Here is a 576,716-nt window from a genome sequence, read left to right as displayed (position 1 = left end):
TTGTCCCCCTGAAAGGGCAGAGAAGTAATTAGTATGTAAATAGAGGACCTCAGCAGTAATTTGAAGGAAAACGAAGAAGCTGCCTCCACAGAGATGAACTCAGCAGATACAAAAAGAAACTAAAAAGTTCTGAATTATACCAGGATCCAGAAAGCTGGGAAAGTCATGTCCCTTCAATGAACGTCAAAGGCCCAAGTATTACACAGGCAACAACTCACCACCTGGACCTTCTTTTCACAATAATAGCATTGTGGATGCCTTATACTAATTCATCTTTACATTAAATATCAGTTACCAAAAACACTCTAGGATTTACAGCTTCCCTCTTTTCTGTAGCAGACAAGTAACTGCCAGGAGTTGCTTCAGGAGCCCAGCACATAGAGCAGAATCACCTCAGCCTGAAAATCTGCCCAGATTATTCAATCTCCCATCATCCTTGGGTGAAGCCTCCATCATATTTAAGTACAAGAAAGGTAGATGAATGAGAAAAACTGGAACTCAAGCTGAGGAAGCTGGAAGGGGCTTTCAATGGTGTTGTAATATCTGCTTCAAATGGTGGCACCGATTACCCAAAATCATCTCAGACTCTAGTGAAAGGTCCAAGTCATTGCCTCAACTCACAGGCACAATCTGAAATACATACTAATGAAAATGCAGCTCAAAGGCTAATCCCCAACTGTTTCGGTGTAGGCCAAGAAACGTATACATTACATACGTTATTACAGAACAGGTGAATCAGGTTCAAAGTATATTTGATTTTTGTAAAATAGCAGTAAATCACTTATTTAGAAGCTTTCTCTATTCCTGATAGCACAAATCACTAAAGGAAAATGAAAAGTGAACCACCAAGCTGTTAGTCTCTGTTGGATGACAGATATTCAGTCATGATATGCTGCTTGACTCTGAAAAAGAAATGGGGCTCTTGACAGCACTCAAAGACAATGGTCAAAAATTAAGCAGCTGTTGTACGTTATATATATTACCACTTTCTTGTTTTCATTTCACAAATTATTTTATCTCCAAGTACTTTTTAAAACTTTTTTTTTTGCAAAAAAGAGTACTGTTTTCAGCTGCCCTCTCTACACTCTTTTACTCTGAGGTCTTGGTATCTTTTCATCATAGCACTAGTCAACAACCAATTCTGTGAAGTCCTTTATCAGTTCTCCTACACTGTAACTGCATTTCTCTTCCATGAAGAGGTGTACAAAAAGCTTTTGTTGTCTCTTCTCCTTTATATCGTATCCTACTTATTGAGTGCTGAGTGTTTCATAGAGCACCTGGAAGATTTTCAGTGCTATGAAAACAAATGTCTCTTTGTAAAAATCTGACTCTCAAAATAAAAGCAACAGAAAGTGTTCAGTATTTTGAAATTAGTCAACTACTCAATAACATAAGAATTCCAACATTATAAAATGACATTTGAGATGGAGAAGCATTTTTTTTATACACACTGCCCCAAACACAAGAAAGATGCTTGCACAGACTCTGGAACTTTAAAAGGCCCACAAGGGACAAGGAATGTCTATGTTTGATTCTCAGAGAGGAGAAATAAGATGTAGCAGCCTGCTGGCCACAAAGCTGTGAACAGACCATGAAAAACCATGACAAGACTCAAATCCCCAAGTGTAGGGTATCAACCTGCTCCTAAGCAGCTTAAACCCTCTGCTTTAGTGGATGTCTTTGAGTGATTTGTCTTTCTTGAAGCTCGGACCCTCTGACATCTATTACATCAATAAACTGCAGGGAGACTTAAATGCAAAGAAATAGTAGAGGAAAACAAGTGATGACAGCAGCAGCTCTGTAATACCTAAAAGCAGCAGAAGCTGCCTTAGGAGAGTGACAGATCTGATGGGAGATGTTTAATCTTTCCAAGTCTCTCTTCCCTGACGTAACAGACCATCCCAGACCCTTCTGTTCCTCCCGATCTCAAGTTTTTTACTGTACAGGAAAAACTAGGAATTTACTAAAATTGCAAGACAATAATGCATTGTCAAAAAGTTCCATGACCACTTTATCAACTTGAAATTTGTAGTCAAATAGTTTGGAAACTTTGAAGTCAAATAGTTTCTAACTTCTAAGAAACTTTCTTCCCCCACATGCTTTGAGTCAGCTCCTGGGCCGGAAATGAGCTACAAACCAGGTAAATTTCAAAAGAGACTTTTTTCCCCTCAGAAATACAGTTTTGAAACGGTGAAGAATCAATCAGGTCTTGCAATATGCTCTCATTTGTTATCTTCTTTCAAACTGTGCCTTTTCTTTAGGGAATATTTTAATTTAAAAGTTTAACAAGTTACTTACACTTCACGGAGTGCTTTATTTACAAAATATAGGAATACTTAGAAAATGAAAAGTGCATTTTCAGAATGAATTGCTTCAGAGTAACTCTTCTGAAATTCAGTTCTGTGGATAAAAGAATAATACAATATAACAAATTAATAATAATAATAGTAATAATAATAGAAAGCATAAAAGTAAATAATAAATTACTTCTGGAGTAAGTTTTGGAATTTCTTTTCCACTCTATCATTGAGACCAGTTTTTTTCAACACAGCAAAAAAAAAAAACCAACAAGTTCATCTCACTCCAGCCTTCCAAAATGTCCAAAATGAATCTGATTCAAAACAATCACTCAACCAATTCACAACAAAATTAAGACTCCCAAAGAGACCAGATGTGAAAACTTGAATTCTCCCTATTGTATGATTTTCTCGGAGCAAAGTCACAAGAAGCAGTGGAGCCAAGTGAACTGGCTGCTGCTGCCAAAGAGGAGTTTGTTCCTGCTCACGCCTCCCTCCCTGCCTCCCTCCCTCCCTCTTCCCACTCCACCCTTGACTCCAGAAGCCAGGCATGAGTCTCTCTGCCTACTCAGCTTCTGCCCAAAAATTTCAGCTCACTAACAGTGCAAGAATACCCCCAATTTTATTCACAGGCCACAGAAAAGCCCAGTTAGCAAAAAATCCTACATGTGACTGTGGGGTGAGGAGCTGTGGGGGAAAAAGAGCTTCTTGCTGCAGGAGGGACATGCTGTTAAACCGGCCCAAAGAATATCCATGAAGATTCGCTTTCATTCAGAAATTAAGAAAATCCAGCTAAATATGCTTTTTTTTTTTGTTCTGTCACTTTATAGTGGTCACCACAACCTAAGCACCATACTAACTGAAAGTTTTTTCAATAAAATGCAAAGTCTTTCAAATGAAATCCTGACTCTTCTACTTCAACAAAAACATTGTAGATTTATCAGGACAAAAATAATAGTAAAAAATACCCTTAAAAATGTGCTTAGAATACCTGTGTTTATGGTATCAGATGACTGTGGAATAATGCAGACTTTAAATATCAACTGCTGTGACTTAATTAATATATTATTGTAATTTAAAATTATAAAACCAGAAAGTAAATATGTATTTTAAGAACATATATTTTAATAAATAGATAAAAATTGAAACATATGAAAGTAATTAAATCTCATCTAAAACATTTTTACTTACCTTGTGTATTTTAAGGCCTGCTGTCTAATACCAATGCTCCATTAAAAACTGAGTTGTTAAGTTCTGAGAATAAACTATCATGAAGAACTGAAAATAATGACTCAATTAAAAATTTTCAAAATTTCTATTAGAATTTAAAAAAAAAAAATCTATTTCTATGAATATGAAATCAACTAAAACTAAGAAGTTCTTATACTCCCAAAAGCTAAACACTGTAAGACACTAGTTTTTACTGTTAGGAGCCCTCATGTCAGCTTGAGTGCTTTATGGACAGCAAAACTTATAGATACAAAGATGTTATGAGATCACCCAAGAACTCCATGAAGGTTCATCCTGCTGTCCGTCCCTCCTCAGCACTGGGACACTCTGACAGGGACTGGCAGTGACTGACCAAAGCTGAAACTCCTGCTTACTTGAACACCTAAGGAGAGGAGCTATGTCCTCACTAGATGCTTCAGCGTGCCTACAAATTTAAGAGATGCAGTACTTACTTTGTGGACGTTTTATTCTATAATTATACTGAGAAATAAAGAAAAAACTCAATGGAAAGTCTGCATTAGAAACACATATAGATATTTTAACATTACATATTTGACCTACACTTATGTGTGTTCTAATGTTTATATTGAACAAAATAAAGGAATTCATGTTAAAAGCTGATATACCAAAATAACTTCTCCAGGCTTTGACTCCTTTGCATATTTTCAACAGCACATTAAAAATCTACTTATATGTGTAATGTGCATTCTTGCAATATTTGGATAACCCCTACCCCACTAAAATAAAATATTTTTCCTTTTGTTTTAAGAAGAATGCACTGTAAAGCAGGAGTTTTAACCCAAAATCAGAACCCAGATCAAAAGCAACTGCATAGGTTACAGGGAACCTATGAGATTTGAAGGTGGAGAGAACAAAGAGATTAATCCACCGTCTGAATATCAAATTTTAACTTGAATCGATGTCATGGTATAACTTTGAAATAATCATCAGTTTTTCAGCAGAAGAAAAACTCAAGGTAAACCACCATCGGTGAGATCTTTGGCAGGCAAAGACCTCAGTTTGCTAAACCTTCTGTAAGTGCTGGTCACATCCAGGGAGGCATCATGAGAACTTCACTGACAGAAAAGGAGATTAAAGAAACCACGAAAACAACCATAGCAGTGAGGTCCCTGCACTGTGGTGCGGTGAAGCATCCCATAAACATCCCCTCCAGACGTCTGCTGCTTAAAAGCCTACAAGAAATGAATTTTCACATCATCATTAGGTGCCTGTCAGAATGCTTTTCATCTTAATATTCAACAAAAATCTTTTTTCTTGTGAATAAAGCTAATCCCACCCTTCCCGAAGGAAGTATCAAGAATAACTGATAAACATTTTTTGTTGTAGCAATATTTTAGGTATGTGAAGGGCGAGTCCCTCCCTCAGACTTCTTTTATTGTAGACCAGGAATACCCAGTTTGTTTATGTACTTTCTTATATGCAATGTTACCTCGTTTCCATCTGCCCACTTATTTTTTAAAATATGTTGCCCCTGGCAACTTGATCACTGACACTTGATAGAACAATTTCTTTCACATCTTAATAAAAGAATTCTGGTTAATCCTTAAGTGACTTTTACTTTTGCAATAGTATCAAACTGCTCATCTTTGTGGAACCAGATGCTTTTTGTTTTTCACTGAACCATACAAGATGGGGAGAATGACTTGCTTTCATGCACTTCCTGTTCCCTGGAGTTCAGTATTTCACATTTATTCCTTCTGAATTTCAGTTTGCTTTTTTTTTGAATCACCTGTGCAATCTCTCAGATTATTCTGATTTCTGAGCACACTTACCAGTTTGTGAACATTGCCTGTCCACGCTGCATCACCTACAGACCTCAAACTTTGTATTCCATCAAATACAGTTATGGACATTCTAAACCAGGAACATGATGTAACCTCAGAAACAGCAGTAGAAAAAGTTGTTTTAGATTCTCCCCCTCCCTCCCCTACCTTCCAATTTTCTATTGGCAGTGTCTTCACCATATTTTCTCAGCATGTATTTAATAGTTAACTGAAGTCATACAGCAAAACCTCTGATGGCAGAATTCCTGTGCTACAGCTCTGCCTCAGTCCTGTGCCTGTATCACTGAACAATACATTTTCCCTCAGCCTAAGAGTGTAAATCCACATCTCTGAAAGTAGAAACTACACCAGTCTAAATTATCCATGACCTCATTTTTAAAACACAAATGCATCTGCCTTCAATCTCCCAAACAATGCCAGCTTTCATTGCTTATTAGTCCAGGTCTCCCACAGACACCCCTGGCACTGTTACATCACTGCTTAGCTAAGGGAAAAACACCTCAAAAAACTTCCATTGAGCTATTACTCGCTGTCTAACAAGGAATGCTGAGCTGAGCTGCACACATAGTTAGTACCAAAACATGCTCAGTACCTCATTCAGCCCGTGCTTAGGTGTTCCTCTTGCACCTTTAGCTCACCTAAGCTCCAAGAGCTCACAGTTATTGTTAAAAGGAAACCCAGGTGGGCTTCCCCTGACACAGCAAAGCAGCAGATCAGGAGAGGCTGCAGGGTTGCCCAGGGCCATTGTGTCTCAATCCAGCCCAAACATGTTCCAAGTGCAACAATTAGCACAACTATCCATGCAGTATTAAAAGGATATGGTGTTTGAAAAACAAAATAGGTATATGCATATTTACAAAATATCTAAGCCTATTATCTTTCTAGTCTACAGATAACTTTTTATTCCAAGAACTACAGGATTCACCAGCAGGTACAGAATATAAAATGTATTTATTAACTTTCATGAAACAGAACACAGCTTAAAAAAAGTCTTCTTGGGTCCCTCTTAAACTTTCTCTCTTTGCTCTAAGGAGAATCAGTCTCTCATAAAAATTTGTGAAAATTGATTAAAAAAAATATTTAACCCAAATACAACCATCTCAATAGAATGCTATGTGAACTCTGGGCAACAGAAGCTAACCAGTACACGGAAAAAAAATACTGCCTCTACACACATATAAAGAAAATAGATAAAAAGTGACAGAGATTATTTATCTCTATTATTAAAACTTTTTAAAAATAAAGTTTTTAAATAAAACACTTTCTAGGTGTAAATAGTACACTGCATAAAACACAGCTAAAGAAATTTAAATGTATCCATCATTTCAAGTCCCAGACCTAGTTTAATCTACTGATATATTTCTCCTGAGGATTCATGAGCTGATCTTGCTTTTGAACAAATCAACCCTCAAGAGGAAGAAATAAATACGTATATTTCAATATTTTAATTTTTAAACTTTTCAGATTTTTTTGTATTTTAGCAAACATCTTTCAAAAGCATATTCCAATGGAAGCTTGAAGAAAAAGTTCTGTCTCTGTCAAAATAATTCGCAAACTTTATTGGATTTTTAAAAGCCTGATTACAGGACAAAACATGCATTATGCGTTTCGCTAAAATTCCAAAAAACAATTGCAGTTTTCATCATTTCAAAGGCTCATGTCCATAATAAATACCACCAGCTTAAAAGCAGTCTGGAATTTTTCCAAGAGTTTTAGTATCTGAAAAATGCAAATGTTCTACATACTGTTCTTTTTGAAGTCTGACATTACGTTGCGATGGTTAAAGCAAGAAACAGGTCAGCTGAAGACCAAAGAAAATCCCTGTCTTCTGAGGAGATCTACACTTAGTTATACAATACTGCTCTGGAAACAGTCTATCACCAAAGGCCTGGCAATTGGCTTCTGCTTAAAACATACTCTGCCTCTAACATTCTTCAAAGGATTAAACCATAATTGATTCTGGCAATACACATGGTAAGCATGATGTGCAGGGGGTTGCCAGTGGACATGGGACCCTTACATAAAGGGCTGTTTTCTTTGTTTGAAATGGAAAAAAGGAGTGGGAGGTATGAAGAACAGTGAAATACAAAATGAGTCAGAATCATAAACCATATCTTTTGAATCAGATTTCAACAACCACATATGCAAAAAGAAGGCTTCAAAGGTGGCAGAGCTTCTGAATTGCTAAGGAAATTCACGTTTTCTTAGTTGCATAAAAAAAGATAGAAGCTATAGTTCTGTACATCCTTCTAAGCACTCCAAGAATATTGCAAGTTGAACTCCAGAGAAGTCACTGCTATCAGTCTGAAAGTGATGGGGAACGGATTGATCGTGCACTGGCTGGACTGTTAGAGAAAACAAAGGGATCCTTTTCCTTTTCTTTAGTATCATGTTTATGTTTATGCTTATGCTTATGCTTGTGTTTCTTCTTCTTTTTCTTGTGCTCATGGTGGTGATGGTGATGGTGATCGCTGTGTTTTGAGGAGTTTGATTCTTTACTAAACACAGAGAGTGGAGCTGCTGAGACAGGGTGCATGTTTATCTCTCCCGAAGATTGTTCCTTACCTGAAAGAATGGATACAGTGGGATTAGCAAATGTTTGACTTGCATTGTTTCCAAACATAAGGAATTCTGAAATATTAGCTAAAACCCTACATTATCTCAAGGCATCAATTTAAACATAAAAACATGGAATCTGTTATGATGTTTGTACCATTTAGCTTCAGAGAAGGCTCTGAACATGCCATTAAAGTTCTCACACTACTGACAATTTTTAGAGATGGTCCTTCCTTCCTCAACAGCATGAAAGCATCCCAGATAATTAGGAACTGTAAAGAGCCCTAAGAAACTTAAGTCATACTAGCTTCATGAAATTAAGTTTTGAATAGGAAGGCCACTGTACCCCGAATAATGCAAATATAACTGCTTGTGAAAATTCTGATATAAAGTGCAAGACTGGCATAATAAAGTGCATTTTTGGGATGTGAAGTCTTTTTAGTCAGAAGGTAAAGTTCCCCGCAAGAACATACAAACATTTTGACAGTGAAAAATTAAACTGATTTTTCTAAAAATTGCCTCTTGCAATCAATTTAGCTTATTTGAAAGATTATACAAGGTTTTTTTTCCTCAAACAAAACCAAATCCCAGTAAAGAGATTTATACCATCTTTATCAGTATATATTTCACAAGTACACTAGAACTAGTTATATATTGAGCAAGCCTGATATCTGAACCGGAGGAAAAAAATATGATCCATGACATCTCAATTCAGGAATGACTTTCACATTCTATCTCTGGCTTATTTAATATTTCATTATTTCAGACAGACTGTCATAATAGCTTCAATAGTAGAGATTAAAGGGCACTTTTCTAAGGATACCTTTGTTAAAGAGTGGGAGCACTTGGAAGGTAGGAACACTCAGATTCCTTTAGGCAGAAATTGAATCAAATCATTCACATAGCAAGAATGCTTTAACAACTAGATAAATGTAGAAAAGCAGCAGCAGATTTTTGAAGGCAACTCATCCTCTAAGTATTACTTAAAATGGATTTCATTGCTACTTTAAATATGAGGGATTCCCCCCCCCCCGTTTTTGGTGAAAATATCCCAAATAATAACAAGAAATGATGTTATTTGATGTTACTATGATGTTACTATTATCTTTTTCTGTATATTTGAAAACACATTTGTTTTCTAGTACACCTTTTGTTTGGCTGGTTGGTTGTGTAACTCTAGAGGCAAGAAATTTGTCTATAGAAATGATTCCTGGCAGTCTGAAGAGACAGCTCCCTGCAATACGACAAGCAAGAAGCAAGTATTGAGAACAATTTCCAGGCAATATTTCCAGCCTTACCTGAAAGACTGAGGACTGATTCAACCATGCATTTATATAGGAAAATTTCTAGATGGTACAGCTGTTCTGGGTTTTATTTGTTTGTTTAGAAGTATGTCAGGAAAAAACAAAATCTACATCTATATGAAGTGTTTAGAAGTCAGAATAGAAACACAGAACATTTTTATAGTGAGGATAATCAATAACTTACTATGGGACACGGTGGAATTTCTACTGCTTGGAGTCTTAAGCAGAAAATGATGTCTTTCTAGAAATATGTTTGGTGTTAACCACAAGACAGGAATATGGTGCAATATAAAACTCTGTTGAGGTTATGAAGGAGGCTAGTCTGGAGTACAATAGCTTCCTATAAACTTGAAATCTCTAATATGAAAGTATTTTAAAAAGTTTTTATTTTTATTTAAACACAATGAAACAGCAGTAAGCTTATGTTATCAATGCAAAACCTTACATGTTAGAACTCACAACTTTACTTTTTCATGTATCTTATGGCAGTTAAAGGAGATACACACCAATTCCAACTTCCATTTGCTGACTTCAATGCATACCTTACATTGTTTTCTGGAGCCATTCTCAACAATGAAGACAGTGTGCCAGTATACTGCATTTGATGCAAAAAGGGGACTGCTTTACTATGTAACTATTTCCAATTATATTTTTAAAAGAATTCCTCCTGTATCTAAACCTATCCCCATAACCTGAGCTCCTTCCTCTAAAGCATTCCGTGTTTAGATGACTTTATTTAGCAGCTGCAAGGATATAAAAGCAGCCATGACACAGATGACACGATGGTGAAAAAATGAGTATATTGCCCAGGCCATTAGGAAAGGAAAGGCTGGAGGCTGTACCTCAGAAAACTAAAGCACGCAGTGTTTGACACTGTTAAAACAGGCTGCAGTGGTTACAGGTGAACTGTGGTAGTGACACAAACAGAGCTCCTAGAAACACAGAAATAAAGGTCTTGGCAAAAAGCCTGAAGACCACTGGTTGGTACAAAAGATTACCTAAAGTACAGAAGACATTCTCATGTGTTCTCAAGCTACAGGCACATGATACACTAAAATACACATGGTACACTCAAGTCAACTTCAAATAGAAGAAAAAACCCACACAACATGACACAAACTCTTAAAACTTCTCAGCTCCATTACTTCCAAATGTGTGGAGTTATTTCTACATGGAAACTAAACTTGTAAGTCTAGACACTACATTTGTAACAACCTCAAACCAAAGCCAGGGCTCTGAACTTAAAAAAAAAATTAACCAGACCTGGTATAAAAACACTGGTTAATGTCTGCAGGGATGATGTAGCAGTAGTGTCAAGTGAAGATGGAGAATAGAACCAAACAGACTCTCCTGACTCTTACATGACCTGCCACTTGTGCTAATTTACTGCATTTTACTGAACTACCAGCTCTGCTAAGGCAACAGTCTGTATTATCACCTCATTACTTACTTCAGGTGTGTTATTAAAAAAATCTGTTTGTTAAAGCAGTTAAGCACCACTGACTGGAGTTAAGACAGGGAGGAAATACAACAGTAGTTTAAGCCAACAGACCGAAGGGGTGGTGGTGACCCCCTAGAGAGGCAGGAAAATCTTCAGGAAAGGGAGAAATGGGATCCAACTGCAACTCAAGGGCTACTGACACTTAAGGAGACCGTCAACACTGGTAATATGGAAAAGACATCAGTAAGAAATGAAACACTGTCATTAAAAGAATCTGCTTCTACTGAACCAGCAACAGGAGTACATACACAATTTCTTCACAGAGGTCAATAGTGACTCTAATCTCTTGGGTTTTTAAATTCAAACTAACAGCTATCCAGAAAATTTCCTCCTACTGTTAAAGAGTGCTTTTAAATCAAGAACCAAATATACTGATTCTGGATGATGGCTCCAAAAAACTGATCACAAACTACTGAAACTCAGTTGTGTGCCAAAAAGGACAGACCTATAAAAGCTCTATCAAAAATGTTACATATCTCCATGCATAAAAATTCAGTGTTAAACCTACAGGACCTTTTTTCCCCTTTCTTTTTAATTAGTATCTACTTAAAGCCTATGCCAGGAACAGGGCAAATGTAATTAAGGAAAGCAAGGCTAAATAGAAATTGCTTCACAGGGCAGTATAATCATCCTTTTATCAACGGGGGTAGCAGGACTGATGGAAAGAGGCACAGAGCACTCCCTCTTCCTGCAGGGAACCCACTTCTTCCTGGAACAGAGAGCAGGACTGAAACCCGGGTTTCACAAAACACAGAAACACACAATAAGTGAAGGGTGAGCCCAGGAGCTGCTCCTGAAGTGGTCAGTAACATTCCATGGAAGAAAATGCGCATACCTGTGTCTATCCACATGGATCTCCTCCTGCTTAGGATGTGGAGATTCCAATGTAATTGTTAGCTTTGTGGTGTTCCAGATCGCTGGGTAGGTGTTTAAAATTAGACAGGATTATGATCCCATGGGAGAAAGATCAGAATATTTGGGTACCACGTGCCCCAGGGACAAATACAAATGCTGTAGATGTTGTGAGAGAGAATAAAATACTAAAACATAGATTTTGTAACTTAGTTTTAAAATTAAAAGGATTTGAATCCTGGTAAGTGTTAAAGTAACATTTTCTGTCATAATACAAATTTCTGTCAGATAATTCTAACACCCTGCTCACTTAAGCTTTAATACTCATTGGTGCATGAACACTGAACTATATTGTTGGGTAAAGTGTTTCAGCTATTTTTCTCTTATTTTGTTTTTGAACTTTTACAGTTTGAAAACCTGTAACTTGAGACTTTAATACGCCAACAGGCTTTCATGAGACCTTTCATATGGTCCCTCCTATGTTTCTGATTTTGTGTGAAGAGTGGGATGCCACAAATTTACAGCCCTCTGTTTCTTTGCATGGCAAATGAATGTAAAACATCTGGCTGGTACAGGGTTTTTACAAATTGACACTTGTTTGAAATGACCCCATTTGCACCCTAATTTACTGAAACAAAGAGAGAGAGGACAAGTTCACAAATCATAGCAAAGGCTGAAGCCCATGGGTCCTAAGGACAGGCCGGTGCTGCAGCACCCTGGGAAGAGGGGGACATCGATACAAGCACACAAGCACTTCGTGTTGTCTCTTCCAGAACCCAAAGAAAGCTTACCAAAGAGAAAGGTAGTGCACTCTCTTTGCCTAGCAGCCGAACTGCATCTCTGGCTAGCATTTTCTCTAAAGAGAAAACATGCAAAAAATGGAAAATACCATAAAAACAGTTTCAAAATTATCCTGTTTTTCCTTATTTCTTCTTTTCTTTTATGTGCTACTCTGGAAATGTCCAAGACACACTATTTTTTAATTTAATGCTGTGTTTATGCATCTGCTGAACCACCAACAAAGTATACAGAAAAGGTTACCAGGCATAAATGATTTCAAGTTTCCAGAATGCAGTGTCCTGTAATTAGTCTAAAGAACCAGAATTTTGAAATTATACATCTCTGAAAAAGGTTATCAATTTTCTCTCTAGGAGAGTACTCTTTTAAGGTCCATGGGACAAAAATTAAAGTTTGAGGGTGAAAAGCAAAGGTCTAGCGAAAAAAAATAAAACCAAAGGTTTTCTGAAGATATGCTAAGCAGATCAGTTAATTTGGCACCAACATAAACATTTTAACTAGTTCCAATTTGCAGATTGATCTGACTTCAATTTTTTAGTGGGATTTAAAACCAGACAGACAATTTCTTATACCTATACCAAAGATAAAACTAAAGAATTGTATAGACAAGCTGGTGTTTTAACTGGTAAAAAATTTGATTTCCTCATCTGACTTTCATTTAACTGTATTGCCTTATGCTAAAAAAAAAAATAACTGTGGTGTTATTTTTACTACATTTATTTTAGTACTCTAGAACATTCTACTGAAATCCCTGTTTTTGAAAGAAAGAACATCTCAATCAGGAAGCCAATTCAGAATACTTTGTGCCTCTATTAGTTTCAGGTAGTTCACTTGAAAACTTGCTAGCCTTATTCATCCTCTAGTTGTTTTCTCAGAGACAGTCACAGCTACAGTATTATGGTTTTTTTATTAAATCATAGAGTTGACACACTGCAGCCATTCAGTGATGCAATTCTCGTTTCTGTTGTCACTATCTACAGGGCTTGTGTTTCTCTTTAAGCTATTTTCTTAACTTTAGAGTAAAGCACTAGGAAACACCATTCCTTGTGAAGTGTACTATTAACCACATACTATTTCAGTGAGGCAAATTTATCTACAAACTTCAAAGCCTATGAGCTACCACTTTGGAAACAGTTATATCTTGAGTAATAAAGTGTAACAGATACTGTACCAATATTGTATGTTATTAAAAGACATTCTAACAGAACAGTTGTAACAACTTTTACCTCCTTAGACAGTAAAGCAAAAAACCCATCATTGTCAGTGGTGTCCTCAAATCCAAGAAGTGTGCATTTATATATTTGTCTGCGTGCTGATGTTTCCATAGCACTTTCTGACAGAGAGCCACTAATGGCTGGACTTTGAAGTACTGGTGCACTTACAGCTAACTTGGCTAACTGCAGAGGACTGGGCTTCTCACACAGTTTGGACTGAATTCCTATTTACTCTTGCATCCAAACTCCAGGTGCAGTGATTTGTACCACAGGCTTGGATCTGCTGCTGTAAATGTTCTGTTTAAATATAATAACTACAGTAGTTGACCTCTACACTTTACTGGAGCATATGCAGTATGTCCAGTTTCAAACTGTTTCAGAAAAAAGTCAATCCAGATAAACCATAATTTCCTGAATGTGCAGCAATTGTGATAAACAAGACCACAATCCAATCAATATTATGACTGTAGTTTAGACCTCCAAAGTTTCATGTACATCTACACAGTAAACAGAGCAACCACAAAGTCAGCACGGGCAATTTCCAATTTGACTATCCTGGAAAACTGCAAAAGGATTAACAGAATGGCCAAAGAATCTGTCTGATCTGAGTCTGAATGCTCAGGATGTCCTCAAAGCCCACTGCCTCTGAATGTCATCAAAAAACAAACTGCCAGTGCACAAAGAGAACATCACTGTATTTTATTTTTCGTTCCTTTTCAGCAATAAAGAGACAATTGGATATTGCTTTTTATCAATTTTCAAACCGTCAAAACTAGTTGGAAAACGTTCAATTAAGTGTTTATCAGTGATGAGCCATAATGACACATAACTTCACTGGCAGATCATGCAGCCTACAGCCAGGCATTTATTTTGGAAGTAAAAAAGACCAGGCCAGTCAATAACCACTCACAGATCCAGCAGAACCTTTTAAATGTTACTTCTGATGTACTGTACTTTCAGATGAGTGAAATATTAAAGAAGTGTATCTTTATCTGATTTCACTAAAGTCAACAAAGCAAGACAAGTCACTTTACAGCCTGAGAGATCAAATCTGTTGCTTACACAAAATCTCATCCTGAAGGTCTTTTATCTTAAGATTTAAGTGAAGGGAGTGTTCCTAATATTCTTGATGATTAATAGCAAATAAAATCTGTTCTCACATTAGAAATGTAACCTTGCACAGCCTTGGAGGTTCAAAGGAGGCTACCAAGTTTCTAGCCCTAAGGGCAGATGAGTAATCATCACAAAAACATTCTCTAGAGAGTTCACAACTGATGTTTTGTTTGTGTTAATAATTTCTTGATATAAATATTAGATTCCGTTACAACTGCCAGAGTCCACAGTTCCACTATCATAGTACAGATGCTTTAGTAGAATTTAAACCATTTATTTTCTATATAAACTAGGACAGGTGCTGTAATTTTAACACTGAAGCCTGTAATCCAGCAAGAGTGGTATTAGAAAACTGTTCTTATTGTCTGAGCCTTAACCTTTCACATTCATGGGCAGAACCATACAAAAACATTCCCCCCCTCCCATCTTTTTAAAGGAAAATAATATTTTCCTGGTGTTAGGGGGGTTACATCAACTTGACCAAATCCAAATCACCGTTTGGGGTGGTCTGGGAAATGGAAAAAAACCAAAAAAACAACCCAACAATCCAGCAAAAAACCACAGATATGACAGGACCCAACGTGAACTTCCTCCTGGCAGCTGCTTTTCACATGCTGTGTTTGGCTGATGACCTAACACTTCATGTGACATGTGGGGACATAGCCCACAGCTGCAGGAGGAAAACTGTGAGTGGACTAAGAGCACTTAGTGGTTACTCCTTCCAAGTAGGAGTCAGAACTGAAGACAGAGACCATTTCAGAACCTGCTGTCAATCTATTTCACAATAATCATTCCCTGAAATGCACCCATCCTCCATCACTGTTGTAAAACCTCACAGACCCTGTGATTCCTTTGTAAAACAGAACACTCCTATGTGTGGACAACTTTATTTATATAAGCTTTTGTTTTTCCCCATCTGTTTCTTCTCAGCAGTGCACCATTCCCTAAAGATTCAGCTATCTTTATTTACTCAGTCTGTAATTCCTACATCTCTGCTTCTAAGAAAAATGCCATGAATAAAAAGCAGGTGAAATTTCAGAAGCAAAAAAAATATGTGAAATGAAACTGTTTTTAACCACACAAACAAAAAAAAAGAGAATAAAATAATCTGAAGTGTTTCAAAATACTGCTTGTCAAAGGCTTACTATTTAAAATAAATTCTGCTGTAAAACCTGGCATTTGTCTCATTTATTACCTAGGAAAGAAAATGTATTACAGTGTGCTGAATGTCTAAACAACAGAGGTGAGAAGGTCATTCAGGACACAAGTGAGACTTGAAGTAGCCTGTGTCTGCTTTGGGTCTATAAAAGCACCATCAGCCAAGTGGCCACTTCTCCACTCTTGGTCAGACTATACCCTTTCTGACCTCCAGCACAAACTTAATCTGCAACAGTTCTGGAGCACAGAGCTGGCACACAGAGGGTCCCCTAAGCCCTATTTGTGACATATTTGGCAGAGTTTTGCTTATGACTTTATATTCCATAGAGTGTGTAAATCTAGTGAAAAAATTGTTGCAAAATATCATGCAAGAGTTATAAATACTAATCCTCAGCAGATCAACTTTGCACTTGCATGCCCTGGATGTGTCATTCTTTGCCGTAACAGAAAATGTGATGGTTGACCATGACATTAAGAAAAAAACTCAAAGCACGTCTGAGAAGTTTAAACTAAAGCTTTGCAGATATAGGCTGCTGAGTTCATGAGGGTAACATATATGCAGCCTGCTCCTTTACCCGGCTGAAGCAAGTAAAAAAGCTGTGGGTTTTGCTACTCTAGATAGCTAACAGCAAAGGTGTCTTGGTGGAGTTGGTTGTAGGCACATGTGATTAACTGAAGGCCATCTGGAATCCAGAAACTAGACCTCCCTGTGTTTTAATGTCCCCATATGAACTTAATTTCTTAGCTGAGACGTGACAGCAGTTACCTTTCATTAAAAACTAAAATCAAAGAAAGGAACTATAAACTCCCTTAGTGGATAGGGCATCTGCCAAGGAAGGAAAAACCTTATGTTACTCCTCGTAATGGAGTATGAGCCTCCAGCTTCTGCACCACTGGCACCAAGGCACCAGCATCAGCAGGATTCTCAGGGCAGCAGCATCCTGCAGCCCTTCTCTTAAATGGGGCCACTAAACTGCCTGGCCACAGAGAAGGCAGATAAGGTCACCTGTCAGCATAGCTCAGGACCTAGGGCAACTCAAGATGGAAGCAACATTCCAGATTCTGCTACTACAGTTGATTTCTGTTTTACACTAGGAAGTCACTGGATAAAAAAAGAAAAACAAAAGGGTAATAGCTCTAAATTCTACAGCCAAAAGCTTCACTTTTACACAACACAGTACTGCAACCTTAAAATCTTGTTCTGAATCTGTATGGAAGATCCCTCAAAATGGTTGGTACACAGGCACATGACCTCAGCTTAGCTCCACTGGCACGTTCTGAAACTGAACTTTAAAAATGTTGCTAAAACATTTTGAGAAAATGAGACTTAACTGCTGAATTTCTTTGCTAGTGACAGAAGCAAAGAAAGTGGAAGTTCAACAATGAAGTTCAACCTCTTTTAAGATTTCTAAGAAACACTATGCCTTGAGAATAATTTTGTCAAGGATTGTATAAAAAAGATACTAAGAGAAGTAGTAAAAGGAAGTGCTTGAAATGAAACAATTTTGCTCACAGATGCAATCTTTTCAACTTTGGAAAGACCTTTTAAATAGCTTTGAGGCTTGTATGTTTTTAAACTGTTAATGTTAAGTTATAAATCAGTAATATTTGAGGGTTTTTCTACCTGAGGAGTCTTGCTATTTTTTTTAGTTTCCAAAATTATTAATTTTTAAATGACACCTATGGCAAAACAAGTTTTACCTAATTGCTTCTGGGACTCTACTTAAACTTTGTGCTCTTTTATTCATTCCTTAGCTTTTCACTTTCATAAGCATGATTTATACTTGTCTTACTTAGATAAGTGTGAAAATACATGCATACACTTATCTATACATCTACTGAAACCCAAAGAAATGTTCTTATGCACTTTTTACACAGTTCTTGGAATTCCAGTAACATTTAATACTTACCAACACTGTCTGTATGGAAATAAGCAGTAGCAAAAAACACCTCACAACTGAAGTAGTTAAAAAAAAATACAACCACCTTGCCTGTAATATTCATACCTGGTGTGGATGGTCTCTCCAGCATATTCAAATGATGGTAAATGAAGGCTTGGCTGTCATGAACTGTGTCCATGTCAATTTCCTCTTCCTCTTGAGAGTTTGAGAACTAAGATATCAGGAAAAAAAATAAGCAGATGCTAATAATTCATAAAACATTACTAAACAGAATTTAAAATATTTTTGAGGTAAACTGGGGGTGAGAGGGAAAGGAAGTGATATCTACCACTGTAAAGGAATAAAAGCTCAATAAAATTAAGAAGGGTCAGTGTCTTTCCTTCCTTCTAATTTACTGTGAAGCTGTGCGAACAAGAGCATTATCTGTCAACTTTAGTTCTTGTCAGCCAATAAAGAATCTGATAGGAAATGATTTTGCCAAAGTAAGCATAACAACTGCTGTACATATATACACAGCATGCCTTTTGTTTGAACACAGCTTCAAGGGAAGCCAGCAGACGCCACTGGTGTTATTCTGAACACCCTACACATTGTGCAAATTGAATTTCCATTTCTTACTCTGATTTTGAGTTTGACTTTACTGTCTTCATTCTTCTCTAGTATTTGCCCTGGCTCCAATGGAGACCCGAGTGGCATATCAGCCTTCCTCTTCACCCCCTGCTGATGACCAGAAATGCTGGATGCTGTTTCCTTAATAAGATGATCATCCTCCTGAAGCAGCATTAAAAGACCAAAATTAGAAGATAGCAAGATCCATGTTTCAGAGAAAGCGACCTGATACCTGAAAAATCTTCTGAGTAAAGTGGGTGATTTGAACAAAGTTTTCTCTGTAGTTCTGGCAAGAAGTATTTTCTAAAACCCTGTATGGATTCGTGCCAACCACTCCTACAAACATAGTTTCTCTTTATTTCTATCCCTGCTCCCTCTGCATATCTAGCATTGGCATCTTTTCTGTTGCTTCTCACAATCATGGTACTGTTGGTGTGCAACAACATTTGCTGCCTCTGAATAGCCTGTCTATAAATCTGTGCCTTGCAGACTCTCCTCAGGCCAAATCTCAGTTGGAAAACTGTGATAGCCTCTGATCTACACATGGGATTTGGCTAAATCTTCTTTTAGTTTTTTTTCTTAAAACTGAAGTTTACTTTACTTAGTTAAAATCACAGTGAGTAGTTATAATTTCTTTTTCTTTATTTTACAACAGTATTTACTAAAAAGAATAAAACTGCTTTGTAAATTACTGCTTAGACTGTATAAAGAACAAGATCAAAGAAATAGAAAAATAGAAGAGTCTCCTAAGTTACACATACAGTAATGAAAACAGGTGTTCAAAAAGTCCAACAGACAAAATTTAGAAGGGAAAATAAAGCATCCACAGAAGCAAACATAATTAAAAGCTCACTAAAAACTATAAAAAGCATATGTACCATAGACTCTCAAGGGCAGATACTGCTCCCCTGAACTGCTCTTCTTCTGTCCTACAAAGGGCACTCTAGCCCCACAAACTCTTGCCCTGAACAATTCAAGTTCCATTTTATGAAGTGGGCAACTTTTACCATCCTCAGCAACTTCAGCACTGATTTTAACACGTCTATGCTCTCAGTGTACGTCTACTTTAAAGAATCTAGTTAATTTGATAAATTCTAACACCTTTTCATTCTTTTTTCCCCTCAAATATGCATTTCCCTTTTATCATCCCTACTGTTTTGTCCAAGGCACTGCTGTTGTGAAATACTTCTGGATTAACTGTCTGATGTAAGAGGAAGTCTTTCCTTTAGGCTACCAGAAAATCAGTTCCCTAAATTTTGGGGGAGTTACACTGAAAACTGTAACCTTAAGGGGTAGGAGAATGAAGGTGAGGAATAGGAGAAGATCCAAGGGATGGAGTACAAACTGAGGTCTATACCAGTGATGTATTTCCACACCAGTGCAAGCCAGTACACTGCTAAATGCAGCAGCCTCATCCACAACAATTCTGTCCTGGGGTGCCACAAGTGTTTTTACATCTACATGATGAACTGGCACAGGAAGCTGAAATACCTGTTCATAAAAAGGTAATGTTCAACAGACCCTCCCTGATCCAGCTCACTATTATAGCAACAACTACTGTGCAAGTACAAGGGAGAAGAAAGTTTAGGAAGAGTTAAGAGGAAATCTTTTGATAATCTGGCTGCAAAAAAAGTTTGGGTGTTCACTGAACTGCAGCCTGCCAACAAAATCTGCCAACAAAATGCCTCCTGCTATTTAATTCTAATGATTAGGTGCAGCAAATTAGGACTTACTACATGCTCTGTAAATATGCAGGACTCTAACAATATCTGATTCTACCAGCATTTTCTCCCCCTGCTGGAAAGGGCCTGCAGGGTGTACTGTTAATTAGTACTCTCAACATACTTTTCTGTAAAAACTATTTAGACAATAACTATGGGACTGATAAAGTAACAGTAAACCATCCCATTCAAAAGGTTGGAAAGAGTGCCAAACATGCTAATCACATGCTGGTTTTGAAACTGTTAAGAAAAATCACTTATTATTTCCATGTCTGTTGATCTGTTTTCCCCATTGTAATTAAATTTGTCCAACAAAAATACTTAGTCTTGCAGCAGTGGTGGTTATTCTTGAGGAAATTATGACCTTAATAGATTATAAAAAATTATTTTCTAACTACGCAATAGAATATGTGTTAGAAGCCTCCAAATCCAGAAAGATACCAAACTGAATGTATGCCATTCTTCAAAAATTGTTACAAATCCTTCAGAGCACAGTACTAAAATGTCAGATTCAAATGTTCAGATGTGCTACAATTTCAACCTTCTCATCACTTAAAGTTGTTTAAAGTGAAGTGTATCTATGTATTTTGAGATGCAATAGATTTACTGATAAAAGGTTTTGCTTGGGAAAATTGGATAACTTGCCTATAAGAAACAGTCTCCTGAAAAAAAGCTTTCATCACAGCATCAAACATTTCTGTGAATCACTTCATATTTCATAAGCAATATATAAAGTTTCATAGAGAACAGAAATGATGAGACTAGGGGAAAAAAAACCAAAACAAAAACAAGTAAAAGGCTTGCATATGTGATGCAAAACAGTTAAAAAATGTCCAAAAAGTCATGGTAAACGCCAGCTTTTCAAGTGGACAGAATGAAGAGCAAGGCGGTAAGAAGGTAGCTTAGGTAAAGCATGAGAGGCTTGAACACAATACAAAATTAAATCAGCAACCCATGCAAGAACTTGGAGCCAGCTGAATAGGATGGATGTAGATGGTTTGTGCTTACGGTGTTCTGAAATCCTACTGACTGTCCATGATTGTTACTACTGTTCACAGGTTCCTGATTATTTGCAACTGATTCAGGGATAATCGTTGGATTGAGTACAGCCTTCTTTTCTTTCAGGTTAAGAACAAGTCCAAGCTCTGGTAATGGTAAACAGGAAGGTCTGCTGAGGCCAAAGAGTGTGAAATAGAGGTCCACAGCACCACATCGTAATCTCCAGTCATGTGAAGTTCCTAAAATACAAAAGAGGTTGTTAATAGAGAGATAAAATCTCCCCCTCTCCCACATATATAACAGCTTAAGTAATCTAGGCCCACCAGAGTATGACATTTTCTGTGCTTAAGATACACTTCATTATTCCTCCCTCTTATTAGCTCTTACTCACTTGCTTTCTTTTTAAACTTTTTTTCTTTTTAAACCTTCCTGTTTAAAAGGAAGGTTTTAAGTTTCCTGGATTGTAAGTTAGACATGTTTAGAAGAATAAGACTGGAAAAGTAAGTGCGATAATAACATAATGAAAAATAAAAAAAAATAACCACACCCACATGCCTTTGTTTTTCAAGTCGCACTCTTAAGTTTTTCTACTGAACAAGTAAATAAAAGACTTTGTTACCAAACTGGCTTCCTGTATAAATGGATTTGGTTGCATTTGCCTATGTATTCCACAAAATATAGTAAGAGCTTTAAGCACAACTAAGATCCTTACTCTCTGGAAAATGCACAGATAGAGAAATGCACGAGCATGCTTTTTAACATCATTACTACGTCATGCCCTTCACCGCATACTCAATAATTTAATTTGTATTCATACTCAAAATATGTATTCTTCCTGCACAAAGCAATGCTTTCTTTTTTTATTATTTTTCACTGCAAACTGTGTACTGCTTTAATATCTTCATACACAAATGGTCTAAGCACGTTTGGCACCAATCACAACAGAAAGACATTTAACATCTGGTGCAATGCTGCAAATACAGCAATTGTGGTGTTAACTCAGCCCAGCTCTTGACTGATGGCAAGTTTATTGAACATATTGTTCCCCAGCAGAAATTGAACTGTATCTGGTAAACAAGACACAGATGTGCCAACTGCCATGTTAATGTGGCTGTGCAAGAGTTAGCACAAAATAAAATTACAAGATCTATCCCTGTAAATAGTAGTTTTATGGGGCCAAAATAGTGTTTGGAGTAAGCTTAACTTACCCTTACCAGTTACAAATTACCAGTTACATTTACCCAGTAACAAATGAAAGCAATACAAATATTAATCTGTACATTTCTAACATTAAAATATTTGCCAGAGAATGACACATTCAAAAATATTAATTTTAGAAATATTATGTTATCCATTTAATTCAGATTAACACAGGAAAAAAAAATATATATATATCAATCAGAGTCTGTTCTCCATTACATGCGCTTATGTTAAAAGAGAGCAACTCATAACTCTAAAATCCCAGAAAACTGGAATCCTAGAACCTTTAAACCTGGCTACTAGCTTGTCACACATCAACAATATTTTTCAAGGTGCCCTGGAATGCTACACTTATCCCTTACAGAAAATTAATAGAAACATTAAATCATCTTGAGGCATAGAAATTTAGGTGCTTAAAGCCCCATGAAATTTAGTAAGAATGTATACCCTACTTGTTAATTGCCAAAAGAGGTAATGCTTGTAACACTGCACACACTCTTCTCTCATGAAAAAGCAAAAACAAATTCTCTGATGGGAACATCAAAATTGTTTATTTTCTGTGTCTGACACTTGGCAAATCCTATGATACTGAACTACTAGTAGTCTCCCCACTTCAACCCCTGGAGTGTAGCTGTAAACTTTTAAACACTGAATATAATGACACACAAAGAACAGAAAGCCTGCAATGACCTAAAAAAGCTATATAAATGTTTATATGTAATCTGTGTAGTAATGTGCCAGATGTTCAAGGGCACTTTGTCAGGCCTGGATAAAACTGCTTCAGTAATGAAAAACAGGTCAATGGTAAAGATGCAAGCCCTTCTCTCACTAGGCTCTTTCCTAATCTCACAAGGCAAATTGAGTTTTAGGTCTATAATGCACTTCTAAAAATCTTATTTAAATTATCTACACCAATGCTGTCCTCTCATGTTCTCTGAGAGTTTAGAAAAAGAGGACAAAAAAAGACCACCTAATGTAAAGCAAACTAAGCGTAACACAGACACCATTATTTGAGAAAAAACTTGCTTTGAACAATTTTGAACATTTAAAGTAGGATTCTGTGCAGAAGGCATCAAAGCACACTACATCAGCTGACAAAAGAATGAAAAATAAGGATAGGTAGCCCATGTCATTAAGTGTGTTCTGGAAGTAAACAGATGATATTCAGCTTCTGAGACTGGATTTTCAATTTCTAACTACTGAAACTAAGTGAGCTCTTGGTATATTCTGAAACAAGTTTTGTTTCAAAAAACTTCAGAATAAAACCCTAATACAACAAAACAACAAACAACAAAAAAAAACCTAACCTGAATTCATCAGTTTCCAAAGCTGATCTACCAAAGCTTCATTGCATAAAGGGGACTCCATATTCTTGGTGAAAGGTGGATTCTTAGTCAGCATATCCAAAATCTTATGCCTGAAAGAAACAGAAAAAAAAATCTTTATTAAATCCAAAAGAAAAGCCCTAAGGTCTGTTCAGTCTGCAATATTCTTAGAAACTTATTAAACTTACAGGATTACTTCCAAATTTTTAACCAATATTTTATGCCTTTAGTTCTTCCTTGGGTCCACAATATGCATACACAGATTCACCATCAACAATATAATTTAGAAATAAAAAGTAAGGTGCAAAACAGTAGGATGTTTGTAGACTTAACTGTTAACAGTTGTAGGCTACATTATACTTTTCTGTTTAGTAATGACGTTTTTTGCACACTGACTTGGAAGTTTACCAAGAAGAAGCAACACTGGCAAATAAACTAAACTCCTTACATACTGATACCAGGAGTTTTTAAATAACTGTAAATGTTTATGACTGATACAAAATGGCAGGCCCAGAAACTGTGACTTGCACGTTTTCCTGGAAACAAACACTGCCACCTCTCAAGTTACATTGGTTTCTGAAGATCCTGCACCTATCCTGCTGCCTACAGTATTTACAACTGAACTGAAAGTAGATACAATTTTATTTCTTCAAACTTGGCCTTGAAAACACTGAATGAATCCTTTGTTTCATTACTTATTATTTTAACAATTTTTCTCTGTATACCTAGCTTTCACCTTGCTGTCTTACACATTTGGAACAAGAAGACTCTTGCAGATACTTTTTTTTTTTTTGCATTTTCTTTTAAAAGAGGCTAACATATTGCACTCAATTCAAATTTTAAACTCTTCTTAAAAAGAATACAAATAAAATTATATCTCCTTCTTTAACTGAAGCTAAACCTGTATTTATTTCCATTAACAAGAATGACAGAAATGAAACAGAACAACCTTGCAGCTATGATACTTGTAAGAAATCACCTATCTAGAGTAAAAGTAGTGTTATTTAACTTTGAAACTCAGTATTTTAATGGTGGTCACAAGAAGAAAATGTTGAGAAAAAACAACTATTATGAACTTCAGTGTTAATATGTTTGTAATGAACATGCTAAAATACCCAACCACTCATGTGAAAACGAAGTTGAAACAAGCAATAGTAGAAATTTCACCATATTTTCACATGATCCTTTCACCCCATCTACAGTCTGACAATTGCTTTCCACTCCTTGGCATCCAAATATTGTGTGCACCATGTCTCAGCCTCTGTCTTTTCTAAATATCACAAAGTCTTTTTTGCCATATGCAAAATCATATTTATACACTTTATTTATGATCAGCAAATAATCTCTAACTTCAGACTTCTGCCACAAGGCAGAACACAAAATACAAAAATAACACAATGCAGAATAAGAACAGAATATACTAATTTTTGAAATGTGAACTGTTGAAACATCTAAACATGTTTCAATTAATGTAAAATAACAAGAAGGAAAAACAGTTTTGTGAAGAAGCAGTTAAGGATCTGATCATTCTAGTAATTCCAGGTGAAGAATTTACTTAGTAGTATCAGCAATAGTTATAAAGCTGTCTCTTTATTAACTCACCTTATGTAGGGTACAGGATCAGTCTGAACCATAGTGAGTAGCCACTGTAACTCTTCATAGCTCCTATCAACTGTGAAGCAAAATAAAACAAAATGTCTATTAATATATATAAACTGGAAAAATTTTGATGAAGACAATCTTGAGTACCTGAATTAGCACATGAAGAACATGAATCATTGCAACTTAAGAGGAATTCCACTAATTATGGAGCAAATTCAAAGTAAAAAATGTCTTACTTTACATGCAAATAGAAACATTTACAGAACCCTTGCATGCCTCCATTGTTTAATAACAACCAATTTGACTACTGCAGGAGCACGGACTGGGAAAATCAGCGTAAAGGCTCATCTTGATATTGTGTGCTTCCTAAAATGAACACCTTCAAATATCCTTTCAAGACTCAGAAGCATAACACCTTCTGTAGAGAATATATAATTCTCATACACAGGAATCTGTGAAAGGTATCTTTACATAGGACAGAAAGAGAACTATTACAGGGCTTATATAAAACAGCAATCATGCTTCCTTCATTACCCTTCATTGAAACCTATCAGCACATGCTTCCAGAAAATTGCTGTTTGACACTTTTATGTGATCTCTTTGTCAGGTGCACAACTGTAAGATTTTTACAGCAGTATTCTCATTTCTTCAAAACAATGAAGAGAGTATATTAAACATGACTCGATAGACAGGTCCAAAACCATTTCTATTGCTTTTCATCTTGTGGTCCTACCAATGTATTTCTTTTTTCCCCTAGCCAATTGTATTTTTAGTTCTAAATACCTCAGTTCAACTTTTCTTCCTTATTTTGGTTTGTTTTCAGTCAACAATTTTAAAATGTAACTTCTTTAGTCCAACCAATTCTAATATCTATTACTTTCTTGTTATTTCACTAGAGTACATTGATTTTAACAGAAGAGGCTTTTATTTATAATATAAGAACTAGCACTTCATTCTATTACAAGTTTTAAAAATGCTTTGGACAATTAGAATGTGAGACCCCTTTCTGGGCTAGGAGCAGGCAACTACATTAAAATATTGCTTAGATGATGGTTAGAGAGTCTTTTGCAGGCCACTTGCAAGTCAGCCCTGCTCTTCCTACAATCCAGCCAAAACAAAACAGGTTACACTGGGGAGGCTCCAGTATGCCCTGTTTAGAGGCAGAATGTATTAGCTCACACAGTGCTAATTCAGAGCAAGGCTGCACAGTTCTGGATGATGCCAGAGCAAATTTGTATTCATACAAATCAGAACTACAATCTCAGATTTGCCTTAAAAACTACAAACCTTTGGAAAACTATGCAGAGAACATACTTTTAAGGGATTAGTGACTTTCTGTGCTCAGCTCAATGCACAGCTGCTCTTCCTAGCTTGGGACAGAAGGCAGCTAGAACACTGCAAACAAAGGTTGTTTTGCATGTAACAAAAATAATATTTTATTACCACACAGCAAGGAATTGCAACACTGCAAACATGAAGTCACAATCATTAGCAAATTGTAATTATTTTGACTAACAAAAGGGATTTTAAAATGCTTTTTAATTAGAAAATGAAAAGTTTGGGAGATTAATCCTTTAGGCGGATGGTACTGGATAACAAAACCAGGTAACAACATACTTTTGTAATTAAAAAAATTTTTTGTGTTTTAAATTTAGTTCTGCTAGAAATGAAGTAAGTCTTCCCTGGTATTCATTTGCCTTATAATGTAAACTAAGCCTTCTAGGCTTCCAAAGCTTGGCTACTAATGCATTTAATTTGCTCTACACATTTATATAGGAACAATGTAACAATTTGGACAGCAATGACAAATTAAGCCTGACCTCAGGCAGAAAAAATCTTATTAGCCAGAAGAACCATATACCAGGTCTGGTTTGGAGACCTCACAAAATTATCTGCTCAAACCTTCCATGGGAAAGGGAGCCTAGATGAGATTATCCAGCACACTCTGTCCAACTGCATCTTGAAAACCTCCAACAATGGGGACTCCACCACATCCCTGGAGATGCTGTGCCACTGATTGACTGTTCCCACTAAAAAAATTTTCTTCTTGTATCAGGATGAAACTTCTCTTGGTGCAACCTGTTCTTGTTAATCCTTTTCCTTTCAATGAGGAGAGAGACACTCCATCCACTTTGCAGCTGCTCTCTACGTACTGAAGTATTGTGATGAAGTTCCCCTAAGTCTTCTCTTCCCCAGGGAGAAAAGACCTAACTCCGTCACTCCTCTCTCACAGAGCAGGTTCTGCACCCTTCTGATAATCTTCATGGCCCCTCTCTGGATCCTCTGTAGTCTGCCCACAACTTTTTTGAACTGTGAGGGCTGCAACTATACACACTGCTTGAAGTGCAGACTAAGAACAAAGTAGAGTGGAATGACCACATCTTGGTCTCTGTCAGTATAGCCCCTGCAGATGCAGCCCAGGATCTGATCTGCTGCAGCCACACCCTGCTAACTTGTGGTCAGCTTATAATCCACCAAGACCCCCAGGTCCCTTTCAGTGATGCTGCTCCCCAAGCACAGATCCTGGGCTGTTCCGGGCTCTTTGGTTATGTTGTCCCAGGTGCAAGACCTTGCACTTGTTAAACTTCATCCAGTTCTTGCTCTCCCAGCCTGCCCAGGTCAGTGAGATGTCCCCTTTCTGAAAATGTCCACCTCGCCACCAGCTTTCCCATCAATAAGCCTGGTGAGGCTGCTTTCAGTGCCGTTCTCCACATAATTTCTGAAGATGTTCCCTGGGGGACCCACTTGTGACAGACTGCCAGCCTGAGTAAAAACTGATCACCACCCTCTGAGTGTGGCCCATGACCTGAATTCTTACCCACTGCACTGACCACCCATCCTGTCTGTAGCTCGCCAGTTTGTCTAGGAGAACACTGTGAGAAAAGCAACATGTGTAGATTTTCATGCTTCTGGTAAATATAAACAAAAGTGATTGCTTTGTGAAACAAAAATCTCCTTGTGATTTTTTTTCAAATTACAAGCGTGTTGTCTCAGTTCTCAATTGCAGCAGAGCATCTTTGACACTGAACTTTAACATTCATCAAACTTGATAATGGTTATTTATGTAGAATAGTTTGTTGTTACCACTTCTAAGTATGCAACTGCCTTGTTCTATACAAGTAACTATTAATAGTCATATAGCTCTCACAAGTTAACTTTGAAAAGTTAATAAACTCTGTTCACTTCAAGCCACTTTACATAAACTCTCCAAGCCCCTATATGCTGCCTCAAGCATTTTAAAAAGTTACCAATTCTCAAAAAAACCCCTTGCTATTAATGGCAAAGAAAACAACTTATCAGTTCCATGGAGAAATTATTTCTTTTCAAGTAACTCAAAAAAACATAGTGTAATTCCTATCCTGAAAGTTCCACCCAGAAAACACAGACTTTCCTTTTTATGGAAATTACAAAATCTGTCAGCTTCCTTTACAAGAACTGTTAAAAGCCAGCTTTGGCACAAGCAACAGGCACTGGATAGGGGCTGGTTTGCATCCAGTGTGAACTGGAAACCAAGTAACCAGGAACAATGAGAATCAGATCTCTTGGCAACAGATGGCCAATCATTTCTCCTTCCAAAGCCAGGTTTAGGGCTCTGCAAGACAAGCACTACTAACTTCTCTATAGGTAGAGGAAGAACTCAGCACACTGAGTTTCTGGATCATCCCTCCACCAAAAACCCACCAGTCTTATAGCAGGAGCAGAGGCTCCAGTGTTCAGTGCTGAAGCTTGTATTTGAGAAATGGCTCATGACCAGCTAGATAGTAGGCTGTGTGGTGAATTGTAGTGACTTTATAGAAGATATTTGCATCTGCTACCTCTGCAGCAGAGAAAATGCAGTTGGTAAGGGGCAAGGCAGATAGGTACAGCAGTATTCTAGTCTGTCATTATCAGATCTCACAGTGAGCTCAGTCAAAAACCCTGTTCAGCTCCACCACTGATTTCAAGTAATCTATTACTTTTCACCATTCAAGTTTGAGCTTCCTGTAGGTTTCAAGCAACTTACCCTATTATCTTGCTTACACAGCACCCCGTTTGATCAGCTGTTTTAAAGGTGGACTTCATTACTTTGTAGTGCAAACACTTCCTTATTTGAGCCAGTTATTAACTATAAATACCATCCATAAAAGGTCAAGAATTTCACGAGAAAACATTATTTCTATCAGTTTGTCTTTCCACAGGGCGGGATGAATTAGTGAGGAGACTGTTCTAAAGGGAAAGAGCTGATGAGTAGGCTTTCTATTCTCCAGCAAATATTTCCAGTAACATTCTATGAAGGGTGGAAAAGAGAGAGGTATGCATAGCACTAGCACAGTTCTGAATTCTAGGTGTGTATAACTCACAGGATCAACAAGTGGTCTGTGCCCAGTGGATTAAGGATACACAGTATCTGGTGGATTACAGGAGGCAGCCTGGAGGCTGCTGGGTGCACAGCCTCCCTCAGAGTTATCAGCCGCTTGGAATGACAGCCTAGTTTCAGTCTGTGACTGGATGCCTGAGTTTCACTGAATGCATTCACTCAAAGATTCCAACAGCCTTAAAATCTCCCACTGCTTATCTAGTTTAGGAAGTCTCTGGAGAGAATAACAGGAATAATGTCAAAGTAATACAGGCCTTAAAAAAAAGGAAAAAACAATTATTCATGTATCAAGCAAAGGAAACTCTCCTTTACCCTGAAAACAAAACAAACCCATGAAATCTGAGACAGAATAATCAGAAATCCAGATCCACCTGTCTGCTACAGAGTAAGAACTGAAGGATTGGCCACTTTGAAAGGTATAAACCTCCAAACACAAAAGTATTACAAATCTGCTGAACAAAGAAAGACTAACCAAAATAAATGAAGAGGATAAAATAATACTAAATTAACTTTATGTAATGCAAATCTCTGAAGCTGTAATTTCTAACTGGCATTAGAAATCTGTCAGGATTGAGTATCAACTACAGAGCATTTAAGTAACTGTCCAGGGTTTGTTTTTTTTTTTCTCATGGACCAGCAATAGTCAACTAGGATAAAGGCAATATTAGAAGAACGTGAACATCTCACAGATATAAGCTATGTATAAGGAATGGCAAAACAGTATCAGCCAAAATAGCTCCACAATAATCTAAGTTTACAAAATTCATAACCACAAGATGCATGCAAAAAGCACAACTAAGGTATGAGGAAGAAGGTAAAGCAAAATCAATTACTTTGACTAGTAATTATAGCTGAAATCAACTAAATCAAAGTCACTGAAGTGTTAAAGACAAATCACCAAATCCCCTTACAGCCACTCATTATTTCAAAACATTGGTATCTGATTCAATCCACAAAGCATTGAGAAACAATGGTCAGCACATCTTCAAAACACTTGTACTGGTTGGCACAAAACAATAATAGAAATCTCAGTTTCTTAGTAATACACCTGTCACCATACAAGCTCTCCTGGTGGACACTATTTTAACCTAATATTAATGAGGTAAGCATTACATTTGTATGACAATTGCTACAAAATGTCAAAATACTTGGGAAAAAAGTACCTTTTGTATAATCAACAACAGCCTCCAGTGCTGCTATTCGGACATCGACGAAGTGCCCGTACTCTGCATATGACTTGAAGAGAGCAGGATCACTTGGGACATGACCATTCTTCTGAAGCACTCTAATAGCTTTTAAACAGCTAGAAATGGTAGAAGACGAAAATTTACATGAACTTTATGGAATTCAAATTACTTTCTTCCAAATCAAGTACTACAAATTTTCTGAATTGTTATCCACATTAACATGATTAACATGTTACAATTACTTTCACAGTATTAACATACAGCTCTTATTATCTCTGAATTAGGCAGAAACACAAAATTTTCCACCCTGTCAAACCCACTGCTTGGTTTCAGTAGAGCCATGAAAACTTAGAGAAAACACAGGTCAGATGATGTTGCACGCCCTACAGTTATTGTTACAAGGCAAAACTTTGACAAACGCTCTTCTTAAAGAGGCATGGGATCATCAAGTTATGACTGTTACTGACAAAAATTAATGCTGAGAAGTAAAGCAATCAAGATAAACTTCCATTATCAGCTTTTGAAACTTGAAAGCAATTTGACATTTAAGATTAAGACATACAAGCTAAAATCTCAAAAGATAACTTCAGAAAGGTACATAAACCCCAAGGAAAGTAGTGTCATTGAACCATACCTGACTGTGATAGTATGTCTGTAACTGGGAAGAAGCTTCTCCATATTCAGAAAACGGGTAATTTCCTCAAGAATGAGTCGTACATCAGGATTTAGGTTATCCAAGGTTCGAACCTCATTGTTCACACTGACTGCAGGAGTCACAGAGTTGGCTAGGGCATCAATCAGCTCAGCACGATAGTAGTTGTCTGAAAACTAGATAAAACCAGTATTTAACACAAGAAAATATAACAAGATATATCCTTTCAAAGCTAAGAAATGCTTAAGCCCCGTTACAGAACAGATCATAAAACCAAGTCCATGGGAGAAACTGCATGAGAAAGGGAAACAGGAAAAAAATTGTTCTGAAAATCATACCATTAATCCAGCCAGCTACTTCATGAGCTTCTGACGCAAACTACTAAGCTCACTGCTGCTGAGTGAAGAAAATCTTAATTCTTCAGCCACCCCTAACACCTGGGCTCATAGTTTCATCCCTTCCATTATGCTGTCTTTGGCATTTGTTGGTTGTGTTAGTAAGCAGCACAACATATAAAAATAAAATTTACAAAAAGCAGAAAGAAGTACTGGATTTGAGTATTAGTTATTTTAACCTAAACAAACCAAACATTTGTCAAATCCAGCAGATGTCAAACACATGTAGAAGAGACACATGGAAAGGTGAGACTGAATCACTTCCTCAGTGGTAAGATGTCAGCACGTCACCCCTTCTGTGACTACTCATGCTCGCATTTATGCGTCCAACTCTATACCTCTCCCCATCCATCATCCTTATTCCAGTAACAACCAGCACGACTTGTTGCAGTATGTGTTCTACATACACAAGAAAAAATGAAGTTTAAGAGACATCAGACTGCTTCCACTTCACCCTGGATACCTAATTGGAAAGATGATGCCAAGCTTCTAGCTATAGAGATGTTATTCTGTATCATCTCAGGATCTTAAAAGTCATTTAATCATCTTTCAGAAATGGTCTGTGTGGGAAGGAACTCAGGGTGACAACATTTCCAACTCAAATGGTTCAGTTTAGCGATGGAATAATATAAACCTGTGATTCATCTGTTATTTAACCACATGAAGACAATCCAGTTCTGTGAGCTAGAACTGATACTCAGAACACAGAATTCCAGAGTCCTGTATAATGTTCAGAAAAAGTTTATTTCCTTTCCTTGCTCTTTTTTTGCTTTTTCAAATACTTCTCTCAAGGTGAAATAAACATCAAAAAACCAGTGCTTAACTTCTCATGCTACATTTTCTCCAAATACTTGCACGTTTCCAGTGAAAAAGAGTAAAGCAAGGAAAATATGTGTGCAAATGAAGACAAGCAGGTGCTTAGTAACAACAAGCACACAGAGCTTTGAAACATCCAAGAAGTGCCGTCATACAAATGTCACCCACAGAGCACTCTCTAACATTTACTGCATCAGCTTTTCATCAGCTCTGAGCTAGGGATTTGCAGTAGTGGCATCGAACATCATGCAGTGTACTAACTAAAACTTTTTTCATGAAAAAAAAATCAGAGATTAAAATAAACACAGTCTTTACCTTATTCTTCCTGTTATCGTTGTACTTGATCAAATCCAAAATAAACATTAAAACCTCCTTAGGACAAAGGTTGTGAACATCTCTCAGAAGGGCCATGGCAACAGGCATAGTCTGTGTAATAAAATTAATTAATATCACTCTTTATATTAATGAAATAATAGTTACACCCTGAAAAAAGGACATCCTGAAAATCAGCAATTAACAAATTTACAATAGCAGGTGTCTGAAAAGCTGTATTTACATACTTTTTGAAAGTCAGACCATGTACAATATAATTTTCAGATCAAATAAACTATGCAGTTATTGCTCAGTAACTAGTCACAGTATAGACATTTCAAACAAAAAAGTATATCCAAAAACGGACTCCCAAGTCAAGACACTATTAAAAAGGTATCAAATGAAGAACCATGAGACACAGAAAATGATGACGGAATTTATTTTGAGACAGACACTGAATTTGAGTGTTTTCCTGTGAACACATTGTCTAAGCTTCCACTTTCACTGAGACATACAGACCCACCAGGGACAGCGAAGCCTGAAGAATTATTAGCCAGACAGCTGTTCCTCTAGGTATTTTAGAATGAGCTAAATAGATCACTAGGCTCCACCCAACATAGATTTAAGAATCTTACTCTAGATCTAAAAACTTGGCACACAGGATTAAAAAGGGAGAAAAATGTAAGATTTAAAGGTAAAGAATGAACAATGACAAAAAAAGGAGAAAAATACAAAAAGAAGGTCCAAGAATGACATGAAGGATGAAACAGTTTTGGACAGAGTAAAATAAACCAAAATTTGAGTCTTCTATTAAATCAGTAATATGAAATCTATGAAATAAGAACTCAGTCACCCTGTCAAGTGAATCCTGAGAGAAGAATATGGTAATTAATTTTGCTATCCAATGAACAACCAAAAACTACAGGTAACAGCAAAAAAAGTGCTAACATCAAAATAAACAGTGGCAATATGTGATGTTGACAATAGAAAGAAGAGGGCAAGAAGAATTATGCAATGTCTTGAACTAAAAAGCCCACCAATTTAAGAGTTATAAGATTTTACTTGCAGTATGGTGTAACTGCTATTAAAGAATAAAGGCAGTTGCTGAATTCACCTAAAAGATAGAGTTAATATCTTACTTACAGTCCTACTTAAGAATGAGCTCACAAATACTTGCAAGTAATTATATAATAATATATAATTCCCCATTCTCCTGAAGAAACTGCTAATTTAACTTTAGCTACTAAGAAAAAATAGCTAAGAATTTGGTGATTTTTTAATAAGATGGAACAAACTGAAGCCATATGAGAAAGAATTAGTTACTTTGTTTTTTCCTAAAGAGTAAATCAGGTTTGTGCTATCCACATTCCAGTAATTGTCAATTGTAGGAACATTTTTGTATTTTTGACAATTCCTTTAAAACATTCATTGAGAAAAATAAATTTTACCTTTTGAAGAAAGTAACTCTGAAAGTTCATGAAGTTGTTGGTCTTCACAATGTTTGGACAAGTCTTACAGCAAAACATCCGGGTAAAGAGTGACTTCATGGCTGGTGGTCCTGTCCACGTACTTACCATGGAATTTGCAATCTGAATAAGTAGGGGGGAAGGGAAATCGTATTAACATGACCACTGCAAGTTTAATTTGGCTGTAGAAAAATACACATTTCCCATAATCAAACAGGATAATTGCCAAGGACATTCTCTCCTTTAAATAGATACTTACTTTCATGAGTGTATTATCTTATATTAGCTAAGTTTTCACTGTCATTCCCAATATATCTTCTCTACATTAAAGGTAAGTTTTATGGAAACAGTTCCATTTGGAAGACATCTGCAACTAACTATCCTTCCATGATAAACTTCTGTTCTTCATTATTTTCTCTTTTATATATTTTAGATGAAAATTCTGTGCTTACTAAGCCAAGTTCTCTGACTCTACGGAAGCCAGCGATGGAAGGGGATTTTGCAATACCAACTTCCCAAATTTACCCTGCCAGTAACCTCAGCCTAGACTTTAAAACAGGCCTCAGCCACCCTAAGAATAAAAGACCACCCCTAAAGTTAAGGACAAGGCAGCTCCCTCTAACTTTGTCATTTACTAAAAGACTGTGCATTGAGAACAATTTATTGCTACAGTCTGCTTTGCTGTAAGACAGTTAAGGTTCCACAAAGACAAAACTGCTTTTTGTGCCTTCCCAGCACCCTGGGATTCACACATTTGCTGTATGGAGCACTGAAAGCCTGCAGACATGAACACCTGTGCCTGCTGATGGTTAATCTGCCTGATGTACGTGTGCACACAAACAAATGGGACCAATGCACCCTACAATGTAGCAAGAATTCCCACTGTTACAGACCCACCACAAACTAAGGAAAAATCTCTTCTTACAAAGAAAAACCTGAATTTGATGATTTCCTTCTAGATTATGTAACTTGTTTCAAAGGCTATTACATATGCAGTAAGTGAAGGAAAACAAGAAGCTATCTGAACATGCACAGCAACCCACTTCACTGCTTTTGCGGAAAGGTGGTGCTTTATTACTAAAACCCATTTTTCCACTAAGCCAGGCTTCAAAGGAAAGTCAGAGAGGGAAAATACTGCAATCAATCTTCCCCTTACAATAACTGAAGTGTTTGAACTAAAGATGCAGGTACAACTTTTTCTGAGAGCTACAATAACTCTTCCTGCAGAGGACAATTAATCCCAAAGACTGCTTAGAAACCATGATAAAGAACTTAAAAGTACAAATATGAAATTCATGTAGCAGTGTCCAGTAAAGCTCAATCTCTAAAATATCAAAGTGTACTATGTTTACATGATATTCACTACTGCATTAATATCAGGATGTACATTTTTAAATATTAATTTCTTACTGTAAGCCTTTAATTTCACAAAACCTGTAGATGAACAACTATTTTCAATTAAAATCAATAGCAGTTAAACCATCATCTTTTCAGAATATTTTTGGTCTTACCATGTGTTGTGACTCATTTGAATTTCTCTTTATTGACAGAATCTGATTTTTCTACTTATTCTACTGAGACATTACACATTCTGAACTGTAACTGCACATTCCCCATACAGTAGCACTAATGACCTGTCTTGCATTATTTCTACCTAAAAAAGGAGGAGACACACTCCATTTCTGAATCATTGAATTCAGTACAGCATAAAAACGTAGATTAAGGTGTAACTCTCATGCACATCTATGAAACTCCTCAACATTCGAGAGGGAGAAGTTTGTGATGGTAGTGATCCTATTGCAGAGTTTATAACACATCACCTACACTGCAATGGGTCTGAACAGGGAAATCAGCCTGTGTACCCTGAGGAATTAAGATTGTGACATTATTTTCTCCTTTCTCTGTATCTGTTATTTGTTCTGAAGGACTCAGCACAGTGTGTGTGCACATATGTTCACACATATCTCTTAATTTACTGATGAAGATTTAATTATGTCACCTGGATAATTCACTGCTGAGAGACTGAAGTCCTGTTTAACAATGAAGTATACCAAGAAAGTGTAGCAAACTCAGTTTGATAATTGCATTGTCACATATAATTTCTCTGAATCAACATGAGTACACTGAGAATATGTGACAACAGTAACTACAACCCAGCTAGAAACTGTAAGTCAAAAAGAGAACCCACCTCCAGAATAACCACAAGGGACTTGGCTTTTTTCAGTAAAGAATAAAAATCCTGAATATTTACAACCTGAGAGAATTAAACTCAATGACAATAGGAAGTTATTCTTATTAATATCTACAACTTTGTTCTGCCATGCTCCTTCAACTTGATTTAATGTCACAGCCATACTTTTTGCTTGCCTTATCTTCTTTTCTGCAATTCAACCACCTTATCCATAGACCCAAGATTTTCCATACAATTAAAACTGAACAAAACCAGCAATGATTATCTGCAGCCAAATTGCCTAAAAAGTTCAAATAGAGATAGAAAAAACTATAGCATTTAAATGTTGCAACAACTGCTCTTTTAGTATTTACCTGTGGAATATATACTATTGGATATTAAAAGGGAATCTGTTATGAAAAGCACGTATTTTAAGTCAGATACCAGCAGCACCAATACCAGAACATACACTGACAGTTTCATATTAGTGTTTCATAATATTAAAATAGTTTCCCAAAAACACTTGGACTTTTATTTTCAAAATGTGGCTGAAGGCTTTATTTCTGTACAGGAACTAAATTATTCCCAACAGGTACACAGCAGAAAGCAAGCTATATGTCAGTAATCTGAACTCTACTAATTGTCAGTCACTATGTCTTCTTGTCCATAAAAGTCACCAATAGGCCATTTCAGAAATTCTTCTTCTGTGTTTCCACTCAGTTGCTGTAAAATTAGGGGTTTACTAATTTGCATTGTTAATGCTAATTTCATGTCTAAGAAAAAAAAAACCCCTCCCTTTTCAAGGCAATTATTTGGCTTTTTAGTATCTAATTGTACCCCAACTTGATGTTTATTTTGTGACCCTATTCAATATAGAGCAGCAATCTGAAATCCAATCAGAAAAAGATGAATTTCAGCACTTCAGAGTTTTCAACAGACTGGTCAAGGAACCTCCCAGTAAAATAATAAAAAAAATATACTCTGGTTCTGAAAAAAAAATTTAAACAAAAGTCTTTTATTTCTGCCACTTAATGAAATCTGGAAAAATCCCTTGTGGTTTTCATGTCTGACATCTCAATTTTGACAATTATGAAAGCTTTCTGCAGTCTCCATTTACAGACTAAAATAAAACTTTCCTTTCAAATCACTCATGTTAAAAAAACTTGGCAAACACATTTAAGAAGCTAAATATCAAGCCAGTTTAGGAACTGTGATGAGTTTTGACCCATTTTCAGCCATTTAGAAAGTCTAGTGGATTTCCTCCCTTTCTCCCATCCACACAACCTCACCTTTGCAAGGCAGAAGCAGGCCAGCATTCTCACCCGGTAGAAACATTGTTCCTGTTCCAGGATGTCAGTCAGTGCAAGCCGGGATGCTGGAGTAGGGAACTTTTCCAATGCCAGAATGGCTTCTTCTTGTGCCACCACATCTCTCTCATAGCGCAGCTGATACTGCCACATGAAATCCGACTGTTCAAACTCCACCTTCCTCAGTACCGACATATCGGGATCTATTCTTATCCAGAGCAAGGGGGAATCAGCACTAAGACAGACATCAAAAACATCAAGAGCTTACAAAATTTCAAGACTACAGAAATTCTAAAGATCTTCTAACTTGACAATTATTACCTTGTTACGAGGTATTTCAAAAGTATTTAAATTCAAAGAACCGTAACAAAGTACAGGTTAGAGAGAACTTTTGAAAGTCTCCTGCTCCAATCTCCTGCTTCTAGGATAGAAATTCTATAGCCTCCCAGGGCAATCTGTCCAAACCTCTAATATATCAAAGTGAATATAGGATTTTAGTATTTTTCACCTATAGATCTTTGTTAATGGTAAACTACTGTATGATCTCAGTCTATTTAATTCTGTGCTCAGATACTACAGTTTTCCTAACTGATAAGCACTTTATCACCTTCTAAACACTACAAGGTTAAAACTACAAAGAAAAAAATAATCCAAGAAAGAAAATCTGGTGGTAAATACACTTTTTTTAAATCAATAGATGTGAAACTCCTTTACAACCACTCACATGCTATGATGTTGAAAGCTGACAAAGGTAACCATGAAAATTATGATAAAATCAGGATTAATGTTATCCTACAGATAAAATGACTCTGTTTTATTCCAGTTGTATTCCATTCCATAAAACAAACATTTTATACTTTAGTATTCACACAGCACCGTGACTGCAGAAGTAATTTATGGGAGCAACAAGCATGAATTATGCAATACATTCTCTTACTCATTTTTCCACATAAAAATCACAAAACCAGAACAGCAACATGGCATTAGGAGAAAGTTTGGATGATGAAAAGAGTAGCATAATAAATACGATGGATATTTCTGTATATGTTTGTAGAAAATCTAGAACTACCATCAAGTTAGTAGCTAGAGAAGAAACAACAGTGAAAGAGTATATACACAAGATTTAGAAAACACAATGCGTATTATCATACGCATTATCATCACATCACATACTTGAAGCAGAGGAGTCCAAACTGGACAACAGAATGACCACAGATCAGGTTATCAGATAAAGTGCAAATGTCTTGCATAAAATCCCATCCCACTTCAAAGGTCATTCTAAGATCAATGAAGTCTCAGCTCAGAGTACCACAGCAGGGACCTGAGCATAACTGATCAAAAATACTCACAAATATTTAGGATAATTATCCTTCAATACAATTAAATGATTCATATGTCAGCTGTCATATGGAAATGACAGCGATGACTTGCTCAATGTAAATATGGCTTACAAAATTTTTTCTCATCACGTATTAGATGAGATTAAATTTATGAGAATCTGCAACACTTTTAAGGTGACAAGCAATCTACCCTTCTTCAAAGAGACACCACTGGCTTTCAAGAGCAGATTTTTTACTTCCCTCAGCCAGAAAACATGGTGCTAACACCTCCATTGTTTCTGAGGGCATGACTGGCACCAAGTCAAGGAGGGTATGGCAGGTATTCAGCAACATTTTGCTTCCACAGAGCTTAACAGTTCCAACTAATATTAAAGTCAGTGTGGATTTCAGTGTGAAGCACTTCATCATTATTTTTTAGAGGAATTCTTTTGTAACTACAGATTTCAGGAACTTTTCTGTACTAGTGGCAGTTAAATGGTCTTCATCAAGATCCAACAAAAATTGCTCTCGCTTTGTTTCAAACAAATTCTTGTTTACATTTTAGGTATAAAGTCAGCTGAAAGGTAGCACTGGAAATGTGTTGGAGTCAAGTAACTCATTGTCACCATACCATGCCCAAGATTTTTTATAAAATCTCATTGTATTGGTTAACCAATACTTTTTATACTTCATCACATTTACACTTGGAACACATACATACAATGTAGCATTTCCCGAGCTACAGCAGAGAAGTCTCAGTAAAGACAAAGAAATGTGGGATAGTCTTGAAAGTTGTCAGTCGTATGATAAAGTATAACTTTATTATCCGATCTTTCAAAATAGCATGCTTTTAACAAGGAGAAGATGGCTCAGACTCACACTGAGAAACTCCAACAAGCCAACTTACTCCATAGCAGAAAGGTCCATGTCCACCTCTTCTCCATTCATCAGTGGAATCTTTTTCTTCTTATTTCTATTAAAAAGGAGTAAAAAAAAAAAAAATTACTTAATAGACTGGCAAATATATGTTTATAAATGAAGCTTAAGACTGCAAAAGTACTCTTTGTATTTCACCACACAAAAACATAATGCTCTCTCCAGCAAAAAATATTCACAAATTTGAGCTATGCATCCATTTCGACAATTTTTACTCCCACCATTTTTACAACTACACATAAACATAGAAGTCTGAGAAACAGAATTCAAAGTAATTATTAAAATGCATTAGATGATGGAGAGATTCTACGTGGGAAATATGTCACTTTTCTAGTTCCTTAGGTTGACCTAACAGTCCCAGCACTCTCTTCACTTGAGGCACTCCTCTGGCCTACATTTGTCTTCCCTCTAATTTGTGATTCCTATTCAAAGGCATCTTGAATAATTTGATTAATTAGAGTCTTCATTCAACTCATTCTACATAAATTAGGTCTTCATAAAACTTTTACAAAATGAGGTATACTTAGGAACTATGTAAGGTTTCTTGCTGTCCTTTAACAGTAAGAAATTCTCCACTTACTTCACAAGGTAAATCTTATTTAGTAAGATTAAGAAGATGCATATATTTATCAGCAAATGCTCTGTATGTTTTCATAAATCCATAATAAAAAATACCTGCAGTTAGTATTTTAGCTCTTACCTTCTGCTTTTAGAGTGGCAAGGTATATCATGTTTAAGACTGTTTTCTTCAATCTGCAACGTATGGTTGAATGAGCCATCAAGTTCTTGCACTGTCACTTTAAGAGGACCCTTCAAGTTCACAATATTTTGTTATTAACATTAAACTTATGCTTATTAATGTATACATCATACTTAAACATGTAGGTAAAATATGGAAAATGGGCCTTACCACATATTTCTGAGTCCCAGGAGATGTGTAATCTTGTTTTATTTCCAATTCCAATACATTGCGTTTTCTATTAAATGCAAAGCTACCGTAAAATTTCACCACTCCACTCTGATCTCTAATAAGCAGTATAGGAATTCTACTGCACAATGCAATAGTTACAAAAAGCCATAATTTTCAATTCCTAACACTTGCTTTGTATTTCTTTATTCCTAGAATTTCCCATTCCAAGAAAATCTGGAAATGAAATCACTCATGTTCATTCACGAAATTCTGGGGTTTTACGTTCTTTAAATTTTTTTTTTCTTTAAATAGTTCTTTAATGTCCAATCATGTCTCTTATGGAGAAAAACTGAAAAGCAATGAAAACTACCTAGTACGAAGACATTCTTTATGAAAAACTATTCTGGACTCCACCACATCCAATGTCCTTGGCATGCTCTCAGAAAAAGTAATTGTGTAAGACTTCAGTAATTTCAATATGGTTTTACTGTATTTATGTATTTTAGTTAAATAAAACTAAGGAGAAAATGAAGACATTTAGTTTCTGTTTTCTACCCACACTACATTTAACTCCATTATTTTATTGCCGTTTTTCAAACTGGGTCATGTGAGCATTCACAGGTGTGTGCGTATATGAGTTCATATATACATGAGAGTAAACAATATGAATGATAAAAAGTAACAATCTCATTCTAAATTTTTGCCCAGGCAAAATGGATTTCTTCAAGAACACTTTTCCTGCGAATAATTTCCTCATTCATTTCTGTATTTCAGATATTACTACACTTTACTTATAGTAAACAAAACCACCAAACTGAAGCATTTTGTCTAATGCACACTCCCACAAATCTCTGACAATATGAGACAAAAGCAAGGGAGAAAATTCCATTTTTTCATGTCCCAGCATTTAAGGGAGGAGCTTCCATATTCAAAGACACTTCTTATCATATAGGGGTTATTAACCTTCCTCCCAAAATTTAGCATTTGGCTAATACCTCAGACTGGGTCTGTTCATGGAGGCTGCCTTCATTAAGCTCTGAGACTTTGTCATCAGGTACAGTTTAAGACATTTTTCGTGGTTTCTTGACCACAAGGTTTACACTCAGCATCAACACAGCCCTCGCTAATGGCATATGACAGCACTAGTTACAGCACTAAGATCTCTTCCCAAAAAACATAAAGACCTGCTGTGTTCTTACAAGGCGGAAAATCCATTGTCACAGGAATAGCAGTGTTTAAAGGATGGTAGGAGGTTGCAACCATAGGATTAAATACAAGTTACAGTTAACAGGATCAACCTTGGGGCCTAAGTATGGAGGACGTGAAAGAATCTGCAAATGTGTGAGGTACAATTCCTTCTTCCTTGCGGAACAGATAGTTAAGATTCACCCACCTCAGATAGCAATGCTGACATTTAGGTGGCGCTGCAGCGTGAATACAAAACTCCTATTTTTCTTAAGTGCTTGGCACAGCAAAGTATGAAAATTAGAATAATGTGTATTCACACTTTATGAACACTTCTGATGCAAGTAAAATACTAACCTCTCAAACTATTCTATAAATACTAATTATACAGTGCTTTTTAGTTAAGATACTGAGATGCATGAACATTGTTAAGTCAGCTCAAAATATCTACTTTTGTTCTCTGTTACAACAGTAAGGTATGTTTTTGCTGCAGTCATGTACCAATTCTGGAGTCACATTAAATAAAACTAACAATTAGACCTGTTAAATGGAGTCACTTCAAATTTCCCCTTCTATCTATTCAAAATAAGAAACCCTGTTTCTTGACTATTATCACTTAAATTTGAAGAATCAACACACAGAAGTTTATTTTTTCTGGAACTGTGCTATTAACACAAGTTACGAAGCTATTAAAGTATATTGTAAACTAATAGTCTGTGCTTTAGGTTACTTATTTCATGGTGATTTACTGGAAATCACATATTAAAATGCACCAGACTATAGCATTTTCCATGTCCGACTTCAGCATATTTCTATGGGCAGTGTCCTCTGGAATCCTTTTAGTATAATTTGGCCCTAAATTCCAGCAAAGTTCCTGTGCTTCTTTCAAAGGAAAATTTAAAATAACGAAATCCCTCCTAGTAAAGAACATGCAAAAAAGCCAGCATAATTCAAAGGACTATGAAAAGATTATGAACTTGAGGCTCACATATATATCTAATTCACAGAATAATGTACTTAACTGATTTATGGAAAGATATTTCATACCCTTCTTCACATTCTTTTGACAGTGCCAATTAAAAAACCAAATTCATTCTCTGTATTAACAATCCAGACCAAGAATAAAAAGGATACACCCACTGCTTTATTAAAGGTTGGATGTCTTTGCCTGAGACATTTGAGATAGATTTCAAAAACCCAGATGTGGAAACCAACATCTGACTCCACATATGTGACTGGAACTTCTGAGATGAAGCGGTACTGGCCAGACTCAGCAACTTGTTGAAAACCTAAAATGATAAAAAGTTATTACTTTCCCTAAATACTTATATGTAAAATAAGCTTTTCTGTTTAGTTTCAGTTGAATGGCAACAAAAGGCTGATAAAGTCACTTTGTTATAACTAGTTTAAAAAAAGGTTTTCAAAATAAAGACATTACGGGAAATTATTTGCTTGACCATGTCAGAAATTTTCAATTTCCAAATGTATCTTCCTCCAAGTTACACATACATATACACATACAAAATTCATTTAAAGATCATCAACTTTCAAAAACTATCTACACTAAAGAAAATCCCTGACTAGATCACCTTTTTCAGAAATTAAACATTCATCAGATTCTCTGCAGTATTTTCAATCTGACTACTATCTATAATAGCTTCAGCACAATAACATACATGTTTTCCTTAAAAATAACCCCTAACCAAGGAAAAAAACCCCAACCCCCCAAAAACCTGAAACTGATATAAAAATATCACTCATTTTTTAACTGTTTATTTGTAGCACCCTATTCTTTCTAAGGTATGTCACAACAGATAATTAGTAAAAAGGAGAAATTAAAGTTCTGCAGAAATTGAGTATTTCAGAATATTTACAATCTTCTATTCAAATGCTTCTTCTAACATAAACATCTAAGTTTCATCTAGCACTAAAAACCTTATATAATGAGAGAGCTGAATCCTCATTATTGTCATTATTTATAATTTCATTAGATTAGCTCACAGCAATACCAATCAGGGACAGTAAAACAGGCTTTCAGTGTTAACAGTAAATCAAAATTACCCAAACCAATGAAACACTTTAAGAGTAAAGAGAATATGCAGCATACAAAAAGCATTTTAAGAGTAACAGGTAACCTAATCCTAACCCAGATATCCAAATGTTTGTTCAGTCCTGCTAAAACTGAAACTGCAAATGGAATCCTATGATAACCAGTTCTGTTCTCCTCCGAACTCTAATTAATTAACAGAAAGGCAATTGAAGACTAAGAGTTTTTTATATTCCCCATAATCATCTAAATACCTACCTGTAACATGAACTCCATGCTAATTCTGTTTTCAATCAGTCTCATAACAAGATGTGCTTTACACTGGAACATAGTGTAATATTCCCAGGAGAGTGTATGAGGGTGTTTGATAGAAAAATGTAAATGTGAAGCAGGGCTGAAAAAAAAAATCGAAAGAACATCTATTTTACATTTGACTGAATGAAACCCCAGCAACCAATCTTAGAACTGTACCAAAAATTACTTAGGATTTCTGGTACTGCTGTAGTTACAAATTATGGCACACTGAAATGACCACTCACTCGTCCAGAGGTGACAAGGGTGTATGCACCTGGCATCCAGCAAGGGCTGTAGAGAGATTAATGGCGCATGACAGCTGCTGTGTAGTGCTGTAGAGACGGTGGAAGCACCAGCAAACTGAGCAAGGAACCTGTGACTGAGTCTGGAAATTACTCATGAATCAGCAATCTTCCTTTTCCACTTCCATTTAAAAGTGACTGCATAGAATATTTTGTATTTAAATAAATAATTGTTGCAATTCCAGAAAAGTAGGAGTTTTTACAATTCACATAACACTTTCATGTGATGGGCCTAAGGAATTCCTTTCCTTTTATTTTAGTTAGCAACTTTATCTTTCAATATATTGGCAAACTTGGTGTCTTCTAAATCAGCTAACATGTCAAAGAAGACTAGGCAGGTAATATTTAATCCTTGAGAAAAATAAGACTTTTTCGCCTCCTTTTAAGGAGACTCTTATTTGACAAGTAGAAATTATTAACAGTCTGATTTAATTTTATTGATGACCCAAGTCTGTGGCAACTGTACATTGCTTTGCTATGTTTTTTCTTTTAGTATTTTTCACAGGACATTTGAGCTCTCCATGAATGAGTAACAAGCATCTGAAGAAACCAGGTTTGCGGAGGTTTGCTAGCAAGTGTTCCAGCAATACAGCACCAGCACTTAGCTCCTTATCTGCAGCCCTTAATATTTCAGATGGCAAGAGCCAAGGTAGCTGCAATATCTTAATAACTTTTCCATCCTTCTACTTACTGGGAGAATCCCTTGACTTTGCTCATGAGTATCTGCTTAAACATCTTAAGAAGATACAAAAAGAGAAGTATTTCTAAATTTAAGCAAGTATTACCCTTCTAAGATACAGTAATTCTGAAGTATGTAGGTTAACTCCTTGTTTGTAGTTGATAAGCAGTTGCTGAAGTTCCCCTTATCACAATTCTCCTGTTATTCTGAATACTTTTTTATTCTGAGGTAGGGAAGGATTAGCAACCATGAAAGAACTGAAATTCAAGGAGGAAACTGAGGTTGTGGCTCAGACATTATATAATAATTTGGTCGCAGAATAAAAACTATTTATCCAGCTTCAAATTATACAGTTGATTGACTTTCATAAAATTCTTTTTTTGCAAATTACAACCAAGCCAGGACCCACGATCCCAAGATCCCTTTTTTAAATTTACTAAGTGGTGATTGATTTTGGTACTGGTTACATTATTTAACTGCAAAACAAACTGAGACGAGTTTGCATTTGACAGTCACATTTTGTAGTTCGTTCAATATTAATATATTTCTTCAGATTTTATTTTTCTTCAGTCATTGTAGTTCCACAGTTTTTATTGAATTGGCACCAAAATAGTGTTAAAATCACCAATATGGACCCAGAGCATTAGTTGAAATAAAGTGAACCAGCTTTTCCACAGAATTTTATAATGCTTATGCTCTTGAACACAGTCCAGCCATTCAGTGTAAACCCAGTTAGTAAGCTTCTTCCATACAAAATATATCTATGTGAATTTCTAGAAGTTTTTAATTTTTACAGTAGGGTGGTACCAGCACAATCAAAGGCTAAGGAGAACCACAGTCTGAGAGAGGAGGACACAAAATGAAAAGGTTATACATAAAGCTTTGTTCTGAAGTTTTCATCCATACAGCAATTAATCTGCAGTTTTCTTTCCTTCATTTTCCCAGGCTCTGGGATTTTGTCTTTTAGAATAAGCAATCTGAAGTGTAGTGTTTGTGCTACACCAGACATAAACAGGAAGAATCTGAGATCTTTGTTTTGCACACAAATTAATTCATGTGTCTGAAGGAAGTTGCCTTTTGGTTTTCTTTTTCCCCTTGATGATTTATTATGACATTTTATTTCTAATTTAGCTGAAAAATGAGATTATTACTTAGCACAAATTTTCTTTGTGTAATTATTAATTGGAACCGCTGTGCTGCAAATACATTTGGCAGGAAACTGTATTATAACAAGCAGAACAAAGAAATGAAATGCATAGGCTGTACTGGAGGAAAATGTTCTAGGCCCCATTATGAAAATACTTTCCTTAAATACAAATTATCTCCTAAAGTCAGGAACATATCCATAGTTCACATACAAGGAAACTCTGCAATCCACAAAGAACAGCAAGTTGTAATTAATATTTAAGTGATCCTGCAGTTATTACTAACAAGCTGTAATACAATGAAGTAGTAAAATAACACTAGAAACAGTTTCCAACAATATATCACAGCAAGGAAACACACCTTTAACAGCAACAGGGCAAGCTTTTGTCACTTGTGTCCAATTCTAGAATAAATATGGTGAAACTACCAAAATCAACAGTTAAGAGATTTCGATTTTAGTGAATTTCTTTCTTTTAAAAAATTGCCCCTGAACTCTAGTTTCATCAGACCTTATTACTGTGAATTTAGTGATTTTCATAATTCATTCAGTTCTAAATCCAGAGTTTTAACTTTAAATGAACAAAATCTGGATTTGCACACAATCAAATGCAAAAGAACCACTGTTATAGGCAATTTTGGTTTTATTTTCATAATACAGGGGCTTGTGCTGCAGTAAAGAACAGAAGTTGACATAGTAGTCTACCTGCACAGGCTCAACCTTGCAACTGTATATGTTGCTTGTGTGTTTCCAAAAAGCAACTCCTTATGAGGCTGTGTTATAAGGAGATCAATTTATGCAAGGAAAGAAAAACCCAGCAAAAGCTTGTCACTGAAACCCTTATCAACTTAATGATCTGACATGTAGCAATTTTTTTTTCCTCCAGTGTTAGTACTACTCAGTGAGTAGTACTGGAGTATTACAAGAGAGGGAAGGGGAATCATTCTAAGCTGACAAACTGAAGCTGCAATTATACGGAAAATAAAAACCTAGCCAGTTCACACTGGTAACTAATAGTACTTCACAGATAACTGATCTAATACTTTTCAACCCCCAATATACTAAGAAATCTCAGTCTAAGACTACAAGGTGATATCTGAGAGCAGAAAGAAAAAGGAGCAAAGAAAGAGAAAGCTGGTGATAACATAAAAAAACCTTGAAAAAAAAAACCCCTCTGAAAATTACACTCCAGAAATAACTCACGTCAAAATTCTAGCTCCATGTTCTCTCTTATCCTCTTACTAAAAAGCAGTTTCGTAACAGCATTAAAAACATTCATTATACTTCATTTCCTTTGAGATTCAAATTCAAAGAAAAATAAAACAACAGGTATTACAATATACTCAACATGTACTTTATGAGACTGGCAATACATGCCTGGGGCAGCTTGAGATCTTCAGCCTTTGGCCTTGTGCTACACAACACACCCAAGGCATATATTAATGGCCCCATAAAAACATACCCTGCAATGCCTTGCAGCTTAAATAAACATACTTGTCTTTCTCTTTTCCTCCTCCGAATATTGGATGCAGTAAAACTCCTCCAGTCTTCAGTTCATATGCCACGATTTGATCTAACTCCTAAGAACAACATATATAAGTTAGCATAATTTTGAAGAGCACAGAAATTATTTAAAGAAGACAGGAAAGGTTTTAATATTGTTCAAGTCCTACCTCCTAATAAGCTTGTTTACAAAGGGAGAAATATTTTATAATCAGGGATGTTCCTCAAGTGAGAAACAATAATGAAACAGCAGAAATTTGCAGTTTATACTTGTTCAGGGGCTGAATAGGGGGCTAATCCCCAACACTTCTGAACTACATTATAACCAGAGTATTATTACTCAATAAGTAAGTTGTCTTTGACCAAAAGAAATAAATGTGATCAGCATTTCATGCAATGGAAAACAACTACAGACACACATACGCAAATAAATACAATGTATTAAATACAGAACCAACCAACAAACCAACCAACCAAATAAATAAATATTTATGTCTGCCCCAAGCTCCGCACTGAGTCTGAACTTGTGGGATGCCATGCCCAGGTTAAGAAGCACACTTTAAGGCAGGGTGTTTGTAAGGGCTCACTGTTACCCAAAAGTCAACATGAATCAAATTGTGTCAGCTTAAGCACAGGAAATGGAAACTGATACCTGTCTGTTACCTAGTGTTAAAGATTTCCCAAATGTTTATATATACTGAGATTTATTGATACATATCAACTTACACACTTTCATATAATGGTAATACATTAGAAAAAGGGCAGAACTGGAGGCTGTAATAGTAGCGCCTCTCAGTTCTACGTGGACACCTTCAGTTTAGTGTGGACAGATGGGGAACAACATGACCAACTTCTGCTGCAGACAGCAGTGAACTCTTAGAGCAGACCTCCATCCAGTTCTGCTGCTCTCTGCAGCACCCACACCATTAGCACAGACAACACAAGACTGGTGAACTGAATGAGCATTAGGCAGAGAAGGACATGGCATTGGGTCCCCACGTGAGTAAGGGATGTAAACTGAGCAAGTGGGGTTAGGATTTACTTTTAGGAACAGGGAGAGTAAGAGAATGTGATGAGAGAAAGAAGATACGTATCTTTTTGTGAATAAATGCTACTTGCAAAGAATGAGGAGTCATGGCTGCTATCACTAGAAAGTACCTGTCTCAAAGATCACATTTGGAAACGTAAGCTATAGACAGAAATTTATTTTCCAATAAAAGAAACCCCTTCAAACAGGGATTTCTTAACAGTTTCATTATTTCATTTAGTACTCCAATGATACTGAAAGATACCTGAACCACCACTAATCCAAGCTAATACTGGAGCCTTTCTGAGCTATATGAATAGCCATCACAGCATAATAAATTCACAAAATACAAATCCTTATGAATCCTATATTCTATTGTAAGTATCCAAAAGTAATATATTTTTTTACTCTTTTTTTGGTTCAGGAGTCCAAACAAAAAGAGGAAAACCAATTGCATGGAGAGACAACAACAATATGGCAGTCACAAGAATTTATTTTGGTTTGTATGTTCGGTGTTCTTCCTTGCAGCAAGAGGTAAAAATATTTCAGCTCTGAGGCTTGTCACTACCAAAAAGGTCTGTAGATTGCAAGGCAAAGCTATCAATATATTCTGGATTTATACTTCTTTGATGCAAAATGTCTGAAAAATATAGAAAATGCTATGATGTTACCTGTTTAATCCAGTGACGATACTCATTAACACCAAAGGTTTTTTTCATCCAAAGGCCATAAATGTAACCAGAGATTCCCTTTAGCACCCATTCATCTGACCTATTATACGAAAGAAACATGAATTATATCACTTCAGAGGATGTTTTGTAAGGGATGGTATTTCTGACCAGCTCAAAAATAGCCACAAATTTCAAGAGGTTGTATAACTTCTCTGAGTCAACAGAAGTCTGATGAGCTGTGAACCAATTTATGAAACTTGGCACCTGGATAGGACCAATGAAACTGAAAAGTCAGTGAAAACTGAACTTTTACCACAGAAATCCAGATTAAAATATAAAACCAAACTATTTTAACTGAAACAATAACAATAAACTGGTGGAAACAGATACTAAAGTTAAAGCAACTACTAATCTATATGAACCTGATTTCTTGATAAACAACTCAGTGAAGTGCAGAAGATTTGGACAGCAAGCAGACAAAATACCTATCTCACAATTTGGTGGACACCCATTTAAACATATCTTCTGTAAGTTATGTTCAAAGAGAGAAAAAACTGACAAAAACTACAACATGACCATGAACTAGAACCTTAAACAGAAAAATTACATTGTACACAGGGTATGATGAAGTAAATAGAACAAGAATATATGAAAATGGAGTCATTATGAAGGATGCAAAAGCTTGCCTTCATCACAGAAGTAGGCTAGAAATTAGTAAGAGAGCCAGAGAAATTACAACAGTACAAACATCAATTTAAGAACATGTTGATTTCCCTTATTTTTAAGACAAGGATGCTCTGCAACATAGACTTTTCCCATTAAAAAAAAAAGTAATGGGTTACTTGTCCCCAGGAAATAAGTGTATGCAAAAGGATTTAAAATAAATACTGATCAGAACTGCAAGAGCCATTTGGGGAGGTTTTCTGAGACATAAGTTATAACCACCTTAGCAGGAATTTTCCTATTTGACATTAATTTCTGCATTATCCTCCCTGAACAACTTCTTAATTTATTAGTTCTGTGCTCTACAAGTACTTTGCATGCAGTCTATACTTCATCATCCAAAATATCTAACAGAAATTGACTGATAATGCAAAAGAGTTGTCTTTCTAAAATTTTCAGATGCCAAAGCACACTACAACATTCAGGAAGATATATTCAATCTATACAATCTTTGGAACTTTTATCTCTCACATCCTCCCTTCAAAACAACAAAAAATACTAATGGATCTCATTTATTGAGCTGGGCTTATTATTCTTACTTTTTTCCCATTTTTTGCTTTCTTCTACAATTACTGTTTTATTTATTTTTCCGATAAAATGCAATTTGCAAATTAAAATCTGAGCTTCCTAGATCCTCCCCATTTTCTGGAGAACACTATGGTAAATTACTTACCAGGACATTCTGGATATGAAACATCCAAAGAATTGCTGGGCCAGGGCCTGTGCCAAGCATCTCCTCGTCAGTGGAGTTTCATCTATAATCATTGCGCTGTGCAAGAGATTTGTGCTGGACCCCACAAAAAGAAAATAACACAACATGAGCACTGGCTCCAAAGAAACACAAGAGACCTTGTCTTAAAAACCAAAACAAGTAAAATAATTTCTTTACTGTTTTTCCAGTGATTTAGTAACATCCTTTTTAATTTTTAATAATCTTAATGCAGGCAGATCTCCTGCTATTATCATCTATACACAACTTTCTGTATAGAGCTTAAGTAGTTCAACTGGTCACACTCTCTTGGATTCCTACCCCAGCTGGAGAAAAATATAACACAATCAAACTTCTGCACTTAATTTGAGATTAAATACTTCATGCATGGCATTTCTAATTCAGAAGGAAAATCACTGATAGGGTTCTTTTAAAATAAATCCAACATCTTTATAACAGATGAAAATGGAAATGGTATTAAAAGTCTGTTATGTCAATAAAACCAAGCCCTTTCAAACTAGAAAGCCCAAAACTCAGGCTACAAAAATAGTTTCACACATTTCTCAACAGTCTTGGATCTAGAGCTTCTAGGCCTGTGGATTTAGGTGTAATTTTCTCAAACACTAACCTGAAAATACTCATGGATGCATAAGCAGCTACCTCAACATAAGCTTCATCTATAAAAACAGTCTTGAAACAGGAGTAAGGATAGCGGCAGGTAAGAATCTCCTCATAGAATTCAAACACCTCGTGAAGGTATGACGTGGTGTGTTTGAGCAACGGGAGAAGCTGTGGTAAGCAAAAATGAGTCACCTACAAGCAAAGGAAAATATGTTACAAGACCTACGAATATATTTAAATACATAAATATTAAGTGTATTACATATCAGGGAAGAAACCAAATTTCAACTAAATTCACTCCATAAATTCAGAAATAAATAGCATTACTGCTTACTTAAAGGTTTTTTTTTGGAGATAAATTTAAATACAGGCATTACTAGACAAGCTTTATCATATGACTGTACTGATGAAGGTTGATCTTGACATACCCATTCTTAGACTAATTTATACTGACTGCAACACAAAAAATTCTTTAGAAAAAAAAGGAGGCTTCTATGATGAAGATTATTACCTCATGCATGTAAGGATCAACAAGGATTTCAAAAGGTCCAATGGCCAATGAGATGTTAGAAGCTGCGGTTGGTATAGTAAGCATGTAATGAAAAGTCTTCTTTCTCATGTCATGCGTGTACACAGTTTCCACCAAATCTCCATTTGAAACAGCCACCATTGCAGCATCTACAGTATACTCAAGTTTCCAGGTACACAACTCAGAATATGAATCCACACAAGGAAACCAAAATCTAGGAAAGTTACGATTGGGGGGAGAATGGTTAACAATTATACTTAACAATTCTACTTTTTCACAGGTGATTTTTCTTTCAAGTTCCAAACTATATCCCTAAATACTTTAAGAATATATGAATGTTGACATACTGACTCCTACAATACATTAACTTTATAAAGCTTTACAAGGTATTTTTGTCTTTACCTCCAGCTGAGCTAGAAAGACTAGACATTCTAATTACTAGTCATTAGATGCTACTTCACATTGGTAAGCTCCTTTCAAGCACAAATTAAGTTTTAGAATTTTTTAAACTTAAAAAAATTCGAATAAATGATTTGTATTTCCTATACTTTGAGAATAAATAGTAAATACAAATTTAACAGTCAAAGACAGTTTTCTCACCTTGTAGAATTTTGATAACCGCATGAAAAGACATGAGCCCCTCTTTCTGCCATGTTGCCATCCATGTTGGGTACCACAAAATGGAGGCCTCCTTTTGGCTGGTCCAGAGAAAAGTTTATATGCACCTTCAGGACTTTTAACTCTGCAGCACAAAGACCGAAACTGGACTAAGTAGATACAATTTACAGGAAAGTTATTTCAGAATAGTAACTCAGTTTTGGACTCTAGGTCCTTGAAGATTATGTGATAACTACATTCTCACTGAATTCCCAGTCCACTTACAAGTACAGCTCAAGGCTTACAAAACTGAGACCTCCCTAAGCACAACTTACAGGAGATTAATTTATAAGAATCTTTATTAATTAATAAAAACTGTAATTGGAGTCACATTTCATCTTCCAATTCCCCAACCGTCAAGCATATTTATGCAGACTGTACCCTAACCATGATCTCCTTGGCATCTTGGTGAAAAAAATTTTCTCTAAAAAACTCTATGAAGAAGGCACATTCTTAAAAGACATATTATTGTCATTTGCAGTTGCTTAAAATCTCTCATTATAGTTAATGCTTTTCCTGTAACTTAAATGTCTTCGCTTTGGTTTAGTTCCACAGAAATCTCACCTCTGAACAGACTGGCAAGAAAAGAAATTCAAGCTTATGCTGAAATTTATCCCACAAGTATCACCATATTTTGGCACTCAAACTTTGAGAAGTGAAATGATACGTTTGAATATTTTCCCTTCTAGGTTTGCCTTACACAGAAATTAAAATAAATAGAAGTGTCTTTCCAGTTAAGGTGCATCTGACAATACTGCATGAATCAGCCTCATGATACAGTTGTTATTCTCTCAGAGGTCTCATAAATCCATGGGAAAAAAATTATAAAGCCATGTATGAAATAATACAAGGAACTAGTAAGATCCCAGTAAAATAATCAACACTGGAGAGTAACTTATTAAAACAGTTACTTATTCCAGGATCTAGTATGCTGGTTTATAAAGGAGTCTACTTTCACTACCAAATCAATTTTAAAATGACCATTCTTCAAAGTGAAATTGCATAAAATTAGTAGAACTTTGTAAAAATATGTATATAATTATATTCTTGTAAATTATTTTCTTTGTTCGATCATATATACTGTAAGCAGCTTCAAAATTACAATTTAGCCCCCAGCACACTCCATTATTCCCATTTCCTCAAGTATTCTCCTGGGGTCATGACCAGCGAAGAGGATGTTTGTATATAGTGCAAAGGCACATTGCAACATTTCTCCATATTACTGAGAAGTGAAAGCATTTTTCAGAGTTCAAGTGGAGAGGAAAAAGGAAAGAGTAATCACAAATTCATAAAGTAATGTAACACTACTTCTATTTCTTCAAAGCTACTATCTTCCTAAGCAAACTTGTAGCTAACAACTCTGACATCTTAAATTAATTTTTCAGTATGGTCTCTTTACCATCAACATGTTTCCACAGCTCTGAGGGAACCTTAATGCAGAGTTCTCCATTCCCAGCATCTGGGTCCACAGCACTGACAGCAGCAGCATAGGCATTGGAGAAATAGTTGAGATTCCTCCTGTCAGAAATACCCAGTTAATTCTTAAAGTACAGCTTGTACTGAAGCACAAAAAACAACTTTGGAAGTTAAGACAATTTCTATGCTGAATTTCAAGGTGCATGGACAATCAAGTGTTTTGTTTTCAAAGGAGTGGAAGAGAAAAGGAGTAAAGATTAGATTTCAACAACCAGAACTTGAAATATGGCACTTGCAGAAGTGATCTGTGATCAAAAAGACTTAAGCAGTAGTAACTCTCAATAAATTGAGAAATGCTCAGTGTTCTTTTCTTGCCAATAAGAGTAATACCCACATTTATTGGAAGAGAAATTAAACATCCTGGTTTTTATTTTGAATGAAGTTTGTATTCTAAAGCTCTGTCTTGAGATCTGCTTCCTCATATATTGCAGTTTCCTCATGTATTTGCTCTCATCTTGCTTTTCTAAACATAAGATTTTAGCTTGGCAATGGTATTTTCCCCTTTAGCTTGAAGGATAGGAATGGGGTTTTTTTTAATGCACTTGTAAAAACACATGAAATATTGTATGTTAAGAGTTTTGGTTTTAATACACAAACACAGAAGTATGTGCTATAATTTTTATTTTCCAGTTATATTTGAAACATTCTTCTTTTTTAAAGTGTACAGTAATTTATTTAAGATGCAAACACAGTTTTTTGTAATCAGGTTCAAGCAACTATGTATCAGCTGCTTCATTAACTGCTCACTTCACTACAAAGTCATATCATTACTTCAGTTATGACTTAGATTAATTGTTTTCTACTGAAATGACGAGGAACAAGCATATGTCTTCTGTTAAAGTACTTATGAGCAGGATGTTACCTTATTAATGTGATTATATTTAGCTACTGGAGTATGACCAGTCAAGTTCAAAAATAACCCTGATTTTATAGCTTTATGCGACAGCTTTTACACTTTTTCAAAACTGATTTCTAAACTGTTTAAAACATGGGAACAAAATCTTCCTTAATTCTAATTCTCCAGTACACGCAGTTTTTCAAAAGCTTGCACAACTCTGTACCTGAAGAGAAAGTGTTTTACTAACTTATCACTTTTTCCACAGAATTTAGGTACTGCTGATGAATCCAAGCACTGTGGAAACAGGACTCAATCAAGCAGTCACAGAATCACAGGGCCACAGAATACTCTGGGTTGGAAGGGACCTTCCAAGGCTATATAGTCCAACTCTCCTGGGGGAGGACAGAGACATCTTGCACTAGATAAGGCGGCTCAGAGTCCTGTCCAACCAGCCATTCAGTGTTTCCAGGGATGAGATATCTACCACCTCCCTGGGAAGTCAGTTCCAGAGTTTCACTGCCCTCACAGTAAAGTTCTTCCTTTCATCTAGTCTATAACAACTTTTCTTCCTACTGAGCTGATGCCTTGAAAGGCTGACCTAGAACAGAGAGTAGACAGAGTTAAAGAATAAAGTTGGTACTTATTAAAAGGCCTTAAAGGATACACCTTGGGCAGTACAAGAGCCTGGCCAGGGCTACACCCAAGATGGACCCAAAATGGTCACAAAATGGACGACCAGCCATGAGGTTTCACACTTTTTTAAGTTTTGGTCCATTTGCATATTGGGGTTTAATTGTCCAATTATAGCTTCAGGTTATAAAGTTCCATCCTCCTGGTTGCTCTCCTCAGTTCTCCGTTGTTTATACTTTTTGGGCCTGAAGCTTGTAACGGTTGTCCTTGGTCTCAAGCTGGAAAAGGATTGTTTTGTCCATCTACCCTGAGAAGAGAACTTACTGACACTTAATATGAAGCTCAGAGCTACACACCTAGGCAACACAGAATCTGAAAAATAAGAAAGCTAAAACTGAAGGCATCAGTCTGTCCCATCTTTCTTATAAGGCCCTCTCTAAGTATTGAAAGGTTGAAAGATCTTTCTAGATATCCGAGAGCCGTATCTTCTCCAGGCTGAATAGCCTCAACTCTGTCAGCCTTTCCCCACAGACAGGTGCTCCATCCCTCTGACCATCCTGGTGGCATCCTCTGGATCTGCTCCAACAGTATGATCTTCTGTGCTGAGGATCTCAGAGCTGGACACATGTGGGGTCTCACAAGGGCGGAGTGGAGGGGCAGAGTCCCCTCCCTCCCTTGCCCTGCTGCCCATACTGCTGGTGATGCAGTCCAGGACACCACTGGCTTTTTGGGGTGCAAAGGCACATTGCCAGCTCATGCTGAGCCTCTCATCCATCAGCACCTGAAGTCTTTCTCCACAGGGCTGCCTGCAATCCCTTCATTCCCCAGCCTGAACTGATACTGGGGGTTGTCCTGACCCAGGTGCAGGATTACTTGCATCACGATGGAGTAAATTAACTTTTGGCTGGGGACTCCACCTTCCATGGAATCTGAAGTCCACACAAGGCAGACATGATCTCATTTCAGGATTTTGCTCTCATCTAACCATTCTCTATTCACCATCCACAGAGAAAACAACCCGAATTACAGTACCTTACTTGGAAGAACGAAGTGTAATTAACCACACCACCAGCACCATTCTGTAAGTCCAGATATGTCAAATACCATGCTTAATATTCTGAGTCCTCCACATACAAAAAACTTCACTAAAACACTGAAATATATTGAGAACATATTTTCATGTAGTTCTTCATCTTTGGCAATAATAGTGCACAAATTCCCTGGCACCACTACCAGGATTGAGAATGTCAGGAGCAGTAAATTTGTCTACTTTGCTTGGAAGTTTCTGAAAATCAGACACGAATAGTAAATGGCACCATTTCAGTACAGAAATACACAAATCTCAAGTGTTAATGTATTTCTCTTTTCCTTTGTCACAGTTAACTGTACCTAAAGATAGGATATAATGCCAAGAAGTTTTAAAAAGAAGAGGTTGAGTTTGTACCCTGGAATACAGTACAATTTAAGGTATGGCTCCAGAACAATTCCAACCCAATTAAACTCCAGCTGATGTGCTGTCTCCTAGTCTCACTCACTAAGGATATTACCATTCATCTGATCCTGTAGGGATGCAGCTGAAAGTGGCAAATGGGAAAATAAGTCCTTTTTCTCTAATCAGGCAGCTTTTAGTTCGTTTACTTCCTTGATCTGTCATACTGAGGGGTCAAAGAACCTCCCTAAGCAAAGTTGCTTTAAGCTGTCCTTCAAACGGCACCCTAGAAAGGCAAGCAAACACCACTGTAAAAACTCTATATAGAAAGAGAATGCATGACTAAGAGCTAGTAGTAATCAAAAAAGCTAGCAACAGAAAACCACAGCAACATTCTGTTAGACTGAATGTTAGACTGAAAGTCTAAAGTGTTTAATTTTACTCCAAACTGTTTTTGAAAATTGACTATTATTGATAGGTATCCTTTTCCTACACATCAGTGAGAATTTGTTCTGACTTTGAGGATTGTGATGAGCTTGTGGCTACACTTAAAAAGTCACTGGGTTCACAGACAGGAAAAGGTTATGATTTTACAGCAAAGAAGGTAGACTCCAGAGCTTAACATTTTATGGAAAGCAAGTCTATTCTTTTATTTCTATTTTTGTGAAGTGTTCCAGTTCAAACGGGTGATTCATTGTAAAAGGAATCTACTAAAGGGATAGTACCACAGATTAATCTTTTCATAGGTTGAACCATTCTCAATAAACTGAATATGGCCATTTTAAGAAAAACAGAGCACATGCCAAAAGTTACAGCCCAAGGAACAATGATAAATTTTCCTAATGCTAAGTGTAGATTGACAATGAAAAACAAATATGTATTCATGGTATTTTTCCAAGCAGAGATACATTTTGCTATCAGAATTCACCTCAAACACTGTTAATTACAGCCCAAGTGCATGCAGCTTGAGTGACTGTAAAGAAGCAATCCTGCAGAGACTTATTTTGTAAAATTACTAATTGATTTCAAACTTTCCATAGCATTTCTCATTAGTAGCTGCACCAATGCTACAAATGTATGTGCCAAACATATAGTCTATAAACCACTTGTTTTCCACTTAATATCAACCTGGCACAGTAAGTTCTTTGCTCTACCTGTAATTCATTACTCTTCATTACCTGTAATTCATTTACTATTTTATTTTGCTTCCCATATAGAATAAACGCTTCATATTGGAGTACACACGATAAACCATCTAAAATATGTAATCCATGCACACATAGGTGATTTATTAGTAGGGCAATGATTTGAATCTTTGTCATGCTGAAAGACCTAATTTTCATTCCTGGTCAAGTTTAAGGGCTTTGTCATCTCTTTTCAAAAGTATTCTGCACCTTTGTGTCATGGTCTAGGTACTCTCCCACTTAAGTGTTTCCACTGAAACTACTTCAAACCATGTGCCACGTGATCTCTCCACCCTGCCCCTGTGGTGGACTGCAGAGGAGAACTGAAGCCACAAAAGGTAAAGATTATGGATTGAGATAAAAACAATTTACCAGAGACAGCAATGAAATAAGAGCGAACAGTAACAGCAACAATACCAATGACAACGTGTATGAGAAAAGAGGTGAATGGTGAATACATTGGTGAATACATTACCGAGGGTATTGCTCACCCTCGGTAAACTCCTGAAAATACCTGACCCCCCTGCCATGCTATGGGATCTGGAAGTGAGCCTTTCTGCCATCCCTGGAAAATGAGGTGAGGTGGTATAGAATGATCTCCAGGTCTTAGCCTTCCCTGCTCCTGACTACTGCAAAAATGAACCCTCTCCTGGCCAGGACATTTTGTCTATTTCTGACTAAGTCTATCATGAATTTTCAACTAGATAAGCATCTCATCAGTGCAAACAAAGGCTATTCATTGAAGCACTGCAACCACAGAATCACTAGGTTGGAAGAGAACTTCAAGATCATAGAGTCCAACCCATGTCCTAACACCTCAACTAAACCACAGCACCAAGTGCAATATATGCTCAGTCCACCACAAATTTTTCTATTTTGTAAAGTCTAAAAGCTTAATCACTGACTTCTCAGAATATTGCAAGACAGACACTGCCCTGAAGGCTACCACATTGCTCTCTCCCACAGCTTACTGCTGCTTGTAAGTAAAGCAACAGTGAAGTCAGAGGATATCAAAACATCTTCATATTTTTAATGCTTAAATACTTCAGGCTTCAAGCTAAAAAAAAAAGACAAATGAACAGGCACTGCACAGGCAAGCATTATGTGCACATTAGCTAGCTACACAAAAACATAACTGCCTCTACACAGATATAATAAAACACAGCAGCTTCTCAGCCAGGCATCCTAGTTATGGCACAAATGTGAAGCACCTAAGCAGGCACAGAAGGATCATCACAAACATCACTTATCAAAGACTACAGCACTGCACCCAAACTACAATCTTTTGCTGCACCTATTTAACAGTCTAAAATCTCAACGATAAGATTAAGAAAAAAAAAATCTCCTTTGCCAGTTTTAAATAAATAAGACTGAGATACAAGCAGCTGTCTCAGTACTCAGAATACGCACTGGGATTTCTACACAGAATGTAGAAGCACAGCCCAGAAAATGCAAACTCATTTCTCTTGTACTGACAGAATTGAAAAAGCAACAATTTACAAGAAAAAGAAGATGAGAAGGATAGAAAGCTGTAACACTCAATAACAGCAGCCCCAAAACATGACCCAAATGGACATTCTCCAACACTATATGCAGTCTCCACAAGATTTGAAACTCTTCTCAAAAGCACAAGCAAAATGGGATTCTCTGCCATCTTGCGTACACAGAGTAAAGCACAGTAATGCAATGTGAATTATTTCATACCTTACAGCACTGTTCAGGTGTTTGCTCAGTTAGGAAGGAAGAGACTGCATTATCTAAGTTCATCTATCGATTCTGACACGAAAAAGCCATGCTGTACTGAAGCCTCCAGAGGAAATTATAAGACAGGAGTCCAACTTTAGTTCTAGATAAACATTTAAACACTCTTTCACTTGTTACCTGAAGTTATGGTTTGGGACTAATGGATAAATTTGCAATGGAATCAAAGCTAAAAATATATTTAATGTACTAATTAATGACTTCTAACCCTTCCTACAAATTTCACGAAATTTTAATTACCTTTTTTTAGTGAGGGTTTTTCTCATATTCAGGGGAACTGAAAATACATGACTAAAAAAATTGTTTCACCTTCTGCAACATTAAAAATGTGAAATAACAGAGACCACGTGTCAATGCTTTTTTCCTGAAAGATGCTAAAACCCAACAGTACTATTTGAACTGAAAACAAGTTGAATACTGCAATTCAGAACACAAAGAGGTGATCTCACAGATCTCACCAAGAAGTAGCAAAGAACATCATAGTGAAACAGACAGAATTGAGTCATCCATAAAGCTGAAATTTCTCAACTTTCTTTTAAGCGTTTTCTTGCATGCCGAAATTTGCACAACATAACAGTGAACCATTTCTCTTAACCTCCTACCAGCAAACATAACCTTTCAAGTCAGAGATGTTGTAGCAAGTTTTCTAATCTTTTTGCTAACTAAGGGAGTAAGAAGTCTTCAGATTATTTTAACTTTGATAAAAATACTAAATACTAAATACTTATGCCCTAGATAAGGTATTTGGAAAAAAATTCTTCACAGAGAAGACTGTAAAGGTTGGAACAGACTGCCCAGGGAAGTGGTGGAGTCACCATTCCTGAAAGTGTTCAAAAAACACGTGGACATGGCACCTAAAGATTTGATTTAATGGTCATGATGGTGCTGGGTTCACAGTTGGACTTAGGACAATCATATGGGTCTTTTCCAATTTCAACGTTTCTATGATTTTATGTGTCCTTTTAGAAAACATCTAAGAAACTAAAAGCATTATTAAAACAGAAGGAAATGTTTGTATATACAACCTTGCAACTTGAATTTATACTTGTTACACACCACAGGGAGAAGTAAAGACTGAAAACAAAACACCTTAAAAAAAACAGATTGCCAGGAACCATCTTAATTTGCCATTTACCAGTTCAACAGACTACTAAAAGAAAACTGTGCAAAAGGTAACGATCCCTGTAAGATCAGAAATAAACCATCATGTCTAATCTGTGTCCCATTCAAAATAATTGCTGCAGCTAGCTCAGCTGCAGGGGTACAAAGGACATCATCACTGACCCTGCCAAAACGAATGAGAACTTGGAAGAGATGACCACTTTATTAGATATAAAGACTACTACAAACCACTGTTTCTAGAAGCAGTTCTTTGTAAAGGAGGGCAGTGAAAACACACTGATGATTTTTTTGAGGTAGTAATTCTAGAGTTTTCAGATTTCTAGTGATTCTGCTTGCAATCCTGCTTAAAGAGCAGAGATATTGTATTTAACTACCAATTGCAACCAGGTATTTCAATGAAAAAAAATCTAACTTCATCTAATATTTTGTGACTCATGTTGCCTTTAACTTCTGAGATACAGAAAGGCATACTAGTTTTTTGTTATGGATATTTGGTGACCTCTGTCTTTCATAACTATGAATAACATAGGAGTTATGAAATACAGAGATTTTCTACTAAGCTTGAATAGTTTGAACAAAAAAACCCTCACCTTCACCCCAAAATGACAGAATTCTCTCTCCCAATCCCTTTTTTTAACAAAATGGAGTGCTCACTCTGATCATTTTAAATGCTGCTCCTTTCCCACATCTTCCAGGAGTTATGCAGGATTCCAGTAATTACAGAATCACAGAACGGCTGAGACAGTAAACACTGTCTCTTGATGTTAAGAGGGAACCCCTTATGTCTCAGTTTGTGCCCACCGTGTCTGCTGTCAGTGGATGTAAGTTAAAATACATGAAATTCCAACAGAACACAAGAAAATGTTTCTTACTGTGAGGGGCATCAACACTGAAGAAGGCTGCCTGGAGAGACTGCAGAGGTTCCATCCCCAAAGATACTCAAATCCCAAATGGAGACAGCCCTGTGCAACCTGCTCCACCTGACCCCATGTGAGCAGGGGAATTGGACTAGATTATTTCAGTCAGTCTTTCGCAGCATAAAGGACTCTGTGATTTTTTATCAGCTGCTGTTAAACAACACTTTCACTAGAAGTTTTTAAACAATTCAGCAAATTGTAAATTCAACCAAGCCAGCCAAAAGAAGGTGTGAGAATAGGAACATTTCAGCAAATCAAAAGAGAATATCTAGGGAAAACATTTGCCCATTATCCTTGTACCAAAAATGAAATGGCTACAAGATTTTTTGCTGAAGCTCCTTCCCATATCAGTTCCCTAGAACACGCAGGATGCCACATTGTTTTAAATATACTCTTCAATATGAGATGGTGAAGAAATTTAAACTTTTCCTTTCAAATTCTGAAGTGAGTTCAGGTTCTAGGACTTATACTGTTATCTACAACAATAAATAATGACAGTTTCATTCCCTAGGAAAGGCCAAAAGCTTTAACTCTTCATAACAATCTAGAATCCCTGCAATAAGGATTCTGAATTTTTGACATAATGAACAGTAGCATCAAAACCAACAACACTGAGTCACAAAGCAAACAGAACTACAGAACTAATATACTCAAGTGGTTCAGTATCAAGACTGAAAGAAAATTTCATAACTCTGATAATAAATTTGGTGCCCTATATAAATGAACACTGTACTTGCAAACAGAATTATTGAAGCTCTTGCATAACTGATGAATAAAGGAATACACAGTGTCTGTCTTGAGCACACAGATCAAATCCAAGGCCTTTTTCCCCCATCAAGTACTTAATAGAAAATTTTTGATACTTTCACAAAACAACACAAACATATATTAGCACAAAAAATTCTAAAGACTAGTGTAAGAGTGAAAATTATTGCCAAATTACTTCCCCAAAATTAAGACCATACCAAAAGTTACCATTAGGAAATTACCAGGTAAAACTTGGCAGTGAAATAGAATACATTATACTTAAGAGCAACAGAAAAGACCACATCTGCAGCCTCAAACACACCACTTACTGCTTTGACTCATGGTGACAGACCTCCAGTGTTGGATCATTATAGATGAAAGCAGCTTCTAAATCATTGACTCTCACTCTGTAAATCCGGCACTGCTTACTGTTCAGCTTTATTCTGTTCAGGTTTGCAACTGTGGGAAATATTGTCAGTTCCACATAACCCTAGGGAAACACAGATCAAAACCTTTTGTAAAATCTTTATCAATTCAAAAACTAGAGAGATAGAAAAAATTATTACTAATAAAATTTTTAAAAATCACTGATACAAAGATGATATGATTTTCATATTTAAAAAGGAAAATTATTTGCCCTTTAGATTTTCTACATTGTCTTTCATGTCATTTAGCAGGTGAATTTTTGCAGCTGTAAATGAAACAAAACAAAACATGACTGACAATCATGCCTGTTTTACTGGAAAAAAACCTGCCCTATTGCCTAGGTTTCAAGTTATTAGCATCACTATGTTGTATGTTTTGGTGTCTGAACTTGAGACAAGGAGTCTTAAAACCCAAGCAGAATCCTTTTAAGCACATATGTAAACAAAGACCCTTGGAGACTTTAGGCCAGAAATGATGAAAGTCTCTTCAAAGCCCAAGTGAACTCACACACAAGGTAGAAAACTCTGTAAGCCTATCCCTAACATCAGCTAACACTGTGTGAGTATGAATCCTGAACTGCAAATTGCTCTGTAATATTTACAATGCATCAGCCTTCATTTAGAAATCTTTTTCTGAAAGTGCTCACAATAAGAAGGTATTTAATACATCTCAAGCAACGACAGACTTATGAGAAACATCAGATTAGAAAGTATAACATATGAAGTAGCTGAACAGCATAATTAGGTTGTGAGTACAGTTTTTTTCCTCTAAAAGCATGAAGAAAACCCAGACACTTAGTTTCTACTTCAGACTTTATTAAGAAATACTTACTACAACAGACTTTCTCTGAAAATTTATGTTGTTGATACAAACTACCTGATGAGTTGTGCTGAAAGAAAAAAAAAAAAAAAAAAAGTAAGGTTTTGCACAAATGCCAGCATTTAAAATAATACTTTAACCCAGTTTAACAGAAACCCACATAGGATATGTGCATATATAAATAAATACTGCAAATAGAATATACTTCTATGAAAATCATTAGTGATTGTCTCAATCTTTTATGCTGTCTAAACCAAATAATGAATAGAAGTTACCCACAATGTCAGGAAAGTCTCCCAAAAAATCAAACATAGTTTCATACCAGTATGAACATTACAGGTAATACAAGAAGATAACTCTTGAAGATGATTTTTGAACAACGCTTATCTGTATTTAAAAGTAAAGAATTACAAATGGCAGTGTCAAGGTCTAACACTGTAGTGATGAGCTGTATCAGTAGCAGCATGAGCCATAACACTTGCAGTCAGAGACCAGGGGAAAGTTTACCTGGAGAGCTGACACTCGTATGTAATTTATATGAGCAAGTATATACAGTATGTGCTCTTAAAATTACCATGCCATAAGAATTTATAACTTAAAATAATGCTAATACATTAATCAAGATAGGTATTTTTTGCTAGTTAAATGCTTAAATTTTGAGTGACATATTAGAACTCCTGGTAAATAAAACACTGATTTAAAAGGTAGGAGATAAAATAATTTCAACTTTTTTAAAACCCTGTAAGTTTTTTCTGTGTATTTTGCTGTAGGTGTTATCTTCACAGAAGTGCATTTCATGACTCAAGATAAAACCTTGACATAATTCAACTTCTATGGCACATCACACTCTATCTGCACATATCCTGTGCATTAAGAAGTGACATAGCTCCACATGACAAAGTTTGATTAAAATTATCAAAAAATTGCATCTAAAAATGGATTCAGATGTTACTTACAGTAAGAGTATATGAGAAGACTCATTCTACTCAGAAATACATTTGTGTAACAGATTTATAAAGAAATCAAGGAGGCATAACAAGAAATCTATTAAAATGGACTGCAATCCACTACCAACTGCTTTGTAGCTTGGTTGCAACCCAAATAGTGAATGTGTAAAAATGACAATTTGCTTAACAAAGCAGCTTGCTGCAAAGGCAAGCAATTTTTTATACATAAAAAAGCCCTCAAGTCCAAAGGGCTTTTTGACACAGTACACATGGAACATCATTGTATGGTCTTTAGCAATGACGCTGTGTGAAGAACTGTCCAAGGTTTGAAGAGCGTAATATAAATACCTTCGTGAGACTGAATGGTTGACAGACTCGCTGCCCATGAATAAGTCCATTTACACATTAAAACATACATCCGCAACACACATTTTCTGAATGCAAGCTACACCACAAGGAACAGCTCCAACCTTCTTAAGTAAATCACTATTAATCAGCCTGTGGCCTGATTCAGTGTGCAGTGGTCTTAAGTACAGCAATTAAAAAAATAAAATGGATACTTATAATTTATAGGGTCTTGGGCTTTCAAATCCTTTGTCTCCTTTCTTCCTATTCATCCTGAACCGCAGCACTAAACACACACTGCTGACCGTCAGACTGGCATCAACATCATCCCCACTCAACGGGTCCTTCGATTTTTCCCCGTGTCACGTCGTATTTGATCACTCATCTCCTCAGCGGATGTGTGACCCCCAGCAGCCAGGAATCTTCAGCTCGAGTGAGCATGGTTACAGCACCACCACCACCAAGCAGTGTTTACATATAACCTTCTGTAGGTGCACACGCAGCCCCCTCTGTCCGCTGGGGTTACGGAACCAGTCCAGAGGTGCTTCCTCTACGCGGGACCTACGGAAAGCAACCGGCTCGGCGGGCGGCGGCGGCGGGACCGACGGAATCAGGAGGGCCGCGGCCAGAACGGGCAGGCACCGGGGCCCGTGCTCCTGGGAGCGCCGGCTGGGGCAGCGCCGTCCGCCGAGAGCCGGGAAAGGTGCGGAGGGTCGAGCGGGCCGGGCAGTGGCCGGGCCCGGCGCAGGGTCGGCCCCGCGGGTCTCCCTCAGCAGCGCGCCCGCCGCGGCCCTTCCGCAGCCGCCGCCATCTTGCCGGTCACCTCCGACCCCGCGGTGAAAGGTCACGGCCCGGCGAACTGAGCTCTAGCGGGAAAGGCTTTTGGAGTTTTGCTTTTTACAGAAGGAAGGCTCAGCGGCGGCAGCGGGAGGAAAGAAGAAGAAAAAAAAAAAAAAAAAAAAAAAAAAAAAGAAGAAGAAGAAGAAAATAAGCCACCCGAAAAACCCTATAACGGAGAAAGGGGCCGCGCCGTGTCCCCGTGCGCAGGCGCCGCGGCTCGCGCAGGCGCGGGCCTGGGAAAGGCGGGAAGGGGCGGCGGGAGCAGCGCGCGCCCGGGCACGGAGCGACCTCCGCCGGCCCCTCCGCGGGTGTCGCCACGAGAGAAGGTTCCTTCATAACCAAGATTGTTTTAACTGACTTCAGATTCATCTGTTTTAGGTTAAAATAAATGCTTGCATCGAATAAACTGTTGGGACTGTAAAAGCGTCATTTCATTTTGAATGTCTAACAAAACCAATCAGGAGCACTGAACACATGGAATGATACAAAAAAAAATTAAACTCCTCACAGATGTAATAAAACTCTATTCATGAAATACTTAATTTCTTATTTGTTTTACAAAGAAACCTCTATGTAAATACAAACTTGGACCACAAATACAAAAGTATCAATTGTGTTGTGTTTTTCAACTAAGGAACCTGTGATGCAATGGAAGGAATTTCCAAGGCTTTTCCGTTCATATTACCATTGATCTCTGGAAGTGAACCTTCTGGTGCTATTGGAACCAGACAGCCAACAAGGCAGTTCTTCCCAGAGAAGAGCCATTCTAGGTCTCCACATAGCTGGTCAAACACCACACCCCTGCACCAGCAGTGTGGAGCACAGGGCACTGACCTTGCAGTACTGGGCACCATAAACAGAGCTCAGGAAGTGGCTTTTATTTTCAGCTTTTTGTCTGTACCAAATTCCAAATACACACACTGTGCATCTTAAAGAGTTATATTTGATTTAGGAGAGGTTTCTCTCCTCTGCCCACTTACTCTACAGCTGGAATGCTGGCAGTTCCAAGCAAGGTATTTCATACCTCACATCTGAGTCTGATAAAAAAAATGCTTTTTGTATCAAATAACCTACAACTGTTAAGTTTAAAATATAAATCTGCAAACTATCTAAAATTAAACTCTGGTTTACTGACATGCACACAATCCTTTTTAATGATTACAAAATTACCATCTCAGGCACACCATTTCATGGCAGTACTGGAAAAACATCCTGTTTCATTGCTCTACACAGAACAATATTTTACTGTAAGGTTTCAAGGCAGAATTTCTATGTGCAGTTATTTGCCATAACAAAGTTCAAAAAGATAATTCTACTACAAAGTTTTGTAGGTTCTTTTTAAAAAAGCACAAGCAGTCTTCTGTAAAGCATTAGTTTTACTTCAGCTACATTTTAATGACCGTTTATAGGAAATTTGTAACACAATATCCAACTACTTTCTCTTATATTCACACTTCACTACAATTAGGTTTTTTTATAATATATATAAGGCCATTCTGCCAAGTATTAAAGTGTCAGGTGCTTGTACGGATGGTGTTCATAGACATGACCTTAAAAAGAACCACTTTTCAAAATTAGGACTGGTGTAGCCTCAATGGAGAATGATTTGTTCATGAGCCTGATGAGCTCTGTGCTATTGAAAATGTGAACGCTGCAATGAAACTTTTATCTTTAAGAATGGCTACTAATGGGCAGAAGAATAAAATTTCCATTTTGCTATTCAAATAAATTCAATTGATTGAATTATTATCAAGGGGGTTTTATATTTTCATTTCAGACTTACAGATAAACAGATTAAGTGTATTCAAAAAGCAGCTCTAGCTTAACTAGACACAAAGGAAAAAGAAGCTGGGCAAAGGAAGGTTTGCAAAGGAAGGTGAGCTGAATATCATTCCTTAGAGGCCACAAGTGCCCTCACACTCTCAGCTGAGCAGAAAACACAACTTGTTCAAGCAGCCTAGCTGCTTAAACTCAAGTACACTGAATAATGATGGTTGGCAACTCCTTTCCCCAGAAGGCAGCAGCAAGTAACATTCACTGTTACTACATTCAGTATCCTCAGTTCTTCAAACAATACTTGTTATGAGATGGGTCTTCGAGAATTATAAACTTTAACACCATTCAGCGTTGAGGAGCGAGCATATTTTGTCAGAAGAGCACCAACAGTCTGCTTCTCTGCACACAAGTCTCTAAAGAGGAAATAAAACACACAACACTGGCATTAAGAGATATTCTCACACAAAATAAATCTCTAAAATATTTGTAACTACAACAATAAACTGGATTAGGATATTAGGAAAAAACCCCAAACTATTCTAACAATTACATAATGCTTTAAATTACCTAAAGTTTAGAACTTACCTTGACATTTAAGCACAAGGCAACACTACATTACTTACTTCAGAAAAAAGAATTTCAGGTTTTAGGCAGAGTGTTTATTACTACTGCTCTCTATTAGAGTCTTCAACCTAGCAAAACAGTTACATTACAGTAAATTTAGAGCCACTCATAAAGGGTTGATGCAGTTACTTCTGGGTTAGTATCAGTATCTGCTCACATATATCACAGTTGGACATTCCAGATAGCGCAGTAGCGTAAGTCTTAACCACCAAAGGAACAGAGGATGCAGTACAGGAAGCACTACTGCTCTATAGTTCTAATGTTGTAAATATAGAGACTCATTGTAAATGTCAGGAAGCTCAGCCTTTGAATTTTGTCTGCCTTAATCAAATGAGAGTTATCACCCATTTAAACTCAGTAGGATCAGCTTTTTACACACAATTAAATCCAAAAAAGCGAGTTACAGATCCCAGAGATGGGTATTATACTCATATAGAATCCATATTAATTCAAAATGCAAAGTATAGTAGTATCACTGAGGCAGTGATAGCTCATCAGAAGCCAGCTGTGCAAAAAGGGAAGCATATAATACTAATAATATTTTAATAAAAAGAAATACATCCTTACTGTATATAAGGGGTAATATCCACTTCTGTCCATTTTTGCCGTATGCCAAATAAGCTGTTGAATCTTTCCTGATTGTCTTCAGGTAAGTCTTCTACTTTTAGCAGAAAGATGGTCTCTGGTCTTGAACTTTTATCCACAAGAGCCAAGCCCTGTAGATCAGCATCAGAAAGGAAATGTTAAGTACTGACAAAGAAATTAAACTTCCTTTTTTCTGACAATGCACCATAGAAGTTGCTCTTTGCAGATCAAAAGCCTTCTAGAACTGCACTACTAGAGGCAAAGTGAAGAAGTATCATAAAGGCACTGTTTTACAGGCAGTATTTATAATTTCCTTTATGAAAAGAAGGGAGAATCCATTGGGTTCCAGTATCTCTCTGCCTGCTTTGAACAAAAGGATTCCCAGAAGTGTTTGCTTCTCTACTGGCTGTCACTACAATCTGTTCAACAACAGCTTCAGCTTCTGTTCTAGTCACATTTACAAGTTGTAACAGTACAGCTGCAACCTTTCTTCAAACAGTGAAACGTGCCTGACTTACAGAAACCTGAATTATCAGGATTCCAGACTACTGGTGCTCATGGAGAACGTCATAAAGCATACTTGAACTAAAAAACTGACAGAAACAACACAATACCCAATAATGGATAAAATCTATATATTACACAAGTCAGTTACAGCCTAGTCACAAAACAATCCATTCTTCTTCAATGTGTTTACCTGAAGCTGATCAAGCCTTGTTGTCATCCCCTCAGGGACACTCTGTTGCCAGACTTCTTCAAACTCTGATAGATTGAATTTAACTGCATTTTGCAAAAGCATTTGTGCTATAGCTCTGCATATTTTATCTTCATGCATTTCAAAGAAAACCTCCCCTGTTGAGAAGCAAAAACTAGGTTATCTTGGGTTCTTGCCTTTTGATAAAAGAACAGACTTGTATTTCCATTCCGTTCTACAGTCTTCTATACACCAAGCATCCTCTTTTTTCTTTTCCTTGGGAAATAATTTGACTCAGTATTGATTTGGATAAATTATGGTATCTTCTCATTCTCAAGAACAAATTACACAGAATGCAGCCGCACTGTCCCAACTACAGTATTAATTTGAATCAATAAATGTTTGCCCTCCATGTTTTCCCCTTTCACAGTGCATCATTTCTCCTACAGCTCTCATTCCTATTTCTGAATGCCATGTATTAAAGCATTTGCTTAAACAATTAACAAAACTTTCACTTCTTTAATCACCCTTATGAGATTATGAAGTGACGAGACTTCATTTTTCTCTCACACTGACTTGGCTAAAATTTTCTGAACCAAATCAGGTATAAACACTTCCTTCAATTGTTTCAGCCACCTGTCAGACTTGTTCCTTGTGCAAACTGCCTAAATATATTAAGAGTCTGTTGTCACTCCAATTACTTTCCTACGTCCTTTAAGGTTGAAAGCAACTCCTACTTCAGCCAAAGGTGAGATGAAAGCCACTGTGGGGAAGACTTCAGTCTGAGATTAGGGCAGTGCAGTATTTTATCTGTGTGTGAGATGGACAATGGAAATCCAATCAATACAACCAGCAGATCTTGTGGTGCTGTTCAAGAGATCAAAGGCAGATACCTACTTCAGGCAAGCTGAATTCATGCCATTTACTATTGATAATAGCACAATTAATTGCTTAAATATCTGAGATCTTCTAGGATTTCTAAAGGGAGATGTCATCTAAATTTTACTAGTAATCTCTCTTTAGTCATGAAATTATGGATTGTAGACACCTAATAAATAATTTCCAGTACCTCTGTTCACAATTGTATTGAACAATTTAATAGCCTTTTTTTCCTATGAAACTTCCTTTAACAATTGTACTGATTTTTAGCCCCTTTTGCTCCCTCCTTATACTGGCACTGTAGCATACTCGTTTGTTTGGGCCATTCTTCTCAAAACCTACATTTCCTCATTAATAACTATTTTTTTTATGCAAAGTCAAACCATGTAAGCTTTCCCAAACTTACCATCATCAACATATTTCCTGCCATAGCTTAAAAGAATGTGTTCTATCATCTCCCTGGGAAAAAAAATCAGAAATCAAGTTCTAATATTGTTTACTAGGACACTACTGAAACAGTTATCAAAAAGATTAAGAAAAAGAAAAAAAAAAATTTGAAGAAAATGGATGATGAGACACATTTTTGTGGGTGAAATGAAGAAACTGGTAAAAAAAAACAGAAGTAAAAGAGAGAACAAAAGGGGACCAATAACAGATGTAAGCTGATTTAACCTGTCAACTCCAAAGGTCTCTTCCGCTTTCTAGTTGTAATTAGCAAAGACTAAAATGCACAAGGAAAATAAGGAATAGAGGCTCTTGCAAGATCACTTCTTTCCCAATGAGAAAGAATTGTATCAGAAACAGTGTGTGGCCAGCAGGACCAGGACAGTGACTGTTTCCCTGTACTCAGCACTGGTGAGGGGCCACACCTCGAGTGCTGTGTCCAGTTCTGGGCCCCTCACTACAAGAGGCACATTGAGGGGCTGGAAGAACACTTCTTTGTGTGTCTAAAGAAGGGCAACAGAGCTGGTCTGGAGCACAAGTCAGATGAGGAGCAGCTGAGGGAGCTGGGGCTGTTTAACCTGGAGAAAAGGAGGCTCAGGGGAGAGCTTATCACTCTACAACTCCCTGAAAGGAGGCTGTAGCCTGGTGGGGGTTGTGACTCTTCTCCCAGGCAACAAGTGACAGGATCAGAGGAAATGGCCACGGATTAAGATCAGAGATAAGAAAGATTTCTTCATGGAAAGCACTGTCAAGCACTGGAACATGCTGCCCAGGGAAGTGCTGGAAAAACCATCCCTGGAGGTATTTAAAAACCAGGTAGATGTGGCACTGAGGGACATGGTTCAGTACTGGAGTTGGCAGTGGTGGATTAATGGTTGGACTCAATGATCTTAATGTTTCTTACCAGTCGGAATTGAACCTATGATGCAAGTCAGAAATTTGGCAATTAATTATCACTTACTGAATAACAGGCACTTTTTTGAAGCTCTGTCATAAAATTATAGCCTAATTGCAGGTATCTTTTTATGCCAAAAGCCAATTTAATGGAAAATGCTACATACTGTAAACTTTAGACTTTTTTAGAATGGGAATTTTGAATTACACCAGAAAACATACCCCCCCCCCCCACCCGGTAGTATGCAACAGGTAAACCAAACATTTTTGGCTAGCTATAGCTTCAGAACAGTTATTTCAGGATGCTCAGCAATTTACAACTTAAGCACATGCTACTTCCATAATTTATAACACAGCACTAATGTTTCTACCATGAATCAATGGAAGTACTACCAATAAACACTAAAATCAGTTTGCTAAGTTATCTGTCTAAAAATTCCCTTGAGTATTTTTAGAAACAAAGAAAATGTATCATTTACACCAGGATAACTAGAATCTACATTTGCAAGACTATAATTCTAATAGACAGCAAGTGCTGTAATTACTACTAGTTAATAATGAATTAAGTAGGCAATTTTAAGTACTAAAATATAATTGTTTACCTGGGTTCTAGAGATCCAAGTTCTTCAAGGCAGACACCTAGAGGAACCTTACTCAAAGGCCAGGACTCTGAGTCTATTAGCTGAGTCACATGATTCAAGAGTTTCATCTCATAGTCAAAGTCTAGAATTCTCCAATATCCTGCCAAACAGAGCACCACAAAACACTGTTAGAAGGAAAACAGTAACACCTAACTTCTATTGCCATTAAGATACATTACTAGAGTCTGAACATTCAGGTCACACGTTTACAACATGCAGCAGCTTTGTGCCTTTTTCAGGATTAAAAACTGAGAAAAGGAACTAAATAATAAGAGCAAATGTAAAGAATGAAACTTAATAATCTCAATTGTTTGTAATTCTTTAGTAATTCTTTAATCACCACAGATACAAAGACACTACAAATATCACTCCAAGATGAATCAGATGGAAAAACTAATACTTTGTTCAGGAACAGAACTGCATGAACAGAACTGGCTGCATTGGCTCTACAAAGCAACAGCTCAGGTCCAGAGAAGTTCACAGAAAATCAGACAACTCTAGGACTGCCATCACTTTGTGTCCCAGGGATAGTTTGGGCATGGCCACATAAAGGATGAGTAGGACCTGTCCAAAGTTGAGGCACTTACTCAAGCCTTTTCTCACACTGAGATATACCCAGTCCAGGAGGACAAAGGACTCTGAAAAGGATAGGGTTACCTCAGAATCAACTATTTTTGCCTCTAGAACTAGAGAAAGCAATATCCACTCATTCATGAAGAGGGTGACCAGCTAAAAAATATTCATGTGGTCAGTGGGATACTCTGATGCCAGTGTTTGTAGCAGTAAAGAAGGAGTTACCCAGGAAAGAGAGAGAATGGCAGTGCCTGCTCAGCTTTATCCTCCTGATCAGATTCATAGCAGCAAAGGACATGGATCTATGGAAACAGGTCTTAGAACTTTGAAGTAACTTGCACCTTGAAAGTCAAGGATATGGAATGGGCTTTAGAAAAAGGAGACATATATTTTGGGGAAAATAGCAGGGTTATTTCCTCATAGGTAATAATATTCTTTAGATACGAATACCTTCAATTTTGCAAGCATCTATAACCTGCAACTGGTGGAGTATTTCTTCTTCACTTGCTTGAATCAGATTTAACAAATCTTCCGTTGTATACTGCAATAAGGGAAAAAAGAAGGAAATAAAAGAGGTTATTCTTACTCCTCCTTTGCTTCAGCGACCATACTAAATATAAGCTATAATGAAGGAAAGACTTAATAGGTGGTTTTTTTCCCCCAGACTCTGAATTTTCTAAGGTTTGCCACACTCTCTGAAACTTTTCCTGTAACTTAAAACATTTTCTCAAAGGATTATTCAATATAAAAGGCAGTCTAACTACAGGAAGGTCTTTGTACCAGGCATAAGTAATATACCTGTATTCCCAGAATGTCAAACTAGCACAAACAGACCTTGTAAGTGAAGTATCCCAGCAAGAATGAAAAGTTAATGTGTTCTGGCTTTCCTAAAATCACATGTTTCAATCTGTGAGATTCAAAGAAAAGGCAAAGCAAAAATCACTTATCCCTTTGGACAGAAGTTGGAACCTGCACTTAGTACCTCCCCTAAGGGAAAGCCTCCTCCACCAGGACTGCAACAGTTACATGTTGTGTTTTGGTGTCTGCTCATCAGTTGGCACACACAGAGCACAGACCCAGCCAAAACACAAACACCTCCCTGCAGAAGTTAGTGGTGAGATGGGATACTGTGGTGAAGACGTGGGTGGAACAGAAGTTATCATGAGGAGTGAAGTAAATGGAAGAAATACCAGACTTCAATGCACAGGAAATAGGACATCAATTCCTTTATTCACATTAGAGCCTTTTTTAATCAACTCTAATATTAAAGTTCTGTTGATTATAGCTTAAGAATATTTCCTATCAGAAAGAAAAACACTGGACTAAGTTTGGATTGAGATCTATCAGACTAGAGGAACATAAATGGAACATACCAACACTAAGATTGGAACATCCACATGTTAAAAACCATTTAATAAATACAGAAAAGCCTCCACTTCCTGCTATGCTATTCCTATGTTGAAGTATTATCAGGCCAAGCTCCCATCAATATGTCAATGAGGGATGACCCTATTATAAGGTACTTTAGAAAAACACTGCTAGCAATTGGGAGCAAAAATATCCCCAGATCAGTACGTGTCTTTGAAGTTTAACCCTGCCATTCAGATGCCTGGCACAGAAGTCCTTGGTACATGTTTCTGCTTTGAGGCCAGCCCAGCAATCCCAACAGCTTTTTTGAATACATCACTGCTCTCAGCTCTGATGCTTTAATCAACTGCATTGCCCTTGCAAACATAAAATGGAATGGGCTGACTTGCACCATGTCCACACCAGCAACTACCAGATAACGTATTTAATATGTTTCTTATCCTTATCAGGTGACTATGATCATCAGAGCATGCCATGTCATTTCACTGTAAAATTCAGTACTAGCCTATATATTTATAAGCTTTTCTCTAGTTTGCTAAATCACAACACCATGCAACAGGTTCTCTGCAGTGCCATAGATGTTTATACCTCTTTTGCTGGAGTACTCTGTGTATGATACAGTCTTGAAAATCATGAGAAGCTTACAGTAAACAACTAAAACAAAGTAACTTGTTTTCAAACAGATTAAAGGTGGCCTATTAATTCCCAGCACATGATAAATGTTAAGTGTAAGCGAACAAAACAACAGAAATCATTACTACACATACATTCTTTGGGATTTCAGTGAGAATTAGTCTCATAGAAAAGAGCTTTCCCCTGGAGAGCTTTCAGATTCATTTAAGAGTTCCACCAAAGGCAAGGTTAAGACTTTTCTACATTTATCAGATATATCTAGTTGTTATCCAGTAAGCTACTAGAGGTAATACATTCTACTGCAAAAATAAATGGTCATCAATCCTCAAAGCAGGCATTAACGTTTGATAGACACTGACATCTTTCTAATATTACTCAATATTATGAATAAGTATTATTTCATATTACTTTTTCATGTTGCTAGCTTTTGACAATGTTTATAATTTTCAAACATTTAAACCCCTTAACTTTTGCCATCCCTTATTTTGCTGTATGTCCTTCTATGCCTAGAACAGCATAGGTAGGCAATTCTGGGGGCAAGATTCTGTAACTAATCAGAAACCAGCCTGTTAATCATCCAAGAAGAGAGAGGCATCATGTCTCTCCAGAGAAAAGCAACATCTGTGTTTGCACATCCAAGCATATGCAGATGGTTTGTTGGTGTCAGCTTCAATCAAGCCTCAGCATAAAATACTTGTGAGCAACTACTTTTTGGATTTAAAGTCAAAAGGAAAACCAACCAAACTAACAAAACCCCAGAATTTTTATCAGCCTTTTATCTAAGATCATATGCTGCACAGTCCAGGTCTCTCCATTACTCTTTAGGTCCCAAATTTAATTTCCTGGAAACCTGGCAAGACAGCAAGACAAGATTTTATTTGTGTTTTCCCTTCTTTTAGTGTGCATTATTCCATGCCTTATATAATCCCTGTTACTCTCTTCAACTCCCTTCTTCTCTTTGTCATCACAAAATATTGATAGGCAAGCAGCTTGCACACGGGTGTGCTCTGACCTCATATATGACAGACCCAAAGAAGAAGGAAAGGCTGCATTATACCTTTGTAGTCATGTAACTCTCAAGGAATTTAGAAAAGATTCTGAAGGTTGTCCTCCAAGAAACTTCCCATAGGAAAAGGGAAATGCCCAGTCTCCTTCGATGTCCTTCATTTTCCTCTTTTAACTAATAAAAAGGTTGCTTATTTGTACTCGCTGAAAGTACTAACAACAACCAACTTGTTTAGAATAGAAGGGGTAATTTATTAATAAAAAATATTAATGCAAAGAAGCACTGTGAATCATGTAAAGGAAAGGGGTTTTTCTACTTAAGGATGTATCTTCACTTTAATTTGCTCATTACCAATTACAAGAAAGCAATTTACACAGCTGATTTACCTTTGAAAATGTTGAAGTCTGATCTTTCTGACTATCAGGCCCTTCATATGGATCTTCCATTAAAAGCTTCCTCAGTTTCTTCAGTTTTGGTCGACATCTCCTTAATTCCCAATAGTTCTTGGAGAAACCCGCAATCTACAAGAGAAAACAGTGACTCTTTAAGCATTTTAACACAGCACCTGGATTCAAAGCTGCTTACCAAAAATTATCAGCAAGCAGTGTTAATCTAGTAACTGAAAACAAGAAACTATTAATAGGGTAATTACCTTAAAGACAAAACAATCACTGCAATGTTTTGAATAAAAAAAATTTACTACAGACATTGAAGAATAGAAATCCACCGTTGATTGATAAAAAATATGTTCATAGTGCATAAGACAAAGATAACAACTCAACTCTGCATGCAAATGACATGAAATCACCATGGGATGTATTTCTACACAATTCCCCTCAAAACTGCTTTTTGTGTCAACAGTAAATTATATTACTGCCATAAAAGCCCTCCTGTATTAACCCATGTCTATCTTCCCCAGTTCTTCCCATGCTTGTGATCTACTTCATGCTCTTTTTACACCTTAATGAATCATCATACCCCTAAGCTCAAGCAAAGCAGACATTAACAAGGACAGAGAGCTACACCTGCACACAACTGACAAGACATCTCTGTTCCTTGCCCTGAGTCAACACACAAATGAAGAGTGCGCACCAGGAAGCTCGGCTGTTCTTGATTCAATGACGACGACTTACCAAAGCTTTACTTTCAGAGTAATCTTGAGGTGTTCCACAGGGTACAGCTTTGACTTCCTGCACAATTCTTTGAAGAGGACACACTATAGGAAGCCCTTCAGCATCATTTCTGCTATTTACCAAACTGACAGAAATGGGAAACAGAATCACAGAGGCCGAACAGGCTCCAGCTTAGTGACTCCTGACCCAATCACTAGTCCCATGTTAAAACAGCTTCCACTAAAAAGCCTCTAGACGGTACTTTAGAACACCTTAAGTGCTTTATTGGAGTACTTGGGGTATTTTAGAAGTCCTCCATTTAAAAAAAAAACCGAAAAAAACCAAAAAAACAACTAAAACTTTAAAATACTATTCCTTTTAAATCAACTATAAGCAAAAACACCTATATATAGAAGAAATTGTATACAAATTCTAATACACAGAAATCTCTCAATTTTAATCTATTACATAACTGGCTTGGCAAAAAAATCAGCTAAACACCAATTTCCTGATAAATTTCCAAGCTTCATGTCAATTAGCATTTACTTAAGTGCTAGGTTTTTTTCCTGCCAGGTTGTTTTCTGATCAATTTGGTAATGAGAAGATACTCTGCATACAAAAATAAATAATTCTAATTAATATTCCAAAGCTTCTAACCTGAGCTGAGCTGTGTGGGGTGAATAAAATGTCAAATGCTTTGGCTGCGAGTATCAGCCATGCAAGTGATAAAAAGATCAGCACCAAGACTGCAAGTGAAGGGCAGTGAAGCCCCAAAGTACTGAGTTCACTTAGTAGCTTTTGCTATGTTTCACAATTTGCATGTAAATGAACCATCTAACACATTTGAAAGCCTTTTGAGGGCTCTTAGAAATAAAACTTTTAAAATAGTTCCTAAGCAAATCACATTTTTATGATATGTAATTCACAGGAATAGTGAAATTATTAAATGTAGCAAAAAAAAGTATGCAGAAGAATATTACTTTCTCATTATGCTACTTCAGCTTGAATTAACTTTTTAGATTAGTTCATTAGACCTCATGAAGAACTGATGTGGAAGTAGGATTATACCTCAATGACGCCATTATGTCCATTACAGCAAATAATTAACTAACAGTATTTGCCTAGCTATTTTTAATAGAATTTAATTAACTATGTTTCAAAAGGGCAGAGAACAAGGAATTCCTAAACTGAGAACTCTAAAATCATTCCCTTTGACAAATGTTTTGATATGCTAATTGAAAGAGCCACCTTTGAACACATTTCTATATTTAAAAAATTGTATTCAGACATGGTAAAATCTCCCTTTTGGGGAAAGCACTCCTAAAATCAACCTGTAAATAGCATACCTAGTTGCTAACACCGAGAAATTATGTTTTCTTTGCAAGCTTTTAATACCTACCACAAGTAATTACTATGCACTGAAAACAAACCACAGTTTTAACTTCTCAGAAACGATAATAATCATACATTATGGAGAAAGTTCAGCTGCCTCAAGAAGGGCCCTTAAGCCATATTGGACATCCTAGGGCATAGTATGGCCCTGTGTAAAAAGCACATTTATAAAGACATCCTCCTGGAACTGGTCAATACACAAAAAAGCTACAGGAGGCTCGTCCTTTCTCCAGTGGCAGCCTGCAATAGTGGCTAAGCAATACCACAGGGCATCTAAAAGGGCATTAGAAGCCTGTGTTTAGCCAACTGAATCCCAGCTGGGTTTCACATATGCATCTTGGACAAAATACAACAAATTACAGACAATAAGAAAGCAGAGAATTAAAGCAAACAAACAAAAACCCTGAAAGACACACCTGTGAATGAATAATATTACAAGATGCCGGATCTGCATTCAGCTCCTCTGGAGTTTTGCAGCCAGGAACAAACAGCAGCATATTTGAAGTATCTGCTATTTTCATGTCATAAGTTTTATCTTTGCTGCACAACACTGCGTGTTCATCCTTTTCACCACGGATTATTAGGCTGGGAAAAAAAAAAGGCACAGAAATAATGAGGTACTTTTACCTGCTTCAGAATGAACAGTTATTAAACTTGTCTGACATTTTCTCACATGTATACATTTGTAAAGAAATTACAAACTGCAGGTCTGTTTGGTTGCAGCAGCCACAGTTCACCAAAATATAAAGATGTAAATGACAATTAATCTAATTGACTATGTTTTTCCCTCTCATTTTAGTGCGGGAAAACTCAAAAGACAAGCATTCAAATTTTTATGCAGAACACACCTAGTCATACACCAATTCACTCAACCCCCCTAAAACATTGATTAAGTGATGCTTAATGAGTGAACTAGTTCACTAATCTTAGAAATTAGATTACAGCTAGAGTTGTTCTTTAACGAGGACTAAAGCTGGCCCACTGCGAAACAAAAAAGCAAACAGAAATTGTGTCTATTGTGCAGAGCTCTTCAGATAATTAATACCTATTTTCTTGCAAGTAATTCCAAGCAGGAAAGAAAATCATCTTCTAAAACAATTCTGGACAAAGAGACAATGTAAACCACCCTCTTCAATTCACATACTTGATTAAGTACAGATTCTGCATGAGGACGAGATAATACCAAAGCAGGACCACGACAGGGGAACATTCAGTTCCTCCCAGGCTACATACACTAACCCAAGTGCTCAAATTCTTTTTAATTAAACTGCTTCTCTTGTTTCCCAAAGCCTGCATGCATGAACAAAGCTCAGCTGTGCCCCAAGGGATCAACACGATTCAGGCATCTAACAGATAATACTTTATCAGTATTCCTAAACAGGAATGGGCTTACTAACATACATCTCAGAGAACTACCTTATTTAGAGGGACTTCTCAGTCCGTATCGATTTAAAGATTTCCCTTATGTCGCTGGCATTGTAGAAAAGGAAGAAAATTAAAACATTATCAAAACCTGATCTAGAACCTGCTCTTGGTCCAGAGTTTGGTGTCACATAACCATCCTACCCTACGCCCACGCTAATACTGCACATCCTTCCCTGCCAATTTGTCTATCTCGTAGGCACCCTGCCATCCATCAGACCTCAAGAGTTCTAACAAGAAAATATCAAAGTCAGCAGGATTCTTTTAGAGACACAATCTCTTTTCTAAATCTATGTTTCTGATCATAGAATCATAGAATATGCCGAGTTGGATGGGACGCACAAGGATCTTTGAGTCCAGCTCCTGGCCCGGCACAGGACTGCCCGAAGAAACACACCATGTGCCCGAGAGCTTCTTGAACCATGGCAGGCTTGCTGCTGTGACTACTTTTTGGGGAGCCTATTCCAGCATTTCCTGAGTTTTGTTTAGAAGCCTCCAAAGCAGGAAGTTTTCCATTTTAAAAACACACAAAAAAACCCCAAACGCTTCTTGTAAGTGTAAATAGCTTTTAGTTTCCAGTGTAACTGAGACAGGTTTAAGGGATTTAAGGGGCAGCTCTGTAAACCGCACCAGAGGAACACAAGCGCGGACAAAGCCGCGGTTCCGGGACATCCCCGCGCCCGCCGTACCTGCGCCCCGCCTCCAGCTCGGCACAGAGCCCCGGCTCCAGCTGCAGCAGGCAGCACTCGCCGCCGCCGGCCTGCGGGCTGAAGCTGAGGCACTGCACGGCCGGCAGCAGCTCCGCCGGGTTCAGCTTGGCCGTCTGCAGCGTGGCGTCCACCTCGGCGCGGCTCCGCACGGCGGCCCCAGCGCGCTCCGAGCTCCCCGCCACAGCCGCCATTCCCCGCCCCGGCGGGGCCCGGCCAACGGGGAGGCGGGCGGCGGCGGCGCGCGCAGCATGGGTTGGTTCCGCGGCTGACGGACGGACCGACGGCGGGGCGGGCGGGAACGGCTCGGGGTTGTCCCGAGGGGAATCCCTTCCCTCTGCTCCTCCGCCGCGTCTAACCTGGGACAAACATCCCGGTTTCTGTGGGGCTGCACAGGAGCCGGGCTGGGGTGCAGTAAAATCTCTCGTTATGCCAGAAATGCGATAAAAATATACAAAATGTGCAAAACTAAATAAAATGACAAAACATTGCAAAAACAGGCCCAATATGGAAGTCACTGCCCAGCTCTGAGGCAACATAAAATCATAGACGTGTTCAGGATGGAAAAGGCTTCCAAGATCTAGTCCAACCCTTTATCCAGCACTGGCAAATCCAGCACTAAACCATGGCCCTAAGTGCCACACCAACTTGTCTTTTAAACACCTCCAGGGATGGTGATTCTACCACTTCCCGGGGCAGTACGTTCCAGTGCCTGACCACTTTTTCTGTGAAGATATTGTTCCCATTATCCAATCTAAACCTCTGCTGGTGCAACCTGAGCCCACTTCCTGTCATCCTGTTACTTCCTAGCTGGGAAAATTCCTGCCGGGCTACAGCCTCCTTTCAGAGTGGTGGTGAGCAATAAGGTCTCCCCTGAACCTCCTTTTTTTCAGGCTAAATACCCCCAGCTCCTTCAGCTGCTCCTCACCTGAGCTGTGCTCCAGACCCTTTCCCAGCTCTGCTGCCCTTCTCTGGACGTGCTCCAGCCCCTCATTGTCTTTCTTGCAGTGAGAGGCCCAGAACTGCACACAGCACTCAAGGTATGGCCTCACCAGTGCTTAGTATAGGGGGACAATCCCTGCCCTGGTCCTGCTGGCCACACTATTGCTGATCCAGGCCAGGATGCCATTGGCCTTCTTGGCCACCTGGGCACACCGTGGTTCATGTTCAGTCACTGTTGACCAGCACCCCTTTTCCACCTGACAGCTTTCCAGCCATGCTACCCCAAGCCTGAAACATTGCTGTGGCACTCTCAAAGTTTTTCCTTGACACCAGAGCATGACAGCAAGTGTGGAGAGAGGAAGACTGAGTGTCCAGGCCACCACAATGGGGCCTGACAGTGGGTGGGAAAGCACTGCTGAGGTAGCTGCCACCCACTGGTGTCACTCACCCCAGGTCCTTCTGTCCTTCTGGGGACAATCTGACAGAGGGCAGCTATCTGCAGGTTCTCATCCACACATGACCCCTTAGGAAAGGGCTTGCACAGCCTCCACGCGGAGGTTCATCTCCCCATGACTCAGGGCTCAGCTCAGGTTCATGCTATGGCCTGATGGGGCTACATCTGCCAGAGGAAGATGTGAGAAGTGCTTGAGCTAAAACCATGACACAAATGAGTGGAAACCACAGGCATGCGCGATTATTGCAATGGAAATAGTCTGCAGCTCAGAGATTCAAGGGGAAGTCCATTGACGTCCTTAAACCATAAGAAGAAAACAGAGGTGGAGGCTAAGAACATAGCAGCTAAGCAACAGCAGGAGTCAGACTTCTGCAAGGAGCAGCACAGAATGCCTCTTCCCTGCCTTGTCCAGGACAACTGGCTCCTCAGACACTCACTGATTTTTGCTGCAGAGCATAGCTGCCTGCTGCGTGCATCAGCTAACAAATAGTTACTCCGTGCTCCTAAGTTACGTCTATGCAGTTGCAGAGTACCTTTGTGCTTGGTAAAAGTCTGTACCAAATGACCCAGATGAGGAGGTCATAATTGTTGTAAATAAAGGGCCAGGAGACCTTCTGCTCCCCCTTTTTTATGCCTTTATTAGAGGAGGGCCCAGAGGTGGGGGCTCGGGGTGCGCGCCACCGCCGCTGCTCCCAATGGTCGATGCCCAGTAGGAGGATCACGCAGGCCTGTCATCACCTGTCATCACCAGCAGGGCTGGAGCCTCTATCCTTGCAGGGATCACCCAGAGACCTGATGTTGGCTCAGTAGTCTAGGGGGTTCCTCTCGCTCGAGTGTTGTTCAAGTTATGGTGACCCACTCTTTAAGATGAATCTGACTCCTGGGGTCTTGGTTGTTCTCATAGTGTGGGGGTCTTTTATTCTTCTTGGCGTGGCTTGTTGTTTAAGGGTCGTTTTTCCTGGGCCATAGTATGATTTTTAATATGCAAATTTGCGCAAGGCCTCATGGGAGTCCAGAAGTTGGTTCTAGGGAGCAGCGGCTGGATTACCCGATGAGTTAGAAGGGGGCAAAGGGGTACAGAAGACTAAAGGTAGGAGAATAAGCATATAAAAAAGGTGAGAACTCTTTAACAATGAACTTCTGGGGAAGAGGGTAAGTACATCAACTAGGACTTGAACCAAGGGGTTTTAAGTGGGGTAGGAACAAGAATGGGCAAGTATATAAACCAAGGGGTTTGAACTGGGGTAGGAACATTAATTTTATTCATAACAATAATCCCTTTTATGTGGGAACCACAGAAGCAGGAGCTGGTGGTATGGAGCTGGCGTGGTTCAGTCCCAGCCTGGCAGAGACCAACTGTTGTTGTATGTGACTGAGTCAGGTGTCTTCTGCCTTCAGAAGGTGGTGCCTGACTGGTGCCAGTGAAGCAACTGGCCTTGGAAAAAACTTTGGCTGAAGTTATTGGGCAGTTGCCTCTGTCACAACACATGTGCAGTGGCTTGTTCAAAGACTCAGACATCTATCATGTTTTTATGTTTTATTTCATTTATTGGAAGGTGGAAATACTGTCATTGTGCACACAGGAAACCAGAGACACTCCAACTCTGGCCAGTTTCTACTAATGTGTAGGTGCAAACTGATACGTGTCTAGCCTTATTTGAGACATACATTTTGCTTTAACATAAATCTCTTCATGCACACCTCTCAGGTAAGCCAGAAAATCACTTTTTACCACGTAAATGCTAAAACAGTTACTAACTGAATAGCAGCTTATTTGTGCTGGCTTTAATTTATACCTTAATTTGTGCAATTTTCCAATGACCTTGCACACCTGCTTCTTCTTCTTTCTATTTTTTATTCTGTGAAATTAAAAAAAACAAAACATCTGGTATAGCCAAGAAACTGAATCCAAGGCACGGGTTTCATGGAGTTTGTATCTTAAGACATCTGCTGTGTAACAGAAACTCAATAGGAATTAAATCACTGGATATTATCCAGGAGTTAGCATTGATCTGTGGTCAGGAACATTTGTAGTAGTTATTAACTTTTCTAATCAGTTTTCTTTATCTTGGTAGTTCTAGTTGAAGATGCTTTTTATATATATATTTTATATATATATATATATATATATATATATATATAATATATATATTTCAGAACTGAAATGTATATGTTTGTGCTGCCCACCATCTTTCTCTGCCTGTCCCTCATTTACCCCTCTGGAAGCTGCTGTTCAAGGTCAAGCAAATTTGGCAGGTAAATTTCCCAGAATTTTGGTAGAAATCAGTGTCTGCATGATATATTGAATCCCCTACTTGGGGGAATGCTGCTCTGATCCATTCTAAGAGGCAGAAGCCAACTGGCCTATCACCAAACACATGGACATAAATCTATAGAGATGTCTCATTTCTCAGGAAACAACTGGTGTTATGCATCTGTTTTCACTGAGATTGCTTTAGAGCAGTGACCTGACAAAAACAACTTTGTCTAGGAACTCATGAAGTTGGTTTCTTGAAACATGGATTAATCATTTAATGAATTTGAATTGCAGAGAAAATGAGATGATGAACTATCAATGTTGCTGTCAATTTATAGGGAAACACATGCTATGGCAAGAGAGCTTGGTAGGATCCTGAAATTATTTTATATTGATGCTGTGGGGTTATTTATTTGCTTTGGAGTTGCTATAGCATAAATGAGTTCTGTTTTCAGTTTGAGCTGGTCTGGTGGGCTGAAACTGTCAAGAGTTCAGGAGCACATAACATCATGGTACAAGCAGGGGTGAAACTCACCTGTAGGAGAATGGAAGCAAGAGTTGATCAGCCATCCTGATTTAACTAATCACCAACAGCTATCAGTCCACCCAGGTGCCCATTGGAGGCTTTAAGTGGCTGCTGTGAGTGTGCAGCTGTGTGTGTGAGGTATAAGGTCAGCATAAGGGGAGAAGTAGACTGAACTGCTAAATAGCCTCTGCATCCTTAACTGGGCTGGGGACAAGGCAGGAATGAGGTCAAGCCTCAAGCAAGATAAGCTTTGTCATAGTTTTTCAACCGGCAAATGTTAATTTGGAAATTAGTATTAATGGAATGTGGTTGATGATCTTGAGTGAAATTAGCAAACAAAAAAAGGATTGTTGAAGATTATTATAGTCTTGCCTTTGAAGTCCTTGGCCCTGTATAATCTTTCCCAGGACTCAAACATCAGGGATGTGAGCCGTTAAATAAATGAAGGGTATCTGTGACAAATCAAATAAAAGAAATAACTCCAAAGCTCCACAACTGAAGCAAAGAATGATGAAGCAGGAGACAACAGTGCACATTACCACTGTCAGGCTCTAGTCATTAGGTAGTGTATTCGGTGGATGACTTCCCACATGTGATAGCAATTCAAGTGCTTGGGAGCTCTCCAGTAAAATGTAGTGAGAAAATAGGGCTACATTAAATGGCGTGTTCAAATGACAAAGATGTACACACTAGAAATTTACAGATGTCCTTTAAAGTACAATAGAGGTAGCTGAGAAAATACTAATAATAAAAAAGGAAAGATAAAGCCAGCACTGGAAAAACTGGCACAGTGCCAATGTTGAATATAGCAACACATTATCAGCTCAGTGATAATTACACAATTCACAGTTACAGTTATTGGAAATTATTCCACAAGAGAGGCTCCTTTTGATTAAAGCCTCGTAAACCCTAGTTCAAGGATTTCTTTTTTCAGCTGGAATGCCATCTGCAATATTTAAAATTAGCATGTGTGTTACATTTTCACTCATTAAATGACAGTTTCTCATTGTCTAGAAATACCTGCTATAGGATGTGCTCATTGTGTTTCAGTACAGAAGGTGACCACCAAAGCTTTAGGCGTGACTAGGGTAAGAGCTCTGAATGCTGTTTCAGCACATCGCAGACGCCCGTGAGACACTGGGAGAATGACTGTCCACAACAAATGTGTTATATTTCCTTCATAGGAAAACAAGAAAAAGAACAAAACCAGAAAATATCATTATGCCATTGTATATATAAATCCATGGTTCTCATCTATCCTGAATAATGATTGTCTAGTCTGTCTTAAATATAAGAACTGGGGATTACTGATGAAAAGAACAGAAAGTAATGGATGACAGGAGGGAATAAATTTCTATGCAACACATTGAGAAACTTGGGAGGTGTGAAAGTCAAAATGACTGTGATCCACAAAAGAGTTAAACAAGTTCATAAAGATGTTCTTGTCTCTGTTAATCACAATATTCAGGTTTTAGTCATAACTCAGGATCCTAAATAAATTCAGACCCCCCTAAATCACCAGAGCACACACTCTTCTGCTCTTAGAGTTGGTTTTTGAGACATACTTTAATTTTTTAAACTTTTTTTTTTGTAGTGAAACATAAAATAGCAAAACAGTGGCTTGTGTATTCTATGTTGCAGACCTTGTTTCATTTGTATTACTGTACCCCACTAAAACCATCATGCCTGATGATGTCAGCCAGAAAAGCACCACAAAGCAGGAGCTAATGAGTCCAAGACTCTTAACAGGGAAAATTTCAGCCAATTAGTAGAATAATCAGATAGCTCATTGCTACCTCAGACAAGGCCATCTTGTCAGTCTTAACAGGCCACCAGGGAGATGCAAACCACATATATTCAAATTAGGAGAAAATAAACAGCTGTAACCAACCCTAAATATTTGTGTAAACCATACAATAGCTTGGAGTATCTCGGTGACATAAAATTGGTTCTGGCCTGGAAATACTGGAGAAGAAACACTCAACCACAAAGCTGGAAAGCACACACCAAACAGTCGGAGCTCAAACACAATCAAGACAATTCGGAAATGACTTCGAGAATTTCACCGCACACCGCTGTGATAAGCAAGAACCCAGATGCCCAATGCTCATCAGACAACTAACTAGAGGCCTGTTTTGTTGCTATGTTACTTCTTTGCAGGGCCTGCATGTGTAATTGCAAACAAAGGCAGAGATCAGTCATGCAACACTGATTTCAGAATAAGGTGGGGTAAACCTGAGCACGCTGGTATCCAGCCTACGTTCAGAGCTTCTCGCAGTCTCAGCCAGTCAGCCAGGACATTCATTGCTGCACAGCATGTTCTCACAGTGTAAACACTGGTGCAATGGGTGTGGGAAGGTACTGTGATGTTTGTTCACATTAGCATGAAAGAGTAAGCTTTTTTTTCAAGAATATAATAATTATAGGGACCCTTTAAAAATTAGAATATATGTCAGGTGGCCATGTTAGTTCATGCATGAGTACATCATTAAAATCTTTTGCTCCCTGTACATCATTTTCTGGGTAGATCTCCAGAGTGCTCCTACCACAGCAAAGCCTGTAATTCAGACCCAGATGATTTTGCTAGTTGGGAAAATTAACAGCAATACTGTTATTGCTACTGTTTACTTCAGGCCCTAAAATTTAATCACATAAAAACCTGCTGCTAGAGATATTTAAAATGGTGTTATCATTAATATCTAGGAGTTCTATTAGATAAATGCAAATAAATGTAGGTTTTTAAGTACTGTGCAGAGAATTTTGTGGCTAATTTCAAGGCTCAGTCTGCAGATCTTATTAATACTGACAACCTAAATATCAGTATGTGTCATCTGGCAAGTTATCCCATCATCTCACTTCTTGACTAGATGCTATCTACATAGTAGTAACCTCAGAGAGTGAGTTTAGTTTATTATTAATTTTTAAGGCATTGCTGGGGATATATACTACAAATATATCCCAGCAAACTATGTACTTACACTTTCTGTATGAATCTGAAATAAATAAATAGATTAATCAAATTAATGTGAAAACCATGGCCATTTTATGCAAAATGTTTTTAAAAACCCACACAGGAAAATGCATCAAGTATTCTATTTGTAAAGAGAATACAATGGAGGAATTGAATGGCACAGGAAAATGACAGTGAAAAATGGCAGGATGAAAGCTTAAATGACAAGAAGCCAATATAAGAAAAGCTCAACAAAGGGAGCAGAAGCCTTACGTGGGAAAGAATAAAATGCAATGCAAATGAACACATCATAAAAATTCTGTCCAACATACCTAATGCTGGAATGAGCTGCAAAACAAATACCTGATTCTGTTACATTCTAGGTGTTTCTCACATTTCTGCTTGTAGGGCCTTCTAGTTTCACTCTCAGGCGTGATGAATAATGCAATCTTGGGCTGTAACCGTCCAAGAATTACTGGATTTTTTCATTCTTAACTTACTTTCCAATCCTGAAATGTTAGATGAGTAGGCTATACCCTTCCCATCCTGCTCCCCAATATACCTTTAGCCCCAAACCATCAACCTGACGTGAAAATGGAAAAACTCTACTGACATCTCTGCAGAAAACATTTTGTTCTGAAGATTTCCATTACCCCCCTCATCAGGTACTAGGGCCTATGCCTAAAGCATCCCATGTCTATTATATTTTTGATATTTTTCTGTGAAGAGGCTAACCTTTCTCCTGCTGCTGAATTCAGGAGTTTGTCATGACGACAAACATTTTTCCATTGTAATCACTGTGTAAATGAGCAGCTCAATTTTTTCTTACAACTCTGTGAGTAATGAATAGTACTGAGTATATCAAAATGTCAATGTCTTGAGATGTTGAACAATTTGACATAATGTGGTAGGCTATAACCAGGATAAAACAAATAATTTTCCATTCACTGGATGTTTTGGCCTTGCAGATCCCCAATCACTGTTGACTCAGAAAAGTTCACTGCCTGCACACTTAGGAGAGATTCTTGTCCTTTCACCTTCTCCTGTCTAAGTATTGGAGACTGAGTTATCAGTATTGACACAGATCTTACCTAACAGAATTGCCTCTCCCTGGGAAATTGCTCAGTAAGTGGATGATGAGGCTGCTCTCATCATGAATTGCTTCAAGAGAGATCCTGTGTGAGGCACGAGGCAAAATACTGCACTTTAGGCCCATCTTCGGAGAGCTAAGTGAGTTTTCCTCCAAAATTTAATGATTTGAGTGAGAGAAACATCAAAGGCAATTAAAAACCTTTGAAGGCTTTAATTAAAAATTCTATGCAGGTTCCATTCCTGGGGGAGCGCACACTGGGGTCTGCCAAATTGTGTTAGAGAAAAAACACAGGTTTTGCTGATCCTACGCTGGGAATGTTCAATAGGTGGATCATCTGAGATGATCTTCTGAGATGCTTCTGGGTGAGTTTTCTATATTGATATCTTTAAGAGTGGCAATTTGGAGGGGTCCTCTCCAGAGAGAGAAGTCAGTGCAGATAGGGAGGGAAGGTCTTGTCTCTCTGACAGTTGCTGTGAAGCCAATGTAATACAGGGAGAAAACTCTGAGAGACTTCACAAGGAAAATTTACTCCTTCCATCTCCTCCCTCACCATGGCTTTATAGCTGCTGTTCTAGCTTTTTTGCCTCTGTTTTCTCCAGCTCAAGTCTTACTTATGTTCTTAATGGGGTGCTTTTCTCACCAAATCCAAGGTGGAAGTGTACCTTGGTGAAATTTTCTTCTTGAACTCAACAACTACACACTGATTTTTACATTTTTTTTTCTGCTGAGCTGTTGAGAGCAGAACAGTTCCACTGCAGTTCAGCCCTTGGCAATATTGTTTACAGGTTATCTATTTCAGGAAACCTGAATTTTGTCTTATGAGAGAACCTTGATATGTTTCTGTTTCATCCCAGTTCTTTCTTTGGTACCTCCTTCCAACAGTGTTTTGGCATCCAGTTACCCTGATGCAGAGCTGCAGAAGAGCTTTCTCCATAAAGAATTCTGGTTCTCAATAGCACTGAAGATACCTTCTCTTTAGTTGAATAGAGTTTAGTTCAACCTAATCATTTCGCTATATCTCAGCACAATGTAGATTCTGATTTATTTTAGAATCATGTTCTACTGAGTTAATCTCATTGCTTCAGCACTCTAGGACATCCAGAAATACTTTGAGAACCCAGGGGATCCCAGACAAATGCTTGCAAAGTGCCTTCCTGAAAGAGACTATTGAATTATCCAGTGTTTTACTGACTTTTTCATTTTTACTAGATTGGGCAGTTATTTTTTGGTGTTCAGTGGGGAGAGAAGTTAATGATGGAGTCAAATATGTTTGTGTTTTTAATTGTGTGCAAATATTGTATTGTGTAAAGATTATTCCTTTATAAAATTAGCTTAATTTAACAGGCTTTCTTTCGTGGAGCATCGATTCACTACCATTTTCTAACTGGCATTTTCATACTTAAATTCTTGAAAGGGCCACAGGGTGGCAGAGTGATTAAACCCTGGCCACGGTTCTTTATGCGGACATGGACACGAGTCAGGCGAGCCAGCGTAGCTGCTGGGTGATTATCCCGGTGGAGCTGAGCGATGCCAGGGCTTTGTAGCGCTGCCGATATCCCGCAGCACCGGTGGCACATCGTCAATGTGCTGTGCTGCTGCCTGTGCCCCCAGCGAGGTCTGTGAGCCAGAGGAGCGGCTTCGCTGGCGAGTGTTCCTCAGGCACGGGATGTCTCTGTGTACCCCACAGCCTTACCTAATGAATTATAGGGTGGGATGTGGTGAAGGACAGAGACACTGCTGAAGCCTCATCAGCTTGTGAGGAGGCCTGTGATTCTGTGCCTCATAGACACAGCTGTTTGGACTGTCAAACTGCTGGCCTCTGTTCCTGCCACCAGAACCGCACGTCCCCGAAGATGTACACACTGCACGCTTGCACCCACCACCTACCCCAAGCCCTGACTGTGACCCTCGCCCTAGGAAACAAAGAGCCAGGTGCCCTAAGGCGGAGTGTGCTCCATCGTGGGCCGTGTGGAAAGAGTCAACAGAAACTTGCGCTGAGAAGCAGAAATCGATAGCAAAGGATACTAAGGTGTCTTAGACTGAATCTCTAAGGTGTTGTCTCCCAGAGAACAAGAAAACCAACCCGTGCCTGAGTGTTCAGGGCTGGTCACAACTCACTGTCAAACCGCCAGTTCCAGCCACAGTGCTTTAAGCAATCATTTTGAATCTTGCAACCAGACATCAGAGTGCATTAACACAGATGTGGCTGGGGGATGGCTTAAGAAGCTGGCTTTTACCACGGAGCCAGAAGGTGTTGTCTTCACACTTGAGAAGTGGTTTAGAAAGCAGTTCCTTTTCAGCTCTTAGTCACGTTTCCCAGCTGACTCAGACCTCCCAGTCCACACATTAGGCTGGATACTACACAAGTCTAGGACCATGACCTGGACTAAACATATGATTTAGACAAAACTCTTAGTTGCACAAATTCATTATTGCCTTTGGGTAAAATTCAGAATAAAATAAAGATTAAATAAACAAACAAACAGAATACTGGAAATACATATGAACATCTTCAAAGATAAGCCTGAGGTTTCTGACAGGTTTACAGGTGCTCTTTGACTTGTAAATATTTTTGTGATGCTCAAAATTTGAAATCATTGGAAAATGAATGAATATATGAAATAAGAGGAATTAGAAAATATTCCAGGTATAATAAAGTAGGGGACAACATGCATTGGGTAGTGCAAAATGCTGGTTTAACAGAGCATACTGTCAAACTGGAATTATTTGTGTTACTGGTCTGATGTGTATTTCTGTTCTTTTATCTTATTGAAGCTGCTTGTTTCTATAAAATATTTACCTGCTCACAAGAGCAAGCACTAAAGCAGGTACTTATCTCTTGGTCATGCCTTTGCTGTCAGTCTGCACAGAAATCTCGCTACCTCTATCTGGCCTAGTGAGTGTTTGAATACGTAATACAAAATGGAAAAGCTGTGTAGGGACAGGCTTAGAAAACCCCTTTCGGACTGTCTCTGCATATCTCAGGATCAAAATGCCTTTTGCTCTGCACTTCAGCTCACTATTATAACAACTACCAGGTCAGTAACACATGAAATATAAGAATATAAAGAGATATGATTATCACTCTAGTGCTGAAAAGTTGGACAGACTGTGAAAAATTCCTTCTGTTATCTCACCATGGAGGCTTTTGCAGGAACTTGGATGCAATAATAGAAAAAGAGAAGTTTAAACCACATCCTTGGATTTTTTTGTTTGTTGGTTTGGTTTTTGTTTGTTTGTTTTTAAACTTACTAACTTTTCCTGTGGTTTATCACAAGACTAAAATTAGCTTGGCCAGATGCATTCTTTGAATCACACAAGCACTGATTCTTATGACCAGTTCCTAGCAGACAACTTAAATGGTTCAAACTTAGGGCAGCAATGAATGTAATCTGTGCACTTCCATGTATGGGAAACACTATTGTAAATAGCCTGAAAAGAGGAGGGGAGATTGGACAATACCTGGTAGTTCCTATGGTGCCCCTTCCCAGGCCTCTAGTGCTAAGGAAGTCAACCAGTTGAAACACAAAGACAAGGGAGCTCTCTTTGCAAATAAGCATGGGAATATAGGAAAAAACCTTCACACTAATTTTCCATGAGTGTTGCAAGAGCTACTTAGATAAAAGGTCAACTTAAAAGCTAAACCCCATTTTTTACTTGTCTTTCTCAGCAAAGAGAGTGTAAGTATTTTTAAATTTGACGTTTACATAATGCTGTCTCTTATACAAAAGATGTTAGGGGAAAAAAATCCCACAACCATCCAACAGCTTACCTGGTAATGCTTTTTGTCCCTGAAGTGCTTCACCATCTTTTGCATCCATGTCATTTTCCTGTTTAAAAAGCTCTAGTCATCCCAGCAAGGGAAAGCCAAACAACTTTATATGGAACTCAAGGACAACACTATAGGAGAAATAAGAAGTATAGACGTGAATACTTGTGATTCTTTCATAAGGATGTCTTGTATTAAAATAAGCTTGCAGAAAATTGACTAGTGAGACTAAAGAGTTAATTTATCAAATATCAGAATAATTTATCAAGTCAAAATGTAGGCCACAGATACAATCATCTTCAAAGCAGTGAAAGCAATATTCATATTTCATTATGTAAACATCTAGTGTTTACATAATGAAAATTACTTGGGCATTTACTGAATGAGATAAGAAAGTTTATACAACTTACTAACATGTTTTCTAAACCCAGTACTCTAATACAATGTGCCTGTTCATGCATGAGGTTCCACAGAGCGTTGTGACCTTGGTGGTTCAAGTGTACAGCCTTATACTTCACTGCATGCCAGAGCTGCTCATGTCATCAGAAGTAACTGGAAGACACTTGAGCTACCCCTCCCACCTGTGATACCAACCCTCCAGCAGACCTATAAAGCTTTTGTTACTGTCTTGATGTTGTGGAGGATGAGTTTTGAAGTGTCCCAGGGTTTCAGCTCAAAGATCTGTAATCCTTTTGGCTGAGGAATGCTTTATTGGTGGCTAACTACCTCCATCTCACTTACCTTCAGCCATGCTAAAGTAAAACTCAGGTATTCATATCTAAAATAGGCAACAATGTCTAAAGTTGATCCTATATCTGAAAAAAGAAATCAATCAACTTACCAGAGGTTGTCTCAGAGGGATGCCTCTCTCTCTTGTTGTCAGGATTTCAGACTCTGCACACACTGTCCCACCTGTTAGGTTTAGTCTTCATGACCTCTCCCTTGGGAGGAAGGGTCAACACAGCCTAATTTTTTCTTAGACCTTATGTTCTATAGCAGTCCGTTGATTAAAAACAAGTTGCAAACATCCCATCAGGTTATTTTGTGTAGCTTTTTACTGGCTCTTGGCTGCAATGTGACCCTTCAAGGTTATGTCATTACCCTTTTTTGTTTGATGGCAGGCTTGGAGTGACTGATAGCCAATTCCCTCCTCTCAGGATAACTGTAACTGTAAGAAATTTCAGTGTGAACATGTGGAACAAATTACAAATGGGATATCAGTGTGCAAAGGCCAACACAAAATTCTGTAATCATTAAATAATCCAGTACAGGAATTTGTGCTGGCCTGCATTTTGCAAGTTGCAAGATTGTGCAGGGAAAGATATGGATTTCAGGCTGCAATTCCACAAGCACCCCGTCACAATACCTTGTCATTGCATAAAGACAGCTTCTTCTCCCTCTTCCTCCTCTTTTGTTCCTGTTTCAAGCTGCCAAGGCCCACTCTACCTTGGTGTCAGCTCTGGCACTCATTACACCCTGCAACCATCTGCACAGCTCTGCTCACTGGCTCAGAAGAAAATTCTCCACTTTCTGTTACTCTTCTACCTGTTTAGTGAATTGAATTGCAACAACAGCGGTCCTAAAAGTGGAAAAACTACCATAAGACACGTTGCAGATTGTGCTGCCAGAGCCTGGAAGAACAGTGTATCTCCTTTTAGCAGCAGTGAATGGATGAAATCAGGCAAACCCAGGTGACAGAGCCAAGGATTTACCCAGAAATGGTCTGCAATATTCATTCTCTTGAAGTTGTCATTCCTTCAGTCATGTGATAAAGTGCCTGATAAAAATTGCTGTGTACATTCTTTGTCTTAAAGATAAGGTCAGATGAGATGGTTGTTTCAATTCCCTTTTTGTTTCCAGCTCTGTGAATCTGTACTTTGTATGTTTGCAGTATGAGTGGAATTAGAGGCTGTTTGCAAGTATTCAGATTAAATGTGTGTCTTCCCAATTTACAGAAAGTAAGCTCAACCTGTAGTGCTTACAGTGCTAAGGTATCCCTTGTCTCTGACCAAAATGAAACAAAGGCAGATTGTGTTTTTCTCCCTTTGCCATTCATGGATCTCTAGTGCTCTTTGAGACTCACAAAGGTGCTCATTAAAAGGACCCTACTGGATTGAACCAAAGGTCCATCTAGTCCTGTGTTCATCTCAGTGTCTATAAACAGATGCGTAGTGAGCAGCAGGGAAAGCACATGTGAAATGTCACACAAGTGCTTGCCTTGTGAGACCATTATTTTTAGAACAGAGAATTTCCTGAGCTGGACGTGGCTGCTGTCTGCTTAGTAGCCCTATGTAGATTTCTTTTCCAAGTATTTTTCTGCTTAGTTCCAAGTTCGTTCTTTTACATCCAGACCCACCTTTGGTAATAAATGCCACAAATCTACTATGGGCAATGCAAACAACACCTTCTTCCCATTGTCTGCACTCTCATTACTACTAGCTTCACTTGATTCCTTCTTAATTTTTCTTGTGCTTCTATCATTTTCGGTCTGAATTGATGACAGTATTGCAAGTACTTTAGCAGACACAATTTCCATGTACACAGAGTATGTGCAGACAGATATAAAGGTAGGCAATCAAGGTATTGCATGTATTTGCAAATGAAAACCGTGGTTGGACCACTGCAGAAGATGCCTCCTTCTGGACTTTTTAAAAGAAAAGGACGATTTCTTTTTCCCCATCAAAAATGTTGACAAACAGTGTGACCTTGCAATTTATTTCCCGTTGCCAAGACAAAATGTTTCCCTGCCCTCAAGAATTCTGCATCCTCTGTCGCCTGGAGACAAAAGAGTTGACGTGAGCAGGGGACCAGGGTTTGAAAATAACCCCTGGGTGGCAGATAAGCGGCAGTGTGGACAGCAGGAGGGCAGTAACAGTTTTTGAGGGTGAATCCCGAGATCACCAGTTCCCTTTCTTCCTGCCCCCCCTGCATCTCCACTGATCCTGCCAAGGCGCAGCCCGCACTACCTGAGCGGGCAGCAGTCACATCTCCGCCCGCGCAGTCGAATCGGCTTCTTCTGAGCTTACTGCTCCTCCGAGCAGCCCCGCGTTGAAGGGAGGACGCGGGACTTTGCACCCGCGGGAAGGAGCCACGGGCGGGGAGCGCTGCGCTCCTCCTTGTGCGGCCGCTTTCTGCCTCCCGGGCCGGGGCTGGCAAGGAGGGCAGCGGCAGCAGCCGCTTGGCTCGCAGCTCCCGGCGGGGAGCCTGCCCCTTCCCGCGGGGGCAGCGCCGACCCTGCCGTGTGACAGCCGGGGGGGGCCGCTGCTGCCTCGGCGAGCCCGGCTGCGGCGCGGCGGCTGCAGCCATGTGTTTCTCCGCCTGCCAGTGACACAATAACACGGGAAGCGGCGGGAGGGATCCGAGCCTGCCGAGGAGAAAAGTGACCTGAGGCGCTCAGGTGAGCCGGAGCGGCTGGAGGTGGCTGTCGCTGCCCGCCAACCCCGCGAAGAGCTCCGGGGCCGGGCGGGAGGCGCCCCGGAGCTGCCGGCGGGGGCAGCGCGGCCGGGGGGCGGCGAGTCCCGGGTCCCCCCTCACCCGGCGGTGCTGTGCCCGCAGGCCGGCGGCGATGGAGGAGGGCATGAGCAGCATGCAGCAGAAAGCGGCGGAGCTGGAGCACATGGCCGAGGTCCTGCTCACCGGCGAGCAGCTCCGGTAAGCGGTGTCTTCCTCCCGCTTTGCCGGCGACGCGTACCCGGGGTCAACAGCAACCCCGCTGACGACGGCAGGGGGAGGTTTGGGAGGCGGAGGGCGAGGGTCTGTCCCCGCGGGCTTTCTTTGCACCGGAGCACCTGCCCTGCTTCCATCGCGGCTCCGGCCCCGCTTTCAGCAGCGACGAGAACGAGGGGCCGCGGCCGGCGCTGCGAGCACGGGGAGGTAAAGCACCGCACGGGGGTCTTCTGCCGCGGGCACCTCTGCTCTCCTGCGCGGAACGGGAGACGGCTGGGGAGAGGCTGCTGCGTCACTAAAGGCATCAAACGCTGCAGGAGAGTGGCGCCTTTAAAGATTAAAAACCCCAAAGAAACCATAAGAGATAAAGTGTCTCAGCACCCCATGGAGAGCCAAGGCGAACGGAGGGCAGCGCTCCCGCACAGCCCGGCCGGCGCTGGCAGCGGGTCCGGGCGCTGACCCTGCAGAGCTGCGCCTCGCTCCAAGGGATTGTTTTTATTTTGCATCAGCTGGTCCCAGCAGATGGAAGGGGATCCCTACTGTCAGTGCCAGCAGCAATTAACAGTGCTGTGTGACTGGAGTTGTGAGCAGCACAGGAGCCTTGAACAAAAACGCCTGACTCAGTTAATTTTTAATTTCCGTAATGTATGCTGGCTATGTGTGCCTGCTGTACCTATGCAGTACAGAGGAGAAACAGTAATTTTAATAATTTCGGTTTGGTGATGGACCATCTTGTGATTCAGGAAAAAAAATCCCATTATAATGTGTTATATTAGTAACTAAAAGGGGATGACAAAAATATTTTCCCAGTAGTTTTTCTTGAATCTTTAAAAACTTTTTTCTCAAATGCCAGGCAAACACTGAAAAGCGATAGAAATGTTTCCTGCTTTGGCAGATGCCATCACTGCTGCTAGTACAGACACTGTTACTGTTTGCATCCACGAAGTAAGGAGAAGTGCCACTTTGTGATGCATACCAGTGACACTCCTGTTTGGCAAGTAAATGTTATTTTGGTAATCTGGCTCCAGTACAGGCCAGAATCTTGAGAATCTTGAATCTTCTGCTTCAAAGTAGCCTGAAGTGACAGTTAGGGTCATAGAGTGCACTGGCATTGGTCCTGTGTGGTGGATTTAGTGCAGAGTTGAGCATCCAAGTGTCAGATAAGAATCCTGCTGTTCCTAATGTATGTTACTAGAAGTTGAAGAGTTCAGGGTAATACAAAATTTCTGTAAGGATCACATTAATCTTTCCGTGTACCTCATAGTTAAATGTAAAAGCAAAAGCTTTGCAATCTTTCTGTAAGGAGAAACTGAGGAAATGTTATCAAATCAGGCTCCTAGAATCACCTTATCTGTGCTGCTATCAAGAATTTCATTTGTAATTTTATTTATGAAGGTGTTGAAACGCAGTGGCCTTTTTGGGCAAGGTGATCTGCAGGTACACTGTAATTATTTCCCATCCTGTGAAGTTACCTATGGACATTCCTTCATGAATCTATAAGAAGTGGCTTAGATCTGCTTGGACTGGGAGTTCATGAACAAGTCAATGTGCATAATGTCTGGCTGCTGCTGAAAAGGGAGATCCACTCTTCTTCTGGCCCTTTTCCTACTTACCCAGCAGTGTAGTCCCACCTCCTCTTTGTGCCTGCTCAGGGAATTTCTTGGACTTCTTGAAAGCAGATCCAATGTGGTGATTTGGTGGGTAGGTTAATTTTCTGATCTGCAGACCTCCAGAAGCCGCAGAAGATAGGTGTTTGGAATGTGGAACCAGGAGGAAGAAGTGGATGTGGTGGAGGAGACACAAAATTTCCGCTTGGATAGCAGTGAGCTGTTGGGTCAGCTGGAACTGTATTGTGAAACTGCGCCTAAAATTGTCTACTTGCCCCCAGTTTTTTCTTAACTTCATTCTGTTTCTTTGTTGGGATACTCTCTGCAAAGGATTTGTATTCTTTGGTTTTCCAGGCAGTAAAAACCACAAATAAGTGATAAAAGACTGGCTGGCAGACAAGTTTTAGCCAACCCTGCATTTAAAGTTTCCCTTTTCCTGTCCAAGATAAGTGTATAATTGTTAATGCAAAATGAAAATGTGGAGTGTTTTCAGGATCAAAGACAATTTTTATCAGCAGCCTTTGGGGCAGGCAAACAGATGATAGAAAACCAGCACACACATGCACTCAAGGCAACATACTGTACTCTATTCTTAGTGATACTTATGACTGCAAGATTCCCCAGTGGGGTTGATGCAGCCAGACAGGTGATTATGTGTGTATTTGGGTGAAAGTGCATGCAAGATGAGCACATAACTTAGGAATAAAAGTGTAAAATGAAACTGTGAGCATGGTGTTACTTACACAAACCCAACCAAATGGAGGTATTTAAAGCACTCTTGTACTAGACCAAACAGCATGTGTGTCTAAACTCAAATATTTATCGGACCTGCTTGATTTAAATTCCTTGCAAAGTTCCTAGTGCCTGTCTTGCTCTGGCCTTGTGCATTGCCTCATAGCTCTCATTCCCATGGGCTGTTGCATATCTGTCCTTCCCTGCTAGGGATCTGATGCAGTGAGGGTTAAAGTTGTCGGAGCAGCACCTTGGCAAGCCTGGCTTTGCACACTGGCAGTGCCTGTGGTGGTAATGGAAGCCCTGTGCTCTCTTCCACTCCCTAGACAAGTGCACAGTGGCTGGGGGAGGGAAAGGAGTAGGATGAAGAGTTTTTTCCTTCTCCTTGTTCCTGTGTCTTGGTTGCTTGTGATAAGTGTTTTGCCTTTGCAAGGTCAGGAGCCTCTGCCTTGATGTGTGTAATGTAGCTGGTACCCAGGAACTTGGCTGCTGGCACAGGCTGTGATGTAAATCCTGGCCCATGGGTGGGGTGATTTATGGAAAAAGAAACAAGATCTTGAGCTATATGTTAGGTAACATGGTAAATTTCTACATCCAGTAGTGTCCTTTGCTTCCATACCCAGTAGCTGTCTGAGCAAATGCCTCTTACTTTTGGTTAATAGAAACATGTTTTTTAAAGTGAGGACATAGAAGTTTGGCTCTTGGCAAGCCTTTAAATTATTAAGCTGACAGCTGTGAAGGAAAGATGAAGATTTCAGCACTGTGACACGCCAGAACAGACCCTTTGGCAGCTTTTGTTGCCATGCAGATTAGCAAGAGCAAGGCGAAAGCTGGGATGGGCACGATCCGTCTGTAAGCTTTGGCACTGATAGTCCTGCAAGGACAAACTCTGGAGGCTCCAGCTGTCTGACAGCTCCAGCCACCCAAAATCTCAGCTCTTCCCTTTGTTCTGCTGCAGAGACCCTATAGCTGTTCAGTGGTGAGCTTTCTCTTCTGAGGAGGTTGCGACAGCGCTGCCCTTGAAATGTTTGAGAGGCTCACGGGGCCTTCAGATTCCTCAGGACTGGAAGAGCCCTTTGAGGCCTCTACCCTGCTACATCCCTGCCTGCAAATCTGTGCCTGGTACAGCCCTGGGGAAGTGAATGTCCCTGAGTTTCCTTGCTGGAAGTGCCTGAAGGAAGGTGTCACATTGATAGTCATGGTTGGAAGCTTAATAACAGCTCTATTGAAGTTGTTAAGAATTTTTTCAGAAGCAGAGCAATTCCAAGCTCATTTCCCTCACGGTTGAAGGCAACAGGTTGTGCCCATTTCAGCACTGTTTGGCAGAAGGATTAAAGTATTATGTCTGGGTTTGAGCACTGATTTGGATAGAGCTGATCTTGCCCTCTGGCAACCAAAAGAAATTTCAATGGGCATGTTTTGATGTAGATGCTTGTTGCCTATCTCACACGGTAGGGATGTCTGAACTCTCTTCATCTGCTCATTGTTTCTTGATGCCAGGTTGTCACCAAAATCTTGTATATCTCCCAAGGGTCCCTCATTTCTTGCAGAAAATGTGCCTAGCAATTCAGGAATCCACAGGCTTCAGTTGACCAAGCAGCAATATTTAAACACCTATTGCTGTTGTATGTGGTGTGCTGTTCTCTGTAGTAGGTGTAACCTGAATGACATTTAATGTCTCTGCAGACTTTTGGATCCCTCTTTATCACCAGCTTTCACAAGATGCTACATATTTTCACTGTTCACACTTATGTTAAATAGTTGGGTAAATAAATACGAGACTTCTCTAAACGAGGCAGTGATTTTGATAGAATAATTTTTATAATCAGCATTGTGTTTCTTTCTGCTTAGAGAAATATGAAGCATGCTTCTTAGATATTTTTCTTTCTTTTGAAAGAGACAAAAGATTCAACAGAATTCAAAAGACTTCCCTTTTTGTTGGAGTTGTTGGATGAGTTTTGTTTTAAAGAGTTAAAGGTTTTACATGGTAAACAGCTACACAATTTGAAGCTGTAAGACAAAATCAGTTTCACTTGTCTTCCAGAGTTCAGGAACTGTTCCAAACTTCAGGAACCTTATCACTTTCAGAAGCCATATTAGAGTGCATAACTTTCAGTCATTAACTTGTGAAGGACGGCAGCACCTATAGGTCCATAACTTTTTTCTTATTCTAAGCAATAAACAGTCAACATTTTTCATAGTGGTAAGATTGAAAAGTTCATTAGCACTCGAAGATGCAGAAAGCCCATGGCACATAACAGTGACAGTTTCTAGCGCAGTGATATCAAAAGACTCTTAGTGTTAATATATTGCTATGATACATGTAGGATTATATAAACTGTATAGTCACAGTATTTAGTAAATGCTATCACTGAGTTTGAAAGTGTGTTAAGACTCTGGTGTAAGCTTAGACTTTAAAAGGATTTGAGATATATAATTGTCTAGAGGTCACTTATTCTCAAGTCACATCCCTAGATATTAAACAAACATCTATGCCATTTGAAGAATTGACAGAATTTCTTAAAATGAGATTTTGTAATCTGTCTAAGACAATCCAATTTTGTACTTCCTCCTCAGGGAATGATTGTTTTTCTACCCCCTGCACATTTTTCTTGCAACTTCCTTTGTTCTTCACTAGTGGTTGCATTTCCCAAGAGCTACTGACTGGGTTCAAATCTAATCCTTAAAAAAATAGTTTTCAGTTGTCTCACTTGAGAAGACCCTTGTCTGTTCACTTCTTCAAGGTGGAAAGAACACGGGGATTATATCATCAGATATCTGTGGAACAGACTTCTCCAGAGCTCTCTGTACAGATAATTTCACTTCCATCAATTTGCTTTTCAAAATCAAGCAAACGAAAAATTTTCAGTTTTCTCTGTGAGGTTTCACCAGAGTGATACACTGAAAGAAAAGATGTCAAATAGAGGTTGGTAAAGCTGCATAATGAAGTGTTCTGAGATCAGGTTTCTTGTTACTCTACCCTATCACAACAATTTCAATTGCATATTTTTATTACTATAAAATATTTAAATTTTTAAAAAGTTTCTCAAATTTATATGTTCAGTTTTCAAGAGTTTTTGATTCTTGATGCACCCTTTCATGTGTTTCAATCTTCCCTATTGGTACTAATTCTAATGAAAAGCCCCATCTGTATACATATGTGCGTGTGTATATATACATATATACATATACGTATACGTATACATATACATATACATATATACATATATGTATACATATACATATACATATACATATACATATACATATACATATACATATACATATACATATATGTGTGTGTGTGTGTGTGTATATATATATATATAAAATGAGATTCCTGGGCCAGGAATTTAAATTTCTCATGTCCCTCATTAAAACTTTGGCTATTCAACATTTCTAGGAATGAAGATCTAAGGCTTTGTTTCCTTAGTTCTTTCCTTTTAGCTATGCCTTTTAATAATTCAGTTGTTAGCCTCAGCAGCTTTCCTCAAGTGCAGCTCAGGGATAAGTAGTTAACAACGCATGTGCAAATAGTGATTGTTCTTTCACTGTGTACATAAGAAGGCAAATGTTGTATGAGTGGTTTGTGCTGTATATTTTATGTATTCCATTCCAGATGGAGTCAGTCATTAACTTTTGTCTCAGGTTAGCAGAGATTGGCAGGCGAGTTGATGTGTATAGCATGTGCAAGAATATTTTTTATTTATTTTATATTAGAGGAGCTGCCTATCAAAAAGTGAAAGAAACTTGTTTCAGTGTTGATGGTCATGCAGGCAAGGCAGAATGAATGTGCCAAAATCAATCTAGGCTTGCATTTATTACATGGTCCCTGCTCCTGTGGGAGGAGCGGCCATAGGCTGGCACCATGACAGAGAAGTCCTCCTATCACTTGTCATTACAATTTACTATTTGTGTAGCAGGAGTGCCTAGGAATTTGAGCTGTTTATCAGGTCCCAACAGGGGTAGCTGCTGTATGCTCTGAAGAAAAATAAAGCCCATGCAACAGAAATCTTGGCTGTGGTTGGTAGCAGTATCTTGCAGCAATACTGGGTTCTGAATGGTGAGGGATGGTCTGTGTGAAGCCACAAAGGTCGGATTCTGTCAGGACTGGGATTTCTGGTTTGGGAGGTCAGACCCCGAGTCCAAGAGTGGCATCCTCAAAGCACAGAGAGAAATAACTCCCAAGTGTGAAGATGCAGAGAGGATACTGTGTACTGAAATGGGTAGGGAGCTCTGGGTACCCCCTTCAGGAAGGGATCTGCTCTTTTTGCCCCCCAGAGTCACACACATCAGTAAGGACCAGACTGGAGCCAGGAGGGAGATTAGCCAGCTTTTACTATTGGATAGATGGAAAAGGACGGGGGAGAAATCGGTGTGTCTTATTTTAATTGAGGTATCTGTAGACTCCAGTACTTTTTGAAGTGTAAAACTCACAGAAGTTCAGTGCTTTCTGTGATGTAGGACTTACGAAAGTGAAGGATATTGTCACAGCAGCAAATGCCAGCCTCTCTGCAGTCCAGCAAAGTTCCTGACATAAACATATTTGCCCCCATCATTAAGTGCCCAGGTGCTGAGTGCCAGCTTGGTGATAGCTCTGGACTTGGTGTCTGCTCTCAGAAACAGACATTGCCTTCTGAGGCTCAGGGCCCTTCTAACTCTCTTGCTACTTATTCTGCTTTTTATTTTCATAACCCTGGTATTGTTATTCTGTTAATTCTCTTGCTTCTACCGTCCTGGCAGAGCAAGCTTATGTAATTCCCTTTGCTAACTCAAAGATACTTTTTTTCCTGTGTTCAAGGCAGTCATCTCCTCAGAATAAATTTAAGTGGGAAGAGGTTAAACTGATAAAGAACTGACAAAGGGGGTCAAAGGCTGGGGAAGAAGCAAGAGCTAATCAGGTTTGGTTCATATATCTGGTTTTTGAAGAACTGTGTTGAGGCTCTAAAGGTTAATAGAGACAAAGTGTAAAGCTTGAAGTCTCAGCAGAACCACTGGCATTTGCCGAGGGAAGAGTGCATTTCATGTGTTAATCATGGTTTACTGGTTTTGTTGTTAAGCAAGATCAGGACATGTAAACCACGTATTTTAAACAATTTTAATATATAAACCACTGGAATTAAATAGTTGTTCTTGCCTTTCGGTTCCCTCCTCTGTCTTTCTCCTCATGTGGACTGCTTAAGCATATCTGGACCATCACCATATGGTGACCTGCACTGTGGAAGTGATCAGCAGAGCTTTTGGAAGGCTGGTATTTCAGTTGGGTCAGTTTTACAAACCAATTTACCACATGACCACAAAAAAGCTTTCTCTGTAGAGGTACAGGGGGAGAAATGGGTGCTGGCTTCCCCCGTGTCACTGAAATACGTACGGTTTGAGGCTGTGGTTTACTGATAGAGCGGATCTAAGTGCAGGCTGCCACTGCCCCGCTCTTATCTCTTCCCTTGCACTTCGCACTGGTGTTTGTCTGGGATCAGAAGTTCAGGGAACTGAAGCAGCTGAAGCCAAATAAGAAAAATTTAACTTTCCAAACAGGTTCAGCATGAAGTCAGACCAGTGCCAACACTGGGGTGAAGGAGACAGCGGAAACATGGTCAAGTACAGGGAGAGGGAATGGTGACAGCAGCCACTGCTGGGTTTGCTTGACAACCCCCTCAGGGCTTAATTTACTGGATTCCCATTAAAAAAATTCAGACTCCAGTAGAAGACAACATAAAAATAGTGTTGAGTTTAAAATGTCCAATGCACATGCCGTTACTGGACAGGAACAGAGACTGCCTGTTTGACAGTGTTTTTTTTCTTTCCAGTCTTTTACCTTTACTTCTTTCCTCTTGTCACAGTATTGTGCATGAATGGATGCTTAAATACTGACATTTGATGTGTTTTGAAATTTGTACTGTGCAATTTGCATGACCAGCTTATCACCAGTGTGACAGCACTACTTCAGAAGGCAACCCTGACCTTAATTATCAGCCTTTTACAGTTTTTATAGTTTGTGTCTTAGCAGTGCCACAATCTAGTAAATGCATTCAGATCTTGAAGATGCAGTTGTGAATAAGTAAAAAATGTTTCTGATTGCACTTGCTAATTCAGAGCAAATATAGAAGTGTGTTTTTACATCACAAGGCTGTAATTCTCCATTGCCTTGCAATTGTGTGGTTGGGTACGTGGGCTACCACAGCCGTGTCACAGGGATTTGCAGGCAGATGAGCGTTTTCTGGTTTCTGTGAGGAACCAGGGGTAGGTCATGCTGTGGATTTTGTGGGACTGTTGGTCTCATGTGTCTGGCTACAGCTGCAGAAAGGAGCAGCCCAACTCCCTTGAACTGGGGCTTCTGCTGCATGGCTGGTGCACTGCATTGGTGCATGTCTGAGCCCATGGTGAACAGTCTGGGGAGCTCAGCCAGGGTATTATTGTGTCAAATGCACCGATGACAGTGTAGGGGGTAAAATCGGCTGGCCTGAGGTCAGGGGATGGAGACTCCACTGTGAGATTGGCTTCTCTGGGAATCAGTTCTTGAAGTTACGCGTGCAGCTCTGCCAGTCCAGAAGTCCCTTCCCACCCTGGTTCTTGTCCTGCTTGACCCTTGTTTACATGTCAGGGTTTTGGTAGAGATCTTCGCAATGGTAGATGAGATTTGGTTGACTCCATCCAAAAGGGGCTGTGGCTGTTTGGGTGAGGGTGCCTCCTCTATTAAGGCAGCAAGCAATAGAGATGCTAACTTGAAGTTAAAAAATCAAATGACAAACTGTTACTAAATGGCTGATCAGAGCAAAAGCCAATGCACCTAAGAGATGGTGATAGCAAAGGTGGGAGTTTGAAAGTCAAGTAGGGTAATACTGTGTTTAGTGTGACAGGAGAGGAGAAGGCAGTGGAAGGAATCCGGGAGATGGACACTGTTATTCCTCTTAAGAGCTGTGGCAACTATACTTCCAAGCTGTAATGCTAGATGAGATTCAAACAAGATCATATTTGTTGAGGACAGTGCAAAGAAAACTTGAGGTGGAAAATAATAGGGAAGGAGAGCTTGAAACAGAACTTAAACTTTCTGTGAGACTGGTATAGCTGTCCTGAAAGGGGCATTGCACGAGGAGTCTGCAGAGACCAAAGTTCTTTTACTGATGCAGCACTATCATATTTATCCTGTATGAATCTTATATGCTGTACCTGGTTTGGGAAGATTCTCCTACCCCCAGTAACACAGTGGCCATCCAACACAGTAGCCTTGGACTTTTGTGTTACAGAGTTTTGTGTGTGTTTGCTTCCTTGCTTCTCAGACTAAGTAATGTTGGGTGTTTTTCTGTGGTGGTACAGAAGTTAGTGTTCAGCTGAACCACTGTACAACCCACTGGCTCTGTGTGCACCTCTCACCTGCATATTGGGCCAAATGGGTTTATTGGCAGTTGAAAGGAAGTGCTTGTATGTCATGTCTGTTGCTCTTCGTGTTATGACCTGTGCCTTCAAGGCATTGTGGCTGCAGTCCCTTTGTGTTTTTACAAGCCAGTCTTGGCCCTGATTTAAGAGCCAAAGCGAATGCAAGACATAATTACAATATGGTTAATAGAAACAAGGATTTTTAATTTAATTCTAATGAGTATTGCAAAATATTCACAGAAAGATGAATTTTTGAGGGCTTATCTGAGGAATCAGTCCAGCATTTACGCTCATTCTCTTTGGAAGGAGAATCTGACAACACACAGCCAACACATCACTCAAAGTTAGGATTGCAAATAATGGAAATGACTTCTGAAAAGATATTAGCTAGGCATTATTTATAGCACTGATTGTCAGCAGTGGAGCAATTTCCTTTCATTTTTTTCTGAAAAGATCATTGTCTTGATAATCATACATCCTTTTCTGCAGCAGCATATAATTGTATAGCTTAGAAATTAGGGTGATATAATAGAAAGCTGTTAATTGTTTCCTGATGCTCAGGATGTAATTAACTTACACTTTCCTCTAGTTGAAATTAATTTATTTTTACCAAGATGTAGAAAAAGTAACTCTCAGCTTAAACTGCTATTTTGCAGGTTGTTCAGTGCAGACAGAGGGAGATTGTCACGGAAAGAAACTCAAAGTAGCGTTATCATGTATAAATCCCAAAAGAGATTGTACAAATACCCTTTTGAGAGTGTCTAGAAGCTTAAAGACTTGTCTTGGACAATTATTACCAAAAGTCATAGCATGTTGGACAAACTCAGACCTTTCAAGTCTTCTGGGAAATGGTAGAAATAGGTGAGATAAAATGAGGTTAATAAGTAGATCTCTGCGATGACAAAAATGGGTCCATAATAGAGCCATTGGTGTCATGTTACTACATATGTAATTAGAAAGGGATGAAAACAGGTTTTTAAAAACACACTGAACATAAGAAGTAAAGCAAGGTTTATTAGAAGCTTTATTTTATTTTAATAAGCTTTATTTATTTATCTTTAATTTATGCAAAATTATGCAACTCTAAAATAGACTGGAAAAAGTTGTCTTCTTACAAGACTCAAGCCCCAAGGAAAGCTGGCTTTCAGGTTGGGGTTGGCTTGGGGCATGTGATACGCAAGGAGGTGCTGAGGGCTGGTTCTGCTCAGTCTAGAGAAGAAAAGGCTTGGGGAGTTCTTCCGGTTGCAACTACTGAGACGATGGAGAGAATTTTCCAAGGTGCACAGGGATAGTACAAGAGGCAGTAGTCAAAATTTGCAAGGGACTTTCTGATCAGATATTTAGAAAGAATTATCCTCTCTGAGGGTAAGTAAAAAATTGGAACAGGAGTCCAGAGAAGCTCTGAAATATTAAAATCTTGCCTGGACATGACCCTGAGCAACTTGTAGTAACTGGTTATACTTTCAGTAAAGGTTGGGCCAGATGACCTCCAGAGATTCCTTCCAATTGAATATTTTATGAAGGCATAGTGTGTTGTCTTTTTTAAGCTGTGATGGCTGATATTATCAGCTTTTTGTTATTGGCTGGTAACCAAAGATGATTATCTGCTCAGTGACACTGGTTGGGAGGGCTTCTAAGAATGCCTCCAAACCTACATCAGCGCAAAATCAGCTGGGTTAGTTTGTACCACTGTTCTCAATTTGTCCAGCTTTTCAAACAAATTTAAGGATGAGAAATGTATCCATTTCCACTTAAATCCCAAGAAGTTTTGAAATCTCTCTGTTTCAGCTGAGATTTTTAGGAAGATGTGAAGGTGACAGCCTGACTCCCTTGACCTCAGTGTCTTAAGTTAGGCTAGGATTTTACCTCAGATCACATGAGATTCATCAAATGCCGAGATCACAACTCTTCCCACCACCAAAATTTCTTTCCAAGATGTTTGTGATCTGTAGATTTATGTCCCAAGAACTTGGGATACAGAAACCAAAACCAAAGTGCACATATTTGGGACATGCTGGTTTATAGCAATCTTTGAAGACTGAGAATAGGGAAAAGATTGGAAAAGACAGCGTAGAGAGTCATATGTGCTGTAAGGCCAGTAGGTCACGGTGCCAGAAATGCTGCTGGGTGTGCCGTGTTGGCGTTACAGGAGGAACAGTAATCTCAGGGCCAGCCACCTGCTCTTCTTTCTCGCTGCCTGCGTGACACTCTCAGATCTCCTCACACTGTACACAAAGGAGGGACCAGTTTGGGAGTTCACTGTGTGCACAGTCTGTGCACAGGTTCCTGTGCCTAGTCCTGCAGCTCCAACTTTGCTTGCGGAAAGAGGATTTTCATTCACATATTGAGGGAGGAAGATATTTGAACTATTAAAATTTTCTTTTCTTGGAGGGGCACATCTCATCCTGAAGTCTGTCCTGCAATCAAAGACATGATTATTTCAAGCATGTGCCCAACCAGTATCCCACCTATTTAAAAATAATATTTCTTTCAACACACACAAAACAATGGGATATTTGTTTTCTCTATATGCCATTGTGCTTTATCACAATGTTGCAAGGCCTAGATCCTTTAAAAGTATTTCTTCGTGGGGGAAAATCTAATCTCTTTAGTTTTCTATAAAGTGATGCTTTTTTCAAGTGCTGTGCTTTGGGTCTGCTGTATTGAATCAAACACAAGTGGTTTAAAGATAATTGTTTGCATTCACTTTCTTGTGCTACAGAGGGGCTAGAGCTGCTCCAAACGAATGTATTAATCACTTCAGATTACTTTCCTTGGTTGAATCTGTAAATCAACACCAGCTGAAACAGTGTTTCCTACACAATTTCACATGAAATATGTTTGTACCCTGTGTTGCTTGCTTTTCTGATGAATATGGAACATTTGAATTTAGATGGGGCCAGTAACATCAGTACTCTTGGGGAAGATATTATAGGGCCAATGGAGGATGAAAGAAAGGATTGCATAAACTGCTCAGGAGAAGCACAATAAAATTGGAAAGAGGAATTTATTTTAACATATAGTGGCTATGGAAAAGTTCCAGTGCAGTGGAAATTGTGACATTTTGCATGCAGGCTGAAAATATTTGTGTGAAATATCAGTATTCTCTCTCAGAAAATGAAAAACCTGTAGAAAAAGGCATTGACCACTTGATCAATGGTTTCATGTCTTCAGTTGCCACAAACTTTTTGCAAATTCAGCAGTTCATACATGCACAACCTACTTACATGTGGACTGAAATGTAAATCTTTATCTACAATCTGGATGAGGGGATCAGGGACACCCTCAGCAGCTTTGCAGATGATACCAAGTTGTGTGGGAGTGTTGATCTGCTGGAGGGCAGGAGGGCCTTACAGAGGTAATTGGACAGGCTGGATCAGTGGGCTGAGGCCAATTTTATGAGATACAGCAAGGCCAAGTGTCAGGTCTTGCATTCTGTTCACAGCCCCATACAGTGCTCCAGTTGGAGTGGCTGGAAAGGTGCCTGTTGGAAAAGGACCTGGGAGTGCTGGTCAGCACATGAGCCAAGGTTAAGCTGATGCTGTTTCTTGGTGAATAAGGGTCAGGGTGCATGGCTTGAGTTACTGAAGCAGTAAGAAGTCACATTTTGAATTTATTGTCAGAGCACATAAATACCTGTTCACTGAGCTTTCTGCATGTGTGGAGAGAGAATATTGCTTACAAGGAGAAATGGCAAACACATGGCCCAGCAATGGGAGCAAGCTGTTCAGTAGAGCAGCAGAACTTCTCTGGACTCCTTAGGGATTTATTTATTACTTTAAAGGAAAACTTCCATTTAATCTTAAGAGGAGAGGAAGAATGCTTCTGTAATATTAATCTTTTCAAAGCTTATGTACTTGTGAGCTTTTGACAAGGTCTAATCAAACAAGACAAGATCCTTGATGGTGTCCTGACAGAAGGAGCTATTCCGAGTGCTTGTGCCACAGCTGTGTATCTGTTCATATCATAATATATGAGACGTAGAAAAATGCTGAGCTAATCAAACAGAACCATCCTCAGGCTAGATTTTTGTAAAAGGAAAATATTTTAAATAGATTCGAGATTTAACTACGATTTTTAATAATAGATTTTCCCTAATGATGAAGTTTTTCATTAGCCTGCCAGAATTTAGGCAGTGAGCAACTTCATCCCATTAAATAATCCCCTGAAATTCACATACCATAATTCTTGTTGTTACGTGTTTGCATGACCTAGATAAAGAGATTTAAAGCAGATAAGATGTTTTTTTGCCATTAAAACATTTGTGTCAGACAGCAGTCCTTTCTGTGTTTAAAAAATAAATGCAGTAGTGTTATGTTGCAAAATTGTTGAGTAAAATCATTGTTACTATTGGCATGCATTCATTTGGAACTCAGTGTAGTCTAGGGCAGTCAGTAGATTTCCGAGACATTTTTCATTTTTTCATCTGCACATGGTGGTTTATTTTTTCTTTTTCTTTTGGCAGTGAAGCCTTATTGAATGTTACAAGATTTTCTGTAAGAAGGAAATGTATAAATGAGCAGAATGTTAATTAGTATTACGCTGCTTTGTTGCCTCCAGCTGACTGGAAAGGTCATACTGGCTTATATTTTACTCTCAAAGACAAGAAAACTTAAGGGAACTTTAAAAGGCTGTACCACCATTTGATTTAGACTTCTAACCTATTTTGATTTGTTCACTTTAATAATTACATACTCTATATTATTTCAATAAATAAAATAAGGTTATGTGCCACTGTATAAAATTAGACAAGTTCCAGGCTAAGAAGAACAAGCTGACTGTGACTGTATAGACAGGTTCTTTGCAGTAACTTCGCAAGATCTCAGGTTAGAAGCTGAAGGTTCCTGCAAATCTGGTGATCTGGATCTCAAGAGGAAGAGTCAATGTTGCGCATGGAGGCAGGAAAGCCAGCTGAGTTCAGATGTGTAGAGACTTCAGCCAAGGGTGAAATGCAGAGCTGGGCTGTGGAGCTGGCAGAAGGATCCTCAGCCACTGCAGTTCCTCCTGGCTTCTACACTTTGATTTAGCAAGGAAGCAGAGCAGACCCTTGGTCTCCATGCATGCTGCTACTCAGCTGATCGGGTTTCCTCACAGCACATCCCCAGCTCTGTCTTGACACAGTTGTATGCCTCAAAGGTGTTATGGTTTCCTTCAGGTGCTGGAGGAAAACATGCCTCCAGTTTGGTGTTGACTGGCTAGTTAAACCCCCATCCTTCCAGTCAGCCAGGTAAGGACTACTGGATGCTTGTACTGTTGAAATGAAAACCAGGAAACATCCTGTGGCAAAAACAAAGGGGGTATGTTCACAAAATGGGGACATCTCTCGTACTTACAGCTCCTGAGCTTTCCAGACACACAAAGAATATCTGTATATCTGTATATGCACTTGTAATAAAAGCTTTGATATAAACAGCAAGTGTCTTAATATAGGCAGCATTTGAACTTTTCTTTATTGCTGCTGACATGAACCAGGTTTTTTAAAAGGCTGTGTCCTGTTACAGTGCATTCAAAGGCCAGCCTCTAATATTCTTCCACCTTACAGTATTCCCAACGTTGTTTGGAGATAGCAGTGTAAATCATGTAATTATAAACGACAAGACTGGAAGGTCATCTGAAGAATATTACAATACATAATGCTTTGATATATTTATTATTATTCTTGCCTTAAGTAAGAATTAGAAGTCTTTTCTCCAAAACTCTCTAATATGTTCAGATCCCTCAGCGTTACTTAAATAGCTTTTCTTGCTCTCTGCTTTCAACTCACCTGAAAGATTATAGACAGCAGTTCTGCTCCTCTCACATTTTGTCTAGGTAAGGGCAGACTCCCAATCCAGTATATTTTTCTCTCTTCTCATGAGACTGGCTCATCATTTCTCATTTCAAAATTTGAACTACATCATTGCATCTCTTTGAGCTGATCATTCTTGAATGGGATGTCATGAACAAAGCACAGTATTTAGATGATGTTCTGTAGTATCAAATACAATGACATAAACAACTGGATTTCCAATCATTTCTGGAGACATCTCTTTTAGTACAATGTGAGGTTGCCCTTGGTTTTTGCATGGTCTCAGCCTGTACTCAGTGAAAGTTTCACTTATGCATATTCAACTATTTCTTACTCTGTTGCTTTTAGCCTCTGTGTTCACAGTTTTCAGCTGAGCATTTTGTTGTTAGTGCACAGACTTACATTTTATAGTCTTACCTGTTCCTCCATGTCTATTTATGAACTGTGAAGGTCATCCTCTAACAATTTAATTGCCTCTAGGCAATTCAGTCAAATGGATCATTACTTTCAGTGTTTAAAAATCTGCATCAGTTTTCCAGCTTTGTTTTACAGTTTAGTTGTCTCAGTCACTGAATTTCAATAGACTTCTGGAAGACAGTGGAAAGAACTCCTTTGAATCATGTCTTTGGTCAGTGTAGCATCCTGCATATTGTGGTGTTGCCAGCTGGAGGAGGTAAAAAAACATGTATCAGTGTCAAAACATGGCAGTTTCTGGGGTTTTTTTTCAATGTAAAGAAATTCAATACAAACGTCTTTTCTAGTGAGTACTTCTGCACTTACTGCTATCACAGCTTCCTTCAAAATAAAAATAAATCCTAGAAATGCAGCTATACTAAACATGAAAGAAAGGAAGTTATCAATTTAGATTGTGAACAGATTAAAAAATTGATGGTTTTAATACAACATATTGTATATTGAGATAATATTGCATCTCTATTCATTTTAAGATGGACCTACGTATTTGTTGGAAGTGAATAAAAATTTTTGAGTCATAGTACCAGTACAAAATCAAGTTTGTTACCAACTGTACATAACACTAAGCATTTTATTACTCATTATCTTACCTGTCAGGTACTGGGTATTTATGCTTACTGACAGTCATGATTCAGCACAGTATTTGGATAAGAGTTTTGTGTAGAGATGGAAAAAAAATTGCTAAAAGTAATTGAGATATTACTGCATTATGATGCTTTATTAATGATTAAGGCAGATTTTTTTATTCTTGTACTCACCAGGGTTGCCAAGGACCACTGAAAGATGTCCAGACAGTTGGTGCTCCTCTGAGAAGTGCAGAATATCAGGGAGAAAATCTCCTGTAGCTCTGTGGTTCTCAGGCTTAGAGCAGCCATTCCTGGAAGGACTTTGAGCTCAGAGTTAGCCATACAATGTCCCAGCAAAACTATTTGTCACTTATTGACAGGGTGGGAGAAATACCAAACTGCGCTCAAGATTAGGCACTTGACTGATTTCAGTTCTCCCATGGATTTCTTGGGTTATCTCCAGCACATAACAACCCCTTTTACTGTTTGCACTCCAGGCTAGTTCAGCACTGTGCTGCGTTCTGGGTGCTCTACAGATTTGCTCTTCCCCAGTTGTACTGAGAGATGGGTGGTGAAAAGACTTTGTTTCTCAGGTGGTCTGAAACTTGCTGCACACAGTGCAAGTGCGTACCAAGGTTAAAGTCAGCTTTTCCCTCTGGGTAAAGAAGGTGCCAGCCTTTCTGCATAAGGGACCTCAGCCTGTAACGTTTTTGGTTCCCCTACCCCCATGGCTTGCCAGGTGCATCCAGGAGAGGAGTTCTCACACAGCAGGACTTTCTGGTACCCACAGCTGTTTGTGTCCTTGGTGCAGCCCCTCTTCTTGACTCCAGTGATGCAGGCCGGTAGTTGAGCATCCTATTCCTCAGCTGCTGGCCTGTCTCTCCAGGTTCGTGAATGGCAGTGCTAGCAGGAATATCTGTAGCAGTGGGATTTGGGCTCTGTGACCTGTATTTGCCCTATTTAGCCCATTTAGCATTTCAAAGGAACATTCTCTCCTTCCAGCCATGTTACTGAGAAAACAGGCCTGCATTCCCTGACACAAATTTCATTGATTTTCACTGGCCTCCCTTGAGACCTCACTGCCTCTTCATGAGTTTACTATCCATAAAATAATTCCTTTATTGAGAGGTCATTTTGCATAAGTCTGCAAGAGCTGGTGAGTTTATTACCTTGTTAATCCAGTCATAGGATGTCTGTAATAACAGTTCTGCTACGGTTTCTGGTCTGTACTTTGAAATTTTGGTGGTCTTCAGTTTAGATTTGGGAAAATATCTTTGCAAAAATTAATCCTCAAAGTGGACATTGATTTAATAAACCTAAGAATATCTATGTAATGGAGACAAAGAAAATTAATGTAGATAAGAAAACCTAGTTGATGGATATTAGCAAAGATGGCTTATTTTTGAGTGAAAAGTGCATCAGTTCTTTTGGGGATCCCCACAGTAGTATCCCACAGACTTCGACCTGCATGCACATTTGTTCTGTGGTGTGTCCCAGCTCATCCATATCTGAGTGAGAAGCACAATTATGTCTGACTTCCATTTAGAGAGGGAGGGCTGTGATTTGCTGAGCTCTGAGAGTTTCAGCCCGGAAAGTGAGCAGCCTGACTGAGACAGGCAGACTTCTGCTTTCCTTATATGACTAGGGGCAGGTGAAATAAAAACTTGACTGTATCCTGTGTTTTCCTCTTTATAAAACCCAGTTTTATGCTTTCCAGCAAGACAGAATCTCTCAAGGTTCAAGCGCACAGGAAGTTAGATATATTATTCATGTCTGAGCACATTTTACTTTAAAGTGAAATGCAAGTGAAATGGCTTGGCAGGCAGGGAGATTAGTCACTTCACAGCTTCTGTAGGTTTAACAAGGGGTCTCTAGTTTTATGGCAGATCAATACAAACACACAGATTTAATTTCCTCTGCAGTCTGGAGTACTCTGGAGGCTGTGGCTCTGAATTTCTGGCCTAAATTTGTGGGCTGAAAGAGAGTCTCTGAGAGACATCATGTTGATTTCAACCCAGACCCTGTGCAATGCCTGTGTCTGTTCCCCAGAGTTTGCTTTGATCCCTGACAGTGTTAGTAAGATGTTATGAGTATTGAGGATGTCCTTGTGCAGCTTTGGTTGCAGGCTTAGTGGCCTTAGTACTTTTCTGAATGTATTAAAAAAGACTTCATAAAAGATGCAGCCGCAATATTTTATTTAAAGCCACAGGGACACTGGTGAACTGTCATTTCTTTGGAAGATTTAGGATTTCCTCTGCAGCGCACCAAGAGATGGTTCATTTGAGATCTATCTGACTCTGTTCTGCAATCTCCTCACTTCGACTGCATACATGGCTGTGGGCAAAAAAGGTGAGATTGTCACAGTGATGGGAACTGCTATCAGGATCTACTTTGAAGACACCCTTTCTAAATGTATTTACTCTGCCACAGCTACCAAAACAGAAATATCTTTATCCTACTTCCAGTATGACCCCATGTTTTAAAGGGTAATGTAGCTCCTGTGAATATCAAGTAACAGAACTGAGTGATTGCGGAGCTGAAGCATAACTAGAAAGAGGAACAGGCAGCAGTGAAACGCTGACACTTCAGCTGAGACTTGGCAAGCCCAGCTGGAAATGCCTGACCCAGCAACACACACTGCATTCACAGAGTACCTTCACGATCGCCTCTGTGTACAAAGTTCATATCCTCACTGACCTATTTTAATTTTTTGCTGACAGTGCATAGACAAAAGTTTAGTATAAAGGACATTTTAAGTAGTCTTTTCCTGGGTGTGTATATATACACAAATGCCACCTTATGCTCATGTATTTTGTAATGAATCAGGTGTGTAACTGATTTGTAAGTTTTAAATTTCAATGGGACTTCTAAGTCACTGAGACGCTTTGGAAAATGTGATCTTTTAGTAAGATGCCCATCTACCACCCTGTAGACAGTTCATATGATTATGTTAGAAACACCAAACTTTGTGACCTCTGGGAGGATTCAAAACTGTTGTATTTCAAACAGAAAGGGGCAATTCTACCTGCCAGTGGAGCACCTAGCATGTCCCTTGAGAAGAGGTGTGAAAAACCTGTGCTCTTTGGCCAACATGAATTGTCCATTATCCTGGGCAAGATGCTTCTTTTGTCCATATATGTTTCTCACAAAGGACATAATGATTAGTTTTCCTTAGGACTAAGTAAATCATTCTCTTACAGAAGTTCTGTATATATAGGAAACTTGTGAAAGAATTTTAAGATGGCAGAAACCACTTTGCCTCTCTGCATATAGTTGCTAATTTTCAAGGGATCTAATACAGTTTTGTTCAGTTTACCCAGATTTGATAGAATTGTAGTTCAGTGAATGCTGCTGGCAGTGCTCAGTCTGAGATAGTGACTGCAACCAAGGGTGTATGCAAGGTGTAACACAGCAGTAAGCCATGAGCATGCCAGAACTCCTCAGCAGCAGTTGAGCATGCTGAGGCAGGACATGCATTGTGCCATGACTAATTACATCATCAGTGTGTATTGTTCAATAATTAGCAAATTCTGATAGGGATTTCTGTATTAAATGATCTCTTCATTGGTGCTTTGTTCTTCTATTAAAAAATAAATTGTTTTATCCAAAGCCTTGTGGACAGCAAGTTGAGGGAATTGATTCTGCCCCTCTGATTCACTCTGGTGGGACCCCACCTGCAATGCTGTGTCCAGCTGTGGGGTCCTCAGCACAGGAAAAACATGGACCTGTTGGAGTAGGTCCAGAGAAGAACCCTGAAGATGATTGGACAGATAGAGCACCCCTTGTGAAAACAGAAACACAGACTGAGAGTGTTTGGGCTATGCAGCCTGGGGAAGAGACCTTATTGTGGCCTTTCAATACTTAAAGGGGGCTTAGAAGAATGATGGGGACCAACATTTTAGTAGAGCCTGTTGCAATAAGACAGGAGTAATGGTTTGAATTAAAAGAGGTAAATTCAGACTAGATATAAGGAAGAAATTTTTGCTATGAGGGTGATAAAATACTGGAACAGGTTGCCCAGAGAGGTCGCAGATGCCCTGTCCCTGGAAACATTCAAGGTCAGCATGGAGGGGCTCTGAACAACTTGATGTAATGGAGGATGTCCCTGCTTATGTTGGACTAGATGACCTTCAAAGGTTCTTTCCAGCCAAAACTGTTTGTGTGTCTATGATTCTATGATTCCATAATATCTGCATTTCATGTGTGTGTGTGATTGTTTCAGGAAGGCTAAGAGAGGTGAAAGAGTGGAGCATATTATGAAAATCTTTATACTGTGTCCATTTAGAGGGTCAGCAACCAACATGTTCCTTGCACATTTTTTGAGCCTTGCTAGGATAAACATAGGGACTATACAGGATGTAGGAACTGGCAGGTTAATTATTCAGAAGATTACCAGGAAGAACAGGAGGTTTTTAATTTTTTTTCATTCATAGAACTCAAGATTGGATAATGCTTTGTAAGACCTATGTTAGCCAAGCACAAACTACTAGACTTAATAGAGGGAAGTAGCTGGATGAGGTATTTGGACTGTGGTTCAGTGAATGATATCCTTGCTGTGTTTATCCAGCATGTTGGCCTTTTCTGGGGTTGGAAAAGAAAGCTAATTGTGCAGGTCTCGTAAATCATTACCTACTGGTTCAGAAAAGAGGCAAGGAGCTTCAGAATGCACAATGTCCCTGGTGGAAATAAAAATGCCCATGTTGGTGAAAACCAAAATGCAAGTTTCATGTAGTTGCAAGAGCAATTTCATCCCAAGTTAGTGCCTGATTCTTCATTTCCAGGCAAAAAATTAGATTTTTCCATGATCATGAAAGTGCCTAATGGAATCTCAGCAAATAACATTGTTCCAGAAAGCTCTGAACACATTAACTGCAAAGCAGGAGCAGTGTCTTCCAAGTTATCTTGTTCCATGCTATGTAGGAGGAAGGCACTTCTGTTTGGAGCAAGACTCCCTACGTAGTGACAATTAGGAGCAACTCCTGTTTAGACAAACCCCCAAGAAAATTATTCCAGCATGCATGCTTGCAAATCCAGCCTTTTTGTTGTTGTTGTTGTAAGCATGGGTAAGGGCAATGGATATAAATTTGTAAATATTAAAGACTTACATATGCCTGTTAACCTTCACAGGCAATTGCTCAAATGCTCTGGATCTCACTTTTTCCTCAGGTAGGGCAGACTGTGGCCTCACATGCAAAATCTGGCAGATAATCTTGAATAATATATGGAATTATATATGGGTGAGGTAGTGGTACACACAAAATTGTTTTCTGGTGTTAAGGTATTAAGTTGCAGAAAGTGGGTCAATATTTCAAAGGCTTGTTGAATCAAGGTGTCCGTCTATCACCCCTTGATGTTTGCCTCTCTTCTCTGCCTTCTCCTCTCAAACTGGTCAAGGTTTGTCAGTCAGCTAATTTTCCTGAGCAGCTCTTGAAAAAAACTTCTTCTAGTGGGAAGAATGTGTTTGATATCAAATTAGGTCTTTTCCAGTCATCATGCAGACTAGCTGACCTAAAGTGATTAACATTACTTAAAGGGAAAACATCAAAGACTTTGGGTGAGAAGCCTGCTTCTCAATGCCAAGGGATAAAGAATTCGCCACTTCATTTGAGCATTGGTTCCAGTGTATAATTGTATTCACTGGTACATTTTATTCCTTTTTATTCCATTTGATTTGGCTTCTGATAAATACTTCTGAGCACAGATGCATTTTTTGAATTCTTGCCTGAACTTTTGATTGTCACACCGCAATATATACTCAATAACTTTACCTGAGGCTTCTATATTTTTAGTTTACACTAGATACAGTGTTAATTTATTGAGCTACTTCTCCTCCATGGAGTTTGATTTTTAGAAGATTTGTGGAGGTGAGGGAGCCTTGACAAAGAGAAAATCTGAATTCCCTCTGTATTTGTTATTCCAAATAAATAAGCCTGGACATAATTCAGTACAGATATAATTGGTATAAACTGCAGAAGAAATTTCCACATTCATGTGGGAATTAAAATTTGTTAAGGGTTATGTGGTCATGTTTTCTTTGACTTAATGATTTTTGTATCCTCTTAGCAAATTTGGATCCACTTTAGCAAGTGAGTGGAAATAATTCAGATCATGAAATATCTATGAATTTTATAAATATAGACAAATATACAGAGAGATCTTTTCTCTGATTGACGAAAAAGATTGTAGTGGGAACCTGTATCTTTTGACATGACAGAGGAATTGAAATATTGTTAAGCCCACCAACTGCAGGAAATCCTGCAGTTGGAATTTAAGACATAAATGCTCACTTCTGGTGCTCTTGACTACGGACTTTTTTGTGAAATGTCAGACCAGTGCTAGTATACTCCTATGCAACATGTGGACAAAGAATTTTGTAGGAGGAGTTTACCCTCTTGTATCAGATGAACTCTATCCATTTAGACTTATACTGCTGACTGAAAGCTGGATTGAGCTGTCCACATTTGTATTATACACTTTTTCTAGTTTTGTTCTTGCAGGTTATTGGGTGACCTAAGACCAGATAAACATTAACAGAACCTTGAATGTATTTTAATTGTAAAGTTCCATCAAACATACAGATAATTGCATCATCTATAATTAAAACTGTGGATGCTTTTCTTTCTAAGCATAGTGACAGCTGTTAGAGCACATCTGGAAAATATACTTTAAACAAAAGTATTTTAGCTCAGAGAATTTCACAATCTGTGGGATATTTACCAGCATTTCTTTCCAGAATACTAATCTGATTTACCAGTATTTTTTATATAAAAGTCTTGCTTTTTTTTTATTTTGATGATGTTTGCAGATCTTGTTTAGAATTCCCATTGCAGACTGGCAGTTCCAGTGTATTTCAAGGCTAAATGCTGCAGAGCAAAGCATTGCTTTGCTACTATTTTTAGGGAGAAGCCTACATAAATCTTGTCTGATGCCCTAATAATATTACCTTTATTGATTTCAGCCAAATATTTTCTCCTTTCATGATTTTGAAGAGAAATTACTGTTTCATACTGGAATTTCATTGAGAAGAAAATTTCTCATGCTCCTGCTCTGTGCTTCTTGAGGCCTATGTTAACACCCTTCTATGCTATTACCCTTGTATCACCTACAATTACTATAGCATTACTCAGGACTATTTGTGATCAGTGAGAGTGTTTACAAGGTAGTACCCTGGCCACTTGGAAATGAACAGCAATGTTTCTGTTTGTGATAGGAGCCCAAGCACTGTCATTGCTGTGCTTTCCTCGGAACTGTGGTATAGACATTAGAAAACCAGATTTTCTGATATGATTCATTAAAATGGAACAAGAAAGCATCGAAACTTCAAACAACTTTAAAACCCCCTATCTGCTAATGTATTGCTAATATTGCTTATTTTGTTCTTTGGAAAAAATGACTAAATATAAAGATGCAGAACCTCAGAACCTCAAGGTATTACTCTAATCAGGATCTTGTATTCTGACCCAAGCATCTCAACCAACTTGCTTTCAGGATGATGAAGGAGATTTTGCAAACAGAGAGCATTTGCCAACAGATGCCTAAGTGAGAAATCAGTTTCCTTTACTTGGAGTAGGAGGCAACTTTTTAATGATAGATTACATTGTGTTGGAGCAGCTTCACACCTGAATTTTAAATCATAAATGCTATCCTTGTTGTGCAGTTGGAGGCAAAATGCAGTTACCCAACCAAGGGAGAAGCTACAGCTGCAAAAACTAATGAGATTTTTTAAAAAAAAAAATCTACAGCAGTGATACTATAAAATAGTATGGAACATATTAGTGGTAATGTGGGAAAATTAATTCCAAATTATTGACACTTTAATTGACCTGTGGGAAGTATTTTAATGGACTTAATATGCTGTGCTGTTCTTTAAAAAAAGTTTAAAAAACTTTTCCACTGAGGAGAAAACAAGTTTTTCCAATTATGGGGTTTAAAGTTGTAACAAATGGTTGCTGTGAGTTCCCTGGTTGTGAGATGCCAGCACTGGATGTGTGAGTTTTCTGCCCGACACCTGCAAGGCCCATCCTGTGAGCAGGGCGTGGGTGCCACTGCTCCACTCTCATCCCAGTCTTGCTGTTGCAGAGGCTGTTTGCAAATGATATTTACAAGGTGATTTGGCCCCCAGGCTCCGACTGCATGAAGAAAAGGTCATTAAGGATCGGCGACACCACCTCAAAACATACCCGAACTGCTTCGTTGCCAAAGAGCTGATTGACTGGCTGATCGACCACAAAGAGGCCTCCGACAGGGAGACAGCCATTAAACTGGTGCAGAAATTACTGGATCACAGCATTATTCACCATGGTAAGTGCAGTATCACCTGCTAAAACATTCTAAGCTAAATTTATTGGCTGCTATGCGACAAAGAGAAATCCCACTCCTGCTCTTCAGCCAAGTAGAGGACAGGTAGGATCCTTTCCCTGCCACAAATGGAGCATCTCTCTTCAACTGTGTTGCTATGCAAGGTCACGTGTGTGCTGAAGGAGATGAGAGCCTGAAGTGGTGTGAAGTGATAGTCCCCATGGCAGGGGGGGGACCTTACTGGAGACTGTGATGCTGCTTCCCTGTCTCCAGAGCAGCCCCAGCTGGATCGTGTCCCCCCTCTCCCTGCTGCCGTCATTTCCCTGCTCCTAAGAGCACAGTTCTCCAGCTGAAAAACACATCTGAAAAATCAGCCAGCAAAAAAATAAAAAAAAAATCCAAAAAAAATATCATTTTTCTCACGTGGATTAGTTCCCTGGCTGTGGCCCTCACAGCAGCTGCACAAACATTAGTGCTGGTACAGCTGCAAGAAAGTTAGTGGTCTGGCTGTGCCCTGATTAATTTTCTCCTAAACTTGTTGTGTATTTGAGATCTGTTTCTTTCAGCTTCTTGAATAACAATTCATGCTGATGAATTCATGCTTCCAATTCACTGGTAGCATTTAGTTGCCTTTTGGGGCATAAAGAGGCTGGGAAGCACATGAGCAAAGAAGATCCAAGACCTCAGTTTCAAGCCTATAGTATTACCCATTTCAAAACAGCAAATGTGCCATTTGTTTATTTTTTAAGAGAGAACTGAGTGACTATGACAGATGAATGTTGACTTTATGCAGAGGTCGTTGTATGTGTAGCTATGCCGCTGCTGTCTGCAGTACATTAACAACACCTTAATTAAAGTCAGAAATGCATATATTGAATGAGTGCCACTTCTACAGCTTCTGCTTGGCTATTAAATGAAAATTCTGGGTTGTTATGGAAACTGGGACTTACAGTAGATAGTTAAAGAATAAAGTAATTATAGGGTATTCAAATCTGTCTACTTAATCCTCTATTGAGAAAATGTCAGTGAAGAGTTGCGTGGATGCCTGAGTGACTTCATTTAATTGAGCAATAGATGTTTTATTGCTGAATGCTTGTTGAAAGCTCTAACAACCTTCAAGCATTTTCTACCCTAGCATCCAATTGCAACCTGTAGAAGAAATTTTATATATATGTGTGTATATATTAGAAATAGAACAGGTGTTTCTTGAAAATACTCATGTATTGCACTCTAATAAAATACTTTGTGAAGTGAGCTTGGGCAGGTAAATTCAGGAAGGTTCTATCAGGTTCTGTTGGATGCTTAGAACATTCTTTCAAGTCCCATGTCATGTGAAAGGGACACCAGTTCATGCTTCTGAGGTGCAGAAGGTCCCCCATGTATGTGGGTTGCCAGCTATGTTAGGAGCACCTTGCTTGGGATAACTTTCCCATCAGTTTATGCCCTTGATGGGACTCTGTTCTGCATTTACAAGAGGAAATGATCAGTTGCTGTTTTACAAACCTAATTTGACATTTCTCAGTGTGCTCATGTTGTACCTACCATTTACTAGCTGGCATGGCAGAGCAATTGAGATGTTTTAAGAAGGCAGAAAGCTTTGGTTTTAACTGTTCTTTAGGTAGTCTCAGGTTTCCTACAGCACTGCTAACTGATACGAATAACTTTAAGAAGTTTGGCAAACCTTAAATTATTGGGCATTCTGCTCTGGTGGGCTTTTAAACAAACAAGCCAACAGACTGTTTTCATCAAAAGATTTTCTGGGTATGTAGTGGATGAGTGCATTTTTGCTCTTTATCTTTGCAGTAATACTCACAAAACTGATGGAAACTTCTCCCTCTCGCCAGGAAATTTGGTTTCCTCTCTGAAAGTTTTCTCCAGCCTTTCATTAGAATGGAGTAAAGTTGTGTACTGGGAAATACAAGGGGTTAGACTCTGTTCTGTGCTTGCTTTGAAGCTCAGCAGTGGTACCTGCTAAATGGTCCTCAGTTTCTTAACATGTATGTGAAGGGGGTTTTTTTTGTTTGTTTGTTTTGTTTGTTTGTATAATTATTTTGTGTTTCAGTCTGTGATGAGCATAAAGAATTCAAGGATGTCAAACTGTTCTACCGCTTCAGAAAAGATGACGGCACGTTTCCACTGGACAATGAGGTGAAGGTGTTCATGAGAGGACAAAGACTGTATGAGAAGTATGTTGCATTCAGTATTCATAATATGTTGATAGTAGTGCCAGGTGAGGCAAATGGTACTTCTTCATCTATTTTTGAATCATCAGAGGCTTTCAGTTCATGCAGGAATGGGTCTGGGCAATTCCATTACTTCAGCTGGGAGTCCTTCTCTCTACTGTTTTTGTTTTGCTTTTCTACCATAATCACTTGAGGCATTTTGTTGAAAACGTGATGCCCCAGATTGTAAATACATCCTATATGAGAATTCAATGTGAATTGAAGCCCTTGCAATCTATTCTGTAAAAATAATTACAGAACTATTTGCCAAAATTATTCAAATAAATACATAATTATTTGATATGTAAAAGTATAATTATGATTCCTAAAACATTAGTACATCAAAATGCATTCAAGAAGCACCTCCATGTCTGTGGGGACTCCATAGCTACAGCTTCAAGGGGAGGTACAGTTTTAAATCATAGGCAAGAAGAATCTTCAGTGTTCCAGTCTGCAAAGTTTCAACATCAGAAAAGTTATGTTAAAAGCAATTTCAAAAAAAACACCAATCCAACCGAGAGCATCTAATTATGACTTTAAACAGATTATTATGCTGAAATACCAAATATCCCACTGGCTTACTTCCATCAAGGAACTAGCTAGGTATCTTAACCATACTTCCTAATATAAAATTAAAGACATTTTTATTCAGGATGTAGAGGTTTTGACATGGTACTTTCAAGGCGAGAGAAGAAAATGCATGTTGCCATATGCTACAAACTAATGCAAAAGTTGTGATGTGTTATTTACCAAAAAGCTTGAAGTATTGCTCTAGACCGAATTCCACCCACTCTCCTGCTTGTTTCGAGCACAGGAGTGCAGCAGCCAGGAGAGATGCTGTGTTATCTCAATGAAGGAAATTTTTTTCCTTTTGAGAAGAAAGCACTCAGGAAACTCCCAAGTTTAAAAGCTGATAATAAATATTATTTTCAAGGTTAGCCAGCTCTGAAGATCAGTTTGGTGAAAGAGAAGTGAACCCAAAAAATAAACTAATACTTATAAATTCCGCTCCTTTTGTTAGACCCATCATATAAAACTCCTCAAGACACAGTGACAGTGATTATTTAAAGTGATAATATAATAAATTGTACAAGACATAAGAAAATGAATCACTGAAGAAAATCCTCCATTCTGTACACTGGGACAGTTGAAATTAATTAGCCACCTTCAAACTCTTCTGTGTCTTACTAAGCACAGCATTTGCTCTTTAGATTCAGTAAACATGCGGTGTCTACAAGCCTGACCCATACTCTGAAAAACAGATTAGAGCGTCTACAGTGCTTTTTAAAGTCTATATTTCTATTTCAATATCCAAAAGAAGAATAATTTTTTCTTGGCAAGGCTGATATCAGTCTTTGCATGAAAGGAGCAATAGCAGAAACAACTCTGTTCTACCAGTGTCTGCTTCCATCACCATTTCTCTAAATGGAGAACTGTCCTCAAACCAATATCTGTGATCCAGTTTGTCTAACACTGTATTAGCAGGAAATGTTCATAACTCAAGAGAGTGTTCCCATCTTGGCAAAGGAGTTACTGCCAAAAGCAGCACCTGTATCTAAATACAGCTGCATCTTTGTGAGGTGCTTGCTCCTAGGCAACGTATCGGAAGGGTTCAGAAACTTTTAAAGCCAGCCCTGAGTGCTAAATATAGTATAAATTAAAAATACCTGTCATTTCAAAACCAGGATATGACAGTCAAAGCTAGTCAAAATTCTCCATGGATCATGGGAAGTGTTTTATATTCATGGGAGATAAGAAGGCATGCGTGGGCTTCACTTTGTTTATTTTAGCAAAAACCCTGTGCAGAGATTTCAGATTTTAGTTAGTTCCCTTGTATGCACCTTTATTAGTAACACCTGCGCAATTTCATTGGATACACTTTAAACTCAAAATTGAATGCAGAAAGTCAGGAAGAGTTCTGCAATGAAATGTGTGATTGTGTAAAGTATCTGTTGTATCAGTTTGCTGATAATCCTAAGAAAGAAAATATTAATTTAGCACTATTAAAATAATTACTAAATGGCAGCAACCAGAGAAAAGTATTCGTGCACAAACATGAAATAATTTACCAGCATATTCAACTTGTTTATCAAAATGCCTATGGGCTTGATTGCAAGAGAAATGCAGCTATGCTAAAAGAAATCTATCCAAATCCAACACATTTTGAAAATCTGTGTCTAATTGTATAGAGTTTGCTGATCTTCACTAGGCTTTGCTAATTTAAGATAGACATTATAATTATTTGCTGCTGTTTCCTGCTCTGTGTATTAGGGCTGGAGTACCACTAGGTTCAGAAGCCAACGTAGTTTGTGCTTGCCAAAATTGCACATTCCCCAACACCAGTCCATGCAGGTTTTGTACCGTCAGTGGCTAAAATGGACAAAACGCTTCAGGAGGATCAGCAGGTTGTTGCATGGGAACAGGCATGGATGTCTTAGGCAGGTTCCTTACATTCAGACAGGTTTTGGATAAATGCCTTGTTCTCTGCCCTGGGACATTAGGACTGTCCTTCTGCTGAGGAGCTCCGTTTCCCGTCTCTCTTCGGCATGACCACAAAGCTCCTCGTAACCTGAACTCTCCTTTCTTGTACATTACCCCCTTCACCCACTGTGGGCAGCCTTGGTGGCCATACCTGTGGGATTAGAAGATTTTAAATCAGTCTCTGATTGTATTTGCCCTTCATTTGCACTGAAAATCATGAATCAGTTCAGATTCCCTGCACATCACTGCAAACTTTGGTAATCCTTTCTGTGAACATGGTTTGAGGTTCAGGTTTATAACTTGAGATGAAAACTACTGGATTTCCTACAGTCTTGTCTGAAAATGTTGAATAGTTATATTGTTGAATAGTTTATTAGATCTAAGGTTGGTATCAGCTTTCAAGCTCTACAGGACTGAGCAGATAGATTAAACGTGATAAACATCAAACAAAACTCACCCTGCAAATCTTATATAAATCCAGCACAGACCTTTCATAGCTTTAAAAAAAAATCAAGTTGTGCAGACATCCTATTTTTATGAAGTTTGCAATTCTCGGTAGGGTTTGGTCAGGCACACAAAATTGTTGTTTCTGGTGCAGTCATGTATAGGAGCTGTAAGTCATTTCATGATGCTGACATCAACTGAGATTTTTAAACCAGATTTCACACTGAAAGAAATGCAGATTTATGGTTTTAATTTCAGGAAATCTTTCAGATAGTCTTGAGACTGCATTCTTGGAATCACTTTCAGTTTAACTCATCAGTGGTTGAGTTGCTTTTAACCCCTGGTGCAGTTATTTTGATGAAAACAAGGTTAAAGATTTCTTTTGAAAAGGAATTTGAATTTCAGTGTTTGGCTAAATACATTCCTTTAATGTAGTACAGCACCAGTTTTAGCAAATAATACGTTTCGACATTACTAGCCTCATGTTTTTTTGGAACAAGGAGAAAATGGAAGAGTAAGAGGAAGTTTCCAGTTCTGCCTAATGAAAGGCCATGTTTTCGATTGATGTAAATTGGTACAGTTTTGTTGACAGCCATGGAGTTACAGTGATTTACTTCAGTGAGTGATATAAGTCCATGGATTGCTGTTTCTAGGCTACTTAAACTGGCAATTTGTCATGTCTGTTTGTTCACAAGTCCGAATCCTTTGCAGTGCTATTCTGGGTCTATGCAGAAGGTTGTGAAATGTCAAACTGAGTGTTTTTCCACTTGATATTTTTCCAAATTTCTTCTGTGTCTCTGTAAAAATCTAACCATTAGCACTGCCTTTTCAAGGACCTTTCTATCTGCGATTTCAATGAGGCGGTCAACTAATTATAGACTCATCAAAGAACAATTAACGTAATCCTAAGGCTTTTTTATTTGGTGCCTGCAGAGCCTGGGTAACCAGTTCTGGGTAACCATGCAGCAGATGGTATGCAAAGACACCAGCTTTGGGTTTGCCTTTTTTTCTGGGGGAGGAAAAGCCTGGTGAACACAACACATTTGACAATAGTCCCTTGGAGCATAGTAGGTCTGTATTAGATGTGGTGAGTGTGGAACAAAATGCTGCGGGACAAGATGCTTGTAAAATAAAATATTAAAAAGGAGTCAAGTCTGCAAGAGTTCTGGAGTCAATATGTTGTCTTCAGCTAATTTTGACTTTCTCAGTTCTTACTCAGCTAAGAGGTGCTGGCAATGACACACCATCTAAATGAGCAGTTCACTGCTACCACTGACACACAGCTGTGGATGAGCAGCCTTTGCCTGGTTTGTTGATCTGCTACCTGGTGGTCAGGTTCAGCCCTCAGTGCTCAGTAAAGTCAAGGGAAGAGTCTCAGGTGAAATAACAGAGGTTAGACCCTGTCAAACCTCTTCACTGTAATTTCAAATGAAACTTCTCTCTTTTCCTGTGGCACAGATTTTTATGATGCTTCCCAAAGGAGTTGAAGTTATATTCCGTAATCTCTGGACATGCTGTCAGTTTAAGAAGCAGATGGCTCCTGTATGGATTTACTTGAATTTCAATTCCTTTTTCAGAAGGGCAAAGATTAAGCACTTCCAGAATATGCCCGTTGTAGTTCAGATGTGCCCTTATTTCAGAATAGTTGGTGAAGGGAGGGAACCTCTTAGTCTTGCATGGAAATTTAACCTTTCCATTCTTGAACTGTTACTCTGAAAGCCTTACCACTAGTCCTATATTAGCCTATAATAAATAATATATTTTTGAAAAACATAAGGTTAATAAAGATGCTATGGTGCTCAGTCTCGCCCCCCAAAAGTGGAATTCTGTATTACAAAGAAATTGTTCTCCTTTCTTCCTTAAAACTGCCTTCTCTTTCAGACTTTCAAACTGGCTTTTGCATTAACAAAATATTGAGGCTTTTTTTTTTAAGACTGTAATTTGCATAGTTATCTTGAATAGAGAAGAATTTTATTAGTATCCTTCAGCTACTCACATGCCAGTTGCTAGGAGATTTAGGGATGTCACATGATGTTCCTCTGACTGGTGTTACACAGAGCCAGCTGAGGCACAGAGAACTGTGAGCCTCAGATGTTAAAATGTGTTCAGCTTCATGTGCAACTCGCTGACTGCAGCTGCATCACCAAATGTTGGATGCACAATATTTATCTGCCCCCAAACCACAGAACTACCTTTTTTCCTCCTCTTGAATTTTTCTGCAGCTGTTTTAGAGCTTATGGAGAGAATTTTTGAAGTCATCTAAATGACTTCGGGACATAGTCCTGCTAACTGTAAATACTAATTAGGAAGCTTTGAACACATTAGTCACATTCTGGTGCTTTTAGGCTATTTTTTTTTAAAAGCTGATTATACAGTAACTTTTAGAGAATATTAAACACTAAATAGGGGAAATGCAAAACCTAAAAATCTAATTTTCTTTTAGGGGAAAAAAGAGGAAAGCATTAACTTCACACAGGGATATAAAGCCTAAATTTCTTGACTAAGCAGTTTTAATTCACTTCGTAAGTAGATTGATAGCTTGAGGAAAGATTTACTAAGTCAGTGAAAGCTTCATATAGATTTGCTTGATATAAATGAGATTTGCCAGAATAGATCCGGAACTGTTTTTCTGAAAAACCGTTTTTCCTACCAATTTTCCCCCCACCACACCAGGCTGATGAGTTCTGAAAATACCCTTCTGCAAGCCAGGGAAGAGGAAGGAGTCAAGTACGAGCGGACCTTTGTAGCCTCGGAGTTCATTGACTGGCTGATCCAGGAGGGAGAGGCGGCAACACGGAGCGAAGCGGAGCAGCTCGGCCGCAGGCTTTTGGAGCACGGGATTATACAGCACGGTGAGAAATCTGCTGCCAAGCACTGAAGGCTCCACTTACTGTAGCACTTTCTTGAACACAGATCACGTGGAGGGGCCCTTGTCTTCCTGATCACAGTACATTTAGGTTCTAAATTATTTCAGATGGGAGTTTAAGTAACTTTATTTGGTAGAAGGGTGTTTTTTTCAAGAGCACATTGTATTTTCAGCAGCAAGCTGGAAATGCTTTCTCAAATGCAGAATATGGCTGGAATTTGAAACTATATAGTAACAACTTAAGGATGTGGATTAAAATCAGTCCTCCTACACTTGTAGTAATTAACTTGTAGAACTTGCTATCTCCATTGTTTGTAATTGAGGTAAATAGATTTATAAGGATCAAATAGGGATTAGAGCCATAAATAAGCTAAATTATGTATGCAGGACAAATATTTCAGGTCTGTGTATCTCCCTACTTGAAAGCAGAAGAGAGTCTGATGCCAGAAAAGCAGCTTTCCCTCTTGGGCATGTAGTGAGTCGTTCTAATGTGTTTGGGCAAGAAAGAGGATGTCACTTTTGGTTGAAGTGTTATTATATTTGTCCTGGTACTAGAAGTTCTTTGAGGCAGGAATCAAATATTTCTTCATGGTCCAGTATAATGTGTCCAGCAGATACACCTTCACCAAGAAGCTCCTTCTGTTAAGGGTGGAGGAGGCAGAGTTTTCTCTCTCTGCTGCCCTGAGGGTGAAGAATTTAACACCCCTGGCACAAAAACACATTTTACGTGTTGTCATTATCTGTTCTCACATTGCCCTTCTGTGACCAGGCATTTCCTACGACCTAAGTGGCAGTGCCTCTGGGAGCAATGGAGGGGTGCCAGGAGATGACAACAGAATGACAGAAGTTGTTACCTACATAGTGCACAGTGGGAAAATAATTAGATCCTGGTGGTCACCGTGTTGTTGCATCAAGCCTAATTCTGACAGAACAAACTGATGATATGAGCAGGCTGTTAGTACACAAGGTGCTAGATTGACTAGGTAGCTTGTTACTTCACGAGAAAACCTAGTTTTAATGAATAGAGAAAAATGGGCATGTAAGTGACCTGCATTGTTCTGTCATGGCTCTAATCACGTTCACGTTAACTTGCAATTACTAGGAGCTACTTCTGAATGTTTACCGTGATGAGCTTTCAGTTCTATAATTACTCCTGTGCTTCCTATGATTTATGGGGTGCCAGCTGCTCAGAGCTTGATAGACAGGAAAGGTATGCCTCTCCTCTTTACAGCAGCAATGATTTCATTCCTATTTTTACCTGAACTTTTTCTGTGTATTATGTATGTGGTAAACTTCCCTTGCTGTCCTGGGGTCCCAAATCAGAACATTCACAGGGAAAAAAAAAAAAAAAAAAAGAAGAAGTGAATTGTATGCTGATACAGATGTTTTTGCAGAGAAATTAAAGTCAGGACTTAACATTTGGTGCAAAGCTGGGTTTTCTTAGCTGCTGAAATCTTTGCAGAGCTAAGAAAGTCAGGATGTGGCTTTTCTTGCAGATCAACCATTGTTTCATTAACTAAGGCAAATGCTCAGCAGGGCACGTTTGCAGGGAAGTAATTTTGCCCCTGTCATGACAGGTTTCAGGTTTCCTGAGTGACACTGGCCCTGCTCCTCTGTGGATAGCCCTGGCCATTCTGCAGGTTTATCCCTAGCCATTTGTTTTCTTGTAGTCAAGAGCATGTATAAAGCTCCCTCTTAGAAGGAGATTTGAAATTCATGAAGTAAAGACAGGGTTCTGGAAATTAGTTGATTGCTGAGGAAGTGGTCTTCTCACTTGTCCACAACCAGGTTATTGCTGCAAGGTACTGTCATCTTACTCACCCATCTTACTCACATAATTGAGTGGGGATTTCACAAGGACTTGATGGGGATGCTGGAAGTAAAGTAAAACTGAATGGTGTCCTTGAGATTTATCTTTTATGAGTGAACATGCTTTGTGCACACTTTCTCGTTTGTGAAAGGAGATTTCATTCATTCCACTGCAACAATTTGTCTAGATAGTGTTAGGAATATTGATGAAAGTTCTGGCAGAATTAACACAGAGCTGGTTTGAGGATCATCTTAGCAACTCGATGTGATCTGCGCACACTGAAGGTTCTTGTAATGCTGGCTTCCTCTAAGGAGAGAGCTCAAAATGAGAACTTCCAGTACAGAACAGCAGGAGAGATATTCTCTCCCCAACACCCTCCCACCCATCTTACAGAGTTCTAGATCCAATTAAAAAACAAAAGAAAGCTATTTTTCTCTGTCTTAGTACCATAAATTCATTTCACCGTACTGTGCTTCCTTTGTTTTGTCTCTCATCAGCAGTACCAAAATGTTACTTGACACTAATTGGCATCCTTGTTGGCAGAACCAGCAGAAAGACTCTTGACTGAACAGGAGTGGAGAATAAAACATTTCCTCTCCTAAAGGCAATCTTTTTCTAGCAGTTTTTTTTGATATCCACAATATGGAATAAAATAAAACCTGCTGTATTATTCTTATGAAGTATTTATTACCCCACCTAATGCGATGGAAAGTAATAGAAATAGTTGCATCAAGTTGCCAATTTCAGTAGTAATTTTCCAGCCGCAACTGAATTACACAATGTCTTTTTACTAATACTGACGTTCATTTCAATTAGTCAGAGAAGCTCTATTCTGCAGCTGAGGCGCTGTATTCAAAATGACTTCCTGACACATTTTTCTTCACCTTAATTGGTCAGATACAGACCAGGTTTCACACAGGAAACAAACACTGATGCTAATTTTAAAAAGGAAAACAGTGGTTTAAGAGGAATTGTATGAATGCTGCAAAAGCATCAAATTCTCAGTTTTAAAATAATCTCCCTGATCTCTTTGGACATATGAAACTATATAAATTTCCCCTGCCATGCAAGAAAACGATGAAATATACTTAAGTGCTGAATTGCTTCCTGCCAAAATCTCACTGACCCACACAGATCACTGAGATCAGCTCCACTGGTTAGAGCGTGGTGCTAATAATGCAAAGTTGTGGGTTTCATCCCCATATGGGCCATTCACTGAAGAGTTGGACTCAATGATTCTTGTGGGTCCCTTCCAACTCAGAATATTCTGTGATTCTGTGAAATCATAATTCACAAACCACCATTTTCACAAATAGGACCCAGATTTCCTTTCCTGTGTATTGGTACCCCCATGTAATATGGAATAAAGATCCCATAAGTAGCAGGGAATTCTGCATTGTGCATTTCTTGAAGGCTGGTGTCGGGATTGTAGTTGCTGGTAGTTACTCGGCATTTGTGAACACTGATGGCCTTCATCCAGAATATAGGAATAAAGGTTGTGGGAAGAATTACAGGCTTGGTGATGCATATACAATAAAGGCAGGGACAAAAAGTGCACAGAACACATTTCTCAGCTGTAGAAAAGCCCATATCTAGTATGGTGAAGTATGTAGAGCTTAGTAATATTAATAGGTAAAACTTTCCTCCAAGAGACTGGATCTTTTGTAGTTCTTCTTCATAAGGGCATGGTGGGACAGATTAGCTACTGTGGTCAAAATTCACATGTAGCAGGAGAAGAGGTTCTCTGCCAGCTGCCCGCTCCCAGGTAGGTCAGACCAAAGCAAGGATGGTCTGGGGGCAGGCAGAGGAGAGTGTGAGCATCACGCATAGTCACAGCTCTTTCTCAGTCTGGAAAGCAGAGATACTGAGATGTCCAAGGTCAAAAGAGGGTATTCACAGAGCTCTTTATGGAGTCATTTTTGGCTCATACTTGCTTATAGCCCTTGCTGAAAAACAGCCTGCACCTGCAGCCACAACAGCAGAGCGCTGCTGACATGACAGGCAGTCTTCCTGTCCTCCTCCAAAGACTCATTGGGTATGAAAGCTTGAGGGATGGAGAAACATCTGCCTGCCTTGCAGATATTTTTAAAGTCTGGAATCTCCAGTGATAAATAGTTTAAATTTAAAATCTGGTTCATTCTGTTAAGAGAAACTAGTGCTGTCTACACCTACACTTGCAGTATGAATATTTGTGTTCCTTCCATGGCAGCAACCAAACCATAGCTCATTTATGAATACTTTTCAATATATTGTGAAATGTAAACACACAGGGCTTGCCTTGTACCACAGATGGTACCGTGTGTGCTGCCAGTTGAGTCTGTGAGAAATGGGGGTCTGAGTAGCAGAACTCATCTTCTCATGCCAGATCACACCCTGTCTCTTTTGTTGTTGTGTTTTCCCAAGCTGCTGCTGACCTTCAAGTCCATGTGCTTGGTGTAATTTCTTCCCTGAAGTGCCTCCAACACCTTCCCTGGGCAGTAATCACAGCATGGTTCCGCATGAAGCATTTTGCACGACTGTCCACTCTATTCCAGGGAGTTGGGATGCAGATTCCTAGACTCAGACCAGCAGCAGAGTAGGTGTGGTGAGGCTTTGCTTTCCTGAATGATCGAGTGGTGTAAGAGTCTCTTTTAGAGATGACAGCCTAGCAGCTGTCTTCTTTGGAGCACATGGTCTACCTAGACTTCAGTAAAGCCTTTGACACTGTTTCCCATGGCATTCTGCAGAAACTGTATTGCCATGGTGTGGATATGTGCACTCTTCACAGGGCAAAAAATTGGCTGGATGGCCAGGCCTGGTGTATTCCCCAGGGCTCAGTATTGGAGCCAGGACTCATTAGTGGGACCAGTCCTCTTAATTATATTTATTAAGGAGATCTTTACTAAGGGATCAAGGGCAGAAAGGTGACTTCGTGGATGACACCAAGTTGGTTGGGAGTATTCTTCTGGAAGGTAGGACGGCTATACAGAGGGATCTGGACAGTCTGGATGGGCCAGGGCCATGGTGTGAGGTTCAACAAGGTCAAGTGCCGAGTCCTGCACTCAGGTCACAACAACCCCATGCAAGGAACCCCATCCAGTGCTCCAGGCTTGGAGATGAGTGGCTGGAGAGGTGCCCTTGGAAAAGGACCTGGGGGTGCTGGTTGACAGTAGCTGTGAACAGGAGCCAGTTTGTGCCCATATGGCCAAGAAGGCCAATGGCATCTTTTCGTGGATCAGGAATAGTGTGGCCAGCAGGACCAGGGCAGTGTTTGTCCCCCTGTACTCAGCACTGGTGAGGCCAGACCTCGATTGCTGTGTCCAGTTCTGGGCGTCTCAGTACAGCAAAGACATTAAAGGGCTGGAGCACATCCAGAGAAGGGCAACAGAGCTGGTGAAGGGTCTGGAGCACAAGTCTGATGAGGAGCAGCTGAAGGAGCTGGGACCGTTTAGCCTGGAGAAAAGGAGGCTCAGGGGAGACCTTATCCCTCTCTACACCTCCCTGAAAGGAGGCTGTAGCCAGGTGGGGGTCAGTCTCTTCTGCCAGGTAACAAGTGAAAGGGCAAGAGGAAAAGCCCTCAGGTTGCACCAGGGCAAGTTTAGGCTGGGTATTAGGAAAAATTTCTTTACTGAAAGGGTTGTCTAGAATTGGAACAGGCTGCCCAGGGAAGTGGTGGAGTCACTATCCCTAGAAAAATTAAAAGATGTGTAGATGTGACACTTGGTTAGTGGTGAACTTGGCAGTGTGAGGTTAATGGTTGAACTTCATGATCTTAGTGGTCCTTTCCAATTTAAATGATTATATGATTTTGTCAGTGCTAGGATTTTTTGATGGTAATAAATATGTGGTAAGATGTCTTAGACATGATATCAGTATCTTTGGCCTCTACTCTCCTTTAAAATACCTTTCAACTTTAAGTATTGAGATAATTGCACTTGATCAGACCTGGTGTGTTCAAGGCAGACACATGTTCTGCTGGCTTAGCACAGAAGCAGGTGCTTATCTCTTTTCAAGAGTTAATCTTTTATCTGCAAACTCCACTGTGCAAATTACATTCTGAGATGAAAACAAACACTTTGTAGTGACTTAGTGAGAACAGCAGATGTTGACACGTGCTATGTCCCTGTCTCTGCAGGAAAGTCTTTATATCTATGTTTAATTTTCCCTATTCTTTGCAAGGACTCTGTACCTTTATGCAGCAGAATTTACTTTGTGAAGATGATCAGCGCATTTAGTTTTAAGCATCAAGACACATGATGCAATTGAAAGTTTGTTATAATTGTGGAAGTGGATTAAATACCTAAGAAAGTATTGTGTCTCTTGCTTTTGTTGAAAAACTTTCCTTCTCTTCTAAAATTGCTGTGAGTAATCAAGTATGTGCTGCTATATTTACCTTAAATGTCCAGCTGCTTATGATTAGCTGATTATGATTCACTTACAAAGTGAAAACTTGCCATGTATGTGAAATGTACTCTTCCTTAACACAAAATTTCTCTTTGGAACTCCTTTCTTGGCAATATCAACTGCAGATAGCAGTTTACAAGTATTGTTGAAGCATACCATAAATCCTTGACTTAATTGATCATAGGTTTTCTTCTCCAAAATCAACACATAAATTTTTTCTGGTTGAAAACTAGAAAACAATTTTTCTAGTTGATCTAAAACCTGAATCACATCAGCCCTTGGATATATCCAAGCTTTCATTATGGTAAAAATATAAAACATCACATTTTTACAGATGATGCCTTGTTTTACCTCAGTAAAACACAAACCTTCAGTTAGTCTATGATGTCCTGCACACAGCTTTGTTTTTGTTAGAAGTCCTGTTGCCCCTGTGCTGATGCCAGACAGAAGCACTCAGTTGTTTGTGTGGCAGCTCTTCCCTGGCACTTCCCATGCATAGGGACAGCAACCTCACCCACAGTAATTCAGCTGCTTATGCTAAATCTGGAGACCACTTTGCATGTTTTTCATGATTTTGCCCTTGTAAAAAGTCAAAGAATAAGAACTTTGCATGTAATTGTATAAACCCGCAGCTCTTCAGTCTGTCAGCTTCTCATTGTGCTTTTCTTGCAGTTGTCTTTATCTACAGCAGAAATGGATTTGGTTTTTGAAAGAGCCACATGCACTATGCTTTATGTAAATAACAGATGAAAAATTATATTCATATTAACTACTGGATTTTATTTTTCTGACAGAGAATGGGTTTCAATTTTTAACAGCTGCAACAAAAAAAAAAGATACCCAGATGGGCCTTTTCATCTTCTGCTTCCCTTGCCACAGACTGTACTTTCCATACTTTATTTGGAAGCAAAGAAAAGCAGTTGGCTATGTTCTGTAAACTTACTAAATTAAAGATGATAAATCCTCATATACAAACCCAAAAGACTGCTGAAATGTGTGTGATTCAACACTGGCTTTTCATGCTAGAGAAAGTAATGTGTATTTGAAAATATACTGCAAATAGATGGCAAACTGGCTGGAAAGACAAAATGTATATAGAAACATGTATCTGCATCCCTATTCTAAGGCAACTGAAATAACATGTTAATGCACTGATCAGAACATGTCACCTTAATAAGAACAGGATACTCTGAATTTCAGATCTTAAGGAACTTTTGACAGTTTTCTACTGTAATCCTGATGCTTTAAAGTCAGTATAGAAGTTGTCTAGACTTTTTTTGGACTACATGAATATACTACAGTTCAGTGAAACACCTCTGAAAGCACTCCCTAGTTATAGCTCAGAGAGCCATAGTTAGAGCACAGCTTTTTTTTCTGCACCTACTTACAGTTCCAGGACCTATTTATTTCTGGACATGCCTTACTGACTTCACCCTTGGTAGGATGAGCTGGAACAGCTTGCTGGATTTTCTCCTACAGGGCCAGAATCTACCTTGCGGTTTTATACAAGGGGGTCAGTGGAAACAAGAGCAGTTCAAGCTTAGATCCATTGTCTGTTCAAAGTGAATTCCTTGTAACCCGAATAAGAAAAAAAATATAAATTACTACAGCTACACTGCTGAGAGTTTAACTTGATGGTTGAATACATGCACAGGTAGGCTTATCTATGGTCTGCATAGCATATAAACATTCATAAAAGGTGGAAATGCAAGTGTTGTGTGTATGCAGTGCAGGGAATCTAAGACTCAAGATCTAGGGCTCTGTGCTCATTGAACATCTGTAGTCTCTCTCCCTGGATTTGTAGGAGATCCAAGCAGGTGGAATTCATCAATGTGTAAAAGGAAACTAATCTGAATAGGTGCCATTATTAAAATGCATTTGCAGTGCCAGATTAGCAGAAAAACAGGAAGGCTTTGAGAGGAGTGGGAAAAGCATTGTCCATTGCTGAATAAAGTGCCAGTTACTCTCCTCCAGCCACACGTGTATCGGTGCAAGGCAGAGTGGAAGAGGGGCAGCACAGAAGTGGCAGGGTGCTGTGACAGAAGTGGGCACTGTGGGCTGAGCACTGGCGGGAAGCTGCACAGCCGTTCTGTTCAAGTCTCAGCAGCTGTTGGTGTTTGCCAAGCCCACGGACTCACCACTGCTCTGTGAAAGCCAAAGTGGACACACACTTCCACTGTTTCTCTGGCAAGGGACCAAAACTGGGCTGGCCAAAGGCCTAAGGCACAGAGGAGGCTGGCTCAGCAAGCTGTGTGCTCTCCATAGAGAGGTATTTTTTTATGGAACTCGTATTTTATGTGTTGATTTGTTTCCTTCCCTTTTAAACACTGGTTCTGCTTTTGAGAGGGGAGTAAGAAAGCAAAATGACATAGAGTGGGAGCCAGACCCTTTCATGGGCATACTTTGGGTGCAGGTGGAAGCTGCTCCAGCTGTGATTTCCTTCAGATAACCACCCGGCCCCTGCCAGCCCCTGCAGCCTGTCAGTGTATGTCTCACCATCCTGCATTTGTTCTTGGCATGTTGTTGCTCTTTTGGGGTAATATCCCGCCACTCCAGAGGTCAAAATTGATATGGTCATCTGTGACTTGCTGTATGAAGGCACGGACTATTGCAGCCAGTGATGGTGAAGGTCTGGAATGATCTCCTGCAACTTCAAATTGCATTTCACATGACTTTAATAGAGAAAACTACCTCATTAAAAAGATAAAATGTACTTTCGAATAGACTGGGGCTGCTGCCTTGTGCGGTCAAAGACTTGGAAATGTGTTGTGCACTGCTGGAAAGAGTTCAGTGCTGCTCTTGTCTTTAAGTGGAGAAAGATAATGACGTAGCCACACTGAAAAATCCATACACTCCACTCATGTTTTATAGCCTCTTCCTCTTAACCCTAGCACAAGCACACTCTCACACAAGCAAACAAGCGCACACTTCAATGTGTCCTCTGCTCTCTTGAGAGAAGCTGCTCCTCTGGCTCCTCATGGAACTTTGATCTCCTTCCCACTGCTCTCTCAACATGGAACAGCCGTTCCCTGGCTCCAGCCATGAGCTTGCTTGGTGACAGTGTTGTTTCTGGGGACGTGCAGAGCAGCTGGAGTGCCTCACTAGATGTGTCCTACTGGGGACTGCAGCTTTCAGCTGGTAGAAAGCATTAATCACTGCGGTGGAGATGTACACAGATTATCAGCACTAAAAATCATGGGGAATTGAAGTGGTGGGAGGGATCTGGGGGAAAAGCCAGTTATGAAAATGGCCTGATTTTTCAGGCATGAGTCATACCATTTATTAAAATAGGCTTTTGTATTTTCTAAAGCTTCCTCGGTTCTATGAAATCAGTGTTAAGCTAATATTTCTATCTCTGCTGTGCATCAGCCTCCTTGAAAAAGTGGAAAAGGCTGTTTGAGCTCCATGCAGATCCTGGGATTTTATGTCAGAACCAGAAGCTGAAAGAAGATTTGCATGGATGTTACTATTTATATTTTATGTATCTGAACAGAAACTGTGAAGCAGCCGGGAACAAGAAGCACCAAAGCTGCAACATTAAGTGCTCCCAAACAGATAAAATCCAAAATAAATATTCTGTTTTTTCTCATCTAAACAGTAACATAAATGGTGAATGACCAGCTAAAACCCTTGCCATTGAAATTTGCAAACTCTGGGGATAGATAAGACAGTAAACAAATAATTGAGCTCTATTAATTAAATGGTCATTACCCCAAAATAGATGGGTTTTTTGTATAGCTAATGGTAGAACTACAAGGCAATGCGTCTAGGAGATGAGAATACAGGCTCCACTCATTGCTGTGGAGCAGTGCTGTGCAGGGAAAGGAGGATGTGCAGGGCACAAATTATTCCCATTTTATGCTATTTATGCAGTACAGTGCAGTAATAAGAGTGGGATTGAGATGTACAAAAAAGAACAACACCCAATAAGAAAAGGGGAGTGAGGTTGTAATTTTGGGCATGAAGTTCTGATAAGTGGATTTTTGGGAAAGATTAATTCTGAAGAGGACTGCAGGAGGGCTAAAAACGGTCAGAATTGAGGGGGTAGTATTTATTCCGTTGATAAAAGATACATTTGGGAGTTGTCTTCCCAACAGATTTCTTTGCAAAGATTTTTGGCCACATCCTATGTAGCTTTCTAATGAAGGTGTGACAAAATCCGGAGATTAGCAGCTAAAGTTAGGCAAATTCAGCTTTGAGCTGAATCTTTATTTTCTGGCAGGGCAAGTGACTGAAAGCTTGAATAGCTTATAAAGGGATGGGTAAAGTGGTCAATAAATGCTTTAAAGTGTGAGTAAAGTAAATTTTTTGTAAGATTAAAAGATAATTATTAAATTCTGTTCCTGGGAGAAATTTTGTGGCCTGTGTATGTGGAAGATTAGACTGGTGTGGTTATGACCCTGTCTCCAAAGTTTGATATCAGTGAGTATATGTTTGTGTTGGTACCTATCCTTCCAGGACAATAAATGCTCTTGTGTACTTTTATGGTTTTGGAGGTTTCCAGTCACCATATTTTTACTTTACTCACTTTGGTGCATTTCTTTCTGTTGCATAAGGTGCACATTGTAACATGAACATGTTGCCACCTGAAGAGCTGTGAATTAAATCGGAGCAAGAAACATGAAGTCACCCCACCTTGCTCTTTGCATCACCCTCATAATGTACGTAGTGTAAGTTCCATGAGAGGTACCTGGAGCAAGAGCCTTGTCAGCTGCCACAAGTTTATCTGCTGCTGCCTCTGAGTCAACACCCAGAGGTAACAACCTCTAAATTACCTTTAAAGAAGCTGCTCCTGGGCAAGTCTGTGCAACCCTCTCAACATTCTGCCATTGGTTTGGAAAAGCTTTTCACTCCCACTTTGCTCTGCTGCTTGCAGCAAAGTGTGGCTGCTGAAGCAGTTGAGCTGAGCACCCGTGACTGCACCTGTACCTCTCACCCAGCAGCTACCAGTGTAACAAACCCAACCCTCTGTGTGTGCTCTGCATCCAGCATTTACCGAGTTGTGATTTTCCAAGGACAAGGGCATGTGTAGCTTCTCCTGGCTCTTGCTGAAAGTCAGCCACTGCATCCAAGGAGGGCTTTCAGAGGCAGCCAGCACCCACATCTGCATCCCCCTCCTCAACCTCTTCCTTCTGATCCATGGTCTGGAAATTCCTTTTTCCACAGCTTTCCAGATGCACTCATCCTTCAGCAGAGTCTCAGCCTGGACATTTAATCACAAATCATGAATAACTCAGATGATTAAAAGAAAAAAAAAAAAAAAAAAAAGGAGCTTCATGAGGCATAGTAATAATTTTGGTGAGAGACTGTTTGATGATGTATGCACAAGGAAGCAGTCTGAGCTATATTGCTCCTATTTATATTTTCAGCTTTTTTTTCAATATGTAAAAAATTACATGATGTTACAAACACATGGTATGTGAACTATCATTAGAAATGAGGAGGTTAAAATATGAAAGTCAAGGAGCCTGCCAAATTCTATACCAATGTTACATGTCCTGAGCATTTTGGCTGCAAATCCTTTGTTCTGTAAATCATATACAAATACTCTCCAATACACAGTCATTGGACTTAGCTTTTCCACTTGCACTCCTTTATTGTAGAAAAATTTACCCATCTATGGGCTGAAATAGTTATAGCTGAGATTAATTACTTCCATGGAAAACCTAAGCCTTGCAGTTTTAAGTATATAAATATTACAATATTTAATTCAAAACAAGTAGTGTTATTCTAAAATATGTTCTGTTTACATTATCTAGTTTCATGGTCAGTAATTCTTGAATTTCAGAGTGCTCGACAATGTCTGCAGCGCGAGTGTGTGTTTATGTCTGATTATCATAATTTCTGAGTACTGTCAGAGCACTTCAGTTAATGACATAAACAACAGAATAATTTTCATTAAAAACAGTGGCATCATAATATTTAACTTGACTCAGAAACCCTACTGATATTTCTTACATTGTGAATGGTTGGCCACAGCAGTTCTATTTCCAAGGAAGCCTTTGTGGAGACCTCTTTCATTTAAGATTGTGAATTGCAATAGTGCTGAATAAGTAGAGTTTGCCTTTTTAAGATTGATATTGAAATGGTCTCAATTTTTTTTTTTTTTGCCTTTAAATTAGGTTATTCTAATAATGTTGTAAGATATTGATAGATATTGCTACTTTTACTTATTATGTCAGTGATCTTAAAATGAAACTGGTAGCTGCAAACACCTACATACTCACTCTGCCTCTGATAGCAAATCCTTTGGGGGATGTAGGCAAATTGCCAAATCTCTCCTCCTCTATTTCTGTTCTTCAGAAATAGTGATTGTTAGTAAGTGTTGTTTTATAGTATTACATATGATATGTATCCAAAATGGGGGGCACAGCAGCAGTGTGTGCCTGCAGTAATTAATGTGTCAGAACACAGTAACGAGTTACTTGTGATGCTAAATTTGACTTAACAAAGCCATTTTGCATCCCTGAGGATGCAGTGGATTCAGCATCAAAAGGAAGCAGACAAAGCCAAGTGGCACTGACTCTTCCAAAGATCTTTGCCAGAACCGGGCAATCTAAGGGATGCCTTACAGCCATGCGACTCTGGGGCAGATGGCTTGTGTGGCAGCTTGGGCACCAGCATGTGCAGTTCAGAAAGTTCCTGTGTACTGATTATTCCTTGTGTCCCAAAGGTAGAAGTCCATTTGTACAGACAGTGGTCTCTCTCACAGTGACCCAGGCAGGCAAAGGACATGCTTCTTTGCAAGGTGGTCTCACAAGGCAGTTTCTGCATCCACATGGAAGACAGTGTCCTGAGGATCATATCTAGGACTGGCATCTTCCTTATTGTCTGGGTGACTTGACGTCCCTGGAGAAGGTGGCTGGACTGGACTTTTTCCTCTTTGAGGTTATTTCTTCAGCTCACAAACATCTAATTACTTACTGGCACTTTATGTGTAAATACAGACTATTTTGCAAGGTTGTCATGTGTGGTGTAGTTCTGTAGTTCCATGAAGAGTAGCCTGAAACACGGAGGTGTTCAGAAGGGATGAGAGCAAGAAAGACTGTGTTGGGGATGAGAATGAAAGGAAAGCAGGCCAGAAGGGCTCCAGGTTCTGAGTCTTGTGTAGCACCTTGGACTCTACTGGTTTTTGGACCTCAAGTGTTGGGCAGAGCAAAGAGTAAGGCAAAAGTTCTGTGTCTGCAGTAAGAGGCCAAGTGACTGAGACATGTAATCATAGACGTGACTGACCTTAGTGCATACCTGTGTTCTTGTTTACCCATAAATATTGATAGCCCAGCAGTTCTTACAGTTCAGTATTGCAATAAATGCAATTTATGAAATTGGAAAATACAGGATCCAGATTATCCATTGAAAAGGTCAGCTGTGGGAAATTATTTCTGTGGAACGTGGTCACAGGAGCTGGGTGAAAATGGAGAAAAATGCTGCCAAACACCTACTGCAGCTATTTTAGATGCTGCAGTACTGATGCAGAGAGTATTCCAGAGAGCTTTCCTGCGGTAAGGACCTGCAGGAGTCAAAGCACTTTCAGGACCTGGCACAGAGCTCCATCCAACATTTTTCATTACAGCATCGGTGGCAGTGAAGACATAGATGTTACAGTGATGCTGCACGCCAGGGGTAGGCTTGGGGCTCCTTCTCTGACATCAGCAGCCTGGGATTTGCTCTCAGTGTCAATACTGGTTGCAATTAAGGTTTTTGTTCATTATGTATGAAATGATTTTTGGCCAGGTGCCTGTTCCCAAACCTTGTGTATCCATGTGAAGCGGGGAAGTGGCCTGCAGGAAATGTCTGGGACACAATGTCTGTGGTGAACAAGACAGAGGAAATACACAGGTCTTAATTTTTTGCTGCCCTGTAGCTCTGAACAAGGTAGTTGGACAGAGCTCCCAGGGGCTGCCCTACACTAATGAATTTACACTAAACTTGATGTAAGGAGCTAAGTCTGGTCCGTAATGACCAGCAGCAGCAAGAGGCGTATGGAGGAATCATGCACAGAGGTGGAACATTAAGTAACCTGTCACTGAGAGGTAAAGTACTTCTATTTCCACTGGGCAATAAAAAGTGCATACCATTAATCAAAGAAGTGTAAAAGGTTCTTCTCAGCATTTCCCATTACTATTCCTAGTTTGTTATTACTGTTATAAAGAGTGTATATTAAAGCCACCTGTGTGAAGCTGATCACCTTCCTCGTCTTTCTGAGGCTGCACAGGGGAAGAGGAGAGCTCTGAGCATTGCATCCTTACAACAAGGTCTGTAGTGCACAAGTTGCATGTGGGTAAGCTTGGATTTATTTCTGTGCCTACCAGGCATAGACTTTGTATCCATTTCTTTTCCTAGTGTCCAACAAGAACCATTTTATGGACAGCAACTTACTCTACCAGTGCAGAATGAATTTCCGCCGGCGGCGGCGATTAATGGAGCTCCTCACGGAGAAATCTCGCTTGATGCCAGAAAGCCATGACAGCCCATTTTGCCTGCGCAAACAGAACCATGACAACAGGAAACACACCAGCTTTCTCTCAGGTGACTCATTAATTGTACTGCTGTTTGTAAAATGACTCTGTGGAGTCGTAAAAAATAGGTTTTGGATGAGGGGTTTCAGTGTTAGAAAAAAATGCAGGGCTGAGTATTATATGTCCCTGTTTATAGGGATTGTCCATTTACTCATTTTACCAAACCTATAGTGCCCTGGGATGTATCTGTAAAAACAGCATTTCAGATGCTAATCAAAATTTGGGGTCCATGTTCAAACTGGTTAAAGTCACCCAAATTCAAAGTAATTTGTCATACATTCTATGGGGAGTTTCCAAGAACATTAAAAGTGAGGGGAAGTGGCCCTGCAGCATCTGTGTATAATAATAGCTACTAAGAACTGAAAGAAGGGAAAGGAAAACTGGAAAAACTGTGGTTTCCTATATTGAAATGCCTCTTAGAAGACACTGCAATGGGAGCAGTTCAGCCATCCTGTTAGTTACAGCATTACTTTAATGTAGTAACTCTTCTAACAATGTAGGACACACTAACCCATTCCCAGTGTTGTCAGTGAAAGCATGGCTTGTTGCTGTTTTTTCTTTTTAAAAGAAACAGGAAAATGGCTTAGTAACTGGTCCCAGCTCCCGTTCTCTCCTTGTTTTCTCTCTGCTTGCAGTGAGTCCCACCAAGGAGATAAAGATCGTGTCGGCAGTGAGGAGGAGCAGCATGAGCAGCTGTGGCAGCAGCGGGTACTTCAGCAGTAGCCCGACCCTCAGCAGCAGTCCCCCTGTGCTCTGCAACCCCAAATCTGGTGAGCACCCATGCACAGCAGCCAGGGTGCAGACATCTCTGTGGGGAGGAGACAATGTGAAGAATGCCTGTCATCACACCTAAGCCTCTGTTTCCAAGAACACATTAAAAATTCACAGTGTCACAGGTTTTGTAGGCCAGAGGGAACTATTATCTTCTAGCCTGAAGTCTTGTTGAACAAAAACCAGAGGACTCCCTCCAGTAATCTCTGCGTCAAGTCCATAATTGTGGTTTGAGCTGCAGTTTATCTCTTAGGACGATGTGCAGTCAGAGGCCTAGATTGGCCTCTTCACTGCCAAGCTCTGAACCAATTGAAATCTCCTCCTAGAGACATTCCTTTGGTGCAAGTCAGAGGAGAGTTTAACTATCCAGTGACTGCTTGAGCTGCTATAGAATAACACCTCTCAGAAAACAGCAGGCTCTAAGAAAAAATGAGGCAGCATTATTTCAGCCTGTCAGAGACCATTTGAATATTTTAATTTGTTTTAAGTCTTACACTGGTCTGTTTCAGAAGGTAGAAGTAATGTTGAAGCTTATTTTACTTTTGAAAGGATATCCTATCCTATGCCAGAAGATTAAACACACCCATTCTTCCACAGTTCACTTAAAATTGTTTCTTACTGTACATCTGGGAAGGGAAAAACAGACCAAGATAGATATGGTTTCAGCCTCTCTGTTTCCCTCAGAAATAGCCCTGAATATCAAACAGGGCCCCTGCTGCCCTTTGACTTCCTTATTTCAGATTCACCAAGTCTCTGGCAGTGGTGTGGGGAGTACTGCACAACAGGGTAAGGCTTCAGTGGATATGTGTAATCTTTGCTTTTGGAGGGATGCTGGCATTTGAAGTGATTACAAGAGAGTGCCTCAAGCACTAGGTGAATGCTGTTCAAAACCTTGACCATTTACTCCGGAGATGAGTGAACTAAAGTGCATTTCATTCCTGCTGTGCAGAGTGGCCATCAGAAAGGGAAGGATATTTTCCCTCTCTCTCCTTTTAGCACATTTCCTTCCCTCGGCTTAAGCTCTGCTGGGAATTCAGTATGAAGCTCTGAACTAAAATAATTGGAAGGACTCAGAGGGATTATATGCTCAGAAGCCATAACCCCTCCAGCAGACCTGCTGCCCAGCACAGGAAATGCTGTCAGTTCTAGTGGCCATTGCATCTGCAGAGTGTGTTGCTGTTGGGTGTTCAGCAGCACCTTCCAGTATGCTCACCCCTTCATGCAGGGGGCTTGCCCCTATATAAAGGGTACTACAGTATCGTATCATGTTTTGGCAGAATATCTCTCAGGTATATTTTCCAGAAATGCTTTAGTAGATTTTGTATGGGGAGCTCTTTGTCCCCAGTACATTAATTACATCCTGGAAAATTTTCTGGGACAGATAAAACAGCATTCATGTGCTATCCATAAATGTGTGTGTTATCTGAAGTATGCCAACTATTCCGTTCATTTATGGTTCTGATTTTATATGAAGTGTCAGTAGTGAGAACAAGTTTATTTTAATGCAGCTGATTACACAACACTGGAAGAAAAAGAATAGGCTGACGTTGCTCTTGCATAAATTTTTTAGAAGAAATTTTGCCTCAGGACTAGTTTTCAAACTGTGAGTAGCTTTAACAGACTCATATTTGAAAGAAGAGAGCAGTGGGGTTATAAACAGACTGATTTTTAAGCATTATACAATTACTGGCAATGTAGGGTTATTTCTCCCAGAGCACAAGTACAGATCCACATGTCAGCTTGCATAGGTTAACATGAGGCTGTCAGATGTAAATGTTACAAGGAATTCTTCATCCTCTGCTGACTGTAAGGAGAATTTGTTCACAAATAGCTTCTTGCTATCCAGACCCAGAGTGTATTGCTGAACTACTTGCTAATAAACACAAGGCAGAGGTGTATTTGTTGTCAGACAAGCTCTCTTACAGGCAAGCACTGTAAAAACACCCAGGTCATGACTTGACCAATCATGTAGAAAAACAATCATCAAAAAAAAAAAAAAAAATCTGGAGCTATAATGAAGGGAGGCACACAAGAGAGCCCTGCATGGGTGATTTGCCTGATTCTGACTTGTCAAATGAGCACGATCGTTCAGTTTTTTCGCATTGACCAGACATGCTCTGCAAAGTGTAACACTGGCTAAATGACAGTTCATCAAAATGCATGGGAAAGAAAAAAAAAAGGTATTGGTTTGTCTGCTAGAATTCTCCCTGCTCCCATGAATGTCATTAAGAGACTTAAGAATGTCTTCAAATACCATCTGTGAGAAATTTTGTCTCTCACCTGTGACTGAAAAGACAGACACCATCAAAATTATTTACCACTAAAAGAAAAACAGCCATAATATTAAGGGTGAAGCAGGCAAATGGGGTGAGCAGCATATCTCTTTATGTTGTCCTTTATCTTTGAAGCATTTATGAACAGATAAAAACTGGTAAACAGGATGGTATTGATTTGATCTGGCAGAACTTCAAATTTAATTTGTTTGGAGAAAATTATGCCACTACATAGGAAGGCAATGAGGACCTGCAGAAACTTACTGGTATCTCCTTTCATTTAAAATCCCAGACACCTGTGGGTTACCTTGTCTGTCCCTGGATAAGGTGGGAGTTACAGGTCTGTGCCTACAGTTTCAGAAATCTCTTGAGATAATTCCTCACCCAAGCAGGATTTTCTTGCTATTTAATTCTATGATTCAAACCCAACTCAGATGAAATAGCAGAGAGCACCCAACAAACACACAGTGAGCTGTGAAGGAAAGCTGTGCTGTGCCAGGAAGGTTGGTCACTTGTTTCAACACAAGAAAAGCCACTTCTGATTTTTGTGATAGTGTTTAGGGGATTTTGATTGCAGACAACAAAGTCTGTTGACGAAAGGCCCCAGTTTTCCAAAGATCTCATCATTTATACTCAGAGTTATTCTGCAGGCTTTTCCTTAGTTCTCTTACTTGCTTTCAAGCAAGTGTGCAAGAATTGAGAGGCTGTATGGGAAGTGGGGCCAAAAAGGTATCCCACCACTGTATCTTACTTGTTAGGAGAAACTCCAGAGGAATGTTTTTATTGAATTTCTGTGCCTCTACAGTATTAAAGAGACCTGTGACTGCTGATGAGCTCTTGATGCCTGGAGCCCCATATGTTAGGAAAACTTTTACGGTATGTCTCCAGTATTTTTCTATATTTTCTGCATGTTTATGTTTCTGCATAGGGCAATCCAAATAGACATTTTCTGATGGGATAATTAGAGCTTATTTGTATTTGCTGAGGTTTATACTTTAAAATCTCAAATCCCATTATCAGTACTTCCATAAATTTCAAGTCTGATTCAGCACTTGTTTATTCTGTCTTTATGCCAGTGTGATACTTAAAAGGGGTGTAAAATTACATAAAGCCAATAACATCTGTATTATACAAACTCACCCAGATTTGGTGCTCCTGCTCTGCAGGAGTCGATCACCTACCCAAAGTGAAGTTTTCTAGCAGGGTCTTTCTATATGATGGGACAGAAAATTTGACTCACATACATTATTAGAACCTTTCTTTAAAGGCATTTTTTAGCCTAGTCATTGGAAGTATTTTTACATTGGAGGCTGCTTTTACAGCCTCCTAGTTCAAGGAAAAAACTTAATTAAAAGCAAGAAGAATCATTTGGATAGAGCCTTTCCCATGAGTGACATAGCAGCCTGTGCTCTACTATGTGTTGGAATTACAGAGATGTTTGAAATTAAATCTTGGGCCATTTAGAAGTTGCCCCCTTAAATTTCATGAAGCTATTTGAAAGTGATCATGTCCTTTCTTCTTTCCAGATTGTTGGTGATGCCGTGGGCTGGGGCTTTGTGGTGCGGGGGAGCAAACCCTGCCACATCCAGGCTGTGGACCCCAGTGGGCCAGCAGCTGCGGCTGGGATGAAGGTGAGTTCTCAAAATGGGATGATTTCCCAGGGATATTTGTGCTGCTCAGTGAAGATCCTGGGCTGTCTGCATTTGGGGAGTGAGAGGTGCTTTTGTTCCCAGTGTTGAGTACCTTTCTGTCTCAGTTTCAGATATTTATGCACAGTGAGTTCTGTTGCCTTTAAACCCCCTCCTGTTTCTTTTCTTCTTTCCTTGAGATTCTTGAAGTCTCTTTTTCACATGAGACTCGATTATCCTTTCCAAGCTACTTTCTTGACCTTTTCTCTTGTTGAGGTGGGTTTTTATTCACATGATTGGCTGGTTTTGGTGGTGGTGGTGTTCTTATTTTTTGATGGATTTTTTTTTTTTGAATTTTCATGTTTTTTTCAACTCTGCGTAATTTTAGCTTCCCTCTTTACTTTCCAATTTATGTGACTACCAGTATGCACCTTCTGGACTTTGAGTGTATAGGAACAGGCAAAGTCAGACATACCTAGTGAAAGTGAAGCTAACATAGCCCATTGTTCAGTGTAAAACAGTTAGGATTCCACATGATTTGGAAAGAACAACGGATGATACTTTCATAAAGAGCTGAAATAGCTTCATAAGTGATTTAAGAATCAATAAATACACATTCCACTTTAAGCTTTTGCACTGCAATGCAGAGCCCAGTAACTTACCTGTGGGCTTGGATCACATCCTGCATATATCTGTGAATTAATCTCTGCCTTGTACAAAGAGAAAAACAAAGGCAAAGTATTATGTTAAGTACAGATAAAAGCAAGAAAATTAAGTTAGCTGCTCCACCTGCTCCAATGGCCAGAAAGATTAAACTATCCATTTATGCAATGCTTTATGGCGTGGCAGCAACACTAATGAAGGTTTCAGGTGTATTCCACATGTACCCCAGTTTGCCATGAATTTTGTCCAACCTTCTAATTCATCTCTCTTTCCCGTCATACTCATCCCAGTTGCCTCTCACCTGTATATTCACACTCACCAAGCTGGAGGCCACAACTCCAGGGATGCATAATCCTGCCTGCTGCACAGTGCCAGACCTGCCATGGGACCCTCCTTAGCAAGTGCAGTTCAGGGGTTTCTGCTCTTTCGCTGCTGATTCTTTTTTTAGTGGAACTTTCAAGAACATACTGTCTTTGAAACTTTTTTTTAGTACAGGTAGGCAAAACCCCTGGGACAGGGAACGGCAGCTGCAGAGCTTGTTGGTGCATGCACCACCCAGACACATCCTGCTGGCAAAGAAACTTGAGTTCTGAGGGAGCTGGAATTTTTTTATATGTTTTATACAACACCTAAATATAATATACAGTTACATTTTTTATACGAAGAGTATAATTTTCAAATAATGATCCTGCCTAAAATTTAAAGGGCCTAAATTTGAAAATGATTTATTAATTCATGTGTATATTCTAGATCCTGAACTTGGGAGTTTAGTATTTTACAGCACCTTTTATTCTTTGAATATAGAAGCTAGCAATACAGCTTCTATATGGAGTGGAGCAATTCTGAAACCTGACTTGTAAAAACAGCACTGTGGTGTCGTATGTGTAATCCCATGGGGTTGCAAAGGTCTACCTGAACCATTCAAGATCAAGAATGCAAAACAGTTCACTGTCCTGAGAGGAACAAACAGTGCTGTAAGACTGGGATATATTGTTTTGATATTACACGAGGACAGATCTGATTATTTTCAAAGCTGCTATCTTTATATGAAATGTTTTTTCAGAGCAGAATTGCACATAAAAATTTATAGCTGTATATGAGATGAGCCTCTCTTTTGGCAGAAAAATTGTTGCCCCATTTTTGGAAATGCTGAATACCTTTAGCCTCGTGAAGAGATGATGTTTTTCTTTGAAAATAAGGGCTTTTGTTAGATGTTCCCATGGAAATAAGTATGTAAATCATAGTGCAGTATTTGAAATTTAAAAAAAAATCTATGTCACTTAATCCATCTGTTTACAGAACTCCTCAATCTGGCAAATTCAAAGAAATCAAATGACAGGCTTTAGATGACAGCTCCTTGAAATTAAGCAATCCCCTGTATGGAAGCTGCAGGAAGGGCACTTTGAGAACAGGCTGTTGTGGACAGTAACTTCTGGTGGGCTGGTGCAAGAGGCTTTTGTCTGCAAAAAGAGTGCTACACCAAAGAAGCGCTAACAAGGAAAGTTGGCTATGATGAAAAGGGCAAGAATTTGAAGAAGAGCCAAGCCTTGGCGTTGCAGTTAGTAGAAAAGTTCTTGGCAGTAGCAGCAGGGATTTTCCTCCTAAGGAGATGCATCTGTAATTGTTTTTAGAATGTCTTTATTTGTAAAGCTTGTGATTTTGCACTTGCCTGTTTTGGAGAGCACTCTTTTCCTGTCTTTGCATTATGATGGACATATTGTTGAGAGAGGACTTCTGCCTACTATCTCATTGTAGGGCCTTGGTTTGTGCATTTAAAATTCTACCATGTATCACAGAAAGCAGTAAACCTTGCAGGCTCAACCTACCTGCTGGACCTACTGGTGGCTTGCTTTCAGTTTGAACTTGTCTGGGTTGTTGGCTTACTCCAAAGTGCTGTGAACTGGGAGTCTGATCAGAAAACTCAATGAGCTCAGGACAGAGCTCTGACCGCCCACAGTGGCTGTGGCTGGGCATGGCGCGAGCGGCTGGGACACATGGGCTCTGTCACACGTGTGCACCTCAGCGTGGCAGCACTTGCCGTCTCCTTATGTGTGACATCCTCTTCTGGGGGAATTTTCAGGCAATTTATTTCTGAAAAAATCCCTACTAGCATGATCTGCTGAAGATGTGTGAAAGGCTATAAGCTTTAGGACTTGATACCTCTTCTGGGCCTGATAAGTGGGATTACCACTCACAGTCTGAAGTTTCACATGTGAAGTTGAGAAAGTAATTCAATAAATATCTAGTCAATTAGCCTTATTAAAGTATTTTTGGACCTGGTTTGCTGTAGTGTGTTTCTGTGTGATAGCGTTGTGAGGAGAGTGGTTGCTGTAAGTGCATTAACAAGTGGGAGCTGGAGGCGATATGAGGCTATGAAAGGAGTCAGTGTTGCGTTCTTCTAAGTTATTTGCAGCTCTGTTTTGCTGTCTGCTGTCGTCAGCAGTACAGACAGGAACAGCAGGATTTTGAAGTTCCCAGGTTGCTTTTATATTTATTATCGACTGGCTGAAAATTCACTATTGACTGGTTCTCTGTAGATGACACTGCTAATTATTGCCAGCTATTGTCAGTAAAAGTGTTTTTCACTTTTTTTCTCTTTTTTTTCTGATTTATTTTCTAAGTTCATTTCTGTTTTTATGGTGCAAGGTTTTTTTTTTAAAGTTACAACTTGACTTAAAACTACTGACTTAAATTATGCATCACATTGTTATTTAGTGTGACATAACTGCAACAGAGTGTGACAGAAGAAGCAGACCTAGCTACGTATGAGGCTTGCAAGAGAGACAAATCAATCGCTCATTTTGCTAATCATCTGTTTGTCCCACTGGCTGGAGAAATCAGTGCCCTAGTCAAACTGTTAAAAGAAAGCTGTCTGATCCCTTAAACTGATTCTTAGCAATTTAGGATTTATAGTTGTTACACCTAAGATCCTCAAATCATACAAATTGGCAGTGGCTGTTTAAGCTTTTCAGGCCTAGTTCTTCTTCATTTCAGCAGCAGGGAGTCTGCAGCAGGGAGTTTGAAGAACCACTTGTTGTCACTGGTACCAGTGCCTTTTGTTTGGAGCTCAGCTTGGGAACTGTCATGTGCAGCCAGGGCCCTTTCAGCATGGTTCTGCTCTCCTGATCTCTAAAAGCTGGCGCAGGGAGATCAGCTTTATAAATTTTCTGCCTGTGCATTTGTCTTCTGCATTCACAAATGATTATTTCAGGTCCAGTTTCTCAAATGATTTCACTAGCAGAATAAGAACGAGCTCTCAAGTGTAACTGAGTTGCCACTGTGTCAAGAAGCCAATGGATGTCACTTCATCAAGCCCATTTCATGCACTCAAAGGAACATCTGTACTATCTGATTAGTCCAAAGAATTCAAGTACTGCCACAATAACAACATATTACAGACTTGTAATGTGGAAGACTAAAAGGCACACATTATAAGTGTCCAGAGGGTTGAAAATCAACCCAAAACCGTATGATATCAGAGGAATTGCCAATGCCTTATATTTCTGCAATTGGAAAAAATTTGAACAATGAGATTCTCATGAAGTTGAATGTACCTCAAGCTGCAGAGAAACACAAAACCCATTTGATGGTCCTTGCCAACCTGACCTCAAACATGAGGATTGCATTACTGTTAGGCAAGCAAGATAGATCAGTCTAAAAATCCTTAAAAAAACCTTCTCCCAGGAAAAAGTATCCCAAGTCCAATAGTAGGAAACCTAGAGAAGCGTGGATATTGTAGGTGAGAAACCTCTTTGTAACTCCTGAAGGCACCCTAGTGGGATTTATATTGTATCATTAAGGCACAAGGTACATGCCTCCATTTAACCCTCTCCATGAAGTTTAGGAAAAGGAAGATACCTCAGTGTTTGATGCTGGGCCTCTAGCCCTTCAGAGCACTCCAGGGATGCTTCAGTGCTAATTGAAGGTGTCTGAAGGGTACTTTCATTTTTTCATAGAACTGAGCTTTAAATGAGAAGATGGAGTAGGCTTGAATAAATATTTATGCTGTGCACTAGCATATGGTGTTGTTGAAGCAGATGCAATTCAGTCTTAGAATTCTTATCTTATACCAACATGTTACTGATTGTGGAAAAGCATAAATTACACTAGTTGCCATCTGTTTTCAATTACAGCATGAAAACACTGAGGCAGGTTGGGATTTTCCTTTAACTGTGTTATCAGCTCGCTGCTGAATTCGATAATTACATTAGAGTGAGTTGAGAATGGATGTATTTGGTAATGTGAACACTCAGAAAAAGTTGCTGACAAACTGCTTTCATAGCGTGTCCATAAATAGAGAAGCAGCAGAGCTAAACATGCATAGCACTACCCACAATGAATACCACTGCTGTAGGGCTTAAATATAAATGTATATATAAGTTTCAAACACGTCTCTGTAAATGCTTCATTTTCTGATGGTATTTAATTATAAACTATAATATAAAGATCCATTCTTCTCCACAGAGAAATGTGGAAGATGTATTCAAGCATCTATGACTTTAGAAAAATCTAATTTTAAGAAAATCTAATTTTTTAGCATTAAATCAGTCTGGTTTTGCAAAACCAGAGCAGATTCAAAGAGGTTTTAACTCTTTCACTTTATGCATCAGTAACCAGGACCTCAGATTTTATCTGCTGTTATTCATCATGGAGATTGGAAAGTGAACCGAGTAAGGTAGCATTAGCCTCTAATATCACTGAGATCATGCTTGAGAAGAGTGCTTATTACATTACAGAATCAAAGAATGGATCATGTTGGAAGGGACCACAGGGGGTCATCTGGTCCAACCTCCCAGCTCAAGCTGGGTCATCCTAGAGCACACGGCACAGGACCAGGCCCATCCTGTAAGGGGATTCCACAGCCTCCCTGGTCAATCTGTTTCAGTGCAAAATCACTGCACATTAAAGAAGTCCTCTTTGTGTTCAAGTGGAGCTTCCTCTGCTTCAGTTTTTCACACTGCCTCTTGTCCTATTGCTTGGAACCACTGATAAGAGCCTGGCCCATCCTCTTGGTGCCCTCTGTTTACGTCAACATTAATGAGGTTCTCTTTCAGTCATCTCTTCTTGAGGCTTAACAGGCCCAGCTCCCTCAACCTTTCATTGTAAGATTCTCCAGCCCCTTATCTGACTTTGTAGCCCTCCACTACATTTTTTCCATGTCTCTCGTACTGAGGGGCCCAGAACCGGACATAGAACTCCAGATGTGCCTCACTAGGGCAGAGCAGAGAGGCAGGATCACCTCCCTTGACCTGCTGGCAATGCTTTTCCTAATGCATCCCAGGATACCATTGGCCTTCTTGGCCACAAGGACACGCTGCTGCTCATGGACAGTTTGTTGTCCACCAGGACCCCCAGGTCCTTCCCTGCAGAGCTGCTTTCCAGCAGGTTGGCCCCCAGCCTGTACTGGTGCATGGGGTTGTTCTTCCTCAGGTGCAGGACCAGGACATTAGGACGTGTTAAGAGCATAGCAATGGTGAACATAATGTTGAACAGTTTGGATGGCTTTTGCATTATTATTTATTTAATCCTTAGTGGAAATCTTTCTGAAAGACTCTTAAGAAAAAATTAGTAAGGCTGTGCTAGTCAGTAGCATAATGATTCAACGGAAGTTGGAAAGGATCAAATATTTGTGAGAGTGAAAATACTCAGTTCTGCCATCAACGTGAAAAATGAGTTCTTGTCTGGTTGTGCTTGACTACTTTTTAACATGTATAGCATTCACCGTGCTTTCCTGATCAGTGAATGAATTTCTTCCTGCTCTGTGTCTGCCTTCTCTTCTTGGCCTGTGGTCATCATTTGCTCAATTAGTTTGCTGGTGAGCTGTGGTGATGCCTCCCTAACTGTCCCAAGGTTTCCACTTTCTCTGTGTGTATTTAATTAAACTCAATGAGTAGTTCCCAGATTTTTAGAGTGAATCTTTTTACCACTTCTACATATGTTGCACCTACCCTGAAACCGTGTTACTCCAACTATACTGGGATTAATGCCATGAAAATTATCACAGTAACATGATTCTGTGAGGACTGGGCATAAAACTGCATTGCACCCTTCTCCTCTTGTCTGGGAATTTTGTGAATTCAGCCCTCTCACCAAAGTAGAGGTTTCTCTAACTGAAGAAGAACATGGTTTTGAAAGCTGCATTGTGTGTCACTGCCAGAACTTTGTTTAGTTGCCAGAAGGAGACAAGATTTGGCAAATTTCTCCTTTGCTTTCATTACAGGCTACTATAAATGCTACGACAAAATCTTTATATCCTTGACCATCCTTTGCATTAGCACAGTAGATTGATTGAAGTAATGAAAGTTTTTTCCTCAGTTTTTGTAATCTCAGTGCAGGATTGGATATCTCTCTTCTGCCCCTTCACTGCACCAGCTAATCTGTCCATTTTATTCCTCCTCTATGTGGAAGCGCTGCCATTGTTGAACCTCTGTCAGGAGACTCTTAGAGACACTGTTCCACTGCGCTGCTGGTGACCTTGCCCCATGGTGGCCACAAGGAAGTCACAATTTGGATTTGGATTCTCCTCTTTTTCCTGTCACAAACCCTCTGTGCAATACTGACCATTTATTTCCCACCAGAATTCTTGTAAAGTGGTTTGGGTTTAAATAGAGATGGAAAATGCCAGAAAATCTGACATGTTCTCAAACATTACCAAAATATTTGATGAGTAGATCCATTTTGGTACCTGTGCAGATAAGTTTGCTAAAGTTTCTTTGTTTCCTTGTGGGAGCTGTGGTTCACAGCAAAAGGTCCAGGTTTTCCAGTCTCAGAGCAGAGGATTTGCAGACTGGTCCCAGTGACTCCCATGCAGCAATGTTAAAGCTCCTCAGGTTTCAAATGTCAGTTTATACAGCTCTCCTCTTTCTAAGCCATCCTTCTCCCCCTCCTGAAAGTTGTGTTTGTTATAACTCCAGATACTTTCTGTGTGACATCCCACCATGCCACCCCTGCCCAGGTTGTAACTGCTCTGCAGACACTTTCTATTCCAATGCTACCATATTCCAGTCTCTGCTGATCTTTACAAAAATTCTCCATTTGCTCCATTTTTCACTAATAAATCATTAGACTCTTAATTGTGAAATTTTAGTTCTTTTAAAACCATGATAAAGCTCCTGTTATCTTCTGACATGTCAGATTTTCATCCTACATTCCTACTTTTTTTGGTGGATCTCCATTTTTTCTGGTTTCTTTTCAAAGAAGCCGTGCTTCTTTGTCCACAGAGTTGTATAAGGATAAGGGTTTTTTAAAGAAACCTATTCTGAGGCTGCAGAACTTCTGAAGCTGTTTTGGAAGGTTAAGTGAACTCCACCCTTGTGCACAAGCCTCAGAGTGCACAGCCACCACTGGGTAGTTAGGTTTGGGACTGTGCTTGCTTCAGTGGATCATGAGCCTCTATTCTGCTGAGCCAGTGGACATAAAATTGACTGAAAAGTCAGCCTTTATCTTGTACTAGAGACCAGGTGCTTGCTGTGACTATCCGGAACTGTACTATGATAAAGAAATCAACATTTGGCGTGTGAAGAGTCACACGCTGAGGTATGAGGGGAAAGACCCCCTCCCATGCAGTTGGGAACATTGACACAAACGTCACGCCAGCAGGATGTGAACTGCAAACTGCACACACAAAAGAAAACAGAGAAAGATTCTTTTTATGATTGTCAGACCTGGTTTTGAACAACAGGATCCGTGGTACTCACCATAGAGAAAGGAATTAAGACGGTGGGAATTCCCTGGTGAAATATGAAAATAATGAGTTGAATGTTTTGAGTCTAAATTATGCCTTTAACATCTTCTCCCCCGCCAAACTTACAGGACACAGATTTAACAAGGTTTTACTTGCTTATCCCAGACCCGAATTTTGGCTTGCAGAGCAGTATTAGGTTTCCAATGCCTCTGTGTGATTTTTCCTAAAGACTCTTTTAACAGAGGGAGTTTTACTGAGCAATAAAATATCGTTTTTTCTCTTTACAACAACTGAAACCTTATGTGAATACAGCAAGTTTCATAATACCTCAGAGCTCTTTTTTCTGCATTCACAGCGGTGTAGTTGACATTAGAATTGAACTTGTTTGTAGGTCAGTCACCTAAAATGCTGTTGGGCAACAAGTGACCCACTGTACTTATGTCTGTATGTTGGCTCCTTTTCATCAATAGGAAATAAAAATACAAAAAAAAAGAAAATCTACAGCTTCATTATTGGAGATCAGTGGACTTTATAAATATAGTCACATTATTTTAATAAATGGTAGTTTTAAAAATTCTTTTCAAGTAAGTGGTGTTGTATGACAGGATAACCCAGATATCTGAACACCCTGCCTTTATGAAAGTGTTTTCATGACCTTTTTTGGAGTCTTACAGCTGTAACCATTCAGAAGGAGAGACAGCAGCACTGCAAAAGAGGGCTGTGCTTGTGTTTCAATTTCCAAGTTCCTGTGTGGTCTACAGGCCATTGAATGGCAAGATCTAGTGCCTGACGGAACAGCTGGGATCTTGCCCATGCTCGAGCTGTCATAGGCTACTGCAGGTCACTCCCAGGTAGTCCAGGCTCTCTAAAAAGAGTTCTGTCATCTGAAAAACTGATCTACAGAATGCCTGAAATCTTGAAAAAGTTATCCCAAGTGTCTGTAAAAAAGACACAGAATTAGAGGCCAGTACAGCAAAAAGCTGTCATTTTGAACTACTTTTGCTCTCAACCGAGGATGAAAAACATTTTGTATTACTTGGTTTAGTTGCAATACTCATTTCACTTGATGCCTTGGAGAGTTGCTCAGATGCTGTTGGTTTTACAAGTCCATGGCTATCTCAGCTCTCTGCCCTGAGCACTTCAAGAATGCTGCTGCTGCCCAGCTGCTGCTCTGCAGCCTGCACTTCTCTGTCTCTTCGTCTCTTTTCTTATTGCTCAAGACACAAAGTGGCTTCCTTTCATGGTATAAGCGAATGATTCGGGAAGCATGTTGCATTAAAGCCAAGGCTCTGTTTAGCTAGCCAAACACATGGAAAAACAATTGCACTTTTGTCTGTGCAAACAGAGAGCAGCTGTTTGTCTCAAACAGCGCAGACTGTTCCTGCTCATGACACGCTGGATTCCGGAGGGTGCTGAGGGTGCCTTGCATGAGTCTGTCTGCCCCTGTAATTCCCTTGCTGGCAGTTAGTGACTGTTTTTAACCAATATGGGACTTAAATGAACTACAGTTCAGCATAATTATACCTGATCATGTAAGTAAACTGATACATAATTTTAAAGTCCTTTATTCATTATGTGCGGTTTTGTTTTAGCAAACATAGTTTAGTTACGGAGATACCAGAAAAAAAAAGATACCAAAAGGTCAACCCAAGCATTAAAATACATGATTTCTAAGCTTAGACTCTGTGTTCTTCTGACACTGGTGCAGTATTTTACCCAGAGCCATCTTTAGCCGTTCGAGTTATTTAACATTTTCTGAACTGTTCTGTGGTAGGTATCAAATTGCACTATACAATAAAAATGCTTATAAAGTTAGACGTGCAGTCACTGGTTTGCTTTCCTGATGTGGCCCAGCCTGGCCCAGCTTTACCTGTGGGTATTTCTCGCTGGGACTCACATTAAGTCAGTGATTTTACACACCAATTCCCAATTAGGGCCATGGAAAGCAGTGACCTATATTCCCCTACTCCATATTTATGGATGGTTTGTGTTTCAGGGTATTAGATTCTTGTGTTATTACTCTCCAGATATGTACAGGTAGCGTTAATTTACCTTTGTGAACAATTCCTGTTAGCTGTGTTGGTGTTTGCCTGACCACTCAGTCGACCTGGAGCAAAACTCCACCACTTGCAGAACTGAGACTTGTGCAGCCCAAAAACTTGCTCTCCAAAGCAAGAGTTGTTCTCATGGGCTCTTAGGTCAGCTCTTTTCCTCCTCTAATTTGTCCACTCTGTGGAGTTTGTTCAGTAATGGTGTAATTCTCTTCCTGGTGAAGAAAAAAGGACTTGAATTCCCACAGATTCCCATCATTAGGAAGGGAGGAAGGGAGGGATAGACTGTCTGAACCAATGATGAAGCCCTTGAAAATCTATGATGTTTTATATTGTGACATACTGTATTATGTTATAGAATAGATATTACTTTATTACATGCTTTTTCATATTATGCAGTTTATGTTGTTTAATTGCCATTGGGTTTTTTTTTTAAGTTGGAGACAAATTTGTTTGGAATACTATAAAAATTCAGCCTCTTTTTTAAAAATGAAAGAAATATGTAATATGTATGTAATGAAAGTGTGTAATGAAGCCTTGCTCAGGCAAACCATCCACACCACTCTGCACTTACATTTTAATATGAACTTATATTTTAATTCTGTAAACTTCTGTGCTATGAGTTGTACGGTGCTCTGCTGGTACCAGTTTCTAGCCCCCTGATGGAACAGTGGGCTGGCTTCACACTGGTGTAAAGAATGAACAAGAAACACAGGAGAGACAAAATCTTTTTTATGCAAAGCCTGGATGCTTGCCTACTCCCACACCACCCACTCTACAGCCAATTACACTTTCGCTAGAGATATTTTCAGAACTGAACACACATCTGCAATTTATTCTGTTCCATCCAGTAACCTCAGTTATGGAGGAAAGGCCATGGTATGATTTTTTAACCTTCCAGCAACATGCAGTCGGTTGTGAATTGTGAAGTTCCAGCTTTGCTTTACTAATCCTATCAAGATTACATGAACTCTTAAAAAAAAAAAAAATCTAACTGGAAACATAACTTTTAGGACGTCTGATTTTCATCTCTTTTCCTCATTCCATTGTGACAGTGTAAAACTTAGCAGAGTGAGAGCAAAAAGTTCAGTGCTGCCTGTGTTTGTATTTATGTAGAAGTTAGTCTTAGGTCTTAGGCTCTTCTGTGGTACCACATTCAGCATCTCTGTAGCCTGAGCTCTTTGCTGAGCATGGGGATTCCTTTGCTTTATGGCTGTGGGTGACCTATTAAAATAGCATAAATGCAGACTCTGAGTGTGTGTGAAAGAAGCTGAGCTCTGCACTCTCTCTCTTCCACTGTCGTTCTCCTGCCTCAGATTTCTCTGCACTTGTTCTTCGTACCATAACATCCATCTTGCCATTGATCTCACAGAGACTTAAAGTTATCTGAAAACTTAAGGCTGCAATTTACTGGTCTAAGTGTAAGCTCTGCCAGGAAGGTTGATCTATCAATCTTCACCTCCTTTTCATCACCCTCTTTCCCTTTGCCTCCAACCACATATGTATCTCTTGCCTCCTTCCTCCATCCATGTCAGGCACATCAAGGAACTTACTTTGCCTGGAGACAAGTCCTTTATTTATTTTTGCTGGCACGGGATGAAAAGGATTGAAAGGGAGGAGTGTCTGGCTTTGGTGTGCTGCCTCTGGAGCCAGCACAAAGGGACAGGAGCACCTCTTGGGACTGCAGGCACCAAGTCCTGCTATGAACCTTCCTCCCCTTTGAAAGGGGTTTGATATCTGGATCCACAGACTCCTTGGCAATTCAGGTTGCGTGTATCCCTTTCTGTAAGCAGAAAGAGTTGTGAGGTTCCAAATCACATTACTGATCCAGCTTTTAATAAGCAAACACTTTTTTCCGCATTTCTTTTAAAAGTAAAATTATCTTTTTACACCCCAAAGAGATGGAAACCTCATTGTCACTAAGGGTGTTGTTACTACGGGTTTTGTATACAAACCTATGATGTGGTGTGTGAAGTAGAAGGTGATGATGTGGTAATTGGCTGGGAAGATTTATTCAAGATACCGAACAACTGGCAAGGCAAACTCGTGTGGTTATCCGCTTGTAAATAGCTCCTTTCTAGTTGGTAACAGCAGTGAAGAGTACAAACGATGTAGTTCTTTGTTCCTTTGTGACAAAATAACAGCATTAAATGGAAGTGTTTACTTTCACTCGTTAGTCAACTCCCTCACATTTAATATTTAAATTAGATTTTAAAAAATGACACCTTGATTTCTGTCTGTTTGCTTGGAGGGCAGTGGCGCTTGGGAGGCAGGACTGGGAGGAGTGGTTCCCAGCATCTGCAGAGGAGCAAGGGGCGTGTAAGGGGGAAAGGATCCCATTGGAAAGACACTTCTTCTTTTAAAATGTTGGAAGCTTGGATGTCCCCTACCTTCTGGATATCCCAATGAAAAGCTGGAGAGTTGTGTTTCAGATGTTATGTTCTTGTAGCACCTCAGCCTTGCCCAAATTCTGCTGAAATCTGTCAGCAAGACAAGAAAAGCCAAAGCAGCTGTATTGACTCTTGAAACAAGCTGTAAAGGCTGGGGGGGTTTTTTGGTGTTTGGTGTTGGTTTTTTTTTTTCCTTTGTTTTTTCCTTCTCAGTTTCAGGAGTTCAGTAACCTTCCCAGGTGAGAGCTGTGGCCAATACCACAGGAATCAACCAATAAGTTTTCAATTTTAGAACTGGCCAAGAGCTTTCAAAAGTATCTAAAGTGTGAAAAGTTTGATTTGTTTGGTATCCTGCTGATGGACATCTCCAGGTCACTGACAATTGCCAAGTGTTAACCCTTCAGCCCTGATTTCATGGGTGCCCATAAGGAAGGGTTCTTACTGACAGTGTGGCCTGATGTTTAATAGAAACCTTGTGGGTCTCTCATGCACATAGAAAACAGATGGGTTTGCTAACCACCTCTGGAAGATCACAGTGAATTTCAGAATACCGTAATGAAACAATTATAATTTTGAGCTATTCAAACCTCCCAGCTAATCCTTGTCCCTGCCGGATTAGTAGGACATTAAAAAAGCATTTATTTATAATTATTGAAGGTATCTGTGTAAGTGAAATGTAAGCAGGCTGTCTCGCTAATGTATTTAATTTTAATTTTCATTACCAAGAAGAAAAGCAAAAACATTACCATTGGGATACACTTTTCTTTTTGAAATAGTTATATTGTCAATTCTGGTATGAATTCTACTCTATAAACTAGACAAAATACACTTTTGTTTGAACAGCTCTGAAAGAAGTTATACTTAGAAGCTTTTGTTTTTGTTCTTAGGAAAAAAGCTGAAGAACTTTCCAAGGTTGAAAGTAACTCCTACATTTACCCTAATTCATAATTTTTACTTGATGCTAATAAGTTGGTTTTTTTTAAAAAAGAGACTAAAAAGAAAATAATATATTTCTTCATGCATTTTGGGAATGGGTTGTCTTAAAGTAAAAATTATCTGTGTGACTTCAGCTTCACATCAGATGAAAAGAAGAAATAGTAGTCAAGGAAGCATGTCCCAAACTATCTAAGTCTAGGTAAATCACTGAGGATACAAATTATGAACAGAGCAAAGGGTTAAATCCAGTCTGTCTCATGCTGGATGACTGAGCCAGCCTCGTTTCAGACACAGCTTTCCCAACAATGGCTTGTTTCTGTACAATGTGCTAATAACTTCTGAACTACCTTGGTCTCAAAGGGATGTGCTTTGCTGCAGAACATGGGCCTGCTTTTAGCTGTCAGCTGCTACAAATCTGTTTCAGATCCACACAGAGTCCAGGAGTGAAATCCTGGCTCCTCCAGAGTGAAAAGATTAGTGCAAGAATGGATTTCACATTCTCTCCAGCATTTTTTAATATTTTCCTTCATACAGTTGCCACGTGTACAGTAGTATTCACACCATCAGTGGAAATTAATTGGTGGCAGTGTTTTCAACATCTCTTTATGCTGTTAATTGCTGATACCAGAGCTGCTATCAGTACCAAACAGCCCATCAAACCTTTTTGTTTGGTTGACCTTGTTGCTGTTGAATGAGAAAACTTGAGTGTACTGGCATAGACATTGTGCTTTGCATTTAGACCCTGAACCTTCCCACTGCTGCCTAGATAATGGGGTAGAGCATCAGTACTGCTGAAAACCAGTATTTTTGCCACTATCTTTACCGTGTCATTGCATAATCTAGCCTTGAATTTGAAAATTTCAAGCCTTCATATTTGGTAACATTGATTGCCTTGGTACCTATTTGGTCTGCAATTTTAGGAGTATTTGTACTTTCTTAGAGTACAACACCGAAAAACCACTAAAACCCCACAGTCAATCAATCAATCAATCAAACAAACAAACAAACAAGAGTGGATTCCAGACACTGATATTGGCACTAAAATGTAAATGATAAATCCTTTGAGTATTAGCACCTCACCCCACAGCTGCTGGAGTAGGGCACACATATTTGCTGGTATGGAAAGTCACCTCTCCATCCCCAGCCATGCTGCCTTGTGGCAGCTGTATTCCTCTTCATCTGGACAGGTTTTTTAAAAAATTATCTCAAATTAAGGTGGCCATGTAATCATGGTTTTATCCCACTGTTTTGAGATACATTATCTGTTGACTGTGCATGACTGTTACTTACTTTGTACCAGAGATGAACTGTCACACTCAACTGCATCTATAAATTTAAAGGTCATTTTAGGGCTGTCCCAAACAGCTACAATCACTTAACTCAAAGTCTGCAGTAGGAATTTCCAGCTCTTCATAAACTTTCACAACACCCTTCTAAAAAGTGTGCCTAGAAAAAGAAAGAACATTTTTAAATGATTTTTAATATATTACGTTCAAAAAAGCCTGGCAATCAAGGTTTGGCCCCGCAGGGAGAGGTAACTAAAGCCTACAGTGCAAACAGCATCTGAATATCCAAGGATCTAGGCTAGCTGCCTATCCTCTAAGAACATTCCTGTAGCATTTATAAATATTAAGGTCATCCTGAGGCAGAACTAAGAAAGAATTAGTGACAGGTATGCAATGTTTTTATTTAATGATTGGCTTTAAGGTAGTTATGCAATTCCACACCCATGCCTGCAGCCAGTCTCTGACATCCCTTAGAAGGATCCCACAGTCATCCTCATCTCTGCTCCTGATCAACAGCAGCTCAGCTGACCAGCCCTGGTGCAGGCAGCCCCTACAAGGGAAGGGGCTTTGGTTTGGTCAGCAGGCAGTTGTCCCAGCAGGAAAATCAAGGGGTGTGGATGTACATCTGCAGGGCAGCTTGGCAAGACCGAGGAGGGGCAGGCAGCCAATGATTGCTGTGGAGGAAAGAGCAATTACCAGTGAGGGGGAGGAAGGGTTGTACAGTTCCAAGTACAGCACAATCCTGATTTTGTCCTGTTAGTGTTACGGTAATAAATTATTCTCACGTCTTCTTGCCATATTCAGTCTGATGATAAATGGCATGACAAATCTTTGCTAACTTCTTTAAATGACATGTTCCCAGATCCTTTTTGTTCAAATGTAGGCCCAAACTTGAAGTTTTATCTTTTTATGGGGACACCTGGATTTGGTTAAACCTTCTGTATGCACCATGGAAAACTCACAGAAAGACAGAGGTGCCTTTTTCTGCTATCCCTGTTTCCAATGGCGGGAAATTGAAATACTCAATAATAAATGCTTACTGCTGTAATACTTAAATATTTGAAACTGGTTAAGGAAGGGCTTCTTTTCATTTGAGTGTTGGTTTATTTAACTATTATTAGTTCTGTGGTTTTTAGATCACCACATCCTGACCAACAAAATGGTCGGAATTTATTCTGGGCTGTGTCATTTCTTGAAGTCTAAGGGATAAAAAGGGATGGTTATCTCTTGTCAAGCTCCTTAGAGAGCAATGAGGAAATGAGCAATAAAAAGTTCCTTGAGACTCTTTTAACTGAAGTTTATCATCTATTATAGTTACTGATGTGTGGAAACCGACAAATATTTTACATTTTTGTAGTTACAAAGCCCTTAACAGCTGCAGCTAGGAGCTGAGCACTTACAGCTTTTTGAAATGTGTTTTTATAAATGTAACATTAAATTACTGTGTTTTTGTTTTAAACCAGTCTCTTTAAGAAAATTCCTGAGATAATAATACATGGGTTGACATATTCAGTCAGGGCTGGTGAGTGGGTGCTCACTTGCTCTTGCTTGTATTCTGACTTCAGTAGAGCAATGCACAGTATGGGCATTTTGGGGGCAGGATTGATGATGACTCAAATGCACAAAGCAGCACTGCATTTCATTTCCCCTCACTGGATGCAGTGCTGAATGGGAAATCAGGGTGGGTAGAAGAAAACTGATTGAGTTGAGAGCAGTCAGCATAACAAAAGGCTCAGGACTGTGCAAATCTCTTTCTAGTCACCAGGATTGGAGGACACAGGAAACAGCTCCACATTTCTTCATCCCTGAGGGAGCCAGGTCTGGAATTTGCAGAGACTGAGCCCTCAGGAGCACTGGTCAAGCAATTACTATGGAGAGATCTTTCTACCCCCAGGGTATTTGTCTCTTATTACCATCTCCTGTTCCTCATGGGTCTTTTCCTGCAGTCTTAGGCTGGGAGTGTGCTCTTCTCTGTATTGCCCTTCCCTCTCCATTTTCTCTTTTCATCTGGCCTGGTTGGACTTCTTGCATCTAATCCTCTCCACTGGGAATGATGAAAGTGATAAGCCATGTGGATCCACTGCAAAGGAGGGCATGAAGGGGGTTGTTCTCAGCCTGTACGCATTGCTGGTTAATCATACTGCCAAGGGCATATGATAAAACAAACACATTGAAAATGCAGACGTGTCAGCTCTTGTCTTCCACAAGAAATTCACTCTCTGGCATCCAGATTGCTGTTCATGTTGTGCATGTACCATCTGCATTTACACCACTGCAGCCCTGGTGTGGGTGACTGTCTGGTCTGAAAGTCTGTTCCTCATGTCTGGGGCATTCTCCAAAGGCCCTTAAATGCCCACACCATGATCCAGCATGCAGATTTATCCATTGCAGGGTTACATGCATGAACCTGGCCAAACATGAGTCCCTTGCATTGGGATTCCAGTAACTCGAAAAGTCTGAGAATATGCAACAGTAAAACAAAGATCAGCCATTCAACTTCCAAAAATTGCTTTAAGCCAGAAGAGACAATGTTGTTTCTGCAGGTCTGTTTTAAATCAACCCAAATATTATTTTAGAGCCAGAGCTATAATTCAGTAAAACTTGATACAATCTTGGAAAGCTATAGAAAGTATTAGGAAATACCACTGGAAGTTGAGACCTACAGATATTGCAATAATCTGCCTTTTAAACTAAACAGACATGCCAGTTAAATACTGACTAACATCCTGCAGAGGATGATGGGTTACTTTTTCAACAAAAATCCTTAAAATTTAGGAGGTTTTGTCTGCATGCAAAAACTGAACCATTTTCCCAGTGCTACTTGCAGCTGAAATATTCATATATAGAAAAGATTACTGCCATGGGAGTTTACTCAGTTGTATCACTGTTTGCTGTACTTTGGTTATCATTCAGGCTACCAGCAAGGCTACTTCCAGGATCCTCTGCTCTGCAGAGGAGTTCTCAGGGTAAGGAGTAAGATGCAAGAGTCTACCATCCCTTCAGGGGCTGCTGCTGCCCCACTCTTTCTGTGCAGAGGTTCTAAGGAGCAGCGATTAAAGTCATTGGTGTCTTTATTTTTTATGAAATGTTACATTTTTGGATTGGGTTTGCTTCCTCTATAATTTTTCTTAAATGGATAGCTACATTCTGTCCATTTTGCAGAAATACAAATTGAGTTTCACCGCACATTTTACTTGAGAGGGAAGATAGTTGGCACACAAAAGTTAAGTGACTTGGCATGTGAGAAAATCTGCTTTAGAGCTAGCAGTGAAGGACACCAGAGCTGCTTCCCACCTCTTCCACATCCATTTCTGTCTTGTGCTTCTGCCTAAATAGGAAAAGTGAAAAATTTTCACTTTTAAAATTTAAAACTGATAGAATTGTTACTACTGGAAAAGAGTGGTTGGTTTAATAGCATCAAGTCCAGCCATTAACCTAATGCTGCCGTATTCACCACATGTTCCTAGGTGCCACATCCACATGGGTTTTTTAACACTTGCAAGGATGGTGGTTCTGTCGCTTCCCTGGGCACCCTGTTCTAATGTCCGACCACCTGTTCCGTGAAGAATTTTTTTTCTCATATCACAAAATTAAATAGGTTGGAAAAGACCTCTGAGATCATCATGTCAAAGCTATGACCATCATGTTAACTAGACCTGGCAGCAACCCTCCCCTGGTGCAACCTGAGGCTGTTTCCTCTTGCTCTGTCACTTGTTACCTGGCAGAAGAGACTGACCTCCATCTGGCTACAGCCTCCTTTCAGGGAGCTGTGAAGAGTGGTAAGGCCTCCCCTGAGCCTCCTTTTCTCCAGGATAAACAGCCCCAGCTCCCTCAGCTGCTCCTCATCAGACTTGTGCTTCAGACCCTTCACCAGCTCTGTTGCCCTTCTCTGGACATGCTCCAGCCCCTCAATGTCCTTCTTTTAGTGAGGGGTCCAAAACTGGACACAGGATTTGAGGTGTGGCCTCACCAGTGCTGAGTACAGCGGGGCAATCACTGCCCTGGTCCTGCTGGCCACACTATTGCTGATCCAGGCCAGGATGCCATTTGCCTTCTTGGCCATCTGGGCACAAATTGGCTCATTCTCAGTCCCTGTCAACCAGCACCCCCAGGTCCTTTTCCAAGGGCAGCTTTTCAACCAAATTTCCCCAGCCTGTAGGGGAACCCCTGCATGAAGTTGTTGTGACCCTCGTGCAGGACCCAGGACCTGGCCTTGTTGAACCTCACAAAATTGACCCCAACCCATTGATCCAGTGTGTCCATATAAAACAAAGCATGAAAATTTCTGGTGATATTTGTTTCATAGTTTCTTTCTTACAGATTCAAAGTGACTTATGGTAAGATAGCCTTCTAGTGAATATATTGTTTTCATTGAAACATCAGGACAATATTATTATTCACTTGGGTTCCATATTTTTATCAGTAAAAATACACATCTAGACACTACACACATTTTTTGACCTTTTTACCCAACACTGTAATGTTGTGATTAGATAGAGAGAAGTCTTAATGTCTTTGAGGAATAAGTATTATCTTTCTTTTCCTGCATTTTTTTACAATGTTGATTTGACTTTTTCTCTGCTGAAGTGTTTTAAGATGTTCAGTGATGTTGGTCAGTATATTTCTATCAAGACTATTTTGCTTGAAAATGACCTGTGATCATAAAAAACCTCCAATGTTTGTATTTGTTATAGCTTTTACAAAAAACCCCCTAATATATTTGAAATTAATTAATAAGCCATAGTTGGTGAAGGAAATTGAAACAGTCACATGGCAGTGACATTTTAATCTGTCCTAGTGCTGACTTCATCTTCCATTATATTATTTATATTATTCCATTTGGTTCATGTTATACCATTGGAGGTTTTGGCACTGAACCTAGTGAAGTCATCATCCAGACCTTGCCCTGAGCCTGGGAACATGGTGCATATTTTTACTGTGATTACCAAGAGCTGACTAAAATGATCTCTAAGAAAGCATCTAAGACAAACTAAAGATAACAGTAGCCTAAACTAAAGACTGCAATATCCAGAGCTGTCTTCATAGATCATGGAATGGTTTAGGTTGGAAAGGATGAAAAGATCAAAGAGATGAAAGATCATTTTGTTCCCACTCCTCTGCTGTCAAAAGGGACACCTTTCACTAGGCCAGATTGCTCAAAGCTCCCTGTCCTTAAACAGTTCCAGGGATGGGGCACCCACCGCTTCTCTGAACAGCCTGTGCCAGTGCCTCACCATACTCATAGTAAAGCATTTCTTCCTAATATCTAATCCAAACCAACTCTATTCCAGTTTAAAGCCTTTCTCCCCTGACTTGTCACTCCAGGCCCTTGTGAAAATAGTCCCTCTCCTGCTTTCTTGTAGGCTTCTTTTAGGTACTGAAAGGCCACAATAAGGTCATCCAGAAATCTTCTCTTTTCCAGGCTGAATAAACCTAATTCCCTTAGCCTTAGTTCCTAATAGAAGAAGTGCTCCATCCTTCTAATCATCTTTGTGGCCTCCTTTGGACTTGCTCCGACAGTTGCCCTTCCTGCACTGGGGACCCCTTAGCTGGAAATCTTGTATTGTTTGCAAAGCACCATTGATACCAAAAAATATCACTGATACTAGAAAAAATAACATTGTTACAAGAAAAAAATGGTTGATATAGGACCTCAAAATTTAAAAGATGGGAAAGTTAAATTCCAATTTTGAAAGTTGAAGTGATGTTTCATAAAGAAATTGTGGAAAATAACCTTGGCAGATTAATTCTAGGAAATGTGGGGGCTTTTAAGAGTACCAAAGGAGATGATGTGAAGAATTCTGGAGGTTTTGTCTGCCCAGGCGTTGATAGTACATCCGTGTAATTACCCTAACAAAATAAAGTCTAATGCATAACTCATTTTGCTGCTTGCTTTTTCCTCAGGTTTGCCAATTTGTTGTGTCTGTCAACGGCCTCAATGTTCTCCATGTGGATTATAGGACAGTAAGCAACCTCATCCTGACTGGCCCTCGAACAATTGTGATGGAAGTGATGGAAGAAGTGGAGGCCTGAGAAGACAAAAAACTGCTATTATTGGACGTTTTTGTGAGACAAATAGCAACAGCCATGGAATGGCATGACACAAGGCAGCAGAATGTTTGTGTCCAAACAGATGATTTTGCTTTTAGGGGAGGGGGCTCTCTTTCATTTAACAATAATAGCACTGGTGATTATGCTAAGATGTGAACAATAGATACCAGCATATTTTCACTACAGACTTCTCTGTGCCCAGCAGAGACAAGATCAGGGCCTTTAGGTGGTCTGTCCAGCCATGGCTGCATTGGTCAGAATGGGCTCTGTGTAAGAGGCCATGTATATTTCCTCACAGTCCACTACTGGATCAAAGCACTTCAGGAGGTGAAAGAGCCAAGCGCTGTGGGGTCAGGTTGTCACAGATGGTTTCCATGAGGTGCTGACATTGATAAACATTGTCCTAGTGTCCAGCTTTGTCCCCGGAGCTTGTGCAGTCACAGTTATTCTCTCCTTGGGCTGAGGGACAGCTGTCTAAATCCTGGCTTGATCACAGTCAAACACAAACGAATTGCAAATGCATGAGAAGAGTCTGTGCTCTGTAGAGGATAGTCTGGTGTCAACATTTGGGCCTGACTGATTACATGGGCTGGTCTAGAGAGAAAAAGGAAAAATGTGTGGTACTTTTAGAAAAACTGCCTTTGAAAATTGGTCTTTTGGTTTCAATGCCTGTGTGCTGTATTAGGTGCTTGAATATAAAATATTGATTTTGAGGTTTCTTCTATACCAGTAAAGGAAAGGTGCCTCAGTCTTGCTATTCATCACTGCAGAGAAATTTTGGACACCTTAATTCCGGGAAGAAGAATATTTGGCAGGTTGCAGTGGGAAATTCACAATGTTAGCATAAGGAATGATACATCCAGATTCTCCAGTAGCAAAAGTACACTTCAGATTGAAGCAATGTACTTGAATGTGCATTAAGCTTACCAGCACTTTCCAATGAGCAGATGTTTTGTGAAAAACCAACTTCCCTCATTAGCTGCATTTGACACTATTACAAATAAAACATTGTATTTAACTGACTCTTATTGTTTCTCAAACAGTAGGATTTTTTTCATTGATGAATTCATTAGGGAAATATTTTTTAAAAACATATATAAAAATTCCGATGTTCTTGAAGTTAGGTGACTCTTCAGCTCAATGTTAAGGGGATTGCATGGGTTTTCTTTGAACTGACTGAATACATCCTGCTCCACAAAATTATAAATACATTTTGCAGACTTTCTCTGCTGTCTAAATTTTACAATTAAAGCTTAGCTTTCTATATGCACATACCACAGATCATTCAATTATGGGGTGGGGAAAGTATTTTTCCTCAAATAATTTTGAAACATGTTTTGTATTAAAAATTGTTCTCACTAAATAAATTGCTCTTTCAGTATGTTTTTCATTCACTCAAACACTTTTACTTCAGAGATACTACAAGTCTTCACACTCATAAATTCCTGCAGCTTTGTAGGAAGAAGTCCTTGTGTTCTTTGTTCTTGGTTTTGTGTATCTGTGGTTGTTTTTTCACCAAGAAAACTTCTCATATTCCACTAATGTACAACAGCACAGGGAGGTATAAAACCTTCAGCTGCTTACTCAGTATTAACCAGGCATGAGAGTGTCTGGAAGGTTTGTTCAAACTGTCATCTGCTATGACAGTTCTTAATCCCGACTTCACTCCCCAAAATTTTGGTACACATGTATAAGCCATAGCAGGTTACATTTTATAGGTCATCTAAAATAAATGGCTGGGCACATGATGTTACATTGGATTGTAATAACTGTCCATGGTATCCACTCTGAACAGTTGGAAACAATCTTCTTGTTCCAGAAATGTTTCAGTATACTATAAGTATTTTGAATTTGTGAATCTAGGAATGCTTCTCTAAATACTCCTATTTAATTTCTATTTTCTTTTTTAATTTTCTTTTTTTTTTTTCTTATTTTCTTTTTTTCCCCTGGGTTTTTTTGGTGACTTAGCCCCTTTAAAATATAAATTCTGCATGTTAGGCTAAGTTAAATATTACAATTGATGGATTTTCTTAGCAAAATGCTAATGATTCTCTCTAATGCCATCATGGGTTCGTCTGTATTACATCTCTTGCCTTAGTTAATATTCTGCTAGAAGTTCTCTGTAGCTTACAGATAATTAAGAAACTGGGTCAGAATTTGGCTTAATAATGCATTACAGAGTGCACTTCAGACTGGAGCAAAAAGAGTGGGAATGGGGGCAGGGAGAAATCTGTGCATTTCATTATGTTACAGATTGGAGATGGCATCTTGATTCACAAGATACATTAGTCTCTATCACAATTTGAGCACAGCTACTTCCCTTCTGTTTAACAAGGAGTTCCATATTGTGTTCTCAACTTGACTGACAATCCGGGATTTAATTAATTCCTTCCCTCTTCAACGTGACAAAGGTATTCAAATTGTGTCTGCAATGAAATTTTGTATTTCAGAAAAAAGGATGGAAAGTAAACAACTAAGCTATGAAATGTATAATTTCCAATTAAATTGTGGTTTGTCTGCACACAGTGCTTCATATGCTCCAAGACATCCCACAGGAGTCAGTGTCAAACTCTCACGCACTTTAGAGGGCATAGAATTTTAAATATAGCGGAGCACCTTGCTTCCTGCAAAGTGCCAGGGGAAATGTAAGATTATTCACAGAAGTGAGGCATTTCAAGAGATGCATGAATATCACAGCATAGAATGAAGCAAGAAACCAGAAATTAAAAAACCCTGGCATCAGTAGTAATAGCTTCATTTAAAAGACAGGCATTTTTTAAAGACTTACTCTCTTTGTGATCTCATTTTTGGTTACTGTAGATCTTGCAAGATCCTCTAATAAATCTTTAAGCCTTAATCACTCAAATTAGTGCCATTGCTCTGTACATGTACATTTGCAAATAATTTATGGACATCTTCAAGAAATGTAATATTTAATTGAATTTAAGTAGCAGCTAAGCTAATTGGAGCATTAAATCAGTGCAATATTTCTCATCTTTTTTTTCCTGTTATATTTCTTACAAGATACATTATTTTCATTATCTTTTTCAAGATCAAATATCATGTGTATGATATTGAACACAACTGGTTCCACAACTAGTCCCATGGAAGGCATTTCATTCACACAATGATGCAATAATCCACTTCAGCTGTGTCAGAACTTAATTGTCTGCATTTTAGGCTTGCATAGAAGCTGAAAATAAAACTTTCAGAATTAAAAATACATTGTGTCATAGCAGCATCTGAAATACAAGTAGGTGTGGCCTGCTGTACCATCTATGATACTACATTCAGGAAGAGGTTTGGAATGAAAAGGTGATGTGGTAGGACTGTTTTTCAAAGTATTCTTCTTAATTTTTTCTTCATTTTCTGCTCATACCCTCACTAATGACTGGAGTGCGAGGGATGTATCAAATGCTGTCCCAGAATTACTGGTTTAATGGTCAGCTTGTTCCCTTAGCATAGTCTGGATCTCTGAGAAAATTGCCACAGTGTAGTTCAGAGAATAACATGAGATATGAATTTGGTGCCTCTTGGCCTTCAGACCAGAGAGAGTCTCTACACTGACTTCATGTACTAACATAGACATAAACAAATGAGAATAGTCTGAGGATTAGGAAGAAGAAGCAACTGACTCCTTTCTTCTGTGCTGACAGCTATAATGCATGGAGGTTTCCTTTTTCTTATCAAATTACAGGGTAATGCTCTAATAATTTCAGATAATTCGGGGAATTGAATATTTTTTAGATAAGTATTCTAATTTTAGAGACAGGAGAAACTGAAACAATGTATTTTGCAAAAGTCTTTGTCTAATGCAAGACAGAATGAGAAGACAATTGTTGCAATTATAAGTATTTTCTTCCCAGTGTGTAATTGAATTAGACCGCTTGTGTAAGTGAAAAAGCATGTGTATTTCACATACATAAGTACAGTCAGACCACACCTCTTCAAATAAAGTGAGAGAACTTCTAACCTTTTACAATAAAATGGTCATTAAAGGTTTTCATAGATCACCCTTTTTAAATGCCTTTATCTGGTGAGTGATGTGGCTTATATTTTTCACTTATATGTGTTACTTACAAAAACAGAAATAGTACCTGCCAATTCAGCAATCCCCTTTATATACTCTCAGTGTAGATAAGAATATCATTAATGTTCCAGAGAGGCTGAGTGATTTTAAAGCATTAGATTTCTCTACAAACTTGTACATAAATAAATATTTATAGCTTAATTTTTAGAAGGAGCCACTGATGTAAGAGACAACTTAATGTCAAAGGATGTCACAGGAATGAATGATACAATTAATTTATGCTATAAAGATAGTGTTTCATGTATAGCTGCCTAATCTTTGTACTTGCAATTCCTCAGGAAAATTCTGAAGTATTCAGAAGGGAGTAGTTATAACTGTCAAACTGAATGTCCTCTAGGAAAATGGCTGTTGTTTTGAAGTTTTGGATCCACTCTCATATTGGCTATGGGAGCTGTGAATTTCCAGTACTGTTGAAACTCAGCTTTTATAAGCACACACTTAAAATGCAATGCTTAGCTTTAAGAGCAGGGGTTTGAAGCAGACACTGTACTTTAGGTATGAAGCAGACACTGGTACTTTAGGTATCACAGATTGTTGTAATGCCTCTTCTACAAAGTTGCTGCCATATACCCATAGGTTTCCCATCCTGTGTCACCATAACTCTCCTTGAACTTAGAGTACAACTCTCCTACTGGCTTTTGTATGGCCTTGTCAAATAATAATCATAATTTCTTTCCAGAATTTGCAGATGGTTTGCAGAGGAAAACTCTCTTTTTATGTGCAGCCTTTTGCTTCTGTTCTTGAGGTGCTTCTCCATAGAGACATCTACAAACTGCTCCCTGGATTACAGTACATAGACAGCTAGTGGTATTCTGAACACTTCAAACAGTCATTTCCATCATGCCTGAGCAGCTGAACTTCTCCTCTCCCAAATGCTCCCATTGCTCCTGCTGTTGCTGCTGCACGCACCCAAGCAGGCCAAGCTGGGGAACACTGGTCAAAAGGACAGCCCACACCCACCAGACTGTTTTAATTTTACTAGTGATTTATGAATATATTTAATTTTCTTTCCTATTCTACTTATTTTGCTGCGTAGTTGACGTTGGCCCTACTTTATTCTTCAGCTCAAAAATCGTTTCTGGAAGATCTTGATGGTCCTGCTTTCTTTGTCTTTTTACTAGTCTGTTTTTGAATGCCTCTTTACCATAATCACATTCATATAGCTTTTTATAAATTAGCAGTACTTATTTAGCAAACCTAATATTTCAGGAAAACAGATGAATTGGCTGCTGCTTTACAATCAGATGTTTGCTCACATATAAACAAAGCCCTGAGGCAAGAGAACAAAGTAAGAAAAAGCTACCATTAATGATGGAATGAAATTCATTTTAGATATAAAGTGACATCACATCTACTCTTAACCAAGTGGTGTATGATTCATAATACAGGTGGGCCACAGCTTTCATGGACTTTCTCAGGTTATGGAGACAAAAGAAGAGAGATCTCCAAAGAGCCGTGTTTTCTTTTGGGCCTCTGGATGAGCTACCCATGACTTCCCTCCCTCCTGAACCAGATGGAGCACAGCCTCCCACCATAGCTGGACTTGGAACTACATAAACTTTTATCTTCATTGCTAGATGTAAATGACTGCAGATTTTTAAAATTACATTTCATTTTCCACTTCAGATTTTAGAGTTTCTCTTATTAAACAGAAAAACAATTTCTCCATCTATCTGATAAAGAAGTGCTGCATTTTTTCCCCATGTTTTTGCAGTGAGACATGTGATGAACAGAAATACTTTTCAGTTTGTACTTAAGGCTGACTCAGGGAATACTTGTTCTTATCTGCCCTTCTCAAGGCAAACCTCCTCTGGGAAAATTTCATGAAAACACGAGCAAAACCTGCAATATAATGTGTATTAGTAGATCATAACTGGAAAATAGTGTGTTCAAATAATTATTTAAAAGGAAAAAAAAAAAAAAAAGAAAAATGAAGAAAAGTCAGCTTGTTTTAAAATTCTGACCAAAACTGACAATTTTGAAGTATAAGCAAAATGAATATAGACCACAGAAGAGAATCCATCAGACAGGTGCAGTGAAGGGGTGTAGTATGGAAAAGTTCTGTCATAGAGTGATGGAAGTGTTTGAGTTGGAAAGGACCTTAAAGATCATCTAGTCCCATTCCCCTGCTATGGGCAGGGGCACCTTCCACTTGACCAGGTTGCTCAGGGCCCCATCGAACCCAGCCTTGAGCACTGCCAGGGATGAGAAAGTCCCATAATGTGATTTAATTTCTTAGTAACGTCACGGAGAGAAAAACTGTTGTACTTTTATGGCTAAATTTACAGTTTATGTTCTTAAACCTGCCTTTTCAATAAGAACAAAGTTCTAATTAATGCTTTTACATTTATGAACATTCAATCCTAAAATGAAGTACATAAGAATATAGTAAATATATGTTTGTTTGGAAAATATCTCCCTTTCAAATATAACAAATGACCCAACCAAAACATGCCCTTTAACAAAATAAGTTTCATTTACATTATGAAGTAATTTAAACTTTTTTCATATCATCTATTTATAAAGTAGAATGCAAACATTGCATGTATCAACTAAAAATAAAATACATGCAGGCTTGACTGAACAACTGTTTTGTCAATGGAGTCCAGCAATGGGGCTAAACTGGGCGCTTCAGGTTTATTAGCAGAAGTTTAATTAAGCGTGATGTTGAGTGAATATTAAGTGATTACACTCAGAAGTGCTTAGTAATTTGCAGGATCAGGAACCCATTTAATTTCTCAAAGTGCCCTAACAGCTTTGCTTTGCCTGCAAAATATTTCTTGAACCATGATAAGATTTTCTTAAAACTCATTTAAAAATTGTAGGTGGAATGTCCTAGCTTTTATGGCTTAACTTGGAAAGGAAGAAACATGAAAGTATTTAAGACCTTAAGGTTACATTTTCCTCATGTCTGTTTTGTTTTATAAACATTTTCAGCTCAACTGCTTTCTAAAGATAATGTTATGCACCCTTTGTTTGTTACTGCAGCTGGGAAGTGTGCGTGTTTTGTTTGTTTTGCCAGAATAAACAAGATTCTGTTGAATATTAAAATATTCAATATTTCATTTTCTATTACACTCCATCAGGCAAATCTTCTGTTAAATGCTTAAAATATGCTTTTACAAAAGAATGCCGGGTTACCCTCTTAATGCTTATTTTCATGATAAAATGTGTGTTATTGTGTGTTACATTTTTGTTTCATTTCCCACTGTACATGATTGTGCCATTGTTCGTTGTCCTAAGAAATTATTTTCTGAGGGTTAGTGATTCCTATTCTTTATAATATTCAGCATTCTATTTAAATACAAATCCCCGGGACCTCATCTACTATAATTAGAGAAAGAAAAAAATCTCTTCTGACTTAGAAATTTTAATTTGAAAGATGAAGGCACAAAAAACATTTACCTGAACTCTTGCTGATTGCGGCTTCTTTCTCAAAAAACAGACAATGCTGTCTAAATGTGCAGAGCTCCAGGAAATCATGTAATACAGGAATAAAAACTTCATGATTAGGATCAAATTGTCCACATTTTAAAGGCTCTTTGATGATACCCTTTTCCAGTAGTTATCATGATTAACTCCTAACAATGGGCTTGTGATTGCAAAGATGACCTTTGGCACACAGGTTAATGCAGTGCTCTTTTCCCAGCACTGCAGATAGTCTGAAAAAAACATCACAGCAGGGTGATGGCATCTGCTTTTGCTTACTTAATTGGAATTGGAGCTCAGAAACAAGGGGCTTGGTTCTGTTGCATACACATAAATGTCAAGTGCCAATGAAGATGCTTTCAGGGTATTTGAGACATTATTCTGTACCACAGAGCAGCTTCAGGGAAGTCTGTGACCCCTCAAAATCACATCTAGAGATAAAGTCCCAAAGGACATCTTAAATATTGTAGAATACTTCAAAATGCATTAGACACCTATGTGTGAACAACTGAATGACATCCCTAATAATCACCACTTAACATCTGCTAATTCAATTGTCTCACTGCTGGTAATTTTTTTGGACTTACCCAGCTGTATATTCAATTAGCACTGTTGATGGAAAAGAACATCCTGGCTATCCAGCCAATTCTCGGAGAAGCTGCTGCACACTTGTATCATGCAGAACTTACTGTGATGATGTGCTGTTATTACATGTCTCGAGATGTGTCTCCTTTTCTTTTCCTCATGCTTTTAGTCAAGATACAAAGTGGCTTTCACCTAACGATCCCTTTGCTTCTGAATTGTCTATTGCCAGTCAAGGGGATCAGAGCCATTTGTCAGCTGAGCTGTAATCTGTGTATATAAATGATCATGTATAATTACTTTCTGCTTGTTTCAACAGATTCTCCTGGGTTTTGGGTGTTACTGTTTTTAAGTTGTCCTGAAAAGTACTAATTTCAGCCAAGCAGTCACAGCAAGGCAGCAACTGCTCCCATTAGAGAAATGGGATCCTAAGAAGGAGTAGCAGCTACTGCAGACCCAGCAGATGAGAACAAATGCAGCAGCAGCTGAGTTGTTTCCACATAAACCTGTTTTATTTCATTGCTTACAATATGATAGGTATTGTAGCTCTTGGGAGCCTTGAGGTATTTACATACCACCCTACACTTCAGTGATGGCTCTCTCTCTGCTATGTCCCTTGCACCGCAGTCAGTCACATCTCAGTGTTTGACATCTCAGCCTTTGCTACAAGGGGAGTTTCTGCTCATCCCTGTAGCAGAAGGGGGTACAGGCAGCAGCCAAACACAAATGAGGAAATCAAAGTGAAATTTACAGAGAATTTAGGTGCTGACATTAAAAAAAATCATAATCCCTGTTAACTCACAGAGGTGTTTAGAAGGCTACTGGGACTGAAGATTTCACCATGAGTTACCTAACATGTTGTGACTGCATTACTAGCTGGCTTATACCTCTTCATCATGTTCTTCATGGTTTTACAGGACACCCTCAGACTCCCCCACTCCCACACCCACCACTTTCCAAGTGTTACCACATGAGCTCCTAGATCCAGTGTTCACGATACAAAATCCATGTCCTAGATATCTAAGCCCATCAAGGAAGCCTGCAGAGGAGCAGAGCTGAAACTCTGTCTCTTAAAACCATGGCCAATGTGCAGCCGGCAGGGTGACCATTCAGTGAGCAAGCAAGGCACACACCCCCTAATGTAAAGACAGCAGTGCCCCATATTGACCGCACCCCACGGGCTCCATGGCTGTGGAAAAGTATTTCCCTTTGTGTATTTTGAAACTCCTGTAGCCATAAATGTGTTAGTTGCAGCTTCGTATTTCAGTTTTGGCAGACCCTTGTCACCAGCATGCCAGGTACCCATCATGTGTGGTCAGCCTAGGACCTCCTCAGTTCCACAGTCATCGTCCAGCTCCTCTCCAGGCTCCTCTTCCTCCCGGGCTGTCCTGGTGAGAGGGTCTGAGCCAGCCCCAGTGCCAGCCCCAGTGCCTGGCCAGGCGCTCGCAGCCTCTGGGCAGCTGTGGGAGGGAGGCTGTGGAGGCCAAGTGTCCCTGCGCCACCAAGGCCGTGTTCACCCGGGCAAAGCCACAAAAACTGACTGCGGGCTGTGAGAAGCTGGGCCCAGTACAGAACACCCTCAGCAGCGTGTGCAGTGCAGGATTTGTCCAGCACATTCCTGCCTGTCGCTAAAAGCAAGCACTGGGAAGCCCACAGGCTTTTCAAAGGAATAACTTCATCCCAGATAATGAGTATTGCTAGGGTTCGCACAGTGTCTTCAGTACAATAACATAAGTGGGAATTTGTAAGTAAATATGACAGGTTAACATCTTTTGAACTATGACAGCCATAAAATGTGGGTTTCTTTCTTGCAAAAAAGATGGAGAATTCTGAAGAGTTCAGATGTTTAATTTTACCTCCATTAATAATTCTGATTTTGTTACTGACGTTAATCACACAGTGAAAGCCCTATAAATCTTACACACTCACTAAGCAAGTGAAGAAAATTAAAGCTAGTTTAACAAATAGTGTTGAAAATTCTACAAGAATGCAGTTAGGCAAATGACAATAGTGATTATAAATATTTATGGTGACCTTCTGTTCTATTTACCTACTGGAAAATCAGAAATAATTCAATTAAGTGTACAAAAATGCTGCCTGACTAAAAGATTAGAAGAAAAATCACAGTCAGACTTCTTACTGGCAGGCTGATTTTGACAGCAGAAAGAAAAGACAGCTCATATTTAGGAAGTTTTTTTAAAAATTTGCTCTGGACTTGAGGACCAAATGCAGCCTTGGTTTAAAAATAAATGCTACTCAACATGAGAAGCGCAGATTTGACTATAACGATTCTCTAAACCAACATCTTAAAAAAAAAAAAAAAAGCAACAAAAAGGAGACTTGATGCTCCTTGTGCCAGTAAAGAATTAACCTGTCCCAGTGTTATTCAGGGTATATCAGTGACTCAGCATCACTAAAGCACTGGGTGTAATGCAGGCCCTTGTTTTAATGGGCCACTTTCAGTGTGGCACACTAAGCTCTCACCTAATCCTGTGAACCCAGAAACAAGCCACAGTTCTGCATTCTTACTGTGTTTCTCTGCTGAGGAAACTTTACATGCTGTAAGTTTTATGATGAAAAGTTTTGAATATTAACAGAACATACATAGCAATCTGAACTTGTATTATGATTGTACTTTCTGGACATGGCAAATGGCCATAGGTGGATTATTTAACAAAAAAGATAATGCAGTAAGAATGTACTACACTGGAGAAACAAAGTTGTTCTTCTCATCTTTCCAGTTTTTTCTTTTTTCAGTAGTGTGCAGGCAATAAATACCCAAGTTTAAAACAAAATCAGCAAATATTATGCAAACAAAATGAAGTTGAGACTGTCGAGAAGGGCAGAAACATGATTTTAGGAAATCTTTATGCACTCACAGTTGATGTCACTAACAAAATGTCTCATTACTGCCTGTTCCTTCTCTGATACAGTGCAGAAGCAGGTAATGGACAGACATCTGGATGGTTCTGCATCACCTGGTGGAGAACTGCTTAAGGAGAGCTTCTGAGTGTGAGTTGAACCTGAAGATTACAGAATTTAAGAAGGTGCTTATAGCTCAGTTTGAAATAAGCTGATCCTATCCTCCCTCTTCGCTTTTCAAGGAGTTTTGCTCTCCATTGTAATGGAACAGTCAAATCCCAACCAAGCTGCTTTTATCAGTGCACAGATTCAAATCCCTATTGTAGACTCCTACAGTTTGCATCCTTTAGGTCTAGTGCAGAATTATTCTACTGAGGAGGTGTCATTGTCCAAACCCACATTCTCCTGTTCAGTTTTCCAGACTTTCCAGGCTGGCAGCCTAAACTGTGGCAGAGCACAGGGAAGACCTGAGAGGAAGTCCTCCAAAGGTTAATATCAGTCAAATAACAGTCTGATTTCCCCCTGGAGAGCAACCTCTGTGACTTGGGAGACAGAAGGGCAAATTATTCCTTCAGCTGGGTTTGGGAAAAAATAATTGATCAGGATGAAACTAGATCGTGGTGCATCTTGATGTAGTTGAACTGCTGTCTAATTGTCTGTGTACTCATTCTCTTACACAGGCTAATATTAGCTCCAGCAAGCCAGCATATGCAAAAAGCAATGTGAACATAGAGTCTGTCACTACAACTCACACACTCATTTCCCAATGCAAAAGCATTCAGGATGTTCAGATTTTAACAACTAATTTTTTGGATTAAACCTTGTTGTTTGAAGGGACAAATTGGCTGATGGGTCAAACAACAGTAACTCCTTTCCATGTGACAACAGTAACTCCTTTCCATGTGCTGGACAATGGTAATAATAGATTTACGGTTAACTACTATTTTTATTATTATAAAAAACAACATTGTGAAATCTCCAGTGGCCTAAAGTAGGTGTTTTGACTGTTCTTCCAAGACTGCAAACCTCAGGACAGAGATTTTGATTGTGTGAGACAGTGAAGAACATCTACTATCCCACCATTATCTCTGAAGATTATGCTGTAAGAAACATTGTGTAAGAAACAAGACATTATGTTTATTATTTTTTTGTATCCTGTCTGACCTCGAACACTGTGTTAAACAGGCCAGAGATAAACTTTTTTCTGTGCACTGTAAGACAGAGAACATTACTTGTGGCCAGTGCCAATATTTCAAGAACATTTAAACTATCATTTATGAAAGAAGCTACCAAATTAAAGATTACAACAGGGTCCAAACAGTAATAATGAAAAGGAAACAGCAAAAAAGTAATTATATGGGGATTATGGTACTTGGTCAAGAAGTCTGAGGTGAGAAGTCAGTCACTACAGTTTAACAAACAAATACTAGAAAATTATGTAGAGTCATGGGATGGAGTGTTGTTGAATATCCTATTTTTACCAATTTTTGTGGAGAACATGGATTAAGATAATGTTCAGGGAAAGAACCAGATTCTGCAAAAAGTTTTTACAACAGCATAAAATACAGTCTTAGTGGTGAGAGTGAGTGAAGGAACAACAACAACAAAAAAGGCTAACCCAAAAGCTTTTGAGATGTTATCTGCTTTTTGTGGTTGTAGACTATTGGCTCTCCTTTTTTCCTCTTTCTCATTCTTTGCCACAATACCCTAGAATTCTTTAAATCATCAGATCACTTTGGAGCTCAGTTTCTGCCGGCTCTTTGTTTAAGGCTAGAGAATACACTTGCTTTCCTCCTGTGTAATTTCCTGTTATTTCTGACTTTGTATTTTAGGTGCTTAATCATGTTCAGTGGGAAGTGTATGCACTTCCTGGGTGCATACACAACGCAGCTAATTCTGCCACAGACCCAGAGCAGAAACAAAACAGCCTTCCCTTTATCACAGCAATTCTTGGCAAACCAAATGACCATCTCAGTCTCAGTCACCAACAGCTCAAAGACGACAGGCACAGGAATTCTTGCAGTGCAGGCACCACTGTCTGACCTCAGCCGTCACCCTGAGCGGCACCGCAGCCCTGCAGCATCTTTTCCTCCACGGAGGAGCTTCAATGGATTGCCTTTGGCTGAGTGGATCCTTTCGGCACAGAAGGGGAGTAATCCAGGTCTGTACAGCTGATAATTTCTTGACTCTTATAATCTAGATCAGAGTTGCGTTTTAACAGACACAGTACTTGAATTTGGATGTGCAGAAGCACAAAAGATAGAGGTTTGTGAACACATAGAAGACATATTTATCCAAGACTGCCCCCCTCTGTTATTGCTTCACAGCTAAAAAAAGAAAGATATTTCAAACTGCTGGAAATTCTTCTCATACCTGATAAAGTGCGATTTCCGGCATATTGATTTTTAGTATCGGTATTTATTGGAAAAATAAAATGCAAATAAAATAAAACATAAATAAAAAAGTTAAATATTCCTGAAATATAAACATGGAAAGCCTACTGAATTTCTTCAGTGAGTATTTGAGTAGGGGTGATTGTATGGAGCTGTTTGAAGCAAATAAAAATATTAATATTTCTCTTGGTTTTTATCTGTTCACATTTTGTATAAAATTATTCCAAAATACAGGCTACGATTTTTTACCAAAAAAAATCACGATTTTTTTTTTCTTTTTCTTTGACAAAAAATATCTCAGGACCACTTCTCTTTCATAAAGTTTCTGCTAAGGTCAATTCAGTATTTTATTCATGGAAAGATAACTTCATATGTTTAACATATGCTTACATAAATATTGGAAAATTAAGTCTATTCCTGAAAATTCCAACTGTATTGTTCAAAGATAAGTAGGGGAACAAAGTACCCGTGTCTGAATCTCATCATCCACTTCAAACCCCTTAAAACAAAAGCAGCAAAGAGAACCAGAACAAAGAAACTGAACAAATAAAACAGTTCAGTGAATAAAAATTTTGCGAGATATTAAGTACTACCTTAAAGGCAAGTTTGGTTTGTGTGTTTATTCAGTGGCATAAAAAACGCCATGTGATATTATTCTAGGAGACAACTATAATTATTTTAAGAGTCTAATGAACAGATGCTTTTCTTAAAATTGCAAATACGGAAAAACTGAAAATTCAGTTTTTCAGTAATCTACAAGATGCAAAACCAGATCATCATGTACACAACATTTAATAGATCTTGTTCCTCATGTCAAATGTGTACTAGAAAAGTGCTTAGAGTGAAGTGAGACAGACCAGAGGTGCATAATTACAGTGTTCAAAGGTGTTCAGTGCAGGAACTCAGTGCAGAAACCCAGTAGGAGAAAGACAAGAAGCTCTGCTTCTTTTAGGTAATAGCTTAAGATATGTGCTATTTGGAAATGAATTCTTTCTTGTTCCATCCCTTGCATTCATTACTTATGGTACTTATTGCAGAGACCACCACAGTATTGCTTCCAGCTCCTACTTGTTTAAATATTCATTTCAGCCAGGATTTAATTCCAAAGAAAATTATTTCTTGCACAGACAGCCAGAATCTCTAACTCTTACACTTATTCAGTAAAATATGGGGGAATCCTTCTCTCACTGTGCTAAGTGGTACCATCGTGGGCTACAAATTAATCTGCACTGCAGCTTAATCCAGTGAAACCTTTTTCCAGGCTAGGGTGTTTGTAAAACAAAATGGGTATTTGTACCTATCTATTTCCAGCTGCTGGTAGATCCAACTTCACAAGGTCTGTCTTCTTTACTCAGGGCACCCTTCCTCCATGCTGGCAGTGTCCCAGGACCTACCCACCAAATGCAGTGCTCTCTTGAGGAGTGGATTAAGTCTCAGCATGTAGCCTGGGAGCAAATGGGAGCAGTGCTCACATTATGACTGTAATGTATTTATTTTCACTTTAGTAATGCTTTCTCCCATAACTTCCTCATAGACACACTGCTGAGGCATGGACTAGGTAAGTGGACAGTGAGATGAATTGAAAATTGGCTGAATTTCTGGGCTCAAGGGGTTCTGATTATGAGCATGAAGTCCAGCTGGAGCTCAGTCACCAGAGATGCACCTCAGGGGTTGACACCAGAGCCAATACTGCTTTTCATTACTAGACTGGTCAGTGGTGGAAAGTGCATCTTGAACAAATTTGCAGATAGCAAAAAAAGCTGGGAGAAGTGACTGAACCATAAGATGGTTCTGCTACCATTTGTAGCACCCTCACCAGATTGGAGAAATGCAAAATATGAATATTATGTAGTTCAGCAAAAGGATGTGCAAGCTCCTGCCCTTCAGGAGGAATAACCTCAGACACCAGTACACACTGGTGGCTGATTAACTTTGCAGAAAAGGCCTTAGAGTGGCAGGCACTAAGCTGATTCCGTCTGAACACAAGAAAACATTTGTGTTGTGGTAAGTTTTTTTCCCTTCATGTGAAGGTGAACAAACACTGGAGTAGGTCACCCAGGGAGGATGTGGAGTCTCTATTCTTGGAGATACTCATAACTCAACTTGACATGGCCCTGGGAATCCATTTGAAGTGATCTTCCTTTAACAGGGTAGAGCTGGACTTGATGGTCTCCAGAGATGCTTCCAAAGACTCTGTGATCCTGTATAATGCTGATGGGTCCAGAACATTGCCAGCAACAGATGAGAAAACCCATACTTCAGACTGCAGTCTGAGGGAGAAAGCACACACGAGCCCTCCCAGTCCAGTGATGTAAGATGGGCTCCTGTTCTGTGAGCATGTCAGAGAGGATAACATCACTTCTCTCACGCTCTGCGTTTTCACTGCAGCTATGAGGAGGCTGTGGGTGCAGGAAGTTGCACCTCCAGTCTCTCAGCAAGCTGAACTCAGCCTCCCTGCTGCTCACAGACTTTAATAAGTGGCTGAGCTCCCTCCCTAAATGGATCTGGACAAGCTGCACTTGTCAGAGGCTCAAACGATGAAAGAAGCTCTTGGCCATGTTGAAAGGCTCATATAGCTATATTTATTCCTCAGACCTGGCCAGAGAAAGGCTCAGAAACTAGCTGAGATGTGAAACTGTAAACACACGGTAGATAACCTCACCTCCGAAGTCTAAAGAGATCTAATTTGACTGCAGAATAAAAAGCCAACTTTATGAAACACTAACATTGTCATTCCTGCCATACATTCTTTATGCTGAGAACAGAAAAATACATGATTGAATAATATTTGGGGTTTTTTCCATTTCCCTATGGTCCTTTTGTCCAGTTTTGCTCTCCTTCCTGCATATTTGGAGGAGCAGGACCAACTCTATCCATGAACTTTTACACTTCCATGGCCATGGCATCAATCTGTTTTTTTCTGCATCCCTTTCACTTACCTCATGATATGTAATAATCTTCGGATGAATAGTCCTAGCAGCTCACTAAAGTGCTGACAGCGCTGAAAGTATCAAGGAAAAAAAGTATCAAGGAAATGAAAATGACTCATCAGACATGTCAACAAATAATGAAGCAAAGCTGGACTACTTTGACAGTTCCTGCCTAAAAACAGAGATGCCAAAAGTCACATTTGTGGGGTTGATATCAGAGAAATAGTTGTAGCACAAAGAAAGCCACTAGAAAAAAATACTTAACAAAAGATAGCCACTGTTTTCAAAAGTTGTTTCACTGTTTATTCATATCACAAAGTAATTGTCTTAACTAATTGTCTTAACTAATGAAGATAAAAATTAAAAAGCATGCATGGCTAATATGTTAGAGAAGGTGCATCCCAATTAAAATATTTTTTCTTTATTTTAATTTGGGCTGAATACAATCCTAAGTCTTTCTCTACTCTCTCAGTGCATGAATTACTTCATAGATCACTTAATTACTGCAAGTGTTGATGGACAGATCTTGGCAAACCACTTTTCAAAGAGTATTGTATGTTCCATTATATTTAACAAAATGTAAAGCAAAAGTCAGTTATACTTCACCTCAAGTATTATCTCTGTGTTATGGTGTAGTTTTAATAGCAAAAAAAGAGGGGAGGGGAGGAAACCCTATTTTAGTTTAGGAATTAAAAAAGCTAGTTAGCTTTAAAAATATCATTTTAATAAAAGAATACATTAATAATTTTATTAAAAGAACACAAAACCGGATTCATTTTTTATTATCTGCCATTTTAAAATATCCCTGAAACTTGATATTCTCATCTCTAAATCTTGTGAAAAATGGTGTACATTACATTCATCAGTATATTAAAAAAGTCGATGAAATATTCTAAGTTTATCCTAAAAAACAGGAGATAAGGGAATAAAAAGATAAGGATTGATAATTACCATGCAATTCTGCCCCACAACGAGCAAAACCATCCATTATTTTGGTTTCTGCTCATTTTGCACAAGTACTGCTGCTGGTGATCCATTGCCTGGTTTAATCATACCATTAGATATTCAGCCAGCTCACTCCGAGGTTGTGAGCCTGCACTAATTCTGTTCTTGTGATGGATTAATGGACTTGTTTCCAGCTGTACTTCCAACATCATTGCCATGTAATCCTATTTATAGAAATTCTGTGGAATCTACACTAGCCAAGCAAAAGATGGTCTATATCTTGCAGATATGAATACTTGTAAAATGTGGTGGCTGTAAAGAGTTGTTCTTTTGAAATCACTGAGGCTTGGCCAATTCAAAATAGTGGAAAGTAAATTTATGGGGCAAATTCACAATCAGTAAACTCATTCTTAAAATTAAAAGGGTTTTTGTTTGCTTGTTTCCTTGTTTTTAATGGAAGACAAGGAAACATTGGTAAATAATTTGTACATTAATTTTAAGCATATTGTGCTCTTACTCTATTTCCAGATGTGCACATTATACAAACTCTTTCAAGAAACCTTACCTTTTATTTTTACCTTGAACTTGGCAATTATTCCTTGGAATAATGCAGAGATCTATGTGCCATCCAGAGAAAGCTGAGTAAACTCAATGGTAATAAGCATCATTAGCTCTAAAAGTGGTCAAATTATGTTACAATAGAATTATAAACGAGGAAAAGAAAATCATAACAAATAAAATCAACCAAGTTACACTTGAAAGCACACACTTTGCATAATCTTAAAATATTAATTTTAATTCTGAAGCAAACAGACAAACAAAAACTGAAGTAGGAAGACATTTGAAGGCTACAAAGAGTTACAGAATCTATTTACCCATCAGTGGGATCCTCAAGGCCTTTCATTTTTGAATCACAATACTCCAACTAGCTGCAGCCACAGGATGGTGCTCATGGGCTTTGGATACTACATTACAAATCTGGGAGGAGGGGAAAAAATGACAAAGAGAGGGAGACAGATTCTCCCCTTGGCAGGCTGTTCCTTGTTCTACCTCAGAATACATGATCCAGCAAGCAATTGCGGATTGGGTGGATTTACCTCTCTACATTTACTGAGTCTTCAGGGGCACTGCAAATAGACTCATCCATCAAGGGAAGTCACTAAATGAATTTTTTTTGGACTTCATCAAAGCTTTGATACTGTCTCTCACAGAATCCTTCTGGTTTGTCCAGCACACAGCTAGATAACGGAGTTATGTAATAGATAAGCAACTGGCTCACAGGTCAGCCAAAAAGAGTTATAGTGAATGGGGGGACATCAGACTGGTGACCGGTCACTAGTGGGGCTCCATGGGGCTTCATCAGTTCTCTTCAACATCTTCGTTAACAAGCTGGATATGGGACTCGAGGGAATACTAAGTAAGTTTGCTGAAGACACTGAATTGGGAGGAGCTGTCAACTCCCTCGAGGGCAGAAGAGGCCCTGCAGAGAGACCTTGACAAAACAGAGGACTGGGCAGTCACCAACAATGAAGTTTAACAAGGGCAAGGGCTGGATTCTGCACCTGGAATGGGGCAACCCTGGCTGTGTATAGACTGGGGAATGAGAGGCTGAAGAACAGTGCCATAGAAAGAAACCTGGGGGTCAGTGGCAAGTTGAACATGAGCCAGCAGTGCCCTGGCAGCCAGGAGGGCCAACCCTGTCCCGGGGGGCATCAGGCCCAGCATCGCCAGCTGGGCAAGGGAGGGGATTGTCCTGCTCTGCACTGGGGCGGCCTCACCTCGAGTCCCATGTGCAGTTTTGGGGGCCACATTATAAAAAAGATATTAAGCTCTTAGAGAGTGTCATAAAGGAGGGCCATGAGGATGGTGAATGGTCTGGAGGGGAATCCATATGAGGAGCACCTGAGGTCACTTTTTTTGTTCTGTCTGGAGAAAAAGAGACTTGAGTGGAGACCTTATTGCAGTTACAACTTCCTTGAGAGCATAAGTGGAGGGTCAAGAAATGATGTTTTCACTCTCATGACCAGTGACAGGACTCAAGGGAATGGCCTGGAGTTGAGTCAGGAGAGGTTTAAGTTGGATATCAGGAAAAGGTTTTTTACCTGGAGGGTGGTTGGGCACTGGAACAGGCTCTCCAAGGAAGTCATCACAGCACCAAGTTTGACAGAGTTCAAGAAGTGTTTGGACAATGCTCTTGGGCACATGGTGTGAGTCATGAGGAGTCCTGCACAGGGCCAGGAGATGGACTTGATGATCCTGATGGGCGCCCCTTCTAACTCAGCATATTCTATAATTCTATGATTCTATGTGCTGTTTCTTGTTCTTCAGGGTATTACTGTTTAGCTAAATACATAAATTAGGAACTGAAAGAGGTACAAACTATACCGTATTTAACATCAATGACCTGAACATATTTTTTTCAGAGGAATTGTTATCTTGCAAGCTACTCCTCTTGGCTGGTACGTGTGTTGTCTGTTGCACACAGCAGGCAGGGCAGTAGAATAACTGCAGGTGACAAGATCTAGGAATCTGGAAGACACTTTTTACATCTAGGAATGGTTTTGAACCTTTGCTATAGAAAACAACTGGACTTAAAGAATTCCTTTAAAGCTCAAACACTTCTGCAGTTTAACTGGAAAGACATCCGTGAATTTGGACAAGGATCTGCAGGACTGGGAATCCAACTCAGCAACAGGTCCTGCTTTACACTTTAGTCACAGTCATCTCCCTCTGACTCACTGCCTTCTCCTTGCCTAGAAAGGGCTCCCACTTACATTAAGAAAGAATGCACATCTCTGTATCACCCACAACTGATTCTAAACTTCAATCCTTCAGTGATTTATTTTGTAATTTTATACAGATGACCAGACACATTGTAATTTGAATATTTTCATTTGCCTCTTAAATTCTCAAGACTTACAGACTTTGTGAATAGTAGCCTTAATTGTAAATTCAGGAGGATATAGCACAGACTAACTCATATTTCTATGGAAATGCAGAATATAGATTCTGCAATACCATTGCAGTGTCTATCCCTATGGCAAAAAATGTAGGTATGTACTACAACACGTTTAATCAAGGTTTATACTAAGCCAGAAAAGTGTTGGAACACTTTTGTATAAATATTTCCCGAATGAGTCACTAATCCACACATCTCAATAGCCGGCGTGGGGAATACTTGCATTCCAAGTTGTACTGTGGAGTAGGCAGCTTCTAAATCATTTATATACGAAGTGAATAAAGAACTTTGGAGAGAGGAAAATGAGTTAACAGACAGCAAATCCAGAAGACCGAGGACACTGGCAAGGCCAGCACCTGCCCGTGGAACGCTGCCCACGCCCCCCGGCCCTGTCTCCCGCGCACCTGGCCGCGCCCCCGCCGCGGGGATCGGGCTCGGGGGCGGAGGGTGGGATCTCAGGCATCGTTTATGCCTCTTCCCTCCCCCTCCCCTTCTTTCCACCTTCTGCTCTATAATTGCCCGCCTCCTTGCTCTACCCTTTCGCCTTATCAGATGCGGAGGGGCCAGCGGGGAGGGAAGCGGCTCTCCCGCAGCCGGCTCAGCACCCGCAGTCCCGCGTGAAAAGGAGCGGCCGCTCCCCGCCGGCTGCTCCCCGACTGATGCCCGCACAGGTCGGTGTGCGCTGCGCTTCGTCCCGCTCGAGGGCAGGGGCGAGGCGGGCGGAGGTCGGGGCAGGACCGGAGCGCTTCCCATCCACCTGCCCGGCCACCTCCGCGGCGGCAGGACGGGAGACCCTGAGGAGAATGGGACGAGGGAGGAGGAGATAGAGGAGTGGAAGGTGGCAAGCTCAGGCTAGGACGGGGAAACCCCTTTAGAACCCCCCCTGCAAAGGCCTTACTTTTATAACTGATGGTAACTAAAACTCAGTCACACTGTTGGTGTGGCCGAGGCTCTGGCTGCTGCCCGCGTCCCGCCGCGGCGCCTCCTCCCTCCGTCGCTCCGTGCCGCGCTGTGTTGGGGCAGTCGCTCCACCCCGGTCCCGCTCGGTGCTCTCTCCGCGGAGCTGCCCGGGCTGGCGAGCGCGCCCCCGGTCCCTGCCGGCAGCCCCTGGCTCTCACGGGGCGCATTCCCCGCCTCAGCTTGGCGGAGACAGCGAGCTCCCTGCTGTCCCTCCCTTAACCCAGAGTGGGGGGCACTCGGTTTCACACGGGTGGGTGCTGGTGGTGGGGAGCCCCGAAGAGGAGTCGGGGGTCGGGAGCGGAGCCTGTGAGCCGCAGCCCCCTGGCCAGGCTGGGGCCGCTCTGCGGGGCTGTGGAGAGCGCGTTCCTGGTCCCCTCCGCCGCCTCCCTCTGCGGGGCCGGGGCAGGTCGCGCTCCGGCTTCGCCCAGCGGGACGTCGACCCGAGGAACATGAGCGTGTTCCCGGGCAGCGCGGCCGCGCCACTCCGCACCGAGACACTGAGATAGGGAAAAAACCCCGAAAGACCTTCTCGTCCCGGGGACTGCAGCCAGCGTGCGCGGAGGCGGCTCAGCCTCCTCGCCTGGGCGGGGTGCGCCGAGCCGGGGCAGTGCGCAGCACGAAGGTGCCGCGTTTGTCCCGCCGGGAGCTCTCGAGGGCGCGTCCTTCCCTCAGCAGAAGGTCGCCAGGCCCGTCCCAGGAATCCTGGAGCCCGGGGATGTTCTTGGCTTCCTTGGTCTCTGCTCCTAGCACTAGTCTGGCAGATAACTTATTTTCCATATACTTACGAAAAGGTGAAATATATAAAAATATATAAAAAGCAGAAGGAATATGATATTCGTTTTTAGTCCTAGATGATGTCAGCCGCAAGGTGACTGCAGACCGAGGTTTCCTTTCCTACTCAAGGGAACCCTGACGTGCAGATCATTGCAGAGGTGAACTTGTGTGTAGTTGGTCCAGCACCAGTTGTGTCTATTCCAATAAATCTAATTTCTTTGGCTTTTCATCAAAAACAATAGTAGAGAATGTTTCTAACACAGGATTACTTGTCAGTTAGTATTTACAGTCCTTGCTTTGGAGGTGGGTTTATATCAAATGTAGCAGATGGGGAATTCAGCCACCACTGTGAATGAGTATTTTAATGTCTGGGTTATTATGGGAGGCAATCCACACATCATCAGTGGTAACTGCCTGGTAGAATGAGTTGTTTGCTGTTGTTTGAAGAGTCTGTATTTACTTGATCCAGGTTGTATTCCTGAGTGAGTGTAGAAGCATCAGTACCCAACATGAGATACACAAGAGGTGGATTTCAGCCTGTTGTGGGATACTCTCAGTTCTTCCTGTCGCCTGTCACTAGCCAGCTGTCTGCTCACTGTGGTCCTTGGGTGTTTGACTGTTTGGTTCATGTAGTAGGAGACCTGGGAATTTTGCACAAGTTTCTGAATTCTGTCTGGAGGATGAGTCTAAGAACTCTGCATAGCAATATAGAAGTTACTGTTGCACATCTTTGATTTGGGATCTAGGTTATTTTCCTCTGTCTGGAGATATTTATACTATAAGAGAAGGATTCAAAGTATATGTTTAAGCAATGTGAAATTTGTTGATAATTTGGTTAAAACTTTGATAACCTCCTGTGGAGATGGAATTTTCAATGTGTAATCCCCCAGTATATTTCTTGGAGTTGTATCAAGCATTCATGACTGGGATTTGTGGCAGTAGACCTATCAAGTCCTGAGACAAGTATAGCAGGTTTCAAATATTCAGAGAGAGAAGAGGATGTAGGTCTTTCCTTTTATGTTTAATAATGATTGAGGTACTTCTGTCTGCTTTTTATAGTAGATGAACCACTTGCTCTGTGCCTTCAAGACAAGGAAAACACAGAAAGGAAATACAGTAATGGTTTGTCAGGAATAGTAGAGAAAATGACAGAGGAGGTAAATGGGAGAAACCTGCAAAACAGAAATACATAAACCAAAATTTACCCTAGTAAACCTTCAAATGCTCTTTGCTGACAGCAAGAAATCTACTATTAATTATCTTAATTTGTTTCTCCTGTAGAATTTTAACGGGAGAGGACAGCAAAAAATCTTTTTCTTGGCCTAGAAAATTGACTAAACCTAGTGCAGTAAAGTTGAGTGAAAGAGAAATCTAAGTATGGTGCTAGGGACATGTTGCTGTATCCTGAGATTAGTACTGTTTTGAAGCTAACTTCTGTGGTCAGGTAAATTACCCATTCTGAAACTTGCTCTTTAGCACCAGAATTGTTTTCTGTAACCCAGCTAGTTCGCCCAGGACTGCCTTTAGTGTTCATATACTGCTGCATTCTAAAGTGTTGATTTCTCCTGACTGGTTAAGTTAGTGTAAATGGTTTTGACCATGATATTACCTACTGTAGGTGCAGATAGTACAGCAGAGAGCACAGGATAAGCTGAATAAAGCAGAAAAAGAAAAATGGACAATGGGAAGAGGATGTGAGTTCCTTCAGAACAAAGTTCTGCCTTTTGAAACAAGCTTCAGAGTTCTTTGCCACAGATATCTTGATAATGTTATTACAAAACTGGATTGTACAGAAATCCATGAAGTACTTTGTTATCTACAGCTTACTGTATTTCTAATGCTTGTGTATGATTGGCAAAGAATATACCATTTCTTTTTATGTGGGCCAATTTTTTAAAAGTGTTGAGTGGCCCAAGTAGGGTTCTTTATCCCTTTCAGGTAAAATGTGCTTTGGTCATAAAACTGCTGCCAGAGAATTTGTCTCCACAGATGTCTGTGGTAAATTCCTTGTTGGTTGTTTGTTTTGTTTGCTTAGGGGTTTGTTTGTTTTAAACAAATACAGATATTCCCCACTATTTTCATTAAAGTGGATGCCTTCTCTTTGCCTGTTTACTAAGTCTTTGTTCCATGTGTTTTCAGACCTGCTGATACTGTGTGTATTGAGGGGAAGAAGATGCTTTGTCGGTACCCGATACAGAGCTGTTTGCTCTTGGCTTTTCTAGCTGTCACAGCTTTTTTCATCAGTGATGTCCAGGGCCAAGGTAAGTCATAAATAAGAAGATTTTCACTCTGATGTGCAGAAATAGACCTTTTATTCCAAATGCAAGTGTTACTTCCTCCTTAGTAGAATATGAATCCAATAATACTGAAATGAAGCAGGAATTTTGCTGCTGAGCTTGGGTAGCAGGTGGGAGTAGAATTGCATCTTCATGTGTGCTCTTTGAACCCAGTATCTCAAATACCACAAATATTTGTGCAAATTCATGTGTCTCAAAATGAGTTATACACAACAGGTTTTTACTCCTATTTACATGGAAGTACTTATCAGAAATTGCTCTTATTGTCCTCTGTGTAATCAAGTAAGTTTGAAGGATCAGCTATGATGTGAAGCTCGTATGGAATATGTATTTTTTTTCTCTTTTGGAACAGTAGCTGTTGTAGTGCTTATATCATTCCATATTGCACCGATCTGTTAAATGTCACGGGTTACTTCTTCAGCTTTTGAAATGAAAATCTCCTTTGTGAGTATTAAAGGTTACTGTTGGGATTGTTAGGCTTACATGCTTGTTGGATTGTATTGACAGTGTCTTGACTGCTGGAGAAAATTTATCCTGTTGCTTGGGGAAGGAGGGAGGTAGAATACCAATGAGTTTTTACGGTTTCTAAACAAAGGCATTTCTCTCAACTTTAGATTTATGTAATCCCTTTGATATGAGATTGCATGGGCATAACCGGGAGCAGAATTGGATCCTGGGGTCTTTTAAAGCGTTTTGTATAATGTATTATTCATGAGCACATTTGGAGACTGTTGGAACCGTGAGGCTTTCAAAATCCTGATAATGCAAGTAGCAGTGTTGTCCAGTCTGCGTGGCACTCGAGTGCTGGGGAAGCATACCATCTTGGATGTTTGGAAATCTGTAAGCATTTTGCAAGCCTCTCCCAGAACTTAGGGACACATGTAAGCTGTAATATTTGATGTTGGCGATGTGAGGTGAATCAAGAAATGTATGTTCCCAATGTTCAGTGCATCATTCTGGTCAGAAATTAGGACCAGAATGTTTGTGACTTAATAAGCCAATAAAGCAAAGCATATGGTTAGTCTTTTCTCTGTATTTCAGTCCTAATCCATGTGGTTAAGATTCGGAAAACAGGACTGGGGATTGAGATCCATCTCCAGAAAGTTTTGTGAAATTCCTTGATCTTGGAAAACTATATTCTTCTCCACTTTTTTAAAACTTTGATTCAATCAGTTATAGTTGGAGAGTTTTCTCCCTTTAATACTAATACAATGAAATGAAGGTCAGAGAGGTTTTTTTTCTCCACAGCAATCACACCAGCAGCAGCTCGAGTTGGTGTACTTTATGAATAAAGAACAATACTTCCCTTGTTCTTAGACTCTTTCAGCAAGCATCAGCTATGGAATGCTGTCAGCAGTGTGATATTAAGCTAAGTGGACCATTGCCTTAGCCCAAAATGACTGTTATTCTATTGAATAAGGTGACATGAAGTCTCTATTCCATGTTCACAGAAAAAAAAATCTCTTGGTACACTAAAAGTAATAAGATGTTTCTGAAATTCTTTCTGTTCTCAAGGTTGCCACCTCTTGAAGTAAGCACTTCATGCAGCTGGCTAACTATTTCCAATTTAATACAGTTTGTTTGTCTATTTTAATCAACTGTACACTTTGTCAAGGTGTAGGAAGAGCTGGCATTAGTTCCAGCTTGTGTTTCCTTCCTTTGACAAAGATGCTCAGGTAAAGGTGTGTAATGTGAGTTCTTGGAAAGGAGAATACGTTTGTGAGATTGAAGCCAACATGCCTGAAGCTACAAATTATCCCTTCAGAGAAGCTATGTGGTTCTATCTCATTTTTTGCCCTATTGCCTTTTAAACCACATAGCAGTGTTTGGTTTTTACTCAACAACAATTACTTTTTCAGTACTGCTGTTTCTTCCCCATTTAATAGAATGTATAAATAACAGCATTTGTCTACTTGTGTTCTTTTATAGTACATGAAAATAGTGTTGGGCAAGAAACACTTGAGAATTTTTCATTTAATCATAAAGTAACTTGCTTTGAGAGTTTTTCTGTATTTGAAGATGGAAACTTTTCTTTGTGTAGCAGTAATTTTCATGTGTTACTACTGTAACTGCTAAGTAATTGTGGTGCATATTAACTTGTTGAATTCTTATGACAACAGTAAATTGAAAGCCACAATATTTAGTTAGTATCCAAACTTAGACTATTGGATGTCTTGGAGAACTGTCCATAAGCAATTTATTGTGTTTTTCCTTTCCAATAAGAGTTGAAAACATTCTTTCCCTAGTTGTCCATAAGAGTTATGTGTTTGGAGTGCTAATTTACCTGGTGGATAAACCAAAGCCATGAACTTGTCAGTTTTCTTTTGGGTGACTGCTCTAATGTTGCTGACAGCCATTCTCTTTTGCATTCCTGTAAAACCACTTAACCAGATCTAGCTACTGATTTTTATCAGTTAACTGACTCAGCTTGGATTAATTTTTCTCCCTTTCTGCAAGAAGTGAGATTTTGTTCCACAGACAATAAAGGTCCAAAGAAATAAAGATATCCTCTTCAGGTTGGTGAATGCGTAGTAATTCCCATCAATATTTTGTTGTCTGTTTGAGTTGCTAGATTTTTAACTTCCTTAGCTATATGTACTTTTCTATGCCAGAACACTAGTCTTTGCACAACTAAGACACAGTTGATTATCTGCTTAGTGAATAATTATTTTCTTTCTTATAGTTTATTGCTGTGTGGGAATGTTCCTTCCGCTGCACTGCTGTCTTTAATACAAAAAAATACCCAGTGAAAATTGACCAGTTATGTAAAGACTATTCTGGCGCAACTTTTCTAGTCTTTCACATTGTAACTCTGTAGTATAAAAAAAACTTCTGGTGATTGTGTCCTCCTTCTCTTGTAAGGTCTGTGATTGTTTTTTAGGGGCTCAAATATTTACCTGTTTTGGTGATGGCTAATAGCAGTTAGGCCAGAACTATGCTTCTTTGTTAGAAGGTGCCTTCAGAAACTGTCAGGTTGAAAGTAGGATGGAAGGAAATGACGGAAAAGGAAGAAGATAGCAGAGAAAGTGAACTCTGAAATTCTAAGACATGATTGGTGTTTTTCTTTTTTTGTCAATTGTTGATGTTACTTCATTGCTCTCTGCTCTGTTTCTTAATCCCCATATAAATTTACCACTTAATCCCAGTAAAATTTGCAGCATTTTCACACTTGCATACAGCCATTTTATAAAAGTTTTTTTTTTTCTATTCCTGAAGCAAAATAATAAAAGGAATTGTATTTTTGCAAACTTCTAGGTATGATTTGTCACTCTTGTTCATTCAGCCCCAATTTATTGTGATTTATGTATAGCTCAAAGACACAATGAATCTGAATTAAAAGCTGTAATCCATAATTACAGTCTGCTTGGCTTTAAAAACTTTCTGCCATAGTCTCTGTCATGTTTTTACAATTACAGCATGCTGAATGTTCTTGCAGAAACCTGCCTAGCAAAACATTTTGCAGTACGAGGGCCAAATTTTCAAAGAACTGATGGTGTATTTGCAGTGATTCCTGTACACGATCTCACTCGTAGCCTTTCTTTCTAAACTTCAGGAAGGTGACAGGCAGGCTGAAGATGAGGTCTGGCAAGATTGTGCCCAGCAACTAAGGAAATGCATGGCTTGGGTGTGAGCTGAGTGCTGCCAATCAGAACAGCTTTGAGTGTGTGGGGTTCATGTGCTGCCTACTGTTTCTGTCCCCTTGCCTCTCTTCTTGAGCTTGTTCTCTGAGGTCTTTGAGAATGCATAAGTGTTGCTAAGCTGTTCTTGCTACTTATGTACTCTCTTTTCTGTGTTCTGGTGTTAAGTCCCTCAAGGAAGAGAACTGCAGAACCTGCCCTTGGTCTGACAAAACTGCTACTTAACAGAATGAGAGGCTGGATGCAAGGGAATATATCTCTTGTATTAAACCTTCAGATTCTTACTTCTAAGATCTAAAATGTATTTAATAGCAGATGACATGAAGAAACATGCCCCCCTGAATCTCAAAAAACTACAGCCTGCCTTTTTCCTTCTTTCTGCCCCCAAGCTGCTGGAAAAAGTAGCATGTAGGAAAAAGTTACTGGTTCAGGACAGGTCTTTGGCTGCTGCTGGTGCCAGAGCTGCATTGGCTGTAGCAGGTCAAATGGAGAGGCCAGAGACCGTTGGCCAGCACATTCTGCCTGTTAAGTCAGATGCTCCGTGTGCTGTAATCCTTAAGTCTTAGAAATATCACAAGACTGTTGGTTTATTATATCTGAAGGACCAACAAACTGTGGGCATGAGCCTAGTCAATTAAGAGCAGTCTTAGCCCTGGGGAAAAGAAATTGACACTTGCCTGCTCCAGATTAATTTCCCTGATTTCTTGGACTTACTAACAGAAACCGTAAGGATGTAGTGGCAAAGGCACCAAGGGTTTAGGAAATAAAGGAGCCTGTTCAGGAGGCTGTGGAGACAGTGGGAAGAGAAGCAGTAAGGTTGGAGGTGCCAAAGATTTTCTAGCCCTTCTGTTGTTCAGCCTCTGGGTAGCTTCCCTGGCTGCCTTTCCCTGTAGATCAGTTTGTTCTCTGTGAGCCAAATTCTGTTCAAATGTATGAAGATTTCCCCTTGTTGACAGCCTTGGATACCCCAGGCTGCACTGCCAGCTGCTCTGCTGCAGTTCTTCAGTGAGGAAGGGATGTCCCTCCCTGAAGCAGAGTGGAAAGGTTTTGTAGAGTGTGGTCCAGCATCAGTGGAATTTGACTAAGGAGTGGGATGCAAAACTGAAAAACTAGTTTATGTGCAGAGACACAAAGTTGCTGATATGATGGTAACAACAAGGGGCAGTTTTCCCATTTGTTCTTGTGTGGGTGGCTTCACTGATATGTCTTCTCTTTTTCAGTCATTTCATGCTTCATTCATTTCACCTGCTGCTTCAGTTTGAAACCTAGGTGATGGCACAATATAAATAGAAGCCAAATTTTACTTACCTTCTAGATTGCCTTGACTTGCCTGTGCATGCCTGCCAGTCTTGATGAGGCTGAAGCAGTGTTTGCAGCTGCAAAGCTTTTTGTTGCTTAAGCCAGGTTCGGAAATTGGGCAGCTGATGTTCCCTTTGCCTTGTGCATGCCTGTCTTTTCTCTTGGTTATTCTCTCCTCACAAGGATTTGAAAATTTGGCCCTGGATGGCATTAAATGTGGGGAAATGCCCACAGTAATGAGAGGTAAAGGAGTGTAGGCCGTGCATATTTTCAGTGTAAGCAAAAGAGCAATTTTAATTCCCATGTATTAACAAAGAGCATTTTTATTACCAGCTTTGCCTGCTAAACTAGTGTCTTAACATCTAACATTGTTTGTCTTTCTGTCTTCTGCTGTTAGGTTGTTTAGTTTGTTTTGTAAAAAGATAAATACAAGGTCTGTCTGAGGGAAGTAGTGCACTTGGGGATGTCATTTTACAAACTAATTAACTGATGTATGTGACATTTTAAATAACTTGCATCCTTTGCTATTAAAATTTTTGTTGTCTTCCTATATGTGTTTAATTTTGTTTGTTTAAAATTGGTTAGTCTTTATTTGAATTTAAAATGTTGTTTTCTTTCCAAACTTGCAGTTTCCCCACCAACAAGACTAAGATATAATGTAGTGAGTCCTGACAGTGTACAGATCTCCTGGAAAGCCCCCAAAGGGCAATTCACTGGATATAAACTTCTTGTCACTCCAAGTTCAGGTAAAAATCTCTATGTTCTCTTTTAAGGTGAAAGAACTGTCTTCCTAAGGCATAAAAGCTTTTCAGAGTTAAAGTCATCCTCCACAATGAAGAAATTGTGAGCAAACTTTGAATAGTGAAGTACTGGCTGATCAACAAAAGAAAGGTTGATTTCACTGGAGGGTGATCAGGCACAGAAAATGGGAATGAAATGCTTAAGGCAGCAGAAGTGGGTCAATGCTAGTTATGCTTCATGTGCAGTCTTTGGGAATTGTCACTGATCATCTGTCTTTACCTTTCTTCCAGTGGGATGTAAGGAAGTCTAGGAAGTGTTCAAAGGAAAGCACTGGAATCCTAATTCAGTCAACCTCTAAGGTGGATCTCATTGCCCCTTATCCCCTAGTGAGCTCTCTGGAAAAGATTAGAAAGAATTAACAAAAACAAGCAATCTTTTAAAGTTTTTTGAATGAAAACTTGAAAAGATAGACAACAAAGTGGCTGCACAGAGCCAGTCCTGCTTCTGTACGTTTGAAATTAAATTTAGATACAGAAACAGTTTGAACATACAGCTAAAATACATCTTTGTACATATTGGCATGCAATGTTTATATGTAAATGGATATAGAAACGTTTAATGTTTGTATTTATACAGGAGAATTTCCTTGCCCAAAGGAAGTTGGCAAAGTGAGTGTTCAGAGGTGATGTGGGTAGGGTAGGGTCAGAATTGGCTGCCAAGCGCAGAGTGAAGGCCTGTCAGTGTGATGTTACCAAACCTGACAGATTTTTGTAAAATGTTTCTTTTTTTTCTTAATGATTTTTATGGACACCATGGCTGTTTTATGAGGCCCAGATACAAAATTCTGATCTTAAGAGTGTTTCTGTTTAAGAAAACTGGTTAGACTGCCAATCTTGTTGCATTTCTGGGAATGTTCTTTGGCCTGGCTGTATGCATGGCCCCAAAAGTGGAAAAAGTGGGAATGCTTAGGTCAAGGTAGAGCTTGAGGTATTTTTAAGTCATTATATTCACTGTGAATAAGAAAAGCAAACGAAGTTATGTATTTGTGGGAATTTTTTTGTCTTTTCTCCTGTAGGTGGAAAAACAAATCAATTAATTCTTCAAAATACTGCAACCAAAGCAATTATTCAAGGTCTCATTCCAGATCAAAATTATGCCCTTCAGATCATTGCATTCAGTGAAGACAAGGAGAGTAAGCCAGCACAAGGCCAATTCAGAAGTACGTGTCTCTTTATGGTTCACATCCTGAATATCAGATATTTAATACAACTTTTGAAATGGTAACAAGTCGTACACAAAGGGGTGGAAAACGATGGAAAACCAGTTTTTTTCTTTGGTGGAAGGAAAATCAAATCCTTGTATTTTAACTAGTGTAAGTACAGGTGGAGGCCTAGATTGATTGCATAGTATATTCTTGCGTTGGGCTATCTTTGTTTCCATTGTATTAGCATGCCTTTCTTCCTCATTTCGTTAGGAAATTAGCTGGTATTTCATGGAAAGAATCCTCAGTGAGTAGAAGAAAGTGCTGTATTCTGATACATTAAAAAATTTCCTTTTTATTAAAACAATGTTATAGCTGTGCCAACTGGCAACTAGATGCTAGTTCAGTAGTATGAAAGGTTGATTTCCTAATGGTCTTCAGCAGTCAAATATGCTTACAAATTTAATTTTTTGTAAGATCAAGACGTGCTCTTAATGTCTATGTCATAGTGATAAACACACATCTGATTTATCTTGATCTTCATTGCTAACATGCTAAATATGATTAGTGGAGATTTGGTTGATTATGTGGCAGTGTAGGAGTAAAATTGAAAGCCTAATGAATTCTCTGACACTAATTTTTTCTGTCTTTGCTAAACTAACTTTCTCTTAAAACCAGGACAAGATAAAATATGCTGAGTACTTAATGTGGTGTGTATCCAAGTCCTTTTAGCTTTTCATCACTGCAGCTGTGTATTTACTACCTTAAGTTCTGTCCTGGTTAAAAAACATGCAAAACCACAGATAACTTCAGCATCAAAGAGAAGCCCACAGAAGGCTACAGCACATTCTATAATATTAGGTGTAGCTGGTTTTGAAATGGCATTTAGGAAAAGTAGAGCTGGCAACTTGATTTAAGAATATGGGGATTGTATTGTATTTCGTATACTCTCTTTGCTTCCCTTAAGGCTGGAGTTTCATTTAAAAACATGATGCCTTTCATGAATAAAACCAGATATAGCATATATGCAAATCCTTTTTTTGCTCTCCTGTATTATAGGTTACTTTTCCCTATTCTCTGACACGTGGCCACTAATTCTTGAGATGAAAAAAGGTCAAATATATAAAGAGCTTTGAGAATATCATCTGGTTTCGTGCTTTGGAAGTATGGTTTTAATGTTGTGGGGTTGTAACTGATGTACTAAGAAGTCTCAAGCTTACAATAAAATTTTATTGTCAAAAGAGTATTTTTCCTTATATAGTGAGGTATTCATTCTTATTCTAATACATAGTGTTTAATGAACTAAGATCAATGGGGGTTTTGTTTTTTCCTTTGAAAATGCAGATGTAAAAACACATGTTAGATAAAATCTTTGTGTAAATATTTGAGTAAAACTGCTGTCTTGGCTCTTCCTATGTGGTTAGAATTTTGACAGTTCCAGAAATCTCTTTCAGGATGTGATCAACTTGTCTCCTTTGAACATTTTCAGGCTTTTATACCATTTTTTCTGGAGACTTGCCCCTCAATAGCACTAGCATTAGAGAAGGCCAGTTAATTGGCCTTGCTCTTGGCCTTTTTTCAAAGGAATGTTCCTAGAAGGATAAGAAGAAGCATTTTTTTTTGGCCGATGTTATTCTGGTATTTCACCTCTTGTTTTAGTCAGAGTCTTGTTCAGTTAAGGATTAAACCCAGACTTCTGACTAAGACCTGGTGTCTTTGCGGCATCATCTGTAACCCAGCTAATAACCAAGACCTGCCTTGGTAAAAGCTGGTTCCTCAGCAAGCTTGTGGACTTGAATTTGCTCCCAAATCACCTTCACAGTTGTTTGCTAAAGGCAGAGGTGACACACAATATCGCTCACAGGCTGTCTTTGTAAGAAGAGGAGTCAAAATTTCAGGTTTTTTGTTCTCACCTCTGTACCTGGAGTGTGAGCAATGTAGATCCTGTGAAGGGTTTTCATACTGAGAAAATCACCTTCAGATGTTTGACGGGCTCATTGTGTTCCTGAAAACTTGGTTTTGTGATCATATTTTGGATTGGAACTTGGAACACTCCTGGTTGATTCAGATACTCCACATACTATTGGGTAAATTAGTGAAATCCATTTGACTTTGGTTCCACTGATGTACTGCAGAATATTTGCACTGTCTCTCTTACATAATCAATAGACAGATAACCTCCTTTCATGCCCTCACAGTGGTTTTTTGAATGATGAAGCACAGAGAGACTTTGGCCCTGGCTGAGAATGAGTGTCTGCTTGAATGAGTGTCAGTCATAATCCAATTTTACATGAACTAAGAAGTGTAATTTGAGTAGAATTTTATTTTCAGTGGAAATTATTCTCAGCTTCATTGTTTTAAGCTTTTCCTGGCTGTTGCAGACAGCTGGCGTGTGGAAACCAATTAGCATTCCAAGAAAATTGTGGAATGGTAATTTTTTCTTCGCAATATGTGTCTTTAGCAATGAATTTGTCGGAACCTTTCAGACTATTTAGTAGAGCAATATTGGCTACTAATGTAATATTAGGAATTGCTAACCAAATTGGGTTCTGCTTGGCTGTTGTGAGAGATTTGGGGCGTAGTAAGGGTGGGAGGTATTCCACCCACTTGTGGATCAGGAAACTGTCAAAGTCTCGGCTCTGGAGCAGCCTTGCACTCCTGGGAGTATTTGGTGCCCTGAATACAGATTTGGGCATGGGATCTAAGCTGACTCTGTAAAGAGGACAGTGTAACAGCTGGTCTATGTGCTTTTGTGTTGACTGACTTGAAGTGGAACTTTGCAATGCTGGACTTTGACCAGCTAGCTTTGCCAATTTTCTGGACTGTATTTCCAGTGTGGGATCTTGTCTGTATGGGCTTAGGTGCTGATGTCACTATTTGGACTCTCTTGTGTGAAGAGAGTCAGTTTTGAGAGCTTTAATGATGATAGAATGGGGAAGGAGCCATGAAAATAATAAGTGCAAAGGGAGAGGGGGAAAACAGAGAAACAGTAACTCATTACCTAAGGATATCTTCAGATGCTCTTTGCAACTACTTTATCAGGAAGAAGAAAGTGACATGCTTATAACTGCATTGTTTCTAGATTAATTGATTTTTTCCCCTTACTTTACAGTTAAAGACATAGAGAGAAGAAAAGACACAAGTAAATCCAAGGTGAAGGATCCAGAAAAAACAAATGCGAGTAAACCAGCTCCAGAAGGTCAGATCATAACACATACGACTTATGTGGTATTTTGAAACTAATCAGCTTCTTTATTTAACTTGGCCATTGTAGAGATTTTCTGTAAGTCAGTAATTTAAATCTGATTCCCAGGGTTAAATTAAATAGAGAGGAAAACCCAGTATTTTCAGAAATATTGGAGAGTTGCTACAAAGGTATTGCTTTTAGTTCTGTGTTTTGCTTTGCTTTTTTATAGAGTTCTAAATGCCATCATGAATAGATGAAAATTATTAAAAAATATTTTTAGATAATATTAAAGTTATTAAAATCTGCCTGTACTTCCGCACTGGGTGCACTTTGCAGGTGTGTGTGTATGTATTAACTTCTTCTTATCTTGGCTGTAAGACAGACTGGCAGTATTAATTCCCACCTAAAATCAAATTAATGCTGTTGTATAATTAGCCTCATATTAACTTGACAAGTCTGTCCTACTGTAGGTTGTATATATGAAAGCATTTGAAACATTTTAGGGAGGGGGGGAAAAAAGGAGTTAATTTTGTTGCAAGGAGCCAATCTTCTGGTGAAATGTGATACTTCTTGCCATGAGAAGTTTGTCTAGTATGGATAAAAATCTATTTCAAGTTTAATATACAGCTCTATTTCCTGTTATTTTGAAATTCAAATAGCATCTTCTTTATGAAGTAACCCCAACAGTAATTATTCCCTTCAGTGGTTATTTATGGTATACAGAACAAGAAGAGCTTGGTGTGACCTTAAATAGTCTCTTTGTGAATAAACTGGACAGTTTCAAGGATCCCATTTTCCCCTTCCATATAAATCTGTCTCCAGTGATGCAAGTATCAAAGACCTCACCCAAAGTTCCTTGAAGGCCATGCAAATATTTCTTCAGTGGGTTTTAATTCTTACTGCGCATTTTTGGGTCATGTTGTATTTATTAACAATATGCAAGTTTGTTTCCATACAGCATTTCTACAACCAAAACACCCTTGAATTCCATTAGGTGCATTGGAAGAATGTTAGCTAGTGTTTGCAACACTAAAGAGATGAGTTGTACCTGCTAGTGCATGACAGGGTACTGGATAGGTGATCTTTCCTACATTGTATCTGGAGGAAGGCTGAGTTGGAAGAAATGATAAAACTGAGAAGGAAAATGTGATTTGCCCTATTAATGAAGGACAAGTGATAAAAGTTGAAGGAGGGAAAACTGGGCCTGTACTTGGAAAATGTTGATTAAATACAGACAGGGGGAAGTGTCTGCCAGACTGCAGGAGAGAATTTGTTTTTTTCATGGAGTAAGGGCAAAAATACAGTTGGCAAGAGGAGCTTGGGTCCGCAGTCTTTCCCTTTTTAGGATTTATGTTTACTTTTGAAGTATTTAGTTTAGTCACTTTCCTCATTCCTGCACCATGTTTTACTAATCTGAACTTCTTCAGTTGAATCAGGGCAGCTTGTACAAAATACATCCCCATCCAACACTTGTGAAAAGATACTGCCTTATACTTCTTGTAGCAGGTCTTACTAGAAAACTGGGGTATGCCTTTAAAACTAAGGCAAAACTTACAAGCTTCTTGATCAGCAAACCTGATTATAAAGAAGGAATATTATGCTACTTTTTTATGAATTCTTGAATTTGTTTAGCCCTATTTCCAACTCAGCTTTATATTATTGTAAAGTAACAGGCCTTTTTCCTCTAGTCTTACACTTGCATTTTTCTCTGCTTTGCACAGTATAAAGATTATTCAAAGTGGTGGAGATTCCAATGGAATGACTTCAGTGGGAGTAGGGTGAGATTCCAAGTGAAAACGTTGAGCAAAAATAACAGCATCAGCAAAAAATGTGTAGCCGGGGTACAAGTCAATTCAGAACTGATACACAGACAGCAGATAGTAATGGTATCAAAACTTTCCTAATTTAATATATAAAGACTGTGCCACCTCCAATTGAAATTGGATCAAAGAAATAAGGAAAAGTCTGAAAGAAATGGATGGATGAAAGAAATAAGTGCAAAATTTTATGGCAAAACCATGAATAAAAACTTGACCCTCTGCAGATGTTTGACAGCAAATGATCTGAGTATGACCAAATGAATTCAGGCCAGCTGTTAATTGGTTTCATAACCATTTAGTGTATGGCTAAATTTGATGGATTTAATAGGAACCCTGATACATTCTGTGTCTGTGTTTATGTCTTAGGTCAAGTTTGTTAGACCTTGGGAGTTAATACTACAGAAGAAATTATTAGAATTATAAAATCATTAAGGTTGGAAAAAACCTGCAAAATCATCAAGTCCAATCTTTGACCTAATACCACCATGTCCAGAAAAACATCTCATGAAGTGCCACATCCATTCAGCTGTTGAACACTTCCATGGATGGTGACTGCCAGTTCCCTGCACAGCCTGTTCCAGTGTTTACCTTCTCTTGCCGTGATGAAATTTGTCATAATATCCAATCTGAATCTCCCCTGGTTCAACTTGAGGCCATTTCTCCTTGTCCTGTCTGTTGGTGCCTGGCAGAGGAGACTGACCTCCACCTGGCTACAGCCTCCCTTCAGGGAGCTGTAGAGAGAGATAAGGTCTCCCCTTACACTCATTTTCTCCAGGCTAAACAGCCCCAGCTCCCTCAGCTGCTCCTCATAAGACCTGTGCTCCAGCCCCTTTCCCAGCTCTGTTGCCCTTCTCTGGACGCACTCCAGAACCTCAGTGTCCTCCTTGTTCTGAGAGGCCCAGAACTGGACACAGGATTTGAGGTGTGGCCTCACCAGTGCTGAGTATAGGGGGGCAATCCCTGCCCTGGTCCTGCTGGCCACACTATTGCTGATCCAGGCCAGGATGCCATTGGCCTTCTTGGCCACCTGGGCACAAACTGGCTCTTGCTCAGTCCCTGTTGACCAGCACCCCCAGGTCCTTTTCCAAGGGCAGCTTTTCAGCCACCTTTCCCCAGCCTGTAGGACTGCATGGAGTTGTTGTGACCCTAGTGCAGGACCCAGGACCTGGCCTTGTTGAACTTCACACCACTGGCTTTAGGCCATCACTCCAGACTGTCCAGATTCCTCTGCAGAGCCTTCCCACCCTCTGGCAGATTGACACTGATGCCTGGCTTGGTGTTATTTGTGAGCTTACTGAGAGTGTTATTAATGTGTTTGTAGAAACTTTTAAAAATCTTTTGTGATGACAGGCAGGTTGAGTTAGGCAGAATATTATCTTACCTGAGAACCAGAGCAATCTTTGTCCATAAGGCAAATTGAAAAAAACCATTGTCCAGACTATTGTTGTCAGTAGTTGTGGTTTCTGCTCTTGTCTTGAGTGAAGGACGAGCATAATTCCCCAGTTATTAGTGTCAGATTTTGATATAAAGAGGTGCCTTATGGGAACATCTGAACTACTTGTTACAGAATGATGCTTACTGGCATTAGTAAACCAGAAAATCCAAAGTCATTGTTTTGGGACAAAATTAATAACGTGCATCAATGTACTTGTCAGTGAGTATGAAAAAAGAGTGTGAACTCTTTCAATATTACAAGCTCCAATTTGTGCATTATGATAAGTCATGTATCCTGCTGATTTTCCTTAGAGGCACAGAGTAATATAAACTTGTTGCTTATAAATGCCTAACTAATATACCTTCTTCAGGGTCACACAATATACCCCAGAAATTTCTTTTTCCATTTCAATGGGACAAAGATCTCACCATAATCCTTCTGCTCCTAGAAACCAGCTCTTTGCTAGGAAGTGCAACATGTACATACCTGTACTCATGGTTCTAGGTAGTTCCAGAGCATTTCACTTGTATTTTCATCTGTGGTTTGGAGGACCGTTTCTGTGGTACTGTCCACTATTTAATTACCAACTGTCTAAGGCTCTGAGAAGTGCTGGGAGTTGTAAATGCCTTCTCCTGAACTCCCAAATCTATTTTCTTCTTCTGTCCTAAATTAAATTGTTATGAGGGTTTTACTCTGTCTTTTTGGATCTCTGTCAACAGCTTGTATGGCTTGCTAGTAAAGCTGCTTCAGCAACCTAGATTAAAATTTTCCATCTATTCTGTCCTACTCATTCAAGTAGTTTAAAAAGATTTACTACTTTTCTGCTGTGTTCTTATCACAAGCAAACCTCCAGTGTATTTCCAATAATGTCACAGTGCCAAATTAATTCAGGCTTAATGTCTAGCACTCAACCGTCAAATGTTCATTTTATATTTGATTTCCAGAAACTTTCTGTAATTCTTCTGCATGACCACTTTCAAGTCTTGAATCTCCTTTCTATATTTTTGAGAACCTGTCATTTTTCAGCTTAGTGATTTAGCACTGCTGTGCACACTCATATTAATGAGTGAATGTTAGGAGCCTTTTCTCTTTCTGTCTGTTGAGAAAAAGCTCACAGATGCAGCTTCTTTCAGCACGCACTGATATTTGAGTGCTTGTCCCCTGGCTTCTCTCCAGCTCCCTCATGTACAAAGCTCTTTTCTGTACAGCAACAGGGGTTAATACATTCTGTGCCTTCTCAGATGTTTTACAGTTTCTCAGAGAGTTTCTATGACAGATTCTCTAATCAAATCCCTTTGGGGAGGGGAGAATCAGTGCTTTGACTATATCCTCTGGCAAATATTTGAGTATATTTTTTTTGCAGAGTATTTCTCTATGCGTCTGAACTCTGTTTAGCTACCCATTTCACTATAAACAACAAAACACTGAGGCCAGTTTTATCTGCATGCCTGTTGACTTGATTGTGGGGGGTTTTAGTTCAGAGGTGTGCTAGCTTAGTGTAGGCTGGCAGCCAAACTCCCACCTAGCAGCTTGCTCATTCCTCTCCCCCGCAGTATGGGAGAGAAAAGAGGAATAACAGGAATGAAGGAGTTCATAGGTTGAGATAAAGACAGGGAGACTGCTTACCAGTTACCATGGCAGGCAAACAAAGTCAAGTGGGGAAAGATTTACTGAATTTATTGCCAGTTAAAAAGCTTGCTAATTTGGGTAGTGGGAAACAGAAGAGACAAACATTTAAACAACAGCTTTTCTTTCCATTTTCCCAGGCTCAGCTTGACCACCTCCCAGACTCCTCTCCTCCTCCCTTGTTATCACTGCAAGTTACACTCGGTCCAAGTCCCTTCAGAGAGGAAGCAAGTGGTGTAAAAGGGGTGCAAAGAGGTTGTGATTAGGGCATGGGGGTTTCTCCCTTCCATTCCTTTCTTCTCGTACCTTTTTCTCCATGTACATTATCCACGGGCTACAGAGAATATCTGCTCTGCCATGGAGCATACTCTCCTCTGACTCTGGGGTTTTCTCTACTGTTTCTCACTTTTTTTCACTTTCCTTCACTCTTTGCTGGGCATTTTTTTTTCCTTTCTTAGATATGTTTTCCCAGAAGTGCCACCATCTGTCCATGGACACTTGGCCTCTTCGAAAAGGCCTCCCCTGCAGCCTCCATCCTGCCAAACCTGGCCACTAGCACCCAATACCAAAGGTGCTCCATCAGTGCTTTACTAGAGTAAAGAATTTGCACAGTCTTTAATCTGTCCTGTTTGGAAATTCCCTTATGCAAGTCTCAAGTCAAGATGATTTAGGACAGCATAGAGCATATATGGATCAGATTTCTCTTCTGAATCAGGTGTCACAGGACAAACCTTACATAGTCGGTAGATATTCAAACAATGAGGAATAAGCTCCCATAAAAGGCTGTGATTTGTGTATCACAATGTTAGTGACTTTCTTATTGTAAAGTGTGTGTAATAGAGTCATATGTAAATATGACTGGTTAGGGAGGCCAGGGATCTTCATTGCACAGCACAGAACATGGCAGTTTGTTCAAGCTTCTCAAATCAAAGTTGTGTTTCACCCCAGAGCAAGTCCATTAGGGGCAGGTGTGGTTTTTTAACCAATTTCTATGAAAATCCAGTTATGTGGTGTTGAGTTAAAATACCTGGGGGAACTGCAGCTTTTTTAATCCCTTAAGTGCCTGTTTCTGATGGGAGACACCTTTACCACATACTAGGAGCCAAACTGGGAGAACATCATCTGAGTTCTCTAGGCTGGTGTGGAGCTAACTGAAAGCTCTGAGAAAATGGGTGTTGCCAGGCAGTTCCCTCACCAAAGGGAATGTAGAGGAAGCTCTAGGAGAAACTAATTGACAATAAAAGATAGATCTGAGTTTCACATGGTGGAAGACTGGGACAAGCAGGTAGAAATTTAGGACAGAAAATTTATAACTAATACATTTTCCATGATTATAGAATGGACAACATGGCAATGGAAAATTTAGGTAGTGGGTGAGTGAAAAAGAGCATAGAACTCATAGTGGGCTTTAGAGATAGAAAAGCAGAAGCTCTATATAATGAGCTGTGTAATGCCATACCTTGGCATTAGGTGCAGATGTCAGGTTACATTATATTTATGTATGTAATATAACCTGAACTAATGTTAAAAACAGCAAATAGTGACCTCATGTGCCTTGATCAATAGTCCTGCACTATAATTAATTTAAATTTGAGGAAGAGGTAAAACTCACCAGTAAGGAGAAATAAAGATTTCCTTTGAAAGAATTTAATATTATTAGAGACCTGTAATGAATTTAACATTGTTACTGATATTATGATTGTGATTATGCACACAGATATATACACATACAAGTTATAAATACAATGAACAATAGCTGCTCATTTAGTCACAGCTACTTCTCATAAATGTTGTTTCCACTCTCTTTTTTTTCTTCACTACTCAGTGATGCACAGAGAAGAGACTTTGGTTATATTATATAAAATTTTGAGATTTTAGCATTTTCAGGGTTTTGTATCATAAAGTACTAGGAGAGGCCTGGAAAGAGGCCTGAAGCCATCTGTTGTGTGATACCTACCTGCTAAGTAGTAATAAGTATGCCTGCAGTTTCTTTCAGGTGGGTGTGATCTGCCAGTGCTCAGTTGCCTGTAAAAACTGTGTAGACATATCCAAAGTTATTATGTTTTGTGGTGGGTTAGTTTTTGATAATTTTTTTTAACTTCCTGATGTGTTGTACATTATTAGTGATGTTATTATTTACATTACTTCTACAATATTTCAATGTAAATGTTTCTGGATTTTATTTTTTTTTTTCATAACATGCTATTCATTCAGTGCTATGCACCTATCAGACAATGCAAAAGGCATATCCTTCCTCAAAATGCTATGGTATACTTGTCTGAGCTCTTAGAGTGAGGTGGCATCAGTCTTCTGATAGGGATAGAAATGAGAGGTGTAGTGAGCTTAAAAAATATACTGATTTTCATTCTTCTTTCAACATTCCTACTACTTTTGATGCAAATGAGTTTTGACATTCATAGTTTTATAGCTGTTGAATGGCAATATTTAAGCAGAGTAGGAAAAATCCACAGAGAAGTATATTAAGGTACTATTCAACAGAAGAGACTAATTATCTAATTTATTAACTTGTCTGTTTAGTTAATGTCAGATGCCTCAGTAAGTATTACTAGACAGTGTGAAATGAGGTATTTGACTAAGCCACAGGAATGAATACCTTGTGAACTTCTGCTTCATTGGCAGTGTTTCATAGTTTTACTCACTTCATCCTGGCTAATGTAACTGCAAATGTTGGTTTTAGTCATGATTTTTTTATTACTCGCTGAACTCCTGAGCTATGGAACTCATTAACTATGTCTTTACACAACCTATTATTTGATTTACAAGCAGGGTTTTCTTGAGCTTTCTGGAGGACACTTTAGGTTTTGATTATGAGCAGCAGAAGAAAGAAATGATAACTATGCTGTGTGGGCATTTTCCCCCAGTGCCATTATGTTCTTCCTAAACAGTCTTTGTCTGTTCTCAGCTCTTGCACATTTTTCTGCTTCTGCAATCCAAGGGTAAAAGCAAAATTTGGTGGAAAGTACTTAGCTCTTCCACTTTAAATACTAATTTTTTGTCTTGCTGTGGGGACCACTGAACACTTTAGCCCAGTGCCCCAGCTCCAGGCAGTAGCAAGGCTGAGCATGTGGTCCCAATAGATCTGGGGTGATCAAGCACAGGGCTTGGCCAAGCCAGTACTAATCAGCCATTTGTGCAGATGGAACTGGTTCCCTTGATGCCTTTTTTGTTCTATTTTCCCATGCGTGTTTGTCCCCAAACTACCTTTCAATGCTTTTGGTTCCTCTCCTAAAATTATCCTACTAGATCTTGCACAATCCCCAGGTAGTCATTCCTGTATCCCCTGTCTCATTACCCCCTAAGATGTGATCCACAAGTTTGAACCATACAGACCATGTTATGAAATAAGAACAATTTACCTGAATGTGTTGCTGATCTCAGAAGGTGCAAAAAGGATGAAACCTGTGTACTTATTGTTAGTTTCTGGGTCTATGCTGGAATGATGTAAGAGGCAAACACAAAGTTTCTGCACACCTTTTATTTCCTTTTGTTCCAGTGCAGTGCTATATGAATATTGCTTAAACTGGATGCAGCCAAGTTTATTCCAAAACTAATAGCAGTGCAGTGATCCTGTTCAGTACAGCACTCCTCCTGGTGAATGCACTTTCCTGCTCAGAACTAGCTGGCTCAACATCTTCTACCTCCATTCCAAAGTGTAGAGATAACCCTGGCCATTTGTCTTTAGCATTAGCTTCTTGATGCTGCAAAATGGGAATATTGCCTACTTTGGAGATCTTTTATGGTATTTAAACTTTATGGAGTACTTCTATATAATAGGTTTCATTTTTTGACATTTGTACATGAAAGTCTGCATCAGAAAATATAGTGAAGTTTAGAACTATTGATTGCATTTATCTAAATTCTAGGCTACTGCCTACATTTCCCAAAAAGATGTCTATGCTTAATACTGAGGCTAATGTTTCACCTTTGCGGTGTCTATAGGGAGTATGGAGATGCATTACCTTGTCATGGATGAAACAGGATGCACATCTACTGTCATTACCTGCCTCATACCTGAGGACATGTGCTCTGTGTAGGCTGTTACTTCAGGTTTTTGGGGTTTTTTTGTTTACTTTGCAGTTCATTGTTACCATCGTGACAAATATGTTTGTAGTCTTTAGCAAAAGCTGCCTTTGGGCACTGAGTAACATGAGGTGACATTTGCAGTGACATTTTCAGTGACATGCGGTCCTTTCACCTGATTGTCAATCGCTCTTGTGTGTATGGTGTATACTTGCTTGTTCTAGCATTTACTAATCAACTAAAAGTAATATCAACACAGAAATGAATCTGTTTTCTATGCTTCTTCGAGGGGAGTGGCCCCAGATCCCTACACCTCCCTTGAGAAGACTAGGTAATGCTTGGACCGTGCTTCAGCATTATTAGAACATTTTGGACCACCACAAAACTTTGGCAGACATTTGTTATTATGTTCCCCTCACCGTGCTCTTCTGATCACTCTGAGGTTGCTTAGCCCAGACATTATTTTTTGACCTGATTTTGGTTTCAAGCACTGTCGCTTTGGCTTTGGACTTCGTTGGTTTTGTAGTGCCCAACCCTAGCCCAAACAGAGAATCCATGATGTCTCCTATCTCAGCTTTGTCTACTGAAAGCAGCACCTGACAATCTGAATTTTGCCAGTAGGACTCTCATTTAAATGCCTACAGCCAGTGGTCTCAGTGGTAGTTAGATCACCATATTAAAGTGTGCTAAAAGTTGTCTGCACTGGACCCCACTTAGAACCTGCCCAGCCATCCTGTCCCCATCCATGTTAGTTCATCAGAGCATAGGAGTATTTGACAGTGATTGTTTTTTAATTTGTGCCAAGTGTCATGGCTTTCCATTCTTCTCTGGGACTCCTTATTTTCTCTCTCAACTTTAGGTGATGAAAATATCTGTTATAATAAGGAAATGGAATAGACTTGTCAAAATATACCATTGCTCTCTTTGATATGTGAACTTTGGATGCTGCACCCAGGCCCTGTTGGTTTCTGTACTTTTCAGAAGGTAGAATTTGATGAGAGGCATCCATTAGGTTTCCAAGCTAGACTATAAACCTGAGAGCTGCCATGCAGAACTTTGTATGTTAGAAATTCTTTGTTAAACACTGAAGGACTTGCACAAGGACTCTGATGCAAGGAAATTCTTGGGTAAACTCTTCTTTACTGTCCAGAAAGTTTAGCTCATTGTGCTGTGGATGATCAATGCTTATTCCAGGAATTCATCGCAAGGATTTCTCTGGAGGAAATAGCTTTTGTGTCCTTTGAGTACTACTTGCAACTTGGATTTCATTCTGCAATGGCAGTACTGCTATGGACCTGGCTAGGGTAATTTGGAAGACTCCTTCCTGGCTCTCATGACTGAAAAACGTGATGGGAAGTATCAGCAAAGACATGGACAGAATTTCTAAGTGCTTTTCCTTTGCCATCATTTGGTAGTTGCCTTGGAGAAAACTAAGCAAGCTACATTTAGAGATTGCAGCATTTACATCTGCCATCTGGCCAAATTAAATAGCACACAAGTGTGTTCACATAATGTGAATAAGAGAAAAATATACTTTTTAGAGACAGTAAGCTTGAAACTGAAGATCTGGAAGTTACCATGAAGCCTGGAACTGGGAGAGGGTTCACGTTGAGTTATACACTTTGATCCTGACAGAAAAAATCCCAGGGAAGAGAGAGGAGGAGAGAGAAAGACAGATTGGGAGCAGGGGGTTGATTTTAACATAAAGAAGTCTCTCTTACGTGTTTATAACTGCCTTGTTTGTTCTGGAGAAGTGTAAAACTTTATATTTTTTCCATTAGTGTAGGTTGAGAGTAGTATTAATTTGGAGGTTGCTGGATGTCTTCTTCAATTTGTACATGCCAGATGACAAACCCTTGTTTTATTCTGAAAACAGAAAGGTTGGCATTAGAATTATGACCAGTCTCCATTCTTACCCAGGGATTCCACTTACTTATCTCCTGGCTCTGCTTTTCTGTAGGAGGGAATGCATTTCTTCCTGTCAGTAAATTAATATCTGGTTAAGGTTGTGTATTACCTCTCATAAGTGTTCCTGGCCAGGTAGATGCTGGGGATTGGAGAGATTGCCATTCTGTCATCCAAAATGTGACCATCCATCACTAGGAACTCTCATTGAATGGATCTGCTTCATTGAAGTATAGACTCAGTGTTGACATTGATATCTAGAGAATCTGTAGTTTGGAAAAAGAATAACTTTCTAGTTCTTTTTCTACTTTTTCTACTCTCTGAGTAGAAAAAGAGACTTAGCCTATCTTGGACCTAAATGGAAGTTTCATATTTTTTCATAAAGTGATCCAGCTTCTGATATCAGAGCTACTCAGATTGACACCTGAGTTAAAAGATGCTTATCCTCATATTCATAACCCTTGAGTTATGTTTCTCCTCATATCTCTGCACAGTAAATATGTATAATGCTTCATAAATCTGAACTATTACCAACTGAAAACTTGTCTGGCCTCTTTTTTTCCTTTGGTAGCTTTCCCTAAGGCATTGACCCTTTTTTGTGCAATTTATTCTTAGTTGAAGTGGGAGGCTGCTATTCACATTCTTGAACGATGGATTAATAGAAGCTCAGCTGAATGAATGGTCTTTCATTATCTTGAGACTGATTTTCATCTCTTCAAGTCATTAGCTCTTGAGTATCCATCCAATCAACAGTGCACTGGCACAGCTGAATTCTGCTGGCAGCAAGAGATGTTCCCATAAGTCAGATTCAGGGTCCGTGTTGACATGTTTCATTACTGAAACACTTCCATTACTACCCTGCTGAGACATTCCTTAACAGTTCTTCATCATCTGGCAGCATGAATTCCACAGTCTGAAGTCTGTAGGCATGCTCAAGACTATGTATATTCTAGGTAAACATCCTGGGATGTCATGAGTGGTGTTTGTCTTTGATATAACATGGAAGCCACATAGTAAAAAGTTGAAACTCTGGGCCACTTTTTAAAAACTTGTATGTCAACCTTGAAAGAAGAACCAAAAAAAGCTTTAGGTAGCACACAGGTATATTATTAAAGACTGAAGTGCAAGACCAAGAACCTCTTGCAGAAATATGTAATCATAAAGGATTGATGCGTTCATCAGCAAAGTCATCACAGATTTGTACACCCCAATGAAGAATGTTTTTGCTTTATGCTGTGGTCAGCATAAAGCAATATGCAATATTGTAATACAGTAATATGAGAGAGAAAGGTTAAAGTTTTGATATCTGTTTTCAGGGGCTGTGAGATGGCCTTGTCTTGAGTACAATTATAAGATACCACATTTTTTGGGTTTTAGTTGTCTCCTGTACAGATTTCCTTTCAAGACTGTTCTTTACTGTTCCCCCTTTGAGAGGAGAAGAGTCTTGTTTCATGGTCCCATTCATCTGTTGTTAAACAGCAAGCATGAGCTTGTACTGAGGAGAGATAATTTAAGGGTAATTTCTACCCTCACGGTGTGATTTGAGGTCTTCATGTGCATTCTGGGTCTGTTGATGCCGGACTCTGGTTCTGCACTGTGTCATGGTCAGCACCCGTTTCCTGGTGCCCTGTGTGCTGAGTGAGCCTTGGTGCTACAGCTGAGATATGTCTCTTGGTTAGAAGGTGCCAGGTAGTAGCTAAAATGGAACTTACCGGTCTGTGGGGAATGCATTTTCTACCTCAGAGGTGTTCTCACCTGTCAAGTTGGCTGTACTGATCATATTACTCTGCATGTAATGAGGGAGTCCTGTTTTCTGATCTGACTGCTGAGTTTGGGGTGTGTGTCTTTGGCTCATTATTCTCCAAAGTTCTGGTATTCTTCTACTGTGTCCTTCTGGAATAGTCAAAGGAGCTTCTGTGGAACACCAGCACCAGCTTGGTACCCTGAGTATATTTAGTTTCCCATTATGCGGGAAAGTTAGCAGAATTAGGGCTGCATAGTGGTGCAGACAGCTATTTCAGAGATAAAGCTTGTGTCAGCAGGGTCTTTGCTTGGGTTTGTTTTGTTTATGTGGTTAAAAATGTGGGCTAAAATTTGTGGTCTTTTGCAATGACCTTTCTAGTATGACAAAGAAAGGGAAAACTGTAAATTGTGAGCATGGGAATGGTGGTTCCTGTGGCCTGTGAAATACCCCTCATGTCTCATCTCTGCTCTCCATACCCTCAGCACCTCTCAAACTCAACATCCAAATTTAGCTCAGTGCATAGGCAGGGCATAGGTTTTGGGCTGGAGTGGGTTACTCAGGTTGTTGAGCCTTTATCTTGGAGACTCTTTAACCTGACTGGACATGGCCCAGAGCAATCTGCTGTTTTTGCCCCTGCTTTGATTAGGGCAGTTTGACTAAACTCAAGAGGTCCCTTCCCACCCTCAGGACCCTGTGATTCTGGGAGTTGAGATTCCTCAGAGTTAGGTATTCACTCTGACATTTCTGGTTGTTAGAGAATGGAAGAATTGCTACATTCAAGAGGGCACAAATTTCATCCTGAGTTTTTGTAGATTGACACGTGACATCCTAAATTAGCCATGTTTCTAAAGATCACTGCCTATTTATATTTATACAAGCATATACACTGGTTATAATATGAAAATATTATTTTAAGAACTGCATGAAGTTAATATAGGGCCTTGAATTTGGGAAGCCTTTTGCACTCTAATTGTATTGCACCATCCTTTTTGTTTCTAGATACACTGTCCATAATATCATATGTACTTAGATCCATAATGCTGAGCTGTAATTTAACTGTGCTGTAGCAGTTTGTTTTAACTAGTTTTTAATTTCTGTGTTAACTACTTCCGTAAGTACACAGACTGTTCTCTCAGCAGGCTCTTTTCTGTTATTTTACCTGTTGTGTTACAAGCTCAGGCACGGACCAGTTCTCTGTCATGGCTTAGAAATATTTAGACATACATCTTAATTAATGTTGAGGATTTCTGAGTACCACTTTTGCCTGAAGTGCTCTGATTAGCTGTCTTCTAGACAGCCAAAGAAAGCTGTCAGGGATTTCATACTTTACTAAAGAAATAGGAGAAATAAGCCTTTTAAATCCTGGCATATTTGTTACATAGGAATGGTGGATAAGTATGACCATATTAATAAAAAATACAGTTTTCTGTCTTGAAAAGTAATTAGACCTTGAGACTGCTGTTTCATTTAAAAAATCCATGCACTCAGATGCAGAACTGATAGGAAAGAGAAGTAGAGAGTTACCACTATAATCTGCGGAAGGGTTTCTTAAGTTTCATGTACTTTAGAGGAGGATTGCAGATCATCTTCAGTGTAAATTGTGGCTAAATGGATGCAGTATATTGCCAGTCTGGGCTTCAGGTTCAGGAAGGACCTCAGCATCATGCTTTGTTCTGTGTAGACATGTTGCCTGTTGGAAGAGAAATTATAACAAATGTTTGAAACTCAATTTAAATTCAGGGGGATTTAAAAGCATATTTTGCTACCTAGGTACACAGACCAGGAGTGTTTAGTGTTGCTGTTTGCTAAGCTGCTGCAGACATTGTGTTCTTCAGTGCTATCAATCAACAATGGTCTGTAAGGAGACATCAGCATTTTCTTTCACAGTTACTTTTTTTTGTCTCTCAAATTAAAAAGTTCAGATTTAGAAAGAAAGTTCTAGACATTTTTCTAAACTAGTGAATACTTATTGCAGAAGTATAACTGTTACTGTGTATGGAAGAGTGCATAGAAAATGGCTCTATGCTTCCTTCTCTCACACTTGAGGATTATCACCAGTATATGTAGGCAATAAATGTGTTATCAACTAGTGCTTTGATTAGTTTTGTGGCCTTCAATTTAGAAGGTATGCTATAAATAGTATTTAGTAATTGATGCGTACATTTCTGAGGCAGAAAATTTTTGAACTACTGTATTCACAGTCAAATGTGACATGATTAAACACAACATGTTCAGTAAATCTTAATATTCCAACTCTACCAAATAAAAAATTTGTAGGCTTGCCAGTTGGGCTAAGTTTGTTTCCTGGAGAGAAATAAGGTGCATGGAAAAGAGCTGGCTGCTTTTTCTTTTTTTTCCTAGGGACCAGGGACAAACTTCTAACGTTGTTGGGCTGCTCTTTAAACCTAATGTTGCAACATTTGAGTCCTTCAAATTCAAGCTGTGGCTGGATCTGGTTTAAAGAACAGCAGTTATGTTATATGCGTTTGTCTGGTTCATAGGCCTGACATATGGGATGTGTTAAACTGAGGTCCAAGTGCAAGGATGATATCACCAGCACAGAACAATATTATCAATGTCAGAAGCATGGACTAGCAAGTTGCTCAATTTTGGAGCTGGACACTGCCTCACATCCCTTAATTTTTTAACCCTTTTTAAAGAAAAGATGTGACATTTTGCTGATGTGGATTTATGTTGCCGTTGTCCTCAGTGGTGCTTCTGCTCAGCGTGGTGCTGTCAATCACTGTGGAGGACTGTCTGTTCTCTGTCATTCGTGTATTATTCACAAGGTATTTTTCATTCACTGCTGTCATCAAGCTTCTTGCCTTTTGTGCTTTATCGCATGAATGAGTCTTCTAGTCAAACTGTATTATTATTATTGACCTCTACTTGAACTTTCTTCCTCTTCTTCCACATGTATTATTTGACTTTCCACTATGACAGGGAGTAAGAAAGGAAACAACATATTGCAGACTCAAAAAGAATTATAGTCTTAACTTCTAGCAGAAGAAGTGTGTGTTTTGGCTCTTGAAAATGAGAACAGAGTTTCATACCAAAGGGAGGCAAAATATCAAATGTGTTTCTGTAAAACATATCATAACTGCATGCAAATTGAACTGGTTTGTCTAAAGCATTGAGTCCTCTCCCATGTGACAGTGCCTGTATTTGCTGCTTCTCCCTTTGCCTTTCAAGGAACTTTCAAAGGGTAGTAGTATTAACTCCAAGAGTCAAAGAACCCTACTCTAGATTAAAAATCATAGTTTTGTATTTCTGTGTGAGTAAGGCTTGTGTGTTTCTAGGTTGAACTTCTGTTTTTACCATTGCTCACTTACTCACAACATGTGTGTGGAGGAATAGCCACGGGTAGGGATTGCAGCTGTGGAGAGGTGGTCAGTGTTTCCAGGAGCTTGTCAAGCCTGCTGTGCTCTGTACAGCCCCCACACTGTCAGAGCTTCTCTCAGGTCTCTACACTCCATTCCCTTCAGTAGGATGACTCAAGGGTCCTGTTTTGCAGGCTCCAATAACACTCCGTCTGTTGCAGAAAATTCTATCTGGATCTTTCTTTTAGCATTGCCACCATTGGCTTCACTCTCAGCCAGTTTTGACATGGTCTTGAGAGTGGTGTAACACTTGGAAGTGCCAGCAAATCACCATCAGTGTCTAGGGGCTTGAGGAATCAAAACCAGAGAACTTTGTTTGGCAGATGCAAAGTTCTTTCAATGCTGGCTCTTTGAAAAATTTCCCTGAAACAAAGGAACCAAAATTCTTCATGGTCATTTGATCTTTGGTGGTACTGAAGCAGGTTTTGTGCAAACACCTCACTCTAAAACATCATTGGTAGCCTTTCGCTGTGTGTTGGTGCCTTTGAAGGTGAAATTTTGAGCCTGTGCTCCCTTCTGTGAAAAGCAGAAATGAGCAGAGTCCCTTCCTCCTCAGCTTTCTGGCAGAGTGGCAAGTTCCTTCTGCCAAGTAGTGCTAGGAAGATTGTAAATTTGTTACAGAAAGTGCATTAATATTTTACTTTCTCCCCATAAGAATTCTCCACCAATTGTAAGTGAAGCAACTGAAGACAGTTGCTAGTGTGAAATTTATAGGTTGTTATTCTGCCTTTACAATTTGTGCAATTCTGTTATTTTTGCTTACCTAAGGATCACAGGCTCTGTTACTGTTTGTTGTGGAATGCAGCACTTGAATCAGAATTATGGTTTCCATATAACATTAGGAAATGTGATACAAAATTTGATAGCTGATCTCTACTGTCCTACTTTTGAAATTGGTGAGTATCGTATAACTCAGAGGGAAGTGGGACCTTGTCTCTCACTATTCTTTTCCTGATGACCAAGTAAAAGGGAAATAAGCACACTATTCAACCTGATCACACTGCTGAACCTTGTAGTAGACTAAAACACTGAATGTTGAAAGCTTTACTTTATGGAAATATATGCTGTCATCCTCCTTTAAGAAAGGTTTTTGGGAAAATTGCTTATTGAAATTGTGTAGATACTTGAAATGTTCAAAATTACCCTCAAAACCTACAGGAATTTATGACCATGTATGATTGTATGGAAAGATTATTGAAAAAGACATTTGCAAGAACTGGCAATGGAACCTGGCTAAGCACAGCGGGGTGCAGAAATTATTTGGTACACACTGTGTCTTTTAGACTAACTTTATTAACTAGGATGTCATGGTGTTTGTGTTCCTATCAGGTTTTAAAGATTCTATCACTGTGTTATTCTGTTTAATATCTCACTGTTGTTTATTCCCTTTTAGGGAACTTTCTACAATTCTATTAAGTACAACAAGGAGAAAACATAAGCAAAATAGTGGGTGTACAGAAGTAACAAAACCTAAATGTTTTATGCAGAAAAGATGCAACAAGTGTCTCCTACCTACGAAGGACGAAACAAATTTTCACACTGTGACCTTGCAGTACAGTCTTGGATCAAACCACACATGTTTCTTTAACAAAAAATAATTGAATTATACTATTTGCATTGATCTGATGATGTGGAAATAAAACATTGAAAGGAATGTCGTTATTGTTTTCTTTATTCTTTGGATTTTGCTTCACTGAATGGATTTACTAAAACTGATAAAAGTTTTCACTACAAAGCCATCACTACAGGATTAAAGAAGCCTTATAAGCAAAACTTGTTGATATGAGATATTACCAAGTGTAATAACTGGGTTTCATACTCAGCACAAGATTTTAGAAGTAGAGAAGGAAAATACAACCACACAAATCCTGTTATCCTCATTTGGGCTGTATGATTAAACTGCTGGGAGAACACTGAAAAGGTACATCTGTGCTATTGCACAGCTGCTTGGATGCGAATCAGGGGTCCTGTGCTTTCATTCTTACTGGTGTTGAGTAGCATTTTACTTGGCCAACGGTTCTTTTGAAGCTTGCAATGCTAGTCATGGCCAGTGTGAGAATGGCACAATTGAACTGCGTGTTAATGGAAGACAGATACTGCAAGCAGTGCAGACTGATGAACAGGAAGTTTATTTGGCAAAAATATTTAAAACATTAATTTTGCCATGGCTAGTAAATTCCTATGAAATCAAAAAACAGATTCTAGTCCCACTGAAATCAAGGGAAGTTTTTCTGTTGACTTCAGTGACATAAAGATTTGGACCTCTTTTGGATTTATGTTCCAGTTTAAGATCATTTTTCTGATGCTTACTAAATGTTCCCCTGTGTCAATACATTAAAATGTGTTGCCAATTCAAATAGTGTTGTCTTGTACTGTAAAAGCTAAAATAAAATATTTGCTTTGGCATCTTTGTAAGTGGAATTTTTGTCATGTGTTTAGAACTTACTTTGTGCTGCTAGCTGCACGTAGGAAATGTTCCCTGTTCTTCTAAAAACATTTGTAGTACACGTTTAAGACATTAACTGTAACTTTATGGATTTGGTTCAATGCTCAGTGGATTTACACTGCCGTATGAATCTAACCCTTAATTATTACCAATTGAACTCCTTCTGCACATCAGATGGGTTTTGCTTGTGAGATTATCATTTTGTATTTAATGAAAAAGATTGTCATTAATAGTATGTTGTGAAACTTTAAAGTTGCTAACCATGTGTTTTATTTTCTCTGTGGATCAGGAGAGTTTCTTGGGAGCTAATGCAAACACCTTTTAGATAATTTCCCACTGACTTACTTCTTTTCTTTGCTGAACATCTCTGTTCAAATCTGTTTATTTCTGGTAGTGTACTTGGTGATTCCTGTTAGCATCACGTTGAATTGTTAGTATTCTTTGTGAACTAACTTACACAGTGGATCCTGACAAAAAATGATGACAAAAGCTGCAGCTTAATTCACTAATCTGTGTTTGCTTTTTACTCTATTGAGGGACATGATTTTCATCCCTAAATAGTTTGTGATGTATCATATCTATTCTACTAAACCTTCTTTGCTTTGTCTTTCCTACTTCCCTCCTTATTTTCTAGCCAATCTGGTGGGGAGTTTGTACTTTTGTACTTCAAACACAAGCTCTTGTTTCTTATACCTGTGTAACATTATTTCTTTGTTTCCCTCCCTACAATATGAGTCCACTGTTTCAGCAACTGTAATTTTACAGTCACACATCCACTTCTGTGGAATATGACAATTTTGTCTGAGGTTCTGAAAACCTTTTCCATTCCCTTACTTCTCCTCCTGGCATTTTCTCAAACTGACTGTGGCACTTCTGTTTAGGCTTCTCAGTTGGCTTATAGTGCAATTTGTGTCTAATCTCTTCTTCCCTTCCTTTGATTTTCTCACTGGTTAGTTAAACCTTAGAGACCATTGATATGTACTTCTGCTAATTCTCATAAAATCTTTTCTGCTGTTTTGTTTTGGTTTTGGTTTTTTAATGCTCTCACATTTTTCTGTTTTCTATATATCTGTAAGACTAAAGTTTCATTCTCATGACCGTTCTCTTAGAGACTGTGAAATTGAATCTGAGGTCTTTGTGTTTTACCTCTGCTGTATTGAGCACCTCCTAGTTAGGTTTAATACAGCATATTCAGTTCCCCTTCAGTTTTGCTCAGCTCCCAGGAGTGAGATTCACTTCTGAATTTACAAGTCTACAGTGGTGCCTAGTGGTTTTCTATACGGCTTTTGAGATGTATAGAAACACCTGGTTTTCTCTGTTGACTGTGAAAGGGCCTTGATAACTATTTTATATGTCTGCATCTCTAGGTAGCTCTGTATTGTCTGTGCCTAAGGCTACGTGTCCTGTACTATGTGTGGGGACTGAAATTGTAGATGTGCATTTTTCTTTCTCAAGTATTTTTAGAAGGAGGGTTTTTTTTCCATAGGTCTCCCCAAAGTAATTTTGAACACTTAAATGAAAGAACTGAAGTAGATAATAACCAGACTATTCTATAACTGAAGTTAGAACAGGCATGTTTAGTAATTTTGCTTTTTTCTCACTGACTGTGGAAGAAAGCTTAAATTACCAAGCTTGGTGGGAGGAGGAAGGCATATATTTATTGGATTACAATTTTATTGTTGAATTAATAATATTGATTTAATTTTAATAATTTACAGGAAGCCTGTTTACCTGTAAAACTCCAGCAATTGCAGATATTGTGATACTAGTAGATGGTTCTTGGAGTATTGGCAGATTCAATTTCAGGCTCGTTCGACTGTTCCTGGAAAACCTGGTTTCTGCTTTCAATGTGGGATCTGAGAAAACCAGAGTAGGTAGGGTGCCGCACTTTTTTCCTAGTATTTCTGTAGCAATGTAAGGATGTTATAAGTTCAGGATAGTTAGCAGCTTAATGTTACTGGTTTTGTGCAAGATTCATCCTCATGTAGCACTAGCACTTTTGTCATCAGAGTAATGCTGCTGGAATGTTTGTAGTATTAATTCCTCACAGTTTACTGTGATCCTCAACTTAGTTAACTCTAATGCAATGTCAGTGGAAAAATAAAAACAATGGAAACAGTCTTACTGACTTCAGTCAGCATTTGCCTCAAACACAGTTTAATTTTTGCAGGCAGAATGTGCCAATGGATGGCATTTCTTGTGCTTTAAACTGGCTGAAATGATGTATTTCTGACCTGCTACTGTTCAAAAGTACATTTAGTAAAATTGTTCTTTGAAAGAAATTCTTGCAATGTTAATAACTCTGAAAAATTTTTGTATTTCTTTGCTTTTCATTTAATTAGCACTTGAGTAAAAGACTTTGAAAGTTAGTTGAGGAATTGTCGCCCAGAACAACTGCATACTATGTTTTGTTGTCAACCAATGCAGTTTTGCTAGTATGGTAGCAAAGCTACTTGCAGTAAGCTAATTGGTAAGGTACTGCTAGCCAAGTACATAAAGTGTTTATACTTGAAAAAAACCTGGTTTATTGTCTGATGGATTACCTTCATTTTTGGTTCTTTAGGTCTTGCACAGTACAGTGGTGATCCCCGAATTGAGTGGCACTTGAATGCCTATGGCACAAAGGATGCTGTTTTGGATGCAGTCCGTAATCTGCCGTATAAGGGAGGGAATACATTAACAGGTACTGTGTACGTTTTGGCTTTTGCCTTTTATTTAAAAAAAAAAAAATTTTGCTGCTCAGCCCAAGAAGTGTCAATGCCTATTATGAAGTGTAAAAAGCATAGGGGTTTTGCAGCTTGCCAGTGTCTTTATCCAGTGTCAGTTAAGCCTTTTCTGAAGTGCTTGTCCATTGACTTCACTGGGAATCAGGACAGGGTCTCATAAAACAAAGTTACCTAGCTCTCTGTGCTGGAAGTAAAATGTTTTACCTGCTGGGAAGAAAATGCAAAAACCATTTTTAATGTTCATGCACAGAGCTTTATTCTGGAGAAGGAAAGAATGTTGTTTCAATATTAGACAGCTGGTAATACTAACTTTACAAATGACCACCCAGGGCTTTTAGATTTCCATTGACCTTTTAGTAGTTAAAACACTGAAACCCCAGAGACACTTAGTGATGGATAAAGGGGGGATGCCTGACAATCTGGGAAAAATACAGTCTCTGAATACAATTCCAGAATTCCAGTGTCATCAAAGCAGCAGTTAGTAATGTTGGAATGATATATCCAAAGACTCAGACATGGCTTAAAGTAAATTGCTGCCTTTTTTTTTTTTTTTTTCTGGTGGGTGAGGAACAGGAGAAACAATGAGCAACAGTCTTTATTTTGGTAGAAGGAGTGATTGCACTGGGACAAATGACAGAAGACTCTAGTATGATTCCACAGGAATGAGATTACTGGGTGGTAGGAAGTAGTAAACTATCATGATTATTTTAGATTATGTTAGAAGAAAATGAGTTAGAAATGTTTGCTGTGGTAGACTTAAAAGAGTTTTCAGATAAGATCTCATTGTGATGTGTAAGTTTGTCCTGGAGCTGTTGTTCTTCTTTCCTTTTAAATAATTAGCATTTATTAAAAACAGATTCTCCCTAAGCATAAATCAGAAAGCTTTTTCTTTCAGCTTGTAAATTGGAAAAAACAAAAACCAAACAAAAGTAAGATGATCTGTAGCATGAGGATTCACTAAGCTATCCAGAGCATGTGCTTTCATACAAGCAATGTATGTAGAAGGAGAGGAAACTTCCTGTTCCAACTTGGTAGAATTTGGTAGAGTAAGGAAAAAAAGATGATACTTTTGCAAGAATATCAATTAAGGTTTTCATAGCCAGTTTAAAATACATTGATTGATCCAAAGACTGCTAAAAATAAATTTCAGCTTCTCTGCAGTTAGGGTTGCTTGTTGGAATTTAATTTTTCATTAAATAAATTCTTCCGCTTTGCTTATTCTTCATCAGAATTTTTTAATTGAGTAGAAAAACAAACACTGTGATATTGCCAAAACTAATGGACATTTTTATCTGTAAAAGTCTTTTAAAATGTTTTCTTTCTTAGGTCTCGCCTTAACTTACATTTTGGAAAACAGCTTTAAGCCTGAAGCAGGTGCAAGACCTGGAGTATCTAAAATTGGGATACTAATTACTGATGGGAAGTCCCAAGATGATGTTATCCCTCCTGCCAAAAACCTGCGGGATGCTGGCATTGAGCTGTTTGCTATTGGTGTGTATTCTGCCCTATCCATGTACATGTCCCATTGTACTCTGGTGTATTTCTAACTGTTTCTGGCTGTACTAAGGAAGTGTTCTTCTCTGCCTTTATCTAATAAGTATGATCATTAATTTAATAATATTTTTAAATTTTATAATATATATTTTATAAGCATTGCTTATAACATTTCTGTTACAACTGGAATTTAGCAGTATACATGGTGCTGGAATTTCATGAGACAGCTGAAAAGATGCCTCTTACACTGGCAGAACTTACCATCTTTCATTGACATCTTGAAAACAGAGCACTTTGTAGTTGGTTATTAAAACAAGTTGAATTTCATATTAGTAATTTTTTATTGGTCCCTGTGTAGACAAGATTTTTTCATTTTCATTACAAATATTTTCTTTATTTTCCTTTCCAATAAAAGGCGTAAAGAATGCAGATATAAATGAACTCAAAGAGATTGCCTCTGAGCCTGACAGCACACACGTCTACAATGTGGCTGACTTTAACTTCATGCATACCATTGTTGAAGGTCTTACCAGAACAGTGTGCTCACGAGTAGAGGAGCAGGAAAAGGAAATCAAAGGTGAGCAGAAACAAAATTTAATGTAACCTATGAAGAACTTACAGTTACAAACCAAATACCTGTAGTTCTAGGCTGGCTTTGGGCACTAGATTCATTGTATATATTCTTTTGTCTGCAAGAAAGTACACTGTCTGGGAAGTTATCTTCCTAGCTAGGTTTTGCTCATTCTTAGATAACTCTGATCTTTTGCTCGCTGTTTTTAGTAGAGATAAATATTATGGTATTTGGTAGTACAAAAACAAAAAGGTACTTTCATTCGGCTGTAACTATTTCCAAGTGGCAGGTAAGGAAATCTTTTTGTAATACAGAGTTTTGGGGATGAATTAGTTAAACAGCTGCACATGGAATTTTTACATTCATGCTGTGATTTCCATCTCTTAATTTAATGTTCTTATTGGCTCATAAGTACTCAAGAGTTTCAACTATTTAGATTGCTTTGCCCGTCCTCTTGATGGATTTTTTTCTCTTTCTTATTTAATACACAAAAAATATATTTTGGTTCACAGGAAAAGATAGCAGCAATGAAAATTGTTCTTATATGAAAAAGCCTCCTCTGACTACTATCATTTTGGCTTTTTTAAGAAAAGAAATGGCTATGAAAAAATGTTGTAATTTGCCAGAAATACAGTTATACCTAAAGCCTTTCTTTCTGAAAGGTTTCAGTGGATTTTGTTTCTATTTATTGGTTTGTGATTCCTTAATATCACAGAAATGCTGAGTTATTCTCTCTCTTTTTCCTCATAATATATATAGATATATGGAATATTTATATATATATATATACACACTTTAATATAATATATGTATTCAATATAATATATAGATCTATGTAATAGATATCAATAAGGAAGGCTCTCTTGAGCAGAAGAAAATGGAAAATCCATGGATAGATGAGACATCTTTGTGGAAAAGAATGATTGCCAGAGAATATGTGTCTCTTCAGTAGGCAGACAGGCAGTATCAGTTTCCAACCTGCTGAGGAGCCCAGGAGATCACAGCTGTATATGTATTTGTATGTTTTTTATGACTGGGAGAAAAGCAACCTGAAAAAAACCAGAGCAAAAAAGTCTGGAAATAGTAATGGGAAGAAGGTCAGGAGGGCTTAGTGTTGTATTTTTGTCTTTTTCATATAAAGGTGTATGAAAGACCTGGGAGGTTTAGTCCCAGAGAAACTCCATGTGCAGTGCTCATTATTACTTCTTTGTTTCCATTGAAAATAACCTAAATAAGTGTGCAGTAGCCAATTATTTGATTTTCTGATGAGGAACAATATTTAGAGCTTCAGCAAATATAAGAAACCAAGCAATTATTATGCAGAAGGGAATAAAAATTTGTGTTGTCTCCAATCTAGGAACAATTGCTTCTCTTGGGACTCCTTCGGATTTGGTTACATCGGAGGTAACAGCTAGAGGCTTCCGGGTTAGCTGGACCCATGCACCAGGCAAAGTGGAAAAATACAGGGTTGTGTACTACCCCACTCGAGGAGGACAGCCAGAAGAGGTAATAATAGGAGGAAAAACTGCCCAGAAGTTTTTAATGCAGCAGGGGCAACTAACCCGACAGGAAATCCTTGGTCCTCTTTTAAATGCACCCTAAAATTCCCTATGAGGGCTCCAGGAAGGAGGTTGGTCACACTGGATGGTGACAAAGGTTAGGTAGTAGCTAGGGTACATGTCTGTCATAAAATTTAAAGTAAACAAGGTGCTATAATAATAATCACTTTCAGGGGGTGGAGTGAAGTGCCTGCATTTATCCTTATACATACGGTTACTTGAAACAATTCTTCTGACACCCCCTGCACCACTCTGTTTACAAGAACTGAAGAGGTAGGAGGTGATGGTAAGCCACATTTTGAGTTCTAAGAAAAAATATTCATAAGAGGAAGATTGCACATTTTGGGGCATCTACAATTGGTCATTGAAAATTTGGAGAGAATTGTTTATTTGGATGGGACTTCAACATTTTGGAGATGGGAAAAATGCAGTTGGACAAGCTTTTGACTCCAGCTGACAACTTACCAAATTGAATGGAAATGTAGAAGAGTAAAAGGATTTAAGTAAGGTAGTATTTTCTTTCCTTTTACAATAGAAACTAATTTAGAATGGATCTGTATTGATGGAATTTTGAAGTACTCTGTGTGTGTGTATTTATGTAGTACTAAAGGAATATTTGTGATGATACTATATCAAAAAGTGCTATGTACACACCCTTAAACTGTATCCCATACACTTTATTCAGCTAAGCCCTTCCTTTTTTCAATGGCTGTTTATATCAGATAAACATTTTGACTGTGTATATGGTTGCTGTTCTTTTCAGACACTTTACCATATAAAAATGCAGCATCAACTGAATTTTAGTAGTGTGTAAAAATTGACTGAAAGAGGGATTGATTGATTTGATGGTAATATAGTTTGCTTTATGCATATTTGGTTAAATTTTCTTTTAAACAGGTTGTGGTAGATGGAAGTGTATCAACAGCAGTTCTAAAAAACCTGATGTCTTTAACTGAGTACCAGATAGCAGTATTTGCTATCTACTCCAATGCTGCGAGTGAGGGCCTCCGTGGAACGGAAACCACACGTGAGTATCCTTGGCATGTTTGTTGCAGATTTGACTGTCTGCATTTAATCAGACTGTGTAGGCATTAGTCTTTGTGAAAAATAAACACAGAAGGGAGTCTTTTTCAATTTACCTTCTTTTAGTGCATTTGCCTTAAATTAACTTTTGTTTTAATTAATTCTGGGCTAAGGTCCTAAGTCCAAATTCTTTGCGGATATTTAAACACCGAGAAAGGTTTTATCTCTGGGCTGAACTTTGAAGTCAGTTGTATTGAACCCTAAATTAGAACATTCCTGTGTTTTGGATGTGGAACCAAGTTTTACCAGCTGGATTTGTAGCTCAAGATGATCTGATGAGTGCAGATTTAGGTGGGACCTGAAATACATGCATGTGATTCCTGCCAGTGCCAGAGATTTCAAGGTAACTCTGTAAGTTCCTTTCTCATTGATTTGATTATTTTCTGTCTGTAAAATGATGGCTTGGGATATTGTAAGACTTAATACATTTACAGTTTTATGTACTTGTATACAAAGTGCAGGGTTTATTTCAGTAAATATGACAGATATTAGGAATGGAAGTAAAGAGTACCTTTATAGTTCAGGCTAGGAGACAAGAAATCCATATTGTGGTGTATTAATAGCTGGTATCTGCTGAAAGAGCAGAGCAGCTGGGCTCAAAAAATCTATAGGATTTCTACAGTGCTTTACCAACTTCCTGACCCAAGTGATCAAAGAGCCAGCAAGAGCAGGTTCTCTGCTGTGGCTCATTCATAGAAACAAGGAAGATCTGATGGTGGAGGAGGAGATCACATCCTACAAGCTCAGGAAAGGTCCCTACTGACCAGCTGGTAACCAGCTGACTGCAGGCTTGCATGGGTAATCAAGAAGCTTGTAACAGAACTCAAACATCAAAAAGGAATGTATGAGACATGTATAAGAAGAGGCAAATGACCCAGGAGAAGTATAAAGCTGCAGTCTCATCTTGCAGGGGTAAGTTTAGAAAAGCCAAGGCCAACCCGAGTCTGGCAAGTGATGTGAAGAGGAAAACAAGCTTAACCTTATGCATTTCAAAAAAGGGAAGTGCAAAGTCCTGACACTTGTGAGTGATAACCCCATATATCATTACACACTGAGGGGTGACCAGCTGGAAGGCACCTCTGCAGAGAAGGACCTGGGGGTCATGGTAAACAACAAACTGACTGTGAACCAGCAGAGCACCCTTGTCACAAAGAAGGCCTAGAGCCTTCTGGATGGCATTAGAAAATGATTGCCAGCTGATTTAGGGAGCTGATGGTTCTTGCCCTCTGCTCAGCACTGATGCGGCCACACCTGGGTGCCTGGTCTTGTGCTGGGTTCCCCCAGCACAAGAGAGATGTGGACTTCCTGTAGTGACTTCAGTGAAGGGCTGTAAAGGTGATTAAGGCCCTGGCATGTCTTTCATAAGAGACAGCTGGACTGTTCAACCAGAGAAGAGAAGGCTCAGGCATCCTTTTTCAGTATGTCAAAATCCCTGATGAGAGGAAATGAAGAACAGGACTGAGCCAGACTTTTCTCAGTGGCGCTTATTAACAGGACAAGAGCCAATGGGCACAAATTAAAAGCCCATGAAATTAAATTTGAATAGAAGAAGAGTTCTATTGTAATGGTGGTCAAACACTAAAATAAGTTGTCCAGAGAGGTTGTGAAGTCTGCATCTCTGGAGATATTTCAAGCCAAACTGGACAAGGTTCGGAGGAACCTGCTTTATCTGAACCTGACTAAACAGGGAAGTAAATTAGACCAGATGACCTCAAGAGGTGCTTTTCATCCTCAGTGCTTCTTTGATTCTGTGTCAGTGCTAATCTTCTCAATCTGAAAACAAAATAAAATCATATAAAATTATTTTAGACTTTTCTTTTAGTCTCAGTCCCCCAGAATGTCATCTCCAGCCATGTTGTACCCCATGAGACAGTGTTAGGACCTGTTTAATTTATTGAGGCTGAGAGAACAGTCACATACTGAGCCAACAGGATTGTTTTGTATTGCACCTGGTATTCCTCTGAAGTCACCCAGTCAAGTTCTGACAGAGCCCAGCCCTGCTGGCTTTCAGAGATTTGATCAGATCACACCCCAGGGTCATGCAGCATCAAGCATTTTATACAGCTGTCTTTGATAGTGTGTTGGAAGTAATAGTCTGACATGTGCAAGTGTTAATCACTCCACATGCTAAAAATACCTGCAATTTTAAAGTATTTTTTTAACTATTCTAATGGAGAATTATGGAAAATTGTAGTTTATATTCCTGCCTGTGTGTGAGATAGTGACAGATTAAAATAGTCACCAATTGCATTTGTTTATATAGAACATTGAAAATAGTTTATGGGAATGTGAAATCTTAACAGATATATGGATAATGTACAGATAAGTAGGAAGTTTTGTGATTTCATAGTCAGTTCAAAATTGAAATAAATACAAAATTAATTCACATATTAATTTGATAAAAATGTGGTTTTACCTGGTTTAGTTTATTCCAACTGGTTTAGTTTATTCCAGCTGTTTTTAGTTGGTTTAATTTTTCCCTATGTTACCTGGATATTAGGATAGTCTTATTATCCTAACTAGTCTAACTATGGGTAACTGTCCAAGATGCAAATTAGCATTATCTACTAGATATTTATATTTGAGATTCTGAGCTCTTTGGCTGAAAATTCCAGTAGAAAACACCACATTTTATTTTCAGTCACCTCTTTATCAGTTTTTATATATATTGTCAGAGTATCTAGCGGTTCCTGTTGAGAGTTAAAACACAAATTCTAGGTTACAGTTAGAGGACTTTTCCTGTAGATTTTTTAGAACCAAAATAAGGGGAAGAACAGGTGATGGATACTCTCACTGTGACTCTGGAGCAGTTTGAATAGGAATGAGACAATGTGGTGCAAAGTGGCTTCGGGATATCTCAACATGCAATTTCTTGCTGTAGGTATCAGAAGTGTGAGTGGAGCTCTGAGCAAGGAGACTGAAGTACATTTGAAAATGTTCATGGGTAGTTTCTCCCTGAAATTAGAGAAATTGTGAGAATTCATGGGGATATATATCAGTACAAGAACAAAGGTTTAAATAGGATGGAGGTAGGTTGTAAAAGGGGTGGGTAGGTGGGGTAACCTGGAAGTGTAAACCTAAAGAGAAGTCTGGGTTGAAGTTTTGCCACCCTTTACAGATAGAAGTGACAGACTGAGTGAACAGCCTCAACAAACAAGAAAAGATGAGGTTGGCACTGTTGTGTTAGAGGTCTGTTAGAGCTTGTTGAACATAATGTAAGAGATATATTTGGAGATACCAACTTGACAGGATCTAGCTTTTGCTTGGACACAGAGTCCAGGGTAGCTCTGTGACCGAAATTAGAATTTGTTCCTGATATTTGTGTATACATCAGATTCTTCAGCATTTCAAGTAGGAAAGGTTTTATATCAGTTAGCAATTGCCTTCTGTTTTTTCAGACCATTCCAGACATTTTGGGGACTGTTCTCGGTGAATAAATTCTAAAGGAGAAGTCAAAGTTCCTTCATATCTCTCCATATTCATGCCTGAATATTTTGGTGGGATTCATCAGTGGTGTACCAGCAGTGGAGAGGCTGTGGGATGTTATTCTGTGAGAGGAATAAATTGAGGATAACCAGGAAAGTGCAAAATACTACTCTATAGAGTTACAGAAATTCAAAGAAACTTTTGGAAACCCTGGTTGGTGCTATGTTCTGGTATCAGTGCCTTAAATTCACAAGTGGATCTCCTAATATTGTTTGAATTTCACTTAACGTGCTCTCCCTTGCCAAGATACGATTTGCCATGGTTTGCAGTGCATGGATGACCTTACCCATATTTGCATAATCCCACTGACACAGGCCTTGGTGCCAGTTTGGACAGTCCAGGCCTTAAACAGCCAACAGTTTACAGCCAAAGTATTTTGATCTGTGCAGTGTGCTCATCCAGGGATTTTCCAGGGTGTTGTACCTCATGCCTGTCAGAGCCACACTCTGGCTTGGGAACTACTGCCAGAAAGACACTCCCGTTAAAACTGCTACTGGTTCCTAATAGCAACTGTGCTGAAATGCTTTCATCTGCCCTGGCATTGGAATTGGTTTGGGTTAGTAATTCCTTGTTTCCTTGATTCTGAGTTCTTTTATGCACCAATTAGATTTTATTTGCAGGATACAAACAGCACTTCCATGCCTAGAGACAGCTGTATTCCTTTGTGTTTCCTGGGGTAAAACAAACTGTTTGAATAATAGCTGGATGTTCAAGTGAGAGACTGGAGAGACCTGAAGTGTCTGTGTCTTGTCCCACTGCAGTTGCCTTGCCCATGGCGTCGGATCTGGAGCTGTACGATGTGTCCCAGAGCAGCATGAGGGTGAGGTGGAACGGGGTCCTGGGTGCCACAGGATACATGATCCTCTATGCTCCCCTCACAGAAGGACTGGCAGCAGATGAGAAAGAGGTGATGTATTGTGCTTTCATTTAAATAGCAGTTACAAAAAAAAAATAAGTCAGTCTTTTAAAGAACAAACTAATACATGTCATTTAACCGCCAAAGTGATGAGCAAATGCTTGGGTTTTTTTCCGTGACTTGATGATGTACTGTATGTGTCACAGGCTATGAATAAAGTGCAAATGCCAGTTGGTTATTTCTTTGTCATTGCCATAAAAATGCAACAAATTTAACTGAATTTAAGTGACTCTTTTGAAATTTTATATAAAGCGATATTGTATCAACATATAGAACTAACACTTGAATAAAAAATAAAGTAAAACTAAGATATTTCCTAAGAGTGCTATCAGAAGAATATGAAGTTTAGCCTTTGCTCTCATCAGGGCTTTTAAATGTAAGTAAAATTTGTAGGTCTGAAATAAAACTGTCATTGGTTTTCTTTTGGTTCTGTTCAACCTTTATTTTTAAATTTAAAAATAACATCTTTCATCAAAAGTGATTTTAGAAGGCATTCTTTCAAAGGAAAAGAAGAGGGGACAAGGTAAAGTCTAGTCTCCTGTCACTAACGTATTAAAACCAATGGAACTTCTGCTCTAGGATTTAAAAATTTCTACATTCAAGTTTATGTATGTGGAGTTAAGGTAGATAGTACAATATCTGTGTTCAAGCAAGAACACTATAAAGCATGCAGGGGCATGTGAACCTGTGAAGGGGGCATGAAGCTGCTGAAAGCCAGCACAGACTTGTGCTCACTGCTAAAGCAGTGGCTGTGAGCACGTAATTCTGTCACAAGTGGGGCCTCCCTAAGAACTGGCTGTTTCAGGGAGACTGAGCTTTACCCCAAAGAAATAAGCACAGTCCATGTTAATTTGGGTCTCCACTAATAGGTGGAAGAGGAAAATTATACAAATAGTAACAAATCTGAGCCTCAGTGTGCATAGAAATCAGCTCCTCCAATGAGTTCATATGATTTTCAGATCTGTGACTGAAGATGAACCAAAGTGTAGATGGGAGTGGAAATAATAAAATGTAGATGGGAAAAGGCTTTAGTAGCTGTTTATTCTGGAGAGGCATATTTTGTCATTGCTAGTGTGATTAGTCAGTTTTAAAGTCCTTTTACCAGTGTGTTTGCTTTCGTCTTTTTCAAAGTTTTAATCTTTTAATCATTGTGCAAAATCCCAAAATCTTGGGCAAAACACTGCAGACACAGTGTCATAAAAATGCTCAGCAGAACCTTTGGTCATATATCTAATTTCAAGTGTTTAACTGGTATTATTCCTCATTTTTGGCTAATTCAGAAATAATGTATCTTTTTTGATTCATGGTGGTTTTAGATAAAAATTGGGGAGACCTCAACAGATCTTGAACTGGATGGACTATTGCCAAATACAGAATATACAGTCACAGTTTATGCTATGTTTGGAGAAGAAGCTAGTGATCCCCTTACAGGACAAGAAACTACATGTAGGTAGCTCAAATCTATATTCACTTTGTTGTTAATCAAACGTCAGAATGCTCTTTGCACGTATTAGCAGGCGTCTGATTATCTGATTTGAGCAAGTGGGCAAGCTTTTTACGTAAGTTTCTCGCTGTGGATACTCAATTTACAGAGACTGAGGATTTCTACAAAACACCTTGTTTTTGCAACAGGTTTGTGAACTTGTCTCTCTCACTGGTAGTGGTACTGTGGGTGGCCCTATTGATCTTGGTGAAATTCCTGACAGTTTTCTGAACTTGCTGAAGGTGAATGAAGGTCAACATGTAGACCTACCTGGTGAAAACAGAAACATGCTCTGTTTAGCCTCCTCTAGCTAGAAAACCAGGTGTGTGTGTGTGTGTGTGAGCCTGCTCAGATGGAGAAAGTCATTCCTCTGGCTCAGTAGTAGTACAGACAGAAAAGAAGCAAAGAGATTTCTGTCCAACCCCTGCTGCCTAACATCTGGTAAATGTAGGATTGGAAAGTGCCTGTGCATGCATGATAGATGGTGTGTTTTTAATAAGCAGCAAGAATTTTGCCAGCTAAATTCTGTCCTCTGCAAACTGTATACAGACTGTATGTCAGCTCTCTAAATAGCTCCAGCATTTGGAAGACAAAGGAATTGAAAATAAGCAATTGTGCTTCTGGGACATTTTTGGGACTGCATTCAGTGACAGCTCTATTGCTCCCAGCAGGGGAGTGAGCGAAACCTCTTATTTTGTGCTCCTGGCATGAGTAACCCAGTCAGGGTGAAAGTGACTTACATTTAATAAGTGAGAGAAGTGCAGGCATGCGAATGCTGGAAAAAGAAACCTCAGAGCAATTCCTTGTAAGGTCAGCAAGCAGTAGTGGAAGAAGGTCTAAGAATGGTGTTTGCTGGGTCTTCTCTACCAGTGCAGTTGTGGATAGACAAGTTCCAATGGCAAACTACTGCAACCTGGGCATGTTCGTCGACTTGAAATGAGTGTAGAAGATTCCCGACAAAGAGAATCAAATCTTTACCTCTTTATTCTTCTCTTAGTTTCTCTGTCTCTTTATACCTCACTCCTCATCTTGCACAGCCCCACTGCCCTTATCTCCCACCCTGGCCTTTGGGCAATATCTACCCCATATCAGATTTTCATTTCTCCTAAAAAGTAGTTTTTGTAGTTTTTGACTGTGCCAGCTTCAATTCACTTCATACCATATGATCTTGGAGAATGCAGAGCTTTTAACCTGGCTAACATGTTGGATGGAAGATCATGTACAAATTCCAGATACATTGGCACAAGCCAAGCTTTCATGACCACTGTCTGATCACATAAGCTTGTAACGTGTTAGTCAGCCCATCATCACTACTGCTGCTACTAGACCAGGATAAAAAAGAAACCCTCACTTCTCTGAAACCTTCATTTCTTTTAGGATGACACAATGCAGCCATCTCTGGTCTATAGGACTGAAAAAAGATATGTCGTATCTGTCTGTCATATGCAGCTATTCAAATCAGCCCTCTGCTAGCAGGCTTTGGTGAATCAGGCAGTGGGGCTGTCTGGGAGGGAGAAAGCTCCTAGTGATCATGCCTGTGCCACATTGTTGGAATTTAACAGTAATGTCTTACCTGTCCAGAATCTGATTTAAGTTTGGTTTTTTTTTTTTTCTCCTTCAGTGTAAGCCGGTATTCCTGGCTTACAATTAATGAATAGGTTACCTGGTATTTTCTTCCAAATTTTCTGTAGTACAAGATGCAGTATCTGAAAATCTGTGTTTAGTAAATAATATTCTACTCATTGAATCATCTTGGTTACTGCAGTAAAACCTTCCCTATGCCAAACAGAGACATGCTCAGCAAGCTCTTTCTAGGGTGTTGTAGCAGATATGGACTATAATTGAATCATCCAGACTGGGCCTCATACTGAGGTCTGTGAGGTTGTGGCGCAGATAGAAATTAGTGCCAAGTGTGTGTTGCATTTAGAAATTTTCACTTAAGCTGTTGCAAGGGTCAAAGGGTTTCATAGTAGTTAACAAGTATAGTAATTGGTGTGGACATAGTAGCTACCTTAAACAGTTTGTTAAACAATGAGTGTTTACATTCTTCCCTGTGCCATGTACCAATGAGAATGTATCTGTAAGTGTAAACTATATAGAGTGTATAAAACCTGCCATCTTGCATAGAATAAAGGAGAAACGTAGCAGTAATCATATTGATCGGACCTGCGTTTGCTCTGCCGACTTCCTTTCATTATTTCGGGGTTCCCCTGCGACTTCGGGGTGTAGTTTCATTTTGGGGCCGGGATTCATCCAAGACTCACTGTAAATATCACGTAAGTCTGGCACAGAGACTGCCTGTCTGTTGGAGTGCAATGTTGTCAGGAGGTTGGTTCCAAGAGGAAAGAGCTGAGACTGACGCATTTTGTTGTATGACCTGGATGGTGGAATGAAGTGCATTTCACGACTGACAGAAAGTAGAAAGGAAAGCCAGCACGTGATACTCCCTTCACTAGACTCAGAGAATATGCTGAATGCCAGAATGTGTGGCAAACCCATCTACTGTAGTTCCAGTGTGTTCCCGTCTTCTCTTTTCTCAGAGCCAAGTTGACTTCACTGTTCCTAAGCTGGTTGCCGATTCTGGATTGATAAATAGCCTGGCTAACAATCTCACATAATGTATGAGGCCTTTAAAATCTTTGCTTTTTCCCAGGTGCTATTGTGTGAGGGAAGCAGCTTCTGAAGCGCTGATATTTATCTGTCCACGTGGACTGGCGAGGAGTGTGTGTGTGTGTGAAGGCAGGACGGATAGAGAAAGGTTTAAAATTCAGAGGAAAGTAGCAGATGTTGGACTAATACAGAACCTACTGCTGAGAGTAACAGACAGCACAAATTGCTTTCTGTGGTGTGACAGAGAAGTGGATGTAATCTGAGACTGTCTCTTGCATGACCTCATTTTCCTTCAGCTCATGACTGTCAAGGAATATATAGTGTAAAAATACAGCTTTAACTGGGATTGTTGTTGGGAAACAGCTAAGGGTTCCTAACTGAAAAGGTAGGCAGAGGTAAAAAGTTACAACTTTGGAGACATTGTCAGCTAGTTATGTTTTTTGGACAAACTTACCCTTATGTCAGGGTCTTTTAGGATTCAGAAAACTTTTTGCCCAAATTCTACTGTCATGAAGTATTTTTGCTGGGATACATATGAAACCCAAATGTGTATAGGAGAGAGATCTAGCTGGCTTAAGTTAATTCACAAATACAACCCCAAATCTATTGCAAGTGTTCTGTAGTCTAGATCTTGCTATGATATCTGCAGTGAACAACATCATAACTTAATTTTTTTTTCAGTATCAGTTGAGATGCATTTAGCAAATCGAAAGTTTTGTTTCAGTTAAGAGCTAAGCCCTTTAACCTGCCTTTAAGTGATTTTGTAGCTCCATTGATGTAGGCCTTCAAACAGAAATACTAGTGATACAAATTTTTGAATGGAAAACATACTATTTATTATTAAGACATTAAAAATTTCACAGCTAAAACCTGGGATCACTTTCATGGTTTTATCTCTTTTTTGTTTTCAAGTGCCTCTAAGTCCACCAGCAAACTTGAAATTTTCTGATGTTGGACACAATAGTGCTAAGCTATCATGGGATCCTGCTTCCAAAAACGTAAATGGCTATCGCATCATGTACGTTAAAACAGATGGAACAGAAACCAATGAGGTAAATATTTAGCATCACTTTTCCCTTAACCAGTCTCTAACTTCCCCAAACTTCTGTAATTATTAGGGGTAATGTTTATAAATGAAAGCTACCATGCAAGCTCTAACAAAAGATTTGTGAGAGAATTATGAAACTCGGTGTAAATAAAAGTTTGCTTAATATTGGATGTACGTATGTCTGGGGGAGAGTATTCTGAACAGTCTGGGGAACATAAACTGAGGGAGACAACTCAATGGAACAGTGGTTTGCTAGGAACAGGATCTTAACTAAATGTATAGTATGGAAATATTCTTGATTCAGTTCTGATAATAGGACTTGATGTGTCACATATCGTGGACTCAAACTCATTCAAAAAGACCATCTGAAGGCTTTGCCACATTTTCTCAACATTTATTGATATTATTAATCATGTATTGAGAACTCTCTAGAAGTAGGATTTGTCTTGAACAAAGGCAATACCAAGATGTTCTAACTTAGACTCTTATATTTAATAATTTGCAATATTTAGTTCTGCCTTATTACCAAGGGTGCTTTACAATATCTTTTAGCAGCATGAATTCTGGGATAGAATGCAAAATGGGATGGAATGAAATATTAATAAAGAAAATTTTTAAATACAGATTTTTTAAAAAAGCAGTTACAGTAAGTGGGTTTGATAATTAAAATAGTCCCGATCCCTTATGAAATATGCTGTCATGGATAACCTGGCCCTCAAGAAAAATAAGTCTTTAATGGTAGTTACCTGTAATTGCGTTTCTTCTGGGATATATCTGGCCTTTCATGTGTATAAAGTGGAATATTTGTATTGAATCTGAAGAAACTGCTCCCAGCTTTAGAAGGGAGCATAACTGCGCAATGTTTTGTTTCTTTTCTTTCTGCTAGATCCCTAAAAATTCAAATTAGAAATCATTTGACCTGTTCCTATTGATTACCCTTAATATAGATAGTATGCCTGACTGTACTGGTCACAGTGGTATTTGAACACCTCAGGCTCATTGTAGTATACTTTGTAATGTGAGTGAATGTTCAGTTCACTTTTCCTTCATCTGTTCAAAGAACAGGTGGCATGTTTTGGTTTGCACTGGTAGCATTTTCCCTGCAGTGCTGAGCTAACCTGGCACTGAATAGCTGGACTGATAAACTGTTTACACAGCTTTGAGTTTTATGTCCCTGGCAAAGTCACTTAACTGCAGCCTGGAGAGAGACCAGACAAAACCCTCATCTGCCTCTTGACAAATGTTAAACATAAGGGTTTTATGCAGTGATTGTCCATGATAAGGGGTTGGATTTAATAGCCGAAAAAGCTCCTTCCCCTTCTGTGTTCGTGAACACACAGTGCTGATGTTAGCTGGACAGCTGGGCTTACCAAAGCTGAATTCTCCTTTTCCATGGTTTGTCATAAGTGCAAAATTCTCATTTTTTTGTTATTTGTCTATTGTAACTGGTTTTGTCGGCTTTGATGGACATGAGTTTATATTTGTTCATCGTTTCACTGAATTTCTCTACTACTTGCCTGACATTCTCCTTCTGTATCATTATTACCCAGAAGAATTTCACCCACTGATAATGTATTTAATGGTGAATATCTACTGCTAATTGTGCTTGCTCTAGGTGGAAGTTGGTCGTGTTTCAACCCATACCCTGAAAAGTTTGGCACCCCTCACAGAGTATACTGTTGCTATTTTCTCTCTGTATGATGAGGGACAATCTGAACCACTTACTGGCAGCTTTACCACAAGTAAGTATTGCTGAACTTCTGAAGGCTTTCCAAGAAGAAATTTTATACTCTCTTACGTTACTGGAAAGTAAGATCAGTTGCAGCAAAGGTCTCTGGCTGTGAATTCAGATATATGGAATGCTTTCTGTTATGTTCATTGGTGGTTTTGGCTTCTTTGCTCCCTTAGTATGGGGCCAATTCCCTCTTTACTCACATGAGTAATCTCTTGACATCGTGAAAACATCTCCACAGCTTTCTGAAGCATTATTCACTGTGATGGCATTTGTATCTCCAGATGAAGTGTGATGAGTTTTGAATCATACATTTATCCATTGAACTATCCAGGCACTTCGGGGTAGAACCTTACACACATACAGAGGCACTACATCAAAAGGAGAAAATGCAAGACATTCAAAAGTTCCTGTAGTTTGTTTAATACAGTTATAGTTTCTGTAACTGTAGTTCTGCATTAAACAAATGGCTGATTGCATATATTAATGCTTTCCAACAACAATGGGAAAAGAAACAAGGAAGGGGAGGAAAGAGAAAGATGAGATGGAAGAGGAAGGGAGAACATATGTGTCTGGAGCAAGTTGATGCAAAGTGCAAATGGAAATGCATAGAGTCTGGAAAGGGCAGAGACTGGGACTTTGCTTTGAGGTACAAGGAAAGAGCCTGGTACACAGAGCTCTGAGCAAAGGAGATGGACTTTAGGGTTGCATCCAACTCCTTCAGTGGAGAGAGGACAAGTTGGCCTGTCCAGTCCGAATAAAGAGTCTATTCCCTTCCTTGAACTACAAAACTACTTCCCTAAGAACAAATAAGTGGGCAAAGAATTCTGTAGTGCCTTTGCTGCCTACCTCCCATGTTATACTGTCCTAAGAAGCTAGACGTAAAATGGTATGTGCCTAATGTTGCCATCTATGGAAGTATCAGAGCATAATTCACTCTCACTTTCCTTGTGTGTAACATTTTCCAGAAAGAGTTCCAGCTCCCCAGCATTTGGAAATTGATGAAGCATCAACAGATAGTTTCAGGGTCAGCTGGAAGCCCACGTCATCAGATATTGCTTTTTACAGACTGGCATGGATTCCTTTGGATGGGGGGGAATCTGAGGAGGTAAGTTGCCTTGACATTCTGAGGGATGAAAAGGAGGGAGAATTCCATTCTGAGGAAAACTGTGCAGCAGCGTTTGCTACTTAAATATGGCAAATTGACTTACAGAAAAATCTGCCCCACTGCAAAGCTCCCTAAACAAAAATCAAACCAATATTCCAGTTTTGTTTTGAAGAGGAAGTAGGGAAAGCAGAGATATTTTGTGAATAGTCAATCTAACCTGTAATGTGTTAACAGCCATAGAACTAGCATTGTTCTTTGGGGCCACTTCAGTTTTTAGAAGTTCATGTTCTTCACTTTGATGTGAAGGTGATGATGGTAGCTGAGCCAGAGTAGTGATATCCTCACATAAAGCTCCAAATTTGTCTAATGTGCTGGCCACAGTAAAATTGGCCTCTGAAGCCTTATTAGATAACATTACAAAAGGAAAAGTGTACACATAGTATATTTATTAGATTGTTCATCTATTCCGCTTTATGTTTCCTTTTTTTTCCCTCTCATGCTGTATTTTTTGCATTAAGCCCTTGTACATCTTGTCCATAGTAGCCTCTCCATCGGTCTAAATTCTTAAATTATTTTCATCCCCTTAGCTTTTCCTTTTTAATTTTCTTTTTCAAAGTAGAAAGACAGACACTTTCTCTCTCTTCTCAGTTTTCCATAGTCTGTCTTATTTCCTCTTTTTCTTTATTCATTAACTCATTATTTTGGCTTCTTTTGTACTTCTTAGTCTTTAGTGACTCTCAAACATCTTGCTCTCTTGGCATCAGCAGTGTGTGGAGAGGCCACATCTGCAAACTGTTTATCTGGGTACAGAACTCAGGGAAAGATGATGTTTGCCACCTGGCCCTAGGTTTCATGCATTATTTTGTCATCCATTAGGGCAGAAAGCAGTCATTTTAGCTTAGGTTATGTGTCTTTTTTTCTGTAAATTTACTTTAACCTGATTGTTTTTCTCCCTTTCACCTAGTGAGAGGTAGTCAGGCAAGAAAGAGAGAAATTAAAGGAGTGAGCAGGGAAAAGGAGGAGTTAGCTGATGAGCGAATGGACACAGGTCATCACTAGCATTTTCTTCTGCAGTAGATGAACTGATTTGTTTCTATTTCAGTTCCAGTGAGTAGCTGCCAGTGAAAGCCCTCAAGTCACATTTTTTAGAGAGATTTGAGATATCTGTATTCTTTCAGTGTGAGAATAAATTATCAAGAAATATTTGAACTGCCAAGGTTCTACTTGTTCACAGTATTCATGAAGAACTGCTGAGGGCTCTAATATTTTAGAATGTTGAAATATTAAAAATGCCCGAGCTGCTTTCTTGTTCTCTTTGCATGACCTCTCTAATGGGGTCAGGCCTAGGATAGCACAGTCCCTCCAGGCTGTTGCTTCTTTCCCTGCTAAGTGATCAGTCACGCAGACAAAGGACATGCACTCCCTTGTTTCTTTCTCCCAAGACCCAACTTGCCAATTAGCTGAGTGGGGTCAGGGGGTGGTGGTTAATCACACACCTCTCATCTCACTTCACCCACTCTGCTGATGGGTGAGGAGAAGTCGGGTGTTAGCACTAAAAAGCCAGAATAAGTTTAAGAGGGACATTTTACTTCTAGGTTACAGTAGAGAATGCATGCTGTTGTACTCGTGTACTTGTTGCTGCTATTTGTCCTGCCCACTTGGAAGTTCAGCACTTTGTATTGTTTTTTGAAAGCTACATTAGCAGGGAGGGGAGGGTGAAGGAAGCCATGCTTCAGAAAGTATGCCAAAGTTACTGTGAGAGAGTAATTATAGATAGATATTTTATAAAGAGTTGACAAACAACTAGAGGCACTGGGGAGTTGAAAAGGAAGGCATTACATGCTTCTCCTTAGTATGCAGCTAGATTCACTTGAAACTTTTCTGAAATTTTCCCAAGAAAATCTGCACCAGAAAGTGTGCAGCATGAGATGCCTAATTCATTACTTGGTAGTTGTAGATGGCCCCGATTCATTTCTTTCTGTTTTTGTTTTTTGTATTTGAGTTCAGAAGGTTATGGGTCCTTTTTACCCCAGGACCAATCCAGGAAATTTCCTGTGGTAGTTAAAAGAATGAAGTGTGATTCACTGTTTCTGCAAACCTCTGTGGCAGATTTTACACAGGACATATCTATTGTTTGATTTCCATTACAAGTCTAACTTTGATGTTAAGTATACAGTGACCGCTTTTAAAAACTTGTCAGTGTCAACCCAGAGAAAGGTTGTTTTATTGTAGTGTCTGCTTGTGTAACCTGCAGACTATTCCCAAAACTGGGCAGCCTATTTCACCAGAATTATTGCTCAGGCTCCTGTACCTTTTGTTTTATAGTCCCTTTTGTTCCAGCTCTTCCCCATCTGGTGATCCCTTCTAATAAAATAAATGGAAAACACAAAAATCTGAAGTGAAACCTGTTCACAATTCACACTGCACGTCAATCTGCTGCTGCTGTCGTAGCTAGAAATGAGGAAAATTACTATTTAAAACTTCATACCATACAGCAAACTATTCATCAGCACATCTCTCCTAATCCTCAAGTCTGAAGCAAATGTTCTTTCAAGTTCTATTCAGACGTATGGAACCATAACTAGGATTACAGTTCTGTTATTGAAACAGCCTTTTTAAGGCAGGGGAGGGAGATACTGAATACATTTGTCATAGCAATGTTTGAATGGTAGAAATATAAATGGAAGTTAGCCTATCCGGTTATGTTTTTCTATTGATAAATATTTTGAATTGTAGTGATTTTAAAAAAATATATGGTCAGCTTTAGCAATTAATTAGCTGTGGGTGAAAGCATACTACTATACATTTCAAATATTCTTACATGCTTTTTCTAGATGTACTCTGTGGTAAATAAATTTTTGGGCAGATCTAAGTGTAGATTTAATTTATTTTAAAGGTGAATTTATTTTCTTTCTTTCATTTCAGTCAATTCAGGTAAAATAATCAGATGCAGAACTGATATTCTTCAATCTTGCTGTGTAACTTAGGTTGTCATAAATGGAGATGCAGACAGTCATGTTATAGAGGGTCTGTTGCCTGACACAGAATATGAAGTTTCTCTGCTGGCAGTTTTTGATGATGAAAGTGAAAGTGAAGTTGTTGCTATTCTTGGAGCTACATGTAAGACAAACTCTTGATTGTAATTTTAAAAAATGCTTAAGTGGTTTAAATTTGATGCAGATATCTTATATAAAGAACATAGTTCATCTTGGGTAGCTATAATATTGAAGAATGTGGTGGTTTAGCACCAGGGCTTGCTGACTACTTTTTGCTTTTCCCATTTAATATTATGTGATAGGTGGCATTGAATCAAAATTGTGGTTTGGCTCCTTACCTGAGCTGTGGTATTAATAGTCTGGATCTGGGTAGATATTCTTCCATCTTACATTTCAATATTTAGTCTTTGAACAGGGTTCCTTATGAGAAGATATATCAGATTTTGGAAGGGATGTGTGTTAAATGCTTTAAAGCATTAATTCACTCTCGGCTGAAATAATAGTCCAGAAAGCTTACACAGGTCTTCTGTGACATTGACATGAAAGTAACAAAGATAAAACTTGCTAATCATGTCCAGCTTATTTTATAGTTTATTATCAAAACAGTGGCATGTATTTCAGGAAGATCGCTCTATTCTTTTTTATGGATAATTACTTGGATAAGTAAAAAACTACATTTCTTATGAGTAAATTCTAAAATTTATTTGTTTTTAGTAATTTAACTGCAGGCTTAATTCTAAGTCTTCTGTTAAAACAAGAAGCCCATACCCATCCAAATGATGCTGATATTTCCCAGTGTTGCTGAGTGTACTTTCTGTTTTTCACTTGGACAGAAGTAAATCACCCTTAAAAAACTTTCAATTTAATTAATCTGACCACTTAACAAATGGTCAAAGTGGAAGTCTATTGTGCGTAGTTCAGCCAGAAATCTGCGAAAATATATGCATTCTTATTTGTTTATACAGTTAATGATTATGTCTTATCTGCAGATCTGAGTGCTAAACCTAAATATATATGTGCCTAAAGTAAACTAAATGAATAATTCCCTGGTAGTCTGTGAAATGTCTGAAGTGTGTGGGATACTTGTAGGTGTGAGCACATAGTTTCATTGTCATAGTCAGACCTACAAGAACAATACTGTGACTTCCATGTTTTGTTGAGCTGTTGGTGAGCAGAGACCTGTTTTCCAGCTGCAAGTGCTACCACAGTACCTACCACAGTGACCGCCGCCAGTGCCACCACCTCTGGGCCCACCACAGCAGGTAAGCAGAGCAGATGCCAACAGTTTAAATGCTGAGTGCAAAGCACTAAGGCTCCCCACAGGCACCTCCAGGGCTGGTGGCAGAGCTGTGATGCTGCTGAGGAGCTGATGATCCTGAAGGGAAGGCACACCACTGCTGAAAGGGTCACACTGTGCTGCTCTGCACCCCCTTGTGTGTGTGGCCAACCTCTTGCACAGGCCATGCATGGATGGGGAGCTGACCCCTTACACAGCACAGGGACTCTGAATGATACCAGTGGTATTACTTAGGCATCCAGAGACTAATTTTGAAATTTCGCCTAGAATTTCTCTTTCCCTTTATAAATGTGAGCTTGGAAACTTTTCAGAATTTTGTTTCGTTTTGAGTGTTCTCTTTCTTTTCCCACTGATTAGACAATTGAATTCTAAGGAACTTTTCTGGGTTATTTCTCTTCTATAGCATTCTAGCTTGAATTATTTTAAAGCTCCATAAACTGAGTAAGATAAACAAAGCAGATGGGATATTATATGTTAATGTAAGTATAGGATAACTATTATTTTAATAAGTGCTTACAGGTTTTATATTATTAAGCCCAAATATGACTGAGCTATATGATTTTGCCCCACTGTGGATCTTGAGAGCCACCATGACTTCAATACAGCTTGCAGCTGTTTGGTGATAATCAGCACCATCTAGCTTTAATGTTTTATAAAAAAGTACTAAGTCTAAAAATATAATTGAGAAAATATTAATTAAGTATTTCTGGATTTAGTTTTTCGAACAGGAGTGAAAAACCTTGTTATAGATGATGAAACAACCTCAAGTCTGAGGGTGACATGGGACATTTCTGACTACAGTGTTCAGCAGTTCAGAGTGACCTATCTCAATGCAGAAGGTGACCATGCTGAGGAGGCGGTAAAAATGGTCTGTATAGGTGTTGTTATTGGCTTCATAAGCTTGTTAAATAATTGCTAAGACATAATACCTTCTTATATGACGATTTTGTTGCAATTAGTAAAGGATCTGTGTTTGATATTACTGGGAGCTTGAACTTCAAAGTTCTAATTTTACAGCACCTGCTGCACTGCAGGCAACAGCATGTGTGATCAAGGCTCAGTCACACAGGTGTTTAATGAGCTCACAGTCAAAAGAAGATCTGGTTGTCTTTTTTTTCCCCTGTATTTTTTTAATTCCTTCAAGTTGAGTTTTTTATTTTTAATTTTATTTTTTACTCCTAGGCGTTTTTCTATCCTGAGATTGTGTTTTAATGACACTTAAATGCTTGTACCGGACAGTCTTAAGCACTTTTTGTTCTCCTTCACCAATTTTACCTCTTCTCTCTTCTCTCCTCTCTCCTCTCTCTTCTCATGGTATGCTAAATCAATGAAATTAGAGTTCATATACAGAGTTTTCACACTTCTCATTAACCCGAACATGTCACAATAAGGACAACACTTTTTAATCTAAATGCCTGAGAATATTTGTTATGTGTCCAATCTCATATGATGATCAAGATTAAAGTTGTCCTACACAGAAAAGTTTCTGGTCATTCAGATTTTGGAAAATATTTGAAAGAATGAAGAGTACTGCATATATACTGTACTAGTTTGAAATCAAACCAGTGGGAGATTGTAAATCAGAATTATAATTTATAGGGAAAAAACTAAAAGAAATAGATAAATGCAGTAGTGCAAGAACACTGACAAAGACAGAATACAACCTGACACCCTATGGTGGTAGCAGTCCAGGCAGAGTGGTTCTGTTGAACCGGTGATCCGGTAGAAATAATGGGTCTGAAGATCCAGCAGTAGCTCTTGTCCCCTAGGAGTCCAGTAGGTAAGCACTGCTCTGGTGTTCAGAGTCTCAGCTTATATCCAGGCTGGAATGCTTGGTTCCTCCCTCTGGGCGGAGCATCTCACAATGGGATGGTGAGTCATGTGATAAGGCCTGATGGGCCCATTAACAGGAGATAGTCCAGGAGGGGGTTATCTGTGAGTCGTGTGGCAAAGGTGCTGATGGGCCCATTAACAGAAGATAAGACAGAGTGGAGGAGGCAGGGAGCACTGCCTCACCTGGTTTCAACAGTTCATGAAGATGGTGATAGAATATACTTCAACCCAGGACACTACTCTTTCAAGCATGTAAGAGACAAACCAAAACACGCATCCTCCCCCGCAAAAAAGAAGCTTGAGCTCCATTATTTTAATATTTCACAGTTTTTGAGATACTTTAAGAATTCAGCTAGGGTAAGTGCCTTTTTTAAAAATTAGTTTTCAATTGGGGAAAACTTAGTATTGTAGTGCTTAGTTTCCACAAAATCTGTTGCAACAGTTTTGGAATGGCTCCATGTAGGTACATTTAAAAGATTAAGTTGTATATTTCAAGGTTATTTCCTTAGTAGATAGTTCAGAATGCAAAAATACTCCCTATCATTCTCCCTCTGTGTCTGCCACTTGAGTCACTTCTTTTCATAGGGCAGTTATATCAAAAATACGGGTTATTCTCTTTGATGTTTAGCAGCTGACATTTTTAGCCCTATATCAGGATATTTCAATAAAAACTTTAAAAAGAGTTGAATGTATTTTTGTAGGAAAATATGAATCTGTCTTTTTCCATTTCGTTTTATTCATCTTTTAGGATACCCTGCTGGAAATGTACTTTTTAACCACCTATTTCAACCATGACGTGAAAATGAATTTTCAGTGTAGTGGTGTCCTTTTGGACTAGGAAACATGCTGTATGAATTTACCTCAACTATATGTTAATATACTATATAATTAAGTGGAAAATTTTCACAGTATAATGGCACAAATTGTACTGTTCTTCTGAAAATAACCCAGATGTTCTGAAATTCAGATCCCAGGTTTACTGTTTCAGCTGTCTAGTTGAGTTGGATGGTATAAATGTCATTCTTCTTTAGAATTCAATGACTATTATGTTAAATACAGACTGTAGGAAAGGTATTAAAATTGTGGCTATCAGAAGGATATTAGACCTGATTCAAGAGTTCATTAAATATAATTATAAAACTGTGTTATTTAGTAGGTATCTTGGCTCGACTCTCACAAATTATTTCAGTTGAAGCACACTCTCAAGCCTTATAACCTTTGGTCACAATTCAGCAAACAGATTAATCACATTTCATCTTTGAAATTAATCACACTCATAAATACTTTACTGAAAAAGGAATTATGTAAAGTTATAATTAGGCACATTTTAATCAGAGTGTATTTTATCATGTGGCTTCAAGCACCTGAGAGGTGCACAACAGATGTCAACGAAACAACGCAGATGTTCAATTTTAGGGGAGTGTTTATATGCTTAAGTACATTTTTTAGGCAGAACCCAAAAGTTTTGTGGAATTTGGGCTTACATGTACTATAGCGTGACAGTTCTGTGGTGAGTGCTTAAGTTTTGTGGCTCTGATTTCAGTGATACAAGTTTCAGTTACTCCTCCCTTTCCATAAAATTATTAACAAGCTTTATAATTCTTGATGCAATTGGCTGAAAATCAGGGACTTGAAAATGTAATTGAATACAGAAGGGTCAAGCTCTAAATTGCATGTGTGTTCTTGGGTGTGCTGTACATACTGGAAAGATCAAATTTTTTCTCTTCTTTAAAGCCAAAAAGTTTCTCACTGCTGAAAGCTATATTGATCTGTGGAAGATTATGCACATGTGGAGAGGAGAGAGTTCTCAATGCTTGCATCCTCTATTCTAAAAATCTCAAAAAATTAGTTGGATTTTTTCAGAAACTTAGTTTGTGTGTTTTAAATGCATATGTATAGAAGATGAACGTGGAAATCTTTCAAGAACATTTATAATGGTTTAAGTTCAGTTTTGATCAAAGAATGAAGCACTTTGATAAGTCTCAACACCTGGGTGCACTAGATAGATTCCCTTCTTTGCATCACTTGCCAAAACTAGGAACAGTTTGAATGCATCCTGGAGTGTTAAACTGGTGAGACTTTTCTTGAGCATATGCCTCAAAACTTTGCCATCATCACATGCATCAGTCTTCTTTGAAACAACAAAATGCTTTTATGGACTTCCTTTCTGCTTTCCCCCATGAGTTTAAAGAGCTTATGCTTCTCTCAACTTCTTGCCAAATACATGTAGTTGCTGGCACAGGTGATAGATTCACACAATGGACATGGGCCAGGGAATGTCCAAAAAGTGACATTGGACCTTGGGACTTGCTTCCAACAGCGTCACTTCAGAGCACAGGTCTCTGCACAGGAAACATAGGGCTAGTTTCTCTTTTTACCATGCCCATCCCATGTGATCTAAGTGGTTCCCATACAGGTTTTGGAGGCTCTCTGGGATTAAATTTTACTGGCAAGTTAAGGAATTGCATGGCTTTGCTTGGCACTCCTGCCGCCATTATTGTGATACTGGGTTTTGAGGCTCTGGCTAAAATACAGTAATCTATTGAAGGGTTCTAGAACTAGCTGCGTACAGGGAAACCTTTCATTGTGCTTAATTCAGCAGGCTGAAACATGTCCTTTAGAACAAAAAACTTCCTGGAGGAATTTTTACAGATGCCCAACTAGCAGGTTGCCTGGTTGGATTTTTCTTGCAAGATCTTCCATGTTCCATGGCAGTTTGGGATCCTGTGGTATTTGTGGGATGTCATCCTACTTCCTCTCCTAAATAGCTACCTTCATTTGCTTGTCTCCAGACTAGATGCAGGCAAGACAAACATGTTTTATTCCTGCTTGCTCAGTACAGTGCTTCTACATCTCATAACCTGATTTTCCTTCCTGCCAGGGAAGGAGAATTTTTTGTCTCCAAAGAACAAAGCAATCAGACTTTATTACCAAGCTTCAGAAAACCTAAATATGTCCAGAATAAATGCATCAAGAGGATGTGTTTTGGCTATACAGCAAAATAGTTCTTAAATATTTATGATGCAAGCAGTACCAGTGGTTTATGCACTTGTAGTGGCTTAATTAATAATAGATTATAGGTTTATATTAAACATTATTATAGGTTTAATATAAAAGAGTGTTATCCCATAGGAACATTTCCTTTATTTTGTTTTGGTATAAGGGTAGATCTGTTAAAAGGGTGGATAATGTAGTGATTTTATTTAACTGTAGATCATCAATAGTATTTGAAAATGCAAGCTATACAGCAGTGCTGGTGGAATGTGTTGTCAGAGACTATGTAAGATAAAGTGGTTTGGCTCTAGTCATTATGCTTGGTTGTTTCTGCATTTTCTGACCCTCCAGGTAATGGTGCCCGGCAGACAAAACACTCTTCTACTTCACCCTCTGCTGTCTGATACAGAATACAAAGTTACCATTACCCCCATCTATTCTGATGGGGAAGGAGTCAGTGTCTCAGCTCCTGGAAAAACTTGTAAGTATAAGCTCTCCGCCTGTCTTCGGCCAGGATATGCATGAATAAAGGCTTACTCTTTGTGGCCTTTTTTCCTTGGCTGTAGGAATGTATTTTAGTAAAAATGTGGGCTTATTTTGCATGACTTATATGACTTGAACTTTAAATTAATCTCAGTTGATTGATTTATAAACAATGGGTTTCTTCTAACAGACAGGCTGTATTTTATATTCAAATACTCTGAGTTTGCAGAAACTTGTTTGGTAATAAAGCTTGTAAATGCTTGATAAGTAGCCCACCAAGGGCAAGCCAACTAATACAGAAAAAAAGTAAACAAAGCCTGCTGAGATGGTATCAAACCAACCATTGTACTGTTAGATTTTTCTTTTGTGTGAGATCATTACTTTCTAAGGGTCATTAGAAATGCTGCTGAACTTTTTATAAAAGTGATTGCATTATCTCCAGAGTTCTGACCAAGTACCAGAAGATTACTCATCTGTAGCTTAAGCTTCCTCTCTTCTGTATATCATAAAAAATCCTTTCATTATGCACTTGCAGTCATGATAGTATAATTTTATTGAATTGTTCTCCTAATTTGCATAATTTGTCTTAATTGAAGTGCTGTTTTTGCAGGGACGTAAATCACTTGTAAGTAATTCATTTGTTTCCATTCTACAGGATTAAGTGTTCAAAAGGGCATGATTTATACATTAAAAACTTCAGTGCACTTGGATTGGAAGAAACTATACAATGTACAATTGTCTCTAAATTATCTTACTTTTTAGGAAACAAAAGTAGGATTTTTTTTTTAAAAGAAATGTAGGGACAATTTTTGGAATTAATTCAAAAATTCATTGTGATCAAAGTTTGTGGTTAATCCACTGAGTAATGCAAAGAATGAATTTGAATTCTTCTTGATAATTTTACCTGTAAATCTGAGAGTACTGGGTATCACGCTCTTTTTATTTGCTTATCTTGATTTTTCTTTATAGGCTTGCATGAGATAAACTTGTAAAAGCCCAGTTTGGTTTCTTTTCAGTGCCCCTGTCTGCTCCCAGGAATTTACGTGTCTCAGATGAGTGGTACAACAGATTACGTATCAGCTGGGATGCCCCGCCTTCAGCAACAATGGGTTACAGAGTTGTCTACAAACCTGTCAACAGTGAGTTTTTAAGCCGATTCTTTTGTGGTCACTTCTGACTGAATGTCATCTTTCACTCAATTTTGTTCTTAAATTTATCAGTTGCAGTTACAGCCTTGAAAGTGTTATTAGGTTCGGTGTTTCATTTTTGAATATGAAAGTTTCATAGTTACAGAATGAGGCAAGTTGGAGAGGGTCTCTGGAGATCATCTGGTCCACCTCCCTGGACAAAATAGGGCCAGCTTGGTTTCAGTGGACCCTGGCCAGTTGATTTTATAATATCTCCAAGGATGGAGATTTTAAAACTGCTCTAAGCATCTCTCCTGGATTTTGACTGCTCTCACTGGAAATATATAATAAAAATTTCCCATGTTGCAAAATTTGTCATTTTTCTCTTACATTTTCCTGTTTGCCTCTGAAGACATTCTGTCTTCTCTACCACCTGGCATAAGGTAGGTGTAGGCAGCAGTAGATTTCCCCTTAGCCTTCCCATCCAAAGGCTGATTAATCCCAGCTCTTTAATGTCTGTGTGTTTTCATTTTATCATGACTCTGTTTCAGAGACTGTGTTTGCTTTTTTCCTGTTCCTCTCTTCTATATTCTCCTGTTCTTCAACTTCCTTCCTGTCACAACAGAAGATTTTAATTTCTTCTCAGACACTTGACATTTTATTCATTGTCCATTTTGTGTGTGTGGCATCCTTTGCCCACCTGTACATTGCAGCTAGACATGACATCCAGAATCCTTCAAATTTCTTTAGAAAAACAGGGTCCTCTCTTGACAGCAAATCACAGAAGTGTGACCATTACTGTTTGGACCAGTATTGTCCAAAGACAATACGGCTACCTGGTTTCTGGGGTGTATCCAGAACAACTACGGGAAGTGATGAAAGGGCTGTTTGCTGTTCTGATTTGGGAAAGTTTCATTCTTTTCTATTTTCATTATCATTTTTGCACAGTATTAAATGCTGCTGTTGTACAAGAAGCCCCGAGGGACTGTAGTGCTGGCTGGCATCTCTGTTCTTCCTTGTTGGTCCTGGCACACAACCAAACTGGGGAGATGTTTGGCTTACTTTAGAGCAGTAGTAAGTCACTGAAGCAGAACAAAAGGGTCTTAACAGATGCCAGTGTCTAGCTCTGCCTTAATGAATCCTACTGCTGAATTTCCCAAGTGTGTTTGTTGTGTCTTCTATCCATGCAGGGATTGAGGAGAAAGTCTTTGTATTTGTGTATGGTTAAAAAAAAAGAAGAAAAAAAAAAAAGAAAAAAAGGCAAAAAATAGCAGTAACTTTAGGAACACATGTATTTTTTTCTAATTTAGTGGGTGAGCAAATGATTTTCTAATTTATTTCATTTTTTGCAGCTCCTGGTCCTGCATTGGAGACCTTTGTAGGGGATGATATTAATACCATCCTCATTCTAAATCTCTTCAGTGGAACAGAATACAGTGTTAAAGTATTTGCTTCATACTCGACAGGCTTCAGCGATGCCCTAACAGGAGTGGCCAAAACCTGTAAGAATGATTTCATGCTGGTCAGATCTCTACAGCCTGTTTTTCCTTACAACTGTGGCTTTCTACAGCTCCCTGAATAAATTTTCATGTGGAAGGCTTTCTCAGTCATGTGCAAACTGTTTTCCTAAAATGGAAGTCTCTCTTTCTATGAGATTATCCCAGGCTTTAAAGTGATCTGCTGCACATCAGCAACACAGGAATCATAAAGCAGATATTATTTACTAGCCAAAAATATATTTACCTAGTAGTAGATGTAAATTTCCTTAATGAAAAGTCTATTTAGTATATTTTTTCGAGCTCCATCTAGAAGATTATTTGCTTTTGTATACCTAAAGCACAATTTTAAATTGGATTTTGAAAGAAATTCTGCTGTTACTATGATACTTCTACACTTATTTGTAATAACTGAACTTTATAGCAGCATTCGTTATTTAGTTTTAAGTAAATTGCCTAAAGTTCTAAACTTGTGTTTTTAAGGTTCATTGCTTTTTAAAATTCTTCTTTTAGATTTTCTTGACATTTCTAAGCAGCTATGGACATTATTTGTTAAAAATGAATTGTTTCACTAGTTTCACTGTAATTACTTTGTAATTTTTTCTTGTATGTCTTATTTGAGGCATAAAATTAATTTTTTTTATATTTAATTTTTAGTGTATCTGGGTGTGACAAATCTGGATTCCTACCAAGTCCGCATGACAAGTTTGTGTGCTCAATGGCAGCTTCACAGACATGCTACTGCTTACAGGGTAGTTATAGAGTCACTCGAGGGTAAGTTACTAAATAATTTGATATGCAGCTGCAGCCCAGTCCAGAGGATTGAATTGCATAGCAATTGTATGCAGTTAGACCTCCAGACTGGCTCCTGAAATACTGGAAATGATGGACAGAAGAGAGGTGTGTACATGCTGACAGTTTCAGAATGGAAGTAGCATCCCTGTCCTTTTATATCAAACACATTGTTAATTTGTGCTTTTTATGTACGGGACTTACATCTATCAGTAGAGGAAAGGTGATTACCTGAGTTTTTCACTGCTGTAAGGAACAGAAGATGAATAAGGATGAACCGAATACATCAGAGTTTGTAAATATACCACCGGCAGTAGCTTTGTAAGATTAGGATAGACAGAAGGGGGAAGAAGGGTAGAAAATCTCTGAATGAATCTAGACCATGCCCACAGAATCAGAACAATGTCCAGTTTTGTTTGTTTTCATTCTGTTGATGCTTCACTGTAGCTTATAGTAGTAAGGTTACTCATTTGGATAAACATGACACAGTTTTATGCAGTCACGCAAGGTGTCTCGATGCATTTAGCGCTGTGCATGTAGATGGTAAATTACAGCCCCTTCAGCCTCACTGATTCTCAGGTGTAGCCAGAAGACATTATAGAGAGGTCACTATTTTTGCAGACAAACTCTTTTATCCCAAGTAGACATCAGTGCTCTTCTGACTGGCGGCAAATTAAAACCTTGGATAACTTGAGAGAAGTGCAGTTAGTGACACTTAATGGGCTATGTTAAAGGTATCGTGAACAATAACACCGATCTTGTGGCAAAAAAATGTAATGACCTTCCTGTGGAATGGCAAGTGGGTGGTGATAAGGTTTATTTGGAGCCCTGAAATACAGACAGGCTATTCAGATAGCAGAGATCTTGGCTCACACACGACAGCACAGACATCCCTCTCATATGGGAGCTAGCCAACATTCTACTTTCTTCGCATGGAACTGCCAGAATTGTTTTAGCTGAGCTGAAAGCACCTAAATGTGAGAAGAACAGCCTAGAGTGTGAACAAACGTTTCTTATTAATATCTATCCTGAAGGGATTTGGTTGTTAACTCGAGTATCTGTCTGGTTCAGGTGGTGATCAAATATTTTTATACTAGTGTAACACCTGATGACCATTGAATGACTGTCGTTTTTTTAATATACTCTGCAAAATGTGATATCAATTGCTTGTATTTCACTTCTTCCTGTTGCAGATTTTAAATTGTGATAAAGTTTTTCTTGTTATTAAAATATGCCTTATGCTATTTCCAGTACCCAGCCTTTTTCCGTTGTCCACACATTTTCCAATCCAGAATTTAGCAGTTTTGGAACCCTGTAAATGCCATTCCTTAACCATCTTGCAAAGTGGTCACTTGTGAAAGCTGGAATATTGTATCTAGTTCAGTCTCTTTCGCTGTGACCAAGCACAAAACAGATGCTGAGAACCAGAGGCATAGACAAAGGATGTCATAGAATTACATAATGCAACAATTCCTAGTTAGACTCTGATAATTTAGGACTAGATCCAAAGCCCATTCATGATAGTGTTAGTGATTTTAATTGCCTTCAGAACATGGGGCAAAATGAATCTTTTTTTTACTGAAGATGTTTGACACATTCCTCAGCTCCTACTTAGTATGAAGAATGAAATGTTAGAGACCTCTGCACAGAGGTCAGTTTCCAAAAGTAAGGCAGCATGTAGTTTATTAACTCATGTCAACCTCTTACCCTTCATATGCTGCCACGTACCCTTCTTATTTATGATTGAAATTACATTATTCAATAAAACAGTATTAAAAAAAAAGTTTTTATGGTTTCTTTTGTAATTCCAGATGGAAAAAAGGAAGAAGTAAATCTTGGTGGAGGGACGCCTAGACATTGTTTCTTTCAGCTGATGCCTGGAACCAAATATAAAATCAGTGTTCATACACAGCTTCAGGAGCTGGAGGGCCCTGCTGTGAGCATCACGGAGACAACGTGTGAGTAAAACACAGGAGGCCGAGTTCAGCCAGCAGCAATAATGCTCGATTGCTTCTCATATTCTGCCCTTTGCCCACACATGTGCTATTCCTACAGTTTCCTTTAGCTGAACTATTAATTTTCAAAGTACATTGTGACTCCTTCACAGTGGTGCAGGATTCTTACACCACTGCTGAATTAATTATTAAGTCACATTCAATAACTCTATTGGACTTAATGAGAATGACGCAGGGAGGATGGTTTCATTTTCATCATAAAAAGTCCCACTGTGGTGGATACTCTTGAGTATCCATGACTTCGGGGAAAAATACAGAAGAATGAAGCAAACAGGGAAACTTTTGTTCCGGCACCTGTTGTTATTCAGTAAAATTAATTAGTATTTGAATAATTTAAAGTTAAATGGAACCTTGAAACACAATTTATTTAAGCATTTTGAAACAAACCAACCAAGCAACCAAACTTTTTAATTATTAGTAGTAGTCATACAAGACAAGCAACCCCCCCCCCCCCCAGCTGTTTATGAAGGCAAGATCCTGCTGTCATGAATTAAAAATACTGTAAAATAAAACATGGGACTACTAGAATCAATGTTTTATTTTTCTTTGAGCCCATTTCCAATTTCAGCATTACCTCTTCTCTATATTGCTGGACCCCACAATGCTGTTCCCTTTCTCTCAGGGTAGAAAGTGTTTATACTTTTCCTCCCACATTTATGGTTTCACATGGGAAAAACTTGCACAGGTGCATTACTCCAATTCTTCCTTGTCCAGGGCTCATTCTCTGAGCAGTGAGCAAAAATCCAAGCTTCTCTTGCTTTTTTGGGGAATAGGGTTTAGTGTACTCTACAGTTCAAGGAGCTAGGAGACATGAGGAAGAGCACACCTTGGCCCGTTTGTCCATTTCAGAGCAATGGTTTGTGATGCAGACAAATTATTATCTCACCTCAAAGGGAAACAGTCCTCAGGGTGACCTGTACCTCTTTGGTGCTGAGAGCAGCTTCTCAGGTCACCTTACAGTAGTTGTGACGCTTTCTAAATGGGTCTGGTCCTGGGTTGTTGTGGCCGTGGAGGTCCTGGGAATTACTTCCTTGTAGGTGTTTCAGAGTCCTTTTTATTGCTGAATCTATTGGGAAAACCTCATCAGCTGCAGTGCGATGTGGAGATGTAATGAATCCTGTTTGTGCTGATCTTTCCCAAATATAGGTTCCTTTTCTCAGGTTGCCATATCTAACTCTCGCCACTGCCTATAAATGTAATTTAGGTGTTACAGCAAATAACAAATATAGTCTTACTTGAAGGACTCATGTTCTGTTACCTGTGGCTTCTTAAGCTAAATGCATTGAACAAAAATGGCAAAAAAACCTTGAACAAAAGCAGAAGTTTTTCCTCCCATAGGGTTGTGGAAGTCAATGCTCATGCATTTTACCTCTGAGAGTTCAGCTGGGCTGTATTGGAAGGCGCTAAATAAAGCTCTTGCTTCCAGAAAAGCTGTCAGTCAGTGGTTGGATATTCACCTAGGTCTCTGCAAGAAATTCCGATGTCAAATTTTAGGAGAAGTGTGAGGGATGTTTTCAGAAACTATAAAGCAACTTTAGTACAAGTTGCTGCAGGCAACAGAGCTACTGTCCTGTTAGAGGTGTGGTCAGTGCTACATTTCTGTCTGGAAGCATAACAAAGTCTTTGACCAAATTCAGAAAAGTCCTCATCAGGGCAGACTGTGATCAGCTCTGAGTGCAGACACTGGCTTGCCTTTGCTCTCTGTCTTTGCATTTTGGATTGTAGGACTAAGACCTTCTTCCTTCCAGGGTGAATAAAGACCTACTTTCTCTTACTGAGGTTTTTTGGTGGGAAAGGAAAAGGACACAGACATTTTTTCAAAACGAATTATGGTTTCTAGGTCAAGAATTGTGCTGGCACAGTCTACTACACTGGCTAATCTCAAAAAGAGGCAGTTCCAGTAGTACTTCAGTTGCATTATTGTATCATCCACACTGAATATACAGCCATTAATTGTTTTCTGTTAGTAATATTTTCTTTCAGGTGACATTTCTTGCATGCACCCACCTGCATTTATCTCCAATTGCGTAACTAGTTGATTAGAGAGAGTGAATTTTTTTTTAATGTGGAGATGAGTAGAAAATGCTGTTTATTAAAGATATTGGGCTTTTAAGCACGTTTGAATATTCCTTCTTTTATTCTCCAGTACCGTTTCCTACTCAACCACCAACACCACCTTCAACACCACCTCCACCACCTACAATCCCACCTGCAAAAGAGGGTAAGTGCCACATGTGTGAGTTTCTGGTAATTTTAAAGTGTTGATGCAACGTTTTTCTGCTTCTGATGGTATTTTAGACCTGTGGGGAGCGATCTCACAAGACATTTGCTGTAGAAACACTGTTAAGGCAGCTGGCTTAAATTTAATGAGCCAAAAATCTGACATCATTATTGTACTGTTGAAATTTGCTGAAAGGGTGGTTAATATATGTGACACTTCCTTTTTTCCAAAACTCCTAAACCATACATATTTTGCAACTGAAGCAGACATCCTAGGGTAATTAAACTTCAAAAGCTGAATTGTTTTTGAATATGTCTACTTTAGGTAATGTGAAAAGTATGGGCCAGGTTCAGGTTCTCCTCTTTAAATGCAGACTTTCTTTTATTATTATTTGAATGCGTAGTGTTTTGTACAGAGGCTCAAAATGTTTCTGTGAGAGGAGCATTATTGCTGGAGACTGAGGATCAAATATATCAACTTTAAGTCGGTGGACCAAAGTTACATGTAGAAATTGAGAATTTAACCCACAAGCCCAGGAAAAAAAGACCTTGTATGTGTGTGTGTTTAGAACTGCATAGGAGCAGATAATGAGGGTTGTTGTTATCCAAGGAGTAATCAACAGAAAATGAAAAATACAGGTTTGTGTCTTCTTGTCCTATTCTCTGGATTTAGATGAAATACGAAGATGAAATATGTTGAAAAACATAACTTTGGTTTGAGACAGTTTGTTTCTGACCCCAAGCAATAGACTTGGATTATCTGGAGTGCTGAAGGTTCCCAGTTCCCATGGAAGAATGAGCAACTTATGTGAGCAAATGCACAGCTCCTGCAGGCCATTTTGCCTCAGGACATGCTGGAACAAGATGAGATGGGTGAAACCTGCATTGCTCCTACACAGTGCAGTTGAAATGCATTAGACACTGCAGACCTTAGGGTAATTTTTTGAATGGAATAGTTTCCCAGAACCTCTATGGCTGAAATTCTGTCATCTTGCTTACTGTGTCATGCTAGGAGTTTGACATTTTATAAGTTCCTGTGTGACTTTACTTAAAAACCTAAATAAAAATGGAAATGATTGGCCAGACTTTAAAGAACCATTGAAGTGTGTTCTGTGATAAGATCTATTGGTGCAGACAATTCTCCCTTGCAGAGCTCAGCTGGTTCTACACCTACACTGAAGTCAATGCCAGCAGGTCTGTTGGCTGAAGCATAAATAGCTAACATTGAACAAGGGCTTCTCATGATGGTTGCATTATCTTAAATGATTTATAAGATTTCGTGAGGAGCTGAGGCATTGCTCTAATTCCAAAATTCTTGCTTTTTCTTCCTCAGTGTGCAAGGCAGCCAAAGCTGATCTGGCATTCCTGGTGGATGGGTCATGGAGTATTGGAGATGACAATTTCAATAAGATAATTAACTTTCTCTATAGCACTGTTGGAGCTTTGGATAAGATTGGTCCTGATGGAACACAGGTAATCAACATGAGCAGAGATGGGGGGCACATGGACTTGGACAGGGTATTTTAGACTAGACCAACAGTTAAATTAATCAAGAAGTAACTGACATAATTTCACAGTTCTGTGAAAATATAAACTGCTCTAGGTCAGTATCTTTTTTCAATACCTTTTTATACACACAATATGTTAAAATTCATAATATAAATTGTGGTAGCATGAGGGCTAAGTATCATTTCAGTCTCCTCTAATTCTGATGACATTTAAGTTTGTTAATGCTTTTGGTACTCAGTGTAGTGTTCATTTATAAGTAAGCTAAAAATGGCATTGATAAGGAAAACTAAAGGTTCTGTTATTTTAAATCACACACTCTACAGATCTACTGTGCTTGAAATAAAATTTGCAATGATTGTTGCAAGTGTTACCTGTATAATTTGTGGTTTGGGATCTCACTGGAAGTTAATTTTAACTTGTTCAAACCCTGAGGAATACTTCATTTTTACTGTTTCTTGCTATACAGCTATTTTTCCAGAATAGAGTAAATGGTGCTTCCGAAACTTTGATGCAAATTTAAACACAATGGCTCCTTTTAAAACAGGGATGCCACTTATGGAATATGAAGATCAATATATGCTTTGTGAGTTCTAGGGATTTAGTGTACAGTATTGTAATACAGGGTCTTAAATCATGTAGTGTCATATTTGACAGAGGCAATATTTCAAAATATATTCCTGAATCTTTCTATTACTTGCTTCAGTCTTGCTCCCTAGCTTCAGTTACTTATGTGCAGTTTTTAATTTGTGGAGACTGAATTAAGTCCCAGCATTTCTGAGTATGAATAACTGTACACATGTGAGCAGCTGTAACCAGGACTTTGCTTTTGGGCTCGATTATGCCTTGGCTTCTCCCAAAGTGAGTATTACTGTTTGCTGCAAATTGAAGCCACAAAGTATTAGATGGTTGCCAAGGTTGCAGAGAGTAAGACTGAATTTTATTTAGTGAAAGCTTTCTTAAAGAGAAAAAAAGTCTGGCTTCAATTTAAGGATGAAGGAAATTTACAGGATAAATCCTTGTTTTAAGTAGTCAGATTCACTTACTTTTTGCTTACTCAGTGGTGCTTTTGTAATGAACATCTTCTATGTGCACAGGTGGCAATAATTCAGTTTAGTGATGATCCCAGGACAGAATTTAAATTAAATGCATACAAAACAAAAGAGACTCTTCTTGAAGCTATTCAGCAAATAGCGTACAAAGGAGGAAATACAAAAACAGGTGAGAAAGGTCGTGATTGTAAGGCAGATTTTTTTCCCTCCCTTTCTAAGCAATATTTCTTTCCCATTTGCTAAGTGGTTTAGTTAATCACTGCAAAACCAGTGATAACATGCTGTCTCCACACTGAAGATGAAAGGTTGGGCTCTGAAATGAGAATATCTTTGTAGTCTTAGTTTACACACTTCAGCCCCTGCTGCTGCATGTTCACCCCTAATGCATTCTATCCAGGGATAATGAGGAGCAGGGAGGCAGGGAGAGGGGCAGGAGGGCAAATTTATTTTGGAGTAGTGGAAGGTGGAATGGGAAGTAATATGAAATCAGCTTAGCAAGTGAACAGAAAAGTGAGAAAGGGGAGAGGGTAGGAGGGAACTTGAAGAGCATGTGGAAGGCTGGAGAGAGTGGAGGGTCTCTTTGGTTATAAGCCAGGGCAATTAAGCCTCTGTGGGATGTTTAAGATTAGGATGGGGAAAGATGTCTGTTAAGGTTACATTTTAATTAATCCCTTAAGATAGCTCTCTGATATAAAGAAATGAAAGATGAGGGTTGAAAGGGTTAAAATCAGTTTTAGTTGGAAACCATGTGTTTTATTATTTTCAGACTGCACAGAAATTTCTTGCAGCTGTTGCATTGCATCCATTTTCAGCATTATCAAAATAGTTTTCCATTTACTACAATGACTTTCTCAGTTGTTAATGTAAACAGTCTCTACAATCCAGAAGAAGAAAGTTTTGTTATCTTTAACCCAGCCAGCAGCTAAATACCACCTAGTGCTCACTCACAGCCCACCCCTAGCCCTGGTGGGATGGGGAGGAGAATCAGAAAAGGGTAAAGCCTGCAGGCTGAGGCAACAGTTTCATGATTGAAATAAAGTAAAATGCAATAATAATAATAGTAATTAAAAGGTGTATAAAAAATAGAGGGAGAGGAACCCCAAGAAAAACAGATGATGCTCAGTACAGTTGCTCACCACCTGCTGGCTGATGCCCAGCCCATTCTGAAGCAGGGATTGACCCCTTCTGGCTAACTCCCCCGAGGAGTTTATACACTGGGCAGGATGTTCTGTAGTGCAGAGTATCCCTTTGGCCAGTTTGGGTCACCTGTCCTGTGTACACTCTCCTCCAGTCTTCTTGTGGAGCTGCTCAGGGGCAGAAAATGAGACACTGAAAAGTCCTTGACTAAGTGCAGCTTAGCAACAACCAAAACATCATCCTCAACATTGGCCTCACATGGAGTCCAAAACTCAGCACTGTACCAGCAATAAAAAAAAAAAAAAAAAAAGGTCTATCCCAGCTGGAACCAGGACACCCACACTAATCATGTTTGCAATCTTCATCTTCTGGATTGAAAAATGGATGGCCAAAGCCATTGGAACTTGAAACCTTAAAGTCAAAATCAAACTTTTCTAAATCTTGATTTTAATAACTACAGAATGAACTAATTGACAGACTACTCAGGACACAAGAGATTTCTCTTTTTATATATGTCTTACATGTGATATGAGAAGCCAACAGAAATCAGATTTATATTACAGTCAATATCAATTTTTTTGTTACAGGCAAAGCCATTAAACATGCACGAGAATTCTTATTTACAGGAGAGGCAGGCATGAGAAGGGGCATTCCAAAGGTTTTGGTTGTCATTACTGATGGACGATCACAAGATGATGTGAACAAAGTCTCCAGAGAAATGCAACTAGATGGTAAATTGTTTGGTTTTAAAAACAATTCACGTGTTCTTTTTTTTTCTCATTGTTTGCATCTACATAAGTGTGAGCATGAGGTAAGGGTAGCTTTTGCTCCAGATTCTCAGTTTTAAAGAAAACAGCAATTGCTGAGAAACAGAATATCACTAGGATAGGATTAGATTCTGGATACTTTTGATTAGTGGAATGATTTTTCATTTTGGCACCAGTGCTAAAATCATGTAGTAGTCAATGGAATTGTTCCCAGAATGAAGAAGTTGGGGAATAGGATCCTGAGAATCTGGATTGTCATCTATAAAGTGTAGTCTTGTGGTTATGAGCAAATTGAACTATTTTGTTTTCAAGACAAGAGGTCCATTGAAAATTCTTATACTGTTTCTGACCTGCTCTCATGTTACACTAATTACCTCTAGGAATTTTTTTAAAGCTTCAATTTTAGAGCTTTAAGCACCCACTCCATGTTGTGAATCTAAGTGTGAGAACTGGATTAATTCTTGCAGAAATTTATGTCAAAACCCAAAGGACACAGTGGAACAGAACAGTGGAACACACCTGGAACAAAACTAAGGGTTGGAAGAAAATAAACTATCTTCCTTTTAATGTGAGGTGACCTAAGGAGAAGGTCTTTTTTAAAAGACATTTATGCATTTTATTTGCTTTTAGCTTTGACAGCTATGAAGTTCCCAGTGTAGTTCACTGATTTCTGAAACCAAATGTAGTTGACCAGCTTGGCTGCCTCCTTGTTTTGTTGCTAGATGCTGAGTGCAGGGCCTTCATCAATCCAGCCTAAGACAAAATAGTGGGCTTTCATAACCTGTTTTAAGTAGCAGTCAAGAAAACCATGTATTTGTAAATAAATTGGAGTTTGTGTCTAAGCTGAACAAAACCGTTCATCTCTCAGGTAAGTCTTGCAGTTGCATTATTAGCTCCTGGGCTGGGAATGACCTCCAGGGAAGAGGGCACTTTGTGTGGGTTCAGTTGCTGGGATGTGGCACATGAGCTCCCGTCTCCCATTTCCTCTGGAGTGAGCTGTACAGTGAGGCTGCAGATAGGCTGGAGCAGGTACTGATGGCCATCTGTGGTGGAGGCTGGCACAAAGAGGTGCTGATCTTGGATGAGACATGAAGATATTGTTATAAGGTATTAAGTTAAAGTTTTGTTATGCTAAAAACTCTGCAGAAAGTGATGTATACCCCTGGTCCTCATTCAAACTTTAAGATAATATTACTTGACTAGAATAAATTTGTGACTGAGCCATGCTAGCACAGTATATCCATTAACTATATTCAGCTGGATTTAGAGAGGTTTTTCCCTTCATGTCTTATGGAAGGGAAGATGTTGAAAAACTTATGGCTCTTTTGTTGCTTCTGAAACATGTAGGATATAGTTTCCGTTTAATTTAAATCCTCTAAGTCAGGCTTCAATTTTAAAAAATATTCATGCTAAATATATGGAACAAATTGAACCAGTGCAGTTAAATTGCTGATGAAATGAGAATGCATTAATTTCAGTGCTCACTCATGAGGTAACAGTGCCTTGAAATCATATATATACTAACACGTGGCACAGAAAAAAATCTGTAAAGGACCTGCAGGGAATTAATTTTTCTACTTTTGTACTTGATACATGGATATTTTTGTGTGATACAGTATGGCATTAAATTAGAAAAGCATTTAAACATATGCTAAATCTTTACTGAGTCATCACATATCTTCAAGAAAACATATAAGGTTTAACTTTAATTAACTAATTAATTAAAATTAATTAATAAAGAGCCAGAAGAAATATTTCAGAGAGAATGTTTCACTTTTATTTTAGATAACTAAAGTGAATTTTCTTGTGCTGTGGGATAATAATAAAATGTCCGTGTTTGTGTTTAATCAGGAAAGGAGTCAGTGCAAATATAGTTGTGTTCATATTGTATTTCCATTCTCAAAATGAATGACTCAGAGGAGTATTCTTTTTTGTTTTACAGGTTTTACCTTTTTTGCTATTGGAGTGGCTGATGCTGACTATTCAGAATTAGTTAATATTGGCAGCAAGCCCAGTGAAAGACACGTCTTCTTTGTGGATGACTTTGATGCCTTTACAAAGATTGAAGATGAGCTGATCACTTTTGTTTGTGAAACTGCATCAGCAAGTTAGCCATTTTTATTCATTTTTCTTTCTAAAATAGCTGCTAAATACTGGGGAGATTGCAACTATTAATTTTCTATTAAGACATATTCTTGATCTTTTAAATATAATTTACTGCTGACATTATAATTCTAACGTTATTTCCGCAGAAGATTAAGGAAATGAAGATGTTGTGACTTCAAAATAATTAGTGGTTGTTTCTATAAAGTCAGAATACAGCCGCTGATCGTCAAAAACTCATTTCAGGTGTTGTTGTCATTTCAAAATCATTGAAGTTAATTATATTTTATTTTCTAGGGTACTTTAACCTTCTGCAAGTGTATTGCTAGCTACATTCATTCTTAATGAAGTCACATGCTTAATTTATTAATATTGATCCAATCATTAAAGTTTTTGTTATGAAAGTAGGTGAGTTGTAGCCTAAGCAAAAGCATAAAACACACTCAAATTCTGAAATCTGTGAGAAAGCCACACTTCCATTTCTTTATGAAATTTAAGGGATAGACATTCCAGAGCAACACTTAATGATTATTGGTCAGTAATTCACATGCTTTTAGGTGTGTGCCCACAATTTCTTTCCTTGTGTATAAGCCAGGAAGCAGGCACTGTGTAGATGATGCGAATCATTTGTGTCTGTAAGGAGTACATGTGCTCAAGGCTGTGAGTTATCATCAGGCTGTGAATTGTCAGAGCTGATAAGCAAAAATAATGTTGCTTGTGAGCCATCAGTTCTGAGATTTTGACCATTGGCTCTGCTTTCAATGACAGAGAGAATGTTAAACATTGACAGTACTCAACAGTGTCATTTATTGGTCACTTGTGCTTGTTTTCTAAAAGTGATATTCAAATGTGAGTATCCTAGAGTGCCATATTTGCTTGATATGCGGCTTTAGGCTTGTTGATTTCCCAGGGCACCTTTCCTGAAATATATTAGTGACCTTCCTTCCCTGCAGAAAGAGCTATATAAACATTATTTACAGGTGTTTAAAATGGGAGCACACATCTTAAGGACTGTTCTGGTTTCTCTTGCTCATGAAAACCATTGTGGAGCTTGAAAGTGTACAGAGAATGTCAGCTGCAGTACTTGAACTTGAGATGTGCTAGAGAACTTCACAGAGAATTAGGGAACACTTTGTTAAGCCCCAATATAAGGCATACATTATTTTATACAACAGGCAATGAGTTTGTTGCTTTTTTTTTCAATGAATTTGAAATTGCTGAAGAGGTTGTGAAGACAGGTTTATAGGGAGGATTAGACAAATTAACGGACAAGAGATCCATAAAAGTATGTTATATGTAGCACACAGGGAACACCCCTTAATATCTTTGCTACAGCCCTTGGGGATCCTGAGAAACATTGACAGAATGAAGTAGAAAGCAGCCAGGTTTGCCTGTCCTTCCTACCCAACATCTCCTTTTGCTGCTCTTGGGGGAAGAGTGCTGAGTTTAGGACTGAGTGCATGATTGTTCTGACTCAGTGGGACATCTCTTGTATTCTTAAATGTATCTTTTTTTCTTTTCCAGCCTGCCCACTGGTAGTTAAAGATGGCAATAATTTTGCAGGTACAGTATTTTTGTGTTCATTTTTTTTTTCTGATTTATGGAATAATTTTCAATACGTTATTTTCACAGGATTAGTCAATGAATTCCCTTCATGTTAACAGGCAATGAAACTCTTAGATACAATTGGCATTGTGTTTTTTGTATCTTCTAATGCAGTATTAATTTGAATTAATAAAATATCAACCTTTTGATATCTTCCAGGATTTAAAATGATGGAAATGTTTGGTTTGGTCGAAAAGGAGTTTTCAGCTGTGGAAGGGGTTTCCATGGAACCTGGTACATTTAATGTTTTCCCATGTTACAGACTGCACAAGGATGCTCTGGTATCCCAGCCTACCAAGTATGTCTTCACATATAAATACACAAAAAAAGCATGAAGTTAATTTTCTAGTGCAGGCAATTATTAATTTCAGGGACTGGTATTGTAAAGTCAGAAAGAGCAGAGGTGCTAGTGTATATCTGTGATATGCTGATTAATAGGAAAACTGTTTGGTGTTCTGAGCCTTCCATCAGTTTAATCCAAAAATAACAGTTGTAGGTAAAAGTGGGTATGTCCACTGACTATTTTGGGTTTCCCATGAGCCAGTTTCGGGGTTATGTCTGTGTAACACCTGGCAATTTCGTTCAAGCCTATGTCTGGGCAGATTCCAGTCTGCAGCACTTTGTGAAAGGTGCCTCTGGAATGCAGGTTGAAGTCTCATAGAGTTCAACATGTCCTTGAAGCAAGGGTCAGAATGAGAACCTGCTTCAGCTGTCCTCAGTCACTTTTACTGCAGTTTGTGTCTAGCCATTGGTTACAAAGGATGATTAATCCCCTTATGTTGTAGAGAGTTTGTGTGAACCCCATCTAGTACCCTCCTGGGAGGCAGGACAGCTTTCAATCACAAGGACTGTATCTTGGGAGGGTTATGGAGGAGGCCATGAGGAATCCCCTGACTGAACTTTTACAGTCATTCCTCAGAGAGGAAGTGATGGAAACACTGTTTCTTGTATGAACAGTGTCTGTGTTGTGTTGGTGTCCTCTCAGTCCAGGCCCCTACTTCATATTAAGCGGCACCAGAGAGAAGCAGTGGCTCTGATGGATTACACATGGCAAGGTGTAATGAAAAATATTCTTTAGCTAAGAAAAATAAGAAAGGAGAATCAGTGGGAAATTAAAGGTTTATATTAGATATCGTCAGAGTGTGATGATCCTGTTGTATCCCAGTTGGAGCTGTACTTCCTGGTGCTGTTTCACATTCTCCTTGTTTTGTTTCCTCCTGGGCCTAGATGGACTGAGATGTTGAGGGATTAACATTTCCCACTTCTTTTTCGTTTTCTGCTTCTTTCTAACTTGATCTGCTGCCATTATATGCTATTCTCTAGCTGCCACCCCAGCCAAGTCTTACTGCCTCATTAGGCTTTCACTCCTTTTCATGGTTCAGAGAACACCTTTCTCTTGATGATCCACAGGTACGTCTGAAAAAAACACTTGGCTTTGTCTCTTCATCTGTGCACTGAATGCCATTAATTTTATTCTCCTTTTTGAACTATCTATCCCCAGACCTTGTGTTTAACCCACCCTGCTTATTGAATTGTCTTTCATTCTTGTACATTGGACACACTGTAAAGGCTTTTTTCTTTTACCTATTGAGTTCCCTCTCTTCTTCTATGGGAAATGGGCAGTGTAACATCACATTTGATCATCTATTGACACTGTGCAGAATGTACTGATGATATATCATGTTAACTCTATTTTTAGCATGATTCATATCTATAAATCTTCTGTGTGCCAGAAACACTTAAGAAGGAATGGGTCATATTTGGGGAACATAAATTGATGGAATGACTCTTGAGACTTCCTAATTAACAGACTAATTAACATTTAACATACAGTCAGTTGTCTAAGACACTTGTCCAAATGTTTGACTTCGGGATTTGACAACAAAAGGTTAAATTAAATTTGAAGTATGAAATAAATAATTTTTGGATATGACATAAAATAAAGTACTTCTTTTAGATCATAAAATTTCTCTCTCTTCTGCATAAATTCTAGGAAACCAGATTGTGTTTCAATGTGTGATATGTGCTGACTTCACTTTCTTTTGTATTGGCTTTGAAATGTATAAACTCCATTCTCTATATTTTATAAAGCTTCCTATAACAGTCTGTCACTCCAAATTTTAATCCATTTATAATGGTTTAATGACAAAGGACATGTCTATTGAGGCTGGTTTTCCAAGCAATTTCCATTTCCATTGTCTCCTAAGTTTCAAATGTCTTGAAAGTGGCTATTGTTTGCTGGAAGCTTTAAATACAATTAATTTCAGCCTTACTTCCAACTGACCTCTGATTTGATCTTCAAATAATAAAAAAAAAAATTACATTTCAAGGTCAATTTTGTAAATTTCAAGGGAAACAATAACTTCTACTTTCTTAATAAGCATTCTTTTAGAGTTATCAAGTTGAGCAGATTTTATAAACAGTTGGATCACTTCTCAGTCTTGATTAATAGGGAAGTTTACAGAGTAGTAGAAAGCATATTAAGTGAAATTCTGATGAGTAAATCACCAGATTTAATACTGTTTCAGTTTCAAAGACATTATTTCTCTTACAGGTATTTGCATCCTGAAGGTCTCCCTTCTGATTACACCATCACGTTTCTCTTTCGGATCCTGCCGGACACACCTCAAGAGCCGTTTGCTCTGTGGGAGATTTTAAATGAAGCATATGAACCACTGGTTGGAGTTATTTTAGATAGTATGTGTTTTGTGTTTTATCAGTGATTTTAACTGTACAAATGATTAATTCTGTGTCTAGTTTTATTATTGCCAATGTTTCAGTCTGCTACCAGAACAACTACCTGAATCTGGCAGGGGGTAATCTCTAATGCATGGTTTTTAGATTCAATTTAACTGAATTTAACTTGGAGTTAGAGTCAAATTTTGAGTTAACTGCTTTAAACTGGATTCCAAGGATCTATACTAGATGCAATTTGATGTGAGGTACTCATCTGCTTTTAAAATTTCCAGTGCTTTGAATTTGATTCCGAGTGAATCTGTCTTGATAGAAGCCAGGGGTCCTGGGAGCATATGTAAGGGAAATGCAGTCTGGTGTAAAGCAGAGTTAGAACCACAGACGAGAACTCTTGATGGCTCTTCATTTCTGCTTGGTTTTACTTTCACAATTGTGAAACAGGGATTATAATTTACAGGGTTTTACTGTTGAGAAGATGAAGCTACTGTGATATCTGTTCTTCATAGCTGCAAGTTTGTCACCTTGAAGTGGGTGTGAATTAGGCATTTAGATGGCTTGAAGAAGAATTTTTCTTGTCCAGCTCCCACAGAGAGCTAATGTGAGAGCTGAACCAGGTAGACATGGGTGAGGTAAACTCAGAGCTGCTGGTTCCTTTTTCCTGTCAACCAGGAAACAGCATTTCTCTGATATAACTTGTTACTTCCAGGTCATTATGTTATTTATGAATGTGTTTTACTAACATTTGAGCTGTCATCTTTGGTCTGCTTTGTTAAATGCAAACTGACTCTTTCAAATACTGTATCAGGACTTTTCTTTAACACAGCCTTTAATTTTGATCTCACACAGATGGTGGAAAAACTCTGACTTTCTTTAACTATGACTACAAAGGAGATTTTCAAACTGTAACTTTTGAAGGTCCTGAAATAAGGAAGATATTTTATGGGAGTTTTCATAAGGTGGGTAATGACAATAGGGAAAAAAGCACTCTGAATAAAAGCTTGTGAGTTTTTCATGTTTGAAAATCATGTTTCATGAGGTCAGTTACTGCCAAAAAAAAGTGTATTTTGCATCACCTACCTTACTGTCATAAGTTGCATTTTGCCTGTGTTTTAGAGTTCATTTAAAAATACTTATCTTGAAAAGTATTTTAGAAATAAAGCAACTTTTCCTTTTAAGATTTGGATTGGCAGTGTCACTCAAAATAAAATGTCCAGGAAAAAAAAAATCATTCTTTCATCAGTTGTAATTTTTAAATATATTTTAAGAGCTGTGCCACATTGAACTTTCTTTTGTTATGAGAACTTATAATATTCTTTCTGAAAGAAGTGAAGCAGGGCTGGGATTGTAGCACCCATTTGTTGTAGAGGGTTGACTTTTTTCCTGATATTTGGATCTTTATTAAACAAAACAAAACAAACAAACAAAAACTTTGAGAGTTTGCTCATGACAGGGCAGTTGTAGCTAGTCCTCCCTACTGGGAGTGTCTCTGCTGCATCAGAGAGGGACAACAGAGTGTGATCAAGGCAGAAGGAAAAAATTTTAGTTATTGTGCTCTGTTTTCTGTAGTGCATTTGATGTGATTTGATTTTTTCAGTGTAAAAACTTCGTTATGACAGCTTTTGCTGTCAATATATAATTTACAAACTAAATTTTACTGCTTAGATTTGGCTTTTGCAAGTGGCTGGCTATAATGGCTGTAATGGTGAAATCCAGTGCTCTATACAAGGAATGACCACAGAAGCCAAGGGTTCTGTGAGATCTGAGTGTTATATGAACATTGCGTAGATCTTCTGGGGGGAAAAATTATTTACTTATTGAATAAATTATGTAAGTTGCCAATTTCTTTGCAGATGTTCCAGAAGTAGAAAAATAAACTAAATTCAATAAATATATTACAATCATAGAATAATTTAGGTCAGAAGGGACCTCTAGAGGTCATCTAGGTTATTCGTTTTGGAGTGTTCTTTGGGTTTCATTAGGAAACGTGGAATTAGGAGCCCCCCTTCTCCCTAGGAAAAAACACATATATCCCACATACTCCTTTGTACGTTATAACATCTTCTCTTTTGCTTAGTTGCATGTTATTATCAGCAAGACCACGGCCAAGATAATTATTGACTGCAAGGAAGTGGGTGAGAAGACCATTAACGCAGCAGGGAATATTAGTTCTGATGGCATAGAAGTGCTGGGGAGGATGGTGAGATCCAGGGGACCAAGGGACAATTCTGCACCGGTGAGTGGAACAGTAACCATTCTTTCTAAGATTTTAAATATCCTAAAAAACAACTCTTTGGGAACTTTGCAGTTAGTTTTAACTTGAAGCCAAGTGAATTCATATTTTAAAAGGTAAAGTCCCAGCATTTCAGAAATTCTGCAAAAGCCTGCAGTAGTTGTCAACTTGGGCAAAATATTTTTTTTTTATTATTTTAAAAAATGTAATAATAAGATCATCATTGTTGAAATTTTATTCTCAAAAACATATGTTAACACAGTTGATACATTCATATATGACTTGTGTTCCAAATTTAATTATATAGAGTAATACAATGTATAATCCCTTTGCCTGGGATTTTTTAAACTTTAGGTTTTAAAATTTTTAGTGAGTATTCCCCATGTCTGTTATTCCCTCTGATTCTTTGTTTGCCCCTTAATTCACTGTCTGCTCACTAAAAAATTGAACTGGTTTGGCACAGACTGTCCCCAAAAGCTCCCATCTTAGTATACTCTTATGTAATATAAGACATTTTAATGTGAAAGGTCTTCCATCTCCCCAGGTTTAAGTGCTCATTCATTCCTCTGAAATTATTCTCTAAAAGTAGTAATTGATCAATTTTCTTGCCTGGCAACCAATAAGAGTTTTTTTATTTTGTTTTGTTTGGGGGTTTTTGACCTTTTTGTGCATAGCACTGTTTGCTAATTGTCCTTGAACTTTCTTGACCCTAGAATGAGGTTAGCAGAGAATGTGAACCATGAACCAAGGCTTGATTTGAATAGGAGCAAGATTTCAAATCTGGTTTTGTTTATTAATATAAGGAAATACTCTTGTTTAGTAAAAAATAGGCCCTCAGAATATGTCTCTGTACAGAAAAAAAAAAAGAGCTTTTAGGACCCAAACAGATGGATAATAATTATATGAAGCCTGTAAAGACAATTACACAGAGAAACCTTTGTAGTCACATTCCAATAGAAACACAAAAAAGACAGACTTAGGAAATCTTGGAATTAGAGAAGGCTTTGTAAAGAAGTGGAAAGAAATGTGTCTTTTGTTAGAACATAGGAATTTATACAAAAAAATTCAGACTGCCCACTCACTGAAAAATTTGATTTTGTTCAAATGAATTGTAAAGCTGACATAAGATTGGAAATGTGTAGATGGAGATGAAAATTCTTCAGTAGTGTTAAGCTGTCTTCTACTATTACCATATATACCAAATCAGAAACAAATCAAGAAAGCACCCAAATGCCATCCTCTGAAGTCTCCATTCTGCACAATTTATTTATATTGAGTAGTTCCTCTTTGAATAGTCACATTTAAGATGTGAATGAGCTGGTTTCCTACTACAAAATTTGGAGGACATCAAAGGAATCTAGTAGGAGGCAGGATAAAGATTCTCAGAACAGCTATTAGATTAGTAGATTTCTTAGTTTTAAAAAAGCTTATTACATAAAAGTAAGCAGGCAGTTACTTTGGAACAAAGTTGTTCCGAAGTATGTTTTTTCTAATTATATTCACATGGAACAGTTTAACATTCTCAGAATGTTTTTAGTGTATTTTTAAAATAAATCAATGCAGAGCAGTCATTAGAGTTTTGCCAGACATTTCAATTTTGAGGAAATAGAATTATACCAGAGGTTTGGTTTTTTTCCTATCAATGTATATAATATGTAATGGTAAAATGAACAGGCAGAGATAGATAGATAGATAGATAGATAGATAGATAGATAGATAGATAGATAGATAAACAGAGCAAAAAGGGGATTAGGCTCAAGGTGCCTAATCCCTTTAATATTCCTGAATGAGTCATCTCAGGATTAGATTGTAGCCAGAGCAAAGAAACCTGACTGAGACCTGCAGCAAGTAATGTTTTCTATTCCTTCTGTGGGATTTAATGAAAAGTCCAACTTTAAAACCTTACCTACAATTCACAGACCTTCTCTTTATTGATGTTTCCTCTTTGAACTTTGTTTGCCTGCATGTATATGTACTGTTTGTAGTATTGTCTAACGTGATCTGTTGAGAAACATTTGCAGGGCTGTAGCCTGGTTAGATGAGAACTTTTCCACCTTACTGATTCTGCTTGCAGGGCTGAATGTTTAGAAAGCAAAATCACTATGAATGCAGAGACTTATGAATAAATGTTTAATAGTAGCAAAGAAAGCTTTGTTTTGGGTTTTAGCTTGAGTCAGAGCAACCCACCTAATGTTTTTAAAAAAGAATACTGAGTCATCCAACATTTGGATGGTGAATGCAGCATTTCAGAAAACGTCTGTTTGCTCTTTAATTTACACCGACAGACTTTATTGCTCTGGATGTCCAGATTGCCTAGTCCAGACAGAATGAATGCATGTACATGCCTATGTGTAAATTTTGCTAGTGCAAAACCATTGTTCAGGATAACAGAATGGCTTGGGATGGACTGGGTTACGGAAAAAAATGGCAATACAACTTCTGAACCTAAGGTGCCCTCTACAGAACCAGCTCTGGTGTTGCTGCACCCCATTTCTGGGATGTCTGATTTGCTTAAGGGCAGTATCATGCAAATGCCCAGATATTCTGTGTCCCAGAGCAGTGTGTGCCTGCACTTTCATCTGCTGCTGCACCTGAGCTAGTCAGGCCTCCTGGAGTTAGGAGTTTAGGGATGTGTAGCAAAGAGGGAGGCATCTAAGTGGCTCCACATGGAGCCAACTTCGATTTGACACTGATATGGACACAGCTGGACTCGGGGTGGGTCTCCATGAAGCCAAACTGAGAGACCAGATGCTGCCTTCATGCTGCACTTCAGCTGTCTGAGCTGTTTAGCATGGTGCCAGCTCTTTGTGTCTGCATCTGTAGTACAGCAAATCTACAAACCAGCTAGTCTGCTGGCAGGTGAGGAGCATGTCTATTTATATGAAAATATGCCTTTATTTAAAATATATTTGACTTTTATAAGAAAAAAAAATGAGGCAAAAGCAAAGGTGCACATATGTAGTTCATTTTAACAGCTTTAGAAGCAATGCAGTTATAAGAAAATTTTAAAGTTCATTCCTCTGTTCTGATCTTAAAATACTGCCACTGAAAATAATGGGAACAAACCCAGTGTTCTATGTCTAGCAGTTCCTCGAATTCTTTAACATGTGGGGTTAATTTAATGGGATGTACTGTTCCATACCATTCTCTATTCAGTATGCACATAAACAAGGCATGGAAAAAGAATAGAAATAGTAACAGAAGAAAGCTTCATCTCTCTAGACCCCTTTGTTCAGTCAGGGCTGTAAAGGAGATAGTTTGTTTTACCATTGAGTCCTATTGAGTATATTGTTTCTGAGTATCTAGCAGCCACTATTTTTAGCAAATGTGTGTGTTCTTGCAGATTCTTGTCCAAACCATGTTCCCAGACCTGTGATGGGAATTTTCTTTTCTGCCCAATGTTGTCACGTGGTGAGCAAGCTTTTCCCCATTCTTAAGCTATCATTGCCTGGGGATAATATAAGAGAGGGCATATTCTAAAGTAAAATTAAACTGGGAAAAATGAGAAATATTATTTGTGGCTCAGCTCCAGTGTAAGTAATAGTCTACAGAAGACCTTGTCCCAGATAGAATCTGAACAGCAGACCAGAGGGTTAAGAGGAATCATTCAGAGAAGCTAAACTCTCTTTCGCCTGACTCTTGATGTCTTTTTTGCTACAAAAAGATATTGGAAGATGCCATTGGGCAAAATAAGGAGCTAAAACACAGAGTGGGGGAAAATTAAACAAATGCGTGCAGCATTTAACCTTGAACAGCTTTGCTCAATTCATGTAATGTCTGATAGTTCAGATGCATTGGTTAGACACACATTTGGTAAAAGCAGTGGATTTACCATTTAAGTGTGGTATTTGTGGCTTGCTGCTCAAAGTCAAAAGCCTTTGTCTAATCTGAGTGCCTGAATCAAGTTGGCTTTGCTTGCTGATGGCTCCATTTCACACTGATCCTATATCTAAGAGTCATATTGTACATCACCCTTGTTTTGAAACAGCTGCAGTTACAGATGTTTGACATTATTTGTGCTACCTCATGGGCCAATCGAGACAAATGCTGTGAACTTCCTGGCTTGGTAAGAAACCTCTTTCAATAACTGTAGAATTTGCCTTTTATTTTCTATTTTGTTGAGACAAATGTTTTATTGGAAATGGATGATGAAAAGTTTTCGAAGAACCCATCTCTGCTTGGATTACTTGTCCTATTGAAAGTCAGTAAGACATATTTTTCTAAATCAAGTAGGTGCTTTTGACTGCTGTGTCTTAGACTGTACTAAATACTATGTCTTGGATTGATAAAATACCTAACACTTGAGGTTCTGGACATCATTTCTCTCCTGTCTTAACCTTTTCATAGAGAGATGAGGAAAATTGCCCTGCCCTTCCTCATGCTTGTTCCTGTTCAGAAGCCAATAAGGGTCCCCTTGGACCTCCTGGACCACCGGTAAGGTTTTATTCGGCTTTGTAGTGAACTGTTCCAAATAGTCCACTGGCCACCTTTATTTCAATACATGTGAATATACTGCCATTGTATAACTAATAAGGTTAAATTACAATTTCAAGTGTTGGTAAAGAGATAAAATTATATTCAGTTTATATTGAAGATGCTATAAATTATGTAAAGATGTATTATGCTGAAGCAGTTGGGGTATTCTTTAGACCTGGAATCCTTTTACCTGTCTGTAGCATTAGATATGTCATAGGTAGTGCCATTTATTTTCAAATTTTTAATCACCTACTCTCTACTCTAGCAGATGTGTATTAAATGTTGCTTGGAGTTTAGATTTCTGAAATGCTCAGTTTACAGAATTCTTATCAATTAAAGATACAGAACATGACAATGCCACTTGTGTAATATGTGATGAAAGAAGACTTTTTTGTCTAAAAAGCCCTACCTAAGTACAATATTTATTGGAAAGTAGAACTGGAAGTACAGGTTCTTCTGAGAGTTCTTAGAGGCAGAGAGGTATCCAAGAGCTGTGAAGAGAAGAAAGAATGAAATAATCTGCCTTTGTGGAAAGTTGAATTTCATTTTTTTTTTTTCATTTTCCAGTGAATGATGAAATGTACACTGTTACAACTTCTACATATCCTTAGTAGTGTCATTTTGATGGCACTCATTAAGAGTTTGCTGTGTACGTGTTGAGTAAGTGTGTGTATAAGTTCCTTGTGTAACCAATGGAACTAGATAGTCTCTTGTAGAAGACAATTATTTAACTTTCCCTCATGTCAGTGTAATATCTTAGATGGAATAAGTCTCCTTTCTCCTTATTGGCTTATTGAAACTGAGACAATTAATCAGACCAGACAATGAAGATACAGGCCCACTAAATTTTGAGAACTCAGTCTCGCATCCCAAGGCTGATTTTTATCAATTTAGGAAGGCTCTGCAACGGTCTATTATTGGTTTGGTTTAACAAGAATCCTCACTGGGATATTTGTTGAATGGTCATAGTTCTTTTCTGTTACAACTGGATAAATAGGATTGGTATCTTAGGGCTGCCTGCTGAGTGAGTTTGAGATGAGGCCCTTTCGTGAAAAGTTTGAACTGCATATTTCTCTGCTCATACTGTATCCTGGATGCTCCAGGGACATATTGTTAAATGAAAGAGCCAGGAAAGAAAGCAAAGGAAAATGCTTTTGGTGTTAAACTACACAAATTACATGAGATGATGTTTAACAACAAAATTGACTTGCACATAAAGCCTTCACGTAGTAGATCATAGCAGACATTAATCCTCCTGACAACTCAACTGAGTTCTGCAAGAACTGTTCTTCAAACTCTGGTACAAAAATCTGGAAAATAGGAAATTTGCTTAAGAGCTGCATCTTGAACAAGAAAAAATTATTCTGTTCTCCTATTTGAATATAGGTTATTAAACAAGTATGGATTAAAGTTTGAATTTCCACATTTTTGCATCCAGTTTATGTTCTGTAAAAAAGGCAATGGGATAATTCACATAAAAATGTCACATAAATTGAGTAGTTTGACCACACTTCACAGTAAAATGAAAAATGTTTGAAAATTATTTGACTAGAAGGATGTGTATTACTATAGGTCAAAAGATATATGGATCAAGAATTTCTAAGTCTTAACCCAGCAGTAAAATACTGTACTTCTATATATTACATTTAGGATTAACCATGTTTTGAATAGCATAGTTCCTGGGACGAAAAAGCTTATACTCAAGCAAAAAAATCACTGCCAAGGCAGGGAAATACGTGATTCTGGAACTCAGCCTGTTATAAGGGATGCTTTTGCCAGACAGATAGATGGCAGAGCTCTGGAGGGAAGAAAAAAAAAAAAAAAAAAAAAAAAAAAAAAAAAAAAAAAAAAAAAAGGTGTTCATCTCTGTGCCAACCAAAAGTCAGAAAGTCACATGTGCTATGTCTGGTCAGGAGTGCTCCAAGTTATTAAAATGTCATGTAACTTTTCTCCAAGCCAAGGATTCTTCTGTTTAAGAGATCAGGATCCTACCATGGAACCAGTTTTAGACATTAGGCTAAAAACACTCCAAATAAAATGCTTCCATTTGTTTGGCATAGTAACTCTAGAAAGAATCTTTAACCTTTTAGAAAATGCATCACTTTGGGTAAGACAAAGTGTTGCCTAGACTTAAGGTTATCTGGCAATTTTCATCACAGGACACTGTTTTCATGGCATCATTTTTGGCAGAATTTGATCCTGCTGTCTGAAGTTCCCCACACAAAGTAAAAATGAGATATCACAAAAAGTAATGCTTGCATTTCAAAGGAATGCTGCAGAATTGAAGAAGGTAAAGGAGACAAAAATACTGAAGGATTGGAAAAGTTTAATTGCGAAAAAAAAATAAAAGCTTTCAGTGCTTCATAGGTTTTGTCTACTAAAAAGAAATGAGGAGGTGTCTTGATAATAGTAGATTAAGATCCATTTCTTGGAGAAAGGACTGGCTACTAAGAAGTTATTCAAAATAAGGGAAGAAGGCATAACATGAATTTCTGGCTAGAAAAAGAAGCACAAAAATTTTTTTGAAATTGATCACAGAGGCTTAGTAGTGCTGGGGAATGACCACCAAAACAAGTTATGATAAAAATGAGGGGGCCTCTTCTGATGTTTTCGTCTTAAATAATTGCTCTTCTGGAAATTGTGCTTTTACCCAGCAAAGTTACTGGTTTCAAAACATGGACAAGTGTGCCAACTTCAGCATGAATCTGAAAGTATATTATTTAATGGCTCAGCACCAGGGCTTTTTTAAAGTATATAATCTTAGTAAAAATGCAGTCCATTTATGAGAACAAAATGGGAGAAAACTCTGATTTTGTTTATGCTAAAACGTTGCAGTTATTGTGCTGAGGAATTTTCAATCTCAGAATGAGGAGTAAGGCAGAGGAAGGAGAAAAGACAGCAGATCGGAATGCAGAAATATGAGTATCTGGAATCTTGCAACTGGCAATTGGAACTTGGTTCCATGGAGAACATGGGATGAGATTTTAGGGTCAGAGCTGGCCATGGTGGAATGAGTGGTGGCCATAGAGATGTGGGATGGAAGAGAGAAGCCTGAGGGAGTTGGGAGAGGTAGTGGAAAACTGTTCTGTGATCACACATGTGAAGACCATGTCATGATGCCTTCATAGAGGAGCAACAGTACTCTGGGATTTCCAGACATTTGTTATTTAAAGTCTCATAGATACTGCATATAAGCACATTTTCTATTCTTAGAGCTTTAATTTAACTGCTGTTATTTTTGTATGTACTTATTGTAGCCCCTGAAGAATTCTATTTAGTTATGGTGTCTAGTCAAGGTCCTTTCTGAGTACAAGGATAGGCAGAATACCTGTAAAACTCATATTCCAAGAGATTAGGCAATATACTCAGGTGGGGGAAGAGGGAAATTGATATGAAAAAAAAAAAAAAAATGCTGTCCTAGAACTGAAAGCACACGTAGATACTGCTACAAAACACATTTCTGGCAGCCATCCATACATATATGGTACTCCAGTGTCTCAGATGATACTAATAAAAAAGGCCAAAGTTGGTTAATAAATGATAAGCAGATGTAGGCATTGCTGAAGAAAGCAAAAAAGAGAAAAAATTCCAAAAGAGCATTTTACCTAAGAATGGCTCCAGATTAAACCATGGTGTTGGTCTAGTAGACTCTGGTGTTGTCCTTGCTAAAAACTATTACTAAGTCATTAGAATCACAGGATTTTAGAACTGTTTATGTTGGAAAAGACCTTCAAGATGATTGAGTCCAGCCATTAACCCAGCACTGCCAAGTCTGTCACTAAACCATGTCCCCAGGTGCCACATCCACATGTTTTTTAAACACCTCTGGGGACAGTGACTCTACCATGTCCCTGGGCAGCCTGTTCTAAAGCTTGATAACCCTTTCTGTGAAGAAATTTTTCCTAATATACAATCAAAACCTCCTGCAGTTCAACTTGAGGCCATTTCCTCTGATCTTGTCACTTGTGACAAACCCGGGAGAAGAGACCAAGCCCACCTGGCTACGGCCTCTTCACAGGGGAGCTGCAGAGAGGGAATAGGTCTCCCCTGAGCCTCCTTTTCTCCAGACTAAACCCCCAGCTCCCTCAGCTAGTCCTCATCCGACTTGTGCTTCAGACCCTTTCCCAGCTCTATTGCCCTTCTCTGGACATGCTCCAGTCCTTCTTGTAGTGAGGGGACCAGAACTGGACACAGCACTTGAGATGTGGCCTCACCAGTGCTGAGTACAGGGGAATGGTCACTGCTCTGGTCCTGCGGAACACAGGCCAGAATGCTCTTGGCCTTTCTAGAAACTCAGCCTTTAACAATGTGATTTTGGTGAGAACAGACAGATGTGCAAGAGATTTCAGCAACTGGAAGGGAACCTGTGACCACATTTCCACCCAAATCATAGCTTTCAGTGTTATTCTGATTCTTATGTAGTGTGCATTCTTGGCTCTAAAAAGTAGCCACATCTGTGTTTAAATCTGTTCCTGTGTATGGCCACACTTAAGTATGTTCCCAGTTTAATTACTCCAGTGAAAGGATATCGGCAGGATATTTACTGATTCTTGAACACTGATTCAGGAACAGGAAGAATCTGTTTGGGCTTCTCTGGATTTCATTTCTGTTTGAGAGTTTTGGTTTTCAGTGAGTCCTGTGCTTGTGCTTTACAGGGTGGTCCAGGTGTCAGAGGTGCCAAAGGTCATCGTGGTGATCCAGGTCCAAAGGTACTTTTTATAGCACTCTACATTTGACAGATGCATGGGTTCTTGGTTTATCTCTGCTGCGTGGAAACCTTGAAATGAATTCCAGATTGTATCTGGTGTTTTTGAGGAAAAAACATAGTGAAATGTCATTGGCATTTGCCGTGACTCTTTTCAGAACAATTACTTTTTCTATTTGTTCCTTGATAAAAGATATAAAATTCAGAATGCTGCTTTCACAGCATAAATCATCCTTTTTTTTTTTTTAGTATTTATAAAGAAACCAGACAGTTTTAAATTGGACCCTAACTGCTCAATCATGTTAACCCATATTTCAGATGTTTTTGAATCTATTGGTATTTAATTCTTCAAACAGAAGCTGCCTTTGTCCATATGATAAGAGTTTAACTTATGTCCTGTGCTACTTTAGGGACCAGATGGACCTCGAGGTGAAATTGGTGTTCCTGGACCACAAGGACCTCCGGGACCACAAGGACCCAGTGGACTTTCTATTCAAGGCCTTCCAGTGAGATTTAAAAATCAATAGGCTTTCTTTTAAACAGCAAATAGCTTAGGCTAGGCTGAAATAGTTTTTGGTGTTGTGGTCAGAATCTGAATTTCAATATTTGAGGTGAAATCACAGATGTGAGTTTGACATCCAGAAAACATGGGTTCAATGCCAACATATCTGTTTTTTCATTTTGATATGAATTTTTAGTCAGCTGAAAGTATTTGATTGCAAGTTGAATATGACCTGAGTATTAGCATCCAAGCCTGGAGTCAAGTGAAAAGAAATTGCAGTGGGGATTGTGACATGGCACCAGACCAAAATGTTGATATTTTCTCTTTTTCTGGCTGTACTGCTCATCACAGATCAGTTCTGACTTGAAAGAGGTACCCAAACAAAGATGCCATGTTCTCTGCCCTAATTAGGCAATAATACTCATTGCATAATAAAATCTATCATCAGAGGAAGTGATTAGGCTTGGAGTTTGCAAGGCTGTTGAGAAATAAGTCACAGAATTTCATCATAAATAAACATTGCTAGGATAATGAACCAGTAGCACTTACCTTGTTTCATACACCTCTCCAGTAGATGGGTACAGGCAAGCCTAGAAAAATAGTAACATATGTATTTTTTTTCTGCTAGTTTGGGTTTTATTTTTCAAAATTTACTGCATTAAAATGCAATTTCATCTTTTTTCCAGCCTATATGATACTAATGTAAAATAGAATGGTTTACCAAAGCTGTATATTCTTGATGATGTTGTCATAGAGAATAATAAGAATATTTTAATTATAAGAGCAGTTCTTTCATAGAGAAATTGGGGTTTTTTTTAAGTTAAAGTTGGTTTATTATCTAGAAAAGTGTATTTTTTCATGCATATGTACCACAGAAACATGCCTAGTTTCCACAGAAAACCCTTTTTTTCACCATTATTGGAGATACTGCTGAAGCCTGAAGTGAAAGGAATTCCTTTGAAGAGAAGAAGAAAATAGCTACTTTTTTTTTTGGTAACAAAATGGCTATAGTTTTGGGCTACTTATGAAATCTTTTAAAGTTAGTTTTATTTTCCATGTTTATAGCTTCTACATTTTCATTTTTGCAAATAAGAGTGTAGTTTTGCTTTCAGGAAGAAACAGTCTATTTTCTTACTGGTTGCTTTGTTGGTTTTTTGGGGGTTTTTTGGAGGGTTTTTTTGGGTTGTTTTGTTTTGTTTTGTTTTTAGAAGCTGAAGGGAACTATTAAAAATAGAAAAGTAACTGTATATTTGGTTTACTATGTGTGATTCTTTATTTGCAGGGGCCACCAGGTGAAAAGGGAGAGAAGGGAGATCTTGGTTTTCCTGGCCTGCAGGTATTCCCTATTGTATCCCCTGTCACCTACTAAGTTTGAGTGTTGAATTGTCATCATTGTGAGTTTAGGGCACATATTCTAAACCACTGACAAATGTGTTATTGGGGTGAATCTGCACGGGGGTTTAAAAAGAGCTTGAGTCCAGGGTATGCTGGTGTGCAGCAACTGATTCACTGGGGCCTGAAGAGCTGGTTACTTTCTTGTTTAACACTGTCTCTGTAGACTCAACACCTCTGTATTTTAACAATGTGTATTTACTCATCTCTCATTTCACAGAAATACCTTCTCTACTGAATCTCTTCTATGGTGCCACCCATTATTGAGCTTCCTAATTCCATGTGTCCAAAACATGTCACACAGTTTCACTCGAAAATTATTTAGTTGGATTCTGTTTATTGGGTCTCATCATTTGCCCTCCTTTTAAAATTCTTAGGGTGTCCCAGGTGCATCAGGTTCACCAGGAAGAGATGGAGCTCAAGGTCAAAGGGTAAGGTAAAATGAGTATGTTTTACATGTGTTTTGTTCCCAGTCCGTAATGGAAATGTTTCCCAACTTGGCTGATTTATTATAATTTATGCTACCTCTGTTCTTTCTGGAGATCATCTCTCTGTGCCAATAGGCACAGGAGGGTGGACATCCTTCTGTCTTCTGATGAGGGTTGAGACGTGTAATGGGAACCCTGCACCATGCCTGTGCTTTATGCGTTTGATAGGAGTAGATGTCACTTGTGTTCAGCATTGCCAGTCAATCTCTTGGCTTATATGTTTAAAATTAAATGGTTGTTAAATGGTGTATAATTAGTATGCAATCCAAGGCAATGATCTAAATTTGATTTCTAGCTAATTAATGAGTAACAGAGACCACTACAATGGAATTTAACATAGAATGTTGAACGATACCTGCAGAAACAGTTGTCATGAGGAAAAGGTGAAGAGTAATAACAAAATTTAGTCAACCTTATTCTGCTCCTGGTAAAACAACTGAACGTACTTACAGTCTGTCCAGGAGCCAGTAAAACAAAATTCATATTCATTTGTGCAGTTAAGCCTGTAAGTCCTTCTCTTTGTCTCCTTGGGGAGATTTCTGTTTCGTTATTAGTCAGACACTGGAAAATTATTGTTGGCGTAGTACTAGATTTCTGTCTACAGCAGAAGTTCATTATGAAATATAACTTTTCAGTTTCATTTGAGAAAAATTTACATATTCATGATCTTTTTTTTGGGATATGTTAATGTAACTTGAACTTCAGAGAAATCTGGAACTTCTTTGATTTTCTGACCTTGTTATAAAAATCCCAAACCCTGTAGCAAAACTCACTGTTATGAATTTAAGACTCACTGTATTTGAACTCACTGGTATGAATTTAAATACTCACTGTATTTGAACTCACTGTTATGAATTTAAACATTGGCATATCTTTATGTCTAGAAGTAATTCCACTGAAGTTACTGTAGAATTTGGGCAAGAGATAAATTTTTTTTTTTTTTCTCTAAAAATCAAGAAAAGAAAGGCATTGTATTAAGATAAAGATTTATGCAATATTATCATCAGATGAATAGGCTTCTAATTTTCAATTAAATTGTGGTGAAATATGTAAGTAAAATAATTTTTTTCTACTTTATAATACTGTGATGTGTTATGGTTTTGCATGTTTTTATATCTTCTTTATGGCTGCATTGGAATATTTCCCTCTAAATTGCCCAACTTTCATACTACCTGTTCATCTCAAGGCTAATAGAGACCTGGACCGTGATGAATATTTGGGTTTTTGCCATGTTCTGTCTAGTCTTGGTCCTGGAGAAGTTGAGATGAGTTGGTGCTAAACATTGTACAAGCGAGTGCTCTGTGCCTCCTCCTTCTGCATTCCTGGTCGTGAGGGACGTCAGTGGGCCAAAGAAAAGAACTCTGTGTTTTTATGTTATTCTGTAGCTGACTTCATTGAGCAGAGGATGCTCTCAGCCATGCCTTGATGCTGGCAGTTCAGTAGTGGTCTAGTTCTCCCACATGTGGAAGTTACCAGGTTTTTCCAGTGAGATGGTATTCCAGAGAAAAGCCAAGGAAGAGCAGTGCAGCAAAGGCTTTTGATGCAGCCTGGAAAAGTCATGTGGTGTTTATAGAATACCCCACTGTTGTCTATAAGAAGGTAGGGCAATTACATAAATTGCCTATTTTTTATAGATATGGTAATAAAGCTTTCTTCATGTGTTCTCTTTCTTCTGCTGTTAATCACGGGTGCTGGATAAACAGCCTAGAGCTCATGAAATTAGTTCTGTTATTGTCTCTGTGCAACCCTTATGCAATGTTGTCCAGCTTAATTATTTCTATGGCGACAAATAATTATGCTATACTGATTTTATGGTGTTGTAACTCATTTGATTTCTGTGAAGTTATGACAACATAAAATTTTTAATGGGCAAAGATCCAAACCAATTATTTCACCGCAGTCTCTTTGAAGACCCAGCACTTGAAAAAGGGATAATTCTGAAGGGCATAACTGCAGCAGCAAAAGGGGAACTGGAAACTTCCTGAGAAGTAAATTGCCTTTTTATATAATGTTCCTTTTGTTGGATTTCCTCCTGTTAGCGAAGTTGCCAAACTGTTTTGCAACTATTATATTATTAGAACTGAGATTTTCGGTGTTTTTCTTAGCTTAGTTGTCCCTTCCTCTTTAGTGTTTATTGATCTTTAAATATTTTAATTATAGTGGTACTAGTGCTGTAGAGGACTTATGCAGGTTTCTAAATCACACTGATTTTAATGGGTGGGAAGCATAGGGCTGATATTTATTGGGAGATCTCTGAGAACTTTGAACTTGGTTTAATGGGGTATTAGACTCATGAAGTGCTGGAATGGAGATTTTTTTTTCCTTTCAGTTCCTGATAATTGGAATCCCTTTTACAATTTATTTTCCCTCCTTTTTTTTTTTTTTTTTATTTCTAGTGTTCATACTTTCTGATTTTCTTTTTGAAATCAGTTGAGGAAAGGGTTTGATTTTCCTTTCTTAATGTTGTAATTCAACACTTAATCTGAAAAATTTCTTTTTTGTATTTTTTGTGTTTCTGAATTTTTCTCATTTTTGTTCCCTGACTTACTTGCTTTTTCTTGGGGTTTAGAAAGAAATAGAAATTTAGAAATAGAACAACTTCCCTGTCAGTTCTGTGAATTCATAAAAAGGTCATTTTCATAATGACATGCCATCCCTATGAAGAAGAATGGGATTAAATAAAAATACTTTCTGAAGGTTGAATCAGAGTTAAAAAAAAAGTTTTTTCTGATAATAAAGGAAATATTCTGAATATGTATGATAATATTTTATATCTGTCTGATAATCTGGTTGAATCTACTTGTCAGGCTCCACATGAGGAGAAGTCCCTTCCTCTCTCATCAGCTTCCAGAGTGTCAGGAAAGATTTTACAAATGTAAAATGATTTCTTTTTATTGTATGGCTGTAGCTGTGGTTGTTTGGTGTCCTTTCTTGCTGCCCCATATTTGCAGCTAGCAGTATAACAGAACAGATCATGTTTCTCCACCAACAGTCCCAAGCATTTCATGTTGAAAGACAGATCCTGAATTGGCAGTCATGTATCCCAGGCTGCAGGGTTTTTTTAAAAGGCTGTACTTGAAAGTCTTTCAAGTCCGACTCAGTGGCTTCAGTTAAGTTCTTGCTGGTATCTAGTCCTACCTGAAAAGTCACCTCTCCACAAGTTCCCCCAAACAAATTCCAGGCTACAGAAAGCTCAAGTGTTTACAATGAGGTCAGCAGCAGTGCTGATTTCAGCAGACTTGAGATTTTACCGGTGATGCCATTTGTATCTTGGCAAATAAAATCTCTTATAAAAATTCTGTCAGAGCTACACTCTTTCTCTAGAAGTTTTTTTTTCATGCCATTAGCAAACTATATCTTCATTTAAGTTAACTTTCCAAGTTAACCTTGATTCTAAAACCTACAGTCTAGGTCACACATCAAAATCCATCCTATCCTGCTCTTAGACATGCAGTTCCATGGGAGAGAATGAATGTCTTTATACAGAGTCATTTCTATCCTGAATGTGACAGAGAGGAAGGGCTATTGTGCTGTGTAATACCTCCAGTCATTTCCCTTGGATTAGAGATGGTTGAGAAAAGAGGAGAATTCAATAAATGGGAGATTAAACAGCATCTGCAAGGCTTCGGTACTCAGAATACAACTTTTTGAATTCTCACTGTGCTCTATTTTGTTCTACATTACACACACCAAAAATTATGGGAGAAAGAGCCAGAAGAAATAAATTCCCGGTCTTCCTGCCAATTTCCTGGTACGTACTAATCTCTGCTCCCAGCTCATAAGTTCAGAATAAGTGTCAGATCCATTCTGGCCATCAGGTGGTCTGAGTAACATCATCTTCAAACACTGCTGGCAGCACAAATACCTTTAGTCTTTTACCAGCATGAGAGAGTAGGTATTGCCATACTCCTCCTTGAAGCAAGCTTCTCTTTGGCCTGATTTATCTACAGGAATTTTCACATCTAGCAAATAGAGTAGGAGGTGATCTTTTGTGGGCGATACAGACACAATGCCAAGAGAAATAAAACCTAGGAGAATAGACAGGAGGTGATAACTGAGCAGCCAGGAGTAAGAGCGCTGTTCGGAAGAAAGAAATTGTGAAATATATTCCAAGAAAATATATTTCTGATCATACTGTTAATTCTACTCTTTGACTGGGGTGGGAGAAGAGAAAGACATACAGTTTAATTTTTCTTTAGAAGCTTGTGTGAATCCACACTAGATCCTAGAAGTCAGTGGAAAGCACTATATTTCCCTCCTCCTAGTTAAATTAACCCCTTAAAAGGGTCAAACCAGTTTCCATCCTGCTTTGGAACCAAGCAAAAATAAATAGAGGTTTTACATCTTTGCTTTAAGAAATGAAACATAAATATGAAGGTGCCAGCTTCATCTGGCTACACTGTGGAATAGGAAGGTATTTCCTTAATCAAGTGTAAGGATACATAGATAACATAGTGTGAGTTGGCTATGTGGCTTATTTTATCATCAAAACAGCCGTCCAGTAGAATTAAAAACAACCCTTTCCAGGTATATGGCAGATAATATTATTGCCCAGCCATTTTTTATGCCGTATGATTGCAGATATCAATAATAGTTTCCAAATTATGCAAAGCATAAAACTCATGGAATATGCTATATTCATTTCTAAAACCATGTCAGAAACAAGGATTTGGAAAAAAGTACAAACCAAAAGAGTTGTAAATTTTTCTTCTAAAGCTCCATGAGATACTGAGGCCTGGACTGTGTGTGTCACCATAAACATTTTCAAGCCTTTCAGCAATAAACCAAACACTTTCCAGCATAAACCCCTTTCAAACTGGTCTTGAGTCAGAGGTAAAATCATATTTCTCGTGTTCAGGCTGTGTAGTAATTAAAGAATTGCCTAATCACCAGGCTGGTCTGGAACCCAAGGTTTATAGCATGTGGATACAAAATGCCTATATTTGTTAATTTGTAAGAATACTTTATTAATAGTGTATTTTCTTCTACATCTGGTCAGTCTTTTTTTCTGTGATGTACTTGCTTTCCAGTTTCCAAGATATCTTTAGTTTTTGGCTCTCATTTCTGGAAGCTCTGAGGCACGTTCATAATGTAAACCACATGAGCATTCCCGCTGCTTCCCGAATCAGGACCTCAGTGATCGCTGGAGCATATGTACAGCTCTGCTGGGCAGAGAGATCCACTCTCAGTTGCCATCTTTCAGCACCTCATCAGTGGGACTGTGAATACTTGCAACCAGTGAGAACAGGTGTAGGAATGTGACCTTGTGGTAGGGAGGTTTGACAGCAAACCCTCTCATTTATTTCCCTACAGAAGTGTTCTAAGTGAAATTCATTCAAAGGTGAAAATTGCCTGTATGAAGACTTTTGTATTGTTTTTTCTTTAAAAATATTGAGACTAGCTGGATTTTTTTTTTTTTTTGAATCTTGGTGACGCTATAGCTCCTTTTCAGAAATAAACCCTGCCCAGGGCAAATAAGGATTTTTTTCCCTAAAAGACCACTACCAACAGGTATTAATTTAGGAAAATCCCAAACATGACAGCAAAGCAAAACAAAACCAAAGGAAAAAAGTAAAAAAAAAAATTCTAGATGAAACAGAACGGCTTCATGAAGTACATATAAAAGCTGATGAAATTGCATTTATTTATCTTCTATAGGGCTTTCCTGGCAAGGATGGACCTACAGGCCCACAAGGACCTCCTGGCCCAATGGTGAGTATTGCCCATAGAATTTCTTACTGCAAAGGTCAGCAGGATTTTGGGGGATTATAGGTCACACTGTTATCTATGCTACAGTGGATAGAGCAAGGCCAAGGGAAGTTAGAATTCTCATGATGCACGGAGCTGGCAGAGAGCTGCTTGTCCAGTGTAATTTCTTTCCACTCCTTCTTAGCTCAAGAAGAAAATGTCTCCCATGAGAAGGGGAAAGAGTTGTTCTGTCAATAGATTGATAGCTTGTTCTTAGTCAAGTAACTGCACTGTAAAGAGGGAATTACTGCTTTTAACATTGAAACAAGACTTTCTTTTTCTCAAAAATTCCAGTTAGGACTGTTAGCTGAAGTGAACCACCAAGTTTTACTTGTTCTAGAGGCTGGAGGTGAGCACAGGTGCTCTCACAGAGTAATCAAGGAAGACAGTAGAGGCCAGATCCAGCCTCTAATGCAGGATATGTTGTCTTCAGAGTCAGTCAGCCTTGTCAGGGCAGCTAGGCAAAATTAATGCCTTCTTAATAGATTTAGAAGATGAGATGAAGCTGCTGGTTGTACTGAGTATTCTCCAAGCCATCTTGTTGTATTTTACAAAGAGCATTCTGAGTCTTCCCCTCTGAACACAATATTGACATCACAGGATTTAGTCCAGGGGTTCAGCAATTTCTGCCTATCCCAGAGAGAAACCCAAGTTATTTTTCTCAAGTGCTTTTCTCAGAGTTGTGCTTTTGGTCCTCTCTTTCCTGCAAATTTTATTTCTTAGTCTTCTCTCTGGGAATCTCCAGTCTTTGACTGACAGAGGTGTCTGTGCACTTCTCATCAGGACTCATGGGTGTTGATTGTCATCACCACTATTTTATTCCGCTTTTTCCACATAGGGCATACCTGGTGCTCCAGGTGTTCCAGGTGTTACTGGAAGTCAGGGGCCACAAGGTGATGTTGGAGCTCCTGTAAGTAAAACTAATGAATATTTCTCTGCTGTTGTGCATGTGTTGGTTTCTGAGCCTGGCTTCACTGTTTAACAGAACTCAATATTTATTGCCTGTGATCTGTTTGCAGTTAGTGGCTAAGGTAAACATCATACTGACCTTTCTCTGTTCATTCTTTGTAATTAAATATATTTGTTGATCTTACATGCAATGTTTGGAACATAGGGATTAGAGTCAAAACACAAGGTTAAAACACAGAAGTTGGAAACACAGCTATGTGAATTTGTAGTCTTTGTGTAATTACTTACTTCTTTTTTTCCCTTTGCCCTTCCAGCAACTCTCTGGAAATTCAAGTATTTATTAACCTGAATATTTCCAAAATATTATTCTGATTTCCAAACTGTGAAAATAATATATGAATAAAAAACTGGCCTTTGGGGTTTACATCAGAACAAATTACTAATGACTAGGGCTTTTTCTAGATTGCTGTTATAAATTTGACTATCAGTTTCATTACATGGAAAATTGCATCCTCTATATCTAAAATTAGTATTAGGAACCGCCAGTAGTAAGTTTGTCTCTCAGATGTTATTTTTTATTATTATTAAAAAACATTTTGACTGGAAGAAAGGAATACAACTATGAAATGAGTGTGTGAATTACATAAAAGAGAATATTTGTAGTAGACTTCTTTGTCTCTGTAAGAATTCAGACAGTATTATATATTCATATTTTAACATTTGACTACTTGTTTAATTATAAAACCTGCTCAGCTTTTCCCCATCAATTACAGTAAGCATTCTATTTAATTTTTAAAGACATCAGAATGGGACAGAGTGCATTTCTGACACTACTTGTAGAATAATTTTTTTTTTTCCAAAATCCAGTTTGGTTTGGAGATTTAGGCCAGTGCAAGCTTTTTCATTTGGTTAAGTGGAAATGAAATTAAATTGACTGATAATATATGAGCAAAGATAATAACCTAATGTCCGGTTCTGCGTAGTTTCTAAGTGTAATAATGGAATCTGCAAAGGAGATTTGATGAGCTATGGAACTTTTACTATCAGTATATATCATGTTGACTATGCTGTTCCTGTCCAAACATATGTTCCAGATACTGAAGTAAATTTTCTAGAATGTAGTGAATCCTGTGAGTCACGCAAGAGCTCTGCTGTGCATGGTTAGACTCTAGTAGTGCAAAAAAACCCAGGTGGCTGAAAAATTACTGAGCTTCAATAAATGTCTATTCCAAAATGTAGAGTTATAGAATAGAGGCCTTAGAAATAATCTCTTAGTCTTTGTAGGAGTTTCTTTTCTCCAAGGATAGAATAAGCTGTACTTAACCATGTATCCATCAGCTGGTTACCTACAGAGAAGCACAGAATAGTCTTGAGTTGGAAGGGAGCCACAAGGATCATCAAGTGCAGCTCTCAACTGAATGGCCCATACAGGGATCAAACCCATGACCCTGGTGCTATCAGCACCAGGCTCTGACCAACAGACCTTTTCTTGCTTCAGGAGTTCCTGAGAAATGTGTAGCCTACCCCAAAACTGTCACTGTTGAAGCTGTAACTGCCCTAGACAACTTGTTTTAATCTGTAATCCTCCTCACCATCATTACAGTATTACATTATTCTCAATGTCAAACGTAGTTTTCTGTGCAGTTTAATCCCATTGCTTGCTCTGTTCATAGTGGATGCAGAGTCTCAGTGCAGCAAGTTTCAGGCTGCTATTTTGCAAAAATTAGACCTGTTTCAGTCATGTGAAATGCATTATGTGGCGGCCTGTCCTTGTTATCATTTTGAATATGTGAATTCAGTGTATGTGGCAAACACTTGTGAAAGTCATTGGTCCCAGGTAAGTGCCAAAGGTGGACATTCTATTGAGTACTGAAATGATAGAAGTGTATTTATCGCTGTCATATAACCTCCTGAAAGCTTGTTTATAGTTTATTTTTTCTCACTTTACTATGAATCCACAAGGCAGACAAAGTTTAAGTGTTAAAAATTTTGAGCAGAACAGAATGAGAATTAATTTTGTATTGAATCTTTCCTAGGGTCCTCCTGGAGCTAAGGGTGAAAGGGGTGAACGGGTAAGTCTATGTTCATGTTAGCTGTGTTTTTTTTCCTGTCTGGCCTTCTGTCTCATAGAGAGCTTTTCCTGAAAATTTAGTTTTCTCTGTGTTTACAGGCGCAGTAATTTTCTCTTTGCAATTAATCAAACTCTCCTTTGTAGACACAGTCTTTTATATAGCTACATTAATGTTTTGAAGGTGGGGAGTATGTGGCAGTAAGCATGTCTCCAAATCTCTCATTAGGGCCATCTTCTCAGACCTCTGATTGCTGGCCAAAAAGAGAAATGGGAACCAGTGAAATCACAACATTTTTTTGGCTTTCCTTTCTCATCTGTGAGCATATAATGTCTCAGCAATAATAAATATCTTTCTTTGCTCAAAGTGCTTTCAGCACAGAACTGACTCAAGAAACTGTTTCATGACACTGCTGCTGTTGTTATCCAGGGCGATCTCCAGTCCCAGGCAATGGTCCGGGCTGTTGCTCGTCAAGTGTGTGAACAGCTCATCCAAGGCAAGTACACGGATAGTCCATGTGCTTCTCTCTCTGGAATGGATCTTGTCCTGACACAGTTACTTACAAATATGACACTTTTCAAAATATCAAAGGGGATCTGTTTGTTGTTGACTAGACAATTGAGATTTATGTTCCAACTAGATTTATGTTCAACCGGGTTTATGTCCAACTAGAGCTGATTAGCATCAGCCTTCTGAAAAAAAGTTGGGATTGTCTCCAAGTTACTACAGTATACAGAAGCTTCTGCTGCAACAGTTTTAATTTTTTATAGACATGAAATACAAAAGCCCCCCAAACCCTTACCAAAGTAAGAAAATAAAATCCTGCACAATAGTTCTTCCATTTTCTGTGCACTCCCTAAACTACTATTTTTCCCCCAAGAAGTGCACAGCTTCATAATGCAAAAGCATGACAGACCACAGGCTTGAGAACCTGCCAGTATTTTGTTCAAACTTTGCTGAACCAGTTTTTCCACTGCTACTTGAAAATCATGACTTTCTTTTTCCTGATAGGCCATATGGCAAGATACAACTCGATTCTGAACCAGATTCCAAGCCAGTCTGTCTCAACACGAACCATTGCAGGACCTCCTGGTGAGCCAGGTCGGCCAGGGGCTCCAGGGCCACAGGGTGAGCAAGGATCACCAGGCATGCAAGGGTTTCCAGGAAGCCCTGGTCAACCAGGAAGACCAGGAGAAAGAGGTAGGCTTCATACTTCACAAATACAAAATTATACCTCCCTTTCCTGATACATTCTAATAGCTTTTGTCTCCTGTCTAAATATGAAAGCAACATTTTTCTCACTAATGGGTGAACTTAACATGGACCATAAGGAAGACTCTGGAGACTCTGTCATGAAGGTCATGCAGGCTTAGCCCAGTGTGATTTGGCAGGATCAGACAGAGGTTTAATGTTTAAACTGCTGAAGATTGGTGGAATCTAATTGTGCGCAACCCCCAACAGCATCCCATCACATCATGTTTATCTTAGTAAGACTCCAAAGTGAGCAAAATCTCTAAATGTATAAGCAAAAGAGCAATTTAAGAAAGTCAGATGCAAAACTGACATGTATGTTGGGGAAATCAACAAGTTATCAGCTTTTCTGAATAACTTGAAATGTGTCAGTCCAGGAATTTCTGAGTAATGATCACCTGAAAGGAGCAAGATTGATTAGAGGAGGGAAAAGATTCCAAGGGGTTTAGAGAATCAAGAAGAGGAAATGGTGAGGTCAGAGAGAAGTAACACACTTAACATTTACAAGAATTCTCTTCTGTATTCTCACATGTAGGCTAAATGGGAGGCCTATTCTCCTTTCCTCCACGAACATTGTCTAATAATGAAACAAGCTCCATTTACTCTCTTTCTGTGCAAGCCTGGCTGTCTTTTGTGTCCCAGAGTAGCACTAAGCTCAGAAGGTAATACTGAGTAGATCTACAATTGTGAAAGCATTTTGAAGAACATCACATGAGGAGGTGATCAAAAAACCCAAGAGACAAATGTGATATTCAGAAGAAGTGAATTGATGTTGCTGTTACAAAACCTGCTAACTGGGATTTTAAAAATTTCTTGCTGTGAAGGCTGTTCAGGAACTTAATAGTTCCAGTACACAGTAGCCATTATGACTATAGTTAAAACATTGTTTTTAATAGAAAGTCTTTGAGTGAACCTGTGAGTCTTGCTCTCAAGAGTCTAACTCTCATTACTGTTTTGAAAAAAGAGGCAAGGTTTCAGGTACTGACCCTACAGTCCTGCTGTTGCCTGCTCAAGCTGAGCAAAAAACAGACACTGTCCAGAAAGAATGAGGAATGAGGGAATGTGAGACAAGTAGAAAAGAAGATTGGAAGAGACAGCAATTGACTTTAAAAAGGGTGATCTGGAGACACTGAATGCAGATTTCAGGATACTTGTTTCCACATTAATACTAGTATATATTTTAAATCTTTCTCTTCATTTTCGGAAGAGGTTTTGAAAGCTAAGACTTCGGGAAAGGGACAACCAAAACATCAGACTACAAAAAGAGAAGATGTCCTACATTTAGCCTGTACTTTGTATTTGCTGTGCTGCTGTCCAGACATGCACATTGTGGAATCAGAGAGTGATTAGATACAGTCATTTAAATGAAACATGATGTGGGTCAGCCCACTGCAGACAATATTAATGTCTGGGAAGCAGCTTTGGCAATAGAGTACGGAAAGGGTAAAAAGACATTCTAAAGAATACTGCCCCTTCCCTCTCTGTTACCCTTTTCCTGTCTATATGGATAACTGATGTTAGACGGGACTGATTTTGGCAGGTAGTGCTTGTGTGGAGTTTTATACTTGGTAGAGAGAAAGCTCTAATCAACCATCCTTCAGCACTGCAGTCAACCAGACCTCTCTGCAGATTTTCATAAAATACGATACCAAATGCTAGAAGTATTTTACAATATTTTCAGCTTAAAATGAGGTTGTTACAAGAATCAGAAATCCATGTGTAAACTTTAAGACAAAATAATTGACTGGTTTATTTGGAGTGAAAATGGATTTTAGGACATTCATGTAACTGAAGCTTTGAATAGAATCTGGAAGAAAGAGGAAGGAGCTCCTTCAGAAACTAGGCAAAAGTATAAAATAATTTATTGCTCCTTGAGGATTTAATTTCTTCAGAAGCAACTGAATTTTTAGACTGATGTGTGTTTGATGTAGTAGCACTTAACTGAGCAGCAAGATATCTTTTGTTACAGACTGTTGGTATGTTTCTGAATCCATTTCTAAGGAATTGCTCTAAGCTAACTCCAAAATGCAAAAATAAAAATTAAAAATTATTTAACCAGCTTCATGCTTGTGGAGAATGACTGGACATTTTTCATGCATTTCCAATTCTCACTTGATTCCTGACCACGTATCACACATGGAGGCAGCAGACTAAAATTGCTCAGCTTCTTGGTGAAAGGAAGGGTTTTTAAGTTTCCAGTGACTACAGAGAGGAGGGTAAATGGAGTCAGACTGCATCCCTTGCTATGTTCTGAAGCATTGTTTGCATTTAACTTGAACACAGTGCATAGTTCTGTCCTGAAGATCTCCAGCCAGCCACTTGGAAGTCTTTATGAAAAATGTGTTTCTTTTCACTAATGTCATCAGCATTTAGGCTGTATGTGAAGCCAATTTAATGTTCAAGCCCAGTGCCAGGTTAGCAACTCTGAAAGTCAGGCTCCACCTCTAAGTTCAGAAAATACCCTGCAACAGTGTGTGCTAAGACATAATAGTCATTAGAAGGAAAAAAACACCTGTTTGCGTATCTCGTAGTGTTGCTTTTCCCCCCTCAAACTGCTGGAATTGCTGCAAGAGCCTGTTACTGGCTCTGAGCTGAGTAGCAAGGTGCTGGTAGAGCAGGAAGATAAAAAGGTGGAGGAGGCCAGATGTGTCTTCTGGCTCACCTCTCTTGCTTACCACCAATTCAATCCCAGCCTGTAAGAAGGGGACACTTCTTAGGGACCTGGTTAGAAATGATGCATCGAAGAGAGCTCTACTGGAAAATGTCAGTAGTGAGAGACATCAGTGAACTTCCCTGCTAACTTGCCTCATCAATAGCCTCTTTTCCCTTGTTTACCCTTTCACTCTGCCAAGTGTTAATCAGAGGCCTTGAAAAGAGACATGGATTGAGAGTGTGTATGGAGTTCTGTTAGAAACCTCCACTTGAATTTCTAGGCCCATGATGTCCCATTCCCGGATGGGATTCCTCTCCGCAGTAACACACTGAGCTGGTTCTTCCAAGAAAAACCACCTCAGTGGGAGAGGACAAGTCATTCTCGTGATAGATGCAGTTCTCAGTGTCTGTTGCCAGCTGAGAGGCCACGTTGTATTACCAGGCCACTACAGTACATAATCCCAGATAAATTACTAGAATTTTGCTCCTTGCTTATTTGCATAAGTATAGGAGTTAGGAAAAAAAAACAAACACTGATTATTCACAACCCTCATCTCTATTTTAACTAGTTCACAGCACTCTTTTCTCATTTTCTTTCAGCTACTTTTAATATATTTTGTTTTGATTTTGTTTATAAAAACAAAATCAAACTTGGAACTTAAACAACTGGTGTCTGACTTCTGAATGCCCAGAAGTAGCTTTGCAAACTGGTTTACCTCTGCAATATGGTATAGAAACCAAAAGAGTCAACATGTTTTTTTCTTCTTTTTGGTTTCCAGTTATTTTTGTAATATATGGGTCGTTTACTCAACTTTGTGGAAAAATGGAAAAGCCATAGTAAAAATTATTCTGAGGCACTGCTAGCTTTCAGGTGCTGTGAAAATGCAGTTCTTCTACTACTGGATGGACTTGTGCTCTTAAGTGGTCTGAAGTGGTGAATGAAACTTACAGCCACTCAGCCCATCCTCTTATGATTAAAGTACAATAAATACCTAAGCTGTCACTGGGAAAGTTACTGTTCTCAAGCACAGCTTCATCCTTATTTTCTTCCTGGCTTCATATGAAAGAGCCAGTTAAACATGTGTTATCAAAAGCTACATTTACAGCTGTGATGGCAAAATTCCAGTGGAATTAAATGGAACTTTTGCCAGTTGAGTCAATTAAATACTTTTATTTCCAGTTTTAGCTTCATCTGGATTAAAAAAAGAAAAAAATCACAACCCTGTGTAATTATTCACTCTACTCACAACTGAACATCTTGAAAAGAGGACATATTTTGGAGTAGTTTAATTTTCCTTAAATGCAATACATAGTTCTCCTCACAGGACAGTATTCTTGTAAAGACAAAATTAGACAAAGAACACCTGAGATTTCCATTTGTGCAGAAACCATGAAAATTTAATTTTCTTTGCTAGAGAATATGTTTGTGAGCTTGGTTTTGTTTTCAGTAACTGATGCTATCAGAGTTATCTTTAGTGAAGGGTTGGAAATAGTCGGTTTCAGTTGCTTGTGATCTCCATGGGGCTGAACTGAAGACATTGCTTATTTTGGATAGGGGCAAGACATAAACCCATGGTTAGCATGAAGGGGAGAGACAGTTTGATGGTATTGCTGAAACATGTCCAGAGCACAAATATGAAAGCAGCTCCTAGGACCTGAAGGCATTCTTAACTCAAATGGCAAGTTTTGATACACATGCTTTTATTCTGAGGGCAATTAACCATTGCACTAACCTACAATGCAGTAACCTACAAGAGTGATGGATTGTCTGGTTGGCTTTCTGTAAGCCATGCTCTTCTGGCACCAAAGATAGCTTGGGTGAATTTTGAATATTCTGCCATTTATTAGGAGCAAGCCAAGACATCCGTGTGTCTTCAAGTCCCTGAGGGAAGCCCATGGCTTTAACTCATGAGCATTTTGCCTTAGGAGTAGGATATTTTTGCATCAGTGTTTATGTTCTCTTTAACTGGGATAAACTTTGCTGGAAATCAGGCTAAAAGAAACCTGGTGCAGACTTTTATCTTGGCCTTCAGTGTTTGCTTTCAAAGAAGGTTTGCCCTGCACAGAGATTCATCATTTATTCTCGAATGAATGTTTTCTTCTTAGCCTGAATAGATTTATTCCATGTTTAGCATTTCTTACTGACATTTTATTCTGTGAACATCACACACGGGTGTGTAGTTTTGTGTGTGTTAATAATTACAATTGAGTGCATGGCAGGCCATGATTTCAAAACATTGTGGCTGTTGCCTTTGAAGTCAGCAAGTAATGTTACCATGCAGCAGGATAAGCGATGGTCCTTTTACTAAACATCTGTGTAGATTGTGGACAGTTGGAATGGGTGAGTCGTCTTAGGAAAAAAGCAATTCACACAAACAGACTTTGCCTTTTGCAAAGAGCAAGCCTTTCCTTGCAGGTCCTGTGTGGTAAGAGATAATTTGAATACATTCACCTTCTTACAAGGCCTGCAGCACAGGTAGAGAGTTGCAATAGATGAGTTTCTGCATATGTTTGAAGCGAGACAGAAATTTGCTTCTAAAGCAAATTTCAGGCATCTGGCAGAAACCACCACCACCACCCTTCCCACAAAATTATGCAACTGAAGGAAATAAAAGGCAAAAAACAGGGAACAGGCAATACCTTAACTGTGCCACGACAGTGGCAAAGGACCTTGTAGAGGTAACATGAAGAGGTCATCATACTTTGGTTAAAAATGATGTGCTCACTGTGGGTTTACTGGTTGCAGTGGTCTGGCCTGTGTTTTCCATGTGGTTGGGTTAGACAATATGTTGCCCTGGAAGCCTTTTGTTCCTGCAGAAGACCCAGAACTCCTCCACAGATCCTGAATCCACTTCAGTTCAGCAGACTTACATTTGATAAACTTAATGTGAGCAATTCTTTGCCACTGATGGGTTTTGATTACATTTTTTTTCCACACTTAGACTTTTTATTTACTTATTTGCTTCCATTACAAATTAGCTTAAGAAGGTAAAAAAGATCATCTTTGACTCCCTGAGGGGAAACGTGATGAGGTTTTGTTCAGCCAGGAGATTGAGGAGAGACCTCAGTGCAGTTACAACTTCCTCCTGAGGAGGAGGGACAAACACTGATCTCTTCTCTGTGGTGACCAGTGACAGACCCCAAGGGAATGGCCTGAAGTTACATCAGGGAAGGGTTAGTTTGAATATTAGGAAAAGGTTCTTCACCCAGAAGGTGGCTGGACACTGGAACAGCTCCCCAGGAAGGTGGTCACAGCACCAGCCTGAAAGAGCTCAGGAAGCATTTAGACAATGCTCTCAGGCACAGGGTGTGACTCTTGGGGATGGTGCTGTGCAGGGCTGGGAATCAGACTCGATGATCTTTGTGGTGTCTTCCAACTCAGCATATTCTGTGATTCTATGATTCCTTGCAAAAATGAGGTGTTCGCCAGCTGCTTTGCCCTAAGAGGTAGCAGTTAGATGAGCAGAGAGGAAGGAAGGAGACCAGTCAGTTGGAACTGTAGATATTGCCCATCCAGGGCAGCTGCTGTTTTCTTTCTGCTCTGTGTTGATGAAGATGCTGTGTATAGACTTTGACTCTTAAAGTGAGGAAGCTGTGAAGCCAGGAGAGCAATTACCAGTGCTGGGAGGGAGGTCTGGAAAATAGGGGGGAAGTCCCACAAACCAGCCTGGATTTGGTGTCTTTGAACCATCCAAATCAAACACAGACTTTATGAGAATTTCCAAGTCACCAATGGAAACTCAGGGTCTGGAATTTAGTTTTGACACCTACTATGGTTCAACACTGCTTATTGTGATGGCTCCACATAGAAAGTGTTTTTATAGGATGCCATAGAGGTAGTGCAGAAGGAGATGGAAAGCTGGAAGTAAGCAGTGCTTTCTCTGAATTACTAGATTTGTGATCTCCATAGATCAGACACAAGGAGAGAAATTTAGTCCCATGAGTGAGTGCAGGAACACAAATCACTGGCTCTGCCTATCAGAGGAATATCAGAGTTTCAAGACTGGGGAACACTCAGATTGGGCTTTATTTGGGTGTCAGATTTTGACTGTGATGAAACTCCTTTCTCATGTTTTAGCAAGAATTTGCCATAACCAGTAACAGCTCTCTCCATGAACAATCTTGTGCTGAACCACTCTTTGGTGGGTGAATGTTTGAAGGAAAATTTGCTGTAGCACTAAAAATTTGACTTTGTGGACCACACATTAATTTGTAGCTATGAGGCTTGGAAGACTCTTCTGACTTACAATAGTTGCACCTTGGTGTAGTTCAGAGGCAGCTTTCCACAGGAAGTGCAGCCTGGAAACTGGCCGATGTCTCTGCATACCATCCTGATGAAAGCACCATGGCAGCAGAAATGTTTAAGACCCCAAGAATGACACTTCCCTTCAGAAGCTGTCAGGGGACAGATGGAAAAAGAACCAAATAATTCTTATTTTTCACCTCCTTCTTTCTCTGCCATCTGTTTTTAGATGAAAAATAACATATGGAACTATAATATTGGTTAAATAATAAACACTGCTCACACTTTTGATCAAAATGCGACTGAATACTATTTCCTTAGGTTTACCAGGTGAGAAAGGAGAAAAAGGAAATCCAGGTGTTGGAACACAAGGACCCCGAGGCCCACCAGGATCCACAGGTAAACTTACGTTTGAGGCATCTGGGTTAGACGACTCTGACCCATGTTTGAAGAAGCTTACAGCAGCTCTTTCTCCTCAGGAGAGTAGCAGAAGAGTAGCAGTTCAGGCACCTTAACTGTTCATAACGTTCTTACTGTATAATCTGCTGGGATGTGCCACATAATGGTGTCGCCCATCACACAAGTATTTTCTTTTTCCCTATGATAAACTGCTTTTCAGACATGGGTTCTGGAAGGGAAAAAAATTAATCTGGACTAATTACATTTGTTTCCTCATTGATTTAGTGTCATACCTAAATCTGATTTGACAGAGAAACATGTATGTTTAAGCACGTTATATCGCATGGATTTATATTTAGGTCCTGAAAAAGCAAAGAGAGTGATAACGAGGTCCTGTTGTCTTGTATTTCAAGTACAAGATCCCCCTAATTAGGGTTTTTTTCCTTCTCAAAGTCCTGTGCCAGAGTTAGAAAGAAGAGCGGATCTCACAGCTCGGTCTTGAAAGGTGTTTTATTACATTTTTTTATCTGAAGGTCAGCACACCACCTAACACCAGGCTTAGCACGCTGAAAGACACTGTTGCCAAGAGCACGAGACCTGGTGTCCAAGGTTTCTTAAAGGTTTCTAATATAATTAACTCGTGAAATGTACTGTATTTACAATTTTGTACCAATAATTACTACCAATTCTAGACACTCAATTTTTTACATCACCTACATTCTACCAATGTCCTGATGCCACCGTCACAGCAGAAGATGGAGTAGGAAGAAAAAGAAGAACTTAAGACACCGCCCTAAATTCTCCATCTTGCCTCTATCTACTTCCATTCTAAAACCCCAAAACTACAAATTTTCACCCTGTGACAAACTAAACTACTATCTAATTTAAATTTTTCTTGTTCTCTTCTCATCCATAAGTGTTGGCAATTTTTCCCATGGGCTAAGGTCAAAGGCAATGCTTTCCTGGCGTCCTGGCAGGGGTTGCAGAACCCCAGGGCAGTTTGAGGGGTTTCCCCTGTGCCCTGGACTACAACACTGTTGAAACAGGAGTAAAATTGCATTGGCCTCATGAGGATATCCTGGCCATTAGGCACTGGTATCAAGTCACAGCATTACCCAGAAGTTGTACTGAAACAGAGTGGGAGGAATTAAGAGCTGTGCAGGCATCCAGGGCTGTCCTTTCCCCATGAAAATCCCTTTCCAGAAGTCTGATGTTTGGTGAAACATTTGCTCTGGTTCTGGCTAGAAGCTGTCTCTGGCAAGGAAAATGAAGTAGCAGCCAGAGAGGAAGCTCACTGGGAGTGGGTCTCCTCTCAGGCTGCAGCTCTGTCCTTGTTGCCAGAGGCTAAAGTCTTTCCCTCAGTTTGCCCCAGGGAGTCAGAGCCAGGATGCTTTGCTCCTCCTCTCGCTCCTGTCTCCTGGAAGTGTTTATAACACTCAGTGCCATATTTTCCAGGCCGGGAAAGATGGCCTCATATCCCTGCTTTCATAAAAGACACTACTCAGATGTTTCATCTCCCTGTTCTATGCAGGACCTCCAGGAGAAAGTCGAACTGGCAGCCCAGGACCACCAGGATCTCCAGGCCCACGAGGTCCTGCTGGTCACACAGGATCCCCGGGCTCACAGGGTCCTGCTGGGCCTCCAGGGTACTGTGACCCATCCTCCTGCGCTGGGTATGGCATGGGAGGTGAGTAGCGAGGAGTCGGGACAGCTGCCGTTTGCAGAGGTGTGGGTGGCATTTTCTAACAGCCCAAGTGAGATGGAGGCTACCGATGAACCTTGCAAAAAAAATGTGGTGGCTCCCTAAAAACCTGCGTGTCCAGTGTGGCTCTGCTTTGTGGGACTGCAGCACGAAGAGAAGGTGACCCAGCGTAGTGACCAAAGGACCAACGTCTGATCCCAGCCTGTAAAACTGATCCCGCCTAGTGGGTTTTGTCCTGTATGTGCTTGTGTAGTTGTATAAGCCTGCTCCATCCCAGTGGTCTGTGTTGAAGCCCTACCAACTCATGTTTGTGACAGCAGTTTTTACAGTTACAGTTTTTCAAATGTGTTGCTCAACCTCCCCTTCCCTGTGCCTCTGAGTGGCATGAGAGCATGACCCTTACTAAATCTGTAGTAGTGTAACCTGGCACAGGGATGCACGTGTCCGTCATTAACCAGTGAAGCCATCTGGAGAAAATAGATTCTTTCTGTATCTTCTCTGTATCCTACTTTCCCATCTTGTTATAGCACGGAGAGGCCATGGGAAGAAGTTAACACAATTAGCAAAAACTGTATTGCCCAACCTAAAATCAAAATTTATTAGTAAAGCACTAAACTATAAATGTTACGCATAAAGCATATTTGTTTGATGTTTACAGTTTAATCTGCCCCTGACCTGATTTGTATGTTTTACTTACCTGAATGTTTTTGTTGTCATCTCTTCCTATCCTTTTCTCCTCACTTCCCCTCCCCGCTGTTCATTTCCTGTTTCAAGGCCCAATCCCTTACAATGGCTACCAGTCCAGAAGGTGAAAAGCTCATTCTGGTTCAGGTCTCATTGGGCTGAAGGTCAGAGATGGATGCTGAACTGCTCTGTGCTTTCCAGCAACGATAATGACTACCACTAATGAACTTACAGCTGCTGTACATGCACTTGGCTTCCTGGCACTGCTAAAAATTACTGCCTGACCCATTTTTGCCTGCTAATCATGTATTCTAGCCCATAATTGGAATAAGCTATAGCAGGCAGAGTGTGCAGTGTATAATGAGCACAGTATTATAACTGGACATTTGACAAATTGTGGTGGTGGTTTCCAACTAACTTGGCTGTCTTTTGGTGGGTTTCCAATTGCTTCAGCCTATTAATTTTGTTAAATGTTTTCATTGTTCCTTTATGTGAATAAAAGATGTGTTTTTAAAGATTATATATATATATACTCACACACATTATATAGAAATATATCTATATATAAAATGTCAGTTTCCTAATGAACGCTTTAATTTTCTACTCCCCTTCTCCTGTGTTAACCGTATGAATACTCTTGGTGGTGGTGGGTTAAGGTGGATACGGTGAGCCAACTGATCAAGACATCCCAGTAGTGCAGTTGCCACATAACTCCTACCAAATCTATGACCCTGAGGACCTTTACGATGGTGAGCAACAGCCGTACGCAGTTCACGGGTCCTACCCCTTACCATCCCCGTACTCCCAGTCCTATCCATCACCTCATCTTGCTCAACCAGAGTTTACTCCTGTTCAAGAAGAGATGGAAGCCGTTGAGCTGAGATCCCCGGGAATCAGTCGCTTCGCAAGGAGGATAGCCAAAAGGAGCGCCAAGACCCCAGAACGCACAAAGGCCAACAGAAAAAGCCCCTCTCAGTGAACTGTTTAAAAAAGGGAAATGTTTCATGTGCACCTGTGTTTGGCCTTTTGTCCTGGTGCCTCACCTGTCACTGAAGATGTTTACAGGCTCTTATGTTAAAGAAGAAGAAAGTGTACATGGCCAGTTGACACAACCAGTAATGGTAATTATCTTGCATGCCAGAAGTTTAGTATGTTAGTGGGTTGGTGCTAGCTGATGATGAAAGGTCACTTGTAGATCTTTCTCTGGAGTACTGTTCCATTCACTCTTCACACTGTATCTGAAAAACCACATCTGGCTAGGTGGTGTACGTAAAACCATTCACAAAAATTTTTTTCTTATCCATTTTTTCCCAGTCGATTGTTTTCTGTTTGTTTTGGATGAATTGCTTTACTAGCAGAGTAATGTGACTAAATCCACTGGAGAAAAATGCATCAGGTGTCCTTGTCCCGGCTTATTATCCTTTTGCAAAGATTTCTTACATTAACAGACCATTGTTTTCTTAACTCACCTGAAGTAAATACACAAATATGTTCCGTGAGAGCACACTGATAATTTATTGTGAACCTCTTTCATTTCTGTTTTGTATGCAAATAAAAGTGGCAAGCTTTTGTATGGTAATTCTGTATTCATTTGATTTTTAACTCAAAACAATTGCATTAGATCTTCAGGGGACAGAATGTAATGAGAAGAAAATACATTTCCTGTTTTCAACACTTTGGAGCAACAGTTTTATCTTAAAGGATGTAGTATAAACACCAGTTAGCCTCATTTTTTAAATTATACGTGGACAAATGCAGAGAGTAACTATGAGCTGAGGTAGTTGTACCAACTGCGCATGTGAGATTCCAGACGCCAACATGCCCAAGTCAGAAGACTGGCAGGGGTAGTAGGGATGGCAACTTGGATCAGCTAACGAGGAGGGGAAGGCAAAATGCCAACTCAACCACTTGAGCACAGAGCAATTCATCATCTACAAATAGGGTAAGTTATAAAGAGACTCAATAAGCAGCTTTGAACAGTGCTGGCGCCTGAGCAAGATTTAACTCAAAAACAGCCATTTAAATTGAAACCATAGGTTTGGAACACTTTTTCTTCAGCCCTATACAGACATGGAGAGGCTGTCCTGTACATCCCAGGACTGTCTTCCTGCTAATCCCTGACTGGAAATGGGTCTAGCCATATTCTACAGTAAAGAAAAGCCTGTCAGATTTGGCCTCTGACCACTGCCAGCAGCTCCCGTAACTCACCAGGAAGAAGATGGTTACCTTTACTGTGTAATCTCCAATTACCTCACCCAGAGTTGTCTCATTAGTAGCACACACAATTTGCACATGTGACTAGCAGACTCTGGCTGGGGGCTGGATACCTTCCTACTTTCTTTGTTTTCCCATTACTTCTTTCACCTCTGATTCCAACCTTTCTTGGGGAAAGGCGATAAAAGTTGATGGAATGTTAGTTGAATGTTATTACCTGCACTTGCTTAAAAACAGAAGGTAGAAAAGTCATTATGGTGATGGAATCACCATCCCTGGAGGTGTTTAAAAAAAACATTCCATGTGGCACTCGGTGCCATAGTCTAGTTGAGGTCTTAAGGCATGGGTTGGACTCGATGATCTTGGAGGTCTCTTCCAACCTAGTGATTCTGTATTCTCTAAGTATAATGTAGTTAATGGACTTTATTTTTTAGCAGCTTAACCCCACTTGACAGAACACTGACGCCTCATGTGACCATGGCTTTCTTGGCCACAAGCAGGTACCATGACCTGGCACGTGCAACTTGATAGTCAGATGTATTATTACAACTAAATACAGTAATGCCTGGGGTCACAGGGGTAATTTCCCTGCTGGCATCGGCTGTGAACACCTGTTAATTTACCCCAACTGCAAACTCCCTCTGCCCCTCCCTGGTTATCCCACTCCCATCCATGTTCTACTGACGCAGGTCACAGTGTGAGCTGCAGGCTCACTTGCTGACCTGCAGGTCCAGTGGAAGTGACTGAGAAGGCCACTGATGGAAAAAGTAAGCTATTCTGCCCATGCTGTCTTTGAAAGACTATGAGTCTCCTGCTAACAGTGCACAATAGATTAGTCCTGACTGGCTGTCCTGCAACACTGTATCCAAATATCAAATTCTTTTTGAGACCACAGAGAGTAATAGGGCAGTACCAGGGATGTAGGGACACAACATAACCAAACTGATCAAAATAAGGCAATTGGTGTTATTTGCTCCATGTAACAGCCTGACCAAATCCCTGAGAGTGCTTGTGGTGTGCTGTCGATGTCACTTGTGCTATGCCAGTCCAACAGCTCCCACACCAGCACCCCTCTGCTCACAGGGAATTCGGGAGCTCTCAGCCTGAGGGATCCCCCCTGTGGGACACCTGCACAACCTGCTGCCACTGCCACTCCTCCTCACACCACAGGGATTTACATGGAGTGAATTAAACAAATGACCTGGGGATAAAAAAGTAGCCATACTCATTCCAACTACATAACAATTTATATACTAAAGCACAAGCTTCAGTTGCAGTAGTTGTTTTAACTTTCTATTTACTGTGCCATTTGCTGGCACCATGCTGACCAGAAAGCTTCAGGTATCATTGATCATATTGTCACTTGCTGGATATACCTTGGTAAGAAAGAGTAACTAACTAATGGGCTCTACCCAATTATAAAAATACTGTTCAGGAATTGCATGTTTTCTAAAAGAAGACACAGTCAGTCAAGATTTCTCCAAAATCCAGTTTCTGAATAATCAAATGTCTTATATTTTTTCCAGACCACCTAAGAAACTGAGGCTGCTGACTGAGTTATTCAGCACATAGTGACCAGCTGATGCCACACAGATCTTACAATAAACTGCGTACTGTGTCCTTACACATAAAAGAGCATTTACTGCAACCTAGGACTTTAAAAAATACTTTTAGTTAATGGAGTGTAGTAACTGCCTTGGAAATAAAGGTTGCACATCCACTAGGTAGGAATTTTTCCTGGGATACGCCCATCTGAATGACAAAGGCCCGATACCAAACCATTATTTCATGTAATGAAACATGGTTATAAACAACTGGTTTTCTTCCTGTATGATGCTTGTATGAAACAGATGTAGAACACTCAAATTCTCCTCACCAAACACTCTAAAATTTGGCAAATAATGTACCAGCATTTCCTACAACACAGGAAACAACAGGTGCTTTACTTATCTACAGAACAGCTTTGGCTTGAGGGCTTTCAGAGCAGGAAAGCAGAAAGGAATTTCAGAGAAGTAGCTTGCAAAAGGGAAGTAAATTTTAAGACATCTTTGCATCATTCAACACTTAAGTTTGGTTTCCTCATTAGGTTTTCATAATAAAAATGTTGCTGCTTTGTTCTATAATATGTTCCTTAAAGTAAATAAGGCATATTCCTGTGACTTGAATGAAAATCAGGTTGAGGATGAAGGGGGCAAAAAAGGAAAAGTATCTCTCTCTGATCTGCCTTTACTGCCTGTTACTTCAACCCGTTAATGGAATCTGTTCTATACTGGGCTGTCAGCAGAACCTCCTCATTGTGAGGAAGAGTCATTTCAGAAAATGCACTACACAGCCCCAAATTAGTGTTCTGGTTGGTAAAAAGCAGAGTTACCAACACTCTGGAGGTCCAGAGTGTGCCATCTTCAAAAGCCATGCCCAGCTGGAACAATGCTCTGTCTGGCTACTTTCCAAGGCAGACAGAACTACAGGGATAGCAAATCTCCCAATGACAATCATGTAACATCTCAACATCAAGAATAAAATACCATTAGGAACACATTTAGTGACATTCAACAGTCAAAGTAGAGTCACCCTTGCTCTTGTCATTCAGCACAGCCAAGATTTAGATGCAGATGAACAGTAGTCTGAAAAAGTAAGATTATTAAAGAAACAGTAGTTGTCATTTTGTTCCTTAGAGTATAATGTATCAAAAGATGGCCAAAGCTCAAGGATGAAAAATTATGGCTGATGACCATAATTATTCTCCATTCCTCCTGCATGGAATTCAAGTTTTGCAACTTTCAGCGTGAGCTACTTCATAGCAGTAGTCCATGTATTCTTTCCATTAAACACAAATACTCATTACAAAGGCATTAATTCTTTAATAACAGTATCAAATCAAATGCCATTAACAAATACCAGATCAGAATACAGATGGTATTAACAAGGTAATACCTATTCTTAGCTGTTTCAAATACACTGATTTCTATAATCTTGCCAAGTCAAGTTTGCTGACAGCTGTCAGAAACATTCAGTATAGAAGGGCTGACTGAGCTGCACAGATGCTTCCATATTAGAAGAATTTTCTTTGAAGGAGAGACACTCCTGATGGCACTTCTTTATTTGTTACTACTTTCTTCGAAAATCTTTAGGCCTGTGGGGAGAAAACAAAAGTGTTTTAAGAAATGCATGTGCAATACAGTGGCTTTGCTTTAAGGCTGCAGTAGCAGCTTTATCTAGTTTTGTTTCCTTACTCTGGTGAAGTTTTTTTGACAAAGAAGAGTATTTTCTGGATTACACAAATGAGACAAAATAAATTAAAGAAATTTACTAAGACCTGTAAGAATTTACAGACATCAAGACTAATTGTCACTCCTACTTTCCTAAGCAAAACAAAAAAACATTTTGAACTGAATGCAGTCTCACAGGGCTTTAAATATGGGCACTGATTTGTCTCTGCTCTTAAAAACTCAATAATCCATGCATAAGGTGGTAAGTTTTAGTTAACAGCACAGTCCACCACAACACTACTAAAGTAGTTGAAACTGATGATTAAAAAAAAAACCAACACCTTAATTAGAATCTTACAAGTTCCGCAATCCCCTTTGATTGGATGACAAATGTGGAAAACATTCAGATAGAACCAGACTGCTGATTCCCATCCTCTGTGATTTCCTATTCAGGCACATCTCTCTCCCTGCCTGCCACACATCCACTAGACTGCAGGAAGCACATTCTCCCTGAACTGCACAGCTCAGACCAGCTCATGGCTCTTAGAATGCCAAGTTTGCAGACTAGATGCACCTCTACACCCCTAAGATGTCCTGCAGAGAAGCTGCACATCCTGGACTCTGCCCAGTCACTCCCCAAACCCCCAGTGCACGCCAGTGGCCCCTGAGGTGCCCAGGACAGGGCCGGTGTGCGTGCCCAGCACAGAGCAGCCGCTCCTGGCAGCCCCCATCCCACACATACCTGTGGGAACACAGCACTCCTCACTGCTCCTCTCATCTGGGAAACAAAGCAGGCTGGGGAACTCACCAGAACTCAACAAGAGAAGTATTAACAAAGGTTTTAGAGACATCTAAAGGGAAACAGGGCCAGATTTGCCATGAAGTTGAATGAAAAATTCTTGCATACAGGAAAACCTGCAAACCACTACATTAACCAAGGTAAATTTCCAAAAGTGGTAAATTTTATCTGTAATTTAGCTCAATAATGGAAATGAAAAGCAGACAGCAATGGAAGCAGACAGCTTACTTTAAAGATTGAGAGTTTAGATGGCTGCAGAAGTACCACACAGAAATCCCAACACTTGCTTAGCCCTATGTTGCACTGCAAAGTGAAGTCATTCACACACAACTCTTGTATGAGCCCATAGGTTCTCACATCAAAGCAACTCTGGAATTCAGTTTGTGTTATTTCAAGAGTAGCATATAAAACTGTGTGAACTTTATGGAACAACTATAAAGAGGAAATAATGTTCATACTGTGATGAATCACAAAGCTGCTTTGTTTCCCATTTAAATAGCATATTCTGTATTAACATTTGGATTTGTATCTCTTGTGCATGACAGAACTGCTGCAAGCACATGTATGTTGTTTACATACTTGCTTAATGTTTAAGTTGAACGTACAGAAGGTTTGATGGCTGGTGTGTGCTGGGAAGTCAAGTCACATTTCCTAGAATCCCAGACTTCAGTACTTGGAGATACTCATAGAATCACAGAATGATTTGGGTCAGGAGGGACCTTAAACATCATCTGGTTCCAGCCTCTCTGCCATTTCACATTTTGTTATTCAGATCTCACCCTGTGGGCCAGAATAGGTATTTCATTATATGAAACCGTTTGTGGAGTAGTAAGAGTATGGGATTTTGAAAAATTCTCAGCAGTGACATAGAAATTTTATCACTACATTCATCCTAGACAGGTGGACAGAGCTGGAAGATTTTAGGCAACACAGCATGGCAAAGACATCCTTATCTTGCAGCTTACAGTTATTACTTTTTCTTTTTTATAGGCCAATCAATTCTCTTGTGCATTGCTCAAAGGATTATGCATTTTTCTATGAATAGCTCACTTAAAACTTCAATCTAGAGGTATGCTGGAGTGCTGCAGAGCTATAGGTCTCACAGCACTTTGTTCTGGGGTGAAAATCCTTTTTTTTTCTTGCTTGCTTGTAATTTGCATTTCAACTTTAATGTTCATTGTCTTAAAATTTAAATGCATAAAAATGCATAAAACACTAGACTCTTAGTTTGCAGTCTTATGAAGTTAATGAAGCTTAAAGACAGGATTTTCCACACTGAAACACTTGTGTGAACAAATACAAAAGTTTTTAAAGCCTTTTCTATTGCCACAGTAGGCTTTTTATGCCCACTAGTACTTGGCTTTTGGACTGCTTTTGAAGAGTCCTTGGCACCAGGAAAACTAAGCCTTGAAAAGCACTGCCTTTGGCAAAAGTGTTATAGGCATTTTGTCAGACGAAGAATATGAACCCACAAAAAAGCTGTCTACTCAGAGAGAATTATGAACTACTTGTGAGCATCAATGGGTAACTGCTCATTGATAAGTGACATAAATCCATGTGAGAGTCGTCTTCTTTGATGGGAACGATTTTGCTGTTCCTCAGCAAAGGCCTGAGTTTATGCACTTGGAACAAAGGAAATGCTATCTCCTGGAACAGACAGTTTGGAAATTCACCCAAAGGCAAGACTACACATAGCTGCTTCTCTTCTTTTGATTTTTAAAATAACATTCTTGGGGGGAAAAAAAAGCTTTGCTGTATATTGACAGGAGACTCTAAGACAAGGGGAAATCAGGGAATGTAAGAACGAGTGTCTCTACAATCTATGCTGAAATGCAAACTATGATGGGTTCACTGAAAATACGCAATATTAGTCTATGCAGCAGATATCTGCCACCAAAATATGTAAAAAATATTTGTCTCACTAGCATTTTTATACTCCACATAAAAAGTGTTAAGACAGTTTTGTGAGTTCTAGGCAAAATACAAAATACTAGCAAATACAGGAGGCCTCTCAGTGCTTCTCTCTTAACAAATACTTTACCACTGAGTAAATGGCACTGAAGAGCTGGTCCTAAGCTCTGATTACAGCTTTTAAATCTCCTAAAGCTGCCCCGGGAGGTAATGGATTCTCCCTCTCTGAAGACACTCAAAACCCACCTGGGTGCCTTCCTGTGTAACCTGCTCTAGGGGACCCTGCCTTGGCAGGGGGTTGGACTGGATGATCTCCATAGGTCCCTTCCAAACCCTCACAATTCTGTGATTCTGTAAATTCTCCCAATTTATATCCATATTCACAGCTATCAGAAGAGAAATACAGCTGATGTAAAATACCAACAATCCATAGACACTGAAACTTACGAAACAGATAAACCTGCACATATGTCCAGTTCCTAGGATCAGCTTTTGTGATGGAAAGCAAAAGGGTCTTAGTGTTCCCCACTGTAACTGGTAGAGAGCTTCCCAAAACTCTGGAGAATTGATGTATTTCATATAAATGCTGTCTTTTGATGAGGACGCCAGCACTACACTCTGCAGTGCTGAAAAATGCAATGGACTGTGAGAGTTTTCCTATTTATAGGAGAACAGTTTCTAAACTTCTTTGCTCTGTAACCCACTTCATGAAATAAGACTGAGGTCAAACTAATCCCTAGAACATGGAGAAGTCCTGCCTTTCTTCAGGGACTTTAGAGATGACTTGAACTTGTGTCCTTGGGCTAAAGCTTGCCACTTTAAATTCTCTCTTCAGTGTCTCTGCAGATTTCACAGTTACAGTTATGTTTGAAAAGCACTGCAGAGTGTAGAGCTGGCATCTGTATCATTAATTATTACTGAGATTTGGTGAACATACATGTACGTCCCAAAGAAACTCCAACCAATTCCAGCATATACCCCTTTGAGCAGCTGCATAAAACGAGGTTGCCTTTAACCTAAGTCAGTTCTCTGATTCCCCATTCTGTTGCCACACAAGCAGAATGAAGAAGCAGGAGAAGTGATGGATGATTCTTGACACCGAGCCTTATTGCCAGAAAAAAATGGTCATGAAGCTATGACCTCAGCCTCTGAACATCTCAGATGGCAAACAGAAACTAACAGCACAAAAAGACCTTTGCATATTTGCAACTATGATGGGACCCCCCACTTCACAGAATATTCAATATTTTTTTATAGTGTGATGTGCAATATCCTCTTCCAAGGGTATTTTTCCTGTGAGGAAGGACAGGGCAGAGACCCACTGCAGTAGTTAAATGTGTTCAACTCTCAACTCCTGGAGTGAACATTTATTTCAATCAGCTCTGAAGAGACTTCCTGCACAGCTCCATCTTTATTAAATTCTTGTCAGCACATTCCAGCAATGATGTTTCTCTTTGCCTAGCAATGTTTTGTGGAGGTATAGCAGCCTCAGAAAAAATAAGGGGGGGGTGGGGGTGTGTGTTATTCTATGAAGGCCAAATCTAAGTAATCACTAGTCTGTGTTATACTGCAACTAACTTGATTTCAAAAATATAAAGGACAACTTCACCATGTTATTTCTAGGCAAACAAGCTAAAACCTTGTAGCATCTTACAGCAGACAGATTAGCATTACTAACCTCAAAGAAATAATAAAGGCAAGGCTGTAGAGTAATACATGACACTGTCTATTCTATATGAGATACAGTAGTTATTTTACAATCCAGACAACATTTAAAAAATATTTTAAAAATTTAAAAATAAATTAAAATTTACTACACAATCCAGACAACATTTCAAATAATATTTTCTCTTCATTTTTATTGAAGAGAATACCTCTTCAAAACTACGTATTTTAATCCAAACAACTTTGTTTCTTAGAACTTCTAAATGCACTGGGATTAGCTATAACAATAGAATTTGTAGTTAACATTGCCCTTCCTTTTCCTTCCAAAAGAAGTGACACACCTCCCTAGTTTCTTCTACTGCATGCTGCTGATAAACAGCATTTGAAAACATGACCTTGTCTTCCTTCAAGCTCAAAAACCCTGGTTAGTCATCTCTCCCCAGGCAATCCCTACTCACACTGCTTTGCTGTTATACTGCATTGACTGAGACTTTTCAAAGTAAGTTTTATGAAGTCAAATCTCATGAAATTGTTACAGTCATCTGTGTGCTTGCAAGCCCGTGTTAATGACTGCTGATGGTTTCAAACCTGCCCCTGCTGAGGAGTAAGACAGTCAGTGCTGCACAAGAAGTGACCTGTCAATACCTGCTCTTGACTCAGCAATGCACACCTGGTGTGGAAGCTCTGTCTCAAACTGCAATTTTCTCTTTACCTGTGGGCACTCTTCTCACCATTGGAGCACATGACCCGGAGTTCCCTGGAATTTCTGCACTCCCAGCAGCAGTAACAAGGAGTGTTCAGAAAGGATTTACTTTTGCATCAGCACTGCAAAAGGTCAGTGCCTTAAGGCTAACTAATGTGACAGGCTAATACAGTGACTGAGATGAGAGCAGTTGTACAAGAGCAAAATTTGAAGAGTATAGGCTTAGAATTCTGTTAAGATTTTACTGCTTCCATGAATGAGAGAAAGCACTCCAGATGCATGAAAACCCCCTTAAAACTAATGACCATCCTGTAGGAAAGGCACATCCATCTCTTGCATTCACAGTTTGTACAATACTATTATTTCTATTTCTATTTCTATTTCTATTTCTATTCTATTCCTATTTCTATTATATTTCTAAATTTAAGGTCTGGTAGGATTCTCATTTGCACAGGTTATTCATCAAAAACAAAACCAAAAAAGTATGGGTCTGAACTCGCAGTTATCAAAATGTTTTAAGAGTAACTCACCCCAGAAGGTTTTAGGTCTGTGGCTACTATGTTAGCCTTTTATCCAGCAGCCTTTTTTTCCTACTTTCCCCCATCCTGTTTCCTGAACAGTGCAGTGTTCCCCAAAAGGCTGAAGGAGTCCTCAACATGACTGTGTAGTTTTACAGAAGCTCCCCCTGACCTTTTTACACAAGTTTCAAGAATTTTAAGAAACAACAAGGATAAAATCTCTCCAAACTTGGCTGAAAACCTAGAACACACAAAGAAATAACTGGCATTAAAGTACTTCTAATCTACCCCTAATTTTTTAAGTACTTAACAAGTGATATCCAGTAGCTCAAAAAGGTCTCGTTTAGGGCAGTTTAAAAACTACACTTTTGAACAGATGACAGACTGGGGAAGACTCATTAGTAAAAGGATTTGTGGACTGATCATGCCACTTAGTTACTAGTCCTCAGTCACTCTTTGATCCTATTACTCTGTGCTGGCAGGCACACTCGATCTGTATTACTGTGATGCTCTTCTCCAAAATTCTGGAAATCACCATCACAAGGAATGTGGAATTATTGCTAACTGATGACAGTTGTCTGCTTATGCAGAATGATTCTGTGGCTCATCTTTCATATCTGCTCATTAAGTGTAACAGGTGGCTTTTGGCCTTTTCTTGTAACAAAAGGTTCCAAATAACTTGGTTTTGTCTAAAATTAGCGCACAATTCACACAACATGAAATTTGCTGTCTGCCTGGAACACATTTTAAGGTCATCTTATGAATAAACTAATTTTGAAATTTTGAGTATTTAAGATTTGTTTTTATAGAAAAAACTTCAACACAGAAAAGATTTATTGTGATTTCCAAAACAAGAGGAATGTATGTATTTTTCAGGAAAACTTTGCAAGTTGTGCCAAAGTCAACAGCTATTAGGTAAGGGGACTATAGCTAAAGGGGATTTCTGAACACATTTCATCTTTTTCCCTAACCACACTAGTAAATCAAAACCCAAGGATCAGACATTGCTGTCTTTCCCTGTAAAATCAAATTATGTGGTTATATCCAAACATCAACAGTTTGGTGCTGGGGGAGAGGGGGGAGAAGAATTAATTCTTCTACTCAAGGTGTACCTATTATCCCACGGTAGCTCTATGCCACTGGTAAAAATAATTAGTCAAATAGCTAATGATATTTCAACTATCACTAAATTTCCAGCTCACACTGTGGCCTATTGCAAACCCTCATTTCCTCTGCTTGGGGCACAAGGACGGTTTCCATGTTAGTGTTGTTGTTGTGCAGACTGCTGTCTTGCCTAAAAAGCACTTCTGCAAGTATAACTCGTTTTGCTTGGAAAACAAACCACAGTAACAGAAGCTGCATTTTGTAACCAGAGTAAGAAAATGTGATACTGCTAGGACAGCACAGCCATAGTGACTAATCCTCTTCCGCAGAAACAAAACTTAAGAGGTATATTTTGTGGTCGTCAGCTGCAACTTGTTTGCTTTTTTTCTATATAAAAGTAGCACTTGTTGTAATTTTTAAAAGGGTCCCTAAAGCAAGTTATCTGATATGCATTTAGGTACTCTTAGTGAAATGAAGAATGACTTATTACAATTTAAAATTAAGTGGTTACAACCTTAGTTTCTGTAAAAACAAATTTAGCAAAATTGATCTAAGCTTTTTTAAACTTACTGTAATTCCCTGATATTGACCCTGCTTATATGAATTCTGCCTGGAAAAAAAATTAAGTTAAATCAATGGAATATATATGTAAGTTTCATCTTGTTAAGATGATGCTTTTTGAAAAGAGAAGGTTTCTCTTTTAGTGATATATTCTGCTAAAACCTGTAGGACTGTATACAGAGCAGAACTGTACACTTGGCTATGGACAAAGAATTACGCTATTCTTCAAATAAACAGAGAACTGGGTGAAGGAATGGCGAAATACTTTCCAGACTTACTGTCAGCCACAGAAGTGAAAAAAGGAAATCTAGACATCTATAAAAGAGTGATTAAAAATTAATCTAACTCTAATTTCATCTGGGCAAGTAGTTCAACAGTATCACATGCAACCATTCTTCTATTCATTGTCAAATTTCCACTCATTTAAGTTTCCATTCTCACATATGAGATAAACAGGTTTGAAGGGAAGGGGAAAGGAGCTTTGAAACTTTGTTTTTCAGAGCCTCTTCAGAAAGTTCAAGTAAAAGGGCCAGTTACCCAGTTATTATCTCTTACCTTCAACTCTTGTTTTAGAAACAACCTAAGCTGCCCCCAGGTAAAAGGTATGAAAATCGGTAGCGCTCATCTGTTTTAGGCATGCCAGAGAAAAGCCAGTAATTGAATTCAATAGGCTGAACAATCTGAACATGAATGTGTTGGATTTTTAAGACGATTGAGTTACTGACCCTTCTTGATTAGCGTCCAGTTGCTGCCTGCAGCTAAAACCTAATGTAGAGGAGAGCAATTTTCTTCTTAAGTATCTCTGGCTTTTTGTCCACAGGAATTTAGATCCAGCTCTGGTAGTCTGAAATCTGAGACTTGGTTACTTCCAAATCTTATGTTAAAAGAAATGCAACACAAAATCCTGAGACATTTTATGCCCTTATTACTAAAAAAAAAAAAAAAAAAAAAGTTACCAGTGATAGTTCCTAGATTTGACTGGGGATTAATGATCCCCAGTTAGTTCATGTAATTTCTACCAAGAGGCGAAAAGGCCACAGAAGATGAACTGCCAGAGGGACTCCTCAAAGAGTACATTGGAACAGAACTGGGCTGTATTGGCAGAATAGCTTTTTCCTGGTTTATACAGTTTGTTTTTTAGGAAAAAGTAAGATTGGCAGCAGTCTTTTACAGAAGTTTGTGTTGGCCAAGTCTTCTCTCAACACTGCTGCATGCTAGCCCTGCTTTATGAGAGACGAGCACTCAAACTGGAGGGGCAGTACTTAACCCAAGATAAAAAACCATGTATTACCAAGTGAGGCATAATATAAAACACAATACAAATCCCAAGAAGCTGCAGACACACTCTACAACTGAACATGAACTAAGAAAAAGACTGGAGAAATTTAATTTGGTACCAAATTTTTAAAGACTAATGAAGAAACTTGACATGGTCCTTATAAAAATATTTCAAGACCTCACCATCTTTAGAGATGGCTTTATGGCTTTCCCTCTGCTCTTCTCATGGTAACTAGAGTGACCACTCCAAACATTTTTCCTTTATTTTACCTCGTATTTCATTATAGGGAAAAAACACCCATTTTATAAACTTAATAAAAACTGCAAGTTATAATTTGTACCATAGGACATCACTGGAACTACTCCAAATGTAATTTCTCTCCACAATATAATGTGAAGTGTCTTTTGTTGTTGGCTCCTCATGAAGTTATGTGAAGCAATTAACAAACAAAAAAACCTAATAAGCCCTGTTAGCATATTGCATATATAAAAGTACTGTTTATAACATCGTTTCAGACACATGAAACCAGGATATCTCTGGCTTCTCCTTCTGCTCAGTAACTACATTCCAGAAATAATTTGTGTAACTAAAAATAGAAACTTGCACTAGAAATTGTAGAATTGTGCAAGATGAGTACTGCTGCAGATCTTCTAAGAAAATGGTGGCTGAGAGGATTTCTTAACCCCAAAGCTCTTCTATTTACCAGTGCCCACAAATTTGTTTGCTGGGAACACGACAGGCAGCTTCCGGTTGCCTGAGTCTGGCAAGGCTGGCTTTAAGGACACAAAACTGGGGAGGAACTGGAAGTGGCACAGAATATGTAAAAGGATTATCAGAGCCACATGCAGTTCACAGGCATCCAATATGTTTGTGTTTCACCACCTAAAAACTTTCCTGTCTGAGAACACTGTGATTTTCTGCTTTCCAAGCCAGAGTGTTGCTGACTCACTTCCAGAAATCTGTGTGCCATGGCATGGGGATGATACGCAGTGTCAGTACTGGGACCCTGCCTAACCCATGCTGCTTGGCTGGGACAAAATCATGGCTTCGGACCAGGTTCTGCAACCCCCCACCTCAAAGCAGGATGTACAGATGGGGGCAGAAATCGGGGAAGTTACTCAGAAATATAAACATTAAGAAGGTGTTTCGTTTTCAAAAACCAAACTGCAGAGTTTACAATATATCACGTTTTAAAAACTTCAAAAGTGTAGAAGAACTTGTTCCCCCAAGGACAAGTAAGCAGCTGTCTGGCCCAAGGGGAGCTTCTAGGAGGGCTGGCAGTGAACCAGGCACTCAGTCTGCTCACCAGCACCAGCCCGAGCTCACTCTGCAACCAGACAGCCTTGCGTTCTTAAGGGGAAACTCCCAGGAATGCATCCATCTCACTGGAACAACACAGGGCTGCTGTTCCATATATCTGGTAACATTCTTATTTAAATACTTCTTGAAATACAATTTCCTGCCTTTAAAACTGTCTCAAAACATATATATACCCAGACAGTTAAACAACTTTCAAATGGAATATAACAGAAAAATTTGCCCATGAATCTGATGTATCCTTGCTTTTATGGAACAGAACTGTTTGCTTAGTCATGTGTGACTGGTGAATTCTGTGATGATTTCTGTTTAAAACTCATTTAAAAGACATACAATCTGAAATTTCAAACACACTTGAAATAAAGGTTTCATTCAAAATCAAACTCTGTCAAAGGAACTAGTTTTTCATCTTCACCTTGAAATATGTCTGGAACAGACATCATTTACTTTCCTGTATCTACAAAGTTTTCCATCCTACTTACTTTGGACCTCTCCAAGGAGGATCTAAGTTAAGAACCTCTGCACAAGCTGGGAAGTCAGTTGGCTCTGATTAGAAATAAAAGGAAAGAATGCTGGAAGAAAGCTTCTCTGACTAGGAATATTCTTTTAGTTCTCCACTTTCATGGAGCAGGATCCCTCTTGATGTCTCGTCATGGTGGAAGGAGGAGTGATGGGAAAGCTCAGCACTCTGAAAACCAACTGATTTGCTGGGTTTCCACGCCTGTTCTTTCCTTAAAAACTATTTTTCTATTTTAGTGTCCCACTTACATAGTGTGTCTTTCTCTGTGGGGCGTCAGTCTCCAACTACCAGCAAAACAGCCTTTAAAGATCCCTCTATAGCAACACATTTTAATAAAAAGTGTAGCCAAAACGTCCAATATCATTAGCAGCACTGAGAAAGCTCTTCACATTCCAAATGAAAATTTACATTATTATTTCCAATTAAAGAGAAAAAGGGTATTTTGCTTCTGATATTAGTAATTTCTTACATAAATTCAGCTATTTACATTCACTCCCTATTATCTATCTTTTGTCTGGTTTATATACAGCAAGGTACATTTATTGAGTATAGGTTTTAATGTAACACCTTAAAGAATAATTTTCTACTTATAATTGTGTTCATCTGTATTTATAGCCTTACATACCTTTAATCAAGCTCTGCTTTTCATTTGATCTTTTCCCTTAAAGCATACAGGTAACTTAAAGGGCTAACATCTTTTTACCTAATAACTTTTTTTTTTTTTTTCTATAAAAAGAAGATGAACCACTAACACTACCTCCCTCTTAAGTCCTCCCTTTTCTAATCAATCTCAGAGATATTTCATTCCCTTCTGAACATCTACCCTTTGGTAAACAGGTTGGTCATCAGGCTCAAAACTTCATGGAAGATAAATAATAATTAAAACAAAAAGTCATATAAGGCAGGAAGAATTATTAAAATCATCTGAAGAAAAAAAAAAAGAGTTTAAAGCTTTTCTGTGTCCTTCATTTTCTGGTTTACTGTAAGGACTGCTCATACTGCGTGGAAGCTATCCATGGGTTCTGCAGAAGCTCACAGATCCAAGTCCACAATAAGGCTTTTTACATCCCAAATGCAGAATGCAGGGGACAAGAACAGGCTGCTCATTTCAGCACTGTGTGTTCTCACTCAGATTTCTAAGATCCTAGTACAGAGTAATTAACAACAGCCCAAGGAAAAGCCAAACAAAACTAATGAGATTAGCAACCTATGCACTGGGTTTTTAAAACACAGTTTATTACAATATTAACCTATTTTACTGTGTTTGTTTACTTTCCCCGTATATAAGGAACCATATAAAAAACTATAAAAGAACCATATAAAGAACCAAATAACTATATAAAATATAAAATAATTTGCATCTGAAAGGACTACACTCAAAGAGGAACTAACTTCAACATGACATCAGGTTGCTCAAGAATTGTGCAGTGAGTTCTGAGCATCTCCAGAGCTGGAGACTCCACAACTCCCTGGACAGCCTGTCAGCTGAAAAGAATGAAATGACAAGGAACCCAAACAGAAAGTCAGTTTGGCATTCTGAGATACATGTACATTTCTGCAATATTTGGATTTTTACAAAACAACTCATGTTCTCTTTACGTTTTCGCTTCTGAAATCATTTTTGTGCCAGGTAGTTGTTTCTTCAGTACATCTCTGATTATCAGATGTATGCAACAGTACTTTAACCTAACTCCTCTTTGGTTTTTTGAACAAGGCTGTCCATTTTTGACTTCTCTTTAAAAGAATATCTGTGCTATCTACTTCTAAAAAGAAGAATATGTAAACGCTTATATTTTTGTTCCTTCTCCAGTCTTTCACAAGAATGTTGTAATAATGCAAGCACTACTTCTTCCACGGGTTCACATACTGAAAAAGCTCAGAACACAGATTCTATTACCTCTGCATATTCATACAGCCTTTCTTTTAATGTGTTTGGTGCAAAGCTGTCTATTCTCAGACACTCCAGTTGGCATTTTAATCAGAACAGTGACCACTATGGTTCATTTAAAGTCCTCTTTTACAGATCGCTGTGTTTTACTTATCACATCAGAAAGTCATTTTACCAAATTTTCTCAATTCTTTATCTTTTATTTCCCAACTAAGCCCTCCTCCCACTTGCCCCAAAATCTGAATGCCAGAGAATCAAAATACACTTTTTCCTTCATTCAGAAAAACATTATTTTTTCCACTACTTCATATTGGAAACTCTTCCCAAGACCAGAACTGCTAAAACAGTGAGCTGAAGGTTAAATTAAAACTTATCTGACACCAACAATGGTCTGGTTGCAGGCCAGGACAAGAACCAATGAGCCCTGCAGTTTGCAGAGGGATGGAAGATAACCATCTTCATTCCTACCCCTCTGCTACATCTTACCAGTTCCTGAGAGCAGAAAAGCAGGTGGGACAAAAGTCCAACACAGCACGGGTTAGGGATGTCTCCAGGCCTTTAAATGTGGCTCTAGATAGAATAGTTGGCTGAAGGGAAACTTCTGCCCCAGTCTCTACATTCTGAGCATTAAAATTCTCCCAAACTCTCATTTGTTTTTCCCTACCCCACCCACAGCCCACTAACTCCACTTCTCTCTAGCATTCTCTCACTCATTTTAGATCCAGTATTGTTCCTCTCAGGCCCACCTATTCCCTGTTTTTTCTCACCATAATACCCACTTGAGCTCCCCAGTCCTCCCACCGGAAAAGCACTATGATCCTCTGAGGTGAAAGCCTCCAAATCTGCTATAGGATTTCTAAGGCAGTTGCACTCCCCAACCCCCATAACTGGCAAGGAGTAAAAATATTGTACACAGAGAGCAATTACCAGCAATCAATCCAGATGAGACTGCAGAGGAGACAAATATTAAAAAAAAAAAAAGGGATGCTTATTTTCTCTGTGCTTTGAATTTCTCCAGAGGGAATGGTTCCAAGAAATTATGGGAGGGGAATTCTAAATGCAGTGGTGTTCTTACCTGCAGATTTCCCCCAAGGGTAATATGCTGACATAAAGATATTACAAAACTTAGTTTGACAGCAAGGACTAAATTAGATGGCACCAAGTTTATTTGTCCTCTGCCACACACACCTGTGAGTCCACACAATTAAGGTGGCCCAGCCCTAAGGAGATGAACTCAACCAAGACTTTGGTGATGTGTGGGAACAAAGAAATGCATTCTTAAAGCTCTGCCAGCACAACACTATTTCCTTTGGCAACACAGATACTCCCAATCAGTTAGCTAAAACTAAGTGCCAGCTCCTCATTCAAGCTAAATTGTTGAGGAGAACCTTAATCAGTTTTAATACTAAACACAGCTACAGACGATTATAGCATACCATACAACAGGACAGGCTTATCAGCTTTACTGTAACGTACTGCAGAATTCTGGTCAGTGGTGCAGAAACTAAACTTTAGGGCTAAGCCACTGAAATCTCACAGAAACCAGGAGATCTCTAGGAATTTCAACTCCATTCAGTAGTGAGGATAAAAGCAAACATAGCAATTTTTATCACTGACATAGGTTACAAGTTAAAACCGATCTCACTGTTTCAGCTCAGAAGAGGGCGTAATGTATTTGCTGAATTCTGTTTCCTACAACAGAGACTGTAACACAGACGTGCCTCCATTACACAGAATGGATGGACAGACTTATTTTACTATTGTCTAAGGTGAGGAGCCTAAGTACAAGTGATTTTTAGTAAGCTTTTGAAAATTTACAAACCTGAGTGGCATTTCCATTGGCTATAGATAATAGTTATACATTATAGAGCACATACAACTCAAATCAGGTAATGAAGGTTTTTACTCTATTCATTTTGATGAAGCAGAGAGTTGAAAACATGATTTTAAGTAAAGTTTTGCTTATTAAGAAAAACAAAAACACAAACCCAAAACAGAAAATTGTAGCAACCATTGCTCTTTGCTTTAATGATTTCCTCTCCCTCAAAAAAAAAAAAGAAAAAAAAAAGACATAAAGAGAAGGATTACTTCTTTTTCTTACTAATAATGTGGGGACCTACATAATACATATTCAGTAAATGTGTCCTCTTAAAAAAAAAAAATCTAAGATACTTACGGAGTCCAAACCTTCGGAAAGGCAGCAATTTCTTCTGGTGTGTATTCGTCCAACCTCTTGGGGACTGCACGTGGCTGAGGAATCTCTTGTAGAAGGTTCTTCTCTATATCTTCTGGAATAACCTGGGACAGGTGAGAATAGTCTTAAGTATCTGACTGTTTAACAAACAACAGCCCTGCCCACAAAGCCAGACCAAATTTTTTTAACAGCACTGCATTTTTTATGCCAACTGTTTGACCTAAGTACACCAATCTCATATGTCTTTAACCTCACAGTTCCGTGAAATAATATGGAAAACACCCAACTACATATAGACACATATAAAAAAATGCAGTTTGATTTTTGTTTTAATTTACTTACTTATGACATGAGTGCTATTGTTAACACACCCTCTTCACCTCTTTATAACACAAGGACAAAAATGTATCTGCATGACTACTCACATCTTCAGGGAACAGGTGTAGCCTCTGCATCAGAGTTCTTCTCTGAAGGTTTTTTGGAAGCATTCTATAAACAGCCAGTTTGACAATCTAAGGAAAGGTGACATAGTAACCAATAATCAGGGAGGTTACTAATAACATGAAATAGGTTAATTGTGTTTCCCTCTGTTTACTCCCTTAATCACTGAAGCTCTTAGTCATTTTCAGGCCCAAGAATTCTGACACCACATTCAGAAGGTGCTCTACACTTAAATTTAAAAAAAAAAATACTTACTCCTTGTCATATAAACACTTATTTTAAGAGCCACGTAGAAAATTTCAGCTTAGAAAGTTAAGAGTTATATTTAACATTGTGGATGACTGCATATGATCATTCAACTTCAAAGAATTGAGAAGCTTGTGGTAACTCCACATTGCATTGCACATTCACATACACACATTGTTTGGGAAAAAAATGCCCTATCAAATTTGCCAAGTGCTCCCAGCAACTAGTTTAACAGTGTAATTTATTGTGTTTAAAGCAGTTTTATAATTAATGCTTTGTACCTTCAGCAAAGCAGACATACTAAAACACTGCCTTACGAACTTACTATTTATATTTATAATATATTCCCTTTCTATTAGTTCCAGATGAACAATCTCAATTCTAAACATCAGGAACAAATAGAATTTGTATATCCACTCTAGGTGATGCTCATTGTAAAGTAAACAAATTTCAACAGGACTTTCTCTTGGACTGTAGTAAAGACGCCTTTTATTTAAATACAAACCAGATTGTTATGGACTTCATCCAGAAGGGGAACATTTGCAAATGTAAAACAAAGCACACAACTGTAGGAGACAAAAAAGGTTTCATAAAGGACAGCAGAGCACTTAGAGCTAGATCTATGTGCAACTTTGTAAGTCAAATGTTTGTTCCAGGACACCCGGATATGAACTAGCTCCAAATCAGAAACTACCCAGGCATGCTTAGGGCAACATCAAGCTCAAGCCAATAAACCACACTGAAATGCAGGGCACTAAGCACAAACAAATCTCACAGGCACCTGGATATTTTCCAAAGTGTATTGAGCAAAATGGCTTCTTTATATAAAATTAACTAAAGGAATTCAATTGAAATTTTACAGACAGTCATCTAGTTCCCAGGTGGAACCACATTAAGATAAGATTTTCAGGCGTTGTGCAGCCAGTATCATAGATCTGTGGACAAATGCAATAAATCAAGATGACAGCAGAAATATATCAGGTCATATAGATTAATACACAGTTTTGATACTTTCTCTAATAAAAATTAATAAGCATGTATTAAAAAGCAAAGATGAAAACTAATGCTTTCTAGGGATAAAAACTATTCATGCTTGTAGAGCAAACTAAAATTGATTTAGGTCAGTATACTATGTACTAAGACAAGAGCAAGGCAGAAACAGAAAATGAACCTTCACTAAATACTAAAAAATCACGTGAGATACTACAACAATAAAAGAAAACATAGAGATATTAACAGCAGCTCATATGAACAGCCCTTTTATAATTAACAATTTTAATTTCATGTGCTTATTTTCCTGTCTATCCAGCATTTTTCCTTATTGTCAATGAAAGATCAAAATGCATCAGATCTAAATGAACAAATCCTGAGACTTGACAACACATTGGCTGTGGGGATTATTTTCTTATCTAGAAATTACTTTTAACTTCAGATTGTGTTAGAACCAGTGCTGATTTCTTAAGACTAATAAACTGTACATACACACGATCCAATGTATGATCTCTGAGCTACAGATACACAGAGCTAGTAATTTAATGATTTCAGTCCAATGAAAAGAGACTTTAAAATACTTTAATGAACATTTTATTAATTATTCGATTTCTTCAATGTTCATGTTTGATTTTTGATCTTCCTCTGCACCATGTGGCAGAGACATCTGCTGAAACAAACCATTGAGGTAGAGCAGGTGGTCTATTTTGGTTGCAGGTACTTCTGATTAGTGACTCTGTTCTGAATTTTTTTATCTAGATTACAAAAAGAATAGCTCAGTAGTAAAAATGTGCCGATTAAAACAAATCGCTTTTGCAAAGAATGACTGATATATATACTCAAGTTTTAACGATGAAGAAATACTTTCAATGTTGTGTACAGTCACTGCAGTACTGACAACCTCACATTACAACAAACTACCATGAAAACAGGACTTAAAGAATGATAAGGGATAATGAATGACCATAGACAACTGTATATTCAATAACAGTTTCTGCAGTTATTGCCTAAGGGCAATAAGCACAATCTAAGGTATGCTGCGGGACATCTACTATTCTCTATGCGGTTTAAGAACTCATTTGCCTTTCCATGCCTCCTCACACATGCAAGTTCATTACCACAAAATCTGGAACAGAAAAATCGGTTCATGTGAAGCACAAACCATTTTTTACTTCCAGGCAAACTACAGTACCACAGAGTGGTTTGGTTGGAAGGGACCTTTTAAGGTCATCCCATCCAACCACCTGCACTGAGCAGGGAAAACTTCTGCTAGACCAGGCTGGTCAAGGCCTCATCCAGGAATGGGGCATCCACAACTTCTCTGGGATGTCTGTTTCAGTCCCACCACCCTCACATAAATTTTTTTCTCTTTTATTTCCAACCTAAATCTCTTCAGTGTAAAAACATCACCCCTTGTCCTGTCACTACAGGCCTTGATAAAAGGTCTGTCCGCATCTTTTTTGTAAGCCCCCTTTATATGAGGCCACAATAAGCTCTCCGCAGAGTCCTTTCCTCTCTAGGTTGAGCAACCGCAACTTTTTCAATCTCTCCTCATAGGAGGGGTGTTCCATCCCTCTGATCATCTTTGTGGTCCTCATCTGGACCTGCTCCAACACATCCATGCCTTTCCTGTGCTGGGGGCCCCAGAGCTGCTCCAGGTGGGGCCTCACCAGAGTGGAGGAGGAGAATCACCTCCCTCACCCCATTGGCCACACTGCTTTGAAAGCAGCCCAGGATTCTGATTCACTGTGAAGTCATTACCCCAACTACAGAACACAAGGCAAAACAGGGAGCCAGGACACTGGAGACAGTGCTGGAAAAATTCCTTCATTGTAATTCCTGCCTCAAAGACTCTTCTACAAGCCAAGATAAATCCAAACCCAGCTACTGGAGAGACTAAGTATACATCCAACTTCTTGCCCAAAATTCTGCCTACACCCACAACTTCACTTTCACTGGTGTGGTATCAAGTCAAAGAAATCAGTAAAGCACAGGTTTAAGTGAAGCTGTACAGACTGCTGTAAGGTCGTGTAACAATAAGGCAGATCCAACCAGCAATACTTGCAGGGTGTAAGTAAGTAAGGGCTCTTCTGTTACCTGAACATATTCAAGTTTTACTAAAAATAGACAAACCCTAAATAAAAAAAAATGTACAGAACTGCAAATCCACTAAGGAACTCATGTGAAACCCAAACCCAGATTCAATGCTCCCTGAAAACACACATCAGAACATGCTGTTTCTTTCAGGAATTAATAATAAACCCCCTTTTTTAACATGTTTGTCATATACTTCTAATAAAAGACAAACTTCATTGCTTTCTATGTCATTATGCTTACTTTGAGCTATTAAAATAGCAAGAGTTTAATTTTACATGAAAGTTTAAAAAGCTAGTGATTTCTGTGGGATTTTAGACTGGCAGGGAGGTCTACCCACCCACAGTAACTTTAATCTCATTTTGAAATTGATTAGCACAGCTTAACAGTTTATTCAGTTATTCACGGACTCTCACTGCCTCCTCCCCCAGCCCTTTTTCTTTAGTAGTAGCAATGTTAAAATTCCATATCCTCATAAATACTTAATCCTAAAGACCGTAACATTTTCTCCATCAGGTAAAGACATCCATCATCAGATGTACACAGCAACCCCAGCATCAGTATTTGGGGATTTTTATGGTACTAGAATGCTGTTTGCCCCAGTTTTTTTGAATTACAAAGTCCTCATTGCCTCTAATTGCAATTGCCATCTTGAATATTGCAATACCTTTTTTTCCAGCTTAGCCAATTTATACACTCACAGCATAGACATGCTCTTAGGAACACAGTTATATGACATTATTCTTTTAATTTCCATTTTAAAGGGCTAATTAGAAGGAAAGGAATCTGAAGGCAGCTCTATTAAAACTGTTGCACTTACAGTCCCTTACAACATGTTAATACATTTTATGAGCGTAAATAAATTAGAATATATTTATCTGAAACACTGTGAAGCTTAAACATTTCAATTTTTGTGACAGGCTTTGGCTTACGTGCAACTTGTAGACTATGCCTGATGGAGACAAGTTCTGAGAAAGACTCTTTGCCAGACAAAACATACATTAAAGATGGAAATCAACACAGCAATACCACTCCTAGTACTGAGAAGCACAAAATAATTGGCTGAATTTCCAGAAGAAAGTCTATCCTAACAGCTGAATTAAGTCCAATAACCAACAGGAAGCAAGTCTAGAACATGGGAAGGACACAGTGCTCCAGAGAAAACGAAGTGATTAATTACAAGACATACCAAAATAAGCCTAGAAGAATTTCAAGAGATACAGCAGTTACTTGGAGGTACAGTTCAACAGCACATCTTCCTCCTACCAGTCCACGGTTTTCTGTTCTGTATACAATATTATTATTTTCATCACACGTTATAAAATAAAACACAAAGAACTTTCTACTTCTGAGAGTTGTACAAGTAGTACAGCAAGAGTGAATGTACTCAATACTGCCGTAAGAATCATCTGGTCACAAACTGATCTTCCATGCACATGCATGTCATTTGGCTATCCACTTAACAAAAGTGTGGCAGTTTAATGTTTTCTTTAAATTATTAACTTGACCCAAAAATAAGGATTAAGGCTTTTTACAGTACAAGCATCCATTTTTGTGTACTATGAAGACAATGACCAAGTCAGCTCTAAGACTTACTCAGATCACTTAGAGGTTTCAAGATAGCATGTTCTCCCCATGCAAAATGAACTTGTGTGCCTACTAATCCAGTCTTTGAAGTTTTGTTCTACTTAATCAAAAAATATTACTCCCAAGTAATAGAAGAAAATGCTACTACATCTAATGTTTCAGTAACTGACTTCTAGCACGTCTGTATTATTCTATCAACTATTCCTTACTGATGCAAAGAAAATAGGTTATTTATAAAAAATACCAACAGCAAGATTTAACTGTGCTTTCTGTCTGAGCTTTTCTTCAAAAGACCATTATTAGGCAGATAGAATGGCAAGTCTATACATGCAAACAGTCGCTAAAGGGCATTCAAAAGGAGAATTAGAACATTTTAAACCCCTTCATATCAGTGCCAGCAGCTGAACAAACCAAAACCCTGACAACCCCTAGAGGCTCCCTCCAGCACATTTCCACAGAGCTACCCTGCTTCACTTAATAATCTTCCCTAGCAGGTAACATTCGTTCTGAACAATTATTGTCCATTATTTCTCTGTCACAGGCAATACAGCCTCTGAATACTGCAAAGGTCAACCCTCTCACTGAGCATTTAGTCTTAGCCAAATGTAATTTCTTCTTTTTCTTTTCTGGGGTCAAGTTTCTGATGCAGCCAGAAAAAAAATTAAGCTGAGCTTTGCCTACCTTTCAAATCACAAAGAAAAATTGATTGAAAACTTTGTCCTCACAGGGATTACTATCTACTTCTACAGATCAGGTCTGACAACATTATTTCGCAGGCATTTAAATGAAGTCATAAAAATTTTCCAGAAGTTTTTTCAAGTAATCTTTGCTCCCTCTCAAATCCAAGACTTAGAACTAGGTCTTTTAGTCTTTCTGTATCAAGTACCTAGAAGTCTAATTTTGAAAGTGCCGGTCTCATGCCCATCAGCAGTTTTCCAGCTAGATAAAACTTCTGCAAGTTTTATGAAAAAAAAGCCAAGAAAATCCCAAACCCCTCCACATTCCAAACACCTACACCTCAAATTCAAAGGTTTACCCGTTGCCTTTATTATCAAAAGATTGTCCTGGCAAAGAAAACCCACCAAACCTTACAGTCAGATATTTTTAGCAACCTCCAATGGAAATGCTGCCTGCCCACTTATATCCCAAGAGATTATTGTTGCCATACAGAATATTAGTATTATATTAAGCTGAAGAACAGAGAGGCTGTTTTGAACTACAGCAACAAAGTTTCCTGGTGCACCTAAAGAACACATTTAATACTTTTGCTTATGGGTGATCCAAGAATTTACATTCAATCTAAGTCACAGAAATGTGAACAAGCTGGGTTTTTTTCTTTAATAAACACTACTTAAAGTAGCCCAGCCAGCTACAATAGATGAGTCCTCTTCTCTGCTATTTTGCAGAAGGGCAGACAACTGAAAACACTAGAAACTCTAAACAGCTTCAGAGACACTCCTCTCCTCAAGCCTCCCAAATGCACTCACAAGTACTTAAGGTAAAAATGTGCTGGACTATGAACTTTCGGTATCTTTTTGTTAACATACTAATTTTCACCCTTGTATAAACCAAAATTTTTCTCAAGTGCTGAAAAATTTGGCAAAATGAACAAGGAATGTTAAGCTCTATACAAAACATCAACTACGCAGACTTGTTTTTGCATTCAGTGCCAAGAAAAAAAGTAGTCTCCTTCTAATCTCAGGTACAAAATTAGCCATCAGAGATCAGACACTTATGATTGGACAGGTGAGGTTTTTTATTACTTTCAACAAAAAAAAAGAAGTCATGGATTACAAATAGCTGCCATGGGAAGCTTTCAAGCCTGGATTAATCCTCAGTAGCCTTATCTGACCTAATAGTTGACACTGCTCTGAGTAGAAAGTTGGACTAGAGATTTCCTCAGGTTCTCTTCAATCTGAATCATCCTATGGCCCTCTGAAAAAAGGCACATGTAAATCCAAATTCAGCACAATCCCTCTGAAGCGTAACTATCACCTGCAAGGAATGTAAAGCTCCAAAATTAGTAACATAGATACAATGAGGTCAACCCCCATTAAGTGGGAATACCACTTCACCTTGGTGGCCCCTTGGGAAGGAGCTAGAAACGATCAGGGATGATACTACAGTAACCTTGTCTAAATTCTGACAACTATACTTATGGCATTCAGCCTCCCATGTGAGCATAAACTACAGCATTTTGCATCAAATGACTCATTATAATCTTTTAAACTAGCCACTAGCTGTGAATCAGGTTTTCCTGAAACACTCTGTATACTGGAAACAAAACTAACAGAAAAATATTTATACTGGGGATTTGCAAATTTGAATTTAGATACATGTAAGTAAAGACAGTGCTAAGCATTCCTGCAATCTTACTACATACACACACACACACTCAGGAAGTCTTATATCAACTGAAAATAGTCAAATCCATTGCAAAAACTCTATGTAGAGCCACCCAAGTTTACAATACCCTTTTCCTTGGAAGCAGTCTCTTCCATTAATTTACTGCCTTAATTTCTTTAACAATACTATTTCCAAAAGCAGTGATGACTCATCTGATGAAGCCCTACCAGGATGAACTAGCAGGAGGCAGTAAGCCCAAGGGCAGAGAAATAGCTGCAGCCTCCAGAACAAAAGTAACACTTCACAAAGTGAAGATCTGGATGCCACAGGAAGATACAGCCTGCTTCCTGCAATCTTCCTAATTCCACTGGCTTCACAGGAACTGAATTCAACGTGATTAAAAGAGAAAGGAAGTGAAATAAGGTGATTTATAAAAGTCTCCATAATAACTATGTGTCATTTGGATTATGATTTGAAGATCCTTATGTTACTTAGGCCGACATTGTCCTCTTTACAGTACTACTTTTTCAGGTTTTACAAGCTAGTTCTAAAAATAAAACCAGTTAATAAAGCATCATCAGAATTTCCGTTTCTGTCATATCCCATCGCATTTCGCACGAATACAATTCAACTAACAAATGTTTTTAGCCATAAAAACCCGTTACAGCTACACATACAGAATGTATCCTGCCAAATTACCACCCACTACTACTAATTATGACAAAAACATGTCTGGGATATCTTTATGAGAGAAACAACTGAATGCTTCATCTTCAACAGAATGACAGAGTTAATTGCTGAAGAGTCTCCACCATTGTGTTAAGAAAATAGTGTCTGCTGCTAAATTAGACCAAGACTTGAGCCACATCACCATTTGCTGAGCCTTTGTCCAACGTGCTTTAGTTTTTGGCAATGCATTTAATCCTCTTCTGTTTGCAGAGAAATCCGTCTATGAGTCTGGCAATAAAAGAGCTATTTCAGAACGAATGCCAGAAAGTAATTCAGAGAACATCCAATTCCCCAGGCCCTAAGTTGTGTTATACTGCCTCCCAGTGCTCAGCATCTGCCTGAATCTCAAATGAAACAAGTTGAAGAACCCATTTTAGACATGGAACTATCAGTAATTCCCAAAGGAATTACAACTATCTTTGGGGCTGCTTGCAAATGCATTTGTTTTGAAAAATTCTAGACAGACATTATATGGAAATGTAGGACTTAGCTTCATATTATTTAAAGAAGTTGTGACAGTAAAAACAGAAAACAGGCAAATTCACAAGTGGACACTTTTTCATTGAGTACTTGCACTTGTATAAGGCAGACTTGGGACAAACTATAATTCTCAAATCATTCATAAACCCCATGAATTTTACAGTAGATAAAATTTCTTTAGCTAAAGGAAAAAATACATTTATACTTCATACATAAAATGACCCAAACAAAAGCACTTCAAAGTCAAAACTGAACATATATATATCTATTAAACTCTGTGGGTCTTGTATCATTCTCTGAAACATTAGTACTTAGAGAATTCAGTCCTCCAATGCTGTGCATTCAAACCTCTAGTAGAAGTAATTTCATAACTGTGTAAGCCAAAACATTCATATCTGGCTTTCCATTTTTTTAATCAGTACAAACACATGAGCACTGCATTTAAGAATACACAACAGTCTAACATAGACAGTAAAGAGGCTTATTCTAAACATAATCACCATTTCCCTTTTTTTCACAGACCACAAACACACAGCACTGCAGGAAAGATTTAAAAAAGCCATCATCACTTAAAACTTACTGTTGAATTTCACTGGGAAAAAGGGGCAGATGCACTTTCTGACTTTTTTAAGACTAGCATTATTCTTGCTGGCTCTTAAAAAAAAGCAGAAGGGTCATTAAACTCAAGCACAGCTTAGCTCACTCAAAATGGAGACAGTTCACCAATGAGAAAGGTCAGACCTCTGCAACTCAAAGGAAGTAAGAAAGTGAAGGATTAGTGAAGCCAAGAAGCTTGATTTGCTCCTTTGGGCAGCATGGAAGAATGAGAAAAATACACAACTTACAATCTAACCCTGAAAACATTATTTAAAAAAATAGTGTCACAAGCCAAGCTTCTACTAACCCTCAGTAGAATGTTTATAATTTAACTATAGATACGCAGGCAACTGATCCCATTTGTTTAGGGGAACTAATTAACTGGAAACCAACCAGTTTCAGAAATGAGAGAGACGAAGGAAAAAACACTTACAGCAGTTGGATCCTTCAAATGGAGCTGAGTTGCTGTCACTTGTTTGAAACCACCAGGATAACTAGAAAAGCAAAACAAACATACAAGCTTAATTCTACCCGCTCAAGCATGATGTTAACAAAATTATCATTACATCTTGAGCAATAGTGTAATGGTATTACAGGCCCTCAAAAAAAAGAAGCTGTTTTCATGAGCCCAAAAACGGTATTTTATTTATCCTGTCAGCTATCTACTTTCAACACCATTTGTGCTTATTTATTCCCTTGATATGAAAAACCTTGTGCTTCACAGGCAGGTGGATATGTTTCAAAAACTGCTTATTAAATACACCATAACAGCTATAGAATACAACAGGAATAAGATAGGCAGAACTCTGAAATACTTCCAGATGATCAACACTCACAACCAGCCTGTGGCTGACATAAGAGACATCCATTTTGAACTGTAATTATCATTTTCTTGCTATTCTAAATAAACCTTAGCAAGACTTGACATAGCTACAGTAATAAAATTTTCATTTTACTGCAATGGACCCATCTTCCTAAAGCCTATATGACATGTTGAAGCCGCACTAATTCATATCTATGCATAAGCTTTAAATGAATGATAGCATGGAGTAAGAAATTACATGGAAGTCAGGCAAAGCTGGGTTTAATTTTGATTGAATTACATTATTAGGAATCAGCTTAAGTGAAATGAAAACAGGCCCAGCATCATGAAGACATATCCACTGAGTTGTATGGACTTAAGTATTAGTTTTAACTGTACAATTCTTTTTACTTATTCAAAATCAACTTAGGTACTTAAGCAAGTGTAGTGTCCATAAAAATATCTTCTATTACACAGTAAACAGAACAGTCCAGATCACTGGGTCCAGAGATTAACACAAGATACAACCTCACTCACCAAATCTGTTAACTTATTCAATTGTTCTACTTTGAGTTAGATTATTTCCCTAGCAACATACACTGGGTATTAAAAAAAAAGAAAAAATAACAAAAAGAAAGAAAAGAAAAAGAAAAGGGGAAAAAGGTTTATACCATTTCAAATAATGTAACACAGCAAACAAACCAGAAAAACTCCTAAAAGTTAAAACAGGAATTCCCTTTTAAAACAATATGCTAAAAATACTTCAACTATTAAGAAAATATGACATGAAATTTACCATAAGTTCAGTAACATGAGCTTTATTTACTATACAGCTTACCCAGTATGTGAAGAATACACTTTCTGTTCCCATTTGTTACCAGAGAAGGCAATATGTCTTGTATTTATTATGACAACATGATCTCCACAGTCATCTGCAAGGTAGAAATAAGTGGAAAATATTAAAGAAAACCACAGAGGAAATCAATCAAAATAACAACTATTTTGTCTGCAATACATATGAAGCAGCATATAAATACACCTTCCATAAAACTGAAATTTAAAGATCTGAGCTTTTTGAGTTGCACCATCCAAATCAGCATTTAAATACCAACCTTAATTACTATTTTTAGTACTATCAGGTTAGAAGATAAGCAGGTAAAAAACCACCATGCCAGATGACTAAACCATTGCAATTATTCAGGTAAGATTTAGAAATCTGGCTTACAGGCAAATTTCTATTCTATTCAACACATTACGATGCATTTGCATCTATATTAAAAAACAAAGACAAAACCCAAAAACAAACAAACAGGAAAAAGAATAGATCAGTTCCAAACGATGCCAAATATTTTTTTTATTTTACTTTCTCAGAAAAACACATCTGTGTTTACTGAAGGACTGAGCATTTTGGGTAAGTAAAATACTTCTATTAGATAGTCACACTCTCAGGCTAATTATATAAACCAAACAAAAATACTGCATTGAGGGAAGTGGCAGGGGAAAAACCTTAAAAACACCACCCCCAACAGTTCTGTTGGGAAATATCCCACATTTTCATCTGCCAAAGAGAAGTGAATGTTACAGCATATGTTATGGTTTGTTTAGAGTTGTATCAGCAACTTTAACATCAAAAGTTCTCTAAGTGCAAGGTTTATAATCTATCACTAACACCCTGCCAGAAACAGTTATAGGGCTTCTGTAGTAATAAAGTGCTAACAAAACCTCTAATATGTCAAAAATATCACATAAATAGGAGAAAAGATGTAGTTTTTAGTTTCAGAAGTAATGATCTTGAGCAGCTGTATAAGCTATAACCACCCATTCAACTAAAGTGAAAATGATTTGTCTGAAGTTCAGTCTCATTTGCATCACCATATTAGAAAAGAAGTATTTGAAGAGGCTCACTTAACTAAAACATTTCTGAGTAGGTAACAAAGCAGCTATACAAAAAAGGGCTTAAATTAACCATGCATTTTTTATAAGAGCATGTAATTAATCAAAGCAAGTTTCACATCTTAAGTTTTTTTATTATTTTTTAATCTTGTGTTCTTTTGATGCTTCGCTTTTAATTACAACTGAAGTGCAAATGCAGTTTACACATCTTTGTTGCTGCAGCCCTTCACTGCTGACAATTCAGTCCTATAAACACTGTATGTCTTCATAAATATGAGGGAACTGACACTGGACTTTGTGACTTTTTGGTTGGGAAGATGACACAATAAGCTCATCCAAGGAAATTTTCTGCCAACAGTTTTCCACTTGCATGAACACTGAATTAACAAACATTAATACCAAATTAAAAACAAACCAACAAAAAATCCCCCTGATGTTATGCTGTCCAAGGAGCTGTTATCTCACAGACACTAAAATATTTATTAATTCAAAACCAGAAGCAAAAGAAGCATCAAGCACGCAAACCACAAGTTCTTGCATACTTTGCTCTCCTAAATGTCTCAGCAGCAGTAACCAATCAATGTGTCAACCTGTGTAAAGCAATTAGTACTGATTTACAGAATCTTTTCAACAAAATGAAGTTATCCTTGAAATACTCTCCAAGATTTTATAACTTCACAGACATAGAAGTATCAAAATTCTCTCGCACAGGGTAACCAAAACATTTTCCATTTAGCATCTGCTTTATTTCTCAAGACAGCCCTCAGTCTCCAGTGACATCTTGTGGATACAACAAAATTTGCAACAGCAGAACTGACATTTAAAAGTCTTTACAACACTAAAAATCCTACCTCCTATTGTGAAAGAGAGTATAATTTTACTATGCACACTTCAACATGTACAAGCCAACTTCAAGGCTTCCTTTATGTTTCAGCAATGTCTCTGGAAAAATTTGCACTGGAAACACTATACCAGTAGTGTGAAAGAGCAACTTTTTATGATTTACAAAATGCTTATCCCCATGAGACAGGCACTACAGCATTATCAGAAATGGACAGGATTATGGGTGCATCTTTAACAGCTGAATCTCTAATTAGCAGAAAAACAAAATGATAGTTTTACTTAAACAAGGTGCCTTTCAACAATGATAGTCACCCATTTAAGAACCAGACAGGTCCCAGCCTCCTCAGCACAGAATGTGAGAGGCAGGAAGGGGCCTTTGAAGGTCATGTTAGCTAAACCCCGTGCTCAAAGCAGGACCAGCTTCTGAAAATCTCCACAGATGGAGACTTCACAACCTCTTGGGCAATGACTTCCCATTACTCTCACAGTAAAAAATATCTTATCTGATATTCAGAGGATCCTGTGCTTCAGTTTGTGCCCACTGCCTCAAGAAAACAGGACTTCTCTGCACCTTATTCAGAATGAAGCTCTCCAAGACTGTGGTCCTGGGCACCTACTGAAAGGAAGCACTCAGATGTTTCGTTATGTGCACTGTGAACTAAATCTTTACATTTAAGATCAACAAAACACGGTCTGAGATTTTTTAAAAAATGAAAGAACAATCCACTGCAATTCGGTTACTCAAAATGAATTATACATTCATAATATCCTTTATATGTATTGGTAAAGAAACAACATTAGGTTGTGAAAGGGCATGATGGAAAAAGATGAGAAAGAAAATCAAATAATTTATAATTTATAAACAATGGAGAAATGTAATTGGGAAATTTATAACCTTTTATATCAGGCTTGATTTTAAAACTAAAATTGGAAGAAACATGCATGTGAAAAGCAAATTTGCTTTCAACCACTGCAATACTCACTTAGTGCATGATAAATAGGTTTATGTCTGCCTTCGAGTCTGATTACAGTGGCAGCTGCTATTTTTCCTGGGGGCTGCATCTTCGCATCGAGGAGGTACCAGGCCCTGGCAAAAGTAGCCCATTGCTGAAAAGAAAGGGGGTCCACATTTATCATAGCTCACTCTACCGTAATGTCTTCCTCAATTAAATTAACGCTCCTTTTACATTCAAAAATACTAGAACAAATATCGATATGCAGCACCACCCCCTTCAAATAACCTTTAAATGAACGGAACGCTGCGACACACCCTCTGCAACGCGATGGACATGTGCAACACCACTGACAGATTACTGGCCCTGAGGGCTTTGTTTCAAAAATGCACATCTCTTGCCGCAAGCACCCACTATCGCCACTCGAACCGTAACATCGCTGCAGGATAGTTAACGCCCAAGGTCTCCTTCCCTCCCGGTGAAGGGCACAGCTCCCCCACACGCATCTTTCACATCGCGCACAGCCTAACCCGCGGGAGTCCCTGTCCCCTACACATGTCGCACACAGCGGCTCCTGCCAGCGGCACCCTCAGGACGGGCCTGGGGATCCTCCGTGCCCGCCCGCTCCCTCAGGGCGCCGGGGCCCGTGCCAGAGGCAGCGAGGGCCGCGCACGGCCCGCGGGGGAGCCGCGCTCACCTGGGCCGCCCGGCTGTAACTCGCCATCGCCGGCCGCGCGGAGCGCAGGGAGCGCGGGGAGCGCGGCGCCGGGGCCGCGGGAAGCGGAAGCGCTGCCCTGCGAGGGGCGGCGCCCGGGCGGCAGCGCGGGATCTTCGGCCGGCCATGGAGCGCTACGTGCTGCTCCTGAGCTGGGGCGAGCGCCGGGCCGAGGGCGGGCCCGCAGCCCCGGCCGCCGCAGGGGCCGCAGGTGCCGCAGGGGCCGCGGGGGCCGCAGGTGCCGCAGGGGCCGCGGGGGCCGCAGGTGTCGCAGGGGCCGCGGGGGCCGCAGGTGCCGCAGGGGCCGCGGGGCCCGGGCGGGCGCTGGGCGAGGGCGGGCGGGCGCTGGGCGAGGGCGGGCGGGCGGGCGCTGCTCTGGTGTGCGCGGGGCTCTCCTGGCCGCTGCCTCCATAAACACCCCTTTGCTTTCAGGCCGAAGTCTTTGGTACCTTTAACCTGCAGAAACTTCGGGGTTGTTTCCAGCTTTATTGCGATGATCCCGTGTAACTCCGTAATGCGTCCCTGAGCATGACTTAGAGGAGAATTTAGGAAAATTTGCCTTTTTAAACTAAATCTGCAGGTGATAGTTGTCTTAAAAACCCCAACCAACCCCTTTCCCCCTTCTCCCCTAAATTCACTTTTTAGTATCACACTGAACTTTATACTGTATTTGAATGAAAATAAGATTTAACTTCGATAATTCAGTAGTTTTACTTTTTTTTTTTTTTTTTTTTTTTTTTTTTTTTTTTTTTTGTAGCTGGGACTGCTGCAGACATATATCAGCTACTGAAAGAAAGTTGTAGTGCATCTAGAAATGCAGATGTGAGCACATTCCCAGGTAAATATGGCAATGCACCGTGAGGTGGGGCAGATGTTATGAAGGAATTGGCCTCTGCATGTCCTGTCAGGGAAACAAGCCAGAAATTTAGGTAAACCCAATTGCTGTGGTGTGGGCCTGTTCCTGGTGCTCCTGTTTCTGTGGAGGGCTTACATCAAGCACTTCATCAGCTAAGGTGTTAGGAGATGATTAGATTGATTGGTTGTGAGGAATGAAGGGGAAGGGTTTTGAAGAGTTGCCAAATTTTAGTCCATTTGAACAAGGAAGAGTAGGAAAAGGCTTGTTTCTCAAGCCAGTGGGAAGCGTGATATTTTAATTGCTCATATAATGTCTTCTAAGTTTTTCAGTGGAAGCATTAGTTGTCTGCTGGGTAACAATTCAGAACCTTAACCCTTGAATATTAAATAATTTTTTCACCTTAGAATAGATTTCTTAAGATCTGCTTTAGAACTTTTAGGGGCTACATGTTTGTGTTTTGTTGTTTTGGGTTTTTTTAATCGAAGAAAATTTTTCTTAGGTTTTCACTTGGTTTGGATATCTACTGTTAAAAGCTCATCTTGTGGCACATGTCATATAATTGTGATTCACGTGGGAAAGCCACTGTAAGCTCTGAAAATTCTTGGAGATGGGAATGTTAACCTGTTTTAAACTTCCGTGCTTTTTATTGCACAGAAAGGTTGATAGATCATCTCATCTTGTGAACTCTAAATCAGATTTATGAAAGGTATTATTTAGTTCAGGTCTGATACAGATTGTGCAAAGAGAAAGCAATATTACTCAGAACAGAGAAGAGGACAAATGTTTTCTTAGGCACTTGCCAAGACACTTACCTTAATATGTTTAGAGCTTAATTACGATGCCAAAGGAAAGTAGAACTCAAGTAATTGTTGCACACTACATGACTTACAGAATCCTTTGACAGAGATGTTCATTATAATAGGAAGAAGAGATTGTCATGAATTGATTAGTTTAAATAATTGTTTCATCTCTTTGCAGCATGCTCAGTGGCTGGTATTCCCGGTGCAAAGAAATGGTATTTTGCAAGTCATGTCATCTGTGGTTATTATCAGGTAAGACAAACTTTTTTAAAGTATAGGTTCTTCAACCACCTGCCTGACTGTAGAACAAGCTAAAACTGTGATGTTCAAAACTGGTTTTTGCTTATTTAAGTCTTTTTGTTTTATTAGTTCTGCAGTTCTGACTGGGAGGAGATAAATGTTGACGCACAGAAAAATGAAGACTCTCACCAAGCAAGCATTGATGAAAACCTGGAAACCACACAAAATTTTGAGGAAGATGACAGTAACAGTCAGGAATCACTGTCTCTGACTGAGTATGTGTATTATTGTTTTTATTTAAAAACCAGTGATCTGACATCTAACAGTGATGACCCAAGGGGATCAAGAAAGTTTACAAGTAAGAGTTACTACCAAAGCAAGAGTTAACTGTGAACAATCCTCTACTAGTACTGAGAATACTTTTATTTTGCTTAGCATAGCTTTAATTTTTTTACAGTTGATTTTTATAGGATAACTGAACAGTTTCCTAACAGCCAGTGTTATATATACAAGAATTTCTTGCTATTTCCTCTTGAATCCTATTTCCAGTTTTTCTGCAGATTATTTTGATGTCATTAGGCCTCCTTCTGTCTTAGTAAAAGAGAAGATGATTTCTCATAGCCTAGCTATGTTTGTGCAGAGTTCTGAAGATGTAAGATACTTATACCAGGTACCATTCATTAGTTGTAACTTTTTGTTTCTAAATTACCTAATTTATATTTTGTTTTCAAACATGTTGTTTTTCATTTTTAGTATCTATGATGAAGCTGCTGAAAGTCTGCATCAATTAGCTGATAAATTGCCTGCCCCAGGTAATGTCTTTAAAAACTAATCTCATTGGAGTTTATATTGTTAAAAAAAGTTCAGAGAATGTTAGTTTGGTAGCTGAATTTACTTAATGCAGCTCTTGAAGGTAGTTTAGGAGCTTGAGCATGGTTGGCATTGCAGATTTAGCTTGAGGATGAGTTTGTTGCTTGTTTCTTTGGCAGGGTGTAGTTCAGTAGAGTTTAAAATAGCAATTTATTTAATAAATTTATCCATCTGAAGTGGCACCGAAGTAATCATAGACATTATGCAATACAAAAAAACCCACAGGAACTCTTTTATTAAAAAAAAAAAGGAAGATGCTGATATCAGGCTTACATCTGATTTAACAGCTGCTTGCTTGTTGGTGGGAGCCAAAAAGATGAGAAGGGAAATACATCAGAACTGTTGGATTCAGATTTTGTAAACTGGAGATTCCTATCACCTTGCATGTTAGGGTTATATAGTGTTGCGGAAGTTGATTTGGGATAACAAAGGAACTCAAGAGGAATGAAAAATAGCAGTTTAGGGTGTTAAAAGTAGGAAAACGACATGGCTTAGCTGTATGGGAAACAAATCTCACACATCAGTGCTGAGTGAGAGAGGTATAGAACCACTGTCACCGAGGGAATAGTGAAATATTTTGTGTTTATCTAAGAGGAGTAGCAAGAGATTAGCTAAAATATGTGAAAAGTGTTTTAAATCTTGAAGTTATTTGATCTTTTTGCTGGTTTTAGTGCAATCAATGATAACCAATACTATTCTATCTTTAAATGACTGAATAATTTACTGAATCATGATACTTTGAGTCATACACACCTATTTTATAGGCAGAGCAATGGTTGATGTAATCCTGCAGGCTGTTGATTGTGATGGACCCAAGTTAAAGGACTGCTTACCTGCCATTGGTGCCCTGAAACACCTGAGAGAGTGGCACTCTGCACAGATCACTATTGCAGCAAGTGATGCTAAAGGGTATGGCATTTATTTCAGGGCTAGAACTAGATTACTTCTGTTTTGTGTTAGCACAGATCAGTGGGTTGAAATAAAAACAGCATGTTGAGTACTTCACATGTATACATAAATTAGTCATCTGTTATTGTATGAGGGGAGGAGTTACTCATCCTGATTTATTGTAAATGCATGTCCTAACCAGAGGGCCAGGCAAAATAGCCAGTCCTCTGCACTTCTTGTTTTCTGTGAGAGCAAAGAGTAAAATATTTTCTCTTCCCTTTCTATGGGTTCAGTGTGCATACAATATTTTCATGTTGTGTTATGCTATGGGATAACTTGTATATTGATTGTAGTTTCCAGATATTTTTCAATGAATTCATGCTACTGCTGGTTGTACTTAAATTTTATATTACATTTCAGGGAGAAAATGTCGAGTGCCTCATTTGTCTCTTTTGAAAAAGATGTATAAATGCTCTATTACTTCCTGTTTGTTTTTCAAGATTCTGTTAATATGAAGAGTTACTGAGACTATGAATTCAAGTTGAAATTAAGGCCAATAATTTACTTACTGTTCTCCTCTAATTGACACATAAAGGCCATGATATGTCTCACCATATAAACCACAGTGATTTGGGGTTTTTTTATCCCGTGAAGTGAATGATTGTGTGGATAATGAACAACTTGGCAAGGTCTCCCTTTCCTTCCCTTCCATTCCCGAAAGATTGTGATTTGCTTCGTAGAATATATGCTTAAGATTAATCCTAAATTAATAAAACTGTTTAAAAGGGTCAATATTCAGACCTTGGATAGAATAAACAATATACTTACTATATACAGTATTTCCTGAGGTACGTGGAGGACAAGAAAGTTACTCAGTGTTTCACAAACAGCTAATCTCAGTGCTCATTGATATCATCCTGTGGAACCAGCTTTTGACTGAATAGATTTTTCTGCTGCTTTTGGTGTAAAGTGAGATTATTTAGGTATAGAAGATCTCTGATGAAAGTTATTTTGCTTATTCTTCCTGTTCTGTTGATGGTGATGATTTCCCTTAGAAGCCAGACTGCCAGTAGAACCCACAGATACTGGCTGTTCTCTCTCTTGTTAAATATGGATAATGCTAGCGCTGCAGTCATATCTCCATTTAGAAGGTTAACTACAAACCATCTGGACAGACCAGTGATAGCCCCACTGATGGCTACTAGGCTTTGCTGCAGCTTCTAGCACCCGACATTACTTGTGCTTGCAGCCTGCCATTGCCAGTCTTATTTGATGTCAAAGTTCTTTGCTTTCATGGAGCATATGAACAACTTCCTTTACAGAGCCTGAACGAGCAATTCTATAATTTTTTTACTTTGTTGAATATAAAGCTTTCATAAAGTTTTATTGTCTGTCTTGATATACGCAGGATTGTTCAGTGCTAAGAGGTCAGAAGTAAATTCAGTCAAACTGCACTGCATGTTTATTTGTAATGCTAAATTCAGTAAGATTAATTCTTCGATGTTTTTACAGTAGCTGGCAAAAGATCGCAGACTATCTGTCAGCAGACTTCGTATCTCCAGATGATATCATGAATGTTATTGATTTAAATGAACTCTGGAGAGGAAAGATTCAGATATGGGAAAGAAAGGTAGAATAACTTTTATTTTATCATTGCGGTGGTTGTTTCTTAAAGCATTTGTGTAACTCACTGAAAGCATTTTTTGTGGAGTGCACTTTATACCTAGTTGAGATGTTAGGGCATGGGTTGGACTCGATGATCTTGGAGGTCTCTTCCAACTCAGTCATTCTGTGATTAAGCCCAATTTGGTTTCAACTATGAAATTCAAAGGTAATGTGCAATGTGTCTGTGTGGGTGGCAGGATGAAATGATAAATGAGAGCAATGCATCAAGATCTGAACTTCAGAAATCCAGATGGTCCCCTCTGAAATATTTTTCTTAAAAGTTACTGTTCAAAATTAGATTGTTTTGTATCTATCACAAATAATTGTCATGTAAGTGTAGCCATTGTTGCAAGCATATGTTTATTGTTTCTGCAAAACTTGAGAGCATTGTGACATTGTTTGCATTTTCAGTATTATATCTAAGTCTATATTTTTTCCTAGTTTTACAGAGCTGATAAAAAAAAATAGTAATTGTAAAAAATAATAACACATCTAACTGCCTGAAGAGAAAAATTTTTATCTCTTTTTGACACATACATTGTCTTCTTTTTTTTTTTTTTCCTAGTTCGGATCAGGAGTAGATTTTCCAGAATTTTGTATAAAGAGCACTTCAGCCAAGACATTCAGGACTGCAAATTTAAGTTCTTGCTTTGCTGCTGCAAAAGAGTGGCAATCAAGGAATACTGATACTTTGCCAGAAGCAAGTATTATTCTTGATTTTTCTTTGAGTCTTAGAATTCATCTGTTTTACTTTCTGGGGAAAATTAGTAATTGGGGAAACCTTAGTCAGAGCTGAAAGTTAAGTATAGAAGTAATGAAGGGGATAAAATTGCAGAATACCTCTTTTGTACATCTGTGGTGTCCAAACAGATCCTTAAAACTTCATCTGTTTGTTCTAAGGAATACAATACCAGATTTTTTTCAAGTAGAAATCGAGACTGTTCAGTTTAATACTCAAAATAGTTAAATTATGATTTCTCTATGTATCTAACCCATCCCACTTAATTTAAAAAGTTTGGATTTGGTTTTATTTTAGAGTCTTTCTGTTTCATGTTTTCTACTGGAAGTAGGTAATTGATGGGAACTCCAGAATCATATGTGTTGATGAAAACAGAAATGAGCGTCATGAAAATTGGTATCAGTTTGGAGTTTGATATTTTTCTTGTTAAAACATGTGCATTTTGTATTGCATTTGTTTGTTTCTGGTAGATCATATTTTATTTTGGGTAAGAGAACTCATTTGATGCACATTGTTGACATTCTGCAAAGTCAGATTTATTAAAAAAAATTAAATACCTTCCTTTTTTTAAAATATAATTTAGCATGATGTTGTGAAATGCTTTTGTATTCCTTTTTACCTCTTTCAGATATTATCTACAAGGCTAACACCTCCAGCAAAACACTCAAGGAACTTCTGCTGATATCATATGTAGTGTTATACATACAGGTTTTTGTTCGATCTCTTTTCAGGTTTTTCATTACTATGGTCCTGTGCTGGAATTCTTACAGATGGTGATGGTCTCTGATCTACCTTCCATTTTTATATCAGATCTGGAGTTTGAACTGTATCCTTTTTTTAAGGATCTAAACTACTACCGGTAATGTCTATAGCAGAAAGAAAAAGATCAGCATCTACCCATGCAAGCAACAGACAGATGAGTAAAGACAAGGGCTCATTCTTTTCTAGCTTGCCAAACAGTCATTGTGATTCTTCACAACTGGATTTTTTCATTTTGAAATCTAAATTACAGTAGCAATAACCGTGTGTTGTTGATACGATTGCACATACAATTTTTCTGTTGTTGTGCATGCTGTTTGTGGGAAAAGAATAGAGAATTTTTTATTCTGTGTAAGATTAAAAGAAGTCTGAAGCCTTTCTAATGAATGAATGTAGCATGCTTCACAGTATAGGAACATTTGTCTACAAACTGTGTTTTTATTGTGCAGCGGCAAAATCTGTGGCAAGGCTTAGCAGAGGAGTTCTCTTGAGTGTGTGTGTGCTGCAGAGATCTCGAGATGTATTACTATTGGTATTTAAAAATACATACTTTTGGTACTTGTCTTGGTGTACCAATAATACCTTAGAATGTATAAGCCTGCTGTGATTTTGAATATATAAATATCTGTTTCTGTCAGCCTATAGTAGAGATGTCAGTGGAGTATTTTGTCACATAACATTTTCAAGTGTATCACTTTACATGGAAAGGTGAGTTTTTTATATTTTGTGACACTGTAGTATCAAAAATTATATGCTTGCAATGCTTCTTTCAAATACAATGGTAGCCTGATTTGTAAAATAGAGGTGCATAGTTCTTTGTGAAGATGAGGTTCCTTAAACTGTTCTGTCCAGGAGCCTGTCAAGAAAGAATACTGAGGAGACATCTACACTGCTTTTGGACCAGATTTCTTGTCTCTCTGGGAAGGTAAAAACTTTTTATTTATGTATAGCAGAAAAATTAAGGTGTGTATATTGCCTGTAAAAGATACAGGAATAATATTTTTAAACCTAGTCTCTGTCTAAGCTTCTTTAATAATTAGTTCTAAAGCAAACATGGATTTCAAAGGTCCATGCTGTACTTACTCACTGAGCAGTTTTCTTGTTACCTCAGCTGAGTTTCAGTCTCCTAAAACAATTTCTAATTTTTAATCTTATCCTGACAGATAATTTCTGTGCTATCATAATTGAGCTATTGATTTTTTTGTAGCAAAAGGCAGGCATGTGTGCAGCCTACAAAATGTATCTAGCTACTGTGAAATGGTAAGCTTTTTTATTTTATATGTGCGTATTCTGATTTTGGGTAAAAAGAGTTCATGAAACATTTGCAGTCCCACTTTTTCCCTCCCTCCTCTGCCTTGGAATGATAGTGAGGTTATTCATAGCCACAGTATTGGTTTGAAGATGTTTTACCTGAACATTCTATCACCTTTACATACAAGGTAATACATCTTGTTTAGGAAAGTTTTTTAGTTTTTATAAAATAAATCTATGCCATTCAAAACAAACCCTGCACTTTTGAAAATGGTGATACAGTTATTAAGAAGAAGGTATGTTTTTTGTTAACTGTGGAGATGGTATCCCACCATCAGGCTGTTTCATTTTCAATTTGTTATTTGGGTTTTTAGTAACTCTTTTTCTCCCCTGCTACTCCATTCTCTTTAGTTCCATTCTCCATTAGCTTAGCCAGAAAAGGAAAAGGCCCTTTTTCCAATGCTGTGCCAAAAGTATCTTTTAAAATGGTTTTATATGGGTAAATATCCCAGGTAATCCTCATTTTACTTAAGAACACTGGATGCTTGGTCATACAACTTTTACAATCAAAGGCCTCACATTTCTACTAGTTTTTTTAAAGAAACCCAAACAGTGAAAACACATTCTCAGGTTACTTTTTAGAGTCTGCACATGTTGATTTGAATATATTTTGAAAATAACAGTTTCTCATAGGGATTTTTTTCAGTCTTCTACTGGAAATATTGGATGTTTGTTGGCTTTTCTAATACCTGTAGTAGCATTGCTTTATTGCTAGAGTATTCAAAAATGTCTGCAATTTTTCTGTTAGTGCTTATTGGACTGAATCTATGTGGAAGCATAAACATTGTCCAGTATCTGGTTTAGGAACAAGGGTAATATGTAGGAAGGAAAAAAAAAAAGAATTTTTTTTCATAGGAATGAAAAAAAGTCAGAGTCACTGATGCCAACTATTATCTTTGAATTCTCTTTTTGTTCTGGATGCTGCTCTACAAAAATGCTTGTAGCCAGGTTATGGAGGCACTTGTAATACATGATAAATACCTTTTTATGTATGAAATGGAAATTCAGCAGTTAATGATCTCTCAATTGGACCAAAAAATAAACACAATTTTTACAGCTTTTGTGTCAAATGCAGTTCCATTTTGATTGATGTGAATGACAGATATGTTAAGTGGAGGTGTTTTTCTTTAGTTCAAGTAGATTTGAAATAATGCCAGATCAGTAGCTCAAGAATGAAATGTAAAATAGATTTCACTAATAGTGCATGTCTTGTATTTTCTCTCCTTATTTAGGTGGGAGCTTTATTTACATTGCCATGTAATGTAAGCAGTGTAGTGATCCCATCTCCTGCCCAGCTGAGCACCAAGAAATGGAAGGAATATATGGCTAAGAAACCCAAGGTCATTTCTGGTATGTGTATCTTGTTACGGTTTTATGTATATATGAATATATATATATATATATATATATATATATATATATATATATGTGTGTGGTGAGTTTTTTCTGTACATTTGGGGTTCTCTTTTTAACTTCAATGAAATGAAGTCAGTGATAGTAATCTTCATTGACAGGAGAAGATTTTGTGAGTGCAAGTTCAGCTATGCAAACTTGTAGGAAGAAAAATGGTAACATTATGGCAAGCTTCCGGGAAACAGGGCATCTACTTTAAACCATGTTTTTGTCCTGTCTGTCAGTTAAGATCCAATTTCCACACATCTTTCTAAGGTGATTTGTAAAATCCATGGCACAGAGGTTTACTTCTGCAGATGGAATTCCAGTCTGCTTCACTGAGGTGCTTTCCTTCTCATTTAAGCATTTCCAGAGGTTCTTCAGTGCACTTGCATTTAATTTCAATGTCTTTCTGGGAAAATACAAACTATTAAGAAATGCTGAATGCCTCCATTCACCTGGGAGCCAGTGTGCTAAACCTGTGATAGAGAACATGCTCCCTGTAGGGCTGCACTGGTGGCAGCTGACTCTCATACCCTGTGCCACTGCTTAGAAATCTGATTCAGAAAGTGGGAGAAGAGAATCAGTGCTGACCAAGGTTGGGGGAAATTTCTCAGTCAGCCAGTAAATCTGCCCTGCAAGTGGAGGCACTGTGCAAGCAGTGACTGTGAGGTTTGTAGGCACTTGAAAACAAAAGGAGCTTGGTGGTAACCCAGTGCTTAAAGTACTTACCTACGACTTGATGAGGTGCTGGATTCTGCCTTCTTTCATAATCTTGTTGTTCATTCGTGGTCTAATATATAATTAATGTAGATTCCAAGGAGCAGTGACTGTTACTGTTGCCAACTCAAGACAGTTTTTTTAAACAAGTATGCAGATGAGGATGGCTCATATTGGTGACTGATATTTTTTCAGGTTTAGGGACAAGAAAAAATTGAGAGGAATTACAAATGAGATGGGTGCTGACAGTATTGTCTTTTTCCCAACCTGGAAATGAAACTTGCCATAATTTTAGCAAGGAGGTAATATAAAAGAAGATCTTTAATGAAGACCTTCAGAGGCAGTTATGGAAAGATATCCATAAAAGCCCACCCCCACAGGGGTGAGTACTTTTATAGGTTTTAGGAAATTAGCATAATTGATTAAAAGCACCAGTCGGGACAAGTGGTGATGCAATTCCCCCCAAGTCAGGCCCCTTCTCTGGAGCCCCCCACTTCAACACCAGTTGTACTTTGTCCATGAGAACGAATCTGGAACAGTTATTGTCAGCCTTGGTTCCCAGGAAGAGCCAGGATAGCACAGAGCCTTGTACCCCTGGGGCTTGGAGCTCTGGAATTTGTTTTGTGTTTCTGCTTAGGGAAAGGCCATGGAAAAGTACTGGGAAATGTAGCTACTAGTACAGTAGGTGACAGAGTTACAGATATATGTGTGAAGAATACAGAGAATATATAAAAGAAAAAAGGCAAAAGCCAAACAGCATCAGCAGTATATAGATTTTAAGTTTGCATGTTTGGAAGTGGTAGAATACAGAGGGTGTAGAGCTGGTCACAGCAGCAGCATTTGTATTTATGGAAGAGAGACTACAGTTTCAGTCAAATGGGCACAAGATCCCCAGTGTCTGGGGGTATTTGTCCTGTGCTTCAGTGGAAAGGTTTTGTACAGGTATTAACTATTGTGTGATCAGTAATACACAATAGGTACTTATTAAACCTCTTGAGTAAAATTTACAATAGGAGAAGAAAATCTTCTTCATCTTTTTAAATGCATTTTCTTGTTTAGTTGAAAAATGTTAATTTTTTAGTAGCTACCACTAATCTGAGTGTACTAAGGATTTGTGAATCATTAATCTCTTCCATGTGTGGGAAGGTGTAATTCTTGGTATTGGTAGATCTTAAATGCTAAGATTAAAATGTGAAATAAAGGCTTACTCATCAGGGGTCAGCTTTGAGATGCCAAGATAAACTGGAGAAGGAATATATTTCAAATGACATGGGAAACAGGACACTATGACAATGTTTTGCAGTCTTTTTTCTTTACTCTTCTTTGTTCTCTCTCTGAATTTATATATTGAGATAGTGGGATTTCCCCTCTTTTTCCTTCTGTGTCCCAAATACAAATTTTCAACAAACAGAGGAATATATTATTTGTAGCTAACAAAAATTTATGATACTAATAAATGTTAAGTTCCTGTTGAGTTAATTATTGAGACAGTACTACAAATATCTTAGGAAATTAAAGTATTTGACTTTTGAAACTTGGTACATCAAGAAGTTGTTTGCTATGTCTACCAAGGTGCTATAGAATGTTTTCTGTTTGAAAAGATAGCAAACCCATCCTTTCACTGTTACTTTCAGGTGCCACATTAATTTACTTTCAGAACTGTATGCTGTATGCCAGTATTTAAAAATAGAATGTCTTTATCTTTCATCCAGGCACAAGGGTAAAGCAGGGAGTGAAGCTTTTATTAATGAATAATGCAGTGTCCTTGGGAAGAGCATGTACAATATTTCCTTTTCTTCTGCTGTATGTTCATCCACTGAACACATTATTTTGATGCACGGATGCAAAAAGGCCTGGTTTTATGAAGCAGAACAGAAACTTCTCTTTATGTAATGGTAAAAACGTAACTTTGCCAGTTAAAGGTTTGCCTGTTACTTGACCCAGTTTAAGAACTTCTCTTGGCTGGTGGTTAGTAAGTTTTCTCACAGAACAGAAGAAAGCAAATGAAACAATTGTGATGGTGGACTATAGTTTGTTTTAAAGATGTTTTCCTGAGGATGTTTCACAGTTATGTCCTGATATTTGTTAAGTTCCAGAAATTGAACTAAAAGGAGAATCTTGCCGATACTATTTCTTGCTACAAGGCAATGGCTCTGGAGGATGTAAAGCAACCTTGATTCATTCAGGTGGCCAGATCAATGGGATGGCCACTCTTGCTGCAGTAAATGGAAGACTAAAGGCAAAAGCAGAAGAAACAGAGTCAGGTAAGAGTAATCACTTATTTATTATTGAGCGCCTGAATGCAGGCAAATGCTACTAAATTTCGTGAAGTTTCTTTTATTCACTCCATTCAGTATTAAAAGGGAGAAAACAAGGAGGAATATGACATCTTTTTTGAATGTGTGTTTTAACAACATTTTTCTAAATCCATAAGAAAATATAATAAGAGTTTATTTACTCACAGAATTTACTGCTACCATATTTTTTAAATTGATTATGCAAAGTTATTGTCAGTCATTTCTCATAATCGAGATTAGTTGAAAATCATTTCTTGTAAAGGGACATACAAGTAATATTAATGCAAAACAAATTTGTGCAAGCTTAAAATTTAGAAAGTGTGCACTGTTGGTGTAAAGACTGACCAGCCCATGCCAAAAATCTAGGTTAAGTATCTCTTGAAAATCCTGTTTCACTGATGATTTAAAATAAAAACTGCAGGGCCAGTAGACAAGTTGATTTTTGTTACCACCTTCAGCTCCTTTGCTGATGTCCATGTTACTGCAGAGTGTTTGGGGCATGAGCTGACACTCCTATCCTGACTGCTCCACTAGGGAAGAGCAGGTATGCAGCCATTCATCATGGAGTAGTTGTCATGTTACAACTACACCTACCAGATAGCTCTACTAATTCCTGTATTTGTTTCAATAACACTGGCAAAGAAAAGGAGCACAGTGACCTACCTGCATCTTACCCACTTAATTCCTTATTATTGAAATAAATCTGTGTGCGATATGACTGACTACTCTGCCATTTATCCTAATTAAAATCCCATTAGTACAGTGTCAGAAGACTGAAAGTCCTTGACCATATGTTGGGAGAAAACCTTTCTTTCCTGGTATCAAACTTAGGATCTTTTTACCTTCTTTAAATGTTAGTCATGTTAATTGTGTTGTCATTATACTGGTTTTGTACAGAAATTCAAAAAGGCTAGTCAAGCATCTCTTTCAAATTGTCCTCCTGGTGTTCAATTGGAATTAATTTGGTTGGTTTTTCAATGATTAGCTATATTTGAAAGTCTGGTTGTTTTCTTTGAATATGAGATTTTTATGTTTCCTAGGTTTATATCTTCTATTAAGTAATGACTCCAAAGAGGGATTTGTAGTAAAAATTTCTCCTAATCTGTACAGGCTTTCATATTTCTGACTTTATGAAGTCTCTGCCATGCTATCGTGGAGAGGAGATTGTACAGAGAGAAACAAAACTGTCTCATCTCCAAGTGTTTGCCTTGAAGGAGTATCTCAGTAAGTAATAGGAAAACTCTGATAATTCTCCAACTAGTATTTAAAAGGTTTTTATTTCAAATTGGATGGGATGGCTCACCTTACAAAACTGTTTTGTCAAACAACCAAAGTGTGTTGATCACTTTGTGAAGAAATAGCAGGAGTTTAAAAAGAAAGTTTGAAATACATCCACGATTATCTGTCAGATAATGGAAAAGAGAACATTAGATTAGTGTTGGTGGATGTTACATGAATAATCTGAATTTTTGAGCATGGAGTTGAAATAATTTTATGCAAAATTGGATGATTTCCCCAAAATTCTTTACCTTCTACAAAAATAAGAATTCTGCTTTGGGTTTTTCAGCTTTTTAAAATTTTATTCTTTCTTTGAAAAGTCTTAAGCAGCAGAGGAAAACCATGCATTGGAGATCTGTTAGATTTATCATGATGCATCATTCATAATAAAAACTTGAATGGTCATTGTCCTTTGATTTTGCAGAGAAGTACATTTGAGTGTCCAGATTGTTTCCCATCTTAAGTCCATTGCTTAAAGAGACTCGATTAAAAGAAAAAATGAGAGATTGGCTTCAGAGAGATTGGCTGGCTTATTAAAAATCACATGCTGTGGAGATAATTTAAGTGTATTATCATTAACGGAATAGCAGCTTAAAGAAACTAAGTTTTCCATAATAGTCTTGTCTCCCACCCTTCACCCCCTGCTAACTTACAGTCAGTCTCAGATTCCTGTCTGCTTCAACCCTGAGGCTGGGCCTGGTCTAGAGCTTGTGTTTTATTTTCTTTTGAGTTTGTCACCCATTTCCATTAAGAGACTTAGAAGGAGCAGTTGGGATTCACTGATTGTCCTAAATCATACCAGAATTACCTGACCCTTGACATTCTAAACGAAGAGACCAGGACAGGCTCTCAGTTATACTGGAGCCACACTCCTGAAACAGCAGTAGAAACAGGTGGGTGGGAGGCTGTGCAGACTGAAGATCTCTGCCCTTCACTCTTAGTCTCAGCAAATCCAGGTGTTTGTCTCTGAGGGATTCAAACCTGGATATACTCTGAAATGCATATATTCAGAAGTTAAAGGGCTGTAAAAACATGAACCTCATGTGACTTCAGCTATTTTAACTGCTGTTTTTTCACTTGTCTTTGGAGTAAAACGCCCATGTCTTACTGGTATAATAGTAAGTGTCAAGTTAACTTGCTTGTGTTACTGGTTATTGGGTGGAGATTTTCTTGTTTAATTGTTTTTTAGCAGGCTCCCGTTGTTCTTTGTTACTTAGCGGATGCAGTATCTTCTATTTTTTCTTTTATAGAGAGAAAGGAATTGACCAAGGAGCCTGCAGTTATTTCTACCAATGAGTTTAAAAGCTTATTAAAACTTACAAGAGAATGTTTTCTGGACCTGTGCAGCACTAGTCTTCCTAAACCTGTTCTACAGAAGGTCTGCAATAAAACCAAGTCATGCACTGTGACTTGTGGTAAGTATTTTTATTTACAAAACCTGCTGTTTATTTTCTTTGCGTGTTTTTTCATACTGGTTGTCAGTCTTTTAGTAAAAAGGAGTAAAGTCTGTTTACCGAAAGAGGAAAACATGGAAGAAAAAGTAAAGTAACTTTCTAGGCTTATTTTGCAAACTGAAATTACCCTTGCATTACCTATTTCCTTTTTCTTCCCCGACAAAAAAAATGTCCAGAAAACATTTCTGATTGAATCACCCGATAGATTTTTATTTACATACTTTCAGAGATATGTATTGAGGAATATCTATATATAAAGTGTATCTGTTTCTTTAAAGAGTAAGATTCTTTATTTGGGGTTATCCAACATGTATTTCTTGCAGAACCTGATTTAATAGAGCCAAATCCGTTGGAGTGGCCAGAAAGACACGTTCTTCAGAACTTGGAAAACTTTGAAAAAAACAAACAAAAAATGAGGTAATGATGAAGTATTGGAGATTATCTTTGGAGTAGCCATTGAACTTTACTATAGAGGAACTTTATATGTTGATAACCATTGTGTAAAATGTTTTCACATATACTGATAATTTTTCAAAGAAAATACTGCCTAAGGCTAAAACTATTTTTCTGTCAGTTTCCAAAAGTGTATTTTCTTGGTATTTAAAGAAGCATTGTTTTGATTTTTACTGACTAAATGCAACTGGAAGCTAGCTAAAAGTAGAATAGTTCTAAAACTAAATTACCAAAATGGCACTTCCAGGAAATAGTAGCCGTAGTAGGAAAACATACAAAAGCTTTTCGTTCTCTCAACATACCCTAAGTAATCGAGACAATTTAACTGTTTTTGTCAACTTGTACAACGTGTTCTAATCTCATATTTCCTAAATAGTCAGTACTTAATATCATACATCATGTAATTTTGCAATCAAAGAGCCTATTAGTTTTGTGTTTGAAATACATATTTAGTTATGTTTCGCCTTCAGTGCTGTTCAAATGAAACCCATAGATCTTTGTGTCACTTAAGACAGCCCGTTGATTTCAGTTTAGCTCTCACTTCATATCAGTCTTGTCAAGGATTGTTTAAGTTGGATATTAGGAAAAGATTGTTTACCTGCAGGGTAATTGGGCACTGGAACAGCTCCCCAGGGAAGTGGTCACAGCACCAGCCTGTCAGGGCTCCAGAAGAGTTTGGACAATGCTCTTGGGCACGTGGTGTGACTCTTGGGGATGTTGCTGTGCAGGGCCAGGAGTTGGACTCGATGATCCTTGTGGTTCCTTCCAACTCAGCTTATTTTGTGATTCTGTGACTTAATGGTCTTTGGTGATGTTAATGTTCTTGCTGACAGACCCGTAGAGCCAAGTGTCCAGTTGTCCTTTTCTGAGTCACTTCCATCCCATTTCTCTCTTTCAAGTACCATAGTTGGCCATGGCTTAGATTGGAATTCTGCATGTGATAAATTCTCACATTAGCTTTCTCATGGTGGCAATATTATTATTGTTGTTGTTATTAATTATTATCATTGTCATCATCATTATTATTATTTTGGCTTTTTTTTTCTCAAACAGGCAAAGTTCTTCCTTATAGTTAGCTGTTGAAAAGCTTCCTGAGGGACCTTTCTGTTACATAGTCAGTGTTTCTTTTATTGCTCATGATCTGAACTGATTATCTTTTTTATCCTGCATCGGGATACAAAGTGTTGTTTAACAGTAGAAAAGGGAGAACTTTGATATGCTTGATTGAAGACACTAAAAAAAGAGTGGAGGGTTGCATGCAGTAGTGGCTTTATGGTTCCTTTCATGTATACTGTATTTTTTTTAATGGGAACCAATTTTTGGTCCTAAAATAGAAAGAAAAGGGGTGAATAATCTTCTTCCCATGTTATATTTCATAACTAAGCTCTAAATTCTTGAAGAAATTACTTTCTTCAGTCAAATGTTAGAGAATTTGCACCAATTACCATGTTCTTTATCATGAACTTTTGTGTGAATGTTGTCAACGAGAAACTTTGTTCATTTTACTTTGGTACTGGTTTAATTACTCCAGAGTAGTAATAGCTTTTTAAATACCATTAGTTTATTAAAAAAATAATGAAAAAAAATTCTTAGATTGGTCTTTGCTTGTTTCCGTTTTCCCAGAGTTCCTCTGTTTGGGCATTCATCTGAGCAGTTGCTGGGACACAAGGACAGCCAGCGGGAGTCGCTGACCTTGCTGGATGCTAAAGAGCTGCTGAAGTATTTCACCCCAGAGGGCCTGCCTGTGGGGGATCTGCAGCCTCTCCACGTTCCCAAGCGGTATGATCAGCATGATAAAGCCACTGAGGAGCACACTCAGAGCTGATCTAGGGGGTTGTTCATAAGGGTAGAATGGGAGTCACAGAATGGCCTAACTGGATTTGAATTTATAATTTGCTACGTCCTTATATCCCATGCCTGCCAGTGAAATGAACTGCTTTGGTCTCCAGTCAGCATTGCTATTTAGTTCTTTCAGAATCTGAAATGGCTGGAGATGATGAGCTTGGTCGTAGGCATTTAAATAACAAAATAATCACCTGGAGCACTGAGGTGTTACTGGCGGAGCCCTGCCAAGCTGCTGCTGCTGCCCTATGTGTCCAAAGCAGTATTTCTAGTAAAGCAGAAGCTACTGTGGCAGAGCTTTAATTTTTTTTGTGTGTGATTTTTTTCAGTGGAGGGGATTCTAGGTGGGAAGACAAAATAAGAAAAGAAAATAGCTGAGCCTATTTAACTGTGTTTGTCTCCTGTCATGCTTTTTATGTGGTGAAGTGCTTCTTGAAGGAAATTTATGTACTCTGGTGGCTTTGCAAGTGTTCATTCTTAGTGTGTCAGATGGTAGGTATCAGTATATTAACCACTGCTTTTTCAGCAGGAAGATAGATACATGGAGTCACTGGAGTAATTTTCAGGACTGAACATCTGTTAGATTTAAGGCCAGACTCTATAAGAGTCAGTGTTTGTAGAAGCAGAGCCTGTACTATTTGTGCAGTGTGTCACAGATTGCTAGGTAAGCAAGACAGTCTTTGCAGTCACTGCAATTATATTTGTTGACCTTTTTAATACTGAATATTAGGAACTGTGATGCAATTATTTGATACAGCCCTTGATCCTTTTTCTGACTTCATTATATGTAATAAGAGAGCTTGTGAGAGGGAAAAGTTCTGTAGTATTTTGAATTTTCTGTAGGATTTTTGAGACTTCTGTAAAATAGTTACTGAAGTTTTGAAACTAAACTTAATATGTTCTCAGCAGAGAATTCAAGCAAATTAGAAAATACGCAGTAAAGATTTCGAATCTCCTACTGGGTTGGTAATGAGTGCAGGAGATTAAGAATTTTGGCTAAAATATTTTCCTTTCAACTAGTTGTGTGGGAAAGCAGTGAATAATTTTTCACTACAAACATATATTTTTTTAGTCTTTGATTTTTTTTTCAAAGCCTTCAGAGAAGCACTGTAGCATGGAATACCTTGAGTGGTTTGAATGATTTGCTTTGAGCTACAGATGAGTGAGATCTGAATTTGAATTGAGTCCAGCGGAACACTGTAGTTCGAGCTTCTCAGCTGCTCGATCCCCTAGCAGATGCTCTGACTAAATTCTCTTGGAATGATGAGGAGCTTTGCACAGTAGGTGATCAAGGACAGTGAATACAGACCCAAGGATCTTCCTGATCAACAGAAGGATTGAAGAGATTTTGATAGAGACTAGTGAATTAAAGGCACGTTCACTTGTTTTCCATGTTTGAGCTTAGATAGAAGTTTTGGTAGATTACGGTTTAAGTCTTTCCAAATTATCATCTTGCTAGATTCAGTATCACATCTTTCCTGGATGTTTTTCTGAGATTATTCCAGTGGAAATGGTGCAGAGGCAGTCTATATGAATAAAATCTAAAGCAGTGTGTGTAAGTTTCAGATTCTGTTACATCTTGCCTTTGTTTCTTCCCTTCCTTAGAGATAAATGTCATGGTATGTTGAGATCTGGCAGCAGGATCTTTCTATCTGCGTTGCTATGGCTTATTCTGTTGAAATACCTTCAAACTCATACGATTTAGCTAGAGTTTTACTAGCTGGAATTGAAATATCCCAGGAAACAAGCCATTAGTTCTGAAGCTTGGGAAAGATGAGTGTTGCATGAGGCAACAACTTGAAGCTAAAGGGAAGGAATTCACTACTTACAGTGTGTGATTGAGAAATGGGAGGTCACTTCCCAGTTCCTCTCAATTCATTCTACTGCTCAGGTGTCCCATTGTGACATTGTGATATTTGCCTAGTTTTATTGGTAAATTATTTGGAGCAGTGACCTTAACTGTCTTAGAAATGTCTAAGAGCTTCTGTAACAACAATAGCTCAGTAGGAGTTAGTTGAACTTAAATTCTCACTTCAATGCAGATTTAATTTTCCATTGATGCTTTATCCTAGGGGCTTAGCTGCAAGACGTGCTGTTTTGGTCTTCCTATGTCACGGCATTTGTTTCTGATTTTTGGAAGTATAATTTATCCTGATGGTAGCTGGTTAAAATAGATCTTCATTTTTCTTCTTTCAGTGAAAACACATTTCTTTTGACACGAGAGCTTACTCCTCGAAAACTCAGAGGTTTGCCTTTTGAAAAAGCAGCTGCATACCATTATCATGGACTTGAGTAAGTTTCCTGGCTTCTTTTCCCAGATTTGTTTTTTTTAGTTTCTAGTCTAGGTGTGATTAGAAATGCTTCAAGCAACATGTTATGGATAGGTTAATTATGGTTTAAATGTCCCTTGTTTAAATTGCACCATTCCTGCCATGATGGTAATGTAGAGACACTGAAGGTCTTTTCATCTCAGTTGTACTGCTCTATCTATTTTCAGCGTCTCTGAAAATTTTAATTCAGAACTAAAAATGGCAAGGGAATTAGGATTCATTAGTACCTAAGTTCATTCATATCAAGTTCCTAGGAACGCACATGCTTTAAGTACATACATAGTTTCTGCTTTGATATTTAGTTGTAGACACTTCCAGACTAATAGTCAAAAGGTTTAATGAGACCTGATGGGATGCTGCTACCTGTATGTTCAGGGAAACTGAAAACACCCACAGCCAAGTGTTAGTGGTAACATGTTCAAAAGGCTCCATGTGGTTAGGACTCAAAACTCCATATAGTTAATCTCAGCCAGCAATACTTACTTGTCAAAGCAAACAAATGGGCAAACTGTCACATCATGTAGCTGTATAAAAATAGTTTAGAAAATTACAAATATTGACATAGAGGAGAAACGGAAAAAGGCTATAGGAATGCTGGAGTAGATAATTAAGCATAACTCTTCCATACAGACAGTCTTAGTGCAGTATATGTTAAGAAATGCAGTGGATACCAAGCACAGTTAGTTCAGTTTTTGTGCCAACTTCTGCTGCCTCCTAAAATCACATTTTCAGATTATCAGAATGTGACTAACAATGCTGCTGGTATTGTTTCCTATCAATTTTACAAATAGTTTGGTTAAGCCTGTGTTTAATATCTGATAATTTTAGCCAGGTTCTCTAGGGCAGTGAAGCACTCCTATCTCTTTAGTTATCTCTTTTTCTAAATGGTAACTCATGAGCCTGTTAGCCTTTTTAGATTTGTAATAAGTGGCACAGAGATGCAACTGGGTAGAAAAGAGAAATGCATGTGATAGGTGTGGGAAGAAACCACTTGTCTGTTGTCTGTTGCTATGTGGTGTCTTGCTGCCCTGCCTGACCTCAGTAAGGAGTGTGCCTGAGATTTCAAATTAGGCACAGCAGAACTTGTGCTGCTTCTTCTGCTAGCAAAATACGACAGATATAGACCACAGGGAGGCCTGGGTATTGTGGAGAGGAGGAAGATCCTGGTATATTAATATTTCAGGAGCAGTGTGCTTAGCAGTATGGGAGGGAAGCAGTAGAGAGGTAGTGTATGACCAGAACATATTGTAACAAGGGTATTGTGGTTATGGGGCAGATGTGTTTGGGACTATGCAGTTTTCATCTACCCAGCTGCTGTATTTGTATTTGTAGCTAAAGTCTTGTCAAAAAAAACAAGGAGTAGCAGTTATCATAGAATGGTTTGAGTTGGAAGGGACCTTAAAGATTGTCTAGTTGCAACCTCCATGCCATAGGAAGGGACACCAAGATCCCACATCTTCTTCCCCGGAGCTGCTCTTAATTCATTTTTCAGTCAGGCTCTATTTGTGCTGGCATTGCCCTCACCCAGGTGCAGGACCTTGCACTTGGCCTCAAGGTTTGCACAGGGCCACCTCTCAAGCCTCTGGATGGGATCCCTTCCCTCTAGTGTTGACCATGCCACAGAGCTTGGTGTCAAGGGCAAACTACTTTCCTGAAGTCGAGGGGTGAGCTTGCTGTGTGCTCTCCTTGCTGCCCTGAGGATCTCAAACTCCACTATTTAATGGTCACTGCAGCCAAGGCTTCCCTTGAGCTTCACATTCCTCACCACACCCTTCTTGTTGGTGGGCACAAGGTCCAACATAGCACCTCACCTCACTCAGAGAAGGAAGTTACCAGTGCATTCCGGGAACCTCCTGGATTGCCTTTGCCCTATGGATTGGCTCTCTAACAGATTATTGGGGTGGCTGAAACCCCCATGAAGACCAGGACTGGTGAATGTGAGGCTGTTCCTATTTATGATGAAATCAAATTTATGGTGTAGGGAACATGTGCCAGACACTTGCATGTTGTTTTGCAAAGAGAAAGCAATTGCCATTAAAGCAGTGAGTAAAATGGCAATTTAACTTTTTTATCTTTGTTGGGTATGTGACTTCGCAGGGGACTGAGAATATAAGTAAGAAAAATTAAATACCTTGAAATTTTCAAGTTAAGACATCTTACTCTCTTATCAGATAATGAATTTGTCTAGTAGAAAGTCTTCCTCAACTGTAGAAATGGATTCATCAGCCAGTTATTAGAAAAATTAATTTCTCCATGAATATCAAAATATTCTAAAGAAAGTGGAAACATCAGAACTAGCAATTTAACATGCCTCCATGTTAAGAGATAAATGTAAAGAATGTGTCTTGCATTCCCTAAGAGTAGGAAACTTTGCTGAGCAATCTGAAGGGTGGGCTGAGCAATAGCTCACACTGCTCAGAATAATTTGTAACAAAGAGGTTGAAATAATACAGGATTTACTGTTACCTTTCCCTGCACTACACTAAATAGTGATGAAACACTGTTCTCATGCAAGGAATCCTGGAAATCATTTACACCAGAGAAAAGTTAGTTAAGATGCATTTTGTGTTATCTCATGTGTATGTTTCACTGATCATTTGTTATCTTTCAGCCCCACGGTAGTTAATACAGTTTTTTCTGTTGATTTGATTGATTAAACCACTTATTCATTGTAGTCAAGAGGAAGCTTGTGCTTGTTCAGTGGTACATTTTTTGTATTTTTAGTACTTAAAAAATGTGAATCTCTCATACAGCAGTGTTTATCTCAAAGCTATAAGTTGCGTTTCAAAGAGATTGTTCAAGGAAAAAATTCTGCTAATGTCTATGGAAATCTTATAAGAACAAAGTAAAGAGTTACAAATAATATATAATTCAGCTTCTTTGTTGGAGTTGGACTTGAGTATAGCAAAATCCATCAGGCAAGTATTAATTTACTGGGCTGTTAAAAGTTGTCTCTCAGAACAGTACACCAGTTCAAAAAAAAAAAAAGTTTTGGAGTTCACATGACTGTCAAAAGTAAGTTTTTCTGATTGTAATAAAGCAGAGACTTTCTCTCACAGGTTTCCTACCCAATTTCAATTTTAGATATTGTCTAGATAACAGAAGAGCCTTGGAGAGGGATGTGGGATATGCTGAACTTCAAACTCGTCTTATTCGCTATGAAACTCAGACTACTTGCACCAAGGAGTGCTGCCCTGTGCCACTTGTCTTGAGTCCTCTCCCATCTCCTGCAGTCTTGTCAGAGCCTGGAAGTGTCCCTGATGGAGAGTCTTTACAAAGTGAATTCAAAACAGAGACATCAAGGCTAAAATGCAGATCAAAAGACCTGGATTACTTTTATCCCAAGAAAAGGTAATGCACTGAATAAAATGAATCTTTAGCATGAAATGTTTCTGTAGTCTCTTGTGAACTGCATCTTTTCTTTCATCTCAAAATGTTTTAGTGAAGCTATCTAGACAAATCTTCTAGTTGTTTAATCCTCTTCTGTAGGTTCATTTTTTTCCTTGAGTGTGAGCTCTTATCGATGGCATTAGATTAATCAAAACCATGCAGCACAGGCGCACTTTATTTAACAGATTTGGGGTTATATCTTGCAGTCTCAAGTGCCTTTGAAAAGATGACAGATAGCCTCATCTAGGACTGAAACAGTCAGTGCTCCTGCACTGTGAATAAACAACTAAAGGTTTAGAAAGCCAAGGATTGTACAAACAGAATAATTGAATTTCTGATCCAAAGGACTGCTGGCATAAGATGACCTACCAAAATTCAATCTTACTGTCAGCCTTGTTTATTAAAGTCTTTTCTGGAAGTTTAGTTTTTAATATTTCCCTTTGTACCTTGTCCTCACTCTGAAGATGCAAACTCTGTCACTGAAAAATAACTCCTAGGTAACACTATTTCCAAGTTGACTTTTTTACTGTAATACTTCACTTCTTCCTTATTTCCAGTTTGATACCTTTTGCATTCTAATCACCAAAAGCCTTTAACAGAGGTTTGGTTTTAGAAATGTGTGTACCTTTTTGCAGCTTCCTGAACAGGTAGAGAAGAGGATGTGATTATACTTAACATTTTGTGAATTGGAGTTTGGAATTACTAATGCTCTTATAGTTGAAGGATCAAGGATTACAATGTTCCCATAGAATTATAATGCCCAACTTCCTGTAGTTAAAGTTGAGTTGTGACATTCCTGTAGGGCCAAAAGAAATTAGATAGTTTTAAGAAGTTTTGTCTCATCCTAAGACTGGAGGCCAATTCCCTTCCCAAGAGTTTTATTTTCTCAGTTACCTGGTTTCTTCAATTTGTTTCTAGACCTTTTTAATCAGAGGTGCAATGGGTCTATGTATCAGAGCCCAATCCAGTAAGCAGAGTGTTCTTCTAATACAAAAAATTTTACAGAATAGAATCCTGTCTTCCTGTCTGATGTTTTCAGATGTTGTTTGCAGGAAAGCTCAGTACTTACCGCTCTAAAGCAGCGGCCACTGTAGCAGAAACAACGGCACTTAGTTGGTACAAAACCTGAAAGTTATTTATATTGGGTTTTTTAATTATTATTCTTTCTAGGCTAACCAAATCTGAGAGTACAGACTCCCTCCCGTCTCAGGCAAGTGGGAGCAGCAGGAGCCACTGTGCAGTTGCTGTGACAAGGAAACGCTCTGAAAGATCCATTTCCGTGGCTGCAGCGTCATCGAAACTGCCCAGCCAAGCCCACAGAGCAGCCACCAAGGCTGGCTCAGCTGCAGAGCCTGAGGCCTCAAAGCCACAGAAGGAATCCAGATCCCAGAAACACACAAGGGTAAGATCTACCTTCTTCTCTTAGTGATGAAGCAGCTGTTGAACTTCTTTCCGTGGGACTTGATTTGTAAAAATTTTTTAGCTCAAGGTGAACTATCTTCATCTGTATTTGTTACTGAATTTCATTCTGTTCACTTGTGTACGTGAATCCTGAGGGCACTGAGGAGAGTGCTGCAAAAGCAAAGAATGAAAAAGTGTGTAAAGGAAATTTTATCATGCCCAGGGGATTAAGGCTGAGAGAGATAACAACGAGGAATAAAAAAGGTGGAAATTAATATCAATTAATAGGAATTATGAAATATAGGTGATTGTTATGAAACCTAAAGGCACTAAAGAGATATATGTGCTGGAAGGGTCAAAGGCATTGTGGAGGAACAGACTATTCTGAGAATAAAGAGATTCCAGTAGTTCTGTAAATCCATTAATTGAGATAGCAGTTAGATAATTTGGTGGAATAATGTTTAATTAATAGCTGTGCGTATCAGGAATGCCTCTTCTAAAATACAATACACAAAACTGTTTCTGGCTTGCTGATACTAATTTTAAATTAATCCTGGGGTACAAGGGGAACACTGCAAGAATGTTAATGTACGGTCAAAGGCAAGTTGGAATGGTCCAAGGAAGCATACATTGGTGTGACTCATTCAGACCTACAGCAGAGTTTAAACATCTCTGATGTAAAGAATGTCAGAGGAAATTTTCTAATGGGACTTTAGTGTCAGATTTTTAATTTTTTTAAAAAAATGTATGTATCAAACAAGGGAACATCTGTATAGCAAAAAGTGTCCTTTTTATATATAATACTTTGGAGAAGAAAAAACCCAAGATGATATTGACTTCTTTTTTATATTCCAAGCTCCATGTGAATATTCACTGATCCTTAACATATAAACATTTTCTTAATTTTTTCAAATGAAGGAAGTGGAAATAGATTGTTAAATAACTCTGCTCAAATTCAACCAGTGAGCTGATCGCCTTTGGCTATAGATTAAAGACAGGCAAGATCACAAAATGTTTTCTGTTTTGGGCTTTTTTACTTCCCTTGGACAATTTTTTATGTCGGTAGTTGGGATGAACTTCTGAGTGTGTTTCTTCTGTTTCCAAGATGCTGAAGGAGGTGGTTGCTAAGACTCTTCAACAACATGGAATTGCAGAGGATCATAAGTGCTTCACATCATGCAGCCAGCGTCTATTTGAGATATCAAAATTCTACTTAAAGGTAACTAGAAGGCACACTCTTCCCAATCTTTATTTTTAGTTTAAGTGAAGCCACTCCTGAATAAAACTTGAGATAGTATGTGGGATATTCAGAGTTGATTAAGCTAATATTTCCCAGTGGTGTGTTAGTAATGTGTATATTGTGTGGAGAAACCTTTGGACTTGTCGAATGCAAAAGGTAGTTTTACTATATATTTTGGTGGCGTTCTGCTTGTTTTAAAACCTTCTAAAGCACTAGCATTTTATACATAGTGAAATAATATGCTAAAGCATGGGCCTGTTAGATCAGGTCACTCTTAGAGCTGCAACAGCCAAGAAAGCAATAGTGTATTTCCCAGCTGTAGCTGTGACAGCTCAGCTTTTCCCTTGTTTCTAAGGTTGTTGGCTCAATAAGTAGCTTACAGAACTGTCTCAGAAATTGCAGTTCCCTGACATAATGTGCTTTATTATCTGACACATACTGGCTCAGCAGCAGCCTGTAGAATCGCATCAACCTCATGTTTAGGGGGAGATGAGAATTCTTTCCACAATACCTAGGAGGACTATGACTCAATGCTGAAGCCCATGTTACTTGGTCTGAGCACAAAATCGAGTTAATTACAGTATGGAGTGATTAAAAGCTATTGCTCACACGCTGAGCTGCTTTTCTGCTCATTTGCATGTATATAACCTACCAGTTAGGGTGAACCAGCTCAGTTCAGTCAACTTCCGTTAAGGGTGCTTTAAGCTAAATGAAAGTTGGACAGGACTGGATGCTTACACAATCAGAACATCATGCTGATAAGTACCAACTTCTTAAATAATTGGAACAAATTTGTGCAGTCATTCTGTAAGTGTTCCCAAAATCTCCCTGAAATATGCCCTGAAGGAAGATCCAAATCCTAATCCAAAATCAGAAAGGGCTGTATGGACGGATGTATGAGTGGAGCAAATCAGGGTTTGTGGTTCCATTCCAAGCAGAAAAGGAAAAGGAAGAATATGGAAGTGATCCTGTCCTTTCTGGAGAGAGGTTTTAACACAGGATTTTGTTCTCCTAAACTGTCTTGCAGCTGCAAGTCTGTGGGAATCCTTTGAATCCTTTTTGTGTGCTGCATAATTCAAAGGCACGGTAACATAGGTACCATTTTCCTCTGGAGACAAGTAGTAAATGAATTTTCTTTCTCTTCAGGCAAAGTTTTGTTCTTGCTTTGTTTAAAAGAGTAGATTAGGTGGGACTCATTAAATGAGCAAAACAGAAAAGCCATTCTAGATTTTTCCCTTCACTGGTTTTCTTTTCTGATGTCTGCTTCTCTGTTCTTTGCCAGAACTCTGTATTACAGGGTAAACTCACAGCTGATTTCCATGTTTATATAGAAACAGGATTTCAGTCAAGACTTGTAAGAACTTTGAGTATCATTGAAGAAAAAAAGTTCTGGAAATTGTGCAGAAATGTACAGGTCGTTAGGAAGACTCAGTCATAATTGAGTACTAGGTTTGGACTGCTGTAAGGAAACCTGCAACCTATTGGAATAGATTTAAATTCTTTTCCTTTTTTAATTAAAAAAGCAAAGTCAAATAATTCTTCTGTTGAATTCTTCTGTCAAATAATTCTCTGAACAAGGTGATAAAAGTGTAACACCACCCCGGTTATTAGGGCTCTTATAACCCGAATTAGAGTGATCGTATGAGTTTGCTGACTTCTGTGGCTTTTTTGTTTCATATTTAGGACCTTAAAACATCTAGAGGACTTCTTGATGAAATGAAGAAAACAGCAAATAGCAATGCTAAACAGGTAAGACCATGTGTTTATTTGTTCCTGTACATAGCCAAGACTAAATGCTGCTGTGGCATCTTGGCCACAGGATGGTTTAGTTCACAACTTTAAGAGATGGAGAGGTACATACCCTTGGCCGTGAGTCTTGTTTGACTCTGATCTCACACAAACTTTCTCTCAGTCAGTAGTCCCAAGGCAAAATTTCCAGGTTTTGGATGGTATTTTAGTTAACAGTTGCTGAGAAGATGTGCCACAGTGAGAAATGGTAATGAAGACAATAAATGTTTCTACATCACTGGAGGGGAGGGAGGGGGGGGAAGGACATTTTTCTATAATTAGGATCATTAGGGAATTCTTCTTTTCTTGTATTGAAGGAAATAACATTACAAAGGTTAGGAAGTAATAAAGGTCTCTAAAAGGAAATAATTTTTTTAGAGGAAGCAATGAAAATCGGTAATTTTAGGCTTGTGAGTAACTGTAAGCATGAGGGATATCAGGTTGGGTTATTTGTGTGTAACATTGGACTTACGTGAACAGTGTAAGCACAGTGTAAGTAACATGAACATTTGCAGCACAGTGCAAATGACAGAAGTAAGTTTCCTCCAGAAATTAAGTAACTCTGAGTTAAGTTCTGAGACATACACTGAAGTGACTCCATGATTTGGGGGGGAAAAAGAAGTGTCATATATAAGTACCATACAGTTTTCATAATCATAAATTAAATGGAAGAATTTGAACTGAAGTAGATAAGTAACAGAACACACACTCAAGAAAGCTGCTAGATCCCCACAGAACTTATTCTGAGAGCAGTATTTGCTGTGTTCTGTGCTGTATTCCTTTGTGGATTGCTTTGTATGGATGATAAGGTTTCGAAAACTGTATGGGTTGTGATGTTTGGTGCTGAACTGGGCTATTGTGCTGATACACTGCTTCTCACCTCCATCTTTGTCTGGGCAGAAAATTACTAGTTTTTTGTATGTTTGCTGTTGGCAAAAGGCATTAAAATCGGTGTTCTCCTAAACTGCTTACATCTCCCTGCCTTCGAGAGTATTTTGAAATTACTTCACAAAAATATAATTGCTGAGGACTAGATAGTGGTCTGAACAACTGCCCTGCTTGGAAAGTAGCAGTGATAATGGTGGTAGATACAACAGTGCACAAATTACCCTTTATTTTTTCTTCTCTGGCATTAGGAACTTTTACTGCTGGAAGCATGAGCTGTATGGCATTATGTGCACCTTCTTGCTGGTATATGGAAAGAATGGGATGAAGTAACTAAATTCGGGGGTTCTAAAAATGCCTTTTCCTAAAGACAAAGCATTCTGTAAGATAAAATATAATTCTAGGATAATGCTGTTTCTGCCCAGTTTACTAACAACACTTTCTCCTTTTGAGTAGTTTGCTTTTACATACTGTATAGTAAATACCACACAGATGGTGACAAAGAACTAAAGAAAGAATTGATAGAAGTCTGTGACATGTTCTTAATTTGCTTTCAAACCCAGGAGTTATGTAAATTGTTTGCTTTCTCATTTATTTGCCCAGGTGATTGAATGGGTTTTGGAGAAGACTGGCAAGTAGAAGCACTGTGTGGATTCTATTCACACCTTCCCAGGGGCTGTGGAGACAGAGCACTTGTAATAGACAAGCATTATACTGCCCAATGCACACACGGATCTGCACACTGAGAGGACTCTGGTCATGTAATTATATAGACTCATTCTTCAACTGCAGGAACAAGGTTGGAAGCTTTTTATACTGAAAGTTTTAATTTTTTTTTTAATTCGAATGAAAAGAGGTTGTATTTTATATGAGTATTTATTATGTTTGTTAAAAGGAATATAGCTGGACTTGGTTTATAAAGCTTTGTATATTTTTCAACCAGTGTATTTGGTTTTATAGGAATAAAAACCCCCTTCCTTTTACCTTTTTGCGTGAAGATCTCTATTCTACTGACTACAGCTTGCTCTTGTATAAACAGCTGTTTACAGCATTGACCATTAACATTTTATACACTAATTAAGAACAGTTCCTGTTCTGCAGGTAAAAACAGTCATAATCAGAATTTGAATCATAATTATCTCTGTGTTGTAATATAAGGAAGAAAAAAAGCATGGCTTGAAACTTGATGCAAGGTCCCATTAAACAAAGTTTCTTTGTTTTACAAGCTGAATTTTTGGTATAATTTCCTGCATGCTCTTTGTAACACACCTTAGAAAAATATCTAGGAGAGGTCTGAGATTTCTTTTCCTGGAAGAGGAGAAAATCAAAGCAGTAGTGGTAATGAGGATGGTGAGAGCTGGAAAAAAGCTGGTGTGCTATGCTGAAACATAAGGGAAAAAAAGAGTTTCTAACTGTGTTACAAATACAGTAAAATACTTAATTTGGCCTCAGTTTAAGTCTCTGGCATGTGCCTGGCTGGGATTAATGTAATTATTAAAGTTAGTATTTTGTTGAGATGAGGAGTTCCTACTAAGCTTTCTGTATTAAGGATTTCCTATTCATCATATAAACTAATGGGATTAAAACTGATAGAGATGCAGGGCTATTGTTTACTATGTTATCCTGGTAGGAAAATAAACTAAGCAATACAAATAAAAATGAAACATATTGTTGTGGAAAAGTAATGGAACTAAACCATGTGGAGGCTTGCTTAATGCTGTAAAATTTGCTTTCTCTAAAGAGCCTTCCTGATTTTGTGATGTCATTGCTTAATTCTATTTGGTGTAAGGCTGAGCCCTAAGTAGGTTTTTCATGTCTAACAGGACCTGGAGTTAAACTGTTCTGTTCCTTTGTTCCCAAGTTTACCATTGTCCTGAACTCTACAAGACCTTTTCTGAGTGGGTGTGTACTTGGTTTAAGTGAGCTGCAGTCGGAGAGCTCTGAAGTTGTTCTGCTGTGACAGTGGGCTCTAGTGAGTACTGTGTGCATCCAAGCCCAGGAGAAACAGAACCACTTGTAAGATGCATTACATTTGTCTGCAGAATGCCACACGTCCACAGCATCCCAGTTGTAGTGATATGGTAAAATAGAAATGCAATGAAGAGACATATTTAAATAATCTTTTAATAAGTGCACACACACAATTGCTCCAATGTAATGATTACTGTGTATGGCTCACATTTCTTTGCATTCAATATAGAAAACAAGAAAGTTATCAAGACATTAACCTTTCTTAACATCTTGTAGTCAATCAAGAAAGTCTCTACTTCCAGAGAGAGAAAAGCGGTAAGCTGTAGCCTTATCTCTTCAGCCTGAATGCTGATACTTTTGTCTGAATACTAAAGCAAGCCACTGAAAGTTGTATTTTCTACTTAATTTTGGGAAGTTTATATATTTGAAATTAGAAAAACTTTCTAGTTAATAATTATACATAAGTTGATAAGTAAAAGTACAGCAGCTCTACATTTCATAAATCTTTGAGGCTAAGCTGCCATGAGCAAAGAAAATACCTTCAGGAAAGTAATTAATACTTTGAACTGGTTTTCTTGTACTTCAAGTAGGACTCAATGGTTATTGGTTTAATTATTTCAGTAGACTCAAAGGCTGGCCTGAAGTAATCAGCAGGAAAGCAATTAGGGAAACAAGCATTTAGAGGTACTGTTTTTTGCACAATTCCCAGTGCAGAACTTACACACTGCTACCCATGTCTCGTTTGCTCTTTGTGTTGGTGGCTTTTTGGGGCAAGTGGTAGCTATTTTATTATTGTAGCTTGATACCACTGCCCCATTTAAGCTGTGATAATTGTCTCTGTCCATGCTCTTAACCTACAAAAAGCAGGCAATAATTTGACCTGGTCTACTGTAACAGCACTAAACCAGATTATTTTATATCTGTTGTAGTTCCAAAACCCCACACTGAGAGTTTATGCAGCTCGGTTGATGTGGTGTCACTTAAGTGATGCAGAATGTAATATCATCTTTTGCCTCTAAACTTCAAATTATCTTCTTGTTTGTGGCTACTGAATGCCAAATCCAGTCTGTGTTATGCATATTTTGGGTGCTTGCTTTCATGTTGTTTGCAAGTCAGGCTATAAGTCATATTCACCAGTACACACTTCTGGTTTACCCATAACCCATCCATCCTATATAATAAGCACATAACATATCATAGCATAATATGTTATGTATTACATTATGTATAATACATTATGGATTATATGTAGGAGCACATCATCCATCCATGTTATGAGTTTATATTCCCCACAGGATTGGGGTAAGACAGCGCTGATGTGGTTGCAGTTACTTAGTGATGTGGTTACTTGTAATATTACAGTAATTACATGATTAATATCACTGGGCTACCACAGAACTTTGCTTGGGTACTAATGTTTGTCCAAATTCACAAACTTCTTTGTCCCAATTCACAGTTCTCCCTTGGATATTTTTTTCTAAATTTGTTTCCTAATGCCTCTAATTATTTGCACAAGCATGGAATTATGATGAATTCCCAAGTCGGAAAAGCAAGTGATTATGTTCAACAGGAGGTTATCATCTTTGTTAAATATTTTAAATGTTCTTCCCCTCATTCTTTTAAATTAAATTTTTGCCCTGGTTGGTCTGGGGGTTCACTTAGAGCAAGCAGACTGAGTTTCTCAAAATTTTGCAAGCATATTATTAATATCTGCTCTTTAAAATCGAAGTCACCACTGAATTCAAAAGTGTCCATAATATACACAGTGTGTGTATATATATAAATATGTAATATATACTGCATTAATGGTCTCTCTATATAGTAAATAGACTCAGTAAAGAGATAGTTATCAATCTGCCAGTTTAACTTTTATGAAAATAACATAAATTTAGAAATCAATGGCAGTGTAATGATCTGAAGCACACAATTTCTTTAGGCTCTGGTTCTGCTTCCACTGAAACTAAAGAAGCTCCAATTAACTTTTAAGCATGGGTGAGAGGACACTGAGAATGCTTTTGGGTGGAAATCAGATCAATCTCTTCTTCAAATCAGCTGAGCTTTCCAGTGCTGAGTGCTGGATGGAGTGTGCTGCCATGTCCTGTAGGAGGAAGAAATTCTAATATTCTGCAGAACGAAAACACTTGTTATTTGCAAAAATTACTTGCAAAATTTGCAAATTGTAAAGGTGTCTGTGGTGGTGATTTGCTTGGTAGCATGTCAAGAGTCTTGTTCTGATTTCTAAAGTACCTTAAGAGAGATGCTGGTTCCATTTGAAGGGCAGGACTATTAGAAACACCAGTATGATTCCCTGAACACAATTAGATCAGCTTTATTTTTTTTAACAAACACTTTATATCACATTTTTAATAACATTTTTACTCCAAATATGTATCCCAGTCTTTCTCATGATGAAGCTGCTGTACAAACTTTCTGATAAGACCATTCCATTTATAGTCATTATTTTGCAAAAAGAGTGAAAATCTGGAATATCCCTTTTTAGGCTTTCCATGAGGCTGTTCTGTCATAACTTGGGTCAGACTGAAAGAAAAGGCTTTAAATTGCCACAGTTAACTTTTCTATTCGGGCCACTAAGTTAAGAATTAAATCAAAAGAGGAAAAAAATCTCTTTTCCCATAACCGTTCATAAGAGAAAAAAGGCACATGTTGGCCTCAGTCCTTGAATGCAGAAGCTTGAGCAGAAATTTCTGCTTTTTCTTAATTTTTTTATAAGTCTTCTGTTACCACCTAATTCAGTATCAGCAACAGAGATAGCATTGCAACTTCAGCAGAGATGTCTGAATGACCTGCCCTAAAACATCCCTGTGGGATTTCAGGGGTTTTTTTTAAATTTTAAGTTTTTAATTCATTTCACCAATGCAATTAACAGTTCTCCCAAGTAACAGAATTCTTAACAGAAGCACTGAAGTTTAAATGTATTTCTCCCAGCCCAAAATCAAAGGACAGCCTTCCAGATAGTTTGTCTGGATACAAAGTAAGGTCACCTCACAAAAATCCAATAAATGACTTTATTAAATATATTCTTTTCCTCTAAAATATAAATATTCACTATACTCTTATAAATGTGGAATAGGTTCATATTTCATTTGTCTATCCCATCCAAATATGAATCAGTCCAAAATCTGAAAATGAAGAAATAGATTCTGTAATTATCATTCTTTTTTTCTATAAATATATAATATGAATTTTCTTTGCAAACTGCTTAGTTATTCACCTAGACTTCATATAGTACTGAGCACCTTAGATTACATTTTGTGTCATTTAATTGTTGGCACTAATATAGGAATTTGTAATATTTACAATGCACATACATGTTAGGTATAACATTCCAGTGATTTGTAAGTGTTAAAAGGAAGAAGGAAATAGTGCAGTATAGTTTACATATGTATTTAACCTACCCCCCCCCCAAATGCAAGTTTTCACTTCAACCTCTGGACCTTCTATAGGAGCCTGTCTCCAAATTCTAAAGTTATACTTTGGAACAGCAATAAAATGTCCTGAACTGGTTTTTGAAGACTTCACACAACAGTTTTCTTGATAAGGTGACATGAGCTCCTCCTCAGAGTCCTGTCCCCCTGCGTACCGACTGCTCTCCGCTTCTCGGATCTCTCCCAGAAGCTTCCAAGGCCAAGGAGTCCCAAGGAACTGCCACAGAAAGTTGTGTGAATGGCAGTGGTCACTAAATGAGAAATGTCCATCTGGAAGTTACTGGTAAGTTATGTAACGTTACCTCCTACCTTGTTAATTTACATGAGGAAATATTTTTTAAGTGCAAGTACCATGACAATAAAATGAAAGTGCAGAGCTGGGTGGATCCTTCCTTGGCATGCCTCTGACTGGTGAGAGGTGCTGGGATTGGGGCTGCTCTTCCAATGGGGCACTGAGCTGTTCTTCAGTGATTATTTCCTGTATTTCTGAATTCAGCCCATCATCCTAATATTTTAATTGGTTTTGATGATTAAGATACCTGTGGAAATCATCACGTTCTTATGCTGTGAATAGACAGCATGACTTATGGTCAACTCTCAAACTTAGCTTAAAAACATCATGGAACCAAAATGTGTTTAATTTTCCCCTTTGCCAGCCAAGTGATGCTAAGTTGAAATCTATGTGCTTTCGTAGAAATAAAAGAAATGTTGTAATATGAAAACTGAATATCCACAAACACTGAATATACCTGTACATTACTGTATATTGCTTCCTGTTCTTCAAAGTGTGAGTTTAGGGCAAAACTCTAAAAGCAGACAAAAACCCACCCCTGTATTAAGCTGTTCTTTTTACAAAGGAAGAACAACATAAGTGGCATCCCTGTTTTGCTTCTTCCTATTCCCACCATATCACATGATGCCAGTTTATTACTTCCAGGCGCAAGCTGTGTATATCCTCTCTGGTGCTGAAGGTCAGTGTTCCTGCCTGCTTTTTCTGCTCAGGTAACTGTTAAAAAGGCTGAAACTCAGTGAATCACAAGAGCAAGCTGTGGTGCAAAACAGTCACCAGTAAGTTGTGGGCATGGAGATGAACACCTTGTATTTCTCCAGCAAGAAATTTGGTCTTGCCAAATCATGCCCGTAGGAGCAGTTCCATGTCAAGGAGTGCAGCTTGTGTTCCTGCCCTGGGCTGTGTTTCTCACTGTTGTGGAACTGCTTCAATAAATGTTTCAAAAACTCATAAAATCAAGTCTTCCTCCTTCCCTGTGTTTGTTCTTCTATGATGACCATACAACCAGACTTGTCTGAGCAAAGGGGTGACTCAGTTGGGGTAGGAGGACAGAACCTTTGAATGGCTTTTTACCGGAAAACTGCTATGGAGATATGCTGGCAGAAGCATCATCTCAGGTAATTTTTACCTGAGCTGGGGCTCCCAGATAGCTGAAAATCATTAAGCTATTCTGGGAAGTCACTATAAAAATGCATCCTGTGTCCATTAACAAAGGACACTCCTGCCTGTGCCCCCCTGACATCCCTATGGCTGCCCCTGCTTTGGCTCCATCACTAGGAGTGTGGGTGACATGTGGTTACTGCTTAATGTGAAATTGCCCCTGGCAGGGGCCCTCCAGCTGTTACCTGACCACAGCTGGATTGCTTCAGTGTCCAACTCAGAGGTGTGTGTTTGCAGGTTCTGCTGGATATTCATGCAAGAGGTTCTGGCAATGCTCCAAAAGAAAAATCTTCTGTAAGAGGTGCACAGATTATAACTGAAAGAACCTTTTACTTTCAGGTGATGGGACAATCTTTAGAGGATTTCTCCCCAGCCAACCTTGGCTTGCATCACAACCAACAAGTGCTCTTGCCTGCATAGCCCTTAACTTTATATAGACAAGTACATTGAAATAGGCACAATTTATGATTCTGAAACGTTTACATGTGTGGTACTACACGCTTTTATGGTCTCATACAGGATTTTAAAATCCCATTATTTACAATCAAATCCCCCGTATTCCTTGTCATGCCATTTCTTTAGCTGGTCAAAATGAAACCTGGGCCTTGGAGGACTGCAGAAGTGACCAATGCCTAGTCCTGAGTCCCAGGCTGGTGTCTGGTGCCAGCTGGGACAGATTGCTGCTGTTCACTGTACTTCAGATTAGTTGTGGTTGCCCCGTCTCTCTTTGAAGGAACAGATGGATCCCACTTATGCCACCAAGCCCAGTCTCGTGATCTTTGCTGACAGGAAGGAATGGATGATGAAAACAATTGGTTTTGGACAGGAATGAAGGTCCAGTTGCTGAAAGTACAGAAAAAAAAAAAAAACAACAAAACCCAAAATCAGACTGAGAATTATAGCTCAAACAAGAAATCATTTACTGAGTACTCAAACTGCTGTCTGGTATTTTGAACAGGCTTCTAATAATAACAACCCTTCTCTACACCATATTGTTTTTCCTTTGCATTCAGCTGCAAATATTTAGGTTGCTATAACTAGTATCTTGGAAGCAGGTGATGTCCTGGTGCCTCTGGCCTTGTATCCACCTGGGTGAGCAGCGGAAGACTGCTGAGAAAGCTGAATCAGATGCTGCAAGCACCTTTCCAAGAGGCTCAACCCCATCTTTTTTGGCCTTTTTGGCCTGGGATGGTGGTGGGACTGCTCTGTCTGATGTCCAGTGCATCTGCTGTTGGTGCAGCTGAAGTACCTTCAGCCAGTGCTGCACAGCTGCTTCTCTGTTCTCACAGCCAGCAGTGGGGCTGAACTCAGAGTTTGTTCTCCATAGTTGTGGTTCAGAAGATCTCAGCACACACTTGCTAAGTCTGACAGGCTTGTCAGTGTGCAGAGGCCCAACAACAGGGTCACATCAAAACAAACACATTTGCTTTTTGTGGTGTGCATTCTGCCCTGCTTCCTCCTTTTTCCCGGCTGCACTGCAGTCTGAGAAATGCTTGTTAGGCCTAGGCCTTGGCCTTGAAAAACAGCACCTGGGCTCATCCCTTCTTGAGCTTATCAGAAAGACCTGTCCACTCCCAGGAACTACTGCTGTCTAAGGTGTTCCTGTTTCCCTTATGAACAACCTTGGGAACTATTTTCCTTGCCTGAATGGCACAACATTCCTATTCTCACGCTTTCAAAGAAAATGCCAACCCAAACTGTGGCCAGCATGAAACATTGTTATGACGAAAGCCCACTCTCTTGTGACCCTATAAACAGCTGTCCAAAGTGAGACCCTTGGAGCTCTCCTGAACTGCAGCAGGCTGTGACCAGCACCTCCCTCTGTGTGGGGCCTCTCAGAGCCAGCCAACTCTCGGGTTTCCTGTACGTGGTGATCACCAAACAAGTCCTGGGCTGGTACCCTCACTCCTCAAGGCCTGACCCTTCGCCCATAAGGTGATACAAAAGCATTCAAAGTGAGTGTTTCCCTAACCTCTGAGGGGGATTTTTCACAGGTACCTTGCTTGCACTGACTCTTTCTGTCTGTGTACATGCACCTGTGTATATGCTTTGTCAAACTGGTAGAAATGCTGTTTTCTTAGATGTTTAAGGACCTTAGCTTACAACTTATAATTTAAGCTTACTTACAGGCCTAACTTACTGAGATATCTAAGTTAAATGCTGCTGAGTGTTTTTCTTCTATTAAGCTGCTAAGTTCAGCTTCGAAGTCATAAGATGTGTTAAATGCTGTTGTTCCTTTGTTAAATTGTTAAGTCTAAGGTATAAGTTCAGTTAAAGTACTGTAAAGTTTGAGTGCTGTTAGGTTTTTAGACTGATCCTTTTTATCCTTGCCTTCACTATCCTTTTGATACGGACACCTTAACACACACACAAGTGCCATAGATAAGTTCTCCTTTAATTTCTGTTTTGATTGCCTGGATTTTGATTGCCTGTTTTTATTGTTGCTTTGTTTCCTTGGTCTGCCTTAATTGTCCTGTAGGCAGTAGAATCAATCTTGCCAACGAACTCTGTCATGCTGTCGCTAAATATTAAATCTGGTTTTTGCTGATACCCTTGGTGGCGATTTTTTACACGATCTCAAACATTTGTTCATAACACCTTTCCAGCAGTCACGAATCAACTTCATTGACAGTTAGTAAGAAATTCCTTCAAAAGCCTGACAATTAGCAGTTTGCAGAGTGTATGTTAACAAAGATGATGTTTAGAATTAAGCACCCGCCGTGTTTAGGAACTGCTGAAAAAATCTGGAAGGAAAGACCATGTTTACATTAATAATTAATGGACTTAAACTGCTCTTTGGAATATGCGCCTTATTTTTAGGCATTGTGACAGCTTAGAGGCCTATGCAGACAGTTTGCACAACATCTGTAGCTTTTTTTTTTTCAGCAACTGCATGTTCAAAAACACCTAAAGCATAGCTTGTTGTCATAACATGAAGTCCCTATGTGTACATTGGAATTAATAAGGTCTCATTCTTAAGTTCTCTCCCCTTCAATCATTTAAAGAAGTGAAATAGATACATACAAAAGTTTTATTATCTGGCTATTTAGGGGTACAGTTTGTTCTTAAATATGACAAATATTTAATCTTCCTTTGTATGGTTTTACAATTGTAACTGTCTTTTTAGTTCATCTCCTTTCAAAGCCTGATCATCATGCTATGCTAGAAAGCAGAGTGTCTAAACACTCATACTGGAACCTGGCACTGGCCAACTGTTAGAATGAAACAGACTGGAATAAAGTATTTCAGTTGGAAGGGGCCCACAATGCTCATCTAGTTTAACTTCCATTAGTGCTTCTCCACCCCATAGTCTGTAGGACAACCAAAGAGATGGTAACATGCATCCCTTTGCTAAATGCAGTACTTACAATTTCTCCATCTTTTTCTCCAAAGTCTAAATAAAGCATCCTTATTCCATCATCTGAGGACATTTTCAGTTTTTCGTAGGGATATTGTGCAATTATCTTGGAGAAGGCACCATCTTGCGGTTCGGTTGTAAGAGAGAATCCATGTTCATAATGGATGGTCAAGCGGCACTCCTGGCTTTTGTATGTGCAAGCTGGAGAAGAAATCAAAATTCAGTCTCTCACATTCTTAAAAGCAGTTCTTCGTGTTGTACCATACATCTACATACTGACAAAAACCAGTGTACTGAAGTTTTAGAAGGCTCAGACTGGTATTTCCTCCTTCCAAACCTTGACAAAGTCACAACTACTCTTCTTGCATCTGACAGACATGGCCAGAATCAATAAACACGGCACACAATGCATGAGAAAATTAGGAGCTGTAAAGGGTTTCCCTAAAGTATTTTGACAAAGGTGAAGACACTCCTGAGTCCTCATTAGTGTTGTGGTAATTGAAAAAGGGCCTAGATAATTGTATATAATAGCTACTGCAGCAGAAAAAGTCTGTGTCTTCCCCTCAGCTCTGAAAGAGAGGCCATGATCCAAATTAAAGAATGAAGAGTTTTGGAGTTCACATCCCAAATTCACTATTCCATCACTTTCTTGGAACAATTCTACCACTGAAGGATCCTTGGCAGTGGGATAAAAGCGCTGTGATAAAAGATGGAGCTGATGCCCTTCTTCTTTTGGAAAGAATGGCATCTGTGTCACAGTACCGAGGAGATGAACCTGTTCTAGAGCTGGTTCCTGTTCTCTGGCTGGTTTGCACATCAGAGGCCCTCAGAGCATCCTGAGCTCCCTGTTGGGGCTGGGGCCTGGCAGCTGACAAGCAGCCACGTGGCTCCACCTGAGCTTTGAGAAACAAGAACTACCCTTTGGCATGGCTGGATTTGTGCTTTGGCTCCTGCTCTCACATTTTTAGGAAATGAGTGAAGATAGAATTCAACATTAACAATCCTGCCAGTTGTAGGACTAGCAGGGGAAGGGCTGCAAAGCCTGGGGGCACTCAAGAGAAAGGCCCAGCCTCAAACCTCAGAGGCAGCTCAGGCTTGTGGCTACCTGGCCAAACAAGGCATCACTCCAGAGCATCTGCAGCCAAGTACTTTTATTCCAATCGATTCTGCATGTACAGAAGCGCTGAGAAATGACACCCTGATGTTGAGGGAAGGAAATTACTACCCATCAAAATGTGGTTATTAGGCTGGTTTGTAGTTTTTTTCTCTACTCTACTCTAGTGTGTAGAGCTGGGTGAATAAATGACCACTCATGAATGTGCCAGTCCTCTTCTGCCTCCTCCCTCTGCAGGAGAAACTCCTGCTAGGCTCACACAGGAGTTTCTTGAATCTCAGAAAAATGCTCTTTTCTGTGGGTTTCTGGGAAAACCTCTGAAAATCACTCACTCCTCTGTGACATACAGGCCTACATGGCTGACTGCAGACTCGTTTCTGAAACAACATGTTGAAAGCAAACCCAAAATTCAGCATGACAGTGAGTGTGTCACTGGACACAGGTACCACAGCAGCTGGGGGTGGCTCAGAACCTGACAGTATTTTAAACAAGTAGAATCCTATACATGCAGATTTTTTAAATAAATCACCCCTAGCAGAAGGAACTTGAACTGCAGTGTCATGGGAAGTGTGTGGAGGTGTGGAAATGGCGGTGCTGCAGGTGTTACTCACATGTGGTGATTTCTGTGATGAGCTCTGCAGAATTGTGGCAGCCCTGCACTACGCTCCTCGTCCACAATGAGAGGTCTCGACTGGTCTCAGTCCTGAACAGATGAGTTTCAATCCCTTGTCTTGTACCAGTACGTGTTGCAAAAGACAAATCCACCCCTGACTTCGGTGAGCCTTTTCCCGGGCCAGAATGAACCAACCTGCAATTGGATTTGAAAACACATCAGGAAATTCTAACAACAGTGCACTGCACCAAAATCCCCACCTGAGCACATTCCCCCACAGAGCTGAGCTCTGCACATTCCTAAGACACGTGGCTGGGAGCATGAGAACTCGCATCTCCTCTATATTCTCTCAGAAGAGTGAAGGTCCAAGACAGTAAGCACAGAAGCAGCTGGACACAACAGGTGATGGCATAGATGTCTCAAAATTACTTAATGAATTGTACAAAACATCCCTTTGGATGAAGAACTGGGAGATGTCCTTGACTGGTCTGTGGTGATGGAATCTGGTCCACAGGTACAAGTGCTGACTCAGATGAGGCAGCTGAATCCAACTTCCATGGTAATGCAGCATTTGCTCTAAAGCTTAAACATCTGCTGTCAAATTCAATGATAAATACTGTTGAATAAAGTATGAAGCTCTGTAGAATATGTAGATACCAAAGTACTGTCTTGTACTTACTTTTCCCATAAGGAACCTGTAAAATGCAAAATGTTGCAGCTACTTGTAATCTGAAATTCTCTCACATTTGTCTGCAATTAACATTTTTTTGCCCAGCATCAATAGCTGATCTCCTGTGGCCAGGAAAGGTTTGTTCATCTGGACAAACAAAGATCGCAGGAAATATTTTTGAGTGAGAAAATCAATACCTCATAAAAATTAATTCCTCCTTAAATCTGCCCTTTTATGTTGGTTTTTTTCCTCCTCTAAAAGTATGGACAGTCAACACAGAATTCACTCAGGGACACAACACTGATTCATCTAAAAAGAATAATCCAGGGGAGATCATCACTCTGAGATTCAGAGACCAACCCTCAGAGGCAAACACAAAATGAAATTTGTCTGAAAAACTTATTTCTGTCTTGTGCCTTCTGTTTTTCTTTCTATAGGCAAACAATATACTTCATAGGAGTCTATAAAGTATGTGGCATGGTAGTAGAACACTTGTGCTAAAGGATAAAACATTAGATTAGATTAAACTAATCTACTGAATACTAATTTACTCTCCAATTATTGTTTTGCATCAGCAAGAATAGTTGCCTGTTGGCTGACATTGTACGGGTAAGCCACCAAACAGGGATGTTTAGGTAGAAAAGGAAAAAGCAGAAAGGAAAGAAAAAGCTTTTCAGTTTTTGAAACACCAGCCACAGGTCATCTGAAATTTTCCCCAATTCCCTGACAGTCCATGCTGACATTTGGGATGCACATTGTGGCAAACAGATGCACCCCTCTTTCATACTCCACTAGAAGGTTTGCAAGATTTGTTCAGGCTCATGTTCATGGAAACTTTCTTTTGATTTTAAGCATCGCCATTGATTTTATGGTCCTAAGAGCTCCTGGAAGTGTGACACAGAGTATCCTGGTCAGAGATGCTCTGCCCTGTCTGGGCAGGACAAGAAGGGCTGTTTTCCTTCTAGAAAGGCTGAGTTAATGCCCCACTCAGCTTTGATGCTCAGGGCCTCCTATCTGTACTACAGGCAGATTTTGCAGCCAGGGACTGAGTGGCAAACAAACAGCCCAAAAATTTTAATTCGCTTTCATTTGGTGTGAGAGGGTGCAAACTCTGAGGGGAAGCTACATCTTGATAATTAAGGCAGGAATCAGGGAACTGAAATCTCCAGTGACACCTGCTGCTGTCTGTCCCTGTCCGGTCACCCAGGCACAGGCACGGCCACTGCTCTCATGCTGCCTTTGGCTACTGGGCAGTGGAAAAGCAGCCTGGAAAATCACATCAAGTTTGTCATTAGAAATAAAACTATTCCACCTTTTTTTCCTGCATTCTCCTTTATGCAGTGCTCCTCAGCTGTACTAAAAATCATTTTCTATTACTTATGTTACTGAATACATAACAAACAGATGGTTCCAATGTTTGATTTCCTTCCAAAACACACAGCACCACCATCCACTCCCCCACACCTTCATGCTGTATCCATAGTACTGTATTGTAGGTTTTTCAGCAAATGGATAGAATGAAGATGTACTTTACAAATTAAAGTATATGAACACATCAAGCATGAATATTGATTCTTGCCTGCCTTTTCTTATTATCTCATTATTAAAAATCCAGTCTCACTATTTAAAAATGCTTTTCCAACAAGAAACTCCAGATCATGCATTGGAAAGTCACGCACTTAAACATGAACTAGACAAACATGCAGGAGGACATTTGATAGTATTTATGTACCAGCTGTCAGTACTGATGTATTGGGTACAGGTCAAAGGATTCCCATGCTTTAATAAAGTTGCATTAATGTGACCCATTTAATAGAAGATGTTTTATCCTAAAGACCACAGAGATTTCTTAAAAGGCAAAAAATAGAAAGGTTTCCCCTCCTGCCTCCCATCACCCTGACCGCAGGGGAGAAGGTGTGTGTGGTGTGTGCTGCGCCTCAGAGCCGAAGAAGAACCCCGGTCCGGCTCTTGTATTATTCACCCAAGCCCTTGAAGGTTCCTCTGCTCCGTGGAGCTTTCTGGGGGAATCTGTGAACACCGGAGCCCGAGAACTGATGCCCATCTCCGGAGGCTCCTGCGGGCACCGGCGGAGCCGCGAGAGGGCAGGAGAAGGCTGGGCACGGCCGGGTGTCCCCGCACGCTCCAGGGAGGCAGGGAGACACTGCTAATCTCCCGTTTCTGCCTCGTCTCTCTGTATTTCGAGGACCTTTTTAACCTTATTCTTTGCAAATGCATGATAGCAAGATGGGTATGGTCTTACATGAAGTGCTGGTGCAGGGTGAGATGCACTGGGACCTGCGTCTCATCCTAATGCTATGGGAAGAGTTTCAACAATTTACTGCTACAGCCAGATCTAATAGTCTCTTCAGAAAGGACACTGAAACCAGCACTGAAATTCAAAGGAAGCCTTCAGCTTTTGAGATTTAGCTCAGAAGAGACCACGAACAAGTGCATCAACACCGGTGCAGCTCTGCTGGTTAGAACATCACTGCCATCTGATCTTTCCTACAGCACCCTGACTTAGCATTGGAAACCTGCGCTGGAATGGCTGTACTTCTTGAAAACCTATGCACGGAGGCACCCACAGCCTCCCTGACTGCCTTGGGAAGACAAGCAGAGAGCTTGCATAGCACCTCATACACCTTCTTGGGATTCTCAGGGCACCCTGTGCTCTCTGCCTGTCCCTCTGCCCACTTGCCCAGATGACTAATCAGGGCCCAAACTCCTTCCCCATTTTTTCCATGCCATTAGCTATCAAACTGCTTTAATACTTTCCGGTTACAGACCTCGGCTGTACACAAAAGCTTCTTACCTGATCTTTAATCAGAGCCCAACATGGGCTGCTTTATTTTTTCCCTTCCTTTCATATCTGGCTATGATAGATAATGGAATTTGATTGCAAACATATAAGATCTAATTACTTAAGCCCCATTCCCATGCTAGAGGGAGGCACTGTTATTCAGGCATAAGGAAATACTGAAACAGAGATTATGACAAAAAGGTCCTTGGAGTCAGGGCTGTGTGCCAGCTGCTGTGCCTTCCCATGCAGAGATTTAAGGGAACAACTTAAATCTGATCTCAGTTTTATTTGAGCTATTATTTATATTCTATGCAAAGCTGGAAAAGACTGACTAGAAAATACTTCTAGGTCTCAATGGCATCCATAGGTTGTAGGCAAACTTATCAACAAACAAGAAGGGCACGTTGAAATTTTGCTGTTAAAGGACTGTGAGAAGATTGTAATCCTTCTACCACTTTCCAATTTTCTCTGCTCATTATGTCTTGGGTAGATTAAGCATGACTCTGTACAGTATCTGGCACTGAAGTTTTCCAGTTTCAGCAGCTTTTCAAATATGCATTAGCTAAGCAAAAATGTTTTCCCAAGGACTCATAAAAATCTGAAAGATGGGAGCAGCTAAGATTACAACATGTGCTCTGCAAACTTTCCAGGCGAAAAGTTCTAAATTGCAATGCACAGAGGGGATTAAAAAACTCGTCACGAGGAGGGGAATCACTGACTGAGAATGAACACAGCAGTCAATACCAACAGAAAACTGTACTTTTTCGCTATAACCATAGCCACTGTGGCAGATCATAAAAGCAGGACCCTGCAGGGTTTTAATCAAAATCATCCAAAACAGGAGGTGTAATGATCTAGGGAATCTGATTTAAGGAATTTATGGAATCTGCTGTATATATGTATATGTTTATTTATCACATTGTGACTCCATTCTGAACACCAAACTCTGTATAGCTGCTGTCTTTTTATCTGGGTGTTATATTCAGTGATAGTAGTAAAAAATCACAGAAATAGGGCTGGCATGGTTGTCAGGAGGTCACCCAGCACATCCTCCTTCACAGAGCAGGGCTAACTGTGTTGTGTGTCACCCATCTTTCGGTGTCCTCAGTGATGAGGATTGCACACCTTTCCCAGAGAATCTAAACCAGTACCTCACCAATTCCCTGCCACAAGTGCAGTCAACTATGTCCTGCTGTGTTCAGGAGGGATCTAGAAAAGATACTCCCCTGTCCTCCTTGTGTCTTATATTCACATCTGAAAATTATTGACATGTTTTCCGTGGACTTCTCTAGATTAACCTACTAAGGTTTCTTAAGTATTCCCCTCCTGATAGTATTTCTGTGTTACATGTTTGCATTGCTTTCTTCTAGACCTTCCACAGTTAACTGGCATCTTTTCGGAAGTGCAATGCCTCTCATGAACATGGAGTATCACCTGAGGCTTTACTCGTTCTCTGCAGTTAGATATGATTACTACATCTGCCCAAAATGAAACACTTCTGCTATAACCCAAGATGATTGTCTTAATTTACCCCTCTCAAAAACATAACATCTTGGATTCAAGCAGTTTTATTACAGTGCTCAGGTGCTTTCTGACAGAGCAACTACTTTGTTGCTCATATTTTACCCCAAAATAGCAGAAATGATTATTTCCCAGCACTGAACTTTGCACCTGTCCTTTCTAAACTGCACTCTGGCTTTCTTGCAGACCATCCTGGCTTGCTTTCTTCCCAGTCTGTAAAGACCCTTCAGCAGCCTGACATATGTGCTGTGCAACTTCTCATTTCCCTCTGGCATGAAGACCAATGTTTTTCCACTCAGGAAGGTATCCCATCAGGCAAGGAGATGATCATCCCCACCCAAGGCAAGTCTGTCTGCTATCTAATGTGACCTCTTAAGAAAAAATAAATAAGTAACAGGCCCCAGGATGTGGAATTAGATTGTTTGATGCAGTAAATTGGTCTCACTGATGATGGGAGCTGGTGATACTCAGCAAGGAGTTGTCTTTACACATGACAACGTGTGGCCAGAAAGGGGCAAGGTACACTACAAGATACCCAGTCACTTTAAGGAGGATTTGAGCTCATGTAAAAATGAAACCCCAAAAAACAAGGGGAGGAAATGCATTACCTTCTGCTATTGCTTCTCAAACTCTAAGGTGTAATGACACTGCTGGACACAGGCTGCAATACTTTACCCAGTTTTCACAGGCACTTGTCACCTAGAATTGTCAACATCCAGCACCATACCATGCAGCAGACTGGGAGCTGCAAAGCTGGTCTCTCACCCCATGTTAGGGTAACAAAGGGGAGTCAGAAGGCAGCTTCCCAGGAAATCTGAAAGCCCCATCAGGAGTAGGTGGGCTGGGACAACCAATCATCAGTGTAAATCCATGAGTTCAATTTTTATTTTTTGAATATAATGACTTAGCAGCAAAGCGTCAGTTCATTTGGGGAGAGACAGAGAACAAAAATTAACTAATGAGAGTGCAGCAAGAGACCCACTGCTTCTGGCCAGGGCAACCAGCCCTTCTGAATGAGAATTCATTGAAAAGGGTATAATAGAGGCCTGTAGCAAGGCTGAAACAAGGAACAACAGCTCTTTCTCAAGCCCTTTGACCATACTGGCAGAAAAACATGATTAAGATTCACATCAAGAAGCACAGTTTCCACTGCATAAAGGCAACCATGGGAAAGCTCTCTCTGAATTAGTGTTAATGGATACCTTCAAAATAATGCAAATGTTTATTTCTAACCTACATTCAAGAATGTGTCTTTCAAGTTTACCATTTTAAGCTAAAAAAAAAAGCCAGGAATTAATTTGCTAGAGCAGGAACAGAAGCTGTGCTGAAAGTGTCTCCATCGCATACGGAACCCTCCAAAAGGCCCAGACTGGTGGTGCAGGACTGCCACACCAGAACATTCAACTCAGAGCAACAAGTTCACTTTTTTTCAGCCTGGAGGAGCAGTTGGAAGTCAAAGTGTTTCTGCCAAGCTCACAGGTCTGCACACTGAGATAGGAATCTCAGGAGATTGAGCTCTCAGCTTTTTCAGCACTCCTGCCTCTGTATCCAGGCCAAGTGGCCACATCCAAAATCCCAGTTTGTTTCTGGTTTTCAGCCTCTGCCAGAACTTGAAATGGAGAAGAGAGGAGTTAAGCTCAGCACAGCAGCCCACTGAAGAAGAACCTGCTTCTGCAACCACAACATTTCAAGTGTGACTAGAGCTGTGTACCAGCTATACCCGTTGCTGGCTGACTCAGCTGTTCCCACTGCTCCTGAAAGTTGTCATGATAAAAAAGCAGAGGTACCTGGTGGCGAGCAGGGGGTAGGTATGCACAGGGCTGAACCAGGCTTCCTTCATCCGTGGCATGCTCTCATATATTAAGAGGTCTTTCTCTGTCAAAACCACTAACACTGGCTTCCAGTGCTTCTCATTGTCTCCTGGCACCTGGAAAAGAGCAAAGCCTCAGTGAAACAACAAGAGACAAAGCTACCACCATTCAAAGCCAGATGAGACAAACATGTTGAGTTCTGGGTGAGAAAATTAACACAAGAGAGTTTTACTTCTCTGGCTTTTTGACATCTCCCACCTGAATTTATAATCAGATGCTGCAGAAATGGAATAACATGCAAAGTCATCTGCTGCTACCATTACCGCTGCCATTTCCAGCCTTCCTTTACTACAGGCTACTTCATAAATGCAGTATTGGAAGAACACTGAGGTGGAGCTGGCTGTTAGTTAGCTGTGGTATGCATGAAAGGACCTTAAATGTGTATTTATAAGGTGCACCATTCATGTGTAGCTGGCACATTAACCTGAGTCCTGGACACTGCTACTGCTGTTTCTGTTTAAAAAAGCTGCAACATCATCACTATTAAAGATGAGTTATAGGTAGCAAAAGCTAGTGGTTTGGGAGTAGATACTTCTTTTCCTCAGCAGTTCAGTTCTTTGTTTTGCTTCTCCTTCCTTCATACTATTCTTCCGGTTTTAGAAATGCCTTTATAAAGAGATCCAACCTAAATGTGGTGTTGATCTCAAGCATAGACTTGTGATGGATCTGCCTTCACATTTCAAACCTTTCTGTCAAAGATGTCTAAAGACGAGAGCATCAGAGCCCTTTACTGGCTACAGAATCCAGATGTGGAATTATATTCTGCAGATTAGATTGTGATGTCCATATGGCAACACAATTATTCTTATGGGAACTAAGTATGGATCCTGGTTTTTACTTTTTCCACTCTGGCAGCATAGAAGTGTCTTAAAATAGTTGGGAGTATGAAAGGACCTTTGTTTCAAGTAAGAATGAAGCTCTTTCACTGACAAACTAATCATTTTCCTTTTGGTGCACGCAAAGAAAAAGAAACACTGGTCCACAGTAACACTCACAACAGCCGTGCTTTCAAACACAAACATCTTGGCTGGGTACTAAAAGGAATGAAACAATTTCTGAAATTCACCAGAGAATCTGCTTGTCTTTGTGACTCCTCCACTAAAACCTCTTCTGGGATAGAGAAGCAGCTGTCTGTGCTATTCCGTGGTTGATGTCAGCCTACTTGCCATGGGCATGTGTCACTGGGCACATTGTTGGGTGGAGAAACATATAAAAGGGATCAAAGTTTGGCCAGGCTGGGAGTGGCACACCCAGGTATGATAATTCAGAACCACATCTGAAACCCTTGTATTTTATACAAAGACAGGCTCCCACAAATTTCTAAACTTTAAAAGGCTTTCAAGACTGATGTAACACACCTCTATATCAGAACACCAATGCCCAAAAGCAGATCTTAAACTAGGACTTTTGGCTTGTGTAATTTTTAAGATGTCTTTCTCCCTCTGAACTAAGCTTTTCCAATAATCATTCCTGTTTACAGCATTACTTCCTCATTGGTTGTTCATGCCTCTTGAAGTCATAAACAGTTCATCCTTTCAATTTCTACAGAAGCATTAATACTTATTTACAATTTTCTTGTGGTGACAGTTTCTTGAAACACAATCTGTCATTTTTTAATAGGGCCGAATAGAGAAGCCACATAATTAACACACCTATTACTACACTCACAAAATAATGCAAAATCCAGAGTTCTCACAGTCCATACACCATGAAAATATTCAAATGAACAAAAAGCATCCTCAGCTTCTTAATACCACAGCTATTTACAACAGTCAACACCCCAGTTCCTAGCATGGGAATACAGAAATGAGTGTCACAGTTAAGGTTAACATTCAGTAAATGTTAATGTTAACATTTGATTTTGGACCACCTCACATGTGTTCTTTAACTAGAAAGACTTTAGCACAAACTTTTGAAGATTTTCAGAAAAGAAAAAGGAAGATAAATGTGAAATCTCTGTCACCACAATCAATCTAAAGATTATGGAAAGCTGTTCACAGCTTCTCTGCAGAACCATCTTGCCTGAGTAGCATTTTCAATCATGTGTTTTGCTATCAGGTGCCTGGTCAGTCAACAGTGACTTCAGAAACTTTGGGAAACACTGTTCCCTGTAAAGCAATTTCAAGAAGGAGAATAAAACTGATTTTGCCAGCTGGTCCCACAACTCTTTGCTGGACAGCTGTAAATGTTAGGAGACAGAATTTCCAGCATGAATCCTCAAGTTAATGACCTGCACTGTGAAGCCCACAGCTTTGCCCCACTCCTTCCCAACAGCAGGATGACTGTGGGGAAGATGTGCCTTGGTCATAAGGTATTGAAGATTCTTCTCAAGAATAAGTGACCTTACACTACCTGTCCTTGTAGGATGCATCTCTTGTTTGTAGGGTGTGTACTGGGAAGAGGTGAGGAGGCGAATGATGTTTGCCTGTGTGCTGCTCTGAAGCCCTCCCCAGTGAGAAGGGCCATGCAATACACACACTTTTAAGCACAGTTTTTAAACCTTACAGGGACCATAGTTGCCTCACTGATGAGGAATGCTTGTGCAAGCAACACTGCTGCTATTTCAGACCTGAAGAAGGATTTGTGTGCCTGAAAGCCTGTCTGTTTTTTTCCCAACTGTAGCAGCTGATCTAATAAAAGATACTGCCTTTCCTTAAAAACCTTGAATTGCATCACTGTTCCCTTATTTTGTAGGATTTGGATCAGGCTGTAACAGCTGATGCCATGCTGTTCAACAGGCAGTTGGCACTTCTGGAAGGTGTCAAAGAGAACATGCTGTCCTGTAAATGGTAATAGCAAATTTTACGAAGAAAGAAGAGAGGCTGCAAATATACCATTAGCCTACAGGGCACATCCATCACAAATCAGCATGGCAAATTGATCCAGATCAACAGGTGTCATACCAAGCATGGGTATAATAGCAAATTACAAAACAGAAGCAAAAAACATGCTGCTTTTGGGCAGCTAAGTGAAGGATTTGTTCAAGTTTTAAAGGGTTTAATATCTGACATACCATAAAGATAACATGAAATGACTGTGTAAGAGTAAACTTAAATATAATTTAAGATACATTTTAGAGGCATGGTTTTAGATAATGATTATGGCCAGCCCCTTAGCCAGAATTTTGCAGAATTATGGCACTTGCACTACAGTTTCTTCGCTCCAGTTCCCATTTGCACATGTAGAATTCAAAGTGCATTGATCTGTGTTGCAGACAAATAAAATCACCATCCACTCTAAAAAACTTTTCAAACTTTTTCAAACTTTTTCAAAGTCAAAATTGTTAGATCAACTCTAGATGAACTACAGAAAAGAAAAGTCAGTACTGCGCGACAAAATGAATCAGCAAATATTTTGCTGGTGCTCTGGGTGCTGCTCAAGTACCTCCAAACAATAGGTACCAGTGTTCCCTCTATTTGTCACTGGGATCACTGCTTGTATTCCCAGGTGAAATTCCACTTGAAGTCAATGAAGGTGTGAATGTTTACACCAGAAGCAAACTTGATTTTTTTTGTTTTCTAGACATACTGTGCCCCTAGATCAAAGTCTTAAAACACAGACTTGAAAAGGGAGAACATTTTCTAAGAAAATAACCCAAGTGCAGTGAAGAATCATTTTTGCTACTCCAAACCTCTTTGTTCCTCATTTACTCACCCCATTAAGTGAAAATGCCACTTTTTCCCGTTATGCACTTCTTTGGTTTACCTTTCCAAATTCATGTGCTGCAGGGATAAAATCTATTTTTTTTTGTTTATAGTAATATGATGGCTGAGCCTGGGATGACACCAGAGAAGACCTGTGTTCAGGACTTGCTCAGACACAGACTTCCCCTGCAGAGTCAGGTTAAATGTTCTATGTTTCCACATGGACACTGCAGTCTGTGCTCCTGGGACACACACTGTGGGAACAGATGTGGAAGCACTCAAAACGTGTGCAAGAACAGCTGCTGGATTCCAGCAGCTAAAAGGAGAGTTGGCCATCAGCCTTTGGCTGGCACAACCACGTCTCAGTGCAGGACACAGGCAGCACAGACAGGGTGGGACACGCCAGACCCCACAGCACCCAGGATATGCCTGAGCTCTGGCTGTCTTTGCAGTGCCAGGCTGTGCTTTGGGACCTGATCGGTGGTGTCAAGGACAGACTGCCAGTGGTGACACAAGCTCAACACTACCTGTATGGCTGCTCTGCTCCTGCTGCTCTCCTGACCACTGCTCACAGCTGTACCCTTAAGGAGTAACTCCCCTGGTACCCCGTGGTGTTTCAAAGGAGCCAGCTTGTTGTGCCTGAAGTGACGGGGACCCCTGCCCCCTCCAATGGGTATCACAGCTTCCAAACCTTTAACAGTTTTCACATATAATTAGTTGCTGTAAAAACAATGGGCATCTCAGTAGAGATAAATCCTTTTACAAACCGTTTGGACCTTTGCTCTTTCATTTGCCAGGTCTCCTTTTCAGAAGTTTTTTTCTTTGGATTTCAGTTATTCATCTACTTCAAACTGTCAGGAATGGATGAAAAAAATATTTTTAATCTGTGAGGCTTCCAGATAATTAAATTAGAGGCCTTGGTCTACTCTGAAAAGCTGTTTTATATTTTTGTTACCTCAAAAATTCAATTCAATGACATTTCAATTACATTCCCTGTTTAGTAAACAAATTATAAACTGCCAGCAGACTCCACTGCAGCAAGTATCCAAAATGTGTCTTTTCAGAGACCAGTGTGAAGATAGCAAGTTTATGTTTACAGTAAGTGGTTTGTTTAACCCCCTTTTCCAACACCTCCTCCTAAATCCCAGACCTACACGATCCTCTTAACTGAGCACAGGAGGAGCAACCAAGAAAAAATTTTCTTGCTATTTTACCTCTTCCTTAAAATCTCTCTGTGCTGACAAGCCAGATTTGACACAGGCTGGGATATGTTCTGCTATGTATTTCTTGCCTTTTCAATGTCTTTTGATGAAGGGTTACATCCATGTTCAGAATAAATTTGATTAATTTACAGAAACCCACTTGTCAGTTCCTGAAAATAACAGCTGGGACTGAAAAGGGTTTTTGCAAGATGAACAGTAGGGATGCAGAAATACATCCTGCAAGCCCCAGCATATGCAACAACGTTGATATTTGCGCGAGCTCTTTTGATGGGAGGCAATTTGTGATGCGGGAGTGGGTGTAAGTGACAGCCGTAGGCAGGGGATATCAACACCTCCTGTACCACAGGCAGATGAGATGTGTTTTGCTGCTAAGCTTTGTAGTTTTAAACAGGAAATAATGTGCACATTGTTTAGGATTTTTAAAAAAGGTAATGAAAACGTGTCTGCTTTTGTTTTTTCTCTTTTTTTGATCTCAGCGATGGTTCAAAGGTGGCTTGTGCCATTATCAGATCTGGATTAAAGTCAATGTGCACAAGAAAGTTCCCCAAAGGGCACCAGATTGCCTCCAGTAAGCAGTGAGCAGCTATGAGTGAGTGATGCAGGCTCCTGGCCAGGGTACCAGTGCTGTGCAAGCAGCCAGATCCAGGTGGGTCAGGGGGAGCCACAGCAGGGACCACACTGATCCAAGCCCTGCAGTACCCTGAGCAGAGCCCAGGAATGCACTGACAGCCCCAGTGACAGGCCCTGCTGAGCATGGACAACAAACTCTTTCTCAAGACAGGTCTGTCTGTTCAAGTCTGAACTCCCTCTCATTATCCTTTAAAATGACAGGACACAAGCCAACTTTTGCCAAAATGAACACAGTCGAACGCATCAACACAGCAATATTTTCAAACAATGTCCTTACTCTCTAGACTAATGGGATTTTCAAACAGCTCTGGCTCATATCCAAAGACATCTAAATGCAAGAAAAGTACCTAAGTGCTGTGAACTCACCCCTGCAAGAATGGCAAGTGATCTGAGACCTTTCCTACAGCCAAACAGGAATGCCTGATCCCAATTTTGCTATAGAGGTTTGTTCCAGAGTTTGGTGAAGTCAGATGGAATTTTTCTAATAACTCTTCAGGCATTTTCCTCTGTAGCAGTGACTTCAGACCATGACAGCACTGTGTGAAATTAGAGTAGTGGTAATTTATGATAGCGAAGCTTTGCAAATAGCAAAGGACCACTCCTGAAGTGATAGTGTTGAACCAAATTACTTCTGTAGAAAAACCTGCACTTTGCTATCTTTTCTTGTTCTCATTTTTATTGCTTCTCAGAAATTGCCAGGGGAGAACAGGGAAGGTAAGAGGACATTTTATCACTCAAGGGCAGTGGCCAACCTGTAAGTCACAGGGACAGATGCAAGTCAGACACACAGGAAGGTCAGGACAGCTCCACTGGCCACTGAGGCTGATCAGAAGATAGTGGACAGCTAGAGTTCAACTGACCTTCAAAGACAACTTGACTGGGAACAAACCTGGACTGGCAGAGGTCACATTTTCAGTACCGCTTATAAAAGAGGCACAGGGGAAGGAGGACTAAAGGGAGGGAAAGACCATTAACCCCAAGCTTTTCTAATCAGTTGTACTGATTGAGCAAATGAATGGAAAGCCTGAGGAGTGGGGGTGAGCACAAACCTGCTGTTTATAAGCAAAAAACTCTGTAAAAGTGGAAGCCATCACAAGTACTTACCTCCATGACCTGTCAGCAACGGTTTGAGCTACCAGCATTAGTGTTTCACACAGCAATCTATCTCTCTTCCAGCATGCTCACAACTACACATTCAGGATAGAAGTGAAGGTGCTATTAGCAGACACCTTTGAATCTGTTGTGTGTGCATGCATAACTTATTTGTGAGGTGTCTGGGCTCTTTACACTGCACGTGAGAGTGGCTGTAAACTTGCTTTCTGAAGTATGTCTCATGAACATATCACCAAAAAGCTGCTGACAGCAGCTATCTGAAGTTTAAAAAAAATTTAAATAAAAATCACAAAATTAAAATGTGGTAGAAACTGTACTTCCTACTAAGTACATCTTGTAAACTACTAAGATGCAGCTTAGTTTTGGGAGAGGTGAGCATCTGTGTTGTCTCCAAAATAATCACTGGACCCCAAAGAACTAAAAACCTAGTGCTAGGGGAAAAACCTGTACTTCCCTTTAAAATGGAGCAATCTGCTTCCTCCAGTAAGCCAGGCTTGCCCTGTGAAAAACCAAGAAGGAGCATAGCACACTCGTGGGTCTTCTGCTTCAGTCCATGGAGCTATTTTACACGTCAGGGTCAGCCACAGAAGGAAAGGGATTCTACTTTGTGTTGGAGGCTTTGGAAGCTCTACCACATCTCCTGTGCATCTGCCCAAGAACAGCTATTGTTACTCAGTGGTGGGGAAAACAGGTATGCTCCAGGATACCAGGAACAGTCACCGATCCCTGCTATGCCCTGCAGGTTACTGTATGCTGGAGTTGTGCTGTGAGCAGAGTGTTCTGTTCAAGCCAAGGTGAAGCACTTTTTGAGGGAGTACATCATCATCAGTGGGGTATATTGGTAATTGTACAAGAGCAGAATCCATGTGCAGACACCATAGTTTCAACTCACTGTCCCTGAAGGGTCTATAATTTGCAATTGGCTCTGACCTCTGCTGACTGAATGGGTTCCACATTAAGATAAAGGAGTAATTATACCTATTGCCTCAAAAGATACAAGTGTGTCATCTTTCAATCCAGTAAAAGTGTGTGGATTTCTAAATATCAGCTCAAGAACAGTTTTCAACAGCATCCAATCAAATGTTAATGCTGGAGGTGGACTTTTGATTGAAAGCAGCTTGCAGTTTTTGATGATGGCTAAAACATGAAAAATGCAGTTTGACATTATTACAGTGTCTATTTGGTGAAAGACAGGTAACCATCAATGTCTACATTAAAACTATAGTGACTGAAATCTGTCCTAGGAGACGTTCTGTGCCTTTGTCTACCACATTGCCTTCCCTAATATTCCCTAATGGCCCATCATGACTGGTACCTTTTGAAGACTGACAGATTTGACTGCTTTACTCAAGGGTCATAATAAATCACAAGTGCTGGAAGAAAAAATAGTAGGGGAGCAATACAGAGAGAACAAGATGTTTCATTCTCATTGTTATGTTGTCTGAAGGACAATCCAGAATACTGTGTCATTTCAGTCTGTGTGTCATTGATCAATATTCAGTAATACTGATAGACTGCAATACATCTAATGACCTCGAGCAAATGAGTGAATTCACTACATGCCTGGCACAAAATTGTGCTACCTTCAAAAAACAATTAAAATCTGTATGCTATGCTTCATCAACTGGAATTTTGAGCATGCTGAGAAATATCTGGAAGCCTTACTAAAAAAAGCAAAAATTCAATTAGAAGTCTTAGTAATTTCACTTAATTTTGAAAGAATGTGGAGCAGTCACAGACCTCTGAAAAATTTGGTGAAAATTAGTCACAATTTGGAATTCAAATCTACTTATTAAATTTATCACAAAAAAAATCTTATATTTGTCTTTTTTTCTAATGTATTTATGTACTTAGCTGTCAGCTTCAAAGCCATTTGATTGTTTGAAACCATTTTTAAAATGGCTACAAAGTCTGTACCTCCATCATCACAACAACAGACCTCCACAAGTTATCTTAGAAACTCAAGCAATGTACCTGTTTGGTTTTGGTTTCTTTTTTTTTTTTTCGGGGGGGGGGGGGGAGGGGGAGAAAATTAAACACGCACTTATCATTTTGATTTATCATATTCAACATTTTCTGATGGGCCGGATTATTTTTTTTCCCCAGAAAGCCAGCTGAGCTCCAAGAGACCTCTGTTCAGCAGAGAGGCACTCAGTTTGCTACACCTTGGCAGACAGTGTGGAGAGCTGGGAGAACACCCAGCAGGTCCTCCTGGTGGATCTTGGCACAAGTGGATCCCAAGGTGCCAGTAAAGGTAGGAAATGAACAGATATTCCATTCAATATCCATTTCATTTTCTTTCACTTTGTAATGAAGACAAAAGCGAATTTAAAATCTATGCCCTTTCAGAGTTCTATTTTATTTGAGATTTGTTCATTTTCTGAGGAATCTGTACAGAAGACAAATGGTATCCAACCAAAAGTGCCACTTTCCCCACTGAAAAACTGAGAATATAATTTTTGTGTCTTCAAGAAGGAAGGCAGAAATCAATCCAAGCCAATCACTGGTTCAGAAATATGAATGCTTAGATTAACAGAAAGAGAGCTGTAGATAGAATCATAGAACCATAGAATTGTTTTAGTTGGAAAAGACCTCTAAGAGCATCAATTCCAACCATTAGCCCAGTTCAGGGGGCTTGGTACTCAAAGAACAAATGGTCTTACCATTAAAGACTGAGACAAAGAAGGCTTTAAATACCAGAGCTCTTTCCTCATTCTTTGTTACTATGCGTTCCCCCACCTCCAATAAGGGCTGGATTCTCCTTAGTCTTCCTTTTTTTGGTGGTGTGTTTATAGGACCATTTTTTATTGTCTTTTACCACAGCACCCAGGTTAGGTTCTACATGGCCTTTCACCCTTGTAGTTTTCCCCCTGCATAACTTCACAACATCTTTGTAGTCTTCCTGAGTTTCCCATCCAGTCTTCCAAAGGTCATAAACTTTTTGTCCTGAGTTCCAGTCAAAGCTCCCCATTCAGCCAGGCTTGTCTTCATCCCCACCAGCTCACTTTTCAGCACACAGGGAGGGTTTGCTGCTGTGCCTTTAGGATTTCCTTCCTGAGCACTGTCCAGCCCTTCCTGGACTCCTCTGCCCTTCAGGAGTGCTTCCCAAGGGATTCTCTGACCCAATTTCCCTAACAAATGAAAGTCTGCTCTCCAAAAGCCCACACTATTGGTTTTGCTGACCCCCCTCCTTTTTTCTCCAAAAACTGAAAACTCATTTTGTGATCACTGTGCCCAAGATGGCCTCCAGCCATCACATCACATCACACCAGTCCATCACTGTTCCCAAACAACAGGTCCAGCCTTCCAGCCTTCCTGAGCTGGCTCCTTCACCAGCTGTGTCACTCCCTAGATTTGTCTAGCCTGTTCTTTAAAACCTCTCCTGACAGAAATCCTCAGCCACTCTATTGTAGTCCTAGGCCATTTCACCATGAGGAAATCATTGCCCATACAGGGGCACATGCCACTGTGGTCCTGGGGTTACTGTGAGTTCAGGTATCACTACATGCTTGAGAGACTTAATAGAAAACTTGAATTTGCTTTTTTAGCCAGAAGTAGTTTTGAGATGGTCTTTACTGCAACCCTGCCAAAGTAATTTCGGGAGAGCAGTGGTCACAGAGGAAATGGGTAAGTGGGAAGAATGCAGGAGAGGAAGTTCAGAGCTGAGGATAACTGCAGTTTGTCACTGCTCTGTGATTTGCTGGACAGCTGTCACCACTAACTGTGGCACATGAAGAAACACACACATCCCTAATGATGCAAAAATAACTGGCAAAGCAGCTTTAATAGGAAACCACTGTTACCAACTGTAGTCAGCCAAATTTCCCTTGGGGATGTCAACTGGGGCTTGAAAATCAGTCTGAGGTTTGCCTGGTATTTAAAATACATTTTTAATTCTTGCTGATACATCAAGCCTTTTTGCTTTGCTGACATTCCATAGTTTCAAGCTTTTCTCTGTGGCTAGGAACATACAATAAAAATGAGAGCTCAGCTTTCATAAACTCTATTTCAGAAGAAGCAGTTGAAGAAATATTCCTATAGTAAAAGTATTCAAGCTATGAGGTTGCCACCTATAGTCAGGATGTAAGCTGCCACTTCCCAAGAGGCATGACTTTCCCAGATCTGATACTGTTTATATTACAAGACCAGGCAAGATCACAGCCCAGGGGTTTACAACAACAACCTTTTTAATTAATCTACTATCTATGACAAAGGAAAAAAAAAAAAAAAGAAGAAGAAAATATTAAATGTGTTAATAGAAATTATGAATATTCAACAGAGCTACACAAGGAAGACAAATAAAGGATATTCTACTTGGCAGTTACCAGTTATATGCTGAGCTTTAAATTAGCCATGCAGGACAAATGGCTTTAGTGCTGTGCCATGTTATTTCATCTAGATTACTTCAAAATACACCATTAGGGCCATCAATCAGACCCAAATCCTACAAATATCAGCAAATTACATACTGTAAGCTATGTAATTTTTAAAGCTAATGCTCTCTATCTAATTCTCAGTGTTTAATATTTTTTAAATAATTACAGCATTTAACTACTTTCAGAAAATTCTACTGAGAACTGAGCATCCTTCTAGAACAAAAACTTAGGAGGAATTAAGTTAATCTTCAAAGTTAGTATAACCAGATTGCATGCTACAGGTTATCTACCTGTGGAGCCAGGATGAGAAACTAAGGTTTCAGATTTAAAAAATATCCCTGGGATACATAATTTAATAAAATTAAGAACATCCTGGTAACAGCATTAGACTTTCAGATCTCTTAACAAACGTATCACCTATCCAAAGAGAAATTATTTTTGGCACAAGAGACATACGATCTCATGAACCAACAACTTTGATCAATGGAAGTTTCTTTCCTGCTGTGGGCTAATAAATCACCCCAGCCAGCAAGTGCCAGACATTTACAGTACAAGCTGGCTGAGGATAACTTGAACATCACAGAGCTGCTGTAACTTCTGCACCTACAAGAAAGTGGAAACCCCAAGAAGACAAACATGAATATCACCAAGGGAACATGTGAATATCATGAAGTGACTACACCTAATTCCATACTTGGTGTTAGCAATGTTAGTAATGTTACCCTGAAGGAAAACTTCACTAGGAAATTTTACAAATTATTTCTCTTGCTTTTATTCCTACAACAGAGATAAATATTTGCCTATTCATTGAGATTTCTTTTGTAGTTTGTACTGGCCTAAGCATCTTATATACTGGTAGAAAAAATTTAAGTAATTTAGTTGAGTAACACTGCAAAAAGAAAATTGGGAACTATGTATTTCATTACACAGTTATATGCTAATATTCACATAACCCATTTTGGAAGTAGAGCAAATGGGATTGCACTGGCTATCATATCAGCAGTTTCATACCAAAATTTCTGGATTTTTAAATACCCGTCCTCATTGGCTTTTTTATTTCCTTAGCCATATGGAAAACAGTCAGGCACAATTAACTATTTGTCAGAAAACAATCTAATAATTAACACCATTCTGTGTGAATGGGCTGAAAATCACATTCTTTGCTTGCCAAAAAGCTTCCATTTCTGCATCATGTTTGTGCTCTGAACTAAACATAGCTACAGATACACAGCTTGACACAACTGACCATGGCAGAAAAAAACAACTGCTGCCACGGTTTTTCAGAACCAGCAGCCAGTGAGATTTTCTAAAGATAGGCAGGGGGTCAGGAGAGCTTCACCTCTGCATCTCCTAAAATTCTTTACTGACAGATCTTTGGTTAAACTGGACAGAAACAGACAAAATCCCAATTAAGACATTTAAATTTGTGACAGAGCTTGAAAGAGAAAAGATTTGAAGGGGGAGGAGGGAGAGTAAGTTACAGTGTCTTTTAGGCTTAACCTTAAAAATATAGGGTCTGACTTCAATTATATTTATATCCCTTCAGTTCTACTGACGTCAATGGATTTACTCCTAAGTTATGCCAGATGGAAATCAGGCTAGCTATTACAACATTTTCATGCATATAACTAGTACCCCTTTAAATGCATCATTTATTCATAAGAACATCCTCAGACAGCAGTCATGCTCGATAGCCCAGCCAGCATCAGAGGCAGGGGCAATCAGTGATGGGGAATGCTGAGGTTGAGCTGCAGAGTGATAGAAGGGGAAGAGAAAGAGGAGCAAACTTCATTTGCTGTTATCTGCACATGCACGTAACCTTTGCTGCTGCTGAATCCTGAGCACTAAGTTGATAATGTCTGGGGCTGACACAAGGCAACATGGTGGCTATTTGCTTCCCTAGAAGAAAAGCAGTCTGAGATCTCTGTTACTGCTGAGAGTGGTATTCTTATATTTCAGGTTTTTTAGCAGAGCAGCCTGTAAGGCCCACACAGAGCTACAGGTGTGTAACCATTATCAGTTAGTGGTTGCCTCCTTGTCACTGTTTTTCAGAATTGTTCACTCACTTGAATGTGATCCTGTAACCACAACCCATTCCTTCTGCCTGCACTTGCAAATATCCAAGCAGCTGTTTCAAGTTATTTGAAGAGGGTAGAGACTAAAGTTTTACTTGATGTATCCGGGCTAATGGAACCTGATGATGTACATGACCTTTGATGAGTGCAAACTCTGAGTCCAATCTGAAGGAAAATAAGAGAGAGGAGCTAGAATTTCTCTCTTTGAAGTCTTCTTGCAGCTGTGAAGAGTTAATCTTACCTGGCTATGAAAGGTTCTGAGAAGGCTGGTCTTACTCTTGCCAGCAGAAAAGATTTCAATATCTTCCAACCCACTCAACATTTTGTACTCCTGTCTGTACCCAGAGCTCTCTGCAGTTCAACAATGATCTGCTCCTTCCACTGTCACTGTCCTCCAGGCTCCCCTAGCTCAGAATCTTCCAATTTCTTCCAGTGCTGTCCCACTCTTCCCTTTCCCCCAGCTCTAATTGTATTTCTGCACTCATCCATTTGGCTTATGTCCCAGAGGAACAAAAATCACAGCAGGGACATACCAGATGTTTGGTCCTATGTTTCCTTCTTCCTCTTCACATGGTTAGAGTTTGGAGCAGTGTCTGCTCCTATTGGTACTATTTCTGCTGCAATCTCACACCATGGCATTCTGGCTTTGGCTATACCCTAGGTACTTTCATACTAACATAATATTGTGTTATCAGTCACAACAACCACCCCCAGAATCCATGCCATTCTCTTTCTCATTTCAAGCTCTTGCAACAGCAAAAGAAGAATCCAACAGCAAGTCAGCTCATCCTCAATAGCCAGCCTTCCCAAAATCCACAAAACCAGACAAAAACATCATATAAAATTTTCTCACGCTGCCACATTTAAGCTGTGCAACACCTTTCCAATCTTCTCCTCTTTGCAACACTTCCAGCTTCTTCCATTTTTTTCCAGTTCCCTTTGCCTTCTTAACACATGCCTGCGATTTTGGGCAAGCAGATTTAAACCTCTGTTTTGAAATTTTTTGTGGGAGAAAATTAATGTATTTTTTAACCCTGTGATTCAGGGATCCAATGAACATAGCAATAATAAGCATTTTTTTATGTGGAATGAATATATGTGTATGTTTAAACATGAAGTTTTAATGTATTCCCCAACCTGAAGAGCCCTGCACCAAACTTCCCAGGGTGACAGAAGCCAGAGACAACACCATAAACTATTTATTTTCATAATAATGTACAAGCTTTTCATTCCACAAACAAATAGGTAAGCTTCTATTCCTGTAGCAGGCTTCTCTTCAAAGTGAACCTTTTAGAGCCATTACCATAAACATCACTGGCATTTCCAGCATGAAGTACAAAAAAGCAGCTATAGACACGCTACACATGGACAGCTACTCTGGTCAATGTCTGCAACTATTTTCAGCACAAGATCAACAAATGAATGTTTGCACAGCAGCATTTGCTCAGCAGAAATGTATAAACAGAAAAAGCTCCAAGAATAACACAATGTGTTCACACAGTTTCAGAAATCTTCACTGCAGCTAACAGTCATTAGTAACTAAAACCCAGGTGCTTCCTTCCAGCAGGGCTACTGGTACTGCAGGAACACCTGAAACCCAGGCAATCCAGAAACATCTGAGAAAACCTTTGGGAAGTCCATTTGTCTTCAACAGCAAGTCACTACATTGAGGGCAGAAGGTCCAAACCCCAAGACATCCTTCAGACATGCACTTTGGCTCCAGATCCCCTTTTTGTACCCTGACTATTGAACAGACTCACTGCACAAGCCAAAATGCCCTTCCAGCAATGCCACAACAATGCAGGATGGGGCAGCTCCTCATACCTGTAGAGAACTTTGCTCTTATAGCATATCCTGTTTTGGATACTCCTACCCCCTTCTCACCCGGACCCTTTCAGGTGTTTCCTATCTTGCATCCAAAGTCTAACATGAACACTAAAGACTGGATCTCTGTGTACTTTCGGTTTTTCCTTTTGATTTCACTGGATTTTCTATTTGAAGCTGTAACAGTCTTTCAGCCTTATGGATCAGTTTTCATTGCACAAAGGGGAGGACACAAAACTGTGTGTGATCTGAAGAAATCAATTTTATTCTGTCTCTATTTCTCTGTCCCTTACATGTGGTTGTTTAGAGCTTACATTTAAATTAAAATTAAAAATGTTGCTTTCATACTAGTCATTGAGTAACCCTTCCTTTTCTAATCCTTCAAACGAGGAAAACAGTCAGTACAAGGATATTGTGCATATTGGGACATTTGGTTATCTCTCCATAAAGATGATTAGCAAAATACTGTCTCTCCCTACATTTAAAATTGTAAAATGAGCTCAAAATCTTGTCCTTTGAGGGAAGTGTTGCTTTTGGAAATGATCAGAAACACCATCTTTCAAAACCAGGGATTCTGGCTGTTTGCGGTAGTTCAACAATTGTTCTTTAGAATTTTACTTATGAATAAAGGAGAACTTTGCTAAAGTATTGCTAAATAAGGTATCTACTAATAAAAAAAACCCCAAAACAAACAAACAAACAAAAAAAACCCAACGCACCTCAGTGCTCCCAAATTCCTTGCAATGCCATTATGGCCGTTAGATTGTAAGCTCTGACAAGGTTAAATCTAATATTATTCAAAGGCTGTTTCCCAAAGCAGATTCCCTTTGGTAGTAGACTCATTGTCTTACTGTTTATACATTCAGGCTTTCCTCTCTATTTCACAGTTCATAAAGCACCTTTATGGTACTGAGGGGTTTTTTTGGTTTTTTTTTTTTTCCCAAACAGAAGGCAGTTTGTGTTTCCAGCTTTGATTAAATCCCCATCCCACAAGCAGTGAACCTGTTATACTGCCCTACTGTTTTTAATTGTCTTCTCCTGTTAAGATGCCAGCACTGAAAGTCTTTCCTGCAGCCCTGGCACGTTTTGCTCCGAGCCTGCCGTGAGCACTCCGGGTCTGGGGTTAATGTGTACACAGCAAAACTCATTAGCCCTGCATTACTATCTGAGCCAAAAATCAGTGTGATTGATCCAACAATATGTTTGGGCTTGGGACTAAGACTCAAATGAGGTCTCACCAAAAGCAAAGGTCAGCAACTTGGCACAAATTTCGCTGTGCAGAGAGAAAGCTTTTCTTCCAAACTATTCATCAGGGAAGGTACAAATGACAACTAATACGGGCCTCATTAAAAATGAGTAGAGGAAACCCCTTGGAGAGGACAACAAGGCTCCCTTGCTATCAAATTTATTTTCAGTCTCTTTCTAAAGCTTGTATTTACATTACAGTGAAGACAATGTGAAGCTTAAAGATAGCTGTGAGGCTTGGCGTTTAGGAGACTCATTAGACTAATTGTCATGATGTGCACTATCAATTACTGTCCACTTAAGAAGAGAGGGTAATTCTGAAGGCAGAAATAAATCTTCGGATCAGAAGAATCTGGAGTAAAGGGAATAAAAGGATTTTTTTTTTATCAGAAATATTTTTTTAATGTTAAAACTCCGTTATCAAAACATTTCCCATCTTAAAATAACTAAACTAAAACAATCATTAATTTAAGAGTGGGAGAGAGAAGAGTAATGATACATGAAGCCTTTTCAATTGTGGATTTGTTTCAAGTACCATTCTTACAAGGATTTCACTCATATTCAAGCACTTTTGCAACAGTCAAGTGCTGAAATCAAAACTTTAAAATATGCTATTTAACATATGGTATTAGCATGTTCTTTCTTCCTCAGTAACGATGGGTGTCAAAAATACTATTGATAAAACAATTAAACCACATGAGAAATACATCCCTGGAGTCTACAGACTTTCTGTGTTGCAATAGAATTGTCTAATGGCACATTTTTGTAAGGGTTTTCATGGTATTATGGAGTATAATTTTATTTTTACAGGATTCAATAATAAGGTAAAAGGCTGGTATTAATAGCCTTAGGAACTTATCACATAAACAGAGGTTGAGCATTAAAACTGATTTGTGAGTGAATGTGAACTGAGTAAGCTGAGTGAATGTCTTGCCACACCGAAAATTGTACTGCCTATAACTTTCCCCTCTTCACTGTTTTTTAAAAACTCTTTTATTCTTCTAAAGGTCAACCCCTCTTTCCAACAGAGAACACAACTTCTCCTCAAGATATATTTAGAAAATCTGTTTATTTTTCTCTATTAACAGTTGTTTGGCAAAACAGCTTTCAAGGCATATATTGCTCCTGCTTGTACCAGCAGCGATACTCTGCTCTTCCACAACAGCCCTCCAACATCACCCAGCTCATCTGTCCTAAAAGCAAATGTGGGTAGAGACAGCACTCCTCTGACTGCCAGCTGAGTGGGCAAGTGTGATGGGGCAATAACATGCAAAAAGAGGGGGGAAAGCCAAATGTTTCCCTCTAAATTAGAGTATTTTTACTACAAATAGCTCTAGTTTTGCCAGAAGTTTTCTCTGGGGATCAGCTGAGGGACCTGGAGGAGAAGAAGGGTTGCAGAGCAAAGAGGCTTTTTTTATAGCCAGTTCTGCTGCTTTCTGATCTATTTATTCATGCCATTAATCAAAAAGCTGAAATAGGAGTATTGTTATGCTAGGAAAAAAAAAAAAAACAAAGAAACGATGACTGGGGTGAGAGGAATTCATACTGGGCAAAGCCTGAAGGTCAACACTCCCCTAACGGGCCCCTCCATTCCCCTGAAGGTGATTTTTAACTTCAGGAGACAAAACCAGCAAATGAGAACCAGGTAACTTTGAACAGAGAAAATGCAGCTTGTTGGGAACTTAATGCCTGAAAAATCCAGGATTCTCTAAGCAGACAATCCCTTTCTTTTCAAGCTTCTAACATGCAGCCTGTAAGCAGAAAAATGCAGACAAATGAGCAAACAGACAGAGTGCAAGGGCTTAGCTTTGCAGAACAGTGTTTGCCAGCACCCCCACATTGCACGGATGTGTACTCAGGGTGGATCAGCCCTGGGGATGTAAGCATAGGTCTGCTTGTCCCATGGAAGTGAAGTGGCATCCAGGGGCTGAAGGTGTCCCCAGTGCTGCTCAGGTCACTGCAGAGTCAGTGCTCAGGATTCTCCTATTGCTCAGACTGCATTTGCCTTGCCCTCTGTTTCAGCTGAGTTTGCCCCAAACTACTGCCTTAATGGCAGCTTCCTCACCCTGAACAGCATCTCCAAATGCCCAGGATGAGCTCCACACCTTCCTCAACCATTGTGCTGGTCTGGTTTCTTCCACCCTTGCCCACAGCTGGGCAAGAACAGGTGCTTCCCTTTCCTAACCCACCACTGCTGGCACCCTACTTGCATCAGTGAGGGGAGGCTGAAACACACTGGGGCAGAAGCAGATCAGTTGTTTTGGCACTTAAGAGCTTAAAATAATTAGGAAGGCCACCCTCCACTCCCCACTGACAGCAGTGCTGGATATGGGTTCAGTAGAGATCTCTGTTCCCTCTGCAACATATTTTATAAAGGAGCTTCATGTTGCATTTAAATCACATTTGAATACCAAAGAGCATCACTGCCTCCAATTCCTACACTAACTTTCTTGCTATATTTTCTGTCAGAAGCTGAGAGAAAAAAGGAAGCCTTTCCCCAGCTTCTGAAGGAAGGGGATCAAAGCATTCCTTCACATCACACCTGTATCTTTGCTGGGTTCTTTTTCAAATGAACTGCACTGCAAATATGTTCAAACAGAGGCTTTCAAACTTGTGCAGTCCCAAAAGCTGCACATGCATGAGGGAAGCTGGATGCTTTTGGACAGATCAACTGCAACAGCCAAGGCAAAAGATGGAAAGACTCAACATCCTGAAAATTTAGCAAAATCTGAGAAGAAAATACCTCATCTACCAAAATCTAGAGAGCTCCTTGTCCAGCAAAACCCAACCCAGCTAAACAGCAGTTCCAGTTTGGGTTATCTAGAACGAAGAGTTAAGTATTCATGCCATGGCAAACACACTGTGCAAAGCAGCCAGTGCTCAGAACCACATCAGGATGTGCTCCAGACCACACTAGGATGTGGTCCCGCAGCTACCACCCTGTTCTGTTGGAGAAACCAAGAGAAACAACTCCCACACCTCAGGAAGGCACCAAACTCCCTATTTCCTTTCAGCATCCTCTCCCACCTTTCAAGCTGCAGCCCAGCATTTCCCCTCTCAAACCTTACCCCGGGTTTGCTGACCAGACATCTGCAGAGCTCCCTGTCACAGCAGAGCTATGTGGATTCTGCCTGTGGCTGCTGTCCCCCTGCCTGTGCACACCTCCGGCTCAGAATTCTTCCTGATGCAGGGAGGGAGAAGTTAAATAAAACTCTTTGGAGAGGAATGATTATAAAAAGGAACTTTCTCATCATTCCTGGGGTTCACTGGAACAGTGATAGGCATGTGCTGTATTTTATGGAGAAAGCTAAGTCATCTGCAAGGACAGTCAGATCAAAGCTGAGGCAGAGGGAGAGCGGGAAGGATGCGATTACCTCTGCTGGGATCTGACCAGAACTAATGCAGCCCTCATGGGAAGGGCAAGGAGATTTGCAGAGCCCAGTTCACACTGCAGCTCAGCTTCTGCAAGAATAATTTAATACCTGAAGGCTACCACAGGCACAACAGTGCTCACTTGCTATTTAACAGTGCACTTTAACTATCTGAGAGAGGGGTTTTCCTTCACTACAACGACCAACTGTACTGCAGAAATACAGACTTTCGATTTCAGGTCATTCATGCATTTACCACCATATTCCTATAAATTTTCATTATTTACTCAAACCTATTCTTCTTTCCAGGCCCCTTGCAATGAGCACTTCATTTTACTGTTTGCTCATCTCTCATTGGGATAGGAAGAAATAGCATGTGTGTTACAGATAAAGACTGGCAAAGCCTTTAAAACAGTACAATGAATGAAAAGGCTGTTTTCACCCTGAGTTTTTCTTAATATAGCCATTTACTGAAGGCACCAAAAGCAAGGAGAGAACGATGTCACTGCTGGTAAAAATGGCCTGTGGAGGAACCTCACTGAAGCTTGGAGAGGAAATTACTCTTCATGCTATTTCAGGTTTACGTCTTTCCTAAGAACAGGCTGATCGTTATCCCAGATAATGAAGACTGTTAATGTAATTAAGAACTCTGTTCTGGTGTTTTACAAAGCAAACAAATAAGTTCCGTTATTAATAAGCTGCAAGGTTAAGTGACAGAGGGCAAAAACAGGATTCTTCATTTGGATGTAAGTGCTCCACAGCAAGTCATTAGCTGGTATTTAAATGTGCAGTTTCTAATTTAGGACACAGAGAAGGTTTTCCATTTGAGGTATGTGTAATCTCTTAAAGGTCAGATCAATTTTGAGATTATGTTCAGACGTATATTATCAATATACGAAAATGAATCCTTCTTTAACCACAAAAAAATAGGAGAGCAGGACCAAATTGCCTTGCTCTTCTTCCTGGATATTACAGGTGGGTAGTATTTCCAAACTTGTCTGTAAATCCCTGGCAAATAAGTTAGGCATTTCAGTGACAGTTCTTTTAGCAAGCACCCATTTTTCTAACAGTTCATTTATCTGGTTAAATCATATATTGATTTGTACTGGGCTAACACACAGTACAACCCAAAGGTTGCTGTAGTCTCAGCCTGAACAAGCACAGGTACTTTCAGGCACAGAAGAGAGACCTGGGGATTAGTACAAACTGGATTTTATTCCTAAAAATCCTGATGGTTCAGACTGTGCAGCCTGATGTGGCAGCCACACCAGAGAAACAGTGACACACTGCTTAATGAAGCAGCAGCTTCCCAACTCCCACCTCCTTGCCAGAGATTCTCACTACTTATCTTACACTGGGATTTACCTCTGTCACAAAACCTGCAGAAAATTAATAGTGTCCCTCCAAAAGTAATGACTTTTCTACCAGAACTGCCACCACCATGATGGAAGAGCTGGGAGTGCTAAGGGAAACAGTGGCAGCTGCAACCACAGACACAGCCATGCCACATTTTTTAAAATGCTTCCTAGCAGATGCTGTGCTTCATAGGAAGGTGGGTAAAGTCAAATAAATAAATAAGATCAGATAACATCAGACACATAATGTTAAATAATAGCGAAATGTTTTAACTCCGTGGTGGGCTGGTGTTTTTCTCATGCAAAGACATCTTAAACTCATGTTTACAATTTGGAAATGATGTAAAATTTTTAAACTAAACATCTCCATATCTCTGAAAACTCATTTGTCTATGGTGAGAATAACAACATGACTCTGTTGCTATCTACTTATTTTGTTAACCTGTGAACATGCTCCTAAGGAAATGGTAACATTTCATTTCATACTGGGGAAGAAAAATAACCTCAAATACACTCTCATGTCATTTGCCTAAATCTTGTTTGGACAGCTTGCACGTCTCACAATTTTCCTGTTATCACTAGCTCCTCTGAATTAGAGTGAGAGCAGGGAGATAAATGTAATACTGCAATATACAGCTCGATACTGAAGATCACTCTGCTGTGACATGCCTTGCATTTCAGCACAATGATATGGTTATCTAAGGTTTGAGGAGACTGAACAGCCTGTAATATATTAATACACTTTTCATTTCAGAGATAGTGTCAGGAGCTGAAAAAAACCTCTAGTTCACCATACTGCTTTGGTTATTTCCCCTTAGGTCTTTTCTTCCCTCTGAAACCCACACCGGATTCGTGGGAGCAGCAACACCCTCACCCTGCACAGGCAGAGCAACACGAACAGGAACCAAGTGCTGGGGTTAAGATCTAGTGAGAAAAGCCCATAAGGTCACTTTCTCTGCAGCTTCAAAAATTAACATTCTAAAAGACAACTTGCAGCAATTCCTATTTTTAAGTTTCTCAAAGGAGCTTTGAGATAATTTTAAGAAGTCCACTGCCTGTTAGACATTTGACATCCGGAAAGGAGAACAGTCTCTGGCAGCAGAAGCGCTTTTTCTTTCTTCCAAGCCTACATGAAAAGTATCACTGGCATAGCGAGCACAGAGAGAGATGCACAGCTCAGGGTTTCATTTCGTTTTGGTTTTTTTTTCTTAACTGACCCAGCTTGACGCTGGCGCCTGGCTACAGTTTCAGCTGTCCCTGAAGCCAGTCATGCTTTTGCTTGTGTGGCTGACAGCTGAATTGACAAAAGCTACCTCTACAAAACCCCTTTTGCCAGAATACCTTTTTGTGTTTGCATTAAAGAAGAAAAAATTTAGATAAAGCGTTTGCTAACAATATTTTGGTCTGTTGGAGCAGACGTTACAGAGTGATAAAATAAACCACCATTTCCTCAGTGTTTTAGCTCTTCAGTTCACAGCAGAATTTGATCCTCCTGAAGGAACTCAGTGGTAGATGGGTAAGTGTAAGGAGAAGAGGAGCGATGCCTGTTTCAGCTCCTCTGTAAGTCATGAGATGTGCAGAAGTATTAAAGTGCGGGAAAAAAGCTGGATAAGACATTTCTACAAGGATTGAAAGTGTTTCTGATAGAGCAGAAACAATACGCATTTGGAAATGCTCCTCTATTTAGACGACATTACTAACTTCTTTTTTTTTTTAATTTGGTTGCTAAAAGTATCTTTACAGGGAACATTATAAAAAGAAAGATTAAAACACACATGTAACTATTCCCTCATGCTTTTCACAACTGTTAAATGCACAGGTCTTGTTGAAGTGAGAAGACAAATACAGGAAACACAAAGTGATGAGGAGTGCACACACTTCATTACAAACCAGCACTTGGTATTTCTTTTAGTTACAGAGAAGTTTTAGGACGCTGGTGACTAATACAACTCCCTAATCCTTGGTCAGCTTTAGAAACCTTCTTCAAGGCCAAGGTCAGGACAAGGCTACTTCCTTAATATTACAGGGAATATGGCATGTCTAATGATTGCTTCTGGCTGTTTTTCTCCTTGCCTATAAGAAGGTCACAGAGAACATGTGCTTTCTTAAAGTGATGCAGAGCTCTCTATTTACCAGCAGACAGACCCTCACTGCCCACCAGGAACCTGAAGGTAGACTTGCAAGATGGAAGTTTCAGGTTGAAGACCACAAGTTTAGTGCTTTCTTCACAGGGAAGTTCAGTTCAGGTAGTAGAATCCTGTTAGCATGCAATGGCTTAGTATCTTAGATAACCTACTATTTATTTTAACGTTACCCACCTGAGGAGGCTCCCCTAATGAATCTATTTTTGTAATGTCATGTAGGTTGGAGTTTAGAGCTAAGTTTAGAGCAGAGTTATATAAAAAATATCAAACCAGGAAATAGCTTAATTGAAGCAGAGAGTAATCACAGCAAATTACAGTGAAATTTCTATGGGATTACATTTTGCATTCCCCAAATAAGCAGAGGAATTCAGCTCACAGTCTTCCCATTTTGCTGAGAATTCACTTTAAGGATATGCTATGTAAGTAACATAATATGATGCCATAAAAGCTGTCTCAAAAGTTACAGTCTAAGATGTTTTTAGATGTGACCCTGTGGGAAGCCCATGCTGGAGCTGGCTCCTGGCAGGACTGGTGGCCTGTGGAGAGAGGTGCCCACCCGGGGGCAGGCAGGACCTGTGATGCTGCTGGGGATCCACGCTGGAGCAGCTTGTGAGGAACTGCTGCCTATGGGAAGGACTCATGGTGGAGAGGTTCCTGGAGGACTGGCTCCTGTGGGAGGGATTCCACCCTGGAAGAGGGGAGCAGTGTGAGGAGTCCTGCCCTGGGGAGGACGGAGCAGCAGAGACAAGGTGTGATGGACTGACCACAACCTCATTCCTATTCACTTGTGCCACAGGGAGAGGAGAAAGGCAGAGAAAATCACAAGTATGGGAAGAAGGGAGGGACAGGGGAAAGGTTTTTTTAAGATTTGGTTTTATTTTCTCATTATCCTACTCTGGTTTGTTTGGCAATAAATTCAATTAATTTTTCCCCAAGTCGAGTCTGTTTAGGCCATGATGGTAATTGGTGAATTACATGTCCCTGCCCTTATCTCAACTCATAAGCCTTTTATTTTCTTTCTCCTGTCCAGCGGAAGAGAACGAGTAATACAGCAGCTTTGGTGGGCACCTGGCATCCAGGCAGAGTAAAAAAAACACACTGGTACTCACAGTGACTTCTACAAATCACTGCAGAATTTTATCTCTTCCCACTAACAAACTCAGGTTTTTCACAAGGAGCATCTGTGGTCAGCACCTCCCTCAGCTGCCTTGAGCACCTCCTCTGAAACAGTTTAAAAAACATGGCATATAGACAGTATATGCAGGTTATCTCTTGCATCCAGGCTTTACAGCCCACAGTCCAGTAAGAAAATAAAAAGAATCTCACATCACATTTTGCCACATGTAGGGATTTTCTTTACTTTTCAACAGCACTCCAACGTGAGAGAAAGGTGGGAACTTCTGACATCACTCTGTTACTACAGCACAATTCTGGATAGTTTTTAGTGAAAAAAAGATGTTGCCTTTTCAGTAACAATGTCACTGCAAATCTCTCAAGGCTAATTCTTGGTAACAGCCACCATAAATACACTGGAACATGCACAGAGCCTGACCCTAACAAAAGCAAAAGAAGTTTCACCGCTAAATTTAGAAAGACCTCAAAATGGTCCATATTGAGCAACACAAAATAAGATTTTACCCCAAAAGGGGAAAAAGAGAAAAAAAAAATAAAAAGGAGAAAGAGAGAAGCATGTGAACGGGATATTGTGTATTAACTGTAAGAAGAGGAAATTCATAAACCAGAAGGCATTTGTCCACTTAAGATGATCTGTGAATATTATACTTACAAGATCTCTATGATCTACTACAGAGCAGTTACCCCTTCAGAGGAAAACATTTTGCAACAGGAAAAGCCTTTTATGTTCAGCTTTTTATGAGTTTATAGAAATGCAAAAAGGAAAACAAGATTAAAGATCCCATGGCTGTATAGTTTAATACTGCTAAAATTTGCTTACCAGTCCTTTGGTGTTTTAATCCCAAATTATTCCCCCAAACTTTTACATTTTCTACAGCACTAGGCCAAAGAATTGTGCTGTTGTTCCCACTCTGTCAGCTTGGAGGGAAGGACAGGAAAAGATACAAAATCTGCCGGAAGGGCTTTGCAATCTTTGTGTCACTGCAAATGGTGTAGACCAACCCATGTTTTGCTAAAAATTAATGGTGTGCTTTCTTAAAGGACACTAGATAGAAATACAGCACCTGTGCCTGTGGCTTCCATATTTTCATCTACAAAATCCCAAAAACAGATAAAGCATATAGTATTTTTTTTCAAGGCAATTACAGTCAGTTTTCCACATCTGTGCTGGGTGTACAGATTGAAAGGGCAGCGTGTATACAGTGGCCATATTTCCACACACCCCAGCTGGAGGGGCAGAGATGCTCTGGATGGCTGCCCAGGCAGTAGATGGATGGGAATTATTTCTAGGCCCAATTCTAACACTGCTACCATAGCAAATCCACACTTATCAGTTGGTGTTACAGTGCCTAAAATGAATTCTGAGACTACTGATTTAAAATCAGATCATCTAATACTAATACCATCCTTGTGCATTCACGGATTGTCTTTCCACAGATCAACAGATCCCAAACTACTATCAAACTGAACACCGGGTTTTCTCTGTGCATAAAACATTTTAAGACTCAAACTTTGAAAAATGGGCAAGAGTTGCAATTGCAAGCTCAGTCTGATAGGATGCTCAGCTCAAATGCACGGTTACAATTAAAGAACAAGCTCTCAGCCTCTATGGGGAGCTCCACATCATGCCCAGCTCCAGAGGCCAGGCGCAGCAGAGGGGTAAGTAAGTAGACTCATGGACCAAGTAAGTAGGTACTTCCAAAGCTGGGAGCAGGAAGGTGACAACTCATATACATGATAGGAGTTGTGACAGCAGGTGAACTCAAGGGCTGGTGTCAGTTTTTGCGACTCATGTCCCATCCTTGAACTTGACAGGAGACTTTTCCATCTCCCAGGAAAGTCTTTGTTAATTGGCATGTAGAAGCAAAGGCTATGGGGACGTTATAGTTTTCTTCTTGTTTTTCTAAAGCACAAAAAATGGCATGTTAAGAAAAGAAAGGTATTCAAGGAAAGGTAACTCAAACTCCAGAATCTCATTTAGTGTCTCTACTTTCAGAGCAGGCTGAATTCAGGAACAGAGATTAGGAGATAGAGAACTTAGAAATGAAAATAAAAATGTTTTCATTACCTTTTCTGCAAGCCAGCCTAGATGCCTAATCTCTCGACTTCCAGCAATCCCTGTTTTACCCAGCTGGTCTCTGACCTCTGCAATCACCCTGGGGATGAGCTCATGGACACTGGAGTGGATGGCATTGAACCAGGCCTGGGCTGTAGCCGAATCCTTACTCCTGAGCACCACGGTGTGCTTGGCATCAGGTGAATGAACTTCAATAATTCTAGAAAAATGGGGGGAAAAACATTATGTTCATCCATATACTAATAGGCAGCTAAATTTATTACCTCATTTAGTGAATGCAATGAGTTAAAAAGGAAACTAATATTGAGACCTAGCACTAAAAACTTACCTCTACAACACCTGAATAGAGCAGGATCATCTTAACTGAAGCCAGGTCTCTACTGGCATTATGATAACATCCTTGAGAAGGGGATTTGCCAGTGCTGATGCAATCCCAGATACAGCATGTCAACAGGAGTTTCAAATACAAAGGCAAGAGGAACATTCATGGACATGGACACTGCCCAGAACTGCAAACTGCATGGAAGATGACTGTGGAGAAGCCAGGGATAAGGTGCTACCGTCCTTAGCTGGTTATCATGGCACAACCAGAGTTTTTCAGTGGGTTTATTTAATACATGCAGAGATAAATGAAAATCATCCTCATCCCAAACAGAGGAATTTTCCTAGGATTGTTCTGTGGTTTCAATGATACCACTACACATTAACACAGGCCTAGCACAACTGGCCTTCTCCAGGAGTTACAGCATCCTCAATGCTCCATTTAGATCCTGCTAACAGTGGCAATAAGAAAGTGCTAATAACAATAATATGATTGCTGCTGGCAGGCACTTTTTACAGATTTTCAAATTCCTGTAGAAGGAAATGGGTTTTGTTTCAAAGAAAACATTCCTACTGGACTATCCTGAGGGTTTCCACCGTGGTTTGAAAAGTACAACTGAACACACTTTTCAGGAAAATGAATCCTGTTCATTGTGGTAATGGGACCTGTGCCAACACCTTTGCTAACAACAACAACAACAAAAGTGCTTTGACAGGCAGCTGCAGCTATTTCACCTCTGTTCTTAGTGAAGTTATTAGTTATTAGTGGGGCTTTGTGTGCTCTTTATAGCTTTGTGGGCCATTTTATTTGAACATCTGTTAAATAACCCACAAAGTAATAGCCTGTTTTATCTTTATGTGGCAATTATAAAACAAAGCCCTGGTCATTCCCCATCACTCAATTCTGTATCACACTTGTGCTTTTTTATTATAAAAGTACAGTGACAGCCCCAAATGTTACCCTCCCAAATTCGACCTGGGATCTGAGCCTAAGCATGTACTGTGCTGTGTATGGCTGCCCAGCCTCTGGGACACACAATGACTCCTTTCTGCAGCAGAAAATTAATTAGTTCAGTGGAATTTATTCAGGTTGAAGTTCAAAAACAGTACTGTAATGCAAATATTTGTTGTGCAATTACAAAATCCAGCAATTTGGAACTTAACAATTATGAGGTTTTAATTATTTGCTTAAACCAGAGCAGAATCCAGAACAGAGGGTGACTCAATCTGCACAGCTCTCTGGGGCTCTGAAAGGAAGGATCCCTGGTTTCATGTTTGTCCGTTTTGAGAAGGGGAGGTTTCCACGTAGACACTGTTCTAAATATAGAAAAGGTCATGATTTTCCAAACTCAGCAGCTGAACTGTTCAGGGTCTTAAATCGCTGGGTAGCTTAAGAAGTGGCTTGATTTTTCAAGAAGCACTGAGCCAACACAGTAATGCATGTCTCCTCAGTAAAGCTGCTGCAGTCCAGCACTATCTGAAAATTAATGTTCTTATTTAAGCAGTCCAAGATGCATAAAATTTTCAGTTTCAGGTACAAAAGCAAAATTCCTTGATACATGATGGCAGTCTTGTGAACTAGAAAACTATATGTATAGATAGCCACATTCCAAATCACACTCTCATTTTTTCTGAACTGCTAGAAACAGCCATCTCCTTCATGGTTAGGATTTAGCCATTTGTGTCCCCTGATTATTATGATCATGCACAGCCACCATACTCCAGTCTGTCTTTCCGTCACAAACACAGCTCTCCCACTCCCGAGTCCCACTATGACTCTGAACTGGAGTTGGAGCATGTTCTAGTAGGCAATCACCACCAAAACCAAAGTAGACAGGCTTGGATTTTCAAAATACATTGTGGTAATCAGTGAAATGTTGCTTATTACTTACAGAACAGTTTTTGGCAGATCTTAAGCATTTTACAAATGAGGTCAGTGACAGCATCCTCATTTCACCAACAAAAAAGTGGAAAAGTGAAGAACCCAGACAAGGCAGGGAACAGGCCAGGAGTAGTAATCAGGATTTTCAGTCCTCTGTCTAACATTTTAATACTTCTTTTAAAAACAAAAATTATTTGGACAACACAGCAGTACGGTGTTGCATTTGATAAATGTTAACACACCATATAGATTGTGTGAAACAGTGCTCCTTACAAAGTCTGTGGTTTCTACATGGGGACTTCCACATACAAACTCACTGCACATCATGCAGTAAACAAAGTGCTGAACACAGACTCTAAAGACTCAGAAGAAAGTGCTGCTTTTTCAGTTGCAAAGGAGCAGCAGCAAACTTGTGTGATTTCTTTGTAAGTTAAAGTTGTAGCAGGTTTTGACTTAAATTATTGAGAGCTGAAAGAGCTTCCAAATGGCAACTTGTTTACCTTCAATTTGTAAATTCTTCCTTCAAATAAGTGGATTAACATACAAACAGCTATTTTAGTACTTGGGCCTTCATCAAAGAGTGTTTTTCTTGATGGTGACTATTAAAGTATTTGTACGAGAGTTCTATCCCTTAAATAATGAACATTTAGACAGTTGTTAACAGTTCTGTTTAAGGGGTTCTAAACCATGCATATTCTTTCTAATATCTACATATTCAAATGGGATATCAAAGTCTAAATTTTTGTATACATATGCACACACACATACTGAGCCAGGCTTGCAAAAATACTCATCCCTCAGTGACTTCAAATAGAGCTAGTTTGGGAATGCTTGTCAAAGTTTGATGGTGATGCACTAAAAACTGCAGAAAATCTTCCTTGTTCCATGAGCTGAGTAACAAGATGGCTGGACAATACTACCGCACTTCTCAAAACTTAGTTCTCAAAACAGGAATACATGCTGCTTTGACCGTGCTGAAAATTACTTTTTTATCCACAGCACTTGTTCACTCCCAGAAATATATCTGCAAGCATTATCCCTCAGCAAACTTTTATTTAGGCCAACTTTTATTTACACACCCTAAAGTCTAAGTCCTCAACTGTCTGAATTCTGCTACTGGCGATTGCAGTAGGATCTGGACTAGAAAGCCTGTCTCCAAAGTCAACTGGGATGGAGATACTAAAGGAAACTTTAAATCTTCCCGGAAACCCATGGGTTCTGACTGCAATCAGATGCTGAAAGTGCTGCATCCCTATAAACTCTTTCCTTTTCTGCCTTTCAGCCCACGCTGCTTTGATTCACCAGTCCAATTGGATGATGCTTTCTGTATAGCAGCTGACTGATGGCATTTCCATACTTTCTGAAAAGAAAAAAATACCAGTGACCTTAGTAAACTGCAAGACTAAGGCACTTAAATGTTTCCAGCAGTCTAGCCATTATAGTTTTGATTTGTTCCTTGGCTAAACTGACCACCTCTTACTGACTTGTGTTTATCTGCATTTCAGTGATAAAGTTCCCTTAATTCCCCACTGAATTGAAATATTTAGGGCAATGCCACAGCTGTGTTTATTCTCACACTCCACCACAGTTATGTAAATACTGCATATGGAGCTGTTTCTGATAAAGCCCATACTAACCCAAAGGAATTATATGTTAGCTCTAGATGACTGCCAAGATGCGCGGCACCTCTCCAGCTTGGCAACGCATATGAATGATATCACATTTTCTCAGAGATCATTTGGCAAACCTTATAATAAAAGAGTAATTTTCTCTCTCCTTCTCAAAGACCCTCAGTGAGCTGAGGAGTGTTTCCAGCATCCCCTTCTCCACCCGCAGAACACGGGGGTGACACAAAACCCAGTGCTTCCAAATGCTGTAACCTGGCACGTAAGAGGAAAACTCCCTCCCTCTCTTCATCAGACTTTTTCCTTCACAGAGGATCAGGAGAAGTTGAAAGGAAATGTTTGGTAGACCATACTCATTCCACATTTGATAAAGCTTCTTTCTGTAGGAGTGTTCATTATCTAAGAAATACCTTTTATCAAAACTCTTGAAAGTACTTCTGCCACCAGCATTGGCTCAGGACCAAATCAGGCACTGAGTTACACTTCATGACTCTTCCTGGGTCAGATTATGTATTCAGTGACTGATTAAAGTGTGGAGTAAATCCCTTGAAGTTAATGATAAGCTGGAGACAGAGTTATTCAAGTCCATCACACTACTTTGATTTTGCACTGCCAGAGAGAGGAACAAAACAGTCTCTTGCTGACTTTGCAAACTTAAAGACGAGTCAAAGGCCAAACTGTTCCCTCTGTCTCCTCCATCACTGTCTACGCCATGAAACCACAGTAAGTAATTTGGTTTTTTCCTGAGTGTACAATCTTAGGAACCTTTCTAGGAAAAGGGGAGATTTAGAAGAACACTACCTGATTTATATTTAAATAGCTGTAGGTTTTGTTATAAAATAAATTTAAAAAAACTGTTAAGGTTCTTTTGAATTCTACATGCAGCATCAGGAGATGAACCAGGAACAGAATACATTAAAATTAAGCAATGGAAACTTGGGCTTAGTCTGCAAGGAAGATATTCCAGAGAGACACTTAGGCTTGCAACAGATTCCCCTGCAAACTCTCTGAAGAAGCATCTTCATTTGATGAACCTAAATGGAGGTGAAAGCAATTTTACCAAGCAAGCACTACTTGGTAATCAAGTGGATTTTTTCTATGTGAAAGGCTCTCAATCCCCTTGCTGTCAGAAGGATACTTGCTGTGTTAACAGTTACTTGGTGACTTTCAGCTTACAGTGCTAAAAACAATGTGGATACTTTCCTGGGAGCTGGACTAGACTGATGTCCAACCAGAGGGTGTATATATCACTAATGAGCTGTCACAGTTGATTTCATTTCTATTTGCCACCAGCTGGGCTTTAATAAAAGGGTTATCACTGGAGTTGTGCCACATGCAAGTAAAGAAAGGATTTGGTTCTGCAATAACTTGCTCACACCACTGCATGCAGATGCTGACCAATCTGCAGAGACACCACACACTGCCTTCTCCACCCAGAGCAACCACAAAAGTAATTGAATAGTTTTTAAATTATATGGATATTAAGGAGGAGGATCTTACACCACAGTGCCCAAAAGACCTCTTACATTTACTTTCTTGATTTTTTCTTTTATATTCTGGTTGTAATTGTACTGTATATTGGTAATCCAGGAATATAGAGCTCAGCCTTCTTCACAGGGGATTCAGCACAAAACAATGGAAAAGCACTGTTTCAAGGAGCAATTGGGGTCAATTATTTGGGGAAAAACCCACAAACAGCATTATTTCATAAGAGATGTCAGGAATTTGATTTAACTTTAGAAGATGCTGAAATTTCATGAACAGAAGATGTGATTGGTGTATTTAATACACTGACCACAGCTCCCTGAAGCAGGTGTTTTCCCTGATGCAAAGCAACCTCAAAGCAGCAGCAGCAAAGCAAACCTTCTGCAGCGGGAACTGCATCTGGGTTTGGCAAAGAGCATATGACTGCAGCTGGTAATAATGGTAAATGACCCCTTCAAATTGAGAAGAGGGTGGAGGGTCTCACGGTGCTGCATAAGTAAGAGGACATGGGTTTGGAGATGAATTAGAGGTCTTCTGAGAAGGAATGCCACTGTTGATGTTAGGAAGTGCTGTAGTAGGACCCAGGGGAAAGAAGAGGATGTGACCCACAAGCATGGGTGAAAACTGATATGGAAAAATTAGTAGGGCTGCTGACAAATCAGCTCTGTCTTGTGGATGAATTGTCACAGAAGAAAGTCTTGCTGGAAGAGAAATGGCAGGTCCACCTTCTCTAGCAGGGTATGTCTCAGTGCCTCATTATGTTATAGATCTACTTTTTGGCCTCCATGATCAAGAATCCTAGGGATCACTGCTTACTTGCCAAGTGAAGCAAAACCAAAGCCAGACAACCATGACTACAAAGCCACAAATTCCTTCTGGATCAATTACTGGCCTCTGAGTGCCGTGGGGGGAGGCACCACCTGGGAGCCAGTCTCACAGAGATACTGCCAGCTTCTCTGGAGACAGTGTGCATGGGTCATCTCCTGACACTGCCACGACTTGCAGTAGACCCATCTTCCCACTGAACAGACACAGAGACTGATGGGAAAGCTGTATGTACGTGATGAGAAGAAACGACAATTTCAGCAAAACTCTTGCTACAGTAAAACGGGAATTTCCATCAGCAGAAGCACGGGAGAAGGCAAGCTAGAAGTGACCAGAGTGTGTTAAAATAGCAAAGTACTCACACATAACCTAAGCACTAAGGATCAGCCTCAGCATCTACACCACTGAGCTGGGGCACCTCTGATGGCAGCTCACCACCAGGGCTCACACTGTGGATGTGATTTGCTGCCATACCCGTGACTACACGAGTTGCAAGAGGGAGCAGCTTTAAATACACCAGCTGAAAATCCTGCTCCTTAATTAACGGCAGATCAGGCCAGATCAGAGCTGTGAGACTGAAATCCAATTTGCAGGTAGGCTGGTAGGTGAGGGAAAGCCCAGCACTGAGCACAGGACATCAGCCAGGCAGGAAAAAGAGCCTCGAGGGTGTCAGTCTCTCCAAGCCATAACACAAAGACTGTGCGGACTGGGAGCGTAGCAGGAAACCGAAACCATGCACATCAACTTTCTTTCTTTGGCAGATCTCAGGGGTCTTTAAACTGCTTTTCAACATTACTTATCTGCAGCTTGGATGTCAGCACTTACTTATCTTTACATATAGATGCACACAAAAACATGATTAACTATTTGTTCTCCTCTTCCCTGCAGCACTCCCACTGCTCTTCCTTTCCTTTTATTCTGTGACACATTTCTTGGAGCATTTCTCTTTCTCCATTTCTCCAGAGCATTTGTTGTTTTTTTTTTCTTTTTTACAGAAGTGTTTGTTAAGTAAAGTCTGCTGCAGTCTTCACTTTCTGGGTTTATTGCTCTGCCTTGCTGGTTGACTTCTTCTTTAATCATTTTTTTCTTAATTTGTGCTCCTCTCTTCCCTCTATGCATTTCTCAAGGTTCTGCATTTCCCTCATGTATTTCTCATGCATTTCTTTTTGTTCCCCTTCACCTGATTAATTTCCAGTTCTTTTGCTCTTATTTCCATTTCTCAGTTCAACCCTCTACAGCTGAAGGTGATTGGAAAAATAAAAATTATTAGACTTTTTCAAAACTCCCCTAACTGAAGCAATGGCTGAAAAAAACCCAAAACACAACACAAAACCCTCCAGCATATGGATTATTTTCATTATTTAATATTTTCACAGGAAAGAAGGACTTTGGTTAAAAGTTTGTTAATCAAAAATCCAGCTGAAAGCATTCTTCCAGCCAGTTACTGCCACCTCCTCATCACCCACATCCTTCCTCATCACCCAACTCACAGCGACACATTTTATTCCTGTCAGGTCATGTTTAGCCCAGCTCACACATAGACACACACACATATGCATAAAGTTTTATTTATAGTCATATATGCATGCATGCACAGACATTCCTTTTGAGTTACACATGCAGGAGTTTTACCCATTCCTATTTGATTTATGCTGGAGATGGGAAGGACACCAGGAGTTCATCGGTATGGCCCAGAAGGATGAGAAAGGAAGAAAGCCCCTTGCCATTATGCCAGGAGTAAAGATTCATCTTTTTTTTTCAAAAAAATGAGACATGCCTAGTCCCAAATTCACCAGTACTTGCAGAGATTGAAGGTCAGTCACGATATGCTGCAACTGTCCAGTTCCACACTGGTATCTCAAATACCCTGCAGGAAAACTCAAGGGTTTCCACTGTGTCTCCAGATCCTGGCGCATCTCTCAGTAATTCAGTTCTTAAACCATTGCCCACAAACTAAAGCAGTCTTTAGGACATTAGAAACCTATTTTAACATGATTTACCAGAGCAAGAATTAAATCATGGAAAAAAATAATGAAGTTCATCCTAGTTTGGTGATTTGTCTCAAAAAAGACAAAAATGCTCATCTTTATGGTTGGGATAGTCCTACAGAAGTGTTTCATCTCAGTGGCTTTTCAAGAAAGATGAGAAGAAACTGAGGCTAAGAGAAAAATTGGTATGACCCAGACTAAAACTGTTTGGCTGATGGGGAGTTTTACAAATGATAGAAAACAACTATTCCACATAATGAAAAACAAATTTTAAAAATCACAGTTTCTGCCCAGAGGCTTCAGAGCTCCAGCTTCTACAGATTTGGAAAACTGCCCCTTATCAAGATACATGACTGCAGCTTGCAAAATGCACCACCAATTGCAGAGATGCCCAGAAGGCAGATGGTGTAGATGACAGAGAACTGTCAGACGACAAATTATAGAACCATTCATTATTAAATCTATCAGTTAATGAATTATTAATTGCAGCAGTTAATTACTTGCCCCCAAAATACTGTTATGAGAGGAAAAAATGCAATGTTGCAGGTCCCTCATCTGACCACCCGAACCCTGAATGCAGTGACCCTGGCTACTGAGAAGAGTCCCACAGCCAAGCAATGTATCGAGGAGGAAGAGGAGGCTTTCCCCATGACCCATCCCACAACTCCATTCCTGTTGCCCATACTCCAACTTCTTCCCTCTCCTACCCTCAGAGTACTGAAGGGGATGCAGCCAATGCCTTTTTAGCTAAATTACCTAACTTCTCTCACCTTGGGAGAGGGAACAGTAGATAAACCTCACGTGCTGCCTACTTGTTCATCCATTCCAATAAAGAGCAGATTTTATAAGCAGATTAGCAGTTACAGTACAGGAACACAACAAGAGACATCAAACTTCACACAAAAGCTGGATTTGGATCCATTACAGTAAAATAGGTGGAAGCTAAGTATAAAAACACATGTTCATCATGACTTTAAATCTGCAGCCTTTTGTGGGCAAGGCTATAACAGACCAAGTGCACTGTGATAGCACAACAGGGTGATTTAAGGATGAGGGGAGAGTCAACCAGAGTTTCACCCTGATTATTGTCACTTTTGTTCTTTTCTGGATTTGAATTACACTCTTTCAAGTTGCTTTACTTTAATGTTGGATTGTTGATATAGTAATCTAAGGAGATAATAAACACAGCCCACCAGGAAAAAACCCCAAACACTAGCAAAAATTCTTAATATAAATCAGACTGACTCAGGCAAGCTCAATGACTTCTTCAAAGGGCTTATTGATATTCATATAATAAAACATGTCTGTACCAATAATGATAATTAACTGCTATGTGCCTTTCATCCAAGGATCTCAAGATGCAGCTCACAACAACACTATGAATTAAGTATGGTCTTTGCATTTCACAGAGGTTCTACAGCCAGAAAGCAGCTCAATAACAACACAAGGAGCAAAGCACAAATTCCTTGAGGAGATGTGGAGGGCAGCATTTAATACTGGTAATGTGCCCATTGTAGACCTTTGTCTATGCTCTATCCCCCATGCAGACCTAACTTTTGTCTTTCCTTTGCCTACCTACAACATACAGTAAAAGAAAAAAGGCCCAGGTTTCCTAAACTAGAGCCCAATCCAGCTAAATCTGTAGTGTGAACTAGGGAAAAAAAAAATGTCCCCCTCCCCAGGAAGTCCCACAGAGCTGCGATGTCCACCCAGGGCTGACACAGCTCCAGCATGCCAGCAGTGCCAGCACAGTGGTAGAAATGGGCCATCACCCCCTCACTCCTTGGGGCAGGGCTCAGCCTTTGCCCAGCACCTAACCCCATCTGGGCTTGCTACTGCCAGTGTCATTGGCTATGCTCAGTGCTATCAAACCACCTCCTGAGAGGCAGAAAACAAGATCAGTGTGACCTATGCTCTCCAAGAGCGACTGTAACTCATTCTGGTTCTCTGGTCACTCTGTGGCAGAGGCTTGCCCTCTGTGATCCCCAAACATACATGACTTAGGGAAACCATTCCCAAAAGCAGGGAAAACCCCAGACTGCAAAGATGCACCCCTAAGCCACTCTGCTCTTGGAGGAGAATCGGCATCTGCTCTGCACACTAGGGTCTGCTCATACCTAGCAGAACCAAGGTATGGTCCTGTTCATCAAACAGGAGAGAGGCAGGGTGGGGGCACGAGTCAGACCATGTTTTCACCAACTTGAGAGATATCCAGAGCCTTCTTTACTGCCTAATACTTGCCTCCCTGTCCCCTCAGTTCCCCTTAACTTATATAAGCAGGAACATGAAGAGGTACAGGAGTTCCTTCGTCTTTCATTCCCTCATCTACTTCAAGATGTTTGTCTTTTTATTGCACTTTCACACCTTACAATTATTTACAATGATTGTAAGATGTAAAAATGCAATAAAAAGCATTTTACAATCTTCTGCATACATCTTATATTTGTTGTGAGCATTCATGACTCAAGTTTTTTGATGCAAGGATTTGTTTCTACTATGCCATATTAAATCTGTTTGAAACTCAGGTTTTTTCTTAAAGAAGCTTCAACGTTAGTTTTCATGTCTTATTGTAACAAAAGTAAATACATGCAAATCCACTAGAATTTGTTTTATATTTAAGATTTTGAAATTCCATTTTAGAATCACAGTGCTATTTCACGCTGCATAAGTTACATACTTATACATCAACTACAGCTTAAAATGTTAAATCTCACTATTACTGTGCATTACTGACATTATTGTTATTAAATAATGTAAGAAGAAATTCTTATTTAAAAATATGTATAAAAGGAAGTTTTGGGAGCAATGGCTTCACAATAGATTTTGTGAATACTTCATTCAGTGAACCAGCATTTCCCAATGCAAAAAAAAAACTCCCAAAAAATTAAAACAAACAAAAAAAACACCTCAAAGTAATGAAGGTGCTTGAATCTATTGCTGCCTTTGGAGTAAATAGGTCTCAGTCTGTCCTGTTCTGCACCTCCTTGATGTCTTGGGAAGCTCAGGTAATTCCCAGATGCAGCTCACTGGGCAGAGTGCAGTGAGGTACCAGTGAGGCTGGTACCAGCCAGTTCCTCTGCCACCTTGTAGTGGGTTGACCCTGAATTCCGGGCACCCACCAAAGTTACTCTATCAATACTCCCCTCCACTAGTGGACAGGGGACAGAAACTGTAACAGGTTCCTAAGCTGAAATAACAACCAGGAGTAATTACTCACAAATACCATAACAGAAAAACAGGCTCCAACTTCGGGAAATTAATTGAATTTATTACTTACAAAATCAGAGCAGGATACTGAGAAATAAAATTAATCTTAAAAATACCATCTCCCCGCCACCCCCTTTCTTCCCAGGCTCTACCTACTCCCCTCCAGTGGCACAGGGAGACAGGGAATAAGGGTTATAAATTCATCACAGGTTGTTCCTGCTGCTGCTCAGAGAGAGGAGTCCTTCCCTTGCTCCAGTGTGGGGTTCCTCTCATGAAATTCTTCATTAACTTTTCCAATGTGAGTCCATCTCATAGGCTGCAGATCTTCATGAGGCTCCAGTGTGGTTCCCCTTCCACAGGGAGCAGTCCTTCAGGAACAGGCTGCTCCTGCATGGATCCCCCACAGAGTCGCAAGTCCTGCCACCAAACCTGCTCCAGCCTGGGCCCCTCTCTCCACAGTCCCTGCCAGGAACCTGATTTTCCACACAATCACAGACTCTTTTGGGCATCTACTTGCTCCAGTACGGGCTCCTCCATGGGCTGCAGGTGCATCTCTGCATCCCTGTGATCCTCCCTGGGCTGCAGGGGCACGGCTGCCTCACCATGGGCTGCACCAAGGGCTGCAGGGGAATCAGCTACAGCAGCTGGAGCACATCCTGCCCCTCCTTCCTCACAACCTGGGTGTCTGCAGGGCTGTTTCTCTCACACATTCTCACTCCAATCTTCTCTGGCCACAATTACATCTGCAAAGTAATTTTCTTATCTTCCTTTTAATTATGTTGTCACTGAGCTGTTACTATGATTCCTGATTGGCTCAGCTTTGACCTGGTCCATCTTGGAGTTGGCTGGCATTGGCACTGTAGGACATGGAGGAAGTTTCTGACAGCTTCTCATAGAAACCATCTCTGTAGCTCCCCTGCAACCAGAACCTGGCCATGCAAACCAAGCACACACCTATAGAACACACCTGCTCAGTTTTATCTTTTGATAGTGATTCTCAGTCCAATCCTGAAATGGACAATGATTGGAAAAGTTCACTGCTGCGACTCCATCTGGGTCCATTTTTCCTAGCTTCCAGACCAAAGCAAACCTTTCCCATCAGAGGGCCACATCCTGTCCACGAGTAGCCCAGTCATTACGGCTGGACCCTGCTGAAGTTCCCAGTGAGGATCACACTGCTCTGGACTCCTGACACTGGAAGAACACGATGTGTGTACACCAAGTGCTGACAGGATCAGGCCCACAACACCTGGGTTTGGCTGAAAGATGTGAAAGCAGAATTTTAGGGTGATTTCAAAAGCAGATGAAAAAACCTTTTCCATCCGCACAGCATTGTCTCATTTCTCCAGGGAATGTCGTGTCTCCTGTGTTGTGTTCAGAAGTACCTTTGTATTATATCCCAAGATTTTAAAAGTACCAATAGAAAAAAATTCACCTAAGAGAACTTTTTTTCTGCTGTTCCTTAATATCACCACCAGAAATTAATGAAAATCTTTCTACACTGCAGCAAGACTTTCTGCTTATTGGCATTATTAGCCATGATCATTTCCACCTGTCCCTTCATTGGGAGGGGATGCTCCTCTGTGAGGCCTGACATTAACCTTTGCTGCTGCCACCAAAAACTTTCAGTTTCACCATCAGTTTTACAAGCAAACAACTGATTTAAGTACCAATTCCTTTGACCAGTTTCTTCCAGCCTATAACAAGCCCTTCCCCAAGAGAAGAATGGCACAGATGCTCTGCATCTTCTCTCCTGTTGCCATGTTTTAATTATTAAGAAAAAAAAAATCCTACACACTGATTTTGGTATTGGTTTGTATTAAGGATCTCCTCTGTGGTATCTTGCTGCTCTTTTAATCAGGTAACAGAAAAGACAATTCCCAACCTCCTCCAGAGTGAACCCACAGGCAGATGAGGTGAAGGAGACATCTGAGAACTGCTGGCTCCAAAAGCATCAGACTTCACTTCTGCTCCAAAATAACAAGCTCACCAAACCATCTGAGAGTAGACACAGACTTGAGAATCTTTGAACTGGGGTGAGTCTTCCATGAGAAGAAAAAAGTCCTATGCAGAGCTACCAGCTCTAATGGGAAAAACAATACTCCTCCATGCCCATTAAATCCATATTTCACTGCAGCTTTCTAAGAACTGGAGATAATTCAGTGCCAACAAGCAAGTATTTCCTTTTGGGCCCCTTAACATAGGTATCTTCTCATGCTGAACATCAAATCAGTTCACGCTGGTCCCAGAAGGCTGCTGACATTATCCCCAGCCTGCACTGAGGAAACCACTGCACTGGAAAACTCAGGCTTTCCATGCCCACAGTTGCTCTTAAATGAAAATTAGCTCAGTTATAGTCCAAAGGAGCCCTTTAATGGCCAACATATCCTCTGGCATCCTGCCAGCAGAGCTCTCTTAAAGCCATCCAGCAAAGTGACACCATCAGTTACAAAATCTATGTTTGTCAGGTCACTGAATTATGAAACAGAAGTGTTGTAAGCATGTAAGGACATGTCTTAGGCTCTACTGTGAGCAAAGATAAAATTATTTTTCTGGAATCAGATTACTATCTTGGAAGGCATTCCAGTGGGAAAGGGTCTCTGCATTGTAATAGCATTTATACTGGGAAATATGAGTTCCAGTGTTCAGAATTGTTAAAAAACACTGAAACCAGTAAAGATGCTAATCCATGGGGTGCTACTACGACACAGCAGCTAGTATGATGGTGAGGTACTGCATGCTTGGATGGAAAAATCCATCTTAGACTGCACTGCTGGACTACAGTAAAAATCATAAGCCACTCTTTCCACAGGAAATGACAGCAACACAAAATGAAAACCATGATAACAAGCAATATGACTCTCCCACACATTACTTCCTAGTAACACTGAAGAACACACACATTTGTAGCATACTTCAAAAAAGTCAGCTCCATTGCAGCGGTATCGTGAGCAATGAATTTGTCCCTGAACCGGTCCTGGCTCTCAAACCAACTAAGGGTCAGGAGAGTGACAGAAGGTGAAAAACACAATAAAATCAAAAAAGAAAGGGGAAAAAATACAACAAAATAAAGTCAATGCAGGCAAAGTATCATTACATTGTAGTGATTCAAAAAATATGACCTGTGTGAATATTTCTAAAATACACTCCATGGCAGAGAGAAAGACAAACTCTCAGACAAATGATACAGCTGTCAAACCTTAAACTGTGCAGACATATACGGAAAAAAAAAGTAGACAATATCAATAAACATCTTGTTCTAAAATGAGAAGGACTGCTGGGGTTATTTCTGGTTGCACTTCTGTAGCAGTCAGTTACCACTGACTATGGTGGCAACCACTACGTGAGATGAAGAGCCAAGGCAAAATAAAGCTATACTAAACAATAAAGCATGGAGGGGGAAAATTGAAAGGTCAGACAAAGATAAAAAGGAAAGATGGAAAACTACACAGATACTAATAAAGTTTCTTAATTTCAATGCAAGAGATTACAGAGAAACCCATCCTTCCCAAGCCACTTTCTGCTCTCCCCACTTCTTATCCTTCTCTGCAAATGAAAATGTAACTTTTGTTTACGCCTATATGTAAATGCTGAAAATCAAAGGTGTTACACCCAGCCTCTGAGCACTGCAGAAAAATGAAAAGGCCATTATTTGGATGGAGAATCAGTCTGTATCACTAACTTGACTGTTCCCTTTTTTATTAGCAGCTGTTAGAGAAGAGATCAGAGAGTGTGCTGGTGCAGCTGTTCCACATATGTTATAAATAAGGGCTGGTAAAACCTCATCCTATTTTTAACATTAAGAAAAAGAACAAGTCACAAAAACTCCCCATTAATGCCTTGTAAGTGGAACTTTTCTCCTGTTCTTGACTTTAATGTCCAGAACTGAATACTCAAACCAGATCATTCTTAAAAAAATATCCCTTAAAAAAAAAGGGAAGAAAATGCAATTTAGTGGAATGAGATTTATCCAGCCTGGAGGATGTAACCAATTAGTGTGTACAGTGTCTTTTCCTTCAAAAGCAGACACTTAATCAGGATGAAAACAACCCCCTGAGATTCTATTTCCAACAAAAGTGCTGGATTACTGCATCGAAATTTCTCCAGCATAACCCAAAAGCTGAGCTCACGTGGCTCAGACAACACCACCCACCCTTCCCAAAGCAGCGCTCTCTTCCCTCACTGGGCTGCTGCGTGTGGCCAGGGCTGCTCCTGCTCACCAACCCCAGCACGGAAAACATCAACAACCATCCAACGTGAAAGCGCAATCCCAGCCCAGGCAAACCCCCATTCACCTGTTTTCGGGGTCTGACACAGTCATGTTGCGTGTCACGTAGCACATCTTGAGGGGAATTGTCTTCCTGTCCCTGTGGATGGAGAGCGAGAGCTGCGACATGGGGTCGGCGGAGGCACTGCCCAGGCGTGGGGACTCGGGCGGAGGCGTCTCCCACCCGATCTCTGACACCGGGGAGCCCTTCTTCACATAGGGGGTGGCTTCTCTCATGTATTTCACTAAGGAAGAGAGAAAAAGAGATGGAAAACAATAAATAAATGAATATTCAGGGATTGCATGCCCATGTGAGTTCTCTGGACTGGTGTCAACCCTCAGTGCTGTCCATTATTTCTGCTCACCATGCATCCCAGCATGGGAAGCTGTGCAAATACAGAAGATGGAGATGTGCCTGCTGCCAGTGTTGGTACAGTGCTATGAGTAAAATGAGGGAAAAGAACAGAATGGGCAAAGTAAGAACACACAGCCATACACTGAAGGCCAGGAGAGAGCCATCCCACCTTTCTGTGACAGTGGGTAAGCAGTCATGCAACAATTGCTTCATACAGAAGCTGTGAGCTCTCTGAGGTACAGGGATGTTTTAAAGAAAGACATTCAACCAAGTGACAGTGACCTTATTATTCCCCTACTTAAAATGTTCCAGCAATATTTCCAGTGATTCCAACTCACATCTTGCTTCTGGTTCACACTTACCAGTGTCCCACCACTAATCTCAACAACTATTTCTGCTTGCAGGGAATAGTTTTACCTAATCTACTTGTACATTATATATATGAAGTAAACAAAAAACAATTCACTTCTTAGCCTTCTCTTGGGGAAATAAAATTGAGACTGAGCCATTTGTGAGAGTGAAGGTGCCAGATTAGATCTCAGCCTCTTCTGGGCTTTCTTCCAGAATGGGTAAGAAAAGTGAATGTAGGATTCTGAAATTATCTTACTCTATTAAAAACCCAATACCCCTTTTACATGTATACTTCATACTCCCCTCTTTATGCAGGCAAATACTGCAACATCTTTCTCTTGTTTTTTAATTCTTTTCATAGTTTAAGCTCACTTTTGCTTTTGCTATTGATGTGCTTGACAAATCTGCCAGTCACAGCCTCCTTCCCCTTCACAAACCTGATGGAGCTCAGACAAGACAAGACAAGACAAGATGTCCCAATTAAGTTCCCTGGTAAAGCCAATATTCCCCCTGCACACAGCTGTGGCTGCATCACTGGCTGTTGGCACTTGATTGTACCCACAACTCAAACAGCAGTGACATGACCTGAAAGGGCCTGGGCATTGTGAACTTATTTGGGGAAGTTATTAAAATGCTGTGAGAGAACAGTTCAGGGAAATGGTGGAGGTCATCGTGTCATGTCAGCTCAGCTGAGAAAGCTAGGAATGACTGAATAACAGAAAGGTGGGTAAATCACAAAAGGGCATTGTGGTGAAGGATGGTAAATTAGGGAAAGCTGACTGAAGGTTTTGAGTTGGAAACGAAAGCAAGACAAGTATTCAGAAGAGGGGAGAAGAACAACAGTGTTCCTGTCAAAACCACAGATCAGGTGATTAGCTTCGGCAGCATTATTTTCAAGGCACTTCATAAAAATTTTACCAAGAGAGAAAGCAGTACAAATCTAGATTCCAGGCTTTGTGAGCAGCTATTGCTACTTTTTCTCTAAAACATCTTAGTTTTAGAGAAAACCATCTTGCCATTGTTCATTTTATCCTTTTTTAAAAAAATTTGTTAACTTCACACACAAGGACTCCTGTGTTTAGGTATGTTATGGGATATTCCTTTCTGAGAAGGACCATTTGTGATTTATCAGAAAGGCTGTCCACTCAACATTGATGTTTTTATTTCCTTGTCCGATCCTACTCTGAGTATTTTCTTAAATTAATTTGTTCCCTTCTCAGGAAAGAGTTGGCACAGAACTCTGCCAGGCTTCCAGAAACTATTTCAGGCAAAAAGAGATGAGACTGATTTTTTAAAAACTTTTTTAGATTTCTACCTAAAGTCCACTATCTAAAAACCTGTGTTACATAACTCCCCAAACCAGTGCTCATCCTTGTGTACTCCAAAAATTACACAATGTTCAAAGGTGCTGAAAATAAGCAGTTGTTTCCAGTGTCATAGAGATACTGGTTTCAGCAGTTGCCACCTCAGTTTGGATGTACTCAAAGCCTTAGGGAAGCCAAGAAACAGAACAGATACAGGTGTGGTGAATCTATTCCTGTTAACACTGAACCAACACGACTCTGTCACTAATTTATATGGGAAGAACAGCTGAAGCTGTGAAAATCACATCCAACTTCAAACAAAATTTTGTTCTCTTTAAAATTGGAGATTGATTTGTTGAAAAAAGTAATCCAGTCAGTTTTTGAACCCTGGTACAGTGACATGCCAGCAAATGTGATTCCAAATAAAGGCCCAGGTCTCAACAGTGTAGCTATTTAACCTGTGCTATTTTTGTCCTTTTTCAGTTGCAGCTATATCCATTCAACCTTAGCATATTTTAATTAAGAAAAGGAGAGAGGGGCAGCAGGAGGAAGGAAGCTGAAGTAAAAATTTGTCTGAAAACCTAAGCAGGAACACAAAATGTGAACTTAATTCCCCAGAGATGGGACAGAAGAAAAGCGGCAGCCCTTCCATGTGCCAAAAGCCAAGTTTCCATGCAATGTACCGGTGAATTCACGGCAGACAGCTGCAGTGTTTCAAAAAATCCCATGAAAAAGGAAGCAGGAGCAGAGGGAGTGCAGAAACAAAATCCTCTTTCCAGAAACTGAGTCTCAAGCACATCAAAAGCCAAGAAAACTACCTTGAGAATGTACATCCTATGAAAATTCCTTCCAACTTCTGAACTCAGACCTCTAGTTTCTACTACATTTCAATAGAAGATGGTTTCTCAGCCCCAGGGATATGAATAAAGACCTATTAATGCATTTATAAACTGCTAACACCATCTTCATATGAAACTCCACAGTAGAATGAAAAAATGAAGTACATTTATGCTTTCTGTTAAAAAAAAAAAGGCATTTTTCTAGCTTCTACTAATAAAATCCCACTTCCTACTAAACACAAGCACAGCTCTCTGGGTTCAAGGCTGAATTCTGCTGGGTTTTACAGCGCAGACTTTATGGCTGTTGCATATTTGCATATTCAGGTGTGTTTCATATTTTAAAAGCCCCCAAATGGATACATATAAAAGCACAAATATAATATGGGAGTGGAACAGGTGGCAGAACTTGATCCATTTATATTACTTTTTGTTATTATTTAAACCTCAGAGGCACTGCTTTCCATTTACTTCATCAACATCTGTAATTACATGCCCACACCCACAGCCCAGTTTATGAATTTAGCTGAAATCAGGCACACACTGTTCAGATGACTCATAAGTTTTATCAGCAATTATTTCCTATTTACCTCTAAATTCTGAGTGCAAATACTGCAGAACATGCTGTTTTATAACAATGCACCAGCAACCCTACTACATACAGAGCAATTTAGGATGACCCCACACGTTTACATTTTGCAGCCTGTTCACTAACCAGTTCTTAATCCACACAGCAGAAGTTGATATCAGTATCTATTATAGACATATTCCTATTCCACACTGCACTATCTGAGAATCACAGATACAGCAAAGTTAAACTGAAGTTATACAATTCACTTCCATCATCAAATTTTAAAACCAGAAAAAAAGATTATATAGTCTATTGGATATTAAAGTAATAATGTGGATAATACTCTGTTTTCAGAGCATTACACTCAAGATCTGGATTTTCTTTTCAATACAGCAGCACAGATTCAGGTACTGACTGAAAAAGAAAGTGACTCAAAAACACTGGGTTTATATATTGCCAATGAAACTACCTAATGAATTAAAACCTTGAAACATTTAATAAATATAAATGAAGCATGCCATTGTATAACAACTCTGGATTATGAAAAACTATTTTATAGGCATGTATACATATATATACCTTCAGAGTATATACATATGTCTAACATATATACAAATATTAAATATATATTTATATTAAAATGCCACAATATTTAAAACCATCAGAACACTGCAAACACAGGAAACAACATGCAGGGACTCAGAAAAAATTCTAATAGTTTCATTATTATAACTCAATTTACTTATAAACTGCAAGTTTAATCAGCAGTTGTCTAAAGTCATTTGTTTGATGCTATAGCTCAACTTCAGAGATCCTTATATTCAATACTAATTAATGATCCATACCCTTTTGCTGCACCACTAATAAGAAACTGCGGTCAAGCAATTAAAATTCCAATCTCCGGAGTGCCCCTCCCCACAAAGAAAAGAGGAAGGGAAGTGGCAATCAAATGAATTAATCCACTGATTCACATTGAAATATTTTGGATTTATTTTTTGATCTGCAAGACAGGCAACATAGCTTCCAAGAAAGTACTTCATTTATACATGCTTCTGCCAAGTCCCAAGACTCCACAATTAATCCTTTGTTCACAGATGACTTTTTTGGGGGCAAGAAGCAGGCTTTTAATGAGAGAAATACTACAGACCAACTTGGTCAGGTTCTTGGCCAGACGCCTTTCTGAGGAACTGGGACTCTTCTGACACATTCAAACTGTTTCCTAGGAGGGAAGACAAAGACCACTGAGGGGAAGCCAGCAAGCTGGAGGAAAGCTCTTTTGTTACTACAGGAATGAGGACAGGATGTGTAGGTTTACAATACGAAAGTAAAAGGAACAACATACCCGAATCTGCTTGAAGACACTTGATCAAGGAATTCCCCTTTGCAGGAGAAAAAGCACAGAGTGTCCTGTACCAAAATACCAGAATTTGCCTGCTAGGCTTTATGTGAGAGATCAAATTTCCTCTAAACTCAAGCCAAGTGCATGCCTTATAGTGAGGCACTGTATAAAAATGAGATGAGCTGCTGGTGCCATCATCAAAACTAAGACCCAAAGAAAAGAATTAATGAATCAGACCATCTATGAAGAGGTGTCACATGATCCTTTCAGCAGCTTTAATGTGGCCATAAACCAAAAAACAGTCATCAATCCTGCTTGTCAGTGTTTCCACTACATTTCCTACAAGAAACATCTGTTACGATGTTCGGACAAGTATTATCCGTTAGCATCATCTGCTTTCCCCAATGCTGAAATGGATGTGAAATAGTAAACCTCTTCATCTGCCAAAAGCATCAGGTCTCCATCTGGGAGATGACTGAAATTAGTTAAAATAAATACCTTGTGAGAATAAAAATCTCCTTTGTGCTTTGGCCATTTCTCACACTATAGTGAGACTATGCTCAGTTTCCCATTTTCTGCTGTTTTTAAAGTAATTCCACTGAATTCAGTGTATTGTCTATTCATCTCTTAAAGAGACAAGCTTCGATTTAAATCATAAGGGGCCATTTTAAAATCCTTTTTAGAATACATCTCATGTATTATACTTTTTATAAGGAAAACAAGAATGAATGTTTTGAAAGAATAACTTCAGAAAGGTCCAGGAGACAAACACATCTTTAAGATAAAGTTTGTCTGAAAGAAGCACCTTAGCAATTGGTTCCAAAAGGGGGCAAGTAAGCAATCAGGCTTCAAGTTTGAGTTTTCAGTAGGGTACAAATTGGCTGGATTAAAAATATCAACAACTGCATTTTAAAAATACAAAGAATACTTCACAGTGTCCTTTTAAATTTGCAGCTGATTTACAGGAGAGGTGAAGCTATGTTAAGGAGGGCTATAAGCACCATCACACACTTGCACTCAACAAATGAAGGCAGTACCTTCAAAGTACCTTGCAATAAGCGATTTTATGTTGTTAAGAGAATTGTTTTGTCAACAAGGCAAGAAGATTTGTGGTCATGGCCCCGTCAAACAGGAGAAAATGGGACTAAATAGGCTATTTTCAGGAAGCCATGCAGGGATGCAGTCTGTGAAACCTCATGGTTTTGATACCTTGAATAGGTCACAGTGATAAGCCACACCTTGTTATCTACATCAGGCTTCAAAAAACATAACTCACCACCAAAAGTGTCTTAGAATTTAAGAAATGGCAGGGGAAAATCCAGCACAGGTCCTGGCTGGAGCACTGGGCAGCCCCTGTGGATGCTTCCTCCTTCCCATCTACACCAGGTGCCTCCACTCTGATTTCAGCACTTGTGAAGCTGACACATGTAATGGAGATTAATTACGTTCCCAGGCCATCCCCTGCTTCTGTATAACACCAAAAATTCTTCCTTTAGCTATCCTCAGTTTATTTACCTGAGACTGCCTGTGATGTGGGATGATTTAGCCACTGATTCCCTAGGCCTGATGTTTCCCTTTAGCAAACACTTCTTCAACAATTTCTGAGTTTCCTCAGCATAAATGTTTTCTAGGGAGGGAAGGCTTCATAGGTCTTCTTATCTTGTGTAGCGTATCAATTTTGTCAACTACAAAGCCTCTAAATGTTAATTCATTTTCATTCCTCCACAAAGCCATGGTTTTGTACTGCACATAGAGCAGCATGAGCAAAGCACACAACTCAGGCCCCCCCAGCCTGTACCAGACAGCCTTAAAGCTTCACCTCCAGTCAGCACTCCCCACTCACTTCTCTCTGAAGTCACTTGGAGCTGGTCACTGCTAACCATCCCTCTTCAGCTCCACTGTGAGCTGCACTTCCATGGTCTAATAATGAAGTTTGTGTTTAAAGTTAACAGCACGCATGCTCGAGAAAGCAGGACAAATGTCATTGCTGGGGTGAGATTTTCTGTATTTCTGTTCAAAACACATTACAGAAACTAATCAGACAAAAACTTCCATCACACAGAATCAAAATGGAACTGGAGGCTGGAATATGTGACACCAGCACTTAAGCTGATGAAGTGATTAAAAGCAGCCACAGGTTGTCAGTAACCTGGTACACAAAAATTTCAAACTGGTAAAGTAATAATAATAATAAACTAAAGGCAGACTGTTTCCATTGAGTGTTTCTCAATTATAATATCCATTACTCATACCTACTACTGAAAGTGCTACAGTTTCCTTCAAGTAATTTAGTTTATTTTAAATTTCAAAGTTGCTGTTTCAATCAATTTGATGTATTCAGTTCAGAGTTTTGATATGTCACTAACAATAATTGCATGAATTCTAGAGTCAATTCCCCCTAGGCTATTCATCTATCTTTCAAAAACTTTACCTACTGCAGCAAAATAAATGCATATACATCTCTTTCTTCATAATCTGGAAAAAAAATTTGCTTGTAAATCCCAGAAGTACATTGTTTGGTTAAAAAGACGATGCTTATAGCTTGATCGAGGAGACACTGATGCTACCTTGAAGAGGTTGTACTCAAAAGGAACAGGACTCAGTGGAGAACACAGAGCAGCTACATTGCACAAGTGTCTCTTACCAAATAAACTACAAATTGAAAAAACTACTGCCAAAACCTGAAGGCTGTAGCTATCTAACCTACTACCTTTTTAAGTAAAATGTGACACAGCTTATTTGCTACATTGTTATGTGACACTGAATTCTACGATTGGAACTATAGAGAGCTTTCATAATGGAAGTGGAAAACATCTGAAACCGTCAATTTGGAAGCTGAACATGGAAATTAGCAGTCACATTTTGAGAAAAAGCATTGTGGGACCTGTGATTCACTCATTGATAACCAAACTGGAGCTTCTGCTTGTCCCCAAAGTAGAATGTTCCCTAAGTTTGACAAAAAAGGGAAGGGGAAGGGGAAGGGGAAGGGGAAGGGGAAGGGGAAGGGGAAGGGGAAGGGGAAGAGGAAGGGAAAGGGAAAAAAATGTGGTTTAGTCAAATGGTATTAGGAGTAGGTAACCCTACTCAAAAGTAAAACAGAAAAATGTAACTTGATGGAAAGAGGAGAAATGGAGCGAAATACATTTCTTCAATGGAACTGAGGCACTCAGATTTGTAAAGGCCTTCTCCTACCCAAAATTGACACTATATTTTGAAACCTTTTACCTCAGTCTCAGGAATAAGTTGATTCAGAATTTTTTTGTGTGCTGCTCATGCTTGTTTCCCAGCCTCTGTCAGTATTTATAGATCCCTCTTCCATCACCCACACACTCAGATGGAATTCAAGGTGTCTGGCATTGCCAGCATGCTATAATTTTTCTATTTACATGAGTAATCTCAAGTGTCAGAACAAATATTTCAACTGCTAGTGATTATGTGAAAAATACATAAGGGTATTACAGTTTTAGAGGATGCTGTTATTTCAGCAGGCACACAAATCATTAAGTAGTACAGGGTAGACTGAAAACGGCACTCACTGAGAGGGAAATTATTATGCTGTGTATGATTGTACCTGTTTTACAGATGGCTAAACTGACACAGGCAAGTTAAACTGCCTTCCTCAAAGTCACACAGTAAGTCACTGACAGACTTCTCAGCATTATACTTATTTTCTACCTATATTACTTTTCCTGTTTAAACAACTCGAAGAGATCCTAGTGCCAGTGAAAATTGGATTCACAATGTCTACTGTCTTCTCCCTATGAGAACACCTTTGAAGACCTTCCAAGATCTTCAGGATTTATTTTGAAGAGCAGAGCTGCAATCACTTGCAAAATTTCAGTTCACCCTTTTCATTCTTCACCAAGACTTTTAAAAATGAACAGGGCATGCATTTAGCTAAGAACTTGCTGTAACTCCTGCGGCTGGGCTGTGCACCAAAAGGCATCAGATCACCATAAAAGTCTTTGTTTTGGGGAATCCTTTAGTTTGCAACCTTACCAATAGGACAGGCCAATGGCCACATCCAGAATCCTCAAGTACCAGAGATTATGAATACTTTATCCATATGGGGAAGGGAGGAAGGGAGCAAAGAATACAAACACTATTTAAGTTCAATGGCAAACACAAATCCCAGACTGATTAGGGGAAACTGGGATGAATGTTTCTGACATGGGCATAACGTAGTAACTCTGTTTTTACCTAGCTCAAGAGCACCTTTGCCTGGTTCTGAAGTCCAAGCATGGCCTCACACTGCTTCTACTCTACCTAAAATCATTTGCAAGATTACCCAGCAGGAGAGTGGCACACCTGGAATGAGGTTTGGCTGTACACCTATTTCCTGGCTCATCGGCAGACTGGAAGAAAACCACCTGGAGCAGACAGATTGCTCTCTGAGGCACTGGATGGGAGAGAAGAGCTCACATGACACCACCCCTTGTATTTCAAGGGGTAAAGGAAACAGGACTGTATATGCAGGAAGGGTGATGAAAGGAGTCAGACAATGAAACATTAAACCACATCCTTGTTGCCTCAGTTCTTTGGCTCCCAACTGAATGGAGCTCTTTTCTACCAGGGATTATGGTTTTCTCTAGGAATAAGCCAATCAACAAACTACAACAATCAACAATTAAAGAATAAGCACACTAGTCATTAGCATCAGCTAAAAGGTTTTCAGAAACCACTTGCACTTTGAGCAAGCATGGGAAGTTCTCAGAACTGACACACAGAAAGAGACTGAGAGCTCTGCTGCCATAGGACCATGGACGGCATTGTCTGCTGCTCTTGGCACCTCAAAGTCTCTTACCAAGATGACAGCTCTTCTATTCTTATCCCTGAGGAGCTATAGTTACTGTATCTTAAAAAATGCCAATGATCCATGATGGAATATGGTCCTCCTGGGACTTCAGTGCATAATGCAATTTGGGGTGAGTAATACTTGGGAGGAGGGGCAGGCTTATTACTTTTAAATAGTCTCATCTAAAACTATTCTACAGACAGGATCTCAAAAACGAATTAATGAACACAGTGAACAAGGAAAACAATAAAAATCAGTATTCTGAAAATACTGATTTCAGAAACTTTTTTTCCATGAAATGGTTTTGTGAAGTGCGTTAAAAATACATCTTCATTCAAGTTCTTTTCCTTCTCTACAAACAAAACAGAACTGTGAATTGACATTTTGATTTAAAATGTCTTTTTAAGATCAAACTCCTTTTCTAATAAATATTTCATAGAGTCTCCCAGTATCCATTTTGTCTGCTGGAAAATTTATACAGTTATGATTCTATTAGGTTTCTTGCAGTGGACTGGGCATTTAATCAATGAGAGCAAAGAGCATCTAAATAGGGTTAGGCTGCAAATTCCTTTCAGTGAGAAGTTAAATCCCCATTAGCTTTGAGCCATAAGCCCCCCGGGGTTTAGCACGCAGCTTAAAAGATAACTCTGTGAGGGGTCATGGCTCTTTACTTGAGGCACAGAAAGCCTATTTCACAGATCGCCCTGCAATAATAATGTAAATATAATCCCGTTTCAGTAGGCGCTTTATCCTTACAGAAAACAAGCAATGTTTTCTGTCCCAGAAAAAAAAAAAAATCACATTAATCTTCAATTTAAAGGTAAAGTAATCCCCTGCTTCATTCAAGCTGTATTATAGAGAACTACTGAGTCTGTCCTGGCCCCGTGCTGATGCTGGGGCCAGCAAAGTTCCCCCACCTCTCTGTGGAGCAAGAGAGGCACAGGTTGCTCTCAGCAGCTGCTTTCAACAAGTGAAGTTGACTCAGCACATCAAAACACATTTGCTAAATGCCGGTTTCGACTGTTTCAGGTTAGGTCAAAGCCAGGTTAAAATAGTACAACCTATTGTTTTTCAAAGTCTGCAAACTGCCTGCCAAGTACTTTTCGGTCAACTAGTACAAGAGGCTGATAACAGAGGCTGAGAAAGAAACTGGCAATTTCAAGCGGAGCTTCAAAGGGCTGTAATAAAATGCAACTCTGGTTCATATCATCACAGAGAAAACCATTTGTTTAATCAGTGAGAAGAGTGCTAATTTGTTTGTATCTCAAATTTATTTGCCATTTATACTACTGGACCACTTACCAGGATTAGTGAGGAACCAGGGCATGACAGCCTCAGATGCTGTGCAAACAGAGAACAAAAAGCCGGTCCCCTCCCAAAGATCTTAGAAATCAAGTACAAGTTAAAGGACAATAGGGGCATGACAAGGAAATAAGCAGGAAGAAGAACCCACGGTAAAAATTATGCATGTATCTCCCCATGTTGTTACAGCTGTATTGCATTCCCTGTAACAGAGACAGCAGTAGCAGGTGCTGTTTGTAAAAACACTGAAAAAACATGAGTGGGGTGATACAGTTGCTAGGATGCTTTTACAATTAACAGTGGCAAGAATTTTCCGTTGTTATCACTGCTACTTCCGAAGCAGGGATTCCACCAAGACACAAACTTTCAGCACCACCTCAGGCATAAACGGTTTTCACACTGGAGCTGTAGCCTGAATTCTGCTGTTAGGTGTAAATATAGATATAAAAGCATTCGTTTGAATCGAGGACAGCTCAAGTGACTGGGAACAGTTAGCCAGATGAGGATGCCCGGCAGAGCCTGTATGGGCAGGCAGACTGGCCTTGAGGCACATATAATGAAAAGTCCTCAGTACACGTGCAGATTAACAGCAGCTCTGCTGAACCTCACAATCTCTGTCTTGGCCTCACGTGTTCAGTCCAAATCACACAAAAGGGAAAAAAAACCCACCTTGGTTGTATGTCCGTCCTGTGAAACCTGGGAATAATCCTGTTGCAAAAGTAAATAAGCCTGCAAGGTTTGCATACTGAAAGCAAAGGATAGCACATGTGTATGCTTCATTACTGTAACTGGTTCTCTTTATACTCTGGTGTGGGAGTACCTTTGAAATGAGGAGCTGAAATGTGGCTTTCTCAGCCACATCTGCGCTTTTACAGAGGCTTGGGGATACACAACAGGGATAACTATCTGTTTGAGGCTTGTTTGCTTTATTTAGCTCAAGGGCAGGTCTCTCACTACTTGCAGAGAGCACAATCAGATTATATCAGTGCTGCTGCCTTTTTTTTTTTTTTTTTTTTTTTTTTTTAGCAGCCGCAGCACTGATGGGCAGAGAGGGGGAAAGAATGTATCAAGAATAATTTCTGCCTCAAAGAGTTTCTGATCTCAAAGTCACTTACAATTTCTGCCAAAGTCACTGGGTTCATCATCAGTGGGAATTAGCTCAGGTCAAATGGTCAAAACTGAAGATATGAATAGTCTATAAAGAGGCAAAGAATGGGAAGTGGGAGGGAAACCAACCCTGACAGGTTATATAGTAGCATGAGTAGCTGTTGAACTCCAGTTCAACAAGAGATATCCCAAATGGAACCACTGGAAAAGGTCTTTGACATCAGCTTTAGTGTTGACATGATACTTCAGTGCAGATTGCAAACACCAGTCTGTCTCTGTCCCTACCGTCAGGGTGACTCTCATTTTCCTCACCAAAGGCCATCAGAATATTATCAACATATATTTCTAAAGACATCACTCACATAAATAAGCTGACCTTTGGGCTTATTGCTGTTGTAGGTTTGTGCTCCAGCTTTTAAAGGATAAGTTTGAAACTCTAGATTTCAGCAAGAATCAGAAATCAGAAAAAATTCAGTATTTATACTATACTCATCTACAACTCTTTAAAGACCAGTTCTACAATTGCGTCCCTTTTAGAGGCCGTAAAAGGCTGAAGTAAAGCTGGTGGCAGATTGAGACCCTAAAGCAAAACCTTTGAGGAATCTGCCTGATTGATTACTGAATTTAAGAAAAAAAGGTGAGGATCTGGGCGAGGATTATAAGATACCTCGTGGCAGAGGTATATCTGTGACATTTATATCTCTTCCACTACAGGCAGTGTTAGAAACTTATTCTGGTGGGTAAAAAATGGCCCACTAATTATGTGGGAGTTAGGAGCTGAGAATACTGGAGTGCTGTACACCCTCCTTGTTTAACCAAGGATTATTCTGTAGCTCTTTCATTAAATGCATGATAGATTAGAGAATGTACAAGCCTATCAATTGCGAAGAGAGCAGACCAGTTCTGAAGTATGTGCCAGTAAATAGAGTACTTCTAGGTCACTTCAGCTTCCTCCAGACTGTTTTCCACACTATTTATACTGCACTGCCTTGTTTTAGCCCACTGAAGGGACAAATCATCATCACATTCAGAGGCAGGACTAGGAGATTCATAAGATTCTTTAGGACTGACAGTACAATCCCTGGATCTCAGTTTAGCTTACAAACATTAGGCTTGGTTCACACTCTTTGAGGTTTTTAGGATTTGTGCTTAGCATGCAGCAACACTAATGATCAATGACCAGAAAACCCTCTCCAACAAAAGTGTTAATGAGATAATTCAGCAGCAACAGATAGACAACAGAGCAACTATATAGACACAAGCCAATACAGTAATACATAGACATTTATAAATGTACACAGATGTACATGCATCTTTTCAACTTCTGCCATCTACTAGGGTACTGTTAGAGATTTCTGGCTCCCCATTCCTCCAGCAGCTGTTACCTGATCACTGTGGTCCTATCCCTCAACCCGTGGGACCAATTCAACATTTGTTCCTCGGTCAGGAACTGAGCAGCAGCAGCAATCTGCCCTTCAGCCAGCATGTGCCCCAGCCCGTTCGCTGCCTCCCTCCCACGGGCACACACTGCACACCACTCTCTCCCACCCAGTGAGTGCCAATATCCTCCCTCCCTCCCTCCCCAAAACACCTAACCTTCCCTTTTACCCTTTCCTTCCCACAGCAGCAGCCTCTAAACTCTTCTGCTAAGGAGGGGGAGTAGGAAACACAGGAGGCACAGAGATAACCAGTGCTGCTGAGCCAGGCTGCCCTTTGCTCTGTGCAGAGGCTGCACACAGGAGCAGCAGCTGATGCTGGACCCCAGCATCCCTCCCACCCTGGCAGCACCCTAGGCTGGGACAGGTGCTGCAAGAAGCTCCCAGGCTGTGCTGTGCAGCTTGCAGAGCTGTCCCTGTGAGAAAGCACAGCAGCAAGAGCAGAAGAATCCTATGAACTACGTGTTGTACTCTGGTGAATGATGCCAACACATTCATGTCAGGAATTCTATCTACCATTACACAGAAATATTATCTCCCTGACCAAATATCTTTATAACATTCATAGTACTCTCTAACCAGTATTTTCAGGTCATTTCATGGCAGCTCAGCACTCACCACAGTCAGATCAAGTTGTGGGAGTAGGGTTTTAACGCTCTCTGCAAATGGAAGCCTTGGATAAAACAGGAACGAAGTGTCCATGCCGGGCCATGGCATGGCCACCACCACCTTCTGGCAGGCATGGTTGGAAGAAAGTTAAAGACAAAATATATTTAACAATATAAAGTGAAATTAAGTTTTGAGAAAGAAATCATGATTTTAATGGAAAAGAAAACTTTATCAAATCAAGGACACTGTATCCTAAAAACAAACAAATAAAAAAACCCCAATGAAACCAAACAACAAAAAACACCCAAACACCAAACAAACAGAATGCTTATTGGGGCTGTTAAAGAGATGTTACCTAACAGAATGAGCAAACTCATTACAGCCTGTCTATCTCCTTGAAATTCTTCACTTTCTTATAGTCTACAGTGCATTTCCAGAGCATTAGCTGCAATGGTGAATTCCAGCTATATTCAATACAGGCAGTAATTAAATGGTTATAAAAATGTGAAGCTGGAATGCTGACAAGCTCGATGAGCAACATAATCAGCAGTGATGGCCAGGGAGTCAATCTGCTCCATTTCTGCAATGGTTTAAATAACGTTTGTCAGGATCCCACAGTCAACACTTCTCCCCCTTCTCTTTGCATCACACCGCAGTAATAGTGCAGATGCCTGCTGTGCGCAGATGGAAAGCTCCAGAAATTCTTCAGGAGAAGTAAAACACCAACAGAAACCCTCATTCAATTAAGTCATGTTCCACCTTTCAGCAAGACCAACCCAATGGGCGACCGACAGCTCCTCTCCCAGACGTGCATCCCCCCACTTCTTATGGCACCCCAGATCTTCCTATTTCTTACTTCTGAACGGAAATAATTATATTTTTAAATACACACTCAGGAGTGTGTGGCTGACGTGTACCCATGAGGCTCAAGAAGGAGCTTCATATATTTACCTCAAAATTTGTGAACTGGGTTTTCATAGTAGATGAAACTCTCTTGAACAACACTGCTGCGGAAAAGATGATGCTATTGCCTTGGTCCCACACTTCTTACTAAAAACCATTTCCCAAATCTCTTACAGTGTTCTTGTAGCAGCAGGGCCTCTTTGTCCCCCAGGGAAGAGGTGAGGAAGGCAGGCCCAAGCACACAGGGACCAGGTGGCCCCTTCTGCTGTGTCCATTGCCCCTCAGCCCTGTACTGGAGCAGAGCTCTGCTGTAACTACAGCTGTCTAAAGCCAAGCCTCTGACTCGTGCTGTGACGAAAAGCAGGCTCCTTTGCAAGGGCTATCACTTTTAGAAGAACCATTGCTTTTCTTTAAACTCAACAGTTGCTCCTCCAGTGGGAGGAAAGGAAGTGTGCAGAGGCAACCCTGCTGCCAGCCGGGCCGTCCTGCACGGAGCAAAGCCCCAGCTGCTCACACAACCCTGCCTGTTCCTGGCAGCCATCAGACACTGAAATATCAGCAGAAGCAAAGGCACACACACTGATTTCTTCCCTACATATTCTCTTACACAACATACTGTTCACTACTCTACAGTCCTTCTGCAGCCTCAAACAGTCATTCAATTCAAATTACCTTTTCCTACCATCCTCTGCCTTCGATATCCTCACTACATTGCTTTTTATGGATACCCCTTTGTGCCTGTGCTCTGTTTCTGACAAAAAACCTACATGGCTTTCCCAACTGGTAACCACTAAGGAGAAGAAAAGAGATCAGCTCTATTTTACCATCTGATTTGTTTCATACAATCAATCAATTAGGTAGGTCAGGGCTGAGTAATTTCACAAAACTAGGTCTATGTAATAGCTCATCATCTTTCACTATTATTCTCACCTTTCATCCCTATTTTATTCTTATCAGCAGTAACACACACTTGTCACACTTCATCCTTAAAAGCTGATCTCTTCAATCAATGCACTGCCTTCCCTCTGCCTTCCTTCTGCACTGCCCAGCACCGTGGTGATGTGATCCTGACGTTCGCTAGAATGAAAAAAGTCTGTCTTGCTTTTGTGTTGCTCTCACTACAGACATCCAAGACGTCCTGTCAAAAGACGGAGAGGCAGGAGGAAGGAAAACACACCTCAAACCTTAGACAATATACTGTAACTCCTTGGAAACACTGATCAAACAGCAGAGTAGAGAGACTTGATCAGCAGCCTGCTAAAGGAAACAACCAGAGACAAACCCTCCTCAGACACTAGAAGATCTACAGAAGGAAAGTGGTATGAAATACTTTCTACTCTTGCAGATTCTTTGGTAAAGAGATAGAAAAGCTCAGCAAAATGTTTCCTGCATTGTAACAATGTGTCTTTTTCAGGGTGCAGCCACGGCCCTTCTATATCCCAGTCAGCCTCTCCAGTAGAGAAACTGCTTGAGAACTACTCAGGCAGCAATTCAAGCTCACACAGCCACACACATTACAAGGCTAGCTCAGCAAGAGAGGCAGAAGGCTCCCAGCCCCAAATCAATTTCCAGCACGCGTTTATTCCAGTGTGCTGAAGGTGAATCCAGAGCCATAGAGAGGGAACATGTGGTTTTTCTTAGTTCTATAGGGTGTCAGGTTCGTGGGTGGTACAAGGGGCAGGGCAGGGGGCAAGTGACCATACGGAAGAGAGGAACAGGACACCAAGCCCCACAACCAATAGGGAAACAGGATGCCATGGGGTGGGTGATGGACTTGTGAAACCCAGAGAAAAGATTGCACAATGTCTGCAAGGATCCATGGGAGAGAAGCCTTTTTTTACACCTGGGATATCTCTAATCTTCACTTTTCCAGGGAAGGGCAGTTGGAAATTCCTTTAATGGCATGTGGGACTCCACACTGCATTAGGACATTACAACTCTCACTCTTGACACTGGACTCTGATGTTTGCAAGACATCAGTTCCCACCATCATCTTATAATATTTCTAGTTGATTAATTAGATTAAGAAATAAATCAACCATGAAACAGGATTTACTGAAAACCAGGCTCTATTAATTCTGGGGCTGTCAGACTCCATGTTTTTTGCAAATAACCAGGAAGTCCAATTACACGCACAGCAAAACACCCAGAACATTAGATTCCTCAACAAATTTACAGAGAGAGCCCAAGCCCAAAATAAGTCTGGTTGAGCAGGAACCTGTTCCCATGCAATGGGAAGACCCTGAATAGCAGCAGACATGCAGCTGCCTTCAGCTTGTGTCAAGTCCTTGCCAAAAGTACCCATAAACAAAGAGTCATCCCCACTTCGCAATGCTCCAAACTGGGCCAGATGGTACCTTGGATGGAATCTGAGTGGAGAACTGAGGCCTGAAGTGCTATAAACCCTCCTCTTACTTCACACGCTCTTCAGCTCAGAGGCACGGCACTGATGGGGCACTACTAGCATCCAGTGCAGCAGCATGGCCCTATTGAAGGCTTGAGTCACCAAAGCCATCAATCCCCTTGCTTAATAAAGCATGATGACATTGGTCTTTTAAGATGAAAAAGACCAGGAAATCTTCTTGTAGAACAGAAACCAGGCCTGGCTGAGGTCCCAAGACTTCAGGAGATGATTTAATTGTCTCTGCTGCTTTAGCACAGTTAGCTTTTGGTAGACACATGCTGCTGCCATTCCCTTGGTGATCAAGTTAGCAAAATCAAATGACTAAAAATGAGAAGTCTGTGGAGAGAAAGAGGCCTTTAATGTGATCTAACACGACTTAAAATCTAAAATGAAGACAGCCAACAATGTGGCATAATGGGAAGCATTCACTGAGTTAAAATTACTATGTTAGAAACTGGCAATCTCTATAGTTCAGAGAGATAAACAGTCCTCTTGAGAGGGCAATTCATGCAGCACTTATTGTAAAGTGGGAAGAAATCAGCTTTTGGAGCTGCCAGGTTTTCTCCTTTTCTTTGTTAACAAGCATGAAGATTCAGTATCTCATTTTAGCTAGCTATCAAGCACTTAGCTAAAGTTCAGAGGGATGATCTTCACCCAGAAGACCAAGAGACATGGTCACCACTAGGACTCCACCACTTGGACTTCACCACTTGATCAACCTGTAGTTGATTTTGCATCAAATCCAGTATTTTAAATCCAAGGTCATATCATCCAATTATAATTTTTGAATGCTGAAGTGGTACTGCAAAGACTTGGGAGACAGGAAAATAAGAGTAAATTAAATGCTCTGGAGTTTCCATAAGGTTTTTTTGATTACATTACCATACCCAAATCATATGCATATACATTATTCTTTTAACTGCACACCATAATCAGCAATGGCAAGGCAGTTCATTAAGTTTTGCAAGTCCCAACTAACGGATCTTGAAAAAAAAGAAAGCTCAAACCCATCCATCCCTCCTTTTCCTATTCCTTCCAAAACCCATTCTAGATCAAAAGTATGGATTATCCTGTTTCCAATACAAAGCCCAGATAGGCAGAGCTAGAACAGACAGTCAGGAATTCCTCTGGGCAGGTTTATTTGGATAGCATTTTGGACAGTGAGGAATGGATGACAAAAAAAGGCTCTTCTCAGCAGGTGTGATACTGAATAATCTTTTGAAGTAACTATCTGTGTGAGGCAAAACTAAATAGAAATATAAATTTAAAATACCATGACCATCAAAGAATAAACTGTGTATTGTCCTTTTTCATATGGAGTGACACAACTACACATCCTTGTCACTGAGCAATATATTACACAACTCAATGCCCATCTTGACAGTTCAGGAACCACCTGTCACATACAGCCCCTGCAGCGCTGCCTGCTTCTCCTCGGGAATCTCTCATGGAAGTCTGAGGGATTTCAAATGTCCTGCTTTTGGTCTTCATAAATCCAAGATCATAAGTGAGGCACCAGAAATGTACTATTTACACCTAATAATATATGAGCTGAACAGGCAAAACTCAGCTGCTAAGCATTCTTCCCAGTCCCTGGGGTGATGTCGGATTTTCAGCCTCTGATTGCCTTCACTCCACTGCTCTGCTCAGTGATGGCTCCCAATGACATTAACAAGAATTAAAACTAAAGGCCAAGCTGTCAAAACACAATGCAGTTACACAAAGTCCTGCAAATTTGACTGTTAATTTCTCTTACTATTACCATCAGTATTTATTGTGAAGATTTTTACTTTGAAACCAACGAACTCATGCATTTGCATTGAACAGTGAGGATTGTCTGTAGGGAAGAATTAAACTCAGAATCTAGTACTACCAGAAAATAAGAAAAGGGAAAAAAGATTGCAAGAATTAGACAATGTATTGCCTATGTTTTGATTGATGTTTTCTTCTTTTAAAAGAATAAAGATGTTTTATTTATATAACTAAAATCTGAACTGCGCTCTAAACCCTCTTCCATCACTGAATCAACTAGTACCTTATTCCATTTTTTATGGTAAAATTACAATTAGTCTTAACTGGACAGGAGAAGCCAAACCACTCTATTCCATATTCAAAAATATTTCAGCAATCATCAATTAATTTTCTCTAATGCAAGAACTAATGTAGAACACAATTATTTAGGAATTTAGACTGAATTTATATTCAAGCATAAGGACTAGTACCCTCAAATCATGGTCAATTCACTCACTCTCTGAAAAACTGGTGTCCACATGGGAACCTTGTTCTGAACAACCACTTTAAACAATTGGCCTCTATGCCCAAGGTTTTCATCATATAAATTCCCCAGCTCACATTAATGGATGTTTTCCAGTCTCATGTGTACAATTTCAAGGTGCAAGTCAAAAGTTAAAGTTATATATGGAGGTCTTTCAGGACCTTTCAGGACTTGTTTTCTGCATGGAAGGCACATTAATATGTATTGTTGACTAATAGTTACTTTGTAGATCTTCATTTCCAAATGCTAAAAAGTATATGTAGAAGGGGAGAGTGCAGGACTTTACTTTTCAAGTGTCAGAGTTACATGGGTGTGTAACAAGTAAGAAGTTCAAAGCTATGGGAAAAAAATACACAGGAAATCAACCTCAAATCAGGAAAGGTAGAAATAAAACCAAAAGAAAATCCAAAGTTTTCCAAGTCCATACCCAAAAACATAAAGGTCTAAGCTGATTACAGCATGGAGAAACATATTTTAGTTTGCATGGAAAATCTTTTTTATTTCCTGGCAGTAAAAACAGGACACTGATCTCTCTGCCACAATCTCAGTCAAGGATGGGTGGTAAAAATAATGGTCAGAAACAGAGCTCCAAGGAATTTATTCGGTAGCTGTAGGGGAGACATTTATGGGCCAAAAGTTAATTCAACAATGAACTAAATCCTCTCTGTGCCCAGGCAGCCCATCTGTTGAGACAGTCTATGGTTACAATAGAAACAAGACCACAGTTAATCTCCAGCAGAGAGCTACATGCCTTGGCTGAACCACAAAGTATAGCCCCTCCTGGTGCTCCCTCCAAAATCCCTGTTGACAACACCAGAGCTGATCAAGCATTTGTTGGGAGGACCCAATATGGCTGCTGAGTTTCAATCAAAACTAATTCATCCTCTCTGGGATTTTTATCCTTTTTGCTCATGGATGCTTCAGATAGATAGAATCTATCAGATATCTAAATCAGATAGAATAATTAGGGTTGGAAAAGACCTTTCAAGACCATCAAGTCCAAGCTTTGACCTAACACAACCCTGTTACCTGAACCATTGCACTAAGAGCCATGTCCAGTCATTTCTTGAACATGTCCAGGGATGGTGACTTCATCACCTCCCTGGATAACCCATTCTAGTGCTTAACCAACCTTTCAGTGAAGAAATTCTTCTTGATTTCCAACCTGAACCTCCCTGGCACAGCCTGAGGCCATTTTTCCTTGTCCTATTGCTTGTTACCTGGGAGAAGGGATCAATCCCCACCTGGCTACAAACTTCTTTCTGGCAATTGTAGAGAGTGATAAGGTCCCCCTTGAGTCTCCTTTTCTCCAGGCTAAACATTGCCAGCTCCCTCAGCTACTCCTCATATGACTGACTCTCTAGAACCTTCACCACCCTGTCCTGGGCCTGGCTATTTGGCCAGATTTTAACCCAGCAAAGTGGGCACCTGTCCAAGCCATGGGCTGCTCACCTCTCCACGAAAATGCTGTGGGAGACAGTATTGAAAGTTTTACTAAAGTCCAGGTAGACAATATCCACATCCTTTCCCTCATCCAGTAGGCAAGTCACCTGGCCATAGAAGATCAGGACCCTCCTTTCCCAAATTCATGCTGATCCCCTGCTTGTCTTGTATGTGTGATGTGATCGCTCTCAAGTTGATCTGTTCCTTCCCTGGCTGACAGACCTGTAGTTCCCTGGATCCTCCTTCCAACGCTTCTTGTAGATGGGCATCACAGGCCAACCTTCAGTCATTCAAAGCATTCCCGGTTAACCAGGACTAAAGATAAATAATGGAGAGTTGCTTGGCAAGCTTCTCCACCAACTCCCTCAGTACCCTCAGGTGAATCCAATCCAGCCCCAGATTTGTGAGCATCTAAGTGGCACAGAAGGTCATTAACTACTTCCTCCTGGACTGCAGGAAGTGTATTCTGCTCCCCATCCCTCTCTACCAGCTCAGGGGGCTGGTTTCCCTGAGCATAAATGAGGCAAAGAAAGCAATTAGTACCTCAGTCTTTTTCTCATCCTTGGTGACAATGTTTACTGCACCCCATGCTCAGTAAAGAATGGGGGTTTTCTTTGGTCCTCCTTCTGTTGTTAGGGTATTTATAAAATCACTCTTTATTACCTATCTTTATTATATATATCGGTGGCAAGACTGAGTTCTACATGAGTTTTGCCTTTCTTATTTTCTCTCTACATGACCTAATGACATCCGTGAACTCTTCCTGAACTGACTGACTTCTTCCAAAGGTTATAAACTCTCTCTTTTCCCTGAGTTTTAGAGAAAACTTTCTATTCAGCCAGGCTGGTCTTCTTCCCTTCCAGCTCATCTTTTGGCACATATGGACAGCCAGCTTCCATACCTTTAAGATTTCCTTCTTAAAGGACATCCAGCCTTCCTGGACCCCTTCATTATTTAGCACTGTTTCCCAAGGGACCCTCTGAAACAGTGTCCTGGACAGGCCAAATTCCATCCTCTGCAAGTCCAAGGCAGAGGTTTTATTGACCCCCTTCCTTACTTCACCAAGAATCAAAATCTCTGTCATTTAGTAAGGAGGTTGTAGTGAGATGGGTGTCAGTCAGAAATGGCCTTAAGTTGCACGTGGAGAGGTTAAGATTAGATATTAGAATTATTTTTTTTTTTCCACTGAAAGAAGGGTCAGGCATTGGAGTGTTGCCCAGGGAGGTGGTAAAATCACCATCTCTGGAAATGCTCAAGAGGCATCTGGATGTGGCACTTGGGGAGCCAGGGTCAGGGGTGATTATGGTGGTGCTGGGTTAATGGTTGGAGTAGACAAACCTTGAAAGTCTCTGCCAACCTTGATTCTGTAATTCTGAAAGGCAATAACATGAAACTGGTGTACACACAGGAAAAAAAAAACAAACAAAAAAACCCACTAATCCCAGAGAAGGTCACAAAATACCCATATACGTTTCTAATACAAAGACCTTTGTCACAGCCAGAGCTGAAAGGACAATTCGGCTTAGCTGCCACCAACAAACAAGCCTGCAGGGAAATGCTGCTGCTGTTGCATGCAGGAATTCTTGGGCATACATTTGTAAGCTACTTCTTTACAAGATTAAAGACTTTGAATATCCTCTTGATACAGGCTTTGCTAACATATACTGTGGGCAGGCTGCTTGCTGCCAAGCATGGGTTTGCTTACCAAAATCAGAGACATAAAGAACAGTATGGACATATACAATCTATTTATAGGAAAGCATTTAATCACAAGAAAAGGCTGAATAAAGCCAGCAAATACGATTTCCTCTAGGAAGACAAAGTAGTCTTTTCCCTTTTAAATACTTGCACTAATATTCTGTGGTTACCAGCAACTTACCAAAAGAAAAACTTGGCCTTCTACCAATTTCTGCCCTTTTCATGTTTCATGCATATTTCTTTGAAAGCATCTTCTCTGACTGGCAGTAAGATGCTCACTTTTTGATGAAAGTAATGATAAATGAATCCAAAGAATCTACATTTACCTTCCTTACCTTGGACTCATTTTGAGTGTCTTCAGAAGAATTTAATTAACCACTGAACAAGAGCTATACAGCTGTAGAGGTCGGAAGGGACCTCTGGAGATCGCCCAGTCCAGCCCCTGCTCAGAGCAAGACCAACCTCTAGTCAAGAGCTGCTCAGGACCTTGCCCAGGCAAGTTTTGAATTCCTCTGGGGACGGTGATTACACAGATTTTCAGGCCAACTTGTCCCACTGTATGACCTCACATTCTGAAGAATTTCTGCTTTACATTGAACTGGAATTTCCCTTGTTTCAACCTGCAAGATTTAAAAAATATCAACTATGGCTATTTGAAGCCTGAAGAACTGCAAGTGTTGGCAAACCCCAACTCTAGCACCAAGACGGGAAAGTGGAAGGAAAAAGATCTACAGCAATTAAGTTTAGTAGAGACACACACATACATGGTCAATTCCCTCTTTTCCCAGAGCTAATCCAAGTATTTTGGCCAAGGGTCCAAGGTGCTTTTAATCATGGCTCCAACCTGGAGCCTGGGTCAGTGCCACAAGGAGCATCTGTTTTGTTTGTATTTGTATCCAATTCTACCACTAATCAACTCTTTAGGAAATATTTAAGTTTCACACACCGTGGATTTTGAAGATTAAAGGTTCCAAATATATTGCCTGGGTACAATTGGTTAGATAAGATTTCTGAAGAGAAGATTATGCAAAGTGTTACCAGACACAGTGAAATAGCTCAGGAAATGCTTCTGAATTGCTTGCACTATTAAATTTGTCCCTGATGTTTCTCTTTCCATCTGCAGAACTACTTTTTTTTAAAAAGTCAGACTAAAAAAGAAAGCAAATAAACTCTGGTCAAGAGTACAACAGATGAAACAAATGTCTGAGTTGATCTGAACATGTTCAAAAGTTTTGCTGAATTATACAGGCTGCAAAAAAAAAAAAAAAAAAAAAAAAAAAAAGAAGAAGATTTTGTTTTCATTGCAATAAGCACAAAAGTAAGCAAGAAAACATTAAAAGGCAATAATAGAACCTTTATCCCAAAGCAGGGAGATGTCAGATATACAAACTGTATATACCAATTTGTATAAATCAGATGGAGACAGTTAGTCCCTTTCCTTATTTTCATCAGGAAGTTCTAGCATCAAGTTGTGCATCACATATTTTAAGTTGCACGTGATAGGATCTTATTTTTTTTCCTTCAGTTGTCTCTGTTAGAGATCAGTCAGACCAGAGAATCATTTTTAGAATAACCTTTAAATAGATCAGACAGCTCTGTCATCCTATTTGCCTATTGAAGCAAAAATGACAACTACATTTGCCTACAAAACAAAAAATTAAAAGCTAAAAGCTGCCTATCCAGTTCTTACTCAGTTCAGCGGTGGCCACAGTCCCCTTTCCATAACAGCATGGGGATGTTTCCTCTTCCACAGGAAAGTAATTTGCTGGTTTATGCACATCCTGACTTATGTTTCATCACGAGACTTCAACAATTCTAGCACAACACTACCAAGCTTGGCCTGCACCTTTGGCCTGCAAAGGTTCCAGTCTCTTAGTCTAGATTATTCTTCTGGTTAAGATGAGTTTGTAAAAAAATGCGGTTTTAAATGCCAACAAATCAACAAGTTCACTCCTAAGGTGAACCTGAAGTACAGAAAAATGTGCAGCATAAACTGACACACTGAAGACCTTTCTCGAAACTTTTACAACCAAGACATGAAAGTGACATGAAAGTCTTCCAGAAGACTTCTTAGGTTTTTGATAGAAGGCAAATATGAACAGCAAAACACATTCTGTAGGATGAAAAGTATACAAAATGTTGGCTTTTGGTGGTCTAATTCTTGACGTCTCCTGAATTATTCTTCATGATATCAACTTAATTACAATCATCTTGATGAATTTACCTCAAGACAAAATTACAAAGTACATTACAAGGAGGACAACTGAATATTTTGGGGTCAAGACTGTTAGAGGACAGGAACCATGGATTTGAGACTTGTTCTAATCCTTATGAAAAATAAACCTTGGGATATCAGGTTATTGAGGTACTCAAGATACAAAAGAGTTATGGCAGGTCTAGAACAACCATTAGGTGGTAGTATGAAAAAAGTACTAAACTGAATAAGGATTAAATTGTCATAACATGTGGTAAATTATTCAGATAAGGTTCTTCTGTGAACCTACATTTCATTAGCATGAATGGAAAAGCAGGAAAGTGGGATAAATAAGCACACCCAAGTGATACAGGCAAAACACAACCTCCATGTGACATTTCTTTATTTCACAGTCACATTAACAACTACATTGTCATTCACTGAGATCTACAAATCTGCAGGGCACAGTTGGGATTTTGAAAACCTACGGCCACCACAGATACCTTGACCTTGTGATTACTACTCATCATGCCCTTCTGGCCTCAAACTGCTCAAAAAACAATGCCTGTAATGCAGCTTGCAGGAATTAGACCAGATAGCTTGATGCTCTTTTTTAATATTAACAGCTCATGAAAAACCCTGATAAAGACCCCAAAATCCAACACAGTTTCATCTGCAGCCAAGGCATGAGCCGAATCGTCTGGCACTTGACACAGGAAGATTGTGCATAAAAAATGAATAAAACATTAATACACAGCAGGTAATCAAATGACTAAAGCAGTTTTGAAGGGCTTTTTCTTCTTATTATTATTATTTTTGGCAGGTGGTACCAAAGTAGTCTGTCTGCTCCTAAACTTGTGTCTCTCAGTTGGAAATACAACGTGCAGTTCTTGTGCCGCAAGGCTGAATTAAACTACATTTTAAATTCTACACTCTAAATTCTATTCAGGTAAAAACTTCCTACAAAACTTTACAGGCAAAAGGCAAGAATATTTAGTTCTTATTAATTTTCATATTTCCAGTTCTTCAAAAAGGAAATGCTATAAAGCCTATGATCTGTCAACCCACTCCAATTCTAAGCGGTTCACCTGATCTCCGTTTTTTTATCTATAAAACCACTGATGAATGCAGCAGAAAGAGCATGGCCACTTACCTTTTGGGAGGGCAGAACATAATGTTACCAAGGATCCTACCTTTCCACGTACAAAAGGCCAGGACAGAAAATGCAGAAAGCCTGGGTTTTTTTTGTTTTGTTTTGTTTTTTTTTTTCTTAAAACACTTAAAAGACTTTAAATGCTAGAGGGTATGCTTTCCAAATGCTTATGTAACCTGTTACACTTTGACAACAGGGTTTTTCTCTGCTCTAAATAATCCAGCCAGCAGTCTAGGAGCTGGTACAAACAGCAGACAGGCTGCAAACAGGACAGGAAGAAGAACTCAACATCTGGCTGCCTCCTGGATTCAAAAGGCAGGAAAAAAGCTGCACATCTTCAACTGGCAGGAAAAAATGCATAAGATTCAAACCCACAGTGCAGTCCTCTCCAAAAAAGCCAAAGAAAAAAAATATCCCAAAGTATGACACAGTCCACAACTGCCTGTAAGTCAGCACAGCGTATTTGACCATAACTTTAAGCACTCCTTAGTCTAAGACTTGAGTTTTGGTACTGTCCCACATCCCTTCTGTGCTCAGCAGGATGATATTTTTGCATTGGATTTCACATCCTTAATAAATACCCGCATCTCCCTACTAATGTAACCAGCACTTCAGCAAGCCCTGGATATGGCTCAGCACACACAGAGAAGCCATTCCTAAAACTGGATTCAATCATCATTTCTCTCTAGAAGTGCAAAAGAGGAGAAATCCTTCCGGGAGAAGAAAGAAAACCCCAAACCTCAAGACAAATCAGAAAAGTATCATCAATGAGCATGTCCTGTAACATAAGTATTTATCTACTGAGAACTACAAGGAGAGCAAACAAGCTATTAATTTGCAAAGGTCACTGAACAACCATCAGATAACAGGATTCAATCACTACTGACATGAACTGAATTTCAAACACCAGTGGAAGGCCTTAGTTTTGTGTTCTCAATTTCATGGACAAAACACCAAATGCTGTCAAGGCTGCTGGTGCACCAGGAACTGAACAGGGATACATCTCAGGTTAGGGAACAAGATATATCTCAGGTTAGGGAACAAGAAGTCTGCAGTACACTGAAGGGAAAAATCTAAAGACTGTACCATATCAGTCCAGGGTGAATGTTTTTGGGGTCAAAGTCTTCATCTTCTTGGACAGTCAAATCAGCACTGTTTGCCAGCACAGACACTCAAGAACCTTTTAGTTCAAGTCCTCTGCTCAACCAGGCTTTGCAGGCATCCTCACAAATCTCCTGGGAGGGAGACTGAGCAAATGCACAATCCTCAGAACACCCAAATACCTTTATTTTGACAGACCCTCCCCAAACAGCCATGATCACCAGCACAGCAGAACTCCCATGATGAAAAAACTGATTGCCAGTTGTGAGTAAAAGCAAGATTGGATGAATTGGTGTGTGGAAATGTAAGTGGAATGGAGCTGTGAGTTTTACCTTACACAGTGCCTAAGATGCATCTAAAGAGCGTATTTACCTGCTGCAACTGCAAAAAGTCTGGGAACAAGGACTTGAGTGCTTATTTTCAAGTTTTTCTCAATAGCGTTGATACAAGGAAAAGGGCTGTTTTAAGGAGATGCAATTTCCAAACCATTACTTTGAAATCACTAGAAAAGGAAAAGGGGGGAGAAAAAAATAAACCAGAGATAAATAATTCCATCGCCGGCATTCAGTCTGCCCAGTAATAAACTCACATGCCTTGAACAGAAAAAGAAGTGTCTGGTTCTTCTGCAAAGTCCCAGGCACTGCAAACATCAGCCTAAAGAGAAGGAGAAGGGTGAGTGCCTCACAGTTTGCAGGCACTGCACCAACTGTGGCCTTACCTGCTCCAGTAAAAGCTGCAGCTGGAGCTGCTACGTGGGCTCCCCATGTCTGTTACTTCAAGGGCAAAGCCACAAAATGAGGACTTAATAAAAAATAAAAAATGTGGAGATAACACACAGTATGTTAGCACATACTGTCTCAGTTCCCCTTCCCCCTCTGCTTTACTGGCATTGTTTATTTAGACTATGGGCCTTCTGAAGAAGGGATACTTCTTGCTATATTTGGATGCTGACACCCCAAATTTCATCATGCACCATAACCCAACCAGGGCAGGCTGTGCTGTTAAACAGGATCAGACGTTTGTCAATGGATAAGCTAGTGAGACTCTCCAAAGGGTTTACTCATTAACTAAGGGATGTTACAAAACAAACCAGTACAGGCCAGCGAGAGCTTGCAAATAAATAAGAAATACAGTTTGTTCACAAGCTTAAAGATTATTACACTCAAGTGGCTGAAAAGATGGGAAGATGTTGGCTGGTGCAAGGAAGGCAGTGGGAGGCCTTGATTTAAATGAACATAACATTTTTTATCCTAGTTTGCATTTTTTAATAAAGTTAAATGTTAAATTTATAACTTTTTTTCCTACAGAAAGTTATCTGAGCATTGAATTATCAAAATATATTGACATGCAGCTATACACTGTGACTTTTGGTACATTTCTCTCTGTCAGCAGATAAATAGATACAGCATAAATATTCTAATTACTGAAATTAATTATTTGTATCACTCTTGGCTTGGATGACATTGAGGATCCAGAGACAAGAAAAAAATCCTATTCATTAAACAGCACTTTTACCTGGGCCTCCATAGAGGGTCTCCTGCTTCTCCCCTTCAACTCCCTCCACTTAGATTAATTGATTAGTTTAAAAACCTAAGTTATTGGAGTTTTGAAGCAAACACTCTTAAAGCCACTGGACTTGGGGTTGTAGCTGGAAATCAGCTGCAAGGTTACAGCAGACAGCAGCCTTCACAACCTGGCCTCCAGCTCAGAGGGTTTCCATTTGTCTCCTGAAGGACTTCACCTCATCTCAGATTTAACTCCATCCTTGTCCCTCAAGAAATTCAGACACGGAAGGTGAAATTGTGCCATGCAACTCAATGAACTCAAGAGCAGTTCCTTCTTGGTGCAATTCAGGTGTTCAAATGCAGCTGAAGGACAAATGTGCTGCCACATCACCAGGGGAGGGGTCTATGTCATGGTTTAAGAATCTGGTCAGAGAAAAAAGGGCTGAGCTGGGGAATCACTGGCACTTGAAGTACATCAGGGAGCCACACAGAACTGATAAAACCTCTCCATCTGCCTTATGCCATGGCCACTGAAGTTATTCCAGGGTTAAAGTGAAAAAATGTATTATGTGTAGCCTGTCTATCAAACAGAGCTAGCAGCAATTCTTCACAAGACAGTCCATTCATCAGTCTTAATCCCTCTGCTTTCACTCTGCTGGGGACTCTGGGGTTTCAGTTCTTTGTGGAGATTGTGTCTGTCTCCAAGTCCTGTGCCACACAAGTGTTCCAAGGTTACTTTAAACCAGTCTGGACAGTCATCAGGATACTCCCATAAGGCGTTACTGAGGAGATTAACATTAGCTATTACAAGTCAGTGAAGAAATCTAAAGGTGACAGTGGAAAAGGCTCAGGGAACATCAGAGTGGAAGACTGTAAGAAAGAGAAATACATCTCCAACACAGCCTTCTCTGCTGGTTATCCCATCTCAAGAAGGATAGAAAAACAAGAAAAGGCAGTGAGGATTAAAAGGATGGCTGTAAGTGCCAGCATCCAGACGTATCAGTAGACTAAGGATATCAGAACATGTTCAAAAAATGTGTTTGATGATAGAAATGACAGAGAAAACCACAACTATTCATCATTTTCTCCTGCCAGAGAACTAATGATCATGCTGTGAAATTACCAGCTAGACAGCTTAAAAGAAAAGTATTTCTTTTTCTAAATTTGCTAGCTGCAAGAATCTGCAGGCATAGCTTGGTACTCCAGAGCTTAAAAAAAACTTCAAACAAATTCATGGGGCTTAAGCCAGTGGTGGCTATGATGCGCAGTGGCTGGAGTACAATGCCTGGATCCAGCAGTCCAGAGCAGAAGAGGATATGAAGGGAAGGAACAGCACCTCACTCACACTCAGGCAGATTTTTATACATTCCCCACCATGGTGGTTTTGGCTGGGACAGAGTTAATTTTCAACAGAGGAGCTGTGAGGGCTGTGTTTTAGGTTTTTGCTGAAAACAGTGTTGATGACACAGGGATGTTTTTGTCATTGCTGAGCAGGGCTTACACAGTGTCAAGGCCTTTTCTGCCCCTCACACCTCCCCACCAGCAAGGAGGCTAGGGGTGCACAAGGAGTTGGGAAAGGACACAGCCAGAACAGCTGAGCCCAACCAACCCAAGGGACATTCTGAACCATGCAGCATCACACCCAGTATATACAGCTGGGGGGAGAAGGAGGAAGGGGGAGACATTCAGAGTGATGGCATTTGTTTTCCCAAGTCACCACTATGCATGATGGAGACTTGCTCTCCTTGGGATGAAGGAACACCTGTCTGTCCATGAGAAAAGGTAAATTAATTCCTTGTTCTGTTTTGCTTTCCTTGCATGCCTGGCTTTTGCTTTACCTATTAAACTGTCTTTATCTCAACCCATGAGTCTACTCACTTTTACTCTTCTGATTCTCTCCCTCATCCCATAGGGGTGAGTGAGCACAGTGTGGGGATGAGTTGTTTTTGGGATTAAACCATGACACCCCTAAATACCATGTTACTGGCCAGTATAAGAGAGAATCCTAGGCTGGCAGGCATCCAGCCATATCTGCACAGGTGTTTATGTACGCACACAGGACCAAACCTACATATCTAAGGGTGGTCCCAGCCCAGAGGGAGCTGCGGGGTGAGGACATCTTCACTACAGCTTTGGAAAGCAGCTCGCTCATGAGCAGCAACCCTGTGTGCTTCCTACACATTGCCAATACAAATCCTTCAGAGAGTATTCCAGCAGCTGGAGGTGTGCTCACCACCCCATCCCAGGCCAGGGGTGAAGCCTTTACTCACTGAGGCACTCCAGGGATGCTCACCAGCTCTGTCCCTACAGAAAGATGTGATTCCAACAACCAGCAAAGTTGCAGGAGATCTCTCTTATCTCAACGACCCACACTTTGGTAGTGGCCTGACCCAGCCACCATCTTCTGGATTCACACCAGGCAAGTTCCTCAACCTCCATCATCCAGCTTCACAAGGAACAGCAGCAAAAACACCCTTGCACACAGCAGTCAAGTCCTCCTACTCCCCAGCCAAGACAGGAAGAAAAAGAGTTAAAGATGGGAGGGCATGGTGAGAGGAGGAACGCATGAAGCCTGGCTGGAAAAAGAGTAAAGACTTGCTGTGACAACTTGGGGAAACAGGATGTCGCAAGGAGCCAAATGCCCACGCTGTTCCCACACCCTGATGAGATGCTGTCCAGACTCCCCACCCCCCTGAGGTTTGTCTTTATTTTTAACAAGTGCAAAAAAAATCCCCAAGGCAACACTGTACTGACAAATATAAATGACTCTGAGTAAGCCCCAAGATGAATTTTCTCTCTAGCTCTCCTCCTCTCAGAGGTAATCTCATACCTTCACAATAACAAGATCAAGACAAAATACATCTCTGGTCTATCTACTGGGGGGTCAACAAAACACTCTGCATCTCCCAGAAGCATTGAAAACTATTGCAAGGCAGAACATTTTTCTCTTAGTTCCCCTACAGCTCTAAATAAGCCTCTGTTACTTCAAGTAGTAAAAAAGTACTGACAAAATCAATCAAATTGGCCCTGCTATTAGTATTCTCCAGGCCACCATAAGTGATTGAAATACCAATACCCTTAGTAGTCCCACATAAAGACAGACTACTTTCAAACAACCTTCTCTTGAGTAAATAGAGGAAGTTTGCAACTGTTCGAAACTTGCTTCAGTTTAAGAGCTGCACAAACGAGGGAACAGTTTCACTAGGTCTTTCATTTAAAGTTCAGAGTACTGAACCTGCCAAGGAAATGGGGTGTCCCATTCCAACAGTCTAGTAGACGACCACAAAAAAGATGTACCAAATCCTATTCACCAGCAAAGATACCCACCTGAAGAACAAACATGTTTTACACATGTAAAACCTTATTTGTCTCCTAATCCTTCAAACAACAACCAAAATGTTTAAAAACGTGTAGGCACAAATCTGATTCCATATAGTACTTCTGTTTTCATACTTGTAAAAAGAATGAAATTGTCCAAATGAACTTTTCTTCTGAAGACTTGTCCAAAGAAACCTGAAGTCAATGAAAAGATTCCTTTCTATTTAGCAACTTAAGAAGGTTTTAGATTATGTTCCAATATGATTGAGACTCAAGAAAACACACATGGTCTCTTTCACTTTAATCTCCTACAGACATAGCACATTCAAAGGAATCTAACATCTTCTGCTAATGATGCAATTAAAAAATCATTCTTACAGCAAATGAAGTACATAATACTAACCATAATTAAAGATCTCACTGAAATGAACCATAATATTTTTTCCCTTGCCATTTAAAAAAGAATTGTTTCACTATTAAAAAATAGTGGATGCAAGGCTTTGCCAGAACAACTTCTGCAGACTTTATTTCTTGCTTTCATTTTTCATTATTTGTTCTCCTCAATACACTTTAGACCCACTAAAATTGGACATTTCTGAAAGTGACTGCTGATTTTAAAAGTGGGAAATTTTCTGTTGCTCAGCTTCAAAGACGTTAAACTGCACAGAAATGCACAAACACCTGTATGCACAACTTCAGCCTTCAATTAATACTGACTTTGTCATATGTTGCTTTAATGGAGGCATTCTCCTCATTTTTTCCAGCAGCTGAGACACCAGGGGAAAGAAAAATACCATTGTTCTGATTAATAGGACAGTTTTCTTAGCCAGCCTGTAAAAGACCCAATCCTTAAACACAGATTGGGTCTATAAATTGCACTTTCTGCAGGTTTGTGAAAGGCAGAGATAAGTACATATTTACTGTGAAGCGTAGAACAGAAATAGCAAGAAGATTCATGAATTATAGGGCCAAAATAACAGGTGTTTGAAGCAGTTCAACTTCTGAGTAAAAAACCCAAAGCCAAGAGCTCCAGTGCCATTGTGCAGCAGCTTCCCCAGGCTTGAGTGGCTGTGTAATCACATCTGAGCATGGAAGAGGTGATGAGGGCTTGTGGCAGTGAGGATGCTCCTCCACCAGGTGACACACAGGAGAGGGAATCAGAAAAAAAGAATAAACTAGGAATGGTGACCTAGAAGACACAAAAGTAGAGAGAAAAGGCAAACAGAGAATTCTTGGGCTTCTTGTTGACATGGATAAAGGTTCACCTCATAGAATACGTCTGTGTATTCTATATTTCAGGTACAGACAGACCACATGAAGACAAGGGTTTGCTAAGATGACCACACACCACCAAATTCTCCAGGCATTAGCCTCGAACATTTTGCAAAGACTTGCAAATGCTTTGGTTCCTCTTTGTTTTCTACACTATTTCCTCTTCACTCTCTCTACTGCCTTGGTTTGTGAAGCCAAAACCTCTGATCAAGCACCAGATTAAAAAAAAAAGGCACATTACAAAAGCATTCTTTATTCCTGCATTTGAACAAAGCTGACATTTCACATACATTCATAATACCCATCAGCTAAAAGGGTTTACAGGACACACACACTTCCCCTGGGCTATCATTCCTGTAATTAATTCTTTACTAAATCTAACATGCCAGTAAAGGATGGATTGTAGATACTCAAACAGCAAAGCTAATTAACTAAACATAACTACTTCCTTTGAAACTTTAATAGATGGTAAAAATTTCCATTGATCTATTTTTATGTGTGAATTGGAAACATATGTGGAACTCCGTATTCTTCTGTCATGGAAATTAAGTGTGGTATTTTCAGGCTACATCATTAGGAGTCCTGAAGAGAAGTGAGGGCTGTTAGCTTCAATGCTGTGGCAGGTCCCTGGGATTAGATGACAGATGACGTCTCATCTCTTAATTTTTATTGGATTTGGAGACGTGCTTTTTACTTTCACAGAAATGTTTCTTTGCATGAAGGATACATTTACCACCTCTTCACTTGCACCTCCATTCCAGGAGATTTGTAGCCTTATCAGCAGAAGTTAACATCAGTACTTACAAAGACTTCAATATTGAACACATTTCTTAGCATTTCTTACCTAAGTTTGCTCACCCCAAATTTAAAATGTTCAAATTGCTATGGCACATGAAACCATACTTTCTGATGACCATCCCGCCCCTCAAGTACCATTACTGGAGTAAAGAAGGCTCACACTTTGCCAAAATAACCCAAGGAAGACTAATATTGTAGCTCCTTTCCAGATTCAGTATGCTTAATTTCAACATAAAGTAAAAAAAATTTTGGGTCAACCTCACATTTTGCACCTCCTGCTGCCTTTGTTGTTTCAAGAAAGATACCAAATCCTCCCACCTTCTCTGTCCTGTGCAAAACTGACAGGCTCTGAACCACTGAACTATCAATAGCTTTATTCTCTCCCAGGAGCTGAGAAATGTGCAGCTAGACCTGGGCTTACCTCCACTAAAGCTGAGACCTGTGTTTACCCCCTCCAGGAAAAGGCAGAGACCTCCATCAGCCCAAGGCACAGGAAGGGTACAACTTCAGGAAAGCAAAGGTACAAATATTTTTATTGAAAATTACTGCTTAGGCACCTTGGTGGTAGCGTAAAGGGAAAAATAAAATAAAGAAAAAGGTAAAGGGAGAAGGAGAGATGAGAGAGAGACCTTGTGAGGTCTAGAAAAATTAACCTGCAAAGCCATGTAAAACAGCTTGTAGGAGCAAGAACAACTACAGCAACACATGCAAATGCAGCATGTAAGATTTGATGTTCATATTCAGGAGAAAAGGACAGAAAAAGCATTACGGGTGTATCAAGCAGATCTATCTAGCCTGGTCCTCTACCTTCACCCTGTGCCACGTGTCACTGCCACCACGCCACAGCATCTCTGAACAAAAGGGACACTGGCAGCTTACAACAGTGACCTAGGAAAGGAGGAGAAGACAAGGAAAGGAAAGAAAAAACCAGGTGATTTTACCATATTAATTGTTAGGATAAACTGACACAGTGCCACTATTCATCTGCTCTAACGCCAAAACTCCCTGAAGGTTTTCTGACTGCCTCCACTGTGTACTTCCTTGTGGGCACTGGACCTGACACCTTTAGGTTTGTTTAGGGCTATTTGAAAGGTAATCTCAATCCAGGAACCCATGTAGCTATGCTGATCTCCAGCCTTCACTGTGGGCCACATCTTCACACAAAATCTCAATAAAAGGCTGATGTAGTGCAGTCCTCTTCCAAAGGGTAAGCTTTTGTGCATATTTCTCAAAACCCAATAAAACAGCGTGAAAAGGCACATGCGAGGTATTGCAGTCTGTATGCCCAAACTGTGAGTTTAGAGATGTCATCTGGGCTATTCACAGCAAGGGGTTTCCATGGCCTCCCCTTCTAGTGCTTTTTACTCATGTTGATTAATTCAATTAACCCTTCAGAAAAAGGAGATAATCACTGTTTCAGACACAATGGTTCTTATTCTCATGCTTTGACAAAATTTGAAACTTTCAGATAAATTGATACCATGCTAAAACATATCAGTTAAGGGGAAATAAAAAACACTAAATAAGAACAACGTATAAGAATACGAAGAAGGCTACTGCCTCCAAAAGCAATGCATTTAGCAACTGCTCAAAAAACATGCTCTCCTGAAAACTGAAACCAGTCAGCATGTAATAGGGATTTCTCCAGCAGGTTCAGGAAGTGCCATGCCAAATTCTTGGTCCTATCCACGAACTGCTGTTTGCCACCCTCTCTGCTGGGCTGATGACAGTACACGGGGTGAGAAACTACAACAGGGCCAAAAACAGTGAAGGAATCAGAAAAGATTTTCATGTAGGGAATCATTTCACCCTGTTGATGAAACAGCACAAACATTCCTCCTGTGTGAAGCAACCCCCTGCCTGATTGCAAAAACAGTGTATAAGGGACAGCTCAGGTCTGCATGGCCAGCACAACAGCCCCAAATTATTGCTGTTTAATTCTCTGAGCCAGGCCCCTAGAAAGTCAGATAAAGGCCGGAACCACCTGAAGACGAGTCCGGAACACACAGCTGGGGATGGAAGGAGATCAGTGTCACAGTCACAACCATCTGAGAAGTTTTAGCTGCAATGCACCCAACACCCCAAGTTCTCACACGTGCATTAAGTCACACCAGATCAATACACTTAAGTTGTTAAAACATGCAAAATTATATTTCCATGTTGCAGCACTCAATCTTCTGGAAGAGCCATGGCAAGGACCTGGAAAGCAGCCTCGTGCTAAGAAATAAGTTGTAACTCCTGAAGAAGAAAATGCAAAGCCATCCTGCAGGCGTAAGGCAGTCAGTCTTGCAACCAAACCTAAGGGTCACCAATCTTTTGCACAACCCAAAAAGTAAGTCAAGTTCTCAAGATCATTTCAGAGCTTTCCAAACTTACTAATCCCATTTTTTTTCTCTTTTCTTTTCTTTTCTTTTTTTTTTTTTTTTGGATCGTTTTTTCTGGTTGTTGTTTTGGTTTGATTTGTTTTTAGTTTTTTTGTATTTTGGGTTTTTTTTTTTTGTAAATCTTTGGAACCTTCACAATTTTCTAATTTAGCTACTAAAATAAGCTTCTTACAAATCTGGGGGTGCTTCCTCTTTTTTTTTTTTTGTTGTTGTTGTTGTTGTTGTTGTTGTTGTTGTTGTTGTTGTTGTTGTTGTTGTTGTTGTTTTCAATTTTTTTTTCTTCATGAAAGGAAGTCTTTAAATATTCAAACACCTGGTACTCTAGATAGTGTTGCCAGAATAATTTAGTATGCTGGAAGAGCATGCAGTGGAACAAACTACTGAAGGTGCAAGGAACAAGAACATTGAGGCTGGAGTCACCAAAACTCAGAAATAAGAAGGCAGAAACAACGGAAGTGACAAGCAAGAAGTTTTAAAAATCAAATTTGTTACTAATACAACAGGGACTGAATACAGAAGAAAAGTGTGTTGTAAAAAAAACCTTACAGAAATAAACCACAGCATTTGGAAAGACTGCAGACCTCAAAAAAGAACTCCAACAGCTATGAAATGGGTAGAAAAGTCAATGTATTTAAATGGCCTCCAGGCACAGTAAATACAGCTTGGCTGGGTATAGCACAGGACAAGTCATCCAGAACTGAGATCCATGAAAACTAAAAAAAAATCACAGGATTCCCACTTAAAGTGTGGCCAGCTGCACAGTGTGGACCAAATTTAGCCCAGGAATGCTGAAGTTGAAGTTTTTAAGACGTGTCTGTGTATGGCTAGTGAGAACTATGAGCCTGTATGAAACTAGGAGAATAGTGTCACTGAAACCCATTCATGAATAAGACATATTTCTTCTCTAAGCAAGGTTTACACAAGTAAAGCTGCTGCACTTCAGTCTTCCTTCCTGTGTTGATGCAAAACAACACTTAAACATGCCCGGGGGCTCAGTTGAGTCTGTGCTTTGCTCCTTGGCACAAGGCTCAGTTGTCTCTCTTCTTGCCCATTGAAGCTCCTGGGGGGTGTCTAATTTTCTACATTTTCCTCGTCATTTCAACTGTAAGGCCGTTGCTCTTGCTGTCAAATCAACACAGTCTTTGTTCAGGACAGGTACTTTTAACTTCTGCAGAATTTCCCGCTCCCACACACAATCCAGGAGACATCCTGTATAAAAGATTTATATCCATCCTTTGTACAGCAACACAAGGTTATATAAAAGCTGGGATATGCAGAATACAAAGCAGGTGAGAAGCACACTTTAACTTGTAGGTGACACAATAAACACTGAAAATTCAAGATTATCACTCAGAAGTCTAGCACTTCAAAAGAAAAGAGAAAAGGTGGCATTTTTCTCAACTGTGGCACAACTTGTAACACCAAGAGAGATGCTGGCCCTGCTCCACCAATGAGTGTTTGAAGTTGTTTCACCAGGGCCGGATTTCATCCTCTACATGTAGACAGTAACAGGACAAGCCTCAGCATGATGGGTGCAGTTTCACAATGGCTTTACATGGATCTTAAATATGAGCTGTCCCACACAAGGGACCTCCAGTGACTGAAGCTTCTCATGGCCTTGCTGGCACCCAGAGAGCTGATCTGGGGATCTGGAACACACAACACACAGCATGGCCAAGGGAAGCAGTTGGCAGAGCTCAGGTGAGGGAGCAGAAAAGAGCTGCCAAGGCTAGGAGGATGGCAGGAAAGTTCTGATCACCTCAGCTGCAGCTTCACAACACACTGGCTTCAGTGACAAAACCATCTTGCTGGGTTCTTCCTCCAGCACGTCTGCCTTGTGCTGGAGTCCACGATGCCCTTCTGCAGACACAACTGCTTTCCAGTCTGCTCTGTAAGCTCCATCATGGAGAAAGGAAGCATTTGAGACGACATCCTTTCTGGAGCATACATTTAACCCATGTAAATTTAAATAACCTGGTTCTGGCACAGCATCACACAACTCAGTGCAACCACAGAGAGATGCACTGCAGCACAGGGTTGGGCTTTGCTCATTCAAGTCTCTTAACGGGGCCAACACACAACTCAATTACACACTAATATTCTCAAACAGTATGTAACATTCTCAGTATATAACATTCTCAAAGTTTTATTCTTTTTATTATTGTAACAAAGATTTATAGCACTCTCAGATCTTTGGACTATATCCTGCCTTACACAAAATTCCAGTTCTGGAGAACCATGTAACTGAATGAGAACTGAGAGATACAGAACTATCCTTGGGTTGCAAAGGAAAAACTTGGAAAACGCTAAAAGGGAGGGAATACATGTCCCATAGCTTTAATCACCTAACGTGTAACTGGAAGCCAAGCTAGTATCCCTGTAGTAAGCGAGGAAGGAGAGTGGCATCTCCCAAAAATCACTCAGTCTGTTTCTCCCTGCTGCTGATCCTGAGAGATGATCAGCATAGCCTAAATGCCTAAGGAATGCCTAAAATCCTCTCTAAAGGTTTGAACACACCTGAGAAAGGGGAAAACAAAACCAAATTACAAGCACCTTTCTCTGCCTATTACCTCTAATGCTCAGAATTAGAAATTAATATTTTGGGGGTGGCAAAGGTCACTAAACAATGAGTAAAAAAATTAGAGGCAACACTCAAAGATACAAACAACTCATTTATAAAATATTTCTTTTATAAATGAAAGGAATTATTAAAAAAGAGGAAAAGGGAGAATGATTTATCCTTTCAACCACAAGTCTAAAGCAATTACTTAATATTCCTTTAAGAGAAAAGGCTGTATTTCAGACATTAACCCTCAAATTAAAGTCTATCCAGAAGTGCAGTCTGGCTGCCCAACAAGGACTGAAACTACCCAGGAGACAGACTTCTTGGGCAGTTGTGGTACTGGGACAGTAGCAGTGGGGCATTTTCCCTCCTGCCCCACAGGATATAAAAACATCAGTGCATGACGATAGCATCCCAGCCACAATCCAGCCTCACACTGTGCTGGTCAGTGATCCTCTGCCCCAGAGGGAAGACCATGCCAGGACCCCACATACGAAGGCATCAAGATCTGTTGTTACCTCTACAGCAGGAACAACAAAAACCATGACCCAAAAGCAAATGTGCCACACCAGACAGGTTTTTTCACTTGGCTTTATTTGCTGAAACCCAGCCCAGCCCAAAACCACAGAGAAGCAGAGAAGGATCAGCATAAGAGAGCTAGAGGAACAAAGAATAGAATTTGGCTCCAGCACAAAGCTTTTTCAGCACTCAGTTTTTAATTAGTGTTACTGGACATTAATAATACTGCCTACCCTGGGAGCCAGATGCTTGGGCCCACCTCCCACTATTCTCACCACTGCTGAAAATAGACAGGCATTTGGAGGTGACGTACACATTTTCTGTAGGATCCAGCTTCATGGCTGCCCACATCCCAGGCCTGGCTGCACATCATTAACTGAATTAGAAGGAACTGGAGCACAACTAGTGTGCACAGAAATCAGACCATGCTCCCTACATGACAGGCAGGGTGTGAAATGCATTTGCCCTGGTGATGGGAGCACCCCACACTTGGCTACAGAGGCTCAGCCCCATTAACCTCAGCAACTTACAAAGTGCCAGGCTGAGTGGCAAGGACAGGCAGTGGGGATCCCAACCTGTGCAGCATATGAGCAGTGCTCTAGATAGCAATGGCTTTAAAACACCTTCCTCTTCCTACTCTTCCTCTGATACGTTATTGAGATAAAGCCAAAGGAGCCATGCCAACAACACAGGCAAAGCTGGAACTGCAGTCCCAGACACCCCACCTCTCTGCTGGTGATAGTAGAAGGCTCTGCAAGCTACACCACACTCAGGAAGAACTGTGAATAAATCTTGGGCCAGGGAAGTAACTCAAGTCTAAGTTTACTTAAGAAGAGTAAAAATACCAAGCACTTGAATAGTATCACTGTAAGGCATCATATAAATGAAAAGAGCAGAATTAGACTCTTTACATCATTCCAGATCTCCTCCAAAATTTCACAAGGGCACACCTTCTGAATTAACAATGGCAGACATTGTTGCCGGCTTTTGTAAGTTTTAAACTGTTCCCACAAGGGGCATTCCCACTAAACACTTGAAGATTTAAATTGCCAAGGAAAGAAACAACCAGCAGCGGCTTTGCTGGGCACCAATGCACCTCTGCACCACTCAGAGCACTAGGGCAGCAAAGCAGCTCTAAGCCTCCAACCAGATCAGAAAACTTCTGCAGAACAAGCTGGGGAGTCTTGTGACACAGCTGAAGTACCTCACAGCCAGTATTAAACTTTGGCTGGTAAGGACTTAAGCTGTTTCACTGCCTGCTCAACAGTTCGCTCTGTAGCAGCATTTTAACAGGGACACAGAGGAGCCACTTGTCTCTCTTCTGCTGCCCAACAAGCTGCAAACAGCTGGTCGTGCTGGTCAGAACCATTTTGCCCATTCCCTCGGAAAGAAGAGGGATGTTTGTGCTGGGGACACAAAGGCTGAGCTGTTCAGAGCTGGCTGCAGCACTGGCTGACACAGGCTGGCGTCAAAGGGGGAAGGGTACAAACACCAGGCTTGTCCCATTTCCCCAAAGACTGTTCCTAGCAAATGTCATTATTTCAAAACATTGAACTTTGAGAATACTTGTGTGAAGTGCTCATGGAAATCTCAACTGTGTAAATTGGAGCTTAATTTGCATATTCAACACTGCCACTCTTTAAAAAGAAGTTAAACATGACTACATGTTTCCTAGCAGAAAAAGCTATGATCTGCAAAAAGTTGCTTCCCTCCTTGGCCATTGCTACCATTCGCTTGTTTGTTTTGGTGCAGCATAGGGAGGGAGGGAGGAATGATAATAAAAACACGAACACTTTTTCTCCTCACCTTGAACGGGAACAGGCTCAACAGCAAGCAGCTTTATATAGTACAATCAGCACTTGCATGCCCACAGGAGAAAGAAAACAAAGTCATGGCTCTTCTTCTTGCATAGCCTAACCCAAACTTAACCTTAATGGAATCAACATGAAAGACATTATATACACAAAGGTCATCTTCATCTATGTAGTTAGAGGTTCAGAACATGGACAGAGGAACCTATACACACTAAACCTCGGCCTACACATACACTGCAGAGCAGGTCCGGGCTTTCTGCCTGACCTTGCTGCCTGCTCACCCTGCTTCAGCCTACAAAGTGAAGTGTTTTTGTTTGCAGGGCCTCCCTTACTTTCAGGAAGTACCTGTGCATAGAAACCCCAGATCCAGCCACAGCACGAGGCAGCTGGAAGGAAAGCTGGTCTGCAGGGGGGGCTGACAGTGCCTCCCAGGCTCCATCCCCTCCACCACCTACTATACTGAGCCCACCTACTGTACTAAACAGGGACACAGTGGAAGGTGGTTCTGGGACAGAAACATGTCCAAAGAAAGGCAAAGGAGCTGGGAAAGGGTTTGAAGTAGGAGTCTTATGATGAGCAACTGAGGGAGCCGAGGTATTTAGCCAGGAGAAAAGGAGGCTCAAGGGAGACCTTATTTCTCGCTACAACTCCCTAAAAGGAGTTTGTAGCAAGATGGGGGCCAATCTCTCATCCCTATAAACAGGGCAAGAAGAGGTGGCTTGAAGTTGCACCAGGAAAGGTTTAGATTTGATAGTATGAAAAATTGCTTCACAGAAAGGGGTTATCAAGCACTGAAACAAGCTGCCCAGGCAAGTGGTGGAGTCACCATCCCTGAACATGTTTCAAGATGTGGGGATGTGGAATGTAGGGATGGTTTAGTGGTCAATTTGGCATCACTGGGTAACAGTTGGACTCAATGATCTTTAGAGCCTTTTCTAACCTAAACAGTTCTGTGACTCTGTAAACCACTCCCATCCCCAGAGCAAGCAGACTAACAGGCCTCTTTTCTCCAGCCTCCTTGGCCACTGTGGCTCACACACAAGCATCCTTCAGCAAGGCTATTCAGAGGGCTCAAGCTGTACCACAGGGGTCCATCCACCAGAATGATCCCCAAAGAAGTCAATGCCAGGGGCATTGCAGCTGAAGTGCTGTTGAATCAGATTTACTTTTTTGTTATTCTATCATTTATAAAGGAAATAACATTCAAAACACATGGCATTATTATTACAGAGCTGTCTCTCGCTTGACTTTTCAGAACCAGTTATTATATTTTAACCGGGTACTCTTCATGTAATATTGTGAGAGATTTCTTTGCAGCACCCTCCAAAGCTATGATTACAGGTTTAACATTATGGCTTAGCTTCAACTCCCCATGTTTTCTAATGATGCCTATATTTAAAAGAAAAAAACCCACAAGATAATTGCGTTTCATTCCAGGCCTGAGGATCTCAGGGGTCCCGAGCTAACCCAAATTCCCCTGCGATCTCAGGTACAAAAATACAGACTTGCAGCTTCAACCTTCTTGTGATGATACCAACTCTGTCACTTTTCAAGCACTCCTAAACCTCGGTCACAAATTTGCACCTCTTTAGAGACAAGGCAAACCATCAGGTCTGGCTGCTGGCCAGGTAGCCATCAGCAGCTGATGGAGCCTGCCTGCTCCTCCCAGCAGGGACCTGCCAGCCTTCACAGACACAGAGCAGCCAGCCGGGATAAAATCAGCAAGCCAAGGTTTTGATTATGCAATTACTTGTTCAGCTACAACTGCAGGTTTTCCTGCATAATCAGGCTGATAAACATCAAATTTTTTCTGGTGTTGCCTCGCATCCTAAATGGTGCAGTCAGAAGTCAGAAAGAAGGCAAATGATATCCAGAAAACCCAGTGGGGAGAGAAGCATTGTGTTGTTGGGTCAGGGGCAAGGCATGTAGAGACTTTGGGCTCGGTGTACTCTGCAAACACAGAATACTTCTGATGACTGTCACAGTCTTGCACTACATACTGCAAAGGCACCAAGGCGGTTGCAAACTCAAATTTCTCCTGGGAAACCATCTATGCATGGACAGTTCTATAGAGATGGCATGAGGGCACTTACAAACCTCCTGTTCAAATGGAAAGGGGTCAAATCTCTGCTGGGTGCAGCCTTTAGGAAAAAAAAAAACTTCATAAACCAGCTTCCACCTGAAACTATAGTTTTGTTGTCTCCACAAACAGTGACCGCTTTCTGCTCCAGTGAAACATTATTTTTAGTGCGTTCCTGCTCTTGAAGAGGTCAAGGGCTTAGCTCTGAACAAGAAAGAAGACTTGAAACATCCGTTGAAAAGCTGTTGATACAGTATCTGCCACTAAGGAATTTAAGAGAAAGCTGAGAGGTTTGTAGAAGAAACATTTTGATTCTTTCTGATTTGATACAAGTACCCACAACATAAGCACATATGTGACTGGGCAGAGTTATTCAACCTTCGTGATTAGCAGAGAACTGTAAATAAAGAAACAACAATTGTTTAATCAATTATTATTACACAAAATGACTGAACTTGGAGACTGAACTGCTGCCACATGTATTTCACAAAGCTTTTACTCATCGGTCTTTGAAGGAGTGGGAAGGGAGGAGGGACAACCTGACAGGGTTGGGGAGGCAGAGTATGGAGCCAGGTGGGCTAAGCACAGTAAAGCACCACAATAACAGAGATTCCATGGACAGCTCAGAGCAGAAAGGCAGCCCAGTGAGTCACCCAGACAGGACCAAAGATCTGTCCATACTATTTTAAAGAAGTAATACAGTAGGTATTGGAGAAAAGATAAAGCTGTATCAGCATCTTTTTTTCCCCATCAGTGATTTATGTCATTGTTGCTTGCTAATAAATATCCTAATCCCATGGAAATTAATGGGAAAATTCATGCCAGCTTGAAGACAAGGTGGCTTTTACTCTCCTACCTCCTGCTCCATGTTCACTCCCCTTCCTGGCACTCTAGCAGAAGGCAGGCTGTCCCCACCAGCCTGGTCATCACTGTCTCACCACCAGAGACTCGGCCACAGACAACCAGACAGGGACAGCAGGGTCCGGGTGAGAAACACAGACCCTGAGAAAAACCAAAATTGCAGGTGCAGCCTCCTGTAAAGCATTTCAGCAAATGAATCAACCCCGAGACCCCTTCCTTCAGTGCAGGCATAATCAAGACTCCATTTATTTCTGTTAATCTACATTGCACTGACAACAAACAAATTCTGCCTTGGATCTGAGCAAACACATGTACAACATGCATGCAAGCTGTGTGTGCCCACCTGTACCTTGTGCCCATGTAATACTGCTGATAGACATTTAGAGCTGTGCCCACAACCAGGGCTAGATCAGCTCTGGAATTTAACAGCTACCCTTTAAGACATTCCTAAACCAACATCAGCCAATGCAATAGTGAACAGAAAGAAAGCAAAAAGAAAATAAACTAAATAATATATTGCGTATTTCACCACAGAAATAATTTCCCAGCCTTAATGGTTTCATGAACTTGATTCCTTCACATACAGAGTTCTACACAAAGTCTTGAATACAGCAAAAGCTAAAAAGGTAGTGAGGCCAACTTCATTCACAGCTGCATTGAGAAGATATTAAAATTACACCTAAAAGAGCTATTTTATGCAAGTTATAGAGACTTAAGAAGTCTCTTCCTCATTTCCTCCTGTATTCAAGGTTTCCACTGTGAGTTTCAGAGAAACAGGAAGCATTCCCCCAGATGTATGACTAACTGAAAAGATCAAATGAAAATGTCTTAGAGGAATTCATACAATGTATCACTTGTGACTTCTCTACTGGAAGCCTATCTGTCTTGGCTCATACCAAATATACACCCTTATCCACTTCATACAGGTGCATACTGATAGAAAAGTAACAGAACAAAGTGATTAATAGGAACAAAGCACTACATTGAGTTGGTCAAAACTTTTTGGCTATGAGAATTTCCTGTGGTAAATGTGATGCGACTGCAAAGATTTTCTGTGAGGAGATGGTACATTGGGTAATTCTCTGCTCTTCCACAGAAAATTCTACTTATAAAAGGTTTTAAATGCAAGTTCAAATCAGCCTTTTGAAAGGAATTTGATTAACTTTTAGATGTAAACTGCCATCTCAAACTGAAACATCATAAAAATTCCCAAAGAAACCTGCATGTTTTCAAGTTAGCCCTTCCTTTTCTCCCTCAAAAAACAAAAGGTATTTGTTCCCCAGTCTTTTGTAAAGAGAGTGAACCCTGAAACCTCTCTAAGGTCTCAATACTGTTTATGCACATAGACAAAAAGCTCTGGCAGTACTTCAACGAAAACTCAAGCATTAAATACTAACACTTCACGGCATGCCTAGTAGAGAAGTTCAATACATATATAAAACAAGATCAACACAGAATGATCCCAGCAATGCAGGCCAAACACAGGCAAAGGCCAGAATCAATTTCAGTTTATTTTTATTGGGTGTAATTTATAATATGCTCAGACTCACCATTTATTTCCTTAAGACTTCATAAAAAAGTGCTGCTCTTTTGAGAATCTATCCCACATGTTTATTAAAATAGATAGAGTGAAAGAGAAACATCAAACTGTCAGATGATAATATTTAGTTTCAGGGATATTTTATATGCCATCTCGTAGAACTTCAATTTATGACTCTCCTTAATGGAGACTTTCAGGGTTGATTTTACCGTGTTAAGTGGAAATTCCACTGGTTTGTTACTGTAATGCTTCCTTTATGACCTGTCCTCACATATCACCTAAGTCTGGTTTATTTATACAGACAGCTGTTTGCTGAACAGCATAGAAAAAACTAGTTGCTTTCACTTGAATTCTTCCTGTATTGAAACATTATTTTTTTTATGGCTGTTTTTGGCCTGAGCTTCTCCAGCATTTCACAAACATCACAAAGACTGAAGTAACCGTGAGGCTTTTTACCTCTTTCAAGGCAGGAATAGAAATTTCCTCCCCAAAGCTAGATGAGAGCTGTGTCTTACAAACATCCCAAGATCATCAGCCACTATTCCTGCAAAGAAAAGGGTAACAAAAGCCATAAGAGCAACAGTGGCTTCAAGCTTATTAGCTGAGTCATCTGCAGCACCTTTAGGTCTTTCATCAGGTTTAAGTGTTGCTTGCGTCACTCCTCACCATTGTGCTCAGGACTTCAAAAATTTGGGCTATGTTAACTGTTTGACTGGCCACTTACCTAAGCTTCTAAAACCTAGAGTTTAATTTGGGCAAAAACCAGTAATAACACCTGGAGCTCTTAATGAAGAGCCTGTTGTCACCAACTAAGTCGTTCCAACATGAAGTTTGCTTCCCTTCTCTTGCATAAGCACATCTTCCTGACTTTAATATGACAGGGCTCACAAACAGCCACATCCCCAGCCCTGGAAAAGTCCTCCCAGCGGTGAGATATGGAATCACAGAACAGTTAAGGCTGGAAGGGACCACGGGTGGGGTATCTGGTCCAACCTTCCTCCTTAAGCAGGATGTCCCTAGAGCACATTGTATAGGGTTACACCCAGACTGTTCCTGAGTATCTCCAGTGAGGGAGACTCCACAGCCTCCCTAGTGTTGAGCTGGAACAGTCCACCACGACATGCCAAGACCAGAGACCCAGTGGGTAACAGGCAGCAGCTCGGCCTCTCCAGACCTGGCAAAGCCCCAGCAGCCTAAAGTTGCCATGATGGCCCTAGGCACTTATGAAGGTCAAGCACCAAACAAGGAATACCTGATGATGGGACTGTTCATTACAGAAGTATGTACATAAATACATCTTATGGTCTGTGTCTCTCTGCCCAAGAATATATTTATGTGGTAGGAGAATCCTGCTGGGTCTCTGCAGACTTCTCCATCCCAGCCACCCATCACAGGTGGTGGAGGAGACTGGGCACCAGGAAAGTCTATCACTGCATGAAACAGGACAAGGAGTTAACAAGAATAATACGTTATTTGGAAAACAATTGTAATTTGGAAACCTTTTTTTCTGTTCACAGAACCCTCCAAAAAAAAAAAATAAATCCAACCAAATAAACAAACCCTCCAACCCCACCCCCTCCCCCCCAAAAAAACCCAACCAACAAACAAACATACCCAAATAAAAATCCCCCAAACCAGACAAAATAAATCAAATAAAAAAACCCTCACAAATCCTGCTCACCTTATTCCTAGAAAATACTTCTGAACATCCAATACTTAAATATCTCCCTTGGTTTCACATCAGTAAGAGGAGGACCCATCTGGCTTCTACCTGGAAAAAGTAAGACCAAAGGGAAGCTGCCTGCCATAAGGGAAATCACACCTGCCACAACAATCCTGCCAGTCTCTCTGCTAGCTTTGGCTTTCTAGGCTTCATGAGGATTAAAGCCCAGGATAAACAGATTAAACTTTCACAGTCTGAGTTAAAACTATTAGCTTAAAGCAGCCTCATAAGATACACATGTTAGATAACTCTAAACCTCTCCAGCATCTTCACACAGCTGTCCCTTGCTCCCCTGGCAGAATCAGAGCCAATGGAAGTTTAAACTTGTCAGTATAGTAAATCATCCTGGAAATAGCTTGAAATATTCTTGAAATAATTCAGACTAAACTGGAGATAGGTTATTTCCATGGTGCAGCTTTTCAATGCTTTCTCACAACTTCTTGATTATGTTAAAAGCCAAAATAGATACTGCACCAGCTGTATATGCCTATGGCAAATGGAACATAAAGTTTAATTAATGGTCCCATTTCCCTGAAAGGGCGCATGAGGCTGATCAGTATTCCCAAGAGGTCATGTTACGTGTTGAAGCAAATCAGGTAAGTTGTGTCTCCTTTGCCAGAAAGGAATTTATATTCTGATACTGGCTTTTTACATTTTATTTTTATGTTATGAAATAGTTCTAGCTTTCTGATACTTGAAAAAAAATTTCTGTTTCTCAGGTACTTACACCATATCAGGATTTACCAGTTTTCATTCTGCCATTAAAGTGAACAGAAGCTGCTCATATAGATGCACACACACACGTTACTCACCTGTGTGCTGCCTTGAAGCTGCCTCACTGCTCACATACATGTCACCTTCAGAAGGAAATATCCCAGAGCAGAGAGGAATAAACAGCCACAGCTTTAGTTCTGATGACTCCTAGAGCTATGCCAACAAGCACAACTTCCAACAGTTCAGCAAAAACCTGCGTATCATTTTTAGAAGGAGTGTGGTGTATGTTAATAATTTCTAATCAGAGACAGTTTTTCCACAATCTATTTTTCTGGCTCACTTCCTTACAATTAAAAACTCCATTTTACTCAACAGTACAATACAGATGTGCTGCTTTGGCAGTGACCTACTTTGTTGTGCCCTTAGCATATGTGCAACAAAGCTGTAACCAGTTCAGTAGTTCAAGTTCTAGACAGACAAAATTAAAGCCAGACTGTAACAGACTTGTACAGTAGCAGCAGTCAGAAATCTGTATCTGCCAAAGAGTTATGTGGAAATTATGTCCCTTAATTGAATTTATGTTAAAGAACAAACTTAACCTAACAGTGAGGCAATATCAAGTGTTGAAGCAATCTGATGAACTAGTCACAGCTGATTAAACCTTTTTTAAGCAAGTTCATTAACTTTTGTTCTGGAAAAAAATATGTTTTGAGTGCTAATTGGTTGATGAACAAATCAATTCTGTCTTTTTCAACTTCTCCCACAACCAAACTTCTGTGTGCTTGTTCATTACTCAGTTTTGCTGGACTCTGAGATGTTAAAGATGCTGAATGTCATAATTTCAATTAATCCTCTCTGCCAGAAGAGCAAGGTAAAGAAGGCCGAGCTATTATTAACCATCTTTTAAAGCACAGAGATAGGATCTCATAAGAGCAGCTTTCCTGGTCCTGCAAAATAGCAACTGACACACTTATTTAAGAGCATGAAGGAGGCTCACAACACACCTTTCAACATGTAGCATGACTGACAAGTTTCTACATACTTTGTAGTTTCTCACAGATTTCCCTAGCCCAAATCAGCCAGGTCCCACCTTGAACATCTTCAAACTGCCTCCTTGCTTGCAGTGACACTCCTCAAGGCATGCACCAAATGCTGCCACTCCCCTGATGTTCCTTCCCATCTTTACAACAAACTTTGTGCCTCTGCCAAAACAAGTCAATTTATTCCTCCTATTCTGAGTCTTAACTCTTTCCCAATCTGCCATAACAGTACAGTGCTCTCCCTGATTGCTCTAAGAACAGATGTCCTAGTAAAGACCCTTAGCACAGGCACATCTCATGCTGGCAGAAGTGTTTTTCTCCACTGGACAGTTTAAGGTTTGGAGAGGTGACATAGCAGATTGAAGCTGATTCCACTTCACACCAGCTACAGCTGCTGTAGTGGCACCAGTGTGAAGCTGGGAGGGGCTAAAAGAAGAACCTGGCCACCTCCACCCACCACATCAAGGCCAGCAAAGCTGTGTTCTATGGGCTACTCACAAACTCAATATGATCAGTAGTTAAAGGACTTACTGCACATTCTAGAAATACTGGTAACATCCCTTCTGCAACTATTTTTCTAAGATGCTTGAGGAACTGTTTCAGTCTTGGAAAGCCAGAGTCTTTCATGTTGTACTGGGACAGCTTTGTTCCCATCACATTTTGTTCACTTATGCTATTGCTCTCTTGAACTACTGTTTCCTCCAATTTCCCTTCTACTGAAGTAGCTGTACCAATTCTAACAAGTAGCCATGGCAACATAATCTTGCAGAATAAAGGACAAAATAATCCTATGATCAGAAATCTAAATAAGAAAAATGGAATGGAAATAATGTCTTCTTAAAGCCTGAAAACAGACTACCGTACAGGTTACAAATAGAGCAAACTCTCTAATACTTATGAACTCTGAACACAAACAGATGCTATATTTACAGCCAAATTTACAGATACATTACTAGCAGGGCAAGTTCCACACCAGGCATTATAAAAACAGTGAGATTAAGAGAATAAAAGTTAAAACTCATTCCTAGCTTACACCTGAAACCATCAATCTATTGGGATGAGCACCTGAGCTGGGCTGTCCCAAATCCAAACTGGTTTGAATTCTGGACACTCAGCTCCTTCAGAACAGACATGCACTGAGCGTCTCTGACCCAAACCCAGTGGGCAGCAGGGGTGGCATAAGGCCAGTGCCCTTGGCATCACCTATGTGAAAATGCTGCCCTGAGAGGGTGGAAATGGCCTTCAGTGAAGAGGCACCTGCCCTAGCAAAATTAAGATACAAACATTGTTTTATTAACCATAGCAGAAGCCTTCAGCTTTCAATTTTATTTTCATGGTTTAAAAATACTTTAAAGAGTTATACCAAGATTTAAATTTAATTTTCATGAAGAAATTACTACTGGGATTTAAGAACATGCTTTTTTTTTCTTTTCTAATGATACTTAACAGGTATAATCTGTATGTGCAATTGAATCCCAGGTCTTTAGACATAATTAATCTTCTAAGCACCCTTAAGGAGATGGTAGTAAGTTGCTTCTGTGGGGCTTAGTATATGATTTCCAGGGTGGGTGGGTTGACAGAGCACCCTGCACTTGGTCCAAATAAATCCAGGAATGTGTTGCCCACAGCCACCTTACTTTCTTTAGAGTAACTGAGACAGAGGACTCATACAAGAATTACTGCAAAGAGGATGTACTGATTTTTATCTGTGAAAGGTGATGCAGGCTGTCTGGACTGCTAAATTAGCCTGTAATCTAATCTAATCAATGAAAAACACATGAAGTGTTGTCACTCAACCTTCCCCATCAGCTGCAGGCAGCTGAAACAATCAAAACTGAGATTCTCAGGAACTGCTTAGACCTGAAACTCTTAGAATAAGATTACCTGCTCCTTTCCCTTTCAATTTCACTTTCAAACTGTTGTGTGCCAAGGGCAGCTACATGAGTCGTGAAATGCACAGCTTCTAAATATACGGCATTTCCCTAACTGCATATTTGCTGGTACAACCCCACCCCACTCCCCCCCAAAAAAGATAAAGTGTTTTGTCCATACATATATTGGAAGTATAAAGAATAATTATGCATACAATTTGTGGTCACTGAGATTTACAGCCCTGACCTGACTGTAGTAACTAGTTACGTCACATACACATTTATTAAGTGCCCTGTACCTCATTTTTCCTCTATACTTGCAGGAGATACACTTTTTGGATAAATATTGTATTTTGTTATTCTCAGAAATCTCCTTTTGTCACTACTTTACTGAGAGAAACACAAACACATAGATAAGATCAAAAACTACAGCCAACAAGAAGCCCATACCTATTTTACACTATTTCAACATGTAATTCACACAGATAGGTTTGCTTTGCTTCACCCAGAGGAAATTTAAAAAGGGTAGGAAGGGGAGAATCCTTACAATTCTTACAGAAATATTGTCTGGACAATAACACACGTTACCACATTACAAACTGCATCGTGCTTACTCTTACACAGCTTTAAAGGTGTATATTAGTCCCAAGAAAGCCACAGAAGATGACTATAGTCTACTGTCTACCGCTAAAATTCACTATGCAGGGGGCTGCCTCTCTGTAAGAAATTTATGCAAAGCCAGGGACGCTGCCAAAGCCACTTCTCCACAGACTTCTCAATTGTGTTAACTGGGGATTATTCAAAACCAATAAAACTCTAACAACACTAAGAAGATGCTCCTTTTCCCACTACATACCTTCCACCACCATCATTACTCACACATCTACACACTAAACAAGTAAGGGGAAAACACCCTGCAGAAAGAGAGCAAAAGTCACCAATGCAGGGGTTATTTTTCTTCACATGCCAACACAGCATCATGCAGGGGATCCTGTTTGACATTAGCACAGGCTACTTCAAGTTTTCTTTTTTTCCACCGAACACATACAGAATACAAGTAAAGCACAGCCAGCTTGGTTACAGAGCACACTAAGGGACTGCTCTTTTCCAGGATGCTTTGGTAAAAACAAACACCTTTGGTGTCTTGAGAGTCACTTGAATGTAATGTGCTTCACACAGCATGAGAGGGGATGCTTGATTTTCCAAAGTGCTTATTTAAGAAGCCCAAATTTAACAGAACCACAAGGAAATTATACGTACAAACAATAGCTGTCAGGATAATTTTAGCTTCCTTCCACACCTGCAAATATGTGTCGTACAAGGAAGCTGCCTTGTCTCTCATGTAAGGAAATTCTGCTCCTGAATGCTGGTGGGAAGCTCCATCCTGCGGTTTTGAACATCTGAGAAGTCACCCAGGGCTGACAAGCCAAACATCAGGGCCACCTCCACCCCTGCTACCTCTGCCTGCTTTGCTCCCCACACCCAGGCTGTGATGGACAGCTCACAGGAAATTAAACCCTGCAGGCAGAAGTGGTCCATCCCTGCAGATGAGGAGACAGAATGATTTCTAAGGCCTCAAGTCCTTTCTCCTCATCACCTCCTTCTCCTCTTGAGCCTTTTGCCTGACAGCTTCTCTTAAGGCAGTATCACCTGTTGCCTTATTTCCCTTCTTTTTATCAAATTCTACTAGATTTAAGGCACCCTGGCCAACTACACAGACCACACCTGTAAGAACGAACTTTAGCTTAGCAGATGAATTATACAAGTGTCACGGATGGAAAATGAGAAGACAGAACAACCCAGCATGGCTATTAAATTTGTTAGAGTAGCACCTGTCCTACCAGGCTTTACAGCTGTGCCCCCCAACACCAGCACAGCTGCTGCAGCTATACCACCCCTGACCCTTCAGCAAATTTCTTTCCACCAGCTCAGAGACAGTGATCAATGCAGGAAAAGGGGCAAGTGTTAAAATGAAGCATTGCCTGATCCCTTCTCTTCACAGACCTTCCTCCTCCTGTCACCCACCCGGGTGCCAGCCCTGCCTCCCACACAGGGCACAGAGGCCTGGGGAGGGATTTTCCACTCCCTTCCTCCCTGCACAGGAATGCAGGAGAGACTTCAGTTTAGTGCTGAGCTGGTAAATGCCTCATTCCACTGAGCAAGCAGTTTTAGGCAGGACACTATATAACAGGCAGGCTCCAGCACTCTGATATTGGGTGTATTGAGCCACATCTTCCCTGCCATAACCTCTAGGAAGTACCCAACGGTAAGACCCTTTCCAGGAATGCACAATGCATTGGGCAATACTCAGAGCCCTGCTGCACCATGCAATGTGTTTCTTGTGCTTTACACCTTGCCATGCCTTTGCAAATTCGGCTTTCCTGGACTGGAAGTCACAAACAAATCTCAGAAATTCCCTAAAATGTAAATGTTACATTTTGACCCTGGAAACACATGCTGGCTTTTCTCTATGAATTGGAGAGAGTCTAGAGAGGAGCTGCACAAAGGTCTTGTTCCGCCCCATCACAGACTGCTTTTTGCCATATATAACCCTCTAAGAAGTCAGGAAATGTCAAAATCCTACAGTCCGTAAGGAAAGGAAAATCAAGTGTTGCCCTTCTATACTTTAAAGAGTAAAAAGAACTTTTGGATTTTCCTTCCTTTAGTAATAAAAATACTATTTTAGAATCTGTTGCTGCAGAATGAGTTTCAAAGTGGGCAATAGAATGGGAGAGAATTGTTCCAAGCTGCCCGCTTTCACAAGCCACTCACGTGGAGTGGGTCCCCACTGAAGGTAGCAGCCCTCCCAGGCAATGCTGGAGCCAACATTTGATTTGGTTACTCTGCTGAAATAGCAAGACAAAGGCAGGATAAAATACTGAGTGCAGTGCCAGAATATTTTAACTCTATATACAGATCACCACTGAAATATACTCTCGTTTTGCAAATTTCAAATTCAACTGCAGAAACAACTACTGAGGCACCTTAGCATGAAGCAAAGAAACGTGATAGCTGTAGTGTCAAAAGGACTGAAGGAGGGTACTTAGAGGCCCCACTGAAACGGCTTCATCTTCACTCCTAGCCCAGAAGAAAACTGAGGGATTTTAAGGCTGGTGCAGCAGCACCGTGCTCAGGTGCTGCTGCTGCAGGCACTACACAGAGGGAGGGAGACTGTTGCAAGCACAGCATATATACATTACTCATTAGGTCACAGCAAAGCTCAGCCACTACCTGGCCTGCACTCCAGAAAGCCCTTACGCTGAATAAACAAATCAGTGATAAAATTTGGATACAACAGCCTCACTTCAGACTGCCCAGAGAAGTTCATATTAATGCTTCAGGGGTATATCTGTAATCAATTTGGCTGCAGTGAGGGAAGACAAGATGCACTTTGGTCCGGCAGGTATTGCAGGGCACAGAGGGAGAGGACACACAATTGTCCTCAGTTTCTCAAATCCTTATGGATCACTAACTCCTCCAATTTTCACTGTTACAGGGAAAACAAAAGAGTTTCTCAGCACACACTGCTGTGGAATACATTTCTCACCTTCTCTCCCTTTCAAACTTTTTCTGTAACTTCTGTATGCCATAGTTGGCTGCCCACAGCCGACCCTCAGCTGCACCAGCCAGCAGCAGCACCTCCTTTGCTCCTCAAAATAACCACCGAAAAAAAACACAAAGAAGAAATACGCGGTACCGAAAGGGCTACAGGTATAGCCAGGTGGGAGTGCCCGCGGCTCGCAGGAAAGCGATGGCACACGGGGAAGGCAGCGCTGCAGCATGCCTCAAATGCCATTGACCTCCGGTTAAATGAACTTGTGGGCAAATATGTAATCACTTTATCACACACACGCCAAGGGCAGTTCTGAAGCTGTTCATTCTCTCAGGTGAAGCAAGTAAATTAGTCCTTGGGAAAAGGCAGGGATTAAGCGTTTGTGCAACGCCTCTCTCCTCATGAACTCGCGGTCTGGGGGAACCGAGCTCTGCTTTGCTACTTGCTCCCCCCCGCCACCCGTCCCGTTCTGGGGGACACCCTCCCTCCACGTCTCCTCCAAGCCTGTTCCTTTTTCTGAGGTCAATTTCTAAGGCTACTTTTTACAAAACTGTTTCAGTCACCCTTGAGAAAGGAAAAGGCGCTGCTTTGCAGGAATGGCTAATGAGTCCCTGAGGCACCGCCAGCTTCATTTAAACCGCTTTGCCCCCACCCCCATCCCTGACCGGGAGTAGGGTGGTAGAAGGAGGAACTGGAGAGAGGGTGGTGTCGGGCGTTTCGAGATGACTAGGGCAAAGTCACCCAAGCCATTCCCTTAATGCCAGGGTAGGAGAGGGGCTTCCTTTACTTCTTTTACCCCTCCTTTCACTGTACCAAACTCTCCCCATCTTTCTTGGGCTGAAAAGATGTGAAAACGTCCTGACGGCAGATCCAGAAGATGCTTCAACCTGCAGGAGGCTCGGTAAGGCTCCCACGGAGAGCCTCAGCCCAGGAGCAGACCCATATCCGCGACCCGACGGGGCTGCGGAGCCTCCACCGACCCCGCACGGACGGGGCTGTGGGGACCGCGCAGGCGGATACGAGGGCGGAAAGTTCAAGCCCGGCTCCCCGACATCCCGCTTGCCCCTTCCCGAGGGTCTGTGTCCCTAACACGCCGTCGAGGGTCCCGGCGCGGCGTACAGGGTGTGAACTCTCCCCGCTGGAAAGACGCCCGGAGGAGCAGCACAAGGTGCGCGTGGTCATTCCCTCGCCCCCGGCTCGGCCCCGGCGCCCCTCGGGCAGCCGCCCCGCCCCACAGCCCCCTGCTCCGGGAGGCGCACGGCCGGACCGCCCCGCTCCCCTACCTTCCAGCAGCACCTCCTTGCCGGCCCGTTTGAGCGCCTGCACCGCCTCGTCGTGAGTGGCATCCCGCAGGTCGGTGCCGTTCACAGCCAGGATGGCATCGCCCACGTAGAGAGCCTGGGTCTGGTCGGCCGCCAGCCCCTTGAAAATCTTGCTGATGAGGATGGGCATCTTGTTCTCTTTGCCCCCCTTGATGCTGATGCCCAATCCGCCCAGCTCCTGCTTCAGCACCTTCACGCAGCGCTTCTTGTTGGAGACGGCCTCGGGCACCTGCTCGGGGGGGTCGGTGAAGGCGGTGCGCGCCGCCGCCGGCCCCCCGCCGCCCTCGGCCCCGCGGCACGCCGTCCCATCGCCGCCCAGCCCGTTATGGGCCGCGCCGTCGGGGCGCTCCTCGCCGCTCAGCACCAGCGCCTCGCCGCACAAGTTGGCCAGCACTTTGTGCCAGCGCTCCCGCACCAAAACTTCCAGCCAGCCGCTGCGCTGCGCCCGGCCACCCCCGCCCGCCGCCGCTACCGCCATCTTAGGAGCATGCTGGAAGCGCCGAGTGACGGCACCCCCGGCACGGCAAGGCACGGCTCGGCACAGCGCGGCGGCACCGGACTTCAGCCGGGGGGCGGCAGCTCCCGGCGCGCCGGGGTGGGGCGAGGAGCCGCGGCCGCCCCCCCGGGGCCGCGCCGGGGCGGGCGCACCTGGCGGCACCGCCCGCGGGCGGAGTGGGACGGGGGTGTCCCGCCCCTCCCGCGGGGACACGGCGTGGGACGCCCCTGGTTGAGCCGCGGCTCCCTTCGGGCCCGGGCTGTGGTGGCATCTGGCGCTGCAGGGAGCCCGCCGGAGCCGCGGTGCCAGCCCCGGCAGCTGCCGTCTGCAGTGGGGTGTGGGGGAGCTGAAGGAAACCAGGGGCAGGGAAGAGATAAGGAAAACCCAACTCTTTTTTTCCCCCTCCAGGAATTTTTCTATAAAGTTTTAGAGAATTAAAACCAACGGGTGGCCCCAAAGTACTTAAATTTCAGCTGTATGGAAGGAGAATACGAGTTATTTGACAGCGTTGTAGGATGGAGGTATTAAGTGCTCGTGACGGATACTTTTGCACATTTTATAATTGTTTTCTATGCCCTTTGATTACAATTGTTAAAGACTTGTGGAGGCTACACGTCCCATTTTGCAGTTTTTCTCATATTCCCTTCCCTCTTAGGAAACTATAGGTGCCTGACAAGGGGCTTGAAGCTCCAGCTCAGGCATCAGAATAGGACACGCTTTCACATTGCCTTTCAGAAATGTCCCCAGCCGGCCTGGAGGCGCTCCCTCGCAGCATCTACAGATACGAAGCACCTCCAGGACTGCCTTTGTTTCTGCTCCTTGCAGAGCAGCTCTGCCTCCTTCCTAAACTGGAATGAAAACTCCAGCGGTTCTGGACCGTTTGGGGTGTGTGTGTGTGAGCAACACTTTGTAGAGCCTGGGATAGCCAGAGAAGTTTTTAGTCCCAATCATTTCGGCCATGTGAGTCATGTGGCTCCCTAAGTGCCACATCTTACCCTTTTTTAAAGTGATGCCATTTATTTCTGGCACTGGGAGTTTGCTTCCACGTACACATATGTGCCCCAGGTTAATGTGGGCTGGGCAACTTGGGACTCACCTCCCCAGCATGGGGTGGGACCTATATATGGGATCATCCTCAGACAAGCTTGTCTTGGTTTAGTAAGATCTCTTAGACCATGCTGCTGGCACTAAGCTACACAGAACACTTTCCCTTCCCTCCAAAAGGCAGCCGAAGGAGGCCTCTACCCTGCTTCATCTGCAGCCTCATCCAGGCTACACTCAGGTCCCTCTGCCCCAGTAGGAATGCAACCCTGCACCTATGGAGACTGAGAATCCACAGGTGATGGGTTATTCAAGGATAATGAGTGGGTGGAGAAAAATCAGACAGAGGAGAGGTCTCTTCATTTCTCATGTTAATCACTGCAAGGTGAAAAGCTATAATTAAGTTTTCAGGGCTGTGAATCCTGAGTGAAAAGAAGCATGTCCCGCTAAACCTGAACAAGGCACTTAATCTCTATACAGGAGGAGGCTGCAACACACTCTTTTCTCCAGCTGATTCCTCCCTTGCTGATTTAGGTAGCTCATGTACAATACCCTGGATGTTTGGGTTGGTGGGCTTTTGTAGATCCCGTTCCCATGTACAAAGTATAGACAATGAATGTGCTCCTTCAGTTCCAGCAGCTTCAGGTAGGTGAGAGGATGGGAGGGAAAGGACAGGCTTGCAAAAATCAGCGACAGCTGTGGTAGCACTCACAGTCCTGTATAGTTTCAAGCCCAAGTGTCCAGGCTAAGTTATAAAATCAGACATCTGTTTCCAAGTAATCAGCTCTTACTAGTTATTTCATGTTTCTTCTTCATGAATTAATAAAAGATCTGTGCTACTGCTAATGGAAATGTGTATTTTTAAAGTAGTTTCAGAAAATTTACAATGAAGAGATGTTTAGGTGGTTTCTGTGCTGTTGTGCAAAGGTAATAGGGAAAGGAAAGTAAATGTTTAATGCCTCACGCTTCTTTGGCACACTCTGTGTTTGGGCTGTGTTTGCTGAGTGTGTCTGGGGCTCCAGTGGGATTCCCATGGAACTCGCTTGCATAGACAATTGCACTGTGAGTATCCAAGAGCTGTGCTTGTTTCATCTATTTTCCTTTCCCATTCCAACAGAGGCAATTAATAAAGTTTTCCAGGGCTAGCATCTGAGATATGGATTCCCGGTACAAAAAAGACTTTATAGCAGCCTTCACTGCTTTCTCCTCCCCCTTTCTGCCCGCCTTGGATCTGTAAAGAAAACAGAGGTGTGGTTTCAGTCTGGAAAATAAAGGTAAAGATAGTGCAAGAGATTCTAAGGCACAGGCTTGAGGCAAACAGTGTCACCGATTGTCTTTCCTCCTGAAGACACTGCAATTGATAGCTGATGTCTGTGTTCCCTGTCCTGGGAGTCCAGGCTCATAACTGTGTTTGTCTACCCCGAGTCTTTGTGTACCCCAAGAGCAACTTGGGCTGCTGAACTGAGGGTGAGAAGGAAAAGGTGTCTTGAGACTTCTCTGCTGGTACCCCTGCCAACATTACTGTCCTCGGTCCTGCCTCAGGTCTGCCAGTCATGCCTGCAGTGTGATTTCTGAAATTCAGGTTTATGCAGCAGGAGCAGAAATAGAAGATAAAAGCAGATGTTTAATTGGGTGTTCAGCCATTGAGTGCTCAGGTTTGCCACAGATAACACTGTTGTTCCAAAGTCTGCTGCTGGTCCCTAATGGTTTCCAGGGCATAGCAGAAAGCAAATTCCTAATTTCAACTACAGACTTTTCCTGACAGTGTTGTTTCTGGCAGCATCAATAATTACTCACACTGCAATTGCAGCATTCAGTGTGACTCTCTGCAAGGAAGCCGGAGTGTGTGGTGGGATGGCCAAAGCACTCGAGACTTCCAAACTTCCATCTCTAATCACTAGAAAGGCTTTCAGCACAGACAAAGCTTAGCAAAACTCTCTCTCCATCAGTTGTTCTTCTGAAAGGGTTTGCTGTGTAGAATGGAGTCTTTCAAACAAGCCAAAAAATAATTTTTTGATTTTTGTATTTCAGCAGCGCTTAAATGTTTGAACTAGATTAGTGTCCCTTTCACTCCTGCTGTATAAACAAATTGTTGGGCAAGATAATGCTAATAGCTGCTGTTGACCTGCAGGGGCCTATGGGCTCACCTAAAGTCAAGAGCCTAAATGGAAGAAGCAGTTCAGTGAACTGGAAGAAGTCAGGGCATTAAAAAACACAGAAGCTGCTTCCCAGGACAAGGAGCACTGAAGCATGTGTGCAGGTCATAGAGTGCAGCAGTGATGTCTGAGGAACTGCCTGGGTGACCAAGCAAGATCAAGGGATCTGGGGTCTGTGCGTGCATGCAAGAACAAAAATGCAAGAAAAACTGTGCAGAAAGGGTTGTGGGTATGGCACTGGGGATGTTCTTGAGGCTCAGCTTTATTATAGAAGCTACTGGAGACAGAATGAGGACACCGCCTGTTATTTGGGGGGTTTTCTCTCTCTTTTCAAGCAAAGAGGTCAGTGTTCACATCTTGTGTAAATAAACTGTCTTCCTGATAGCAAAATCATTGCAAGGCCACATATGCAAGCTCACCACTCAGTGGTGCAGGGAACATAGCTCCTATTCCACTCACAGGCAGAGAAGGTAAAGACACCAGAGCCGTTCTATAGCTGTGGCTTCTTTATGACTGTCGGTGCTTTTCTATTGCGGAGGTGTAATTTTTGAAGGACTTCTGGGACATGCTCAAACTCTTGTATCTTATTTTTCTTCCTTCTTGCATTATCTATGTTACAACAGCTCAAAGCCAGCTCAGCTAAAACTGCTTTAAATTGGAAACAAGAGGGTTGTGATCCTTGAATGTGTTTCAGATGATGGAGGTTGGACAGAATCAGGTCTGGATAATGATGTTCCCATCTTGTTACCCTGACACCGACCAGCTCAGCAGACGGATCTGGATAGGAAGGAAGTCCAATGTCGGAAGGCCAGTGCTGGAAACCTGACAAGTAATGAAAAGCTGGAAGAGAGTTCAACTCCTTCAATGATCCCAAACACTGCAGCAGCCAAGTTTAAGTTATTTTTTGAGGAATGTGCCTGAACTACTCGTTCCCCCATGGCAGCCCCTTCTATGTCTGTGCCTGATGGGATGCAGCGGGGCAAGCTCCAGTGCTGATGCTGATGTCCCCGTTGCACGTCAGGGGGACATCACACGTGGCCTGTGTCATGCCTTCTTACAGGCATTGCTGGTGCAGGGCAGGCTGCCTACCTAATCCCCAGTAGTAATCCTCCCTTCTTCAGTGCTGTGGGAGCCTGTTGGCTTTAAAGTCAGCTTTCAGTAATAATTGCTCATTGGTGCTGGTTTATGAAGATGTCAAGAATGCCTGAAGATCTTCATAACCTGGAGGTTGCATTATGGTTTGTTTTCCGAATACAAAAGTATTTGTTTTTCTTTCCCTAGTTTAAAGCTTTCCAAGCTTTTCCACACATCATGGCATTTGAAAATAAAATGAATGCATAACTGCTTGCCAGCAAATGCTTTATGCATTCAGTTTTTCAATGCAGGAGCCTACTTGTGTGTACATGAAAAAAGTATGTGTGTGAAATCCACATGTACACCAACCTGAGTCACATGTTAACTAGGCAAACTGAGCAAATATTCCCACAGCCGTGGAGTTATGGGCCAGGATGCAAATGAATGTCTTCCTGCTGCAAATACACCTCTGGCACAAGTTAATACAGAAGTGGGTGCCAGAAGTGTTCAGGTTTCTTGTGCACACAGATCTGAGTCTAGTTCTTTCTACTATTAAAATTACTTTAAAATAGACAGGATCAAGCTCAGAACTCTAGAAATGTTTGCCTTGACTTCAAGCAATTTTATGAAATTTATTTGAATTTAACTAAATTCAAAAGACTCTGAAAATAAGGTTTCATGGCTACACTGTTTACACTATAGCAGAGTTTTTCCTGGTTTTATGTCCTTCACTTGCTTTGCAGATCTCTCTCAGTGCATTAGTTTCTTAACTTTTTCATTCCAAGTTACTTTGATCCTGCAGTTTCTTGAATTAGTTTTTATCTCTTGCATACCAATCTCCCTCTACTCTGTAGGCTAAGCCCAGGATGTTTTAAATGCCAAGATCAGAGGTTTGCATTGCAGTAATTCTTGAACATATAATAGATAATGAAAAAGGTAATGGTACTCCAGATGCCATCCAACATGTTTCAGCTCTGGTTTTCATTTTCGTCAGAAACACATTAATCTGGTTGGGTGTCAAAACAACAAAAGCATTTTTTATCATCTTGTTCTTTCCTCTTGGTCTTAACCTTGGTGTAAACCTTTTATTAATGTTGTAGAGGTGAGCTGTGTTGTGTGTTACAAACATGTGACTTTGACCCTCTGGCCAGTGACTTCACTCCCATGTCCTCAACCTGCCAAATCCTGTATGTTCCTGCAAGTCTCACTTGGAAGTGTGTCTTAGGTTGGGAAGACTGGTATCTGCCAGGGAAAGCTGGAGTTCCCCTTGGAATGGAGAATGTAAACCACCTCCCCCCCCCCCCCCCCCCCCCTTTTTTTTCCAATTAAAAATTTGCACTTGTAGGCTTTCAGGCAAAAGATTTGGGGATAGAAATAGCAGTTCTTTACTAGTATGTATAACAAAGCAAACAAAAACAACAATTACAGCATTAATAACAAAAACAGTACCAAGAACCTTGAGGGCTTTGCTTTACAAAAATCCAGGGCAATTTAGTCTCGGTGCCCCTGCAGGATCCTCTGAGCACCAAGCTGGAACAGTGGAAAGTCCCAGGCTGGAAGCTGGAATGGCAGGATGTCCCCGGCAGGCAGGGGCAGCGTGTCCCGGCAGGGCAGGGGGTGCAGGGTCACACTGTAGCATGAGGAGCAGTGCCGAAGAAGCTGTGACAGCAGGGCAGAGCTGGCCAGCTCCAGCAGGGTGGCAGAGAAGCTCAGAATTCCAGGGCGGGCAGATGATGGTAGATTTCCCAGGACTGGACCCCTCCAGCGACAGTGATCTCCTCCCGCAGCAAGCAGCAAGCAGCAAGCAGCAACCCAGCCGTTCTCTGTCCCCGAATGCCGAAAAGAACAGAGCCCAGCTGCCTCAAGCTCCATCCTTTACCTGCCCCCAAAACTCACATTATCTTCCCCTCCGAGCTTTGGCCACCTCTTGGTTTCGGTTAAGTACTCTTAACTATCCAACACTTGGTCTCCTTGGTAACTTATGGGGAAAAAATTATTTAGAGTGAAAAAGGGACAAACCTAACCCCCAACAAGGTGCCCCACCTTGCACTCCTCTCCTGCCATGGTGCCTGTGAAACGCACTGCCCACAAGGTCTTTGGACTTTTCCTACCCTGGGATCCCCTGTGGTATTCACTTCTCCTGTGGTATTCACCAGACATCTGTGCCTACAACCTGCTGCCCACACAAGGAGAGAAACTGGCTGCTGTTCAGGTGCCAGAAGTGTTTATTTCCTTTGTGTAAAGTAGTTCAGCTAGAAAAGCTAGTTTTCTCCAGCTGTACCCTCTCACAGGTGAAATAAGGTCATTGTCCCTCTTCCATGCAACTTCCAAGGCCGCAAATCAACCTATTGCAGTGGTGAGAAACAGAGATGGTTTGTTCGGACCGAAGGGAAATGAAGAGAGAAGTTTGCAATCTGGAGACAGGCTCTTCTCCAAGATTGGTCCTGCAGAGATGATGCTGAGCTCATACTGTGACTTCAGCACAAGTTTGTCACCCAAGAGCATCCCCAAGCCCAAGAGAGGAAAGTCCCATGGCCCTCCTGGTTACTGTTATAAATGGGCAGGAGACAATGTTTCCTCCTTAATTGCCTTTATTGATTTCAGCTCTTAGGAAGGGGGGGGTCTCGAGGGTGGCTTCCGCCCCTCCTGCTCCTGCTGAGCTACACCACTGAGGAGGAGGTGCAATGCACTCTACAGCATACACTGCAGAGCAGGACTTCTTGTGGGAGTCCCAGACAACTCTCTTGGCTCCCACCGAGCCCAGGGATGTCCCGCTCTCTAAGTACTTTTGAAGTTACAGCGAGATACAGGAGATTGTCCATACATCCTTCTGGGTGTTGCCAGTTCAGTGCTGTCCTTCGCAGATCTAGATTCTGAATTGGCTCGCTTCCAGTAGGGGCTTCTGATATTGATTCAGTCCCATCATGCACCTGGGCTTTGTAATTTACATACTCGGGCTGGCACTGGTGAGCAGGAGGGTCAGTGTTGGCAGAGAGCAGCCGGAGGGTAGGCGGAGAGTAGGGCTCTGAAGGATGAGTCAGGAGCAACAGGGTGGAGAGGAGACAGAGACCTGGTGAGGAAACTAAAATGGGGGGGGGGGGGGGGGGCGGCAATGCTGGGGGGAAACAGCAGCAGCCTTACCTAACGGGGAAGCGACAGGAAAAGTTAGTAGGATTTTTAAGGTGGTGAGTACAAAAATGAATACAAACAGATTTTAACACTATCGTTACAATTTTTTTTAAACTAACTTTGACCTTGACTTTATAACTTTGTAACTACTTTAACATCGAGGAGTTGTGTTCAGACTTCATTTCTCACAGTTACCAAAGAAGAGCTCTCTAGGAGCCCTCCAGGACCTGAGCAAGGCTCCCCTACTTGCCTCTCCATGCTTGAAGTAGCAACTTGATACTCCAGGTAGGAGAGGTTCTCTGCGCTTCAGAAGCACTTTACTTTCTTACTGCCATTGCCAGAGAAGGCAAGGAGCTCAGACAGCCCCTTCGAGCTCTGCACCGTGGCAATGAATGTGAGTTGCAAACCAGAAACTGGGGTCTTGCTCCCTCCCATGGCAGGGCAGGACCTGTTCAGAGGGGAAGTAGTGGATTTCCTGAGAAACACCTTGTGCTGCACAGAAAGCCTGCTCCACCAAGGGATGGGAGAGTACAGAACTTTCACTGCAATGCTCACCTCCACATCTTCTGTAACACTACTATATAATTTTGCATGTGTATGTGGCATTGTCTTTGTTTGTTTGTTTGTTTCACTTTTGAGCTCTGCAATGGCTGAGTTGCATCTCTTGCTTCAGGTAATACCTGTGCTGGTTGTCTTTTTACAGCTTTGTAAATCAAATGTATGTCTGGGGGGGGGCAAGGGAACACTGATCTCAGAGAAATGAGTATCACCCTCACTATATTTTTTATTCTTGGATGGTTGTCTTGTAGTCTAGAAATAAAACACAAAGAGCCTACAGTTAATTCAGATGGGAATCATCACATTTGGGGGATTATTGACAGACCAAATTATGAGGCAGGTCTGGGAGAAAAATGTTGAAAGCATGTTCGTAGTTTAGTGTAATCTCTTGAGTTAGCTTTCCATTGTCAGTAGTCACCTGAAAGAAATGCAGGGGCGGACTGAAGCAAGGTGGGCAGGAGCAGATCCTTTACACACAATAGATCTATTCACTGCTACGATTGTCAAATGGACCACAGTTCTTTGTTAAATCAGATACTTCTGCTGGAGTAAACCCACCATACTTACAAATCACCAACAAAGTTGCTTCAAATTCCATTTTAAGAAACTGTGAAGGTATTTGACATTGAAATCTAAGTGACACTGCTTATGTGACATTTAAGCATCCTTTGTTAATCCCATCTGTTGAACACTACATTCTAGGACAGTTGTTTGAGCCCTTTCTCCATCTGCCCAAAAGATTTATTAAGCAAGGTTTTTGGTTGTTTGGTTACTGATTGTCTTTATGTCAGTATTTTCCTGTGTATAAGCCCTCATCTGCAAGCTCTGACAGCCACTGTTGATGGACAAACCCATGTTTTGTGTCCTAGTTCTCGATCCATTAATGGATAGAATAATACTGATTTTCTTTTCAAAGTATCTTAACTTTCTCTAATGGAAATTATCATGTGAGCTACACAATGACCTTTCTCAAGATTCAGGATGAAATTAAAAGGTGAAAAAGTCACAGAGGATGCAGGAACCTTTTGATGTAATTTCTTCTCCACCACCCAGTACTGCCAAACCACAACCTCTTTAGTTCTTCCACAGTGTGCACACTCTTGGCTGTGTGGTAAGTGAACAGGCTGCCCTACCCTACCCTACTCTACCCTACCCTACCGTACCCTACAGTACCCTACCCTACCCTACCCTACCCTACCCTACCCTACCCTACCCTACCCTTCCCTACCCTACCCATTCTATGTTCCCATCACTGTGGCTACTGCCACTGCTTCTGTCCAAAAGTCTACCTAGATGGAAAGCTCTTGGAACTCTTGGAGTCTACCTAGATGGAAAGTGGCTGGAGCTTTTTGGTACTTGACTAAGAGATGTGACATACTAACCAGATTTTTTTTTGTATATTTAACCCAGAACTAATATCTACTCCAGAACTGAAAACTATGTTTAGTTTGAAACACATACACTGATCTTCTGGCAGGGTGGAATAGACTGAATCCTTTTTAAAATTGGTATTATAGTGAAAGTGAATTTTTTCATCTTTTCATAAGAAGTTTGGTCTTTTGGTAGGTGATATTAGTTAGATTGGGCTGAAACATACTTAATGGAAAACATCATTTCAATGATTGGGTGGTTTCTGAAATATTGGAGTTTTATTTAGTATTTATCTAGTGGAGATTAAAAATAAGTTGTTAAAATGAAGGTAGTAATAGAAATTGCACAATGTGTTTAACAATTTGTGGGATAGACAGCACAGTTATTTAGCCAAGTATTCTTCCTCTGGGAATCTGGCTCTACCACATATAATTAGACAAGAAACAGTAGAGAGAAGGAGGTGATTTTAGCAAAATATGCTTTTTTATGCTGATGCAAACACAGAATAACTTTCTCACTAGATTTGAACTGAGACAAATAAGCACGAGCCTCTGAAATCCAGTACCAAGAACACACAGGAGGGTAACTCTGGACTGCTTCCCAGTCGCCTACAGCAACTCCGACTTTTTCTGGGTGGCAATCCATTATTAAAACATAACAATAAAAGGAAGATTGCTGTACATTTACTACAAATGTAAAAATACAGTCATGATAACAGTGATAAGCTTGTATAATTGTAATACATGCTTGGCCAGAGAACACAAAATTCCTAAAGATAGTGCTGTTTTGAGCCTATGGCAATGAATTTACTTTTTAAATCCAATCTCTTTTAATGTTGTTTTAAGGCTGGGTTAGAATTAATGTAGGGAAGTGCAACCAGCAGATCTGGGAGCAGTGTGGAAAAACAACTCAAGCCTCATGGAAGAACCCATGTGGTGATTAGTACCACCAATCCAAGGCAGTGGAGGATGAGTCCTGAAGTACAGTGTAAAGGCCTGGAGGAGGACTTGAATGGGGTCATGCACCACATGCTGCAGAATGAAGATCACTTGTTGGTCAGAAGTCAAATCAAGTCTGACTCCTGTTAGTCTTTCACAGCTCTCTCCTGCCCTATCTGAGGGTGGCAGCTGCAGCTTACTGGAAACCAACATTATTTGGTGGCAGAATCTTTTTTCTTTTTTTTTCTTTTTTCATTTCATTTGTACAATACTGCATTCCAGTTCCATTCACTGCCAGGAAACTCTCTGGGCCCTCTCTCTGCTGTTGTGGCAGCAGTTGTGAAATCAGTGTGAACATTTATAGATCTAAACAGCTGTCAGTGTTCTCTCACAAACCAGACACCCCCAGCCCCAAAAGACCCAAGACTTGCAGACTTTGTGTGCCTTTCTGCAGACAGTCCAGCAGCTCTGAGTGTTCATGCCTCATTGACATTTGCAGGGCTCCCACGATCCCTAGGGCAGTAATGGACCAGAAGGTCTAGATGGGGATAACTGTCGAGTTCTAAGGCTTGTTCAAGCCTTTCACATCTGCACAACAAATGTGAAACATCTGTTGTCTCATGGAGAGTGTTTGTTTCCTTAAGAAAATCCCTGACTTATTGGGGTCTTGGCTTAGGGTAATGCTCACATGGGAAATCACGTCTCTTGGATGGGATGTTTGGCTTGCTATCCACATGGCAAATGAAGTGGCTGTTGTGAGGATCTCTGCAACAATGTCTTCTGCTGGATCAGGTGACACTTCCTGAACCACCAACCTCATCACTCCCTGTAATTCAGCGGTGTTGCAGTCCTACATGATCTATTGTAATTTTCTTACACCATGAACAAAACATCCACTATTTATCTTTCCTGTGTGCAGAAGGCTGTCCTGCATGACCATTTCTGATACTGCAGGAACAATTTCTACTGAGTAGTTAGAAGCAGCTCATCAATGTGTAAGTTTGTCAGTTTTGCAGCAGTTACAGCTTGGGGATGTCCCCAGGACAGCCAGATTTGCCATATCATATATGAACACATTGACACATTCAATGCTGTCTATAAAATGATCTAGGTACAGCAGGAACTGCCTCGGAGAATCCCTGGGTCTATTCAAAACTCCTCTATGTAATCCCACCTAATTCCTCCTGAAGGAATTAGACAAAGACTTTACTGTGAGGGTGTTAGTGAGCTCAGGCAATCACCTTGTCTGAGATGAGTCCCTTGTGTCACCCCTGGGACCACCCAGGGAACCAATGTCAAATTGTGCAGGGTATGCACCCAGGTGCAGTCCTGACACCAGCTCCACCATAGATGTAAATATAGGACACACCTGAATGTCTGTAATTTTAAATTCCATTGCTCACAAGTACATGAGGCGTCTGGCTCTGTAGCAGGACGTCTGGATATCTTGGCATTTTAAACTGCTTCCAAGTTCCAAATGAAACCCTGGGACAAAACCCAAAGATTCTGGAAGTGGGACTCGGTCTCTGCACTCTCTTTTAGGTCAGTTTTAATGGCAAACTCAAGACAAAAATTTCTGTTTCCATCATGTTTCTGCAAGAGTTCCTTATTTTTAAGACAATCCATTTAGTGTGTTTAAGAATGGGTTAGGAAAAGCAGGGAGACTATAAATGCATCTGTCGTGGCCACTGTACCACTTTTCAATTCTGTTTGAAATACAACTTTGGTTGTACTGAACTGCCATTACATCTGGGCCCAGTGAGTTGACATGTTTGGATAAGAAACGTGTCAGCTTTTGTTGAAACTCACTTATTGAGAAACATGGAGGATTTATGCTTCTCTTCTGATCCTTGGAATTATTCTCAGAAGGTTTTCCCCAGTAGAAAAAGAAAATTCAAGGTTCATATAAATTTTCTTGAAATATTACTTTGATTTCTGAGGGGCTTTGAAGGTGTCTTGGTTTCCTAACCCCCAACAGAAGGGAACACCACTGTTCAAGAGATGAGTGTTGCAGAAGGGAGTATAAAATCACAAATAAAGCAAATTCCCTTTCTGGGCTTACCTGGCCTACAACACTCATAATTTTTCCTCCCATACATCTTTGCACACAGCAGGTTTCCCTGTGTTGCCCATGATCAGCTTATCACTAAAATTTTCCAAGTGCTGAGATACAGACTGGATGAGCAGATGAAAGGGGGGGTGGAAAATTAGATTGTTAGTGATCCATGACCTGGAATAACTGTCAGCCAGTTACTAGTGGTGTATCTCAGGGATTGATGTTGAAGCCAATGTTGTTTAATGTCTTTATTAATGGCACATGAGGATAAAGTGCACTCTCAGTGAGTTTGTGGACAAGTAATCAATAACCTGGGGGACAGGGCTTCTATTCAGTGGGCCTGGACAGGCAGGAGAGTTGAGCTGACAGGTACATGTGAAGTTCAGCAAATGTCAATGCACTTTCCTGCGACTGGACCAGAATAACCCACTGCACCAGTACAGGTTGGGGCCAACTGACATGGAAGTAGTTTTGCAGAAAAGACCTGGGAGTCTAGCTGAGGTGTGGAGTGTGTCCATGTCATCATGGGCTGTGTTACCAAAGCAGTAGGTAGCAGGAGGGAAGTGATTTTCGCAGTATTAATTAGCATCTCTAAGACTACATCTGTAGCAATGTGACCAATTTTGGTCTCCCCGGAGCAAGCAAAATATTAACAAACCAGAGTAAGTCCCACAGAGATTCACTGAGATGTTCAGGGGCTGAAGCATATGCTATAAGAGGAGAGAATGAGAGAGTTGGGCTTGTTCAGCCTGGTGGAGGCTCAGGGGTTCTTAGGGACATTTATAGACCCCTGATAGGAGGGTGTGGAGTAGACACATACAGACTCTTGGCGTGCCCAGGGAAGTGATGGGCACAACTAGAAATGTGGGAAATTGATATAAGGATTCCTAAGGGGCAGGATATAAGGATTCCTGCTGGTGGAAACCCAGCAAGGGTGGTCAAATGTTTAAACAGTGACCCAGAAAGACTGAATCTCTGTACTTGTAGATATTGTAAATATCAACTGGACAGAGCCCTGAGTGAGCTGCACTGGCCCTAACCCTGCTCTGAACAAAAGGCTGGACTAGACACCTCCAGCAGTTCTGTGATTTTGTGACTGAGTTAGCTGAAGGGAAGATAGAGCCAGGAAAGACTTGTGCTTTCCTAGCTATGTCAGCTTGGTCTCTGCAGACAGCAGGACAGCAGAGCACACTCCATTGCACATCAGCTGTGTATCTCCTATTTTTAGCAAATCCTGGGAAATGAGTAAGAGATAGGTATAGCCACACTGACTGTCCATCAACACTGTTCAGTGACATGAATCTAATCAACCTCCCACTGAAGTGCATTATAAGATTCTCACCCATATAATGGGATTTGATAAAGGTCCCATGAAAACAGTAGGATTTAAAAAAGCTGCAGCATTAGAGGCAGAAGTCATAGTAGCTCATACAGAACTTTCCCCTGCCCTTTCCCAGTGCCCCATCAGATACACACACACACTCATTCCCACACACATGCAACCTCCTCTGTGGTATCTGCAGTTCTGCACTGTAAATCCTACAGCGCTAAAATTAATTAAAAGGGAGATGCATATCTACTCTCAAAAGGAGAATGATACTGTTCATTACACATAAAAATGTTTTAAACTTTCAAAAACACCATGGGAAGGCTGGAAGGTTGAGGTTATAAAAGATAAGAAGAGATTAAAGAATATTGGTTTCATCAACCTGCGTTTTTTTGTGATAGTCCTAATTCATAACAGAGTGTGGTTAGTCAGGTGTGATTAACATCTTCTGGGATCTGACATGTTACTGTCTTTTGTAGCAAGAACCAAGTAACCAACCAGCAGAAATGTGCCATTACCTGAAAGAATATGATCTTTTGATTCTCCTCTGCTGTGGCTGAACAAGTGTCTTTTGTTCCTTGAGTAGAAGAGTGATAAAAAGGGCTTTGCACAGAATAATGTAAAGAAGAATTAGGCCTTATATAACATTCTCGACAGGAAAAGGACAATTTGGGGAGGGGTTTCATTAATGCCCTGATCTCTGCAGGAAACCCAGTGGGGAGGAAGGGAAGAGCAGTGAATACAATCAGACGTTTGTTAGGTGAAATTGGACTTACGAGCATATGAGAGGCTGCACGTTCATTCAGACAATGCAGTAAAATAAACAGAGTGTGACAGCAAGAGATGAATGGGAAGTTAATTCTATTCACATTTACAAGATTTCAAAGGCAATATTTTCTGAACAATGGTCCCTATTGATGCTACAAATGCTTACACATTGTGCCTGCTACTTGCTGAACAGACATGACACTATTCGAGCAGCTGTATTCTCTAATTGGGAAGGGATGTTTCCAAAAATGATGAAAGGCTATATCTCATCCATGATGGAACTGTTTGGAATCTAACTCATTTTGGTGCCTGCTTTTTTTTTTTTTTTTCCCCTCCTAATTGTCATCTCTTAGATTTGTTCCCTCAAGTGTCAGAGCAACTAGAGGCCAAACTTTAATAACTTCAAGTTTAATACTTCAGTATTTTATCACTACTGCTTATCAGAATAACAAAACAAACAGTAGTTTTGTCTACATTAGAAGGAGTTTGCCATTTTGAGCAGGCCATTTAGATATACATCTCCTTTGCCTTTATAAACTGTGTCTCCACTAAGAGGATTTGAGTGTCTACACGGTTCAACTGATTGGCAAACTTCCCCTGGTGCATACAAGGTCCCTGTACACTTTCTTATTCTAAGAAAGTAATTGGGCATAATGAAATACTTGAGAAATAAGGGAGGGGAGTGAGGAAAAAAAAAAAAGTCCAATCTCCTGTGAAATAACTTATTACTTGTGTTATTAAAGGACTTTATTACAAATATGTATTGTTTGGGGGTGTGAATTCTTCATGCTTTTAAACAACATAGTTCTTGCCAGCAAAAACTTTAGCCATAAACATGACAAACCTCTGTCTTGAACTCCGAGCCAAGTTTAACACCTCCTGTCTGTCTTAAAGGCCAATTTTTACATGATGTGGCTAGAAAAGTAATTTCCCTTTACTTCTGTGGATCCTGTATGTTTGTTTGCTTGCTGTCTGTACACCAAGCTGCCTGATTTTCTCTACATTTTGTGCTAGAATTGGCCCCTCCCTGGCGATGGGGACCGCAGGCTGCTGTAAGCAGGTCCAGATGCTGGCTGACATCTGGAGAAACTCTGGGTCATTTCTAGCATGGGATCTAAAAATCACCAACCAGAGCTTCAGTCTCTTCCCTCATCCCTTCATTTTGGTACAGCCCAGCCCTCCTTGGTTTGAAACCATTTCCTCTAATATTTTGGGTCCCCAGGGTTTTTTTTCATAAGCTCCCTGGAATTTGGTCCTATTGGCAAAGCTATGCTGGTGGTTTAACCTTTGAAGGACTCAACAGGGAAGAAAAGGGAAGTTTAGAATGGATTTTCTTGATTATGGAAACACTGTTTTGAATTACTTCAAATCAATGGAAACTTACCACCATCCCTTCCAGTTGATGACATGCATTTCTTCTGTCTGTATCTTAAAAAATTACCTCACTGTGATGGTCCACTCCTGTTCTGAATAACACTTGGTCTTTTAGTGTCCTCTCCTTGAGCAGTGTCCACCTGTGCAGTTCCTCTGGAAAAGCATTATAGCAATAACAGAATGGAGTGCAAGGCTCCAGGAGGCATGTCACATTGCTGCAGATGAAAACCTAAAAACTAAGAGGAATAACTGTTATTTTCCACCTGCACTGTGGCTTTAATCAGTAATATATCTTTAATCAGTAATATAATTTATACTGCTTTACATTTTCAACACAATGAACATAGGATTCTCACAACAACCATAGGGATTAGTTACAGAGATACTGTTATCTCTGAACTAGATGGAAAGAAATGATCTTGTAGCGAGAGGACACCTCTACAAACCAAAAAGATATTGCTTTGATTCAGAGAGGTCTGAGACTGTGGAGTAGTAATTTAATTTCCATGCTTCAATTTCTCCATCTTATTGAAACAGGAACATTGATATTCGTCTGCCACGGATGGGCATTCTGATGAGGATGAGCAGGGTAGTGCAGGGCTTTTGCAGTGGGAAGCATGGGCACAAAATAAAATTAAAATTTAAGAGATGAAGAAAAATGACAGGTGCAGAAAGGCTGAGCAGCTTGCTAAGGTCTGTGCAGTGAAGCATCTGCAGAGGCAGGATCAAGAAGTAGGAGCGGCCAGCTGCTATACTTTCTACAGCAAGCAGCTTCTGGCTGGAGCGATGGGCTCCAGAGGAAAAAAATAGAGGGTTTTTTCCCCCCTGGCTTATTATTTTCTGGTTATTATTACAGATCATGCTGTACCTAGCAGCTCAGCCCTGGGCAGTGGCTGGTGACATTTTGCAGTGGTGGATGCCGTGGTTAGTGAAATGCCTTTTAGTGAAGTGAAAGGAATATCACTCCTTGACCTTTTGCCGAGACATCTGTCCCAGACTACTGTGTATGTTAGTCAAAGGACAGTCACATGCCTCTTTTCCCCTTTTTCATACTTTCATAGGCCAGAAAATCCTGCAACCTCCAAGTGATTAAAAGCATTTAATTAAATGCTTTGGAGGGGTTGTTTCTTCCATTATTAAACCAGGAAAGGCTCTAACTTTCACAAGAAGTTGAAGAGTAGAGAAAGACAAAGATGGGACAGGGAAGGTTACTGGTGATCCTCCACAAGCAAACGTCTTGAGGGAATATGGAGGTGCTGAGCTGGTGTCAGTTCTGTGCCTCCCCAAACTCCACCCGCAGCCCCAGCGCTGAGCCTTGGTTTTGCAGCTGGTGCACTGTGTTCAGTGTTAAGTGTGGTCAAGGCCAAACCCATCCCTTGATGCTGAAGGCAGTAGGCTCTGCTTCTGCAGCTCTCAATAGATGAAACTTTTTGGTCAAACTTCCCCCTTGCTTTGTTTTAAAACTTTTTTCCTTCTTTTTTTTTTTTTTTTTTTTTTTTTTTTTTTTTCCTTCCGTTTCAGATCAGCATCCACTGCTCAGTTCATCCATATTCCCTTTTCTTTCTCTTAAAAAAAAAAAGGCATTGGTCATATGTATCTTCTACAATGATTTCAGGTGGGTTAAGTATACTGGCTCAGTTGGAGTTTTGTACAGAGTTTTCTATTGCAGTTTATGCTGCAACAGCCTTAAACTGCTCCAGTGTCTGTGCTGAATACATTGTCAGTTTTTTTCTCAGGAATTCCAGTCAGCACTGAGTTGAACTCCTCCGTGTAAGCACCATCCTGATTTCCTGTGTGAGGGATACAAGTTTAATCACTGGCACTTCAGTGATTTCTCAGTAGGCTTTTGGAAGCCTGTCTTGGCCAGGGTTAATGGGAGGCTCCAGGTGGCTGTTATCACTCAGACCATGTACTTTTCATGGCCCTTTCTGTGAAGAGACTTTTGTGTGTGTATGGGTGCATGAGAAAGCCTGCAGCCTGAGCTCACAGACAGGACTTGTTTAATCATGTTACTTATTCACTCTGTTGACAAAAATCAAATCTATTTTGAATAGAAATAGTAAGAGTTTGTGGATTTTTAGTTTTCCAGTCAGGGAAGGAATCAATATTATGTATCTTAGGTGGCCGAGGACAGAGCTTGAATACCAGAAATTAATGTTCAGTCTGCAAGCAGCTCACAGGCTTTAGTGTGCTCAAACAAATTTTCTTAGACAAACTATTTAAATAGCCTTTGCTAGACAACAAATATAAAGACTGCTGCCTGTTTGCAGAAACGAAATGTGTCTAAACTTTCCTGCTTAGTTTTTTATTGTGAGGTGGTCACGAGGAGACACTTTTCCTTCATTTTCATATTTTCTTTATGAAAAAATGTATGCTTTATTGGTTATTTCAAATGTACATCAGTCCAGAGATCATTCAAATGACCTTTTAAGGCTTCTAGAAGATATTCTGAAGATATAACATGACAGCTAAGGAAGCTCATGTGTTTTGTGAAAACTGGGAAAAAAATTAGTTTTTATCCCAAAGGCTTATACATTGTTGATACTGATTTTACAAAGGTTTGTTCTGAATTTTTCAGACTGAAGAGTAGAAATACAGTAATAGGAATGAAATAACACTAATAATTTAATATCAATTATTTTCCCTTTTTTCTCCTTCACCTCATTATGCAAAGTCTGATAATTGCACAAATATATTCAGTATTCAATGGGTAGCTGCGCAAGACCTAGGATGTGGAGTGGCTGTATGGGAATATTGACAATGGTTGTGAATTTTCCAAACTCTTTTATGTCTCAGAGTTTTCAGTTCCAAAAGGAAGACAAGTTATTCACTGCTCCACAAGTGTGTCAATAAATCACTTCATTGATGAGAGGATTTGCAATTAAGCTCATGCTAAAGCACTCATTAACCATATCACCTTTATCTCTTTAATTACAGGAATGGGAGATGACTATCAACTGCATTAATTGTATGAGTTAATCATTGAAAAGTGCCTGTCATTAATTCCTCTCTGTTTGTGAGTTAAAATTTGCAGGGAGTCTTTACTCAGCTGAAACCCTCAGTGAGGACAACATGGACTTTGCCAGATAGGGTCAAGTGGAAGGGGGTGGGTGTTTTGCCGGAGTTAAGAAATAGGTGCATTTTGTCATGGTTCAGAGATTTCACTTCCCCTCAACACTGTACAAAATCCCATCAGTCAGACCTTGCTGCTGCAGGGAGATTTTGCAGCATGGCCATTGGAGTTGTCCAAATGAGCACTGGATTATAACTATACAGGGCAATTTCCATGGGCAAAATGTCCCTTCTCTTGTGCAGTCAACCAACAGACCTTCCTGCCTTTTCACCCTCTCAAGTGAAGATCCCCTCGGCATAGGAGAGTCCAGCTTGGAAAAGGGGTTTGACTTTCAGCTCCCCTGTTCTGTTTATTACCCACTACTGGTTGTCCATGGCAGCAATGAGGCTGATGAGAGAAGTACCAGGACAGCCAAGAGGAGCTTGCAGGCACTAGGTTGCCTGCTTGGACAGATAGGAGCACAGGTGGTGTTCTTCTTGATTCCTTCGGTAAACAGGGATGAATGCCAAAAGGAACTGGAAAACCCAAGAGTGGTGCCATTGTGGAATTTTGGGGCTTTCAATCATGGGATGGTTTATACGGCAACAGGCATGCTGGAGGCAGATGGGGTTCACCTCTCTAATTGGGGCAAAACAATTCTGGACCCATGGCTTGACAGGGCTGGTTGAGAGGCTCTAAATTAGGTTAGGTGGGGGAAGGGGATGAGACAGGCTCACTAAAGAACAGGAACAAAAGGAAGGCTAGGGGTGCTCCAGCTCAGAGAGAGGGATAATTCCTGAACAGGCACTTTGCTATGGTCAGGAGTGTGCCCATAAGGCCTTCATGCAGTTTGGTTCTTGATCATGCCTGACTATGGCCTCTCCTTGGTGGCTTTGGTGACAAGGTGATTGTCGCCAGCTGAGAGGGTGAAGAGTGGTGGAGAGACATAGTAGCATCCCCCTCTTTTTTTGGATTATTTTTGCACCCCCTCTTTTTAAGTCCTGGCTCTCAGTGGTGCCGCAATTCTGCTTCCACAGTTCAACCACTTGCAAGAGACTACCCTGAAGAAAGTACTAATACTAATACTAATACTAATACTAATACTAATAGTTTATAACTTCAGTTGACTCAGATTATTTGTTTTGAACTCCTTAGAAGTCAGGGAAACTGCTGAGAAGCATTGCATGGGGACACATGGCAGCACTGTTGCAGGACAAGGATACTGTGATTATTCATTCCTTTCTCACTAACACAGGACAAGGCCGTAATTTTCTATTTTAAGGCAAATGGCAGATGCTGTTATTATCACATGAGTAGGTCATTCAGTTATTACTGTTTGCACTGCAGAAGCATCCGGAGGCTCAAACTGTGTTGAAACTCCTTTTTGCTATGTACAGGACATACTTTTAGGGAGACCGTCTCTGCTTGGAAGAGCTTCTGAACAGACAAGGCTGATCATACTTCAGTGCAACAATGACAAAAAACATGGTTTACCCCAGGTTGTAACTCAAGAAGACCTTGATGGAGCTGTCAATATTTTAAGGACAGACTCATTACTCAAACAAGGTGGAGACACTCAGATCTAATCAGATGTTTTGGTTTTGAGTCTAGGAAGAAAATATGGCACATGCTCAGAACAATCTACATTAAATGGGGCAGTGGAAGCATCAATTCTACTTATTAATAAAGCAGACTGCTCATGAGAGGCTTAAGGATTTTTGTACACTTCTTGCTAATGATCCCTTTAATTACTTGCTGTAAGTCATCTGGAATGAAAACACCACGATACTCTAGTAAAGAAGAAGGGCTTTGTAATGCTGTGTAATATGTATGGATTTAGGGCCCTGTGGATTAAACTTGGCAATTTCAAGCATGTGAAGTTACTAAGCCACACTTTGTCTACAAAAAATAAAAAGAAGCAGTGAAGCAGGCTGATGCCCTGAGGACGGCCTGGGAATTCCACACATGCCTGTCTTCTGCAACTCCCATCCAGGGAGCAAACATTATCTTCCATGTTGCAATAGGTGCAGGAAGACCAAAGAGACACCCTTCCAGCAAAGCGCAGGCAGTTTTATCAGGTCCTTCTCTGTGTTTTCATCTCATGGTTATTTTCCTTGATATTCCTGTTCTTCCAGTTTTCTAGTGTTTTAAAGCATATATTTGTCACATTTAGTTCTATTTTCCTGTAATAGCTTCATCTACCATGAATTCTTTTGGAGAAAAGCGCAGAGATTTTTCAGTTTCTTCTTCCTTTATTTTCCCTGCATCTGTTATTACATCATTTAGAGGGATTACATCCACATAATTTTAGCTTTTATGTCAAACTTATAATGCCATAGTCAGGCTGTCAAATGGCTAAATCCTGAGGATTTTATTCCAGTAGAATGTGCACTGTATTGTCTGTAATTGCATCATTAAGTTGAATGTTGTAGTATTTCTAGTGAGGGGGACAAAATAATATACGTATAGCAATGAGACATGAGTAAAAAAATTATTTTAGAGGCTGGCAAATTTAATCATATTTTGCAATTTTCACAGGGTCAATGATGAACTGTTAAAAATAAAAGAATCTTGAATTTCAGTTAATTTATAAACCCTTGACCATACTTTTTGTTCCATAATCCTAATGGCTATTATTAAATATTTTTAATACTGAATTTGATAAATTCCATATTTTTCCCCTGCATCTCAATGATAGGTTCTAGAATCTTGTATCAAATATTTAGATGACTAAAGTTTCCAGTTTGTACTTCATTTGCCTGTTAAAAGATTCACCTTTCTGGACTTATTCTGTCTCATTCTCTGCCTCTGCTTTCCCCACTTCCATCCCTGGGGCTTGCTTAGCCCTAAATCCCACCCAGTGCACTCAGTATTAAGGTATGGCAAATCTGGGTACCAAAACACAAGAAAGAGGCAGGAGGATTAATACTAGATTTATAGAACCCTTGCAAGTTTTTGTACCCTGACTCTTTTTCTCCTCACTTCCTCTGTCTTTCTCTCCCTTCTTCATCATTCACAGTACCTCTCTGAGTGGATATTCATTGTTTAACTTAATTCAGCAAATTGAGACCAAATTAAAGATATTCATAGCCTTGCACCCTAAAAGTAATTAAATGGAATAAAGGCAATTACATATTTAATTTTTCTTGCTCAATATCCACCTATCTCCCTGTTTTCATGTGTGATTAACCTATCAAATATTTCAATTTCTTTCTCAGACCTCTCCCCTCAGACCTAGCTGGAATTATTGGTAGCAAAGGATGAAGTTTTTCAGAGGATGAATTACACCTGTGTTGGTGCTAGACTCTTCACTGTACCTTTATTCAAAAGTCACAATTCATAAAATTATTGAGGAGTCATGTTGGGGTTTATCTGAAAACCAAGATGCAGATAGGTTTCATGGGTGAGATGACTGATGTCACACGACAGTATTTTTCTGGTGAGCCCTCTGCCCACCTGGCTGCTGTGAGTTACAGGGGACACAATCTCCTCCAGTGTCCAGCTGTTAGAGGGGTGCAGTGACTTTGTATGCTGTGCCTTTGGGACTAGAGTTGTGGATCCCATCTCTGAATTTCTCCTCACATCTCACTCCTGTAGACTGTTATTGAACTTGGTCCTAGCAGGTTCCGGAAAAGATGGATAACCCTGGTGCCTGTTGCGGGGTGAGACAACGACACCTATTTATATATTTTTATAAATATATATTTATTTATATATAGTGCATGGTATAGTAGTATTAGTTATCCAGTAGCAAGCTCCTGTGTGGAGCACAGATTGTCAGCTGCAAAGCTTGAAAGTAGGAATAGTTACAATAGTACAACAAGCAAGGACATGAAACAATAGTCTGAGTCTTAGGTTTTGCTAGGATAGACTTTAAGGCTGCAGAAAAATACCCTTAGCTAGATAGTAGAAAGTTTTAAGCTTAAAAATGGAATATTGTTTATTGTTGATAGAAAGCATACAAGTGAGCATTGTTTGAAGCAGGTGTTAGTGACAACATTAAAAGACCCTGACTGGGTCAGGATTTGGTGGAGTAGCAAATCCTTTAAGACTCAGGGTCAAATGCAGTAAGACTTAGGGTCAAATGCAGCTCAGATTGGCACACCAGGTGATCCCACTCCGTGTCAAGGATATGAAATAGCTGGATTTTTAATGTATCTCAGCATTACTGGGAGATGTGTGCCGTCAAATAACTTCTGGGAGGCACTCATACTCTCAGAGAAAGGAGCTGAGGAGAGCTCCAAATTTCAGATTTGCCTGCCAGAAATAATGTTTCCCTAAACATCTGTCCCTCAGAAAGTACATCTCCCACTAGTGGGGAGATGCCATTGTAGTGGCTCCTTGGATAAAATAAAGAAACAGAATGGAAAGGAAAAAATAGTTATACTTTTTCCTCTCCTTTTTTGGAGAGGAATGGTGAGAGGATAGGTAAGGTTTGAAAGAAAGGCTTGCCCACAGCTCATTGCTCTTGGGACAGGTGTGTGATCCCTTGCAGCTCGATACCACCTCCCTGCTGGGCAGGGGACAAATTGCAGAACAGGACTAGGTGTTGCCAAGAGCTTTCCTGTCTGGAACTACAATTAGCTGTGTAATTTGTCGCTGTTTGCACAAGGACTCGCTACCTACTGATCTCTGCACACTCGTTTGTTGATGAAGGTCATTGGATGGGCCTATTTCCTGTCACATGTCATCTTTGTTGTCCCTCTGACTCAGATTTCTTCTGCTGTGTCTACGTCCACTGTGTGACTCTACAACACTAAGGGTGGTCATTTCCTTTGGTACCAGAGGAATCAACTCGAGTGAGCAGCCAGGCTGAATTATTGGCCTGAAGAACTTCAAATGGATTATAATCAAGCTTCAAAATCCAGGGGCCTCATTTCTCACACAGTTGGACTATTCTGATACTTGTTCAGATGGTCATTTCAGGGTGACATCTCTGACCACTTGAATGAGAACAAGACTGTCAAGTCCACTTAATACCAATAAATAAAACCTTCCATCAGTAGGTGAGTGAGTTACAGAAGCAGATGATTAAAAGCACATAATTCCTACCGATATAGAAAATCTAGACTTTGTGCTTAAAATAATGATCCCTTTAAACTTCGGTAATTTGCAGTCAAGACTTTTGGAAAAATGTGAGCCAGGGTACCGTAAGCAGAGATAGATCCCATCAGGGTCTTGGGTTAAAATGTTGTTTCACCTTAACATACACAAACTCCCTTTTTCTATCTCTTAAAGGTTTGTGTTTATGATTCCTGCCGTGTTTGATGGTGATTAATGATAACAAGAATAGCCTATGAGTTTATATTTAGGTGCTTCCGTAAGGGTCTGTTAGGCTAAATTTGTCTCTGGCATGTTACTTTATTTGGCCATTTGACCCTGAGACACGCATCCCTTATGCTTTCCCAGCAACTCTATGCTTTAGTTCCTACAGGAAAGGAAAGAGTTAAAATCTCCTCCATATAGAAAAAGCTATAAGGAGAAGTAATTTGCATATTTGACTCACTTTTCCTGGAAAGGAAAAGGAAAGAGTAATAAATTCTCAGTAACAGTCAAGGAACCTTAGGATATCATATAACCAGGAACAGAAAATACCATCAGTGGATGCTTAAGGCTTTTGCTCCCAGTTAATAGCCAGGCAAACTGAAGCAGAGCTGGGGTGAAACACAACCAGTACCCAAGATTTCCAATCCTCATGTGCTATCACTCTATTAGTGTTTTTCCTCTGAGAAATTAATATATTCTCCATTTGAGGTATTTCATGCAATAGAATATTAAAAATTCTATAGTTGTAAAGGATCATCTAGGTGAAAAATAAAAGAATGTTTAAATATGTAGATTGATATTAAGCAATACCAGGAAAAAAATCTATATAAATTCTTGCTTGTTTTGAAGATTTGGTATCCTTGGGCACATTACTGTGATGTTCACAAAAAACAAGTTTGAAATTAGTGAGCACAAGCTTCTTGAAAAATTGTCCTGCTCCTAAAGTTTAGGAAAAAAGCCATCCAGAAATATGCCTGTAGAGTGTAAGGGTTGCCTCCTGCATGGCTTGGGAAAGATTGCTGCTGACAGCACAGAAATTGCAGCACATGGGTACCTGCTCCAGATGCTCTTCTTTCATTGTTCAACACCCAGAGCCTTTGTACATTGTCGTATTCGCTGGAGTGGTCCTAAACTAGGGCAAACAACTGACATAACCAGCTGGATAAGCCCAGTAAAGATAACGGTGGGCTTCAAGTTAAATTAGCAATAATTAAGCTGAATATCAGCCTTCAGCATGTGTGTTTCAAATAGGTTTAGCTGCTCTCGCTCCTGCTGTTTGTCTTGGAGTGGCTCTTAAAGGGCTGGGTGAATTTATGGCATGGAGCCAAGGCGCTTAGGGAAGGTCATCTCTCAGGGTCTGCATGTGCTGGGCTAAATTTTTATCACCATAAATGATTGGCTTGGCACTACTGTGGCTTTGGAGAAGGAGCTTTGGATCCTGATTTGGTTTCTTATGCTGAAAGAGCCTTTTCTGGCTCCCTCAGCAAATGCCTATGAGACAGACAGCAAGGGTGCTGCTCCCCTGTCTCTGAGATCACCAAGTTTCAAATGGCTGATTGCCCTTAGCACTATAGTTTTCATCCAGATCATTTGTTCCTGAAAGAGGTTTAATTTATTGGAATTAATTTCATACAGCTGCTGAAATACAAAGTGCAGCAAGAGGGAGTTGAGCAAACTCAGCCCCCATGGTGCCTGTTGGGAGGGAAGCTGCCATCTGTCTCCCTGATGAGCTGCATGAAGGTTTTTTTCCACTAAGAAATCTGTGCTTTTTGTTTCAATCTCAGACACTGTTCCTCAAAGATGCTCTCTTTAGGCAGACAATTTCTGATGACAGTGGCTCCTGGTATAATCACCACTGGTAAAAATATAGTAAGTTTTAGCTTGGATTTTAAGTTCGCCTCTGTAGTAAGTGGGGAGGAAACCTGCTGCTGACAGATAGCAGGTGGGATTAAGTGGCTTCATTAAAGGCTTCAGGCACACTCTGCTGGGCTAGAGCATTGCGGGTTCAGATCTCCACTCATGCAGTCATTTTCTCCAGGGCGAAGTGCTGTACATAACACTGCCTAATGGGACGTAGTCTTCACCTGAGACACTCAGCAAGATACAAGGTGACAGAATCTCACTTCCAGTGCCAGAAAACCCTTTTTCTGATCCAGAGACGGAGCTCCTGAGAGGTGTTTTAAAGACTTTTATTCCATTTTCAGTCTCATGAGAAGGGTGAGATGGCACAGAAATTACAATTCACGCCATCGAAACCAGAAACCAAACTATTTCTTAATTACATTATAAGTGTTTTTTGGCCTATCAGCTTTTGCCACACAATGCTGCTGATGCTTCTAAGCCAACCATCTATTAAAATACTCCACGTGGGTCTTGCTACAATACATCTTTCATAGTTCTATTTCTCAAAAATATCTAGTCTATTTGCAAGGTCATCATTTGAAACTTGTTTCTAGGTCAATTTTTCTCTCAACAATGTCTGTCCTATTCCATGGCCTTTCTAAGTCAGCATACTTTGTCTAAAAGTTTGCATACAGATGCACAAGACTATGTGAGTCTTCTGTCAGGCTTTGAGAATTCTCTACAAATCCATTTCCCATATTCCAGCAGTATCTTTACACTGTTCTCTCAACATTTGTGCATTTGTTGATTCTGTCTTTTCTGATTTAACCAGAAATTAAAGTTTTGTTAGTTCAGCTCTAATTAATGCAAACATATAAATGCAGAGGTGGGAGCTGACCACAATGGAATACATTAGATTAAGGTCCCTTCCAATCAAAGCCATTCTACAGTTCTGTGAAATAGAAATAGATATAGTTCTGTTTTCACAGATGCAGAGCTGCTTGCAAGGGCTGAGCTTTAACTGGTACAAAGTTAGGGATGGGAAATCTTAGAGGCTTTAGACATTTCAGAGGAGAGGGAAAATTGTTGCTCATGTTTATATAGAGCTCAGCACATGGGATTCTGACATAATGGGATGTTTATATACCACTGCAATATAAAGGGTAAGTAATAGAAATGCAATGTCCTATCAAGATTAATAGTAATGAAGGAAAATCACTACTTCAATGATATGATAGCCCCTTGTGAAATACAGGCATTGTGGATAAATAAAGAGGTAGTCACTTGTACAACAGAGTAGTCAGGAATCAGAGTGCTCATTCTATTGTGTTTTTACAGTGGTCTTGGACCACTACAAAGTGCATTTGGGATGCAACCAGCAAGAGGAGAAGGTTCAGCACCTTCTTAGTCTCTGACAGCACTCTGTGTTTCTCTGCTTTCTTTGTTGAGATGCAAGTCCTGTCTGTGGATTTCAGGGCATACCCATAGCACTGAGATCAGAAAGTTAGGAGTGTATGTTTTTCCCTGCAAAATGGATTCATGAGCATAATAGCACAGGAAAGGGAGGGACCTTGTGTGCTTCTGGGTCAAGTCCTTTTCAGGATTTCATTTCAGGTAATCCCCTCATCAATGGATCAAGTACTGTCTTGGGATTTTCATCTCAGTCTTCCCTTTTGGGGGTTGTTTCAGATTCCTATTTCCTTAATGAGTGGAATCCTTAATCTAATTTCCAGCCTATTAAATCTATTCATGGATATATGGTTCATAACCATTTCCTCTCCTACAAACATACTCTTTTCATGAAATAGTTTTTCCCCTCTACTGACAATTAACTTGCTGATGTATTGATACAGCATAATCATGTAATATCTGTCTGTATTTGGCCAAGCTTTTCTAGGTCCCTTGGTACTGTGAAATTTTGGCTACCAAATTCATAAAATAGTTGAAGGTTACTCAACACTCTTATAGCCATACCATGGGAATACCTGGTGAGTTGGGACATGGAACAGAGGATGCAGCTCACACACCCATCTACTGAGCCTCCATGGGTACTCAAAAATATGACAGAACCTTGGTATGTGGTTTTGGAGACAAAAATCCTACAACAATGACTGGAAAAAACTTCCACTGCTGGAGAAATGAGGACTTTTGCAGAGCTCTCCCGGAGAGGATAGATTTCCTACTCTATGTTCCTTTCTTGGGAATGTGGTTTACCTCATATCTGCAGATTTGTTTTTGTCACCGTGGAGCCTGTCTGAAGGAAGATACTCTTGTGCAGCATCCTGCCTTCCCAGGTCTGCATGTAAGATGCCAAGGCTTATTAAATGGGTATTTCTTGGATGGTGGTTTTCCTGTATTGTGAGGCTGGCTGGTATGTACAGATAAGGTAATCACCACTGCCACTGCAAGGAAAAACAAAACTGCTGCAAAGCAGGAAGGCTGGAAATCTACTTTCTATTCTTGGTCATTTTTGTTGGTATAGTGGCTGATTCACTTGCAGTTGGCTGCCTTTGGGAGAAAGGTCAGTGCTGGAACTTCTCACTCGAAATCCCTCAGTTACCAGAGTAAAGTACAAGTAAATCCATCTACCTTTCATTTTTTCATAATCCTTTCCCTATGCGTAATCCATTATTTTTTCAGAAATGAAACTTGTTGTTTGCTTGCTGAGGACAATACTTTGCTGAGGAAGGTCAACTGAGCTGAAAATGTGATGCTGTGTACTGAATTTTGCACTCAGAAGTGTGCAGAATATGTCCCACTTTCCTGAAACACAGGTACAAAATCTTTCTGGTGTCACAGAGACTTCAGGTTCCCAGTTGCACAGATGGGAGAGGAATGAGCCTTATGGGACTGTGAAGCAACAAGAAGGTGCCTTTATTCTGAAGTTTCCTATATCATTAAGGCTGTAGCTTTAAACAAATCAGTCTATTTTAATCATGGTGTTTGTCTCTGTTGCTCTGCTGAGCCACATCAACCCTTCAGTTTACCTCCCAAAGTCTCCCATATACAAAGTTTTTCTATACCTCACCCACAAGGCATGACTTTTTCTGGCTAAGATGAGCTGTTACTTTCCTACACCAAATGCTTTGTGCAGTCATCCATGAGAAGAAACGCTGAAAACTCTGTGACCCTCAGGAGTTCCCATCTGTAGCTGGCTCATCTTTAAAACATTCCTCTTCTGCTTCACCACTGCACATGAAGCATCTGAAAAAATAGTGGAAGCACTGAACAGATGTTCATCAGCCTTGATACCAGTATCCAGCTCTTCTGGCTGTGGAGGAGGACGCAGGTGGTTTGCATGTGGTGTTTACATCTTTCTTTCAAGGATGCATCCACTGCCACTCCGGAGGATGTGTTTTGGGGTGCTCTGTAAGGCAGCAAGGCATGGCATGGAATAATCAAAATTCAGGCCATAACTCCATGTGAGCAGGTATTCCCACATTGGGCTGAATTATACTTTGAAATACTTTAATTGTTTCCTGCTGGGGTTGCACCCAGGACCGGTTGAGTCTTCAGCAAAGCAAGCCTTGCTGAGGGAAATGGTGGCAGGCATGACACAAGGAATGTGGGAAGGCAGAGCTGTCCCACCACCTGCTCTACACAGCAGGCAGAGAGGGCCACCTTTGGTGGGAGGCATGTGGGGCAGTGGAGGCTGGCTTCAGATGGAGGGGCTGGGTCAGGAAGAGCTTACAGGGGAGCAGGGAAGGATGGAAACTCTAAACCGCCCCAGCTCTGCAATACCCAGCAGAGCAACCTTCTCCAAAGTCTCCCTTCCCCTTCACAGCCTGGGAATTAGAGGACTTTCTTGAGGATACGACTGTATATATTTATTCCTATGGCTGGGGAAAAAAAAAATCAACTATTGACACACAATTGGAAAGCCTTTAGACATCTCTGATTGTCCCTTTGCAGCCAGAAGAAGGATTTATTATGGTATCTTCTTTGAGAACGTGTGGGACCCTTAGAAGAGAAGGCAAAATGACATCTTTGCAACAAGCATGACATGTTTTTTCTGCTCTTAAGCTTTTGTCAGCCCAATCATCCAAATATCAGCATTAGCATAGCCAGAGTGCCCCAAGACCAGCAGAACCACTGGCAAAACATTTTCTAAGGGTCTGTCTTCTGAGGCTGAACTTCTTTGGAAATTACCCAGTTTCTGAAAGTACCTGAGGTCACAGTATTTTCTTTGTCTTGGTGGGGGTATTAATGAAATCTATCCCCTCTATCTGATTACTTAGTACTTTTACAGAACTCATCAGAAGTTCAGTAATGTTGAAACCTTTATCCCTCTACTAAATTTGACTGCTGTGAGCCAAAAGATTCAAAAAGTATTTGGGAGGAGCTGACTGTTCAACAAACACAAATTAATGACATAATTCAGCTGGATATTGGCCCAAAAATGCACTGAGGAATGCTGAAACATTTAGCCAACTCACTAATGATGTTCATAATCACGGTTGGTCTTAGGTGGGAAAAAAAAGGTGGGATATTTTGCATGAAGATTGCCTCAGAAAGGCAGAAAATACTTGAAAACCCTGTGTCTAAATGTAAAAATAATGTTTACTGTTCAGTCACCATTCCTGGCTTTGCTGCAAAACAAACTTCTTTCCATCCCTGTGTCAATTTGCCTTTCCCAGCACATGCCAGTTTTTTCTGGTCAGATCAGGAACTCTCCGAGCAGGAGCTGTCTGTTGCTCTGTGCTTGTACAACACCTCTTATAATGAGAATTCCTTCTTGGCTCAAGCTGTTAAGCATTCCTATATCCCAGTAATACATACTAATAAATAATGAAAGTGGAGCAGAGAAACCATCAAGAGAGCTGAAGCTTGTTTAGCTGGATAAATGGCATTTGAATTCACTTCTAACCACGTCTTGAAAGCAAACTAAAATTTTTGTTAGGTGCCAAGATCTGTGTCATGCCCATCACTAACACTTTAAACAGTGCAGTGCTCTCTTCCAGAGCCTGTGGAGCTACTTCAGACAGTAACAAAGATATTATGTTCTATGATAGATAGCCTTAGGTCCATTCTCTGATCATGACAGATAAGCAAAGGAAAAAGTGATCTGAAATAAGTTGTTTTTAAAATATATCTTTTTCTTCGGGGGTTTGCTAGTCTCTGCATACCATGTAGGATCACAGAAGTTAGCCTGACTTCTCCTTCCTTGCAAAGATGACTTTCCCAATTTTGCTTCACATTTTTTTGACGACTTTATTACCCCAGGTTTCAAATGGTCTCACCACTCCTTTGTGGAAAATATTTTTCCATGCCATCATCTCCTTGTCCCTTTCTTTGGGCATATGTGTTTGCTATTGTAAATTTTCTTTTTTTTTTTTTTTAGTTTGTATGCTCCTGCTGTTAATGGAAGTTCTGCAGTGCAAGAGGAATGAGGATTCTATGTGTGTGTCTGGGGGCTTGTGTGGTAAGGGAGATAAATGGCCAGTGCAGGGCGGGGTCCTTGGGCTCAAGTACAGAAATGTCACAGGAAGGACAGGGAGTGTTTGTGCTACACTGAGCTTTATATCCCTGATCAGAGCAATAGAACGTTGAACTGCTTCACATCTCAGCTGGTTTGTGCCCCCAACATTCTCAGCTGGTTTGTGCCCCCTTACATGGGCTGTCTCTGTCAAATGGGGTTTAGAATACAGGTACTGCAGAGAAGAACTATAAAAAGTCTTTGGAAAAAAAGGTCTCATCTAAGAAGGGGTCCACCCTCCAAGGATGGGAAACACTGGGTCAGCAGTTCTCTTGAGCTGGGAGCAGTTCTGAGGCTTTGAGGCTTGAACAATTACAACAAAAACCAGGCAGCTTCAAGATGTTTTTTACCTCTCTATAGATTGTCTGTGCCTGGTAACATCTGATATCATGCGGTCTTCATTGGCTAGTTCAAATAACTGTTTAATAATCAACCTTTAAATATATCATATAATGAAGTAAAATATCTTTATTTTATTTTATTTTATTTTATTTTTCCTTAGTAGATATAAGCTTTTTCATGCAGCTATAAAATTGCCTATTTTTAAATAGCAGCAACTTTGCAAATCTTTTTCTCATGCAAAGATTCAATTATTATTATATGTATTTTAGTAGGCTTTTCTACTTTCATTTAATATCCCATTGATCTATTTTAAAATATTTCCTAAGCCCAAACACAAAGGCTAATACTTTACAATGCTTCTTCATAATTCCCAGTGAATGAACATCTTGCCAGGCAAGTGCTTCACAGGCGATGCTCATTATCATCAGATCCTCTGTGTTGCTGTCAGAGGCTGCCTGTAACCAGTGTGTTTGCTGGACCCTCATATGCCTCAGGTGCCATGCTGACACTTCCTGCCCGCCCTTCTGGGGATGGTCTTCACCCTCAGTTTTGTCTCATCCTGTAGCATTTTGAGCAGGAAGAGCTGAAGTTATGGCAGGTCAGTCTGGGGAGGATCAGCATCAGGAAGTATCGGTTTAATATCAGTTAATGTTCCTCCCATGAGAGTGACTCTGCACTGTGCTGTTCCCAGCAGTACCCCATGACACTTCATATAAAGTGGAGATATTAATATATTTAAATTGCATCTGGATATCCAAATAAAGATTAGTTCTTGTCCATAGTTTAAGAGCAGTGTTCTCATATGGACGGCATTTTAACAGCACTGCCTTAATAATGGGATAGTAAATTCTGCTCTCTATACACATAGTTCACTCTCTACGCATGCAACTACAGCTACACGATGGCTGATTTTATAAGGAAAAGGACCCCAGAAGGTTTATTCACACAGTTTCCTAAAGAATTGCCAATTGATTTCAAAACTCCCTTTGCAACATTCATTCAAACTGTGAAAATACAGGATGAGGAGAACCCTCTCAGCCCCACCAGGGATACTCAGCACTGGGCACCTCCACCCTGTGGGGTGTGTCACCCAGAAAGACGGACACAATGTGCAGGTGTGAGTCTGTGCTTTCATGGGAAATTCTGCCTTTTCTGTTTTTTGTTCTTTTTCTCTGACTGCTGCTTGCCCATCAGTACAGTGGGCAATGTGGCATCTGTTTGTATCTCTCAGCAATGCCAGTTGCTGAGAGACACTGGATACAGGACACTGTATAATACAGGACACTGGATAAACATTTGTGCAAAGGCTTTTTGGATCTCTAGTTCATGTGTCCTCTCCAAGAGCTGAAGCCTTTGGTGGCTCTGAGGGCAGGGTATGGATCTGGTGAGGTTCCAGAAGGACAGGGAGGCCCATCCCATCCTCCTTGAGCACCAAGTTCCATTGCAGAAGAGAGTTGCTTTGTCTTCTCTTTCCAAACATCTCATATGAATGTTGATTTTACCCTTTTTCTTATATCTATATAGATATATACATATATAGCTATATCTATCTATAGATATCTATATCTATGTGTATCTATATCTATGTTTCTTTAAAATGTTCATCACATAGGCTTGTCTTCAGAAGTTAGTATCTCTTGGTACAACATATTCCAGTTGTCTGATAATCAGGACAAAAATTTAATTGGCACATATCTGCTTCAGGTGGGGCAATTAAAATATTTGGTGTTGAGAGTAGACACTGTTTTGACAAAGAAGAGTTGCTAAGACTTTGCCAATCTGGAGGGGAAAAAGAAGAGACAGTATTGCTAAATTATGTAACTTCTGAAGAAGAAAGAGAAGTCTTTCATTCGCCTAGTTTGTGCTCTAGTCTTAAAGTCAAAAGAGCTGAAGCACAGTAATGAAAAAGATCATGTTGAAAATACCTTGTCTCATCCAATTCTCTTGCCTTGTCTTTCCAACCTGTGCTGAATAAAAATGCTCTTTGCTTCTGGACAGATTATCAAATTTAAAGTGTATTAGCAGGCACCAGCTGTGTAGTGTAATTATTTGGCTGAATCTTCTGATGTTGGAAGAGGAAATCTGAGTTAATGGCTCAGATGCTCTCCTGCCTGGTTCTCTAATATCCCCCACCTTGCACCTGGTGCATCTGCACAGAGCAGGGATAAAGCAGCAGGAGGGCAGAGTGGGACTGTTGGGGACGTGCAGCACAGAGGGACAGATGACTCCTCATGCTGTAAGAGCTTTGGAGCAAAATGTTAACCACTCTTTTAATAGTCCTAAGGGAAGAAGAAAGAACTCAGTTGTATTTCTTTCCAGATGGCTGTAATGCTGTCACAGTTGTCAGGTAGGGCTGGACTTAGCTATCTAAAGACAGATGTCTAAAATAGTTGTAGGTTCCCAAGTGAGGAATTTTTGTTTCTTGGATAATTTTCTGAAAGTGCCCCAGTACTGCCCTTGCCAGGCTGCTGACCCCAGGGCTGGAGCAGGTGGGCAAGGGAGCAAGCCTGATTTGGATCAGCATGGTTTTGTGGGTTTATTGGTTAGCTTATTCGCCTTCCTAGAGTTAAATGTCAATGGAATAATATGTTGGATTTTTAAATCAGTAATTCTTAGTGGTGGAGAATAACTGAGAGCAGTGAGAGAGGCTAAGTGTATAAAGCAGTGGTTGCTGAGGCTTTTCACCTGCACTTTGTGTAGTTCTGGGCTTTTGCTTGGGACTAGGCTCAGTCCTGTGGTCTGGCCTGACTGGTACCCTGTGTGCAGGAATTGATTCTGTCTGCAGAGCGGGTCACACCTCCCACCTCCATGAGGGGATGGAGAACTCTGGTGCGTGTGTAGTTTAATCTGCCCTGAAAGGAGTCTAATTCGTGTGCACCAAGACAACTGAGCCAACCGCAGTAAATAGGAGTGATTGAAAATTTTGCTGTCTGGCTACATGATAGACACAAACCAAAATCCTAAACTGAGAAGGGGCATTTGAAGATAGTTCCTTATCTATCTCCAGTAACTTGAATGCTCTTCAAATTTTGACTGATGTTATATGATATTTTAGATAAACAGTTTATCTCCCCATAAGTTTAGAGATAAATGTTATTTGGTGAAAAGGAGAGTATGGGCACCTCTGGACTTGTCCACGTTTTGAGGCACACTTTCTGACTGGCAGATGCCAAGTAGGCTCTGCAGATGTACATGAGCAAACCCAGCCTGGCAGAATCACACAATTATTTTACAATAGCATATTCTGAATTCTGTTTAGTTGCCAATCTCTCCCCATTCTTTGGTGGCACTTCTTTCTCCAATTAAAGGTTCTTTCTCTAGTCATGGGGGATGGAAATTTACCTTAGAAATTAAAGCTGAAGCTTTGGGGAAGATCTCTGTTCTACCACTAGGGCCTTTGGGCAGGAAATTACAGAATAGGATGAGACTGGAAATAGAATTGCAAAAGTTGGCAACCTTTACTTGTATATATTACAGGGATACCAGAGCAGTGTTTACAAGTATTGAAAAAGCCAAAAGGTTTTGACATGCCAACTCTTGACCTTCAAATATTAGCCTTTAGGAACAGGGTACAGTGTGTACACAGGCAGAACTATTTTAATAATAATTTCCCTTTTTGTGCTCTTGCCCACCTTTGCCTCACTTCTCTTGGTGGGAAAGGCTTTCCATAGTAATAATGAGAAAAGCAATATCTTCTCTGGTACTCTGAACAGTAAGAAAATATCCAAACCCATAGAGAGTCCTGTGTGGATCAAGTCATTGCATGTGAAATCTTGCGCAAGTGCTACTTGCAGTCTGTTACTCCTGGCAAAAATATTTCGACAGTTAATAACGTGAAGAGTGGGCAAACCATAAATCTGATATGAAATTTATTTGTTCTGCTGCACCATTTGGAAAAGGGCCAGTGTGTTAAATTTGGAACACTGGTATGAAGTTACCATGATACATCCATCTTGACTATGTATTGTAAATACCCACTGCTTTGTTAAAAGAACCAAGCACTCAGCAGAGCACCTGTAGCTTTCTGTCACAAAAGAGAGGGCATCTGGAAATTCCATGATAAATTACAAATGAAGAAAGCCAAAGGAAATTTTGCAAATAGTTCATTGATGTCAAATTGAGAAGAATCCAATAAGGAATGCAGTCTGATTTACTTCTTGTTCCGTATGTTCTGCATCATTACCAAGAGAATGCCAAATATCCTTGTTCAGCAAATACAGAATTCTTGTTATAAGCTTTATACATCAAACACGTGTAAGAACACATTTCTGACCAGGTTAAGAGAGAGATTAATCAGAACTCTTCTTGCACCAAGAGTAGAATCAGAGCTGCTAGTCCATTTATTAAATCTCAGGCAGTCTCCTGTTTTGTCCCAGACTTTTCAGGTTAGGTACATATCTTCTTTTGTCTGAGACAAAAAAGCTCATACCCTATCTCAGTCAAAAAGCAATTTTGCTGGAAGTATGCCAGGATATCAGTGGAGGTAAATTTTGGTCAGCTGAACTAAAAAATATTACATTAGAAAAGAAAGCAATTCCCAGATGGGGGTTATTTCATTAAGACTGTCTTGTGCAGAAGAAATTAAAGTAGTTTGGTTTGGGGTTTTTTGGTGTTTTTGGTTTGGTTTTGTTGTTTTTTTGTTTTTTTTTTTTTTTTTTTTTTTTTTTTTTTTTTTTTTGGTGTCATTAGCATTGCCACAGCCATGAATAGAAGGAGGGATTCATTGTGTTGTAAAACAGGGATGCATTTAATGGCTTTCCAGTTTTTTTCAATCTTGCAGTGTAATAAATTCGGAAAGTAAATACAGCCTAATGTCTAGTGCAAGGTCCTGAGTGATGGGATGTCTATATTTATTCCTGGCTCTGACACTGACTCTTGTACTCTTGCATGAGTCATTGCTTTACCTTTGAATGAGATGGCAATGAGAATAACCAATTTTATCTACATTAAAATATGCAGTGATTTCACAAGTTAAATTCTGCTTTTAAAATAGGTTCTGAAATATTCTGGTAAAATATTGCGAGGAGATGTTGTTGTGCTTCAAAAAACTCAAACCCTACAAGAGTCATACTTGTACTCTAGTGCACAAAACAACTCAGATCTTGTGAAAAATCAACATTTCAACCTTTTAAATGTAACTTACTATAGAATTTTATGTCCATTTTACTGTGTTTTGAAATGCATTTCTTTAGGTCAGATGTTTGTGTAAGCTGAAGATGGGTAAAGACAAATTTAAGGAGGATTAAATACTGTTATTAATTAGACTGTTACAGTAACAGTCTGCAGTTACTAAAAATAATGGTTTGGGTATTACCCTTTTGAATGCTTTAAGTTGTAATGCCGAGCAGGCAATAACCACTTTATATGGATCCTGATTTCTACTGTGCTTTCTGTTTGTGATCACTGCTGGCTGCTGAACCAGGTTGGTCTGTTGTCTGAATACAGGAGGTGTCCCACTACTGTGTTTTTATACCTCTGCTGCACAAACTCCACTTGAATGCACTTCATCTATTGCTTTCTTTGCACTGTATATTCCTTACAGACCAGGTAACAACTTGGTTACAAGAAGTCAGATAATTGAAAAGTCATGTTTGTACTGTGCCTTTTCAAAGACACAATGTGCTAAAATACACACATCCCAGTATTCTGACTACTGCCTCAGGGGCGTTCAATTTTTGGACTTTTCAGTCCATTCACTCTAACTGGGAGCCAGTGCTGAAACCAAGAAACAGTTTCTATCTTTTTTCCCTTCTCTTTCTTCCCTGTTAATGTTCAAGGATTGGGTTGATACATTCAGATACCAAGACAAAATGGGCCTAAATTAAATTTTTAAAAATCCACAAGAAAATAGACTATGGTACTGTTACGGTGTTTTTTTCAGAAGCTATTAGTTTGGAGCACCTTTCTGGAGACAGCCAGGGAGAGACTTCCTCGAAGCTCTCCATTGCACAATACTTTCCAAATGATGTATATGACTCTGGAAGGGGAAGGACTCATAAATCTTTAACAAATTGAATCCTGCACAGAATTCATAGCATGCTTAAGGGAAGCACAAAATGAGAGTAGCTTATGAACCTGACCTAAATAACCAACAGTGAACCTTAAAGTAGACAGAAATTGTCTAGGGGTAACAAAGTTGGCAGAAGTGCTTGCAAACTTATTCTAAATACCAATTGATTCTACTTCTAATAACCTTCTGAATCTTTCAGCATGGGCCGGGGAAATCTCTCTTTACAACACATTTATTCCAGTAGGATTCTGAATCTTAGTCAAAGTAGTAGGAGCTGAAGACAAAATTGGAAGTGGAAAAAAATTCTGAACTTAAAACTGACCTGTTATATTTTCAGTTTGGTACTGGCAAATGTAATATCATTTGTACCATGTTATTTCTATGAAAAGCTAATAAAGGAGAGCTGGAAGTGGCTGTGACAGGCGCTGCCTATATGGCAATAACCCCATGCCCAAATTCTAGAATACACTAAAGTGGTACAACTTGGCATAGCAATCACTTTGACATTTTCACTGAACAAGCTGCTACTTCTCTTCTTCTTCTGTTGTGGCTGCTCTGGTTTTTAAGAGAAGGAGTGTCTTGAGCAGATATGGCCATGTGCAGCATTGGGCAGAGATGTGTGCCCCTGCAAAACCCCACACTGGAGACAACGGAGAGGGGACAGCCTTGACTTGCCTGTCTCCCAGGGATATGCAGGGACACCCAGGGAGCCCTCAGCCTGCCTGATGCAGGTAGTCGAGGGAACTGTTTAAGGTGTGTCCCCTCATGGCTGAGGAAATCTCTAATTTAAACTCACCATTTTATTTTAAATAGCCAAATCCCTCTGTGGCCATATAGGCGATCCGCTTTAGCATAACAATGTGTTTTATTTTTCTTTCAGTGGGACATTAACAAGCATTTAGAATCAAATGCTGTCTTAAATTCGTTGCTGGCTAGAGGTAGTTCACACATGGCTTCCTAAATTTGGACTACAATGCGAAGAGGAAACTGCAATTTTTTTTTTTCATTTGCCTTTGGCAAGGATTTGTGAGGGTAGCTGATGTAAAAGGAACTATATAGAAACAGGAACCTAGTCTGAAGCAAATGGTCCATTAAAATAACTTCATTATGAGCTGTTGTTAGCCTACTTCTTTCCAGAGTGTATCTCCACAATAACATTTCAGTGACTGATAAACAAAAAAATATTTAGAATAAAAATAAATACTTGATATGCAGCAATGCAGCAGAAAATGGTTGGCAAATGCGCTGCATGAATAATCTGGCAACAATATTACCTCTGCAAGCTTTGAACAAGCTAATATTTGGGACGATTTTCAACCATGCCTAGGTGAGCCCTTGGTCGTTTTTGAGGTAAGTTAATGTTCATCCTTGCACCTGGAAGTGAACCCAAGAAAAATATGTTTGGAATTAGTCAATAATCGAAACACTTGACAAAAAAACCTCTCACTGACCATGCTGGTTGTGCAGCTTTGTACAGACATTTATTTTTCCAAGGACTGATGTGTATTGAACGTGGCTGACTGTTCTGCTCTCTTGCTTGTTTTACTCCTCAAGAGTCTCTTGTTCATCTGTTGTGCAAACACTCCTAAGTATCTGTTCTGATCTCTGCTCCTAAGAGTTGCTGCAACTCCCCAAAGCTCTATTGCACAGTTGTTGCTGCCTTTATATCTTCTTTGTAACTCTTAGGCAACAAGAGACATTTAATAGTGTGATTGAGGCTGTGCCATCCCATTGGTTTTCTGAAAAGGAGTTACTGAGGTTCAAGAGGGCTCAGGGAATTACTGGTGTGACTGTGTTTGGTGGTTTATATCAGGTGATTGTGTATGACTCCAATTATGGTAGTCATCCTTAAAATTATTTTTAATGATTTACTGAAGTTAAGGGAGAAAAAAATAAGAATGTAGCTGAAGAATCTGACATATAAAGTATGAAATGTGTTTTTGACAGGTTTTCTGTAAAAAATAATTTCCTTCCAGCAGAGAAAAAAGTAATTGTAGGAGAATCACTTGGTTGGTATTAAAACTAGTACAAATAGTGCACTTGGGGAGGAAAAAAAAAAAGTTTATTTACATGGTTTGGAGCTTATTTTTGAAGTTTGATCCTGCTTCCTTTTAGATAAACCAAGACCAGAACACACCAATGAGAAGAAGTGTCAAGGTGAAAATATGTCGTGCTGGTTTTCACTTACAGCTCACTGTGGGAAGGCCTGGACCTAGCTCTTGGTTTCAAGAAACACTTGGAAAAATGGAAAGCTTTTACCAGCATTAGACTTCCTAAGACATTGTTCCTATGTGGTCTCTCTAGGATCTGTAGCAGCAGCCAAGTTTTGTGTCTGCAATTTGCAAGGGCCTAGGACTGAGCTTTCCTAGGGGACAGATCTCTCTTCTGGGTGCCTCACCTTGCCTGGCTGCTCTTCTCTGTAAAACTTGTCAGGAGTACTCCCAGCCAAAATCTCTCTAGGAAGCCCTGTGAGGCTGAGAGGGACCAGTCAGGGTTTGTGCTTCTTCCAGTTGGTTTCCATCCAGTGACAAGGGCAGCATTGCCAGCTGAGCAAACCTCAGTGAGCCTGGCTGCCACCATCTGCTCCACATGGCTGACATTTCTGGTTTTCATCCCACCAGTGTTGCATTTCTGCAACACACCTTGCTGAGATCAATCCTGCTTATACTGTGTGCTTTATCTCCAGCTTGTGGTTGCCTGTGTTTGTAACTCTACGAAACAAGCTGGGACAGATCCTTTCACATGGTGACACATGGGGAATGGGTGCTATGTAATCGCACTCTTCAACTCTAATGGGGGTCCCTAAAAACAATTCTTTACTCAAGGCTTACTTTCCCGCTGTGGCTTAAATACTGCTCCTATGACTTAGAAGGAGTCACAGAGGTGATTTACACATTCATAGCAGGCAGGACTCTTTTCGTGCTGAGTATATGACAATCTATAGCCCATGCTGGCCTCTTACAGGGAGAGTGGGACTAGTTATGCACCAGCCTTAAACATTCCAGATTCCTCAGTCTGGAAAGTAATGCTGTAGGGCCCTCTTGTGGGGAGAGAACAGCAGTCCTGCTTGTTGCGCGATGCATCTGTTCGTGGTGAGCGCCCGCGGTGGACCTGTGCCTCGCATTTTGGAGAGCGCTGTTGGGCAGTGTTGTGTGACAGCACGAGCAACTTCGTCCGTGCTCAAATCTGACTCTACCTGCAAGCCTGGAAACGAGAAAGATTTCTATTTATGAACTTCAGCCAGCGGCTGCTGACCTCTTCAGCTCTGTCCCTGATTTTTCAGAGTGCTTTTTTTCTTTACCCTAGTCAAGGATGCCAGCTCCTAAACCCAGCCTCTCTTATCCATTCAGCTAGGCCTTGCAGGGTGGCACTTTACCCATATGTAGATGAGTTGAGTCTATGACATAGTCATACCATGATCTGGGGACCTGCCACATCCCTTTCTCTCTTCGAGCTTCTGCTCATAGTTCCTCAACCCTTAGCCCTGCTGTACTCCCACCAAGGACGGGTGTGACTCTATGCCTCACCTACTTGCAACATGCCCTCTCCTCTTTGCCACTTAGGTCCTGGCTCAGAAAGACTCTGCCATGGCTTCCTGGAGGCTTTAAACACTTTCTGCATCTTTGTGCTTGCTTCAAGGAGAGGGAGGCCTCACCATGGCATGGAGTGTTACCCGTGTGTTCAGAGGAGCTGTGAGCTGGCTGAGAGCAGTGAAGGATGCTGGAGCTGGGGCCCACAGGGAGGCAGAATTAGGCAGGCACCTTCCTTCTGTCAGATCTGGGGATGGGAGATGTCAGGTTTTAGCTCCTGAGCATGCCTGAAGAGTCAGTGAGAGGAGTGGGTCTGGTTTCACTCTGGGCAGGCAGTGGCAGGGGCTGGATGTTGGATCCTTTGTACAGAACCACATTAAGGCAGCCTACGGAGTGGTGACAGGCAAGGCGTGACCGCAATTCCAAAATCTTTGACCCAAGCCTTGCGGAGCTCCCCAGCACAAAACTTCCATGCTGGTCATCACAAGAATATTTCAGTATCTTACTCTGTCTCTCTTAGTCACATCCAGGAGCTCTGGACCTTTTCCTGTAGACCAAGATCCATTTCTGACATCAGAACACTCTTTGAGGAAGAATGATACCTGTTTGCCATTCAGCTGAATGGTACAAGAACAAAGCAAAACAACAACCAACCCATCTAAAGCTCAAGTTAGGAGAAAGATAATTGTCATTATGTCATTTTTATTGCTAAATTGATAGGTGTTTGCATATTTTCGGCTTCTCTTCTCATGTCAGTCCATGTCTGCCTGACCTGTCACAGCTTTATGACCTTAGGCATCCCATCTATTTAGCAGTAGCAATCTCCTAAATTACATTCCAATATCACACTTTCTTTAATACATAAAATTAAACCTTTATGCTACAGTTATCTCAAATATGTAACTTAATAATACATAAACCAGTGAAGAAAATTCTCAGAATTAGCTACATTACTGCAAAATCTAAGAACCAAAAATATCAGAAACGAGATACTGTGAGTATACTTGGAAAATATAGCATGTAATTAACCCCAATTTCAGAATAATTGATGCAATATGAGGTTTTATCCTTCTAAGATTACTTTCTGGGCTTTCATTTTAATGTTTTACTGATGTCAAAAATGACTGATTTGGATTAATTTTTCATGCAGAAATAGTCAAATTCATAAATGAGTGTGAGCCAGTGTTGTAGTTCGATCTTTTATTGGTTTATTAAAAATGTTATTAATGTGTTTTAAAATCTACTTCACCCTAACACAGACAATTTCTAGATAAAGGATTGTCTGAATATTCCCTCCTTGCCACTGTTTTCGGAGGATGTAGAAGCTAAAGAGATGTCTTTTTAAAGAATTGATGAAAATTGGCAAGCTATTGATAATTTGGAGAGGAATGGTTCTAGAGAGGAGGCTATTTATTATAAGAAAATTTGGTGACTTTGTATGGATTTACAAGGCTTTGAGGACAAAACCCTGTGTTTTGGCAGAATATGTTATCCTTGTCATGGAATTCATGAAAACAGAAACTGTGAACATGAGGTTTTACAGTTTAACGTAATGCTGGGTGGGAGTGTGCTGAGAGTTTTGAGGGGAATGTTGTTGCTTTTGGAACAAAAGGTATTGGTGATCTATGGTTGAAGCCTATTGAACCCGGAGCACTGAACTGCACTGTGTGTGCTGCTGATGTGGACCCTGAATTTCACAAACTGGAATAAGAGTCCAAAAGACAGCAAAGGCTTTGTCACCTCCAGCAGCAAAGAAATACAAATCACAAGATCTGGAGCTAGCACAGGACCTCAGTAAAAACCTAGTAATACTACACCAAAACCTGTTGCTGCCTGGCTGCTTCTCTTAATTGTTTTGTTTGTGAGATTACCACGAAAGTAAATTAAAAAAAAAGAATCCTTAGTTTCTTATGTGGTCTGCTAAACATAAAATCTTGGATTCTAAAAAAGTAACATGACTTAGGAGACTAATGCTATTTGAATTAGCAGAAAACAGTAGGAAGAAGGATCAGGCAGCCTATTGCTCTGGGGACAATAATTTACAGTGCTGCAAAATCCCAAATTTGTATAGTTTTCATAGAGGCTTACATTTATTTTGTGCGATGTGTGAGGTATTAGAAGAAGAAACTCAATTCATCTTAATTCCATTCTCTCCCTTCAGGACAAAGGGTGCTCAGAGTTCACATAACATTTTAGTCAAAGCACACTGTGGAAATCAAATAGAATTTAACTTTTGCAGCATCCTTTGAACTGTTCATTGAGGTCCTGTGCTAACTCCATGTCTTGTGATCTGTATCTCTTTGTTGCTGAAGGAAGTACACTTACAGAGCTGACAAAATATTTTGTTGTTTCTTTCTGCAATTAGTTCTTTGCTAGGCCTGCTTTACACCAAAAACGCAATGGCAAAGCTTTAAGATTCCTGTTGGTCTTGTTCCACCTTATGCCTTGCTGGCAGAATCCCCAGTTTTTCAGGCTGCTGGTAGTAATTCACTTTGTGTGCCCTTTTCAGCCAGCCCAAGTGTTTAGAGTTGCATTCCAAACCCATGGTTATAATGAAGATCCATGTTATGGAGCTGTTCCATGTATTTGCATATATTTAGAGCCAGCACAGCAAAGGTCTAAAAGTGTGTCCAAACCAAAATATGTCAAGGCAGCACCACCCAGAGGTTCTGGAGCTGTCTTGAAACAAGTGAATGCTGTGCTGGAAGCAGAATAGCCATGGTAGTACAGTGTCTCCTGGGTACATCTTAGCTCTGTTGGGGACATGTGTGTTATACTTGTTACAATGTTTCTGGAATCTGGCACATTCCCTGATGGTTCCCACTAATTTGTTCAGAGCTAGTCTAGGTAGTGCTATATAACCTTGTAGGTATGATTTCCATGGATGTATTGTCCTTCCTACACCCCAAACCTAAACTATGTCTTATTGGGCTAAGGTGGGATATCCCTGTCTGATTTTCAGCATTCCATCTTAGTACGTGCAATCCTTCACTGTTGAAATTAGTTGGTGTTTCAGTGTTGATTTCCACTGAGGAAAAACCAAGGATCCCAACAGTGTGACTGCAATATTACTTTAAGATAGGTAGCTGCAGGCAGTGTGATTTGGAAGAACAAATTTGAGAAGACAAGGGTTAGATCAATATCTGAAGGATGATTATCTTGGTCAGCACAGTATTTTCCATAGCCTAATGTAATTCAAACAATCTCTAAATTTATCACAGACTGTGAAATTTCAATTCCTCTCCTGTCAGCCTGTTCATGTGAAGATGGATGACATGCCTGATGAAGACAAGGGCCTGATCCTGATGCCGTTGGAGTAACTAATAAATCACCCATTAACTTCAGAGAATCCCCAAAAGAAGCAAATTGCTCTTAAACAGAGGTAGCAAATCCTTTACAGGTGTAATGGGTTCACAGCAGCTGCATGTGCACAGGCCTCCTCCCCAAAGGACAGGAACATCTCTGAAAGCTTCTGGGAATTAAAAAACAAGCCAAAAAGAAATGAAGATGATTCTCAGAATGGGAGGCTGCTATTTTAGACAGCCGTTGAGTAGGACAGACAGCTAAGGAACTCCGTGAAAGCTGTTTATTGCAGCATTTTTCTGTGGGGATCTATGCTCTCAGATGTGTGCACTGCACCCTCTGGCCTATGGCCAGGTGTGTGCTCAGAGGAGGGAGGCACTGCTGGACAGCAAAATATTCATCTGGGATGACATAAAGTTAAAGAATGAGAATAACGGACAAAATTTGGCTTTCGCATTGAGAAGTTTCAGTTGAGACTCATGAGACTCAGTTGTGTTTTTGCAGGAAAGGTGATCATCAGGACTGAGGACTCAGACATCTGAGTGTCCAAGGAGGGGGCAAACTGGGACCAGATTTTGGGATAGTGTCCCTGGGATATCTCTACCTCTTGGAAGAAATATTTCTCTTGGTAGAGGTGCAATCCCCCAGCCAGAATTATAGTAATCTTCCACCACAAACTCACTGCAGATCTACCCAGCAGGTTATAGGCTGGAACTGTAATTCCAATTCCAGCCACCTTTGCTTTACCCTCAATGTAATCACATACATATACTTACGAGTCTCTAACTTTTTATTGCAGTGAATAAATGTTTTTTCAAAGTGAAAAAATTAAAATCATCAATATGATAGAGGTTAAACTTTTATGTATAAATAAATCTTTTAAAATGCATCTTTTAAATAAAAGCTTTAAACCTCTTTTGCATTGCTCACAATTTATTGGGGGAATTTATTCTGGCTATTACTACATTAATAATTTAAATCTCTACTTTTACTGGTGCCTGTTTTTAAAACTTAAAAGAGCTACAAATGACTTTAGATGCCTGTAAGGCTTCAACAGATATTTTCCTTATCACAACAATACAGTCTTTTTTAATTCTCAGTTCCCAAATGCTATGAAATATTTCCAAATTATGCAAGATTTAAAAAGAAGAAAGTTGAGCTGAAATCTCAACTGGGAAATAGCAGTCACTATTCACCTTTTTCGTATATAATCGAATGACTAAAAAATGGATTAAAGAAAAGTGAACCAGACAGGTTGGCCAAATCATTAATTAAAATAGGGGAAAAAAAAAGCATTAAAAAACCCCCAAACAAACAAAAAAAACACCCCCAAAAACCAAACCAAACCAAACCAAACCAAAACAACCCTGGGATAATAGTGACATTGTTCCTTTGTAATCCACAGCACAAAAGTTCCTCAGACCAGGTCCTGCACTCACAAATTCAGTGGCAACTTTGCCATTTGTTCAGTGCAAATAGGATGAAACCTCCTCAGGCTCCTCTGAAATCCTAAGATAAGATAAAAATATTTTTATTCCAATTAGAATTTAGAAATAGATGAAGCATTTTCCAGTACTGTTTGTTCAGAGGGATAGACTTGCAGCATTGCTAACTCTCTTAGGCATCCAGGGCTCATTCCCTGTGCTGGGCTCATCTTGGTCTTCAGGAAAAGTTGATGCTTCCAATGATTACTGGATGGGGAAAAATTATAAAGAAGAACTTGAGCTTGGTTGTAGAGGGGCTCAAGGTGGCCCCGTGACTTCTAAATAAGAACATTTTCCTTTGCTCCTGGTCAGGAGGGTGAAGTGGTGCTGTCTGGGGGCAGTTGGGCTGCTAGTTCACTAAAAAATGTGACCTGCTCTGGACAAGATCAACATTCTGGTTTGAAATAAACTGGTTTTATTTGGAAAATTAAAAATCACTTTTCAGAGAAGAAATTCTGATTTTAAACAATCTGCTTTGTTTAAGAATGGACTTGGTCCACTGGCTAATGAGTCGTCTATTTAGCTACAGTTTACATTAATTTTACTTTGGTTTTACAAAAAGATTAAATCAAATTGTCCATATCTCCCACGTTTTGGATTATGTTCCATGCGTGCTGTTATTTCTACAATGACAATTAGATGATGTCATGCCTGCTTTGTTCTTTGGGCATTCTTCCTCACATCTGGTATTTTGGGAAGAACTTAACATTCACTGAACCTGCAATAGATTACCCTAACATCTAATTCTTCTTGTACAACTTAAGGCTCTTGATCCTATGAAGATTTATTCAAATGTTTGCTTTCATGTACAGTGGATTATCCCACAGAACTTCAAAATGAATAAAGTTATGCTTACGCATAAATGCTAGAAGGATTTGTATCTAAATAATGAAACTAAATACTGACAGTATATAATTATCCATAAGATTCAGCTATAGACACAGCAGAATTCATCTCCATAATAAATGCAGGAAATGGAATAGAATGGAAAAGTCTGTGAGAGTATTTTTACTTTGCCTCATTTACAGCAATTTTGTGCTGTTAGTAATAACCAAACTGGTAATCTAAATTGCCTGCTGCTTGTGCTATAGATGAACTCTGGCACATAATGTGGTTTCTGCATCCATTTGGACACTTAATATTGTGAATAGATGTTAAAAGTGAAAGAGGGGTGGAAAAAAAGACATCTAAGTAATTTCAGTGCCCTTTGGAGACCCCAATTTATTGTTACCAGCCATCCATTGCTTTAAGAAATTAGTAAGCATGATTGTCACCATATACACTGTCTATTGCCTTCACAATGACTCCAGCTTTGCCAGTCTAGATATATTTGTCACTTACATATTGTCAGTCATCAGGTATTACATCAATTTGGGTTTATTCAGAGTTGGACAAATTACAGAATTTCAAGTTGGCAGGCAATAATAATCATTGCTTGAAAATATCAAATGAGCTGGAACTTTGAAAAGAAAAATTGCTCACAGTGGTCCCATGGTGTGGAAGAAAGTGATGTTTCTGCTTCTTTTCCAACTGCCAAGAGAGGAGTGTTAGTTGAATGCACAGGCTCCAGAGGTCTCCAGATTGACTGTCCTCCAAATTCCTGGGGCAGGATAAAAGACTCCTTGGTTCCTGGATCATCTCTTCTGGTTTTAGGGCTGGTATGGTAGGCTGTGAAGCTTTAAAGATCAAGAAATTGATTTTCTTTCCTGGAATGGACCAGCAGAGCTTGTGCAGCTGCTTCCAGCTTCAGCCCCCTGGTTCTGCCATCTGAAGATGGGAACATGGAGACCTGTGCCTGGAGCCAGAACATTCTGTTCCTCAGGGAGCCGAATTCCCAGCACTGCCCTCTCCCATCCCAGAGGCTCCACTCGAGGGAGCCACGGCTAAGGGGCCCCCACCTGCCCTGGAGACTCAAGGGGCCCCAAGGTGTCCAAGGGCACCCATGCCTTGGCTCTGGAGGGCAGGGCTGGGGAGGTGTATGTGCCTGAGTCTCTCCAGCTTCCTGTAGAAGCCTTGAGTCCTTGCCATTCCTTTCTGAAGCCATGCAAGTTTCTGTGGGAGAGATGCCTGAGGCCTCCCAAGAGTGTAAGAAACATAAGGAGTTTCAGCTGAAGCATTTCAGTCGAATGTGAGCTTTTCAAATGAATTTCAACAAAACTTTTCTGACCTGTTCTAGCAAGGGCATGTGATAGAAGGCTAGTGCAGACTCAGAAAACACCTTCTAGAAAAAAGAAAAGAGTATGATTTTTAAAAACCCCACTGTATCAAATTAGCAAGGGTGAAGTATTTGTTTTTGTTTTTTTTTTTTTTTTTTTTTTTAATAGGAACCAGTTTCAGGCAACAAAGTGCTTCCTGTTTAAAGACAACATGCACAAAGACCAAGCATTCCTAAACAATAAACAGTATTGAAATTTATGGTTAACCCAAATGTCTTGAAGACAGCTTTTCTAGAATGTAAATGATGGCATTAATAGTTTGTTTACTTTCTAGAAATAAAAAGTATTTAGAGATATTTTGTATTTCTAAGCACTACTTGATTTTGAATTTTTGAACCAAAGTAAAACTAACTAGAAGAGAGGTATTCATACTTTTCCTCTTGGGCATTTGATAAGAAGAAGCAGGAGGGTTGCTGATCAACCCACGAAGCCTCTGAGGCTGCAGGTTCTGTGTGATGGGTCAGCTCAGAGCACAGCGGAGGTAGATGTGTGTTCCTCCCTAATCACTCATGTGAACCTAATTCATCTAGGTAATCTTAAGTTCTTTGAATTCTCTCTGATTTGCTCTTTTTTAAATCTGTCATCATGTGGGTTGCAGTGGTTTACCATGGGCTTGCTGTCTGTTGACAGCCGGTTGTGTGGGTCAAGCCATACAGATACTGTTTCTTGATGCCTTCTGTTCCTGGCTTTTCCTTTTCACTGAGCATAGAAATACCATTTCCATGACCCTCCTCAGACTATATAATAGATACATATTTCCTCTTATCATAGTTGCTAATTGTATCTGTGTTGATTTTCATGCCTTTGTGTGCTTCTGCTTTGTTCTTGTCTTTAGCTGCTTGAGCTATGCTTTGCTGTTTGGTTCCTTTTTATACTTCAAGTTGAGAACTGATTTAGCTGAGTATCTCTTGTTTTCTTTGCTTTTTCTGCTTTTGTCTTTGCTTCAGGATACTTCATTCCAATGCTTCTAATTCTCTCTTTTCTTTACAGGTATTCCTACAGAATGTTAATTGCCAGCTTCCTGAATTTAATCTGCTGATTTTTCCTGAAGGATTTTATGTTATATATCATCTACATGAGATCCCTTAATCCTTCCTAGTCACTCTAACCTCCTGCCTACAACTTTCATGACTTCCCTGCTTGTGAAAAGCAGATCTAAAAAAGCCTGTTTCCCAGATGTATTTTCTAAAATTTACCCATGACACCTGCTGGGAAATCTGGAGGAGATTCTTCAAACCCAGAAGAGATTTATGTGAGTAAATGAATGTAAGCACAGATCACAGTCTGATTTTTTAAATGTATTTACGTATTAAAGGCAGTATTAAATAGGAATTTGTAGTAAGCAGCACTTGCAATTTTTTTTGCATCCCATCCTAAATTGGCATCTGAATCAATGAATGATGCCCTAAAAGTGCCCGTTTCTTAACAGAAAATACAAGGCAAGCCGTGGCTTGCTAGTTCATGGTATTATTTCCTTATTTTAGGAGATAAGGGGCTAACATACCAATTTCCAAGCCAAGTACATAATTTACTAATAAAACTTTGAAAGCTTTTGTTGACCCTCTGACTTTTGTCATTCCTTTGACCACAAGGAATCTTAGGAATTTCCACCTTAAGAGTGGGAATGACACCACATATGCCTGGGGGAAGAGTTCCATTAGCACCAAGCCTTGTGTTTTGCATGACTCCGTTTGCTATAGAGAAAGCAAAAACTTCATCCATCCAGTGCCAGGTTTGCTGAAGAGGTCCACTGATCTCCCTGTGTGTTGCTTCAGTGGTTGCAGTTCATTTCTCATGGGTCAGGTACTGTTCTCAAAGGTCTCCTTGACCTTTTCATGGTCATGTTGCTGTGTGAAATGTCATAGAAAATAAAGCATGGTGGTTACCTGCAGTTGTCACCTTCTCAGCAGTTCTGTCCATCTGGAAGAGAAGGTCAAGCCTTCACCAGATTAGTTATTCTATACTACTCTGATTTCTTCATTTATGTCTGATTAATTTTCATGCTGAAGGTACTGATTGTCTTGTGTTCAACAGGTCCTTTGAGCTTACACAAGCCACATTCAAGGGAAGAGAAAGCCAAAAGCCATTACTGTGTTGATCCCATGGCTGTTGTCAGCGTTGGAACAAGTCCCATTTGAATATAATTTCTTCTTAGCACAGGGACTCACGTCTTGGGAACAAACCCAAGTCCTGTCAGACTGTAAGACAATTGACTTTTCTGCTTACACTGTAATTAATGCTATTGAAATCTCAGAAAAGAAAGCAGAGAAAGCACAAAGCATTCAAGTTTAGGACTAGCCACCTTTCTTTCATTGCTTACCTCAAGGGATGTGAATCCATTAGAAATAAGGTTCCAGATGCCAAAACCAATAAAAATGCAGACTTTAAGGTCTAGCCAAATTGTGGTTAATGTTATTTCTCTGTGGCTCTCACTTAGTCATTAATTTTAAGGCTGGACATTCTCCAAACTCTGTGGTTTCTTTGCAACAAGGGGTACGATCCCAGTGATTAGATGGCTTACATTTCATTTTTTTTTAACATGTGCAGTTGCATGAAAATTAGAATTTCATAATTCCATTTTTTTGTGATAGAAAAACAAAAGAAAACTCTAAATATGTTGAAAATGGACACAAGCATTCAAAATAGAGCAAAGCAGTTTAGATGACATAAATCAGTAGAGCTTAATGGTTTGCATCATGTATATGTGGTCTTCTAGGATTTTCATCTTTATAGGTAGAAAAGTGCTGTGGTTAATTGCTTTCAACGTAATTAAATTCACAGGAAATTATTTTATTTCAGCATGACTTTCCAGGAAAAGATTGGTCTTTCGGAGAACATAGGTCAAGCAGCACATTTAAAGTTGTACTTTTGTACAAAACATTGTGTGAAGTGCTATATTCTTCAGATATATTTGCATAAAGAACTAATTTTTAAAAAATTTACAAAACCCCAACAGAACGCTTTAAAAAGGAAGACAAAAACCCAGCAGAACTGTGTGCTTCCATAGCACAAATAATCCTTTATGAAAGACTCTCCATAAAATTAGTCATATTAGATGCTGCTGAAAAGCATAAGGAAGACTTATAGTTACTTTAATTTTATTTTTTTTTAATATGCTGAGCCAGTAGAAGTAATTTATTTTGTAAACTTCAAAAGAATATGATGAAGAGAAGTACAGATCTCTGTTGAGAAGTGTAGCAATTTAATGACAAAATTATTTTACAATTATTTTAGTATAGGCTTTTTTTGGAAAGACCGAAGTTATGTTAAACTTATGTTTAAAAGCCTGAGATACCTTACTCAGGATTTTTTCAAAAATATTCCTTGAGAACTTCTTCCAATCCTTATATTGTATGAGAAAATGCCTTTTAAGGTCATCTAAAGATATTTGATCACATTAAATATTGCAATGTTAGGCTAATGTCTTAAGAATACTAAGGTTTTACTCAGAAAATTGATCACTGCAATGTAGAGAGTATCTTTATGTATATTTAGTATATTTACCCTTCCTATACACCTAAACTCTTATATCCATAAACATTTCTTAATAGTTGCTAATGGCCACTACTGTAGAAGGGACATGACATGAAGAAGGTCTTGATCTGACTACTGTGGATTTCTGCACTAGAGGCCTCGTGGTCCTGCTGAAATCAGTGTTTAAATTCCCACCCAATTCAGATGAACCCTCAGAAAACCCTGGGATGGCTTTTGGGGCGTCTGTACGTTCAGGGTACTTAAATGCCACAGGCACCATAAGCAAGCAGCAGCATAACCTGGGTTGCTCTGGACAAATTTGTAGGCCTGCCCTGTCCTCTCCAATCTTAAAGAAAATTCAGGAGTGTCTCCTTTCCTTGCAAAGTCATACCTGACCTCACTGCACAGCTTGCTGTAAATCCCCCAAATACCACTGGGCCAGAACTTGTATGACATCACTGCCGACCTCTCCTGACCCTGTGTCTGCCTGGCCTGTCCTCACCTTCCCTTGGGCTGGTGCCTGGTCAGCAGCTCCACAAGATTTCTATGCTGCAGATATTCCGTAGCTGTGCCACTCACTCCAATGGAGGCTGCCCCAGAGTCTTTCCCACTGCCCATATCCCCTCTGTTCCTGAAAAATGACCTTAAACAGATTGAGTTGAATTTGGATTCTCATGCTCAGCCTTGGACTGCCAGACTTCAGATGGATTAAGGAAGACTTTTTATATCTTCCCTGTATCTCTGGTGGTATTATTTTCTTCATTTTTTTTAGTCCCATAGTAATTTAAAAACTGGAAAAAAAAGTCATAGCTATTATTACAATTCACATAATATGCAAAGTATCCTCTACAAAGCAGTTCAAATACTTCTGTATATCTGTCAAGTGCTTGACTGTTTTTTAAGAACTGTTACAGCTTGGGAAATAATGGCTGGGTATTTTTAAATATTTTATTCACTTGATAGTCTAGGAAGAAAATTTTAATGTAAAATAACTGTATAAAGTTATTTTTCTGTCACTATAGACTATAAAATACATTCAAATTAAACTGGACTAAATTATTTTGGGCATAAAAATAGGAAGTAGACTTTTATTTTCAAGGGGGACCATTATGGACCCCAGCTTGATCCTGTCAGTGTACTGATTTTGAGCTTACAGGACCATATGGAACTCCCTATAAGGTGAGGCTGCAGGTCATTTGACTAATTTTTTATTTTCGTTTTCCAGGTGGATAGACCACAGGGTTTTTATGAAATAGGAAACTCTTGAACAGCTAGTTAGACCAATGCTTTCTAAACGAACCAGTCATTCAGCTAAGTAATTTGGGAAATATTTGCTCACCTAGGCTTCAAGAGCTGCAGGTTTTGAGTTCCCCTCTTGCGGGAGCTTCCTTGCCAATACTTGTGAATACCATAAAACTGGTATCAGCCTTTTTGGTTTTGCTTTTAAGTGTGTATGTCTCTATTACTGAGCAGATTGTAATGCCCAGTTGATGCTGAGCCATTTTTTCCAGCACTTATTTTGTGAGCTGGAACAATATGACTAGAGGATGGAAAGTTGAACAGCTCTGTAATACAGACTCACACTGGATGATTTATGAGCAATGTGTGGGGTAAGATTTTAGAGAAATATAAATTTTACCTGTTCCTCATGTTAACTTCTTTTAATGTTTCCCATATGTTACTATGACAACATTCATGGGATATATATTTTAATTTCTGTTGCACAGAGGAAGTGTGTCAGGTCTGCACATTTCTCTTGATTTTATGGCTGAATGCTGTGTCTAACGCAGGTTGTAAATCTTCTTGGAAAAATATATAAGTGGGTTTTCAACACAGTGGCTCTCCTGGCAATTCTGAAGCTTTTGATAAGCATAATTTAAATTTAAAAAGAACATTTACACCCCCTGTGATGTGGAGACTTCTAAAGTGGAGGTAGCAAATGCTGTGCAGAAAAGCAGGAGCTTCATGCTAACAACTGCTGAATGTGTTACATGATTAAGCACATTGTTAAAACTCTTACTTCAATAAAACTGAAAAAAATGTCTTGCGGCCAATATTTAATTTCCTGTTTTCCATATAGTGAGTACAGGACACTTTTTAAACTTTTTTATTTCTTATGCAGATAATTGGTTAAAAAGTTTTTTATAGTTCTGTAAATGCATTTTCCGTAGGACCAGAAGGGTTTTCATGATAGTGAAATTTTCTTTAAAAATTAGATGTAAAAACTAGATGGAAATTTCTGAATTGGGTTAGACAGCCTTAGTTTCTGCACCACAAGCTGTTGTTCTACATGGCAATTAGTTTACATCTGCATCTGAAACCAGTGCTGAGAAAAGTGACAGTGAATTGTGCTGATAAGTGGTTTAATGGAATTATTCAGCAGGCCAAAACTCATTAATCACAGGGAACACTCTCCCTGTGATACTTCAGTGTATAGTTAAACAAGATTTCATTTATTTATTTACTTTCCAATGTAATTTTTTTTAAAAATCAGATTGGGAACATTAACTGCAGAGATTCCAGAAAAAAGTAAAATCTACTCCAAATCACGAAGTTACTACTAAAACATAATTACCCACAAAGAATGAAAACTTTTAGTAATTTCCTGTAATTTCCCCTGCAAATCGAATTTTTGCCTTGCAGTACTGCTATAAAAACATCACTCCCATCTCACATATACTAAGTGGGACTCCCTAAATAAAGGTGCCATTCTCACTTTTCCTGTTTTAACACAACTAGGTTTGTAAAGGAAAGGGTAAAATCCACATTGGTATAGTCTTCTTCTTCCAGCCTGTTTTTTTATATCTCTCTCATCTTGTCCTTGTAGCTGCTGTAGCTTTTCCTCTTGAACAGCTAATAATTCAGTGGAATATCCATTTGTTTAGGACAAATGGCTGCAGCTGTTAATTTATATTCATTTATACTATTGACTATACTGCTATAATGGTACACAGGTCCAAGTATTTTGCTTGTGTTTGGTGCCTACAGCCCATGCTGTGCTGTACCTCTGAGCATATCATTGCAGCTGGGTTCTGTTTGATGATAACTTTATCATTTATTGTACAGTTGTGGGTTTTTTTAAAAGTGTGTTTTGGGGGAAGTTTACACCCTAGAAATTCCTGAGAGATGTAGTTAGCAAATGGCTTTCTGAATCCCCAAAACAGTTCCCACCTGACCTTCCACCAGTGTGAAGTGCCATAGCTTGCAGATTATCTGATGCCTCTCCACTGCACCACAACAGCTGAGAGGGCCGGCTGGGAAGCTGAGTGAGCTTCCACACGCTGCCCACTGCTGCTTGGAGAACGGCTGCTCTCAGCAGGAATAACAAATTCTGAGGGCAGCTAACCCACTGCCAAGCTAGGGCAGAGCTTTTTTAAAAGACTGCGCTTTTACTGTGATTCCTGAAAGTGTAGGCATGCTGCTAACTTTCCATTTCAGGCTCTGTGACCTGCCTGGGATCTCCTGTTTGACATGGACTGTTAGGAAAGTCCCCTCCTGGAGTCCACCAGGGTATGAGCAGAAATTGGTGCCCTCGTTTCTTCACAATGCCAGCTGCTAGGACATGCTTTCTTTGTCCTCTGCAGCAACAGTATGACAGTATAAATCATTCCATGGCCTTCTTTCAGTTTATGCCCAGCCTGTTTGGATTGTTGCAGATATTCCAAGTTCATCCATGTGATTTTTAGTCCAGGCATACTAGGTTCCCATAAAGGGCCAGAATATGTACAACCCCTTTGCCTGACAAAACCAGACCCAAATTACAAGTGTATGCCAAAGCACAAAGGGCAGATTTAAGTGGGAGAACTTGAGACAGTTCTGCTAATCCTGCCTGTAGAGAACTTTTATAGACATAGCTGGAAAGGGAACAAAATTTTGTTAGGGCTGTTTCACCACTTGTGTTGTGAGGAAACACTGGGGATAAGTTTGCACATATATCCTAATGGAGTTGCTGCAAAAAAAACAGTGGTGCTTTTAACTGTATTAAATGGTGTAGAAATAAGAAAAGTTAAATGAATGAACATATTGATGTGTATTTTCCCTGAAGAATATCCTGAAACTGTAAAGGACTACATTATAATATATATTTCTGGTTTTTTAAGGGATCACGCAAACATATGATATTACTGCTAAGCATTTCTCAGATGCCCTTAGTGTATATCACACAGCTTACACTTGGCGGAGAAATAGGAACAGGGAGAAGTAAACTTCAGTCAGTTTGTCATCTTGTCCATGGTGGAAAGAGAATTTCTAAAGCATGTAAGAGATTTTGGTAAAACAATTCATTGGAAATCAGTTGTAATAATTCCCCGTCCCTCATTTTCCATGGGCGTGCAAGGAGAGACCTAGAAACTTTCATTGTTGGTATTTCAGAAGGTTCATGGTCCTTTACAGCATGGTGATAGGGAAACAAAGGCACAGTTTTAGCAAAGATAATTGCCTTCATGAGGTTCCATGTATTAGTGTCAAGTGTAGTGCTAGCTATCTTAACAGCTTGTTTAGCTCTCCTGCTTAGCACTGTAGCCACACCAAGCTGAATGCATGTTGCCCTTTTCTGGTTCTGCAGCCCCAGCAGCCCAGACTTTGTAGCCACCAAATTAGGAGCCATCAAAATTTGTAGAGGAAGCTAGTTGTAAACGCCAGGTACAAAACTTTCTAAGGCACAGGATGAGTATTTTTGTTCAGAACATGCTTAAATTCAAAGAAACAGAAAAAGCACTGTATGCATTTGTTTGACACTGAAACTTGGGTAGAATGTGGGAAAATGAGAAGGACCTAGTCTATAACCAAGACCATATTTAGGCACTGTTCAGAGACAGAAAATAATAAAACCAGAAGGATCGTTCCAAAACAGAGAGGTCCTTGCTTTTGTAGACAGGGTATGGATTACAGTGGGAGATGGTAGGTAAGTACCTCACAGAGACTGAAGGAAAATAGAAAATAATTAATTTACTGCAGTGAATTTTTCTGTCACAGCCCCACTGCTTGTGATCAGGTTTGCAGTTATGAAAAAAAAATGGCACAAAAGTCTGAAGGTTGAGTTTGTGACAAATAATTAGCATCTTACGAAGTGCCATGTAAGATGTAAAATATACTTACCATTGTTCAAAATAATTTTGTGGCTAAGAACATTGTAAAAGTGCGTGGGAAATCTACGTGCCTCTCAAGGATGTGTTTGACAATAGTGGTTTTAGATTTGATGCAATAATTTTTCAACTGAGTGAAGCAAATTGATTTGTAATGTGATAGAGTCACCAGAACCATCAACACATTTACACCATATGACTTTTCCCCAGCTGATAACACTTATTGTGGATTTTGGCTGAACTCAATGCAGAAAAGAAGACAAAGGTTGGAAAGCAAATGGAAAGGGGTCCAACATACTGAAAACACATCTGCATCCAAGTGTGGATGCTGAGCAGAAGTATAGGGAGACTGAAAAAGCCCACATATATCTTGACAGTAAGCTTGAGAGATGTGTTCCAGGGGCCTAAGTGAGACTTCTGGTTGAAGGAACCTTAGCATTAAGATCTGCATAGGAGTAGCCAAGAAGCTTTCATTTTTTTTTCTGCTAATGTTTGTTGGCTTAACTAAGATCTCCCTGAATTGTATCTCTCCTGCTTTCACAGCAGAATTTTCCAGTGCCAAGCATCTAACTTGATGTCACAGCTGGGAAATTAATTGCCTAAAACAGTCTCAGCAGATTTGGTTGGTGGGCAGATATCTTAACTGACCAACAGACGGGAAAGAGGTTATCCATCTGTGCCCTGGATTATGGATGAGGTGTCTCAATGAGACTGCCACTGGGAAGTCCAATGCATTTCCTGCACTTTGAGGTCTAAATCGGGGGTTTGGATTTAGATGAATGTTTCTAAAATGCTGGCTTGTGCCTGACACTGATACACTGACCTAGTGGTGCACACCCCAGAGGAGGAAGACTTGTCTTCCATTCTTTGTTCAATCTTTAGAAGTTTAAATATGCAGATATCATCTAAATTCAAATCAGCATCTTAGATATTCAGTCTTGCTGAAGTCATGTTGAAATGCTGCCAACAGCATCAGGTTCATGCCAAAGAGATCTTCATTCTAATTCTGTCTCCTCAGACTGTTATGTTCACTTGGCATTTAAAACAAGATAGAAGCTACTGAATGTTCAACTAGAGAGAGTGACAACTGCTGTTCTCAGCAGTTGGTATTGGGACTGGCACTGTTCAACATCTTTGTGGGTGACATGGACACTGGGATCCAGTGCACCCACAGCAAGTTTGCCATGGACACCAAGGCACCACCACCTGAGAGGTGAGCCTGTGCAAACTTCATGAAATTCAAAAAGGCCAAGTGCAAGATCCTGCACCTGGGTTGGGGCAACCCCAAGTATGAATACAGGCAGGGTGGAGCATGGATTGGAAGCAACCCTGAGGAGAAGGACATGGGGTGTTGGTGGACTAGAACAACATGAGCTGGCAGTGTGCTCCTGCAGTCCAGGAAGCCAAACTTGTCCTGGGCTACATCAAAAGAAGAGTGAGCAGCAGGTCAAGAGGGGGGATTCTGCCCCTCTACTCTGCCCTTGTGAGACTCCACCTGCAGTGCTGTGTCCAGCTGTGGGGTCCCCAGCACAGGAAGGACATGTACTTGTTGGAGTGAGTCCAGAGGAAGTCCTGAAGATGATCAGAGAGCTAGAGGACCTCTCCTATGAGGACAGGGGTGAAATTTGGGACTGTTCAGCCTGGAGAAGAGAAGACTCCACGAGCATCTTTGAGCACCATCCAGTACCCAAAGGGGCCTACAAGGAAGATGGAGAGGGACTTTCTTAAGGGACATGTAGTATTAAGGAGCAATGTCTTAACACTGAAAAAAAGTAGGCTTACATTAGATATTAGAAAGAAATTCTCTGGGCACTGGAACAAGCTACCCAGAGAAACTGTGGAATTACCATCCATGTCAGTGTTCAAGACCAGGCTGGATGGGGCTTTGAATAACCTGGTCTAGTGAAAGGTGTCCCTGCTCATGGCAGCAGCGTTGGAGCTAGGTGCTCCTTAAGGTCCTTTCCAATCCAAACCATTCTGTGATACATAAAATTTCTAAACCAAGTGCTCTGAGGCATCTTGAGATCAATCTTACCTGAGTATTCCTGTGCTCCCAGATTTGTGTTCATCTGAAAAAGAAATGGAAATCTTTGCTATCTTCTTTTAATTTTGTAAATTGGATTATTTAACAGGTTTCTGGTGTTCAGAGTTCCTAATATCCTGTCACCATCATTCTTTCTATAAGGGATAGAGGGAGCAAGCCTTTCATGGTGTGGAAATTAATACCAGTGCCTCCTTTAAAGAAAACTGCTAAAATACATCCAGATTTGATCATAATGAGATGTAAATTCACCCTATTGAACTATTGCATGCTCAGGGCTTTTTTTTTTTTTTTTTTGGTGTGTGTGTGGTTTTTTTATTTTTTATTTTTTATTTATTTATTTATTTTTTTATTTTTTTGAGAAATCCAGATGACAGGATGGAGAGTTTGCAATGTTTTTAGTAAAATTGGTTGAGACTGTTCTGGTGATAATATTAAATGTCTGACCTGTCTGATGGTGTTGGTATTGCCAATGTTGTCAGTTTGTGAGATAATTGTAGTTTAATTAATTCCTATGTCATAATTCCTAAATTATACTGACACACCATGGTGACAGATACCTTAGAAACTCTCATGAAAGATTCATTTCATGTAGTTCAAACTCTGAGAAAACAAGAAATTATTTTTTCTGTCCTGTACACTGCAGAATTTTGTTGACACTGTGTATTAAAATTGCCAAATAACTGCAAAAATGTATTACTACAAGTCAAAATTTCTGTTCAAAGGTATCCTGTTTCCTGTCCAAAGCAGTGAAGCAGAAACGTGACTATGAATGTCAACTAAATCAGATATGACAAATATTATTGTCTAGGCAAGTGAGTCAGGCAGCTGTGATACTGTGAACTGATAGGTCCTGCCTCAGGCAGAGGGGAAATGTTGACACACCTGGGTAGTCACATTTTATCGAGGACTCAAACCTGCAGTTTCATGCTCAGTTAGAAAGTGGCATTTCTCATCTCAAAACTATTTGATTCTTTGGAAGATTAGGACCTGGGCTAGAGCTACATTACATCTGAGATTTAGTATGTGCTTCTTTATATTCAACATCCTTGAAAAACACAGGCTACCGGGAGTTCAAGGTTGTTTTTTGACTTTCGTGTCGACAGAGGAAAGCATGGGAAAGCAAGCAATAAAATTGTTATTAGCAAGTACCAACATTTTTGAAACTTAAACCCTCCAAATAACTCCATCTCTGCCTCTCGTGGCTATCAATAGAGAAGATGTAATTGCATTTTGTCATAGAGTTCAGATATGATTACTAACAGACGTTTTATCCAGTCTTCAGCTCAATTTACTGCAGATGAGAAAACATAAATTGGCTTTGTGCAGAGTCAGGTGTGGTTTGCAGGAGGTATGTACTCAGGTGCCATGTCATAAAGTGCAGGTGATCTGCCCAGTAATCCTTTATATCCTGGCACACAGGCAGAGCAGAAAAGGACCACAAGGGAACACCTTCAAGAGACTTCCAGATGGTTCTGCACAGGCAGCTTGGGCCCAGCTTGATTTATTTGCTTTGGCTGCTTGTGGATATAGAATTCAACTGAACTAGAACACAGTCAAAAGCCTGGAGCACTGGGGAGCACAGAGTAGAAACAAATACAACTCTGCAATATGATTCTCTGTGTATGTTTTTGTAACTGCTGTATGCTTGGTTATCCCATGACTTGGACATCTTGGATCCTTTTATGTAAAACATAGAGATAAATATATAGGGAAACATGCCAAATATATGAAGAAATATCTTCTTATTTCCTACTCCTGGTGATGTATTAAGTATTGTCTGGCATCTTTTCTGGGTATCAAATTCAAGGTTGCAGTAATTTCTCTTTTTCTTTCTATCACATTTGTTCCTCTATATATCATCACATGGTTTTATTTAGATTTTGTCAAGGGTATTCAGAAACTCGTGCTCCAAGGTGATCTGAAGTTATAAAAAATAACTAAGATTTTCAACTGCAGAAATAAGCCCTTGATACATTGTGCCTGAAATTCAGGATTGCCTTGGCACAGTAGCTGGGGAAATGTGAGCCCGCATCTGGGTTGTTGCATGAGTGTGGTTCTGCAGCTCTGAAATAGCCCATTGATTCTGATATTGGAGAGGCATTATAGAGAGCCACTGACACACAGATATGGACACTGTTCTTCACTGTCCCCTGAGAGCATTTTAAAAGTAGAAGACTGTTATTTCAGTTTCTCTGAGTTTGCAGTGAATAGGAGTAGTTAACATCTACCAGAAAACCTGTCAAATTCTCACATCATGCTTGGCCAGAGCAGGATTTGGGCAGTATTCCCTCATGGTGTCCCTTGTTTTTTATCCTTTGTATCTAACACCAAGCAAAAAAGAGCCATTAGAAATTAAGTACTCCCTGGAAAGCAGATTTTACTCCAATGAGGCAGGATTAAAGAAGATGGTGCAGTGATAGGAATGCTTCAGTGATGGGTCTGTAACTGCATGACTGAACATGCACTTTATCAATTCAGAGTGACATCAGCTCTGATGGGATTTTGCTGGGCCCAGAGGGAAAGTGCTAGGTCTCAAGAAACACTTTCCCACAAAATATTTCCTTAGTTAAGCAATAGGTTCAAAAGTAGGAATGCAAGCAATTTTCTCTTTTTATGATATGTGATATGCCATTTTTTTTCCATGAAATTAAATTAATAAGCCAAGCCTTGAGAGCAACCTGTCCCCAAGAATCAGTTCGGTTAGAGCAAACACCATTTCAAAATTACTGGGTGGACCACTTCAAAAAAGTGCATTCAGTGTGACTGGTAAAATATTTCAGGCTCCTTCTCATGGCAACCCTATAGTTCTTAGAATGGTTTCAATTATACATAATCAGCCACGGCTTGCCTGTGGGGAGAATGAGGCTGGCTTCAGACTCCTGAGTTTAACAAAGATGAGGGGCTGGGGCCGGCCACTCCTGCCAGGAAGACAGGAGGGTCTTGCAGCATTGCTGTTCCTGCTGCTGGATGGAGGACAGAAATTACAGCAGTGCCTCTGGGGTGTCACCTGCCTGTATGGGCAAAAACAGCCACCATCCTGTACAGCCCATGTCTTTTAGTGGGGTTACTCTTGTCCTTGTCTGCCAGACCTAGTGACAGATGGCTCCAAGTGATGTACAATGGGTGTTTATGAGAGAGCTAGTGGGAACTCAAAACTCCAAATTTAAAGGTAGTTAGCAGTCTACCTGGTCTCCAAGAGTACACTTGGACAAAGAGGTTTGTATGGGAGGTGGATTAAAATGAGAAAGCATTGAGAATGCCTAACCCTGGTACTTGGTGCTGTATGCAGTGAGCCAAGCTGTGCACAGGAAATCTGTCAGCCCAGTGTACAGACCTGAGTGAAAGACTGGGGTCACAGCCCCACGGCCAGATTAATGCATTTCATTGCAGAAAAGTGTCATGAGACCATTACTGTTCATAAGTGGTAAGGACTGTGGCTTTCACATAATTGAACTTCTATCACATCTGGATGAGATCTGACAGCATTTTGAGGAAAGAGATCTGCTTGTTGCTCTCCATTTTGTGCAACACCAAATATCCTCCTTGATCACTGAAAGCAACAGTTCCTCTGCTATTGAGGACTGACTCTGAAATCTTCAGAACATGAATTTTTAATGTATGTTCCCAGAGAAAAGGAGAGGAATTGAACATTCAGAATCAGGATCATAGAATATGCTGAGGTGGAAGGGACCCATCAGGAAAATGTTGCAGTCCAGTATAATGGCTTTATTAAAATCACATATATACTATCTCACAGACTACATTGTATTTAAAAATATCCTGTCACTCATAAAGTCTTGAAACCCAAGATTGTTCCATTTACAGGCCTGTTAAGAATTACAAGCCAGTATGGCCAATGCATTAGTTCACTATGAGACTTTGCTACAAAAATCCATCATTATCAGGCAGAGAAATGGAAAGCCAGCATGACATTTAATGGCACATAGAGAATGAAATCTGGAAACTGCTGCAATTTTTTACAAGTCAAGTAGAATAAATCATTAATCAAAAAGATCATAAAATGCAAACGATAAATGGTTATGCAAGAAAGCAAACCACAGGCATCACTACAATATCCTTCACACTTCTATTCTTCTAGCAAAAGAATCCCAAACTGACAATTACTGCAGTTAGCAAAACTGCTGTTAGGACTGTTGCTATTAAACAGATCTAAAATGACTGAAGTCCTAGGGAGAGGGATAAGGAATGAGACCTTTATTTTTCTTCATTGGCTGATTAATAACAGCAACAAGAAAGGTCTAGGAAGATTTGTGCAACAAGTATTAGGAATGGGGAGCTCTATAGTTGGAGGAAAATGAACACTTCAGAGACATTATTCTTGGCTCTGAGAAGGGTTGGAGATATGCTGTAGTGGAAGGCAAGGATTTCTAGTAGTGGGTAGTGCCTTCTCTGTCCTGTAGGAGATAGAGATAGAGATAGAGATAGAGATAGAGACAGAGACAGAGACTATAAATCTAAATCTAAATAGCTTGTGCCCACAAAGAGCTGTCTCTCAGAGTCTGTCACAGAATCACAGAATATGCTTAGTTGGAAAGGACCAACAAGGTTCTCAAGTCCTACTCCTGGTCTTGTACAGGACCATCCCCAAGAGACACATTATGTGTCCAAGAATATCGTCCAAACACTTCTTGAACTTTGTCAGGCTTGGTGCTGTGACCACTTTCCTGGGGAACCTGTTCCAGTGCCCAGCCATACCATGACTGATTCTTCAAAAGATTGTCTCATTTGTGGTCCCCAGTATTGCCCGGTTTTGCATATAAGGCTGTAAGAAATGGGATTTTCATGAGTCTGGGTCACAACCAGGCAGCAAGGTCTGGCCAAATTCCCCTGCTTGGGTGTACCAACTTAGCTGTATCCAGGAGCAGGGTAGGAATTGCCCTGTCAGCGCATCGATATAATTTTTCAGAGGTTGCACCACTTTGTGATCAGTCCCTCACAAATTGCCTTGATTCTGTCGTGTCAATTTGTGGCAAGAGATACTAGAAAGGCATCTTCTACAGCCACTACATTTGTGACTTTTTAAGTAGTCTCTTGAAAAGTCTGTGTGTGCCAAGATGAAGGCATAGTGGGTGACTAAACTGGAGAGATTTGAGCCACAAGCAGACAACTGATACCCAAGGTACAGACCCCATAATGTATCTTGGAAACTCATTGAAAAATATTTTAACAAATCAAGGCCATGAAGCCTGATTGGAAGTTTGATGAGGGAAAGAGAATTTTGAAGAAATCATGAGAGTGCACATGGATTTGAAAGCCCTTGGGATTAATAAATTATTTGCTCTCTAATATTCTGAACTCACTGCCAACAGTTTCATCTACAATCCAGATTCACTTGGGTCAGATGACTGGTGTGAATACCACTGCATTACTCTTACTGTGTTTTTTATCTAAAAATTTGCTTTAGAAAGTATAAATAAACATTATTATCAACCTAAACATCAAAGAAAGTGCAATAACTTGCTGTATGCCACTGTCTTGTGTGCTTTTGTTTCTAAACTGACAGCAAAAGCTGAAATTTTTCAAACAATTATTTAGATGCTTAATCAAATATCTTAATGCAGAGGGAGGATTCCCAGGCTGCAGCCATAGTGAAGATGAGGTGGTGTCAGTGGGGGATGACTGAGTACACTGGTGCACCTCAGGGAAACAAGTGGGTACATAGGTGCCTCTCTGTCTCCCTTGATAGCTTGATTTGTGAGGGTCTTTAAAGTGCAGTAATTTCATTCTGTCACACCCTGATGGGAGGGATCTGTGTGCAAGTCCTTGGTACCCACAACCAGTCAGCAATGACTCTGAACTCATTGTCCATATGTCTTTGCCTGTTCATTATTTTTCATTGTAAATCTGGAAATTCTGCAGGCATTGCCATGCGCAGCAGAATAACTTCTCACGATTGCTCCTTAGTCGAGTCCAGACCCAATATTAATGTTTGTCTCATATTCTGCAGTAATTCTGGCCATGAGACTAGGTAATTCAGACAGGGCATGCATAGACCCAGTGTTTCTTTTCAAGGATCCATGTGGGATTCTAAAACCCATTTACCTTTTCTTTGTAGACACACTGTTATTTTCCCCTTTATAGCAAATACACAGTACTTTGAAATCCATTTGAAATCATAAAATATGGAACCAGGAGAACTCCTCTTATCTGGTAGATAACTATAGTGCACATAGTTGTAACGTTTTTCATGTGTTATTAAAGAGTGAGTAGCAAATTCACGGTTCATCCAGGAGATGTCTCCCTCTTCCTAAAATATGCCAAACCCGTTTGCGTTTCCAGGGATCTATCTTGCATCACAGATGTTGGCTTCCCCGGCCTGCAGTTATGCAAAAGGCAGTGCACAGTCCGACCACTGTGTATGCTGTGCTCTGTTGTGGGGCTTGGCTGCTGTTTCCAGCGCAAACGCCTCATTTTTAGGTCAATGTTTTTGAAAACCATGGGAGCTGAACAAACATTTGTGCTGCAGTCTTGTTTTTTCTCAGGCACTTCAGGCTTACAGGAAAGGCTAACTTGCTTCATTTCTACAACCAAGCAATTTATTGTACAGTTCTGTCACCAAAGAACACACAGGAATATCAGTGGAGTTTAGGGATGCATGTAACTCCTGGGAGCTTGAATGTGTGCCGTTATTCTGCCAACAACATAAAGAATATAGTACCAACAGCAAATGTTTCAATATTCTCACTGAAATGCTTTACAAGGAGTATAATCCACATACATTTATTTTTAACTATTTTCAGTTCTATTGCACAGAACATGTAGAATAACAGATACTCCTATGAAAGTCAATAAATATTAGTTTTGATAATGACACAATAAAACAACTGACACATTCATTAATTCCTTTGTTTTTAGCAATACACAGGGCAGTCAAAATATTTGCAGTCGAAAGTCCTTTGAATCTACCGGTTTTTATTCTCATCACCGTTGTGGCTTTACCTTGTGCTTTGTGATAGCAGATGAACCAAACTTCTTTTGTGAGAAGACAGACACAGAAATCTCTTTTTATCTAAGCAGAAAGAGCTGACAGCCTGGTCAGAAAAATTATTTTATTAACAGAAAATTTTTCATAAGTTTCATTGACTTACTGATGATCTTCACTGGGAATTAAAGGAATTACGACAGCAATTTTTTTCTCATGGTAGAAATAATGAAATATATATGAAATTTTAGTCTGATGAATAAGTCATAGGACTTTCAGATGCTTTAGAGGAAAAATAATTGGATTTATCTGAGTATTTACTGACTACTGTCATTGCAGACTGAAATACTGGCTGGTGCAGTGGTCCCAGGTGAATCTGTGTACTTGGAGATTGGCTGTCTGGTCAAATTTGTGAAGGCCAAGAAAGAGGAAGGAAATGGGGATGCCTCAGGGGAGTTACTCTGCTTCTGGAAAGAAAAAAACAGCTGAGCATACACATTTCCCCTAACATTCCTCAAGAAATGAAAAGGGGCAGCAAGAATGCAAGCAAAAAAAATTAGGACAAAGAAGCAAAGTTGGTCTTTGTCAAAAAAAATCAGTCTACTCACACTTCACTATGAATTTAGTTTGGAGGAACTTCTAGGTGTCATTTGATGTCTCTGGAGGCAGGAGCTGTCCTGTGGCAAGTCTGGAAGCAATACATCTGCTGGCAAGAGTGGCAGAGCTCAGGGGGAGAAAAGAAGAAGTTTTACACAGGATTCCTAAGCTCAAGGCGTCAGGCCCAAATGCTGTTCACTTAGTGTTTGCTCTTCAACACATTATGCCCTCCAGGGACTGAGAAGTTCCTTAAGACTTATCAAGGTATCTGAGTTAACTAAAAGGAGCTGCATGTAACTTTCAGAGGTTGGCTTTCAGGCTCTTAACATGCTAAAGAAAAGGATACAATTCCCCCCACACTTTCAAGGAACTCTTTAATTCTAACAGCAGAAACTTTCTACTGTGCCTTTAAAATGGCATCAAGCAGCAAAAGTACTACATGGTAATTACGGAGACCTGTTGGATATTGTGTTTCTTGGACACCATGAATAAGAGCAGAGTGTCCTGTGTGCTATGGAAATGTTGCTGTTACTCAGCTGGCTGACATGGAAGCTCTCATTTGTTGGTGTTTTTGTTTTTGTGTTCTGCTTTGCAGCTGCATTCCCCCCAGGAAGACATGTGGGTGCTTCTGCTGACTCAGTCCTAGCCAGAGTCCCCTGAATGTGCTGGGGCCACCTGATTCTTGGAGAGCCTGGAAGTAATTTTCAGCCTACTATGTTTCATTTTGAAGTGTAGTCAAAAGGCACAGCCAAATGGATTGGCCTGTTGTCCTGGAGAAAAGAAAATCTCAAAATGGAAGTTTTAATTAAAAAAAAAGAAAGAAAAAAAAAGAAAAAAAAAAAAAAAGAGAGAAAACTAGGAAAGAAGGGAAGAAGACTAGCTCTGTAAGATCTCTAGAAAAGCAAAAAATGTATTTCAAATGCCAGAGTGATGTGAGTTGCTGGAAGGACTGGATTAAAGGCTTGAACTTTTGTGTGGAGTTTTGGGGGTCAAAGAAATATTTCTGCATGACACTCCCCCATCAGCCTGAACCCACCTGCCCTTCTGCAGGGAGTGCCTTGAAAACTCCACGCTTTCCTTTCCTAAACTGTTCTCCCTCTCCTCTGGCACCACTCTCAAGCCACAGTCTTGAAGCTTCTGCCCTTAGTATGTTCATCAACATCTTGGATTTGATGGCCAGGACAGCCCACAAGGACCAGTAAGGACAGCAGGGTCCAGGCTGTTTTGAATGAATCCTTTGAATTCTTGTCTGCCTTCACCAAAACCTAGATTTAAAACCATTATGCGTGTTATAATTACATATTACACCAGCAGCTTTGTTATGTTGTAGCAGGTGTTAGTTCTCCTTGCTGTTAAAATATATCCATTCTGTTTCAAAACTTGCCTGTAAGTGGTTTCCAACCTGCCACAAGCAGATGTTTTAATTTTTGGTTCAGAGCTGAAGAAAAGAGTAAACTGAAAAAGTCACCATTTTTCCTACATCCATGTCAGCTCTTCTGCTGGGACATGACCAGTTTCATTTAGCCTTGTTCAGGAAAAGAGCTCTTTAGAGATGGGGATGAACCTGCACCTGGAGGCAAGCTGTGACCCCTGAGTGACATGGCCCAGTGCAATATCACACATAAATACCCCAGACAACTCTGAATTACCCACCAGCCTATTGACCAGGAGCAATATGATTCTACTAACACAGTGCTGCTTCACCTAAGTCTCCTGTCTGTAGAGTTTCCTCTAGGCAAGCTGATCTTGCAGCCCACTGCCCCTGGCTGGGCCATCAAGGGGAGCTGGACAGGAAGCTGTGTGAAGGGGTTCTTGGGGTGCTGCACACACGAAAGAGTGAAGAGAGTGGGCGTTGCCTTGGCGTTTGCCAGAAGGAGCAGTCGGGGAAATATCTGGAAAGCAGGAGGACCTGAGGAGCGATAGAGCTGTTCTAGGAAACAGACACTGCTTACACTGCTTGCATTGACAGCGTTCAGACAGTCCCCAAGATGGACATCTTTTCAGCACTACAAAGCCTGTCTGAGTGAATAGTGTGTGTGGAGGGGGCTTAATTTGTCTTTTTGTTTTGTGTAACTGAATTTTGAACTCATTGTAAATACATGCTTACTGAAGCCTGTCTTCTAAACGAATAATTTGTCTGTATTAAACTTCCTCCAGTGCTTAGCCAACAGGTCTAATTTGGCTACATATATTTGCAGACACTCTTAATGTTTATTTTACAGAGCTATATGTTTGCAGATCTTATTTTACTGTCTAATAGCACTGGATCTTATCCATCTCTCTCGTCATCTCATTTTTACCTTGAAAATTTACTGTATGAATTCCAAATTCCTAATTTCATCCTGATGTAGTCATTGCAATGATTCTGCTTGGAGAACAAGGGGAGAGTGACTCAAATTTCAGTATGACTCCTGAATGTTTATAGTGGTAATAGTGACTTCTGTAGTTTTTCCTCACATTTTTATCAAGCCTCTGCATACTTCTTGTACTGTGTAGAAACCTAGACACATGATCAAGTTACCAGGTCTGAACAAGTTACCACAGATCAGCTGAGAAGTCATAATTCTGGCATATGTAGCACAAATTACTATCAAGTTACGTGATTTAGATAAAAGCTTTTATCAAATTATTTTGTATACGACAAGGCTGGACATGCACATCTAATTGGTTTCCATTAGTTGCATTTGCAATGACCTCTAAATCACTGCAAATGGGCAACATACAGAGCTTCATCTTTGTGTAAAATGCAAAATTATCTCAGTTTCTGCACTGGACCCAGGAAAGTGGGTCCACTGAAGTATTTGGCTATAGTCTTTAAATGACATGAAGGAGCCATTAGACAGAAGGTTTGCTGAAGATCTTTTATGTGTTTTGCAGCTTGCTATGGAAGGTACCCTGTTCTGGATGCTCTAATAGAGATGCATTGGTGGGGTTTTCTTTTACCTGTTAGCTTAGTCTGCCTAGAGTAGTAGAAACCCTTCAGGAGAAGGGCCCAGAACCTTCTGAGACAAATGAATTGTGAGGAGGAAATTTTATTAGGGACACAGAGAGGATTGTGCAACTCTTATCCAAGCTAAAATAACATCAAAAAAGGATGGGGTGCAGAGCAAAGATGAATAAAGGTTCTAACATGCATTGATGCAATGAGCAAGAAAGACTGCCTTTCACATTCTTTATTTAACAAATTATCTAGAACTTCTGAGCCTTACCAATTTAAATTTTCTTTGTACTAGCAATACCTCATACTGGAGGCTGCGAATGTTTGAATGTTCAGTGAGTTAATCTAACACCTTTTATTCAGCAACGTACACTCATAGTGCAGATATCCCTATGTGTTCCCTCTTACTTAAATGAGATTGCACTGCAAACAATGGCATTTTTTGGCACAGGACCTTGACCTGTATTGGAAAGAAGGTAAGAGTTGGTGGAGTGGCTGATGAGCTCCTTAAAGTTTATTGTTTGCCACCTGAGAGCTGTTTGTTTTGTTCTTCCCATGCAGTGAAGGAATGTGATAGCTAAGAAATGGACTCCAAGGATACAGACTCAGGCACGTCTGACTGAGCACTTCCCAGACAGACACTTCTGAACCTTCGCTTGCAAAAACGGTGGTGAAGCATGAAGGTGTGGAAAGCACCTTTGAAGAGGAGATGCACACCTCAGGCCTGGAGAAACGGGAAGATGAGGACTGTGCAAAGGCATCTGGCCACTAGGGCCTGAGTGATGCTTGGAATTGCACCATAAGCAGGGCTTCAAGCTCATTACTGTGGTGTCATCCTATGTTACAATGGCCAGAATGACAACACCAACACTCCAGCCTGGAAGTGACTATCAGTGGCAAGAAGACATTGTACCCTAGTGCACAAAAGGAAAGAGGTCCTAATTTCCCTCCTTCTCCCTCTATATCCGTAATAAAATCTGACTGTCGTAAATAAACATGTGATCTCTGTCTGGAAACTAGTAATGGGGTGAAGGCAGAGCTCACATCAGCTCCCTTATCTACTGTACACCACTGTTCATCTTGCTGATTTGTATTATCAGAAATATAATTTCTCCCATATTTAGTGTTGACCTTTCCATCAGGCCATTCCTTGTTTGAGCACACCAGTTTTATACCACTGTCAGCTAGCTGACATAAACAGTTAGGCCAATATGAAACTGTTGTAAAGTTACAGAGGATCACACCATGTGTCTTACGTGTAGAAAAAGACCCATTTTCCTTTTTTCTCCAGTAATACAAAATTACTATTTCTTCAGAGCAATAGCTAGTTTCTGTGAGCAGCTGTAAACAATTACTAAGCTGCCTGCCTTGATGATTTATAGCGTAGTTATAAAAGGGTGTACTTCAGCCAGACTTCTTGCTAAGCCCAGAGGAAGACCCTGAGTTAATGATGATGACGCTATTTTATCACCTGCTGTGAACTAATTCTAGGAACTAGTCAGATTTTTCTGAGGAAATTGCTTTGCAATGTGAAATCAATAAAGTCAATACTCTTTTCCTTTTTTCCTCTTTGTGTGTGGGAATAGACCAATATGTAGTTGTGATTTGGGGAGAAAAGGTGCTTGTTTTCAGGATGAAATTTCTGGTCCAAACCAGAGATGACTGTAACATTAGGACAATAGGACAGAGCATGGTCCAGTGAAGATAGGACCCTTGGGGAAATATGAGAAATTGAAGAAAGTTCATGTTTTGAATTTGTTGCTAATTTAAATCCAGTGCGAATTCCTTTGTAACCTGCGATTTGGGCAGATATTTATGTTCTTATTAATCATTGTAAAGATCCTGGTTTTATCCCACTGCAGAATGTATACTTTTTTAATTAAAAGTTTCACTAGTTTTCCCAAGTGGTTAAATTACTTCCTACAGAAATGTAATGAGAAAAATCAGATGACTCCTAGATTTTATTTTGTCTTGGTGTCTCTTAGGGGTTAAAAATTCAATGATAAAGAAACGGTGACATGTTAGTTGTTATTCTAAAGCTTCTTTTTAAAGCTATACATATCAAGTACCCTGGAGTTTTTGTTTGTTTTTGATAGCTGTTTTGTGTGATCATCTGTTATTAATTACAGTATTGTTGGTCAACTGGCTGTTCCAGAGATTAGTGGTATTGTTACAAAAGTATGTACACTCCCTTAGTACGTGGGTGGTGGTGGCAGTTGTGCTGATATCAATCCTGCCTTTTTCATGGGACAGAGCTTAAGGTTTTGTTTGGTTCCTGCTTTTCTACCAGATGCCCGTTCTTTCTAGTTTTCTTTTGGAATAGATTGTGACTTCACACAGACATAGGAATGGATCTTCTGGAGGTATATGGATTTTCACCTCCTATAATAAATGCACAGTGCTCAGAATGATAAGATTCACATGCTATGTAGAGATATCAGGAACAATTTATGTTACATCTCATTAATTGACTTTTTTTTGCGTGTGAATACACTCTAAAATGTAAAATAAGAGGCAAATTAGATGGCTTCCAAAAGAAAAATTAGGCCTGTCATTTTTATATCAGATGGTAAATAAAGGTTTTGTGAACCTCATTTCAGAAGGAATTCAGCCATTAGTGTGGAATTTCTGTGCTTCTTGTATTATGTTTGTGTACTGTGTTTTCAAATACTTGTGCTTTAAGACTTAACATTAGAGAAACTTGTGAGTTGTTTGTTTGTTTTGTTTTGTTTTTAATGACACTGGCATTTAAAATTGTCGATTTTTCATGCTGTAACATGAAACCAGAACCACTTCTAGTGATGAGAGCTGCCAGGACACAAGACATACGGTCATTAACTGTGAAACGGCTCCTGTGATACTGCTGCTGTAATTAACAAGGGTGACGGCAAAAAGAAGCCTCTGGGAAAGCTTTATGTTCTTCAGAATCTGAGAGCTGGTAGGAACTTTGGAGAGGGATAGATTTTTGTACAAGGAACCTTTACTTTGTGACAGAGATGGGTGCAGTGAACATAATCCTTCCATACACAGACAACTACACAAAAGAATTCCTTTTACCCTATTGCTTTAGAGCAAATTCCACAGGCAAACTGGTTCTTACTGCATCAGTTTAGCTAAAATACTGCTTTGGACAATCATTTCCTGTAAAATAGAGTCAATTAATTAATCTGCATCTAACCTGAGTAGCAATCCTTAGCGATTCTAATGTTTACAACAAACACCTTTGGTCTGTTCCGGCTAAAGCTGCCAAAGAAAGTCAGGATTACTCATTAATTTTTAAACTTGATCCATTATCCTTTGTCAGTTATAATAATGCAGTGATGTAAACCAGCATGATGTTAATTAGACTTTGGACAAGATATTCCCTATTGGATTTTTCATTGAATTTGTGTGATGGAACTGGGCGAAACTTGCTAAGTAGTCCTGAACCTTTTTATTCAGCATGACAACATAAAGTCGATAAACATGTTCATCAAATATCAATAAGAGCAATAATTATCTTTGCCCAAAACAGAATTAGAGCTAAAAGTTCAGTTGCAGGCTATGTATGTCTTTCTGTGCTTATCAATGTGAATTTGAGTTGAAGGCCAGGGAAAGCAGTCCTTCCTGTGTATCTCTGGAGCTGTCAGGATGAGAGGCGGCACAGCCAGAGAGAGTGAGTTGCTACACAGACACCCATGGGCAAAGCATTTGCTAAAGTAGTTTACTGGGATCTTTGCATAGGGTAGCATTCACCAAAAAAGTCAAATCTGTTGAACAGGAAGGCCAGTCCCTGCCAAGATGATGATAAAAGTCTCTGCTGGAAGGGTCTTTGTAAGGGTATCTTCAGCTTGACAGAGTGAGATTCTCTGTCCCTCTTTTGCTCTGCTCATGTGACCATGCTGCACTACAGAGAAATGCAGAATATCCTGAGTTGGAAGGACCCACAAGAATAATTGAAGCCCAAATCCTGGCCCTGAACTGGACAGCCCCAAGAATCACACCATGTGTCTGAGAGCACTGATCAAACTTTTCTTGAACTCTGTTAGGCTTAGTGCTGTGACCACTTCCCTGGGGAGCCTTTCTGCACCTACTGGAATGGTTTCTATTGACTATTTACAAATATCTGTGTACATATTTCTTAATTCTACAGCAGGATTTGCCTGGAGGAGTCCCGCAGCCTGGCCAGATTCTCCATCCTGGGTGCTAACACATTGCAGCACAAGAGCAGTGCATGTCAAATGGTCTAAACACAGCGGGGACTGTCTGGTGGAATCTCTGACTGTCCAAAATTTCCATCTGGACACCTCCTGAAAAAATCAGGCAACGAGTTTACTTTGAGGCTGGCAGAGAGATCAATCATTGCGTCTCAGTTCAGTCCCTTATGTCACCTCTGCAGAAACTAGTTCTGGGACCATCCAAGGAGCTAATGCCTAAGTGTGCATCCTGACACCAGCTGCAGCACAACTGTCACTACAGGACAAACTTGAATTTCATCCTTAACTCATAAATTAAATTCAGTAGTTCTTGCCACAAAGTGCTAATCAAAAACCAAAGCAACAAACCCAGTTTGATAAAGCTGATGATCTTCTCCTGCAGATGTAAAAGATGGACCATATATATTGTCTGGATTCAAAATGGGGAATGGTGTGACTTCCTTTTGGCAGCTGTCTGGCCAGATGAAATGTTTCCTGTGCTGAATATTCATAGTATAATGTGGTTCTTCATTGATGTGCACTGAAAATGAGGAATACTCTACCAAGTAAAGTGCTTTGCACTTACAGTCCTCATTCTTGTTTGTACTAAAGCTCTTTTGTGTGAGTCTTGAAGTATACTGAGCACTTGAAGCAAGTGCTCATTTTGCTGAGGATCTCCTTAGCTGAAGAGCTGTGAGTTTAAAGGAGGCTCAGTCACCAGAAGAAATCCAAGCTAGCTCAGTGTCTTCAGAGTTCGCATTTTTCCTTGCTCGTAGATCAGGACATGTTCCTGTTCTGGGCAGGAGAAGACAGCTCCCCAGTGTCCTCACTAATGTGTGCTGTGTTGAAAGCAGGAAAAGTAAAAGAAACAGCTGGTACTTTAAATTCATGCCTTCTAAATCACTTCACTGTGGTGATAACAGCACTATCAATATCCTCTTTCACTCGTCTACTACATAGTCTTTTTTGTTTTAGTACTCACAGGTCCCTTTTAGTCACCAGATTTCTCCAGCTGAAAGCACCACTGTCCAAGTATTTCAAGTGAAAAGGGAAATTTCTATTTTTATTTTAAGATTATGTTTCCGCTGTTGACGTGGAATATATGCGGTAATGGAAGTGTTAAAGGGGATGTTTCCATCTCTGAAGTGATTCTGGATAGAAGAAAGAATTGTTATCATCATGTGCTGAAGGATGGTGTCTTAGTTCAGGTCATGCAGAACAATTTGGGTACAGTGTTGGCTTTTTTGTAGCTTTGGACCATTTATATGCATGTGGACTAGTGCTGTAAAACGCATTTTTCTAAAGCATAGCTTTGACCCCTCTTTCTGTCCTCTCTGCTGCAACTTCTGTCAAATCAAATGCTTTTTTTTCATTTTTCTCAGAGTTTTTTGGCCTAATCTCCATCACTTATCTGATTTTCAGTGCTGAGAAGGTGTCCTCTTGATCAGCCCAGTTTGACTCATGTTCTTGCACTGTCACTTCACTGTCACTGGTCTATCCATCTCCATCTAAACCCATGTCCTCTATTTAGCTCATTAGAAGCTCTCCAGGGAGAAGCTCTTTTTTCTCTGTTGGCAGTTAATACAGTTACGTACTGGATTCCACTGGGCATCCCAGGCTCTTCAAAAATATAAATTAATCAAATATGAATTAGTAAATACAGTCTTATGCAGAAGGATGGAGAAGGGAGAGGAATTAAAGCAATACCCTAGGGCTTTCCACATTCATTGCAAGTGATGCCTAGCAGGAGCTGATAAGCAGAGAATTGGTGCTGTGGATCTGCTGCATGAGGTGTGTCCCAGCTGGGGGATTGGTTCCAGATAACTCCAGTCTGGCCCCACCGTCTGGAAGCTCATTAAGAGCTAAAGCTCACCTTCTGGTTTTGTTTCATTTGGGGGACACAATGTGTGCTCTGAGACTGCTCCGTGAGGTGAAACACAAGTGGTGTTGGGGGAGCAGTGGTATGTTAATATCAGGCATAACCCCCTGAGCTAAACCCAAGTGCTTGTGTAGGCACATACTCATTGTCAGAATATCTTTAGCACACCCTTTTCATTATGACATCAAGTTGTCAAAATGCATAAATAGTACTCCAAGGTAATATTTTTTTCTGATTGAGATGTGAATTATAAATTCATGTTTATCAGTCTAAAGAGATTTGTCAGAAGAGACAAATGATTTCCTTCGGTATACCCCACTGAAAGGGTAGCTTTGTAGAGTCAAGTGAATGGAGCATTATGAAAAAACTGATAGAACAACACTGGAGTCATAGGTTTAGTTTAAAGCTACAGTAGAAGACATTAAAGTGTGCCAACCAAGAACACCTTGAATGCAACAGATTTCAAAGATTTGCCTAGTCTTGTTGAATCATAGGGTATTTTGTAGCAATCTGGAACTACAACATCTAATTCTCCCAAAATTTCACCATAGTTTTCACCCAGCTAAAATCTGACACATAGCCAGTCATGAATGGTAATGAAACTGGGGAGAAGGGGAAAAAAAAGAGGTTTCTATGTAGGTGTCATCAAGAACTGTTACATATTTCTTATTTTGCTATTTGACTTGTGCTGACACATGGATTAATAGCTATTCACACTGCCATTTACTTTTTAATTATGGTAATCGAAGGAAAATGATACATTTGCCTTTGTACTATTAGACTAGTAAATAGATAGGACAAAATGGAGTGAGGAAATAAGATACAGAAACATTACTTTCCAATGCCTGTAATGCTGTAGTGAGCTGCAGTTTTAGTTTCTATAGACTATATCTATATAGTGTTAAACTTGGTTTAAAATTAAAACTTTTAAAATCCCTTACTTTTCAGTATATTGCTCTCATTCCTTTTTTTTCCCTAATTGACATGATTTCTTTGTTCTTTTAAGTTTCATAAGGTCTGCAAAGTAACTTAAGCTTTAAATATCTGTTTTATATCTTTCTTCTTCTAGTTAAAACATAAATTTCCATTTCTTACAAATACTAATTGCACAGAAGGTTGTGGGGCTACACATGTGCCTGTGTGTGTGCATGTAATATCTCACTTCCTCTTTTCAAAGCATTGTCCAAACACCAGCTAATTGATTTGACATGCTAAAAGAGAAACCCAGTGCAACCAAGACATTTTGGTATGAAAGACATTTCCAGTCATCTCCGTTCAATAACTGCAACCACAACTTCAAAGATGATACAGATGCAAATTGAAATGTGTGATCTTGTTCTATCTGGATTTGATTTCTTTCCCCTTTTGCTCTGAAATACTCATCCTCCCCTTCCTGCTGGGATCAATGATGGCTGGGACTGCTATGTACAATGTAGCTATACAAGCCCAGAGTACTGAATTTTACTCCAGGGATATAACTCTAATTCCCTCTTCCTCTTCTTCAATGAGACTGGCCCTAATTTCAAGCTTATTCTGTGAGTTATGTACAAAATGCAGGTCTGAATGAAATCTCTCAGGAGGACGATGGTGAATCATGATTCTTATCTTCTAATAGGCTCCATTCTGAGATCATCTTTCTCTTTTCTCTTTCCAAATTTCATTTTTCCATATGGGAGTACAATAAATTGTTGTTGACTAGTGAATGCCCTTACAACTTTTGCGGAGCATAAATCACACCTTGAAATTCCAAAGTGTATCCCACCAGTGAAAGATGGTGAGCACCAGGTTCATACAGATGGAAGTTTTTTACTACCTTAGATAATCTAAACATTTTTTACAGCTACGGGAATCCACTAGGAACATGAAATTACTGCCAGTTTAACCCAAAAGGCTCCCAGATGCCATTGAAAAGTCAGAAGATGCTTGTGACCCTGTCTACTCATATATGTATAAGCATGTATCATGCTAGAGAGTTTCACCAATATTTTCTCCTGTGCTGGTGGAACACGATGTTATGGCAGCAGCCAACCATCACCTGCACAGGTGTTGACCCTGGAACAGCTATGAGCATCGTTTTGTCTGCTTGCCTCATCCATTCTCTGCTCATGTAGCTGACTCAGGAGCAGGGAGCAGACTGCTCTGAGGGTGACTGTGCATGGCAGTGTATAACACTACAGCTCTGCCTCAGCGTATGACCCCAGGGGAGAAGGTGCTTGTCAGTATGTGGATGCTGCAGGAGGGGTAAGAGCACAGTGCGGGGGATAGAGTGAGTCTAGTCTTTGCAAGCAGAGGTGAGATGCATCCAAATTATGAAAGAAAAGAACTCATAAATGTGCTCACAATTTCTGATGCTCCCCCAGAGCTCTCAGGACTAGAGAACATAAACTTCCTCAGTGCAGATTTTCTGGTAGTTCTTTCTTCCTGTTACATCAAATTTAAAAACAAAATCTCCTTAAAATGTAACTTTTTTGCATTTTTTTCTGGTGCTCATTAGTCACAACATGTCAAATTTTAGCATCTCATTTTGAAATCTGAAATCCATTTGAACCTCTACAAGCAAAGGTGCAAAGAATCTGTGGAAGGAAGCAGCAGTGCTGTGCCTGAGGGGAACTGTCCAGCTGACTTCGCTGCCGCAGCTATTTTGAGAGGCTGGAGTGTGTCCAGAGGACAACAAGGCTTGTGAAGGGTCTGGAGCACAAGTCTGATGAGGAGTACCTGAGGGAGGTGGGAGTGTTTGTCCTGGAGATAAGGAGGCTCAGGGGAGACCTTATCACTCTCTCTAGCACTCCCTGAAAGGAGGCTGTAGCCAGGCGGGGTTGGTCTCGTCTCCCAGGTAACAAGTGGCAGGATCAGAGGAAATGTCCTCAGGTTGCACCAGGGGAAGTTTAGTTTGGATATTAGGGAAATTTTCTTCACTGAAAGCATTGTCAAGCACTGGAACAGGCTGCACACGCAAGTAGTGGAATCACAGCTCTGGAGGTGTTTAAAAAGTGCAGATGTGGCACTTGTGGACATGGTGTAGTGGTGGATTTGGCAGTGCTGGGTTAACAGTTATACTTTATGAGATTCAGGGCCTTTTCCAACTTAAATGATTCTATGTTCTGTAAGAACACTGAGGTCATAGTCATGTTTTTCCAGTAAGACATCTTTGTACCATTGCCTTTCAGTGGCTACAACCAGATGAGCAGAAAAGTCATGAATTCCATGGTTCTGTCATTTTTCCATAGATGCATGTTATTTTTTTATTGCTTAACTTTTTCAATCAGATTAAGTTCTCAGTAGGAAACAGCCACTGAATAATGCAGGGGTTATTTTCTTTAGACCCTGATCCTAAAAAAACCCCCCCAAACAAACAAACAAACAAACACCAAAAAACAAACAAAAAACCCCCACCCAAACCAAAAAATGCCTAAAAACAACAGAAACGATAAATTTGCTTTTAATTCCAAGGCATAGGTTAACTTTGTCATCTTTGATGGTCAGAGTCACCTTGGGCTCTCCTGAAACAGTTAGGGATGTCACAAGGACATCTCCCTCAAGTCTTACTGAGCTCTGCTGATTTTTGGGTGTGAGCATTTGAGCTGGAAGAAATCAGTGTGGTTCTGTGGCGCAGGAATTATGAGGGGATAGAAGGGCTCTGAGTACTGTCATGCAAAGTTTAATTTATTTTATTTACATATTGCCCATTTTTTTCATTCTATTTCAAAAACAAAAATATTCCTTATGTTTTGACCAGTATAATAGCACTAAAAGACTAAAAGAAAGAGGACTTTACTTCTCTCTGCTCAGAGAGGTATAAAGTTGCAAGAGGGTGAAATGAATCTCCTTGATAAAACAAATATCTGGATTGTATTAGAGGCTGGAAGGGCTGTGAGTTCACAGCCGCCACCTCACCCACTCACAATTGCACTAATGATAGTTATGGCATTTAAAATTCTGGCAAACTGCATCACACAGCCTATTTAAAAGACAGTTCTACACTGCTCAGAGAGCCCTGTCAGGCAACTGATGAAAATAGAATAACAATAACTTCAACACAGTTGCACAAAACAAAAGCTTTCAGGCATTGGCGGCAAATTCCTATTTTTCTTTCTTCCCTTTATTGTTTTAAATTGAGTTAGTCTACATTTAATTTTGTGTAAATGTTTAACGACATTAAAGAGCTCCTTACCCAAGCCCTTTGGCTGACCAGTTAGTGCTGTGAGAAAAATTGTTTTCTAAAAAAAAACTGGGTTCATGCATGAATATATAGGGGAATAGTATCCAGCCCTGCATATGGCAGGCTATTTCACATTAAGTAAGTTCATCACTTTTAACAAGTATTTGATTTGGGGTACAATTAGCAATGAAATCTATTTCTGACACTTTCATGTATTCCAAAACCATTTTGAAATCAGAAAAGTTGGGAGGAACTTAGTGAGACACAAAATTAAATTCCTTAAGCTGGCATTGCTGCTGAATCCATTCAGCAATAAAACCTTGTCAGGAGTACTTTTAAATTATTCTGAGAATTCACTGAAAATGTTGTCAAGCTATAGATATCAGACATGAATCTTCAATTTGTTTTGTACATCACTGATGAGTGTCATCTTCTTTTTTATTTGCATTCAGTATTTTGGGATGAATATTATGCATTCATTCTCACCAAGGTGGGGTATACCTCCTAATAATAAAAGCCTTGAAAGATGAAAATCATAGCACAAAAATGCAGCAGAAGAGAGGCAGCAGACTTCTTGCTTCTCTCTGCTTGTGGTAGAAGTGTCTTTGCCATAGCTAAAAGTGCTATTAAATTGTAATAGGTCTAGAGAAACAAACCCATTTTTTCTCCCTGGAGGTTTTTGGATTTGTCAAACCCAAAATATGGTATGTGTAGAACTACGTTTCCAAACTGAGCTTCCCCTAAGGGTATGACTTCTTCCAGCTTCTTTTCTGGTCTCATCAGTGCCTGAATTTCTGGCCGTCTCCATCATCTGGGGCTTGGGGCTTTCAGGGATTCCTGGACCTCCTGCCAGATTGCAACAATGGGCCAGAGAGGTGTCAGACCCTGAGCAATTACAGTTTAAAGTTGGTGTTGCTCTGCTTGGTTTCACCACTGCCTGTCTCTGGTCAGCTCTGAATGGCCTGCATAGGATCTTGCAAAGACATTAATAGTTTTTCTCTGCTAAAAACAAAGAGAAATTAAGTACCTGAAAAGAAAAGAAAATAATATATAAGTAGAAGAAAATATTTTCTTTCCCCTTTGCATACAATCTTTTAAATGAGTTTTTGTTTCAAAATCACACCTAACCATGTATCTCCATTGTACAAAAAGAAGACCTAGCTATCAGTTAAAATTTTATTTCACAGTCCTTTCCTGTGTTAAAAAAAGTCCTTTGCTAAGGAAAAGGAGAACACCCTTAATTTTGCTCTTAGGACATATAGGAAAAAACAAAGCAGTGGAAGTAAAATATTATTATTATTTATTAAGGGGGGGGGTGAGGAATGGCTTCCTCTTATCAATGTTTTCATTGATTTGCAACAGATACCCTTCCTAATTTTCTTGCAACTTCTTCCTCTGGAAATGAGAATGCTTGTGTGCCAAATTACACAGCAGCAGTGGCTCAATGTGTGCCTTCCAGTTTGGGTCAGGTTCCAGGGTTATCCCCAGCTCTTCCCAGCCAACCAAGCCCTGCTTCCCATCACAGAGTGGCCTTTGGGAGTGAGGCGATGAAGGGCACACCTGGTGAGCTTCAGCTATTGCAGGCAGTCTGGAGCTCACCGGACTGAAAATCCATTAAGTATATTCAGCACTCATATCCTCATTTTCAGCTACTCATCACTCTTATAAACATCCTCAGACCCTTCCAGAACCACCTGTGAAACATGACGCTTTGGTATCATTAAGGAATTGTCCATTGTAGGTTATTTCTGAATGAAAAGGGCCACCACTCCTTTGAGAGACAGGAGAAAAAATATGGAAAAGCATTTGTCTTCCATGCTTGTAGTCCTATAATTTAGTGTGCATTTCAATCTGAAATGTTGATAATCAACTTTACAGTGCTGTTTCCTGGCTAGCTGTAAAGAACAATGCAGGGGTACATCACATTATTTGATGTGTCTCTTTTTTCCACCCTTCCTGAGGTAAAGATTACATTGGAAGGGATTTGCTCTTGTTTCAACAAGTTGAGCCAGTTGGCATCAAGGTTGATGTTTACAATGCAGCTGTTTTGTCTCCAGAGCATAGACTTTAGCATTGTGCAAAATGGTATTGTTGGTCCAGATCCTTCCCCTGCATTCTGGATATAAAAGTGGTAGCCTGTGGGATCTGAGATCTCTATCAGGTATGTGTTGCTGTAGGAAACACCTGGATGCTGTAGACATACTTTAATGTTGCTGATGGTTTAAATATGGGAAAAAAACCTGTAGAGAGCAGAGTATTTCTTCCATATGTGGCATATAAGCAGTATTTTGCCGCCTTGCCAATCATGTTCCAAGGGAAGTGAACAAAATGAAAACTGAAAAAGAAAACCACAACTTCATAACTGAGCAATGTCGCTGTCTCTTATAAAGTTGATCTGGGAGTCTTGAACCCAGTTTCACATTCTTTGCTCCATGAATGGCTCCATAGAATAAGACTTTAGAATACCTGCAGTTTAGTGCATGTCCCAAGACTTATCCTGCAACCCTGGATCAGCTCCTGACACGTGTCCGTTCCTGAATGGATGGATAACCCTACTGTAGATCAAAAAATCTGGTGTGATGATATTGGTTATGATCTAGAACATGGCCCTTTGAGCCACACTACCAAAATTTCCAAAGTACTGAAGAAGCAATTTATGGGCAATCCTTTAGGCTGAGATGATATTCCAAGAAAAGACAGCATAGAGAGAAGAATATATGTTAGTGTAGTTTTGGTTGTCTGTGATGCTGACAAAGCAGTTTGAAATATTCTGGTTTAGTTATATTTTTAAGATTTTTTATCTTCAGTCCCAAGTGTTCACAGTGGTTAATACTTCTAGTAAGAAAATTACCAGAATTTAGCTGATTTGAAGCAGTAGAAAAAAATTTTCCACCCTCATGAACTTAGAGGGGCCAGAATGCATTGGCTATGACCTGGCATGGGTCCAATGCAGCCTCACCCAGCTTTGCTGTAGTGTTACACTGAGCTGAATGATGCTTTCAGTTTGTTAACTGACTGGAGTAGATCGTGTATCCATCCAAGGAACATGATGTGCAGAAGTTGCAGCTTGGCTCTGGATGAATATAGTGCTCTGAAGCACTGCTGGATCCCATGTACTTGTAAGCCAAGTGTGCTGGGAAAAACCAGGTCAGTTTTGCTTAGTCCAGGTTTCTAAGGTGTTTTTGGAATGTGACTCTAAAACCCCAAGGCCACGGATTTTTTTGTTATCTCCTGGTTCTTGATCAGCAGTGGTTGTGTGCCAGATATATGAGGCAGACAATACTACCAGAATAGTTACTGAAACACATTCACTTTCATTAGTATTTTTTGTTTAAAGAGCTAGAAAAGTTGCAGACCCCTCTCCTATACTCTGCACACCCTGCTCCAATTCTGATCTCATTCTTCCTGTGAGTCTTTCCTTGGAGAGTGTCCTAGGCTTGGCAGGTTTTCTTCTCTTTTTTCTTCCTCCAGGTTGGTCCTCTGGCATGTGGCCTGGTTGCTCTCTTTTATCAGGCAGATTCCCTTACTGAATTTAACTCTGTTTTGCTGTTCTTTTCCCAGAACTTTCAAACAGTTGAATTTCAGCCACCAGATGGACCCATCCCAACAAATCACTGTCCTCAGAACTGGCCTGGATTCAAGGTGGCTCTGGTAGGACTCATGTTGCAAATCCACTATCAGGTGTGCCCCTCTCTCCTTCTTCCCTGTAGGGGAACAGGAAAAATTGTTATTACTGAAATCAAGCAATTACCACAGAAAAATGGGGTTCATAGTGCAAGCGGTAAGGTACAATTTTGTGCTGAGTTGCTGAACTCTACCTCATGCTCTGTTTAATGGCAAATGAGTAACAGATAAGTATTTATTTCATGTATAGAATAGCAGAGCCTTGTTCTTTTAGACTTAGACGTCTTGTCAAAGCATATGACCTTAAGCGTAGAGAGTATTGACGTGGAACAACAAACTCATAGTCCTGAGCATAGCACAGAGCTGTCCCTACTGCATGAAGTTTTTCACGACTCAAAAAAAGAATTTTCAGGAAATGGTAAAGGAATATCTAAATGATGTCCTCATAGCAAAATTTTATCAGTTCAAGCAAAATATATGAGTTCAGATTCATCTATATGCTTGAAGAATTAAAATGAACTTGTTAAAAAATTAAATAGGATGCTTTAGAATATGATGCATTAACTGTTGCTTTATCAATTTATCATGCAATCTTGCTCTCTCTTTTAACTGAGCAGAAGAAACTCCTATGGATGCTGGTGACTGTAACTTCATCTGGTAATGAACAAAATGTAATCTTTCAGTGTTCCACACTTCATCCAGGAATAGCAAAGTTCTAGTGTAATACTCTTTCTATCACCTTCCATAATAGGTGGAGATGTGTTTTGGCATAAGGTGCCTCTAGTTGCTAAATACCTGGCCCTTAGCCCAGAGAAGTAAAATTTCTGGCCCACTGTTGTCAGTGGCTCAATCATGAGAATAATTGCTTGAAACTTCTTCTGCCTGTGCTCAGGAGGCTTGGAACTACAAGACAAAGCTCAATTATATCGGGGAATCCCAAATGCTGGAAATTTGGCAGAACCCTTGAAAATATTCCCTCTTGCTTCGCTAGGCTTTGGATCTTTCATTGGGTAACCATGGTGAAGTCTCACAGCATATCTTGTTGTGCCAGAAAGGGGAGAGCATGCCAGGGATGCTACTGAGGCCTGTGGTTGTGGAGTGTCCCCAGCAGCCTGGACAGCAAGAACACGGGCAGAAAACCGGCCCCAGCACTCAGCCTCTCAGCCCAGGCATCTCAGTAAAGTTGTCTGCTCCAGCAAAGCCCCTGTGAGGCTCTGCACAGAGGAATAACCCTTTCTCAGCTGTAGTTCTGGCTCAGTGACAGATTGAGGAGGCAGATGCCAGGTTGAACAGGAGCCATGGCTGCACTGTCATTGCAAACAGAGCAAACTTCATGTTGAGATATGTGATGGTGATCTTGGTTGACACATCAAGGGAAGCTACTATCCTCTTCTGCTGTGTGGGTAGAACAGAGGTGGAACAGTCTACACAGGGAGGTTGTGAAATCTGTGCTAGGAGGGTTTCCGTGCTGTGTTAGGCAAACCTCAGCTGACCTCATCAGATTGGTGATACTCCTGCTGCAAGTGGAGTAGGACTGCGAACTTCAGACATTTCTTCCAAACAACACTCCTATGATTATGTGATTATTTCAGATATTGTAGCACTGGGTAATAAAGCACTAGATAATAAGACCAAACTAAAACCACATTAAACCCGAGAAACAATCAGACCAAATACACAGCAGTACAGAGACAGGTAAATCTAATGCTAGAATTTCATTTATACTGCAAACAAATATACCCTCTGGCTGCTGATGAGAAATCTTGAGAAACCTGGACAAAAGAAGATGAAACACAAGGCAGAGGAAGAATTTACATGAAACAGGGGGAAGGATTCCAATAAATCAGCTAATTAAGAACATCAGTATCATTGCAGGAAACATTTCTCTCACAAAAGTCCACATGTCAGCTTGCACAGAAGCCCTGGAAGTGAAAGTTGAACACCTCCACTCATTTTCATTCCTTTCTGTATAAAACTCAGTATGTAAATTTGGCATTTAATGCATTTGTCTTTACATAAATCTGCATAACAGAGTGAAAGACTTACTGCTTAATGTTTCAACCTCACATCTGTCTGAAATAGGCTGGAGACTGCACTGATGGCAAAGATGCCTGTGAGGTATCTTTCTTGGTAAGATAATGATGTCAGAAAGCAGAGGTTTCTTGCTGAAGCCAGACAGGTATGGCAATCTTTATGCACTTTAAGTCACTTAGATAGACAAGAGCACCTTCTTACTGGCACACCATGCTTGGGAATTGGTCTACAGGATGAAAATCTGCATGGATAAAATGTTCAAAAATGCCCCTTAGTCAGATACTGAAAGAATCTGAGTGGAAATGCAAAGCAAAAAGTCCAAATAACTGCCTTGTCAGGTTTTCAAAAACAGCTAAGGAGATTAAGCCCCATTTCCCAATTCTAAACTGCAAGTGTGAAGACAGAAACATCTTTTTCAAAATGCGCTAATACACTGGAATGGCCTGGACCCATGAAATTGGGCAGATTTTGGAGAACCTAGCTCCCAGACACTTCTTGCCCTGCCAAAGTCATAGTACTGTCTTATAACTACAAAGTTTTAATTTTAGGGAAAACCATGAAATATGTATTGGGACAGAAGAAGAGCACAAGTGTGACAAGTGGTCCAGAACCTTGTGGCCATCAGGCATAAGGGCAGTGAACTGTGCTATTATCTGGACAAGAAAGGCTGAGGCCAGCCAGTGGGTGAATTTCCTATGCAGCCACTTGGAAAGTTTGTGACTTGTCTGGGGTTAAGGATTCACATTGCACCACTGAGTCAGACGCAGCCTGCGTGACTGGGTGGCTGCTGGGCCCTGACAGCGTCACGTATTACAGAAGCTGTTATGCTGTGCTGGGTGGTGCTACAACACTGGGGATTTCTGTGCAGAGTAGGAGAAACTACAGCTCCTTTATTTTGCTGAGAAATCTTCCCATGTCTTAGCTGAACAACCTGACTGTTGGGGTCAAGCAGAAGAAGGGATGTAAAACTTTTCTACCTCACTGCATTGTCTCAGGCCCTGTCTGGCAGTGTGCCCCCAGAAAATGCAGTGCTGTACTGCCAGACATGGGGGATAAGCTTAGACTATAAATTCTGACAAAATTCAGGCATGATTTCAATGCCTGGCTTCTCAGCACCGTCAAGAATTAAGCAATTCTGGGTGTGACTGGCAAGAGACAGTTTAGTATCCAGGGAATTTTACTGGGAGAATCATCTGAAATTTTAGGCAATTCCAGAATTGAGGAGCTGTTGAGGAAGGAAAGTGAGAGGCTGAAGACCTAAACGTTGCACAACTGTCTTAAATAATAGAAGACAGAGGTGCTTTTGTGAATATACCTCTTCCGAGACTTGAAAAGTTGTGAGGATGTCATGAGTTCTTCAGTTAGAAAATGTTCTTCTTCTGTGATCAGATGTGTTCTGCCAAAAGACCAAGAAGATGTCCCAAGGAGGGGGCAGGAGTGGAAGGTCACTAAGGACAGTGTGGGGACAAGGCAGTGGTGGGGTTCCACAATGACCTGTGACTCGATGCAAGCAAGGACAGCGAAGCCCAAGTGAGAGCAAGACAGGCCAGGTGAGGAAGTGTGCAGGGAGTTTTCCTTTGGGCTGAACCCAGCAGTGCAGCTCCTTGGAGAGATGGCAGAGAGCTCCAGACCACCAACCTGATTTTCAAGAACTGGTTCAGCAATGGGATTGACTTCAGCAACTAGTCTTCCATAAGCTTGTCTTCCTCACAGCTGACAGAAATACGGAGATGGCACAGCTGAGGTTCTGAGTCCATCAGCTGATGTTCCTTGTAGGTTCTGAACAAAAAAAAAAAAAAAAAAAAAAAAAAAAAAAAAAAAAAAAAAAAAAAAAAAAATTGTTATGTTTTGTAAATGCTGAATGATTTGGACATGTATACCTTTTTCTCCCCCCAAAATGAATGTTTTCAAATATGCTTTTTCTGGCAGCTTTTCTATATGCTTAACCATTGTGCACAAATGATAGTCTTTTGCTTAGAAGTGAATTAGTGTTCCAGCCAGCATTATACACACAGAGAATTAAACTTATATATTTTCCCTGTCAACTTGGTGTACCTGATTCTGTTATTTTTTAAAAAGGAAGTTTGATTAAAGCCCATTTGTTCACCACAAATCATCTAAAGCTGCCAGCCTTAAATAGGTGGTAACTGAGAAATATCACCAAAACAAATTACATCACCTCCTCTGAGTTGTTAACTGAGCTTTGAAATTCTTCCTTCCTCCAAGTGGGGTTCAAGGAAAGTGCATGCCAGTCCATGCTCATTGTGAGGCAAAGTTTGTGTGCTGGATATTCCCCACACCGATCCTGTAGGGATACAATTTGTGTGCAGATCTGCACAAAAAAATTCAGCCTATTCTGGATCCTTCAGCACTGAAGGCAGTGATTACTCAGTGAACAAGTAAAGAGAAGGTTGGTAGTCTGGGAAATGTCTCCAGTCTTGCAGAAATTAAGCACAACAGATTATACCAGCTTCTTGACTCTGAACCTGCAGTTCTCAGAAATTCTTTATCACTGGACTAAATTGAAGTTGCAATGCCAGGGAGACAAAGATCACTTTTACTGGTCATGGATAGAAGATGCCCATAGTTTGCTTATTAAATCTGTTGCTTAGAATGAGAAAAATGTGCAAATAGACAAATTTCAAGAGAATCTCTGATGCTTTCTGACAGACAAGGATGGTTTGTACTGTTACGACATTGTTTTTCTGAGCTTCTCAGTAGGAGAAATTCTGAGTCTATCTGATCACCAAATTCTGCTGACAAAATTCTACATACTGTCCTTATCTGTGTGCAATTTGGCAGTGGATATCCACTGAACTTTCTTTATATGAAAATACTCTCAGGATAATCTCCATGTGCATAAACATCAGCTGACTGAAACATTAGGCTATATGGGTGCAGATATGATCTACTACATATGAGGAGAATATAACTTTTTTTTTTGTTTTCTTAAATGTAAACTTCCTTACCATTGTTTATATACACTATTACTCCAAAGAACAGTTACAATTAAATCTTTAAAGAAAGTTATATTCATAATAACATAACATCTGTTAAGCCTTTAATACAACAAAAAAGCAGTCAAAAGTAACTACATAAAAAAGAAAGGAAGAACAACTATAAAAAATAAACAAAATAGGGAACACCAGGAATAGCAGAATAGATTTAAATAATAGCTATTATGTAGCAATTTAAGCTGACGGTTTGACTTTTAGGTGACTTCAATGTCTCAGCTGTGCTCATTCTCTGTGAATTCTGAGACCTTCTTATCTCAAGCAGTATGACAGGTCTTTCCACTAATTTTCAGTTTTATGATTGCACAAACACTTTAGGAAGTGGGTTTGGACAGTCAAACCAAAACCAAAGTGTCAAAAGATGCAGAATAATCTTACAATTGTAAGTGCCTGCAAGCAGAGGAAATGTCAAAACAAAATAAGCCACGTTTAGAAAAATACCACTGACATTCAAACGAGATCATCAAATATTGCTTGGCAAAGAAGTTGAAAAGGGATTGTTGATAATTTTCTGAAAGTGTAAGCAAAAATAAACACAAATGGACTTTGAAAGCATTTGAGATTGGATGGCAAAAAACCTATGAAAATTGGTTTTAAGTCTAAAATAGATCACAATTTGGGATTCAGAGAATTATGTCCCCAGGAAAGACATAGATGTTGAAGAGGTACTAAGAAAGGTAGCAAGAGACATTCAGATGCAGAGACTGTTTTCCACACTGGGCGAATTGAAATAGGAAGCAGCTGAAATCTTCAGCTTAGAAAAGTGATACTGGCTGTGGATTTCATAAAAGTCTTTAAAAATTCTGAACTTTAGTGAGAAATTGAGTAAGGCAAAATATTCACTGCCTTTGTATTATAAAACTTATCCACTAACTTGGTGACGAACACTTAAATGGTTTCTCATTGAAACCATCACAGTATTTATTACATGAGAAAAAAAGGAAAAAACCTATACAATTAGTTAAAGTGATTTAGAGTTGCATCTTTCTCCACGTCTTGGTTTAGATAGACAGGTATCTGCCAGGGAGGGTTGGAGTCTCCCTTGAAATGCAAGCCCCTCCCCCCCTTTTCCAAATTATCATAAATTTGCAATTAAAAGGTTGTCAGGCAAAGATTTTGGGAATAGGTATAGCAGTTTTTCACTAGGGATATAAAAATACAGATGTTGTAGTACAGAAGAATAAGCAAGCAAACAAACAAACAAGAAATCCTAGAAAAACCCTGACAGAGTCAGAAACACAACCTGACACCCTGTTGGTCAGGGTGTTGGAAGCAGTCCAAAGTAAGCCCTCCTGGAGTGGCAGATAGGTTTCTGTTGGAGTAGAGATGGTCCTGTTGAAAAAAGGGTCCAGTAAGGGTGAGATGGGTCCGGTCTTCCTCCAGGGATCCGGTAGAAAAAAATAGATACCTACTGGGAATGTCGCTCCTTTTTATCTTGGTTAAGAGAGTTTGGCTCCTCCTCCCTGTGTGGAGCATCTTACAATGGTACAGTGTAATGTGTAATGTCATTGATGAGCTCTTAATGGTCCATTAGCAGAAGACATTCCCATGGAAGTAGTGAAACAATGAAGAGAGATAAGTAGCACTCCACCATCTGATAAGCGACACTGACCCATTTGGGCAAAGAAAAGCAATTCTGCTCCACCCAGATGGAATAGAATAATATGCTCTTTACAAAACCCATGACACTCCAATATCTGAGAAAAATTATTCCAGGTAAAAAAAAGGAAGATGACACTAAAATTTTATATAAAACACATTAAAAAATTCCCCAAACCCCAAAAAACTCAGGTTTGAAAAAGGTGTAGAAGAAAGAAGTAAGACCTTCTGGTAACTTTGAGGATTCACTGTCGAATCAGGGGTAGGACAGCTAGAGAAGATCAAGTGAGTCTTGAAATTGTTCTCGTGAAATGCAAACACAGTGAAAAACAATAGTTTCCAGGGGACTCCCTCTGTCTGGCTGCTGAATGGTGGAAAGCCAGTACCACAGCAAGTGCTGATGATTCAACTCATGCACCTTAACAATCTCTGAACTGATAAAACTGAACAATGTATAAAATCCCAGGATGTGGTGTAGAAAAAAGCCTACAAAATTGAGATCAACACTGTAGGAAGCACCCAGGTAAAACAGCAATACAATTCTGAGTAAAATCTTCATAGTTATCTTCCTTCAGAGATCTAATTCTATTTGTGGAGCAAGCTGATGCGTGGAAAGACAGAGATGTTGCAGAAGATACTCTGTAGCTGTGACTAAAACTCAGAAGTTGAGAAAAACTTTTAGACTTTGTTATCAGCTTCTGAGAAGGATTAATTTTCAACTGAAACATTTGATGTTTTAATGTAGAAAATTAAAAACTCCACACAAATATTTTAAATATAGATTTATTTCTACTGATAAAATTTGTTGTCTCTGGTTGTTTGATATGAGTAGGAATTTCCTTATTAAGGCAAGCATTCAACAAGAACTGTACACATCTAAATATCCATATCTACTTTTTTTGGAGTGCACTTTTCTTTTTTTTTTTTTTGGTTAGTATTCTAAAGTCCCTTATCTCCTGTGTGCTTGAGAGTTAGTTCATTTCCTTCTCTGGAGCTGACCTTGTAAGTCCTCCTTCAAGATCAAGATCTCTGCCAGTGTTTGCAACCCTCTGTTGTCTAATCAGTCAAGTAGGATGTCCTTCACTGAAGTGTTCCCAGGAAGGATGTCTCTCCTGGACACATTCCTTCTGCTGCACAGCAAACAGGAAAACTCTCATGTGTACATGGAAACACCCACGGTCCACAGAGTTAGAGGGGGGGCACATGAATTCCACTGATGTCCCTTTTTGGGTTGGAGACCTGACTAATGCATATTGATGGTAAAAGCGCTCACTGTAGCGAGGTGTTGAGCCATATCTGGATGGACTCAGCTTCACTCTCTGGCTGCCTGTCCACTTGCTCTTGCAAGGCTGTCCTGTGTTGGGGGAAGAACCTAAAGAACTGAGACAAAAACAGTCCCACCAACAGCACAGGTAAGAGTCCCCATGCCCTGCCATGCTGTGGCAGCTTAACCAACAGCAGTAGAGCAGCGATGGTCCCCAGTCCGTGTGTGTGTAGGATTGACTGACCTAGCTCACTGCTGGGCCCCATGGCTTCTGTGTCAGTGCCCACCCTCACCTACAGGGCAAATTCCCATGTGGATATATCTTAAACCTGCCCATAGAAAGCATCATAGAAAACATCACCCTGCCATACACGAGTCAGGTAATAGAATGAAAAGCAGCATGGTGTCTGCTTTCATACAGTTATTGCCCTCTGGCAGAGCACACCTTGGCAGGAACCTCTGCAGCTCCACTGTGTAGCTGTGAAGCTGGAAGTGCAGCCCCTGCCCACAGGGTTTGGCTCCCCAGGATCCCTCTCTGCAGAGTGTTGCTGGCTGGTGCAGTCTGGGTGCCTGGGGAGTGCAGGTGGGTGTCCCACATCTTCTGCAGAGGTGCCAGAGCTGGTTTGGCCCGTTCCCTGTGGCTTTCTTAGGGCTGCACTTCCAAAGGTAAGCAGCATGGCTTTGCTCTTGCTCTGTTCATAGCAGGAGGTGTAGCTGGGTGTTTGTAACTATCTGTGGCACTTTCAGTTGCACTTAATTGCCTGTTGGCAGGCTTCTTTCCATTTGACATCCATCCTGCTGTACCATTTTGGGATGAACAATGTAAGTTTATTACAGTTGGGACTGGGCAAGGGGTAAACCAATGACACTAAAGACAGCAGGCTTAATTCTATAATCTTTGATGAGGAAGGACTTTTTATTCCAACTGACTTATTTTTCCTAAAATAATTTAATATAATTTGAGGGGACAGACCTTTTAATCCTATTCTAAACAACAAAAAAAAAAACTTCATTCAAGACAATCCCAGCTTGTGCTGTATCTGAATGAGGTCTTCTGCCTGGAATTCAGG

General features: G+C 39.7%; 7 protein-coding genes and 1 long non-coding RNA gene across 22 annotated transcripts; 3 read left to right on the top strand and 5 right to left on the bottom strand.

Annotated features, from left to right (window-relative positions):
* Nucleotides 1-6,264: 6,264 nt before the first annotated feature.
* Nucleotides 6,265-66,576, bottom strand: TAF2 (TATA-box binding protein associated factor 2). 3 transcript variants are annotated; one of them, XM_066176876.1, is made up of 26 exons: nt 65,964-66,576; nt 64,465-64,519; nt 63,537-63,697; nt 54,503-54,621; nt 53,047-53,188; nt 52,429-52,660; nt 51,925-52,109; nt 51,261-51,374; nt 49,865-49,964; nt 48,158-48,243; nt 44,503-44,638; nt 43,332-43,486; nt 41,013-41,127; nt 40,803-40,912; nt 40,074-40,139; nt 37,830-38,082; nt 34,353-34,493; nt 32,908-33,018; nt 31,364-31,557; nt 30,706-30,845; nt 25,186-25,255; nt 23,566-23,675; nt 21,068-21,297; nt 18,348-18,500; nt 17,835-17,940; nt 6,265-7,897 (listed from the first exon to the last, which is right to left on the bottom strand). In XM_066176876.1, exons 1-26 carry the CDS (start codon nt 66,014-66,016, stop codon nt 7,632-7,634), a joined length of 3,603 nt encoding a protein of 1,200 aa, XP_066032973.1. In that variant the 5' UTR covers nt 66,017-66,576; the 3' UTR covers nt 6,265-7,631. The 3 variants fall into 3 exon arrangements, with proteins under 3 accessions (XP_066032973.1, XP_066032982.1, XP_066032991.1); XM_066176885.1 differs by lacking the exon at nt 18,348-18,500; XM_066176894.1 differs by lacking the exons at nt 64,465-64,519; nt 65,964-66,576 and having other exon boundaries at nt 63,560-63,653.
* Nucleotides 66,577-66,997: 421 nt separating this feature from the next.
* DSCC1 (DNA replication and sister chromatid cohesion 1) lies at nt 66,998-81,544 on the bottom strand. 2 transcript variants are annotated; one of them, XM_066176855.1, is made up of 9 exons: nt 81,317-81,544; nt 79,622-79,790; nt 77,088-77,222; nt 74,145-74,235; nt 73,083-73,221; nt 71,549-71,601; nt 70,267-70,421; nt 69,552-69,700; nt 66,998-68,773 (listed from the first exon to the last, which is right to left on the bottom strand). In XM_066176855.1, exons 1-9 carry the CDS (start codon nt 81,526-81,528, stop codon nt 68,665-68,667), a joined length of 1,212 nt encoding a protein of 403 aa, XP_066032952.1. In that variant the 5' UTR covers nt 81,529-81,544; the 3' UTR covers nt 66,998-68,664. The 2 variants fall into 2 exon arrangements, with proteins under 2 accessions (XP_066032952.1, XP_066032961.1); XM_066176864.1 differs by lacking the exon at nt 81,317-81,544 and adding an exon at nt 80,350-80,419.
* Nucleotides 81,545-96,580: 15,036 nt separating this feature from the next.
* DEPTOR (DEP domain containing MTOR interacting protein) lies at nt 96,581-174,412 on the top strand. Of its 2 annotated transcripts, XM_066176833.1 has the most exons (10): nt 96,582-96,722; nt 96,881-96,976; nt 121,655-121,833; nt 123,893-124,016; nt 129,651-129,829; nt 144,380-144,565; nt 145,191-145,325; nt 148,405-148,475; nt 149,126-149,230; nt 170,142-174,412. In XM_066176833.1, the coding sequence occupies exons 2-10, from the start codon at nt 96,891-96,893 to the stop codon at nt 170,268-170,270; spliced, it is 1,194 nt and encodes a 397-aa protein (XP_066032930.1). In that variant the 5' UTR covers nt 96,582-96,722; nt 96,881-96,890; the 3' UTR covers nt 170,271-174,412. The 2 variants fall into 2 exon arrangements, with proteins under 2 accessions (XP_066032940.1, XP_066032930.1); XM_066176843.1 differs by having other exon boundaries at nt 96,581-96,976.
* LOC136301393 (uncharacterized) lies at nt 108,867-113,822 on the bottom strand. 2 transcript variants are annotated; one of them, XR_010723862.1, is made up of 3 exons: nt 113,725-113,822; nt 112,910-113,156; nt 108,867-109,121 (listed from the first exon to the last, which is right to left on the bottom strand). It is a non-coding gene; the product is annotated as an uncharacterized lncRNA (long non-coding RNA). The 2 variants fall into 2 exon arrangements; XR_010723861.1 differs by lacking the exon at nt 108,867-109,121 and adding an exon at nt 110,179-111,981.
* Nucleotides 174,413-190,974: 16,562 nt separating the features above from the next.
* On the top strand, nt 190,975-305,927 carry COL14A1 (collagen type XIV alpha 1 chain). 7 transcript variants are annotated; one of them, XM_066176820.1, is made up of 49 exons: nt 190,975-191,149; nt 194,352-194,473; nt 200,076-200,192; nt 201,263-201,406; nt 204,501-204,587; nt 224,691-224,846; nt 225,536-225,655; nt 227,025-227,189; nt 227,608-227,769; nt 229,121-229,269; nt 230,220-230,349; nt 234,653-234,798; nt 236,124-236,253; nt 239,813-239,952; nt 241,564-241,690; nt 242,649-242,788; nt 245,776-245,908; nt 246,975-247,046; nt 247,798-247,949; nt 252,260-252,389; nt 253,408-253,530; nt 254,871-255,020; nt 255,672-255,788; nt 257,618-257,764; nt 259,968-260,042; nt 261,375-261,514; nt 262,645-262,768; nt 264,324-264,467; nt 266,446-266,610; nt 268,131-268,169; nt 268,371-268,509; nt 270,766-270,908; nt 271,752-271,861; nt 272,980-273,138; nt 277,124-277,201; nt 277,483-277,569; nt 282,267-282,320; nt 282,727-282,822; nt 284,101-284,154; nt 284,588-284,641; nt 290,357-290,410; nt 291,285-291,356; nt 293,392-293,427; nt 293,854-293,920; nt 294,436-294,624; nt 301,892-301,969; nt 303,501-303,656; nt 305,012-305,104; nt 305,195-305,927. In XM_066176820.1, exons 2-49 carry the CDS (start codon nt 194,386-194,388, stop codon nt 305,332-305,334), a joined length of 5,571 nt encoding a protein of 1,856 aa, XP_066032917.1. In that variant the 5' UTR covers nt 190,975-191,149; nt 194,352-194,385; the 3' UTR covers nt 305,335-305,927. The 7 variants fall into 7 exon arrangements, with proteins under 7 accessions (XP_066032917.1, XP_066032881.1, XP_066032889.1 ...); XM_066176784.1 differs by having other exon boundaries at nt 305,012-305,927; XM_066176775.1 differs by lacking the exons at nt 190,975-191,149; nt 194,352-194,473 and adding an exon at nt 199,479-199,689.
* Nucleotides 305,928-309,410: 3,483 nt separating this feature from the next.
* On the bottom strand, nt 309,411-339,045 carry MRPL13 (mitochondrial ribosomal protein L13). The gene is made up of 7 exons (XM_066176753.1): nt 338,936-339,045; nt 338,269-338,392; nt 335,388-335,481; nt 334,181-334,241; nt 324,663-324,749; nt 324,220-324,341; nt 309,411-309,702 (listed from the first exon to the last, which is right to left on the bottom strand). The coding sequence occupies exons 1-7, from the start codon at nt 338,960-338,962 to the stop codon at nt 309,678-309,680; spliced, it is 540 nt and encodes a 179-aa protein (XP_066032850.1). The 5' UTR covers nt 338,963-339,045; the 3' UTR covers nt 309,411-309,677.
* A 19-nt stretch (nt 339,046-339,064) lies between these two features.
* MTBP (MDM2 binding protein) lies at nt 339,065-368,534 on the top strand. 4 transcript variants are annotated; one of them, XM_066176740.1, is made up of 22 exons: nt 339,065-339,191; nt 339,711-339,791; nt 340,788-340,861; nt 340,979-341,124; nt 341,603-341,661; nt 342,484-342,628; nt 344,123-344,237; nt 344,838-344,972; nt 345,743-345,837; nt 346,623-346,695; nt 348,314-348,431; nt 351,284-351,457; nt 352,601-352,714; nt 354,019-354,183; nt 354,546-354,639; nt 356,299-356,454; nt 358,714-358,809; nt 361,932-362,198; nt 363,408-363,639; nt 364,744-364,857; nt 366,562-366,627; nt 368,155-368,534. In XM_066176740.1, exons 1-22 carry the CDS (start codon nt 339,080-339,082, stop codon nt 368,188-368,190), a joined length of 2,667 nt encoding a protein of 888 aa, XP_066032837.1. In that variant the 5' UTR covers nt 339,065-339,079; the 3' UTR covers nt 368,191-368,534. The 4 variants fall into 4 exon arrangements, with proteins under 4 accessions (XP_066032837.1, XP_066032820.1, XP_066032829.1 ...); XM_066176723.1 differs by having other exon boundaries at nt 353,995-354,183; XM_066176732.1 differs by having other exon boundaries at nt 344,120-344,237.
* Nucleotides 368,535-371,826: 3,292 nt separating this feature from the next.
* On the bottom strand, nt 371,827-484,799 carry SNTB1 (syntrophin beta 1). Its single transcript, XM_066176701.1, has 7 exons — nt 484,191-484,799; nt 428,205-428,421; nt 412,568-412,775; nt 386,282-386,421; nt 379,502-379,698; nt 377,787-377,977; nt 371,827-375,261 (listed from the first exon to the last, which is right to left on the bottom strand). The coding sequence occupies exons 1-7, from the start codon at nt 484,705-484,707 to the stop codon at nt 375,169-375,171; spliced, it is 1,563 nt and encodes a 520-aa protein (XP_066032798.1). The 5' UTR covers nt 484,708-484,799; the 3' UTR covers nt 371,827-375,168.
* Nucleotides 484,800-576,716: the final 91,917 nt, after the last annotated feature.

Source organism: Chamaea fasciata, unplaced genomic scaffold (genome assembly GCF_029207755.1).
Source record: "Chamaea fasciata isolate MVZ Bird 193981 ecotype frontalis unplaced genomic scaffold, bChaFas1.0.hap1 SCAF_1, whole genome shotgun sequence".
NCBI classification, from domain to species: domain Eukaryota; kingdom Metazoa; phylum Chordata; class Aves; order Passeriformes; family Sylviidae; genus Chamaea; species Chamaea fasciata.
This window is presented reverse-complemented; position numbering and strand designations above follow the sequence as displayed.

Bases quoted from the DNA above. Each gene is read 5' to 3' on its own strand.
- TAF2 (XM_066176876.1), bottom strand. From the start codon at position 66,016: ATGAATAGGAAGAAAGGAGACAAAGGATTTGAAAGCCCAAGACCCTAT. The intron at 63,698-64,464 runs GTAAGTATTTCT...GTGTTTCCCTAG, and splicing joins TTCAGAGAAAGTCTGTTGTA to GGTTATGTGGAACTGACAAT. The intron at 21,298-23,565 runs GTTAGGTTTTTT...TTTGTATTTTAG, and splicing joins TTGGAAACTGATGAATTCAG to GAACTTCACATGACTGGAGA.
- DSCC1 (XM_066176855.1), bottom strand. From the start codon at position 81,528: ATGGCGGCTGTGGCGGGGAGCTCGGAGCGCGCTGGGGCCGCCGTGCGG. The intron at 74,236-77,087 runs GTAAATCAGCTG...CCCTTATTGCAG, and splicing joins AGACTTCAACATTTTCAAAG to TATACAACGGAAGATTTGTT. The intron at 69,701-70,266 runs GTAAACACATTG...GCTGATCTACAG, and splicing joins CAAGGCTTGATCAGCTTCAG to GGCTTGGCTCTTGTGGATAA.
- DEPTOR (XM_066176843.1), top strand. From the start codon at position 96,891: ATGGAGGAGGGCATGAGCAGCATGCAGCAGAAAGCGGCGGAGCTGGAG. The intron at 121,834-123,892 runs GTAAGTGCAGTA...TTTGTGTTTCAG, and splicing joins TCACAGCATTATTCACCATG to TCTGTGATGAGCATAAAGAA. The intron at 148,476-149,125 runs GTATGTCTCCAG...TCTTCTTTCCAG, and splicing joins ATGTTAGGAAAACTTTTACG to ATTGTTGGTGATGCCGTGGG.
- COL14A1 (XM_066176766.1), top strand. From the start codon at position 199,500: ATGAGGCTGAAGCAGTGTTTGCAGCTGCAAAGCTTTTTGTTGCTTAAG. The intron at 252,390-253,407 runs GTAAGTATAAGC...GTTTCTTTTCAG, and splicing joins CTCAGCTCCTGGAAAAACTT to TGCCCCTGTCTGCTCCCAGG. The intron at 266,611-268,130 runs GTTAGCCATTTT...TTTCTTTTCCAG, and splicing joins TTGTGAAACTGCATCAGCAA to CCTGCCCACTGGTAGTTAAA.
- MRPL13 (XM_066176753.1), bottom strand. From the start codon at position 338,962: ATGGCGAGTTACAGCCGGGCGGCCCAG. The intron at 338,393-338,935 runs GTGAGCGCGGCT...CTTTCTTTTCAG, and splicing joins GTTACAGCCGGGCGGCCCAG to CAATGGGCTACTTTTGCCAG. The intron at 334,242-335,387 runs GTAAGCTGTATA...TTGCTTTTCTAG, and splicing joins GTGTATTCTTCACATACTGG to TTATCCTGGTGGTTTCAAAC.
- MTBP (XM_066176713.1), top strand. From the start codon at position 339,080: ATGGAGCGCTACGTGCTGCTCCTGAGCTGGGGCGAGCGCCGGGCCGAG. The intron at 352,715-353,994 runs GTAAGTAATAGG...TAGCGGATGCAG, and splicing joins TGCCTTGAAGGAGTATCTCA to TATCTTCTATTTTTTCTTTT. The intron at 366,628-368,154 runs GTAAGACCATGT...TTATTTGCCCAG, and splicing joins CAAATAGCAATGCTAAACAG to GTGATTGAATGGGTTTTGGA.
- SNTB1 (XM_066176701.1), bottom strand. From the start codon at position 484,707: ATGGCGGTAGCGGCGGCGGGCGGGGGTGGCCGGGCGCAGCGCAGCGGC. The intron at 412,776-428,204 runs GTGAATGGGGGT...CCATTTTTCTAG, and splicing joins GTGTCAGACCCCGAAAACAG to AATTATTGAAGTTCATTCAC. The intron at 375,262-377,786 runs GTAAGTACTGCA...CTGTACTTTCAG, and splicing joins GAGAAAAAGATGGAGAAATT to CAACTGGACCTTCATTCCTG.